This window comes from Solanum verrucosum, unplaced genomic scaffold (assembly GCF_900185275.1).
Source record: "Solanum verrucosum unplaced genomic scaffold, falcon-dt-bn FXZP01000183.1, whole genome shotgun sequence".
NCBI classification, from domain to species: domain Eukaryota; kingdom Viridiplantae; phylum Streptophyta; class Magnoliopsida; order Solanales; family Solanaceae; genus Solanum; species Solanum verrucosum.
In genome coordinates this window covers 91,880-548,785 of record NW_026020430.1, presented here as the reverse complement: position 1 = coordinate 548,785, position 456,906 = coordinate 91,880, and the positions used below count along the sequence as shown (strand labels likewise).

Sequence of the window (456,906 nt, the reverse complement as noted above, 5' to 3'; positions counted from 1 at the left end):
TAATTATTATTTTTTGTGAACAAATAAATTTAAAGAGTATAAAAGGATGACCGGCTAAGAACTATTCTATGATATTGAAGATATTTGAATTGACTTTTTAAAAGTAGCTTATAAGCTATAAGTCATAAGTTAAGAATGTTAAAAAAAAAAATTCTTTTTATTTTCAAATGATAAAATTCAACAAATCAAAAATGTGTTAAAATTTTACATTTTGTGTGTTAGATGATTTTTTAATCTACCATCAAGAGTTTTTCAAAATTATCTTTTGTATATACTATTCTTCACTTGCATTTAATACCAAGATATAATATAGACACCCTCTAACTAGATTTCATCAACAAGTTGCTCCTTGTCTTCTTAATTCAACAATAATAGTCACCTTTTATAGGCAATTTTAGTAACGGAATAAAAAGAGCAATAAAAACTACTTACTAGATAGCTAGTACATAAAGCAAAAATAAATATATTACATCAAATAAAATTCCATGGAAAAAGTCTTACGTTTTCATTTCAGAAATAAATTTCATAAAAAAAGTCTTAAATTCTCAAAAAAATACATCGTCTTGTGATTATTTAATCGTGAAATTCTAAATGATATAAATATTAGATAAGGAAATAATCAAAACTCAAATAAATATTGTTGATAGTGGAACTCTAGGTTGCAAACACATTAGCTTAACAAATCATCAAAATATATAATTGACATAGGTATCTTTGACTAATTAATTTAATATAATATTCTACTTTTATACTTCGTTTCGTCATCAGAAAATTAAACCAATTCAAACCTACTCTTTTTTCTATTCTAGTTCTGCCTTATGGTTTAAATCATATCAACATATGTCTATTTTGTTGTCGATTCAACTAATCATCTACCACAAAATTATCAAAAAGATTGTTTGTATTTTCTCATAAAAAGTAGTAGAGACGTTAAATGTCAATTGTGACACTATTACGTTTTCACCAATTGCACAATAGAAGTTTCTACGTAATTGAATTTTTCCTTTTCTCTTTTAAAATCTTTTATTACGTCACAACTTTTTTGCTATAAATACATGATAGGCAACTAAGACGACTGAAACTTATGTGTTATGACCCAAAAGTTAAAGACTCAAAATAATGTTATAATCATATATAACTAGTAAAAATATGTACTATAGATAAAATTAAATATTGTCGGATATTAAATGTCAAGGGTAAAAAATTGAGAGAAACTTTTTAAGTATGATTATAATTTATAATTCTAGTACTTTTATGAGAAATTTAATCATTTAACTTCTCTGCCGGTAATTCTTATTTATATTCGTAAGGATTGTCTAAAGTTAACAAAATGTTATCCATTTATTTCAATACATTACCTTGGTTCTTGTTATAAAAAATCTTATTGAAAGATATAAAAATTTAGATGGTTTAATTCAAAATTCCAAAAATTAAAACAATTAAGCTTCTATAATATCACAACTTAAAAACTTGTAAGTTTATTTATTTACATTACTAATTTAATTTAAAATTTGACAATTTAAAACGTAATTGGGAAGTGGTATTATTTTTAACACAAAATAAATTTAAAACTTGAATAAAATTATTCATCATAGAGCACAGAAAAAAGTCTCTAGCACAATGTATTGCACTTTGATTTTTTTTTACAAATGAAACTCCAATATTCGAAAACTTCTAACATAATATGATAAAATTATAAGTGTTTATATGTGAAACTCCAACATAATGCGATGAAATTTTAAATTCAAGCGCCAAGTATATATACCCTTAGTTTAGAACCTAAATTTTTTAGTTCTTAGTTGTAGAACCATGTGCTAGACATTTACAACATCTTAAAGTGTGCCTAAAATATGTACAAAGCAAAATGCATTATTATAAGAGCAAATGTCACATATAGCAAATATAAAAATTGTATTTATATGTTATAACTATAGTTTGCATAATTGCGCTCCATAGCAAATTTATGTTTGCTATGGAGCTTTTGATTTGTATAATTCGCTAGATACATTCAGGTTTATACAAATTGTTCAATTTTGTATAAATTCATTTATAAATTGTAATTTGTATAATAAGATATGTATTTGTATAATCATAAGTGTATAGAACGAAAATATATGTATTTGTATATACACTTTTCTCTCACTTTATACAAATACAAACGCATTTTATACATTTGTATACCGAATGGGTATTGTCTACTGAAAATGGCTAATTGTATACCGAACCAGATGGCAAAAAAATGGGATGTTTGCTGCGAATTACAAATAAAATAAACTATGACTATAACATTTAATTTGAATTAATAGTTTGTTATTTCATACGATTTTCCCAATATTTTAATATTGATTATTTGGTTAGCGTCGCTTTTCTACTTCAGGATCAAATCTTCTAATTAAGCACTCAAATATCATTGTAAATGGTGTTTTAAAAATAAAATAAAAATACACTAATTAGCACCCTCAACTTTGGGATAATCTTAAATATATATAATAAAAGTAATTATTAGATTAAAAACCATGTTTTATGTACATAAAAAATAGTCAAGAGTTATAGAAAATATACACCGACTATACATTGTGATACACTCAAAAAGTTGAATGTAACTTATCTATAAATGAGCTATACACTAACTATACATTATGATACACTCAAAAAGCTGAATATTGCTTAACTATACATGAAGTATATACCCTGTATATTTATTGAACTAATTTTTTGTGATTATTTATTGGACTAAATTAAGAAGAAGGAAAAGGAGGAGAAATAGTTAACAGGAAAATTTAAGTATTTTGATAGAAAGACGCAACAAAGTGAAAAGGAGGAAGAAGAAGCAATTAATGGTTTAATAAAGTTGAACCAATCGCATCAAGTTTATGAGCATATCCCTATCTATTACAAGAAATTGTTTACAAAAATACTTATCAATATACACTCTTAATAAATAATCTGTATAAAATTGTTACAACATGTATATACGTATAAATCCCGTATTTCTTAGGAGTTAATTAAACCACATAGTTAAATGTGTGGTTAATTTTTTTATTGGTAAAAATGTATATCTTTATATGTATAAATTGAGCTTTTCTTCATCTATGTCGCTTAGACTCTGCGCAACTAATTTCTTCATCGATACATTTAGGCATAATCACAAATGCCATAGAAACAATATCCTCCTGTCATGCACCTATTATTGCAATAGCCACAATGTCTCTTGTCATAAGACAAATTCACACATTCACCTCTACAACAAGTCTCTGTGAAAGGACATTTTTTCTTGCAAGCACCACAATTGTGATCATCGTAACCTAAATCCATGCATTTGTTGTTACAACATGTCGAATTTCGACCACCTTCCAACATGTGGCATATTTCGTTGTCTTTATGGCAGTGATCCGCGGCCCTAGGGTTCTTGATTTCTTGTTGAGCAAGAAATCGACTTATCTTCACCCTCTTTGTTATCACTTGTGGTACTTCCACGTCTGAAAGTTTCTCATCCTCCTGAAATCCTGAATTTTCAGAGTTGTTCGATTTGTGCTGCATGGTGAGTAGAGAAATGGTGAGGGCCATTGTAATGGCTAGAATAACTATGAGTTTGATCAACTTCATCATTTTCGAATGTGAAACTGATTGATAATATTAATGGTATATTGATAATATTAAATGGTCCGTGAAATCGATATTGGTTTTCGTTATTGACTAGGAGGAGGAGGGAGGAGACGTTTTTTGGTTTTGTGAATGATATAAGAATATGGTAGACATATATATATAGAGGGGTTTTATACTTTATTTTATATATATATATATATATATATATAGGATGGGAAAATGGAAGAGTTGACTTTAGAAAGAAAGGGAGGAATATGAAGAAGAAGCAAAAAATTAAATAGATTGACTTAATTATGAAAGAAATTAAATGAATTAATTAATTAATAATTTCATATATTTGCTTGTTAAATGGCGGAGTTGAAGTTGATTATTGTGAAGAAAATATTAAATATATTAGAGTATGCATGTTTAAGTAGTTAATTTCAAGTAAAAACATAGTTATTTAGGCGTTAATGACGTCGTTAATTAGAAATCACCATTCAATTAGCGTTGACTTGAGGTTTAATTTGCTTGAAATGTTTATAAAGTGGCAAAAGGAATATTACTCGTTTACGTATATGATTGAGGAGTGAAGTTAACATTTTAATTTTATTTATTGAACATTGAAAATTGAATGGGTACCAAAAGTAAAGGAAAAGCCTTTGTTTCTTGGCTATTGTATGAAGCAAGAACAGTATTTATTTGATTACAAATATTTGACTTTTAGGACCTTTTTGAATATTAAAAAAAAATTAGAACATCTTAGTAATCAAGGATTTGAAAAGAAACTAAAGCAAAATGCATGCATGTTCTTGGAACTTAACTCATATTGAGTGTAATTTCAGCAGCATTTTGATTTTTGACTCCAAGTAATCTCTAGATCATAATAAGTCAATTTGCTCGTACCTTAACTATTTCATTGAGTACCTTAGCTATGTACGTTGACATGCTAAATGTAGGAGTTACATATTATTAAGTAGAGATCAAATATTTGGAGTAAAGTTAAATTAAAAAAAAGTTCATTGAATTCGAACAATTGATGAACATGGGCAAGTTTCCTTATTTCAAAATTTAAAGCAGCATCCAAAAAATTGTTTTGGCCATGTTCTAGTTATAGTCTATATTTTCTCCCAATTAATTAGGACATATTTATTTACACAGTTAACTTAAAATTTGGATATTTAATTTTAAGTTGCACAAACTTTACATCATATATCATTTTTCATATAATGGAATAACCTTTTTTGGTTTATGGTCACACTCCTAAATTCGTATCCTTATATATTAAATATATAGAGTTTATGCAAAACTTAAAATTTATAACTTTAACATCGTAAAACTTGTCCTTGGGAATGGCTCAACTGGTTTGGAGGTTGGTTATTCAAATGGATGATCCGGGATCGATTCCCCCTCAATGCCTTATGAGTTGAGCTTGTCGCATAGAGCTTGCCTAGTGCGGTTTACATCCCATGTGTGGTTTGCAGGCTATTACATAGTGGGGGTTTACCCAATGCACACAAAGTGCTCACCACAGAGTGCTCACCCTAGCGGCTGCAGGTTATCCTAGGATTCCAAAAAATAACGTAAAACTTAAACTCTTAAATATATTAAACATAATTGTATGAAAAAACAATCTTTCTATCTTGATGAGGTAAGGTAAAATTATCTGGCATATACTTTATCAATCAGAAATTACATTGAATATGTTTTTGTTATTATATGTTTAGTAGGGAAAGTAACAAGAAAACCATGTCTAAGAATTTTTTTAAATAATGTTTTACCTCTCCATGAAGGAAGGAACTGAAACAAAGGTGTTCATGTGTATATAAATCTACTCTATGTACCTAGACACTTTCTACTGTTTCAAAGGTCAAACTTCTTATTTTTATTTTTAAATGAACTTACTTACACTCTTTGAGTTTTGAATAATTAAGGCTAGGAAATTAGTGATGGAGTCAAAAAATTTATATAAGTTAGAAAAAAATTGATGAAGGGGTGCACCAGAACTTTTAAAATCAAACTACGTAGTATTAATAATTGATTTTTATTATGAATAAATATATCAAAAAATTTAAAATAAAACTGTGCTATCTTGCTTTAATTAATGAGTTCATGTTTAATCTAATGAAGTGAATGAATAAAGCCAGAAGAAGAAAAAAAAAGAGAGAGGAGAAAACTCAACCCAAAATGAAATTACTTTTACGGTTCATCAAGCTTTCGACGACCTATATATGGTAACTACAACAACAAGACACGAAAAATGAAGAGCAGAATCACACGAGGTTTTTTTTAAAAAAAAAAACCTTGTGGAGACTTTTCACATTTGAGCTGAGTTATAGAGAGTTTTTAGGATTTGCTTATTAACTTTAAATTATACCATTTCTTTTAAGTTTTATTTAAAAAATTTAATGAAAAGAAAAGGAAAGTCGAAGACAAATCTATTGGGAATCTAATTAGTTGTAGACTTGTAGGTTTCTAATTTTTAATAAGCACCACTAATTTTGAATTATTTCCTAAATTACAAATTTATTAGTTATTATACCACAAAATTGCTAATTTAGGAGCTCTTTTACAAATGTTTGAAAAAGGTAACAATGGGCTGCATCACTTAGTTGTTGCAAGGGTGTCCACAACATATCATTTAACACATAAAGTATCATTTTACATATATATCGTGGTATAATTTTCCGATGAAAGGTGTTTACTTGACCATATTCCTTTGATACACTGTAGCTCCATCCCTATCTGAAGAAGCAAATCTTGACTGAACCTATATTTGTTCAATGGATACAAGCCGCTCATGGTAAAACTTCATATGGGTTCGAAGTACTTTTATCTTCAACGAGTAGCCCAACATTTCTCATTAAATAATAGTTGAGGAACTAAAATTTGGAAACCTCAATTCCATTCCAAATGCTAACTTTAAGAAATCAAGAAACAAGAATCAACCATCCTAATGATCCTAGCAAATGCATATGGTTAGTACAACTTCTGAACAGGCTCCTAAATACAGATATCAATGTACCAGGGGTTCAATCTAGAGATTCCCACATCATATTTACTCAGAAAATTTCTTCGACAAGATCTTCCTCTCTCTTATATTGATTGGTGGCTGCACCCATCCGCTTCATTAAACTTAATGTAGCCGCTGCCCAGCCAAAAGCACAAGCTTGTATCAGCTTGCAACTCATGACCTTCAGTTAGACATCTTTGGCTCTAATCAGTCCATCATAATCACTTTCGACAGGGGTATAAACTCTAGAGTTTCTATATTTGCAAGACGATGAGCAAGTCAAATCAAGATTCAGGTAGTTGTGAAAGTTTTTGAAAAAAGGTAAACATGTCTAGGGCTTTACACATGTAAGATACCGAAAGCATTATTTGCAAGTCTGCTAACGGCAACAAATATTTCGAGGGTGAAGCTGAAAACAAAAGATTCAACCAAAACAAACAAACAAATAAAGAATAGCATTGCGTTTCATGTTGATAATCTGCTATTCCACTTATTCCTCACAATGCATCAGAAACTAATTAATGTTTCTATACTTTCCTACAGAGCACCATTATACACACCCATGGAAATGATACGGTTTATCCTAATAGGCAGCAAATGTCTAGGGCAATTGAAACCCAGTGGCATCACCAGTAGGTGCTGGCAAAATGGACAAAATTTTCAAGATTCATCGAACCCACACAACTAAATCTTTGCAATAGGCATGCTTTGCAAAACTCATAAAGGTGGAGTTGCATTGAAAATCAGCACATATGCTAAAAACTTAAAAGAGAAATATCAATTAAAAACAAAAAATGCTTACCCTAGTTATGGCGTCTACTATGATTTGAAAGCTCCTGTCTTTTAGCTTCAAGTTCTTTAAGAATACTCTGAACAGCTTGAACTTTTGTAGACAGATGTTCACTATGGCTTTCCACGTCTTTCATGAGACTAAGGAGCTGTTCTCGGTATGCTGCAGTTAGTCGTTTCTTGATCCGAAGTTCTGCTGTTAATTCCTGAATTCTTTTATCTTTCTCATCCTACAAGAATTACACAAAAGGTATCAATTTATGACAGTCCCATAAACAAACCTCAGTTGGCTCCAAGTATAAAATGGGAAATCATCAGCAATTGGTTATTGCACAAGTATAAAATGGGAAATCATCAGCAATTGGTTATTGCAAAAGTTGGCTCCAAGTAGCCTGACTGCTTAAAGTTTAGAACAATCTTTACATAAGTTCCCTAAGTTCCTATTAGTCAATCTATGCTTTGTACTAATCCAATTATCCAACTAATGTCTTGTCAAACTACGTCGGCGTAATAATGTACATAGTCATATACTATGCACAGAAACAACCACCAACTTCCTCTCTAAAACTAAACCCTGCAAACTAGCAGAATCGATACTACAAATGCACTTAATAATCTAAAAGCAGATTTTCCTTTTTCCCTAACTTTAATTTTTCTTTTCCTATAATCATATGTTCTCATGCACTTAATGTTCTCTTTTCCTAACAAAAAGGATGGGCAGGGTGAAAAGTTCATAAAAATTGCAGGACAATAATTAGAGATAAACAAAAAGTGATGGAAGCATAAGGCAGCCTGTACAATTAGATTCTACTGTCACAGTTACTCACTTTTATCCACTATCACTAACAATCAAGATGCACCACAATCTCATGTACTAATTAAAAGTTTAAGAGTGAATCTTTCTCGTGTTATATTGCAGAGTCTAGATGAGACCACTTATTAATGCATTTAATATATCTCTTTCTGCGTTAAACTGGATTCCAAGCAAAATGACCACTGCTTAAGCAACAATGAGTAGTACCAGAGGTGGCACATCCTACATACAATTTTGACAACCCAAGCCAAATAACTCTCTGGGTAAAAATGGAAAGTTTAATACTGTAATACTACTGTGGATAACCATCGGCAGTCTATTGAGCATACCAAATCAAGCATTCTTGAATAGTTAGGTTTTACCGGGGATTACTTATTTGAAACAATTAGCAAGAGAGTTGGGACCTCTGGGTATATTGACTAAAGTACTACAAACAAATCAGGCAGTCATAAAAGAGGCTGTGCAGACAAGTAAACAATTTCTGCAATGCCTCATGCATGCAAACACACACATCCAAAGTGGATATCTAGTTGTGTAGCTGCCGAAAATTAGCAAATAAGGAGCCTAAAGAAGATAAATGAGAGGGGTTAAAGTTAGGGAAACTGAAATAAAAACTTTTATTACATGTTAATACAAAGGTAAGACTAAGAAAGCTTACGAAAGTTGGACGTCTCTTGGAAGGTGACATAACTAAAGGATGATTGTGGTCCCTAACAAATTTTCTGACCACCCACGTACCAGGCTTCTCTCTTTTGACTAGGATCATTGCTGTACAACCATCACGTCGCCTATCTTGCTTTTGATTGGCTAAACTTACTGGCCTTTGATTATCTGGTATCCCTCTACAACCAAGTCCACGTGATATAATTGACCCATCACGCTCTGACTTGCGAGATGACAGAACACGGGTTATAAATCCTGTCATTCCAGCATACTCATCGTAGTATGCTCTGGCAGCTTCTTCAGATTCAAATATCATACCTTCATTTGGTTCTTGTGTTCTATCAGCTTCAGATGTACTAACTTGTCCTTCGGCAGACGATTCTACACTTCTAGTACCATTATCCTCTAAAACTTGCACATCCACTGAGATAAACAAACAAATAAGTGAACTTTCAGTTGGCAGACTTTCTCACAAAGATTGACAGTAGAACAAAAAGAAACAACAACAACAACATACCCAGTGTAATCCCACAAAAAGAAACAATTTTTAAATTTTGAACTTTCACAAACAAGCCTACAACATCACAAAAGGTGGGAAATTGGTCTAAAAACAGCTTTCAAAGGTATTTGGAGCTGGTCGCATCAATCAAAACAGGATAATGCGTGACAGTATGATGCAAATACTTGCTTCTTCACTATACATTCAAACATAAAAATTGTACTCCCCCGTTTCAATTAGTTTGTCTTATTTCCCATTTTAGTCCATTACAAAAAATGAGTCTCTTTCCTTTTTTGGCAACTCTTCTAACTTTCCACATGACATGTTTAAGACCACGAGATTAAGGGGCATTTTGGCACATTTTACATATCTTTAGTTTATGACCCCAAGATTTAAAAGCCTTTATCTACTTTTTAGAACTTCGTATCAATTCAAAACCAGACAAACAAATTTAGACAGAATAGAAAAGGGGTGTCACCAATATGCACACAAGAAAGCAAATTTGTACAACTAATTCAGATTATAAAATGGACCAAATTATATCAAAATCACGCATCATATACCTACTTTTTCCCTATCAAGAAAACTCCCTTACTCGCCTTAAGTTTAGCAGCAATTAGGAAGAACACAAATTCCAGAAAAGTTTTCATGGGAAAATAAATAATCCTCAAGAACTCAATACCCAACTAAAATTCTTAAATCAATGGTGGAAAAACTGAAAATAAATGGAGATTGCAGGAACAGAAAGCTTTAATCTTGCTAAAGAAATTGCAATGCCAAAAGAAACAATTTTATTCTGTTATTTAGCTAGTTTTATACATAATTGCATTCATGTAAACAAAAAGCAGTGATCTTTACCAAGACCCAAAAACAAAAATGAAAGAAAGAGGACTTACTAGTCATCCCTTGAGCAAAAATGAGTGTTTTGGGGAAAACATTTTACTCTGTTTCTGAAGAAAGAATCAAATATTCTCCCCTTCCCCAACCCTTGTTTAAGAAAATAGATAGATAGTACTATCAAATACTAGTATAACTTTGGCCCTAAAATAGAAGGTAAAATGGGCAAAATGGTTTAGCATGTTTGGGAGTAAGCAAAAATTATTTTCCAAAATTTTAAAAAGTTTTTCTTTTCTCAAAAGTACAATGAGAAAATATACTCGGAAGGAACTATAAAAAAAAATCGGTCAAATATTAATTGTTGCTCAAAAGTACTTTTAAATTAATTAGTCAAACACAAATTGATTCTCACCTAAACGCATTTCATTTTTCTTAAAAGGACTTGAAAAAAAATGATTCTAAAAGTTTGGCTACAGACTAATCAATTTTAGAATTATGTTAGTGATTGAGGTTTTTTTTAACTAAACAATCATGAAAACTACTAGTACTGCTGTTTGATTTTTAAATCATTAGTAATTTTTAACATGCGTATGGCCGAGTTTACCATACCTCCATCCCCTTATTTTAGACAATCGTAATATTTTATTACGTTCTACCATTATATACATACCATATGTATTATAGTTATTTCTGAATTAGCAACTACAGCTAATGCATTGAAACCACTACTGGTTGAGTGGACTATATAATTGTTTAGACGGAAGCGCAACACCCAAATTTACTATCACTAAGAGATCCAAAATGTGTACAAGATGAGAAGACTAGAATTTTTTTGGATGTATTTTTTAGTTAAAATTTGACAAAATTACCAACTCCTCTAGTTCTCGATATGGCGAGATGAATGAGATTCCTTCACATTATCTTGAGTTCAAGCTCTGCATGAAGAAATTCTTTGTTCGGAATAATCAAGCCAGCAGATACCACTTATAGGACTGACAAATGTAACTATGCCATAAGCACTCCAAGATAGTCTTAAGAAAGTTGGGCATAAAAGAATAGCCAACAATGACATACTCGATATAATTCCACTCCACAAATGGAGTCCGGGAGGGTAGAGTGTACGCAGACCCTTTGGAATATGTCTCAAAGTAATCCTTGAAGCATCCAAAGAAAGCTGAAATACAGTGTACTATTATCTAAAAGAACTGGAAAGACCTAATGAAATGGACTTGAGATTTTACAAAAATGGAAAAAGATGACTCCAACCTTCCAAAAGAATGTTACAATGGAAGCACCAGAAGTAGACATTCTGTGCCAATTTTTCCTACATTTCCACAATTCTACCCAAAAAGGAAAAGGAAAAGAAAAAAGTGAAAATAAGATATGATCTGATCTTAAATTTTTCATACTCTTCCCAAAGAAAATGAAAAGGATAACAGGGAGAGAAAAAGGCAAGCCAAGACAATAATCATTATGATCTTTACTGAACTTAGGTTCTACACTAATATCAACAAAGGCAAATTAAGCTAAAACTATCTATGATGATGTTGATCTCTGGACTCCAACTCCCTTACATTGTGTACAATATCTTGGATCTTCTTGGACAAAGATTGATTGTGCTCCTCAATGTGCTCGAATATCATTTCCAAATGCCTCTTATATGTTGCAGATCGCTTTTTCTCAGCTGCCAGTTGTTGAGATAGCTCCCGGATTTTGTCATGCTCGTTCTGCAGGAAGAAGTTGAGAAACCAAAACAAGAGTTAGCTGAAATCGGGTAAAGTTAGTTCTTTGAAGATGAATGTTAGGCATAAGATCTCAGTTTTACATGCATCGACAGAGAAAATCAGTAATTTTAAAACTACTGCTACAAGTGGCAATTGATAAATTGACTAATTTCCCCCACTCCAGTTTATATGATCTAGTTTCTAGTTTAAATGTCTTCACGATGACAATAATATGTACTTTATGACAGATTTACCATCTCCAAGTATTTGTAGTATTAGAGATAATGTTTTCAAATTTGAATTTGATACTTCCACTTGATCAGTATTTTAAGTGCATATTACAACCAAAAACACAACGATCATGACTTCTATAAACACTTCTTCTCGCACACCAAAAAAGCCAAAAAGGATTACATTTCTAGGTTCATGTAAAATATGAAGGATGACGGAAATTGAAGGATAAGGTGACTCGCGAATATATAACCTGTCCACAGACACAAATGAAAACAGTTTATGTCATCTTTTATCCACATAACAGAGTGTTAACAGAATAAATTTGCACAAGTAACAAGGCGTCACTTTTACAGAACTACTCCCAAAATGGAAAGATGGACTACCATTTATTAGTATTTGCAATCAAGGAATAATGAGTCCAAACAACATAGAAGGATATCTTGCTGAATTTCTCCCTTTTCCTTTGTAATGATTTTTCTCTTGTCAAATTTCTCTTAAAATTCAATTAGCAATCCACCATAAATGGTAGCTCTGAGAGAACAGCAGGATAATGGTGCTTGAAAGAAAGCAAAATGGGCAAATATTTGCAGTGTGGCAAAAGCTATGACGCCTTTTCCCCCAGCAAAAATAGAGGTTGCACTTATAGAGGTAAGATATGAATTCCGTTGTTCCTTTTTGTTTACCACAACATTTTGTTCTCATAACCATAAGTTCCTCGTACCAAAATGGAACTAACCTTTATAACATTTTCCCACAGCATACTAACAGTATAAAGTTTGAAAAGGAGAAGGATAATGTTTAGCTGGTGTTGCCTTTGTGAGGAAAACAGTGAGAAGGTGTGGACTGTAAAAGCACATATTATGTTGACATCCACTTGATATATCCATGAAATCATTCAACACTAGCACTAAAAATGAAAGAAAATAAAAAGAAAACAGCTTATAAAATAATCTTCAGTCACTACTCACTAGTATTATACAAAATATTTGAACTAATAAAAAATAGTAATATATAAAATAACTGGGGGTGCGAAATATAATGATTAGTACATATTGCAAAAATAGTTCTCCTCTAACTTCATTGACCACTAGGCCACACCCTAGGTGTTTTATGACTTTGCATTCAACTAAAATTGTGTTTACTAATAAAGGACCCTTTGTAGTTTCTCAGAGTAACTGTAGTTTGAAACTTTGAATGCTAATGTGATTTTAGTGAGAGCCAGCCATCTTCCCTCTGTTTCATATCATCATTTGGCTTTTAAATTTAAGTTATAGAATTAAAATTTCTTAAGCGGCAAATCATTGAAAATCATTTGCCAACATGCCTTGTTATTTGTCTTTTAACGCCAGATAAGTAACTCAACAATAGCATTATTAACCACATTTTTCATAATATTTGTATTCGGCATTTGGTAGTCCTAAACATGTTCTCCTTTTTGCCTTCTATACCCTTGAGAATTAATTCATTTCATCAAATAAATAATTCTATAATTGGCAAATTTGTAAAAATTATGATTTTCTCTAATAATTAGGGTTTGAGATCAACTAAGATTTCAGCTTAGAAGAAACCTTTGTTCCCATATGTGTCTCTATTTTGCAATAAGGCATTTGAGGACCTTCGTGGCGCAAGATTTCTTCCTTTATTGAGCTAGCTAAATGAGTTTAATATTCATCATTTTCATAAACTTCCACTTCTCTCTTTAAATTTTATTTGATAACTAAAACACATTGATTAATAAGATTTATGTGAGTTTTAAAAATCATTTACTCATTAAATGAGGTACACATGCAAAGCCAGTATCCAGAAACTAGTACATATAACATACATGTTGTTGCCTCCTTAAAAATTCAGGTTCCATCAAACGGTACAAACAAAAGATGTTTAATCAAAGGCAACAATAGGATGATATAGTCTAGAAAATTAAACGACTTCTATGTACAAAAAGAAAGTAGGATACTTTATGTTGCAAGACCTTAATAGAGATAAGGCAGAAAACTAACCGGATATTGATCATAGATCAAGTCCCTACGACCTTTGCCTGGGCACAATGGATGAGAGTGCTCCTTGACAAATTTTGTGACAACCCATTTTCCAGAGTTTATTTTTCTAACTAATATCATTGCTCTGCAACCAACCCTAGTCTCTGCTCGCTGTCGTACAATCTTTTCCCGCTTATCAGGCATTCTAAAACCCTCCTTGTTGCAAACAAGCGCTCGACCAATGGCGGAGCCATCGCGCCTAGATCGCGAAAGCTTGCTAACCCGGATGATAAAACCCACCCTTGTTGCATATGCATTATAAAATGCATGTGCTGCAGCTTCAGATTCAAACTCCAGGCCAACGAAAGGTTCATCTGAAGTTGAATTATTTAGAGATTGTGCTTCTTCTAATAAAAGGTCTTCCCTTTCAGGAAGGTCTTCATCCACCTTGACATCATGCACCTGATGAAGTGCCTCCTCACTGGAACTTCCTCCAATCAAATTTTCATCTACTGTTCTGAGTTCCACAACTGTGCCCTCTTCCTCATCACCACTGACGTGATCATCAACCACAAAGTCCACTGTTGCATCAATTATGTCAGTAATTTGCTAATACCATAAATAACAACAGATAAAACGGTTATAGAAAAACCAAACGGCCAAGGATGTCCAAATTAGAAAACAGATACCTCACAATTCGAACAGCAGAAACAGATGATGTGGCGGTATCAGACTACAGTTCCCATGCCGACTAACAAGTTATGTAACAAGCTTAAGCTAAAAGAAGGAGAATAAAAACACCAAGAGGTTGCCATATTTTACAATAGAAGAGCTTACTGTGGATTAATCTATACATAGATGTAAAGAGCTAATAGACTCTATGGGATTTGTAGCATTATTTCCATCATTTAACTTACACCAATAATAAAAAATGAATACAATGATATTTTAGTTGATGAAGTGATCTGCTTTTGCCCTCAAAACACTGGTGCAATTTCCCAGATAACTTTTATATCCTTTTCCAGCTTTTTAAAGTATGGACTTGTGAATTATCCATTCAATGCCAAAAATGTTCAAAAACATGTCCTAAAATTTTGCCGTTATTCTGCAATTTATAAATAAATGTTATACACTTCTGTTTCCATGTTGCACAAGAAGCATCAGGTGCACAAATAAATCCCCCTTTTCTTAGGATTCTCATGGGATATTGGTACTTCCTTTGAAACAATCCAACCAAAGCAATGACACTATGCTGCACTTTCCAAAATTCTTCTCCAAGGACAACCATATTCTCCATTTATGAATAAATTTCATACCTTGATTTAACCTATAAGCCCTTTCTATCATGAGCCATCTCAAAAAGTCTTTCCTGCTGGTCAGCCAGTTGCTACCTTCTAATCTGGTGATAAGCTTAATCAAGTCCTCTAAACTCTCGGGCGTTGGCAATTCCTTCTAAATGAGATGCTCCAAACTCTTTCAAGCTCTACAATGAACTATAGTTACATCAGGATGAATCGCCAATCTAAAGATCTCCCAACCAAATATCCTTCCAGAACCTAATTTCTGGCCATCCAAAACCTACAGAAAAGTATGTATTTGAAACTTAGGCAATAAACTTGTAATATATCTCCACAATCCAAAACCATGTGGAGAACTAACTCGGTTAGTGCACCAGCAATCACTTTTTCCATATTTTGCTGTGATAATTCTTCTCCATAAAGAGTCCTCCTCTTGACTTATATCTCCATAGTCAGCCTTATACGTTAGTTTATCCTATATGGTTTTACTTCTTTTGGATTAAGTTATCCTTGATGAAGATCATTCACTCTTGCAGCAGCAAATCCCCAACTAAACAAATACTCCCTTCTTTATACAACAAAAACAATAATTATGCCTCAATCCTAACTAGTTCGGAATTGCCATACAAATCCTCAATATTCATCCCACTCCATCTAGGTCCATTTCACTCCAATACTTGCTAATATGTCCAAAGGCTTCTTAAAAATTAGGAGTTCTCTAAGCATCACATTTAAAAAGCTAATGGGGCAAAAAAAATCATATCTTTTCAATAACTTAAATAATTGGTAACCAAAAGCATAACTGATTCAAAATTCAAAAGACAATTCCAAATTAATACTGTCCCAAACACATAAGAAGCTGATATTTCAGCCTAAAACATAAACTCCAGCACTCAGCATACAGAGAATTAAAAAAAATACCCAAATACAGGGGAAACCAATAATCCCCATAGGAAAAAGAACAATCCCCTCAGAAAATCCTGTTCATTACGCAAAAGGGTTTTATTCCCTTTTTAGAGTTCAGCTTCAATACCCACCACAAAAATATTTGAAAATTTTCTCCCGGACTCAATTCCAACAGAAAAAAAGAACAAAAAGAGCAATTTTTTTAATACAAATTCAAACTTTCTGTAGATTCCACCAAACAAAGAATCGGAAACGAGAAACTTACTCAAAATCGTACAAATAACGAAATGAATCCACGTTGTGAAGGTTTCGCAGGAACGGACAGAAGGTGGGGGTGGGGGGTGGGGGGGGGGGGGAGAAGAGAAGAGAAAGAGGGGTTGAGGGTTCAGGCAGTGGCAGAACTATGGCTATTGTGAATATGAGATGTTGAGAATTGATTGGGTTCAACAAGCCATAAGAAGTCAGCTATTTTGGAATCATCCAATGAAGGATCGACACGTGTTATACATTTGTGGAGTAGACTGTGCGTTATTATTTCTTCTGGACCCGAGAACGGCTCGGGCTTAAAATGTGGACCGGGTCTTAGCTCTAAGTAGATGTTTGAATAATATTTGTACCCAAAGCAAAAGAAAAATTGTTTGGACAATATTTTTTATTTAGTTTTTTTTTTCCCTCAAAAATTTTACTTGAAAGTGAGATTTTTAAAAAGAGTAAATTTGTACTTCTATGTGAATTTTATTGTGGAAAAAAAATATACTTTTTGACTATTTGTGAGTGAAGAAGTAATACTTTAAATGATGTTTTCCGCTATTTCTAAATCACTATACTTTTTTAATCACAGATAAAAAATTTTAAATCACGTCTAAATAAAGTATTGGAACATTTTAAATACGCGCTACGTCAACAATTTCATAAAATGTTTAATGGCTAAAGGTTTATTGTTTAAGTAGGAGTGACTTCAAGCAAGAACTTTATTGTGAATATAGAATTTGGTCTCATTATATGAACATTCAAAATTTATTAGACAAATAAGAGTAAATAAGCTAGTTCGAGAGAGTGTGATTGAAACAAACGCTCTCGTTGATAATAGAGTTAATAAAATTAATGAATACTTTGTAGAGAAGGAGATAAATAATGAAAAGTCTATGAAAATTGGTAACACTTGCTATTTGTTGTGGTGTTGTATCTATTATTGAAATTAACATTGAATTTCATAAAAATATGGTTACTTTGGTCGATCCAAAGGACATCCAAGGGTCAACAAAACTTTTTTTATAAGTGATCTAAATAGACATGTAGATAGATATAATAATTATTTCACCTAATAAAGTAGAAAATATAATTATGATATCACGAATAAAAAAGAAAATATAATTATGATATCGCATAATAAATTAATTAATTTTATTTTGTCACCTTCATTGAGATTAAAAGATGAAAGCATAATAGATAACATTTAAAATTTGAAATAATCATAAAAGTCAGATTTCATCATTTTTTTACAAGAAAAATAAGGCCATTGGTCTAATCGTTTAATATAGACCGGTGATTCAAGTTGTGAATAAAAAAAGTGTAGCAAAAGAATATATATATAAAAAAGTTGTATCCAATTAAGATTTAGTTAGGGAGCAAAATAAGGTGATGGGTCCGTTTGCAAAAATAAAGTGTTAAAAGAAGTTATTTTAAAATATTATTTGATTTTTACCCTGTGTTACTTTGTTTATACTTTCTTTCATTTTTATCGCACCATCTAATATATATTTAGCGGGATAAATCTTGACCTGCTATTTTCTCTATCTTGTTTACATCTTTAAAAAAAATTGTCATGTCCACACTCGTTCTACCCTATTTTAAAAGTTCATTTCAAATATATATTTAAGAATAAAATATAGTGGCAAATCCCAAGCATAAACTAGCAGAATAAAAACTTGTGGTAGACGTAATTTTGTATAAGAAATCATATATTATAATTATTTCAAATATGTAACTAATAGTAAGATATCAAATCAAGCTTGAAATATGTAAGCTTATACTTCAAGTTCCTTATTGTTTTCTTTACTAGTTTAGAATCAAATCTTTTAATAATTTATCATGTTCTGCCTCACACTGTTTCATCCCGCTCAATTACCATCTCTAAATTTCTTATATATTTATTATGAATCTTTATTTAAATGCTATGCAAAGTACTCTTACTAAAACAGTATCAATTTCAGCTTATAGTAATAATATGGTGTGATTGTGAACACTGACTACTCATATAATCCACCATTAATATTGAAATTATTATTTTACTTTGAAATGGACTTTTAATCCAATATTTCAACTTCACTTAAAGTTCATTACTTACAAAAATTTCATGGCTAAATAATTAATTTTATTGATTGCTTCATGTTTACTCTTTTATTTTCTCCTTGATTTGCATGCCCCATCACATGCATCCATTAATCAACTACTTCTGGCCCCTCGAGTTACGTCGTATTCATTCATAGTACCAAAACAAAAACAAAAAAAACATAACCCCTCCCCCCCCCCTCCCCGTGGCATATAGAATAGAGGTGTATCCAGAATTTCGAAATGATGGGTCCACTGTTATGAAAATGTGGATCTAATCGGTTTGACATTTAGGTTCTTATGATTGAAAACAGTTAAAACTTTAAAGTTATAAGTTGAAATGCTTAATTAATTAGGGGAAAATTACGCGGAAAAGCAAGCATATACTAGTTAATTAGCTAATATAACTATAGTTTGAATTAATTACGGCTCGCAGCTTAATTTTAGCTTTAATTATGTCACTTGTCCTCTTTTATACATATACAAATTACACACACACACTCATATATATATATATATATATATATATATATATATATATAATAATAATAATAATAATAATAATAATTACATGACATATATATATACAATTGTATGACATACATACAAATACAATTAGCCTCTCTCCACTCTCTTACCTTTCTCGCACGCGTCTCTCTCCCAATCTCGCTCGCCTCTCTCCTCCCTCTCTCAATCTCTATTGCCAGATATACAAATACATATGTATATCAGTTATATATATACAATTATCTGACAAATATACATATACAGTTCGCCTCTCTCCACTCTTTGGCCTCTCTCGCTCGCCTCTCTCCTCCCTCTCCCAATCTCGCTCGCATCTCTCCTCCCTCTCCCAATCTCGCTCGCCAAATATACAAATACATATGTATATTTGTTACATATATACAATTATTTGACAAATATACATATACAATTCGCCTCTTTCCACTCTCTTCCCTCTCTCGCTCGCCTCTCTCCTCCCTATAACATGTAGTTACAAATCGTAATTGACATACTATAGTTATGGAGCGTAATTAAGCTATTTTTGAGTGGCTATATGCTAAAATTCCCCATTAATTAAAATGTCAAAAGTGCTATCAATAACTACTTAGAGATGTGCTATCCAATTTTAGAAAGAAAAATAAAACAAGATAGATACAAAATTCAAATTTCTAACCTCATTGAGAGGTGCATCCAATCATCGTTGCATTATATGATACATCGAATGTGCATATTTATATTTAACAAAAAATTAAATAATATAATACTACTATACATGATTTCGGGAGGGAAGCATGGGTTCACGTGAACCCGGTGACCCCCTCTGATATAAAACATACTTTTTTTGTCGTGGAAATATTTTAAGTATGAGAATCAAAATACTTAATTTTCGATATGAGTTTGATGATATGGTTAGCATTTCCCATTAAGTTGAAGACTTTGAGCATAACAAATATCATTTTAGTGATATCCATTTCGAAAAATACATTTATTTATTTCCCTTTTATAACTAGTCTTGATTAAGTAGCTAGGTGCAATTATTGAATTTATAATACAGTATTTTACCAATGCCACACTACACCAGTGGCGTGAAAAATAAGTTGACTCTAAAGGTCCTACTAATTGAATTAAGAAAGCAAATTGAATTTGAAGATTAGATCTAAGAAGAATGTTGAATACGTTTTTATGGACAAGTCAACCTACAACCCCTATTTTTTCCTGGATGCAAATGCATAAAGTGAATTTTCTTTTAAGTTAATAACTCGTAATTCATATAAGAGGGTTAAATCAAGTATCGTATGATGATGACAATTTCGAAATAAAAAAAAACATGCAGGAAATTTTGATATTCAAACCCCTTATTTGGGATTAGATCACTTATTCAACCAACCCGATCAGGCGCCAATATAAAAGAATGTTGAATATACAAGAATAGTTCAATATCCTTGGTCTTCAATTAAATATGGGGGATTCCAAAGTAAGACATAACATAAGAATATGTATAGAGTAATTCATATTTTTTGCTTTAATTTTGAGAAGTTACTACTCTCTTTAAATTTCCATATATTCATGAAAATTTTCAATGTTAATTTTAGTAAGTAATTAACAGTTCAAAATATCTAAAGGACATACGAAGAAATCACATTGATTATTTAATTCTTGAAATTCGAACTATATCATATAAATTAAGACGTAAGAAGTATTGTTTTTTCCACATATGAATTATTATTTTATTTTTAATAAAAGGTACGGAAATGATTATGCTTAATTGTTATGAGAACAAATTGGTAGTGTTGGACTTAAATTAATTAAAAATGTTTGCAAAATAATAATGGAGCAGGTAGAGTTAATTAATTGCTTTATAATTAGAATAAAAGTTGGTTGGATTTGTGTAATTATCAAACAAAGAAAGAAATAGACAAGATTTGGTGAGACACTCTCCTCCCATCTAATGATTTGACTTTGCTTTGCAAACAAATTGCTAGTTTTAATTTCCCTTTCCAACCAATGGGCCAATGTGTTACTTTGGTTTTTTAATAAAATATTCTTATTACTGTTTAAGTAATAATATTACTATTTTTTAAACCGTCCAATCTTTTTATATATAGTATTCTTATAATTGTTATATATATTTAACAATAGTATTAGTATTTTTTAAACCGTCCAATCTTTTTCAAATTCGTACACTATGTAGGATCATAAGAGGAAAAAACCCCTACTATTAAATATTGTTTTTATTTTCAAGATTCGAATTTGAAATATATTAATTAATTGTAGTGAGACTTAATTTCATTCGTTCATAACTTTAGTTAATTAACATTTCTTACTTGAGTCCACCTAATGCTAATATTTTTTATACAAATATTAAAGCAATGTCGTGTCACGTTACAATTATTTTAATAACATGTGATATTAAATATATATATAATTCCAGTTGCACTTGTGTACTCTATATATATGATATTTTAAGCCAGAAAATTTTATGTACTCTATATATGTGTATAACATTTTTATTTAAATTTTGAACTTGCTAAATAAATAGAGCTGAAATTAAAATTTCATAAATTTTAAATTCGTCTATATTGTCAATGGTGCATTTTCTTGCTAATTTCTGGAATTGTATAGTTGCAGTGTCAATGTTTTTGAAAGAGAAGTGTAGTTAACAATTTATTATTTAATCCTATAATAATAATTAAAATAAATGAACAGACAAGGGGCTGCTCTGTTGGTTTCATAAGAAGACTCCATTCACCCACAAATTACAATCATATGATGAGATTCACGTGGATTAGACGTTGAGTATAAAGGGGTCATCTAATTTACGGATAAAATTATTTCACAATATAATTATAAAAGATAAAATAAAATAATATCAAACTGAATAGGATAAAGTAGAATATTGAATAAGATAAAGTGAAATATCTAAAATAAGATTAAGATTAAATTTATATTCTGATTAATCGAAGCTACTTCAACTAAATAAAATATAATTCTAGTTCAAAACTTAATACTTAGGATATGCCACATTATATCACATACCAAAGGATAATAATATTGTTAAATGAATAAAATAGCAAAAGCCTTTTTAATTACTATTTTATAAGAAATATGATAGATAATTTGAGATGAATAGAGATATTAACCGGTAAAATCCAAAACTTAACAATTTATCATTTGTTACTATTAAAAAAATATTATATTGATACAAGTGGGCATTATTTAAATAAGATATTGAAACAAGTGGAAATTTTTTAAAACTAAAAACTATGGGTTGCTATCAGCCTACCAAAACAGAATCTTTGAAAACCACTCGTGGCCTTAATAATATTTTTTCACTTGATATTTATTTATTTAACAATAATTTTCTTTTCTTGAATTTCAACTCTTAGTTTTTATTTGTTTGGCATTGTGGGCGGTGCTTGAAAATTATTGTTATATCAAATAAAAAAAAAATAAATATAGATAACGTTTTTAATAATCAAAATTTTAGCATGGTTAAGGGCATTCGAGATGAAGATTTTAAAATTAATGTTAATTTTTATTAGTTAGCGACTTATTAGTGCTAGTCCATATATAAACCCTTGGATTAAACATCAATAAAATACACCAAAAAACATACTTTATATTACTTCACATCAATTACATTAATTAAGTTTCATACGTTGAACTTGTCATAATTAAATTATTGGAGATAAGGATAAACAAAATTGAACCTAATTTTATAATTAAATTTGAACCAATCTGATTTATGTACACCCTTAATTAGAGATAATTATATAAAGTAATTGAATTAGATTTTGACATATTTTGTTGGGATAAGGGTCTGAAAAATATCTCAATTTTGGTCGGATTTGCTGTTGCGATACTAAACTTTCATAAGGACCTATTACCTCTCTAGGTTATTTAATACCGTATTTTTTACCCCCTGAACTATTTAATAGTGTATTTTAAAGGTATATATGTGCTCACGTGGACACATTACTATTTATAATTTTGCATTATTTTTTATGTCCACGTGGAGAAATATATATGTTTAAAATACGATATTAAATAGTCTAGGGAGGTAATAGGTCCTTATGAAAGTTTAGTATCGCAACAACAAATCCAATCAAAGTTGGGGTATTTTTCATATCATTATATAATGGGACTTCCAATATAAAATAATAAAATAATAGCTTCATAATCCTAATGAAATCGTAATATGTTTATTTTAAAACTATTTACAATGTTCTTTTCATATATATATATATAAAAGAATGATGGATTTTTCTGGTGTATATACTTTTCATTTGTATGATGGGTTTTCAATGAAGTAAAATGACTTGCTCTAAATGCCATGAATCTGTAAATGATTAGTATTCCCCTGGTTGTCATGTTGCATCTTTTTAAAATCAATTTGATAATTTTTTAAAGTTAAATTAAATTATATTAATTTGATAATTTTTAATAAAAAATTTAGATATTAAAAAATTATATGAAAAGTACTATAAATTGAGAGTAATATTTTTAATATCAATATAATGAAAAAATATGTCGTAAAATGTTTGTCAAAATTCTTATCATTTGAATCTAAAAAAAAGATATTGTGACAACTAAATGGGAACGAAGAAAATATAATTTTCCAATTTTTTTTTCACATTAAAAGTTACTAAAAGCACCCATTTTTATAATTGTATAAATCAGATATACTTTGACTATTAATTTAAAAATATCATTTCTATATAATTTTGACTCAAATATACTGACTAGAAATTTCAAAAATATAATTTCTATATAAATTTGACTACAAACTTTTTTAGATATAAATTAAATAAATTACCAAATATCAAATTCTAAACAAATTAGATTTTCCACATCAATTTTAATTTTTTTCAACACTTATCTCTATAATATTAAAAATTATCTAAAAATCATTATTATTTTAGGAATTTAAGATTAAAATTAGTAATTATATTCTTAATATCAAAGAAATAAGTTCTTTCTTTTTTAATATTATTTAATTCTCAAAAAATGTTTGATAATAGGAATAATTTAAATAAATTGTATCATGTAGTTACTATTAAAAAAAACAATGTAATGTATTAAGCTTTCATTTTGTGCTGGATTCGGGGAAAAATCGGATAAAAAAATCTCTTATATTTTTGCGAGAGACCGTTTCTTACTTGAAGATATGACTAGTCATATAACAATAACTTCACCAACAACTTTTAATTATTTTTAATGACCTTAATGAAAAAACTCAAGCCACAATTAATATAGGATAAGGAGTACTGATTGTTAACTTAAAGTTGAATCCTAATCCCATTCGTATTAATTACTAATCCTTCTTCTACGAATTAGATTCTTTACCGGTCTTTTTGTCCCAATGTTTACTCCTACTTAAATTCATACTTATCTTTTCACAATTATACTCCAAAAAACTCAATTAATAAAGAAATCAAAACAATTTATAATTAAAACCAAAACTAACTAAACCATCAATGATCTAGTCAATTAATTATTAATTAGACTTTAAATTGTTTAACTTTTAGAACGATTTAACACCTAGATCCTAGAAGATTAGTTATTAGTTGAATAATTAGGAGATTATTTAGCTTAACTTTTACCATAAACTAATAACAAGTCAACAAAATAAAAATTAACAACAAAATTCTTCAAGATTTTTATTTTCTCTCCCCTTTTATTTTTTAGCACTAATTTACTAGAAAAAATAATTTTGTAATCGTATTAAATATTTATCTATTTTTTTCTAAAATCTTCACTTTTTTGTGGGATATTTTTCTTGTCTTTAATCAAGTTAATAAAGGTCCTACATCCACATAAAAGTGACGTGCCATTTAAGATTAATAATAATTACTATTAGCCTAAAATTAAGGAATATATGTGTCGCATAATATTTTTTGGATAATTATTACTACAAATACTTTTTTTTTAATTAAAATAAAATAAATCCCTGTGCGTAATGAAATAGTTTTCTCTTCTTCTTAGAACTCTTCAACCACCTTCTATATAAAGCTCCTAATAATCTTCACTTATCCTCCTCCTCCTCTTCTCTCTCTATTACTATATAAAACCTATAGATACACCTATAGATACATATATTTTCTATATTCATCGTCGCCATGGCAGTTAACGGTAGTGCTCTTTCTTCCGGTTTGATCGTCAGTTTCGGTGAGATGTTGATCGATTTCGTTCCGACAGTCTCCGGCGTATCCCTGGCCGAGGCTCCCGGATTTTTGAAAGCTCCCGGCGGTGCACCGGCGAACGTCGCCATCGCGGTGACAAGGCTCGGAGGGAAGTCGGCGTTCGTCGGGAAACTCGGCGACGATGAGTTTGGTCACATGCTCGCCGGGATTCTGAAAACGAACGGCGTACAAGCCGACGGAATCAATTTTGACAAGGGCGCCAGGACGGCTTTGGCGTTCGTGACTCTACGCGCCGACGGAGAGCGTGAGTTTATGTTTTACAGAAATCCCAGTGCTGATATGTTGCTCACGCCCGATGAGTTGAATCTTGATCTTATTAGATCTGTAAGTTCCATCGTCATTAAATCTCTAATTAATATTTTTTAATTCCCTCCCAAACTCGCATTGGATTTGATGATTTGTGCGTGTTTCTCACGTGCAATTTCGTAGTTTTGTGATCTTATTTTTGGTTACTGATATGGACGAAGCTGGTGAGTTTTTTGTTGTTGTCTGTTTTTGACTCAACTGTAGTTTAGTTAATTATAATAGTAATTAAAATTGAAAAAGACGTAAAACTTAATTTTATTTTTAGGTGGGTTGGTTGGTGTCCTTTTTTGACTTTACTGTAGTTTTTCTAATTAATTAGAAAATGACATATCATTTATTTGCCTAATTGGATCCAATCCGGAATCCCCCAAGTTACTGAGATCAAGCTCTTCTCTTCATCTTACTAATATGTCACACACATCCATTTCGACTTTTATTTAATAGAATGAAACAATCTATAAATAGTGTGTTCCCTTTATGAGATGGGTTTTGCTTTTGTAAGCAAAAGTTGATCCCTATCCACTTTTTTAAATTTTGTTTGTTTAAAGAGAGACAGCTAGAATTTTGTCAATTAGTAATTCAGTTAGAGCGAAAATTGGGAGAAAGGTAGAGTTTAAAAACCTTAAAGCTAGTTTATTGTGTATTGTGTTGCATGCAATTAAGATGCAGCTGTAAGTGACACGGATTTTTCTTGAAGAGTGGGTGAGTGTTGTCTGTTAGCTTAACCCAACTTTTCCTACCTTTCAGGTGTTGAAATCTCAAAGAGCTATGATTTGTCTCTTTCTCTTCATATCATTATCACTCTTTTGTTTCTATTACCTTATAAATTTAAAATAGTAGATGTTTAGTTCACATGATATTTGCAACAAAACCAAGTTGATTTGTTTGCATTGAAATTAGTTTCATAATTTATAGTATATAGTAGATGTAGAATCCAGTTTGTGTCCTTGTAACTCCGTCACTGTCACGGGCTAGAAGAAGTCATGAAAGTCAAAAAGTGTATAATGACGATATATACTAGGAGGAATAATATAGAGTGTATCGAGATCTTAGAGCAAAGAGAGCACCCAATGTTACCAAAGGGGGTAGGTGGGGAATCATTAATTGTCAGCCCCACATCTAATTATTCAAACTAATTAATTCTCGTTTTGATTATAGTTTATTGTTTGTCTGATTTGTGTAATATAGGCTAAGGTGTTCCACTACGGATCAATTAGTTTGATCGTGGAGCCATGTAGATCAGCACATTTGAAGGCAATGGAAGTAGCAAAGGAGGCAGGGGCATTGCTCTCTTATGACCCAAACCTTCGTTTGCCGCTGTGGTCTTCGGAAGAAGAGGCCAGGAAGCAAATCAAGAGCATCTGGAACTATGCTGATGTGATCAAGGTCAGCGATGTGGAACTCGAATTCCTCACTGGAAGCAACAAGATTGATGATGAATCTGCCATGTCCTTGTGGCATCCTAACTTGAAGCTCCTCTTGGTCACTCTTGGTGAAAAGGGTTGCAATTACTACACCAAGGTATATCTTTGTTTAAAATCATTTTTATACTATCAGGTCGTAATCATTCTTTCGTTTTAGTTATTTTATTTGATTGCTTCTTATTGAATTCACTAGTAGATAGCTGTAAAGTGGTAGGTAAGAACTTAGACGAACCATTATTGTTTAATTTGTAATTAAAGTAAGCCAAGGAGGACCTACAACACTAAAAGTACATTATTTGTGTGCCTAATTTTATTTCTTCCACTTGATCTTAGCCCAAAGGTATTGACATAATTTAAAATATTTTTTACTTTTCGCCGTACTGCTAATTAGTGTGTCCCCTCATGGCTAATAAGGGCCTTTTTTTTTTTTTTTAAATAATTAGAATATGTGATATCAATATACTGACAAGGCTGAATAGTTATTATGTAGTTACTCAATTGTTTAATCTGACTTGGTTCTTTTTTGGGGTGTAGAAATTCCATGGAAGCGTTGGAGGATTCCACGTGAAAACTGTTGACACCACTGGAGCTGGTGATTCTTTTGTTGGTGCCCTTCTAACCAAGATTGTTGATGACCAAGCCATTCTTGAGGTAAAATTTTGTAGTTAATAATTACCTTTTCTTAGTACTAATAATTAAGCGATAACGTGGAGTATAATAATACTAATTTGTGTAAAAAATGCAGGATGAAGCAAGGTTGAAGGAAGTACTAAGGTTTTCATGTGCATGTGGAGCCATCACAACCACCAAGAAAGGAGCAATCCCAGCTCTGCCTACTGAATCTGAAGCCCTCACTTTGCTCAAGGGAGGAGCATAGAAACATCATGTTATCTTTTTAATATTTTTTTCCATTTTCCATCTCCATATATTCCCCCCTCTATGAGTTTTTTTACTTTCAAGCTAGTAGGAAGCCTTTCAATTTTTAGTTTTGGATTTTAATGTTTTGTTGTGATGACGGTCCATCAAGGCACTTAATAAACTAAGCTTTCTTCCTATGGATCTTCTCCTTTAATATGTATTTCATTCCGATATTATATTCTAGGAGACAAATAGTTATTTGCTTTCTCATCAAATCCCAGGAATATTGGGAAGTTTGCTTAAAGTGCTCATGAGTTGGGTCGCTGCTTAAATGTGCAGTAATTGATGAAGGATGCCTAAATGCAAAACTTCTAACTCAATTGTTGTTGAGAGATGGTGCATCAACGCCAAGAAAGTTTGTTCCTTGGTTTGAGGCTACAAGGTAAAATCACAACTGTGGAGTAATGAATCAGTGGTAGTTCTTGTAACAAAACTAGGTTTTACTAGCTCAAAGAACCCAAAATCAGCATGTCCAAGAATGCCTCAATATGTTTTTATGTTGCCATAAGAATAAGAAACTGATGCAATTCTACCCAAGAGGCGAAAAGTAAGCAAGATAAAGGATATCTTATGCAGAATAATGTTTCCTCTACTTACTTAACATATCTGTTGACAATATGAGCGCACTGCAAAAGTAAGCAAGATAAGGAGTATCTTTAAGAGTTAAGCAGAACAATACTTTTTCTACTTACTGAACATATCTTTTGACAGTATGAGAGCACTGATTAAGTACTACACACAAGCACACGTACTTTTAATTAGGAACTTCTTGAAGTTGGTGTTCAACCAAGATCTGGGACAGTAAAATACTCATCTTCATCTGGGATTTCAAATCTGGGCTTCTTGTAAGGCATTTGATATTTGGTTGTCCTGTAAATATTTGTGTTGCTCGACTGAGGTACTGATAGCTCAGGTACTTCAGCTGCTGTTTGTTCACCAAAGAGATCAATGCCTCCTAACCACTCAAATTCACCAAGCTCAAGTAGATCCTTCTGTAAAGATTGAAACAATCATTACATATTAGATGAATAGACAATGACACGGTAAAACTGAATCAAGGGTCACCACAATTTCACATATTAGACTGAACCCTAGGCCAACTTCATATATACATGTAATGGTGTTATAAAATGTCTCCCTATGTATAGAGGAATCTAAGGAAGTCGTCTTTTGCATATTTAAGTGTTTCAAAATTGATAGCTTCTCATCATCTAGAGAAGTCCTCTACACATCAATCCCTCAGCCACCCAAGTGGTAGAAAATAAAGGGTACTTGCAAAATGTAAAAGGAATAAGTTTGTTTTACCTTGTCACTCGACTCATAATCTGGAAATCCTAGTAAATCATCGACAGGCCAAGATGGTGATGTGATACCGGACAATTGCTGTGGAGGCATTTTCAAGCCAACTTGTTGGGAATTCTGCTGAGGTGGTTGTGGCTCCAGTTGGTTTTTTACTGCTTCCTTATTGCAGCTTGAGCTCAAGGCTACACGGATTCCAGTGGCTAAGAAGCGTTGGTGGTTCTTAGCGAGGCTGCTGGCTGAATGAATTGCTTCGTCACAGTCCTTGCAAAAGAGAGCTCTATCCTCAACACAGAAGATGAAGGCTGCTTTATCCTGCATACATGATAGTTCAAGTTAAATGCAAGCAACATTGAAGTCCTCCCAAAGACGGTCATAAAATTTCTGGAAAAGAACATTGATCTTTAACTTTCAATCTTATTTCTCAGGTATGTTTACATCATTTTGACAGGTATAACCATGTTCAGAAAAATCACTTTTAATTCTTGCTTCTTCTCAACAATTTCCAATTTAGAATTATCACTTGACTACAAGGTATAAATTCTATGTGCAATAATATAGACATGAAACTTCATTTGAGGTTTCCGGTCTTTGAAAGGGTTGACACCATCATAGAAGAAACCTTTTGTTTCCAACTTGGAAACTCGGTGGTTAACAAGTCCGCACATCTACTTTTCTCCACTACAACACTAGGGTTAGTTTCCCATCAAGGTAAAACTTGTGACGTGCGTCTACCATACATTCCATGTTGTACTACCTTTGATGTTGAACCAAAGCCTTCTGAAATTGAAAACATAAACTATCCCATATCCATGAAATCATTTACACTATGCCCTATCTACACCTACAACTCTTTTCTTGTTTGAGATACTTATTGGTTATGACATGAGGTTTAAGATGCGCAGTCTGGTAAGCCTCCATTCCTCCCTCTCCCCTATATCTTTAGCTAGAAAAGCAAGAACTTCATTATCATAACCCCCCCCCCCCCCCCTCCCTCAGTGGCAAATTTATATGCTAATTTTGGGGCACCTAAACCCATGGTCTCTCTGTGAAATTAGATATTTTAGGTATACATTTTGTAAAGCTAAATGGTGCACTTGGTTGGTTGAATGCTAAGTTATTTGAATAGAGAACTCGGTATCAATACCCACTTAATACATTTTTTTTATGGTGCACCAATGTTCTAGAACTGAAATCCTAGATCCGCCTTTGCTCCCTCCGCTTTCATTTTATGTCTTGGGTTGACTTATAGAGAAGTTTAAGAAAGTAACCAGAGACTTTTGAATCAAGTGGTCTTAAACTAAAGATCAACATTACACCCTTTAAATACTATGACCTTAAAACATGTCACATGTTGGAATTGAAGATCAGGAACTAAAAAGGTAAGAAGACACAAATTGAAACAGAGGGAGTGATAAATACTAAACATAGAAATGCAAAATTAGTTATGTGAAATGGTAATATTAATAATCTAATCAGAGTCTATTAAAAGGAACATCACAAGTTAACTTTCCATTTATTTATTTTTATGACAAAGGAAACCGCAGTCACTATCCTTAGGGTGCACACATGGTAAAAACCCTACTCCTATGCAATAGCTTGCAAACCACATAGAAGAGGTCACCCGCACTAGGCAAGCCCGGTGCGACGAGCTTGACCAAAAAGGCAAACCGCTTTCGCTGACAAGGGATTTCGAACTTGAGACTTCCAACATGGAAGTCCCAAGCCCAAACCACCGGGGCACCCCGAAGGGTACACAAGTTAACTTTCCATTAATCAAGGACCAACACAACTACCAGATTGAAATATTAGTAACACAATCTAGACTAAAAACAAATTATTCCATGAACAGGGCAACAAAAAAAAGAAGAAGATCCCTTACTTGGCAAATATCACAAGGAGGAAGCTTGTTAGATAGGCACTGAAGATGAAGCCTTTGATGCTTACTTGCTAATTTATTAGCAGCATGAACTTCAATATCACATTTTGCACACAAAGCAGCCTCATCAGCACAGCAAATCACAGTAGCTTGAGCTTTCTCACACACATCACACTGGATCTTCATCTTTTATTACTCAACTCTTGCCTCCTAACACTAATTCAAGACATACCCTTTTGAGTTTCACACAAGAAAAAGAGGAAAAATAGTGTCTTAAAGCTTTTTGGGAGAGATGTCAGAACTTTTCAAGATTTGAAAAATACCCAAACTCTGATATGCCAAAATGGTCAGTCAGACAAAAAAAAGACCTGCAGAAATCAAGAAAACCCAAAGCAGGTGGTTAGTCCAATGTAATAAAAATGAAAACTTTCAATCAAAAACAGAAAAATGTGGTCTTTGTAATGAGAAAAATGGGAGGAGAAAGAAGAAGAATACAGAGAATGAAATGAGTGGAAGAGGGAGATTTGTGTGGATAAAAGAATAGGATTTGCGTATAAAATACTTGATGAGTATTGAGACAGCACAGTATTAGCAGGGCTCCACTTTCTTCCCTTTTGTGTGGCTGTTGGATTGCCGTTAATATTAGTGGCTATGAATATTTGGGTATTATTTATTTCTACTCCCCTTTCGTGGACGGTGGCTGTTGGTGGGAGTTTGAAATACCAGATTCACACGCATCTACCTCAATATATCAATGATATTTTTTGAGTCAGAGACGGAGATAGAATTTGAAGTTTATAGATTTGAGAAGGTGTTTAATTTATTGATAGTTGGAGTGGGGTGATAAGAATCTGTTATCGAGATTTAAAAGATTAGTCTTATAGAGAAATTATCAATCAATATTCGCATGTTCTGAGAGATGAGGATGCATAGATGGATGTGTAGGCATACTAGAAGAGACAAGATTATGACTTGAGATATATGGGGCATGTGGCAGTAGCCTTTATCATTGACAAGATGCAAAAAGTGAGACTAAAACGATTTGAACATGTGAAGAGGAAGAGCGTGTAAGTGCCTCGATGAGGCTGCAAGAGTTGGCAGTTATAGGATTAAGGAGAAATAGAGGTAGACCGAGAAAATATTAGGAGACAAAATTGAATATGACATGATATATTTTAACTCAATGATAATATAACTCTAAATAGGAAGGCATGAAGGTGTAAGATTTACGATAGACAATTAGTAAATAGCAGAGTGTTTTCTCTCTTCTCAATAGTTGAGCAAAGTCCTAATCTGGAGTATCTACAATTCTACATGTTCTATTATTATTGTGCTAATATTATCGTATTCTTAGTTCTATTATTATTATTATTATTATTATTTCTTCTATTATTATTATTTTTACAATTTTTAATGGTAAATACTTTCCTTTTTTCAATATTTTGAGGTTTTCATTTTTAAGTTAATACCACTCAAATTTGTTGCGGACTTTACTACTAGAACCTCAAATGGAAAAGTTTCATTAAGGAGGACTAAATTAATAAATTTTATCTTAATTAGTCGAGGAAAGACACGAATTCGGGTTCAATTTGCATATATTAATTCCATTCCAATTTTAATTTTTTTAAAGAAAAGATATTAAAAAAACTACATATTCGAATTACTTAAATATATTGAAAATTTTATGTGATATAGACCAAAAAAATATTTTGTACAAATATATAGAGAAGAAGTGTAAAGATTCAATGATCAAAGTTAAGGCAATGCCTCTATATTTATATAGCCGCAATTTGGAGTTCAAATAGTGCAAGAAATGTCCGTCTGAAAAATGATGCCGTTATTTAAAAGCCGATATATATAAACTCATAAACGATAAAGATTATAAAATTCGATTTTCATTTCTCTCCGTTTTTTTTCTTTTTATTTTTTTATTCACACCAAACTTAAACACAACAATAAATAGGGACGGTGGGAGTTCAAATCATTTTATGTATGTGGGGTGACAAGTTATGAATGATGAGTTGTACGTTGCTAGATTCAAGTGTCACTTTCACTTTCAATATTGGTGTTTTAATACTTAGTACATTGGCTAAACGGTCAAGATCATTCTTGAATTATTGTTTTTCATGGTCCAGATGATCCAATTTCTGTGGTTCCAAATTATCCTACACACAATATTATCTTTTGCGTTATTAATCCTGTAAGGGCTTGTTTGAATTGACTTAAAAAAATAGTTTTTAAGTCAAAAATAAAAAGTCAAACTGAAATGACTTTTAAGTCAAAAAAAAATGTAGGGGAGACCTACTTTTGATTTCTGACTTATTTTAAGTCATTTTTTTACTTTGCCAAACACTTCGTAACTTATTTTAAGTTATTTTTTATATTTGTCAAACACTTTCAGAAGTAAAAAACTGACTTAGAGCCCGTTTGAATTGACTTAAAAAAAGTAGTTTTTAAGTTAGAAATAAAAAGTCAAACTAAAATGATTTTTAAGTCAAAAAATAAAAAGTAGGGGGAAACCTACTTTTGGTTTTTGACTTATTTTAAGTCATTTTTTTACCTTGTCAAACACTTCGTAACTTATTTTAAGTCATTTTCGACTTATTTTAAGTTATTTTTATAATTATCAAACAATTCCAGAAGTAAAAAATTGACTTAAAAGTATGTTTGACCAACTTTTAAGTCAATCCAAACAACCTCTTAAAAGTAGGTTTGACCAACTTTTAAGTCAATCCAAACGGGCTCTAACTCCTCTTTTGATTCCACGTGTTTAATTGGAATGAAAAAGACGATACAAATTCAATCGTCAATATTTTCAATACTCTTCATATCGTAGCTATATTTAATTGAATGCGGAGATTATATATGCGAATATGTACTAAAAGAAAGGAAAATTATATGAAATAACAAACTATTAATTCAAATTAAATGTTATAGTCATGCTTTCTTTTATTTGTAATTTGCAGCAAACATTCAATATTTTTTGTCATCCTATTTGAATACCGAAATATACAAATAAACTCATTCGGTAAACATATGTGTTATACAAAAAATTAATTGTAGTACCCATTTTTTTTTATTTTTTTTGATGACAAGGGAAACCTGCAGCCGCTATCCTTTGGGTGCGCACATGGTAAAACCCCCGCTCCTATGCAATAGCTCGCAAACCACATAGGAGAGGTAACCTGCACTAGACAAGCCCGGTGCGACGAGCTCGACCCAGAAGGCAAATCCCTTGCTTTCGCTGGCAAGGGATTTCGAACTTGAGACCTCCAACATGGAAATCCCAAGCCCAAACCACTGGGCCACCTCGAAGGGTAATTGTAGTACCCATTTGTATACCAAAATATACAAATAGACTCATTCAGTATACGTATGTGTTGTATCTATGTAGTAATTTTGTTTATATACAATTACTGTGTTTTAGTTTGTATACCGAAATATACAAATACAGATTTTTATGTATATGCATATCGAAATATACAAATTAATAGTCATAGCAAACATAAAGTTTGTTACGGTCACTATCATGCATTATTATGGATAAACACTACTAATCATCCAATTAAAACTAAACATAAATTTCAGTCTCTTATTAGGGGTTACAATAATGTAATACATGACTAATTTATACTTTTGGCTTAAGCAAATTTGTAAAAACTTTTATTCACTTTTATGAGTAAAAAAAAAGAAAAATCATACGTTTAAGCCAAGCTGACGTATACCGAAGTTGCAACACCGAGCGCGTAAGCACCAATCGCCGCCGCAATCAATTCTTTCCCAGGCTTTACCACCGCACCAACGCCAGCAATCCCCAATGCACCTACCGGAACCCTCTTCAACAGCTCTTTCCCTGCACACGAAACGACAGCGTCCGCAAATACCTCCACTGAAAACTCCTTAAACTCCTTGTTCCCAAGCACAATTTCACTCTCCTTTTCGCCTGATCGGCGCTTTGACACGATTTTGAAGGCCTTATCGACTTGTAATTGGTTCGGAGGCGATTTAACCCAATTGGTTATGAGAGGGACGGAGGGATAGAGAGAAGCGTGTAGGCGTTCCATGGCGGAGAAAAGCTGGTAGGGTTTGACTCCGGCGAAAGCGTGCTGTGATAGGGAGAGACAATCATCGTAGACTGAGTCACATGCCGAGTTGAATTCGGATGAATTTTGGAGTGAATTGCTAACTCGCTTAGAAGCTGAGAGCCCCATAGCTGTAAGTTAATTTTGTTCTTCTTCTCTCTGCTTCAGATATTTTGGTGCTATCAGAAGTTTTGACCCGAATTTCTCATGGGTCAGATACAACCATATCCGGCCCATAAATAGGATATCCATGTCCGGGGACCGGGGTAAGTGTACAGATAGCCGAGTATTTAAGATATAGCCAAAATTTCAAATTTTTTTGCACTTTTAAGCACTTTAAAATAACTTCATACGTGTGACTATGAAGTTTTATACGCGTTTGAAGTTTAGCTTATCAAAGGCTTTTATTAGATCAAACTTTCGCCATTTTTATATGAGGTTATAAGATTATCGACAAGAGAAAAATGGGTGACATGAAATTTAGGCATCATGTCATGTCCCTCAAAATATCTTTTTTCCTTTGGTCCCGATTTTCGGGTTAAAAAAAACATGCTAAATAGTGCTGACAAATAATTTGTACCAGATTTCAAGCTAAAACTTTGAAAAATGTTGCTAGCTAGATTTGAATCCACGCGCCTACTAGTTTTTGAACCCCTATAACCGCCCAAGCCCGCTCACTTGTGTTGAGGGGCTCAATATTGAATATATGGACATAAAATACATATTTGATTCTATACATTGTATAATTTTTTGATTCAGGAGTTCAGATAAAAACTCTCAACTCCAAGTAGATCTATCCCTGCCTCTAGTACGAAATATGAAAAAAGTAATAAATATCAAATAACTTTTGATTGTATTGGTTTTGAAGAAAACTAAAATCTAATAAGAGTATTAAATTCTGAAAGTTATTAAAATAGACATAAAAAGGGAATATCATTTTCTGATAAAAACCATCACACTACACGCTGAATAAAAGCACACTTCACACAAGAAAGGGAAAGTAAGGATTGGGACTTATTTTTCCATAATTACAGTACCTTACTATTCCTAAAACAAGAAAAACGACAACCCATTTTGACAATTAAACTCAAAGCTTAATTAAAAGGCACAAGTAGACTTCTTCTTTTTTTATGCATGGGCATCATCTCCAACCCAAACAAGATCAGTTTGTGACATCCAATGACAAACCTCTCCTTTTCCAGGTGAAAAATTCAACTTTTTGAAAACTGGATGATCAGCTGGCCATGAAGAAGTATCCATATGACAAACAACCATAGCTGTATTAACATGAACATTAGTGTTTAAATCAACTAACTCCACCGCGTAAATATTAGTTGAAGATAGCAAATGACAAAAGTATGTAGCAAAAGGAAGGAATATCTCATGGCATGAGACACTCTTTTGGGAATTGATTTTATGAAATTTCTCAATTTTTAGTTTCTGTCCTGACCCCTGTATGCTATCTGTTGTCAATGAAATTAGGTGGTTTTGTTTCAAGGTAGTCTTTGAGAACTCTATCATTTCTTCTAAGGATTTTGCGCATGTTTTAACTTCTCCTTTTAGAGTAGGTGCATTGCAATTGAGGATGGTAGTTTTTGTGGTATCTTTTGTGAATGGTGAAGTGAAAGTTTGAGGGAATAAATGTTGGAGATGGTTTGAGTTAATGGAGATCTTTGATGCAATTTGAGAAGGAAGAAATGAGCGATGAGGGAACGGGTTCACTAAGTTGTCTAGATGGATTGTGTTTCCAGGTTTGAGGATAGAGACTCTGAAGAAAGAGACTTCTCCAAGATGATGACTATTAGAGTGTGAAGTTGCATAAATTTTTGATGTATACACCTTAGTTTGTTCTGGAAGATTAGTTGGATAGACCTTGGCTTGATCAGGGTTTCTGGTTGCATATAATATCTTAGAATCTAGATTGGGGATTTTGGATGTTTGGGCTACCTTAGAAGCTAGATTGGGGGTTTTGGTTGCGTAGAGTATCTTAGAATCTAGATTGGAGATTTTGGATGTCTGGGATACCTTAGAAGCTAGATCAGGGGTTCTGGTTGCGTAGAGTATCTTAGAATCTAGATTGGGGATTTTGGATGTCTGGGATACCTTAGAAGCTAGATCAGGGGTTCTGGTTGCGTAGAGTATCTTAGAATCTAGATTGGGGATTTTGGATGTCTGGGATGCCTTAGAAGCTAGATCAGGGGTTCTGGTTGCGTAGAGTATCTTAGAATCTAGATTGGGGATTTTGGATGTCTGAGATACCTTAGAAGCTAGATCAGGGGTTCTGGTTGTGTAGAGAATCTTAGAATCTAGATTGGGGATTTTGGTTGTGTAGACCTTAGCTTGATTAGGAATTTTGGAGGGATAAACTTTGGCTTGATTTGGGAGTTTGGAAGCATAGACTTTAGCTTGATCGGGGGTTCTGGTTGCGTAGAGAATCTTAGAATCTAGATTGGGAATTTTGGATGTTTCGGCATTAGTCTCAGAAGTACAAAATATATCAGCAAGCAAACAACTTTGCGCATCAAAAGAGAATGCCTTTTTGGACACTAATGAAGTGTAATATTTAGAGTCAATCATGTTCATTGGAGATAATTTAGAAACAAGAGCTTGAGGCATTTCATTGACAACATTTTCTTTCCAAAACTTGAGCTGATTAGAACCCACATATGGTATAGAATTACAAGTAGAAGAAGCAAATAAAGACAAGACACTTAACAAGAAAAACATGAACCAATATGAAGTAGCCATTTTTTTTTTTTGGAAGACTTGAATTAGTGTTTCTTGAGATATTTTTATCTTAAGAAACTTCCTTATTTATAATGTAAAAATCCCAGACATTTTGATATCAAGTTGCACTTAAATAATCACAAAGCTCTTGAAATTATGTATACTATACGCAAGTAGAAGTCTCTTTTTCATGCAAATGGCCAATTTAGAGATTGGGACAACAATGGTGATAATGCTGCTGCTTGCACTATTAGCCAAAAACAGAAAATAGTGATTAGACACTGTTGAAAAAGACTATTACTAGTACAGTATCTTTTAGAGATGCATGCATTTTTGTTACCAACTTGAAAATGATCAAGTTAAAAGACTATAGTGGATTACCCATAAGCCATGATAAAAAGGAGAAAACAAAAAAATACTCTAGTAAACTTTAAGCTACATCACTATTAAATTACTAGTCCTCCACGCTTAACTAAATATTTTAAATTCGAGCTATTAGAAAAGAGAAAAAATCATGTTAGAAACATTCCTTTCAAAATGACTCCAACAGTGCGAATACAAATTTAATCCAACACTAACTGAAAAACAAAAAAGAGAAGAAAATAGAAGTGTGTCCACCAGCAAATCAAAGAGATATATATTTAATTATGTGCTTTTCTTCCTTGTGAATTGTAAATTTGTTATGCGATTATTCATGATTTAATCTACTTCGCGTTATAAGAGAAAAATGGCATAAATAAGTATGATTTGTAATATTGAAACAAAGTGAATAATTATTTGGTACCATAAGTAAAAAAATGACCTGATAATATAAAATTTATTTTACACGAGCGATTTATACATATGAGTAAGTAAAAAAAAAACGGAAAAGGGTCAAAATTGCCCCTGAACTATGCGAAATAGACCACTTATACCCTCCATTACATTTTGGGATCAAAAATACCCCCGCAATTATCCCAGGAGACCACAAATACCCTCAAGAGTTAACACCCCAATTTTTTAGTGGCGTGGCAAGCCACATGGGACTAATCCCTCCACCTAAGCATTGCCAACTAAGATTCACTACAAAAGAACTTGACTTTTGTCGCCACAAAATCCCAAAATATTGTCACTAAAGGCTATGAATGATTTTTAGTGGCGACTAAGGCTCCAACAACCATTCGCTAGTAAAACCTATTTTTTCAACAAAAAAATATGATAATTAATTTTCGATTGCGACCTAATTTTCTAAAATAAATAACTTGCAATATCCATATTAAAAACATCCAATATTATTACGAAAAATAATCAAAATTACTTCTCGATTCAAATCTCCTACTATATATATATAATGCATCATTGTACATTTTATACATTTACATATGACATAAAAATAAAACATATAGTGTCTTCAAACTCCTACTTAATCGATATCATATTTGGTTTTTTAAAAACAATGAAGAAAAAAACACAAAATTAGAATTTAATGTTAAAAACTTTTAGTGACGATTTTCTGGGCTTTTGTGGCGACTGTTGTTGCCGCTAAAGGTCTAGTTCTTTTGTAGTGAATCCTAGTTGGCAACGCTTAGGTGGAAGGATTAGTCCCACGTGGCTTGCCATGTCAACAAAAATTTGGGGTGTTAACTCTTGAGGGTATTTGTGGTCTCTTAGGATAACAGCAGGGGCATTTTTTATCCCAAAATATAACGAAGGGTATAAATGGTCTATTTCATATAGTTCAGGGGCAATTTTGACCCTTTTCCGGAAAAAAAATGTACATATAGATGGTGCTTATCCAATAGTGTTCTTTTTCACTCAAAATGATGAGCACTTGTATAGTGGTATTAATATAACTAAAGTAATTAGAAGAAGAAAAACATAAAGGATGAAATCTAGGCTGATCAAGATTTGTCTTAGCCTTTTGTTTATAGAGTAAACTACATAAATTCCATTAGTTTAGGACCTAATTACTAGAATTCAAGATAGTTCCAATAATTACATCCTATACCATATTTTGTCTGTCGGATACATATATGATATATCATCAACGGTTTGAATTAAAGAGATACATATTTTAATAATTTTCAATTTGATGTGTGTAACATATTTCCTTAAATAAAGGAGTATTTTAGGCTTAATTAATAATTCTAACATATTCATTAACATATCAATTCTAACAAATCTTCCTAAAATAACGAAATTCTAAAACCACAAGAGTTCTCTAATTGAAAACTTCATCTTCTTAGCAACAGGTTTGAGAATCGTGGACTACCATGGGAGCAAGCTTGATCTTTTCTTAATCTCAAATGATAGAAGAGACATTCTTGAATCTCAGAATTAGGCTCAGTGTGATTGAAAGGAACCAATAAGGAGAGAAAAGTCCGGTGGACGAAGATGGGATCATTTTTTTCATTTCTCCAGATTTTTCTCCATGTGTATCTAAGCTTTTCAGTTTCTTCTTTCTTTTGTTTTTGTTTTAGCTTCTTTTTTTTTTAGTTTATTTCTTTTTGGTTTCCATTTGGTCCAATTTGTTTTTTGATCTTTTTGCACTTATTTCAGATACATCAATTGTTCGATTTTATTTTTTTCTCTGTACTATGAGCTTTGATTAGTATTAGATACAGTTAGTTTATGTATTGGAGTATTATTTTTTACCTGAATATATTGATAGATACATGATAGTAAACAACTATTTAATATTTTAGATACACTATCTACCTTGTTAGATATGATGTTGATTATCGTTTCTAAGTTTTATTTATAATAAGATACATTTTGTTTATGTCAGATACACATTTGTTTTTGTTGTTCATATGCATGGGTAGGGTAGTACCTCATATAATTGATGGGAACTGTTAGATACACGGTTAATTCTCAAAACTAGTTGATATGAATTTTAAGTTATAATTCATTGATTTTTTGACACTTTCAAATACACTACTTATCATATTAGATACATGTATATTAAACATTGTAGAATACACATAACAACATGCCTAGATACATGAAATAATCAAATCAGATACACATCACTGTCATGTACAGATACCTTGACGGAAACATATAAAATAAAAATTAAGATACTTAAAATGAATTGTATGACCATATACATTGCAACTAAAATAATACATTGGGGGCATGGGGTGGGGGTGGGGTGGGGAATGGGGATAGACAATTTATGGAGAAGATTGGGGGAGGGGCTTGACGACAGAGAAAGGTAGGACCATTAATTTTGATTTTTAAATGTAAAGATAATTAATCAATTCTAATTTTACGGATTTTAGTGTATCCAATTATATCTTTTAAAATATATGGTATAAAATATTAAAAGTGGCAATATATGTAATTGTTTGAAAGTAGAGATGATATTAGTATATATGGTATGGATGTATGTCTAATTAGGTAATTTTCCCTTGTTTGTATCATGGATCAGTGAAGATAAGTCTTGCCTATTTGTTAGTGGTATTCTATTATTACTAAATAATTGGGATTAGCACTAACCTATAATTATTTGAAATATTCCTAAAACTTGGGATTTCACCTTTCCTTTTAAAAGCATTTTTAATTGCTAAACAGGCAATGTAAAATCAAAAGAGGGGTTGATAGTACTTTTATTTCCTCAGTTATTGGTAAATTTTAGTTATCTTTTTTTAATATTTGATTAAGTATATTTAACTTTAAATTTTTGTTAATGTACTGTCCACTTTTGATCTCTTATATGAATATTCACATTTTTTCAGAATTACTGATCGATAAAATATGATATGTTAAATTTGTATTGTCATTCCATATTTAAGGGTAAATACATTTTAAAATAGTTCAAAGAGAAAATGGCCAAAAGCCCCCCTAATCTATTGTCGGATTCTCAACTACACACTCATACTTTACCCCCCCTATTACCCCTAAATTTTATAAAACTAAAATTATTGCCTCCCTAAATACTTACATGACAAAGTGTGTGTATTTCACTCTCTTTTAGAGAGTGAGCAGCCAAAACAATATTAAAATTTTGTTTTAAATATCTCTTTTTAATAAATATATTTATTTTAAATTATTTTTTGTTCTTATTTGTTTTCTTTCTTATCCATAGCAATATAAATCAAATCTCTCCATCTTTCATCGTCTCTAAGCCATTATTGTTGTTAGTGGGCATTTTAATAATTTAAGAATTCACATTTTTTGCATGGCCACATAGATGTTGGTTTATGGCCGTTGGTGCACTTCTCATATATGTTACATAATGATGGATGGCTGATTGTTGCCGTTGAAAATAATTATTGCTGCATTACTATTCAGCATTACTCCAAATGGAGTTGGTATATGTTACTATTTTCTTGGTGCATGCAACAACTCCCAAGCCGTTGGTGGCTTAAGTGTCCCTTTATTTTCATTCTTTATTTCTCCATTATACCTTGTAACATCTGTAACTCCTAAGACCATTATCTTCACTATTTACTACCCCATTATCATTCCTATTCATTGCTAGGAAGACTTCTTCTAGTATAAATAGTGATGGTCTTCATTTGGTTTGACACACACAACACACAAAAAAATATAGAATGCATAAAAGTTAGTCAAAAAATGAGAGTTCTTATTAGTTGAAGGGAGGTGTTCTTTTTGTGGAGCTTTGGACTCAACTCTTGTCCAGAGTTGTTGAGTTATATTAATTTTGTGATTAGACTGTTGTATCCTGGAGGGGACAAGTCAAAGAGGACTACTGCTAGACTGGTGAAAAACATTTGCTGCAGTGGGCTTGAATCTCCTTAAAGAAAGCGAGATATCCGCGCCTCAGCCTCAAGAGATCTATTTCTTCGTTTTTATTTTCAATTGTAATCTTGTAATTTTGTTATCTTGTAAATTTTTCACTAATAGTTGTCACTACCATTTCCACCGAGTTTATCATTATTGATTTCAAACAAATTTTCAAACTCATGTAAAACTCTTGCAAAACCAATCAACCTAAATCAATTGTAGATAAATTAATATATATTTATATCACCCCCAAAATACTTTAGATCTGATTTGAGAAAAATCAACCTGGTTTACTTTTCATTAAAAATAAAAATAAAAAATTAATATAATATATTAATTTACTTGATGAACTCTTTGGATACAAAGTGCACATTCTCTTACATATAATTTTCAATGTATACAAAAGTGCACATTTTACATATGAACACATTGTGACTCCAACCATTTGACAACACTGTGCTTAATCTCTCCATGGAGTTCATCAATCGTCGGTGAATCAGGCTTTTCCTCTTCGAAATTATCGTCGCCATCGATGATGATGTGGAAGACATCGTAGGCTCCTCCTCCTCATCTTTCTCGAGAGCTTCAGTGACCTCCATTAATGGCAATATTCTGCCTAGTTCGCCCTCTCTCCCCTATTCCTTCACTTTTTTTAGTTTTTTAGAGCAATGTCCAAATATCTCGGAACGAGCTTTGCAATCATCATTCACCTATCTTCCTCAAAGACTCAGTTCATTATTCACCTATATTCTTCAAAGACCTAATTTTGATGGACTTATGGTGTTCTAGTAATGGTGAAAGTGCTTTGGTGATGGAAGGGGGATGGGTGAAAGTATAAAAGAAAAGGGTAAAGAAATATAAAAAATGAAAAAAATATATATTTGATGACTTTTCCACGTGTCAAATGCGTGAAATTCACATGCCACCATAGATCTGATTATGTCTTTTTAAGGGTATAATTATTTCATTTTTAAACAGTTCAGGGGAGTGATAGGACGACTCCCGTGAAGTTTAAGTGTGTAGTTGGAAATTCGGATATACGTTGAGGAGGCATTTGACCATTTTCTCTTGTCCAAATACAACATATTTCCTACGTAAAGGATCAAAAGCACCAAGAATGGTATTCTCCCGTTAAAAGAGACTTTCTTTTCAAATAAGTAATTAATTAAGGTTCACCAAAAGAGTTAAGGTAAGATGTATCCGACCCCTTCACTCTTAATGAAAGATATTGGTTTTGAGCTCATATGAAAATAATAATTATTATTATATTAGGAATGTTTTCCTCTTAAATAAGCTTACATCATGCAAATTCAGATTAATCAGACCCAATACGAGTACAAAACAATATCGATCAAGAAACGAAATAAGTAATTTAGGTTCAACTTTTATTTTTATTCTTTTTAAAGGTTTTCTTTCTTTTCTTTTTTCTTATTATTCACAAACTCACCCCTCTAAAAATATCTTTCCTCAAATTCCGAAAACATAGGAAAGCCATCAATTTCCATAATCACAAACCCTTATAATCCCTTACACAAAATTAACCTAAACAATTGCCATGAATTTTTTTAAAAAAAAAAATCCATAATCATGGCAATAAACATGACCAACTCTTGTCCTTTTTTCTTCATCATTATTTTGATAATATTTCTTTCTTCACCCCAATATTCAGATGCTGAACAACAAACAAGTTTCGTAAATAAAATGTTTCCCACAATTGAGGTAACGTTAGCCAACGATAACAATTTCTCAATCTATTATATGTGCAGAGATTTCGACACAGTTAACACCTTAACAAAGCTTTCTCCAGGTGATAATTACAAATTTAACATATCACAAATTGCTTTCCCTATGAGATGGTGTTATTTGTACATTAATCCTCGTACCCATGGATTCTTTTGGGCTTATAATGTCAGATCCAAATGTACAAAATGCTTTTGGAGTGTTACAAATTTTCCTTATTTATATAAAGCGGATCGCGTTAGGTGGGAACGTGAGAAGCTTTTTGTCCCCGTTGGGTTCAATATTGATGACTATTTGATAAGGAATATTTGAGTCAAGAGTCTATCAGAAAGATAGGGGTAAGATTTGCTTCTCCCCGTTATGTTATGTTTTTTTACATGAAAAGCAAAAATATAGAGGGGAGAGCGATACGAAAATGTTTGGAATTTGAGATTCCAAGGTTTATGAAGAATTCTTTGATGTGAATTGAGAATTTGAGATTTGTAGACTATATTATGGTCATTTGTAAAGTGTCATTAAAATGAAATGATATTCATCAACTCCTTTAAATATAGAAGCTTATCTTCAAGCTTATACATGTTCATGTTGTTAATTTGGTAACTAAGGGGTCGTTTGGTTACTGTATAAGAGACATCTTATTTATGTATAAAAAGTTGCATTAGCTTTACTGTGTTTGGTAGAAGTTTTGTATTAGGTATAAAAGTCAGCATAACTTATACCACGTTTGGTTGGTAAGAATTTAAATGTTGTATAAAAGTTATTCATGTATTAATTTATACGGTGTTTGGTTGCATTTTTGTAGTCCTACATAATTAATATCAACATAACTTATGAGGGAATCTATGTATAAAGTTATGCAGGGTAGAAGGTGGAATAAATTATGTGGGTATTAGTTATACATGTATTAAAATGATAGATTACATATTTACCCTATTAATTTATGTTTTATTTTTTAATTGGAAACTTTACTGTTTCCTATATACGTTTGTTGTTTTTATTTCTTTTTATATATAGATCATTTTCATTTCTTTTAATTTATTTTATTTTATTTAATTGGAAACTTTACTGTTTTCCTATCTACGTTTGTTATTTTTATTTCTTTTTATATATAGACTATTTTCATTTTTTTTATATTTACCGTTTTTATTTATTATGCAAATATAAATATTTTTCTAATATTAGAGATTTGATTGTATATTTTTTGACGGTACATATGCTAATCAAATATTAGCATTATGCTGGAGTTGTTCTATCAGTTTAGGATTTTTTTGTTTCCAAATTAGATTATTTCTAGTTGTTTTTGTTTTGTCTATTTTGTTGACCGACTTGGTCACTCTTGGACCTTGTTTGGACACATTTTTATTTGATGAATAAATAGACATGGTCCAATGTTGATTAAAAAAAAATAAAAATATTAGTATTGTATATTATTCAATATATTCCACATTTTATTAACATGTATTATTATTTTGTAAATAATATATATTAATAATTTACTACAAGTTTAATATAATAGTTAATAATTCATGTATTGTAATCTCTACATAACTAAATAATACCTACATAACTAATATCCACATAGCTAATACCCGCATAATTAAACCCTGCATAACTAATACCTGCATAACTAAACCCTGCATAACTAAACCCTGCATAATTAATACCTGCATAATTAATACCTGCATAACTAAACCCTGCATAACTAATACCTGCATAACTAAACCATGTATAACTAATACCTGCATAACTCTAACCAGTAACCAAACGGCCCCTAAATATTTGTAATGTGTCAATTGTCTCTTATTGATAAGCAGAGAAATACTATTGAGTTTATTGGTTAAACTAGTCTTTTGAATGTGTCTTAATATCCCGTTTGGTCTATAATATTATCGATCAACACTTGAGACCGTGATTCACTAACTGAATCCATTCATAAATCTAGATCGCCGATGAACTTCATAATCAAAGTGTCATGACAACATAATGACTCCGATCCAAAAGGGGTGCTAGCCGTGACCAACTGGGCCCAACCATGATCAACAAGGTAGTTCAGTCGTTAGTCCTCAAAATGTCACCCTGTAACGGCGTAAAGTTAGATTATTATTTTTTTAGGACACTCATATATTATTATATTTTACATGGATATTGTAATCCATCAAACAAAAATATATGGGTATATTGATGGGTCGAGCAGGGAAAAAATCCAAGGCAATACGTAATATTCGAAGCATGACCATAAACTGGAATAAACTTATTAAAGCATCAGAAATAAGTTGTGAAAATCAATTTCTCTTCCAATTTTATCTAAAAACTAGAACTTCCTATCCTACTTAGTAAATCTCTCTCAGTTTACATAGATATTTCATTTTAATGTTTGTCTATTTGATAGGCTAGAACCTATTTTCAATTAAAAATATATTTTTCTACTAAAACATTAGAAAATATTCTAAAAAAATATTCAGAACTTGCAAAGTAATTAAAACACAGCCATTCACATGATTTGAGTGGTCGAATCCCATTTTTTCTGAATTCAAATTTCGAGACATAATGTTAATTTGAGCTATCAATAAACTAAATAATTTATACATCCACCAATCATTTTTAATTTAAATAATTATAGTACAACCATTTAATTTTATTATACTTTGTGTCATATCAGTTTTTCACTAAATCGTGATTTATAAAGGGATTAAATGTGCTATATTTTGAACAGGAAGTGTGGAAGAGATGATTTTGGTCCAAGTCCAAATTTTACTTCTAACAAGCTGGATTAATAGAAAACAAATAGGTACAAATTTGAACTTAATCCAATCCCTAATTCTTTTCAATCGTATAACTAAGGTAGATATAGATGCAACTATTATTGAAACAAGGCAAAACCATGTGACTATCTATCTATTAATCACAACAAATATTAAAGAAAAATTATAAGATTAGGTATTAAAAGGTTTTTGTGGTCCTTCACTTCCATTAGGGCCTGTCCATTTTTTGTCGTTAAGGTGGAGAACTGAACCAAGAATTCTCTTTCTTCATCAATAATCGAATCATTGTTCGCAACCCAGGATTCTATTTTCTCATCAATCCAATCCCCGTTCAGGTTTTTTCTTTTTCTTATCAATGAATAGATCTCTTTACTTGTATGACTTAGATGTCTCGTATTTCTCGAAAAAGTGATTCGATTGATGGAATTTGGTATGAGATCGATGATCTCGATAAGATCATATCCCAATTTTTCTTCTTAGAACGATGAGATTGATATATATATATATATATTGTTTGTCAATCAAAGAAGACACAAAGGAACCACCAAAGCTAAAGACAAAAGGACACCCTCACTCGATTCTACCAACCTGGCTAATACATACACGCATGTTATAATATAGACGACAAAAATAACATATTCGGTATAATTCTACAAAATGGAATATCAGAAGAATAGAGTGTAAGGGACCTTATCTTTATTACCTCGGAGGTAGAAAGACTATTTCTAAGTTCTAACAAATGCATGTTAATATCCAATTTTTGAATTGAATTTATGTGACACTAATATTATCAATCCTTTTATAATACCATTTTTTAGGTACATAGTTTTTTCTTGAAATAATTTTTCTTTTGATTAAGCCTTTCTTATGCTTCCTTCTTTTTTTTATAGGACTTATCATTGCATCCCCATTGGGTTGCTGCGTTTGTATCGAGGCAATAAATTTGGGTATTGATTCTTTTGGCTTTTCATTGTATGTTATGAGCCATACATAGTTGCCCAAGTCTATTGTTTAGAAAATATATTCTTTGTCCAAGAGTATCTCCTTCTATATTTTCTTTTTCATATTCTTCTATATATATATATATACTAGATATTAGGTTCCCGCGCCAGCGCGGGCCCAATATATATTACTTCCTTCGTCTCATCTTATGTGAGGTAGTTTGATTCGCCACGGAGTTTAAGAAATAAATGAAAACTTTTAAAACTTGTGGTCCAAAATGAATTATATAAATTTTTATGACTGTAAATTATTTCATTAAGGGTAAAATAAATATTTTATAGTGAAATTGTTACTTAATATAGAAATGTGACATTCTTTTGGAACTGACTAAAAAGGAAAGTAAGTCACATAAATTGGGAGTAGTTCTTTGTTTCAATTTATGTGACACCGATGAAATTTGGAGAGTTATATAATTTTTTGTATGTGATTTTGTTAAATATATTTTGAAGTTTTATTGTGATTTATAACACTTCTTATATCATTTTCAAATAATATATATTACTCTTTCTGTTCCATTTTATGCGATGTAGGTACTTTTACGAAAGTCAACTAAATTTCTTATATGATTTTTAAATATTTTTAGTTGTTATTTTACTTGAATTTACAGTACTTTTAATGTTATTTTGAAACAAACTTCTTTTGTTTCAATATGGAATTAAAGAGCCAATAAAATTTGTTTTATGATTTTTAATTATGTTGTTTTTCATATCTTATATTATTACATTGTTATTTTAAGTACTTTTTATGTAATTTTTAAATATAGAACAAATTAAAAGAAAAACAAGGAATGTGACATTCTTTTGAGACTGACTAAAATGGAAATAGAACGACCCATTTGTGTGGATTTCTTAAAGTGATCCCACATCCAAAGTGGGACCATGGACAAAGTCCAATGTAGATATCTTAGGTTAATTTATGTACAATCAATGAGTATTTATTAATTAGCAAAATTGTAGTTGTAGGGGACTACAAATGCCCAATGTATTCAATTATTCCATCTCTTTCTCCTTTTTGACTTAATTGTGTGAATGTTTTTAATTTATTATCATCAAATTTTATAAATAATATTCTTTTAGAATTTTATATCAAGTTAAAATCAGATAAATATATTAATACGGATATTGTAGTAAAGTAATGAAAGAGGACAAAGAGGAATGAGTGAATGGGAACATTATAATATGATGTTTTTAATGTATTTTGTAGGGTTAGAATAATAGGTGGGACCCATTGGATGTATTTGAGTTTCCAATAATGAAAAGGAAAGCCACGTGGACGATTATGATTGTGTGTGAATGTTTTTTTGGTCAATTTGAGGGAAGCACACGTGTCGACGCAGAGGCGTGTGAATGTTTTTTTGGTCAATTTGAGGGAAGCACACGTGTCGACGCAGAGGCGTGTGAATGTTTTTTTGGTCAATTTGAGGGAAGCACACGTGTCGACGCAAAGGCGTGTGATATTCCAATATCACACGCCTCTGCGTCGACATGTGTGCTTCCCTCTTCTTATATAGTAATAATAATATATATTATATTATATATATATTGTTTGTCAATCAAAGAAGACAAAGGAAAGCTAAAGACAAAAGGACACCATGACTCGATTCTACGAACCTGGCTAATACATACATGCATGTTATAATATAGACGACCTAAATAACATATTCGATATAATCCTACAAAATGGAATATCAGAAGAATAGAGTGTAAGTAGACCTTATCTTTATTACCTCGGAGGTAGAAAGACTATTTTTAACAAATGCATGTTAATATCCAATTTTTGAATTGAATTTATGTGACCCTAATATTATCGATCACTATATTCTTTTAACTATTCGTTATCTGACTCAATTAATACAAATTTTAATCAAGGGATAAAGTGCACACTTCATGTTAAAAGGTTATATGTTTATTCTTTAGAATTCAAATTCGAGACTTCTTATTAAGATGATGTCATCATGCCAGCTTGATACTCGGTACGTAGTTGATAAATAAGTTGGTGCTAGATCCAAACAGGACTGTCATATAATGTAGATAACGTGAAAATGTAGTACACTTAAAAATTACAACACATTTTTTTTGGGACTAATTTTAATTAATTATCCATCTCATTTGTTTTCCCTTTCCAGAAAAATTGTCCTTCCTTTTAACGACCTTAATTAATACTCCATTTGGAGTTGGGACTATATTATTTAAGGGACAATATATACTTTATCATAATATTGGAAATAACATTTCTACCTGCATCATCTTTGAGGTAAAAATGAAGTCTGCATATCATCCTCAAATCCTATTTTACGATAAGGTAAAAAGACAAATATATCCCTGAACTATCGTAAATTGTATGCAAATACCCCCCGTCATACTTTTGGGACATTGATATCTCTGCCTCCTAAAAAACTAGAGCATATATACCCTTTATACTAACATACATACACGTGTCATAATCTTATCCACAGACTCGACATTTATTATCGACGGATAAGATTGCGCCACGTGTCCCTATTTAGTCTTCGGTTAGAGTGAAGGGTATATATATGCTCTAGTTTTTAGACGACAGGGGCATCAATGTCCCAAAGTATGACGGAGGGTATCTACATACCATTTATAATAGTTTGAGGGTATATTTGTCATTTTCTCCCTTTATAATATTACGACGTACACTGAATATATTATTGTTGTTAGTAATACTAGTATTCGTGCCCGCGCGTTGCACGGATATTTTAAAATATAATAATATTAAATTAAATTTATAATTTGAGAATTCTTATAATTTTCATTTATTTCACTTTATTTAAAATACTATTGTCCCGCTTTTATCGGAAGGTTATCATAATTTAACAAATAGTAGAAGAAGAAAAGCAGATTGTAGAAGACGTAAACCAGACACTTGACTTAATAATGTCGTAGTATCTTATATTATGAGCAATAAATTTTTATTTTATTTAAAGTAATTCTTTTAAATTTTCAAGAATTGATGTCATAAGCAATTTACATATAGTTTGTGATACAAACAAACTGAAATATAATATTACTTTAAAATAAATAGTAACATAAGAGAGTAATAGTTAAATAAATATCTGTGAATTATTTTAATGAATTATTATATTTTTTGAATGCTCACAATTTACTATTTGAAACTAATTTTAATCAAATTTAGATGAAATTAAATGTATTAGATAAATTTTCATGAATTATTATATTTTTTGAGTTTTCACTATTGACTATTTGAAACAAATTTATTTAGATAAGTATTTACAAAAGTAATGTCATTTTTAGGAAGATATTTAATCCAAGTTAGATAAGTATTCATAAGAAGATTTTGATTAAATTTAGATAAGTATTCACTAAAGTAATACCATTTTTAGGACAATATTTAATCCAATTTAGATAAATATTCATAAAAAGTAAAAAAAATAAAATCAAAATATGTGAGGCAAATTTATCATGCACGACACCACGCATCTGTATTTGAAGTCGGTTCTCAAAGGTCAATGCTTCCCATTAATTACCTTAACTTGCAACACTAATCTGCAACATCTTTCATGGTGTTTTCTACACAAGATCAACAATTGTTGTATAATATTCTATTCCTAATTAATATAACAATATACCATTCTCGAATTTAATTTCATTTGATATAATTAAATCAAATTTAAAGAATACGGATAAGAAGCACTCACCGAAAGACCCTGCTTTGAATACAAAACAAATTCATGTTTTTGCAATTGTGAATTTTTAGTTTGATCTATATCAAAACACAGCTTTATCAAAAACAAATATGGTCAGTACACATACTGCATGTTTTGTATACCAATTACAATTTAAATTTTGTCGACAAAATTTCTAATATATAACGTGTATTCTTTATTTACTTCTTGATAACTCTCAATCAAATATAAAGAAGTAACAAACACTCACCTATATACCCTAATATGAGTGGTAACATGTCACTATAGTGTGTCGCTCATTTTTTTTGTTCTTTTCGTACATGCCAACACCCAGATGTCCTTTGATATGCGTCTTCAAGTTATAGTTGAAATATAGATAATTTTTGTTTAGTAAAATGTGTGACTCTTATTAAGCAAATATAATCAAAATTTAAGATAAAAAAAATACTTAAACATTAAAGTAAACCACATATAGCAGAGGCGTATCTAGAGGGGGTTCCGTGGGTTCACGTGAACCCATGCTCCCCTCTCTAGATTATATATAGTAGTGTTATATTTTTTAAAAAATATTTAAATATAAAGGAGTGAACCCACGTTAAAAGTAGCATATAATAATATGATGATGATTGGGTGCACCTCTCTCAGCAAAGATAGAAATTTAAATCTTATATCTATCTTATTTTTATTAGTAACACCCCTCCAAGTGGTTATCGGTAACACTTTTGACGTTTCAATCAATTTTTCTTTTGCTTTTTTGCTTTAATCTTTCAAAATTTTCAAGTGTGTAATATTGGAAATTCCTAAAAAAAATTAGCACGGTATAATTTTTATATAATTAAATCAAATGTGTATATTAAAATTTAAAACTAGTAGTATTATATATGTTGGACCTATAATTTTTAAAATTTGACAGTTCAGTGTTAAGAACATAAAGGTCAAACCGATCAAACTTATATCTTAGATGCATATTTTCGTAATAGTGCACCCATCCTTTCGAAATCTTGGATACGCCTCTGACATACAGCCCTCATACTGCAACATTTAATATAAGAGAAAAACTTAAAAGATAGAATTTTGATTTATATCTTCATGCATTTCTTTCCTTTTCTTCTGTTGAAATTTTGCACGCATTTGACACAATAATGTTTTGTGTGTCTCCCTCCTTTCGATTTGCTTTGTCTTTTTGGTATATTTGATTAGCTAATGAAGAAAATATTTGGCCCCTTTAGCACTCTTATAATTTTTTCTAAGAAAATGAAAGATTATGAGAATGAGAAAAACAAATTAAAAATAAGTGAGAAAAATCGTAGGAGATGAGTTTATGATAAAATTGAGAAGTTGTAGTTAGGTTGAAATTCACAATATATTTTTGTATTTGAAAACTCCTACGGTTATGATAAAACAGAGAAGTTGTAACCACCTCCAAAACTGCAAGTATTAATTTAAATTTTAAGCCTTTATCTTTCTATTTTTTTTATAAAATCAGTTAAATATAAAAGTTATGTATTTAAACTCAAATTAAAATGCATTAAAATTTTTATTATGTATAATTTATTAGGTTAAAATTAAATGCAACTTCTAAGTTGAATAAAAAAAAGGAGTAAAAAACGTGGGTTACGTTCATTATTAATGAGTAAGGTTTTTTTAAAAGCAATTTTTTTTTGCATTATTCTAAAAATGTCAAGTAAATTACTCCCTCCGTCCCATTTTATATGTCATCTATTTCTATAAATAGTTGGTCCATAATACTTGTCATTTCATAAAATCAATGCATAAATTATCATATTGTTCCTTTTTTACCCTTGTGAGTTATTAGTCTTGAAAATATACGTTTGACCAACTTAGAAAAGCTAAGTAAATGATTCATGCTCATTGGTTAAATTAATTTATATTCATTGATTGAAAACTTGAGTTCCAAAAAAATTAAATAAGGGTAGAAAGGTAAAGTTACATCATTTCTTAATGCAAGTGCAGAGTAAAATGTGACATATAAAATGGGACGGAAGGAATAATGAGTAAGATTTTTTATTTTTTTTTAAAAAAGAAAACGTGTGTAGATGGTTCCGCTTTTATGGTATTTATGATTATGTTGTGGAAGTAATCATTTTGGTGGTGCCTATTTTTTGGAACTTGAATTGCCCTTTGGAACGTAATTCATGGTAAATACCTTAAAAGGTAATTAATTAATGGGTAGAATTGAATTTAGGCTGACATATTAATCTGTTTTTTATTTTTCTAAAAAATAATGTATAAGCTAAATCATATATATATATATATATATATATATATATATATGTGTGTGTGTGTGTGTGTGTGTTGTTATTATTATTTTTTTAAAAAGGAACGGTAATTTGTTTATTTTAAAAAATAATTGAATATATATATATATAAGTGTGTGTGTGTGTTGTTATTATTATTTTTTTAAAAGGAACAGTAATTTGTTTATTTTTAAAAATAATTGAATATATAGGGAAACCTACGTATGCTGAGATTGTGTCATTTTTTATTGAATTTTAGATAAATTAAAAAGTAACCATATTTGGGGTATAATATTTAAATTATTTCTTAAAATAAAAGTTGAAGAATAATTACGGTGCTCAATCACATCTTCATCTTTAGAAGAATTTAATTCATTTAAAATATTTAATTAAATAATTTTTTAAAATTTAAAAATTGAAGAATAAATATGGTGTTGACATGTGGCTTTTTTCTTCTCCTTCTTTTATATACTAGTAAAGAAAGCCCGGGCGCTGCCCGGGCCCAACATTAATAAAGTTATATTGTTACTCTCTCCGTCCCATATTAGATGAAAATCTTACTAAATTTTTTTTTTTCATATTATTTGAGCACTTATTAAATTAGGATAGAATTAATTAATTGTTTTCCATTTTACCCTACAATTAATATGACCATAACTATATTGTATGTGTATTTTTTGTAACTCATTTCAAAGTGCATTGATATAAACAAAGGGTAAAATGGTGAAGTCTTCCAATGTATTAATGATTTCTTAATCACCGTGTAAAGTTGGAAGTGCCCATCTAATATGGGACAGAGAGAGTATAGTTTATGTATTGTTATAAAATTAGTAAAGATTGTTATAATATATTTTGCTCATAAGTGAGCTAATATAAAAACTTATTTGTCATTTGTCTTTTTAATTTCAATTTCAAATAGCAAATAAATGTAGCGATAAGATTGAGGGTAGAAATGAAACATATCTTTCTAAATTTAAGTAAAAATAAACAGAGTAGAAGTAACATTAGGGTTATTGATAGGACGATTCATTCGGTTATTTTTAAAAAAATTATATCATTCAATTTTTCGGCTATTTTATAATGTATAACCAAAATTAAAATTTTAAAATCATCCCAATCCTAATTTATGTGACACAAGCAGTACAAAAATTAGTCTTTTTTTTGTTGTCTTGTAGATATTTTAAGTTATTATTTATTGTAAATTATAGTACTTTTTATTAAAGTTTTTAATAACATATGTTACTTTTTATGTTTGAGAGTTAAACCAATTTTTTTTATATGTCTTTTAATTTTATATGTGTTTTGTCCTTTTCCATTTTCAAAAACTAATACTCTGTCCATTTCATTTTATATGTCATTTCTTTTTATAAATATATTGGTTATTCCCTCTTCTTATGTCATATATTATGAAATTTGAGAAGTTATTGAAATTTTTATATGATTCTAAAAATATTTTAAATTGTTAGCTATTGTGATTTGTAGTACCTTTTTTTTACAGAATTTTGAAAATAATATTTATTACTCTCTTTGTTCTAATTTATGTGGCACATGCAAAATTTCAAATATTAACCATTTTTTATATGTCTCTTTACTATATTAAGTTGTTAATTATTGTATTTTATAGTACATTTTGAACTTAATTTTTAAAGAATATATGTTATTTTCCATGTCCCAATTTATGTGGCATTAATTGATAGATTTGTTGGAGTCGAGAGAATTTTTTTGTTAATTATTGTAATTTATAGTTTCTTTTTCGTCAATTTGAAACAATATATGTTCTTAATTGATAGATTTTTTGGAGCCGACAATTGTTTTTGTTAATTATTGTAATTTATAGTTTATTTTTCGTCAAATTCAAACAATATATGTTTATCATATAATCCATTTTATGTGGTAGCAATAGAATTTAGAGAGTCAATTAAATTTTTTATATAACTTTTAAATATTTAAGCTATTAATTATTGTAATGTATAGTATTACTTAGATTATTTTTGAATATAAATGTTACCTTTTTTATCCTAATTTATATGGCATTGATAGAATTGAAAGTGTCAAATAATTGTTAATTATTGTAATATGATATGTAGTACTTTTTATGTAGTTTTTACTATTTTTAAGCATACTAAGTATAGTATTACTTATATTATTTTTAAATATATTTAAATCTACTACTTATATATATTTTTTTTAGTAGATAAGTGTGAATGTGAGGGTATTTTTAAATACCCAAAATACCCTCACTTTCACACTTATCTAGTACTTATATTATACATTATATATATTATATAGTAATTTTATATATATTATATAGTAATTTTTTTTTAGTAGATAAGTGTGAATGTGAGGGTATTTTTAAATACCCAAAATACCCTCACATTCACACTTATGTTCAACCCTCTCCTTTTTTTATATAGTAATTTTATATATAGTTAGAAGATAATTTAATTATTTATTATTTAAAATTCTAAAAATTTGTGGTGCTGACATGTGACCTTTTTTCTTCTCCTTTTATATATAGATAGATACTTTCTCGAATTAATTAAGCAAGAGATAAGTATCGAAACACCCCTAAAATTGGCGTGAATTATTATTTTAGTCCTCCAACTATTGACCCCCTTAGAAATATCACTCTACTTGATTAAGTGAATTTTAAAACACCCCTCTTATGCCACATGTGTACATATGTGAATTTTTTTGCTGATGTGGCGTGCACATAGATATATGTAATAGAATTTTTTTTAAAGAACATTTAAATAATTAAATGTTAAGAATTTAACAATTTAAGTGGATAAAAGAACTTTTTTTTCTTTTTAAATATTTGTTTTTTCTTATCACCCCAACCCCATCCTCTATCTAGTACCCCTAACCTCACACCTCACTACCCACCCACGGAAAAAAAAATTCTTGTAAACTTTTTTTTTAGGGGATGGAGTGAGATAAGAAAAAAACATATATTTTATTTTAAAAGTAATTTTTTAGGGGGCAGGGGGTAAGGGTGGGGTGGGGGGGGAGTCGGGGTACTCAATGGTGTAAAAAACTTTTTAAAATATTTGGGGGGTCAGGGGGTAGGGTTGGGGTACCTGGTAGGGAATGGGGTGAGGCATGGAAAAAAAATCGAAAAAAAATTATTTACTATATTTTAGCATTTAATTATTTGAATGTTTTTTCTTACTATATATATATCAATGTGTACGCCACATCAACATAAAATTTCACATATACGCATAGTTGGATGACATATGGCATAAGAGGGGTGTTTTTAAATTACTTAATCAAGTAGAGGGGTGTTTTTAAGACTGTCAATACTTAAGGGACTAAAGTAATAATTCACGCGAAGTTTAGGGGTGTTTTTAAATTACTTAATCCAAGTAGATGAGTATTTTTAAGACTGTCAATACTTAAGGGACTAAAGGAATAATTCACGTGAAGTTTAGGAGTGTTTTTAATACTTATCTCATTAAGTAATTCTAAATGTTGAAAATAGAAATTGTAAACGAGAACAAATTATGTCTGGTTTTTTGGAACACGTCTGCTATTTTTTCAAAGCTGGTGGAACAATGCAATCAATAGCTCTTAAATCAAATTTCAAACTTTAGAAGAAAATTAAAGGAAGGACCCTTTTTTACCGAGAGCATGAAGATATTATTGTCAAAATGGCCTCCCGCATCCGCTTCGAAAAATAATATTAATACATGGTTCATTCAGATTGAAGTGAAATAGACAAATTAAGAAATAAAAAGTAACTATAAAAATTTAATTGTCTACTATTTTAGTTATGATTACATAAATAATAAAATTTCAAAAATATGTACAAAAACTTAGTAAGACATTGTCAACAAACTATTAAGAAAATTTTAATTAATAGTAATAATAAATACCTAATTTTTTCAATATTCTACTTGCGTAGTCTCATTTTATGTATGTATCTTATCTTTTGTCTGCTGCGAACTGAATTTGAGTTTTTTTTGTTATTTGGAAGATTTGTAATTTTGAGGCCCCATCACTACTTTATTTAGTTTAGGGTTGAGCCGCTCTTGATCCAGCCACCACCTTATTTGAATTTGAGTAGTTGCGATGAGTTTTTTGAGAATCTAAATAATTAGATAAAAGATTCTTTTGAAGTGATTCAATTGAAGAAATGAATTAAAGAACTGTTTTTTGTGTTACGAAGGAATATGATACTAGTACTTTGTGTCATACCACACATGCTTTTCACTAATCATGTTTTATACGAGAATTAGAAAATGTGATAAACATAAAGTGTGGAAGGGACAATTTTGCCCCAAATTCAAAATTGCTTCTAAATGTTGGATTAACAAAAAATAAATAGGCCCATGTTTAAATTCAACATATCCTCTAATTATTCCCAACTTCTCCCTCGTAAGGCTATCCTTTCATTTTTCGCCGCATAGTCATACCTTATGTGGATTTTCTTCTTTTTGTATATTGTCTATTTTCTTTCCATATATTTTGGATTATACTATTATGTTTGTCAAGGTTCAAACATGATATTATATTTCCTTATGATTCTTACAAATTTTAGTGAATTTTGAGTTATATTAATGTAATTTTTCAAAGTTGTAATCGTAATCATAATTTGGGTTACCCGTGGACGTGCGTGCAAGTTGCTGAGTGGCTCAATAGAATATATTACCTAATATCAAAATTTAGAAAAAGTCTTACGTTTATTTAATTTTTTTAAATATATTTTATTTTAATAAACTTTAAAAATATATGATAATTGATTATAATTTAATAGTTATTTTTTCTTTTTAAATTGACGGTATATCATTTCTTGTAATATTTTGTAAGAAGAGAATATATATATATAAATTATTGTACGTTATATTACAATACAAATGTTTAAATCTTTGTTATTGATTATACTTTTGAAAACTTTTTCAATAGAGTTAATTATTATATAAACTATCAAAATTATTCTAAAAGTGTTTTAAAATAAAATCAAGACTTCACTTCATTAAATATGACAATTAGAATATTTTTTTTTTACTTATATATTATTTCATTGTACTTTTAATTACAAAAACCAACAGTATAATGATTGTTACTTTAGAAGACATTCAAATTTAAGATAGTATATTTTTAAATTTAATTATTTGATAATCTAATTAGTTTGAGCTTGAAATGTCTAATAAATTACCTCAAAGAATTGAAGACAATCTTACAAAACCAATATAAGTGAATTAGACAAATTAAGAAATAAAAAAGTAACTTTAAATTTAATTCTGTATAATTTTTAATTACAATTACATCAATAATAAAGTTTTTAAAATATGTGAATAGTACTACATTTGTTCCTATTTATATATGGAAAATTACATAAGTGAAGGTATTTTATTTAATAATTACCACTTTTAAGTATACTTTTAATTTATTACCATTTTTGTCAACTTTTAGCAATACTTACTTGAAACAATTTTTGTTCCTTTAAACTTAGCAAAAAGTGCTACCATTCGCAACTTTTAGCAATATTGTCATTCAGCCAAATTGTTATATATGGTTAAAAGAATAATGTTGACAAATATGATAAATATTTTTAAAAAAGTGTACACGTAAGTGATTTTCCCATATATATCGTCCTTACTAAAAATAGATGATCCTTAATGGAGTACTTGTAATTTCACAAAACCAATGCATAAATAATCTTTTATACTAACGGACATATACATGTCATAATTTTATCCACCGACCCAACATTTATTAAATATCAGATCGCCGGATAAGATTGCGCCATGTGTCCCTATTTAGTCTTCCGTTAGAGTGAATGACATATATGCGCTAATTTTTGGACGATAGGGGCACCTATGTCCCAAAAGTACGACGGAGGATATCTGCATACCATTTACAATAGTTCGGGAATATATTTGTCATTTTCCCCTTAATTAATTAGTATATTCCTTAAGTTTGGTTAGATTTCATTTAAAAATTTATTTTTTATTTTTATATAATAAATTTATAATTTATTTTATGTTTAAATATTAAAAATAGTTTCTCTCTATAAAATATTTTAATATTAAAAATACATTAATAATTGTCCTTTTTTGTAGTTTGACTCTCAAAAACACTTGTGAAAAAAATACTCAACAAATTATTAAAGAAAGTTTTAATTAATTACATACTAGTTTTTTAATATTCTAGGGTAGAGAAAATGACCAAAATTGTCCCTTACCTTTGCCTTAAGACTCAAAATGATCCTCATCCTTTCATAGAGAGCACTAATAGTCCTTCTTTTTTGTAAAATTGGTGCAGTTTTAGTCTTCCTAACCTTTTTCGTCAATTTATAACGTTTAACTCCTTTTTGTCTATTCATTAAGCAACACTAAAGGTTAATTATTAAGGTCACCAAATGAATTAATTTTGAGTAGCAGGATCCATTGTATTCACAATTAATATCACCCTCAGATATTGGCTCCATTTATCCATTTATAGATATACTAAAAAAATAATACTTAGTTTCTCACTTGATATCATAATATTCATATTGAAGTCCAACTATGTTAAAATCATGCCGCGTAGGGCTTTATTTGGTTTGCATACCCAGGGCTCGAATATGAAACATTTGGTTAATAGAGAAATAACTTTATTCACTACACTACATCATTTGGTTGTATAGATATATTAAATCCTTTGTCAAGAATTTCAAAAACACGCTTCAAGTCTAAAACAAGAGCTTGTTAGTATCAAATAAGCATAAAATTATGATTTAATAATTATTATCGGGTTATGGTTACTCTTCAAGAAAAATAATAAATCGTTATAGAATTGATAATTCCCAAAATAATAATAATAATAATAATCTAAACTATTACTGAATTGTAAGTTCTTTGAATCAGATCATTCAGAAACAACCTTTCTACTTGTGAAGGTAGATGTCAGATGTGTGCACACTCTATCCTTTTTATATCCCACTTATGAAACTAAATCGGATATACTATTATGTTTACCAAATCATAAATTTAATAAATCATTATAGATAAACCCATAATATTTTGCCAATTTGAGTTATTGATTTTGATTGTGTTTAATTTTAAACAACCCTACCAAAGGATTTGAGATAACACCAACATAATTATATAAATAAATCTACTCATAATATCAGGGAGATTATGAATATTGAAGAATTTTTTTTATCGTGCACGAATAGAATTGAAGGTTGGATCTGCTAATTGAAAAGTGCTTACAGCAAGGAGTATAAATTCTATCAACAAGGTATTGCTTCTTTGTGAGTGTTGAGCTTTGACTTCATTTAGGGATTAGATCTAACCTTTACAATGATACGAAGAGGAAATACAGAACAACTGGTTTTCTAGGGTAAAACAAAATTATTTAAGTCAATGCATGACACACTTATAAGCGGCTTCCAGGGGCGACTGATAAAGGTTAAAAAAAAGTCATTGGCCTTGGAGGTCTCATTTTTTAGTTAATTAGGTAGGATTAAATTAAAAAAATAAGAATAGAACTAAGACAATAAATGCAACCAACATTAATGAAATGATAAATATGATCATTACTTTTTACCTTTTCAATAAAAAGTTGTGTACTTTTTTTTTTTTAATGTACAAGTTATCTCTTTTTTTTTTTTTTTTACCTTGTTCTTTTTTTAATTTTAATTTTATATATTCTATCCTCCTCTCTTCCTATCTTCTATTTTTTCTGTCTCTCTTGTTCAAAATTTTAGAATTTACTTGTTCTATTGATAGTTTCGCACTAGGCAAGCCCTAAGCGATAGACTCGACTCAGAAGGCATTGATGGGGGATCGATCCCGGGTCATCCGTGTGGATAACCACCCTCCAAACCAACTGAGCCATCCGAATGACGATAGTTTATATTTTAAATTTTTAATTTTTTTTAAGGCCTCTAATTTGATTTTGGTCTTAGGTCACCAACGGGTTTGAGCCGCCCCTGGCGGCTTTGGTTAGTGATAGATGAAAAATATTTGAAAGATTAAAACTGTACCATTTTTACAAAGAAGGAGGACTATTAGTGCTCCATGTGAAATGATAAAAGGATCATTTTGAGTCTTAAAAGGCAAAAATAAGGGACAATTTTGGTCCTTTTCTCCTCTACTAGGGTATTTTGTTTCTTTCAACGGTGCTGTCTCTTTTTGTTTGTGTTATGCATCTCCTCTCTTTGTCTTCTGCGAACTTTTTTTTTTTTTGGAAAGGATTTGTAATTTTGAGCCCCTATTTATTGGCGGTAGGGTTTTGCCGCCGTTGATCTAGACACCAAATTTTTGAAGATTTGTAATTTTGAGGGTGTTTTTTTTTGTTTTGTTGAAGTGAATTATAGAACTATTTTGTTGTATTGTAAAGGAATAGGATAATATGGAGGCGTACATGGAGGATTGTAAAGATTTGGCTTCTCAATTGAAGCAGCAAGATAAAGAACTTAGGCTCAAGAGAAGGTAAGCCTTTTATTTTCTCCGACATCAGTTTATTTCAAATTACAATCGAATTTTCATCATTTAATTTTAGCACTACATTGATGATCCTTTCCAATTTGATAGTTGCTTTCTTTGTTTAATACTATCTCGGTTGAGTGGTTTCATAATATTTTTTGTATTGATAGTGTTTGAGTAGGTATATAGTTTGACATAAAATATAAAATATGTATAATTTCCGTAAAAACTTGGCAAAAATATTTGAATAATTTGATGAATTTTATTTTTGTATATTTGTTTAGATTCGTGAAAATTGTGTAGAGAGAGAATATTCTCAAACATTTTAGGATGTTCTAAAGTGGGTAGAGTGTCATATAAAATATGATAGAGGGAGCAATTTTCTTTGTATCAGTAATGCAATACAAAGTGTTAATGGGGATAATATTCAGTAATACTAAGGCATATGAAACTAATATTGCAGGTGGTTAATGGACTTGGATTTGTCTGAAAGAGAGCAAAAAAAGATGGACAGACTCAAACCTCCCGGTGATATGTGAGAACTTTCTTTCTCCTTTAATTCATATATATATATATATATATTTGTAAAGAAACTCTTCTTTTTGTTTCTGTTGTGTGAGTATTGTCCTGGTTAGTGAATTTATCTCTCCCTAGAAAAGGCATTTTAGCAGTTGCCCTGCTTTTGTCTCGTTGAAATATTTACAACATTGACTGTTCCATATGACTGCAATGGTACTTTAATGCGTTGTCTGTCAATTCCCTTTGATATTTCGTCTTTTGTAAGCTTTTACTAAGTTAGGGAACAAACAAACTGAAATGTATTAGACTTGATGCACACATCTATTCAGATGGTGCAGTTGGCCCTTCTTATTTTAAGTTGGATATACAGAATTATGAGCAGCACCGACTACATCAGTGCTCTCTATTATAATTGAAGATGAAGCAGCAAATTTATCTCCCTGACTTGGCTCTTTTAAAGCATTGTGCTTTCTTGATGAAAGTTGTTTTCCTATATTACATCTACATACTTATTAGAAGTTTACAGAACCTTGGTACATGGGTTGCTCTTATAAATGATAGCTTGTTTATGCATATTGTTATCTGGATTCATAATGAATTGGCTTAGATTGCATGTTGTTTTTCAAGTAATGTTTTGCACTTCAAACTAAACCTTGACTCTGTTGTCTGTATCTGCAGGAGTTTACCTGAATCATTGCTTAGAGAAGATGATGTAAGTGTTCCCTTTAATGCTTGCTGATGTAATGACATGCTACAACTCAAAATTGTTAAAATATTCCTGACTGTATCTCTTTTTTTCTTTTCTTTTTCTAAATCCAAATGATACTGCTCACATGTAATTTTTGAAGCAAAGGATATTATTCACTCCCTATTTCAGAGAAACCTGTTCTTTGTTTGTATTGAACATTATCTGTTGTTGTCAAACTAAATTCCAAAGTGTTTTTCCCCACTAAGCTGATATATTTCTTTGCACCTTTATTCCAGTTACATTATGAGAACATTCGAACTTCTGTTGCAAAGGCATTTGGAGTGCATAAGGGTGAAAGGACATATCATGGTGCACCAGGGACATTGCTCTCCAATTCAGCTGAGAATTTGAGAGGCATATATTCCATGCTTGATAAGATGAACAACAAGGGGTTATGCTGTATTGCGGAGACTGTAACTGGCGGCTCAATTACTTTTGAGAAAACCAATTGGCAAATGAGAAGGACAATCAGGCAGTTTCTTCCCAAAATTCTCCATAAGCATGATGATTCCAGTCAAAGTCGAATTAAACAAATTTCTCAACTCCTCAAAGATCCTCAAAACTTTCGTGTTAATCATGGGGCTTCTTGTTCTACCTCAGAATCCTTTCGCATTTCTGCTATTTATGTTCTGGATAGACTTGAGGAGTTGTCTCTTCTAACTTTGAGTAAAATGCATAGGAATCTGAGGAATGTCACAGGTTACATCCCTTTACTGCAGCCTCCTAGAATATGTTGGAGTATTGGAAGTTTAGTTGAACAAATCCGGAGGACTTCATTAGAAATGTTATCAGACTATGAAGAAGGGGATGAACCACCAGAACCCCTGGCTAAGGCTTTGTCCGTAGCAGCCTTAATGCTAAAACCAGAACTTGATTATTGTCTCTCTCCGAGTTTTTTCCAAAAACTTTCACCAGATGTAGAAGCATTGCAGAATGATATAGCAAAAGCAATCAGGATTCTAGATGATAAAACCAAAGTGAGTTTTGCAGAGCTGGGAAATTTGCCTCTTGTGCTGGATTCTAATAATAAAGCTGCCAGAGAAAGTGTTCGTTTGCGTGTGAACGTGAAGAAAATGTTGACTGAATATCTTCTTGAATGCAGCGACTTGGAGTCTATCCCTGAAAGTTTAATAGAAAGTCTAGCAATAATTAACAAAACATATAGGCATGAATATAGCAAAACCTACTCAAACAAGGAGGTAGAGGAAGAAATAGAACGTGTGCTGACTATTAGTGCTCAGATAAAACAAATTGTTTGGGATTCACTCACTGAATGTGATGTCAGTGAAGATTTTGCAAATGCTTACATGGAGAATGCAGAGGATAGTTATTATGAAGGTGGTGATGAAGATGAACATCTTTATGATCTTCCTCAGAATTGCAAGTCTGATCCTAATGTCTCATACAGCCAAGCAGAAAGTGTTGGCGAGATAAACCAAAGTGATTTTCAGTCACCAATCACTGCTAGTCGAGATGATGGTTTATCTTCTCTGCTTTCACCCAAACACAAGTTGAGCGTCAAGATTGAGTCAATGTATACCGATGGAGTAGATTCAATTCATTCCAATTGGTTTGACAATTCCTCATCATTCTTAGAATCAAAAGCTTCTGAAGTCACAAGGAGTATGAGTGGTAAAGATAGCCATTTAAGAAGCATAGGCCATCAAGAAGGAAGGGATTCATGCTCATCTTTTTCAACCAGAGATCAAAATAGTTTTGCTACACATTTCTCACCTAATGAAGTATCAGGCAGGAATGATATGGAGGAAAAAGTAACTGTCGGGGACTTGGGATGCACACCACCAAAATTTACATCGACAAAGTGTTCAGAAGAAAAAAGACAAAACTTGAGTAGAAATCAGTATCTTCTTATCCAGGAAGGTTCTGATGAAACAAGTATGGTTGCTTATAGTCTTGTCGGCTGTATTTTGAATAAGTTTGCTCAGATGGATGGGTTACAGTTATCTGAGGACGATGTATCATATCTCCAAGGCAACACTTCAGATCCCAAAATTTTTGAAGGTACTTGAACACTAAACTCTCCTTGTGCTGCTTCTAGCGTCTCTATGGTATAAGAAAGGAAATGAGATGTTAGGTAAACGCTTTAGATTTTTGTTTCTTTTTTCTTTTTTGCATACTCACAACTAGCTTAGAATTGAGGCCTAGTTGTCGTTACCTATTTTCAGTCTTCTTTTTTGGGGGTGGGAGGGAAAGATATAAGAAGGGAGAAGGGGTATTGATGAGGTCTGAGCTTTGTACCTGAATGAGTAGGATTAAGCAACAAACCTCTTGTAAAGGAGAAATGGATGAGAAAATGAAGGCAGAAATGTAAACCAAACAACTTAAGCCCATGATCCATTTATGATGGGTGGTTCAGTTGTGAACATTCAGGGTGTAGAATGGTTGTTTATTATCTGAAAAAATTCTGTTTAAGTGAGTGAGAAAATGATACATTGATATGGTACATTCTGGATCCTAACATTTGTAATCTCTAAAAGGGAAGTGCTTGTAAATTTCTCCAAGTTATTTTGTTATCGCTGAGACCCTAGAAAGGTCGAAGTTATGAATGATTCGAGATAGGTTGAGTGCTTGTCAGGGAAGTGTCAGATTTAATGTGATTTCGCCATCACTTCGACATAATTCAAAATTCTCTGTTAGAGTTTTTGAATATGAACCTTTACAAATATATTTACCCCTACATCAGTTCTATTGTTTTCCAATCCTTAATAAGTTATGAAATTTTGTATTTTAAGGGTGGTGATTACTGGCTGTTTTTATTCATTTACAGTTCTCAAGAACAGGCGAAGTTCTTGTGATGAGACCACTAATTCCATTATGCTCCATGCTCTTGAAGAGATAATTCCTTCTTTTGCAAACAGGTACTTCCGAGTCTGCTGCAGGTCTCTTATTACCTCTACACATTATCTAGTGTTATTTATTTTGACATGGAAGGTAAAATATCATGAGTAGGGAAGCTGCTCGACTCAGAGAAGCTTATTTTAAAACTAATCTTCTACTTATGACCAAAAAAATATAGTTTGTCTACTTTACATGTCCAATGACCAAACAGTTATTGTAGTCTAATCCTGTGGCCATACCTCAAATTGCTTTGTTCTAATCGTTTTTTTTCTTTATATATATCCGTCAATAAAGGATTATAGAATATTCCAGAACTCTAAAATTGTCTCTCTCGCCCTAAAAGAAATAAAGAAAGTTTTCCAAATTGCAGAACTATGACCAATTAGCAAAATATGACCTGTTCAGCTCGGTTCATAAAATTGATGGCAGGGTAAGTTCAAGTTATTGGTAACTGGACTTAAGCGGTAGGCGAATTTCAGTGTGAATTGGTGGAGGACAGAGGATAGATGGTATTAGAATAAGTGTACAGTAGAGGTTTATCCATATTAACCTTCTGAATTGATCTTAGATAAACTTGATTAAGAATCATATTTAGTTTTGGCACAAGGAGAAAAAACTTTGCCTCCATGCTTGCTGTACCTAGTTCTTTCAGTTTCCATTAGCAGCTTTGATTAGAGACACAGCTATATTTTTGAGTCTTAGCAAGTTATAACATATTATGTGCACTCCCTGTCTTGTGGAAGTAATAGCCAATGTGACATATTATAGTGCAGACCAAGTATTTCTGTCTGAGAAGGTGATCTAGCTCAATTTGTCTGAGTTAACTAATCCTGTCTGCCCGTGGTTAAGTAAAAGGAGGGAATGCTTTTTTTTTTTTTTTTTTGCATTCTGGAGTTTTGCATTATGAACTAAAAAGAGTAACTCAAATCACCTTATAGGTACTTGTTATTATTGCTAATGCATAGTTGTCTGCTGGGTTCTAAATGCAGTAGTAAAGAACAACTGAAGGAGTTGTTGGGTGTGAAGTAGGGTCTGAAGCCTCAAGACTTTGATTGGAGCATAGCTCAAGATCTCAATTACGTAGAGGCTTTGCTAGATTTAGTCGGGGACGATATCTAGCAAGGACAATGGGTCGTTGAAAGAGACTCATTTCATGTGGATGATATGCTTACATGTAAGTATACTTTCAAACTTCTGAATCGAATGAGGTCATGTTTATGTTTGTTATTTTACGACCTTTTGTTCTATTACGGTCTCACAGAAAATTGTCAAGGTCTTCACCAATGCTGCACTTGAAAAGACTGCCATGATTCGTGTTGGAGATACAATCTGATGAACAACAACAACAACATATCCAGTATATTCCCAAAGTGGAATCTGAAGAAGGTGGTGGGCGTATGCAGACCTTATCCCTACCTTTGTAGGGTAGAGAGGTTGTTTCCAATAAACCTTATCCATACATTCTGATGAGCATGGTGTTAATATTGGGTTTACGGAAGAATGTGAAATTTTGGCCAGAAGAATAGAAAGCCTAGTTTTCTTTTTAAAGCCCAGATATGTATTTATAGCTGTTGCTTCTTCATTTATTTTATTTGTTTTAATAGATTTCTGGTAATACACATTAAAGTTCACATGGAAAATAGATTTCCTGTAATACACATCTGAGCATTCTTTTGCCTATGACAGGTTTTGTGAGTTAAACTGAACTTATTGCTTCCGACTCAAAACCATGGAAAAACATAAGAAAGAATTACGATTAAAATGTATGCATATATAAGATTACTTTCATTCTGATTTCACTGACTCTAGATATCTTAGATTCGTCTCAGGTTATCGTCTAATTCTTTAATACACCAGGCTGGTTATCCTTATCTTTATCTTCATTTGGAGGTGCTACATTTACATAAAGCCTCTGGCCATTGATGCAATTTGTATTGTTGCTGGATTTGAAGTAATAATCTCCAGGTATCAACAAGAATGCTGTTGCTGGACTATCTTTATACTGCCTGGAAGGAGTGTTGGAACTGCATGCATAATAGTCGTATTTTGCTATCTGCAGCAAATCGTCTGGCTTTTGGAACCTAAACTCTACAAATAAATTGGCATGGAAAATTTGATGAATAAAAACACTGAACTAAACCGATCTATGTACACCCTTGATAGTTCGTACGTTTCAGAGATAAAATATTTTCCTTGAGAAAAGAGTAGTATGTGAAATTAAAGTTTACCTAATTCATCTCCAGGTTTTAACTTGATAGTTTTACCCCAATCTTCATAGTAAGTAGGGTACGGAGCAGAACGCCAGCCATAGCCTTCTCCAACAATGTATCTTTCTGAATTTACTGATTTCACTAAAATTCCAACAACAAAAAGTAGCAAAATTAGTATAACCTGCATCTTGTGTAATCTTATAAATATAATTATCTCTTGTTTTTCTAGTTAATTATAACAGTGAGTGCAACAGAACTAAAACCTTTTATAAATTTTCTACTGCTATTTTGACACATTAATTATGTTATTAAAAGGGTTATAAGTGTTGAAAGTTACGACAAATGTATTAATAACAAATTAATCTTGCATTAATTCAATTGAATTCTTCCATGCATTTCAAAACAGTTGAAACAGGTCGAGGCAATGCCAAACTTAAGAATTGAAAAAAAGAGACTTTATCTCAGAGAAATTTGAAGAACATCAATAGCTGCGAGTTTATTTGTGATTTTTTTTTATTATAAAGAATTAATGAATAAGTCAAATTATTATGAAATATACGCGGAACATGAATATTATCAAACTTTTTTTTTTTTTTTTTTGGAATGACTCAATAAGTAGATTCTTCAGCTACAAATTACAAAAAATGAACTTTGAAGAAGTGAATTATAATGTTTCTTTTCCACCTTCAAATATATTGAGAGATATTTAATGACTGAAACATTGATATTTAAAACATTTACAACTTATAGGATACCTGAAATATCAAAGATAGATTTAATTATTAATTTAATGATAATTAAATATCTATCTAGTGATTTTACGAATAAGTATATATTATATTATTAATTTAATAATCAAATGATATTTTAAATTTAATATATTTTTTTAAATTTCCAACCTGGTGTTCGAATTCGGCAAGGTCTATTTGGGATAATGCTCCGTACTAGATTTTGTTAGGATAGAAATACATACAAACTAATATTTGTACATAATTTCCAGGTTACAAAGAGGTTAAATGTGTAATTTAATTTGAAAATATAAGGAATATTATTTAAAGTTAAATCCTATTATAAGGTCTAGTTTAATCTTTTCTTAATTCTTTAAATACATTTATTCTAATTAACCCTGGTCGATTTTTTACTTATAAATTCAGATTGTAGCGAAAAGCTCTGCAATTGCCCTTCTCTCCGAAGTTACAATGGACGCTCTAAATTCTTACGCATCGTCGGCGGCGATGGCGCAGCAAACCTGGGAGTTAGAGAACAACATCGTGACTATAGATGCGCCGTCGGGGTCGACACCGGAAAACTCTGCGTCAGATGCCATATTCCACTACGACGATGCGGCACAGACGAAGTTTCAGCGGGAGAAGCCGTGGGCGAGTGACCCTCACTATTTCAAGCGTGTGAAGATCTCTGCTCTTGCTCTTCTCAAGATGGTTGTTCACGCGCGTTCCGGAGGTACAATTGAGGTCATGGGACTCATGCAGGGTAAGACTGACGGCGATGCAATTATTGTTATGGACGCTTTTGCCCTCCCCGTTGAAGGCACTGAAACTAGGGTTAATGCTCAAGCTGATGCGTATGAATATATGGTCGAATATTCACAGACCAACAAGCAGGTTAGTGCGTTTATAAAAAAAAGATTAATTTTTTTATGTGTATCTAGTATACTGTGAGCTTTAGAATAAACCTAGTCAATTTAAGATGATTTTTTTCGGATTTACTGAAAATTGGAATCAAACTGGTTCAGATGGAGCACAACTGTAGGTTGATAGAGTAAATGCCTTGAGTTTTAGAATTTCTCCCTAAATATTAGAATGTAACCTGTTCAAATGGAAGCTAACTGAATTGTGAAGGTTCGTATAGCAGATTCTGACTAGCTTGAGATTGAGGTTTTGTACCGACTAGCTTGAGATTGAGGTTTTGTTCTCATTCGTGGAATGGGCCAGTTTGCTTTGACTAGTTTACCTAGCTGTCTGCTATAGCTTACTTGACAACAGGGACTTGCAACTAGTGTTGTAACTTTTTTGATTGACATTTATGAAGAGGACAATAATATAAAACTTATTATCCCTGATTCTACACCAACACCATTATGATATTTCATTCTGCTGGCTTGAATTTGTGATATTTTCTCAGTGAAGAAGAGAATATTACCTAGTTTGATCCCGAAAACTAATGACCATGTCATGATATTTTTGTGTTCGGTTCCTAAATTGGAGTGTGCTTGTTACTGCAGTTTGTTCTGACCATTCTCTTACTCAGACTTTTTGGTATAGGCTGGTCGTTTAGAAAATGTGGTCGGGTGGTACCATTCCCATCCTGGTTACGGATGCTGGCTCTCTGGTATTGATGTATCTACACAAATGCTTAATCAGCAATATCAGGAGCCCTTTCTTGCAGTTGTTATTGATCCAACAAGAACTGTTTCTGCTGGAAAAGTTGAGATTGGTGCCTTTCGAACATATCCTGAAGGATATAAGCCTCCAGATGACCCCATCTCGGAGTACCAGACTATTCCTTTGAACAAAATCGAAGACTTTGGAGTACATTGCAAGCAGGTCACCTCTTTGGCATGAGAGCATGCACTCACACACATATATTAAAATCTAGGTCTTCAACTCTGCTTTACTCTGACTGTTAGCTCACCAACTTTTCTCTTGATTTGCAGTATTATTCATTGGATATTACATATTTTAAGTCCTCTCTCGATTGCCATCTCTTGGACCTTCTATGGAACAAGTATTGGGTGAACACACTTTCTTCATCTCCTTTGCTTGGAAATGGAGACTATGTTGCTGGACAGATATCTGATCTTGGTAATATCATTATTGCCTACATTTTCCACTTTCTTTTATCATCATAATGATTTGATGCCTGCATATGAGTTTACATGATAGTGTAACACCTAAAATTAGTTGATCCCATTAAATCATGCAGCTGAAAAGTTGGAGCATGCTGAAAATCAGCTGTCCAATTCACGTTATGCGTCCTTAATGGCACCCCCTCAAAGAAAGAAGGAGGTATTTTCTTTTTTATTTTTTTCTTTTGGTCTTGATAATTCATACTCTTAACTTACAAGTCTATCTCTTACTTTGTTTTTGAGAATATTAGTCTGGCATAAAAAAAGAATATTAGTTTGCCAGTTCTTTAGTCTTTTGGATTTGTTGAAACCATTATCTTTGTATCTTTTTGGCATGTGGTTCCGATTTCGACATTATCAAACCCAGGTAAGAATTTGAGCTTACGGAGTGACTATTGTTGGAACTTTGTAGCTTATAGCATACTCGGCCTCTTATTCATATTTTGCTGGGCTATGAAACTGCTTACAATTAAAATGTGCATGGATGTGCAAAGGGTACTAAATATAAATTTGCCTCCAATTTACCAATTACATTTTCATGATGACAGTTGCTAAAATTTATATACTGGAACACCTAATGCGTGCTTATAAAAATCAACTAGGAGAAAGTAATGCAATACAAGAAGTTACCAAGTTCAAAAAAAAGTAATGCAGTTCAAGAAAAAAAAGGATACACTATGTATTCAAATGTGAATGGTCTGTCTATCTGTTATGGATTAGGTTCATGCAACTCTTAGCAACTGCGTGTATGTGAAAGTGAAACTCTTAAGAAAGGGAGAAATGGCCAAGACTGTATGAGTGAAGAGTTCTCTTACTACTTTTAACAAAAGATGTCAAAATAAGGTATAGTGGACATCGGAGAAGTTTCCTTCTCATCATCTCATGTGAATGTGTTAGAATATCACCCCAAATAGAAAACTAGTCCCCCATAATAATGTGCCAATATGATCCTATCTTTACCTGTGAATGTTTTGGTCCTCCATTATAGTGGACCTGTGGAATATAGACATTTGTTACTGCTGTGGTTAAGAGTGGGTAATAATCACTTGCCAAATATCGGATCTGTGAAGCAGAACTAGGTGTAAAAGGGGAGCTGCACATTATTGAATTTCTTTGTTTACTACGAACAGGTGTCTGTATTTCCATTATCACATTAGGGGTTTGAGGTTTGTTTGGCGGGTGGGGAAGCAGACACATAGAAGTGATGATAAACCAGTCAAAGGCAAAGGAGTGGAAAACAAAAGCTATAGCATTATATTAGCAAGCAACTTACCTAGCGAAACTTGAGAATAAGCTTTGTGATTAGTGATTACTATTTGGTATATCAGGCATAATACTAACCTAGCGAAATTTGAGGATAAGCTTTGTGATTACAATTTGGTATATCAGGCTTTTGCCTTGGGCAGTGATTTTCAATCTGTCTTTATGTGTTCTCCCTATTTTCCTTCGCACATGCAATATTTGTACCGAGGAAATTGGATCCTGAAAGCATTGAACCAACCATTGTCCCCCACTTCCAAAGTCTATTTTAGTTTGCATGTAACCATTTTGTCCAAAATTAGCGGGGAAGTTACAGAATAGAGGATAAACTATGACTAGGCAACAACATATTGTCTGGCAGTTTATCATCACTATTACTGTTATCTCTATGACTGTGTTAGGTGCACTTGTAGAAAGGGATGAGCTTGATAGAGGTACCGGGGCTGATACAATTCTAAGGATAAAACTAAGAATAACAACAAGAAAGTAAAAGAAACAAAATAAGATAGAAGGGTAGACACAGGAAATGAATCAAAGACAACCAATTCAATATAGAAATTACCTCCTTTGAATATCCTATCAAACACCTATCCTATTAGAAAGACCTCTAGGGAATTAAGATTCCCAAGCAACCCTTCTTTCTAATCTTCAACACAACCAAAAGCTTAAAGCAAACACTCAAATCTGTCAAGGAGTAATACTCTTTATGTTTGATAATAATCTACCTTCCACTACTACTTATACAGTTATACTAGATAGAAAAGGAAGATACTTGCTATTACAATTTTACCCTTAATGAAGTAAGGGCCTTGTTTGGTTGTCTTCCTTTGGGATGAATTCATGAAAATTCATAAAGTAGCATGGCCAACTCGTCCTTTCTCCTTTCTTTCATCATCCCAAGCTATCATAAATACATGGAATCCTGGGGATGGCTCCATGATGCACTCAGGTGCATCTCTCTTCATGAATAAGCCTTGTAACACTCGGAGCTCACGTGCTTGGCTCCTTGTGAAAGGCATCAAGGTACCTTGGGTTGCATCAGGGGTGGAGCCTTTCACTTTCTTGTATTGCAATACCATTTTCATGTATGTATTGTGAAGCAATCAGTAATTTGCTGCAGTAGGTGGTGATGTGCCATATTGTTTCACTTCATGCATCTTACTATTTGCTTTTGTGCTATTGAGCTTGGTTATGTGGTAGTTACACAGCCTCGATCTAAAACTTTAGGCTGTGCATTGAATGCTATCAGATTCTGACTTCATTTTTCAGTAGTCTTTTGACTTCCTTTTTACCTTGCTACTTATGCATGCTTCACTGAATTGCAAAATACAACATGGATCATGCAACTTTGGTTGCATAGTGATGCTAAATGTGTTGGTCCTCTGAGTCGCAGGAAGAATCTCAGCTTGCTAAGATTACACGTGATAGTGCTAAGATTACTGTCGAGCAAGTTCATGGCTTAATGTCGCAGGTATACGTTGTTCTATTCTTAATTTAGTCACGTATCATTCGTCTAGCTTGAATTCTTTGAACATTTCCACTGCTGGATAGGAACGTCTTGACACTCCATGTATTTATCCTTGGTTTTCAGGTTATTAAAGACATTCTTTTCAATAGTGTTGGTAAGTCAAGTAAGTCACAGACAGAACCCTCAGGTCCCGAGCCCATGATCGAAAGCTGAGAAGTTCATATACTATCAATCTGGATGTAGACCAATTTGGTGCAATTTCTAGGTTTCTTTTTGCAGTTGACTATATACATCTTTGACTCCTATTTATGTAGCTACAAAGAAGTGAAAGTTTACGGTGATTGGCTTCTCTTAGATATCATGACTTTTGCTGTTCAATGTTATGGAAGATTTTGTCAAGTTTTTTACAAGTTCTTTTCCTTTTGTTAATTATAAGTGCAGTAAATCGACATGTTTGGTTTGGTTTGGTACTTTTAAGGAAAAACCGGCTCTAAGTGATATGTGGGACTAACTTTATGAACTGTTGCGGTTGTTTGGTTGGGAGCAAGTTATTCTATGATAACTCATCCTCGGATAAGTTATCTTTGGATAAGTTATTCCATCATATATATGGGATAACTTATTTCATTGGGCATCACTATTATACGTTATATCTCACGCAGAATGAGCATTGTTATTCGCTTATTCTATTCATCATACTATTGTTTGGATAACTTTTCAGAAATAAGATGACTTTGGATTGGACGAAACTAGTTAAAGTGTTCTTTTCATACGTGTACTCTCTTCGGTCCATTTTACTTGTGGCGTTCTTGAAGAAATTATATTTTAACTACTAGAGTATATATTTATTTACTATTTACTAGAGTATATTTTTATTTATTACTTATTATCTTTAAGTTACGTATTTTGACTATTATATCTTTAATTTATTATCTTTAATTATTTAGAATATTAATCTCTCTTTCAATAAATATTCTCTCATTTCTATACATGCAATTTAGATTTTCACTTAGATTTTCTATACTAATTAATCAAACTCTATCATTTCTATGAAAAAAATATTATTAAGGGAAAATTGAAAAAAAATGCATTTAATTATATCTTGACTTCTTATTATAATAACTATTTTGAACCACCTATTTTTAATAAAATAAAACAAGTAAAATAGAGAGAGTAGTAAAGTAAGCACATCCTTTTTCTTCACTTCATATATATAAAACTTTGTGCACGGCAAAGCCAAAGAAACTTGAGGAAAACATTTATCCAAGTTTAATACGCCAAGTTAATTTTATTATGTTATCATTTCTTATTTCCTATATAAAATCCCGTATAAGTATTTTTTTTTGTATGATAATTAAGTAGATATTTCGTAAACCTTTTCATAATTTTCCATAAAGGTGACTTAAACTAAGTTGAAAATTCCAAAATTTTATATATTGCTTGTATACATAGTACACAAAAGGGGGTTGAAGAATTAGAGAGGCTGCTGTATGCATTGTACAATATTAATATTGAAAAAAAACCCATTTGGTTTACTGACCTTTCCTCTTCATGATGAGAAATTGAACTTTTCTTTTTCTTATAAAGCTCTTTATAAAAAGCTTGAATTTTTGGGTACCTTAGTAAATTTAATATGATTATGAGTTTGTATATAAGAAGACTTGAACAAACTGCACAACTATCTGGTAAGAATTCTTTAATTTGTGTTTGTTTCCATTTATTTTCTTGGACTCTTTCTGTCTCAAATTATCTGTCGTGTTTCTCTTTTACAGGTTCTTTAAAAAAAATTAATTGGTAGATTATTATTATTTTGTTGACTATTTTATCTTCTCTCTTTTTGGAATACTATTTTATTCTCAATTATGTTTTAAGATATATAATCTTTCTCCGTTAAATATTTACTTTATTTATGTGCTTGTAGTTCTAGAACAATTATTACTAAGAATAAAATGGAAAAATAATTAATTTTGTTATAAATTTTTAAAATAATAAATAATTTGAATCTGAGGAAGTACTTAAACAAACAAAAGAATAGAATTGTTCCATGCACTCCCAAGAGAAAAGAAGTTTTGGGTTTGAGTCCCCTTGCCTTTGTTAGAGAGTGTTTTAATCTCTAATGTGAACTTTTCAGCGTGAATTCAAATTTAATCGGGCTCCAATATGAATATCAGATACAAAAAAACATGTAAAAAAGAGTATAATTAGACCGATCATTGAAATTAGTTATCAAGAGAAATTTGCTATTTGATGAGATCACTCCGAGAAAGATACTTTATTCTAAAATCTAGTTATAGTATTACGAATCATCAAATGTGTCACATTTTAATTACAACCCAATTGTTAGTATTTTGTGGGAGTCATTGTACAATTAGAATACATAATTAAAGTTCAAATTTTAGATTTACCTTTTCGTACGTAATTTCTTGATTTTTCATTCTGTATTATAAAAAAATGAAATTTCTTTTTATATATAAAAATAGTGAAGATTCTTCTTCCGTGATGTTTTGTAGTACTAATTACGTAAAAAGCAATTTGATTAGGAAACAAACTTTTAATTCGAGGATATTCTTTCATGAAAAAGAAGAAAAAAAAAACTTTGTCTTGGTCGGTTAAGCTTTTAAAAAGTAGTTGAATTTAAAAACATAACACTACAAAAAAGAGTTAATATAGGAGAAGGATATTTAATAGAATAAATTAATTTATTAATTTCAGTGTTTATAATGTATAAGGATTAGGATTATATTATCTTTAATAAACGATATTCTTGAATTGGATGTTATATTATATATTCTCAGATTGAAAGTGTTCACATAGTAATCTACCTTTTTGTCTTCGTTTACAAAAGCTTTAATTTTTCGTGCACATTCACCTCTATACGATTGACAAGGTAGATTAATGTACTTTTTATGGGCATTCGACAAAACTTTATAACTTTGATAATTCAGTAACAATACAAAAAGAATCATGGTTAGGAACTCATAAATTAAAAATTCTGGCTTCACCTTTGTTGTTACGTTATTGTTGTTGTCGTCGTCATTAGTAATTCTAGCTAACAGATTTTTTATACAAATAGATAAAACTAGCTTATCTTGACTGTCCAAAAGTGTAATCTCATTTATTTTTACTCCATTGTTTTAGTTTGTCTTTAAACGAAGTTTAAGAAAGTACAGTACTTATTAAGATGTTCTTTAATCTTATAGTTACTTTACAGGTTAGAAGATGGAGTTTATGCATAGGAGGAAAGTGGCTATATCCTTGCTATTATCTGCCCCCCTCTTTGCCTTTAACTTCACTAATCTTGAAGGATTATCAGTCAGGCCACCAGGTAACAATTTTTTATTTTTTTTTTCGTTTTGGGCATTGGCCTGTATGGATAGAAATAACGTTTACTAGTCACTTTTGAGTTTTTGTTTTTGGAAAATTGTCTTGTACAGTTTTGTCAATTTAAGGTTGTATGAACTCCAGCATTGTAGTAATAATGCAGTACATTTATTACATATCCTTACCTAATTAAAGCTAACTATCTCATTAAGCTTATTGCTAAGAAATATTGTTTTAATATTAATTAATGCTCTTAATTGATAAATTGACTTGTTGATTATGCAGAAAGAAGATTAGTTGAATTAGATTATGCTTCAGAAACCAAGCAATCAGATGATACAGTGAGAATAAATCCTTTGGACAATTTCAAGAAATACAAAGGAGGATTTGACATTACAAATAAACACTATTGGGGTGTGAGTTTTCATCTATTATCCTAATGTATTCAAGTTATATACATCGTCAGTATATTACAAATCGTACGATGTTAAGATGACTTGCCTGTAAATATGCTTTGTGTGACCTCTTACAAGTTAATAGGACTAAAAATAATATCTAACACGAAATTTCAACTTTTTTTTTTTTGTGCAGTCCACAATTTTTACAGGTATATATGGCTATGTCATTGCAGTGATATGGCTGTTGTGTGGCTTAGGATATGGAGTATTTCTTCTAGCCTCTACCTGCTGCTCTAAAAGGAAAAACAAAGAGTTCAAGAAGAAATCAACTTGTTATAAACAATGCTATCTCTGGCAGACCTTCTCAGCTATTTTCTTGACAATTTTAGCTATGTAAGTTACTTCATTCCTCTAATATTACCAAAGATATCGGGTTTGAGCTCTGAGAGTGGAGTCACCTTTGGTAAGGAGGGCTTTTTTGAGTCGTAGCAGAAACTGTTTTTGAGAAGTCGGTAAGTACTTTTAGAACCTTGATCAAGCACGAATTGCTACTCTAATATTGACAAAAATAATTTTCAAATAAATTAGTCAAACACAAAGTGCTACTCTCCAAGAATACTTCTTTTCGAAAAGCAAAATAAGCAGATTTTGCAAGTTTGACCAAACAAACTACTTGTTGGGCCCAAAACAGGTACCAAACATCGGATGGGAAACAAAAAAAATATATGTACTGCATCCTTGAATAAAGTGGTTTCATTTATTGTGGAAGGTTTATAAAATTGAGATACTTTCACTATCATTGCAGAACAGCTACAGGCCTGGCACTAGGAGGGAATGCAAAACTTCGTTCAAGAACAAATACAGTTGTGGACATTATCGTTGATACAGCAGAGGAGGCATCGGAGACTATATACACTACTACTGGATCCCTGAGAGCGATGTACACTGACTTAGAACATACTGATATACGTCATGAGGCTGCTCGTTTCCTCATTCCCACCTCTAGAAGTCTTGACAGACAGGCTGCTGATATACATAGGGAAGCCACCGAAAACAGGCGTTTAATCATGAAAGGCCTTGACATATTGTAAGTCTTCATCTTCTAGTAGAGGCAAATCCAGGATCTAGAGTTAGTGTGTGCTTTCGAGTCCATACAATTTCATGGCAATTAAATAAGTGAGCCAACAAGTTTATGCTCATTTTCTGTTGCTAGAAAGAAAAAACTGACATGCATACTACTTTTTGTTGGCAGGTATATAGTAACTACATTGATCATTTCACTCAACTTGGTTGCTGTAATTGCCCTAACAGGTGACTACTAAATCCAACTCGACTTTTCCTGTTATTCGATATTATTTCAAAAGAATCTTGAAACCAGAACTAAAATGGAAGTGTAAAATACTCCTTGTCTGGGAGCTAGAATTCACTAGTATAATATTCAAAATTTTGCCATTTCTCTTGTTTAGTTCGCAAAGAGGGAATTAGAAAAGGAGACTATAGTTATTTTTGGGTAAAAACTTATCCACACCTGGTATTTTTGAGTAGAGCTGTCGTTAAATATCTAATTCTGACTAAAGCTGCAATCTTTTTCATTGCAGTATTTGGAATCCTCAAATTCAGAAGAACTTTTCGCCTGTAAGTATATCACGTCAATGGTGCAAATTTTAGCCTCCTGTTTAGATATAGTATATCTGATATACACTTTCCAAGTTCTTGGCAATACTCCGATAGTTTCTAATTTTTGAAACATTTTTCTGATCCATGCAGGCTGATTGCAGTGTGTTGGATCTTTACAATCCTGTGCTGGTTATTTTTCGGGATTTATTTCTTTCTAGACAAGTACGAAAACAATTTCCAATAACTTCTCAAGATTTGTGTTTCATCTCAAAAATTGTACGGCCTTGGCATACTGATGATCATATTCCATCTGTTATTACAGCTTTGCTGGAGACGCATGCACAGCTCTAGAAAGTTTCGAGATAAATCCCTACAACAATAGCTTGAGTTCAATCCTCCCCTGTAATGAATTACTCACTGCAGAATCAATCCTATATGAAGTCAGTGAAGGGATTCATCGAGTAGTGAACAGGGTAAAATTTAGTTTATTTTAGTATCACTGAAAAATAAGTAATACTTCTGGTATTTTGAGCAATAAAGTTTTGTTTACTAGTCTTGATAACATGGAAATTTGCAGGTAAATCGCGAACTATCTACAAATTATGGAAATGTTGCACAAATCTGTAATCCATTCTCCGGTCCACCTGACTATAACTATGAGCCTGATGAGAACTGTCCATCTAGCGCAATCAGGATAGGAGACCTCCCTCGGGTATATAGCTCAAAGGCTATAATTCACAATTTTCTTCACACATAGTTACTGTTTTTAGTCTTTCCTTTACATTTGATTTGACGGAATTTTCTCTTCTTGTATGAAGATAATCAAGATGTTGACTTGCACGAATGAAAACTGCATAGGAGGAGTCTTGATTCCGCTTAGGGACTTCAATAACATCGAGGCATATACAACTGCTCTCAAAAGGATACTGGATGTGTACCCTGGAATGGAAAGCCTAGCAGAATGCGACACAGTGTATGATTCGTTCTCTGATATCCTTGACTACCACTGCAAACCATTAAAGAAAAACGCGCATATGACATGGGGAGGACTCGTTTTCCTGTCAACAGTAATGGTCGCGTTAGTCCTCGTGTGGACATTTGAAGCACACCATGAACAAAATCATCATCACAACTTCGATTGTTCTATCAAGCCTCATTCTTCTGCAACAGTAGATATGATAGAATTAGGCAAAGTTAAAGAAGCCGAGGTTGATACTAATCCTAGTTCAATAACCTAAATGACATCTGATTAGGTGTTAGCTTAGAGAATTATACAGATTTAACAGATTGTAGGGATTAGAAGGGTATATATAGGATGAGATCAAAGGGATCTCTAACATAGCAATATAGGAGATTCTTTATTGTTAACAAACTTAAAACAAAGCCAGTTTATTGGGACGGACCCTTAATGGCATGTATGAAATTCAAACAAAGAAGAAATGCATCTATATATCATTATTTTTCAGAAACTACATGTTCAAGTGTTGTCAGTTGTATTTAAATATTTTCATAGTATATGCTGGTATTCTACCTCTTCGAGGAAAGGCTAAAGTCAGCGTACAATACCAAAAGCAAGACTAATCACCTTATTATTGAGCAGACTTGCTGGTACAAAATCGTCTTTATTAGGAAGCGTCTTTTAGCCTAATGTGGAACTTCTGGACGCCAATGAGGACTAGTCACCTCCTCTCTTGGGGTATAACTTATAAGAGAATTTTCTTACTATTATCATATCCTTACCATCACAATCTCGAAATCTTATTAGCCCAGTTGGTTTGTAACGTGAATTCTCACCTTATAAGTGATGGTTCGATTACCCATGTTATCGTCTCACCCATTTCCTATTTCCCCTTCCCGTAGCCCCTATGCAATAATAATAATAGTAGTAGTTTTTTTTATAAAAAAAAAAGTCACAGGCCTCCCAAACCATCGATTTTCTGTATTTGAAGAACATATGAACACAGGGGGAATTGAGTCAATAAAGATCCAGTCGATAAAAATGGAATCTCAGCCAGCATCTCCGGGATTTGGAGCGTCACTGCAACTGAAGGACTGCATAGAAGAGCTGCTGAGATTCATACTTGCTTCCTCCATTGACGGCACTCTTGAAATTGACTTAGGTCTCTCTAAGGACTATTGCTCCAACCTCTTACAAGAAGATCCCTCCGACCCCTTTCTCGATCCCACTGGTAATTCTCACTTCTCACCCACTTTTTGTTGTACCAACTATTTGGGGCAACTGAACTAGAAGTAACCCATTTGCTATGCAACTTTTCGTATTTTTATTAAAACAAGCGTTTGATCCGTAGCAACATAATACCCGATTTAGTCCCACAAAGTGAGGTCTGGGAAGAATAGAGTGTACAGACACCTTACCCTACCTCCAACGGCAGAGCAAAGAGTTTCACTAAAGGGTTCAAAATATGAAGAAGTAAATATATAAAGAAGTCAAAGGGTTCAACATATGCTATATATATCCATACATAAAACATAATTTTAATCATGTATAAACAATGTAATTTTCTGCCGCTGCCTACCTAGATGTAAAGTGGATGTTTTTGATAGGTACTTGGCTCAAGGAAGTGCTTGATCCTTGACATTTGAATAGTTCACTGTGATTAAACCTTGCCATTAAAAGATATACGACATAAATGGAAGTATAACGCAAATGTTTAATTTACACTTACATTTTCTAGTTTTTTGGGCTTAATTTTGCCATGACTCTAGGAGTTGGTTTAGCTTAGTCATGAAAACTTGACACCAAACATAAAAGAGTCCTCCAAGTATATTGTTCAAACACAAATAACTAGTTTTATCCCAAATAGTTGGTATTGTCTATACGGATCTCTTGCTTTTATATAGAAAGAAGGGATGTTACTCCCTTCTCTGGAACAGGGATTTGGAGAGTAGGTGCTGACTAATGCAATGAGAATTGTCTAACTTTTCTTTGTAAAAGATAAAAGATTCTTATTTGTACTACTTATTCCAGATTTTGGATACTTGACCCTCTATCAAGTTTGATAATTTTCTTCATCTTGTGCTGCCTGTATTTGACAGGTCTTTCTGAAGGAGTTCCGTTATATCCTTTATACAAGCGCCTTGCAGCATCCTTATATGAAGCTATTTCTTCTGAAGCCTTACCAAGGACAGAAAACAAACTTGCTGTAATGCAAGAAACTAGTTCTTTGAAGCAAAAGGAAGAAGAGTGGGCCAGTTTGATTAGGGAAAAAGGTTCTCATTTGCTCAATGTAAGTTAAACATGTTATAGTGTTTCTTCCTTTTGTTTCAGTTTCACATACATCATCCCAAAGTTAATATATATTGGATGTTGCTAACTACAGGTGCTAAAATCTGTGGACTTTGAACTCCATGTTCAGGAGCCTTACTTCTCCCTGCTTAGAAGTATAAATATCTGGATATATTGCTTTCCCCTACCAAAATTAGTTTCCACCTTGTCATAGATTTATATTTCCTTTAGATTTTAATGCATTTTCACCTTTGCTGTCATAGTTGAATTCTTTGTTAAGTGTTCGAAATTATTTGCAGATGGACAGAAAACAGTTGAAGGAAGGTGTGCTGTTGGACACTACAATAAGTATGACTTCATTATGACTTGTATGCATTTTGCTTACTATATTGACTGCTTCTGCCGTCTCCTCATTAAACGTGTTGTGCTTAATGCTAATTCTCAACGTCTCTAATCAGTTAAGTTTGTGTGCCTTAATAAATCCACTCAATCAAGTCAAGTGCCAAAATACTATCCTTAGAATACCTTTTGGCTACTAAAACTGTATTTGGTTAAAACTTGATTTTCTGTGTCATATGATAATTTGGATGCTCTGAAGAGGATGCCCAAGGAGTCATGTATGGTTGTTTATATCGACCCTTATCAATGTTTCCATCACAAGAAGAATTCCCATCTCTAATGTTTTAGATCATGGGAACCTTCTTTATTAGTAGTTTTTGTTTAACGTGTTTGCTTGTATCTCACTTTTTTTCTCTCATAACTTTTTGAGATTGCATTTCATGATAACTTATAGTACAGTGCTGAAAAGTTAGTCCTGGTTTATCTTCAAATGTGTTGAAACCAGAACCCTCACGATTCAACTACAAGAAATATCCTTTCATTCTAAAAGGACTTGCTTAAAAATGACAGGAAGCATCTTTCATACATTGATCATCTACAAGAATATTTTCTTCTCTTTTCCTCTCTCAGATGAGGTCTTTTTTGGATGTTAGAATTGAATCAGGTGCTTTCATCCTCATCAACAAATGTTTAATTCTTCAAGTTCAGGTGCATTCATCATGTACATTTATTTTCTTTTTATGACTTTGGTACATCTTATAGTTAACTGAATAAAATGTCTATTTGCAGGATGTCCGTCATTATTATTCATTTCGTGAGATGTTAGAAGCAGAGAGTCTTAAAGAAGTTCTTCCTGGAGTGGATACCACTGAAGAAGGTGGAAATTTCTTACTGTATGATAGAGAGGATGTTACTTCTCACTCCATACCTTCCATGTTTGTACGGACTTTTTAATATGTTTGGAAGACGATTAACTTATGGATAGGCGTACAAATATCTTATGCTTGAATCTAAGAGTAGTATCTTCTATTAGATCATCATTTATCTTATGGATATGTTAACAAATATCTTATGGTTGCTCATCCTATCTTGAAAATCCCGGCTTCCGTTCTCAATCTCTGTTATTCTTTTCACCTCACATCTGATGCTCATCATTTTAATGATGTGAAGAACACATAATTTGAGAGTTCAAAAAAAGAATTATTGTTAAATAGCTATGGTCATTCCTAGTTTGGTTTCTTATTGAGCTATTTGCGATCAGAATTTTAAAGCCAAGTTATAGTTGGTTTCTTGAAGGCTATCAGAGAAACTGTAATATAATTGGACCATTTGAGACCTTATTTGCTCTAAAATCTTGCAAGTGTAAAGCAATATGTTCAAGTGATAACTGATATGTGAGGTGAATGCCCTGATTTCTCTTGTTTTCTGTTAGTTGGTACTACTTGGTAGATCCATTTTTATTTGTAAATATGGAGGAACTGAAGGTGAGGCTAATTGTATTCTGGACTTTGTTGCTTTCTGCTAGAAACTAACTTTTCAATACTTGTAATTAGTAAAATGGATAACCAATTCGTAATTTTTTATGATAGATGTTCCTTATATGCAAGCTAAGTTGTATAAACATGAAAATTTCAGGTGTCCAAGTTTACCGGAAATTTTACTCAGAAGAGAAAGAAAGGTCAAATGGTGTTCTTGCTATCAGTGTTAAGAAGCTGATTTCTCAGCCTTCCATTGATCTGAGCTCCATGCTATCTGTGAGTATGCTTTTAGCTCTACTTATCTTGACATTGGACGTATAATATTTAGATCATGTTAAAATGACATAATGCTATCATTGAAGTTGTGTTCTCCTGTAAGTTAGAAATGATTCTTTGAGATATTTTTGTCAAAAACTTGCTTCTTTTTGACTCGCATGTCCCTACAACTGTATGTGCTTTGATATTGCATGAGATGCCCTAGGTATAGCTGCTTCAGGATCAAGCACAAATTTTAACTTCTATTTTCGTTAACACACTTGTCCTCCTACAAGTGTATGTGCTTTAGTCGTGCATTAGTTTGCCCTTAGCATAGCTGCTTTGAGATCAAATCCAAATTTTCACGTCTGTGTCAAGACTACAAAGTTTCATATATTGTTTCAGGTGCGCGTATAGAAAAAGAAAGATGTTTGTTAAGTCCTAATTAAGAGTCTAATTTCTTTCAGGAACTGAGCTATGCTGGTGTTCAGAGGCTTTTAGGATTCGTATGTACAGCTGGAACAGTTTCTGAGGCACTTCCACCGCCAACATCTTCTCTAATCTCATCATTTCTATTGCCACATAATCCAAATGTATGATATGACTATGTTGGTTTTCTCCTTGTGAAATACTCTAGGGCAAACTTCTGCTTCCTTGTGAATAAGCTGTTTTTATAGTTATTATGATTGTTGAAAGTTAAAGGATTATTGAGATGACATTTTTTTAATAGAAGTAAATTGAAATGACCGTAAGCTGAGAAAGAAGAGAGAACTGTATCCCATTGCTTCTGAAGCTCCATCAACCTCTTTGCCACATTTCTTGGCTAATAGAAGCAAGCTCTTCCGCTTGCCTTTTTGTACGTCAGTAAGACACCAAGAAGTTAGATAGAACTTCAAATGTCCACTTGATAGAAACAGGGTGACAGGAGTTGGACTGTTATACAGAAGCAGTTTCAGGCTCTTTACTAATGTCCATCCTATGTAAAGCAATATCATTTCTTCACCATTCTGTTACTAATATTTTGTCTTAACGAGAGGGGTAAGGTGGATGGTGGATGACATATTGAACTATTTAAAGTAGGAGAGCAAGAAAGTAGGAAAAGAAAATGAGTAAAATCTCTGCGCAGGTTATTTTACATATGAGAGTAATCCTAAGGTATCTAGTTTCTGCAACAGACTAAAGGTTGTACATTGACTGATGGAGCGAGGGCATTGTCAAAGCACGTTAACAGGGAGCAGTGACAGATACTGGGGTGGTTTTTCTGGAAGTGGTTAGTCCCTCACTCCAGAGCCCTTCAACATAAACATCCTTGATTTGCATGTGAGGTTCTAATGCTCAAGTCGTGCCTGTTGTTTTTCTTCTTTTACGAGTACATTTTTACTTCTGGAAAGCAATTCCTGTTATCACCTGCTGCATGATACCAACGATTCATGTGCTACTGTCTCGTGTTTTTCACTTTCCAGATTCTGATAAAAATAGGAATGCCCTGGATGTCATCAGGAACTTAATAACGCGTTCCTGCTGGATGAATGTGCATATTGTTCCACCACATGGTGTTGTTTTTGAGATAAGAGTTGTTAATGGTTACGGTGCACGGTGGTCTAAAGATGGAAGTAAGGTACATATACTATGATTAGTGCTGAGGTTCCTGTTCCACCATTCATGAAGTTGTTACAAGATTTCTAATCACTTGTCAATGAAAAGTAAGGTTGGTTTATTTCAAAAACTAGCTGGTGGAGACTAAGAAATTTCCATTGGATTTTCAGTTTATTGGTTTCCTTGAGCCCTATATGGAGGATGGCCATTCAAAGGGATGGAGGCACTGAATAGCAGAAGATACAATAGGCGTTTGACCATGATTTTTTTTTTTTTTTTTAAAATATCAGTTTATTTTAATATTTGGATTATGTTGTAATTATATGTATGAAGAGAGAACTTTACAAACTGCAGGAATCATTCCCTTCTGCTCTCATTTGTTATAACATTAGACATTTCACTAATGCTTAATTACCAATGGATTACCACCTAAATAAAAAACATTTAACCCTCCACAAGTAGTTCGAGATAGAGAAAAGAGGAATTATCTCAAATTTATAATAGCAAAAAAAATTGTTTGTGTTACTTGACACATAAAATTTGAGAAAACTTGGTTGGAATTAACAGGTCTGCGCCAAAAATCAGGTAATTGAGGCGATTTTTTTCGGTCGTCACTAAAAATATGTTTTCTTGTAGTGTTATATGGTTTTATAATATTAATTGTGATCAAAAGTGCATAGAGTCGCTTTGGCCGAGTGGTTAAGGCGCTCGCTTGTTAAGCGAGTGGGGTTCCCCGCGTGAGTTCTCGATTCACAGGCATAATTAAAACAATTTTAATAGTTTTACAATTTATAAATTTTTATCTTTATAAGAAAACATACAACATACAAAGTTCAAAGCGCAAGTCCAAACAAAATGACGGGACCTTAAGTTGGTTTGAAGAGTCACCTACTATATGAGATCGGTGTAATTAATAGGATAGTAATTACTAATCTAATAATTACACAACCTACTAATTATACTCGTCTGTTTATTTGTAAAAAGACGTACTTGAATTTGATTATTAGATACTCCTTGTGTCTTGAATTAGTTGTCCTCTTCCCTCTTTTTAAGAATCAAATTGTGTCAACTTTAATCTTGAGATTTTTTTAATTGAATTGACAATATGAGAAAAGCTTCTGAGATGTAGTAATTCTCGTATGGTTTTAAAAAAAAAAATACATTTTAATTATAAAAAATTAAATTAAATTAATTCAACTTAACCTCAAAGATTAATCAAAATAACTATTGAAAGCAAAACATGGTAACTAATTTGAAACGAAGAAAGTAACTTCATAGGCTCAAATAAGATGGTCTTCTCATAGAAAACGTGTTATAAGAGATTTAAAGCCCGTTTGAATTAATAAGATGGTCTTCTCGTAGACGTTTTCTACACAATAAACTAGAAGAGATTTAAATCTCGTTTGAATGGATTTATAGCTTAAAATTAAATTAAAAAAACTATATCTTTTAATTTATTTTGACTTAAACCCAAGTTAAATTTCTTTATCATCTTATTCAAAGTCAAACACTAAAAAAATACTTAAAATTATCTTGGCAAAAAAAAAAAAAAAGCTAATCCAAACGGGTTTTCGGTATCTATATTAGAATCCGACTAAATTTGAATTCGTACCGGACTGTTCCAAACACTCTCTCTAACAAAGAGACTTCATACCTAGGGAAATTCAAACCCAAAATCTGTTGGTTAAAATTGAAGGAATATTTACCACTTCACCGCAACTTAGTTGGTATAAAGCTTTTTATTTTATTTTCTAGTGATTTGGGCCGAGACAAGTTACAGGAAAATAACCTAATAACTCGAAAACGCACGCTGAGCTGAAGGTTCCCTATTGCCCCGCTGCAGCTCTTCACTCTTGAAGGTACCAAACAATTTCTAACTCTTTAATCCTTTTTGCTCATATATTCGATTATATACTTAGGTTTTGTTGCTAATTTGGGTAACTTCACTGTGAAATTCATGTATTTTTGTGTTTCAAACAAGGTAAAAATTTATACTTGGGTCAATTTTTATTTATGAATTCTGCCTTGTTTAGTCTGTTTATTGGCGAGAATTTCTCCTGTTTTTTTTATTATTATTTTTAAATCAGCGATTGTATTGATGTAACTTCGTTTTTGTTGGATCTGTTTGTGCGCCTTGCTTTCTTGTGAAAGCTTACCCAGTTTGGTTTTGCTCTGCACATGTATGTATGTAATTCTGTTAAATTGTTTGAATATCGTAATTCAATGTGCAAAGTAGGAATAAGGATGAGTTTGTCGAAAAAGAATTATTCTTTATTGGCTTTTGCTTTAACCGGTTATTTGTATTAGTGAACTTGGCAAGATGAGTGCTAGACCTTTCTAGAGTCCTGTATTTGTAACTTTGAAAGACCTTTCTGAGTTAATGTATGTAGTTAAATAGAATGTCATGTTCGGGAAGACATATTGTGTTTTGCCTTTTCAATATCTCTTTTGAAGATTGGAGCTTTGCCCCTTTTAAATGAGTACTAGCTGTTGAATTAATTGACTGAAAGTCCACAAGGTGGAAGTAGGGGACGTGCTTAGTGAAACATGGAGATGTCAGGTGCACATCCTATACTAGTTACAAGTGATAAAAATCTGGTGGTAGGCTTAGACTGGGGATTTGTGCTTGTTGGAGGTAGCAGGCTGCTTGATGAATTAGTCGAGCTGTCAAGATGTCATGCAAACTTGACCTGAACCGTTGTTGTCAAGGAAGAAAACATTTGACTTAAATTGAGTGTTTACTTGCATTTTAGTCTTGCAAAGTTGGCATTGGCTTTTTTTGTATGCCGATTGCCGGCTAGTACGTATTCTTCTGTTTTAACTATTGGGTTGTGTTATATGCTACTATTGTTGGGGTTCTTCCTTACTCCTCCCAATCTTTGTACAGCAAAGTTCTCAACTTCTTTTACTCTAGCAAAATCAAATTGTTGAGATGAGAAAAGACAGGCCAGCTGTTGCAAGTTCAAGTAAAATAAGATTTGATGACTCTGATGAACATGAATCTTCATCTGAAGATGAGGAGGAGAAGGGAATAGAGGAGGAGCTTGCTGATGTGACCTTTGAAGAATTGCAGAGAGCACGGTCTGATGGGTCGGCTACAGTGTATAGGAAGCTTTATTCGGAAGGAAAAAGTAGCCGAGCTAACAAGAACAGGCCAATGGAGATGAGTAGCAAAAAGCCAGTAAGCCGATTTAGGGAAATTATCCAAGTTCCTAAAAAGGCCACTCGTGACCCTCGCTTTGAGTCTTTAAATGGCCAGGTAGATGAAGAAGGGTTCAAAAAGAGATACAATTTCCTTTATGAGGATAATCTTCCAGCAGAAAAAGAGGATCTGAAGAAACAGATGAGGAAATCAAATGACCCAGAAGAGAGAAATGAACTGAAAAGTCGTGTTTCTTGGATTGACAAACAATTGAAATCGGCAGGAGTGAAGCACACTGAGAGAGAGATTCTGGCAGAGCACAAGAAGAAAGAGAGGGAGGCTGCTAAACAAGGAAAACAACCTTATTATCTCAAAAAATCTGAAATTCAGAAACTCAAACTTATTGAGAAATACAAGTCACTCAAAGCAGCTGGCAAACTGGAATCATATATTGAGAAGAAAAGGCGCAAGAATGCTGCGAAAGACCACAGATTCTTGCCATATCGGCGTCCTGGTGAGCAAGAAAACTAGTGAAATGACATGTTTGTATGCTGTAGCAAATTTGTTTGCTTGGTTTTCTCCTCACAAATATGTAGAGAGCTTGCTTTTTAAGCATGACCATGTGCCTTTTCTTTTGTTATCGTTCAGCTGATTTTTATGGACTTATAGTGGCTATATTTGCTGTATTCAGAGCCTGGACAGAGATGGTTAAGTTATATTATTCACCCATAACAATACAATCGAGCAGTCCATCCTTCAAGTGACTCATTTTGTCTATTGTTGAATAGTTACTCTTTAATAGAAATAAGTTTGTCCATGATTAGTCGGGCTACATCCATTTCTTCCTAGTGTGGAAAGCCATTAGACGTGTGTAGTGTGTTGAGAACAACTATGATGTCTAATATTAGGTGATTTCTTCACATATGTCCAAGTCTTGATGGATAAAATTACCCAATATCTAGTGGGGATACCATTGAATTAGTTGAGGTGTGAGTAAGCTGGCTTAAACCCCACCCCATTCACCTTTGTACCAGACAAACTCCCCTGGTGTTGTTTCAACACTGTCTAGTTCATGGTCAGGGATGAAAGTTGGTTTCACTCCTTGAATAAAGGAATCATTGATCTTGGGTTGGGCTCCTTAATTTGACAGGCCACTATTGCAATATGAGATACTCAATTGGCTGGGCCTTTGTCCAATAGTAGAGATGGCTAAGAGTGTGTTATTGAAAGTTCAACTATATATTATTGAAAATATACAAAGCCGGGTGGAGGTTGAAGGCCTGTGGGTTGTAAACTTCTTTTCTCGGAGAAGAAGCAACGATGGTATCTCAGGAATAAGCATCGGCTAGTTCTGTCTCAGCAGTCGCGGTCTTTAAAACTATCAATATATATAATCTTAATCCTTTTTATTAGATCATAGTGATTAGTAACGTATATTAGCTTTTGAAATTTCATTCCCCTTTGATGTCCCTACTACATATTGGATAATCATTGCAGAAAAAAAAAGTTGTGGTAGAAATTTACCACTCAATTGTTTCGAGTTTCGACCGTAGGAAATTAAAGAAAATAATTTAGGTATATTGAGATAGTGATACTTTTGGAAAAAAAAATTATTTGATCTAAAATTGTATACGTTCACTTAGGAAAACCCACATGCCAAAACTTCAATTCTCATTCATACAAGTCTCTGTCCAATAGTGTCCCAGAATGGCCATCAATCATAATCATAATCACAATATAAATATAAATTTATAAGATGAACCTAAAATGAACCATCAACATCAAGATAAGGACCATGAACCAAATACTTCTTGAAATGATCATTCATTTTTGCCATTCACTAAGTTTTGTCCCCATACTAGTGATTCAATGCATTTTGGCTTAGTGCTCAGTTTGTTACTTTCTTAGACAAAAATAGAACCAACTAGGCTTCGAGCCCAGCCGAGAGTGAGCTTCCCGATATTCTCTTTTCTCGTAGTCATTTTAACGAAAAAGGATGGTGTTAGGAAAAACCATCTAACAAAAATATATATATGTTCTTGTTTATCCACATGATTGTGTATCGCTTCTTTATTTTTAAGTGATAAAGGAGATGACAAAGGATTTTTTTTTTTACATCACAGTCTCAATAATGAGTGTAAATTAATAATCAAGCCTATTCTTTAGTTTTGTGCTTGTCAAACTTTATCCCATTTGTCATATATAGTTTTCTTTTAGTAGTATTATTACTTTTAGCTTCCATCTACTTGGATGTATAATATTTTACATCAAAGATACCTTTTTGGGGAGGAAAACTTTCGTATCAAACTATCTCATGATTTTTTTAATTCTTTTTTTAACTTATGAATTTATTTTTCATTGATTGATAAGTAAATGAGAGTCCTATGTGACAGCAAGAGAAGCTAATTAGCTAGAGATGGATTATATTCGTCATTTAAATTTGATGAGTTTAATTTTTAATAGTTTTATGTACTTGTAGAATTATCAAAATTTTAGTATATATATATATATATATATATATATATATATATATATATATATATAAACTGTTGTCGAAGAGGTCATAGGGATAAACATTTGAAGGACTATAAATAAGAGAGAAGTATTGAAAACATCTTTGAACTTGATGCAAATTATTAGTTTTGTCCCTGAATTATTGACAGCTTTAAAAACACATCTCTACTTGACTAACTAAACTTAGATACACTCCTGATATGCTACATGACATAGCAAGTGGTCTCAAACTCTTGTATGAGCATGAGTTTCTTAATAAAAAGTCAAAAGAAGTGTTGAAAACACACCTAAACTTGACAAGAATTTAGGAGTGTATTCCACTCATGTTGCAAGATTGAGATGTATTTAAGTTCAGTTAGTCAAGTAAATGAGTGTTTTTAAGGCTGTTCGAAATTAAACTAATAATTCACACCTAAGTTCAAGGTATTTTCAATATTTCTCCGTATAAATAAACAAGACGCAAACTCCAATTCAAGTGATTCGTGCCTTCTAGTTATGTACTGAAAATGATTGGCCAGGTACCATGTATTCTTGACAAACAATGTACTAGGACTTAAAGTTTTTTTTGATTAATCTTCTGAAATCACCTTATTTTTATCGGATTTTTTTTTTGTAAAAATAATTTGTATTTGATCATAAATTTTAAAAATATTTTTTAATAATAATTAGTATTTGTCCAAACTTTTTAGAAAGGCTTTTAGGTGTAATTTGGAGAAAAAAATATTTTTTTCAGCTTCGAAAAATAGCATTTGATACTCAACAGAAACACTTATTTTCTTCAAAAAAAAATTTACTCAAACATCTCTTCATCTTCTTTTTTTAAAACTAATGTTTTTGACCTATCAAAAATTTGGCCAAATATGCTATTTGTATTAATAAAATAATATTAGTATCTATTTTACCAACAAAAACAAGTGATTTTTGCGGCTCTAAAAAAGTATTTCATCGATTGTTCCAATAAATGAAGGGTGATTGGTTGCTTTCCAACTTTATATTATTATTTATATTGATATAAGCAAAGTCATTTTTTGGGGCCCTATGAATTTACTACTAAGATTTTTTTGCTGATAACTTAAGATTGGTTCCCCCTACCCAAATCTTTTCCTCTCGTTTTAATTTTATTTCGAATGTCTTTGTATGGACTCACTCACCATTTGATGGTGAAGATGAGTGTGCTACCTAATTTTTTTTTGGTTTTTACGTGCAGTGAACTGGTGATTGATGTCCTTATTAGAGTCTGACTAATTTAAATTCGTGCATTACATGTTATAAGATCATTTCTAAGTCACGCTGGATTGTTTCCATTTCCACAAAAACTCGAAATCGAAATTTCTATTTCAATCATTCTATTATAACTCACGTGATCTAGTTATTTTATTATAGGCAACTACTTGTAGCTTGTTAGAGTACATATAGAGAGTCGTGGGCCATTTTGAGTATTTGATCAGCTTTTAGAGTCCATTTAGATTACAAATTAAAATAGGACGTGCATAAAATAGATGAAAGTACGGTAAATAGTGATTTTCTTAAATATCAAAACAGTGAAAAGTACTATATACATTTTTAAATGATGTCAAAATTTACTTTTAATTTATTGGGAAGCAAATATCAAAATTATGCACCAAGTCACTATTAAGGAGTAATTAGTGGTTCATAGACAATGAAATACTCAAATTATTCTTCACTATAACTTCTTCCGTCCCATATTAAATAAACACCTTACTAAAAATATTTTATATTATATGATCATTTATTAAATCAAGATAAAATTAATTATATTTTTTCATTTTACCCCTACAATTAATATGGTCTTCTGAATGTGAACAATTCACAATACTAGCTATTCCTATACACTATGTATTTTTCTTAAAACGTATTTTTACGTGCATTGATATGAACAAAGAGCAAAATGGTAAATCATGAATTTATTAATAATTTTTTAATAATCGTATGAAATAGAAAATGTCGATCTAATATGAAAAAGAATGGAGTTATTTTTATTTAATCACACGATATCTTAAATCTTAAGAAAGTAAAACTATTACGAAAAAAAGATAGCAAGTTTCTTTATCCTTCTATTTTACCAGTACTAATATATATATATATATATATATATATATATATCCGTGGAAATTGCTAAAATAGTGACAAAAATTAGGTAGGATATTAGTCGGTGGAATTATATATCTCACCTCTTTAGTATGAGCATTAATGATATGAGGGTCCAAAAGTTTCTTTCTTACATGTCAATTGTCATTATCAATTGTTATTTGTTGAGGCTACATGAGGACCAACGTTCACATTTCTACTCTCAATATGCCATTATAATCTTTTCGAAAATAGTCACTTAACGGAGAATCAACTTAGTTGCTTAGTTAGTTGACTATGACAAATGTGAAGGTTCGATTGATCTCTTGGTAGTTAATTCCTTCTCCATTTTCCCTTTTCCTACCTCCAACCAAAAAAAAAAAACTCAATTGTTTAATTATTATTTTTTGGAAAAAAAATATGTTCAAGAAGTTAAATTTCTCTTTGGAATCTAATTCTTCACTTTAGCATTCTTTTTTTCCCCTTGTATTTCAATTTTCATGGTGACATGTTTTTCTAGATAGCGTTGAAAATTTAGGATTATCCATGTTTTTTAAAAGTGAAATTAGAAGGGAATATTTCAAGTCTTGTTGACAATAATGTCATCCAGAAATAAAGCACACATAATGCACTCTCATGAGCTGTATAAGGATTAAGAGCATGTTTGGAATAAATGAAAATAAAAGATAAGTAGTTTTTTTTTTATTATTTAATTTTTGATAAGTAAATAAAAAATATTATCCAAAAATAATTTATATCTAATTTAGACAAATATTATTGAGGTAAGATATGACGGGATGAGGAGAGGTAGAGTGGTTGGAAGAGGTTGTTTGGGGTGGGGGGGCATGGGGTGAGAAGGTCGGGAGATGGTAGGGCGTGGTCGGGTGTTGCTGGATCAAAGTTGAGGAGACAATAACTAATGAATCTTATTTTCCTAGAAAAAATTATACTTAGAACATTTTCATGAACCAATCACGAAAAATTTAAATATAAATTTTTATAATAAACATTAATTGATAATCTGATAAAAATAATGATGAACTTGTTATTACAATAGGTGAATAATTGCATTGGTCGTGTAAAACATTTTTTATAAACAAATTAAATGTATAAAGTACTAAATTAATTTTTTTTTTTAATGAAAGCACGTCGTTAACATTAATAAGATTCTTGCTTTACTTAATTTCTTACCAAATATATGGACCCTTTTAGCTTTGAGATATGCTACTAATCATAATTAGTAAAGGCAAAAAGAAGAAGAAGCTTCATGCTTAAATCTTAACTAACTTTACGCTAATCATTGGTACAACAACTTCTCAAATTTAATTAATTAACTTCACTAAGTACTTTATTCTTTATTTTGCCTAACAAAAAATAATTATGGGCTAAGACCTTTTTTAAAGCAGGTAAAATATCATTAGGTTACTAGCCATCAACTCCACCTGTCGATATTAAGCTAAATGGTCTCTAATCCTTAGGGTCCACCATAATTAGGTGAACTAAAAATGTTTTAGTACACTTAATTATAAAGGGACTCAAATTTAGTACCTTACCAATATTTTAAAGCACATCGAGGAGAATCAAGATATACTTTTTTGGAACATTACATGCGAATACACGAGTTATTAGTCTAATAATTTTGATTTTAGAGAATTGATAATAAAAATAAATTGGTCAGTTTCAAATAAATTAAGATCGACTATGCATATGATCAGTTACCATTATTTTATGTTGCTCGATCCATTTAAACCAATCTAGGTCTAACATTATAAAACGATTAGTGTAATTCTCAATTATCACATGGTTATCATGTAATTGTTTTTCTAGTCAATAAAAAATATTTCAATTAATAATTGTAATCGCAACGTACATATAGATAGGGACTAATTAACCACCAAAGCTAAATGTTAAAAATTGGTAATTGATTTCTTGTATATAATTAGGAGCTCAATTTTTTTTAGAGATATTTGAGAGACAAAATATATTCTTTCGCTGTTTTGCGTAACGATTTATTTATAATAATATGGCCTTAATGTTTAACCAAAAAAATATATAATATGGCCTTAATGTTCCTTTGATAGTAACAGAATAACAACGTTCTGATTTGACAACAAAAAATTGTACATGTATTTATTAAGTTCTGTCCTTATTTATGTTGAAGTTTAAATTTGATCTATCAAAACAATAAAGAAATACTAAAAAATATAAATACTTCCCAAATTTTCTAATATAATTTTATTGCAACTACCTCTTTATTACTGATTTATGTCATAATCATAAATACAACTTGCATCCTGTCTTACGTTTAATGATACTCTAATAAATTTTCCTCACAAAAATATTTAGTGGTAATAATTGCTTATTGTCGTATTTATAGTTGCTAAATTTTTTATTGATATTTATATAATTATTCGTTATAAATACTCATATTATAACACATTTTGTCGCTGAATATAATATAATTACGACAAAATTCTTTATTTATTATAGTGATACTACACAAATGTTGAAATTAAATCAAGAATATTAATTCAATATTGTTTAACATTTAATCTTTTATAGTTTAAACTATGTCTAATTAGGTTTTGTTTATCAAGGTTTACTTGATATTGAATAAAACCTCCTATCTCTCTTTTCTCTACTTTTATATAAAAAATAAAAAATATGTATTCATGATTGGAGTTTTCACTTATGTCTATATTATATCCTTCAACAAATAAATAAATAAATTATCATCACTTAATCATAATTAATTAATATATATTTACTTTGATTTGTATAGTAATTATTTTTATAATTAAATTATTTAGTTTAATGTCAAATTAAGTGCAAATAAATATTTTCAGCTTTAGGATCCATCCATAGCGTGCGATGTAGTTATCATAAATACTTGATTTAATGTCTACTTTCACATTTTTTGTATAAAAAATTTAATGTAAGTTTTAAATACTTAAAAATACATATGGTCCCATAGTATATATAAGGAGTAATAAAAAGCTTTTATTAGTCAAACAAAAACTTTTGCTACAAGGCAGCTAAGCTATAATGCCATATGACATTCTTTCCATACATTAATTAAGCTACCGGCAATGAAAAAGTAAAAAAAAAAAGTGCATGTGATCATTATTAATTCATGTAATTAATAATTATATTGCAAACGTCCTTCTTTATCAACAAATATATAAAAACATCTTTGGTCAAACTGTTAAATTCATGAATGACCTTTTAATTCTACTCTTTTTTTGGTTGACGAAGTAATTTGTTGTCGTTTTTTTGGTGTGCATATGATAATTGTAGGTAAATCGTACTAGGTAAATCTGGTGCGATGAGCTCAATCAAGAAAGCAAACAGGCAGTTTTGAACTTAAAACCTTCAATTTTACGAGATTACCTGCTCAATCAGTTTGGTCAACACTCTGATGGATATTATCGAATTTTGTCTAAATATTATAAAAGTCCCTAGCTAATTAGGTGTTGTTTGGTTTGAAAAAGTTAAGTAGTTAAAACTTTGTTTGGATATCCTAGTGAGAACAGAAGAATGCTTTACTCCAAACCCTTCAATGTTTGTGGTCCTTGCTACAAGTATTTAATGCTATCTATATATAAGACATTTCTTGTGCACTTAATAGCATGGTTTATTTAGCCATTTAATAAAGTCGATGAAAATTATTACAGATAGACTAAGGTCACGATATGTTAATTTGATATAGCAAAATCATGAGCAAATTATTAAGTATCAGACGATGCGCTTAGTTTGAAGAACAAGAAAATATGATAGTAGTATCTATTTTTTTTAAAAAAAATATGATATCATTTATCTTATATAAAAACAGACTTAAACACCACCGTTGTATTAGAAAAAACTAAAGCTTTTTTTGTAATTAACTCCTATAACTAACCTTGGTTTGTTTACAATATTTTTCTACAACAATTAATTTTTTATATTGATGCAGCAGAAACTATATAACTACCCTACAGAAATATAGCTAACTAACACATGGCTAAAGAATTAGGGTAGATTTGTAGAGATATATTTTCCCATTATGGCATTCAAGAAGTACTTAATACAATTTATATAAACTTTAACATTTGATTTATATTATAATTTATAACCCCACGAAGGCAAGATGCTTTTTTTTTTAAAGGGCGATTCCGATATGATAAAAAAAAAAAATTTAAAAATTATTTAAGAAAATATATATTTTTTTAAATCAAGAAAGTAACTTTCGTTATAAAAATAATGAAAATAAATTTCATATATAATTTAAAAAATTTAACGGATTATCTGATGCAATATATAAAAATGACAGGGCTGTATTTATTTTTTAAAATTTTACCTAACATGCAAAAACTCATTTTCCACCTTGCACCACGTGGCTACAAAATTTATAATATCTTCCCTTTTCCATTTTCTTCTCCCCCACCATTTGCAGGCGTACACGCAACCCAATTTTTTTTATAAAATATCAAATAAATTTTGATACATTTGGAAGAAAAAAAATGAAACAAGATCTAGAGTGACTTGGTGTAATTTTCAATTTACTTATTAAATACTCCATATTAGTTTTGAAGATATCTCTATTTTTTACTTTGCTAGTTCGAGAAATGAACATTTAATGCTATTCTTTAAGTTATTTTTATCTTAGAAATACTCTGGCGATTTCAATTTATATGACTTAATATTATTTTTTTAGTCGATTGAAAAATAATAATTTTAAAAGGTCAATTTTATTTTTAATAAAATGACTTATAACTATAGAAATATTTATAACTTATTAGTCTCAAAAAACTTTCCTTTTTTTTCTTAAATTTGAATAAGTCAAATTACACTATATAAATTGAAACGAAAAAATATATACCTATAGAGAGAGGGGTCCAGCTATTTAGATGAGTGTATGGAATCTCCAACTACTGAAAACAGTTTTATAAACCGACAATAGCATGACCTTAGCACATGCACCCATTTGCTGTGCAATCAACCAATGCTATATATATGACCTACCCAATTATATATATACCTTTATTAAAAATTCTGTATGTAATATATTTTTTTCTTCAATGAAAGTGATGTCTGGATAGTATTTTACCACTAATATAAGGAGTAATACTCCCTGCGTCCACTATTGTTTGTCAGGGTAAGAGACTCTAATCATGTATAATTCTTAAGAAAAATTTAATATAATGTGCAATTTGACTAATATAACCCTACTATCAATCATTATTAAAATGGTTTGTACTTTTTGAAAACTATAAAATCAACATTTTTTACATTAAAGTAGTCTTGTAACTTTAAAATGACTACTTTTGGAAACTAGTAGTTATATAATTATTAAGGGCGGAAAAAAAGTGACTAATTGTTTCTTGATTGTTTAAAACAACTATTTTTAGTATACCTGACAAACAATAATGGCGGAGGGAATAGTAATAACTTATAATGATATATATAAGTGATAATAGTAATAGTGATAACTGATAATGGTATATATAAGTGATAATATATAGTGGTGACTAATGATATGATTTTCATTAATGATGAGTAGTTATTATGATAATTATAATTAATGTTGATGATAGTAAATTGTGACTATCGACTGATTGTGATAGCTGATGGTGGTTGATGATAGTAGTGGATAACTATGGATAGTGAAGAAAGTAATTGAAATAGTGGCGAAAGTCATTTTTTTTACAAAAAACTTTAATTGAATAACATATTAATAGTATTAAAATTTTGTTATGGATCTTAATTATTCAAATCTATTTGGACTCATTATGAATTGGTTGTTCTGTGACATGGACAAAAGTATTTTAGAAAATATCTTGTAAGCATCTTTATGTTTAGTTGTTATCATTTTTGAAAATTATTTTCTTTAATAAATTAAGTTTCTTGAAAATTAAGAGAAATAATTTCTAAATAAGAAAGATAAGTTCCGTAAATAACATTCGACTTATTGACACCTCCTACACACTCCTCCCGCATAGCTTCCATTGCCACCATCCCACACCTGACACCCGACACCCGACTATTACATCTTTTATCGTGTTTGTCTAAATTAAAAATAAATATTTTTGTGATAATATTTTATTTAATTACAAAATACAAACACAACCTTGATGAAGAAAAATGAGTAAAATTTAATGAAATAGATTTTAAAAAAAAAAATGTCCTTGTTAGATTCTCTTTGGCTCCAATTTTTGGGCTCTGTCATATTCTCTGAAAAAACAAACCTATTCCAACAGAAAGCATTATTCTTTGGAAGTGAAAAAAAGAAAAGAAGAGAACATTATCAATGGATAAAACTTACAAAATGCTTCTAATTTTGTACTCTTTTTTATATTATATTTAATGAATTTGTTGTCAGCAGGACCAATTTGAATAGTTGGAATGAATCAATCATGTGATGAATGATGATTTCTTCATCTCTGGCATCAATTTTTGTTGTGTTCCCATTATATTAATCTCCTAAAAAAGACCCCATTTTGAGGACCTTCACTTCAGATTCAGAAGCCCACTTTCAATTTGGACACTTCTCAAGTTTCCTCCTTCTCTCTCCTTATCTTTCACACTTAACTAATCAAGAAAATGCCCCTTCAAAAGTTGCCTTTTTTTACTTTGTACTGAGCAATCAATGCTAACCGTGAACCCTTTTCCTCAGCTCTACTCTTTCTGTACAAGAATACATCCATATATTTTTTATGGACTACTGTACTATTTTATTACTTTGTTTTTTTACATAATAAATGTATAAATGCCAAGCCCCCATTTTGTTCCTTCCTCTTCTTGATTCATTTTTGGGGTTTCTGGCTTTCTCTTTCTCTTGACCACTAATGGCACCAAGTTCTTGAATCAATGAAAGTTGGATGCTTTTGTTGGATTAATGAAAGGTGCTTTGGCTGTGAATCTCAATAGGGTTGTAAAGGTTTGATTTTTTTGATCTGTTTGAGTGGTTTTGTGGGATTTTCATTTTTACTATACTTGTATGATTGAACTCTTCTTGGAGAACCATCTTTTTACTCTTTTGAGTGAGAGTTGTTAGCTGTAATTTTTTCTTTGTTAATCTGGAAATTGGGAGAAAGAGAGAAAGATGCCCTTTTGCTAGATTTCCTTTGTGAAATCTTGAAAGTTCTTCAATTTGGTATCTTTTTTCTGGTAATGCTAATTGAAGATTTGGGGAATGGCTACTTTGGTACCTGGTGTTCTATTGAAGCTTCTTCAGCATATGAACACAGATGTGAAAGTTGCTGGTGAGCATAGGTCATCTCTGTTGCAAGTGGTTAGCATTGTGCCAGCATTAGCAGGTGGGGAGCTTTTTCCTAACCAAGGGTTCTACCTAAAGGTATCAGATTCTTCTCATGCTACTTATGTATCTTTGCCTGATGAACATGATGATCTTATTCTTAGTGATAAGATTCAATTGGGTCAGTTCATTCATGTTGAGAGGCTTGAAGCTGCCTCACCTGTGCCTATCCTTAGAGGGGTTAGGCCTGTCCCTGGCCGGCACCCTTGCGTTGGAACTCCTGAAGATATAGTAGCAACTCATTCTTTAGGCTTCCTAAATAACAATGGTAATCTGTCTCCTGGTTCAAAATCGCGAGATAAAACTAAGTATCCTTCAAAAGCATTTGGTAATAGTCATGTGGGGGTGAAAGATAATAAATCTGCAGTTTCTAGATCAAATGGTGGTACCAAAGAGGAAAAAGTGGAAAAAAAGAAGCCTACCTTGACTTGGTCAAAGTCTCACTTGTCGAAGTTAGCATTAAATGTAGTGGAGAAGAAGGATTCTCTAATGAGAATAAAATCATCTTCTAGCTCAAGATCAATACCCACATCTCCTACAAGTTGTTATTCATTACCGACTTCTTTTGAGAAGTTTTCAAATGGGGTTAAGCAACAAGCAAAGGTTAAGGGCTTGGAACGATTGGAGAAAGCAACAACTAAACCTGGATTGGAGAAGTCTAGTTCTGTTCGTGGGGCGAGTCCAACACCGAAGAGAGTGCTGGGTGGGAATCCATTGAAGAATTATCTTCAAGGGCTTGAATTGGAGCCTAAGGCCTTGAGGAAGAGCTGGGAAGGGAATATGGATTTGAAGAGTAGAGAGAGTCCCAGATTGAGGGTCAACAGGCATGATTTGAAGCCTGAACCAAGGAGCACTTCTGTAAGTATTCTGTTTTCCCCCCTACCCTGTTATATAATGTTTTTGACTGTTCGGGCATTGGTTTAAACTGATTAAATGTATATCCACCTTTCCTTTTATGATTCAGGGCATAGGCTATGATTGGTTTTTAACATTTTGAAGTGAAATTTGATCAATATTCTTGCAGGATAGTGTTCTGCAAGCAGCCGCGCCACCTTAAATTGTCATTTATTTATTTGACTCTTGTTGCATTTAATAGATTTTGATACTCTTTATCTGAATGCTTTGATGGCAGGTTCCAAGAAAATCAACTAGTGAAAAATTGACAAGTAAAGAAGATAACCGGGGAATACTTGCAAAATCACCCAAAGAGGAAAATAAGGCTCATCCATCCTTAAAGAAGTCCACAAATGGAGAGCCTGTTGATGCTGATAAATCAAGTAAGCAGAAAATATCCAAGGGAAGAAAGCTACCTGGGGAGGTCAATAATGGCTTACAAGACTTGGTCAAAGTTGCTGTCAGTAATAGAATTTTAGCAGATGGAAATGTTGCTTGGTCTTCACTCCCATCTTCTCTCACAAAGATTGGAAAGGTATGCAGTTCTGAAGTTCTTGCATTCTTTACAGTTTGATGGCTTCTCTGTTCACTCCTCAAATGTTATTCATGTATATTACATCTACTACCATTTCTCACCCAGAGGTTCCTGTAGCATTTAAGACAGTTCTAACCATGTTAATGCAGTTTTTGTCATGTTTATATGCTATGGTCTCAGAGTTAAGTTTGCCTAGTATATTTACTCTTTAGTTACAGATTTCTGAAAAGCATTTTCTGTTTTCCCACTTTTTCTAGTCACCTGATGGTCCTGCAGTTTAAAGGTTTTTAATTTTTGAGTAGGCATGTGCAGCTCATGTATTTGCTCATGAAATCTTTTCTTATTGGATAATTAAAGTGCATTATCGCACTGTTACCTTTCTCATTTTTTTTAAAGTGTATTATCGGAGATTGGACTATTTATTTGATCTCTGAAAAATACCATTTCATGTTATAGGAAGTCATGAAGCACAGAGATGCTGCACAGATAGCAGCCATTGAGGCTATGCAGGTGGCTTCGGCTTCTGAAAGCTTACTCAGATGTCTAAGGTAGTCCTACTTCTTTTTTCCTGTTGTTTGGATAGTAGGAATTTAAGGTACTTCTTTTTGAGTGGCATAGTAAAGGTGAATTTTATGTTGCTGAAATCAGTTTATTCGTTTCAAGTTAAGACCCTTGAGCTAGGCAGCTTGTGTGTGTGTATTGATAAGGTAATATTTATTGATGTTGCGAGTTGTATAAAACCTATAATGGTTCTCTGCAAAAGACAATCTACACAATCACGGAGCTCGTGGATGCACCAAAAACTAATTAAAAGGGACCTCGCGGCTGCACCAAAAACTAATCAAAAGGGACCGCGTGGATGCATCAAAAACAAATCAAAAGAGTTAGGCTGGATATCAAGTGCTCCTACATTTTGTAATGTTGGAGCCAACTGAGAAAGATTCAGGTTATATCAAATATGGCTGCACACGTGGCTATATTCTGTATAATCAGTTGCCAACAATTTAGAGTTGGCACCTGTGCCTAACTCAACCCAAAAGCTAGCTCATGAGGGGAGGTTTGTCCAAGTCCATATAAGGAGACCAGTTTTCCATCCCTTTATCAATGTTGGACTTCTTTGGATGAGCTTAGCATGAGTGAAAAGTACCACTATATTCAACATTAAAGATATGGGACTTGAGCCTAACTCAACCCCAAAAGCTAGCTCTAATGATACTGTCATACGATATGGGTATGCAATTTTGATGTGGCATTTGCACCACGAGTTAAGTTGAATGGGACTATGTGCTTAAAATCTTGATCATCTTATTAACGTGATTCTGTGTTTAGTTGCCTGTTGTGGGTAGTGTTTGTGGGTGGTAAGCTGGACCACAGAATTGTTAAGATAACAGCTTCAGTTACCTGATACCCTCTTTTAGGTAAGAGTAGTTCATTGTCAATTTCTCATTTTCCATTTCTTGCCTAAAATACAACAAGTGAACAGTTTCGTCACATACCATATAGGTGAGGGGCTAGTTACTGAAAGGGACTGTCAGGTGTCTGATTATGGTTAGACAACTACAACTTCATATCTCAAATTAGCTTATTTTCATCTATTCAGCGACCTTACTCCTTTGGGAATAGGTCATAGTTTCAGTACATATGCATGATTTTTGTCCTCCAGTTTAGGATATCGACTCTAAGCAGGACAGTTGCATGCAACTGAATTAGCCAGAATATATTTGCAGATAAGACTCTCGACGTGCCTTCAGTACTTTAGCATGCTTCGGGCATGTGAAGAGGAGGTTCGTGGATGTGCCGGTAAGGAAGTGTGAGAGATTGAGTAATAAAAGTTAGGAGGCATAGAGGTAGGCTATGTTGCTCAAACTTTTTAGGAATGTTGACAGATGCGTGTGGGATTCTCCAAAAGAAAGTGCATTTTTTGAGATCCGACACGGGTGCAACAACATTTTTGGAGAGTCCAAGCAACATAGGAGGTAGGCCGAAGAAGAACATGAGGAGGTGATTAAATAAGAAATAGTACAACTTTAACTTACCGAGGACATGATCTTAGATAGGAAGGTTGAAAATTAGAGTAGAAGGTTAGTAGGTAGCCGGGTGTTGCCGCGCTTCATGTGGGAGAGCCGGAGAGGCAGGGGCTAGACTCCTCTCTGCTCCTTATTGTTAATACTAGTCTTTGGGTATGCGTTTTGCACGTTTGCCCCTTGTCATTATTATAAACTTCTAACTTCTAAGTGCTTAAGATGTCGAGCTATTAAATAGGAAATGAAATTTACATTATTAATTTTACCATTTACATTTCATTCATTAAATAAAATTCATAACAGCAAGACTGTGCAGTTTCCATCAAGCAAGAAATATGTGAAGCTAATTAAGATATTCTAACCTCTAGTAGTATGAATATGTCAAAGAAGAATATACATATATATGCAAAACCGTGCTTCTGGCCCAGTGGTTTGGGTTTGGGCTTGGGACTTCCATGTTGGAGGTCTCAAGTTCGAAACCCCTTGCCAGTGAAAGCAAGGGGTTTGCCTTCTGGGTCGAACTCGTCACTTCGGGCTAGTGCGGGTTACCTCTCTTGTGTGGTTTGCAAGTTATTGCATAGGAGCGGGAGTTTTATCCTATGCTCACCCAAATCATAGCGGCTGCGGGGTTTCCTTGTCTATATATATATATATATCTTCAACCAGAGTATTCAAAAGTAGGATGGTTTGTTTAAATTTGGCAAATATTCGAAGAAGAATAAATGGATTTAAAATTACAATAAAATCCACCTTGTACTCAAAGAAGGATAGTATGTTGTTTATATGAAAAGATGTTTAGTATCTTGATAAATGAGTAATTAATATATCATTCAAGATGGCAAGAATCAATGCTCTGACTGTAATTACCATATCCATATGCATTGTGTACATAAACAGATGTTCAATAGCTTAATAAGATCATTAAAATGTATATTTACATTTTGTGCACAATTAGTGTAGGAATGATATTATTTGATTGAGGGGTAAAATTGTCCTTCACTTTTGATGGACATTTTGGTAATTCAAGCTTCCCATTTACAATAAGTATCATATATATCTGATATTTAGGAATTACTTAGTTTCTTTGTTCTTTGGTGTTTATTACTATCTGTTCATTTGCTTTGTATACTGGTTTTTTTTTTTTTTTTGGCTCTTATTTTCTTGGATTTGTGCTTGAATTCTTATTTTCTTTTGAGCCAAGGGTTATCGGAAATAACCTCTCTACTCCACAGAGGACCCCACTTGTGGGATTGCATTGGGTATGTTGTTGTTGATCAGTTAATTCTTCCTTCAAAAGTGTTAAGGATGACTTTCTGACCTTGCCTATGTATTTCAGAGTCGGTTCAAATAGAATTTATTTTCCCTTCAAATAAGTTGGATAAGTTTAGCATGTTATCTTCATTCTTATGACAGCCCGTTGAAATGTGTCTCACTAGATTTATACTCTCATATAATGAAGCCAAATCGTTTACTAACTTGTATGGATACCAAAGTTTGTTCTTATTGAATGAGAAAAGTGGCCACCCACAGATCTTTCGCCGTGCAATTTTCAGTAATTATTTCTGGTTTGATCTTTGTGGCTTCAATTTCCAGTTTACATGTTAGTAAAAGCTGGAGTCAATACCTATAAATTTCTTATTCATGCTAGCAATTGCATTTTCTCAATCAGGGTGCTTGAATTCTGACATGAATAGATTTTAAAGAAAAACGATATGAGATAAATATGATTTGATTTTCATGCACTTTGAATGTTTTTTGTCATTAGAGTAATGTCTGTTTTCTAAAATTATAAGGAATCCACATTGTTGTGGGCTTCTTGACTGAGTCATCTTGAACCTTTTGTGATAACAATGTTGAGAAGATTTTTTCCAATCGGAATTACTGAAAAAGGTAAAAGAAAGGAGGGAAGAATGCAATCCAGCCGGCCCCAGTTTCCACCTATAAATTACAGACCATACCTTTTTAATGCTACTACAGTAACTCTTTAACAAAAAGGAAGAGATATTCCCTTCTAGCAACCAATGGGCCCTTCCAGCCAATAATGTTGGTTTTCCAGCAGAAGTGCCAGAAAGGGATAAGTTTCAGCTGGATGTGGGGAATCATGCTGGAGGGAGGAATTGTTCTGGTTGCTCTGCATCTTTTTTTTTTTTTTTAATAACCGTGGTGTCCAGGTCTGCTTTGTGCTCCTCGATTAATTCCATGTACTACTTGCCACCTAAGTTGCGCGGACTCTTCAATTTCAATGCCACACCCGTGTCGGATTCTTCAAAAATACACTACAAATGGAGAATCCGACACACACCCGTTGCCGATTTTGAAGAGTCTGAGCAACATAGCTTGCCACCTCCCACCAACAATAGGTATCATTAACTGAGTCTATAAAGACTAAGACAGATGACAAGAAATCATCTAGTGTTTTTTGTCGTCGTTAGGATTTGAACTTGAGACTTCATGGTTATCAACCACCTCATTGACCACTAGGCCACACCCTTGCGATCAGGTTGCTCTGCATCTGCTTGATGCTTTTGGATGAAATTCATTTACTTCATCAAGAAAAAAAGAAAGGAATAGTTCTGTAGAATATTCTAGTTATGTTTCTAATTATTCATGGTAGACAGATTAGCAAGTTAAATCAATTTGTGTTGGGTTAATATTTAATAAGGATAACTTTGCTATCCTATGCAGATAGTGGACCATGGTTCTTTCTTCTTTTTTTCTTAGTTCTTTTTATGAAGAGAATTTCAGTAAATGGCATCAAGAAGATGCATAGCAAAAATATACAACAGAAGAGTATCTGCTTATATACAAAATTTTACTGAACAACTAAGGAGCATACACTATCCAAAAGAAAATTCAATACTAGTTACAGGGGCCTGATTGAACCAACTAAATAAATTGATCAGACATTTAGCTTTAAGAGTGTGATTAGGAGTTGAAATCCCATCTAAGCATCTACGATTCCTCCCATTCCAGATGCACCAAAAAATAGCAGCAGACATCATTTGCCAATTCTTTTGATGGTTTTCCATTAGCATCCCCTAATACTATAAGGCATGACCCAGCGAAGTCCAAAGACTGATAAAAATATACTCCAAATGTCAGCTGCTTCTGTACAGTGAAGAAACAGCTGTCTCGCTCTCTCAGATTCCTCCTGGCACATATAACATCTATTCACTTTCTTAATGCTTCTTCTGTTAAGGTTGTCTTGAGTAAGGCTGCCATCACACAATGTTGTCTAGATGAAACCAATTACTTATATGGGGATTTCTGTTTTCCTATAAGCTTACATGGCCATTATTCAATCAGTTCCTTGTTGGAGCATAGATTTGCCATATCCTCTTTTGATATTGTAGGTTCTATCTTTGGATCCTCCCCGCTTCTAATCTGTCCTGCACCTGAGAGTTGACCATAAAATCTGATATTTTTGTAAGCAATCCCTGCAGGTCATTTAACTCCCAATCCTGGATATCCCTTTTGAACTGCCCAGCCCATGAGTTATCTTGCCAGTATTGTGCCACATTGGTGTTTCTATTGTTGGCTGGTAAAAATAAACTTGGATATACATCTTTCAGAATCTCCAGACCATGGTTCGGTTTAGGGTTTATTATGAACTTTCAAACTGTGGTATCTCTACAATTTGTTTCTTCATCAGAGCATCAACTGAAGTTATTCTTTTATTACACAAACTAACAACTGCTGATTGTTTAATTTCAATTACTCAGCACATATTCCGAGTTGAGCTCCTCGGCAAAGGAAGATAACGCACAGCCTGCTGTTGAGCAATTCTTGGCACTGCATGCAAGTTTGAAGAATGTTCACCTTGTTGGTGATGCTTTATCCAAGACCATATCAGCTGCTGGTTCAGAATCAGATCATGAAGAAAACCCTTCTGAAGAAGCACTTAAGGCTGTATCAGAAAAACGGAAGCAAGCAACTCTATGGGTCAATGCTGCGTTGGCTACCAATCTGTCATCGTTCTCAGTGTATAGCAAAAAAGCAACTTCAACTCCAATTGCCCTTTCAGCTCCCTCGCCAAGCCCAAAGACTATTGCTCTCAATCAACCTATGCTAGTCCTTGACAACTCAACCAAAAATACACTTGCAAAACCTCAAGCCAAACCCCGCCCAACAATGAGTTCTAAGATTCAGTCATCTGGATCTCAACGGCGCTTAACAGATGGGGTAGCTGCTAATCAGAAGCCAAAATCTCCTCCTCCAGTGGATTGGGTCAGAGGAGACGGTCTTGAAGAGGCCGTTGACTTAGCCGAGATGTTACGAGTAGCATCCCAAGACTGGTTCTTAGGATTTGTAGAAAGGTTCTTGGATGCTGATGTGGATGCCTCAGCTTTATCAGATAATGGTCAAATAGCCGGCATGTTATCCCAGCTGAAGAGTGTGAACGACTGGTTAGATGAGATTTCCTCTAGCAAGGATGATGAAAGTCCCAAAATTGCTTCTGAGATCATCGATAGGATAAGAAAAAAGATCTATGAATATCTTCTCACTCATGTGGAATCTGCTGCAGCAGCTCTTGGTGGCGGCAGTGGCGATGGCTCACAAGTGTCACCTACAATAGAAACCAAAACAAGAAAATGAGTTCTATTGCATAATGCATACTACTAGCAACTCACCTTTCATATTTGAAGCATGCTCCAATAGTCCTTCAACCGCCAAGTGGTTAAAAGAGCTGAAAGTTTTAGGATGTGTATAGATTCTAAAATTGGTCGAGGTAGCGTAGTTTAGTATATATATTGTGCAGACAGGGAGTTACATGAAGTTCAAGATTTCCTTTTTTCTTTACCTGGAAACTTTTTCTCATAAATTATGAATAGCTCAAAGTCGTGAGTATATACTGATGTGAGTTCTGGAGAAAAGGGAACATGTCCTTTCTCCTTACCTTGAACGAGTAACAATGAACTTGTTACTGAAATTAACCTTATAGTTTGATTATGACATTATGCATCTCAGTGTTATCAGTTGAAGTAGAAAGCTGTGGACTTGTTGGATCTTCAAGGTTTTCAAGTTTCTTTCACAATCTTGCTATAAATGACCGAGTGAGCTGTCCAAGCTTGTGTGGACAGAGTTGCCTGATACTTGTGCTAGTTGGAGGTAGCAATTAGGCGTGTGACTTATTCATTTGCTCGAGATTTAAGTGTAAGAATTGTTGCAGTACCAGTAAACGATTAGCTTCAGATCATGTCCCATGTACTCATTTTTCTTGTAACAAACCATATGACAACTGGCACATGGAGTAGCAGATGACATATTAAAACGACCATACATTAAAGATAAGATTGAGAAAGTTCTTATTGGTATCTCAGTGGTAGACAAATAAAACATATGTAGCTCTATGTAAATGACAGTAATAATCTTGGAAATTGCAGGATGATCGTGGCCGGTCCAAAGCACATCTTGTTAAACTCTGGTGGATGAGTGACTGCAAGATTGTTCAATAGGAACTGGAGGGTCTGAGAAAGAGCCATTGAGAATTGATTTGGCTAACCAGACATTTGCAGCATCTGTGTAATGTATCCCATCCCAGCTAATGTACTTTGTGGGATCACTACATGCCTTCCCATGCTCTGTGCCATTCACTATAGCTGTCTGTCCACATGCAACTTCAGAACCATTGTTGTACCATCCACAGCAAAATTTCAATGGGTCACCAAACCCTGCTTGCCCATCAAAAACAAAGCATAATTGGCAATATTAGTTTAAGTTCTATGTGCTGATAGTGCAAAAGATATTATATAATCAGCTCACTGATAAGGTAGCATAAGGTAAATCTCTATGATATACATTCATAATTGTTAACCTGATGAAAATAGTTACTAACTGGTATTGTAGATTAAAACACATTGATTGTGTAAACAGAATTTTTACTGTCTATAAGTCACAAGTTCGACCAGTGATGCAAGCATCAAGGTAGATTGCCTACATTACACCCCTTAGGGTACGTGCCCTTTCCCAGGCTCTAAATGAACCGGAATGCTTTGTGCAGCAGGCCCTATAACTGCAACTTCTAGGAGGAAATTAGCATAGGTTACAGTTTGGTTCATTCATTCAAAGAGTAGTAGAGTTTATTAACAAAGCAATAGAAATTACCTTGTTCCTTGGCAGAGCTAATTAGTTGATACTTAGCTGAATAAATGTCAACATAAGTAAATGCAGCACGAGGAAGCTCTGCTCGTAAGTGTAATATCCTGTCCTTGAGTTGCTCGTTAAACTCACGAGCCACCTTGTTTTGGTTCTCTATGCACCCAATGCCATCCAAGCCCTGAGGCTTCAATGGATAATCTATCACACTGTAGGGCAAACAGCCAATGGGACCAGTATTGTGGATCCAGAAATTCACAGCCCCTTCATAGTATAGTTGCTGCACAAATTATGTATATACACAAACATTAGTAAGAAAAAGAAGAGACCCAATAATCAAAAGATAATGTTTGTCTCCCAAATGAGTAGCATCTAAGCCAAATCCCACGTGGACAAAACACAGGAGATGTTAGGTATATAAGAAAGCATGCCTTATGCCTTAGTAACGCATGTTACGGATGTGGTGGACTGTAGGCTCAAAGCAGACAGTATCAGTACCAAAACCAATATATGAAGGATGGTCAGTTGAACACCCTTCGTGAAAACTGCGTGTATGAGCTCTAATTAAAAAGAAAGAACATACATGAATTGCTTGAGTAAAATTGTCTAAGATTAGTGGAATGGATGCTCTGACTTGTGCTTCATGGGTATGTTGAAAACCATAAGAAAGGTCATTCTGTCCAATGTCAAATGTGTACAGTGCCTTAGAAAAATCTTGTGGATTTGCAATGTTGACTTTGGAGGAAGACCATTTTGAGTTATTTGGAACTGCATCAACAATTTCAATAACATAAACACTCATACAATGTAAATATTAGTAGAAAATTAAGGCAAGAAGAAGTTAACTCACTTGATAAATCAGAGAGCAAAATAGTCCGTTTTTTGAATTGTAAAAACTGAGAAATCTGAACCTCAAGGCTAAAAGGACTATAACCACCAGGAAGTATAGATGAACCTGCTGTTGCAAAATTTGCACCATTTCTAAAATTTGCCATTACTGAATCTAAATATGGACTCAAGTACTGCAACTCCAACCTGTCCGCTGCAACACCACGAAAAAAACCAAAAAAAAAAAAACACAATCACAACTTGAACTCGTGATCTCCTGATCAAACACGAACAACTTTTACCTATGAGGTCTAGGATTAGACGACCATCGCACACTCTGCCCATGGGACTGCCGAAGAAAGTCAGCCCATTGGGTGGGGGCACTTGACGAAATGCTGCTGATTTTCCACCAGTATCCGAATTCGAGTCACCAAAATTATATATTGCTGGAAACACACACTTGTTACTAATTTCTCCAAAAACTAATCCAAAGTATAATAGTAATGCTAACAATGTTACTAATTTCTCCATTGTGTAGTTGGTTTTTTGGATTTTGTAACAAACTCCTTTATCTTCAAGTTTATATAAGAGACTTAGCTTGCTTAATTCTTTGTACCGTTTAAATATGAATTCTTGCATCTCTTGAAAGACATGCATCACATTTATAATTTTAACATAATGTCCAAAAGTAATTTTTTTTTTTAACGGTAGTAGGCATAACTATCAACTATTAATATGAATGAATGGTCTTTAAAAAAAAGGCATTTTGAACTATATGCAAGTAACGTTTTATGTGTTGGGTGCATTTGACACGTTTTATATTTATTAAGAGTTTTCTTTTGTTGACTATGGTGATTAATTACGATAATGAAACGTATGTATAAGTCCTCATAGATGAGATTATCCAGTCAATATTCTGTCGTTAATAATTCCATGAATCCCATTAAATATGTAATTAATGATTCTCAAATGTGATGAACTATGTAATATTCATAAGGATGTTACTGCACCCCTTTTTTCAGGCTTGTTTTTAGATCAAGGATTGTAACCTGAAATGTGCAGTAGTTAATATATTACTACAACAATAGAGAGGTGGAGAGGGAAATGAAAAACTTTCAGTTAGTAATATCATTCAAATTTGAAGAAATTTTGACATTAAATTGAAAACGAGGGGATATCGCGCAATCCTCCTCCTTTTTTTTTCTTCGAAGAAAAGTTGATGTCATTTAACCCGAAACTATGACTACCTTCATCATATATACACAATATTAAGAGTGAATTACGTAGTTTCTACGTAATAGATGATATGTAGATGTACATTTCACCTTCATAAGCTGCAAACATACAAATGTTTTGGCTCCCTTACACCAGAAGCACAATGAGCAAAGATCCAAGAAAGCGCACACTAGAATGTAAAATTCAGTTGCATTATTCCCTTTTTCAAGTTATAATTACAAATTTTACAGAACAGTAGAAACATCTACTTTCATACGGAAGCTTTTCTGGCAATATGTTCTCAATTCATAAAACTGTTTTTTCTGACTCTCAAGGAGTGAACATAATGCTAAGCAAATGTACTCAGTGACTAACTAAGAACTCTTTTACCAAATCGATTTATTCTGCTATCGACGGTTCTTTCTCTGGTTCAACCTCCAAGGGCTCTAACTTCTCTGTTTTACCATCTTCCTTTGGAATAATAAGTCCATAACCTCCTTCTTTTCGTCTGTAAACAATGTTAATCTCACCTGCAGCAAGGCATAGAATCATAAACCCAAATACCCTTGAAGCATTCAGAAAATTGTTTATGAAGTTTTAAAGATATTTATCAGTACCAGTTTCCTCATTCCGGAAACCGTAGAAGTCATGGTCGACATTTTCCAGCTGTTCAATTGCTTCATTGACACTTAAAGGTGGCATGTCAAAGGACTTCTTACGAACAACCTGAAATAAAATATGAACGGAAGTGAGTTCGAGAATAGAATTCTAGAAAAATTAGGCAAAATACCCAATAAATCTATATCTAAAACATTATTAACCGTTCAAATGGTTGTTTATACTCATTTAAGCGAATGTAGTAAATCTTGATGATCAGATCATTACATCTCAAGCTAGGATTTCGAGGGTGATGTCTGTTAATGACTTCGTGCATCATTCAGTATTCTGGAACAGGCAGTTAAAGCATAAAAGGGAAGAGTCCAACACGATCTACAGTGCTACACCCACTCAACAGCCAAGAACTTGTTCACTTAAAAGAGAAGACGCACGTTTCAATGCTTGGGTAGACAAAGCATGCTGTGAGTGCAGAAGCCACCGAGGCATTTATATCAAGTAGAGATTATGAATATCTGGCTACAGCATAGGCTACTCGGTTTGGGCTGAATAAAGACACAGGCATTTGATAGGTCGTGAGAGGATTTGGAATGGTAGAAACAGAAAGGACAAAGGTGTTCCATACAAAAAAACACTTATAGATAAAGGACAACCTTATTGTATCTGGAATAGATATTACACCTGTAATTTAAATAAACACTGTAACTGGAAAGATGAGCCTAATGTACATGCCTCAGTGTTCGGTAAATGCAACAAATGAAACGGGGAGTCCCCAGGAGAAAATGGGCAGGGGCATCTGCTATCACATAACTTAAGATCAGAAATCAGGATGTTTTAAGGCATATGCCAACCCTGTTCATACTGCTATAAAGGTCACCAAATCTTAGTTCCTAAATGGTATTTCAAATGCTTTCTAGGTGAACCATTTTAACGTAAAATTTAGAAGTTTTTCCCATTAAAGCGAAACATACCATATCTTCACAATACCTACCAGTTTTCTCCGTTCAAGATCCTTACTAATTCAAGGACTGGAATAAAATTTTAAAACTGACACAGGAAATGAAGTTTTTATCAACATCCTAGATTGTGATACCCAAGTGTTATTCCACCAGTCGATTCTTATTCTACTCCGATCCACCGTTAAACATCAAACAAAAAAATGAGAACCATCTTATATATCAATGTACAATTAGATGTCTTTTTCCTGGTCTCTTACTACCTCTCTTCTATAATACTCTAAACATATCAGGGAAGGATAATAGGACAAGAGCATGGCATCCAACGTCAAAAATGGAATACACCTTAGCAAAACTCATTCAGCTATTCTACTCAGTTAAAAAATATTAATTGGGCAAGATATCAATTGCCAGCATCAGTAAGGCCCTTTAGTCACAGTGAAAAACATGTATCCTTGCTGTTGCTAAGAATTCAATCAAGTCTAAGCTAAAAGGCCATGTCAAACTTGGAGTAACCAATAAATTGAGTGCAAGAAGAATATTTGGCAAAACATATAAGTTCAGAGACAACCTCAGTAACAAAGCCATCGCTCTTGTCATCATCTTCAACTTCTTCCTCTTGGGGAAGTGTTTCAAGATCCTCTTGAACTAACAGCACCTCTGGGTCCCTGACTTTCAGCCTATCGAATCCCTTCATGTGGCGACCATGGTCTGAATCCTTCTCCTTAATTTTCCGCAACTTTCTCTGTATAATTGATGATACCATATCTATACTTCCATAAATTGACTCTGCATCTTCCTCTGCACGAATCACTCCATGCTTTTTCGTAAATAAAGTAACCTATAGTTCAGGAATGCCAGTCAAGTATATTTTGAATAATAAGAACAATAACAAAACCTAAAATAATGAATTTGCAAGTTTTTGGTGCACACTTCACATCTTCGAATTTTTGGGCCTTTTCCAAGCTCTCCACCTCGAACAGACAGCCTAACATCCACTTCCCTGGCTAGATGGCTGTGCTTTTGAACTGCCTTACCCAACTTCTCTTCCACATAGTCCTTCACAGCAGGTGTTAACTGTAGTTGCACCACAACAATAAGTCACCACTCTTCACATCCATGAACACGTTTAAGGCAGAAAAATAATCCATTTGAGCAATCAATCTGCTAAGACTTGTTGTTTCATTGTGAACTAACTATTGTACTTCCTAATGGTTCCAAATACGAGAGTCCGACAAGCTAAATTGTTTTTTATCTCAATTTATACATCATATGTTTTACAACAACTATGCCTCAATCACAAGCAAGTTTGTTAGGCTTTATAAATCCTCATTGACCATGTCCCTCCATTTAAGTTCATCTCAAACTAACATTAAGCAAAACAAAATAGAAAAGAGTAATAAAGGTACTAGAAGCTCTCTATATTTTCTTCTCTGACAAATTAGAGGACTACTAGAAATATCACCTTAATAGATATTTCTTTCATTGTGCCCAATTTTTCACTGAGGCTACATGGATTCCAAGAAATGTTAGATCCTATCAAAATTAGATTGATATAGAGACATCAGATACTAAAAAGCTAAAAGGTACTATTATGTAGGCAGACCTTACTCCTACTTTTGCAGGATAGACAGGTTGTTTCCGATAAACCTTGGCTGGAAACTACCCTAATAGCAGTTGAGTAACCATTTGATAGAGGAATAGATTGAAAATCAATTAACTATTTTTCAGATAACTCAAGTTCCTATGAAGTACACTTTAGCATATAAAACAAAAAATGCAGGGAAATAATAATATGGTAAGGACTAAGGAGTGTAACCTCAAGGTTTTTCCCTTGAAGAATGAGTTTAACGGAAGATAGAGGACCGTCCCAAGACATCCGAACCCCAAAGGATTTTGTCACCCTATTCCTCACTGGAACATTAATCTCATTCTTCTTGAAAGCTGAATTTAAAAACCCCGAATTGCTAGATGACAATGTCAGTGACAAAGATGGAGAAGCAGTAGTGGGACAAGAAGAAGAGTAGGATGAGGAACCAGTTGGGTAGCTATGGAGAGAGTGAAAAGTTGTTCCCACGGAAGGGGAAAGGGAAAGAGTCGCCATTGTTGTCTATTGCAGGAACAGTAGCTAGAGATTTCTGAGTCAAATTATCAATCTAAGAAGTAAAATTGTGAAGTAGGTTGATGAAATTTTGAAGGAGAATCACAGTTACTTTGTTGCTCGGTACAGTAGTGGGGGACTGAAGAAGATGAAGAAAAAGAAATGCGTTATCCAAAATGAGATGATGGTTGACACGTGACCTCTGTATTATTTGCAAGAATGGTCCCCGAATTTGTAGTCAAATTACATTTCTCATATATATCCTAGCTGACGTGTCTGGGTTTGATCGCGAGATATGGAAATGGATAATATTCATGCCCAGCCCATCGTTGATTTTTTCATTTTATTTAAAAATATAATTTTTTAAAATAGTGTTTAATTTTCAAGAAATATCTACTAATAAATGGAGGCAATTTAGTAAATAATATCTTGTATTTATTAATTATTTTTTTAATGGGCATGGAAACAAAGCTAAAACATACTTATTTTGGGACCAATAGAATATATATTATAATAATAATAACCAAAAATAAAGGTGAGATGAAGCAAAATATACATAAATAGAAAGAGAGGGAGTACCTAAATGTTGGTCTAAAGGCATGGAATTGTTGAAATGAAGACAAATAATGGTATCCCCCCTTCATTTTGCAATTGAAACACAGAATTTGCAAGAAACATTTAGCTATATATAATGTTGCATAAAAGTTCATTTGCTTATGGAATATACCACTCAATATTCCACTACTTCTTTTACCATAGAATGCTCTCTAGAGCCCAAACAAGGCCCATAAAATCCATATAAATAAAAAGCCCAGTAACTTTTCTCGTTTGGTTTGATGGACTGCTTTTAAGGGCCCAAATATGAATGAACATAATATAGTTTAGTTACTCATAAAATTTTGTATATATCAACAATATAATTCTTTTTAATACTATCTCTAATCGATCATGGCTGGTCACTTTTTATACATTTTATGTTTCTAATCAATATTGATTATAAAAATTAATGACACATGGAGTAGACATGCCTATATAGGTTTAGTACTTCAAAGAACTTAAACTGCTAGCAAATATTGTGCAATTAAATTTGGTCGTAGGAAGAACTTAATCATCAAAGAAATACCTATTCGTTTCGAATGTTTACACCTAACCGATCATTTTAACTTGAGTTAGCTAAGAATCAAAGTATGAATCGACCAAATTAAATGATAAATGATACATATCTTACATAGATAGGTTGAGTGTAAATATCTCGTGCTAGGTATGTTGGTATCAATGACAGAGCCACATGTATTCAAGGGCTTCAATTTACATGTTTTCATCGTTGAAAATTACACTGTATAGTTAGACTAAAAATAATCTTTATGTACATATAGTATATATACATATTCAGTCTCTTTTATTGGCTTCTTCGTATTGATATTTTGACATCTCTTAATAAAAATTCTGACAACACGGATATGTGTAAAGGTAACTTTACAAAGGTGACGTCGGTAACACAAGGTGGATCAACGTCATTTAGCATGCGTCATCTTCATGACGCCCAACTCTTTATATCAAGGGAAAAGGGACAAATATACCCCCAAACTTTCGAAAATGGTATGTCAATACCCTCCGTTATACTTTTCGTCCACTAGAGCCCTTGCCGTCCAATAATCAGTACACATTTACCCCACTAACGGAACACTCATTGTGTACACGTGTCGCAATCCTACGCCACAACCCGAATTGACCAATTTTTTAACCCAAATTTCAAAATCCACCCATAACCCATTTACCCCACCTGATTTACCCACAAATAAACTCTTTGAAATCCTAAAGAAAAATTCTAAAGTTTATTTATTTATGTTAAACTTTACACGCATTTTAAAAATATGATTGTAATAAGAACTTTATTGTAATACTCCTATTAATTAATGGATTGTTTTGGTAAAACTTAATTTTTTGAAATTATTTTTTCAACTTAACTTCCTAATCACTTTCCCTTAACAACTTGGGTCCCACATTTTCCATCATTCTTCTTCTCTAATTCTTCGGTTGATTTCTTCAAAATTCTTCTACTACTGTTCCTCTAGTTCCTGCAAGGAAGAAAAAATGGAAATTTCATGGAGTAAAAGGCATCAAAATCATCACCTCCACCACTCTTCTCCTCCGCTGCTGCCGCTGTCGTCTTCTTCTATTGCTCCGCCCTTTCCTTCCCTTCCCCCACCACCTCCCCACCCAACCTACTCCTTACCTGCAACTTCTACAACACCTCCCCTTCTCGAAATTCTTATCCTTTACTAACTCCTCCTTCTCGAAATCCTTATCCGCCACCTTCACCGCCACCTTCACCGCCGTGGTCGGGGGTGCTGTATGTGGATTACTAAAATGCGAAGAAGATTAAAAATGATGTTAATGTTGATAAGGATACTATCAGGGTTCATGTTGATGAATTCAATAAGGATTTCCATTTTTCTTTAGGATTTTAGAGAGTTTATTTGTGGGTAAATTGGGTGGGTTAAATGGGTTATGGGTGGGTTTTGAAATTTGGGTTAAAAAATTGGTCAATTCGGGTAGTGGCGTGAGATTGTGCCACGTGTACACAATAAGTATTCTGTTAGTGGGAAGGGTAAATATGTATTGATTATTGGATGGCAAGGGCTTTGATGGACGAAAAGTATGACGAAGGGTATTGACATACCATTTTTGAAAGTTCGGGGGTATATTTGTCCCTTTTCCCTTATATCAATGGACCTACAAACTGTCATCTCGTTCTGCACTAATATATTGTCTCCATGCATTTCGTTGGTAATTAAAGTTAGGCTTAACTCATCGGTAGCCCCCTAAAGTTGACACCATGTTTCACTTAGACATCTTAATTAGGCGATGTTCATTTTAGACATTTTATATAGGGTTGTGTTGTGTCGTTTTGATATTTTTTGCTTACATGGCATAATGAGTGTGATACATTTACTGACCTGCGCGTGAATGGTTCTTTAGTTAATTATTAATTTATTTTTTCTTCTTCTTCCCCATTTTTCAGCTACCATTTTGTTCAAGTTAAATTTCATCCCTTGTGAATGAAGGTTTTAGCAAAATGAAGGAGTAAATTTCATTAAGCTAAGCTAATTTTTATTTTTTGAACTAACAAAAAATTTCCCATTCTCTATCAAGCTATGTATTAGGCAAAAGAAAAGGGAAAAAGTGATCGTAATTTATTTTGTAAGAGAAAAAAAATTACTATATGCAGATTTAGTATTTGGAGATGACGGGGGGTTGTATGAGGATTTGGTGGGAGAACGGTGATTTTGGTGTGTATTTGAGATACACTGACTTTGTTGCTCGTCTATCTTCTCTCTCGCTCACCTCTTTCCCTATGTATATGTATTTTAGAATGTATCTAGTATCTCAAATATTCAAGTGGATTCAAATGTATATAGGATGCACTGACTCTCTCGCTTGCGTGTCTCCTATCTCACTCGTCTCTCTCCTCTCTCGCTCACCTTTCTCTCTTATTTTGTAATATTTGGGTCACGTGTCATTAATTTATTGGTTAATTTTTATTTTTACTCAAAATTAATTAATTAAAAATCACTTTTGGCACAAATGACAAATGTCATCGTTTAATTCGTCATTTTACGCGTCATTCGCGAGTGTACCACACACACATTATATATTTTTGCTGATATTAAAAAAAGTGTCAGAATGACACAACGGAACCTTACATGAAGTGTCTAAAATGAACATCGTTCAGTTAAGGCGTCTAAGTAAAATATTGTGCCAACTTTATGGGGTCACCGATGGGTTAGGCCTTAAAATTATGCGGGTATTAGTAATGCACAAATTAATTATAAAAGAATTTATATAATATTTTATGCAAATATATATTAGTTATGCAGAGATTAGACATTCATGTATAGTTATCCACCTTCAATCATGTAGAAATTTTATGTAGATTCTCTCGTAATTTATACACATGTATTAGTTATGTGGTTGCAAGCCAAACTTCAAATCGATTTTACACATGTTTATTATTTTATCTTCCAACCAACAACCAAACATTCTTGGTATATTACTCATATAAAATTTAATATTTACATAACTCATCTAAATCAGCTATCAAACGATTCATTAATTGTTAATATTCATCCGGTCTATAATTGCATATCCTTCTTTTCATATTTTATGAATCTGTATAAATAACTTAATTTTTTGTTTAGTAAGATTAAAAAAGATATCACTTTCTATATTCATACCTAATTGTTATACAAAATATTTTGCTCAAAATAATTCATCAAATTACAATTTTTTCTTCTTTGAGACCATGATGAATGGCGTAGTGTAATAATTAAGTGTAGTCACTTAGCTCATGTCCCTCGCGAGCAATGACAAAGTCAGAAATATTTTTATGAATTATAATTTAATATATACTATATCACAAATAAGTTTTGACCTATATAAATACTTCATACTATTTTTTATACGGAAAAGGGTCTAAAATGTCCCTCAAGTATTTGAATTGGTACAAAATTACCCTCTATCCACCTATCGGCCCTAAAATATCCTTGACATCCACCTTTCGGCTCAAAAATACCCTCGATGTTAATCCTTTGACTCATATTTGCCCTTATTTTCAATAGCTCCCTTAAAGTAAAATTATTAAATATTTATTTATTATATTGCTTAATGTTATTGGTCATCCAAATTTAAACCTTCTCAAATAAATAATAACAATGATATTTTTAAAAATTCTATTTTTTCTATAAAACCACTTATTATTCATATTTTGACCCGATACACTTGAAAATAATATTGAAAAAATTATTAATTTCATGATATCTTTTTATTGGCTTATTTTAAATCGACCCGAATTTATTATAATGTAACCCAACTCATAAATGAGCTTCCAATTAAATTCATACTTACCCCGACTGATTGTCCATCTAAAAAAATTATTATTTTCATTAATATAAAACTTTCTCTCAATTATCCAAATGTCTTGTTCATTTTCTCTTGTATTCCTTTTTGTAATCTCTTATTCTTAATTAATTAGGAAATCCAGGACTCAAACTTGAAATGAGCTCACATATTTATATTCTTTTAATTAGTATTATTGTCATGATGGGATGAGGGTGGGGATAAGAGAAATGATTTTTTTTATTTTTTTATTTTTTATTTTGGGTACACACAAAAGAAAAATGTAATATTTGTACATATTTGCTTAATTAAGTCATCTTTTATTGAACTAATTATTTCTATATGAATGCATCATTATTTTCCTCCTTTTTTTCTCTTTTGTTTGTCATAAATAAAAAAAAATGGTGGGTAAGATTCAAATAGAAAAAAAAAATGGAAGAGATGGGAAGTGAAGGGCCGGGGAGGGAGGAGTGTAGAGAGTAGATGCCTAACCTTTTTATAATTTTAAATTTACTATGAATCTCAAAATCAAGTCAATCATGTGAGCTTATATATCAAGTAATTTCAAATTATTTTAACGGAAAAGGGCCTAAAATGCCCTTAATCTATGAGATTTGGTACAATATTACCCTTCATCCACCTAATGAGTATGATCCGTTAGACATAAGGGTATTTTTGAGCCGAAAGGTGGACGTCAGAGGTATTTTAGGGCCGATAAGTGGATGAAGGGTAATTTTGTATCAATTCAAATACTTGAAGGGTATTTTAGGTCCTTCTCCGTTTTTTATGTGCATAGTATAATTTTTTGACGAATAATGTTCAATTAGATGTATGATGACATTGGAAAAGTGGAAGCCACCATATATACAAATAAAATCTCGTCCTTTAATTATTGTTCGTTATATCGATGGAAAATATATTCATTTAACCCTACATGTACGAAAAGATCTCTAGCACTGATTGCACAATGGACTTTTTTCTTTTACAAAAAATACAATTAGATTTCCTAGGCCACCATGTTCTCTTCTTGGATATGCAAACAAACATCTTTACGTGGACGGAGCCAAAATTTAAAATTTAATTTTTATAAATTAATAAAATTTAAATTTAAATTTAACAATTTATACATATTCAATAGACAAAATAAATATAACTTTAGACTAAAATTATTAAGTTGAAACGACTTGGTAATTCTAACTTCGTCCTGTCTCTGTCTACTAAACAATTAATAGTAGTTCCCAGAGAACGTGATATCGACATGAAGTACCAGAGAATAGAGTAGAAACATATTGTACTACATAATAAATTGATTTTAATCAGAAAATGGGGATAGCTATTCATAATATTATGAATTATATATGACCGTTGATCTATTCAATCATTTCATTTTATTTGTACTCGTTTAAAAATAATGTTTTTTTTAGTAACTTTTTAGTTTCACCATATTAAAGATGGTAAAAATTTTAAAATATTTTAACATATTTGACATAATTTAAATTTGTAACTAAAACTTAAAAAAAATTATTTTATTTTTTAAATTTCGTTTTAACCATATTGAAACAAATAACTCTTTCACTATTTGCACATCATCAACCCAATTATAAGTACTAACATGTGTTGTGGTGCAGTAGTGAGATCGTTTCATCCTTAATCAAAGGTCTCGAACTTTTGTTGAGAGCGCAGTCATCCCAAATAGGTTTTATAATGTGGGATCCAAACTAATCAATGCTCTAATGCTGGCTTAGATGGAAAAAAAAAAACAGGTAGCTAGCTAGTTGCCTAGTGGAAGGTGCAGTCTTATCAGCTGCGGAGACTTCAGTCAATTTATGAGAAAATGATCAAAATGGTGTTTAATGTATATGCGTTGCTTTATTTTGATCCTTAATATATCAGACATGATTGAAATGATCATTAATGTATTACAAAAATCGTTCACTTTAGGCGTTTACCCTAAATCTATAAAAGATATCAAAAGAAGGTGTTATATGTAACGGTGGATCCCACATGCTAACAAAATATAATAATGTTATTTTCTTTGCAAACTCCAAAAAAGAGCTCCATGACTATCATCATTTTTTCTAACAAAAAAATTATTATTTTATCTCTTAAGATATTATTTATCTCTCGATTTCTTAATATAGGTCTCTATTCTCACTTATCCGTATTAAAATTCATGTTTATATAGGATGTAGCTTTGTGGCAAATCACTTAGCTAAGCTTTGGGTGTCTTATCTTAGTGGATATTTTATGGTATTTTCTCTTTACTGATTATTTGACTGTAAAATTTTGATTTTTTCTATATGTTTTTTTGTGATAAAAAATAGTTCCATCATTTTGATTCACTGAAGTAAGCAATTTTCACATTATCATTAACAATTAAGGAAGTTTTCACATTGGATTCTCTCTAGTTGTTGTTTTGGGCTCATTTAGATCTTATTTAAGCTTGAAAATATTATTTATGAGAAGAGAAAATAATGAAATTTGTTAGAGAAAGTATTTACGGAGCTAATAAAGAAGATAATAATGGCATAGTTTGTAAGCTACATGTGGAACCCACCATTAAATATTGTAGGGTCCAACCCATGAGTTTTTGGGTCAACAATTGCTGCTGCAATTGTTGTAAAGAAAACGCAGCTAAATTTGTTTGTCAACAATAGCTGCAAACCTTTTTCTTTTGTCAACAAAGTTTGCAGCAATGCAAATTTTCGGTGGCTTGATTTTTGAATAGTGCAATACAATTGCATCTATAAAAGGAGCTCTTCAGCCCCTATTTGATACACCAATTCACAGAGAGAGTAAAATATTTAGAGAGCTGTGAGGTTTCCATAGACTATATAAGAAAATAGTCTGTGAAGAAAAATAGAGTGTGAGCGATATTTTAGTAAGGTGAAAATCAAAAGAGTGTTATTCCTTTTGAGTGTGTAGTAGTCACTTTGAGTATTGTATTCGTGACTACACAGTGTAAAATTCCTTACTATAGTGATATCAGTTACTCCTCTTGGCCCGTGGTTTTTCCCTTATTTAGGAGGGTTTCCACGTAAAATTCTTGGTGTCATTATTTTCTTTTCTTATTTCCATTACTTTTACCATATATATTTTTGTGTTTGTCCGCGTTTTTCCCAACAAACTGGTATCAAAGCCAAGGTTTTATCTGAATATGCTCTGTGGTTGCAGCACAAACTGAATTTTCACATCAAAAAAGATTTACTTTGGTTTGCAATAACTATTTTTTTTGGGGGAAAAACGATGGAAGCCAACACAAGTAGAATGGTCACTTTGAATGGTGTTAATTATGCCATTTGGAAAGGGAAAATGGAAGATCTACTTTATGTCAAGAATTTTTATCAACCAGTATTTACCATTGTAAAGCCTGATAATAAAACAGATGAGGAGTGAAATCTGTTGCACAGACAGATTTGTGGATTTATTAGGCAATGGGTTGACGATAATGTGTTGAACCATATTTCTGGAGAGACACGTGCTCGAACCCTATGGGAGCATCTTGAAAGTTTGTATGCTCGGAAGACTAGTAACAACAAAATGTTCTTAATATAGCAGATGTTGAGTTTAAAGTATCATAATGTTTCTCCGATGACAGACCATCTGAATAATTTTCAGGGGTTCATAAACCAATTATCTGCCATGGGCATAAAATTTGATGAAGAAATTCAAGGCTTGCTTCTACTTGGTTCCCTACCAGACTCTTGGGAAACATTTAGAACTTCATTGTCAAATTCTACTCCTGATGGTGTGATCTCAATGGATTTCGCCAAGAGTAGTCTCTTGAACGAAGAGATGAGAAGAAAATCCCAAGGTTCTTCTTCGTTGAATGTCTTGATAACTGGCTCTAGGGGAAGAAACAAAACTCGTGGTTCTCAGAATAAAGAACAAAATAGGAACAAATCCAGAGGCAGGCTTAAGGATATTGAGTGTTATCATTGTGGCATGAAAGGGCACACAAAGAAGTTCTGCAGAAAGTTGAAGAGTGAGAACAAAAACAAAGAGGAAACTAAAGAAGATGGCAATGAAAATTGCCTAGCCACCGTCACCACCGAAGATCTTATTACCTTCCTTGATACGGATATGATAAATATTGCTTGTGATGAGTCAAGCTGGGTTGTGGACACTGGTGCCGCATCTCACGTGACATCGATGAATGATTTTTTCTCTTCCTATACTCCTGGTGATTTTGGAACATTGAGTATGGGTAATGAGACTATTTCTAAGGTGGTTGGTATTGGTACAATTTGTTTGAAAACTAGTGTTGGAACTAAACTAGTTTTGAACAATGTGAAACATGCTCCTGATGTTCGTCTGCACCTAATTTCTGTTGGTGGTTTGGATGATGAATGATATGTTAGTACCAACGGTGATGGAAAATGGAAACTCATTAAGGGTTCCTTGGTTGTGCCTCGTGGTAACAAACGTCGTGGTCTATACTGGACTACGGCTTCTGCTTGTGTCAATATGGTAAATGTGGTTGAGAGCGATGACTCTTCAACATTATGGCACAAGAGGCTTAGCCACATCAGCAAAAAAAGACTTAATGTTCTAGCTAAAAAGAAATTATTGTCAAATTTCAGAAGTGTTAAATTAGAAAAGTGTGAGCACTGCTTGGCTGGTAAACAAAATAAAGTTTCCTTTAAGTCTTACCCTCATTCAAGAAAGACAGAGTTGCTTGAATTGGTGCACTCTGATTTATGCGGTCTAATGAAGACAAGGACATTGGGTGGTGCACTCTACTTTGTCACTTTTATTGATGACTGCTCGAGAAAACTTTGGGTCTATGTCTTGAAGACTAAAGACCAAGTGTTTGGTGTCTTCAAGCAGTTTCAGGCTACAGTTGAAAGAGAAACTGGAAAGAAACTAAAATGTATTCGTACTGATAATGGTGGTGAATATTACGGACCATTTGACGAATACTGCAAGCATCAAGGTATCAGACACCAGAAGACTCTTCCTAAGACTCCTCAGCTTAATGGTTTGGCTGAAAGGATGAACAGGGCCTTGATAGAAAGAGTTAGATGTTTGCTTTCTGAAGCAAAGTTGTCAAACTCATTTTAGGGTGAGGTTTTATTGACCTCTGCACATGTTATTAATATATCTCCTGTTATTGCTTTGCAAAGTGATGTACCAAATATGTTTGGTATGGAAAGGATGTTTCTTATGACCATTTGAGAGTATTTGGTTGCAAAGCTTTTGTACATGTGCCCAAAGATGAGAGATCAAAGTTAAATGTCAAGATAAGACAATGCATCTTTGTTGGATATGGCCTTGATGAATTTGGTTACAGGCTATATGATTCAATTGAGAAGAAACTTATGAGAAGCCGTGATATTACTTTCATGGAGAATCAAACAATTGAAGATATTGACAAAGCGGAGAAACTAGAATCTTCAAGTTTTGATGTCATAGTTCATCTAGATGAAGTTCCTCACATAAGTATGCATGATGTTATTGGGCTTGAAGATCACGGCGACTCCCATAATCATGTATCGAATCAACATGTTGATGTTGATAATAACAATGATATTGTTATTGATGATCCTCCTGCTCATGAAGTTGTGAATGAATCAAATATTCCACTTAGGAGGTCCACAAGACAATGGGTTCCTTTCTCTCGTTATTCACCCAATGAGTATGTGTTACTCACTGACGGGGAAGAACCTGAATGTTACGAGGAGGCCATGGAAGATGAGCACAAGGATCAATGGATTGAAGCCATGCATGATAAGATGGAATCTCTGCATGAGAACCACACTTATGAGTTGGTAAAATTGCCCAAGGGCATGAGAGCTTTGAAGAACAAGTGGGTGTTCAAAGTTAAAGTTGAAGAACACAACTTGAAGCCAAGGTACAAAGCTAGATTGGTTGTTAAGGGATTTGGTCAAAGAAAGGGTATTGACTTTGACGAAATATTTTCTCCTGTTGTGAAAATGTCCTCAATTCGTACAGTTCTAGGTTTGGCTGCTAGTCTTAATTTAGAGATTGAGCAGATGGATGTGAAGACGGATTTCCTTCACTGTGATCTAGAAGAAGAAATTTATATGGAACAACCTGAGGGCTTTAAAGTAGAAGGTAAAGAAAATTTTGTGTGCAAACTCAAAAAGAGTCTTTATGGCTTAAAGCAAGCTCCCTGACAGTGGTACAAAAAGTTTAAATTTGTTATGGGGGAGCAAGGCTATAAGAAGACTTCTTCAGATCATTGTGTATTTGTACAAAAAAATTCTGACAATGATTTTATCATCCTCTTGTTGTATGTGGATGATATGATGATTGTGGGCAAGAATACTTCCAAGATTGACGAGTTGAAGAAAAAGTTGCGTAAGTCTTTTGCTATGAAAGACTTGGGTCATGGCAAGCAAAATTTGGGCATGAGAATTACTCGTCTCAGAGATGAAAGAAAGATTTTTTTATCACAGAAAAAGTACATTGAACGTGTACTAGAGCGCTTCAATATGGAGAATGCTAAGTCTGTTAGTACACCTCTTGCTGGTCATATGAAGTTGAGTAAGAAGATGTGTCCTACAGTTAGGGAGGAAAAAGAGAGAATGGCCAAAGTTCCATATTTCTCCGTCGTCAGAAGACTAATGTATGCAATGGTATGCACTAGACCTAATATTGCTCACGCAATTGGTGTTGTCAGCAGATTTCTCGACAATCCGGGAAAAGAGCATTGGGAAGCTGTAAAGTGGATACTCAGGTATCTTAAAGGAAGCTCAGATGAATGCTTGTGTTTTGGAGCATCAGATCCAATCTTGAAGGGCTATACAGATGCTGATATGGCAGGTGATCTTGATAACAGAAAATCCACTACTGGATATTTGTTAACTTTTTCAGATGGAGCTATATCATAGCAGTCTAAATTGCAGAAGTGTGTTGCACTATCTACAACTGAAGCTGAGTATATTGCGGCTACCGAAGCTGGCAAAGAAATGATATGGCTCAAGCAATTTCTTCAAGAACTTGGCTTGCATTAAAAAGAGTATGTCGTCTATTGTGACAGTTAAAGTGCAATAGACTTGAGCAAGAACTCTATGTACCATGCAAGGACGAAACACATAGACGTGAGATATCACTAGATTCGAGAAAATATAGAAGACGAATTTATGCAGGTTGAAAAGATCTCTACAAATGAGAATCATGCAGATATGCTTACGAAAGTGGTAACAATGGACAAGTTCGAGTTATGCAAAGAACTTGTTGGCATGAGCTCTCTCTGAGAAGATGAAGATACCTCATTTTAGTACATGGGCCTGGAGGGGGAGATTTGTGGGGTCCATCCCATGAGTTTTTGGGTCAACAATTGCGGCTGCAATTGTTGTAAAGAAAACACAGCTTAATTTGTTTGTCAACAATAGCTGCAAACCTTTTTCTTTTGTCAACAAAGTTTGCAGCAATGCAAATTTTTGGTGGCATGATTTTTGAATAGTGCAATACAATTGCATCTATAAAAGGAGCTCTTCAGCCTCTCGTTTGATACACCAATTCACAGAGAGAGTAAAATATTTAGAGAGCTGTAAGGTTTCCATAGACTATATAAGAAAATAGTCTGTGAAGAAAAATAGAGTGTGAGCGATATTTTAGTAAGGTGAAAATCAAAAGAGTGTTATTCCTTTTGAGTGAGTAGTAGTCACTTTGAGTATTGTATTCGTGACTACACGGTGTAAAATTCCTTACTATAGTGATATCAGTTGCTCCTCTTGGCCCGTGGTTTTTCCCTTATTTAGAAGGGTTTCCACGTAAATTCTTGGTGTCATTATTTTCTTTTCTTTTTTCCATTACTTTTACCATATATATTTTTGTGCTTGTCCGCATTTTCCCCAACAAATATAACACCTTCTTTTGACATCTTTGTTAGATTTAGGGTGAAAAACTAAAAATAAACATTTTTTGTTATACATTAAGGACCATTTCTATCATGTATGATATATTAAAGACCAAAATAAAATAACACATGTACATTAAGGACCATTTTGGTCATTTTCTTGTCAATTTCTTGACTTCTTAACTGTTGACTTATTAACTCATCAATATCTATTGCTAAATTCCATCAAATTCAACTACTCCCTCTGTTTAAAAAAAAAATGGTCTAGTTTGACTTGATACGAAGTTTAAAAAAATAAAGAAACTTTTAAATATTGTGGTCCTAAATTAAAGTTATATCAAATGTATTAAATTACTTTTTTAATCTTGTGACCTTAAACATGTCACGTAGAAAGCTAAAATTAAAATATTATCAAAAAAAGAAAGAAGTCATTTTTTTAAACAAACTAAGAAGGAAAGAAAGTCATTCTTTTTTAAATTAAAAACGTTACTATCAATAAGAGTTCAATTATTAACGCGATCGACACGTGTAAAGAATTTAACCCACCACTAAAAGAAATGGAGTAGAGCCAAGTCCGGCTTTAATTATGTGTTAATCCCCAAATTTCGTCCGAAACACGTTGGTGGTCTCACGTATATCTTAAGTTGGTAAAGTGACGTTTGTTTTACACGTCACGTTTATTGTACCGTCCCATCAAGTAATAATTTAATCAAGTCTGTAAAATGTGAACCAATTAATTTCTACAAGCTAATCAAAATTATCGTGATTTGGTTCACGTGAAAAAAAAACCAAGCCCACAATATTTAAAATATACGTGTTTTGATATTATTATCATATATATATATTAGCTAGTTTGAGCTTCAATGAAACTACTTGTACATTTCGATCGAGCAACATTAATATTCTAGTTCTTGCATTACATCTCTATTTTGTGTTCTTAAACATAATGAAAATAACAAGTGTTCTTTCCAGTGGATTCAACCATTCAACCCTCCCTGAATCTTACGTTCGACCTGAATCTCAAAGACCCAGCATGTCTGAAGTTGTTGATCGTGATGATCTTGTTCCAGTTATCGATATGTCTTGTACTGATAGGAACGTTATCGTTCATCAAATTGGCGAAGCTTGTCGTCTTTATGGGTTTTTCCAGGTTCCTTTTTTTCTCATTTCACTTCACTTATGCATAATGGTTTTTCCCTTTTATTTATAAGATATACGTACATTCAATCCTTTCAGATATGTTGTTATTGTTGTACTATTTCCATTTCAAATTCACATAGCAACATTACTATTTGGACGTTTCGTTGATCACATTTTTTCAATTATATATAGTACTTTAATTTTTACACGCAGTTCAAAAGAATTGTAATAGATAAACGAGTAGTCATTTTGGATTATTTTTTATCAGGTGATAAATCACAGTGTATCAAAGAAGGTTATGGATGAAATGTTGGGGGTAGCTCATGAATTTTTTAAGCTTCCAGTGGAAGAAAAGATGAAATTGTACTCAGATGATCCATCAAAGACTATGAGATTATCAACTAGTTTTAATGTTAAGAAGGAAACTGTTCATAATTGGAGAGATTATCTTAGGCTACATTGTTATCCTTTGGACAAATATGCCCCTGAATGGCCTTCTAATCCTCCTTCTTTCAGGTAATTAATTTGAATTTTCATTATAATTAAGTATTAGTTCATTCATATGTCATGTCAAATCATTTTTTTTCTTTCATTTCCTGTTTATTTATCAATCCAAATTCATTTTCTGTAAATGATGACTCTACATGAATCGTACTTATCCCGTATCTAAGTTGTTTTTTTTGCAAGTTTTTAGTCATAATTCTAACTTGTCTATTTTTTGCTTTGTCACAGCGTAATTTTATTTTTTTGGAAATAGCACAAATATATCCTCAAACTATTGTGAATGGTATGCAGATATCCTCCGTCATACTTTTGGAGGCATTGGTGCCCCTGCCGTCCAAAAACTAGAGCATATATGCCCTTCACTCTAACGGAAGACTAAATACTGATCTTATCCGTCGATCCGATATTTAATAGATATCGGATCTGTGGATAAGATTATGACAGGTGTATGTCCGTTAGTGTAAAGGGTATATATGCTCTAGTTTTTAGACGGTAAAGGCATCAATGTCCCAAAAGTATGATGGAGGATATCTGGATATCATTTACGATAATTTCGGGTATATTTGTCCTTTTTCCCTTTTTTTTTGTCTCGTTTCTAACTAGTCGTAATTTTGATTGTCACGTATCTAAACTGTTTATGTACCTATCTAGGTAAATTATTTGTAATTACGTGTTTAAGTTGTTTCTGTTTAATTAGTAAGTGTTGTACCGGCAATTAGGTACACTAATTAATTAGATTATGTCAAATTTTATGTTGCTTCACAAAGAAAACGACTCAAATCTATCCAATATTTTTTTGCAATTGATAATTCTACACCGGCTCTGCCGACCTTTTTAAAAAAAATTATCTATTGGACTTTTTATCTAATTGTACCGTTCGATCAATTAATTTGTTAGTATAAAATATATGAATTGATTTATGTAATATATATTTTGTAAACTAGTTAATCAAAATATTTAAAGTCGTACTAGATGTTTTATGGAGTATATTATTCCAAAACTCTGTGATTTTAATTTGCGTACAAGTGTTATTTAGTCAAGTCGTTTTTAAGGCCAAACACATATACAACCCCTCTAACTTGCCCTCATTTTTCATTTTGGCACTCCAACTTAGCATTGTTCCATTTTAACCATTAAACTCCATTTTTTATATATCATTTTAACACGAAATACTATTTTTATGATTTCTTTATTTTTATATATATTTTTCAATTGCAACTTCTTATTTTAAATCGACATTTGTCAATTAATTTTAGTTAAAAAGATAAAAATTAACAAAAAATAATTTTTTTTAAAAAAAAATAATTTCTTTTTAAGAGTTTTATGTTTTTTTTATGTGAAAAATAACTAACGAAATTGTGTTGTTTTTCTTTCTTAAAAATCACCGACAACCTAACAAATTAAAGTCAGTTGAGTTTTAACATTTTTTAGTAGTGTTATTAGCAATGAACAAGAGTCTTTTTTACTCGTATTGAAGATGAGTTTTTTTATTCGTATTGATTTATATTAAAAATAAAAAGTGAGTATTTGCGATAAAATAAGAAATAATAAATAAGTAGTGTTATTTAATTTAATTGAATGTTCAAGAAAGAAAATCAAAGAACTTTCGTCAATTTACTTTCATGCAAAAGTACAGAGAAATCTCAAAAAATAATATTATTGTTTGAAAAATTTTATGTTTGTTCGCGAATGTTTAATTTTTTTACGAAAATCAACAGACACACGTCTATTTTTTTAAAATAAAAAATTACAATTGAAGAACATAAATAAAAAAAATATCATTAAAATTAGTATTAGTGTTTAAATGGTACAGAAAAAATGGAGTTTAAGGGTTAGAATAGAATAAGGCTAAGTTGGAGTGCCAAAATAAAAAATGAGAGCAAGTTTGAGGGGTTGTGCATGTGTTTGGGCCCTTTTTCATTGTCGATGCATCACTTCTCACTGTCCTAGTCCCTACAGCTCAGCTGTTAATTTTATATATTTCATGACGTCATGGAATACATAGACTGATGACGCAATAATTTTCAATTGTTCCGTTCACTTTTTCTTGTTTACTTATATTAATAAAAATTGATTTACAATATATACTATTATTTATATGAGTATTATATATATATATATATATATATATATATATATATATATATATATTATTTTATAATTTCTTTATGAACTAATAAAAGTGAACCAATGATAAAATATAACCATGTGATGGTGGTAGCCAGCATAACATAAAATCATGTGATGAATGATTGATTCCTTTGTCAGTTGCTAGTCAGTAGCAGACAACTACTATGGTGTCTGATTTTTATTTTATTCTTTTGTTAAAAAAAAAAAAAAAAACAGTATCCTTGAAAATATTTTTATTTATTATTTAAAAGCTAAAACTCTTTTCTTAAAAAATAAAACGATATTAGTATTAATTTTCTAGAATCCGGAACCAAAATGATTGTGTTTGTAGGGGTAAAAAGCGAGAACATTTCTACCTACAACATATGTATTTTATGTGCTATATGAGTCTGATCAACGCCTCACCATTCATATTGTTATGACGTTTCATTCTTTTTTAACTCGATTAAATCGAAATAAGAATCTAATTTATGTTCTTTAATTGCTTAGGGAAATAGTGAGCAAATATTGCATGGAAGTTAGACAACTTGGATATAGATTAGAAGAAGCAATATCAGAGAGCCTAGGGCTTGAAAAAGATTGTATTAAAAATGTGTTGGGTAAACAAGGACAACATATGGCTATCAATTTTTATCCTCCATGTCCACAACCTGAACTAACTTATGGGTTACCAGCCCATACAGATCCAAATGCAATTACAATTCTTCTTCAAGATTTGCAAGTGGCTGGCCTTCAAGTTCTTAAGGATGGAGAATGGTTATCTATTAAACCTCAACCTGATGCATTTGTCATCAATCTTGGTGATCAATTGGAGGTAAAACATGACTCTTCTATTTCATAACTATTCCATCTATCGCAATTTATCTGGTACATTTTACTTTTCGAGATTCAAAATAAGTAAACTTTGATTGACACTAGAAGATTTACTTACACCTATATTGTACTTTTCGTATAGTTTTTGAATATTTTAATTTTTATAAAATAAACTTCTGAAAAACGAAGAGGGAGTAAAATATTTAAGCTATCTACACTAATGCAACGTATATACCTTTAATAACATGTTATTAATTACCCTATTTTTCATGTTTTCATATGAGACATATTACAATTAATTACCTATTGCTGTGGTCAATATTGAAAAATGTCATTTTTAAGTAAATAAACGTGTATAATCTCTAACAACTTAGTTAATTAAGTTTTTATGACAAGTTACACACAATTCAACATGGTGGTTCTTCAAGTTTCACTATATACTATTCATTATTTTAAAAATATTTTTTACATGCTTGACCTATGATATCAAACTTGCACATCATGGTGGTGGTGTGGGTGTCTTGAAAATACAACTAATTAAATAAAATTATATCTAGCAACTTAAACTTTTAGATGAAATAATTATTTGTCGTGCAGGCATTGAGTAATGGAAAGTATAAAAGTATATGGCATAGAGCTATTGTAAATTCAGACAAAGCAAGGATGTCTGTGGCTTCTTTCCTCTGTCCCAATGATTGTTCCATTATCAGTGCTCCAAAAACCTTAATTGAAGATGGATCTTCAGCCATTTATCGAGATTTCACTTACACTGAATATTATGACAAATTTTGGAGCAGGAATTTAGACCAGGAATATTGTTTAGAACTTTTCAAGAACGATGGAACCTAGTACTTGTATGAGTTTATAACTTTTGTATCGACCTAAGTGTGGGTTATCACACAGTTATCGTTCCATCAGGTCATCTAATAAATGTGTTAGGAAATTAATCAAATTATACATCGACAGTATAAAGAATTATTATATTTGTCCATATGTGTGATTTTCTAACGAAGCTACTGATCGATCGAGCAAGCTATCTAATAAATAATGTGTTGGGAGATTTGTACAATAATTTACCTTACCAAAAGCTTCATCATCTCTTATATTTTTAATAATTAGTTTAGGTAGGAAACAATCACCTAATAGTTCAGGTATGGAACTCGCAAAATAATGATACTTAAAGTATGTAAATTTTGTTCTTTTCCTCTGGCACTATGGTGCTTGCACCCCTGTTTTATATGTAGAATCAAACTGGGAAAGATGAAATTGCATTGGCTGATATAAAAATGCATAAGAAACATAGGAGAGTCTCATCCCACGATATCATGAAACTCCGAGAAAATGATCTCCTATGATCACTTACAATTTGAATAGATGAAAATGATCTTTCACGTACCTGTTATTATTGGTTACGTTATGCAACATGTATTAGGATTTTCATCGGAGAAGAGCTGAGGAGGTGGGATTCTTTCAATGACATAAAGTGGTTGGCAATATATAATACATCATCTTATTGATGATTTCTTCTCCCTCTGATGCCATGCTACTGTCTTCGCCGCCTTCTTTCTTGTCTTCCTCTTCGAGTTTCTTAGCTTCTTCATCTGGATTTGGATCTTCACTCTTTGGTTCTTCCTTATGCTTCCGGGGTTCATGTTGAAGGACAATTTTGGCCTGCTTTTTAGTTCGTCCGTAGACATAATCAATGAGCTTGTTGGCGTCCATGCTTCCTTTTACAATTACTTTCCCTAAGGTCAGATCTGTTTCCGCGGTTCTCACCCCTAAATTAATCATGAAGAAGATTATTAGTAGACACAAAAGTAATACTTATTGTGACATTTCACATGTACTAACTTAAAATTCTGAATCCGCGTACTCAAAATGGTTAGGTAAATACACAAAAGAACTTGTTTATATACCTCTCATTTTTAGAATCTTTCTTTTAAGCTGTTTGGCACATGCTTCACAATGCATGTTAACAATAAGCTCAACTGTCGTCAATCTGTTAACCTGAAAAGGTATTAAAACAAGGATCAAACATTTACATTTATGATCTTTATGTATATTCTTCAGCGAAAAATTATACAGTACGAGTAAAAAAGATTGCCTGTGAAGAAACAACTTCAGGAATAGGTTCATCCTCAGCTTGTGGCAAAGGCGAAAATACTTTTGCTGTTCTCTTTGTTTCCTTAACAATCCTGGTGCACAATGCTTGTGGTTCAATCACTCCGTTTATCGTCACTTGGTTTTGCTCCATATCTATCATTACTCTGTCTACCCCTGCTCCATTTGAATATAGATTTGATGCTTGTCTAAAATAACGTCAGAAGAAAAAAATGCAAAAACACAGTGGAATAGTCAAGGTGCACACAAACTGACTAGAACGTTACAAGCAAAGTGACTAGAGTAGGATAAAAACCTCTTATCTTTGAAATGGTCCTCTCAATCTTCTTGGCACATCCTAAACAATGCAAGTCTATACACAAAATTAAAGGAGAAAGTTGTTTTAGTTCTTCTGTCTTCTCATCCTCCATTTCCTCTATTTTCGGTTCCTTAACGAGCTCCTATCAAACATAACAATCCATTATGTGAACATTTTCTCATATTGGCAAAGATGAAATAAATTCAAAAAAGGAAAATGTGACTAACCTTTTTGGCTTCTTTACTCATAGTCTCTGCTGATGAGTAGTAAGGAGAAACCAGCTACCAAGCTTTTATAGACTGAAAACGACGAGAATCAAAGGAAAATATGAGTTTGCAAAATTGTATGCAAAAAGCCTAACTCTGTGCAATGGCAAAGCACATGCAGGGGAACTATCTACATAAAGGGTACCTCTTAATTGTAATCCTATTTGATTCCTCCTTTTTGTATATTAGTTGGAACTATATTCAGGAGGCAGAGGGAGAGGAAGGATAAAGGGAATTCCACAAAGCAGGGGATACCTAAATTTATGGACATAAAGAATATAAATAGCACAGAGAATAATCTTATAAAGTAGGTCGAGAACCATGAGTAACCAAGTTCAAATCTCACTGGAGGTAAAATCACTAAGTGATAGTTGGATAGAGTTACATGGTATCTGTGTTAGTAGAGGTAGTAGCAGGTATCTGATGGAATTAATCGAAGTGTATGCAAGTTGACCTGAACATTATTGTTATTAAAGAAGTTGCAATACAACTTGGTAAGTTGAACAAAATTGGGTTGTATGAAACTTTGGGGATGCTAAAGTGCTAATGATTTGAGCGTAAAGATCTTCATTCTTCAAAGTTGGTCTCACATGGGTTCTTTCAATTTTACATTCCAAACCCCTGCCCCCTCTCGTAGGGGCAAAAATAAAAAAGAGAAAGAATATCAACAGAAAATCTTTAGTCACCGGGGTTTTGTCGAACCTAGTAACTTTATGTTGGGATATATACTATTAACCATGTGTTAAGAAATAATATTTATTATAGAATAAATATTTGCTCAATTTTAATAGATCATATATTCGTTTATGGTGTCTATTTACTTATATAGTAGATGATTTAGTGTGTAGAGTTTAGCTTATACACAGAGAATTAAATCATCGATTCTTATAAGTATAAAGTTTTTTGTTCACAATCTAGGATGGAAATTGGACATGCCATCGGTACGATTGTAGCACAAGATTATATGTAATTTATCTTGATTATGGGAACGGTATAGTTCCAACTTCTTGTGCTAGTGCATTTTGTATGTATTGAACGGGACCGAGTAGAGATAGTTGTTTTAGACTGACTGACAAAACATATTCTCTAAACTATTAAATGTTCTTATATTCTTAATCCTGATATAACTATTATGATCTGTATATATTAATTATCGTTTTGATTTATTAAAAGGTGAGATTCTGAGATGGGTCAATATGCCTGGTAAGTTGGATGATAATAATATATATTGGTGAAATAATAAGTTAGTTGATGGAATCCATGTCTCGTTATAGAGATTGATTGATATGCCTTTTTGAGAAACTTATAAGTTTTCATCGTGTCAAACCATGCAAGTGGATTTATGAATCCGACACATGAAATAAGTTAAGTAGTGCTCTAAAGGAAATTAATCATTAAGTTAAATTCGTCAGTAATTTAATTTATTGATTAGTATCTGAAATCTTAACATGGGGAATTACATAAATGTTTAATGGGGAATTATGAAATATAAATAGAGGAGTGCAGTTACGAATTTCTAGTGGAATGATTTGTAATTTATTATGGTAAGAATAATTCAAATTAATTATTTGGAATTATTTCCATAATAGGAAGCCTCAGTAATTAATTATGTGGTCCCTCCGGTGCCCATATTTAACTAGAACTCAGAATCCTATTTCTTAGGGGAAAAAGGAGTAGGCGTGGGTTTTCTTGTTTTTCAAGAAAACTGGGTTTTCTTCTCCTTTTTGGATTGGGGAAGAAATCTCTATAAATAGAGATTCTCCTAACCTAGAAAAAGATGGATTTAGTTTTTTTTTTATTCATACTTGCCCACCCAAGTATTGAGAGAGTTCAGATGTGAACTTGGGATCACTGTAGAAGACCATAGCTATCTTGTAGATTCACTTGAAGGTCTGTCTAACTTGGGGATTCGATTGAAGGTATCTGTTCACGCTTCAAGAGGTATTTATCGAATTAAATTTCAGTATGTTTATGTGTTCTAGCATGATTATGTGATCTAGCATAAACGATTATTGGTTATCTATTATTCATGTAAGCAGTAAGATTCAAATATACTTCCGCTGTGCATATAATTTTCCAACAATTGGCATCAAGAGCCACACTTGCATCTTATTAGATAACATGATATACATGTATGTATATGTTTTCGATACAGACATTAATATGCAGTTTTTACGTGAGTTCAGTGTATAGCCGAATTCAATTATGTTTAATTACTAATTGTTGATAATTGTGGTATATCACGATGATGGCATATGTCAACCAATATTAAATTTTTTAAAATTATTGCAAGTTGAGTTATACTGCATTGTAAAGTTAAAAAGAATTAAAAGAAGAGAAGAGACCGGAGTATTGAACACTGTGACGTCTGCAAATTAAGTTTTGCCTAAGAATTAAAGACTCCAATTTTCAGCACTGTTTTTTCTTGATTCTTTTGGTAATTAATATTTGTTGATTACTGTTTGTTATATTGCATGTGTCGGCGGCTACAGTGGTACCGTAGGGCATCACCGATTTTTCATAGTAATATTTTTTGGCAAAGTGAATGTTTAATTTAATTTAATTTTTTTTGCCAAACAATTGATACTACAATTAACTGCATGTGCTCATTCTTTTGGATTGGCCAATAATCAATTCTTTCAATTATTTGGTTATTGTCTTTGTAACACGGCATTAACATTTCTCATACGTGTATAATGTACATATAATTGAGAGTTTGTGATTAATAAATAGTGCTACCATTAAATGGTCTATTTGTTTGAGATCACTTAGAAATTCTTAAAGCTTTATGTGGGATTATACCAATATATGGATTGAGAATAATAATTAATAAATAGGATCTATGAAAGTGGTCTATTTATTTTAGTCATTAGAATATCTTCAATGTATTATGTATAAATTGTCCTAAGTGAATATTGGTGGTAAATATTTATTTATATGAATGGATATTTACCGTAATATGCTAGTAATGCTTAATTAATTCATGAGAATAGATATTAAAGATTTTCTCTGGTCTAAAAGGGAAAAAAATGTAATATCTTGAATTTTCAGATGTATTAATTGAAAGGACAATTTTGATATAAGGAGGTGTTGTGTGTCTTAGTAAAAGAAAGGACACAACGTATGCCTTGTGCTCATGGAATAATAATTAAAAGAGAATGAAAACTGAATCTAGTTATTTTAATCTTTAACTATACCTAAAACAATTATTTTTCAAATTAGGTCATGGTTTAGGTGGTCATGATTTTCATGATCTCTGATTGACTTGAAATTTGATGGTTTCATTGAAAATTGTTTAGATGGGTTTTTAAATAGTTTGTCGGATTAAATTGATTTGAATATGATAAGATCATTCTTTATGTCAGTTATGTTCATGTAAAATCTAGAACATGATTACACATGGTGATTCTACAAGAATTGATATGTGATAAGAATGTAGGCCATGTTGTTTTAATTCCTAAAAAGGTTTAAATCACTCAAATTTGAATTTGGTCATAGCTTTGGAAATAAAGATTCTTTATAGACTCCAATTGACTTGAAATTTGGTAAGTTCATTGATAACGGCCTAGTAAGAAGTACTCATTGCTATGTGGTTATAATTTTTTGAGGTCGTTAAAATGATTTTTAAAGTTGTTCTTTGGAATTAAAATGTGATTTAGTATGAATGACATCCTTTATATTGGTTTTATTTATGTTATATGTGGTACATGATTACACATGATGAGTTAACATAAATTGATATATGATAAGGATGTAGATCTGATTATTTTTTCTAAAATCGTTTGAATCTGAATTTGATCATAACTTTGGAGATAAATATTATTTTTGAACTCCAATTGATCTGAAATTTGATAGGTTCATCAGAAACGATCAAATTTAAAATACTCATTGTAATGCAGCGATTTGGTAATTTGAGGTCGTTCAGATGATGTTTTTTAGATAATTTTTGTATCTTGAAAAAATTAATTTTACTGAAAAATTACTCGACTATGATATAGTGGTGATAGAGTTTGTTTTCTATGGTCTTCATGACTAAATTTTAGTGAAGAATTAAGTTCATGTGTTGGCTTAGACCTTCCTCCATAACGGATGAAATTAATACAAGTCATTGAAGTTTAATCTCTAGTTTTGATTATCTGTATTGACTCTCCTAAACTGAGTATTATTTGATTGGATCAATGGATCTAGGGATAATGATATTTACTTGACCTAAATTAACATATACTCTCCATCTGAGTTAGCTTTTGTTCTAAATTTGTCGAAGTGAATATCTGACACCACATATGTATGTTGCATGAGTAGTCATTTTTTCATCAAAATTTACTGTTCAAGATTCATTGATATCTATGAGGTGTGTTTTGAATTTTAATATTCAATGTATACATAAACATGCTTTTCTTTTGGAATTTTAGAATTTCGTTCTTTATTCTTAATTCGTGTATCTATTTCACAAAATGATGATTTATGATAAGAATTATTGAGCGGGAAAATCTTAAATTCTATTTTGGCCAAACAACGTTTTCAACCAAATTGATCATAGTTTTCGAATTCGGAAAAAAAAAAAGGAACTCTGATTGATCTGAAATTTGGTAGATTCATAAGAACGACCTAGTAAGAAATTTAATTTTTTTTTTGGATCGTTATATGAGTTTTTTGGTCATGTTTGATTAAATAGTAGTGAAGTATTAGTTTTATGTGCTAGCTTAGACCATCCTCCCTATCGGATGAAATTGATACAAGTCACTATGTATTTAATCGTCTAGTTTGATAATGTATATTAACTCTCCTAAACTGAGTAATATAAGATTGGATCAATGTAACTAGAGGATTTTCACTTGACTTAAACTAACAGTAGACTCTCCATCTGAGTTAGGTCTGTATAAGTGTCACGACCCGAGAGCATCCCCAAGTCGTAACATGCGTATTCAACCTCTCGGAGGTCTCATACAAGCCCTTAGCATTCATCACATTAGATATGTAAAATAGTGTGGAATTAAAAACTCTTTAAATAAAATCCCATAAGACTCAAATGTCACTTTTAAAAACATCATTCAAAAGTACACAAGCGGAATACTAAGTCTCTTAGCCATCTTAGACATAAACGTGAAAACATACTAGGGAGACGGCCCTTTACAATCAAAAGAAGTCTATTAAGTCTATTACAAGAATCTTATCATAAAACTAGAATAGAAAAGTCTTGCCCTCGACATATGAGGACATACCACAAAATCTAGGAAGAACTTCAAATCCCAAGTTACTACAAAACCCGCTCACTTGCCGGAACCTACACTTGTAGAAAATAGAGAAATATGGAATTAGCACAGTTAAGTACTAAGTATGATGACCATGCAAAAACATGCCAAAATGGACATTTACAAGGAATAAATGCTTTCACATTATTTTGATAAAACCTTCACTTCACAAGTATAAGAGACATAATACAAGTCAATGTTCACATATAAAACCATAGCCAACAATATACATACTCAACATATATTCATATACAACCCATGCTTAACTTTAAAAGAACACACGCCATTTCATTACCGTAGGACCTCTACCTAATATAACCTTAAGACACACTTGAGTGAGACAAGAAATGACCGCCCATACAACCTCTTCAAGCACACTTAAGTGTTCCTCAAGATTACCTTAGATAAGGACATTTCCTTTATAACATAACATCAATAGACCAACATTCTTTAAGAAACCATTTAGGAGACATTCAAGCACATAAGGGGACTTTCACATAATAGTCGTTAGACTTAGGGAATTCACTTTAGTATTTTCAAAGCCTACTCGTGCCATGTGTAGATAGCATCCCATACTACTACCTACACGTTGTAGAACCTATCCAATAATTAGAGTGCATATCCCACATGATGGGAATAGGCATAACCGACATAGACCATACTAGCTAGGCATGGAATCCGGAGTCTATCCTACTCCGTAGAGGTTGTTCTACTTGCCAAAGGTAGAACTAGTAAGCAACCCATGTAGGCACATGGTTTAGGGGATGTCCAAGGAAGTTCATTGTGCCTAATCTCATACTCAACTAGACCACCTTCCTAACCACATCCATTCGGTGCTAGCCTTGTTTCCCATAGAGTATTCAATCACATATGTACTTAGAGAGGGTTCCTTTTCTAGTTCAACCAACTCATAGTACCTCTTCCCAAGAAAGGCCCCATCTCTAAGTCATGGCCAATCAAGGTTCATAAGGATAGCTCATTTGACTTTCTTAGATAAGGATTTTCATGCCGTTCCGGCTCCATCCATCTCTAAGTCTATCATTTCACTCAAGAAGGGAACTTCGCCCTAAGGCCCATCCTTCAAGGTTGTACATTTACTTAGGAAAGCTAGACTTATGAAAAGGCACCATTTCTTAGTTCTGCCGATTCAAGTCTTGGCCTAGAATTCCTCTTTTAGCATTTATAGAAAGGGCACCATTTCTTAGTTCTAGCCCACTTCACACATTCATGCATTCAAGACTTTAAGTAACAAGGAGGGACACTTTAGTCTACCAACCAAGTCACAACATTTTCATTTAAGGATACTTCATAATCCAACATCTTTTCATATATACATCATGAGAAAAAATCATACTTTAAATCACAATGCTATCCACTTTACATAGGATCATCACAAGATCACATAAACTCATTCACATCATACCTTCACACATATAGCTTCATATAGGACTTTACATATAGCCTCATTCATATATAATAATATAACAATACAATAACACTCATATAATGCCCTTCATGGCCTCAATTCACAATAATACAATATTCCAACATTATGCAACAACTTCCCCAATGCCTTCATGGCTACAATTCACAATAATACCACACAAGAACAAGATATAACACTTCCACCAAAGGTGGATTCAACCTATCAACAACAATCGTCACATATGGACATTTAAAGAGAACATACTTTCAATTACACTACAATAACACTTTGTACAAGATCACCTTATAACTATAAGAATACCTTCACATAGTACTATAACACTTCATAACTTGATAACACTTTAATTCAATAGATAATGCCTTCAAGGCCATATTCATAATACAATCCATAATTAAACACCTCCACCATAAGTGGATCAAACCAAGCGAGAACAATTATGTCAATAATATGAGATTAAGCCAACTTACCATCCTCCAAAGCCATCCTCAACATTAATCAATAGATATAGAAAATCATAAACATCAACAATACAATCTATTCTAAGCATAAATTCATCAATACCCAATCATTATCAACAAACCCATTTCGTAAGTCAAATATAGAAATTTGTGAAATCAAGGGTTCATGAGATTTTTCACTTGAAAACATCAATTTAATATCAACAATATCACAATCCATCATTTAAAACCATTTAATGCAAGAACCCTTGAGTAGAGTAAGAAATAGAAGTTTTTCATAACTTTTGAGAATTTGAAAACCCTTTGAAATTGGTTCTAAAGCGAAAACTAGCTTTAGATAAAGAGCCACCATACCTTAGTATTGAGAAAATCCATGAAAATTTGATGCAAGAAACCTTCAATTCGAAACCCTAGTTGCCCACATCTTCTTCTTCCTTGAGCTTGAGAGGACTTTTAGAGAAAAGAACTTTTAGGGGGGCGGGGGGGGGGTGGGGGTTAATTTGAAGAATGAATTAAAACAATACCTTTTTAAAAGTTTTAATACCATATATAGTTATTAGAAATAAAATAAATATACTCACTTCTTAATTTAACTAAAATTAATATTTACGAAAACACCCCTTGCCTACATGGACCTACCAAATAAAACTAAGGCAAAGTCCAATTTTTATTTTGGAAAATTTCATAACTCCAATTTATGCTTAAACTTTAAAAATTCATACATTAGGCTCTAGTTTCACCTATCAATTTTTAGGGTCGTTACAATAAGTTTATGGAGTGAATAATCGGTCATTGTACATGTGTATTGCATGAGTAGTTCTCCAATCCCATCGATTGGCTATTCGAGATGCATGGATATATATGTATAAATGAGCCCTGAATTTTGTTATTTAGGATTATTCGAAATATTATGATCTATTTAAAGTATTATATCTCATATTCTCAATAGACTTTACACACCCACTTAGTACTACTTAAGCTTTTCTTTTGGTAGAGATAAAGATATTAATTCAAAGAATGCATTGTACATGTACCTTATGTTAGAAGGAATTATTTTCAGTTTCTAACTAGATAAGAGATGAATATTTGATATATTTATTTATAACTCTCCTATCATTGAGTTTGATGAATATTTCATTTCTTGTGGTCTATTGATGCGTGCTTTTTTTTTATTAATATTATCTCGCATAAACTAAATTTTATTAATCTATCTCATAAGAGAAAGTATCTTTTAGATTGAATGAAACTTATTGTACACTAGCGTCTAAGTTATTTATTTTGAATAGAACTTCGATGTTGGTTAATGGATGGACATAACAGTTCATTGAAAGTGAAGTCACTACCAACATGTGAGTTATGTTCAGAAGGAAAAATAACTAAGAGACCTTTCCTATTAAAAAGGAAAAGTAGTAGTGATAAGTTAGAATTATTCTATTTTGATTTGTGAGGTAAATGAACATTCAAGCAAAAGGTGAATTTGAGTATTCTGAGATTTTCACAAACGGTTACTCATGATATGAATATATATTTTTTGATGTTTTGTTAGTCTGAATGTCTAGATAAACTGATCAAAATATTTAAGACAAACGAAAATAGCATCATGAAAAATATATATAAAGTCACTGCAATCTGATTGTAGTGACGTAAACCTCTCTGCAGAGTTCATGAGTCATTTATCTTATAGAATAATTGCATTTCAATTGTCTACACCAGACACTCTATAATAGATTGGTGTAGAAGAGAAAGAAGTAGACTCTTATGAAGATGATAAGATTAATTATTGACTTATTATTAGTTATTTTGTTTCTTTTGGGATAGGTTCTAATAACTACATATCACATTCTGAATTCAATTTCTTTCAAATCAGTACCTTAAACAACTATAGAACTAGTTGGATTCGACGTAAGTCTAATCCATGACATGTTCAGATATAGGATTGTTCAGCACAGGTATTGAGTGGGAGAATAAGCAAATTGGAATTAAGAACGGAATGTGTGTGTTAATTAGATATCCTAAAGAATAAAAGAAGGTTTATTATAGTGTACTAAAGAAAATAAGACAATTGTTAACACAACTGTCTGATTTCTAGAAAAGGATCATTTAGTAAACCATGTTCCTAGAAGTAAACTAGTTTTACAAGAATCGAACAAAGAAATAACAAATAAGTCAATTATAAATTCAGACGCTCAAAAACATCTAATCGATATGTCAAAAATGACGTTCCATTGCATTTAAGTAGTGGGAGAAACGTTGCTAGACATAAGAAAACTACTACCTCAAGTAGTGGAAATGATGTTGAGCAAATTGAAGAACACTACGTGTAAAGTTGTTAATATTTCAATATTGAAAGATTTTGAAGAAAACATGAAGACTCAAGATCATGAAAGTGTGATTATGTAGTGCTTTGTCGTAGTGGGAGAATCATGAAGATTGTTTTGTTTTGTATGCTTGAGAGAACTTTTATGATCTGAAAAGAAGTACACTCTTGGAAGGTTTCATGAGAAGCTCTCTCAAGATCTAGTACAAAATCGATTTGTTACGACGAAGCACTACTAGACAAAATTGCATGAGAAAATAGAAATAAAGGAATGCTTGTGAAAGTTGTAAATGCATAGTTAAAAGTCTAAGTGGGAGATTGTTAAGGTATATACTATTAATCATGTGTTTAGACATAGTATTCTAACAATTTTCAAGATTAAATATCTAAGTGGGAGATTGTTAGGGTATATACTATTAACCATGCATTTAGATATAGTACATTATAACAATTGTGATGGTTAAAAGTCTAAGTGGGAGATTGTTGGGATATATACTATTAACCATGTGTTAAGAAATAATATTTATTATAGAATAAATATTTGCTCAATTTTAATAGATCATATATTCGTTTATGGTGTCTATTTACTTATATAGTAGATGATTTAGTGTGTAGAGTTTAGCTTATACACAGAGGATTAAATCATCGATTCTTATAAGTATAAAGTTTTTTGTTCACAATCTAGGATGGAAATTGGACATGCCATCGGTACGATTGTAGCACAAGATTATATGTAATACTGACTGACAAAACATATTCTCTAAACTATTAAATGTACTTATATTCTTAATCCTGATATAACTATTATGATCTGTATATATTAATTATCGTTTTGATTTATTAAAAGGTGAGATTCTGAGATGGGTCAATATGCCTGGTAAGTTGGATGATAATAATATATATTGGTGAAATAATAAGTTAGTTGATGGAATCCATGTCTCGTTATAGAGATTGATTGATATGCCTTTTTGAGAAACTTATAAGTTTTCATCGTGTCAAACCTTGCAAGTGGATTTATGAATCCGACACATGAAATAAGTTAAGTAGTGCTCTAAAGGAAATTAATCATTAAGTTAAATTCGTCAGTAATTTAATTTATTGATTAGTATCTGAAATCTTAACATGGGGAATTACATAAATGTTTAATGGGGAATTATGAAATATAAATAGAGGAGTGCAATTACGAATTTCTAGTGGAATGATTTGTAATTTATTATGGTAAGAATAATTCAAATTAATTATTTGAAATTATTTCCATTATAGGAAGCTTCAGTAATTAATTATGTGGTCCCTCCGGTGCCCATATTTAACTAGAACTCAGAATCCTATTTCTTAGGGGAAAAAGGAGTAGGCGTGGGTTTTCTTGTTTTTCAAGAAAACTGGGTTTTCTTCTCCTTTTTGGATTGGGGAAGAAATCTCTATAAATAGAGATTCTCCTAACCTAGAAAAAGATGGATTTAGTTTTTTTTTATTCATACTTGCCCACCCAAGTATTGAGAGAGTTCAAATGTGAACTTGGGATCACTGTAGAAGACCATAGCTATCTTGTAGATTCACTTGAAGGTCTGTCTAACTTGGGGATTCGATTGAAGGTATTTGTTCACGCTTCAAGAGGTATTTATCGAATTAAATTTCAGTATGTTTATGTGTTCTAGCATGATTATGTGATCTAGCATAAACGATTATTGGTTATCTATTATTCATGTAAGCAGTAAGATTCAAATATGCTTCCGCTGTGCATATAATTTTCCAACACTTTATGCATCAAGAAATCCATAAAATATGAACACATATTAAATTCTGCCATAAAAACAGTAACTTGCACTAGATTTTGCATATACAGTGTCAGACTACTGTCATTATTCATTTTGTAACTGCATTTAGATCTACATACTTAACTACTTGATGCCTTGTTGCATAAGAGAAATTTTTAAAGAGCACAAGAGCAACCATGGCATCAAGAAAATGGAAATGGGCCACATGAACAGACGGTCATCACCGCATTAGATTTGCTTATTTATGTTGTATTGTATACAATGTGCAGAATGAACGAGTAATTGGAACATTTATGCAACTCAAGAGACCATCAAACAATAATGTTATTAGCTAAACTGCAGTGGGATGTTGGTAATCGTTCAGATACATCTCTGCTATGGCTGTGTGCATTGCTGCTCCAATTGGAAGGACATCCTCGTCAAGAAAGAAATGAGGGGAATGTGGGGCGTGGGTAGAGCCCAACTTTTCATTTCTGATCCCTATTTGAAAGATAACTCCAGGAATCACTTGTTGATAGAAAGCAAAGTCCTCACCTGCCATGACCTTTTCAATTTCCCCAACATTCTCCGAACCAAGCACGAGTTTGCCAACCCTCTCTACATGTTGATGTAAGTTCTCATCATTTGTGCAAGCTGGATATGCTGGGAAATCCTCCTCTTTCATGTCAATGTACGCCTTACACCTATGCACAGCTGCCTGTCCTTCAATTACCTGCAGGCTCATATAAATATGTATTTCAAATGTGCACCAAATTACTACGAGAAGTCTAGGTTCTGTTCCTATTAGAAAGAACTTGAAGCATTTTCGTTGATACTGGACATTGAAGACAATTAGAATCTACTGCAACAGTATATCAAGAAATGAAGGATTCAATAGTGATTTCCATATATGTTGTGTTTATGCTGACCTTGAGCCGAGGGAATATCGAAAAAAACCTCTCTACCTACACAAGAAGGGGTAAGGTCTGTGTACATTCCACCCTCCCCATACCCTACTTGTGGAAGGAAACTGCAGGAACGCCATTAGTTTGGTCATTCATTTAGCTGGAGAAAGGGTTTTGATACGTGTTCAAGAAGCCATCCTTAATCTTGTTAGTTCATTACATAGGTACATGTAACCCATCATTTTCCAATGGCCTAAGAAGGCCATCTGTTAAAGGCTATTAAACATCGACAAAAAAATCATTAAATTTGTAACACATACTACATGTTAAGGAAACAGCCAGAAAATCTAGTTGGTAGATGTTGATAGTTAACAAGAGCCAGGGTTCAACAAAGTACCTCTTTCACCCTCTTTTGAAGTTGAAACAAGCCTTCAGTCGTTAGACTCCTCAGAGTTCCCCCAAATTCAACATATGATGGAATTACATTTGATGCTGATCCACCTCTGACATAAGTAACAGAAAGAACCTTCAGGCAGAAGTGAGTATTTCAATATCAGTAAGACTAACTATCAAACGAGGCTTGAGGTCTCAAACATCATACAGCTTCCACCTCAAAAATAATGAGTTGTTAAAAACAAAAAATGTTCGTAAAGGGAATACATGTTCCTATATAATATTAAACATACCATTATGTACACTTCTTATGAGGTAAACATCTTCAAGGAAAATAGAAGACAAAGGATTGGACCAGTGTTATCATAAGTGCAATAAAGCTCTTAGGTCTATTCACCATTGGGTCTTTAAGCACAAAAGCATGGGCTTTAACGAAAAAAGGCACAAACGAAAAAAGACCACAATATATATATGTTAAGTCTAAAACTAATAATAATAAACATTACTAACAAATATATGGACAAATAAACTGGAAAAAAAATAACGATAAAGTGAAATATCAATTGTTTAGTGTCGTCTCTTTAGAAGACCTTCATTTGCAAGGAAAAGTATGTCTTAGAGCCTTAATGATGACACTGAAGCACAATTAAGCGAGGCGAAGCGCTAACATGTTTTTTTGCCTCGCTTTGAGAATGCTCAATGGACAAAAATTGAGATTAAGGTGCGTACTTGACTATGAAGGGGATCTACTTCTCTTGAGATGAGCTGCTGCAATGCCACAATTGCAAATGATGCAGCAAGTATTGGATCCACAGCTTCATGGGGTTGTGCAGCATGCCCTCCTTTTCCTTCTATTTTTGCTTCAAAGAAGCAAACGGCAGCTAAAAGGGGTCCAGGACTAGTGCCAATGCCCCCTGTAGGTCTTTTAAAATCAACATGCATACCAAATATAACTTCTGCATCACCTAGAGCTCCTTCCTTTATCATATGATTTGCACCAGCTCCTCCTTCCTCCGCAGGTTGGAAAACAAGTCTGACGGTTCCCTTTGTGGTTTACAATAGAATTACAATAATATTGAGTTTAGCAAAAAGAGATATTGCCTGATATTGTATGATGCCACACAAAGGACCAAGCAGATTAGGTGAATTTGAACAGTACTTTTGGAGTGTCATGTGACATATGTATCCTTACGAAGTTGAAAAGAAAAATCTAGTAGTATCATTCAGACAATTACAGACTGACAAGTGAGCAAAGAGTGTGGTTCAAAACAGAATGTTCTGATGGATATATGCAAGATGAAGCATATGTAGTTATACATAAAGAGATCCAAGAAATGGTAAGTGGCCTTCGAAAATGATTAGATCATCCTTCCTAGTGCACTACTAGTCCTCTAGGGAAGGATGACCCAAATTCAGATTTTGAGAATCAAAGAACAATATGGTCATATCGTAGTTACTTAGCAACATCGACAATTAAATAAGGAAACTTCGCTCTTCTGACCTATGAAATTCAGACTGTTCCAAAGAAGACAAATTATGATATTAAGACAATAAAAATGTAACTTAACTTTTTTGACTAGTGCTCCACATGATCTCCCACAAGGTGATATGTCAGTTACAAACATTATTGTGCTCTCGGCCGTTTCTGGAAACAACTAGCTACTTTTGAAAGTCCTGATTCTGAATGCCAGGAGATGCCAGAAGATTCAAGGATATTTTTGAAAAGGAGAAAATCTCTAAGTTCCTTTTAGGCATTGATAAGGTCTCTATGAGCTTAAAGGAAGAATTCAGGGAATCAAACTATCCCTCTAATTGTGAGGCCTTTAGAAGTTTGAAGAGAGGAAAAGTATGAAGAAACACATGATGTTAACTCAACCATTGTTCACCACTTGAAAAAGTTCAGTTCTCATGTCACAAGCACGAGTTACATTCCAAATGAATCAGTACTAGTGAAGAGTAAAGTTCCTTTAAACCAAACATCAAAAGAACTCACATTAAGTTTGTCCTTCCGTTCATTCAGCAGCTTAGCAGCACCAAGAAGCATCGTCGTATGAGCATCATGTCCACATCCATGCATTTTGCCATTAATTTTGCTCTTATGTTCCCATTCAACAAGTTCCTACGGTTATATTCATTTGAGATCAATACCAGAGACATTTTACACTTAAATATGCACAGTACTAATTATCTCTTTATAACTCCCCCTATATAATCTTCATAAAGCATAGTCTGTCACAACTCCAAATAAAGTTGGAGGATTGTGACAAGCTGACAACCAGTGTAAAAACAATCTAACTAATATTGAATCCTCTAGATTTGATACCGCCCAACTCAGGGCGGAGGTAGAAGGGTGCAAGGATGTTTAGAAATTATGCTCACCCAGTTTCAATTTATCTGTTTTACTTTCCTTTTCAGTCCATTTCAAAACGAATATCTGTTTCATTTTTGACAAATCTTTAATTCTAAATTTTCACATGGCATCTATAAGATCACAAGATTATATGATATTTTAGTAAATTCAATATATCTTCAAAAGTTTTGTTACTTTCTTTAACTTCTTCCCAAATCAAAACCAGACAAACAAACTGAAACACAGGGAATACCATGTAACTAAGGAAAAAAAAGAATCTTTTTGTACATAAGTAACTAGGAGAAACCTGCATAGGAAGGGCATCCATATCAGCTCGCAAAGCAACAACAGGGGGAGAACCATTGCCAATTTGAGCAACAATACCAGTTTTAGCAAAAGGGTATTCATAATAAACCCCAAGCTTATCAAGTTCACTACGAATCAGAGCACTGGTATTATATTCTTCGAATCTGAGTTCTGGGTATTCATGAATTTTCCTTCTTATGGATACTAACCAATCTTTATCTTTACTTGCTGAATTCAGTACCTGCTTAACAAATTCTTGATCAAAGTAGCTGCCTTGAACTGAATACAGTAAGCTGAAGCAGAAAAGGAATAGGAGTACTAAAATTGGAGAAAATGTGAACATTTTGCCAGTTTTTCTGTGTGATTTTGCGGTAGTTGATGGTTCATCTAATCGTTCTTTACACAAGTAAAATGAGCAAACGACCGACGACTTTTATTGGATATATTCGCGAAAAATATGATCTATTTTACTTGTCATATTTTTTTTCCGTATTCTTTAGGAAGTTAAACTGCGAGATCGTAAAAAAGAAGAATGAGGTAACGTACGAAGTACAAATATTAACGAAAAAAAGTAATTTGACTAAATTATTTTTATTTGTTACAATCTCAATCTAATAGTACTTTCACCAAAATAATTTGTTTCCACATTTATTGAATAAGGATAAAAATGAAAATTAATAATTGATCTATATATTGATTTTTTTAAAATGACAATAATTTCAAATCGCTTACTTTAAGTAAACAAGATAATTAAAATGGACCGACATTACAAGCTACTCTTTATATAATAAAAAACTACTACATGATGTTATGAATTTAGTAATTGTGGATGTTCATTCAATGGATCATTTATCATATTTGTATCTAATTAATAACGTATTGCTTGAGATATGTAACAGACGGATGATTTGTACAATCATATAAATGGGTTTTCACAAATACACACTTGAATGACAAAAACTCTACAACTATTGTCTATATTTCTTGTTTTATATTATTTTATAGTTTATCAATTTACAACAGGAAGTACATTAAATCAGAATTTCTATAAATAAAATATTCAGTAACTGGCTAAAACATTTGTAATAAGAGGACAAAGTCATGTGACTTTCCAAAGTAAATATAATGAGAGGGGGAATCAATGTAACGATTTTCTAGCAAATGAAGAGCACAAGCATGACGAAGATCTGATAATATAGGGAAATGCACTTAATAACGATATGAAATTTCTTCACCTTGCAGACAGACGTTATTGCATTCTTTGAGTAGAACCAGGGAGATGTCCATATATATTGAGGGAAGGTAGAATAATCAAGCAGGTGAAATCAAAATGCCAAATGCAAATCTACAGGGAAAAAGTCTAAATTAACTAGATCTCCTTACACAATATAGTACTAGTAATGTACAAAACAAGCTAATTATAATATAAAATATACACTAGTAACTTCCAAGTTTTCTCAACTTTAGCTCCTTTGCAGTATTTGAAAAGGAGATAAAATCAACTAAACATGTTAAGCCAGTTACAAAAAGCTACAATTTGGATGCACTCTGTCTCAGCTTAAAGCATCCCAAAACACCTAAGAAGACCATGAGTAAACTTGCAACCGCGAGCACCTTGGCTATGTAGAAACTTAATGTAAACGAAGACGATGCTGCTCTCTTTAAACCATTTGTATCTTTCACATTTGCACTCAAGTCTTCAGCCATTTGACAATCCCCTTTAAATTCTTTGCACGTGGTATCTTGTGTCTCATCGCTGGAGATAGCAGCACTCGGAGTAGAAGCTTCTTCATTGAAGAACTTTTCACTCTGCACATGCCAATTATTAAATATATGTCAATGTGTCATCTTTTAGCCCTTTTTTTCATGAGGGATTAGAGAGACTTACCTCAGATACAGTTGACAGTCCTTCATGATTTGCTCCACCCTGATCAGAATCAGTCGGCATGCGACACTCTACTCTTCCAGCTTGAAGTTTCACTTGGTAACGTATTCTTCTAACAGTAGTTCCTTGCATTCCAGATCCCAGCTGGCTGTCGTCAGGTTGATTCTGCACCTGCCGAGTCCTTCGTGTTATTCCAAAAGCAGAATCAGTGCCTACATTCCCCATTGAGTGATCATTGCGAACATAAGGTGTTGCAAACACCTCCTCCACTGTGGTTGCAACAGAATTAACCTCTCTCATTACTGCAGTCTCTCCACAATGTTCAAATAAATCTCTCCTAACCTGGGACAAAAAGAATAGCAGCAGAAGATCAGTTCTCTAAAAAACAGTTAAAAAGTTTCAAGTAAGTGACGTCTTGAGACAACTCACAAATGCAAGAAACTGAAAGACCCCTATAGAGTTCCACTTACTGGCTCTTGTGTGACTTGTGACTTCAACACACTACACATTCCAGAGTCCTTAACTGGTGCCCTTGTTATAGTGTTAATACTGTTCGAGGCAAACCATATTGACCTCAATTCCGCATCAGAATCTTCATAGGAAAGCTCATCAGAGCTGACAAGAATTGAATTTAAAAACTCACTAGTATTGAGATCATTTATTCCATTCTGACATTGGACATCCTTTTGATCAGAGCTTATCTCATTGGTCATGGTACCATGTGAGATAGAAGATCCAAACTCCAACTGCGACTGTGAATGCAACGGAGACCAATCAATAGGCTCTGGTGAAGGGTCACGAAAGAGTCCCAACAGTTCCTCTATCTGGAGATCTGACTAAAATATGAAGCAAAGAAATAAGTACAATATTAGTTCAACCAATTGTCTGCAATGAAAAACTCAATATTTAAGAAAAAGGCAGAAATGGGAATTGCTCTACTTACTTGTCCTGATGTTATGTCCAACATCAGATCTTCAGCATCACCAGCAGTGCAACTATTGCCACAACTATTAATAGATAATCTTGTGTCATGAGTTTTACCTCCAGAGGTTTTTGGTGGGTTACTTCTGTTACTCTCACTTTCCATGATTGGAGATAGAGCCGCTGCTGATAATCCATCATTGGTTCGTGATTTTCCAACAGCAGGAGAAGAAACAAGCTGTTCAACTTCATCAAAGTGTGAACTTTCGACATTTTCATCTTGCTTCAATTCATTCTTCTTAAAGAGACGACAAAGCACAAAGGCTCCCTGCACCAGGAAAATGATTACTAATAATCTAATATGGCCCAATTTGCTACATCACAAAATAGGAATGGAACAGTAAGCTTCAATGATTAAACTAATAATGGTGCATCTGATCCACAGTTGTTGATTCGGACATCTCACAAAATGTTGGACCCGCCAAAAAGTAAGTTTTACATGGCTACACCACAAAATGTTGCACCCAACCTCTTGTTGTCCTAACAGAATATAAGTGGACTAACTGCAATTAAACTGACCAGTCATATGCCACTCCATTTAAGTAAACACTATTGATAAATAAAGACATGATTTTTCTGAGATAAGAAACAGCCAAATATACCACTATACCTTCACGTAGATTAGATTAACCCATAATTTCACATATGGAACAAACAATCTTTTTCTAACTAAAACCATCCCAAAACTAAGATATATGAAAAGAAGTTCAAAGTGAAGAGAGAAGAAAGATTTCAGTCCCTACCTGTCCAGAGTGTGAACCATCCAATGACTTGTCAGTTGCACGATATTCATGGATCACCCAATTGGTCCTCTTCCCTTCAGGAGCTCGCCCAATGTAGTATACCAAAGTCTTCTTCATCCCAATCTTTGCCCCCTTTCTAGTAGCTATGCTTCTATCTTTACCAGTAGCTTTCCAGTATCCTCGTTCTGTTGCTCGGTTCAATCGCTGCCCATTTTGGTACTTCCTGTCTATCGGGCAGAAGTAGAGCCACTCATTGTCATTTGACTCTACAACAGACAAATCTGCAATCATTTGAAACAATTCATACCATTACATTCTTTTCAAATATGAACTTCAAAGTGGAAAATACAAAGGGGCTTTGTTGGTGTTGGAGCTTCTGAGCTAGGACAACGGAGAAAAAAGAGTCGGTGCAGTGAAAGCTGCACCCCTGAACTTCTTAAGCCAAAAAAAATATGGTGATAAACATTACCAGAGTATACCATATGGAAGAACATTGCTACAAATGATAATTAGTGGACCAAAAACCAAGATTATAGCTTCATCCATTCATTTCAAAACTTCCTACTAAAAGTAGGTCAAAAGCACCCAAAAGCAAAGCTAATCACAATTATTTCAACTGTGAGGATCATCAACAGAATTGTCTCCCTTCCCCCTACCCCACCCCACCCATTTTCCCTAAATAGCAAAGAAAAAGAGATCCGATCGAGTGCTCATAATCTGGAGTAAAAAAGGATTAGCTACTCGGTCTGCGAATTTGTAACTGGAGCTTATGGAACTGATTATTCACAAAGCAATCAACTCTCCCAACCCGAAGAAAACGATTACACTTACCGTGCAAAATCAAAAGTAAGGCACAAATGATCAAGGGCCTGAAAGCTGTTAATCAGGTTTTACAATCACCAAAGCCCACAATTTTTTTTTGAAAAGATGAGTTAGGAATCAAATTTCTTGGCCAATTCAAATTGCCCCTTTGTCCTTCTAATTGTTTTTTTTCTTTTAAGGGATTGTGTATCCATCAACAAGAATCATAACTCAAACCACTTCTCTAATTGTTCAGTGAATACTGGTTTCCCTTCCCACAAAATTCGATTTTGACATGAAATCGCTGACCAATAACACACATAAAAGGAAAAAAAGGATTTAAAAAGAGGGCAAAAGAAAATGTTGACGGAACTAACCAGGCAAATCCCAGGGCTCGAATTTGCAGATATCAATTTCACGAATAACACCCACTTGGTCATGACAACCATTGATCTTCAAGCACAAATAATGATTGATAAGCTCCTCATCCGTGGGCCGAAAACGATATCCAATCGGTAAAGTATTCAACGGTGGAACTTCCACCTGATTGCCCACCGGAGGTACAGTCATTACCAAGATCCAAACTTTAACACAGAAAACTAGATGATGTAAGCTGAATCGACAAAAGGGCTGATTCTTAGTAGAGAAAATGAATAAAAAGGGGCGATGTGGAAAACCCTTTTATTGAATGAGAAATGAGGGATTTTCCACAGATACTAAACAGGAAACATCCTAGAAAGTGACATAACTGATGTGACTTGATTTACCCAAAATCAATATACATAAACCGCGTAAGAATTCTTGAAATACCGCGTAGAAACAGATTATAATCAATGTGGCAACGATGCAAGTCATCAGTCATGGTGCCAGTAGCAGTCGGACACGTCGGATGAAAAATGTTGTTCTCATACGTGATGCCCTAAATTACTGCTGATAAATATTTAGTTGTCACTATTTCAACTTTTTTATTATTAGTATTTTTTACCATTTTAAATTTCACTCTCTTAAAAAAAAGAGAAAACGAAATTATTGAAAACAACCTTCAGTATGGTGTAAATTATTAGTTTTGTTTTCAAAGTATTGATAGTATTAAAAATACTTATTTACTTGACTAATTAAACTTAGATACACTTCTGATTTACTACTGACATAGCATGCGCAAGTGGTGTCAAACTCCTATAAGAGATTCTTAATAAAAAATTGAGAGAGAATTGTTGAAAACACTCCTAGACTTGACGAGAATTTAAAAGTGTATTTAAGTTTAATTAGTTAAGTAAAGAGAAATATAATAATAATAATAATAATAATAATAACAACAACAACAACAGTAGTAGTAGTAGTATCATACCACTAATATAATTTAAAAACATGTTCTTGATCAAATAAAAATATCTAAAAATACTTCTGACCAACTGAAATTAATTAAATATACCTCTATTAAATCAAGTTAAATTTTCTACCGTAGAAAATTATCAGTGAAAAAGTGATATTCGAGAATGAAAATAACAACATTATCGACCAATAGATAATGAAATAAAATATAAAATAAATTATAAAGTTTCTAGAATCTACTTTGGACCTTTTCTCAAAATAAAATAGAGACTACCGGGCATTTCACAATCAATCCTATTCCTTTAACTTGCTTATATTAAAGGAATATTCTAGAAGTCACAATTTTAAAGAAATTTGATTTTGCAGTTTTTTTATAAAAAAGAATTATATTTTTTTTTATTTTACATGTAAAATATTTACGAAATTTTTTTTTTTTTGTTGAATTTGATTTTGCAGTTTTTTTATAAAAAAGAATTATATTTTTTAAAATTTTACATGTAAAATATTTACGAAAATTATTTTTTTTTGTTGAATTTGAGAATGATCATAAGAGATTATTTTTTGCAAAATGTTGCCCATGCGGAGTGTTTTTTTTCTTTTTCTATGAGTACTCATCCATATGTTTATGTCATCAAAAGGATGAGACATGTTTATATATCTATTTATATTTACATTATAATTATAAGTCTGTAATATGCTCCCTCATGTATGAGTTTAATTATTTTTTGGGGTCAAACACATAAATATTCTTCCAATTAATTTTTTTATAATCATTCACAAGCAAAGAAATAAAATAGTGTGGTTAGTCAAATATCATAAAGACAAAAATTAGAATTTATCAATAAATAAAAAAGTAAGAAAAGAAGAAGAAGATATTAACTCATGTTTACCAAAATTTAAAGTAGTACATTGCGTGTATACCTACTCCCATAAGTGAGGCGTCTATTCTTGGTGGACCATAAATTTGTCTACAAATATTTACTTTGTTTCAAAATAAATGATATTTTTAATTTAAATATACTTTTTAAGCTAATTAATGGTTCTTGATTACGTAAACAAGAATCATTTTAAAAGAATAAGATTAATTTCTTCTTAAAATTTTAAAACATCACTTATTTTTATTTTGAAACGTGTGAGTAACATTTGTACATGATTTCAATATTGCCTCTTGAGTAGTTTTGAGACAATTGAGTCTTGGACCAAACACAATAAATAACAAAAATGTCATTTTCAATCTTTTTTCCTTCTTGCTAATTAACAAGTGGTCTGTGGGAAGAAAGTATAAACAGACAAAAAGTACACTGTTTTGCCTAATTAGACTCCAATTTTTAGTGTATTGTTTGTTGTATTTTAATATCATGAAAAGTATTGGAAGAGAACCTTAGGCCTTAAGCTACGCAAAGGTCTTGGTCAAGGCCCAAGGGCATTGCACATTGTTTATCTTCTTCCTTTCTTAGAAAATCAACTATTTTTTTATCCTCGATCCGAGGATAGAGCTAAAATGAATTATAAGTTCGATGATGAATTCAAAAATTTTAAATTTTAACTTTAATATTTTCTTATTATAATTTAAAAATGAGATGATTGAACTTTTTTATTCTCAACTTTTTTTTTTACGAGCAGTGGCGGAGCCACCTTACAATGAGGGGTTTATCAGAATCCCCTTCGGCGAAAAATTATATTATTTATACATGATTAAAATATTTTTTTAGGTATATATAGTAGATGTCGAATCCTCTTCGTCTATTTCGTGTGTCTATTTTTTCAGATTTTGAATTCTCTTATTGAAAATTCTGGCTCTGCCACTATTTATTTACGAGAGTAGTTAATCTTTTGAAAAGCAACAAGTGATTGATTTACACACCCAAATTAAAGTTGCCTAGAGAGCTCCAAAGTACTCCGTATTATGTTACTATATAAGAAGAGGGAATAAGTATTCACCACAAATCAACATGTGTTCCAATTATAAGAAGAGGGAATAACCAATATATTTATAAAAATAAATGACATATAAAATAAAATGGAGAGAGTATTTGTTTTTCAAAATGGAAAAGGACAAAACATATATAAAATTAAAAGACATATAAAAAAAAGTTGGTTTAACTCTCAAACATAAAAAGTAACATATGTTATTAAAAACTTTAATAAAAAGTACTATAATTTACAATAAATAATAACTTAAAATATCTACAAGACAACAAAAAAAAGACTAATTTTTGTATTGCTTCTGTCAAATAAATTAGGATTGGGATGATTTTAAAATTTTAATTTTGGTTATACATTATAAAATAGCCGAAAAATCGAATGATATAATTTTTTTTTAAATAACCGAATGAATCGTCCTATCGATAACCCTAATGTTACTTCTACTCTGTTTATTTTTACTTAAATTTAGAAAGATATGCTTCATTTCTACCCTCAATCTTATCACTACATTTATTTGCTATTTAAAATTGAAATTAAAAAGACAAATGACAAATAAGTTTCTATATTAGCTCACTTATGAGCAAAATATATTATAACAATCTTTACTAATTTTATAACAATACATAAACTATACTCCCTCCGTTCCATATTAGATGGGCACTTCCAACTTTACACGGTGATTAAGAAATCATTAATAAATTGGAAGACTTCACCATTTTGCCCTTTGTTTATATCAATGCACATTGAAATGGGTTACAAAAAATACACATACAATATAGGAATGGTCATATTAATTGTAGGGGTAAAATGGAAAAAAATTAATTAATTCTATCCTAATTTAATAAGTGCTCAAATAATATGAAAAAAATATTTTTAGTAAAATTCTCATCTAATATGGGACGGAGAGAGTATTAGTTTTTTGAAAATGGAAAAGGACAAAACACATATAAGATTAAAAGACATATAAAAAAAAGTTGGTTCAACTCTCAAACATAAAAAGTAACATATGTTATTAAAAACTTTAATAAAAGTACTATAATTTACAATAAATAATAACTTAAAATATCTACAAGACAACAAAAAAAAGACTAATTTGTGTACTACTTGTGTCACATAAATTAGGATTGGGATGATTTTAAAATTTTAATTTTGGTTATACATTATAAAATAGCCGAAAAATTGAATGATATAATTTTTTTAAAAATAACTGAATGAATCGTCATATCGATAACCCTAATGTTACTTCTATTTTGTTTATTTTTTACTTAATTTTAGAAAGATATGCTTCATTTCTACCCTCAATCTTATCGCTACATTTATTTGCTATTTAAAATTGAAATTAAAAAGACAAAATGACAAATTAGTTTCTATATTAGCTCACTTATGAGCAAAATATATTATAACAATCTTTACTAATTTTATAACAATACATAAACTATACTCCCTCCGTCCCATATTAGATGAGCACTTCCAACTTTACACGGTGATTAAGAAATCATTAATACATTGGATGACTTCACCATTTTGCCCTTTGTTTATATCAACGCACATTGAAATGAGTTACAAAAAATACACATACAATATAGGAATGGTCATATTAATTGTAGGGGTAAAATGGAAAAGAATTAATTAATTCTATCATAATTTATAAGTGCTCAAATAATAAGAAAAAAAATATTTTTAGTAAGATTCTCATCTAATATGGGACGGAGAGAGTAACAATATAATTTTATTAATGTTGGGCCCGGGCAGCGCCCGGGCTTTCTTTACTAGTATTAAAAGATGTGACATAATCCTAAAGTTCGTTTTGACTACCACTTCAAAAGATTCTCTATCGGTATTGAAATATTTGATTTGGTATTTTTTTTAAATATTACATCATGTCTATAACAATTAACAAATTATTTCGACAAAAAAAAATATATATTTCGACATGGTTTTCAATTTAAGTATTTTGTAATATTGTAAATTGATCACCCTAATTTTATTCGTATTTGACTTACATATAATCATAAAATAGAAAATCATGACTTTGGCTTTCCATGAAATATCTCAACTATATCATATTAATTGCACCTTAAACATGTAGAAACATTCAAAAGAACGTACAAATATTTCTTATTGTTTAGATCAATTTCACACACAAAAATAATCAATCAAAATATAGTAGTCAATGTTTTAATATCTAAACAATTAATTTTATACTAATACTAATGTATAAAAATACGTGAGTGTTAGAATAATGGAATAACATATGTTAACTGTATTGTAATTACATACTTTTGTCACTATATTAAGTGTTTTTTCTATAACGCCATATCAAAATTATGTTTACTTGGATAAATCACCTAGAAGAGTAAAGTAGCAAAATGTTTAGTTTGGAATCGCAAAAAAATTGAGTAAAATTTTCAAAAGTGCAACAATAATTGAGTATCAAATCAAAAGAGCAATATTTGGATGGAGGAGCAGGCAACGTTAAATTATATGTACATGCCATTCCTGACCTTCTATGCTAATAATATTTCTGTAGTACACACTTCCCAAACCATTTTCATTAAAAAAAAAATTAGTTTTTCTTCTTTTATTAATTTGGACAGGGGAACTAGAGGATTTGAGACCGAGGTTTGAAGTAGCTTGTGTGCATCACGATCAACTATTTCATTGGATATTCAATTTAAATTTTTGAATGTTACGACGGCCACTATTTACGAATAATTATACCTATCAAGGCTCGGATAAGTTTTTTTTTTTACTGGGATTGAACTCTGTACATGCAATCATTTTTTTTAATCTACTCCAACTAATTCAATGCTTTACGGCATCCATTCAAAGACAAAACAGGACCAAGTCCCACCATAGTTTCAATAATTCACAAGTTTCAGGTTTTTGTTTAATTTTTTAGGCTCCCACCATGCTTGTAACTTGTCCAATTGCTATATTCATTCAATTTGTTTTCCTGTCTTTAACAACACTGACGGATCCAAAAATTTTACTAAAAGAGTTCGAAAAATAAAAGCATAGTGCATGAAGTGCACTTGAAATCTCAAGTTGAATTTTGAATCCCCTAATACACTAAGCCAAACTTTATTTTTCTCATTTGTGATCAAGAGATTTAAAATATATATATATATATGTACGTATAAAATTAATTAATTTTTTTATCATATATTTATATATAGGGTTCCTAAATTGATTCGAATGGATATCCTGACAAAACCTAGATCCACCCAGTTAAACAACCTATGGTCCACAATTGTAGAGAACATGACAGAACCCACAAATACCCCTCACATGCATGTTCTCCTGATCATCTTATCCCTCAATTAATTTTTATCTCTCAAAAATTTAATTTCCATATACACACTACATTCAAAGCACTTGCCCAATGTGTGCTTGTTTGCACCAATACATCTCTCACATTTATTTATAGCTCCATCTTATATGCTGACCTTTTCAATGAACACACACACATACAACAACAAAGCCAAAATTGTTAGAAAATGGTGAATTACAAGGGGAAAAAAATGTTGAAGCACCAAAGGAACAGAGTTAGCTTTTCAGCTAACTTGCCTGAAGATGTTCACGGGGAGTTCGCGGATAGTACATGTGTTGTGAAATACTCGATGGATCCATTGACAGATATAAGAGAATCTATAAAAGAGATGGTGAAAAATGTTGGCATTAAAGATTGGAAAGAGATGGAGGAATTGGTGTATTGTTACATTGTTCTTAACTCTGAAGAGGTGCATTGTTTTATAAAAGAGGCTTTTCTTAGTTTATGCTCTTAGCTTCTTACTAGAGGCTGAAAAAAATGCATAAACCAAGTAACTTTTCTTATATATATTTTAATATATGCTCTTCATTTTTATGTTGTTTATTTTATAGACAATGTAAACGGATGTTTACACGATTAGTGCAATTTAAAGCGTTGTAAGAGGTGTTATTATATATGTACACCTCATTTTAGTAGTTTTATGTTATTTTGTTCATCTTGACTCTATCTATTTTAATTTGATGAGTATTTTTTGATTGTGTTATTCATCTGTTTATTTATTAAGCTGACTCATTTTAACGTGTTTAAATTCAGCTGAACTCACCAATTTAACTCCCCTAATTTTTACTCTAACGCCTTGTGTTTTTACGTTTTCTTTTTATTTTTATAAAAAGTTGAATAGAAACGTAGTCTAGAAAAGAAGACAAAAGTATTGTTGTACGTACATAGTACATACCATAAGCGTAAGCTACGAGCTCGAGGGAATGGTTGCAAAATGATGCCTTAAACTCACCCATTCAAGTTCAAGGAATCACTCCAACAATAATTAGAGATTTTGAATTTATATTTTAGAATATTTTTAAAAAATATGTCGTAAGTAGCTTTTTTAATATGATAAACTTTGTTAGAAACCTATGGAGTTTTTGTATTCAAATTTGGATCGAATGATTTATTAAATTTTGACCAATATAAATTTATAACAAGACCTACTATAACCAATTTAAAATAAAGAACCGAGATATTCCCTTTAATTTATTTTGTTAATGTATTTGAAACGAGAAAGGTTTTTATTTTTATTTTCCGAAAATTTATGTTCCTGCTATTCCGAAAATACCAATCTCTTGAAGAACAAGATACAAGACACAGTATAATATAACTTGAGAAAGAAACTTCGTTTTCTTGCTATTTCCTCTACTCCAATTATCCAAAATTCATCTCTTTTTCACAAATCCAATTTTCAATCGAATACGAATATGAACATCGGAAGATCAAGCTCTATGAACAAGCTTTGGCTGCTAAATCACCACCTTCATTCACGAACAATATCCACAACAACTTCTTCTCTCGTTACGAAGCAAACCTCCCATCAGCTCCCGTCACGTCACCTATCCCCTTCCTTTACTTCCACTACCGTCCGCCATTTTTTCTTTCGTTCTCGAGATCCATATGCCAAGTAAATTTTCCAGTATAATTGTGTTTTTTTTTTCAAAGTTTGTAGTGTGTGATTTTGCTTTTTTGTGTTGTGATGAAGGTATCAAGTTCGGGTGCCGATGAATTTGGGAATCCGTATAGTGCCTGAGAAAAAGGCGTATGTAGTTGAACGGTTTGGGAAATATGTGAAAACATTGACTCCGGGAATTCACTTTTTGATCCCTTTTGTTGATCGAATTGCGTATGCCCATTCTCTCAAGGAAGAGACTCTTCCGATACCTAACCAGACTGCCATTACTAGAGACAATGTTAGCATTTCGATTGATGGTGTTCTCTATATCAAGGTTTAATCTCTATTAGTACTTCTTATACTTTTGAGCAAATTTCCCATTGAATTTTTAAAAATGCAGAGATTGTTTTGCGTAAATTGTAGACTGTGGATCCAAAATTGGCATCATATGGAGTTGAGAATCCATTGTATGCGGTAATTCAACTAGCACAGACAACTATGCGTAGTGAGCTTGGCAAGATCTCACTTGATAAACCTTTGAGGAAAGGGACACTCTGAATGACAAAATAGTGGTAAGTTTTTCATAGAATTTTATGATCAGAAAACAATAGGGTTAGCCTTTTGCACTTTCACTCCATCATTAAGTGAAGCACAAAAAGAGTATAATTATGATTATAACCACATGTTAGTTGTTTTAAGTCTTATTATTGATTGCTTTAGCTCTGCACTTTCCTTGCAGCTGGCCATTAATGATGCTGCAAAAGACTGGGGACTGAAATGTCTTCGTTATGAAATAAGTATGTGGCTGTTCTACTGATTCCTTCATTGTTACAAAAGCAATTATGGTTCTTCATTGATGAATATGTATGTTGCCTCTTCAGGGGATATAACTCCTCCTCGTGGGGTTAGAGCAGCTATGGAGATGCAAGCTGAAGCAGAACGTAAAAAAAGAGCTCAAATTCTTGAGTCAGAAGGTACCAGTTCCTCTCCCTGATTTGAGCAATGTGAAGTAATTCGATGTGCCATATGTATGACATTTTTCTATATTAAACTTGATGTGTATTGTCACCTACCTCACCCTGATTTGAGCAATGTGAAGTAATTAGATGTGTCATATGTATGACATTTTTCTGTATTAAACTTGATGTGTATTGTCACCTAAAATAGGGGAGAGGCAGGCAAATATAAACATTGCCGATGGAAGGAAGAGTTCAGTGATCCTTGACTCGGAAGCTGCAAAGATGGACCAGGTCAACAGAGCACAAGGTTGGTAAAGTTGTTGCCAAGTGTGTTATCTCAAACTTGTTTTTATAGATTCCCTCACCCATACTATCCGATGAATCAGGTGAAGCTGAAGCCATTCTCTCTAAAGCACAAGCTACGGCAAAAGGAATTGCTTTGGTGTCACAAACCCTTAAAGAGCATGGAGGTGCAGAGGTGAGATCCCTAAATTCATCCCCGCGTCTTCTTTACCATGACATTGTAACGAAATTTTGGAGAAAGATATGCTTGATTAATTCAACAACTACTACATTTGATTGCATCAATGCCAATCTGCATTCTCACTCACGACTCTTTCACTACTGGATATTGTAGGCAGCAAGCTTGAGGATTGCAGAGCAGTATGTCCAAGCCTTCAGTAACATTGCAAAGGAGGTGAAGCATAATAGATACCTTCTAATTTAGTCCATCGTCATGCATTACTGATTTGCTAATCATTTTTGTTTTCTGTGTTTCACTTTATAATTTTATAGGGCACGACATTGTTACTTCCTACAAGTGTTTCTGATCCTGCCAGCATGGTGGCTCAAGCTCTTCACATATACAAAAACATAACGAGCAAGAACGCTGGCATGGAGCTTCCAGAAGCCTCTCAAACTAAGTTGAAACAGAAGTGATTCGTCTGAAGTAATCAACAATGACCGCTCTATGACTGATGAATTTACTGATGAAGATGACAAGAAGGATCACTAAGCGCTTTGTCTGACTCGTCTATAGAAGTAGCTTTACTTTTTAATTAGCCATTATGGATTATCTAGCTTTATATTCATCTATAGTCTAAGTAGATCTGGTCAATGATAGGATTCCTATTCTTTATTATGGACTTACTTCCACCATTTGTTCGGACTATTGTGTTACTAAGAATGGATGCAAAATTACATGATTTTGAGAACGTACGAGTAACTTCATGCAAGCTCTATAAGCTTTTGACATCTGATTTCAGCATTTTATACTTCAGAAAATATACCAAGCAAAATATCATCAGAGGAAACGTAAGAAGCAAACCAATCTTCTCAATTTAAGCCTATGAAAACAAATTAATCCTCTGATTTATCCTTCAAGTGTATGTACCCTCGTTATTAAGTAGAAAATACTTGCACCATTTCAATAAGTTGGTAGACATAAGAGTATATCTTAATAGTTTTAGAACAAAACAAATAAACTCCACCATCCCAAGCCCACCCTGAAAAGCACAAAGGGAGATGACCACCAGACTCCTGACTCCTATCCTCCTGCAAAATAATTGAGTTTGAAGATCTTAATCTCCCTAGCAGTAGCCTTATATAGGTGCAAAGATTATCTTAAATCCTTGTTTAACTTTTAATCTCCAAAAGTAATAACTACAATGCATAGAAATATCAGATCAAATACTTCTCTAGCCGCAAAGCACATAAAACAGAATACACTTCATCCAAAAAGGAAACAAAAAACGAGATGAATTTAATGCAAGCTGAAAACAATTGAGAAAATGGTTTATGTTGGTTGGGTGGTTGGGTTTGATCCATTGTTCAACCGATCTAGGCATGAGCATACTTTTGACATATTGAGTCATGACTCTTTCGTTAACTCAAACTGTTTTCGCCAGCCCAATTTAATAAATGTACCCATTAGACACCTCTAGAAGATTCTAATTAATGGAAATTCCTCCCAACATGATTTCTTGAAGTCTACCAAGGGAGCATTTATTGATTCCTTCTGAAGTTATAGTAAGAAAACTAACTGATAACTAGCAAAAGGAGGGATTTTTAAAGTCTAGCAAGGGAGCCTTTGTTGCTTTCGCTCTGAAGTTATAGTACGATCTAGCGGATAACAATCTAAAAGAAGGATATAATGCTGCTACTCATTGACATGTCAAGCATCAATATTAGATTGAGAATCTTACATCGAAAGATCTCTGTTTTATCAAATTTCTCAAGTAATCAAACTCTTCCTACTTAACAACGTTTACTCTTGCTTTCAGCACAATCCATCCATTGAAGCTCTAAACATAATCATTTATGCGATGAAATAAAGACAATTAGGCTATAAATTAATGAAGACCAAGATACAAATATCAGAATCTCCAAGAATTTTATTGATCGCAACAATAAACAATAACAAATCTGAAACCAACCGTGGATTTTGTTCGTATATACAGAAAATACAAGCGTATATCCAGTAAAATGGATGTTAAAATCACACCATCAGATCTAACCTCTACCACATAATGAACAAATCAACTTGACAGAAACGGCGAAGCAACAAAGAAGACATGACCAAGCTAAAGAAGCCCAAATATTAAAGAAATACCAAGAAATATCAACCAAACAATATGAAGCAATAGGAGAGCCTGACCCGGAACCGCAGCGGACCCTCCATTTCCCACACTGCAAGGTCCTAACTTGGCAACACGAACACCAGCACAGTGAGCATCGGGACAACCACACCAGTAGGTGACTCCATCGACACCGCAAACCGGGTCGGGTCGGAAGCAATTGATGGGGCAAGAATCGGTCGGAAATGGTGTTCTAGGACATTTATCTTCGTCGTCTTGATGGGAAGGTAGTGGATTTAGACCGTTTAAACAGACAGTAATGGACAAAAAGATGACAGCAAATAGCAGAATTTGGAGATGAAATTGGGATTTTCTCAACTCTGATTTCATTGGTAAAGCTCCCCTAGAGATTAAAGAAGCTCGATTTCACCAAAATTGATGATACAGAGAAACCCTAATTGAGGAAATTGTAAACCCTAGAAAGGATTCAAAATTGGGGGTTTTATGCTGTCTAAAAGGGGAGAAATTTCTTCCTTTTATCTTCCTTGTATGACTCTGTCCAACTGCAGACAAATAATGAGAAATATTCAAAGTACTTTTCCCTGTGGAACTCTGAAAATATGTTTGATCATAAAATTTTGTAATTCGAAAAGCAATACATTTAAAACAATCTCAATTCATATTTATGGTCTAACACAATTTAAACAAAAAAAATTCAAATTTCACGATAAGACATGATTAAACACATGCTTAATAGTTTCATTTTAGAAAATTAAAACGGAAAAGGATCAAAATTGCCCCCGAACTATATGAAATAGATCATTTATACCTTCGTTACATTTTGGGATAAAAAATGCCCCTGCTGTTATCCTAAGAGACCACAAATACCCTCAAAAGTTAACACCCCAATTTTTTGTTGACGTGGCAAGCCACGTGGGACTAATCCTTCCACCTAAGCATTGCCAACTAGGATTTACTACAAAAGAACTAGACCTTTAGAGGCAACAACAGTCGCCACAAAAGCCCAGAAAATCGTCACTAAAGGTTTTTAACATTAAATTCTAATTTTGTGTTTTTTTCTTCATTGTTTTTAAAAAACCAAATATGATATCGATTAAGTAGGAGTTTGAAGACACTATATGTTTTATTTTTATGTCATATGTAAATGTATAAAATGTACAATGATGCATTATATATATATAGTAGGAGATTTGAATCGAGAAGTAATTTTGATTATTTTTCGTAATAATATTGGATGTTTTTAATATGGGTATTGCAAGTTATTTATTTTAGAAAATTAGGTCTCAATCGAAAATTAATTATCATATTTTTTTGTTGAAAAATAGGTTTTACTAGCGAATGGTTGTTGGAGCCTTAGTCGCTACTAAAAATTACTCATAACCTTTAGTGGCAATATTTGGGATTTTGTGGCGACTTTGTCGCCACTAAAAGTCAAGTTCTTTTGTAGTGAATCTTAGTTGGCAATGCTTAGGTGGAGGGATTAGTCCCATGTGGCTTGCCACGTCACTAAAAAATTGGGGTGTTAACTCTTGAGGGTATTTGTAGTCTCCTGGGATAACTGCAGGAGTATTTTTGATCCCAAAATGTAATGGAGGGTATAAGTGGTCTATTTCGCATAGTTCAGGGGCAATTTTGACCCTTTTCCGAAATTAAAATAATAAGGTAAGGTATTATTGGTGAAATTATTTAGGTGGGTCCAATCCACGTGGAATTTTTCCAATTTAATTTTCTTGTTTTCATACGCTAGCTTTGGTGCGTTTGAATTAGTTTAGTTTTAAGCATTGACAGACTTGTCTAGGCTGGTATGAACAATCCATGTGAGTTTTCACATTAATGGAATTCTGATATTTGTGGTTCAAATTTGATTCTTTTTAGTTTTTCCCACTTTAAGGCAATTTCTCATGTTATAGTAATTTTGTTTATTAGGCTTTTTTTTTGTTGTTGTTGTTGTTGTTTAAAGAAACCACATGGCCAATCACAATTCACAAGTAAGAACCCAATCATTCTAGTCCATGTTCAATGGAACGGCGTTACTCTCAAGTCTCAATCCATAAAATAATACTTTTGATATTCGTGCTTAGCTTAATATTAATGTTTGTCTAAATATATTTGATGTTCATATATTAGCATGAATCTGCTGGATAAAAACAAATAAAATACGATCTCTAACTTACAAATAATTACGTAATGTTTCATTTAGTTATGTAATAATTAATATACAAAGGTCTTGTGCATGGACTTTAATCATAAAAGATATACTCTCCCATTAGAAGTATGGGTGAATTATAAAATTTATACGACGTACAATTTGGAAAAATAAAATAAAATGAAATAATATTTTTATTAATATAAGTACAATATGTAAGATACTCCTTTTAACATTTATATGAATTAAAGAAAAAAAAGCCACAGCTAGCCAAAAGAAACTTTTTCTATTTTGTTTATATATTTTTTGGTTTAAAGATAGACCATTGCTACATTTAAAAAAATAATAACTTAATGCACTAAGCTTCCGTAATAATGAAAATGAAAAATTGCTATGTACTATTCAATAATTCAGAACTAATAACAACTCGAAAAGAGATAAAATATAAGGAAGCACATTTAAACATGAATGAATATTTGCATGTGACATGACTATATATTGTGGCATGCTAATTAATTAGTATTTCCTTCTTCTTCTTTTTCTTTTTCCTTTCCCACCAACTTAATGAAAAATAAGGAAATAAAAAGAAGTTAAATTAATAGAGAGAGTGTGACATGACTATAGTGCCACCACCTACGTATAATTGGGGGTTATATGATAAATTTTAACCAAAACAAGTGAAAAACTAGTAAATTATTTAATTACATACAATAACATTTGGCTAAAAACTTATCCGAATGCTTACGCGGAACAAATAAATACTAGACATGTATCTTTCATATATCGTATACGCATTGACCACTTAATTCATAGTAATTAAGTTGTATGTATATATTCTCACCCTAATTTTCAAATACCAAGGTTACCATTTGAAAGACCTTACTGATGCAATTAGACAAATTAAATTTGAGGTGATCGACACTTTTTTTTATGCAACACGAATCTGAATTAGTTTCAACTTGATTTTCGAATATCAAATGTTTTATTTTTCTTAAAATGTCTACCAACCGTATTTTGTAACGAATTCTTTAAAACAATCGAGGCCTCCACTTTGCCTAACAATAAGCTTGCCCTTACAAACATGTCAACATGTAATTGACGATAGAAAAAAGGCTTCTTTCTATGGTGTCCACAGCAACAAATCAGGAGGCCTATCTATAAAACCTTCATTTTGTCCTTTTTTCAAAAATCAGCCTCAAAAATAAAGTTTACAAGCCATACAGCTTTGATTCCTCAATATTAATATTACTCTCTCAGTTCAATTTCCCTTCCATCTCGCTCGCTCACCTCTAACAAATATGGGAGCCTGTGCGAGCAGACCTAAGGATTTGGACAGGGACTTGGCCCCTGCCCCTGTTCCCGCTGAGGAATCTGTCACCCCCAAGGCTGACGCTGTTCCTCAGGTATGCTTTTCATATTACTCTCATTATAATTAATTCTCTTGCATATTACTATAGTTTGTATCGACAAATGCATCGAGTATATATGGATTCAGAATTTAAATATAATGAGTTAGGAAAGTGTGCAATCTAATACTCTCTCTGTTTTAATTTTTTTGTCTTACTTTTCTTTTAATAGTTCTGTTTTTTTTGTTAAATGCTTCTTTTCTGTTAGAGAAGTCTTTTATTTCAACATTCCGCGTAACATGCTTAAAATCACAAGATTAAAAGATATTTTAGTACATTCTCCATGTCTTTAGTTTAAGATCATGAGATTCAAAATCAGACAAACAAATTGAAATGAAGGGAGTAAATAAATATACACGTTCTTTTTCCTTCTTTTTTGAAATATAGTAAGAATTATTATCCTGAGATCAGGATGTTAGGGGTTCAAGTCATGAAAATAGCACTCTACAGAAATACAATGTATACGACTACATACAATAGACCCAATGTGGTTAATCCATATCAGGAGCTAAGTGCACTGAGTTACCCTTATATACATGTTTGAGGCAAAAGGGTTGATTTCTGGTCTAACTAGGTGTTTGACAATTTTTTGGCATGTACAGTATGATTAAATCCTTCACATGTTCCAAAATCACATATATTAAGCTATTCTTGAAACATCAATATATTGAAATATATTTTTATGAAATTAGGAGAAAAAGGATGGAGAGGAAACAAAGAAGGAAGAGCCTTTGATTGATGTGTCAACAGAGGTTACCAAAACAAAGGAAGTAACCACAGAAACAAAGGCTGTTGTTGAAGCAGAAAAGGAAACAGCCAAACCAGCAGAGGAAGTCAAAGTTGAGGCTGTGAAAGAAGAGCCCAAAGAGCAGCAGCCAGCTGAGGAAAACAAAGAGGCTGGAACTGTTGCCCAGTAAATAATAATACTCTACTTATCAAGTAAATAATGTATAAATAAATAATGGGCTTGAGATTTATTTTCAATCATATCTTTAGGCTTAATTAGTTGATTGATTTGTTGAGGCTCCTCTACTTTCATCAAACAACAATAGTAACAACAAAATTTCTTGTATTTCTAATTCGTCTTTTCAAATATTCAAAGGATTCTACGTTCTATTGTCAGAAATACTTCTATTTGCATAACTCGTGAACAAGGGTAATATCTAGGTAGCCTTTTTTCTTATGGTCATACCTTTATATACACAAAACGAAATTGATTCACTTCCAAGATTCTATATGTTGACTCTTTTATTCTCTTCTTAATATTTGTTTCAATGGAAGATGCATCCTTAAAGTTACCAAAGAAAGGGATTGCTTCTTATTTAGGCTATCCAAGATCCAAGAAATGCTTAACCCAAATGTGACATTTTGCGGCTACTGAATTTTGCAAATTAAAGCAACTTCACACATTGGATTTTGTATCCAATATGTTCAAATTCCTTTTTTTATTAAATAGTTCGACATACAAATATGTTACGATGAGTCATTTTTTCCTATATTGGACCCTCTGCCTGCCCCTATTCTATTTCCTACAAGGACAGGACATAGCCAAATACTAAGAAAAAGGCGATAATAATATGCTTATGAACATAATTTCCAGTAAAAAGATTTCAATTTCATTGCTTTTGTGTGCGTTCTTTTCTTACTCTTTTGCTTACAATTTCATTATTAGTAATAACTGCCCTTTTACAATATGGCCTGGTACACTGGCTGGTGCGGGAACTCCTCCACTTCCCGCGACTGGTTTTCGATTAGATGCAGGGCAAAGCATCACAATTCCAAGTGTAGCTGGATGGTCAGGGAGAATTTGGGCTAGAACTGGCTGCACTTTTGATGCATCAGGTATTGGCTCGTGTCAAACAGGCGATTGTGGTGGGAAGCTTGAATGTAGTGGGCTTGGTGCCACGCCACCTGCCTCCCTCTTCGAGATAACTCTTGGTGTGGGAGACAACAAAGATTTCTATGATGTTAGTATTGTTGATGGCTATAATTTACCAATGGTTGCTGTCCCTCAAGGCGTCAACGGAGGATGCAATGCCACTGGCTGCCTCTCCAATCTTAACATGGGTATTTTCTCACAATTGTTGCTCTGAATTAGTAATTAAAAAAAGCTATGTTATATCAGCTCTAAATCGCAAAATTGAGGGGTATATCAAACCCTTTTCCTACAATAAGTAGACTGAACATGATATTCGTGTAGCCAAGACTAAAATATTAGTACTACAAGATTGAGTTACTTTTTTGGAAGAACAATTTCATTTTTTTTAACAAAATGGAACAGGTTGTCCAAAAGAACTTCAAGTGATGGGTGGATATGGAGGAGAAGGGAATGTGGTGGCTTGTAAGAGTGCATGTGAGGCTTTTGGTTTAGACCAATATTGCTGTGCAGGACAGTATGCAAATCCAACAACTTGTCAACCATCTTTTTACTCTACTATCTTTAAGAATGCTTGTCCAAGGGCTTATAGCTATGCATTTGATGATGGCACTAGCACTTTTACCTGCAAAGCTAATGACTATGCAATCATCTTTTGTCCCATGAATGGGTACTCTCTCAAAACTTTCATCATCTTAAATATTCCGTCCGTCCCAATTTATGTGAAACTCTTTTCTTTTAGTCAGTCCCCAAAAAAATGACGTAGCCTATCTTTCATTTTAAACTTCATGTTTAGTCAAACACCATCACATAAATTGGATTTTGAAACAGGGTTAAGTGGCCTAATGAAGAAGCATCAACAACTCGGCCTATTGAAGAGAGTAAAACTGGAAAGTTTGCAGGATCTATGGCGTCATCTTCAAACATTATACTCCTTCCTTTTCCAATGCTGCTAATTTTCAGCTTATATCTGTAAGCATCTATCATATTAATAGCGCGCGGCCGCTTGAATGGTTCAGCAGAACAACCAGAGGACACCTTCATAATTCAATTGGATGCAGTGTAAGAAGAGCAGAGAGGAATATTTGGTACCTCAAGAAAAGGTTGTGTATCCCTTGAAAAATTTAGAGCCAAACAATACCAGGCCACCTTTGCTTTTAAAAAAAATATAAGTAGTTCTTGCTTCTAGACACAATGCATCTTGTTTATTTTGAACTGTCGGTTTAATCACCGGTTCTTATTTTCAAGTGTCGGTTTAAGATAACGAAGACATTTCAGTCCCGAGTCTTTTACATGCAACATCATTAATGGCCAGCTGCAAGGAAAGTGTAGAGCTAAAACAATCAATATCAAGACCTAAAACAACTAACATGTGGTTATAATCATAATTATACTCCTTTTGAGTTTCATATAATGATGAAGTGAAAGTGCAAAAGGCTAACCCTATTATTTTTTTATCATAAAATTCTATTAAAAAACTTACCACTATTTTGTCATTCAAAGTGTCCCTTTCCTCAAAGCTTTTATCAAGTGAGATCTTGCCAAGCTCACTACGCATAGTTGTATGTGCTAGTTGAATTACCGCATACAATGGATTCTCAACTCCATATGACGTCAATTTTGGATCCACAGTCTACAATTTACGCAAAACAATCTCTACATTTTTAAAATTCAAGAAAATTCACGCAAAAGTTTAAAAGTACTAATAGAGATTAAACCTTAATACAGAGAACACCATCAATCGAAATGCTAACATTGTCTCTAGTAATGGCAGCCTGGTTAGGTTTTGGAAGAGTCTCTTCCAGCGAATGGGCATACGCATTTCGATCAACAAAAGGGATCAAAAAGTGAATTCCCGGAGTCAATGTTTTCACATATTTTTCAAAACGTTCAACTACATACGCTTTTTTTCCAGGCACTATACGAATTCCCAAATTCATCGGCACCCGGACGTGATACCTTCATCACAACACAAAAATATTCCATAAGCTACGGCCTATGTAGTGATTCCCTAGAAATTTTAGGAAATTTTTATTTTATGTAGTACATATTTTATAAACATAATTTGTATTTAAATTGTAATATTTCAAACTTTAAAAATATTTTGAGTTTAGATTCTTATTATTTTTAATACTTTATTTTATTTTTATTTTTTGATTAATTTTTAGTTGGTCCACGAGCCAATCCTATTCATATTTCTCAAGCCCCACAAATCAGCAAGCTTATTCAGGCCGGGCTAAAAATCCCTTTTCTTAAATGAGCTTCAAAAATCACAGTCCAGCCCTATCAAATTACAAGTTAGGCCAGGCCGGTCCATTGGGTCTAGCCCATATTGACATCTCGAGCTAATAATAATGTGTGCGACATTGGACACGTAAATAGTGTGAAAATGGAGCCCATGCTCTCACCGCAATTTCCACGACTATTATACTATTCATATTCAAGAATTATTTTTTAAAATTATATTTAATTTTTAAGAAACATCTAATAAATAAAATTAATTTAATAAATTATATTTTGAATTTATTGTTTTTCTTCATAAACGTAAAATAAATTAAAATGACATGTTTGGTTGATAGCTTTAGGAGTAAAGGTTCAATTTCTCATGATACTTTGTGCTGAAATAAGAACAATGTTATAGATGGGGAAGATGAAATTGGCAGGATTTTTAAACTAAGGGCCCGTTTGGCCATGCGATATGATATCATGATATGAAATCATGATATGGTATCATGATATGGAATCATGAGATGAAATTGAAGGTTTGTTTGGACATGCGATATGGAATTTTTGTGTTGTATATTTTCTCATAAACATAAAAATTCCATAAGTTGTAAAACTATTAAAATAACCCCAATTGTTTATTCAATCTTATCAAATAAACAAAAATTATGAAATCGCATAATAAATGATTACAAAGTTATTTGTTTTTCAGTTAAATAATTGTTTCATCTAACTTTAATTTAATTTAAAAAAATTGAACATAAATTGTACTTGATATGTTCATATCTCTCAACTACTCTTACAAATAACCTATAAAGTAGAAAAAAAACATACATTAGTGAGTAAATATTAACTTAGAAGTTAAATGCACTAAGATAAAAATTAACAAACATCACTAACTTCTAACTATTTACAAGAAAAATCAATAGTTAAATATTATTGAATAACGAAATTTTAAAAAGTTACCACAAGTTTGAGTCAAAAACACTTCTAATAAAATTTAATCAAAAAAATTATAACTAGTCCACTTGACTAAATATTAATAACTAATTGATCAAATTTTCCTAAGTCCTCAATCAATTGGACTTGATATCCTTCAATCATGTGAATGAACATTTTGCAAATACTAAGATTAAGAAAGTGCGGCACAGCCAATGAAAATTGTCTTTTATCAATATTATGCTTAGTCATAAGATTAAGACGTTTTTTTTTATTATGAAAAATAAAAAAAGTATTACTCCCTTTGTTCTCATTTATATTCACCAAATGAATTTCTACTTTATCATTTATATTCACCAAATTTAAAGTGATAATAAATTTTATATTGGTGAGAATAATAAATTTTAAAAAGTAATGATGTCATTATAAATTTTATTTACATATGAAACAAATGGTTAGTAGATATAAATGTGGGGTTGTTTTAACAAAATATAAACTCATGGATCAATTATTGTATTAAAATATCTCAAATCATGATATGAAATCACATGGTGATTCCATATCATGGTTTTTGGAGAATATGATATCACCTCTCATGATATGAAATCGTGAGATGAAATCAGCGTAAAATCGCATGTCCAAACGCTGATTTTATCTCACGACATCATATCGTGATATGATATCGCATGGCCAAACGCCTACTAAGAAGAAAAGCAGGGGCGGCTCAATGTTTAAAAATGAGGCATCCGTCTTAGGCCCCAAATTTGAGAGCCCCATTTTTTAGTAATAATAGAAGTGCTATAAGTATTTTTTAACAAAAAATAAATTATATTTTATATTTCTTTTAGTTTGTTTCGAAACATTAAAAAATGTTTCTTTCTTATTTTGTCTATTTTTAAATTTAACTTCCACATGGTTTAAGACCACAAGATTAAAAAATATTTTGATATATTATATAAATATCTTTAGTTTAAGACCATAGAAACAAATAAAACTTTTTCATTAAAAAGAAAGAAATAACTTGAGGACATTGTATAATATGTAGTAGCTTTTTTAATATGATAAACTTTGTTAGAAACCTATCGAGTTTTTGTATTAAAGACTACATCTTGAAGAACAAGACACAATATAGTATATAACTTGAGCAAAGGGCTTCGTTTTCTTGCTATTTACTCTACTTCATTCATCCCAAATTCACGATTATCAATTGGAAGATCAAGCTCTATGATGCTAAATCACCATCTTCATTCACTCCATATCAGAACAACCTCCACAACTACTTCTTCTCTTATTACGAAGCAAACCTCCAATCAGCTCTTGCCATGTTACCTATCTCCTTCCTTCACTTCCACTACCGTCCACCTTTTTTCGGTATCCATATGAGTGCGTGTTTTTTTTAATCTCTGTATTTTTAAAAATTCAAGAAAATTTGCGCAAAAGTATAAGAAGTACTAATAGAGATTAAACCTTGATATAGAGAACACCATCAATCGAAATGCTAACATTGTCTCTAGTAATGGCAGCCTGGTTAGGTATTGGAAGAGTCTCTTCCTTGAGCGAATGGGCATACGCAATTCGATCAAAAAGTGAATTCACGGTATCAATGTTTTCACATATTTTCTAAAACGTTCAACTGCATATGCTTTTTTCTCAGGCTACGAATTCCCAAATTCATCGGCACCCGAACGTGATACCTTCATCACAAAAAAAAATATCTTTTAAGACCATAGGCTAATTCTGATAAGTAAGTTATAAATAAAGTTGAAAGTTGAGGACACATCGATATGATTGTAGATTAAATATAATTTGTCTTGATTATTAGAATGATATAATTTCAACTTCTTGTACTAGTACAATATAAATATATTGAACATGATTAAATAAAAATAATTGTCGTCGTTATACTAATTATATAAAACAATTTTCCAAATTGGTTCTCATGATATAAGTTTCACAAATAATATTTTATATTGATTGCATCCTCTCAATTCTCTAACACACCTCATGCATCTTCACCCTCCACCCCATCCTCATCGCCCTTACTCTCCACTCTTGTCTTATTTGTTTTGATTATATATAAATATTTTAAGATAATATTATTATATTTTGTTTACAAATCAAATACAAGAAAATAAATATATTATCCACTTATTTTTTTGAAAAATTATTTTCCTGAAAAACATTTCTCCCAACGAATACACCACAACAGATTAATCTCAAATTGCATGAATCTAAACCTTTATTGGACCATAAATAAGTATGATTCGGTATAAAGACAACTCTTTTTTTAAGAAAAAAGAGAAAAGTATTGAAAACATGACTCCCGAACTTGGCACAAATTATTCATTTCGTTTCCGAATTATTGACAGCCTTAAAAACACTTTCTACTCGACAAACTAAACTTAGATACATCCACGGTCTGCCACATAACATAACAAGTGGTGTCAAACTCTAAACTCTTGTAGCATAGAGCTTTTGATAAAAAGTCGAGAGAAGTGTTGAGAACACCACCAAACTTGACGAAAATTTAGGGGTGTATTTCACTCATGTTGCAAGATCGAGGGTGTATATTTAAGTTTAGTTAGTCAAGTAAAGGGGTGTTTTTAAGACTGACAATATTTAGAAAATAAAACTGATAATTCGCATCAAATTTAGAAATGTTTCCAATACTTCTTTAAAAAAAATGTGGGAGATTATTTCAATTGATTGTGCTAAATTTCGTTGTAACATTTTCTAAAAGTCTTAGTCTTCTTTTTTTTTTTTTTGAGAAAGTTTAGTTTGTTCGAGACGTGATACATGTAGCATGCATGTTGATTTATCAAAAGGAGAAGATTAAATTATTGAAAATTTGGAATCAGTTGATAAGCGCCAAAATTAAATAAAAAAGAAGGAACGGATGTGTCCGACTCCTAATTCGAGATGGAGTAACAAGCGTACCAATCTGTTTTTCAGTTAAAGCGTATTTATAAACCCTTATTGGATGGTTGTTATGTATCATTTAATAATGTTTGATGCTTTATTATATATATTATATATATCGTACTGTTTAAAGATATAATGTTTGAATCCCTAAATTATATTGTTTTTCGTCATATATATAATGTCATATACCAACAATTTGAAACATGAAGTAGAACTATATGTATTAGAAAAATATATAGCTGGGTAACGAATAATTAGGACTATTATAAACAAGCACAACATAAAATGAAACTTTTCATATATCGTTACATAACATTAATAAATTTTACAATAAGGTACAGTAAAATTTAAAAAGCATTAACGATGATGAATTAAAAAAAAATCGTGGTGGGCGTATGCGTGTTTATATATATATAAAAAAAGTTATAATTTAAAATATATCATTAATATTTATATGACTATAAAAACATGATATTTGGTTTTTTCTTCTAAGCGAAGGTTTGTCCCTGGCATGTACGTACTATATGATAAGTTCACGTAACATATATTCCAGATAAATTCCTAACTTTTTCCTGCCAGCTTCTTGCTAAATTATGCTCAATATTCCTTGCGTATATGTGACTAGCTATTTTTCTGCCTAAATTTGCTGTAACAATGTGAATACGTGAATAACAGTAACATTTGAATAACGACTATTTGAGTTTGAATTTCCTGATCACTATTTCAATATTCCTCCAGTACGTGTGACTATTTCTCTGTCTAAAAGTCCTCGTACAATATGAATTGGAGAATAATAGTAACATACTTTTGAGATTTTTTTTTTAATTATTATTTCTTTTGAGATTATATACGGTAGTATTATGTTTTTTAAAAAAATACTTATTTTTTTTTAATATATATTTATATAAAAGATTTCGAATGTAAGTTCACACACATAATATATATTTCGAATGTGTGTGTGAAGTTACATTCAAAATATTATATAATGCAATAATAATTGAGTGCATCTTTTTAAGTGAGGTTAGAAATTTCAATGTTATATCTATCTTCTTTTTTTTCTTTCTAAAATTGGAGAACACCTCTCTAAGTGATTACTCTTTCAGTCCACTTTTAATTGTCATGGTTTCCTTTTTTAGAGTCAAACTATAAGAACTTTGACTAATAATTTACGATATATTTTTTATCATCTTGCTATGCAAGAAATTGCAATTTATAGTACTTTTCGTATAGTTTTTGAATATCTTAATTATTTTTATTTAAAATATCGAATTAATGTAATTTAATTTAACTTTGAAAATTAGTCAAAACTTTCGAAAAATGCAACATGTATGACAAATAAAAATGGACAGAGATAGTAATATTAATTAGCATATTTGCCATTTTAATTAATTAGTCATATTAGGTTACAACCAAATATGTATATTAAAATTAATAGTACTAGATTACATAATATACCATCAATTGATTCATCAACCAATATAAATACATTCGACACGAAATCATAAATAAAATTATTTTATTTTATTTTAATAGATAAAAATTAGTTTTGCACCTGCAATTTGAAAAGTTCAACAAATTTTGTGACAAGAACTATTAAAAATCAAATTTATCTTTTACATCCTTGCCCATTTTTATAATAATGAATTCATCCTCTCAAATTTTTGTATGCACCTTTGGAGATACAATCACCACCATCAGATTACACGCACACTGAACCAGCAAAAGTTACGACAAAATGGTAAAAATTCATCTATGCTTAATAAAAGGTCTCAAATCCAAATTAAATACAAGTGTAGAAACGAGAAATCAGAAAAAAAATAAAAAATCATGCACCGGAAATAAGAATTAAGAAGAAGAAAAATTGATCCAATATACAAGTATGCACGCATATACTATAATTTTAAATTTTTTTTACAGATCAACGACAAAATTACTAAGAAGCAGATGGTGATTGAAGAAGTTTTTGTGCGGCTGAAAGTTGTTCCGTTAAATTAATAACACGGGCTCTATAAGCCCTAGCTTGATCTACAGCTTCCGCCTCAAATTCACCTAGCTGAAAACAAAGGCGTTCCTCCGCCTCTTCCGCCACCTTCAGCCTCCTCCATGTTTTTTGCAACTCCTCTTTCATTTTCTCTTCTCTCTCTACGCTCTTCTTCAATTCCTTCTCCAGCTCTTCGTTTCTCTTTCTAAGCACCTCCGCCTCCGGTACGCCGGAGATTTCACCGACGGGAGGTTTCGATTGGGCCCAGAAAGGTAGTGTTATAGTCGGAGCCATTTTAGATACGATAGCTTTGAATTAATTTAATTTTAATTTGCTCCAAATTAGGATACAGGGACAAAGGTAGCTTTGTTTTGTGGTTTGGAACTAATGCAAAAAAACGGTGGAGTTGGACTGGGTTTTATACACACCGAGTATGTCCAGGTTCAATGTATTTGTTACACTTCTAGAGACAAAAATACTTGTACTTTGATACGCTTATTTTATCATAATATTTAAGATAAATAATGTCAAAAATAAAATATTGAAAAAAAATTAGTTTTAATATAGTGAGTAAAACTAGGGGTAAAACTTATTTGCATCGGTGTATACACTAATTCAATACATGCATGTCATGTGTTTAAATTTACAATTTTTTTTATTTAATCTTAATTAATTAATATGTATTTTATTTTATTAAATCACGTAATAATGAAAATTGCATTAATTTAATATATACACCTAGTGCGAATAAGTTTTTTCGTTAGAAAAACTAGTACTAAGACAACCGACTCCGTTATGCATCAACCAACAATAATGCGTGCGTCATTGGACACGTAAACAGTGTGAAAATGCAGCCATGCTCTCACCGCAATTTTCACGACTCTCGATCACACTCTTCTTCCTTTCAATATACATCTTGTCATATATACTATGGAAGGTTTATTTTTTAAAATGATATTTAATTTTCGAGAAATATCTAATAAATAAGATTAATTTAATAAATTATATTTCAAATTTATTGTTTTTCTTAATAAACGTAAAATAAGTTAAAATGACATTTATTTTGAAATAATAAAAGTAATTTATATGAAAATATTTGAATGAATATAAAGTTTTGAAAAAGCAAAGTAGCACATAACTAAAGTTAATGTTAGATTATGATCATAAACATATCATGATAAGATAATTTTATAGTTATATTTCGGTAGATATACATAAAATATTCATGTATTATATTAAGCTTGTATTTATTCACTAATATCCCATGTGTTTTTACTCTATTTTTGACAATAATATAATCTTAAAATGTCCTAATATAACTTGTTTCCTTCGTATATAAGAAGATCGAGAAAACACACCTTTTATTTAATTAAAATCTAAATATACTTATTTAAGTATCACAAAAACTAAAAATAAAATTATCAGGAAACAAAAGAATCAAAAGTGCCCAAAGAAACTCACATAAAAAAGTTCTTTTATTTTATTTATCTTTCCACATCTTAAACCTATCATAATATTTCTACAATTATATTCAGTTAGAACTAAGAATTACATAAAAGTTAAATCATTTACACTACATATATAATAAAAATAATTTCTAGCGACAATAAATATACAAATTAACAAAGATTGCTAAATCTTTATGATATTAGTTAATTGTCATTAAATCTAATATTACTATAGACTTTAGAGACACTTACAAAGAATGCTAATTGCCGCTAAAAATATATGTTTAGCGGCAATTAAGTTATTAGAGAACATTTGTGGTGTAGTATTCTATCGAAATTTCGTAGGATATAACATCCAAAAATAATGGACTCTAGAAGGATGAGTACTATCACTAGGGGTGTGCACTATTTGGATTAAACCGAAAAATCAAATCAAATCAAACCGAATTTTAATTTGGATTGATTTTTTGGATTTTTGGTTTGGTTTTGGATTTATAATTTACTTTGTTTGGTTTGGTTTCGGATTTAGAAAAATGAAAACCGAAAAACCAAAAAAACCGAATTATATATATATATATATATATATATATATATATATATATATATATGTGTGTGTGTTAAGAATTAAGTTGGAGTTAACCACTTTTGTCCGTTTTTAGTTATTTTCATTATGATTGAGATTGTTTTTTTTTATGTTTGAACATCTATAATTGATATACTTTTAAGTATTGTGTTTTACGTTTTACTTGTAATTTATATTAAAAAGTATATTTAAGAAATTCAATATTATATATATATAATTTTTTTATTATTATTATTTTTTTAAATTGCAAATATAAATTTGTTATGTTTCTATATATTATTGACATAACCGATTAATCAAACCGAAAAAAACTCAAACCAAAAAGAGAAAAACCAAACCAAACCAAATTTATTTTGGTTCGGATTGGATTACACTTCTTCAAAACGAAAAAACTGAAAAACTCAAACCACATAGTATAAAACCAAACCGAAAAATCGAATGCACACCCCTAACTATCACAACTATTTCCCCAAGGGCAAACACTTACCTACATGATTATTATAACAAATCAAATTAATTAATTAGTAAATCATTGTTAAATATGCTAAATATTGAGATAAGAATATAAATTATTTATATATATTAGATTAACTGAAAAGTACAGGCAATAGACCTGTTATGCATTATTTAATTTAATATATGCATTGATTTATTAATTAATCATTTATTTAGATATGACAGCCAAAACCCACGTAGACAGGGACTTCTTATCAAACAGCAGATTCCGCAAAGTTTGGGGAAACCTCCATAATTAATGGAGTAATTAAATTAAACAAAGAGATATTACTGGAAAATTACGTCTCAAATAAAGTTTACAAGAAAATATTTTGAATTTAGGAAACTATATCTTGTTTAATTGGATTTGGACTTTGAAATACACTCGATGACAAGTTACAGTCTCACTCAACAAAAATAACTTTTAGCGGCTATAAAATATAAATATTAACAAAAAGTGTTAAAATATATCACCAAAATAAGTTAATTGTCATTGAATTCAATATCGCTATAGGCTTTATGATATTTATAAAGAATGTTAATTATCACTAAAAATATATATTTTGCTGCAATTAAGCTATTTTTGTTAGGAATGTACATGGTAAGATAAATATCGAATATCATTTCAAAGTTGCAATTTTTAATATTTTAATTTCAATATTATGGTATTTAATATATATACGTTTCTAAAAATTTTGGTATTCAATACTTATAAGATGAATACCGAAATATCTAATATAATACTGAAGTACATATAGCTATCTATACAATTCATATATTATTATAATACTATCAAATATATAATATAATATTAGCATAAAAAAACGTTGAAATTTTAAAGGAAAAGGATAAAAAATACTCCTCAATTTTGATTTATTAATTGACTATGTCCTTACCGAAATGAAGTTATTCTTACCTCTGCCATTAATAAACTTATCATTTGTGCCCCTACGTAGACAGAAATTCCCAAATCAATCAAAATTGACCCGATTTCTTAAAAGTGACCTATTCCAATTTAAAATTCATGCCTGAGCCATCTATCTATCTTAACCAAAAATTAAATAATTTAACCCATTTTTCATACCCATTCTAAAAAAAAAACATTTGAAGCTACCGTCATGATAATTCTGCAATTGTGTTTCCCAAGTATAATTCTGTCATGATTCTTCATTTGAACTTTATTTTATTTTTTTCAACATTGCAGCAACCAAGAAATACTTCAGGATAGGAGAAATATAAAACGAAAACAACATTCAATAAATTTTATCAGAAAAAATAAAGTATTGCCGGAGGAATGATTTTGTTGATCGGGTTCAGCAATAACAAGGAAGAGAGGGAGATGTGGCATGACGTGACTTCAAAGATATTGTCGAAGCAACACCTAGAACACAAAAACTGATCAAATTGGAGCACTTTTAGACGAGTATGATGACACTATTAATGGAGGAAATAGAAAAAAGGGAGAGAGGCATCGTGGTAGATGGTCCACTAGGGCCGTTTTCGGAGCTAACCATCGTCGTCGGAGCTAGAAGCAAATAGTTGGAGAGAATCAATGTCATATGGATTTCACCCAAATAATTACAAAAATAAAAAATAAAAAAATTCAACCCCCCTCCCCGCTCGGTATTGTCTTCCCCAAATACCCTACCTATTTATAGAAACATCTGCACACCCCGTCCTCCCTTTTGATTTTCTTCTCCAAACACCCCTATTTCTTTTAGCAGAAACATTTGTGCGCGCACACACCTACACCATGTTCCCTTTTTCATCATTTTAGTGTAACTATCTTTATTCACCATTGTTAGAATTTAAGTTTGTAGAAATGGTGGTCGAAGGGTAAGAAAAATGGGTTAAATGTTTTCGGGTTTGATTTCTTATAGGGGTCGGGGCATGAGTTTAAAATGGGGAATAAGTCATTTTTAAAGAATCGGGTCAATTTTGGTTTATTTGGGATATCCGCCCACAAAGGGGCACGGATGATAAGTTTATTAATGATAGGGGTAAAAATAACTTCATTTTAACGTTAAGAGCTTAGTCAACTAATAAACCAAAATTGAAAGGTATTTTTAACCATTTTTCCAAACTTTAATTACTATGTCTTCATTGAGATGTTCACTTTGTTTAATAGACTAATGAAGGGAATTGCATGCCTTGCACTTTTTTTTAATATACTTCACATTTGTAGGGTGTTAATATGATGTATTGAGATGTCTCTTGAATAATCAAAATTATAATTCTTTATTATATATATGAGTATATGCAAACCAAAGTAAAAAAATTATGATTATCATATCGAATTAATTTGATATGATAATGATTATTTTATTTAAATCAAAATTTTTGAATTACAGTTTTTAATATCGTACCATAAAATCAATGTTTTTTTAAAAAGAAAAAATCCACACTTGTAATTCAAAAAACCGAAATCACTCAATTGTTTCATAGTAATCTTCAACATCTGTGGGCTAAATTCTAAAACTAACATCTTCCTAGATTGGGCTTGGGCCTTATACTGATCCCCCCCCCCTCCCCCCCGCCCCGGTTGTGACAACGAAAATGGAAAATATTTGTAAAAATTATGCAAACCACACAGTATAATATACAAATTACATCTTATCTCTATTCTTTAATAAATTACAGAAATCCCTTTATTTTAGTATCTTTCGGATACATAATTGTGAGGACGGATACATTAATTTAGACACATTTGTTATCAATTTATTGCGCTAAATAAGGGATTAAAAACAAAAAATCTAATTGAACCCCACAAATCTATGTTTCTTTCTTCTAACAATCAGTCATTCACAAAACACTAACATAACTAGAAAATTCAAAATTTCAAATTGAGTCTCCCTGTTCTTCGAAAAAACTGCAAAAGCTTGATTCAAAAAAATTTGTTGCGCAATTTTGTGAAGATTCATAATGAATATTTCGATCTTGTTAAGGCATTCAGGAATATGGAAAAGTGATGTTAGATACGAGTGATACAAAAGTGATGGGATAGTGATTGAGAAAAATATTTCATTTGTGAATACATAAAGTTCTAACTATGATATATGAATTTTTTTTTACATACCATGGGTAGTGTAGGTCGAGATATGGGAGAGGCAACCTTTCTACCCCTTTTCTTTGGTGTTTTTGCATCATTTGCTTTAGATGATGCATGTACTTTCTTTTTCGATTTTATCTTCTTAGAACTTTGATTTGCCATTATTATCGGGTCATGCAACCTTTTTGATCTCAGTTCTGCCCAATTGAGATCTTCAGAATCAAATATTCAATTATTGTTAGGTGTTACTATTTGGGTAATCCCAAAACTAAAAGACAAAGAATCCATAGTGCAAGAGCCAAAACGATGAAAACACAAAAAAAAATACGAAAGCAAAATGAAGAAGATGAGACTACCTATTTTGAACTTTGCAGACGGTTGAATAGAGATAGAAATTGTTTGAAATTCAAATTGATTTGAATTTGACAACTGATTTGATAATGGAGAGAGATTGAAGGCGAGATTTTGGGAATGAGAAACGTGGATTTGGGTTCTTGAACAATAATGTATCCGGCAGAGTTGCTTTGATGGAAAAGTAGGGAATTTTGTTATGAAAGAGTAGGACCATAATGAGAATATGTAAACTAATATTGTGTATTTCAGTAATTTTTCCAAATTTTTTCTTTATACCCAATATATTCTAAGAATGATATCTCGTAGTTGTTTGTGAAGGCATCATTTAAAATATAGTAATATTTTAAAAGTCATTAAAGTTTAATTAATATTAATGAAGTTCGAAAGGATTATTTAATTGTTCTCTCCCCAAAAAAGAGTTATATTGAACCAAATGAATCAACATCATACAATAAACTTGTCTTTGAGACTATATTAATATATGAGAACATTAAACTGACTCTTGGGGATTTGAATCTATAGTATGAGGATTTAAATTGCAACATATTAGCCTGCCTTGAAACTACAAATCTCCGACTTTCCCTTCAATTTTACTATTATTACTTTCTTTGTTTCACACGTTTTTTTTACTTCTCAAAGTTTAGATTATGTGAACTTTAATTACAAATACTTTGAAAATTATTTATTTTATTATATTAGTAAGAGGAAATTACAATCTATACTTGCTAGGTTATTCCATTTCAATTTGTGTTTTAATTTGATAAAGAGTTTAAGAATATATATATTTTTTAAATCTTAATATCTTAAATAAAAGATCGAAAGATATGTCAAATGTATCCAAATATCTTTAATTGTGGTTTTAAATATGTCATGTGAAAAATTCAAACTAAAGATTTACTGGTAAAGAATAGTATTATTTTTTAAACAAACTATTTTTTTTTAAAAATAAAATAAAAATGAATGGAGTAATATTTTTCATATAATTTTTAACAATCTAAATATAATTATAAAATTATTAAGTTAATCTAATTAACCGGTCATATAATAGGAATAAACTTTTTGTTTCAAACTTTGAAATGATCTTTTTTTTTTTTTGGGATATTGTTTGAATAAAAAAAATTATGAAAATTTCACTCCTCCTATTAGTAGTCCTTAGGTATGTGGTCTCTTTCTTCTCTCCATAGCCAGTCTCCGCGCTATACGGAATCTCTCTCTTTCTCGTTTGCTTATTATTATCTCCGACTACAGGGTTTCTCTCTTCGCTGCTGCTGCTTTACAAGTAAGTCCATATTTCTCAACTTCATCATCTGTTATATTATTTTTGTTAAATCCATTCTCTAGTCAATTAACTTTAATCGTTTAATTAGTAGTTTTAATTCCATTTTTTTATTGCTTATACGTGTCAATTTCCCATATTTATCTTTGATTGTTTGTTGTTTGTGGGGTTGATTTTGTTTTTTAATTTGATAAAATCGGTTAAAGTTTTTGTCTTTTTTGGATCCTTTGAGTGTTTCTTTCTATGCCGGTGTCTGTTTTTACATGGATGAATGTCATCAAAAACTACTATGCCTTAATCCGAAATTACGTGGGTCACTGTTAGATTTTTATTTTGGGGTGAGTTGTATATCCTTTGATGTTTGTAGAGTTTTCAGGTGTTTGTTCAATTAAATAGTGCCCCACATGAAGGATCAAATCGCCAGTTGGTTATCTGTTTTGTTTATGCATTATTTGGAAGGTATCATGTACTGGACCAAGTTGTATATTGCTGAGGACCAAAAGATAGTGGTGGCATCTGTTTGAAACACAAAAAAAGATGGATTTTCAGAGTAACCCACAGGGTGATTATGGAAGATTTGAGCAAATACTTGCTCAATATCTTCTAAAAAGCTTGCATATTATTTTGAACTTGAGGGTTCCTTCGATAAGAGCATATGGTGGGTTTGAAGAAGTGAAGAGGAGTGACAAGTGGTTTAATATGGTGTTGGGAGATCGTCCTGTGGTTTTTGAAAACTTGAATCTGTTGCATGGGGAGCCGATGATAATAGATATAATACTTGTTCAAGATAAAGATTGTACTTCATTGAAGCACAATTCAGGTAAAGCATTTGCAGGGGCATATACAGAAACCATTATAGAGAGGTGGGTCGTGCAATGTGAGAATCGGAGGTCAATGGTTCCTCACATGGGTGATTCCTCTTACAAGAAAATGTACAAGAAGTCTATTATACTGCTCCGTTCCGTTTATTCAATGTTGAAGCTCCTGCCTGCATTCAAGGCCTTCAAGAAACTATCTTCGTCAAGTCAGAGTTGTTATTTTGATATTAATTTTAAGGTATCTTCATTTAGTGAACCATTCTCAAGGGCAGAGGAGGAGATAATGAAGCAATTTACTTTTACTTCAGTTGATGCCCAGCAAGGCCGTCTTTCCTTATCTGTGACATATCGTGAAAATCTGGTGGACTTCAACCTGGAGAGTTCTGCATCCTTTCCGCCTGATATCATTACAGATTATGTTGGTAGTCCACTCACTGATCCTCTGAGGTCATTCCCTTTGTACTCAACGGATAAGGGTGTTCATAATACTTCATTTCCATTGAGAAGGACACAGTCCTCTTGTTCAGCACCTGTTCAGCGCCCACAGAGTTGGACAAGTGGTCTCTTCGGGGCACCTTCTTTACCTCAGCCATATGTAGGATCTCCACCTTTGTACCATGCACCATATGAGTTTTCAACTTCAGTCAGTGATGTATATGGACAGAGGATTCCACCTAACTACAAATATTCGACTCACCAAAAAACAACTAGTTTTGATGATGACCAGCTTTCCCCTCCATTTTCATTATCACCATCTCCACCCACATATCTCTCAGGTGCAAATCTTGTGCAGACTCGTTTGCATTCAGAAACTGGTCCTGTCAGTATCCCTCATCCATTGATAGGAAGAACTTCCAGACACCTATCTCCTAATTTGTCTGATCCAAACAGGCATTATCTCCCACCTATGTCACCTAGATGCACAAAGCATGATTTTTCATCCCATGAATCCCCTTTTGGAATCAGGCCATCAAGGAAAATAGATTTGCTAAGGGTTCCCGAGTCAGATACTGGGACTACTAATCCTGGACAAAAGGTGGGCAGTTTCTATTTCTTACTAAATGTGTGCATTTTCTGGTTAATATTTTTATTTTAAAACTGGTATCTGCTTGAGCCTTCTTCAGCCAGCTTCTAACTTTTGTTTGTGTGTTTCTTTTTCAGGTGTCTACAGATGCTAGAGACGATTCAGGGCGGTTCTCAGGTGTGCTCTCTTCAAGTGATTCACCACGTGTTGGAGTTTCTAGAAGTTCCAGCAGCAGATTATCTTTTCAGGATGACTTGGATGACTGTGATTTTTCCTGTCCTTTTATAGTTGATGATGTTGATACTTCTGATTCCCGAGCCAGGTAATTTTGCTAGAGTGTACTGTATCTTTAGAAGTATTCATCTTCTTACAAACCCTATTTCTCTGGATTCATCTTTGTTGAAGTTTTTCTGTCATAGGATAATTAGTTTTATAGGACCCAACTATGTGTGGTCATTTAGCTGTTGTCTAGAAGGTTGGACATCATAAGAAACTGGACTTTAGGTAGTTTTGAGAATTGAGTTTCTGATGAAACGTTGAAGAGAAAGTTATCATTTGACCCATTGAATGGGGCCGTGTAGCTATCACTCTCAGGGATACATATGAATTTTCAACTGAAGTTCTTTTTTTAACTTTTAGGTCCAATATGCAAAAAGTCTATCAAGCAGATGGGTCTTTCTTCTTTTCGCTTAATGAGTCAATGGAAAGATATTGCAATAAGATGATATAGATAATAAGGTTGTAACATCAGTGAATTTAGGTCCAATCCAATTTTTGCTTGACATTACAATTGTAGTTGTTCTCCGCGAGATAAGAAGCTTGTGTTAGCTATATATTAGCCCGCTTTCCCTTTTACTTTGTCCTTAAAGGTTGTCCACTTTATTTTAGCCTTTTTGTCTCTGATCTGCCCTTTATATATTATCTATTTCTAGATTATGTTTTGCTTTTCAAGTGCTGTGCTGCTTTTAATTTAATGGTGTTTATTTATGCATGTAAATTTCAAAGTAGGGGAAAAAGCACCTTATTATGGGTTTTCCTGCATAATTTTAGGTTTGCACTTTTTAGTTTTGTCTCTTGTGTGATGTAAGTGAAAATTTCATTGGAAGAAGTTGGATCAAACAGTAAAACTACTGAAAGAGTGGCTCCTTGTCAAACAAAGCCAGGCAACTGTAGTATGTATACGACATGCACACAGACACACACACGAAAATCGATAATTTTGTTACTAGTTTTGAGTTCGTTCAATTTTCTTTGTGGGGACATGTTAGAACTTCATATTTCCTTGATGATATCAAGTTAAGTATCTCAAATGTAGATATAGTCATAAAAAATTGATTCTTGGGGATGTTTTTATTAGAAGCTTAAATAGTGTTCAACGAGAAGAGAAAAAGCTTTTTTTTCACGCAAAATTCTTCAGATTTGTTGTCTGCAAATCTTTATCTGGATGCATCTCGTCATACTGTAATCATATTTTTTTCAGTTGGCCTGCAGCTTGATTTTAACCTTGCTACTGCTAAAGCTTTAGTTTATGGTATTTGTTGTATTGTGTAGAATTTTTTCTTTATTTTTGGAAACTAGGTCTGCATTGAGCATTGGCTCCCTTCTCTCCAAACTTCTAGGAAACAGGATAAAGTTATGTCTTGTTTAGAGGCCTCACAACGTTGACAGCTTTTAAGTGAAACCACCCCATCCTTCTATCAACTAAATCTATTGCTCAAATGGTTATTTTCCCCACTCTACCCAAAGTTTCTTTCCTCCTCTCAGTAGCAGCAATACTGATCTGCTGCTTGCATTCTCTTCCCCTGCCTCCAGTATTTTGGCTGGAAAATTTTTACTAGAACAACTGCCTTTGGTTTATAATTTTGAGTGAGGTTCTTCCTCATATGGCCGTATGGTAAGTCTCAAGTTATACTTCATTTGCCATCATTGAGTTTCCCAACAAACCATTGTAAGGATTGGAAAATGATATGCAATTGCATAAAAGCTTATGGTTGCTTGTGAACTAGTTCACATATTCTTTTTTATTCATCTCTTCTTTAGTCTGATTTAATTGAGAAGTTTCTTGAACATGTTTGGTTGACAGCTTTAGGAGTAATGGTTCAATTTCTCATGATACTTTGTGCTGAAATATGAACTATGTTATAGATGGGGAAGATGAAATTGGCAGGATTTTTAAGCTTAGAAGAAGAACAGGGGCGGCTCAATGCCTTTAAAAATAAGGCATCCGTCTTAGCCCCCAAATTTGAGGCCTCCCATGAAAAAAATAAAGCTTTTTCATTAAAAAGAAGAAATAACTTTGAATTTCAAAAAAATAAAAAAATAAAAGCTAAGGAGATCATAATTTTGGTGGAGGAAAAGAAATATTAAAATTTAGTGTATGCAAAGAGAAAAACACAATATATTATTCCAACCAAGTTTGCCTAATGTTTTCATTTTTAGTTATAGGAAAGAAAGGGAGATTTTTGGTTATTATGAGTTCTAATTTTTCCCTTTCAAGTTTTATAATGCTTGTTATTTGCCTGTTGTGCTATATATGAGCTGGTGTTGTCAATATGCATTTAGTGCTTGATGCACCTTAGGGCATATCTGATATGTAAAAGTCTAAATTTGTTTGGAAGAAAACTTTGTTTAGCTAATTGTATTGGGAATCATACTCTATTCTATTAAACAAAACAAAACAAAAAACGATATTAGGAAAATCCTATTCGCCTTCCTGGGCACTTTTATTTCCTTTTCTTAGCAAGTGTCCTCAAAGGAAGATTTGACCTTCTAGGAAAGCTGCCATTTGCATAAGTTTTCCTTAATCATCTGATAAAACCCACTCTAAACCCACTCTGTTTCTTTCAGGAAAAAAAAACAATGTTTTTTGTGGTTGGGTTTGTTATTGGCTCCCTAAAAATTAGGGGACTTCAGGCAGTAATTTTAGGAGTTGAAAAGGCAGAAAATAGAAGGAAGGTTAGCAGGTGAGATTTAAGGAAGTTGAAAACGGTAAACAATTTGTATATATATGTGTCTTGGTGTCAGAGGAGTAATGATGAGCTAAAAACTTGTGTTTGACTCGCGGTAAGGAATTGTAGAGTACTTTAAAATCAGTACAAGTTGGGGTTTCAAATCCCTTTTTCAGTAGTTTTGATATGACCCCGATCCATTTTTATCATGCCTTAAATGCATTCTGTTAGGGTTGAGATGTTCATCCCACTAAATCTTTGTTGTGGACATGTATCTTCATTTCTTTCTTTCCTTAGATTTTCAACTCAACAAGTGTTTACTGTTCTTGTTATGCAGAGAGAACCTTGATTCCAGAAAGTGTTCAGAAGCCTCGTCTAAAGTATCTGCAACAGCCAGAAAATCTCAAGATGCTGCTGTAGGTGCCCTTGTTCACATGCTGAGAACTGCTCCCCCTTTGCGTCAAGATTCTACTTGTTATAGTGCACATTCTATAAAGGGAGAAGTAGAGGGAGAAACTGGCACTGCATCTCAGTTCTATGTTCCTAGGAAGGCATCTGATGCATTGGAGGAGCTTAAAGCTTACACACAATTGAAAGATATCTTACTTCCCAAGAGCATGACCCGCTCAAGCAGTGATGGTGGGAACTTTGCGTGATGTACATATATACTTGTTGCTAAGTAACGTTAAGGAGTGTTTACTGTGTGAGAGGAGTGAGGACTAACATATTCTGTACATAAATGATGGGAAATGGCAAGTATGATAGTCAATATATTACCTGCTTTTGACACTACTTGAAAACATTTGTGTTTTGAAGAAACAAGTAGCAGTAATCTTAAAATAATATGATCTATTAAGTTTCTGGTAAACAATTTTTTTTTACTGTAATATCTAATTTGATCCTCTAGTATTTAGCTACATGAGTGAGCCTTGCCACCTGCACAAATTTGGATTAGTCAGGCTTTGGTGTAGGTATTGGACTCTACTGACGCGAATCTGGATAAGGCTTCGATGAGGTAAAAGAACAAAAAAGAGTAAGTTGAGAATAGAAGCAATCAAAAGAAAGAATAGAGGCCGATTGGTAATTTGGGAATGTGATGGTACTAAACTATCAATAAGACTGGAATCTATTTTAATTTTTTTTGATTTTTCACTTGGTGTTTGATATTCATATAAGACTGAAATTTCATTTGTTTTAAAGAGTGAAACAAGCGAAGCTAGCGTTTTAGGTTTATATTGTGAAATAAAATATAAGAAGTAAACTACTGACCTTTATAAAAACAACCAAACAATAAAATTAATAATTGAATCTTTTAAGCAAAAATAATTGGCACTAACAAATAGGGAATTATTTATTAAAAATATAAGTAAAAATGAAAATAGGAAGAAAAAAAAGGTGTGCCAAAATAGTAAAATATCATTTGTAGATTCACTTTAGAATATAATTTGAGTTGGTTTGGTTTTCGATTTACCAAAAGATACATATTTTAGTTATGTCACATGCTGAATGTGTTTTTCTATACTTTTTTTATCATGTAATCAAATAAGTGAGTGTTTTTTTTTTTTTCTGGAAAATATCTTGGAAAGAACTAAAATGTATATTAGACGCAATTAGCAAGACCCACTTCATGACCTAGATTTTTTTTTCCTACTCAATATTTGATATTCACATTGAAACTCTAATTAATTCAAGTTCACGTTAGGTAACGCTCAATTTATGAGGGAAGTGCTCGTTAACAAGACTTGAAATGATACATTCGATTAAAGATATCAACTCTGTGCCACCACAATCCTTGTTAGTTCAAGGCATGGATTTCAAACCTTCGTGATAAGACATATCTCTCCCTCCTTTTACATGTGACATGTTGACCGGACATAAAATTTATGAAAAGATAAAAAGAAAAATAATTCAAAATATATTGTCTAAACAGTAGTATAAATGTGTAATTAATTAATTAATTAGGGTGTAGGAGTACTACTTAAAATTAAGTTCAAATTATTTTTTTCAAAAAAATTCAAAACTACGTCGCCCCATAATAGGGTTTATAAAAAGAGGAAAACTGGGAAAGAGAAGAGTTTTCCCTCCACAATCCTTCCTATTCACGAAGCTCGATAATGGCCGATTTCTCAGTTTGCCCTATCTGTAATCTTAGATTTCTCACCTTGGAACTCGAAAGGTGATTCTACTCTTATTGATTTTGTTATGTTCTATCTCAATTTCTATTTTTTTTTTTCTTTCGAGAAAGTTCTAAAATTGATGCGATTAATACAGGCACGCTAACAGTCACTTCGACGATGAAGACATTGACAAAGACTTCGAATTGGCTCAACAAATTGCTCTTGACCTTGCCTGTGCCCCTTCAAGTCCACCTTATATCCCGGTACTTTTTTTTTTTTTTTTCTCTTTGTAAATTATTCTGTTCTATATTATCTCATCAATCGCCGAGATTTAATATACCAGAGTACCAATTCTGATATTATCAACCTGCCTCCATAGAATTTTGGAGTCAAATTGGTACTCTTTTGGCTGCAAATCATTAGAATTTTGGAAAAAAACAAGTTATAATATTTTGGGCTTTTTAAATTGGTATATTCTTGCTTAAAAAAATGATTTGTTACTGGAAAAAGGATAGAGGGTGATAAAAAATATTTAAAAGGTGTAGACTTTGTTTTTGTTAGCTCTAATTTTCTAAAGCCTTGTTTACCTGATTATCAGGTTGATGATGACATGCAGTGTGAAACTAGTTCTCAAAAGGATCGGGAGAGTAGTTTTTTGAAGTCTGAGGCCAAAAATTGCAATCCTGGAGGGAAAGATATTGATGAAAAAGCAAGGATTTTATCTAGTGTGCACAGTAATGAAACCCGACCTCAGATTGGACAAAGGTTGATGGATTTGTTGAAGAACTGTTTAGAGTTGGAGACTGAAAAGACCACCACTATTTTGTGTGGTAATGTTGATCATTTCCAAAGCAGCCATTCGGAGGATTTTGGGTGGGGTTGTGGCTGGCGTAATATCCAGATGCTTAGTTCTCACTTGCTTAAGCAACGGCAAGAAGCAAGGGAGGTCTTGTATGGAGGTTCTGGGTTTGTACCTGACATCCCTTCACTCCAAAGATGGCTTGAAATTGCTTGGAAAAGAGGCTTTGATAAACAGGGCTCAGAAGACTTTGATCAAGCAATTTATGGCAAAAGAAATTGGATTGGAACTACAGAGTGTGCTACGCTCTTCCGTTCATTTGGCCTTCGTGCCAGGATAGTTGACTTTGTAAGCCGGGAGATAGACATTAGGTCAAGTGGAGTTGGTAAATGTGTGGGCAACATGGCACCTCAGGTTTATGGACCAATGGATAGATATCTGTCCAAAGGGAAAAATGTTGTATCCAAGGCTGTTCCGATTTCGTATGATGTAAAGGCTAAGCCTAAGGTCCAGCAGGCACTCATTGATTGGGTGTGGAATTACTTTGCTGACAATAAATCCAGGATATCCGGCAATCATGGTATCCTAGTCAGTCAAAAAGCGTAAGTGAATTTAGTCAGTGACTGTATTTCCTTTATTAACTTGGATGTATGTGATAATCTTTACTTGTGCATAAATTTTCTTGGTTACCGATCTCTTCATTCATCATCATTCTCTTTTTGGTGATGGGGTCTCTTATAAGCTTCGTTGAAACAGGCCTTTGTACTTCCAGCATGATGGCCATTCAAGAACCATTGTTGGGATTCAAATGAAATGCCAGAGAAATGGACCGATGCAGTACAATCTATTGATCTTAGATCCAGGTCATGTAAGTATTTGCACATTTCATTCATAAGCAAGTCTTGTCCTCGAGGTTCTATTATTGCTTTGGTCTTTATGGCTTCCCTATATTGTCATATTTCTTTAAAGGTGTTTTGAGTCATCTCTGATGGCCGTATTTGTATTATTCCTTGAAAAGTGTATGTGAAATCCATTGTCTCCCTTTCCGTAGTTAAATGGTCGTAATGACATTTTTTTTTGAACTGAAGATGTAAAAGCATATTATGTTAGATGGTGGGTGAGGATTTGGAAACTTGCCTTATGCTCCATAAGTTCCGTTATTGGCAATTGGCTTTCGTTGTTTAACCTGCTTATGTATAATTGGTTCCAGGACTAAGACTGTAAGGAATTTTAGACTCTTGCAGTAAATATATTGTTTAGGGTATTCTTACATTACCAATCCATCTAAAAATATGTGGTCTAGAAAAGCACATATGAGAGATTTGTGATTGTGCGTGCTGCTCACCTTTAATAGAGTTGTGCTGCAAATGTGCACACTTATAAAAGGATCTCCATCAACTTGGTACAATCTGTTTCCTTTTTCGTTAGTTTTCATCACTTATGGTTAAAACATCATTTGGGATGGCTGATGTATGGGATAGTCATTGTAGTTAGTAAAATATTTTGTTTCTCCTCCCTCAATATTCTTGTTGAGATGTTGAAAAGAAATATTAATGCCCTTTCAAGTTGGGGAAAAAGCTATTAATGACTTCTGATTTTTATCGTTATTTTTACTCATAAGTTTTATCAAAGTATCAAATTGCATATTATCAGCTACAGGGTTATGTTACTTTTAGGGTATATCATGTATAATATCTCTAGATTACTTACCAGAAGTTCCACCATACCTTGTCTCAGACAACAGAGTCCCTGGCAAAATCTCTTAAAGGAAACTTCGGTTGGCAAAAGCTAATAAAAAGAGGTGTCCACACTCTGAAGAAGCCATTATATCAGGTTATATTGCATTTCAACCGTCTAACATTTAATTGTTTTTCCTGTTTTGTGTTATCAATAACATTTTTTTTTGATAAAGCGTTATCAATAACATTTTATTTATCTTGCAGTTATGTTTTCTTGATCCTGGAATTGCTTCTGGGGAGGAGATTGAGAGCCTAAAGAATCTACACAGCATCCGTGTTGAAGCTTAGTCCTAAAATCTAAAGGATGTACAATATCCAACTAGAATTTCATACAGATATTTTAAAGAGGTGCTCTCAGCTTGCATGTAACAATTCTGTGTACAGTCATTTTGTTGATGAAATATAGGTTAACTGTTTTACCATATATTTTCTGCAAATATTAGCTACGGTGACACTAAGCTCCTGTATCTATTAAAATGAGAAAAAGATTTGGGAGTTGGAGGTGTGTGTTAAGGTCCCTAGTACTGGATCAGTCAATGGACTATTAACGAGAAAGTCAGGCCGAAAACACAGGTTTGACCTTGTTTTGTTCCTTGACTCGGCTATGATTGCTGAATTTTGGCAATACATTGAAGGGAATTGCAGACATTGGAACTCATCAGAGAGCTCCCGATCTCTTCCGTTTATGGGAAATTTAACCTGCTCTCAGATAGAGGGGGTACAGAATGAGTTAACTGACTGGTTGAATAGCAAGAGTCCTAACAAAATAAATATAGGAAAAGTCCTAATTCACCTAGGAAAGTTCTATTTAGTGTTGTCAGAGGCGCTTAAGCCCTGTAGCGAGGCAAAACGTGTTGAGCACTTCGCCTCGCTTAATGTGCACTTCGGTGTCCTCATCAAGGTTCTAATACATACTATTCCTTGCCAATGAGCCTAATGAGCCTCTTCAGAAGAGTGACACTAAACAAGTGATATTTCACTTTATTGTAATTTTTGTTCAATTTCTTTGTTCATATATTTTAATCTTAGACTAAACATAGATATTTGTATTTTTTCCTCCCGTTGTGTTTTTTTTTTTTCCATTAAAGCCCATGCTTTATTTGCGTTTTGAGCTTAAAGCCCCAGCAGACAGAGCTTTTTTGCGCTTTTGCTTTTGATAACAGTGGTTCTATTTGAAACTAATTAAATAATTCAACACCTATCAATCCCATACTGGCCCTGTCTGGTTTTTTTTCTTCACCAAATGCAAGTGTTATGACCAACAAATTAATAGTTTACATGAGGGTGAATCCTAACTCTTACCTTTGATGCAATTATCAGTGTACATCAATTCTATTTCTCCATACTTTGGAGCCTTACAAATCTTGAATAAACACCATCTGGTTCTGCCATCAGGTTTGAGTGGCTGCCCTTTTCCACAATCTTACCTTTGTCCATAACAACAATAGTATCTGAATTTATTACTGTGGAAAGCCTGTGAGCAACTGTGATCTGTGTCACTTTTGTGATCCCGGAGCTGTTTAGTTTCATTGATTCCAGTGCACTCACCACTGCCCTTTCAGACTCGGTATCTAAGGCACTTGTTGCTTCATCCAACAACATTATTCTGGGCTTTTTGAGCAAGGCCCTTGCTATTGCTACTCTCTGCTTTTGCCCTCCAGAAAGCTGAGAACCCTTCTCCCCAACAAGAGTGTCGTATCCATCAGGTAAGTTACTTATAAACTCGTGTATGTTTGCTGACCTTGATACTTCCACTATCTCAGCTTCTGATGCTCTTTCACTCCCATAGCAGATATTTTCTCTAATTGAGCAGCTAAACAGGAGTGGCTCCTGCTGTACCAATCCAATCTGTGCCCTCAACTTTCTAAGGTTGTAATCTCTTATATCCTTGCCATCAATCATAACTTTTCCCTCATTCGTATCATAGAATCTCAGTAACAATGCTACAATTGAAGATTTTCCAGCTCCACTTTCCCCAACAAGTGCCACCTTTAATCCGGCTTCAATTTGTAGACTGAAATTGTTGAGAACTGTTACTTCCCGTCTTGATGGGTAACAAAATTGGACATTTAGGAACTCAATTTCTCCTTTGATGGTTTCGGGTTTGGAAATATCTGGCATGTCTGGTACAATTTCTGTGCTACGGTCGAGGATTTGGAATACAGGTTTTAGTACTTCTATGGCTGATATTACAGTGGGTATCAGTGTCCATAGTTCTGTAATTGAGGGTACAGTGAGGGAAAATATCTGGTATGCCCTTATCCCATTCTCAAAGCTGGCTTGATTCCTGTCGACAAGAATTGTTGTGTACCATAAGGCAACTGCATGAGCTATGTTCCATAGGCAGAGAGAGATGCCTTGAATAATTCCAAATTTTATGCTTTTTGACTTGCCTTTCCTAAGTGGTCGCTTTAAGGACAGTTTGGCCTTCTGAAGTATCTGTTCCTCGTGGCAAAAAGATGCAACAGTTTTTATATTAGTGGCAGATTCAGAAGTTAGGGTAACAAGTTCGGAATGTGCTAGACTACTATCACCAGAAAATCCTTTGGCTGACTTTGCTTGAATGAGGCCACCGATGAAGTGGCATGGCATCACCGCCCAGGCTACCAGACCCATTCTCCAATTAACTTTCATGCTGACAGTTGTTGCAATCAATATGGATGAAATGCACTGGACAATGACGGACATGCGGTCAGATATTATGATCTTCACTGTGGATGTGTCACTGGCTATCTTTGATGTAAGTGATCCAATACTATTTTCGGGCTTTTCAAACCAAGCTAATTCATTTCGTAGTGTGGCTGCAAACAGTTTTTGAAATGTGATAAGCATCAACTTTTATATAGGGGACAAAATTGAATGTTAAAATATGCATCGAGAAAAGAGAAAATGGAAGAAAAAAGAAACATAGATTGATGGATCTGATCTTCCAGGAATGGATAAGTAGGATACCTGTGTACAAAGCTTGCCTTAGATTTGTCATGGCCTTTTCTCCAATTACTCCAAATAAGTAGTGCTGCAAAGTGTGGGCAAACAAAGAAACCACTCCAATTGAAGCAAATATTGCTGAATACAGAGCTACTTTCTCCTTTGAATCAGGATGATAATATGCCACTCCTATTGTTATGATGAAGAACCCAAAAACAGGTTTAGAGATGCCTGCAAAAGCTGCTGCTAAGGAGCCAATAGTAGTCTTTATGATCTCTTTCTCATTCAAGCCAAACCAGATTCTGAAAAATATGTGTCTCTCTTTTCTTCGGATCTGCTCCTTCTCAGGAAGATCCTTAAGCTCTCTTTTGCTTTCATTGGGCTCATCAGGTTGCGTATGGTCCTGAGATGAATCCTCTTGTATGGAAAGAACTTTTCTATTTGTAGCCTCCAACCTATCAATTAAATGCATTTCATTATCAATTAACCAGTCTGATTGTAATGATGAATATGGTATTGAGTTTAATCTGACCTAGTTTGACAATCTTGCGTGATGCTCTGCATGCTAAATAGCCTGTTGTAGAATATACTTGTATCTAAGAGGTTATTATGTGTTCCTGTTTCCACAATTTTCCCATCCTCAACAATAGCTATCATGTCTGCATTTACAATAGTTGACATTCTGTGTGCAATTAAGATGACTGTTCTGCCTTGTGCTGCTGTCTCCAGTGCTTCTTGAACTTGTTTCTCTGACTCTGTGTCAAGTGCACTGGTGGCCTCATCAAGCAAAAGAATAGGAGGATTTTTTAAAATTGCTCTTGCTATTGCAATTCTCTGTTTCTGTCCACCTGATAGTTGGAGACCCCTTTGCCCTACCTAGAGTAGGACATTTTAACAAGAAAACTAACTCAGCATGCTTCAATTTTTTCATGGAAGCTTTGCTATACAAGAATCAAGGCGTAGTTTCAGATGTACTTTGATCATGCTACAACTACTTTCCTTTCGACTTATCATATGCTTGGAGATGACAGAGGAGCAGTAAAGTATTTTAGCCATTAGAGACGGAAGAATTTAGAATCCTCAATTTAGGGTATTTGGCTCTTGATTTCCTATAGCAGCAATTAGTTTTTTATTATTAATTGTATTCTGCTGTTAGTTTTCAATTTACTATTTTAGGGGCTTTCTTACATGAGTTACCCTTGTTTGTTATCAAATTGTCATATCTTATGTCACTTAGTACTTTTAGTACCGGATGTAGTAGCCTGCTGTTCTTGTTTGCCTTCTTTCATTGTCCTTCTGTGCCAAACTGAATAAGCAACAGGACTTTCAGGTGATCTTAACAAATGCTTTCTTGAGGAAATGATTATACTGCAGGCTGCAAGCTGAAACTGGTGTTCATGGAATTATATTGGTTCACTTGAATAGTATATCTACTGTGAGAGGAGGAAAGCAATGTGTTTGCATTCTTCTACTTTAACATTCTCTTATGTTTAATGTTTCGAAAAGGATTTTCCAGATAAGTCATTTTGCCTTGGATCAGGTAAAGGCATGAGACTTGCTAGGTGCACACTTTTTTCTTTTCCCAGATGCTCTCTATCCTGTGATGTGCCTTTCGGTCTCCTTTTAGTTTCCAGTGGTGGAGAAGCAGAAAACCCTTCTTTCTTAGATAGTGAGTATAATTATTATTGCTATTAATTTTGACAGTGAGGTGTGTGGTTGGCTGTAGGAAGAGTTAGGAGAGGAAGAGGTAGGCTGAAGAAGAACTGGCGGAGGTGATTAGATAAAACATGCCACAACTTCAGCTTACTGAGTACATGACCTTTAGATAGGAAGGTATAGTGGTTCAGAATTAGGGTATAAGAGTAGTAGGTAATCGGGTGTTGTACTACTTCTAGTAATATGATTTAGGTATCACATAGTTTCTTTTCCTTCAATGTGTATTAATATTCGTAGCTGCACTTATTTTGTTATCTCTTTTTTTTTTTCCTAAATTTCTTGCATTGGCTAAATTTCTTTTCCGCCGAGGCTCTATCGAAAACAGCCTCTCTATCTCACAAAGGTAGAGGTAAGGTCCGCATTCATTCTACCCTCTCCAGACCCCACTTGTGGGATTACACTGGGTATGTTGTATTATTATCAACTTTCCTGTTCCTTCCAGCTTGATTCTGCCCATAACTCCATGACTAGAGAAAATCTAATCATTCATTCTATTGGAAATATACAGAACTGAATACCACAAACTATGTAGACAGTTATGTATCTTTTTTTTTTTCTTTATAGAATTAGCCTAATGAAACAGTTGGTCATGTATATGAGTGATAATGGTCTGACCTCTGTTAGATATTGATCCGGTAGCTGGGATATGAAAGAATGTGCATTTGCCAACAAGGCAGCTCTTTCAATCTGTTGATCATTTGTGTTAACATTTCCCATCTTAATGTTGTCTTTGATGCTGCCAGCAAATAGAGATGGCTCCTGCGAAACTACTCCTATGTTTCTCCTAAGAAACTTCAAATCAAGATCTTTGATGTTGTGGTTGTCAAGGAGAATCTCACCTGATGGTTTTCATACTGAGTGAGTTTTTCAATTCTTGTGTAATTTACCTATTGTATTTGATTGATGCAGTATGAACATTATGAAGCTTCTAGACATTTACATGTGAAACTTTCTTTTGTTATAGATGCTTCTGCAAATTCAGCAACTAAAAGTAATGATTAATAATTAATTTTTGACCAACCTCTCACGGGATCATAAAATCTCATTAGTAGTGACATGATGGTGCTTTTACCACACCCACTACCTCCAACAAGTGCCACTACTTTTCCTGCTGGAATTGACAAAGAAAACCCTTGAAGAACTAACTTCTCCTGCCGTGATGGATAAGCAAAGTGTACATCCCGTATGTTGATATTGCCATCTATTACTTCAAATGTCATCCCTCCGGAGTCGGCATCTATAGTGGGTTTTCTGTCAATCATCTGGAAAACTTCCTTTCCTGCTGCTTTTGCTTGATTGAAGATTTGTATATCTGGTGCAGCATACGTAAGTGATCTGAAATTTGAAAAATAAAAACTCATCTGGTTGCAGTTTTAAGGTACTTGAGTTTCTTCTTCATAATATGAAGAATCTGTTGAAGAATATGAGGTTTTTGCTCTTACATTGCTCCAAACAGAATACTCATAACTGCAGCTATGACATCTCCTCCTGTTGATCTCTTGGCTGTTACAACAACAGCTCCCACCCATACAATAAGAGACCACGAAGCGAAAGTTATACTCTGGAACGTGCCTGTTCCAAGACCTTTTATAAATGCTTCTTTCTTGCTTATCCTCATTTGTCTCTCTATGCAATCTGAGAAGGATGTGATTGATAAATTTTCTCCAACAAAAGCAAATACAGTTCTGATCTGGGAGATCGTCTGTCATAGAGCATCAGATACTCAGTATGAATAAATTGTTATTTGATATTGCAAAATAAGATTGGCAATCAGACTATGCGTTATAACATGAAATTGCTATTGAAGAAATTGCTATAACTTGTCACCTCTTCTACCATTGATGTGGCCTCTGACAGGTATGCCATTTTTATATTTGAAATCTCACTCATTCTCTTTGTGTAACTGGCGCCAGTTAACATTATCAGTGGGACAACTATTAAGGATAGGAGAGACACTTCCCAGCAGGATACGAATGCAATCAAGACTCCAGAACCAAATGTTGCAATGCATGATAGAAAATGTCCCAACTGTCACGTGAAAAGAAGAAATGTTAGGTATAAATGGATATTATAGATTGTAAATTAGATATTCATGAACTTCTGGATGTGCACGATGTTACAAGTTTTTTTTTTTGTTAATCAAATTTTCCACCTACTATTGGACAGTCTTTGAACTTGATTTTGTATGACAGGCAACTGGTGCCGGTACGAGGAAGCATCTTTGAGAATTAACTGTATCTCATTTGGGGAAGGGAGGGTTTCTTGAGTTGTTAAAGCTACTGATTATGAGGGTGCTCGAGTAGTTATTTATTCACGTTTATAAGCTCGAAATTGCCAAAAGTTTGTTTTACGCCTTATAAGCACTTTAGAGTTTAGGTTTTTTACTCACTCCTGCTACCTTTCATTTCCAATAGTCTTCTCTTTGTAATGATGTTTCTTAACTCAAATTTTTGGTAAATGCTTTGAAGCTAACAATAATGTTTACAGGGATGAGCTTATGCACCTTCTCTCCGATGGTGTCCTGTATGAGTGACATGTGGCTGCTTATGCCAGTAAGTACTTTGCCAGTAGTTAACTCTGTATCAAATGCCCCAATATCCTGTCTTAGCACTGCACTTAGAAATTTCAGTCTCAAACGTGCTACTTGTCTTTGACTAGCGTACATCCAGCATCCTATCTCTGCATATTCCACATTAGCACTTTTTAAGTTCAAAATTTATGGAGTTGAGTTTCTACTGTTCCAAATTAGTGATATTTTGAGTCTTGATTATTGAAACTTTAGTATGATAGTAGTAAGGTAGTTACCTAGCACTCCAGCAGGAAATGTTGCGAAGGCCATATACCAGACATATGGGACGACCTGAAATTAAGTGTAAGCAAAACAGCTGAGTTAAGACCCTTCTCCAAGTGAATATGTATTACACTTCCAAATACTTTATTTCACTTTTAACTTCAAATATTGTCCGAACGCCTACTTCATGATGTTCCAGTAAAGTTAGTTATACCTTTTTGAGTGCTCTAACCATAGCTGCTGTGTCATCAATATTGTTTCCAAATGCATCAAGGGCTTTGCCTAGCAAATAATAGCCAACAGGCTGGGCAAGTCCATGGACAATGGAACCCAATGTCCCCAAAGCCATGAGTGTCCAGTCAAGTGCATCTGCTTCACTTAGTAGTTTGTGAAATGGCAAAGTCTCAGACGTTGCCTTCTTAGTTGCATCATCCGCGTCCTCAGCTTTTTCTCTCTGCTCATCGTGATCATCAATGGCTTCTCTAACTTGAGCCATCTTTCTTTCTGTTGCTTTCATGCAAACGTACTTGCTCTATTTATATGCATGTGTTTTAACATATATTGAATACAAACATGTAGTTAATAACGTCCACGAGGAATATATGCTGGGATATACCTAAGGAAATAATATACAAATATAGTAATCGATCATGTTGTCTAACCTTATATATTATGGTATAAACACAGATTAATTAGTATGAGTTGTTGTCAAGTAGTGTTGGATCATTATATATTAATCAATATTCCATTAACTGGCATGAGATTATCGACAAAAGAGTTTAGTCTAAGCAACTTTGTTTATTTTTTTTGTCGAAGTCTGAGGATTATTCAGTTATAATGTTTTCAATTTTCTTTAAGATTGAGTCATTGGACCATTATTCAGTTATAATGCGTCATCTGCTATATATTCGTTATTCTGCGGTATATTCTATGAAGTATAATTGGTTTCCCTTGTTTTGATTAACGTAATTACAAATATATTAGTGTGACATTTTAAATCGATTGAGAGTGTTATTTTGATTCAATAATGTCACTTTGGGGGTAAGGTCTAGCAGAAACAACCTCTCTATCTAATGAAGATAGGGATAAGGTCTCCGTACATTTTGCTTAATTCAGACTTCACTTGGACACATTTTCAAGTTCATGGTATCAATGGCCTTAGCATATGCAAATACGAGATAATAATAAGATACAATAATCTTTAGACAACATAGAAATATACATTAATAAGTAAAAATATCATTCCCATTTATTTGAAATTGACAGCTGAATATCTATTATAACTGTAAAGTTGAATATAAACATTTTTCTCTACACAGAGATTTGTATGTTTGTATACTTAACATCTATTGGTTTGAAATCTTAGATCCTGTCAGGATTTTTTTACAAAATATTTTTATTTCAGCTCTTATTGACTTGAATACAAATACTTCATCCGTTTTAATTTATGTGACACAGTTTGACTTGACATGATATTAGAAAAAATGAAAGAAAGGTTTTGAAACTTGTGAAAAGAAAATAGAATATGAAACACTTGCGTTGTTCTTAATAGTTCATTGGCTATTGGGAATTAAGGGTTACCCATCTGATTGTCTTTAGTAGTTATAAGCAAGTGCAAGGTGGTACAACGGACGAATAGTTTAGTACCACTAGCAAAGGCTAATGTAGACGAGATTAGGATTTTAATTTTATGAATTCAACTTTTAAAGCTTTTAGTATTGAATCGTTATATTTCTAAAATGCTTTAATGAAGCAAAAATATTATTCAAAAAAACATATAAAACTCTCTAGCGAACAAAGCTAATAAACAAACTTTAAATAAAAAGAACATAATGACCATTGTTTTGGATGGATTCCACTGTATTATTGCTTTGTATTAGGAAATTAATTATGTCATCGAATTACTAATTCTAATATAAAGCAAGTACTAAGTGACAATAACCGGACCTTCTGTTTATTTAATAATTTACACTGTAAATCATAGAAAACGTCAACGTTTATGAATAATGTTCTTGATTTCGATTCATGAAAGGTGAGGCGAACTCAAGATTTGAAGATAGAGGACACCACTATCTCGTGAGGTAAAGTCAAGGCTTCAATCAATGCACTAAAACAAGTTATGATTATGAGAATGCATAATTAAATAAATGATCTTTTCTTAGACTATCTATACATATTACCCTTATATATTCCAAAAAAATAAAGAAGTTGTGAGGTTCACATACACCTTCATAGTATCATGTGGGTCTGCCTGACCGCCTCTGACGTTTATAAATAGTTTTCATTTTGTGAAAATATTCTACAAAAAAGTTACATATATAATTAACTCAAAAAAGGTTTTCAATCTCTAACATCTGTGAAGATTGAAGGTTATGGAAAGTATTCATAAATATTCAATACGATATCATAGATCTTGAGTCTTATCACCACTTACTTACAACAAATTTCACGTATTTAATCGAATAATAAAAATAAATTACCCCTATCTGAAGGGGTTAATTGAGTATCTCATCTCTAACTATTTAACCAATCAATCTTTGTTGCTGTATGCAGTAAAATTAAAAGGCCAATTGAGCTTTGAATTATGTGACAGGTAGTAGAGGCTACAAGTATGCAGAGGTGGAGCTAGACGTAGTTCGATCAAATCTAATAACTTTAGTTCAAATCCTATATTTGTATTAAGAAAATCATTAATTAAATATGTGCAAAAATTTAATTAGAACGGATCAGTTACTAACACATGATGTCACTATATGTTTTCAAATTTAGAACGCATAAAGTTCAAATCTTGGCTCCATCTCTGGTAATAGGTATCCATTAGAATTATGTTTGATGAGAAATATGTAGCATGCATTCTTTTGGATACATTCTTGGTTTTGTCTGTATGACATAACATTTTTGTACAATATATCAGACCTCTTTCTCAAGAGGATCTTTGCTTCTTTAAGACACCTGAAATGGTAGATATCCAGATGCTTGATTGCATTTCATCTTCGAAAAGAAGCTTGATGATTCCATTGTTCGTCCTCAAGCTAACAAAGTACTTGTCTTGAGCCTCCAAACATTCTTTTATGATGTTGATCAGCTTGTCTGGACAACGGCAAGTATTTTAGTATTAGGAGTTTTTTTTTATAATAATGCCTAAAAAGGAGAGAAGCATCAAGTTTTGAGGCAGAAAATAGAAAATTACATTCTTTTGAAGCTCTTAGAGTTCCAAAGTACTTCCTTTTGAGGCTTAGTATCAGTTGGTTTTGCTTCAAGTGTAGGGTCACCCATTTGTCCTCTTTATGTCCTGTGATGTAATAAACAAAACATATTTAGGCGGTGAAGTCCCACAAGTGAGGTCTAGGAAGGATAGAGTGTACGCAGACCTTACCCCTACCTCGTGGAGGTAGAGAGTCTGTGTTTCTGAAAGGCCCTCGGCTCAAGTGCTAAATCACCTATCTGCATCTCCGATAAGAAAATTTTCAGGAGGTTTGATTCTTACCTGAGGGCATTATTATCCATATTCGGGCGCCTGCAGTGAGCATCTCTGGGATCCTAGGAGAGGAATCCTCTATGGCTCTCGATTTAAGAATTGCAGCTCCTCGTAAACCTAGTAAACAAGCATTAAGCTTCCATCATTTAGAACGAACGTTAATGTAACACAAAAAAAAAACCCAGAAATATGTGTTAAGTATTACATGTGGCTGCTGTTGCTGTGACTGCAATCATATCCATTGGAGTTTGGATGGCCAGGCCAGAATTGACTGCAGATGCAACCTGAGCTCTTCCTGCTCCGAGAGATTCCGCTGCCTCAGCACATACCGTAGTCATCAGAGCAGCTGCTGAAGCAACTACATTACCTATATTGTGGCTCCATTTTCCTTCCCTTTCATAATTGATATGGTGCGAGTCTCGTATTTCTGAGCTGCTATTGCTGGCAAAGCCAGCAATACCTGAAGCAAGCTGTGTGAGAGAAAGTACAGCATGTAGTTTTGCTGTTTGTAATCGGAGTTTCTCTTTCTTCTCTTGATCTGATCTAAACAACCAAAATGGAGATTTGCTTTTTAGCCATCCCTTCATGTGATGCAAGTCCACCTATCATATGAAAAAGCATGAGCACAACCTTAGAGACTCGATTTCATCAACTCTGCGCAATAGTTATAGCTTGACATTCTAGTTAGTAACTAACAGCCAAGACTGCTGGTGAGACCTTTTATTAATGAATCTCTCCGAGTCATTGTACTGTTATCATTTTTCGTAGTTGATGCTTCAAAGTGTCGGTTTTGGGGGTGGGGGTGGGGGTGGTGGAAAGAGTTTGTGATTGATCACCTTAATATACTGTTTATTGGTAAAAGCTCTGTTGCTTGAACTGTCCAGTATTTCCTCATCTTGTTCTTCATAATCCTCTTTGCCTGCCGCGTCTTTCAACAAGAGATTCTGCAAAAGCAGAGAACTCTGTTAAGGGTGTTTATAATTCCAGTTTTGAATCAACATTATTATGCATGTTCAAGCAAGGCACCAATTCTCATAAGAGAGGGGAATGTAAACTACAGTAATTGCTGTTAGCTTTTCATTTGAAACGGATATGTTTGACGATTAACAATCTTTAATCATCAGTTATGCTTCTAACTGATATAGCAGAATGTTGGTTTCTTACACTTGATGAAAACATTTGCAGGAGATCACTAGAAGATGGACTCCACGGTCGACTCAAGAACTCCATTGCATTGGCAGGGCTGCTAGGTATCTCTGATGCTTGATTATAAGAAGTGAAATTATTTTTGCTAATTGGCTCGAAACACCTTCTAGTTCTTGTCAGAATTCTGTTCTTTGACTTACCCTTTTAACACAAAAAAATATACAGAAACGCGATCAGAAATCCTGTAAATCACTAACAACAACTAAAATAGAAGTGAAAAAAAACTCACATTGTTGTCTAGTGAACTCTGCTGAGCCATGAGTGGCATGGGATTTCGTCGTTTTCACCAGGAACTCAACTTGTACTAATTAAGTAGTTAATTATAAGACATGATCATGAAAACCTTTCTGAATGAAAGATTTTTACTAGTTATAGTGTTTACAGAAAAGGAAAGCTTATAGATGTGTGAAGTAAATGATTTAGATATAGTTAAACAAGTACCAGTTTTTGCATATATGTAATTGAATGAAACTTACCACAAGAGGACTACTTTGTTATATGGTTTGTGAGTGTAAGTCTTTGTTATTGTCGATATTTATGGAAAAACTTTCTATTAGAGGAAGGCATTGTGGGAATTAATGGGATATGATATGATTGTGAATAATATATTCATTCATATATTCTAACGTTAGATGGAATTGAGTGTAAAAGAGTGTTTATATTATTGCAATTGGCAACGGGATTTTGGGTCAACATGTGGATATCGATCGCCACTTTATGTTTAGGACCACAATCTTAGTTTTAACAATGCTCAATTACTATAATATACTAAGTTTAAGAAGACTAGTTGATGACTATGCAAAAGGTGATCTGGAACTTCCTCTCTTTCACACTGGTTGATCCAGAATTTAAACGTTATAGGTTCTGAATCGAAAAAGTGTGTTTACAAAATGTATATTCATTTTTATTTGTACTCATTTTTGCACTATATGCATAGAGTTGGACGTTGAAACAATGAATATATTCTAGTGAACCCGCAAATCCCATTCTTGGACGGGCAAACGGATGGGTCCGATCGGATATGAATGGGTTAAAAAGGGGTTAAGCAAAAACAAAAAACGGATAAAATAATTGACCAATTCATGTATCCATTCTTTAGTGGATAGTATTCATAGGCATAACACATAAATGTATCATTTAAAGTTGATTTTAGCTTACATATACTTAAATATTTATAAATTTGAACAACTGTCCCACACATCTTACGTGATGTAATACACATAAGAAATCTGCAGCCGCTATCCTTTGGGTAAATCCCTCGCTCTTATGCAATAGCTCGCAAACCACATAGGAGAGGTAACCCACACTAGGCAAGCCCAATGCGACGAGCTCGACCCAGAAGGCAAACTCCTTACTTTTTGCTGATAAAGGGTTTCGAACTTAATACCTCCAACATGGAAGTTTCAAGCCTAAACCACTGAGTCACTCTGAAGAATATAAATTTTCGCATAGTACGTCACATAGAATGTATATAAACTTGTTTAACTTTCTATAATTGCACATCCCATGTTGGAGGGCATTAATGTGAGTTGAGGACAACATGTTTAATAAAAGAATGGTTACTTTAGTAGCCCTACGGTGCTGTATACTTGGCATGCAACAATTTGGCCACTTGGCTATATATATGTTATACTCCTGAAATGGTGTTGGAAGTTAAATAAGGGAAGAAGCTAAGTTTGACATCTTGAAAGGGTACTTACAGCACGTGGCTGCAGGTTTATTACTGGGCAAACTCCATCAGTTTATTGATAACTGAACCCCTTTTACCTACACCAGCAAATGTCTCCAACTTTTATCTTGATTATTGGTGACGGAAGCATATTAGTTGCCTAAAGTGTGGCATCTTGGCGCTGATTACGCATAATTACGCTTCTTTTTCTTCGAAATCGCCAAAACCATTTTTTTTTATTACTATGATTTTTCACCTCCTGTCCATAGGTGTCAAGTGCCTAAAGCGGAGATCTTTGACTAAAGATGAAAAAATATTTATCATTCCATAATTTTTGACGGTATAAATTCAAGAAAAGGATTGCTCAACTGGTTTTCAGTTTGTTATGTTCTACTTTTTCTCCGATGGGCTACTATATTTGTATGGAGACAATTTTTTATGTTTTTGTTTTAAATTTTCTACATGGTGTCCAGTAGGAAAGTCTCATTTTGGGGTAAAACAGTCCCTGCAAAATAGGTTATTAAGTGGAGTACTCAAAGCTGAAATCTTTAGTAATTAAGTGGAGTACTTATCAGTTCACTACGATCTTTGATGGTAAATTTAAGAAAAAGATTGCTCAATTGGTTTTCGGTCTGTTATATTTGTATTTTACTTCCGATGGTCTTACTATATTTGTATGAATACGATTTTTCTTTGACTTTCTAAGAACTTAATTGAGAAAAGTTTTTGGTTTTTTACTATACGGAGAATATTCTCAATGGGAAATGTTCGTCTAAGGAGATCATTATCATTTGAATTATTTCATACTAGTGAATATATAATCGTTAAAGAAAATTAAAATATGATAAGATCATTTTTTTTGTTATAATTTTTATAAAAAAAAAAAAAATTGTTTTTGCCTTTTGATCAATTTTATCTCTTCATATTCCGTAATCATAATACTATCGGTTGTTTTTAAATATAATTGCATACTCTTTTTTTTTTTCAGGTAACTAATTGTATATACTATTAATCTCCTGAAATGCAATTACAAAGCAGTTAACATAGAATTTTAAATTTCACAACGTATATCATACTCTTTCACAAGAATTTTACTGGCTGATTTGAAAATCTAGATTGTAGTGCAATATCTTTCTTGATCTATGAAATTAGTAATACTTAGAAGACAAATAATACTTTCATTCATGATATATTTTTCAACAAAATAACAAAGTTTATTTGAATAAATGCGTTAAGATAAATAAAAATATTTTCGAAAAAGAATGACATCAGAAGGAACCAATCACATACACTTCTGTAAATCCAAATGGGTATTCACATACATACACATTGATATTTGTTCCAATAAAATAAAAAAAAGGCTTTAAATGGCACCACTACATTGGGAACCCTGCAACTTTATCAGGTTTTATGAAAACACAATCTTTTGGTGTGTTCCATATCTCTAATTATTTCCCAGAAATGAAGTATAACTTGCACCATTTTAACACGTTCTACAAAATCTATATAATGAATGAATAACGAAAAGACAAAAGGGATTACAGAAGGTAGTATTGGTGACATTTTTTGGACCGATTCATTTTTTTATCAAGGGAATTCCATCCATAACGTTAGAAGCTAAATACGTCCTCTTTCTTGACAGTAGCACTTGGGAGTACGAGCCTAAGAATAACATTGACTGAAGCAACTGTTGGAGAGAAGGCATAAGTACATGTTGAAGGAGGATACATTGCCTAAACTTACTGTATCCTGCATGGATATATTTCTAGGCTACATTTCAAAGCCTTGCACTACTTTACAAATTTCACAAAGTTAAGTGAAAAAAAGATACTTCCCTTGTTACATGACGAGCACCCTATGTTTAATTATGAGGGATGGGAAGTTTGACTTCAAATGTCCTCCTGCTGTGCTCAATAATGTCTTAGCCTACGTAAAGACTTGTTCACAGGTCGAAAGTGAGCATGGTTAGGATATCAGCAATTCTGTTCTTAGATAACAATCTATCATATAAGGTTTATCTTCTCACTGGTTGTGGCATGCCTATGCTGTCTGAGATCTACCATTGGGATCTTAAATTTCCTCTAAAGCTTCAACTAGATATAAATACTTAAATCCTGTTTAAGTTTAGAAAACTATTTTGATTGAGTGTACATATTTAAGTGTCTTGGATGCTGGATGGTGATCCAACACAGCCTCTAGTCCTCTACTAATGCACATCTACTACAGAAGGAACTACGAGACGAAGAATAGGTTTGATTTTCAACCCAATAAGGCAACAACCTAAAATACCTGGACTTCATCGAAATTGTACTTCAAGTTGGACCTAATTTATAAGGTTACTGCAGAAGAAGAACAACAAAGTAGGTGCAAGAAGCAAAAATACCAGTAACATAAATGAAACAGTAGGAACAGGCACGGCAGGAAATTGTATTTTTCAATTAACCTTATATTTGGGCATTTATTTTTGCAGAGAAACACAAATCTGATAACACCAACTTGTCATTCATTCAAGTAACTCTGAACTTTAGAAATTTGTTCAATGACTAAACACATGTTTCCAACTACTTTCACGAGACCATATAAATGGAAAAATTATAGTCAGAGGACTCTCTCAATGATACAAATAACACTCAACAGATTACAACAAATATCCAGCTAAATTATGGGTGGAATCTTTCACTTTCCCCATCTTGAAAGGATGAGTAAACCAATAATGGTGAAACATGTCCCAGCAACTATAGTCACCACTAAAGCAAAAGCATATACAAGACTTGGAAAGTTTAAATATTTCTGTATTCTCTTTAGTCCCTTGTCAATGGCAGGTGCCAGAGCAGCTGCTCCTGCAACCCTAAATGGCCTTGTCACATTATTTCCCGTCCACATTGCGATTATAATCTGCCGTTATGAAGAGTGTTTTTTGAGCAAAGGAGTAATGAAAATACAAAAGTGGGCAATTAAAATAGCACATATCCAATTGGGAAGTAAGGTGCAGATTGGCACGGGGCACCATGAAAATTCCGAGTTCCCTATAGTTGCTAATTGATTCTCATTAGTATTATTGTTACAGAGTTTGGCCTGAATGCTCTTTTTGGTAAAGAGGAGAAGAATGACATTAAATTTGATCTAAGATAAAGGAACTCACGATTTGGTGAAAAGGAAAAAATGGTCTTAACTTTGATCTAAAGAAATGGAAAAGACAATTTCAGTATGCTAAATACTGAAGTGGCTATTCTACGACAAGTGAAAATGCTATGATAAGCATTCATCCAGTATCCTAAATGTGAATACCACATATTTCCATAATAAGGTAACTTTTACCTTTGCACTAAAATGTTCAGGAAATTAAGTCTACAACAACAACGCAAGTGAGGTTTGGGGAGGGTAAGATGTATGCGGACCTTACTCCTATCTTTGTGGGGTAGAGAGGTTGTTTCCGATAGACCCTTGCCTCAAAAGAGAAGTTATTCTAGGAAATCAAGTCTCCATTTCTCTAAACTAAAGCTAATGCCATTTCCCCCCTTTTATTAATTGGTCATTTACCAGAAACAATCAATTGCATATTTCATACCTAATTAATAACCTTAAAATAAAGTATTAGTAGCAAAGAATTACTACTTACCCCCAACAAAGATTGGAGATTTGCAGCAGGATTATTGCCGGTGGTCTTCTCATAGCCCATAAATGCAAGCACAAAGAAACTAGTGTATGTGACACCATCAATAATACCATAAGCAAGAACTGCCGCAAGCCCCAGCTTTGCTAGCTTCGCACTCATTTCCGCTGAGTTCTCCTGATAAACAGAGAGAGAGAGAGAGAGAGAGAGAATCAATAAACCAAATGTCAAATAAGTTTTCAACAAATCCCTCGACATTATACTGAAAAACAGGAAATTGGTCTACTTTACCTTCCATTTCTTCCAAAACCCTCTGCTCTCTTGGTTCTTATTCCACAAAAAAAAAAATTAAAAAAAAATCAGAAAATCAATAGAAGAATGGGATGTGTGTCTGTGTGTGAGAAAGAAGAGTAAGACTGACATCTAAATTTTTGTTTTGTTGGAAAAAGTTATCATCTGCGGTAGATCCGTACTGACTTGGGGATGAACATTTGATTGATAAATGCGATAAAGGGTAAGTGTTGAGCAAGTTGAAATTGCTCCTTTTAGCTTGAATTTGTAGTGATGATAGGAAATAAGTAAAGTGTCCTGTGCTACGAGGAGAAAACAAGAAGCTAGTTGGGAAGCCATGAGCAGTAGCAGCACTGGCCATTCCACCTCTTCTTTGCTTAGCTGTTCCACGACACTTCGCTTAATTGGCGTTTAATCCAATCCTCTCCATTTTGTTTGGCTATACCACTAAATAAAATAATCTACTTAATTGTCACAAGATTAAAGTTGATTTTTAATATTAAAGAAGAATGCACCGTATTTAGGGGAAATAATCAATATACTTTTATTAAGGGAGAGTAACTTAGTAAACTGTATTTTATATTTATGATTTTTTAATGAACCTGAAAAAATATGGTTGACGCATATTTGAGTTGCTTTTATGAGATTTTACCTTGAAACGACAATACTGATTACTTGTTAAGAAAAAGAAAATTTTGTCAACATTAGGTATTTGGAAGGAAAACAGATCATTTTTGCCTATGATTTTTTAAGATGTTTCAAATTTCTATAAAGGGTTTTGAAACTTCAGGTGAATATCTGATAAGCAATTTAATATCTGTAGTTCATGTATAACAACACTTCAGTTTCCAGATAATGTTTAGTCACAATTCATCAAAGCCTTACAGCTTTAATACTAATATACATAAGAAAAGGTCCCAACTGGACATAAATTATTTATGAAACAATAACTCTTTGGAATCTGGAAAAAGAGGCCAGGTCTCATGTCTAGCTGCATTACCACTATAATCGCATCTACAAGAATTCACTAGTTTGGCTGAACAAATCGGTTTTCTGTGATCTCGAACCCTGGAATTCCTTGCCTTGCTGCAGAACAAAAAATCCATTTCCTAAGAACAGTTTTCATACTGAGTATATACTTACCTAAGTGATGTGCTGCTTATAGCATCTTCATGATGAGCATTAGCACAAATAGAACTTGTGACACTGAGTTTTCTTAAAAAAGAGATCGACTTAATTTCTACAAGTTAGCTGCCTCCTCTGCACCAGCTGCATCTACGGGTTCCTTAAATTTTGCCTTCTCACTAAGCTGTTGAAATGCATTTACAAGATTTTGAAGTCTTGCAACAAACTCAATTAACAAGGAAGTAAAAGTGGCCAATGACAATGGACATGCACTTTCAAATGTACGTACTTCACGTTCATTTAAAATCACATCTCCAAGAATTGAAAGTCGTGAAGGCCACACCATCGGATTGAACACATTTCCAGAGGAAGACATTTGTGCAGCAGAAATATTCATACTTGAATTTCGATTATAAGTATCCATGTGTTTCAATGTATGAGCAGACCTTAGATTGAGACCTGCTTCACTAAGGGAGTTTATCCCAATGCCTTTAGGTTCATTGTCTTTCAGTTCCTGAATATGTTCAGGATCTTCAAACTGGTTAGCTTGCTTTGCATTTTCCCAGTTCTCCACCTGAACCAAAAGATAAGATTTTTGGTCAATCAACAGTTGTAGATCCTCAGCAGCCTCATGAACTTCTTCGAGAAGGTCTCTAGGGCTAAGTTTCTCCATTTTTTCAACTTTGTCTCCAAGATGTTGTAATACTTTAGCTCCTTCAATCCCAACTCTCTGGATCTCCTTGCAGAAGATTTGCCTCAAATCAGATGCTGCCTACAAAAGGAAAAATTGCATAAATTAATATGAAACCATGAAGCCTAAAGTCTATAAATCATTTTCTCAGACTCCTCAATGAGTAGACTGGCATTTTTTTTATGTTTATTTATTCCGAAGAATCTATATTTGGAATAGATAAAAGTATAAAAAGGTATGTTTTTAGTAGTAAAAATGAATTACCTAATTCAAACAAGTGCATTATTTTAAATGCATCTGCAATAAAATAGGATGGCAGTTTGATAATTGATGTGCAAGTGTTATGAAGGAGTTGAAGATTGAAGCTTTACCTGTATTTCTGAAAGAATACAGCTATGCATAGCCATGACCATGAAAGCGCAATGCCTCAATGCACCACTGACTTTAACATAATCAGCCCACGGATAATTGAACATCTTGTAACGGCCATGAGGGGGTTCCCATTCAGCAAAAGTTAGCTGCACCAGGAATATTGAAAATTAGTAATAAAAGAAATAGTGTAATCTCCCAAAAGTTACCAGCTGTGATTGCCAATGAAAATATATGTGTACCAGAGAATCCTCTTGGCTTGTTGACTCCAAAGCGGCCCTGTATCCGCTATACACAGGGTCATCAGAGGCCTGGTAAACAAGAATTTTTGATGGTATCCGATCATATTCAAGACATTGCAAATATCCATTGACACAACCTAACAAGAAGCGTTACAGGTATTCAGTTCTGCAGTAGCCTGGAGGTAGCAAATTCAAAGACAAATTGAAGAATATTAAGGAAATTCCTCACCTTCCAAAGAAGTAGAAACACGTTTAAAATTCTTTACCACCAATTTGTGCAAATCTTCACCAGCCCAAATAGGGTAGAGGCCAACATTTACAAGCAAACAGACACCAGCACCAACTCCAATTAGCAACAATCGCGAAACAGCTGCGTGAAAAAAATGTGAAGTTCCCGATACCAGCACAATACAATATGTCAACAAGAACACCCGAAATCCATATTCATATTGCTTCATTGCAGGATACAATTTCAAGTAAGTTGCAAGAAAACCTGAAAATCAAAAGAGAAAAGTAATAAGACCAAAGCTGCACACAAGTACAAGGAGAGGAAGTGACAGGTAAAAATCAGATGTGCATTAGTCTCAAAACATATGCAGCAATTCACCTTATACAAACCTGCTTTCAATTTTATATTATGCATTATTGGTGTTATTGGATTGTCCATTTAATGGTTATGCATAAGAGAAGAAATAGGTGGTAGGTAATTCTAGTTGGTGCTTCTCTGGTATGTTATAAGTCTTAGTAAAAGTGGTTATGGAGAAGATTCGCGACTGATTCTTAGACTTCTCTACTTCCTTTTCCTCTCTAGCCTGATCTTATCGTTCTACTCGCAGCAGCAAGAATCCCTCTTCTTAAATGAATAGAAAGATTGGCACTTCAACAGTTCAACTGCTACGTTTTGAAATAAAATTGAACCCTATGTGCCTGAAGTTTCTCACACATCATGAATAAGGCAAAGTAAAATTTCAAAGATATTTCAAATGAGACCTGAAACAAAAATGCTGACCACAATCACAACCTCCTGCCAATCTCCAGCCATAACAGATAATTCAGCAATGCCTACAGCTAGTCCTGCGGCAGACAATGTCCCCAAAGCCCTGTTGAATCCTTTGCTGAGTGTCGCACCTAGCATTTTTTTATAAATCAATTAGATTATGGATATCAGCTATAAACACTCATCCACTAAAAATAGACAAATGTTACTTATCAAAATAAAAAAATATCAACATACATTTATGTAAAAGAACAATGGACAGTTAAAGTGTATCATCAATTTCATGATAACTGCTTACTACCCTGCGTAAACATGAGCTATAAATTAACCATGCCTCAACCCCAAACCAGTTGGGTTATTTGTGTAAATCCATGAACACTCTCCTCTATCAGGACTTGTTTCATTCCAATGCTAAATAATTTAAATACGAGTACATATTAAATACCATAATCAATACAAATCCGCTTTAACTATCTGGATCTCAATCCCAAGTAGTTCAGGTTGGCCATAAGCTTTATCATCATTTAATCATTTGGTTCTATTTAGGCTCATTTGCCTCTAATTACTTGAACACGACGATATTTAACATAACTCTCATTTTATCCAAATACTAAATAATTGGAATGTGAAACAAAAATTTGAATATACCTATGCTGAACTCGAATACGACGACAACAGTGAGGATGGCCCAAATGGAATATGTACCAATATAGGATAAGGGCTCTTTGAAGAAAATGATAACCGAAACAAGGGAAAGAGCTAAACCCATTTTAGCAGCAAAAATGACCTTTCGAGGGTCCTTACGACCCATATCAATTGCCTTGATCGAACCGTGTTTAACATTACTGCATGATTTCTTAATTCTATTGCATAATCGACCCCAAAATCCTTCGCGTTCGACGTAAAATGATGGATCCAATCCATACTCTGAATATTTGGGAATCAATCTCTCTTTGCTCGTTTCGTTAAAGTTTTGGCTCAATGGCTCCGCCATTTTTGGCTGTTATTTGAGATCAATTTTCATAAAAGCAACAAGCTAAATTATTTTTTTGGGATTCTTCTTTTTCTTCGAACAGATGGAAAAGAGATGAAATCAGGCCGATTTCCGAAATGGCTCTCTGTATATTCCTCAATATCCAGGATATTCACTAAACAATGATTAATTTGATGGAAAATTTTTGCATGATTTTTTTCAAAGATAGATGGAAGAGAGAATGATATTAGCAACGGTCAGTCATGATAGTTTCCTTTTAATGATACTCCACTAATTGTATTACCAATTCTTAAATGGTCAAATTTATCCCTAAAATAGCGAAATAGAAACTTTCTAACTTTACACTCGATAAATTAATAATCTTTTTAAGATAAAAAAAGTTTCTCCATCGATTTCGATAATATAATAAGATATATAAATATAAATTAATAATTCTTTAAAATTAGAAAAATATTCATGACAATTTACTAAATATGATTATAGTGTTTTTAAAAAAAAATTCAAATCTAGTTAAAACTCATCTCTCACTTTTCTTATTGCATCTAAAAGTTCTAGTGTTATATTCTCTGCAAAAAAAATTGTGAAAAGTTCTAGATGCGATAAGTGTTTCCTTACGCATAACAGATTCTAAAGCTATTGTATCGTCTTCAACTTCATCATCAACATTGTTATCTCTAATATTATCCACAATTTCTTCTAAACACACTGAACCTCTTGACATGTATAATTTTCACCCAAATAATCAAACAAACTTGCGGCAACCAAGATCATTAATCATGACCTTAAATTTATAAATGTCATTTTCATAAATGGGTTCACTTAATTCCATATGGCTTCATTAAACCTCGAAAACACTTCTATCACTTAATAATACCTTTACAAAATAGTAATATTTGATGATAACAACAATATTAATTAGAGAGATTTTACATGTCCTTAGTTAATAATTGAGGTCAATTATTGTTGTTGCGGGATAAAAACTAAAATAATTCAAATTAATATATATATTGTTAAATCTCATTGGCATAATTTATTTATTTTTTAATTCTCTTATTTGAAATCCTTACTCTGCCTCTACTTGTATAGAAGTTCTTCTGTCAAATATCTTTCTGATTGAAAACATCCAAATCTGCTGTGAGAGCTTTTGTGCTTTGTTCTTTAAAGAGTAGAGCATATTATTATTAGAACAACAAAAAGGAATTGCAATTTGAGGGCAGCGCTCTTCATCCTAGCACCAATGTGATTCTCATTCGCCCGCTCCACACGTAGCTTGCTATAGGCATTGAATGGCTTCATCTCCTTGGTAATCTTGATAAGATCTACAGATGGCTTCTCACACGCAACAGGCATGTAGGCACCATGAACTTGAGTTGCTGTAGCCAATCCCTCAAGAGGGCAGAATCACCAACCTGAATGCAGTTGCAACAATTAGGAAACGAACAGGGAAAACACTTCACATATTCACAATTATGTTTCCAATTACTAGCAACTACTTATCTTACCTTGATTAAGACAACTAATGAAATTGGCCTTGTAGGTTTTCAAGACATCAGCTTGAAGCCCCTCAAGTAACCGATTCCTGCAAGGATGATCAACAACAATACCAATTGTTGAAGCCAGTTTCTTAGGGATGCCTGCAGCCTGGCAGTTCATACTCAGAACATGCTCATCTCACAGTTAACTTTATGGAAAATTGAGCCATAAAACTCAATAAAACAAACCTGAAGTTCCTCAAGAAAATCCTCTACCAGACCTAACTTTCATGTTGTATTTGAGTGTCAGACCATGGACAACAGGGTGGAGAGCTCCAGCAGTTGTTGTGGGGGGAGGGAGGGGGGGGGGGGATCTTCACAGCCATCTCTTGCCTTGCTGCAATTGGATTAAACAAAAAATAATCAGCAACCTGTTCGCCATACTGCGTATATGAGAGCAAAATTAAAACAAGAAAACCAGAATTATATAGCAAAATTAAAATAATCAGCTTGCGTGCTGGTTGATTGAACCAGGTCTTCACACGGATATCAGTGTGCTTCTTGAAGTGCCCATTAGGGATAACATTGTTATGCTTCATGTCTCAACTACATTGTCCAATAGTTATAATTGACCGCGACTTAACAAGAGTCATTACAGTAATATATAATGCACTAACATGTGTATAGTAAAATGCATGGACAAGCCTTAAAGAGAATATGAGAAATCAATCAACCACTGACATCAACCTATACATTTGTTTTTTTTATTTTATAAGAAAGGTGTCTAGGCCAGCTTGGCGCGCACCTGTAGTAATTCATGTCATATTTGACACCCTCCCTCCCGCTACCTGTGGAAGTTGATGAGAGCTTACCAGGAAGTAGCTTTCACCATGCTGCAAACTCTGAACAACAAAACCATATTCATTAACTGGGAGTGGCACCCCAGAGGAGTGATACAAGATTAAGTCTTCGGGGCCGAACATAGCCTTCATGTCAAGTGGCCCCCTGGGCACCTGTGTTGCTACTCCATTAATAAAAACTGTGATAAACCCTGTAACAGTATGACAGTCATACTACTTCAGTAACCTGTGCTGAAACATAACTGACTAGCAAAACAGTATGCAGCTACAGTACTTTGGATGTAATAAGTGAAAGGAAGAGTTAATGAGCAGAAGATCAAATGCAAGAGTAGAGAAAGAAGCTACAGTATGAATTACTGGGCGTACAGTAACGAGAAACAAATAGAATAACAGAATTTACCCAGTGAATATAATCTTCCGTGCATGCCTACTGACCTATCATGAATATCACTCCCCCTCAAGTCGGTGCATATGTTGAGTTTGTTAGGTATATACTAACTGGATCCTTGCCTAAATTTGATAAATATGTCTCCAACTTGATCATTCTACTTCACAAATCTCGTAACAATATCTTCTATTAATTCCCATTAATAGTTGAGAATAAAGTGTTTTATCAAATTCAAACATGTACAAACTAAGCTAAAGTAACAACAACAACAATAATTCTAGCTACTTGTAATTTAAAACAATATTTGCATAAATGATCTTTGGAACCTGAGGAAGAGCAATTCAAGTTAGAATTGTCTGTTGGTGAGCACAAAATTGAGGTGATAGAAGAGTTTTGATCAATTTCCATTGGACCAGAAAAGAGGAAGAGGCCATCATTTGCATTTCCCACAACTCCTCCAAGCGAAGAAGAAACAGATGAGGGGACAAAATTAGTCTGAAACTGAATTGCACCACCACTACTAGACCTTGCAGATTGTTCTTCAATACTGTTACTGGCAGCACTAAGGCTCGCCTGAATTTGTCGTTGACGACGGCGAGACCTCGACCGCCGATTTTGGAACCAATAGAATACGTTTGCATCTCCAACGGCTCCAAATTGCTCCAGCATTTTCCTGATTCTAACTGTCTCGTCTTTTTGAGGATTTACCATCCCACTATTAAAGATGGATTCAAGTATTACTATTTGTTCCGGCTTTGGGTTCCACCTTGATCTTACTGTTTCATTTCTTTCACAAGACTGATTTGACGAGCTAGAGTCATCATCCATGGCGGAGTGAAAAAGATAAAAAAACTCAATTCAAGGGTAAAAATACTAAGAATAAAATGTAAACAGAAAGTGACATAAAAGGGAATTCTTTGGGTATTTAAAGGCCTAAAGAATGAAGGGAGGATAAAATTACTGTCCTGTCCTTTTCAACTCTAGATCTGTTTTCAGTTCAATTGCAAAGGTGTGTATTCGTACATTTTTTCGGCGTCGAGTTTTATTGGAATAAAGACTAGATTTATCTTGAGATTCGGAATGTTTCCTTCCTAAGGGGGAATGGTTAATAATTAGCTCACTTGAACTACCAAAGTCAAGAATTTTGTATTAATCGTATTTAATACTCCCACCGTCCCACACTCCGCTCTTCCGTCTAATAATCGTTCACTATTAATTTTGTATGCTTTTTAAAAAATTATAAATAAAAATATTAATTTTACTATATCACTTTTTAAATATAATGTCTTGAAAAATATAATAGATAAATAACTACAATTAATGATAAGGATAAATTCATAACTAGGAATAAAATAATCTATTGATTTCATAAAATAGATAAGTATTGTTGGACATTCCAAAATAGTATAGTGGACAACTAGTGTTGGATGGAGGAAGTATTAGTCTTACTAAAAATAATTGTCTAGTGTTTATCTTACTAAATCAAGACAACATTAATTATATTTTTCTTACTCCCTCTCTGTCCTTAATTAGTTGTCCACGTTTCCTTTTTTAGTTGTTTCTAATTATTTGTCCATTTTGCAATTAATTCTTTTTGAAAGTATTTACATTTGTTTGTAAAATGCACTAGAAGGTTTTAAGAGGTGAGGTAGTAAACTCATCTACTTATTTATGATTTCTTAATATGCATGCTTAGGAAAATGATCAACTAATATGAATGGAGGGGTATATATATATAATGTGATGCTCTTTATTTTAATTAAGTTTTTCAAAAATATGATTTTTCTTACATTTAATGATAATAATTTAATTTTAAAATACATTTTATTCATAATAAAATAATTTAAGGATAAAAAACACTTATACTATTTCAATATGGTGATAATTCAGGTAGGAAATTTGCATTTTTAATATTTCAAGTACGAAACTCAAAAAATTAGGATAGTTTTGGGGTCAGTACTGGTAAAAACTTACCCGCACCAATTATATACACCAAGTCAATACATGAATGCCACGTGTTCAAATTTATAGTTTATTTTACTTAACCATAATTAATAAATATGTGTTTACTTTATTAAATCACGTAAAATAAAAATTGCATTAGTTTGTTGTATATACCTGACACTTACAACACCGGGGACAAGGAATTTGCTTGCGTTACTCCGAGACTCTGACCAAAAGAGTGAAAGCCCTAGTGTTTTAGACCGGGTCGTTCATTCATCTCTTTTATTTCCTTTTAAACTTCTTAGTTACTTCCCTTTTTCTTCTCATTTCTTTTCAATTTACTCAATGTTTTGATTTTACTTTGTTTCTTACAATTTTGTTTTCCCTCCCAAATTCTTCTCCCTAAATGAAATTCTAACATCTTTTTTTTTTTTTTACAAAAACCCCTTTAATGGTTTCCTGTATTTTATGTACCACAAGTCAACTCATCCCTCCTGGGTGAATAAACACACACTCACAATTTTCATTCATACTAAATTTCATTGTTTTCTCTCTTTTTTTTTTTTTATAGAGATTAAAATCTATACGCTATTGGAATAAATAAATTTGCATACTATCAAGTCATTCAAATCATAGTACAAATAAATCTTCTTAGGACTTGGAACGTGAATTTGATATCTGTCTAAGAATAAAATATTGTATCATGTTAGAATAAATAAAAATGATTTATTGTTTTTACAGTGAAACTTAATTTTATAAGCTGTAGGCTGTAGCCGCCATCCCCAATGGACAGCTACACGTGAGGCTACAAGACAATAACAATCAATTGTGCAGCTGAAGCCCATATGCAGATGAGTTTAGTGCATATGTAAGCCCTTACATCATAACCTTAACATTAATTAATTTTTAAAGTTTAACTATATTACATTAATTTGATATTTAAACAAACAATATAATTTGATATTTAAACAAAAAATGTAGATATGTAAAAATTGTACGAAAAATACTATAAATAGTAATATTTTACATATCAATATGATAAAGAAAATATATCATAAAATGTTAGTCAAAGTGCTTATCGTCCGACTCTAAAAAAGTAAACTATGACAATTGACAACCAGTGGCGGATACATAAATTTTGTATCATGGGTGCTCAACTATTTTTAGCTCGAAAAATGCTACATATAATGGATGCTCAGTTAATATATTTCAATACATTTCTAAATTTTGTACATAAATAAGAATGTTGACACAAAAGGTAGTGGGTTCTTAAGCACCCATAAGTGACTACATAGGTCCGTCACTGTTGACAACTAAAAGTGCATGAAGGAAGTATATAAAAAGACAATTTTACTATATCATATTTGAGTATAATAAATTCAATATTATAGAAAGTCAATTTGACTAATTTGATATTTTAATTTATAAGACACAATTAACATTTTACGATGTATTTTTTCATTATATTAATATGTAAAAAAATACAATTTATAATATTTTTCATATAGTTTTTGAATATCTAAATTTTTATTTAAAATATTATAATATAACTTTAAAAATTAATAAAATTATCTTTTAAAATGTATAACACGACAATTAAAAATGTAGTGCGCGAATATTTACTGCGTTGTAAGGAATATGTCAATGTCTATACTGGACGAAGAGAATACTTATATAAAAGCACCTTTCTTCTTTCTTCATTTGCAACTAAAAATCATTCAACACTACACATCTTTCAGTTAAGTTCTAACACTAAAAATGGCTTCTGAGTCAAGATTAGAAGAGCTAAACTTTGTTTTGATACCATTACTTGCTGTAAGTCACATCATACCAATGGTAGACATTGCCAAATTGTTAGCACAAAGAGGCGTGATTGTCACTTTAGTCATGACGCCTCTCAATGCTATCCGATTTACTGCAGTAATTGATCGCGCCATCGATTCTGGACTCCTCATTCGGGTACTTCATCTCCGATTTCCAGCCAAGGAAGCCGGATTGCCAGAGGGATGTGAAAGTGTCGATCTTCTACCCGGTCTAGATCATCGAAGAAATTTCTTTACTGCAATTGATATGCTACAAGACCAAGCTGAAAAATTGCTTCAAGAGATGAAGCCTAAGCCGAGTTGCATTATTTCCGATATGCATATTGCTTGGACAGCTGAGACAGCTGATAAGTTTCAGATTCCGAGAATTATTTTTGATGGAATGAGTTGTTTCAATCAATTGTGTATGCATAATTTGTATATCATGAAGGATCAAAACAGAATCCCTGAATTAGGCCATTTTGTGATCCCTGATTTGCCTGATAGAATTGAAGTAACTAAAGTTCAGCTGCCTGGAACGTTTAATCCCTCGTCAGTTCACGTGCAAGATTTTCGAGACAAAATACGAGCAGCTGAAATAAGTGCCTATGGGGTTATAATCAATACTTTCGCGGAGTTGGAAGAAAGTTATGTTGATGAATTCAGAAAATTTAAAGATGGTAGAGTTTGGTGTATTGGGCCTTTGTCTCTCTGTAACAATGAGAGTCTAGATAAAGCGCAGAGAGGGAATAAGACGTCATTTGACGAAGAGGAACGTTTGAAGAAATGGCTTGATTCATGGCAGCCTGAGTCTGTTGTGTATGTGTGTTTGGGAAGCCTTAGTCATACCACAGTTGTACAATTTGTGGAACTGGCTTTAGGCCTGGAAGCATCAGGTTATCCGTTTATTTTAGTCGTAAAATCAGGGGAAAGACAAGCACCAATAGAGGATTGGATATCGGAAAATGGATTTGAAGAAAGAACAAAAGAGAGAGGACTTTTGATCCGGGGATGGGCACCACAAGTAGTAATTCTATCGCACCCTACAATTGGTGGGTTCTTGACTCATTGTGGTTGGAATTCGTCCCTTGAAGGGATTAGTGCTGGTGTGCCTATGATCACTTGGCCTTTATTCGCGGAGCAGTTCTTAAACGAGAGATTTTTAGTACATGTCTTGAAGACGGGCGTGGGTGTTGGATCTCAGGAAGTTGTGCATCTCGGTGAGGAAGAGAAATATGAAGTCCAAGTGACCAAAGAAGAAGTGACGAAAGCCATAAAAGAAGTGATGGACAAAGAGAAAGAAGGAAATAATAGGAGAATAAGAGCCAAAGAAGTTGGAGAAATGGCAAAAAAAACTATAGAAGGAGGTGGATCTTCTCATCTCAGTTTGACACTGCTAATCAAAGAAGTACAAGAATTCAACTCAACCAAATAGCTTAAAATGACTATGCACAAGTATGCAATGTACTTATTTGATTTTTATGTTTTTAGTAGCGGAAGGGGAATTGGGGAGGGAATTAGAAAGTGGAGAATCAAATCCTCACAGGTGAAAATTCAGACAACCAATCAACTGAACTACTAAGATTCCCATTACTTTTGTTCATGTTTGCACTTTTGTTCTATGACTATGAGGTACCCGAATAAAACAAGAAACAGTTATAGATTAACTTTGCCAGTTTCAACTTTCAACAATGAGTATATAAAGTATAATTAAGTGATTGGTGACTGTATTACCACATATAAAGTTGCCAGTTTCAACTTTCAACAATGAGTTATATATAAAGTATAATTAAGTGATTGGTGACTGTATTGCCACATAAAAAGGAACTGTTGTCTCATAATGTGCCTCGCCAAAAAAATTAGTAATATTTCTATCATAGTATAAGTTATCGAACTTAAAGTTAATCTTACAAAAGTCGATCTTTTATTGGACGATTGAAACTGGGAATGTCAGCTTAGACTTGAATGACAAAATTGATTAGTTATCATGTACACATGAAAGAGAGACGACTGTAAGATAGTTAGCTGACTTTATCACATGAAATGTCGAGTTGCATTTGGTCAGATTTTCTTAATTAGTACTTGAATAATTGCTCAAAGTGCCGTAATGGACTGCTATACTGAGGCTACAAGATTAATTTAATGCAGATGTAAGCCCTTACATGATAACCTTAAAAAGTAGTAACACTAGCACACTTAATCTTTCTTCATTTGCAACTATATCATATTAAAGATGGTTACAGAGCAAGAGTTAAACTTTGTTTTGATACCATTACTTGCTGCAAGTCACATCATACCCATGGTGGACATGGCAAAATTGTTAGCACGGAGAGGTGTGACTGTCACTTTAGTCATGACTCCCCTCAATGCTATCCGATTCACTAGAGTAATTGATCGTGCCATCGGTTCTGGACTCCTCATTCGGGTACTTGAACTCCAGTTTCCAGCTAAGGAAGCAGGACTGCCCGAGGGATGTGGAAGTGCGGATCTTCTACCAGCACTAGCCTTTCGAAGAAATTTCTTTGCTGCAATTGATATGCAACAAGACCAAGCTGAAAAATTGCTTGAAGAGATGAAGCCTAAGCCAAGTTGCATTATTTGTGATACTCATATTGCTTGGACAGCTGAGACGGCTGATAAGTTTCAGATTCCAAGAATTATTTTTGATGGAATGAGTTGTTTCACTCAATTATGTATGCATAATTTGTACATCATGAAGGATCAAAGTGAAATTCCTGAATCAGGGCCTTTTGTCATCCCTGATTTGCCAGATAGAATTGAGGTAACTAAATGTCAGCTGCCTGGAGCATTCAATCCAGGAACACATTGCATACAAGATATTCGAGACAAAATACGAGCAGCTGAAATAAGAGCCTATGGGGTTGTAATCAATACTTTCGAGGACTTGGAACAAAGGTACGTTGATGAATTCCGAAAACTTAAAGATGGAAGAGTTTGGTGTATTGGACCTTTGTGTCTCTGTAACAATGACAATCTAGATAAAGCTCAGAGAGGGAATAAGACGTCATTTGACAAGGAGGACAGTTTAAATAAATGGCTTGATTCTTGGCAGCCTGAGTCTGTTGTGTATGCATGCATGTCTTGGGAGTCTCGGCCGTATTACAATTGTACAATTTGTGGAGCTAGCTTTAGGCCTGGAAGAATCAGGTTGTCCATTCATTTTAGTCATAAAAGCAGGGGAAGGACAAGCACCAATAGAGGACTGGATATCGAAAAATAGATTTGAGACAAGAACAAAAGAAAGAGGGCTTTTGATCTGTGGCTGGGCACCACAAGTATTGATCCTATCACACCCTGCAATTGGAGGGTTCTTGACTCATTGTGGTTGGAATTCGACCCTTGAGGGGATCGCTGCTAGTGTGCCTATGATCACTTGGCCTTTATTTTCTGAGCAGTTTCTGAACGAGAGATTCTTAGTACATGTCTTAAAAACAGGTGTGAGTGTTGGATCTCAAGGAGTGATGCATTTGGGAGAGGAAGAGAAGCCTGAAGTCCAAGTGAACAAAGAAGAAGTGACTAAAGCCATTAAAAAGGTGATGGACAAAGAGAAAGAAAGAAATGATAGGAGAAAAAGAGTGAAAGAAGTTGGACAAATTGCAAAAAATGCAATAGAAAATGATGGATCTTCTCATCTTAGTTTAACACTTCTAATCAAAGAAATACAAGAATTCCAACTCAACAAATCTTAAAATGAAAATGCACAAGTAGTATGGAATGTACTTCTTTGAGAATTATTAAGTGTTATCAGATAGGGTTTAATGTAGTAATTTAACAAATCAGTTTATGTTGTTTAACAATTAGTTTGAGCCCACAAGTTACTTGTGTGGTCTTAAGGAATTATAACCGCGGCCATACAAATCACAGAACTCCAACGAACTCAAATGGCATAGCAATGAATATAAGCACAAAAAATTCTCCTCTTCACTACAGATGAGGGAGAAACGATTTTTTTTTCAAATATCTCTTTTTCCTTCATTACCATGACTCAATAATTGATCTGATGCATAATGTAGACAAAATTGATTAGCTGTCATAGTAAATACACATAAAAAGGAAAGGACACGCTTTGATATAGCAAGTCCCCTTCAAAAATGAAATGTACTGCCTGGCATGGTGGCAATTATTGGATTTCTCTCACCTCTACACATGTGACACAAAATTCTGACTGTTATTGGGCCCTGTCTTTTTCTTATTTTTCATTTTGCTCCTTTCTTCCCTAACTTTATCATCATATAAATGACAATATGACATAATAACCAATTTTTTTATCATGTCACGAGCGTCTAAATGACATAATAACCTTAATTAACTCTTCACAAATATGTGGTGACGAGTTTTCTGAGGTGTAGAATTTGCACTTAAATTTGACTGCTAGAGTTTGATGGAAATCAAAAGTGCTCATTTTTTGAAAAAACGTGAAGGAGCAAAACTACTCAACAAACTATAGCTTTTTCAGTTCTTACTGAGTAAAGATGACAACAGTCCCAGCATTGGCAGAGCTAAACTTTGTTGTGATTCCTTTACTTTCTACAAGTCACCTTATACCGCTGGCGGACATGGCCAAATTGTTAGCGCAGCAAGGAGTGACAGTCACGTTAGTCACGACAGCTCTAAATGCCGCCAGATTCACTGCAGCAATTGATTGTGCCATTCGTTCTGGACTCCTCATTCGGGTAGTGGAGCTCCAGTTTAAAGGTAAGGAAGCAGGACTTCCAGAGGGGTGTGAAAACCATAATGATGTGCCTGGTCTGAACTATCGAAGACAGTTCTTTGCTGCAATTGATATGCTGCAAGAACAGACTGAGAAATTGCTTGAAGATATGAAGCCTAAACCGAGTTGCATTATTTCTGATGCGTATGTTGCTTGGACAGCTGATACAGCTGATAAGTTTCAGATTCCAAGAATTGTTTTTGATGGAATGAGTTGTTTCAACCAAATGTGTAAGCATAATATGTACATCTTGAAGGATCAAAACAAAATACCTGAATCAGGGACTTTTGTCATACCTGATTTGCCAGATAGAATTGAAGTCACTAAAGCTCAGCTGCCTCCCCATTTCAATCCAGCAGGAACAGTTGTCATACAAGATATTCGTGACAAAATAAGAGCAGCTGAAACAAGAGCATATGGGGTTGTGATCAATATTCGAGGAGTTGGAACAAAGGTATGTAGACAAATTCCGAAGACTTAAAGATGGTAGAGTTTGGTGCATTGGACCTTTATCTCTTTGTAACAATGACAATCTTGATAAAGTTCAGAGAGGGAATAAGGGATCATTTGACAAAGAAGACATTTTGAAGAAATGGCTTGATTCTTGGGAGCCAGAGACTGTTGTGTATGCATATTTTGGGAGCCTTGGTCGTATTACAGTAGTACAATTTGTGGAGCTTGCTTTAGGCCTGGAAGCATCAGGTTATCCATTCATTTTAGTCATAAAAACAGGGGAAGGACAATTTTCCTTCTTTTCCTACCGTTAATCTTTGTTATTATTTTTTTTAAAAAAAATTGGACCAAAGGTCCGTTACTTCTCATAAGTATTATCATACACATCTAGGCTAGTAACTAGCCCAATTTAAACAAATGCCAGATAGTCCAAAAAAGGAAATAAAGCTCAGTTTTGTCTTGGAAAGACCAATATTGCCATTTCCCTAAAAATAGGGTTTCCTAAAGAAAGCTATACTACTCTCCTATTTTTAGTCATAAAAATTTTGTTGACTATAATTATTTTAACCAAGCATAGATAGTATAATTTTCCACCGAAGGGGGTTCGATGAACCCCCTTTGTACATGGTGGCTCCGCCCCTGATTAGGGGTGTGAAAAAATTCAATCGATCAATAAACTGAACTGATAAAAATGCTATTGATATATTGCTATTGAGTTGTTACGTTAATGAATTTTTAATGGTTTTATTAAAAATTTCAAATTATTGGTTCAGTTTTGATTTTTAATATTGAGTTATTGGTTGAATCGATAACTCATTATGAAGGTGGTGATTAACTTTGAAATTCCATTTTTACCCTTAACGAAATAATTTACAATTATATAAATACCTAAAGATTGTTCAAGACCATAAATTTCAAAAATATCTTGCTTTTTTTTAAAACTCCATGTCAAATCTAACGGTGTCACATGAAACATAAGGAATGCTAGGCATTTTCACAATACACACTTAATCATAATTGCATGAAATGTGATGCACAAATTGAGTAACAATATCTCTCTCATAATTCTGCTTGCTAACATATTTTAAAAAAAATTAGAGTTAATTTATCATATGATCATTAATTAACATTTAATATTTCAGAAAGTTATTTTTTAATTAAAAAATTGGAATAACATGGAAATATGATTATCTAAGATAATAACTATTAATTGAGTGATTACATGAGAAATCAATCCTATTTTATATTTGGTTAAATACTAATTGAAATTATACATATATATAGTGAGCTTAAGTTGCAGCCACATATGCATATATATAAGCCATCGTCGGTGCTAATGCTTTTTCTCATGAAAGTGGATCCCTATTTTGTTAGATAGATCAAAAAAATTTCTCGATCTAATTTAGTACCTAATTATCTTTTTTTCCCTTCATTTTTCATTATTATGGAACTTATGAGAATTTGGACTTCAAATACATATATCTGGCGCGCCAAATACATGTATTTTGAATATATTGAGTCAAAATTAGGTGTAATTTGTTATAGATACATCGTATCCAAGTAACTCGCATGTATATGACTCTCTTGTTGGCCTCTCTCCTGTCTCATTCGCAACTCTCCTCTCTCGCTCGCTTCTCTCTCTGTAACTGGTATTCTAGAGATATGTATGTAGTGTGATTCACATGTATCTATGATACATAGACTATCTTGCTTGCTGCCCTCCTATCTCGCTCGTCTCTCTCCTTCTCTTGGTCACCTCTCTCCATATTTTAGTGTACTGGTAGCAAAAGTACATATATCTAGGTGTATTTGACTTAGAATCTGGTATGGAATTATTAATTAATGAGACAATATGTAAGTATTTCGAACTATAGGGAGAATTAGTAAATATGATAGAAATGTTTATCTAATTAAATAAGTTGCATATACTACTCACTTCTTCCGGCTCTATTTTATTTTATTTGTCTAGTTTTAACTTTTTTTTTTTTTTATTAACAAAACCACAATCATGGTGAGGAGTTAGGCATACCCCAACCTATTTATCAAAATTAGGTGTAATTTGCTATAGATACATCGTATCCAAGTAATTCACATGTATATGACTCTCTCGTTGGCCTCTCTTCTGTCTCATTCGCAACTCTCCTCTCTCGCTTGCTTCTCTCTGTGTAATTAGTATTCCAGATACATGTATGTAGTGTGATTCACACGTATCTATGATACAATGTTTATCTTGCTTGCTTCACTCCTATCTCGCTCGTCTCTCTCCTTGTTTCACTTCTCTCCCTATTTTAGTGTACTAGTAGCAAAAGTATATATATATCTAGGTGTATTTGACTTGAAATCTGGTATGAACTTATTAATTAACGAGACAATATGTAAGTATTTCGAACTATAGGGAGAATTAGTAAATATGATAGAAATTTTTATCTAATTAGATAGGTTGCATATACTACTCTTTTTTTCCGGCTCTATTTCATTTTATTTGTCTAGTTTTAACTTCTTTTTTCTTTTCTTTTTTAACAAAACCACCATCATGGTGAGGGGTCAGGCAGACCACAACCTATATATATATATATATATATATCCTTTCCCCTATACTTTGAAGAGAGATGTACAATTAGGAGGAGTATTATGCTTGCCTTTATGTAGAGAGTAATGTATAAGTAGCTCTAAGGGTGTCAAAATGAACCCAAATATAGGTTATCTATCCATTTTATCAAGAATTTTATGGGTTGAACTCAAAATAATTTACATTTAATCAATCTCAACTAGGGATGGCAAGGGGTGGGGCGGGACGGAGTTATACATATGTGAGGCAGAGCGGGGTGGGGTGGGGAGGGGAAGGGAGGGTCGGGTTAAAACTAACCTTTTAAAGTCTCAAGTGGGGTGGGACGAGGATAGGTCTTAAAGAACCCAAACCAATTAAATTGGGCCAATCTCAACTAGGGATGGTGCAGGGCAGGGCGGACTTAGACATATGTAGGGCATGGCAGATTTAGACATATGCAGGGGCAGAGCACGGTAGGGTAGGGTAGGCCATGGTAGGTTAAAACTAACTTCTTAAAGTCTAGAGCGGGTGCAGGGCGGAGTGGGTTTGAAAGTGTCACGACCCAAAAATGGATGTGATGACACTCCTTTATTTCCACCAAAACAAGTCAGCTTCAACCCAACTATACAAAATAAATGTAAAAACTAATTAGGAATAACATAATAGCGGAAAACTTAGTCATTCTAATATAACCTCAAAACCTAGTTGTCATGAGTAAGGGCCAATAATATAAATATAGAATTGAAAGATAAGTACAAGTCTCAATGTCTTTGTCTCTAAATAGAATAAAGTATAAAATAAGGAATAAGAGGGCCCGTTGGGATGACAAGCATCTGCCTCTCAAAATCCTTTAAAAGCCTAAAAAATAGAAGAAGAAGCTCACACGGGTCCGAACTCGGAACCTACACAAGTGTAGAAGAAAGGAGCAAGTACCAAAAAACACGGTACTCAACAAGCAATCTGCTAAACAAAGAAAAACTAGCTTGAATACGAGTACTCCTTTCATCCCAATAGAACCTCCTCAAACTACAACTTGCACAGAAATCAACCCTACCTAACAATTTTACAATGCATAAATCACAAGGCTTAACAATCAGAGTCTAATAGCCACGATTCAAAAACCAACAAGTTCAAGTATGTCAATCACAAGTATCAAGTAGATAAATCACAAATAAGAAGTAAACCAATCACAAGTAATCTATCTCAAGTATCAAGTTCATCAAATCACAATAATCAAATACTTGTCGGAACCATATCCCATCAGCACAATATCACTAGTCATAACCATTTCCCATCAGCTTTATGTAGTATCACTTGCCGAAACAATTTCCCTTCTGCACAATATCACTAGCCGGAACCGATTCCCTTCAGGTTTATACAATGTCACTTGTCGGAACCATTTCACTTCAGTAATATATCAGTAGTTGAAACCATTTTTCTTTGGCTTTATACAATGTCACTTACCAGAGCCATTTTTCTTCGGCACAATATCACTAGCTGGAACCATTTCCCTTAGGCTTTATATTATATCACTTGTCAAAACCATTTTCCTTTGGCATAATCATCACACGTCTCATCACGATGCACAAAAATCAATGCAAATAACCAAGTTCACACCATAAGAAAGACACAACAATAAGCCCATCAAGGTTTTTCATAAATCAACAAATTTTTGGGTCCACAAAGAGCTAATTCGCAAAGCATTATGATCAACACATTGCCTTTTTTTCATTAATCTTTTTTTTTATTCATTAAGATCAATCAATTGGAATAAATGAACCCATCACCTCATTCTCATTACTCCCTTACACACACAATGAAGGACAACAAAATATTCTACAAGGTTGAGAAGATCACTTGCCTCAATTCAATCAAAGGTCAATCCAAGACTTGAGTCTTCCCTTTCCAAGTCACACAATCAAGTAATCACAATATGATTCCATAAATAACAACACCCAAATCATATATTTTGAAAAATGGGTCAAATCAATTCAACAATTCAATTCAAAAAATGAGGTTTGAATAAAAAAAACATTACTTGAAAGTTTTACCTAAGGCATTTGGAACTCATTGGTGATAACCATTTCGATAAAGGAATTAAAATCAGTTCATAGTCAGTATTTTACTTTAGGACACAAGTTCTTGAAAAACATTGTCATTTGCCAGTAAAAATATCAAATTTTGATGTTAAAATCCATAAATGATAAAAGGAAATGAAGTTTTAGGGTCACAAGCCTTACCCAAATGATTTAGCACAAGAAATCTTTTCAAAATTTACTCCAAGGGTTTTTCAAAAATCAAAATGGGGTAAAACCCCAAATTGACAAGTCTAAAACCCCCTCAGATATTGCTTAAGCGAACCTTAAGCGAACCCTGCTTAAAATTGGGGCCTCACTTTGTGAACCAGGCTCCGCTTAAGCGATCATTACTAAAGTGAGCCCTGGTTCGCTTATACAAACCCAACGAAAGTCTGGCCTTCGCTAAAGTAGAAGGATTATCACAAACGTAAAGGGTACAAAATTAATTAGGCATAGAAAAATCAGTTAAATCTCAAAATATCGAATGAACCTTCGGGATACATTTGAAACCATGTACACACAAACCAAATATTCAAATTGACTAACTTAGAACCTCTAAAAACTCAACCAAGACCTCACTTAGGCCTAAAATCATCCCTCGAATCTAACAGAACTCTCGAAATTTCTATCCGAGCATGTGAACCCCCAATATTGATCAAAGTCAACCCAAAGACTAAAATCTCAAAAATTTCCAACTTAGGACCTCAAATCCTCAATAAACTCTTAATATGAAACCGATAACTTCTTTATAAAAATTCCATATTTTGGGACTAATGAAATTGACAAAATTACATTCCGACACTCGAAACTCCTAAAATCACCAAAAATACATTTTAACAATTATAGGCTTTTGAATATCAAAAACTTACAAAATTCACAATTTTCACTCAAAGTTTGAAATCAACTTTCAAAACTCGATCAAAAAAGACTCAGGGTCGATATTGGGAGGGGTAAAACGGTAATTTTAAGAATTTTTTTTTTAAAATAATGACCAATTGAGTCATTACATTATCCACCACTAAAAACTATGTTCGTCTTCGAACATAAGGTAAAAAGGAAGTATCTGAAGACTCAAAAAGATAGGATATCTGATACACATATTGGACTCTGTCTTCTAACCAAGTTGCCTCACCAACTGAATGGTGCTTCCACTACATCTTCATTGAACCAATTTCCTTGGTCTTAAGCTTTCAAACCTACCTATCCAAGATGGTTATTGGCTCCTCTTCAAAAGACAAGTCTTGACCCAACATAACCAAGCAAGCAAAAACATATGTTACTCATTCGACACGTACTTCCAAAGTATGGAGACATGAAACATAGGCTGCAAAATTAACAAGCTAGGTGGTAATGCCAACTAATAGGCCACCTCTCCCACTCGGCTCAAAATCTCAAAAGGTCCAATGAATCTAGGACTGAGCTTGCACTTCTTCCCAAACATCATCATACCCTTCATGGGTTAACACTAAGAGCCAAACATGATCATCCTCCATAAAAACTACGGCTCGAACTCTTTGGTCTGCATAACTCTTCTATCAACTCTAGGCTGTCAAAAACTTAACCTGAATCATATGAATCTACTTCATATCATCTCTAAGCAAGTTTGTATCTAAAGAATCCATCTCAACCGAATTTAATCAACCGATCAGAGATCTACACTGTCTTCTGTACAACACCTCAAATGAGGCCATATGAATATTGGAGTGATAACTTTTGTTGTAGGTAAACTCTGCTAAGGGCAATTGTTAATCCCATCGAGCATAAAATCAATCACACAAGTTTGGAGCATATCCTCCAACACCTAAATCGTCCGCTCAGACTGACCATCTCTCCAAGGGTGAAAGGTTCTACTTATAGCTAACCAAGTATCCAAACCATGCTGCAAAGCCTTCCTAAAGTGAGAAGTGAACAATGCTCCTCAGTCGGGGAGAATAGAAATAGACACTCCATGAAGTCACACAATCTAATTGATATAAAGCTAGGCTAACTTCTCCGTCGTATACTTCACTAAACCGGGATGATATAAATGGACTTGTTCAGCCTGTCAAAAGCCACCCACGGTGGTAGCTAGTCCCACAACAAAGTTCATAGTGATCTGTTCCAACTTCCAAGTAGGAATAAACATCCTCTAAGATACACCCCTGGGTCGTTGGTGCTCAAATTTGATGTGTTGGCAAGTAAAACATCTAGGTACAAAATCTGTAATATCCCTCTTCATGCCATACCACTAGTAATGCTGATTCAAATCATGATACATCTTTGTCTCCCAAATGAATAGAATATCGAGAATAATTGTACTTTTATAGAAACAGTCTAATCAACTCTCCTACCTTGGGCACAGAAATCCTACCTCTAATACTCAAGACACCATCAGCATCAAGGACAACCTCCTTGGCTTCCCCTCTCAACACTTTGTCTCGAATGCGATACAACTTCTCATCATCGAACGCCCTCACGGATATGCTCAACTAAGGAAGAATAGGCCCCTATGAAAGCAATCAAACCACCACTCTCCTCAGAAATCTGTAACAGAATAAGATTGTTGGTTAACCTATAAACATCTCTAGCCAACTGTAACACTCCAAAAAATGATAGGGTAAACTAGAGCCTTAACGTGAGGGTAAACGTCAAGTACGAGGGTTATAAGAGTCAAGGCCAAGGGGCAAATGCCAAGGCAAAGCCAAAGGCGAAAGCTGCCCCTAGTTTGAAGCACACTGCCCCACCTTCACAAGTGGAACCACAGATCGTGGTCTCTTGTAGTATATATCCGTCTCACTAATCAAATTTTATTCTCAAGTAATCCACAACCTGCCTCAGCGCCAGGCTATTGTCTTGATACTCGTTCAACTTCGCTTCTTGTCCTCGAGTCTAGAGCTAGCAGGGGGATCGGGTCGGCCCGCGACTGGTTCGAGAACCGGCTTGCTGGACCCGGTCCCGTCAAGTCTTGCAGGATGGAGGGACTTCGGGATAGGGGACCGGTTCACCCATTGGTCCCGATCGACCCGGCCTGGCTGTACCGGCCGATTTTGCAAGATCCCTAATTTTTTTTGAATTATATCCATTGGGGACCGTTGGGGCAACGGCTAGTGGGGCCCTTCAACGAATTTATTCACCTTTTTCATTTCCCCAACGCCCCTTACCACCCCCCTACTTTTAATACTTTAATTTAAACCGTCAAGTTATCATAAATACACTTTAACCCATTTTTAATATTATAAATACCCCTCTATCCCTTATTATTTCTTACAAAATCATGTACTCTCTCATCTATTTTCTATATCCTCTCAATCTTAAGTCTCAATTTTTTATTCCATTTAATCTCATATTATATCATAATACATATATTTCAATTCTAAATTTTCATATTATATCATAATATATATAATTCTCATATTTGCTATCAAGTATTGGAGTTCCAAATTACAAGTTACAACAAACCTCAAGCTTCAAGAATCGGTTATAACGTTTGCTATTAACGTAGACGTTTGGTACATTCGTTTCATAATATTTATATTTTATTTTTCGTCCTTAATTTTTGTGTTATTCTTATTTTTATATTACACTTTACATATAATTAAATATGAGTTCTAGCAAAAAAGATACCGGTAAAGGAAAAGAGAAAGAACCGAGTGGCATTAGAAAATTATTTAATTTTAATAAAAAAAGTAGTACGGAAAAAAAATAAGAGTAAATGTGGTGGTACTTCTTCTAAATCTATGTCTAGAGTTAGATTTAATACAAATGATTCTACTTATGTTGATGATACTTCTTATGATATTGATTCAAATGTTCAACTCGATCATGAAATTTAAGAATGAATTTATGGTAATATTAATCCTTATCTTGATGAAAATTCAGGTGAAGAAGTACATAGAAGTTGGTTCGGGAGAAGAGGAATTAGATGATACACCTACTAGTCCGATGACAGAAGTTCCAAATGAAACTGCAAATTCAACGGAGCAAAATTGTGGACTCCCACCCCTTATACCTCCTACAAGGGAGAAGGTAAAGTATCAACTCCCTAAAACTTCTGTTGTGTGGCAATTTATGACTTTAGATAAGGAAAACTCTATTGTTATTTTTAATAAGTGTAAGCAACCTTTTAAACATAAATAAGGTGGAGGTCAAGGTGGTACGGGGGGGTTAAATAGACATTTGTTATCTTGTGTGCCGATTCAATATAAAGAAGCTAAAGCATTAGCCGATAGAAAAAAATGAATTCCAGTTAATGATTTTGATATTAATGTTAATGAATCGATAGGGGCTTCTAACATGGTTCAAGGAACATTAGATCATTCTAACCCCAATGGTCCACTAACGCAACGTAAATATAATAAGGAAAGAGATCGCAAAAATTTAGCTAAAATGGTTTATGTTTGTGGTTTGCCTTATAGTTTTCCTTCACATCCCAGTTTTATTGAATATATTCAACAAACTTATAATCCTACTCATAGAGGTTTTTCAAGATATACTGTTAAATATGATGTTTTTGTATATCAAGGTAAATATTGTCATTATCTTCGTTGTATATTTAGCATATTGGATTGTAGAGTGTCTATAATTTCAGACATGGGTCGTAGTGTTAATGGACATGATTATTTAACTGTTACAGCACATTGGATTGATCATAACTAGAATTTGCAAAAAAAGAATCTTAAGTTATAAAGAATGTGTAGAGAAAAAAACTGGTGCATATTTAGCTACAAATATTTTGAGTGTTCTAGATTAGTACATGCTTATAGATAAAGTAATTATGTCTGTCGCATTAGATAATGCATCTAATATTACAAACGCTGCTAGTATGTTAAAAGTTAGATTATGTCCAATTGATGTTAAAGCTTTTCATGTTAGATGTGTTGCACATGTATTAAATTTAGTTGTACAAGATGGTATTTTATTATTTGATTGTGGTTGTATGAAAATTGAATATGCTATTACCTGGATTTTTTATGCTCATAGAGCTGCTAGAATTAGGGAATTTAATGAGCGTTGTGTACTATGTGATTTGCCACCAAGAAAAATTCCAAGACATATTAAAATAAGATGAAATTCTTTTTACGAAATGCTTTCAGTTGCTTACGAATATAAAGGACCCATACAAATGGTGTTTAATGCTCATAATGCTTACTCATTAGATAAAATTTGTGAAGAAGATTGGGAAGAAACTAATGAACTATTAGAATTTTAAAGACTTTTTTATGATGCTACAACCATGTTTTCTGGAATTTATTATTCTACTATTTCATCAATATTAATAAATATTTGTGCTATTTCAATTCAATTTTCTAAATACAAAATAATTGAAAAATTTAGAGTTGCAATTGAAGGTATGATTGAAAAATTTTAAAAATATTTTTTTTCTATTCCTCAAATTTATTTAACTGCTACTTTACTTCATCCTGACTATAAATTACGAGGTGTGCAGGGACTTGTTGACACTTTTTATGATACTTTAGAAATTTTACCGGAAGAAATTCCAACTTGTGAAATGTGTAAGTCTAGCATAAAAGTAGAAACAAAAATTTTGAATGAAAAATATAGAACTACAGGAAATACTCAAGGAGAAGTTGGTCAAACTTCTAATCCTCATAGTAAAGCTCGAATTTCAAGTTATATGCGAGGTTTTCTTGGTCTTAATTCTACTAAACGTGATGATTCTGAAGAATTTCTTAATCAATCTTTAGAAACAGTGGAAGACAAATATGGCAATGAAGATTTATTAGCATGGTGGAGGAGGCGGAGCGTTGCATTTCCAATTTTGAGCAAAATGGTTCGTGATGTTCTAGTTATTAAGTTTCATCAGTTGCATCGGAGGTTGCTTTTAGTGCGGCAAGGTTTCAAATTTGCAATCATAGACATTCATTGGTGGAAGAAAGTTTGAAAACATCAGTTTTATTTAGAGACTAGGTCAACGCCGAGAGGAGGAATTATAATTTGCCAAGGTTAAGTTCCAGACAAGAAGCTTGGATTAATGCGGTAATTGGATCTAGTGATGATGAATTAGAGTCACAAGAGTTTCTAGCAAGTTTGCCAACACCGGAGGATGTTACCGTCGATATGATGCGACAATTAGAATTGAATTTTAAAGGAGAATACAAATATTAGATTACATTCGAGAACTAATTGAAATAGAACCCTTCCTAGAAGGTGGCTGCGTAAATTAGTTACTCATCTAATATTTGTAACAAATATTAGTTTTACATATGAGAACTTATTGAAACAGAACCCTTCCTAGAAGGTGGCTGCGTAGATTAGTTACTCCACTAATATTTGTAAATTGTAACTTCTAAGTTCTAAGTTGCAATTAGATTTTATTGAATAAATTTGAAGGTTTTATTCAAGTCTTTTTTATATAACTATTGTCTTGCATTTTAATTTTAATTTTAAAATACTAACTTTAAAATACTTAATTTAAAAATTGAAATTTGACATTTGAAATTTCAAGTTAAATTCTTTTGAATTATTTAAAATACAAATTTGAACTTCTCAAATTTGAAATTTGAAACTTGAAACTTGAAACTTGAAACTTGAAACTTGAAACTTGAAACTTGAAACTTGAAACTTGAAATATGAAATTTGAAATTTGAAATTTGAAATTTGAAAACTTAAGCATTTTTTATTAGCTAAAAATGTTAGTGAAAACTAAATAAACTAAAATGCTATTCAATAACATATAATATCAATACAGATAAATAAACATATAAAAAAAATAAAAATCCCCCGTCCCGTCCCATCCCGTATATATAGTGGGACGGGATGGAACAAATTTTTATCCCCCCAATCCCGCTCCCCCCCAAATCCCGGCCAAGGCGTCCCCTGTCCCGTCCCGTCCCCCTTCGTCCCGTCCCTATCCCCTTGCCATCCCTACTCGAGTCAGAGTTTTAATGGAGAATCCGCGAGGGAAATTAATGACGTAACCATTTCTTTAAGAGCATAAATTATTAAAAATACAACAAACATAAGTTTAAACTCATGGTTTAAAAAGTACAAGGGGTTCAATACTAAGAACTTAAAAGATTGAATTCACCTAAGAGTGTCAAGAAAATTTAATACATCAATTATTTAATGTAGCACAAAACCCTGGGATTGCTACTGCAACATTCGATAAGCTCTTCCATCAATAGGTGACATTTATCTTCAAGTTTTCAAGCAATTTGAGGTTGGATAGTTTCGTCTAATATGAGTGCTCTTAAATCATCATCTGTTATATTCTGAAAAGATAAATGTAGAGAAAGATAAATAGGTAAAAAGCAAACATATAACAACAACAATATATACAGAGTGTAATCTCATAAATGAAATCTATGAAGTGTAAACATATAACCTTATTCCTACTTTTGTGGAGTAGAAAAAATATTTTTGATAAATACTTAGCTTCGTCAAAAAGGAAGAAAATATGACAACAATATAGGAAGAAAACAAAGCAAATGTGAGCAACAGATAATAATACATATAAAAAAACAATGTGATACCTAAATAATACTATTTTAATAAGGAGAAGCGTAGTGGAGGCCATATTCTCCCTACCTTTCCCATAGACATAATATGACAACACTCGTAAATTATTAGTATTACTAGACACAAGTGCCCGTGATATATGTTATTTTTTGTCTCACTTTATGTGACATTGATAGAATTTAGATAGTCAATTAAATTTTAATATGATTTTTAAATATATTTTTTTTTGTTAATTATTGTAATTTATAGTATTTTTACGTAATTTTAAATAATATATATTATTTATCTTGTCCCAATGTATGTAGCACATATAGAATTTCAAGAGTCAATCAAATGTTGTTAATTATTGAAATTTACAATACTTTCTACGTAGTTTCCAAATTAAATATTACATGTTACTTCTTTTGATTATTGTAATTTATAGTACTTTTTACGTAATTTTTTAATAATATATGTTACTTCTCTTATCCCAATGTAGGTAGCACAAATAAAATTTCAAGAGTCAATCAAATGTTGTTAATTATTGAGATTTACAATATTTCTACGTAGTTTTCAAAATTAAATAATACATGTTACCTTTTTTTATCCCATTTTATGTGACACAGATAGATTAATTTTATGAATCAATCGATTTTTTTAATATGTTTTGTTACATATATTTTAAGTTGGTAATTATCATGATTTATGGTATTTTTTACACAATTTTTAAATATTTAAAAAATAAAAAAATAAGATAAACAAATTAAAACGGAAGAACCACCGAAATAAAGGAAACATTGCAGCTGCCAGGCAGGCATGGCGACCATGACCTGCCTGGTTATTGTCACTTATATATATGTAGTAGATTTTTTTTTTTGAAGTAAGGGTGTATTAGGTATGAAAATATTTTTCTAGAAAATAATTTCAAGTGGATTTCTAACTTATTTTCTCATGTTTTGTTGGTGAGTCGAAAATACTTCTTAATAATTGGTTGGTGAATGAAAAATATTTTCCACAACATATCATTTATTTTTGACTTGAGACTAGAAAATACATTTTAGGAGGGGGAGGGGGGGTGGTAGTTGGGGATGCCTAGGGTAGGGGTGGCGTAAAAATTAAATTTTTTAAAATTTGAAATATTTTAATAAAACAATTTTTTAAAATTTGTTTGACAGGGTTAGGAGTGGCATAAAAAATGAAAAATTTTAAAATATAAAATATTTTTCATAAACATTTTCTTTTAAAAAAAGAAAATTGACAGGGTGGGCTAGGTGGGGGCGGGGGTAGGGGTGGCGTAAATTTTTTAAATTTGAAATATTTTTCAAAAGGTTTTTTTTAAAAAAAATAGATTTTTGACGGGGTGGCCTGGGTGGGGATGGGGGATGGCATAAAATGATTTTTTTTTTTAAAATTTGAAATATTTTTTAGAAACAATTATTTTTTAAAAATTGATGTGGGGAGGGGGGAGGGGTATGGGGTGGGGGTAAAAAAATGAAATTTTATAAATTTGAAATGTTTTTTCAAAACAATTTTATTTTGTGGGGTGGAGGGGGTAGGGGTTAGGTGAGGTAAAAAAATCTTAAAACTTGAAATATTTTTCAAAAATAATTTTTAATTTTTTTTGTTTGGGGGAGGGGGGCTGGTTTGGGGTGGGGGCTAGGCTGGTATGAGGGTAGGGGTAAAAAAAATGAAATTTAAAAAATAAGAAAATTTCAAACCTCAAGGTAAGTCATTTTCCTTAAATTTGAGGAAAATGAATTGATTTGGAAAATATTTTTCAAAATATTTAAACCAACCAAACATGAAAAAGTTGAAATATATTTTCCTTCGTACCAAACACACCCCACGTCTCATCAATAAAACTAAATTGAGTGTTGCACTATAAAAACATCAACAATTTAATTCACCTTTTTCCTCTCAGCCATTGACTTGAATTGCCAAAAGAGGTCCCCAAGTTGTTTTTCCTCAAAGTTATATCCAAGCTATGACAAAATAAAATGAGTGTAGCTGATGCACATTCATATATAATAATATCATAATTTAATTTGTTGAAATCTTAGTATATGTATCATACCTCAAGCATTTTAATTTTCAATGCATGACGTCCACTGCACAAAATATAAGAATGCATGATATTTATTTTAGAAAAAAAAACAAATATCTATTGAACCATATCAATAACAACAACAAATTTAGTGTAATTCCTCAAGTGAAGAAGGTAGAGTGTACACAAACGTTACCCCTACCTCGTAGAGATAGAAAAGTTGATTTTGATAGACTATCGATTTAAGTAAAGCATTTCAAAGCAATTTGAAAAAGAGACTAAAATGAAAGCAATAACAACAATGAAATAAAGCGAAAAGAATAGTAATGACAATAATGCAATAATCGAGTCATACCGATATCAATAAAAAAATCAATAGTGTGTACCTGAGTTTTCCCAATTTAATACCGTGTTCACTAGCACGAATAAATCCAACATCTTCAGCAGATATGAATTCATATGTGCCTCTGTTCTTTAATATTCCATCCTAAATTAAGTACATAGAATAACACACACACAAAAAAAGGAATAAATTCAAATACCTTTTTAATTAGTTAAATAGGTTGAATATAGTTTTCTTTGTTTTTTATTTCTACAATTAAATACCACATGTTCTTATTTGATTCGTCATTTTTGTAGTGTCATTCATAATTTTATTACATACATTTTAAAATTTTGGGTGATTGTTAAAACAAATCTAAAATAAGTAAATTTCTTGAATAGGAACAAGCTAAGTCTAAAATGAAAAATGCAATGAAATTTGAAGGACCGCTTTTGTTTGTAGCTAGTGTTGTTAAAAAATGGGGAAGAAGATGACTCGTAACTAGATCGAAAATTGATATTTGATGCCTTTTTAAAAGGTCTTACGCACCTTGAATTATGGATGCCGTGGATTCATCTTTATTTCTTAGTCTATTTGTTCAGACTCAGGCTTTTTAGACTTTGTTTCCTCGTTTTGTTAAATAAATATGTCACACTAGGATGATGGGTTAAAAAAAAGAGTTTTGAACTAAATAAATATGTCACACTAGCTAGAATCTTAAATATATACCTAGGGTAATTTTTCCTTGAAATATTGAGTTGATAAATATAGTATTAACTAAATAAAATTGACCTGATGAATTCCACTTTCATGAGTAAAGGCATTAGCGCCAACAATGGCCTTATGTGGCTGCAACTTAAGCCCACTATACTCCTCTACCTGCATATATATAACAATATTATTATATGCCTTATTCATTTTAACAACTAAAATACTATATAGACATACCATGTTGCTTGTGGTAAATATATGCTTTGTATTAATCCCAGTATAGACACCACCTAGTGCTTCCTTTCCACGACATTTTATGGCCATTACTATCTATATAGAAAAAGTACAAATTTATAAGTACAAAAAAGTAGAAATAATTATATAATTAAAGTTTATTCTCTCCCACCTCTTCTAGAGAAGCATTTCCAGCTCTTTCACCAATACCATTGATGGTTACATCTACTAGTCTTACCCCTACACAAATTGCCTGAATTCCATCGACGTATCAGACTCAAACTAACGATATGTAACTTTAGAAATGAAGTACTCCCTCTGTTCACTTTTAATAGTCATGTTGCGCTTTTTAAAAATTAATTTGACTAATTTTCAAAATACATCGTAGAATTTGACTCTAATTTTTTTTTTATGACAATTAAAAGTGGACAGAGGGAATAGTTGGAAGCTAATACATACAGCTAATGTGTTGGCAGTAGCAAGTCCAAGATCATTGTGACAATGTCCTGCAAGGATCACATTTTGGATACCTAATGTATTGGCTTTTATGTCAATCATTAGTTGTGCATATTCATTTGGCAAATTGCATCCAACAGTATCAGGAACACAAATGTATGTTGCACCAGCTTTAGTAACTTCTCCAATAATATGATAAACAAACTCCTTATCAGATCTGCCAATAATAATAATAAGTATATATACACCAAATGGTAAAAATATAAATATGACAAATATTACAAACCTTGAAGCATCTTCCAAGCCAAACCTAACATGCTTGAACCCAAGACTTCTGGCATAAGCCACCATGCTCCTTGCTCTCTCCACAACTTCTTCTCTACTCATATTCAATTTATATTTCATATGTATATCGCTTGTTGCAATAAACGTAGAAATCATCGGTGTCTTTGCATACTTCAAACTCTCCCAAGCTCTATCGATATCTTTCTTAGTACATCTCGCCTTACCACAAATCATTGGTACATATCCCTCTTCATCTACGCTATTACCTGTTGAGATATAATATAAATACACACATGGTAATATATATATATAACATTTTTTTAAATAAGATGATGATTTAAATTAACATTACCAATTTCACGTGCTATACACTTTATAAGCTCAAACTCAATCTCAGAGGAAGCTGGAAAACCAGCCTCAATTACATCAACACCAAGCTTGACTAGCTGACGTGCAATGTCCATCTTTTGCGTAGCCGTCATGGAGGCACCAGGAGCCTGCTCTCCATCACGAAGCGTCGTGTCGAAAATTGAAACATAGTTAGGATCAGAGAATTTGTCCAAACAATTAACAAGAGTGATCTTAGAATTTGTGTAGAGAGAAGCCATTTTTTTTCCTTAACTGTGTGCTTGGTGTGGGATCTTTTTATAGGCAAGAAAATAGAAAAACATTGATATCATGTTTTAAATAATTTAAGATTATAAACTTTGAAAAAGGTTTGGTAGGGTATAAGGGGGGTAAAATAATCAGGTTGAGTTGAAACTTGAGATATCTAAATGAGTTGAAATAGAAATCAGGTTGTGTCATGTCCCGCTCAATTTCAATAATTTTATAACCACAATTTAAATTTCAACTCAAGAAATAGAAAAAACAAGTTATAAATAGATAGATAAATCTCAGAAGATATAAAATAGACAGTAACTCATACCTTCAACATGAGAACACACACTACACGAATACAAATAAAGAGTCTTAAAATGAATTGAAATAGAAGACTAAATTGAGCTCAATTGAATATTCTATAAAAATGAATTACGGCTTGAATGAGTTGATATTAGGAATGGCAATGGATCAGATGGGGTGGAGGCGGGGCAATTTGAGCTTAACCGTGAATAATTCAACCCACCCAGCTCTACCCCACCTAGCAATTTTTTAAAAAATTAACTAACTTTTTTGGAGTTTCCCAGCTCTGTTTTTTTTAAGCTAAGCAATGCTCCCATGGCTATAGAATTTATAAAAGTTAGAATTTCAGTTCTTTCCTTCTCATTTTGGTTTTCTTCTTTGTTTCAAAGAATCAATTTTGCTTTTTGATATCTATTCTAATACATCCAATTTTATCTTATTTATCACCCCAACAACTAAACGTTTCTGATTAATCAAATCACTTTTGGCATAAATAATTAAAAGATTTGGACTTAAATCATAAAATGTTAATGAAATGGTAAACTTATGCTTTTTTGGGACTCAAAGGGAGTCACATAAATGAGAAATTAAAATGATAAATGGTTTGTAATGATTCGGTTAGTCATTTTTGATTTTTTTTGTAAAATAACTATTTTATTCCCGATATCGATCCCGAGTATTTTCTGATTGAGTTTTGAAAGTTGGTTTCTAACTTTGAGTGAAAGTTGTGAATTTTGTAAGTTTTTTTGAGTCAAAAGGCTAAAATTGTTAAGAATTGAGTTTCAGTGTCTTTTGGAGTTCCGAGTATCGGAATAGAATTCTATCGATTCCGTCAATCCTGAAATATGGAAATTGGTCTAAGAGAGTTGTCGGTTTCAATTTCGTAGTCTTTTTAAGGATTTGAGGTCCTAAGTTGGAAATTATTAAATTTTAGCTCTTGGGTTGACTTTGGTCAACATTCAGGGTTCAAATACTTGGATCAGAATTTTGAGAGTTTCGCTATATTTAGGGGATAATTTTAAGCCTAAGTGAGGTCTTGCTTGAATTTTTAGAGGTTTCAATCTTGATTAAGCCTTTTTAGGCATTATGTTCGTTTTTTGTGACTAGCACAAGTTTCGGGTCAAGGAAATCTTAGATTCGTATTTTAATGGTTCCATTGAGTCCGAAACGTCAAGTTTAGTCAATTTGAATATTTTGTTTGTGTGTACGAGGTTCCAAACAAATCCCGAAGGTCCATTCGATGTTTTGAGAGTTGACTAGTTTTTCTAGTGCCCGAATTCTGTATCCTTCACGTTTGCGATAAGCCTTCCACTTTAGCAACCTTCGCTTCAACGAAGGTGTGATCAGTAAACCAAAGGCTAGCTTTTCTCTGGGTTCGCTTCAACGGATCCTGGTTCCCAAAAGTGAGACACCCATTTTAAGCGGGGTTTGCTTAAGCGACATCTGAGAGGGTTTTAGACTTGTAATTTCCGGATTTTATCCTATTTTCCCCATTTTTAGTTTTGGAAAACCCTTGGAGGTGATTTTGAAGAGATTTGTTGTGCTAAATCATTTGGGTAAGCCTTTGTGATCCTAAAACTTCATTTTATTTTATCATGTATAGATTTTATTATTTTAACATCAAAACTTGAGATTTTGATTGGCAAAGGGAAAGGTTATCAAGAACTTTTCTAAAATAAAATGGTGATTGTGAACTGATTTTAATTCCTTTTTTCAAAATGTCTTTCACCAATAAGTTCCAAATGCCTTGGATAATGTTTTCAGGTAAATATTTTCGAATTTGAACCTCATTTTCGGAATTGAGTTTTTGAGTTGATTTGACCCATTTTTCAAAATATATGATTTGGGTGTTGTTATTTATGAAATCTTATTGTGATTACTTGATTGAACTAGATTGTGTATGGACATTTTTCAGAAAGGGAAGACTCAAGTCTTGGATTGAATTTTTATTGAATTGAGGCAAGTGATCTTCTAAACCTTGTAAAACTTATAGAATCTTGTATTTCCCCTCATTGTGTGTGTTGGAGACTAATGGAAAGGAGGTGATGGATTCATTTATTTCAGATGATTGATCTTAATGAATAAAATGGAATTACGAAAAAGGCAATGTGTTGATCATAATGCTTTGTGAATTGTTGTGGACTCAAATTTGTTGATTGATGAAAAACCTTGATGACATTATTGTTGACTTAAATTGCTTGAATTGTTGTCTCTTCCATATGGTGTGAAATTGCTTATTTTCATTGATTATTGAACACCGTGATGAAATGTGTGATGATTATGCCAAAGGGCTGACAAATTATTTTCATTGATTGTTCAAATATTCTTGACAAAATATTTTTGGCTGAAGTTTTACCATGCATTTGATGTAAATTTTGTGAGAAATGTTTGACTATTTTAAAAAAAATGATTTATACCCATAAATTATAAAAATGATTAAAAATATCTTTAAGTTTGTATTGTCATTTTATAATGAACATGTTTCGTTAAAAAAATAACCTTATAACATAATTGATAACAATCAACAACAATAAAATAACAATGTGGGCAAGAACAATATATTAATCGCATACTCAAACATGTCACTAATTCAAGATATGAATTATAACCCATTAAAAATAAATTATTCTTTTTGGCCACGTTCTATATAGATAATAGCATAGAGGAATAATTATTAGTTATTAATGAAGTAATTTGGTATACAAATATTAGTTGGAATTAATAAATGATAGGTGGTTTTTGTCATGCCCCGAGCCTACACCTGGAGCAGGACTGACACTTGAGAACCATTGCTGGCCCCAAGCGAACCCTTCGCCTGGCTAGAATCTCAGCAGAAGACTTTAAGCATTAAGAAGAGAATTCAAATACAAGATAACTCAACTGTCTCAAACTAAACTCAGAATGTTTTAAAAATAAGCATTTAACTTAGCCAAAGTGACAACTCAAATCTGAACATAAGGCAATAACAAGATAATGGCAATTGAATTAACTAACTGTCTATGAAGCCTCTAACAACTTAGATGGAAGTCGGGACAAGATCCACAACATCCTAATGAACTAACTAATCAAAGCAATAGAAAGGGAATCCTCCGAAAAGCAAGGAGGCTCACCAACTGACTCTGAGTGCTTAACTGGATCAACGAGGCACTAGGTGCTGATCCTGGTTACCTGTATCTGCATCATAAAATCATGCAAGCCAAATGGCGTCAGTACATTAAATGTACGAGCATGCGAGGGTAAATCTAAACAACACTTAAGCTTGAACTGGAATCTGAAAGAAACACTTACCTTAGCTTTACTCAACTCATGGATACTCAACTCAATGCAGAAATAAACAACGGTATAGATGCAGTTTATATAAAGCATTTAAAATAGTAAGAAATAACTCAATATACATATATACAATAAATTAATATTACTTTGTGGGAGTTTCTCTAACCGATAACCATCACTATGAGCTATGTGATGATACAACATCTCGCCCATGCTGCCAGAACTGTCCTATAAGTTGCTGGGATATAAAACACCTCAACTAAGTGGATCCACTAGTTTATGCTAAAAAGTACTAAGGAATCATCTGAAAAAGTATGACCCTTTTCTACCCACGTTGGCTACATGGTTTATGGAGACATTGAGTTGTTATGAACTCGTCCCCACATCGGTGCTCAATACTACTCCCAAAATACTCAGCTCATATGTTTAAAAACAAAAACTCTTTCTGTGGTTTGAGGTAATTACTCAAAAACTAGATGAAGGCTTTCTTGGAAATTGGTGTTTCCTCTCTTCTTCAATATGTGAAAACATTTACTCATTTGAGAAGACTTAGTCCCCATATACTCTTTTGAAGAAAAGAACTTCATTTGTTACTCTTACTTAACTCAAACTCAAGTCTTAAAACAAGTTTAAAATATTTGCAGAAGACTTCTTGAAAAGACTCTATGAAGTTTCTAGACTTGGCTCTTAACTTTCCTTTAATTTCAATTTATGGATTCAAGGTTAGGATTCATGTTTCTGGATGATTTCTAGATGTTTAGAAATCATTTGGAGTAGTTAGAATCAATAGGAAGTGTTAGTACACTTTAGAAGGACTTAGACGGGCTAAACAGTGAAAAACGGGTGGGGGCAGATGACCCGGGAGCAATCCTAGCGCGTCGCGCCATCCCCTAAGTTACTGCGGCTCATTTATGGCACATTGTTGGCTCGTCGCCGTAGCCTTCCTGGTGCAATGGAGGCGCGTCTCGCTAGCCTTCCTGGCGCAACGGGGGCGCGTCACTCCAGCATTGCCCCAAGCAAAACTGACGAACTTTTCCTTTTGCTTTCTTACCTTAATTCGATTAAATTCTATTCTTTTTCTCAATATCTCTTTAGATTCAGGTACCAAAAACATGTACACATGAATCTAACCTAAAGTAACTCTAATAATCGACATTAAACTCTCAAGAACTCCTCAATCTCAATCCAAATTCAAGAACGGAGATAAGCAATCCAAACCTTAATCAATAAAGGAAGTACACTTCACACGTTGGAACCTACACTATGTAAAAATATAGAAGAAATAGTGGTTAGCACAAATATGTACCAAGTATGGAAGCCATGCAATAAAATCCTTAAAACATGCTAAAAAGGACAATTTAGTTGAAACACGTGCATTTGCCAAGTTTGAGAATCACCATGCACTTTCAATGTAAAAGACAAGTCATAGCATATTCATCATATAAATCCTCATAACATAGTAGAATCATTGCCTTAGTAACCCTAAGGTATACATGTGTAATGTATGGTTGGGATCCCATAATAACAACCTTACTAAGTACCCCTTTGAGGCCACCTTAGTCATACATACCATCCTTAGACCTCATCATAGTCAATAGTCATAGATAAAGAAATAGTCATGTACATTAACTTGAACATAAGGAAAGTCATTCATAGCAACAATCCATTCTACATACATGCATACATTCATACCTTTTCATAGCATTAGAAACCACCCCATAACCCCTTTCAAAGTCTACTTGTGCAATGTAAAAGTGAAGTCCCATACCCCCACTCCTACTAAGTAAAGCTCATTAAGAAGTCATGAGTATAGTTCGTGTCATATTCATAATCTTTTCATGTAAGGAAAAATAGCCTTAACCGACATAGATCTAAGTTATATAGAATCTGGTGTCGTGTAACCCCACACCGAAATAAGGTGTCCTACTTGCCTAAGGTAGAACTAAATGTATAGCTTTTAGATGGATCCACTACCTAAAGACCTATGTGGGCACATAGGTACGGGATTAGGGAGATTGTTTCTAGAAACCCGACATACTGTATTGGCGGAGGAGCTTTCATCTCATGAGAATAATTTAGATGACCCGGCCTATTGTATTGATGGGAGAGCCTCTGCCTCATTTTCCATATCCACTCGGTGCTAAGCATTATTTCCCAAACTATACATAATTAGTCTTTGAATTGCATTTACATGTGTGAAGGAGATTCTTACCCTTCATTCAACACAACCCATAAAATAGCTCATAGATTCATTTGGGTGAGAATGCACTTTCAACATTAGAATCATCATAACATATGAGTAAACCTTTCACATTATGTTCATAGTGTTTCATGAGAATAACCTTTTAATCAACATAACAACATTATCATCATCCTAGACAATTCATACATAGTCATGTGCAAGGGTAAGGGGAGAATGATCTTTCAACAATACCACAATTTACACAATAGCCATAGGATCTTCAATTTCTAAGTGAATCATAAGTTCATACTCAATTTTCATCAACATGTACAAACCCTCATAATTTACCTTTCAAGGGTCATGAATCATGTCCCACAATCACACCTAGAACTACTACAATAGGCATGAAAAATAACATGATTTCAATAACTAAAATACCATCTACACAATTCATAATATTCATCTTGCATTAATACACCCATCACAATTCATAAAATTGGGTCACGGGGAAATTCATGGGTTCATGGGGGATTTTATCATAAAACCACCAATAAACAACAATTCAATCATAATAATAGACAATTAACTCATTGAAATCATTTTTAGGAAGAACCCGTGACATAGATTGAAAACCCTAGATTTGTAGAATCTACTAGTTTGAAATTGAGAGATTTAGGGCTTCATGGAAGAAAGCTTTCCATGAATCAAGACCCCTATACCTTGATTGAAGATTTCCTCACGAATTGGAGTTGAGAAGATGAGTTCTTGGGCCCTAGCCTTCAAGTTCTTGTTCTTCTTCAATGAAGGATTTCTAGTGAGAGAAATATTGTGAGGGAGAGGATTTTGGGAATTATTTGGGTGTTGTGAATTAATGACTTGAATTGGGTGAATTTGACTTAAAATCAACTTATATAGTACCCCTAAAAATACCCAAAACGACCTCACTTTAATTGGACTTAAATAGGAAAAGACTTCAAATGACCCTCACTCAGTGAATCCGTCTAGGCCTCACGATCTCCTTCACGAGTCATGGTGAGGATCACAATCTGTGGTCCCTCTCGTGAAGGTTGGGCAGTGGCTAGGCACTTGGTGCCTTAGGCTCACAAGCCCAAGGCATTACTGTAACACCCCGTATTCAAAATAGACAAAAATACAGATTTTGAGAAGTTGCAGGTGCAACTTACGGTCACCATCCACGGACCGTAGGTCAGACCACGGCCCGTGCTGGTGGTCCGTGGTTCGCCACTGCAACCTCTCCCCAGCCAGCTCAGAAAATTGGTTAAGTCTCGACTCACGGACAGACCCACGGTCCGTAGATCAGACCACGGTCCGTGGTCTGTGTCCGTGGATCAAGACCTCCTTACCCAGCCTCTGACATGAACTACGGTTGACCAGCACGGACCGTCGTTCGATTCACGATCCGTAGGTCTGACCGTAGATCGAAGGTTAGCAGCCAGCTAGCTGAAAATTCTGATGGGTCAACTTCAGATGGTCATAACTTTTAGCACAAAATGAATTATGTGTCCTATGACCTATGGTTAGATAGATAATTGAATTACCTTTCCAACGCCACCGAGTTTGCTAAATTCCGACCTCCTAGTAAAAAGTTATGCTCGTTTTAGTGAAGACCTGTCGGGCAGACTCGAACTACGGACCCAATCTACGGACCGTAGATTGACCTACGGCCCGTAGGTCCAAACCGTCGGTCACTCCGACAACAGTTAATTCAGGGGTCCTTTGGTCTTTTCCTATTTCGTTTAACCCCTAAGATACGTCGTTTAGACCCTAAATCATGAGGTTTTAATTAGTTTAAGCCTAGAAACATAACTAGAACTTACCTAAGTCAAATCATTAATCAAACTTAGAAGAATTAGAAGCAAGAGAGGAGAAAAAGGTCAAGAACCCTAGTTCAAGAACGCAACAAGGTTCCATCAGTTCCAGCCTCGAAATCGAAAGATTTCTCCGTGGAATTCATCGCCAGGTATGTGGGATTTCACTAGTGGGTTCCTTTCACCCATTAGGTCCCTAGAATTCAGTCAGATTCTTGATTTCATGATTATGAACAGACCTAGGTTTTCTAGAATTTGAACAGATCATCATGAATTAGTTATTTAAATGTTCCAAATCAGATTATCATGTTATTGCTCAGTTTATCGCATGAATTTCAGAACCCTAGCTATGTATTTCTTTAGTTCTTGAATTACACCTGCTAGGTCAGATATTTCAGTATTCAGTTTTACATGCCTCAGTTTATGAATGCATCATTATCAGATTAATTGTTGCATTCTTAGTTTGCATGTTCAGTTTCGAGCTATCCAGTATTTACAGAAATTCAGTCATAACCAGTTAACTACTTAATTCATTGGGAGTAGCATAATACCGAGTTGGACTAGGGTTTCAGCGTACCCATATAGTCCCAGAACTACGAGCCACGTAGGTGTAAGTCCCCTCTGTGGGCAACATCAGTTTAGTGATCACGCCAGCATGCCTTTATACCTCTGGCAGGGTATATTGGGTCCTCTCGATGGGGCGTATACATCGGACTCCACATTTAGCTCATGTGGTTTTATGTCGGTTATTAGTGGCTCCCACAGTTCAGTCAGACTCTATTGCATTGACCATATTTCAGTACAGTCAGTATTCAGTCTCAGCATGTTATAAATTTGGTCATTGCATTCAGTTAGCTCAGTATTCAGTAATTCAGTATCTATATCATGTCCAGATTATATCATTGCTCAGTATGCTTTGTTCAGTTATATGTTATTTCAGCTTTACTCTATCCTGCATGCTCAGTACCTTTCAAGTACTGACGCATACGTGCGCTACATCTTCTCGTGATGTAGGTTCAGGTCCTCAGCATCCAGATCACGCTTAGATCGGTTCCCGATCTCCAGTTCAGCAGAATCAGTGGTGAGTCCTCATTCTCCGAGGACAATAGTCATGAGTTTCTTTTCAATATTTTTAGTCTTTAGTTTCAGTTTTGCTAGATCTAGTTGGGGCATGTCCCAACATTTCTATTCAGTTTAGAGGCTTATTTCAGACATAGTTAGATTCAGCTTAGTGTTTTGAGTTTGATATTTCTTTTGTATTAAACTCTCAGATTTGATATATTCAGTTATAGTATATGGGTATTCCCCATCTTTTCAGATTTATTTATGAATCAGCTTCCGCATCAGTTTATTATCTTTAGTATGTTCATGATCATGCCAGCAGGGTTAGCTTGGGATCACTTGTGGTCCTAGGTCCCGTGTCCGCGTCTCGGGGGTAGCTCGGGGCGTGACAATTACCATGAGGGGATCCATGAGCCGTGGTCAAGACCACGAGCCGTGGTCCCTCTCGTGGTCCTTGAGGTAGTAGCTAGGTTACTTTGTGCCACAAGCTACTTGCCCAAGTCATCTTCACGAAGGGCTCTACGAGCCACGGTCAAGACCATGAGCCGTGATCCCTTCCGTGAAGTTGAGTCAGTAGCCAAGACTTTTGGTAGCCATTTTTCCATGGCTAAGGAAGGTTCACGAGCCACCTTCATGAGCCATGATGTGGACCACGATCCTTGGTTCCACTTGTGAAGGTGGGGCAGTGTGCTTCAAACTAGGGGCATCCTTGGCCTTTGGTTTTGGCTTGGCCCCTTTGCCTTGGCACTTGCCCCTTGGCCTTGACTCTTATAACCCTCATACTTGACATTCACCCTATCATTTTCCGGAGTGTTACATTATCTCCCCCTTGGGAACATTCGTCCTCGGAAGACGATTTAGACACCTAACGAAAATTAAGACTCAAGACTTAGCAGCCCATCATGCATACAACATCAAAATAATGCACAATTCAAGGGAGGAAACATCAATTCCATCTCAAGGCTCGTCATTTCACATAATCATAGGAGGAACTACCTTCTCCAACAAAATAAGCTCAACATAAGATTATGTAGCCAATATGTCATATCATCACAAGCATAGCAAAGCATGTTCATCAAATCACTTCATGAATTCAAATATGCCATCATCACACTAAAATGCACAATCACATGAAGGGCACATAATTCATAAAACTCATTTTCTTACCAAACATGAATTTCATCAAGAACATGCATAACATAAGGAAATCATATAGAACACATATAGCACACATGACTCCCTAAACATCAAACTCAAGGGAACTACTTACCTCAAGCTTGGATAGGAGTAGAAGGAAAAATATGAGGATAGAGGGACTTCATATCGGCCTCAGCCTCCCATGTAGCACCCTCAACTAAATGATTCCTCCATAAAACTTTCACGGAAGATATTTCCTTATTTCTCAACCTTTTAACTTGATGGTCTAAGATATCTACCGGGATCTCTTCATATGAAAAACTCTCATCAACTCCCAAACCTTCTAAAGGAATGATGGATACCGGATCACCAATACATTTCTTAAACATGGAAACATGAAATACCGGATAAACCGGAGCCAATTCATTCGGCAAGTCTAACTAATAGGCAACTTTCTCAATACGCTTCAAAATTTAATAGGGACCCACATACCGGGGACTAAGTTTCCCCTTCTTGCCAAACCTCATCACTCCTTTCATAGGTGAGATTTTTAAGTAGACCCAATCAGTGACCTCAAATTCTAGATCCCTCCTTCTAACATCGACATAAGACTTTTGCTGACTTTAGGCCATCCTCAACCTCTTTCTAATGAGTCGAACTTTTTCAATGGCCTCATAAACTAATTCGAGACCAATTAGAGTAATTTCACCTACTTCAAACCAACTAATCGGAGATCTACACCTCCTACCATACAATGATTCAAAAGGAGCCATGGCAATACTTGAGTGGTAACTATTATTGTAGGCAAACTCTATTAACGGTAGATGGTCATCCCAATCATCCTTGAAGTTAATAACACATGCCCTTAACATATCTTCTAAGGTTTGGATGGTATGTTCCGCTTGCCCATCGGTTTGGGGATGAAAAACCATGCTAAACTTAACCCTAGTACCATGCCCTTTTTGGAATTCCTACAAAAAATGTGAATTAAATTGAGTACCTCGATCTGAAATAATAGATAAAGGAACTCCATGAAACTTCACTATCTCCTTGATATACAATTTGGCATAGTCTTCCGCCGAAAAGGAAACCTTGACGGAATAAAGTGGGTGGATTTTGTAATTCTATCCACAATGACCCAAATAGAATCATGTTGCCTTCGAGTACGACACAAACCCACAACAAAGTCCATGTTCACATCCTCCCACTTCCAAGTGGTAATATCTATATATTGAGACAAGCCTCCCGATCTTAGGTGTTCGGCCTTAACTTGTTGACAATTCGGACATTTGGCTACAAAACCCGCTATATCCTTCTTCATGCCATTCCACCAATAGACTTCCCATAGGTCATAGTACATCTTGGTGGCTCCCGGATGAATAGAATACTGCAAACCATGAGCTTCATCTAAAATTTTTTCTCTCAAGACATTAACATCTGGAATACATAATTGACCTTGGTACCTAAGAACCCCATCTTCCCCTTGGGAGAAAGCCTCAACGGACTTGTTGAGTACCGACTCTCTCAATTCTACTAGAATAGGATCAAGGTCTTACTTTGCCTTAACATCCATTACAAAGGATGATTCGGAACCATTGAGGACCATGACACCACCCTTAGTGGAATCCACTAGTTGGACACCTAAACGGGCCAACCTATGAACATCACGAACTAACTCCTTTTTCTCATCTTCTACATGGGCTACACTACCCATGGACAATTGACTTAGGGCATCTGCAACAACATTGGCTTTGCCAGAGTGGTAAAGAAAACACATATCATAATCCTTCAAAAGTTCTAACCACCTTCTTTGTCGGAGGTTCAAGTCTTTTTGGCTAAACACATATTGGAGACTCACGTGGTCAGTGAACACATCAACAGGCACCCCATATAAATAATGTCTCCATATTTTCAAAGCAAATACTACTGCCGCCAACTCGAGATCATGAGTTGGATAGTTCTTCTCATACATATTGAGTTGCCTTGAAGCATAGGCAATTACTTTCCCATATTGCATAAGGACACATCCCAAACGCACTCTAGAGGCATCGCAATATACAACAAAACCATCGGTACCCTCCAGCAAGGTCAACACCGGAGTGGAGATAAGCCTATCTTTCAATTCTTAGAAGCTTTTCTCACAACCTTCCGACCACACAAATTTAGCCTTCTTTTGAGTTAAGGCCGTCAAAGGAGAAGCAATAAAGGAGAACCCCTCAACAAACCTCCTATAGTAGCCGGCCAAACCCAAAAAACTTCTAATATCGGTTGGTGATAGAGGTCTAGGCCAACTATTGACTGAGTCTGTCTTCTTTGGATCTACCTCTATACCCTTGCTTGACATAATGTGACCAAGGAATGCTACAGACCTTAGCCAAAACTCACATTTACTAAACTTTGCGAATAATTGATGATCCTTGAGAATTCGCAATACTATACTCAAATGGTAAGTATGGTCACTCTCACTCCTAGAAAAGATCAAGATGTCATCGATAAACACAATGACAAACATGTCGATATATTGCCGGAAAGCCCTATTCATAAGGTCCATAAATGCCGCCGGGGCATTAGTTAGGCCAAATGATATCACAAGGAACTCATAGTGCCCATACCTAGTTCGAATAGCCATCTTAGGAATGTCAACCCATCTCACCCTTAGTTGGTGATATCCCGAACGAAGGTCAATTTTGGAAAAGTAGCTAGCCCCTTGAAGTTGGTCAAATAAGACATCAATTCTAGGAAGTGGATGCTTGTTCTTAATGGTCACCTTGTTCAATTGCCGATAATCAATACACATTCTAAGAATTCCATACTTCTTCCTAACAAACAATACCGGAGCACCCCATGGAGAGATGCTTGGTTGAATAAAACTCTTATTAAGCAAATATTTTAGTTACTCTTTCAACTCCTTCAACTCCTTCAACTCCGCCAGAGCCATTCTATAAGGAGGAATAGAGATAGGTTGCGTAGCTGGGATAAGATCAATACCAAAATCTACTTCCCGTTTGGGAAGAATACTGGGCAAATCATCGGGAAAAACTTTCGGAAACTCATTCACTATCGAAACCGACTCTAGAGGAGGGGTTTCAGATTCAACATCTTTCACCCTAACAAGATGGTTAATGCACCCTTTGGAGATCATTTTCCCAGATATAAGACAAGAAACAAATTGACCTCTAGGCATAGACTTTCCACCCTTCCACTCTAAAATAGGTTCATTAGGAAATTGGAATTTAACCACCCGGGTTCTACAATCAATAGACGCATCACATCAAAATCTAACATGTAAAGTTCTACCAAGTCAACAAGAGTAACTCTATGGGACATCTTCTATACACCTTCTTAGCCACCACGAAGTCACCAACCGGGGTAGAAACCGAAAACGGTTCTAATAATTCTTCTGGAGGAACATCAAACCGCATTGCCACATACAACGTCATAAAAGAGAGTGGCACCGGGATCCAATAATAAATAAAATCAATAAAAAATACTTGCAACGTATCAGTAACCACATCCGGGAGCTCTCTTGGTCACCTCTAGCTTGGAGAGTATAAAAATGGTTCTTCTTGAGAGCATCGGAACCACTTAGAGGAGTTTGCTTATCTTCTCTCACTTTGGCTGCACGTGTTGGGCAATCTTCCAATTGATGCCCACTTTTACCACAACCATAGCACACACCCATGCCCGCAAGACATTTACCATCATATTTTTTGCCACACTTGGCACAAGCAGGCCACTCCATGGAACATCCACCACTATTGCCTCATTGAAGTTTAGGGTTAGACACCCTACCTTTGTTACCCCTTGGAGCACTAGACGAGCTTTGGTTGGAGAACTTTCCCTTGAACCTTGGTCTACCTTGACCCTAGAATTTACCCTTGGAAGAATTTCCATCATTGGTCCTTGCCCTCTTCACTTCCCTATTCTTCTTCTTAAGCCTTGACCCTCCAAGTTGTTGAGCATAAACCATAAGATGTGATATGTCTGTGTTGTCATAAAGCATTGCCGCACGACATTCTTCTTCAATTGAGTCGGACACCTAGTAAAAAATCTACTCATTTTGTCCCTCGGATTTGACACTAGAGAAGGAGCATATTTAGACAATTGAGTGAACTTGAGGGAGTATTCTTGCACACTCATTCCCTCTTGACGAAGATTGATGAATTCTTTAACTTTAGCCTTTTTGAATTCCCGGGGAAAATACATAACAAGAAATGCGGTTTTGAACGCTTCCCATTCTATAGGACCCGCTCCAACTGGTCTATTGGCCTTCCATTGAGTGTACTAAACTTGAGCAACACTCTTCAATTGATAAACAACCAATTCTGCTTTCTCTACCAGACTCACTCCCATGATGTCAAGTATCTTGAGAACCTCTTCCACAAACTCATAAGGATCCTATCGCACTTTGGAGCCATGGAACTTTGAAGGATTCATCCTAGAAAAATCTCGAACCCTAGAAGCGGCCAAATTCATATTAGGATTAGTTGGAGCTTGATTGGTTACGACTTGAGTCAATATATGAAGAGCCATCCTTAATTTCACATTTATTATAGCCCCCTTATCAATAAGAGCTTGAGGACCTTGAGGAGGAACTCCCTCATTCACATTCTCCTCTTCCATCCTTCTTGCATTCGCCCTTTTGTATTCATAGCGATAAACACAAGAGAAGGGTTAGGAAAAGGACTTCATAGAGTTAAACTCTAAAGCACGACTAAAGAGTAATAAATGAAGTGAACTTTCCTAAACATCTTATAGCCTCTCATTCATAAGTGTGGCGTGCTTCACACTCATGAACAAGACTCTAATAGATGTGGTTTATGAGACATCGACCTAAAAATCAATCCCAAAACCTTATGCTCCGATACCAAGTTTGTCACAACCAAAGGGTAACCCCTAAATGCAACACAGCGTACTTGACCCCGAAGGGGTCTTATACAAGCCCTTAGCATACATAAACATAAGAAAATAGAAATGATGTGGAATTTAAAATTTTACAATCGAAGTCTCTTCATAGAATTGAAAGGAATCTAGACATTGTCTCATAATCCATCTACTACAATAGAATGCCAATAGGTTCAAAACCCTTTACAATCAAAAGTCTAAAAAGTAGAATATAAGAAAGTAACTAGAAGTGAATGACATATTGTCCTCGAACTATGAGGACTCTGCACAAGTCTTGGAGATAAGGAATCCAAACCCTAATCAAGAAAGGAAGTACACTTCACACTCCGAAACCTACACTTTGTAAAAATGTAGAAGAAATAGGGGTTAGCACAAATATGTACCAAGTATGGAAGACATGCAATAAAATCCTTAAAACATGCTAAAAATGACATTTAGTTGAAACACATGCATTTGGCAAGTTTGAGAATCACCATGCACTTTCAATGTAAAAGACAAGTCATAGCATATTCATCATATAAATCCTCATAACATAGTAGAACCATTACCTTAGTAACCCTAAGGTATACTTGTGCAATATATGGTTGGCATCCCATAATACCAACCATACTAAGTATCCCTTTGAGGCCACCTTAGTCATATATACCATCCTTAGACCTCATCATAGTCAATAGTCATAGATAAGGAAATAGTCATGTACATTAACTTGAACATAAGAAAAGTCATTCATAGCAACAATCCATTCAACATACATGCATACATTCATACCATTTCATTGCATTAGAAACCACCCCATAACCCCTTTCAAAGTCTACTTGTGCAATGTAAAAGTGAAGTCCCATATCCCCATTCCAACTAAGTAAAGCTCATTAAAAAGTCATGAGTATAGTTCGTGTCATATTCATAATCTTGTCATGTTGGGAAAAATAGCCTTAACCGACATAGACCATGTGAGCTACATGGAATACAGGGTCGTGTAACCCCACACCGAAAGAAGGTGTCCTACTTTCCTAAGGTAGAACTAAATGTATAGCTTTTAGGTGGATCCACTACCTAAAGACCTATGTGGGCACATAGTTACAGGATAGGGAGATTGCGTCTAAAAACCCGACCTATTGTATTGGTGGATGAGCTTCCATCTCATGAGAATAATTTAGATGACCCGACCTATTGTATTGATGGGAGAGCCTCTACCTCATTTTCCATATCCACTCGGTGCTAAGCATTATTTCCCAAACTATACATAATTAGTCTTTGAATTGCATTTACATGTGTGAAGGAGATTCTTACCCTTCATTCAACACAACCCATAAAATAGCTCTTAGATTCATTTGGGTGAGAATGCACTTTCAACATTAGAATCATCATAACATATGAGTAAACCTTTCACATTATGTTCATAGTGTTTCATGAGAATAACCTTTTAATCAACACAACAACATTATCATCATCCTAGACAATTCATACATAGTCATGTGCAAGGGTAAGGGGAGAATGATCTTTCAACAATATCACAATTTACACAATAGTCATAGGATCTTCACTTTCTAAGTGAATCATAAGTTCATACTCAATTGTCATCAACATGTACAAACCCTCATAATTTACCCTTCAAGGGTCATGAATCATGTCCCACAATCACACCTAGAAATACTACAATAGGAATGAATAATAACATGATTTCAATAAATAAAATACCATCGCCACAATTCATAGTATTCATCTTGCATCAATACACCCATCACAATTCTTGAAATTGGGTCATGGGGAAATTCACAGGTTCATGGGGGATTTTATCATCAAACCACCAATAAACAACAATTCAATCATAATAATAGGCAATTAACTCATTGAAATGTTTATATGAAGAACCCATGACATAGATTGAAAACCCTAGAGTTGAAGAATCTACTAATTTGAAATTGAGTGATTTAAGGCTTCATGGAAGAAAGTTTTCCATGAATCAAGACCCCTATACCTTGATTGAAGATTTCCTCACGAATTAGAGTTGAGAAGATGAGTTCTTGAGCCATATTTTCAAGTTCTCGTTCTTCTTCAATGAAGGATTTCTAGTGAGAGAAATATTATGAGGGAGAGGATTTTGGGATTTATTTGGGTGTTTTGAATTAATGACTTGAATTGGGTGAATTTGACTTAAAATCAACTTATATAGTACCCCTAAAAATACCCAAAATGACTTCACTTTAATTGGACTTAAATAGAAAAAGACTTGAATGACCCTCAATTAGTGAACCTGTCTAGGCCTCACGAGCTCCTTCACGAGTCGTGGTGAGGACCACTATCCGTGGTCCCATTCGTGAAGATTGGGAAGTGGCTAGGAACTTGATGCCTTAGGATGACAAGCCCAAGGCATTTCCACGAAGGGCTCCACGAGTCGTGGTCCCTCTCGTGGTTCTTGAAGCAGTAACTAGGTTACTTTCTGCTGTAAGCTACTTGCCCAAGTCATCTTTACGAAGGGCTCCACGAGCCATGGTCCCTTCCATGAAGTTGAGGCAGTAGCCAAGACCTTTGGTAGCCATTTTTCCATAGCCAAGGAATGTTCACGAGCCGTGGTGTGGGCCACGATTCATGTTCCACTCGTAAAGGTGGGGCAATATGCTTCAAGCTAGGGGCAGCCTTGGCCTTTGGGTTTGGCTTGGCCCCTTTGCCTTTGCACTTGCGTCTTGGCCTTGACTCTTATAACCCTCGTACTTGACATTACCCTCACGTTTAGGCTCTAGTTTACCCTATCATTTTCCAGAGTGTTACAGTTGGCTAGAGATGTTCATAGGTTAGCCAACAATCTTGTTCGGTTACAGATTTCTGAGTAGAGTGGTGGTTTGATTGCTTTCATAGGGGCCCATTCTTCCTTAGTTGAGCATATCTGTGAGGGCATTTGATGATGAGAAATTGTGTCGCATTCGAGGCAAAATGTTGAGAGGGGAAGCCGATGAGGTTGTCCTTGATGCTGATGGTGCCTTGAGGATTAGAGGTGGGATTTATTTGCCCAAGGTAGGCGAGTTGATTAGACTGTTTCTATAGAAGTACAATTGTTATCGATTTTTTATTCATTTGGGAGACGAAGATGTATCATGATCTGAATCAACATTACTAGTGGTGTGGCATGAAGAATGATATTGCATATTTTGTACCTAGATGGTTGACTTGCCAACACGTCAAATTTGAGGACCAACGACCCATGGGTGTATCTTAGAGGATGTCTATTCCTACTTGGAAGTTGGAACGGATCACTATGAACTTTGTTGTGAGTCTAGCTTCAACCGTGGGTAGTTTTTGATAGGCTGATCAAGTCCATCCATTTCATCTCGATTTAGTAAAGTATACGACGAAGAAGTTAGCCTAGCTTTATATCAGTTAGATTGTGCAACTTCATGGGGTGTCTATTTCTATTCTCTCCAACCGAGGAACATTATTCACTTCTCACTTTAGGAAAGCTTTGCAGCATGGCTTGGATACTTGGTTAGATATGAGTAGAAGCTTTCACCCTTAGAGATATGGTTAGTCTGAGCGAACGATTTAGGTGTTGGAGGATATGCTCCGAACTTGTGTGATTGATTTTATGCTCGATGGGATCAACACTTGCCCTTAGCAGAGTTTACCTACAACAAAAGTTATCACTTCAATATTCAGATGGCCTCATTTGCGGCGTTGTATGTAAGACAGTGTAGATCTCCGATCGGTTGGTTAAATTCGGTTGAGATGGATTCTTTAGATACAAACTTGCTTAGAGATGATATGGAGTAGATTCATATGATTCAGGGTAGGTTGTTGACAGCCTAGAGTCGACAGAAGAGTTATGCAGACCGAAGAGTTTGAGCTATAGTTTTTATGGAGGAAGATCATGTTTGGCTTTGAGTGTTAACCCATGAAGGGTGTGATGAGGTTTGGGAAGAAGTGCAAGCTCAGTCTTAGATTCATTGAACATTTTGAGATTTTGAGCCGAGTGGGAGAGGTGGCCTATTAGTTGGCCTTACCACCTAGCTTGTTAATTTTGCAGCCTGTGTTTCATGTCTCCATGCTTTGGAAGTACGTACCAAATGAGCCACATATACTTTTGCTTGCTTGGTTATGTTGGGTCAAGACTTGTCTTTTGAAGAGGAGCCTATAACCATATTGGATAGGCCGGTCTGAAAGCTTAAGACCAAGGAAATTGCTTCAATGAAGATGTAGTGGAAGCACCATTCAGTTGGTGAGGCAACTTAGTTAGAAGCTAGAGACCAATATGCATGTCAGATATCCTAGCATTTTGAATCTTTAGATACTTCCTTTTTACCTTATGTTCGAAGACGAACATAGTTTTTAGTGGTGGATAATGTAATGACTCAATTGGTCATCTTTGATTTTTTCTCCATAAAATTACCATTTTACCCCTCCCAATATCGACCCCGAATCTTTCTGATTGAGTTTTGAAAGTCGATTTCAAACTTTGAGTGAAAGTTGTGAATTTTGTAAGTTTTTGATATTCAAAAGGCTATAATTGTTAAAAAGTAATTTTGGTGTTTTTAGGAGTTTCGAGTGTCGGAATAGAATTTTGTCAATTTCATTAGCCCCAAAATATGGAATTTTTATAAGGAAGTTGTCGGTTTCATATTAAGAGTTTATTGAGGATTTGAGGTCTTAAGTTGGAAATTTTTGAGATTTTAGTCTTTGGGTTGACTTTGGTCAATATTGGGGGTTCACATGCTTGGATAGAAATTTTGAGAGTTCTGTTATATTCGGGGGATGATTTTAGGCCTAAGTGAGGTCTTGGTTGAGTTTTTAGAGGTTTTAAGTTAGTCAATTTGAATATTTGGTTTGTGTGTACGTGGTTTAAAATGTATCCCGAAGGTTCATTCGATATTTTGAGATTTAACTGATTTTTTTGTGCCTGAGTTTTTGTAATGACCCGTAAAATCATTTTTTGAAATTCTGAACTATTCATTTAACTTTACCTAATTAGTTGATAGGTAATTATACATAATTGACTTAATTGATAGTTAGTGGGCTAAAGTGATAATTTATTTAAGACCCTATACTTTATATAAATTAATTAACAAGAGGACACATCTGTGAGAAGATAAAGTGTGGTGCTTTAGGTGAGAACTTTATTCCTCAAATAAGTGATTACGTAATTAAATTATTAGGTGTAAGAATAAAGTAATGCACTGATCCTATCTTAAAGAGAGAATATTATATTGTAGGTTATAAGTTATTGCTGTTGCTGCGTACATTCTAAGGTTGTTCAAAATTAGAGAAATTTTTTGATAGCCGTCATTAGTTAATGATTGCCAATGATTAGTCAATTGTTTGGATTATACCAGGTAATTGGTCAATTGATAGATTTATGTATATAGGTATAAGTCTTAATAGTATTATTACAATTATGTTGGAGTATTAGTACAGAAAAAGGAGAGAAGTTGGAGTTGAGTTTATGGAATATATTAGGCTTGCACTGACATTCTGTTACTTGAGGAATTGAGAGTTTTGGTACAGATAGAGCTAATGGTGTAATCTATCCCTGATTTGAGTTGTTTTGTTTACTTTTGGTTACTGTATTGTAAATCAAGTTTCAGCATATTAAAATAGGTAATTAAATATAGGTATATTATATTACTTGAATACCTTTAAAGTTATAGTAATTGGAGGAATGAAGACTTAATGTTAGCATTGAAATTTGGAAATTATGAGAGTTGACATGTTAGCAAGATAAGGAAATGACCTATAAATTTGGGTGAATTTTTGGGTCTAAGCTAGACATATAGTAGTATGGATGTTGTTAGTTTTGAAATCCTTATTGTGACTACTTATTTGAATAGATTGCATTTATTTGGAGGCTTAATTAAAGGGAACGACTCAAGTCCCGGAATGATTGTTCGACTATTTGAGGCAAGTGGATTTCTAAACCTTTGTTAAGTGTATAGAATTCGTGTATTTCCTTGTAATATGTGTTTGGGTAATGAGACTTGGTGATGGATTGCCTTGTCCACATTGATTAATTCTAATGATGAAAAAGGGGTAATAAAAGGCAATGTGATTAAGTGTCTGTGTGTGATGTGTTGAGAATGGCTTGAAAGGCTTGTTGAATCATTGTTGATGTTGTATCATGATTGTGTTGTTGTTGAATTGTGCAATGTTATGAAAATGGTCATTTCCTCATTATTTGTGTGAACATGTTATTTGCATTGTTCTGAGACATGGTTGTGACAAGTGTTATGTGAATTGAAAAAGAATAATAAATTAAAGAGGATGTACCATTTCGAGGGACGTATCGCGCGCTGCGATGGATACTATATATCGAGGGATGTATCACACGCCGCGATGGATACTATTATCGAGGGACATGTTGTGTGCCGCGGCAGATGCATAGACAGATATGTCCCCCATGGGTCCCGGACTGAGAGACAGCGGGTGTGTATCACTAGGTCAGATATGCATCACTATACTTGACATTGCATTGCACATATTAATCATTAGTGAACTTGATATTGTGTTTTGCTGAGCTTGTGAGTGCCTTTCTGTGGAACTTTGATTGATGAATATTGAGCTTGTTCTGAGGATATGTAATTGTTAGAGTGTTGTTGTTGAGCTGTGTGCTATAATTCGAGCTCATTGTTGTATATAGAGAGCTTCTCTAAATGATCGGTAGAATATTCCAGCTCCTTTAGTACAAATTTGGATTGACGGACGAATTCATTCCCATGTAGATAAATACAATAGATGGAAACCGTGAATTATGAACTGTTAGGTTGAGCTGGTTTTAAGCAGGTTGTAGTTGTGGATGTGGTAATTGATGAATATTGAGCTTGTTGTTGAGAATATGTGATTGTTAGAATGTTGTTGTTGAGATATGCGCTTTTAAATTGTGAACTGTTTGGTTGGGCTGGTTTTATACAAGTTGTAGTTATGGAGGTTCGGTTAGGGTGTAAAGAGTACCCGTATTCTATCCCCTTAGCTTGTGTTTAGAGGTTGACTTGCTGAGTGCCGTGTGGTTGGGTACTCACCCCTTGCTACTACATTTTTTTGTAGGTTACTAGCCCGGACCTTTGTGATATATTCTCTTCTTTTTCGAGGCTTCTTGGAGATTTGTGAGGTAGCTGTTTGTCAATTCAGTAGACCTTCTTACTCCTGTTTATGATCTTGTTCTACTCTAGAAACAATGTCATATGAGACTTGTATTTTTCTTTTGATTCTATTGTAACACTTTAGAGGCTTATACACGTGATAACCAGATTTTGGGGGTATTTTTGAGTTGATTATAAAAAGTTTCCGCATTTTATTATAATGGTTGAGTTTTAGGCTGACTTGTCTTGGTGGGATAATACGAGTGCCATCACGTCCATTTTTGGGTCGTGACAGTTTTGTACCCTTTACATTTGCGATAATCCTTCTACTTTAGCGAAGATGTGATCGCTAAAGTGAAGCCAGACTTTCGTTGGGTTTGTTTAAGCGAACCATGGCTCACTTTAGTAATGATCGCTTAAGCGGAGCCTTGTTCACAAAAGTGAGGCCCCCATTTTAAGTAGGGTTCGCTTAAGCGACGTCTGAGGGGGTTTTAGACTTGTCAATTGGGGGTTTTACCCCCATTTACCCCATTTTGAGTTTTGAAAAACCCTTGGAGGAAATTTTGAAGAGATTTCTTGTGCTAAATCATTTGGGTAAGGCTCTGTGACCCTTAAACTTCATTTTCTTTTATCATTTATGGATTTTAACATCAAAACTTGATATTTTTATTGGCAAATGACAATGTTTTTCAAGAACTTGTGTCCTAAAGTAAAATACTGACTGTGAACTGATTTTAATTCCTTTATCGAAATGGTTATCACCAATGAGTTCCAAATGCCTTGGGTAATACTTTCAAGTAAAGATTTTTTTGATTCAAACCTCATTTTTCGAATTGAATTATTGAATTGATTTGACCCATTTTTCAAAATGTATGATTTGGGTGTTGTTATTTATGGAATCATATTGTGATTACTTGATTGTGTGACTTGGAAAGGGAAGACTCAAGTCTTGGATTGACCTTTGATTGAATTGAGGCAAGTGATCTTCTCAACCTTGTAGAATCTTGTGTTTTCCTTCATTGTGTGTGTTGGGGAGTAATGAGAATGAGGTGATAGGTTCATTTATTCCAATTGATTGATCTTAATGAATAAAAAAGAGATTAATGAAAAAAGGCAATGTGTTGACCATAATGCTTTGTAAATTAGCTCTTTGTGGACCCAAAAAATTGTTGATTCATTAAAAGCCTTGATGGCCTTATTGTGCACTTGAGTTGCTTGAATTGTTGTGTCTTTCTTATGGTGTGATCTTGGTTATTTGCATTGATTTTTATGCATCGTGATGAGATGTGTGACGATTATGCCAAAGGGAAATGGTTCTAACAAGTGATATGATATAAAGCCTAAGGGAAATGGTTCCAGCTAGTGATATTGTGCCGAAGAAAAATGGCTCCGGTAAGTGACATTGTATAAAGCCGAAGAAAAAATGGTTTCAACTACAAATATCTTGCCGAAGTGAAATGGTTCCGACAAGTGACATTATATAAACCTGAAGGAAATCAGTTCCGGCAAGTGATATTGTGCCGAAGGGAAATGGTTTCGGCAAGTGATACTACATAAAGCCGATGGAAAATGGTTATGACTAATGATATTGTGCTGATGGGATATTGTTTCGACAAGTATTTGATTATTGTGATTTGATGAACTTGATACTTGAGATTGATTACTTGTGATTGGTTTACTTGTTATTGGTGATTTATCTACTTGATACTTATGATTGACATACTTGAACTTGTTGGTTTTTGAATCGGGGCAATTAGACTCTGATTGTTAAGCCTTGTGATTTATGCATTGTAAAATTGTTAGGTAGGGTTGATTTCTGTGCAAGTTGTAGTTTGAGGAGGTTATGTTGGGATGAAAGGAGTACTCGTATTCAAGCTAGTTTTTCTTTGTTTAGCAGATTGCTTGTTGAGTACCGTGTTTTTTGGTACTTGTTCCTTTCTTCTGCACTTGTGTATGTTCCGAGTTCGGACCCATGTGAACTTCTTCTTCTATTTCTGAGGCTTTTAAAGGACTTTGAGAGGCAGATGCTTGTCATCCCAATGGGCCCTCTTATTCCTTATTTTATACTTTATTCTATTTTAGAGACAAAGACATTGAGACTTGTACTTATCTTTCAATTCTATATTTATATTATTGGCCCTTACTCGTGACAACTAGGTTTTGAGGTTCTATTAGAATGACTGAGTTTTTCGCTATTATGTTATTCCTAATTACTTTTCACATTTATTTTGTATAGTTGGGTTGAAGCTGACTTGTTTTGGTGGAAATAAACGAGTGACATCACGTCCATTTTTGGGTCATGATACTTTCAAACCCACTCCGCCCTGCACCCGCTCTAGACTTTAAGAAGTTAGTTTTAAACTACCCCGCCCCTCCCTACCCTGCTCTGCCTTTGCATATGTCTAAATCCGCCCTGCCCTACATATGTCTAAGTCCGCCCTGCCCTGCACCATCCCTAGTTGAGATTGGCCCAATTTAAGTGGTTTCGGTTCTTTAAGACCTATCCTCGTCCCGCCACCACTTGAGTCTTTAAAAGGTTAGTTTTAACCCGATCCTCCCTTCCCCTCCCCAACCTGCTCCGCCCCTGCACATGTCTAAATCCGCTCTGCCTCACATATGTATAACTTCGTCCCGCCCCACCCCTTTGTCATCCCTAGTTGAGATTGATTAAATTTAAATTATTTTGAGTTCAACCCATAAAATTCTTGACAAAATGGATAGATAACCTATATTTGGGTTCATTTTGACACCCTGGACCTACTTATCCATTAATCTCCACATAAAGGCAAGCATAATACTCCTCATAATTGTATATCTCTCTTCATAGTATAAGGGAAATGATATATATATATATATATATATATATATATATATATATATATATATATATATATGGGTTGTGGTCTGCCTGACGCCTCACCATGAGGGTGGTTTTGTTAAAAAAGAAAAGAAAAAAAAAGTTAAAACTAGACAAATAAAATGAAATAGAGTCGGAAGAAGAGAATAGTATATGCAGCCTATCTAATTAGATAAAAATTTCCATCATATTTACTAATTCTCCCTATAGTTCGAAATACTTACATATTGTCTCGTTAATCAATAATTTCATACCAGATTTCAAGTCAAATACACCTAGATATATGTACTTTTGCTACCAGTACACTAAAATAGGGAGAGAGGTGAAAGAAGGAGAGAGACGAGCGAGATAGGAGTGAAGTAAGCAAAATAAATATTGTATCATAGATACGTGTGAATCACACTACATACATGTATGTGGAATACTAATTACAAAGAGAGAAGCGAGCGAGAGAGGAGAGTTGCGAATGAGACAGAAGAGAGGCCAACGATAGAGTCATATACATGCGAATTACTTGGATACTATGTATCTATAGCAAATTACACCTAATTTTGATAAATAGGTTGGCGTCCTCACCATGATTGTGGTTTCGTTAAAAAAAAGAAAAAGAAAAGAAGAAGTTAAAACTAGACAGATAAAATAAAATAGAGCCGGAAGAAGTGAGTAGTAATGCAACTTATTTAATTAGATAAACATTTCTATCATATTTACTAATTCTCCCTATAGTTCGAAATACTTACATATTGTCTCATTAATTAATAATTTCATACCCGATTTTAAGTCAATTACATCTAGATATATGTATTTTGCTACCAACACACTAAATTATGGAGAGAGGTGACCGAGAGAAGGAGAGAGACGAGCGAGATAGGAGGGCATCAAGCAAGATAGTCTATGTATCATAGATACATGTGAATCACACTACATACATATCTGTGGAATACCAGTTACAGAGAGAGAAGCGAGCGAGAGAGGCGAGTTGCGAATGAGATAGGAGAGAGGCGAGTTGCGAATGAGACAGGAGAGAGGCCAACAAGAGAGTCATATACATGCGAGTTACTTGGATACGATGTATCAATAACAAATTACACCTAATTTTGACTCAGTATATTCAAAATACATGTGTTTGGCGTGCCAGATATATGTATTTGAAGTCCAAATTCTCATAAGTTTCATAATGATGAAAAATGAAGGGAAAAAAGATAGTTAGGTACTAAATTAGATCGAGAAATTTCTGTGATCTATCTAACAAAATAGGGATCCACTTTCATGAGGCAAAGCATTAGCACCGACGATGGCTTATATATATGCATATGTGGCTGCAGCTTAAGCTCACCATACTCCTCTATCTGAGTATATATATGTATAATTTCAATTAGTATTTAACCAAATATAAGTTAGGATTGATTTCTCGTGTAATCACTCAATTAATAGTTATTATCTTAGATAATCATATTTTCATGTTATTCCAAATTTTTTATCAAAAAATAACTTTCTGAAATATTAAATGTTAATTAAGTGATCATATGAAAAATTAACTCTAATTTTTTTAAATAAGTAAAATATGTTAGCAAGCAGAATTATGAGAGAGATATTGTTACTCAATTTATGCATCACATTTCATGCAATTATGATTAAGTGTGTATTGTGAAAATGCCTAGCATTCCTTATGTTTCATGTGACACAATTAGATTTGACATGAAGTTTTAAAAAAAGCAAGATATTTTTGAAATTTATGGTCTTGAACAATCTTTAGGTATTTATATAATTGTAAATCATTTCGTTAAGGGTAAAAATGGAATTTCAAAGTTAATCACCACCTTCTTAATGAGTTATCGATTCAACCAATAACTCAATATTAGAAATCAAACTGAACCAATAATTTGATTTTTTTTATAAAACCATTAAAAATTCGTTAACGTAACAACTCAATAGCAATATATCAATAGCATTTCTATCAATTCAGTTTATTGATCGATTGAATTTTTTCACACCCCTAATTATGATTAAGCGTGCATTATGAGCATGCCTATCCTTATGTTTCATTTTATGTGGCACCGTTAGATTTAACATGATGTTTTAAAAAAAAACATGATAATTTGTGGTCTAAAACAATCTTTAAATATTTATGTAATTGTATATCATTTCATTAAGGGTAAAAAGAAAACTTCAAAATTAATCACTACCTTCTTAATGAGTTATTGATCCAACCAATAATTCACTATTAAAAATCAAAATTGAATCGATAATTCAATACTTTTTTATTTTATTAAATCATTAAAAAAATTGTTAACTCAACAACCCAATAGCAATAAATGAATAGCAATTTTATCAATTCAATTTGAATTTGCACACCACTAATTGCACTACGGAAATATCACCAATTTAGTTGATCTTTTTTCTGTAAACCATTTACTTGAATCTCCAAAAAATCATAAAAGCCAAAAAATGGCAATGAATCTCTGATGTCAGTAGGTCACAACTCACATGAATAGTACATATATATAAGAGGTAATATATGAGGTATATATTGCTACTTGATTTGTGCATCACATTTCATTACACATGATTAAGGCAGTGTTTGAATCTAAATTTTCAAATATTCTTGACAAATATTTTTTTGGCTAAAGTTTTACCATGCGTTTGGCTATAAATTTTGGGAGAAATATTTACTATTTTTAAAAAAAGATTTATATTCATAAGTAAAAATGATTAAAAACACCTTTAAGTTTGTATTGTCATTTTATAATGAACATGTTATGTTAAAAAATAACCTTATAACATAATTGATTACAATCGACAATAATAAAATAACAATATGAACAAGAACAATATATTAATCGAGTACTCAAACTTGTCACTGATTGAAGATATGAATTATAACCCATTAAAAATGAACTGTTCTTTTTTGCCACGTTCTATATAAATAGCAGAGAGGAATAATTATTAATTATTAATGATCGTTGAAATGAGTTAAGTCCAAAATCTAATTTAACATTTTTTTTTTCAAATAATCGCATTAATTATTGGACCAAAAATAAATAAATAAATTTGCTTTTTGAAATCTGTTCACATGGTGTTGTGGCCTCAATTTTCTAAAGGGATCTAAGATCTAAAATATCAAGAATTATGATTTCTAGTCTTAAAAAAAAAAAAACATGGCAGATTTGATGTGCCTCTTGAGTCTTGTCTGCCATAATTCAAAATCTCACATGGTCTAAAATATCAAGAATTATGATTTCTAGTCTTAAAAAAAAAAAAAACATGGCAGATTTGATGTGCCTCTTGAGTCTTGTCTGCCATAATTCAAAATCTCACATGGTGTTGTGGCCTCAATTTTCTAAAGAGATCTAAGATCTAAAATATCAAGAATTATGATTTCTAGTCTTAAAAAAAAAAAAAAAAACATGGCAGATTTGATGTGCCTCTTGTCTGCCATAATTCAAAATCAGCCACATGCCCATTACACAATACACATTTCCCAAGGCCGATTAACACGGCTATTTATGAATTCAATTATTATAGTTTGAACTCAAAATATACATTTGATTATGAACTCAATTATTATTATAATATTAACTTATATGAAAATTCGTAAATTTTAAATTATGAATTTATTTGCTTCATGTCATGTCAGAGTCAGAGACAAAAACCAGCCAATCACTCTAAAGCAACATTTTCATCTCATGGCTCCATATATTTCTTAGCCAAACATTATAGTACTAAATAACATGGCGTCCGTGATTGAGCAATGTCAAGTTGCGCCACCTCCCGGCGGCGCAGTGGAGGTGACACTCCCTCTTACTTATTTTGATCTTGTTTGGTTAGGGTTCCGTCGTATACGGCAGATCCTATTCTACAAGCTCCCCATTTCCAAACCCGATTTCGTTCAAAACATTATTCCTCCTCTTAAAAATTCACTCTCCCTCACTCTCAAACACTATACGCCTTTAGCCGGAAACGTTGCTCGTCCATTAGATACAAATGGATATCCTGAGTTACGTTATGTGACAGGAAATTCTGTATCTGTTACTTCATTACGAAAGTGCTAATACTCCCTTTATGTATTTTATGTGACATCGTTTAACTTAAAATGAAATTTAAGAAAAAAAAAAATATATTTCAAGTCACTTTTTCTATACCATATAAATTATTAGAAATATAGATGTTTACAAAATAAAAAGACAGCTCTTACTCAAAGGCAGATGCAACATGCATGCAATACCATATTTATTTGAACTATATACTTTTAATGCGGGATATAAATTTACATAATTTTTTAAATTAAAATAACAACATATATAAGCCGAAAATCACGATTTTGAAAGTACATGAGATTCAATACTAAAGACCTTAATAATTAAGTTTATACTCCCTTTGTCTCTAAATACTTGTCTAATTTTTCTTTTTTTGTTTGTCCCTTTTTACTTGTTCATTTTGACAAATCAAGAAAAAACATTATTTTTTTTACATATTATTCCCTCAATTAATTAAGAGCAACTTTCACATATAACAAACACAAAATTCATATTTGTATGCTATAGCAAAGTTTGAATAATTGCGCTCCATAGGAAACATGTTATGACTAGGCTATTTCACTATACATATATACAAAAGAAGCAATTGTATAATTCGCTGGCTCCTCTTCAGATTTGTATAATTTCGCTGGCAAGCCATTTGTATAAATTGTTGTTAGCCTCTCGTTTGTATAAATCGTTGAGAGTCTTTCAATTTAATTTTATGTGTTTGTATATCTGTATAAAATTTGAATTTGTATACAATTGAATTGAAATAAAACGTTTGTATATCAAATATTGTTCTCTCTCTCGCTTTATACAAACATAAATTATACATTGTATTTTGTATAATCTATGTTTGTATAAAGCGAGAAAGAGAGAAAGGCAAAAGAGAACTGGACAGGAGAATATTTGTATTGTATAATTATAAAGTGTATAGGACGAAGATATATGTATTTGCATATGTATATACAATTTTCTCCCACTTTATACAAACAGAAACACAATTTATACATTTATGTTTGTATAAAGCGAGAGAGGCGAGCGACAGAGAGAGCGAGCGAAAGAGAGAGAGAGTGGCGAGCGAGAGTTTGAGGGAGAGAGGCGACTGGAAAACAGTTTGCTACAGGGCACAATTAAATCAAAGTGTGGTTATACCATTTAATTTGAATTAATAGTTTGTCATTATATACAATTTTTCATTAATTAATGAAAAAGGTAGAACTTCTTGAAAATCTTAAATTTTTAATGCATCCACTTCATAATTAATAGGGTAAAATGGAAAACTCACTATGTCAATCATTGTTTTTTTAATAGGTGTGTCAATTTAAAAGTGGACAAGTAATCAGGGATAGATGGAGTACAATTTAAATAAGAAAAACTACCTAAATAGATATACATTACTACCACATATACTTACTTTACCTTTAGATTAAACCAATTACACATATTACCATTTTAAATATTTATACCATATATTTTAAAAGATTTAATCATATACAAAAATTCCTTAAATATAATATTGAATAATTATCTTAAAATTTAAACTCCTTAATTAATGATCCATTAACAATTCTAATTATTTCCTTCACATTAGGGTTTCCTTCTCCCAATCCATTACTCGACTGAATCTTTCACCCCCACCCCCCACATCCTTCACTCACCTCCACCATCTTTCCCTCTTTCTTCACACTCTTAATACATGTTTGCATATCCAAATTTGAAATCTGAATCTTGACAATCAACATTATACATAGAGATTTGTTACGCTTGTTTCGTTATTCTCATGTATCTTGATTTTCATCCCTTTCATGTATCTGAGATAGAGTTCATATTGTTATAAAGTTCAATTTTTAAAAGTTTGACAAATCAGATTTTACATTGTTTGATGTTGTTGTTTCTCAAATTACTTTTATGGCTGACCATTCACAAAATCGGACGATTTTTGTTAGAGTTATAAAATTCAATTTTAATTTTTTTTACAAAATAGGTTTTACATTGTTTGATTTTGTTGTTTCACAAACTACTTTAATGGCTGACCATTCACAAAATCAGATGATTTTTGTTAAAGTTATAAAGTTCAATTTTAAATTTTTTTACAAAATAGGTTTTACATTGTTTGATTTTGTTGTCTCACAAACTACTTTAATGGTTGGCCATTCACAAAATCGGATGATTCTTGTTAAAGATACAATACATTAATAATAATATACCAAATCAAACACCTTTTATTTATTTATTTTCTTTCATGAATTTGTCATTACATGGTCTGGCTCTACATCCACCAACATTCAAGTCAAGAATAAATCTAATTATAGGAACGAACTAATTAGAATGGAAAAATTATGTCAAGCTTTACTTAACATAATAGATACACCATTACACCCAGCTACACATCAAGTGCAACAATATCGATATATATTATTGTCAGAGATACACTCTATAAAATTAATATACATGATAAAAATGTCATTACTCTTACATCTAATTTCATTACTATTAAGAAGATATACATTATATATGTTTCTGAGATACATGATAACAACATTAAGGTACATGTCAACAAAATCATTAATCGTAAATCTAAGATCATTAATCTTAAAAAGATACTACAAAGAAGATAAAGTTTACAATTAGAGAATTATTATGGTTTATGATTTCGTTATTTTAGGAAACTTTATTAGAGTTGATACTGAAAAGATGATGTAAATCCATTGAATTATTAATTATTCATCAATTATTCCTTTATTTATGGAAATAAGTCACGCTCCTTAATTAAAACTAATAAATCATGTATCTCGACTTTTAAAACGGATAGATACATATATTTGGCGAGTAATGATACATGTATCCAAAATTTAAAAATATAGTATAGAAAATAGTATTCTAAACCATCAAAAAGAGAAATATAGTAGCCACTAACAGATCTACGTGAATCTGAATAGGTACCCCAGTTGGAATCACAGAAGGCTGTTAAGTTGAAAGAGGAAGAGGAAGCGAAAAATAGTCAAGACTTGGATTATTTAGCAAATAACGCAATACTCGCAAAGCAGCAGTTAAATGTGGTTCACGAGGGTCATGCATGTATTGACTGAGATGCTGCACCATGAAGGAAAGATCATGCCTTGTGTGAGTCAGGTAATTCAATTTCCCTAATAAATGATGATAAAAAGTTGGATCTGTGGTAGGCTTTCCATGATTAGCTAATAACTTGATGGTTGGATCCAAAGGACAAGAGACAGGATGAAGACGTAGAGAATCAAATTCTCTTAAAAGAGCCAAAGTGAATTTCCTTTGAGTAATAATCAGGCCTTGAGGTTCTCTAACAACCTCCATGCCAAGGAAAAAAGTATAAAAGACCTAGGTCCTTAATCTTCAACTCTGTGTCTAATAATTCTTCTAACTCTGTAATTCTCCGTCGTTATTTCCTGTCCAGAGAATGTCATCCACATATACAACAACACTAGAGATAGATGAACCTAATTTTTTAAAGAAAGAGAACAACCATTCAAAGAATGATTAAATCCTTTAAAATTGAGGGCAACAGTTAACTTAGCATACCATTAGCTGGATTCTTGTTTAAGTCCATAAATGGATTTTTTGAGCAAACAGACATAGTTTGAAGTAGGAGGGGAAACACCAGGAGGAAACTTCATATACACCTTTTCATTTAAGTCACCATGCAAAAATGCATTGTTGACATCTGAAAAATACCCCAATTATGCTTCACAACTGTAGATAATAGACACTGATGGTGGTCATCTTGACCACAAGTGAAAAAGTTTCATTATAATCCATACCTTATCTTTGAACATATCCTCTGATCACCAATCTAGGCTTTAGTCTTTCTATACTGACATCAATATGCTTCTTTACTTTATATCAGGTAATACAACAATCTCCCAACTTTTGTTAAGTTCTAAAGTTGAAAGCTCTTTGTCCATTGCTTCTTTACGACCTGGATGATGAGTAACCTAGATATAATTGATAGATTATTGTATATTGGAAATGGAGTTTAGCATTGCTTGATTGGTGGAAGATAAATCACTAAAAGAAAAAGACTCAACAATAACAGGACTCAACAAACAACTAGAAGAAACATCTGTAAAATGAATAGCATTGCAGACATATGATTCTAAATAAGCAGGTTTATGGTGAGTCCTACTAGATTTTCTTAGAAGAGTCTCAATAATTGGTGAGGGTGCAGAGTTCATAGGAGGAATAATAGAAGTATCATCTGAATAGGAACTCTAAGATTCAGACGCAGGAGAATTAGAAGACATAACCTCAATAGGAAGATCACAACTAGGATCAGAAACTAGAACATCATCATCACTAAGATCGGAATAAAGAGTAACAGAAGAAGGATCATAACAATTAGGTAAATGATTGGAAGAAGGGAATATCTATCAGATGATACATTCTTAGCAAAAGGAAAAAACTTTTCATGAAAAATTACATCCCTGGAGACAAATATTTTCTTAGTTTGAAGATTCAGAACTTTGTAATCCTTTTTCCACAAGGATATCTAATAAAAACACAAGGACAAGCTTTCAGATCAAATTTAGTTCTATAGTAGGTAAGGTAGACACAAAACAAAGACAACCAAAATATTTTGAGTGAGAATAGATGGGTTTAGTGTTAAACATGATTTCATAAGGTGTTTTAGAGTTTAAGACACTAGAAGAGAATTTGTTTATAAGATAAGTTGTTGTTAATAAACATTCACCCCAATAGCTAATAGGAAGATGAGATTGATATAAGAGAGCCCTTGAGGTTTCCAACAAATGCTTGTGTTTTCTTTCTTCAATACCATTTTGTTGAGGAGTGTGGACACAAGTAGTTTGATGGATGATTCTTTTGGAAATAAAAAATCAGATTACAATCTTATACTTCCCAACTCAAAAGCATTATCAATTCTAATTATTTTGACTTTTGTAATGAACTATCTGTCTACCATATGGATGAAAGATTGAAGGATAGTAAAGGAATTAGACTTAGTGCTAAAAACATATGCCCATGTTGCCCTACTAAAATCATCAACAATGGTAAGAAAATATCTAAAACCATTATGACTAGTGTGTTTATAGGGTCCCCAAGTGTCAACATGAACTAATTAAAAAACAGAATTAGTAGATATATTTCTTGAAGTAAAATGTAGCTTAGATTTTCTAGCCATAGGACAAATGATACAAGGAGAAGAAAATTTGGAACAAGATGTAGAATTAGGAAAAACTTTCTTCATATTACTTATTGGCATATGGCCTAATCTGTAGTGCCATAGCTGTTCTTTTACATTGGAATCAAAACAACTAGAACAAGAAGTAAAGACATCTCCTAAAAAAAAAAGAGAAACTATGAAGCTTGGAACTGATAGGACTGTTTGTAGAGAATGTTGGCTCATTGGTCTTGAGAATATAAAGACCTTCTTGTTCTTTACCAATCACACTAAAGGGCCCTGCAAAAGCAAACAAGAGTTAGGGGTAAAAAGAATGGACTTCTGAAATTGTTTGCGTAACTTGTGAATGGATATGAGATTGAACTTAAAAGAGGAAATATAGAGCACATTTTCTAAAATAAGATGTGAAATTTTTTCACAGAACCAGAATAACTTACTCTGACTTTGTAAGAAATTGGAAAGTGACTATTATAGGTTTAGTAAGAGGTGCAATGCTAATAAAGGAACTTTTATCATAAGTAATATGCTCTGAAGCTCCACTATCTAGTATCCAAGAATATTAATCAATTTTAAGTAAACAGACATGACATTTAAGCTTGGCCATACCAGAAGATATCATATTGACAGATGAATCTCCTTGATGCTTTTCATTCATCTTCTGCAACAATCCCAATAGTTGAGCATTCTCTGAAGAGAGACTTTTCACACCTGCAACATCTGAATTTCCTTGTTGTGAAGCTTCCCCTGTATTGAAAACATTTTCGGCAATATGTCCCTTTCGGTACTTCTTAGGTTTAGTAAACTTGAAGTCAGCAGGAAGACCATGGATCTTGTAACATTGGTTAATGGTATGCCTTATTTTCTTACAATAATTACACACCAAAGAAGATTCCTTAGAATAGTTTCCTTGATTAAACTTATATTCATTATTTCTCCTTTCCTCTCAATTACTGACTAGAAAGAATGCTGAATCTCCTGGATAAGTAGGAGCAAAATGGATCTCTCTTTGTTTTTCATCCTGAATTATAAGAGAGTAGGCATGTCCAATAGTGGGAAGAGGTGCAGATAACAAGATGTTGCTTCTAACACCTAAGAAATTGTCATTCAAACCCATTAAAAACTGAAGCAACCTTTCAACTTGATAAACCTTAAATCCCTTTTCCTTTGCACCACATGTACAATTACAAGAACAAGCCGAGAAAGTGCTTAAAACATCTAATTCATCCCACAAACTTTTCATTTTAGTAAAATAGGCAGAAATACTGAAATTTCCCTGAACAACAACATTAAGATCCTTTTGAAGTTGAAATAACTTAGCACTATTTGCTTGCCAAAATATATCCTCTTGATCTGACCACAAAACTCTTGCACTTTGAGAGCATAAAACTGATTCAACAATTTCTTTTGAAAGAGAATTTAGTAACCAAGATAAGACCATATCATTGCATCTTATCCAAGCCTTTTTTTCATTTTCAGGTCTGAGATCCATCAATGAATCCTAGTTTGTTCTTTGCTGATAGAGCAATAATAACAACCCTTCTCCATCCACCATAGTTTCTACCGTCAAAATCAGTAGAAAGAAGGTTCATTCCTGGAACATCCGAAGGGTGAATATAGAAAACATGTGAAGCATATATTGTTTTGTTAATAACAGATCTTTCAGAACTTTTAATGATTAGAGTTAGGGGTTGATTCTGAACATTCTAAGCATCAATCATCTTTCAGAAAGCTAAAGAAGAGAAATGAAGACTCAAGAGTTGGAAAGCAGAAGAAAGGATCAGCAGTGCTCTGATACCATGAGAAAATTAAGACTTATGATGTATAAAATTTCCTAATAAATTCTTCACTGTACAATGTCCATATTTATGCAAGAATGAAAAGCATCTTTTTGTAACTAACTATACAACTGTCTATTCCTAATTGAATGAAGACTAACAAAATAAAAAAAGAAAAAAAATAAAGATGTTGTGTTGTGTCATCGATGAGGCCACACTTGTACACCAATGGGGCCATATCCATTTGATCCAAAATCATTTTATATCAATCGACCCAAATCCTTTATATCCTTTATCTGATCCTTATCTGATATAATCGACATGAAAACATCAACAATTTAATTCACTTTGTTTCTCTCAGCCATTGACTTAAATCTCCAAAAGAGGTCCTCAAGTTGTTTTCCCTCAAAATTATATCCAAGCTATGACAAAATGAAATGAGTGTCGATGCACATTCATAAATAATTATATCATAATTTAATTTGTCCAAGCACTTTGACTTTCAATGCATGACGGCCACTGCACAAAATGTTTACCATGTTATCAAATTTATAAATTGTTTGAAATAATAGTATTAGTGTATGATTTGTCTGAAGTCTTGAAGTACTCCCTTCATTTTCTTTTCATTTTATGTCATAATATTTGACCGGACATAAAACTTAAGAGAGAAACATATCTTGAATGCATTGAAAATATACTTGTAATTTGTGATCTTAAATATGTAAGAGTATTTTTATGATTATAACAGGGCATCAAAGGTAAAATGAAAAATTAAAAAGTAGAAAATCTCAAATATAGAAGTAATAATAATTCTCTCTCTAAAATAAATAGAAAAAAAGTCAATTGCATAGAATAAAATGGAAGGAGCATATAATATCAAACAAAAAATTTATATAGTATATCTAGAAGGTCAAAACTCAAATGACTTATAAATAATGGAATGGATTTCTCTTTCGACCGTTTTTTATGTTCAATTGATTCACTCACCTTTTAAATAGTAAAAATGTATTCAAAACTTTTGTTAAAGTCCAATATATGCAAGTACATTGTAACAACCTCCCTCACCATTATAGGCAAACTATTAGTGATTGAGACAATTTTGGGAGTTGTGAGTTAAAAAATTTAGTCTAGGCTAGGCTTGGACGAAATCCGAGTGAGGTAAGATCTATGGAAATTCAGGGAAAGGATTGGGGTAGACATCTAGGTAAAGTCTAAATTCCTTGTTTCTAAGACGTCAAGGAGTCTGTAGGACTTTTCAAAAGAGAATTCAAGTAAATAGAACTCCTAAATCGAACTTGACATGAAGGGGTTAGTTTAGAACGTTAAGGTTTGAAGGTGTGTTGCGCAATAGGCTAATTTTTGAGGATTTCCAAGCCTCTATCCCCATAAATGCTACCATAGCAGGCAACACACCTCTATAGAAATGGAATTAAGTCCCGCGATAGTGGGAGATCTCGCTACAACGTTGCCGCTATAGTGGGATTAGGCCGCTATGGTGGGGTTAGTCGCAGTTAATGCAGAAAATCTTCCAATATCGCTCATTATTTGACAATTATGTTTTGGAGAAGAGTAGAGACGACCTTGGCAAAATTTCACCCATTTTCCATCGTTATCATCGGTAAAGGTAAGTAATCACTCCTCTAGCTTGATAATTCGATTGTTAGGTCTTATAAACTATGGTCATTACTTTTGGGGAGGGTTAGGGTTGGTTTAATGGTGTAAAAACCTTGACTTGGGTAGAATTATCATGAAATTTGCCATGGGATTGGGATTAAGATACAATTTTGATGTTTTAAGGCCATTTGGGGGTTGTTCATGTGGTTATATTGATTGTTCTATACCAAGAACAAGCTAGGCATCATAACAAGGGAAAATCTCAGGTTTAATAGAGCATTCATGACTTGATTTAAGGTAGGTGATAATTTTTTTATTCCCATTTATGTTATATGTGCTTGCTAACTGCTTTGTTAGTATTACCTGTATAATGTATGGCTAGAGAAATGGAAGAAGTACAAACTGAAATGTTATATTGTTCTCAATCGCATGCAATAAATGTGTTTACTTGGTTGTGCAAGTGTGTCACGACTCAGACTGCCGTGATTGGCACCCACACTAGCCCTCTGGTGGGAGAACCACTACTACAACCCAACTAAGCAACTTAAAGAAACTAAAACATTTAAAGATACAGAAGAAGGTTTAAATGACGAATTACTATGGAGTTCCCATAAACTCTGAAACTTAAAATAAACAACCAAACATAACTATTGCGGAAATTCTACCCCTAGAACCTTAAAGTCATTGTACCAAAACTCTACTAATCAGCAAGTCTAAGAAAAATGGGGTACATCCCCGAAACTAAACATACGAATAAGTCTAATAATGTAGTCTGAGTCCGAAAAAATTTGACTAAACAAATAAAGGATCCATGGCAGCCTGAAAGAACTGGCTCACCCTAAAATTCGGTCTCGATCAATGATCCCTTAGCTGAGGTCTATCAGTACCCGCCTGAATATGCCCTGTACTCAATAAAGAACGAGCAAGTGCAGTATCAGTACATAATCATTTCATTAGATTCAATTCTGATTTCCCTATTCACATACATGCATACATACAATGAGGCAATTAATCGGCATATATCACACAAATAGGAAATCGAACCATCACCTACCTTGAAACCAAGTCTGATTACTCTTAAGATACTTGAGACTTCCCTTTACAGAGTCTTTCAGATTGTTCTTGGTCTAAAATAAGTAATTAACGCAAGGATCAATAAACAAGGCCTAATTTACTTGGATAATAATCAAACTATCAATCCAAGGCCAAACCCAAGATCCTAATACTCAACTAGGGCTTTTCCCACCGTTAAATTCAGGCCAAAACCCTCCCCCAACGATAATTACCCAAGATTCTAAGTTCTAATAATCAAAATACGGATTAGGGGAGTAATAATCTTACCTTTAGCGCTATAAATCATGGGACTCTGTCAAGAAACTGCCTTGGGTCGTCTCTTACCTCTTAAGAACTAAGTTTTGCAAAAAATAATGAAATTACGGGTTTTCCCCGACTTAAGTCGCGACTAGCCCGCCACTTGGGCCCCATCCCACCTTGATGGGATTAATCCCGCTCCGGCGGCTTGCATGGAGACAGAATCTCGGCATTTGAGTTCCAAGCTCCCATTTTGCAACACACCTTTAACCCTTGACGTTCTGAAACTACCCTTTCATGCCAAGATCAATTTCAGGAGTTCTACTCGCCCGAATTAGATTTCGTAAAGACGTACATATTCCATAACATCTTAGTTATCCACTCATGTTATCAAATTCATATTTACATCCCCCATTCATTACTAGATTTCCCTAGACCTCACTTGGCTCATATTTCGTCCAAGTCTGGTCTAGGCTAGAAATTTCCAAGTCGCTACTCAAAAGTTTTCTGGCCCAAATTCTTTCCCATTAACTTTTCCATAACGACGAGAACATGTCATTACAATAAATACCAATTTACTCATCACTCGTTCCCGATTGATAAATAGGAAAAACTAGCTAAGGTAAGAGTAGAGTAGTACCTGAATCGTTGAATAACTGTGGATACTTGTCTCACATGTCCTTCTCGATTTCCCAAGTAGCTTCCTCAATCGAACGATGCTTCTATTGAACTTTCACGGACTTTATCTCCTTGGTTCTTAGCTTCCGGACATCGCGATCAAGAATTGCAATTGGTTCTTCCTCTTACCGAAGGTCTTTGTCTAAGAAAACTGAGTCTCACTTGATGATGTTATCTCTATCACTATGACACTTCTTCAACATGGACACATGAAACACTGGATGGACCCCAGATAGGCTAGGCGGTAAAGCTAACATGTAAACCACTGGCCCTACACAGTCAAGAATCTCAAATGGTCCGATGTATCAAGGACTAAGCTTGCCCTTCTTGCCGAATCTTATCACCCCCTTCATGGGTGACACCTTAAGTAGAACTTGCTCACCAGCCTGAAATGTCATGTCCTTACCTTACGGTCTATATACTTTTTCTGCCGACTCTGGGCTGCTAAAATCTTAGCTTGGATGCTTCTCACCTTATCATGCGCATCTTTCACCAAATCAACCCCCAAAGGTTTCACATCTCCAGCCTCAAACCACCCTATGGGTAATCTACATCCCTCCCATAAAGTGCCTCGAACGGTGCCATGTCAATGATGGATTGGTAAGTGTTATTATAGGAGAACTCACACAAAGGTAAGAACTTGTCCCAATGCCCTCCAAAGTCAATCATACATGCCCTCAACATGTCCTCTAACACTTGAATAGTCCTCTCTGACTGCCCGTCCGTCTGTGGATGGAAGGTTGTGCTAAAAGTGATTTGAGTGCCCAACTCCTCATATAATTTGCCCAAAACTTTGATGTGAACTACGTACCACGGTCTGAGATGATAGAAATGGGCACCCCATGCAGGCTCACTATCTCCTTCACATAAACCTTTGCCAACTGCTGAGCATTATAGTCTACTCTGACTGAAATGAAGTGGGTTGACTTAGTTAATCTATCAACCACTAAACTTCCCCAAGGTCTTGAGAAGAACGACCACGAAATACATAGCTATCCTTTCCCACTTTCATTCTGGAATTGGCATTCGCTGAAGCAAACCGGTAGGCCTTTGGTGCTCATACTTTACTTGCTGACAATTTTGGCACTTAGCCACAAACTCAGCTATGCCTTTCTTCATGCCAGGCCACCAATAAAGTCTTTTCAAATCTCGGTACATCTTGGTCACACCCAGATGAATGGAATACCGCGAACCATGGGATTTTGTCAACATCTTCTGAGTCAAGTCATCCACTCGGGGAACACAAATCCTTCCCTTAAAACTGAGCACACCACCCGTGTCAAGATTCACATCTTGTGCTTTGCCAGACACTGTCTTCTTTCAGAGCTCATTCAAACTCTCATCCTTAAACTTCTTGGCCCTGATCTCCTCAATGAATGTGGGACTAACCTCAATGTTGGCTAACACCCCGCCTTTCTCTGAGATGCCCAACTGCATGAACTTAGACTCCAAGGTTTGAATCTTCTTAGCCAAAGGTCGCTTGGATACACCCAAGCAAGCTGGACTACCCATACTCATCACCTTCTGGCTTAATGCGTGCAACCACGTTAACCTTATCCATATGATACTTGATGGTAACATCATAAATTTGAGTAACTCCATCCACCTTTGTTGTCTCAGATTCTGGTCCTTCTGAGTGAATTCATATTGTAGACTACGATGGTTAGTAAACACATCACACTTGACACCATAAAGGTAATGCCGCCAGATCTTAAGAGCAAACACTATCGATGCCGACTCCAAGTCATACGTCGGGTAATTTCTCTCATACACTTTCAGCTGCTGCGATGCATAATCTCTGAAATTCTTATACTGCATCAACACATCACCCAAACCCGAATGTGAAGCATCACAATAAACAATGAAATCTTTACTTTCCACCAGTAATGCTAGAATAGGTGTTGTGGTCAGAAGGGTTTTGAGCTTTTGGAAGCTCTCCTCACATTTGTCGGTCCATTCGAAAGGCACCTTCATTTTGGTCAGCCTTATCAGATGTGTGGCGATAGAAGCAAAAGTTTTCACAAATCGTCGATAGTAGCAGGCGACCCCTACAAAACTCCTAACTTCAGTCACAAAGCTAGGCCGGACCCAGTTCTTGACTGTTCGATCTTTTGGGGATCTACTATTACCCTTTCTCTTCAAATCACATGCCCTAAAAAGGCAACCGAAGTTAACCAGAACTCACACTTGGAAAATATGGCATACAAGGTTTGTTTCCCAAGGACCCCCAAAACAATGCGAAGATGGTCGGCATGCTCTTCTTTACTCTTCGAATAAACCAAAATGTCACCAATAAAAACGATAACAAAATAATCCAGGAATGGTTTGAACGCACCATTAATCAAACTCATGAAGGCGGCAGGCGCATTGGTCAACCCAAATGACATCACTAAGAATTCATAATGCCCATAGCGGGTCCTGAATGCCATTTTTGGTATATCCTTGGGCCTAATCTTTAACTGATGGTAACCAAACCTTAGATCAATTTTAGAGTAGACTGATGCACCCTGCAACTGGTCAAAGAGATCATCTATCCGAGGCAACGAATACTTCTTTCAAATGGTTACCCTATTCAATTATCAATAGTCTATACACATCCTCATACTACCATCCTTGTTTTTATCAAACAAAATTGGAGCACCCCACGGGGAAGCACTAGGACGGATGAAACATTTATTAAGAAGCTCCTGGATTTGAGCTTTAAGCTTTCTCAATTCTGTCGGAGCCATGCGATAAGGAGGAATGGAGATGGGGCGAGTGCCCGGCTCCAAGTCAATGCAGAAATCTATATCCCTCTCCGGAGGCATATCAGGCCAATTAGTAGGAAACACTTTCTTGAACTCAGACACTACCGGAATAGACTCAATAGAGGGAGACTCAGCATCAACATCCCAAATATGTGCTAAATACGCCATACAGCCCTGCCCCACCAGTTTTCTAGCTCGAACGAAAGATATGACCTTAGATGGCTTAGGCTTTTACTCTTCTTCCCACTCTAACCTTTCCCACCCGGGATCTCTAGAGTTACATACTTAGCATTACAATTATACACACCATAATAGGGGGACAACCAAGTCATGCCTAAGATTATATCAAAGTCAGTCATATCTAGAATAACCAAATCAGCCCAAGTCTGAAAACCCATAAACAGGACAAAACAAGAACGATAGACATGGGTGACTATGACTGACTCTCCAATTGGTAAGAAACATGGATGGGGAATCAAGCACATTACAAACCGTAACAAATCCCAAGGCAAACTGAACAGACAATACATGTAACTTGGGGTTCAATCCCTTGACGAATAGACGAATCCTCTCCTTCTCTGTAGTCACCAACTGTGTAGCATATCTGGACAAGGCATGTAACTTTGCCTCATAAGAAGCTACAGTCATACCACCCTACTCTAGGGCCATGAATTCATCCTTCTTGCGATCCCTTAAAGTCTGAGGCACATACTTCTGCAGGAACAAAGCATGGAACTGCGTCCAAGTGAGTGGGGGGAAAGACTGGCGATCTACATTCCACTTAGGCCCTCTACCACGGCTTAGCCTCACCTTGAAGCTGGAAAGTCATGAAATCTACCCCATGCTGATGCACAATGCCTAACTTGTGAAGCCTCTCATAGCAATCCAGAATGAACTCATAGGCATCCTCACTCTCACAACCATGTAACACATGTGACTTCAGTTTCAGGAACTTAGTCAACATCTGATGCTCAGTACCAGTCCTCACAGGACCCAATAGGGGACGAAAAAAGTCATTCATACCTAATGCTCCATCCACCTTGGGAATAGTAGTATAAATGGGGAGGTTGACTAGAGTTTGAGCCGCCTACATTGTGGTAAGGATTCCAGGGCCGACCAACCCCTTCAGTAAAGTCATGATCTGCTGAGCTATCACTGGGTCTAGGGGAGGAAGACCTATAGTCTCATCATGTACATCCTCCTCTGGTCCAACATCCTCCCTATGTTTGATCTCTACATTCTCTTCTACCTCTGGTTGGGGTGCATGAGAGACTTCTTCCTTGGGAACATTCTCAACTGGGGCTTCACCCCTGGCGGGTGCTACCCTTTCTCGAACAGAAGAGTGAAAAAGATTAGATACCAATTTGGATCACCAGATACCAATTGGAATCAAGTCATAGCGCGAAAGGAGAAGAAGACAGAGAGATTTCTTGAAGAAAAGTACAGACGTCTCTGTATCGTTCTGCAGGAATCTACTAGACTCATTTTGGTACAATGAGATCAACGAACCTAGGGCACTGATATCAACTTTGTCACGACCAAAACCGTCGTGATTGGCACCCAAACTAACCCTCCCATGGGAGAACCACTACTACAACCCAACTAAGCAACTTAAAGAAACTAAAGAATTTAACCCCAAGAACCTGATAATCATTATACCAAAACTCTACTAATCAGCAAGTCTAAGAAAAAGGGGGTATAACCCCCAAACTAAACATACAAATAAGTCTAACTATGTAGTCTGAGTCCGAAAAGAATGGACTAAACAAATAGAGGATCTATGACAGCCTGAAAGAACTAGCTCACCCTCAAATCTGGTCTCGATCAATGTTCCCCTAACTGAGGTCTATTAGTAGCCGCCTGAAGAATCCTGTACTCAACAAAGAACGAGCAAGTGCAGTATCAGTACACAAACCACACTGTACTGGTAGAATCACGCGGCTACTCCTGTAAGCGAAATACAAGCAAGTAATTACCACATAGTAAACACATATATACCAAATGCATAATTCAATTATCATTTAAAAGCAACATACCATTTCCCAATATCAATGACAAGTAGATACGAATGTATTAATCATAAGTGGTCCTCTCATGGAACCCACACCCAAACTGTTAGTGTGTTAGAATGTGACACCCGATCCAATATACATGTGTCGGAACGTGACACCTGGTCCAATATGTGAGTTCGAATGTGACACCCGATCCAGTCATCACAACCACAGTCACAATTACACTCATAATGAACAGTACTCATAGTTATACAATCAAGTAATAGGTTCATGACATGTAATGGTTCACACATAATCATTTCATTAGATTCGATTCACATTTCCCTATTCACAAACATGCGTGCATAAAATGAATCAATTAACGGGCATATAACACACAAATAGGAAATCAAACCATTACCTACCTCGAAACCAAGCCTGATTACTCCTAAGATACTTGAGCCTTTCCTTTTCGGAGTCTTTCAGCTTGTCCTGGTCTAAAATAAGTAATTAACGCAAGGATCAATAAACAAGGCCTAATTTACCCAGATAATAATCAAATTATCAATCCAAGGCCAAACCCAAGATCCTAATACTCAACTAGGGGTTTTCCCACCATTAATATCGCGAAAACCCTACTTCAACGATAATTACCCAAGATTCTAAGTTCTAAGAATTGAAATATGGATTACAGGAGTAATAATCGTACCTTTAGTGCTAGAAACCGTGGGACTCTATCAAGAAACTACCCTAGGTCATCTCTTAGCTCTCAAGAATGATGTTTTGTAGAAAATAATGAAATTGGGGTTTTTTCCCAACTCAAGTCTTAACTGGCCCACCACGATGGGTCTTATCTCGCTACAATAGCCCTGTCCTGATAGGATTAATCCCACTCCGGTAGCTTGCACGGAGATAGAACCTCAGAATTTGAGTTCCAAGCTCCCATTTCGCAACACACCTTCAACCCTTGACATTCTAAAACTACCCTTTCACGCCAAGATCAGTTTCGGGAGTTCCACTCGTCTGAATTTGATTCCATAAAGTTGTACAGGCTCCTGAACATCTTGGCTATCCACTCATATGATCAAATTCATAATTACATCACCATTCATTACCAGATTTCCCTAGACCTCACCTGACTCAAATTTCATCCAGTCTGGCCTAGGCTAGAAATTTTCAAGTCGCTACTCAAAAGTTTTCTGGCCCAAATTCTTTCCCCATTGGCTTTTCCATTACGATGGGAATATGTCGTTACAAAGTGTGGTTTATATTCATTGTGATTGTGATGTGTGATTGTTGGTTGGCTTGGATACCACATCTGGCACATACTAACGGTTGGCTTGGGTACCACGCCTGGTACATACTAATGGTTGGCTTGGGTACCACACATGGTACATGATATATCTTCATTGGCTCATGTACTACGGTTGATACATATTCAGTTGGCTCAAATACCATGCTTGATATGAGATATCTATATGGTTGGCTCGGGTATATATCACGTCTGTACATATTACAAACGGGTGGCTCATGTATCACCTTAGTACAAATTACTAACGGGTTGCTTGGGTACCACACCTTTTATATTGATTGTTTGTGTGTGGGCGTCGTGAGTGAACTATATTGGCTTGTTGTGAAACACTTGATCATGTTTGTTACATATGTTATCATTTTTACGAAGTTATAGTTACTTGTTCATATTTTGTATAACTAGTGAGCTGGCCGATGATCCTACCAGTTCACTGTGGATTTTGTGTATTGATACTGCACTTGCTCTTTCTTTGTTGAGTACAAGACATATTCTAGTGGCTCCTTTGCGACATCAGTTGTGACTCTAGCGTTTTCTAAATTCAAGGGTGAGCTACTTTTTTCAGGCTGCTATGGATTCCTCTGTTTTCTCTGGTCCCTTTTCCAAACTTTGACTCTTTTTGTTTTGGGGAATTTTGCAGTAATATCTAGTAGATTAACATAATGACCATCTTATATAACGACAAAACATTGTGTTCAACGATAACAATATCAATTAAAAACACACAATTCACCATAGTCCAAGGAGTTGTTTGGCTGATAAATAGTTATGCATAAAATGTAAAATAAAAATTAGTATATAGAGATTTTTATAGAGAAATTAGTAATATTTAGTTATCCATATATTATGTATCTTTATGTTCTATACTTAATAAAATTGAGATGAAGATAAATTTTAGGTAAAGATAAAAGGTAATTTTCTCTTTTATTATTTAAAAATCCCTGCATGTATATATTTTTTTGCTTAAAAATTATAATATTAGTACTACAATTAAACGTTTCTTTTTATAATTGTTTGTCTTGATATTTTTTATTTCTATAGCAAAAATACTATGAAAGAGAACATAAAAAAAAGGCATCATTAGTTATTACTAGGGGTGTCAAAAATGAGTTCAACCATAGGTAACCCGTCCCAAATTTTAAGGGTTGAGCTCAAGATTCAATCTCAAGTTCTCAACCCATTTAAGTCTTACCTCATTTTAAGAGAATCATCAATTGAGCCCAATTTAATCTTCAATTTCAACCCATTTTAAGACTCTTTATTTGCATTGATATAATGTATGTTCCTATATTGAATGTATGAATGACTATCTACTTTTTTTTTTAATCTTTTAGGATTTATCCATCCGTTTGTAATTTCTTTTTAAAAAAATTTCTTGAGTTGAAATTCAAATTGTGGTTATAAAAGTTAAATAATAATATTTTAAAATTATTGAGATCAAGTATGTCAAATTTGGTAGGTCATGACTCAACCCGATGTTTAGCCCATTTTGAGTCCAACTCATTTTAGTCCAAAGTAAACTTGGACGGGTTAAGATCCAACACAATTTCTATTTCAACTCATTCTAATATATCTGATTTCAACCTAACACAACCCAACCCAGCCAACTGCCCATTTGACACCCTAATTATTTCCCTGAAATGTTAGTATAGAGCTTTATTGTTATATGTTATATTACTATATTAGATAAGTGACTTCTTAAAGTTGTTGCATCTTTGATACTTTGATTAGGACTTGTTCCTATTGAATACTTATACTATTTGAAACTTATGGGTAAAAACTTTTTGCTAATATGGGTGGGGTGTGTGATACACTGTAACACAAATCAGAAAATCAGCCAACACAAAATTCTCCGAATGTTGATCAAAGTCAATTCAAAGATTAAAATTTCACAAATTTTCAACTTAGGTTCTCAAATCCTCAAAGAGACTTTGAATCTAAAATCGACAATTCTCTTACACAAAATTTCACATTTTGGGACTGATGAAATCAATAAAATTTCATTCCGACACTAGAAACTTCAAAAGACACGAAAAATCACGTTTTAACAACTTTAGCCTTCAAACTCAGATCTTACGAAAATCCACAACTTTTTACTCAAAGTTATAAACCAGCTTTCACAACTTAATCAAAAATAACTCAGGGTCAATATCGAGAGGGAAAAAATAGTAAACTATCTAAAATGACAAACCGGGTCATTACTATAACACCCCCAAAACTTTTTGAGCTAAGAATCAAACCATCCTTCGTAGTGAGTAAGTTTTTACCAAGGAATTCAAATTTTTCCTAAGTGTTAAGGTCACTATATGTAGCACCTTGAGTTCCAAAATTAACTAAATTGGAAATAGCAAAATCTGAAATTTTGCAAGTTATGAGTTTGGGTCAACTTAAAACGACCATAACCCTTAGTAGATGATGAATTAGGTGAGCTACAAGATAGCTAATGAAATATCTTCGAGTTCTCTTTCCAACGCCACCGAATTTGATAAATTTCGAGCTTTCAGTAAAAAAGTTATGACTGATATACTAACGACGCACCAACCTGGCAGCAGCTCCACGTTACGGAGCCAATACGGACCTCACTGCATGGTGAAAAATTATTTCGACTCCCAGCTCATTTTATTTATTTGTTAAAGGGTATTTTGGTCCTAAAAACCCTTAGGAAGTCATCTAAATTTCCCTAAATGTGTAGAAAAAACAATTTTATAAATCAAACCCTCTCATCCACTCCAAAAATTCTACGCTTAAGGAATTCAAGAAAAGCTAAGGCTAAGGTACTTCTTCCAAGATTTCCCTTCAAGTTCTTCAAGAAGATGGTTCTTTCAGGTATGTCATCTATCATAGTGTTGGGTTTGTTCGCCCTCACGCCAATCATATTTAATTCTATTCGTGAATTCATTTTTGAGATTGAATTATTAAGTTCTTGAGAAGTTCTTGAGTTTTAGCCATTATTGAATAACTGAGTTCTTGAGGTGTGAGTTTTGCAAACGAGTTGAGTTTATTGATATATTTTATATGGGTTTCATTGAAATCGTTCTGGGTTTGTGAATTTTTGTGAACTTGGTCGATAAAACTACTTTGGGTGCGAGTTGAGTCGAGTTTGGGGGAGGCAGAAAAGATCGGGCAAATAATTTCACCTAGGTCTACGTCGCGGAGGCGCTTAAGTTTTTAGCATCCAGTCGGTCACCCCTTCTCCGCGTCGCGGAGAGGATATAGAGTCCTCTGCCTCAAAAATATTTTAGCAACCAAAAATTTAATTTCATCTCTGCGTCATGCCAGTGTTCTTTAAGTTGGGTCTTCGCCCGTTCTTGTGATCAACTATCTTAACCCTCCTAAATCATTGATAGGTCCTACATTCCAAACCATAACCCGTGATTCCATAATTCAAATTCAAGGTAGAGTTAAAAGTTAAGTCTTGAGAGTTCTTTCGAACATTTTGAGAAAGTCCCTTTGAGTCTTTTTAGGAGTCTTTTTCAACTTCTAGTAACTAGTTTCAAGACTCGAGCTAGTGACTATGAGGATGAGGAGAATGTATTCATGAGTCTACTTTGTCATCATAAGATCCATCATATCATGAATCATAACTCTTGAATTCATAATTCGCATTCAACAGAGAGGTAAGAGTAGAGTTCAAGAAAGTCTTTAAGTTCAATTGTGAATCCTTTGAGATAAACTATCGATTTGAGCTAAGTTTTGAGTAAGTAAGTATGAGAATGAGAAGATTTGTATACAGGAGTTCCTTATTGATATTTTGACACTTGAGTCGAGTCGTTCATGCCCATAACTTCCGCATGAACTCCATCAGTTGAGTACCTTTGAGATGAGTAGTATCTTCAAGTTCTAAGTCTTGAGTATTGAGTTTCTAATCCCCTTTGATATTATATTTCTAATCATGGGACTATTACCTATTACCCATGAAGTCCTTGAGTTGAATTGTTCATGCCTATAATTCTGCATGAACCCTATAAGTCGAACAGTCTTGAGATGAGAAGTATCTTTGAGTCCTTGAGTTGAGTAGTTCATGCTCATAATTCCGCATGAACCCTCTGAGTTGAGCATTCTTGAAATGAGTTGTGTTAGTAAAGTTCTTGAGTCCTCTCTATGATTATTGAACCTTGCATTGAGTCGTTCAAGTCCATAATTCGGCATGAACCATATTTTAAGAAGTCTTTTACAAACATTTAAACTATGTTTTAAGACTTAAGCTTTGATTTGAGTAAAAAGTAAGAGAAACTAAGTATTCCCAAGAGTTAAAATGTTTTCACATTTGAGCAAGAAAGGAAACATCGATTTCCAAGAGAGACTTTGAGCTAGATTTTGAATAATTATCTCAAACCACAAAAAAAGTTATGTTTTTAAACATATGAGCTGAGTATATTTTGGGAGTAGTATTGAGCACCGATATAGGGATACGAGTTTAGATAACTCTAGTCTTCATAAACCATGTAGCCATCATGGGTAAAAAAGATCATATTTATTAGATGACTCCTTAGTGCTTTTTAGCATAGACTACTGGATCCACTTAGTTAAGACATTCTATATAACGGCAAAGTATATGACAGTTCTGGCAGCGTGGGCAAGTTGTTGTATCATCACTTAGGCTCATAGTGGCGCTTGTCGATTAGAGAACCTCCCACAGAGTTATATTGTATTTTTATATACACACTGAGTATTATTGTGTTCTTCAATACATTGAGTTACTATCTATAGTTTTACAACTTTCCATATATATTGCATCTTTTACTAGTGCTTTATCCTTGAGTATCCTGAGTTGCGTATTTTGAGTTGATTTGTGCTTCATTGTGTCGAGTACCTTATTGTTCTGAGTTGAGTATCTTATCCTTCAGTACTTTTGAGTTGAGTAAGTTTGAGTAGTTTTGAGTATCCTTGAGTATTCCTTGAGTTGAGTAAGTTTGAAAAAGGTAAGTATGTTTCCTTTTTATCAAGTTCAAGCTTATGTTATGCTTTAGAATTCCCCTTACATTTCACGTACTGAGCCATTTGGCCTACATCTTTTCATGATGCAAATCCTGATATTCAGGATCATCAACATGAGCTTCGTTGATACCACATGGAGTTCGAGTTAGCTATGGTGAGCCTCCTTGCTTCCGGAGGGTTCCACTTTTAGTTTCAATTATATCACTTGTTAGGAGGTCATGGGTCTTGTCCCGACTTCCATCTTTGTCATTTAGAGGCTTCATATATAGACAGTAGAGTTTCAGAAGTCTGTTCATTTATTTTGTTAAATGACTTAAAGACTTAAGTTGCCTATTTTGGGGCTAGTTGAATATATTATATTATTCAGAGTTTTGTTTTGAGTTAAATCTTTGGATTTAAGTCTCATGATTTTTTATTCAGTTTTTAAGATTTTGCATGTAAGTTAGTCTTCCGCATGTAGTCGGCCAGGATAAGGGTTCACTTGGGGACCAACAATGGTTCTTGTGTGCCGGCCACGTCCAGGGTGTAGACTCAGATCGTGACAAACTTGGTAACATAGCCAGGTTCAAGTGTCCTTAAGTGTCTATAAAGCCGTATCAAGTAGGTTCTTGGTTTTTTCAAGTGTGGCCAGAATGGTCAGTTCATGCGAAAGTGTCCAAGGAACAAGCAGGGAAATGGTAATGGAGGCAATAGGGCCCAGTATTCTTCACTTGCCCCACCAGATAGAACTGCACCTAGAGGAGCTACTTCAGGTACTGGTGGAGGAGTGAATCGCCTATATGTTATCACCAGTCGCCAAGAGCAAGAGGATTTGCCAGATGTTGTCACTAGTATGATCCAAGTCTTTAACTCTAATGTTTATGCTTTGCTAGACCCAGGAGCGAGTTTATCCTTTGTAACTTCTTATGTTGCGATGAATTTTGATGTTATTCCTGAGCAACTTAGTGAACCATTCAGTGTTTCTACACCCTTCGGTGAGTCTATTTTAGCAGAGAAAGTCTATTGTGATTGTCCCATTTCCGTCAATCACAAGAGTACCATGGTTGATCTAGTTGAGTTAGACATGGTTGATTTTGATGTCATTCTTGGTATGGACTGGCTTCATGCCTGTTATACCTCAGTTGATTATAGAACTCGAGTGGTCAAGTTTTAGTTTCCAAATGAGCCAATCTTAGAGTGGAAAAGCAATTTAGCAGTGCCTAAGGGTCGTTTTATTTAGTACCTTAAGGTGAAGAAGTTAGTTTCTAAGGGGTTTGTCTATCACTTAGTCCGAGTTAATGACTCTAGTGTTGAGATAACTCTTATTCAGTCAGTTTTAGTAGTAAGAGAGTTCCCAGATTTTTTTCCAGACGATCTTCCCCGAGTCCCTCCTAAGAGAGAGATAGACTTCGATATTGACCTCCTTCCAGATACTCATCCTATATCTATTCCACCATATAGAATGGCACCAACAGAGTTAAAAGAGTTGCAGCAGCAGTTGAAAGATCTCATAGATAAGGGTTTTATTCAACCAAGTGTCTCACCTTGGGGCGCTCTGGTCATGTTTGTGAGGAAGAAGGATGGTTCCCATAGGATGTGTATAGATTACCGCTAGTTGAACAAGGTTACCATCAAGAATAAGTATCCTCTTCCAAGGATTGATGATCTTTTCGATCAACTTCAGGGTGCCACCTGTTTCTCTAAGATAGACCTTAGATCTGGCTACCATCAATTAAGAGTAAGGGAATGTGATATTCCAAAGACAACATTTAGGACCCGTTATGGCCATTATGAGTTCTTAGTTGTGTCCTTTGGTTTGACCAATGCGCCTGCATCATTCATGGACCTTATGAATAGAGTATTCAAACCTTATTTAGATATGTTTGTTATCGTCTTCATTGATGACATACTAACCTATTCAAGGAATGAAAACGATCATGCTAGTCATCTCAGAATAGTTCTCCAGACTCTAAAGGATAGAGAGTTGTATGTCAAGTTCTCTAAGTGTGAGTTTTGGCTTGAGTCTGTGGCATTCTTAGGCCACATTATGTCTGGAGAGGGAATTAAAGTTGATACTCAAAAAATAGAGGCAGTCCTGAATTAGCCTAGACCCACATCTCCAACTGATATTAGGAGTTTCTTACGTTTGGCTGGCTATTATAGAAGGTTAGTAGAGGGGTTCTCATCTATTTCATCCCCTTTGACCAAGTTGACTTAGAAGACAGTTAAGTTTCAATGGTATGAAGTTTGTGAGAAAAGCTTTTAGGAATTGAAAAAAGGTTGACTACTTCCCCAGTATTAACCTTACCAGAAAGTACACAAGGCTTTGTGGTTTATTGTGATGTGTCTAGAGTTGGTTTAGGTTGTGTGTTAATGCAGAATGGCAAAGTTATAGCTTATGCCTCCAGACAGTTGAAAGTTCATGAGAAGAACTACCCAACCCATGATTTACAGTTGGCTGTTGTAGTGTTTTCTTTGAAAATATGGCATCATTATTTGTATGGTATTCATGTTGATGTATTCACTGATCACAAGAGTCTTCAATATGTGTTCACTCAGAAAAAGCTTAATTTCAGACAAACGAGGTGGCTAGAACTACTCAAGGATTATGACATGAGTATTCTTTACCACCCAGGTAAGGCTAATGTTGTTGTTGATGCCTTAAGCAGGTTGTCTATGGGTAGTACCGCCCATGTTGAGGAAGAAAAGAGAGAGTTAGAAAAACATGTGCATAAACTTGCACGCTTGGGAGTCAGACTAATGGATTCCACAGAAGGAGGAGTGGTGGTGATGAATGGGGTTGAATCATCATTAGTGTCAGAAATAAAATAAAAGCAAGACCAAGATCCCATTTTGTTTGAATTGAAGGCAAATATTCATAAGCAAAAAGTAATGGCTTTTGAATAAGGGGGCGATGGTGTATTGAGGTATCAAGGTAGATTGTGTGTACCAAGGGTCGATGAACTCCAAGAGAGGATCATGGAGAAAGCTCATAGCTCCTGATATTCCATTCATCCGGGTTCCACAAAGATGTATCGCGATTTGAGAGAAGTTTATTGGTGGAGTAGTATGAAGAAGGGCATTGCAGAATTTGTTGCTACGTGTCCGAACTGCCAATAAGTTAAAGTAGAGCACCAAAGGCCAGGAGGTATGGCTCAGAATATAGAACTTCCGGAATGGAAGTGGGAGATGATCAATATGGATTTCATCACAGGTTTACCAAGGTCTCGTAGACAACATGATTCTATTTGGGTGATCGTTGATAGAATGACAACATCAGACCACTTTTTGCCGATAAAGACTACCCATTCAATAGAAGATTATTCTAAGTTGTATCTTCAAGAGGTGGTAAGACTTCATGGGGTTTCGGTCTCCATTATTTCAGACAGAGGTGCACAATTTACTGCACAGTTTTGAAAGTCATTCCAAAAAGGCTTGGGTTCAAAGGTGAACTTAAGTACTGCCTTTCATCCTCATATAGATGGGCAAGCAGAGCGCACTATTCAGACTTTAGAAGATATGTTGAGGGCATGTGTGATTGATTTCAAAGGAAATTGGGATGATAACCTACCTCTCATCGAGTTCGCTTACAACAATAGTTACCACTCTAGCATCCAAATGGCTCCTTATGAAGCTCTCTATGGGAGAAGATGCAGATCTCCTATTGGATAGGACCAAATTTAGTTCATCAAGCTATGGAGAAGGTGAAAGTGATTCAAGAGGGTTGAAAACGGTGCAAAGTCGTCAGAAATCCTACACTGATGTTAGGAGAATGGAGTTAGAGTTTGAAGTAGATGATTGGGTGTACTTGAAGGTTTCACCCATGAAAGTTGTTATGAGATTTGGTAAGAAGGGGAAACTTAGTCCCCGATATATTGGTCCTTACATAATTTCCAAGAGAATTGGCATAGTAGCTTATGAGTTAGAGCTACCACAAAAGTTAGCAGCAGTTCATCCAGTTTTTCACGTCTCCATGTTGAAGAAGTGCATCGGCGCTCCTTCATTGATCATACCAACTGAAGATATTGGGATCAAGGATAGTTTATCTTATGAAGAGATTCCTGTTAAGATTCTAGATTGCCAAGTTCGCAAGTTGAGGACTAAGGAAGTAGCATCAGTCAAAGTCCTTTGGAGGAACCAATTTGTTGAGGAAGCTACTTGGGAAGCTGAGGAGGATATGAAGAAGAGATATCCACATCTCTTCGAATCCGGAGAAATTCTGGATCAAGGTACTAATTATCTTCTTAGTACTCTTTAATTTATAAGTAGGCATGTTGTAATTGCATTGCTTGTTGGGTGTTTTAGATGTTACACACTTAGCCTACTAAGAGTATGCTCATTCGAGGATGAATGTTCCCAAGGGGGAGATATTGTAACACCCCGTAACTAGAAAGAAGTTAAAAAATGGAAAGTCATTTTTGGAAATAATATAAATTTTATTAGTATGTTAAGTTGGATTTTTGGTCAACTTCAAACGACCATAACTCTGAGCTTAGGATTATTTAGGTATATTTCCAGATATCGTAGGAAATATCTTGGAATAATATTTCCAACGCCGCCGAGTTTGCACGATTCCAAGTTCGTATGAGTGAGATATGCTCATTGGAAGTTGGGATGTTTGAATAAGGAAAGTCCAATCCGGATTTTAGAAGGGAATTATGGTATTTTCCTTACCCAATTATTTTATTTCGTTTTTAAGTAATTAATTGTGGTCAAATCAGATTTTAGTCGGTTTAGAAAAGTTGAAGTTCACGCTAGGGCTTGGAGAAAAGAGAAAAGAAGAGAAAGGAGAAGAAAGTTAAAGATTCGTCGTCTTCGTAAGGAATCGCTTGTGGATTTCGTCAAGGGGTGATCCCTACGAGGTATGTGAGATCACATAGCATTGGGTTAGTTCACCCACGTGCCAAACATGTTTAATTCAGCGCTTTTCATCCTAAAAACAGTGAGAATTTGATGTTCTTGAATTGTGTTCTTGAGATTGCTTTCATTCTTGAACTTATATGTAATTGATGGGTTTTGTTAAGACGTTTTAGCAATGTTAAGAAATGTTCCAAGTTGGATTCTAGTGTACATGTTTTGGGTATTTGAATATAAGAAAGTATTGAGAAAAAGAATCGATTAAAAGCGATTCAGGATCAGAAAACAAGTTGAAAAGTTCATCGGGTTTGCCTTGGAAGGGGCTGGCGCGAAGCACCCCCGTAGCGCCCGAGGGGCTGGTGCGGCGCGCCAGCAGTGCACCAGATCAAAGCCCCAGTAAGTTGGGGCTGGAGCGGCGCGCCAGGGATGCGCCCAGATCGTCGTTTTTCACCAGTTTTTCATCGTTTAGCCCGTTTAAGTCCTTCTAAAGTGTACTAACACTTTCTATTGATTCTAACTACTCTAAATGACTTCTAAACATCTAGAAATCATCCAGAAACATGAATCCGTAAATTCAAATTCAAGGAAAGTTAAGAGCCAAGTCTAAGAAGTTCTTCGAGACTTTTCAAGAAGTCTTTTGCCAATGCTTTTAACTTTGTTTTAAGACTTGAAGTTCAAGTTGAGTAAAGAGCAAAGAGCAAAGAGCAAAGATTGAAGTTCATTTCTTCAAAAAGTATATGGGGACTATGTATTCCCAAAGGGTTTAAAATGTTTTCACATTTAAACAAGAAAGGAAACCTTGATTTCCAAAGAGTCTTTGAGCTAATTTTCAATAAAGAGTTTACGCTTTCACAATTAAGCAAGAGAGGAAACTTTGATTTCCAAGATAGCCTTTGAGCTAAGTTTTTGATCAATTATCTCAAATCACAGAAAGAAGTATGTTTTTAAACATAAGAGCTAGTATCATATATTGGGAGTAGTATTGAGCACCGATATGGGGGAGAGTTCAGACAACTCACAACCCCCATAAACCATTTAGCCATCATGGGTAGAAAAGGGTCATACATTTTAGATGATTCCTTTAGTGCTTTTTAGCATAAGACTAGTGGATCCACTTAGTAGTTCAATTTCTATACCTTTGGCAAGGTATATGACGACCCTGGCAGCGATATATTGGGAGTAGTATTGAGCACCAATATGGGGAAAGTTCAGACAACTCACAGGCCCCATAAACCATGTAGCCATCATGGGTAGAAAAGGGTCATACTTTTTAGATGATTCCTTTAGTGCTTTTTAGCATAAGACTAGTGGATCCACTTAGTAGTTCAAGTTCTATACCTTCGGCAAGGTATATGACGACCCTGACAGTGTGAGGCAAAATGTTGTATCATCACAATAGCTCTTACATGATGGTTGTCGGCTAGAGAAACTCCAGAGTTTGTTGGTGAGTCTCCTTGCTTCTGGATGACTCCTTTTTATTGCTTTCAATATTAGTTAGTTCATTAGGATGTCGTGGGCCTGTCCCGACATCCATCTTAGTTGTTTAAAGGCTTTATAGATAGACAGTCAGATATTAGTTCTTTAGTCTTTTCATTGTCATTATCTTATGTTGAGACTTAAGTTTCCCTTAATTGACAATTGAATATTCCTTTAAAACATTCCAGTTTATTTTATAGATGTATCTTGTTGAGTTAAGTCTTCTGTTGAGTAAGTAAGCAAGGCCGGCCAAGGGTTCGCTTGGGGCTAACAATGGTTCTCAGATGCCAGTCCCGCCCAGGGTATAGGCTCGGGGAGTGATAGTGAGTACCACCAAAGAGGCTGAGGTGATGGTTAGAGAAGAGTTTGAGGATTGCAAGAGGGTGTGTTCTTCTAGTTAGTTTTCTGGTGACTCATCTAGAGGCAGAGGTTCACATAAAAATGGTAGCATTTTTCAGTGTCATAGGCTTATTCGTGCATCTATGCAAGCAACTAAGAGTGGGCAGACATCCTGGGGTCCTATGGTTCTGGTCGAGGTGGCCATGGTAGCTCATCTGGTTCGCAACAGCAGGTGATGTTATGCATATTTATATGCCAAAGTTGTCAATATTTTCCCATGATGAAATTGAATTAAAGAATAATCTTAAGTCTATTAGCTTGATTTTGTGTAACTTGTGATGATTGTGCACTAAAACACATGATTAGTTGTTTCTGAAACTTTCAAGGAAATTGGAGTCTATTCGAAGAAAGGAGAAACAAGGAAGTGCGAAAATAAACTAAGGATGAAAGAACCAAGGCATTGCGTACTGCTTGGCGCGGGGTGCCAAGGCATGAACTACAAGTGAGCTCCCCAGGCGTACTGCCTGGCGTGAGGTGCCAAGGGCCAAACGACATCCACGTTTGCCAGGCGCACTACATGGTATGACGCGCCACAACCAGAACTACTGAAGGGTTAGCCTGGCACGATAGTTGGCGCGGCACCCCAACTTAGTTCCAAAATTTCTAGCTAAAATTGATCAAAAAAATATTCTTTGTTGAATTAGATTTAGGCTCTAATTTTCCTAACTTCTATAAATAGACCCCTAGGTCTATTTTTGTCACGCCCTGAGCCTACACCCTGGACGTGGCTGGAACTCGAGAACCATTGCTGGCCCCAAGAAAACCCTTGGCCTGGCTTACTACTCAGCGGAATACTTACTCATGATAAAATACTTTAAAAAGTAAACTGAAATGTTCAATAGATAATTAGAATGTATTAAAGGAGAGATTCACTAGCCAAAGTGGCAACTCAAGTCTCAAACATAACTGAAATGGAAAGACTCAAGAACTAACATCAAGTACTGTCTATGAAGCCTCTAACAACTGAGATGGACGTCGGGGAAAGACCCACGACATCCTAATGAACTAAAATGATAAAAGTAATGAAAAAAGGGATCCTTCGGAAGCAAGGAGGCTCACCAACAAATCAGAAGCTTAACTGGATAAACGATGCTGGATGCTTATCCTGGTTACCTGTGTCTGCATCATAAAATGATGCAGACCAAATGGCATCAGTACATTGAATGTACGAGTATGCGAGGGGAATTCTAAAACAAGACATAAGATTCAAAGGAACTGAAAGAACATACTTGGGCTCAACTCAACTCAACTTAACTTATTTCAATATAAAGCAATAAAATAAATGCAATATAAAGAAAATATTTTAAAACATGGATAACAACTCTGTGTATTTAGAAATACAATAGTAACTCTGTATGTATGCAAAGATACAAATGAACTCTGGATGTATATAAAAATACAATTAACTCAATGTATATAAGAATACAAATGCTTCTGTGGGAGTTTCTCTAACCGACAATCATCACTCAAAAGCTATGTGATGATACAACGTTGTGTCTCACACTACCAGGGCTATCCTATACCTTGCCAAGGGCATACAACCTAACTCAGTAAGTGGATCCACTAGTCTATGCTTAAAATCACTAAGGAATCATCTAAAAGGTATGCCCATTTCTACCCATGATAGCTACATAGTTTATGGGGGCTGGAAGTTATCTGAACTCTCTCCCATATCGGTGCTCAATACTACTCTCAAAATATAATACTAGCTCTTATGTTTAAAAACATACTTCTTTCTGTGGTTTGAGATAATTGCTCAAAACTTATCTCAAATGCTATCTTGGAAATCAAAGTTTCCTCTCTTGCTTAATTTGAAAGCATTTACTCTTTTAACTGAAACTAGCTCAAAAGCTCCTTTGAAAATCAAAGTTTCTTTTCTTGATTAAATGTGAAAACATTTACTCTTTGGGAATACATAGTCCCGATATACTCTTTTGAAGAAAATGAACTTCAATCTTTACTCTTACTCAACTCAAAGCTTAAGTCTTAAAACAAAGTTAAAACATTTGTGAAAGACTTTTGGAAAACTCTATGAACTTCTCTTGACTTGACTTTTAACTTTCCTTGAATTGAGTTATTGATTCAAGGATTGTGATTTTTGATAGGAAAGATCACATGATGTTTAGGAGTGCTTTTAAATAGCTAAACATGAGAAATGATCAAGAAATCATTGCCTAGAAGCAAGTCCGCGACGCAGAGATGCATTTAATTATTTGGTTGCAATATAAATTTTGAGGTAGAATGGTCCTTGACCACTCCGCGACGTGGATAATTTTTTTGTCAATCCTGACGAACAGGTCTGCGACGCGGACGTGGTACCCAGAGTTGCTCGACTTTTTCCTTCTTCATTTTCTAGCCCCAATTCGCCTAGATTCGATTCTTTTTCTTCATATCTCTTTAGATTCAGGTACCCACAACATATACAGAAGAATGTAACTCAAAGCAACTCTAATAATCGATCTTAAACTCTCACGAACTCCTTAATCTAATCCCAAATTCAAGAACGAAAGCAATTCAAGAATACAACTCAAGAACATCAAAGTCTCAATCTTTTAGGATGAAAATCATACTAAAACAAACATGTTTGGTGCATGGGTGAACAAACCCAACGCTATGTGAAGTCACATACCTCGTAGGATTGAATCCTTGGTGAAATCCGCGATCAATTCCACAAGAAATCGACGAATACTTGATTCTTCTCCTCTTTTCTCCTTTTGTTTTATCTTCTCTCAAAACCCTAAATCTTTTGTGAAAGTGTAAACTGATCTAATTCTGTTTAGACCCCAAAGTAATTACCAAAAACGAATTAAATCAATTGGGTAAGGAAAAGACCAAAATACCCTTCTAAAATCCGGTTTTGACTTTTCTTATCTAGGCAGCCCAACTTCAAATGGGCATATCTCCCTCATACGAACTCGGAATCGTGCAAACTCAGCGGCGTTGGAGAGATAATTCAGAGATATTTCCTACGGTATCTTGTAGCACACCTAAATTATCTTTAGCTAGGAGTTATGATCATTTGAGGTTGACCAAAAACGATACTTAACATAACTTAACCAAATTTCCAGATTTAACTTTAAATGGTTTCTTTTTAATTATGAGTCTTTCTAGTAGCGGGGTGTTACAATTTTGTAGGGAGTTTGACATTATTTTGGTGTGCAAGAGCAAGATCCAACTTTTGTAATAGGTTTTGATTTTATAACTCTTCTTTATTTTGAAAATCGCATGAACAATTATATTTTGCAGTTTTCAAATATTATGAGTGGCTAAACGCCCTTGTTCTGGGGCTGTAGCTATGGTTTGATTGTTGAATATTAAAGACTTTTAGAATTAAATCTTGGTTATCGTTTAAAGTTACTTTTATATTCTTGTTTTAGTATTTCATGCTTGATCACCAGAGAAATAAATCTCTTGTCTATTCTTAAAACTGAGAGAGGGTAAGGTAGATAGACCAAACAATATAAAAAGCTTGATCTTCCATTAAGTTGATTTATGTTTAGAAGTGAGGCCCAGATGAACAACTAGCTTGGTTACGAAACAGGATGAAATATAAATGCTCGCCAATTAGGACTGCATATCCCCGATTAACTATGTAGTTGGAAAGCTAATAGGAGCAGGCGATTAGAGGTCGAGAGCCCCGATTTATACTATTAACCCTGTAAATCAGTAACTTGATAACCGAAATTAGTTCATTGTCTGAGATACGATACATGAAATCCAACACATGCTGCAGCCCTGGAATTGTCTTTTACTTGCTTGAAACATCAATTTGAAGTCGTTCACATTAATTACTTTTATTTATTGCATAAGTTGAGTAGTAATAATAAACCTTAAACCCTTTTTAAAGTTACTTTTGTCGAGTTGTGGAATTAAGTTATTAAATATAAGTTGATCACAAGTCCCTTGGGAAAGGAAACTCGTTTCTAAAAGAAACTATATTACTTGAGCAACCACGTACACTTGCGTGTATATTTGGGAGCAACAAGTTTTTGGCGCAGTGAGGTCTTATTATGGGTGTGGGGATTCATGTCATATGATTCAGCAGTGTCCTTTACAGACTCACTTAGGTTCGAGCGTACTTATTCAGCTTCTCTAGCTAGATATTCAGCACCTCCGACCGAGAGTTGAGGTAGAGGTCAGTACAGCATAAGCAATAGGGCTTCTGGTACGGGTGCTACAGCTCAACATAGTGGAGGTCGGGGCACTACTCAGATTAAAGGTGGTTGAGATGTACAGTGTTATGAATTTTTAGGAGGCTAGAGGACGAGATTTTTCACGTTGTGATCACAATTATCGTCCCAGTTTGCCTGTGATCTAAATTTGCATTATTTGATCTAGGGTCTACTTTCTTGTATGTATCTAACCATTTTTCTATTGGATTTGATATGATGTCTAATAGCGTACATGTTCCTATTCATGTTTCTACACTAATGGGTGAGTCCTTAGTGGTGGATCGAGTGTATCGATCTTGTGTTGTTTTTTTGGCTGGGTATGATACTGGGGTAGACTTAATTATGAAGATGATAGACATTGATATTATTTTGGGTGTGGATTGACTCTCCCTGCATCATGATAACCTTGATTATTTGCTAAGACTATGACTTTAGTGATGTCGGGTGTCCCGAGAATTGAGTAGACAAGTGCTAGTGGTTCTTACCATAGCAACGTTATCTCATTAATTCGTGCTCAGAGGCTGGTTGGTAGAGGGTTCTTGTCCTATTTGGCCTTTATTTGGGATATTAGTGTTGAGCCACCCCACATTGATTTTTTGCCTATGGTTCGAGAGTTTTCGAATGTGTTTCTCACTACTCTTCCAGGTGTTCCTCCGAATGGAGACATTGATTTTGCAATTGACTTGGAGACGAGCACCAAGCCCATCTATATTCCTTGTTATCACATGGCTCTAGGATAATTAAAGGAATTAAGGGATATGTTCGCCCTAGTGTTTCTCCATGGGGTGCTCCTGTTTTGTTTGTGAGGAAGAAGGATGGAACCATGCAAATGTATATTGATTACCGAAAGTTGAACAAAATTTTAGTGAAGAACAAGTATCATCTTCATCATATTGATGACATACTTGATCAACTTCAAGGAGCATCTTTATTTTCTAAGATTAATTTGAGGTCCAATTATCATCAGTTGATGATTAGGGCATCGAGTATCCCTAAGACAGCTTTGAGGACTCGTTACGAACACTATAAGTTTTTGTGGTGTATTTCAATCATGGAGCAAATGAACGAGATGTTTCGATAGTATTTGGATTATTTTGTGATAGTCTTTATTGATGACATCTTGGTGTACTCCGAGATTGAGAAAGACCATGATCGACATTTGAGGATTCTAATTCAAAGATAGAGAAAAGATAATTTGTATGCCAAGTTCTTAAAAGTGCAAATTTTGGCTTGATTCTATTGCATTTCTGGGACACATGCAAGAAGGGTACTCATGTGGATCTAGCCAAGATTGAGGCAGTTAGAGGTTGAACCAAGCCCACTTCAGTTATCGAGAGTTGGATTTTTTTAGGGATAAGAGGTTATTATTACATGCAGTTTGTTCAGAGCTTCTTTACTACTACATTTCCCTTGACCAGATTGACTCGACATAGTGTGAGTTTCCAGCGGTCTGATGAGTATGAGGAGAGCTTTCAAAAGTTCAATACCTTATTGACTTTAGCTCCTGTTTTGACCTTAACCGGTGACGGTGTAGACTTCACCATTTATTGTGATGTTTCTACAGTGGGGTTGAGTGGTGTTCTGATGTCGAAGGGGAAGGTGATCATCTATGCTTTTAGATAGTTGAAGACCTAGGAGAAGAACTATCCTACTCATGATTTGGAGTTGGTAGCTGTAGTGTTTGTGCTTAAGCTATGAAGGCATTAGTTGTATGGGGTATATTATGAGGTCCTCACGGATCATTGGAATCTTTAGTACATCTTCAATCAGAGGGATCTGAACTTAAGGGAGAGCCTATGGCTTGAGTTTTGAAGGACTATGATATCACCATTTTGTATCATCCGGGGAAGGCCAATGTGGTGGCCGATGCTTTGAGTAAGAAGACTTCTAGTGTTGGCATTATTGCCGCTATCAATGTTGAGGAGAGATCGTTGGTGTCACAACCCAGGGGTACCCCCTAGATGCAACACGGTGTACTTGACCCTAAAGTGGTCTCATACAAGCCCTTAGAATACATAAACGTAAGAAAATAGAAATGATGCGGAATTTAAAATTTTACAATCAAAGTCTTTTCATAAAATCGAAAGGAATCTAGGCATTCTCTCATAATCTATCTACTACAATAGAATGTCAATAGGGTCACAACCCTTTACAATGAAAAGTCTCAAAAGTAGAATATAGGAAAGTAACTAGAAGTGAATGACATCTTGTCCTCGAACAATGAGAACTGACAATAAGTCTTGGAGATAAGCAATCCAAACCTTAATCAATAAAGGAAGTACACTTCACACGCCGGAAACTACACTATGTAAAAATGTAGAAGAAATAGGGGTTAGCACAAATATGTACCAAGTATGGAAGTCATTGATGTTTGTCGTAATCAATGACACAACTTCCAATTCAAGTGTCTACGATCGTGCAATAGTATAATAACCCAACCAAGGGTTGGGGTCGTCCCAAGGGAGTGGTTTTGAGAATTAATAGAAAAATAAAATTTAGCTCTAACTAGTCGTAGCTAAAGATATTAACGAACAAAAACATAGAAAATTAAAGGGGGTGACATGAAAGTGTCAAATATCAAATGGGGTTTTTGTCACAAGTAGTAAAAATAGCAAAAATTAACAAGAAAATCAAGTATGGGGAAAAGTTCTTGGGGTGTGACCGCAACAAAAGTTGAGATAAATCATTGGGTACATGCTTTCGATAGGAAATTTGTAAGATAATTATAGTGACTAGGCTAAGCTTTAGATGGAAATAAGTTCCCTCTCGGGCAACTTACCCCAACTTCAAATGGGTTCCTCTCGGATACCCATTTGCCGCATGAAGGCCAGCCTACGCCTTACCCCACTCACTCTCTCAAATTGAGTGTTAGGATATGGGATTAAGGCTCACCCTCTCGGGCTGAACCTCATGTCGACCCACTCTTTAGGCCATCAGTCTAGTGGTCTTGGTTTCGCGACCTCTCTCCTGAGCAAGCTGAAAACACATGGATGGTTTTGTATTTGCAACTACAAACCCATTAAATTAAACCACAACCACTAGGTGAAATCACCATTAAAATACATCTAACATATCAGCAAACAAGACCCAACAATAATATCAACACATATTTGCTAAATCATACCCCGAGAATGGGGTTTTTAGCCACACATCAAGAAATAACAAAATACACCTAAAATGATAATAAAATCAAATGGGTATAAGGAATTAAACCTTGATTTAAGCAAAGGAAGTAGAATGGAGAAGACACACTTCAAACTTGGGGAAGATGAAATCCTTCTTTCTTCAAGTCTCCCAATAACCCTCTCCAAACTTGAGGTAAAATATCCAAAAAAGTACTATTCTATTGTGAAAAATAATAATAATGGTTCAACTCCCTTAAATTAATAAAGAGTTTAGTATTTATAGACATCAGAAATTAGTGCTGGAGGATAGCTTGGCGAGGTTAGTCGAGTTCGCCGAATGACTCGGCGACTCACCCTTCTTCTGTCTCATCACTGTTTCGTTCTTGCCTTCAGCATCTTCATGTTCTGGACCATTGGGAGGTATAGTACTGCTTTGCAGAACTATTCGATGAAGCGTCGACTACTCCTTTCATCGCCTTTTTTATCCTCTTCATTCAGGGCTTCGTGTACTGGAACAAAGGGCGGAATATGTCGCTTTGGCGACTCGCCAAGTGTGCTTGGTGGAGCTCAGGGTTCAGCTTCTTCGTTCTTTTTAGCCTTTTTGTTCCTTTTTGTGCCTAAGCGTCCATGCTTCCGGTAAAACTTCAAATACCTGAAACTTTTTCATCAGATATTGAGGCAAAATAAGCATTCGAGGACACTATTTCTATCAAAATAAAGCCCTAAATGAGTCCAATATGTGGAATCATCAGCCATGCAATAAAATCCTTAAAACATGCTAAAATAATAATTTAGTTGAAACACATAAATTTGCCAAGTTTGAGAATCACCATGCACTTTCAATGTAAAAAACAATTCATAGCATATTCATTATATAAATCCTCATAACACAGTAGAACCATTACCTTAGTAACCCTAAGGTATACATGTGCAATGTATGGTTGGCATCCCATAATACCAACCATACTAAGTACCCCTTTGAGGCAACCTTAGTCATACATACCATCTTTAGACCTCATTATAGTCAGTAGTCGTTGATAAGGAAATAGTCATGTACATTCACTTGAACATAAGGAAAGTCATTCATAGCAACAATCCCTTCAACATACATGCATACATTCATACATTTTCATAGTATTAGAAACCACCCCATAACCCCTTTCAAAGTCTACTTGTGCAATGTAAAAGTGAAGTCCCATACCCCCACTCCTACTAAGTAAGGCTCATTAAGAAGTCATGAGTATAGTTCGTGTCATATTCATAATCATTTCATGTAGGGAAAAATAGCCTTAACCGACATAGACCATGTGAGCTACATGGAATCCGGTGTCGTGTAACCCCACACCAAAAAAAAGTTGTCCTACTTGCCTAAGGTAGAACTAAATGTATAGCTTTTAGGTGGATCCACTAGCTAAAGACATGTATGGGCACATAGTTACGGGATATGGAGATTGCTTCTAGAAACCCGACATATTGTATTGGCAGAGGAGCTTCCATCTCATGAGAATAATTTAGATGACCCGGACTATTGTATTGACGGGAGGGCCTCTACCTCATTTTCTATATCCACTCGGTGCTAAGCATTATTTCCCATATTATACATAATTAGTCTTTGAATTGAATTTACATGTGTGAAGGGGTATCTTGCCATTCATTCAACACAACCCATAAAATAGCTCATAGATTTATTTAGGTGAGAATGGACTTTCAACTTTAGAATCATCATTAATATGTGAGTAAACCTTTCACATTATGTTCATAGTGTTTCATAAGAATAGCCTTTCAATCAACACAACAACATTATCATCAAACTAGACAATTCATAATAGTCATGTGTAAGGGTAAGGGGAGAATGATTTTTTAACAATACCACAATTTACCCAATAGTCATAGGATCTTCTCTTTCTAAGTGAATCATAAGTTCATATTCAATTTTCATCAACATGTACAAACTCTCATAATTTACCCTTCAAGGGTCATGAATCATGTCCCACAATCACACCTAGAACTACTACAATAGGCATGAATAATAACATGATTTCAATAACTAAAATACCATCGACACAATTCATGAAATTGGATCATGGGGAAATTCATGGGTTCATGGGGGATTTTATCATAAAACCACCAATAAACAACAATTCAATCATAATAATAGACAATTAACTCATTGACATCGTTTTTAGGAAGAACCCATGACCTAGATTGAAAACCCTAGATTTGAAGAATCTACTAATTTGAAATTGAGTGATTTAGGGCTTCATGGAAGAATTCCATGAATCAAGAGCCCCATACCTTGATTGAAGATTTCCTCATGAATTAGAGTTGAGAAGATGAGTTCTTGAGCCCTAGCATTCAAGTTTTTGTTCTTCTTCAATGGAGGATTTCTAGTGAGAGAAATATTGTGAGGGAGAGGATTTTGGGAATGATTTGGGTGTTGTGAATTAATGACTTGAATTGGGTGAATTTGACTTAAAATCAACTTATATAGTACCCCTAAAAATACCCAAAACGACCTCACTTTAATTGGACTTAAATAGGAAAAGACTTAAATGACCCTCACTTAGTGAACCCGTCCAGGCCTCACGAGCTCCTTCACCAGTCATGGTGAGGACCACAATTTGTGGTCCCCCTCGTGAAGGTTGGGCAGTGGCTAGGCACTGCCTTAGGCTCACAAGCCCAAGGCATTACCACGAGGGGATCCGTGAGCCATGGTCCTTGAGGCAGTAGCTAGGCTACTTTGTGCCTTAAGCTACTTGCCCTAGTAATCTTCACGAAGGGATCCACGAGTCGTGGTCAAGACCACGAGCCATGGTCCTTTCTGTGAAGTTGAGGCACTAGCCAGGACTTTTGGTAGCCATTTTTCCATGGCTAAGGAAGGTTCACGATCCACCTTCATGAGCCTTGGTGTGGACTACGATCCGTAGTTCCACTCGTGAAGGTGGGGCAGTGTGCTTCAAACTAGTGGCAGCCTTGGCCTTTGGCTTTGGCTTGGCCCCTTTGCTTTGGCACTTGCCCCTTGGCCTTGACTTTAATAACCTTTGTACTTGACGTTCACCCTCACGTTTAGGCTCTAGTTTATCGTATCATTTTCCGGAGTGTTACATTATCTCCCCCTTGGGAACATTGTCCTCGAATGATGATTTAGACACCTTACGGAAATAAAGACTCAAGACTTAGCAGCCCATCATGCATGCAACATCAAAATAATTCACAATTCAAGGGAGGAAACATCAACTCCATCTTAAGACTCGTCATTTAACATAATCATAGGAGGAACTACCTTCTCCAACAAAATAAGCTCAACACAACATTATGGATCCAATATGTCATTTCACCACAAGCATAGCAAAGTATGTTCATAAAATCACCTCATGAATTCAAAAATGCCATCATCATACTAAAATGCACAGTCACATGAGGGACACATAATTCATAAAACTCATTTTTTTACCAAACATGAATTTCATCAAGAACATGTATAACATAAGGAAATCATATAGAACACATATAGCACACATGACTCCCTAAACATCAAACTCAAGGGAACTACTTACCTCAAGCTTGGATAGGAGTAGAAGGAAAAATATGAGGATAGCAGAACTTCATATCGGCCTCGGCCTCCCATGTAGCACCCTGAACTAAATGATTCCTCCATAACACTTTCACGGAAGCTATTTCCTTATTCCTCAACCTTTCAACTTGACAGTCTAAGATCTCTACTGGGATCTCTTCATACAAAAGACTCTCATCAACTCCCAAACCTTCTAAAGGAATGATGGATACCGGATCACCAATACACTTCTTAAGCATGGAAACATGAAATACCAGATAAACTGGAGCCAATTCATTCGACAACTCTAACTCATAGGCAATTTCCCAATACGCTTCAAAATTTGATAGTGACCCACATATCGAGGACTAAGTTTCCCCTTCTTGCCAAACCTCATCTAACCTTTCATAGGTGAGATTTTTAAGTAGACCCAATCATTAACCTCAAATTCTAGATCCCTCCTTCTAACATCGGCATAAGACTTTTGTCGATTTTGGGCGTTCCTCAACCTTTCTCTAATGAGTCAGACTTTTTCAATGGCCTCATAAACTAATTCGGGACCAATTAGAGCAATTTCACCTACTTCAAACCAACCAACCGGAGATCTACACCTCCTACCATACAATGCTTCAAAAGGAACCATGGCAATACTTGAGTGGTAACTATTATTGTAGGCAAACTCTATTAATGGTAGATGGTCATCCCAATCACCCTTGAAGTCAATAACATATGCCCTCTACATATCTTCTAAGGTTTGGATGGTACGTTCCGCTTTCCCATCGGTTTGGGGATGAAAAACCGTGCTAAGCCTAACCTTAGTACCAAGCCCTTTTTGGAATTCCTTCTAAAAGTGTAAAGTAAATTGAGTACCTCGATCCGAAATGATAGATAAAGGATCTCCATGCAACTTCACTATCTCCTTGATATACAATTTTGCATAGTCTTCCGCTGAAAAGGAAACCTTGACGGGAATAAAGTGGGTGGATTTTGTCATTCTATCCACAATAACCCAAATAGAATCATGTTGCCTTCGAGTACGAGGAAAACCCACAACAAAGTCCATGTTCACATTCTCCCACTTCCAAGTGAGAATATCTATATATTGAGACAAGCCTCTCGGTCTTAGGTGTTCGGCCTTAACTTGTTGACAATTCAAACATTTAGCTACAAAACCCGCTATATTATTCTTCATACCATTCCACCAATAGACTTCCCATATGTCACAATACATCTTGGTGGCTCCCGGATGAATAGAATACCGCGAACCATGAGCTTCGTCTAAAATGTGCTCTTTCAAGCCATCAACATCTGGAACACATAACCAACCTTGGTACCTAAGAACCCCATCTCCCCCTTGGTAGAAAGCCTCAATGGACTTGTTGAGCACCGACTCTCTCAATTCCACTAAAATAGGATCAAGGTCTTGATTTGCCTTAACATCCATTACAAAGGATGATTTGCAACCATTGTGGACCAGGACACCACCCTTGGTGGAATGCACTAGTTGGACACCTAAATGGGCCAACCTATGAACATCACGAACTAACTCCTTCTTCTTATCTTCTACATGGGCCACACTACCCATGGAGAATCGACTTAGGGCATCCGCAACTACATTGGCTTTGCTGGGGTGGTAAAGGAAACTCATATCATAATCCTTCAAAAGTTCTAACCACCTTCTTTGTCGGAGGTTCAAGTCTTGTTGGCTAAACACATATTGGAGACTCTTGTGGTCGGTGAACACATCAACATGCACCCCATATAGTTCTTCTCATGTATCTTGAGTTGCCTTGAAGCATAGGCAATTACTTTCCCATGTTGCATAAGGACACATCCCAAACCCACTCTAGAGGCATCACAACAAAACCATCGGTACCCTCCGGCAAGGTCAACACCAGAATGGAGATAAGCCTATGTTTCAATTCTTGGAAGCTTTTGTCACAAGCTTTCGACCACACAAATTTAGCCTTCTTTTGAGTTAAGGCCATCAAAGGAGAAGCAATAGAGGAGAACCCCTCAAAACACCTCCTATAGTAGCCGGCCAAACATAAAAAACTTATAATACCAGTTGGTGATAAAGGTCTAGGCCAACTCTTGACCGAGTCTGTCTTGTTTGGATCTACCTTTATACCCTTGTTTGACACAATGTGACCAAGGAATGCTACGGACCTTAGCCAAAATGCGCATTTACTAAACTTTGTGAATAATTGATAATCCTTGAGGATTTTCAATAATATCCTCAAATGGTCCGTATGGTCACTCTCACTCCTAGAATAGATCAAGATGTCATCGATAAACACAATGACAACATGTCAAGAATTGCCGGAAAACCCTATTTATATAGTCTATGAATGCCGCCGGGGCATTAGTTAGGCCATATGACATCACAAGGAACTCATAGGGCCCATACCTAGTTCGAAAAGCAGTCTTAGGAATGTCAATCCCTCTCATCCTTAGTTGGTGATATCCCAAACGAAGGTCAATTTTGGAAAAGTAGGTAGTCCCTTGAAGTTGGTCAAATAAGACATCAATTCTAGGAAGTGGATACTTGTTCTTAATGGTCACCTTATTCAATTGCCGATAATCAATACACATTCTAAGAGTTCCATCTTTGTTCCTAACAAACAATACCGGAGCACCCCATGGAGAGATGTTTGGTTGAATAAAACTCTTGTTAAGCAAATCTTTTAGTTGCTCTTTCAACTCATTCAACTCCGTCGGAGCCATTCTATAAGGAGGAATAGAGATAGGTTGCGTAGCTGGGATAAGATCAATACCAAAATCTACTTCCCGTTCGGGAGGAATACTGGGCAAATTATCAGGAAAAACTTTTGAAAACTCATTCACTACCGTAACTGACTCTAGAGGAGGGGTTTTGGATTCAACATCCTTCACCCTAACAAGATAGTAAATGCACCCTTTGGAGATCATTTTGCCAGCTATAAGACAAGAAAAAAATTGACCTCTAGGCATAGAATTTCCACCCTTCCACTCTAAAATAGGTTTATTAGGAAATTGGAATTTAACCACCCGGGTTCTACAATCAATAGATGCATCACATCAAAATCTAGCATGTCAAGTTCTAACAAGTCAACAAGAGTAACTCTATGGGACAAAGAAATGGGACATCTTCTATACACCCTTTTAGCCACCACCGAGTCACCAACCGGGGTAGGAACTGAAAAAAGGTTCTAATAATTCCTCCAGAGGAACATCAAACCTCATTGCCACATAGGGCGTCACAAAAGAGAGAGTGGCACCGGGATCCAATAATGCATAAACATCAATAAGAAATACTTGCAACGTATCGAAAACCACATCCGAGGAGATCTTTTGGTCACCTCTATCTTGGAGAGCATAAAATTGGTTCTTCTTGGGAGCATCGGAATTTGAACCACTTGGAGGAGTTTGTTTATCTTTTCTTCCCTTGGCCGCACGTGTTGGGCAATCTTTCAATTGATGCCCACTCTTACCACTACCATAGAAAACACCCATGCCCGCAAGACATTTACCATCATGTTTTTTGCCACACTTGGCATAAGCAGGCCTCTCCATGGAAGATCCACCACTATTGCTTCCTTGAGGCTTAGGGTTAGAAACCCTTCCTTTGTTACCCCTTGGAGCACTAGAGGAGCTTTGGTTGGAGAACTTTCCCTTGAACCTTGGTCTACCTTGACCCTTGAATATACCCTTGGAAGAATTTCCATCATTGGTCCTTGCCCTTTTCACTTCCTTATTCTTCTTCTTAAGCCTTGACCCTTCAAGTTGTTGAGCATAAACCATAAGATGTGATATTTCCATGTTGTCATGAAGCATTGTCGCACGACATTCTTCTTCAATTGAGTCGAACACCCCCGTCAAGAATCTACTCATTTCGTCCCTCAGATTTGACACTAGAGAAGGAGCATATTTAGACAATTGAGTGAACTTGAGGGAGTATTCTTGCACACTCATGCCCCCTTGATGAAGATTGATGAATTCTTTAACTTTAGCCTCTTTCAATTCCCGGGGAAAATACCTAGCAAGAAATGAGGTTTTGAACGCTTCCCATTCTATAGGACCCGCTCCAACCGGCCTATTAGCCTTCCATTGAGTGTACCAAACTTGAGCAATACTCTTCAATTGATAAGCGGCCAATTCTGCTTTCTCTACCAAACTCACTCCCATGATGTCAAGTATCTTGAGAACCTCTTCCACAAACTCATAAGGATCCTATCCCACTTTGGAACCATGGAACTCTGGAGGATTCATCCTAGAAAAATCTTGAACCCTAGAAGCGGCCGAATTCATATTTGGATTAGTCGGAGCAATAATTTCCCTTGTATCTTGGGTCGTCATGGCTTGAGCTTGAGTTATCATGGCTTGAGCTTGAATGGTTACGACTTGAGTCAATATATAGAGAGCCGTCTTTATTTCCACATTTGTCATAGCCCTCTCATCAATAGGAGCTTGAGGACCTTAGCTTGTGGAGCTTGGGGAGGAACTCCCTCATTCACATTCTCTTTTTCCATCTTTCTTGCATTTGCCCTTCTTGTATTCATAGCCTATAAACACAAGAGAAGGGTTAGCAAAAGGACTTCATAGAGTTAAAAATCTAAAGCACGACTAAGGAGTAATAAATGAAGTGAACTTTCCTAAACATCTTATAGCCTCTCATTCATAAGTGTGGCGCGCTTCACACTCATGAACAAGACTCTAAAAGATGTGGTTTATGAGACATCGACCTAAAAATCAATCCCAAAACCTTATGCTCTAATACCAAGTTTTTCACGCCCAAGGGGTACCCCTTAGATGCAACACGACGTACTTGACCCCGAAGGGGTCTCATATAACCCCTTAGCATACATAAACATAAGAAAATAGAAATGATGCGGAATTAAAAAATTTACAATCGAAGTCTTCATAAAATCGAAAGAAGTCTAAACATTGTCTCATAATCCATCTACTACAATAGAATGGCAATAGGGTCACAACCCTTTACAATCAAAAGTCTAAAAAGTAGAATATAAGAAAGTAACTACAAGTGAATGACATTTTGTCCTTGAACCATGAGGACTCACCACAAGTCTTGGAGATAAGCAACCCAAACCTTAATCAAGGAAGTACACTTCACACGCCGGAACCTACACTTTGTAAAAATGTAGAAGAAATAGGGGTTAGCACAAATATGTACCAAATATGAAAGCCATGCAATAAAATCCTTAAAGCATGTTAAAAAGGACAGTTTAGTTGAAACACATGCATTTGCCAAGTTTGAGAATCACCATGCACTTTCAATGTAAAAGACAAGTCATAGAATATTTATCATATAAATCCACATAACAAATAGAACCATTACCTTAGTAACCCTAAGCTATAAAGAAAAAGACACTCACCAAAAGATATTTAGTTTGTGAATCATTTATCTTGTTTCCTTGAGATTCAAGTTTGGCTTGGAGCAATTCTTCAAAGAAAAGGATTTCGTCGATTTTCCGCTGCAAAACATAAGGTACACAATTCGTCGACTTCTTTCTATAAATCCTACAAGTTATATATAAAGTATAATTAAGTGATTGGTGACTGTATTGCCACATAAAAAGGAACTGTTGTCTCATAATGTGCCTCGCCAAAAAAATTAGTAATATTTTTTATCATAGTATAAGTTATCGAACTTAAAGTTAATCTTACAAAAGTCGATCTTTTATTGGATGATTGAAACTGTGAATGTCAGCTTAGACTTGAATGACAAAATTGATTAGCTATCATGTACACATGAAATAGAGACGACTGTAAGATAGTTAGCTGACTTTATCACATGAAATGTCGAGTTGCATATGGTCAGATTTTCTTAATTACTTGAATAATTGCTCAAAGTGCCGTAATGGACTGCTATACTTGAGGCTACAAGATTAATTTAATGCAGATGTAAGCCCTTACATCATAACCTTAAAAAGTAGTAACACTACTAATATAATATAAAAGCACATTTAATCTTTATTCATTTGCAACTATATCATATTAAAGATGGTTACATAGCAAGAGTTAAACTTTGTTTTGATACCATTACTTGTTGCAAGTCATATCATACCCATGGTGGACATGGCAAAATTGTTAGCACGGAGAGGCGTGACTATCACTTTAATCATGACGCCCCTCAATGCTATCCGATTCACTGTAGTAATTGATCGTGCCATCAGTTCTGGACTCCTCATTCGGGTACTTGAACTCCAGTTTCCAGCTAAGGAAGCAGGACTGCCCGAGGGATGTGAAAGTGCGGATCTTCTACCAGCTCTAGCCTTTCGAAGAAATTTCTTTGCTGCAATTGATATGCTACAAGACCAAGCTGAAAAATTGCTTGAAGAGATGAAGCCTAAGCCAAGTTGCATTATTTGTGATACTCATATTGCTTGGGCAGCTGAGACAGTTGATAAGTTTCAGATTCCAAGAATTATTTTTGATAGAATGAGTTGTTTCAGTCAATTATGTATGCATAATTTGTACATCATGAATGATCAAAGTGAAATCCCTGAATCAGGGCCTTTTGTCATCCCTGATTTGCCAGATAGAATTGAGGTAACTAAATGTCAGCTGCCTGGAGCATTCAATCCAGGAACACATTGCATACAAGATATTCGAGACAAAATATAAGCATCTGAAAAAAGAGCCTATGGGGTTGTAATCAATACTTTCGAGGAGTTGGAACAAAGGTACGTTGATGAATTCTGAAAACTTAAAGATGGAAGAGTTTGGTGTATTGGACCTTTGTGTCTCTGTAACAATGACAATCTAGATAAAGCTCAGAGAGGGAATAAGACGTCATTTGACAAGGAGGACAGTTTAAATAAATGGCTTGATTCTTGGCAGCCTGAGTCTGTTGTTTATGCATGTCTTGGGAGTCTCGACTGTATTACAATTGTACAATTTGTGGAGCTAGCTTTAGGCCTGGAAGAATCAGGTTGTCCATTCATTTTAGTCATAAAAGCAGGGGAAGGACAAGCACCAATAGAGGACTGGATATCAAAAAATAGATTTGGGACAAGAACAAAAGAAAAGGGGCTTTTGATCCGCGGCTGGGCACCACAAGTATTGATCCTATCACACCCTACAATTGGAGGGTTCTTGACTCATTGTGGTTGGAATTCGACCCTTGAGGGGATCGTTGCTAGTGTGCCTATGATCACTTGGCCTTTATTTTTCGAGCAGTTTATGAACGAGAGATTCTTAGAACATGTCTTAAAAACAGGTGTGAGTGTTGGATCTTAAGGAGCTATGCATTTGGGAGAGGAAGAGAAGCCTGAAGTCCAAGTGAACAAAGAAGAAGTGACTAAAGCCATTAAAAAGGTGATGGACAAAGAGAAAGAAGGAAATGATAGGAGAAAAAGAGCGAAAGACGTTGGACAAATTGCAAAAAATGCAATAGAAAATGATGGATCTTCTCATCTTAGTTTAATACTTCTAATCAAAGAAATACAAGAATTCCAACTCAACAAATCTTAAAATGAAGATGCACAAGTAGTATGGAATGTACTTATTTGAGAATTATAAAGTGTTATCAGACAGAGTTTAATGTAGTAATTTAACAAGTCAGTTTATGTTGTTTATGTTAACTCATGTATTCAGATTAGCAAACCAGAAATAATAAAACATGAAAAGAAAAACACAAAGAATTATCTGAGTCCACAGAACCCACTGTGTATCCTTAAGAAATTTAATCCCCTCAAGTACCTGAGGTTGCAGATTAATTCCTCCCAAGATAAAACGGATTAACCAGTAAAGAAGTAGCGATAACGAACTGAAAATGACAGCAACGAATCACACACATAGACACGATCGATCGATTTTGTTTTGTAAGAAATGCATGCAAAAGAAAGGATGAATTCAATGCTGAAAAATGGGAGAAAACCTCTCTATTTATAGCCAACAAAGGGTAAAGGTCACAACCCTTTGGAAAGAAGACAACCTTTCAGAAAGGTCACCACACTTTGGAAAAGGCACAACCTTTCAAATAGTCACAACCCTTTAGAAAGGACACAACCTTTCATAAAGGTCACAACCCTTCATTTCATGTTCACACCTTTAAAATCCAGCAATCCCCCAAATAAATAGGGAATGGCTATTGTTAAAACATATGCATGAAAAATTGTGTGATTCGTAATTAAGGATTGATGGCCTCAGGATAAGTGGGTTTCCCTTTGAACTTTCCATAGTGAACATATATCGAATATACTCGGTCAATCGGTAGATTTGATATCTTTGAACCGTCGAGCTTTAGTGTATACCTAGACAACATAAGTCACACAATCAACCCTTGAACTGTTTTTGGTTCTCATTGTTTTGTTCGTTTCAGCCATGAACACATCTTGGTTTATAAGTGCGTAGAGAACTGGCCTTACCGGATTCTCCTTGAAGCGGCTTACACTTCACACTTACATAGGTGATTTATAAATATGTTATCCCGTAGAAACACCATTTGATATACCCTGTATCAAACTTAGAAATCATCAAAAAGTCCTAATGCATTTATCCTTGTTACTGAGCATTGTCTTATCATGAGAATGGACCATAAAAAATATTTTGACAATGTTAAACCGTCACCAATGACTTTGTTTGATCTCTTTGAACCTAGATCTTGGGATCTCCAGTCTTCTAGGTGGAGTTACCGCCACAATGACTTGTTCTAGGCCATAGTCCCATTCCCTTTGATAATCTATCAACTACCTCTCTAGTTAGGCCTTTTATAAGTGGATCCGACACATTATCCTTTGACTTTACATAGTCAATTATGATAATTCCACTAGAGAGTAGTTCTCTAATGATATTATGTCTACGTCATATATAACGAGACGTTCCGTTATACTTCATGCTTCATGCCCTACCTATTGCAAATTAACTCTCACAGTGTATGCATACTGGAGCTAAAAGGTTTGGGCCTAAAATCTTTCAAGAAATTTTGGAGTCATTCAACTTCTTGACTAGCCTTATCTAGAGTGATAAACTCAGATTTCATAGTAGAGCGAGCGATACATCTCTATTTGGAAGATTTCTAAGAGACTGCTCATCCACCAAGAGTAAATACATATCCACTCGTGGATTTTACTTCATTTGACATGGTGATTCAATTTGCATCACTATATCCTTCCAATACTGTTGAATATTAGTTATAATGCAAAGCAATAGTTTTTTATGTATGTTTTAAATACTCCAAAACTCTTTTCATTGTCATCCAATGAGTATGATTGAGATTACTCGTGAACCGACTAAGTTTATTAATAGCATATGCTATATCTGATCGCGTACACTTCATGATATATATCATACTTCTCAATACTCTAGCACAATCAAATTGTAAGTCACTTTTGCCTTCATTCTTTTGAAGTACAAATCTCACATTTATTGGAGTCTTGACAATATTGAAATCCAAATGCTTGAACTTGTCAAGTACATTTTCAATCACATCAGTAATTTAATGTCTTTCATATCGAAGTTACTTTCTAGCATATGCTTAGTAACATTTATGTCAGAAATGTCTCTTTTGATGATCAACGTGTCATCAACATAAAAATAAACAATGACCTTGTGATTTGGAGTATTTTTAATGTAAAAACATTTATCACATTCATTAATCTTGAATTCATTTGCCAACATAGTTTGGTCAAACTTCGCATGTCATTATTTTAGCGCATTTTTTTAGTCCACAGAGTGACTTAACAAGTTTACAGACTTTCTTTTCTTTATCAGAACCACAAAGCCCTTGGGTTGTTCCATGTTAATTTCTTCCTCCAATTTTCCATTTAAAAAAATGTTTTCACATCCATTTTGACGAATTTGAAGGCCAAATTTCGCAACTAGCGCAATTAACATCTTAATTGATGTAATCCTAGTTAGTGCTATTATCTGTCAAACAAGGCTTTCTTATTGTCTAAAGCCTATGACAACAAGTCTGTCTTTGTATTTATCAATAGTTTCATCAACTTTCTTTTCCTTTTGTAGATCCACTTTGAACCCAAAAGTTTATTTCCTGAAGAAAGATCAACCAACTCTCAAGTATGGTTGCTCAAGATTGAATCTATCTTACTATTGACAGCCTTTTCTCAAAGAGAATGAGTCCACAAAGGACATAACTTTTAGAATATATGAGACTCATTTTCAAGAAGAAATGTTACAAAATCAAACTCGTAGGAAGTAATTTGTCCATTGACATTTACTACACCTCTGAATCTCTTTATTAAGTACATTCTCCTTTGGTTCTTCCCAAGGTCGTTTCGGCCCTTCACTTGACTATCCGACGGTTCGTACTTATGAACCATAAATCGACATGCTTTACTATTTGTAGCATATCCAATGAACATACAATCAAAAGTCTTAGGTCCTATTTTGACCCGTTAGGGAATAGTTTCCTCATTTCCATTTCTCATATGAAATAGACTGTATTGGAAATTGTTTGATCACTCTCTTTCAAGAGTTATTGCTTGTATAAACTTTAAGGGACGACAAACAATTCTTTATCAGGATACAACAAAGCCTGAACAAACACAACTTTTTGTTGCTCCCTTTCTTAACAAACAAAAGTTTTTTTTTTAATTTGTTACTCCCTTTACTAACAAACAAAACTTTTTGTTTCTCTCTTTCTGAACAGACAAATTTGTTGTTGTTCTCTTTTGCTATAATGATAGCACCCCCCACAAATTTTGTGGTAAACCTGAACTTATAAATAGGACATTCAACATTTCCTTCAAAGTTTAGTTTTTTCCTGTCAACAATTTCATTAGATTGAGGTGAGAATGTGCAATAATTTGATGGATGATTTCATTTTCCAAATATATTTCTGCAAAAAAAGATTCATATTCTCCACATCTACCACTTCTAATCATAACAATCTTTTTATCCAACTGTTTCAACTTCAGTTTTATATTGCCAATATGTTTCTATTGCTTCATCCTTACCATTCAGCAAATAAACATAACAATATCTAGTGCAATTGTCAATAAAATTTATGAAACACTTTTTCCCACTATGAGATGGTGTTGACTTCATATCACAAATGTCAGTGTAAATCAATTCTAAGGTATTAAACTTCCTTTCAACAACACATACTTGACATTTTGATTTATTGCACTAGAAATTAGGTAAAACTTCTAAGTTGATCAGTTTTTGCAAGGTTTTGTAATTGACATGTCCCAAGCATTTATGTCACAAACAATTTGATTCAAGCAAGTAAGAACAAACAGAAATACTAAGTTTGAAAAGACCTTCTGTGAGGTAACTTTTTCCCACAAATATTTTGTTCTTTACTTTTTATAACTTTCTCAAATACAGACATTGTTTTAGAGTCAACACCTTGTCATATGTCCTTTTCAGAAGGACTTTTCCATAACATTCAATTTGTTATAGAATTACTCATGATCATAGTCTCATCGGTCCAATAAGAGCAATATGACCCAAATGTTTGTTTTACAACACTAACATAACAGATCACTTTTCACCAATGTTCATGTCTATACAAAAAAAAAAAAAAATTAATAGACATATCTTTTCATGAAAAATCATAATATTTTAAGTGAAACTTTTTCATCAAAGAATACAATTCTTTTGAATGAGTAATATAATTTTGTGGTTTTATACTAGTCATATCATATACTAATAAAGAGCGACTCAACGTTCACAATATCAAATATACTCCAAGAATTTTGTGGGTCTAAAATAATACAAGAATGTCATTAAATTTCATATCTTGTACTTTCAAATTTAAATTAGATAGTAAGACTAATTTTGTCTTTATCACAAGTAAAGAACCCCCCACATTTTAAATATGTTCTCAAAAATATTTTTCAAGTATTTGAAATTGTTTTCCACATATTTTTTTTCCATGCTTACACATTGGCAACACAAAGCCTTCTTTTGGAGATTTAATCCATATAAACACCCATTCCAGGCACAAAAATCACTAATTTTATGCCACTAGTGTTTTCTTTTCCCGTTTTGTCACACAACTTGACAAACCACTTAGTATTTAGAATACTAACAATAAAGATTCAATCTTTATACAACTTGTTTCTAGTTTAACGATGAAGTTTTTATATTCTTCTAATCGTTGACCGAATGAACCTTGAATTCTGATGAAGTTTTAAAACTCTTCGAATCAGTTTCACATTCAGACAGAATAGTAAACCAAAAAGGTTTTAATCTCCAGAAACCTCAAATACAACACTGTTTCGAGCTAACAATGAAGATTTTATCTTTTTCAATCATTTAGCCTTAATATTCCTAACGAAGATTTTGTACTCTTCAAGTAAGAATATTCATTCAAACAGAGTATTTAACAAATTGGTGAAGTTTCTATATTCTTCAAACCAATGCACAATCAGATTTGTTCGTGAAGTTCTTATATTGTTCAAACCAAAGGAGTAAAAAAAAATCTCCCAAAGTCAAACACAATCAAATTTCACATGGAGTAGAAAACTACAAAAGTTTTATTTTTCCTCCTCTAAACAGAATACATATTAATAATAATAAAGACATATTCCGAGATCATCACATAATGACCATCTATCCTAACATTTATGAAATAAATTTCATAACTTATAAAGGATAGAAAAAGAAAATAATAATCAAGAGAAATAAAGATAGAACCTAATTTTTACTCTCATTGAATCATATTCTATCTGTCAGCAATAATTCCATGCAAGTCACTTTTCTTGCTAATTTTTTTTTCCTTTTTTCAGTTTCCATCATATTCCTATTTTCCTCAAGAAGATATTTAATTTCAAAAAGAAACTAAACTCATGTTCAAATATTGTTAGGAGACAACATTTGTTCATTTACTTCTTCTCATAGTTATATAAAACCAAGAATATAGGTAAAAACTTAAAATGTTCATCTTAGCCTTTATGCACAAAATAAATTTTCTCATTGAAAAGAAAACTAAAGGGTGCAATGCTTGAATGCACTTGGGAAGAAAATAAAAATAATCTTACCCATCCAAGGAAAACTTACTACAAAAAATATACTCGAACATATTAAAGTAGTAGTAATTCATCCCAAATCTTTTTTATCATATGATAAAATAATTCTATTTTTCTTCTTTTTCTTTCCCCAATAAAAAGAACACAAAAAATATAAGTAATTTCCTTACCACAGAAAATACCAACATTAAATTTCTTAAGCTTGTTAACTCTTGTATTCAGATTAGCAAACCAGAAATAATAAAAGATAAAAAGAAAAACACAAAGAACTATCCGAGTCCACAGAACTCATTGTGTGTCCTTAATAAATTTAATTCCCTCAAGTACCCGAGGTTGCAGATTAATTCCTCCCAAGATAAAACGGATTAACCATTAAAGAAGTAGCGGTACCTCAAACTTCGATAATTTCAACAAACTCAAAATGACAACAATGAATCACACACATAGACAAGATCGATTTTGTTTTGTAAGAAATGTATGCAAAAGAAGGGAAGAATTCGATGCTGAAAAATGAGAGAAAACCTCTCTATTTATAGCCAACAAAGGGTAAAGGTCACAACCCTTTAGAAACAAGACAACCTTTCAAAAAGGTCACAACACTTTGGAAAAGGCACAACCTTTCAAACGGTCACAACCCTTTAGAAAGAACACAACCTTTCATAAAGGTCACAACCCTTCAGCATAGTCACAACTCTTCAGGAGAGTCACAACCTTTCATTTCATGTTCACGCCTTTAAAATCCAACAGTTTAACAATTAGTTTGAGCCCACAAGTTACTTGTGTGGTCTTAAGGAATTATAACCGCGGCCATACAAATCACAGAACTCCAACGAACTCAAATGGCATAGCAATGAATATAAGCACAAAAAATTCTCCTCTTCATTACAGATGAGGGAGAAACGATTTTTTTTCAAATATCTTTTTTTCCTTCAATACCATGACTCAATAATTGATCTGATGCATAATGTAGACAAAATTGATTAGTTGTCATAGTAAATACACATAAAAAGGAAAGGACACGCTTTGATATAGCAAGTCCCCTTCTAAAATGAAATGTACTGCCTGGCAATTATTGGATTTTTCTCACCTCTACACATGTGACACAAAATTCTGACTGTTATTGGTCCCTGTCTTTTTCTTATTTTCATTTTGCTCCTTTCTTACCTAACTTTAACATCATATAAATGACACTATGATATAATAACCAATTTTTTATCATGTCATGAACGTCTAAATGACATAATAACCTTAATTAACTCTTCACAAATATGTGGTGAAGAGTTTTCTGAGGTGAAGAATTTGCACTTAAATATAACTGCTGGAGTTTGATGGAAATCAAAAGTGCTCATTTTCTGAAAAAACGTGAAGGAGCAAAACTACTCAATAAACTATAGCTTTTTCAGTTCTTACTGAGTAAAGATGACAACGGTGCCAGCATTGGCAGAGCTAAACTTTGTTGTGATTCCTTTACTTTCTACAAGTCACCTTATACCGCTGGCGGACATGGCCAAATTGTTAGCGCAGCAAGGAGTGACAGTCACGTTAGTCACGACAGCTCTAAATGCCGCCAGATTCACTGCAGCAATTGACCGTGCCATTCGTTCTGGACTCGTCATTCGGGTAGTGGAGCTCCAGTTTAAAGGTAAGGAAGCAGGACTTCCAGAGGGGTGTGAAAACCATAATGATGTGCCTGGTCTGAACTATCGAAGACAGTTCTTTGCTGCAATTGATATGCTGCAAGAACAGACTGAGAAATTACTTGAAGATATGAAGCCTAAACCGAGTTGCATTATTTCTGATGCGTATGTTGCTTGGACAGCTGATACAGCTGATAAGTTTCAGATTCCAAGAATTGTTTTTGATGGAATGAGTTGCTTCAACCAAATGTGTAAGTATAATATGTACATCTTGAAGGATCAAAACAAAATACCTGAATCAGGGACTTTTGTCATACCTGATTTGCCAGATAGAATTGAAGTCACTAAAGCTCAGCTGCCTCCCCATTTCAATCCAGCAGGAACAGTTGTCATACAAGATATTCGTGACAAAATAAGAGCAGCTGAAAAAAGAGCATATGGGGTTGTGATCAATACTTTCGAGGAGTTGGAACAAAGGTATGTAGACAAATTCCGAAGACTTAAAGATGGTAGAGTTTGGTGCATTGGACCTTTATCTCTTTGTAACAATGACAATCTTGATAAAGTTCAGAGAGGGAATAAGGGATCATTTGACAAAGAGGACATTTTGAAGAAATGGCTTGATTCTTGGGAGCCAGAGACTGTTGTGTATGCATGTTTTGGGAGCCTTGGTCGTATTACAGTAGTACAATTTGTGGAGCTTGCTTTAGGCCTGGAAGCATCAGGTTGTCCATTCATTTTAGTCATAAAAACAGGGGAAGGACAAGCACCAATAGAGGAGTGGATATCGAAAAATGGATTTGAGGAAAGAACAAAAGAAAGAGGGCTTTTGATACGCGGATGGTCACCACAAGTAGTAATTCTATCACACCCTGCAGTTGGTGGGTTCTTGACTCATTGTGGTTGGAATTCAACTGTTGAAGGGATTAGTGCTGGTGTACCTTTGATCACATGGCCTTTATTCGCCGAGCAGTTTCTTAATGAGAAGTTATTAGAACATGTATTGAATATAGCTGTGGGTGTTGGATCTCAGGCAATTGTGCATTTGGGGGAAGAAGAGAAGTTTGGAGCCCAAGTGAGCAACAATGCAGTGACGGATGCCATTAAAAAGGTGATGGACAAGGAGAAAGAAGGAAAAAAGATTAGAAAAAGAGCTAGGGAGCTTGGAGAAATGGCAAAAAGAGCTGTAGAAGATGGTGGATCTTCTCATCTCAATGTCATGCTTTTAATCAAGGAAATACAAGAATTCCAACTGAACCAATCAGCTAAAACTGCACTTGTTTGATTAGAAAATGTTACGATTGTTATTTCTGTTTCATGTTTGTGTTTCGTACGAAGGATGTCATTTATTTCCTATGTGTTATGTTGTTTGGTTGGTGAATGAAAAGTATTTTTAAGACACAATATTTACTGCATTTGCAATTATATTCCTACACAGCAATGAAATTGCTGTATGAACAAGAAAGCGCTCCCCCTTCATCTTTTCCTCTCTTGCTAATTTATAGTAACCATGTTAATCTATTCTATGTCACTCCAATTTGTTTGATGTTCCCAGAGGATTTTTTTTCTCCCTTTTGTCAGGAAAATGATATTACATCAGGCAACATGGCTTCAGATATTAGATGCTCATTTCTCCAATTAAGAATCCAAAGTAACTAATAGGTCTCATTCATAGAAAACAGGCAACATAGAGAGTGAGCATATGCTTCTCATGGATGCATTGTTAATTATATTCTAATTTCTGTCAGTTTCTCAAGATAAATACACATGATTTTTTTTCGAAGTTGAGGGGTGCACGCGCGTACCTCACCTATAGGACAGTCGAGTATTCTGTAATATAATCCGATTAAGCTAGCTAGAAGGTTATTTTATTGTTGTTATTTCTCTATAACAGTCATCCTTTATAACAATAGTTCATTATAATAGTCAAGTTGTTTTTGGAACCAACTTTTAATCTTATGTTCTATTACATATTCTCTATAACAATATTTTGGTATAGCAATCAAACTTTTTTTTGGGACAAACCACGATGTTACAGAGAAATTTGATCGTATGTATTGCACCATATGATCATTTAAAAGCAGCCCACATAGAGTGGCTAGTTTTATTCTATACTTACTCCATATTGTACTTCCATTAATTAACTAAACATATCACATATTCATAGAACACAACAAACGAAACACCTCTTTCACCTTCCCTACTAGTAGTATTTTCTGTTGTAATATTTTGTGAAACTTAAGTATGACTAGGCTTCTCCAGATCCTCAAGATCGCGAAAAAATGTCTTTTGTTCCAACACAGAATCTACAGTGGAGAATTGAGAGCCATATTCACCGTATTTTATAATGTGATCAGTAGCTGGCCCAAATACCCCGGTTTGGGGATGAGGAGTCCAGTACTTGTACTTGTCTGATTCTACCTCGATTATTTCATCAGGTACCCACGATGACACATATTCCTCTGGATTCTTGTCATACACTGACGTGTGCACCACCCTCCTGCACATCACTTAATTAGATTTTTTTTTAAAAAAACAAATTGAAAGTAATTAACTCGAACTGATCAAGGGCGGAGCTAGAGAGAAAGTTACAGCTTCAGCTAGAACTCAGTAACTTTAATCAAAATTTTATATTTGTGTTAAGAAATTCACTTAATACGTATAAATAAGTATTTATCCAAAATACTGCAAGTTGATGTTTATGAGAATTCAGAATTCATAAATTCAAAATTCTGGCTCTAAAGACTCCGCAAAGTTCAGAGTATACCTGGCAGAGAGGCCAGTAGATGATGAGTTGGCAGAATTTCGAGCACTTGAATAAGTTATATGGTTCACAAATCGTTTCCCCAAGCTCACCAGTCCACGCTTCTGTAAATTAGTGGCCATGCAAATGCAATATATACAAAAAAAAATCTGAAAAAAAGAAGATATTAAGAATGGCTCTTAAACAGTAATTATAAGGAAATTATGAACTAATTATAAGAAGAGCAAAGTATACGTTATGCCGATCTGAGTTCTCTTATTTATAATAGTGAAAACACGGGAGAGAATGGAATCTCTGTGTGCGTTTCATATGTCACTCGAAAAAAAGAGAGGAAAAAGTTATTCAAATGGGTGACCGTGTTAATTTAGCATATGATTTAATAGTATAATAATATTAAATCTAGATAAAAATACATAACTTAATTAAATCGAGATAATATTTTTGTTGGACTTTAAAAAGTAAGAATGAGAAATGAAATGTTTTTTTTTCCTTTTTGAAAAGACACGAAGATAAAGATGTAGTTTGAATATCTTTTGATATTGAATGAGTTGTGGCTTTTCCGATAAGTTGTGGCTTTTCTGATAAGTTATGAATTTTTCTAAGGGTTGCTATTTTTTCGATAAGCACATAATCATACTAGTCTTTGTTGACTATAAATAAAGTGATTTTCTCTCATTTTTTATATATATAGTTTTTCTCTGGTCTTCTTCTTCTTGCACTTTTTTTTTAAAATTAGTCTTGTGTGATTTATTGTTATTGTCGAGTGATTCGGATGTTGTTCACTAGAGTTTGTGGTATGGCTAGACTGGTGAGCAAATTGTTTTATCTTAGAAAGATATACTTTATTACCTCGAATACATTAAGGGGAATAGTATTTTTAAAGACACACGGTAAATTTAATAGGACTCGACGTTTATCTAATTCAAGTTATTTTGATTATTATCTTTTTGTTCTTTGAAATACAGATTGAATAACAATTTATATATACAACACATGTCAAACATTTATTAATTTGATACATATGATCATATGATAAAAATGACAAGTTTCTAGATTGGTAATAAACTTTTTAGAAAAATGTATATATATATATTATAACATCTTAGATAAATTTCATATTGAAAATATATGTATTTTATACTATAAATCATAACATAAATTCAAATAGACTCAGAGGCGAAGACAGGATTAAGAGTTTGGGGTTCTAAATTCGTTAATAACTGTCAATCAATTTTGTTAGGGATACACAAATTAATATACATATATATTTAATTAATTTTTTAGTACAAATATAGGACCTATGGAAAAATTACTGGGTTTATCCGAACGCATGAACCTCACCTAGCTTTGCCTCCACAAATAGTGCACATATTTTTGTATACGTCCAATAACATTTGAGCTAACTTTTTTTTCATCACGCATTCTCTTATTTGGTCCATTTTCACCAAGTTAGGCATTCCGTTAGTTTAACGCAATATCCATGCTTAATCATTTTAATTAAAATCGTACAACAACGTTACATAGAATTAAATCTATAATAGGGATTGCCAGGATGTAGAAATAAAAATATTAATATTATTATTTTAGAAATAGTTTATTATTAATGTTGATTACTCATGGAAATTAAAGTTGCCCATAATATAATCTCCGTGTATAATCACTAACACGTTGGTTCCGTTAACATCTCCTATTTTACTTGCGACTAAAATTGTAGCCTGCAAACCACACAGGGATGTAACAACCGCACTAGGCAAATCAAGCCCTATGCGATGACTCGACTCAGAAGGCATTGAGGTGGGATCAATCCCGGGTCATCCATGTAGATAACCACCCTCCAAACTAACTGATCTATCTTGAAGGACTCAATATTCATAGTTATAGGGGTGAAGCATTATATTTTTGAGACGGACACCAACATGTTTTGTGATTTGTGTTATTAGTACGTTTATTTCCTTTATTTTGATTTTCTAAATGTAGTTATTTTAAATTATTTGTCATTAATATAAATGAGTTGTAATTTAACCAAATTGTCCTTAATTCCGTATATTAAACTTTTTAAATTGGTACATTTGTTTGGTGTAATCGTAATATTCAAAAGTTTAAAATTCATTTTTAGAGTAGCTAGGTTCTTCCAAATCCATGGGCAACTCTGGTGTGTAGCAATTAATTTCCACTTTTCTACAACAACCGTTAAACTTGATTTGTTTAGAAATAAAACCATAAAAGAAATAATTTAAAAAAGAAATCATTGAGAGCTTTGATATCATAACTCCATCCAAATAAATTTAGGCGACGATTGCGTTTTAGTTATCCATCTCACTGTAGATTATTTACTAAATTACAAAATTAAGATAAAATTAATTTTAAATTTTTTTATCTTATCCTTACAATTGATTCTCTTTTTTGAAAGTTTAAATAAGTTTTTAAAGTTTCATTAGCAAATTTTTCTTCTTATTTATGATTTTTTAAGTGACGTGTAAGAAAAAAATGAACAATTAATATGGAACGGAGGGGTATTTCCCTAATAGGCAAAGAGAGAATAAAACCATTGTTCGGTTTTTGTAGTAGCGGACCAAAGAGATAACGAGATATTGATTTGTATTGAAAATCATATAAAGATGATAAAAAAAAAAACAGTAAATGTTAGAAGATCGAATCTATAACTGTTGGATTTAAATGATTACTTGCGGGTTAAACCCAAAATATTTATTTTTGTTTTGGAAGTATAACATTATAAAGGACAAATTGATCATATTGTAATTATTTTGAATTAATTTTAATTAAGTTAAATAAATATTACAAAGAAGATGAGCGTAGTATTGAAAATCACTAAATGTTGTGAAGCTAACTTATAGGAAGGTCTCTATAATTATTATAAAAAAAAACTTAGTTAAAGAGTTTCAAATATTGAAATTAAAATATTAAAATATAATAATAAACTGATAATTCTTGAGCAAACTTGTACTCAAATCTCTGCTTGCTCCTACTTCTACATGTTCAGTTGTATAAATTGTCAATAAATAAAAAGTTTTAGTAATCAAAAGTTATACTTTTATTTATTTTATTATATTATATCTTTAGCAATATTTGGTACTAATGTTCTTTTCGCATGAATATAAGTGCTGTCATTACTCGTGGCTGGCTAAAACTTATTCACGTTTTTAATTAAGATGCACATTTATCTTAATTTACTTTATTTTGCATATAAAGTAAAGTACTAAATACTAGAAAATAATAATAAGAGATATAATCCAATCTTAATTATTCTTTTTAGTGAATACATGTTGCTTTGTTTGAGTACATGATTTTAGAAAGATACTAAAGTGGAGTCAAACTCCACATGCATTTTTGGTAGATTTTATTTATATATATAATGAAAAGATAAAATCTCATTCGAAAAAGAGAAAATTAAAGTCATTTTGTTCTGCTAAATTAATTTCTGGTGATTACTAATCAAATAGTGATTAAGTATTGTAGATCTATTCTGAAGCTTAATTAATTGCATCTCATAATTAATTGATTTACTTAAGTGGATTAGAGAGCAAAATAACTTCCCGTTTTCTCCTAAGCTTAAGCTTTTGGTTTTGGAGATGAGAAAAGAAAAAATTCTTGCCAATAATAGTACCTACAACAAGTCAATAATTAGTATCCGGCTCCTCTCTATTTCTCTTCTCTCCATTTTTCCCAAGTTCTAGCTTAGAGTGGAGACACATGTCATAGTTTAGAATTAATGGTTGAGATCTAATTGATTATAACAAAGTTCTAACCATAGTTATTTACTTCCATATATTTAAATGTTTTTGCAATCCATTATATTTTCTCTAAATATATTAAACTTATTAAATACTTTAACTTTTTTGAAAAAAATTATAATACAGTTAAATATTTTTATTATTCTAATAGAATTTTAGGAGCTACAGTGTCTATAGAGCAATATGGACTCCATTTAGGGAGTAAGAAATAATTTAAAGTTGTTTGACAAGATTTATTTTACTTCTAAAATTAAAAAAAAATGTCAGGTCACAATTTTTTATTTTTTATTTGGCAAATATTATTTGTGAAATGGCAAATGTTAGGTAAAAAAGTAAAAAATCAGCAAAAAATTACTTAAGTAATTAAGAAAATAAATTCTTTTAAATACATTTAGGAAAAATATAATGTAAATCTAAAATTGTTGGATTGCAAAAATATTTAAGAAGCAAATATATGGAAGTAAATAACTATGATTAGGATTTTGTTTTAATCAATTAGATCTCAACCATTAATTCTAAATTATGACATGCATGTGTCTCCAATCCAAGCTAAAACTTGGGAAAAATGGAGAGAAGAGAAATGGAAAGGAGTCGGATCCCAATAATTACTACTATTATTGATTCGATAATTAATATATAGTAGTAAGGATGATATTCACATATTTTTTGAGTTTTTCACCTAGCTTTGTGGGATTTATAATGATGTCCCAAGTAATTTGAATTGCATCGGGGAATTTCGTTTTGGGGATAAAGATTTTCTATCATAGACAATTTATTGAGAACTCGAAACTTGTAGCATGCATGTGTTTATGATAATTCATCACTAAATAAAATTAACAACATATTTTGATTTTTAGTCTATGATATTTATCAATCACAATTCTTAAAATTGAATTTTTTTATTTATCATATAAACATATTAAATCTTGAATATCCTAGTGAAACTTTTGACTTTCCCCACTACTTTTAGTACTCTCGCTATTATTACTACTCAATTTCGACCATCAAAATTATGTCCTCACTATAGTTATTTAAAACCACAGTAGATCACATAACAATTTGTAGCTCTTAGCAAAGGGACCGTACAAACGTCCTAATCAAATCCAAATTAATTACTTTATTAATTAAAGGTGATTAAGCAAAACAATTCATTTTGTCGATTTTTTCTTAAGTAATTAAGTGGGCAAGTAGCTCATAATATACGTCACTAATTAATTGGCATTTGCCATGCATGCAACAAGAACAAGGACTGGAAGTTGTTGACTAGCTAATTTTCTTTTCCTAAGAGGACATTTTAGCTCCTCAAAATTATTTCTTTTAATTAAAATATATGCTATAACTTTTTAGGCTGGATTTTATTCCATATTTTTTATAGAAATTATTGTTTGCATCGAAAGATGATACAACATCACAGGGATGAAGCATGCTGTTTGACATGTGAAAGGAATAGATTTAAAAGAAATTACCAAAAAAACGTTCTTATTAAGTAGATTATTATTATTTTTGGTTTAAATGTGAAGAGGATTCAAATTCCATAAATAAGATTCTCTTCCCATTTATCCTTTCTCACAGACATGTGGAGTACTTATAAACGTACAGTTTTTAAAAGGTAGGAATTTAAGCTTTTATATATTGACCATGTAAAATATATTGATGCATGTAACATGTGAGTGAACATATACCTATGAATCATTATAACTTATTTATTAATAGCTTGAAAATAAGTTATAATTAATAATGTTAACGTAATACTATATATTATTATTTTTTAAATTATATTGATAGTGTATGCAATCTTTCGTCGTTTCAAAGTCACCAAATCAACAATTTCCCATCAAACATTTCTATAAACTATGTTTTTCAGTATTAGAAAACACGGAATTAGCGACAGATAAAATTTCATAGCTAAACAACAAAAATCTTATGTTAATCCCATTTAGCAATGAATTATAAAAAAAAAAAATCTAATAAGCTAGGAGTTATTTAGCGACAAATTATATAAGAAAATCTAATTAGCTTGGAGCTATTTAAGGACGGATTAACTGAGGATTAAATTACGAATAAATTTAATAGCTAATTTCATATTTTCTAGTAATATTTGATCCAACAATCACTCAATCACTTCTTTTTTTTTTTAATGTTCAGAGGCTTAAGTAGTACTGTTTAATCTGCCAGAGCCCAGCGGTTCCAACTGATGGAGGAACCTGTATTTTATGGTATTTAATTAAAGTCTTATCAATTTAATTATTAATTTCACACATATTTAATTAGGTTGTGAAGTTTGTTCTGGTTTGTTATTTCCCTACCACCTGCCTAGCTAACCCCGTGCATTAATTTCTGAAAAATGTGTTTTAATTTGACCTGTCTCGTTTAAATCTTGTCCTGACTAATCCGTCCCGTTAAATCCTGTCTTGTTCTGCTTCATTGTCATCTTGAGCATGTACGTAATACAACTTACTCTACTATAGCTTAAAATTATGATTTTATTAGTATATGATGTGATTTAATATTATATATACTATTATTACTAAATAAAAGTTATTTTTTATTAATCTCCAATCCAAATGTAAGGTTTGGGATCATATAAATGTAACACGTGTTGATGTTGCTGAGGAAAGTACAATTTTATGTCATTTTATTCTCCTATCCCACTAGATTATATGTATTATCGGTTGCTACTTAAAGTCTCAGAATAAATACTGCAATAATCGATCAATGGATATTATAATTAGTACTCAACCTCACGTTGGTATTATAAGTGCCCACCACACGTTTAATAGAATAATAACTTTGCATATGCTTTTTATCTTTAATTTCTTCTGTTTTTATTTCAATACGAATATTTTCATCTTCAAAAATAATCTGTTCAATAATTGACATTTTCACTACTCACAAAAATAAATTATAAGTCCAATTGAAATGTAAATAAAATGAGACGGGCAAATTTTGACTTGTTAAAATTTTAACCTATATATCTTATTTCGTTTATCTATTTTTAGTTTTAACTTTACCCTATTTAACGTTTCTTTGTCTCATTGTCATCTCTAAGTCGAATGAAACGGGTACGAGACGTACGACATGGGAATTATTTCAGCCCATCAACAATTACTACCTTTTGGCTGCTACAATAAATAATTAGCATACCATATATAAGTTGAGTGGATTTTTATATTAGTACTCCCTCCGTTCTATTTTATGTGGCAATATTTGATTGGGGCACGGAGTTTAAGAAATAAATGAAGACTTTGAAATGTTTATCAAATTGCCCTTTAAAAAGTAGACTCACTTTTCTCTCTCCTCATAAATGTATTAGAGTATTATTTTAAGATTAAGTGGGACCAACAAGGGTAAAAAAGGAATTGTACCTTTAAATACTTACCATATAAGGAAATATGACATTCTTTTTGGGACTGACCAAAAAGAAAATGGTGCCACATAAAATGGGACGGAGGGAGTAATATTTTTCATCCTATACTATAAGTGAATATTTTCAAACTTGGTTACCAGGCTCCTAAATAAGACTTTAAGCTATATTTTAGTTGCACTACTTATTTCTTTGGCCTAACAATTTAGACTGAAACGTAAATATCTTGGAATTCAACTATTTTTAAAATACATACTGTTTTAAAAAAATAAGTTTATCATTTAATGGTGATTCACGATCTATCGTGAAAGAATTTTATAGTTTCGTTTTATAAAGTTTCATTTTTGCTTGTGGAAATAGTGAGATCCTTGCAAGTTGCAACGTGGTTTTTTTTTTATAACCGTAGTGTTTGGATTATTAGATATATGTATATCTAAATTAGTTTCACGGAGTATTTGTCATCTCTCACTAGTAATAGATATCAAGTTATTTTATTCACCAAGATTATGACATTGAAAAAAAAATCACCTAATTATAACAAACTTTTATAAAATTATAGTATAATTGTATAAAGTTATCGTACCTTACCTTTGAGTTTTGTCATTATACTTCAATTATCATACCTTTTAATTCTATTATTAAGTTTAGTTTTCGCTTGTGGGAGTGGTGAGATCTATGCAAAAATCTTTTGATAGCAGATCATGTCGCACTTTGAATCTACCTAAATTAATAATTAAACATGTGAACTTTGAAATTAATCTGGTGGCTTTATCAAGAGTTCTAATTGGGACCTTACTATTAAATAGTCGATAAAAACAACTGTTAACTTTAAAAAATCAATAAGAGTAGATCTTTTGTTTAGTATTTTCTTCGATTCAATGCAAAAAAAAAGAAAAAAAGTCGGAGTCTCACTTTGTAGGACGGGTACATGAATTCTTTATATAAGTTTGGACAATCTTCTTTCATGTGTTAATTTTTGAGATTGATTCAGATCCACGATTCATTTCTTAAATTTGATATCAAAATCAGGATCATCTCAATTTATTATTTGCAATATAATAAGCCCCCCATTTTATATAGTCACAAGTTTTATCCAGCCATCCACCTTCACCAGTACTTGACATGTTTTTAAAATATAAAAGTCATGCCACTATATTCTCATGATTTAAGTAATTTGTTTAGTTTAATATAACATCATAGCTGACAGAGGTTTAAGTATGAGCCTCATTACCATAAATAAAAAATTACAATGGTTCTCATCATTTAAATATATTTAGCAATAAATTAAGCAATTACTCATATATACATAGTGACTTTTAGAATTAATGTAGTAACAAACACCATAATAACTGCAACTATTTCAATCCATTTTTATTGCTCCCAATATTAATTCAATCAGTCAATCCCTTATCAAGTAATTATTTAATTAAATTGAAAAATGATTTTGAACTAGTAGTTAATGTTAGTAGAGCAGGAAAAAACAGAATTTTTTGTTTTTTCTAGTCCACAGACTTTACGTGACCAAAAAAATAAGGCGGCACAAAGATTAGTTTCAATTAATGCAGAGTAATCAAATATTATTGCTAATACATCCTTGGTAATCTTTGTTTAATACTTATACAACAATAATATAATTAATATAATGGGCAAGTTAGTCCACTCTGAAGTCTGAGTTTTTCTCTATAAATAGAGAAATAGAGGCAAAGACTCTAAATCATCATTACATTGATCATTTCATCTAATTCTTCTTTCTCATTTGCTTTATTGGGTTGAAAGGAGCTTCTTAATACTAGTAATTAAGAACTCTAATCCTTTTTTTTTCAAAGAAAAAAAAACTAGTAATCCATATTTGAATGGCCATCAATTTACAGAACCGTGGACTCGTTAGCTTGAGGAAGGGATTTTTGAACCATATTAATCGAAGTTCTACTAACTCGACTATCCTATCTACCAGGTACAGTTTTGGCTCGGATCCTGTATATGTATTAAAAAATCACTAGATAAGTAGTACTTAATTGTGGTAAAGTTCAAATCCTTGATCTGCCTCTCGTGTATAGGTAGTTTCTGTTATCCTTATTTATATGTGTGTTTTGTGTGCAGGAGGGCAGTGCACGCATCAGTATACGATAAGAATCTGGAGGAATCTGTGCAGCCTTTTGTGGTGCCAGATGAAGTGATCAAGGCAAAATCAGACAAGTACTGGACTCCTCATCCTCATACTGGTGTGTTTGGACCAGCCACTGATCATCATCATATCAGTATCAGGCCTGCGAGTGCTAGTGTAGATTCTGTGTTGGAACAGAAGGCCTTCTTCCGTCCACTCGAGGATCTTGAGAAGCCAGCCTATGTTTAAGTTCTTTGAATATGTAACATTTTGAGTTGAAACTGTAGTAAGGACTGCAGAATAACTGCACTGCTATCAAAATGTTTATGAGTCTTTTGTATTATAGTAATATAAATAAACCTTTTACATTCTATCAAGTTCGCTCTGTGTTGGGGAAGGAAAGTTGTACCATCCAAATTCTCCCAAAGAATATTTGCTGAAAATTTGATAAAAACTGAAAATTAATATTGGAACTCTATTGAATTGTTTGAAGGGCAAGTAAAAGCAGAAAGAACTTGACAGATTTAAGAACTTCAGAGAAATGTAATGGAACTAGAGGTGTCAAATTGAGCTGAATTTGGGCGGATCAAATTGGGATGAACTTATTGGGATGGTTGGGTTTGATTTGGCCACTCCTAAATGGAACCCGTAGATTTTCAAAAGTTGGAAACTGTGAATAGAGTTGACAAAGGAAAACACAAGGGACACATTATTAATACTCTCTGCCAGTTTTAAACTTCACATTTCTTACATTGGTTTGGGGAGGACCAAAGAAGCGCTACTATTTAAAACATCTGGAATTTAAAAAGAAAACTTCACAAGGAAATGCTAAACAAATTTGGGAGTAAGAAATGTATATGCATCTTTATTCAGGGAGTAGAACCCTCCAAAGGTTTCACAATGATACAATATTCTTATGTTGAAGAACCTTTGCTTTTTATCTTTTTACACATGCTTTTTGTCACTATAGGTGACCAAGAAAAATTATCGCAGCAACTTAAGCAAACAAATAGCTCCTCCATTTACACGAACTTCACCAACGAACGAATACAGGAAAATGAACCGAAGTATCTCTTTTTACACAATAAATACAGCAGTTGTCTGGTTCATGAGCATTTTGAGCTGAATAGACTTTACAGAAATTCAATCACTCTCACAATATATAGTGTCCCTCACAATTCACCGAATACGGTTAAGGTGAGCAAATGGCTCAGGGTTTGCCTTTGGCGCAGGCTTTGCAACTTCAGGAGTACCAAATACATTCCAAAATCTAAGAGTTTCATCCCCAGCTGCAGATGCCACCGTGCAACCATCTGGACTCTGCAACAAATTAAACCAGAAAATTAGTTCCTTTCTTTCTTGTGTACTGCAAAAAATGCAACAAAATTACTTAAGAATCATTTACCTGTGCCATGAAAAGAACTCTGGATGTGTGACCAGTAAGCTCGGCTGTCTTTACCATGGAAGGGTATTTCCAAAGAGTGAGCTGATTCTTTGTGAAACCATGTGAACTTAGGAGCTCACGTTCGTTCTTGTTCCATAGCAGGGCACAAACCTGAGAGCCCGTATCGATAGAGTTCAAGCAAGCACCAGTATGGGTGTTCCAGAACTTAATGGACCTATCACCTCCACCACCACCAGAGGCTAGTAAGTTACTCTGGAAAGGACACCAAGCAAGGGCCTTAACAGCAGCTGTATGATCTTCAAGCCTGTGAAGCCACTCTGTTGATGTGTTGGAAGAAGCCATTGATCTGTCCCATATATGGAGGAGATTATCATTTCCACCACTAGCTAGTTGTTGGCCAGAGGCTGACCATTTTAAACCACAAACTTCTTGGTGATGTCCTTGGTATGTATCCACAATTGGCGATCGCACCCTCACATCATTGTTTATGATCTGACCATCCATGCCCCCAGTTGTCAATACGTGATTGTTCCAATCTAGAGCGCCAACTCGGGATCTGTGACCACCTCTCATAGTTCTCAGCTGCACCAATGTATAAAACCATATATTAGCATAAAAATCACTCAAAATAAACAACATGAACAGAAAAGTTCAAGAAACAAACCAGCCGATTTGCCGTTGTATCCCAGAGCTGAACATCAGAATTGTTCAGACCAAGAGCAATATGTCTACCATCAGGAGCCCATTTAACACTTGTAACAGGACCATGCTCTTCATCAACGGTGACCAATTCTGAAGTGGCACCATCAGATGCATCCCACAGATATACAGTGCTGCCTAGAGCAATAGAAAGAACATTGCTGCTGCCCCAATCTAACAAATTCAAATAGTAGTCATCCACTAGATCTGGAGCATCTAATGTCCTTTCAGAGGTCTGCAAAAGTAAACCGATGAAACTGATAAGGACGGGATTCAGTTACATTTACTAGTACAGCAATATGCCTAAATCTAGTGATACTCAGCACAATTGGTACAATAATTCATGAAATGTAATACTAACATTGGACAATGTAAGTAAACTCACCTGAGGAATGTATCGACGGGGTTTAGCAGTCTTCGCCTGTTGGTGAACAGATGATGAGAAGTCGTTTGGAATAGCCTCAACAGAAGTGGGTGGCTTGTTCTTGAACGCCAATATTCGGGTCCTGTTCATGTTGAATGTTTCCGCAAGCTGCTTCCTGTATGCTTCTCTGGAGGGAGAATCAACAGCTGGATTTTCCTTACCTTTCCTTCCCTCTGTCAACATGTAATGTGCATAGTCCATATCCATTGCCGATCGATTAGGAATGAACCTATCCAACTGTAGTAACACAAATCAACAATCAATGTCTATGCCAAAGCCCTCCTCTTCTAAGAACTCACATAAAACAAGTCGAAGTAACCTCAATTTATTCTACAAAATCATAGCCAACCCCAGATGACAAAGTGATGAAAAATCATCTCCCTTTTGACCATTTTCTTAAGTTCAAAATTCAATTTACCATCTTGTAACACAAATTGTGCCAAAAAAAGGAAACAAGTGGTACTTTTTATAGACAATAACGGGTGGTACATAGATCAACAATGAACCTAACCAACTCTAATAACCCAAATCAGCAATCAATATCTATGTTAAGGCCCTCCTCTTTAGAACTCACATAAAACAACAACATACCTACAGAAGTGGGGTTTGGGGAGGTTAGAGTGCATATAAACCTGACCCTACCCTACCTACCAGAGGTAGAGAGGTAGTTTCGGAAAGACACTCGGCTAGAGTAACAAATATCAAAGACTCACATAAAACAAGTCTAAACATAAAGCCTCAAATTTGTTCTATAAAAATTAAACCCAACCCCAGATGACACAAAGTAAATTAAAACCCATCTCCCTTTTAGCCTATTTTCTTAATTTCAAAATCCAAATTATCATCGGTGTAACACAAATAGTGCCACTAACTGAAACAATTAGTAATTTCTAGAGACAATAATCGGAAGCAAGTAGAAGGGAAAACATACATTTTCCCGAGAATTCCTCTTTTGTAAATATTGTTCCTGGAGAGGGCAACGAGATTTGGTCTTACTTGCTGAGACAGAACTCAATGATCCTGCATCCATGGTGTTAGCACAAAAAAAAAGAGATACAAAAACAGAGATTTCAATAAACAAAGAAACAAGATTATTAAAGCCTGCAAAACAAAAATCAGGGTTATAATAATAATAATATTGCAGCACAAATTAAAGCAAGTAAGATGGAAGTGCGCTTGCGGGTTCGCTTAAGAAGAGAGAGAAGAAGAAGATGGAGGGACCCGAGTTGTGTCCTGCAAACAAATATGATTAAAATTATTGCTTCATGGGAACTGCTCAAGAGTTTATGTAATGGTATGTTGGGTTTTGTCCGACTTGTTCTGTTTTTGTTTTTTTTTTTTATCCAACGACTAGTCGCCGCCACGAGGATTTTAGGGTTCCAACGGCTATATTCCTCACGCAAGTAAAGCAAATTGTGTGACCTTACTCTTTTTGTTTGACAAATTAGAGTACTCAAATTTTAATACAAATTAAAGTAAAAACAACAACAATTTATTTGGACATATTTTGCTCTAGGGAAGAGATGATTAAAATACTCGTCTTATGTAATTCCAAAGGAATGTTTATGTGATGGTGATTAGATGATTAAGATTGTTTTGTCCTAGATTAAAAATTTAAGATTCGAGTTCTAAGAATTTGAAACTAATTTCTTTACCTTGTTAGTAAGCTTTAGGCGCAACACAAATTTGAATTAGTTAAGACAGATATAACAAAAAAATAGCACCACTTATTAAGATGTGTTGATTAGAACTAACATACTCATTTATCTAAGGGACAGATCAAGTTCAACATTAAAATGCAAGCTTTATGGCCACATGTGCATTAGATAATTACAAGGAATCAGAGATTTTTTTATTTTATTTTTTAACTTCCTTTTGAAACGAAATTTGTAAGCAATAAAACGAAGTTGCTCCAACCAAGTAAAACTTGAAACTCGTCCACCAACACATTGATGAACACAAGTCTTAGTTCGAAAAATACTTGCATACTCCTAGTTACAATTATAAACAATTTAACCAGTCGAAATTCGAAATGTTTCATATCACTTCACTATGATTAAATGACAAAAAAATTATATGCATTCTTTTACTTGAAATAGACTTCGAGCATGTGTAGAATTTTCTCTGCCTCAGAGATGCAGCTGAGTCTGATGAAAGTTCACTAATGGGATGGGGCGAGCACCAGAAATTTATGTTTGTTTTCACGATGGGAAGGTTCAGATGAAAGCCACAAGTTTATGGCACCAACTCATACATAGATAGCTAAAGTTAGTACAATTTACATACATAATGTCATATTTATATAGAGCCTACTATCTGTCTAACCCACCTTCAGCTTTTCACACTTCCACGCCTTGAGAAAAAAACAAAAGAAAAAAAAATTACTTATGAAAAAGACCATGTACAACTGTAATACCATCCTAAGCAATGTCCTATGGTATGCCTTGCCTGCTTTACCTTCACAATCAAGCTGCTCAGATACATATGGGGGCTGCCTTTGCCTCGACCAAAAAAGATAACCAAGAAATTGTCTCCTAGCTGGTGCAGTATTATTATATCTCGCCAAACTTTTACAAGCCACTACGTTATTGTCTGTGTTGATGTCCTTCAGCCCCAGTAGAAATGATTATTGATGACGGCCCATCAACTCCTCACTTAGCCTACTGAACACTAGCTTAACTGGAATACAAGCAATGGCTGTTGGCAGTGTCTCTCGTTTGATTGCCCCATCCACTTGATGACTGTTGGAACTACCCTTCTGATCACTACGTTTCTGCTGCAAGGCTATAGATTTAAGTGTTCTTACCTTTTGATGGGAAGATAAATTAATCTTTTTCCCGGACTTTCTTGCAAATGTTCTCTCTATGGCAGGCTGGGAAGTTGTCCTTGTCATGCCTCCCTTTTGAACAATGCCGCCTACACTAGCTTTTTTGACATTTTTGTTGCGCTCAAAACCTTGGACGTGCTTGATTCCTTTAGAATTATCCAACCCTGATGATGCATGGGACCGTGGAACACGAACATTTGCAGTCCTGCGAGCAGTCCTCCAAATAGGTTGGAGTGCAGTATCATTATCAGATGATTCTGGAAAATTGCACTCAGTTGCCCAAAGGAGGCTATCAGAAGAACTGTTTGAAAGCACTTCGATTTGGACAGGATATCCAACTATTGCCTGCCCATTTATCTTACTCGTTAATGAAATCATAGGTATGTGCTCTCTCTGAAAACTTGATTGGACTTTTAAGTCCACATTGACCAGCATGGTCCTGCCACCAGAGTGATGGTAGCTATTCACAGAATCAAAATTCTCAGCGGACTCCTCCCAGTAACCTCTGCTTGCAGGATCATCCCAAGCCCAATCCACACAATTGAACATGTTTTGACTAGCAGTACGTGGAGCTCTAGATCCATATCCAGCCTTTTGCGCCCAAGAGTTCGTAAGGTGGTCATCTTGAAGACATACATAACCCCTCTTTCCCTTGAAATTAGTCATATGACAGGGCCTTCTCGCAAGGTTTCCATCAAAAAGATCCAGAGGCCTCCTGTTAAGACTTCGATTATTCCTTTTCCCTTTTAGTTGCCATTTAGACACCCCAAAGCCAGCAGAAAGAGATTCCTGGTGATAAGCATGAGAAGAAGTGTCATCAGTAAGTGTCACTTCATCCAGTTCTTCACTGCTGATACTTCCACGTTCAGGTTGTGCTTCAGATCTTCCTATATATTTTGGTTCTAGTTCTATAGATGCCGCACCATCTGCATTAGCAACAAGCTAAGTTAGCCTACTTAAGCAGATCATTGTCTTATCTTCTCTGTTTAAAGGAGCAATGTCTATGGAAGAACTGATTCATGATGTCAAGAGAAATGATTAATAAAAGAGTTATAAGGAACTATGCACTCACAATCAGAATTTTTTGAATCTGCATTCACAATCAGAATTAGACATAGATCTGCAGTTTAGATGCCAAAAAAAAAGTGCAATTCCAGAGAACCAATTCACTAGAGTTCCTTTTTCTTTGATAATTAGAAAGAATACCGACTTGGTATTATGGAAGAGATATCAAGAAATTAAATTAACTTATGATCATGTCTACTAGTCGTCACTCGAATGTGATTTTCCTTTGGAATTGCTAAAGTTCTTTGATTTAGAACCTGATTACATCGAAACAAACTCTACAACGCACCAAATTAGCAACAAAATCCAACTCAGAACAAAGCAAGTAATAGTTTTCCTTGCTAAAAGTACAACACCTCGCTCCTCTGTACTGTTTTGTCCTTTTCGTTTTTTGGACTAGTCTTAGTCCTTCATTAAAAAAATTGAAGTGAATAATACATCAGTCAGGAGAAACAAATATTAAAATGAGACATAAATAGGTGGTATATAGGTGAGGTGCATGTAAGCTAACTCGGACACCTACGCTATCAAAAGGGGAGGGGGGATTAGGAGACATTTTTCAACCTCTTGAGACTTTTTTGAGAACAGGGGACCTAAGCATTTGTTTTGAATGCTTCCAGTTTCCTTTCAAGTTTCAACTGAAAGTACTAGTAATCTAGAACATCAAAACTCCAACCATGAGAGGGTATTTAAGACCAAATACCAAATTCTTTCTTTTGACTTAATAAGAAAAAAAAATCCACTGCAGCAAGTTTCTACGATAGCCATGGAAGTTCTTAACTGAACTTCGACATGCTAGGAGCCTAGACTACTTTGAACTTGCTCACAGGTGATACAGAATGTTGGTGAAGTAACCAGTTACAGCCACTTTCTGATAGCTTCAGCCCTAAAAGTCCCAATACAAACTTAGAGGACTGAACAAGGTAGCCATGGCATACCATGTGTACGCGAGAAGGAGAACCACGGAATGAATTGGTTCACATGGGGATAGTAGAACACACAAGGTGACTCAAGCATAGAGAGTGAGGGATTGGAATAACTAAGTTTATCCAATCAGGTCCAAAGATCTCAAAGTTCCAAAGTATAGAGGCATTATAGCGTAGCCACAAAAGATTTTGTACTTTGATGCTGCTTCGTTTTGTCGAGAAAAAGAATGTACATGTAAGGTGGCTTGTGCAAGAGTGAGAAGGGAGAAACCTGAGATTGTGGCCAACTCGTCATCAGTATCTTCCGCAGAATCTGTCTCAGAAGAATCACTTCCAGTATATTCTGCAGACCCAGAAGCATTCTGTTCACATAAATCAGCAGGATCAGAACCATTATCTTCACGCTTCAATGTTGAAAGTTCCATCTGTGCATGATTATTCTCTTCAACAGTCAAAGATTCTGTAGGTTCTTCGGCCAAATCACACCTGCTTTTCTTTGAAACTCCTGGCTGCTCCTCTCCCATCTCAGAGATGCAAACAGAACCAGAGTCAGGCAAATTTTCAGAACTCTTCAAACCTTGAGCAAGAAGGCAGCCCCTATTACGCCTCTTGACAAGATTTTTTTCAGCTAAGCCTTCATCTGATAATTTCCTTTTGACTGACAAACTTTTTCTCTCAATATTAACTAGGTGTTCTGAATTATAAATCCCATCAGGAACAGCATGCTCTGAAGGAACAGTACTGAGGCCCAAATCCTGTAAACCTCTCATCCTCAGAGGTACATCGGAATTCTCATCGTCCCCACTAAACTGATTATGATCATTGGATTCCTGTATAGAAGATAAGTTGCATGTTTTCTTTTCCTCAAGGAAGAAATCAGATTTATGAGAAATTTTATGAGATTTAGATCTTAAACGTCTCCCATTCCTATTTTCCAAGTATTTTGATGATGTTTGTGACTCTCTTCCGGAAAAATCATAAGTAGATTTATTGGTTCTATCAGTGGACGAACAACCTAAACTTCCACATCTTTTACCTAACTGCCTCTCAAGTTCAAGAGCATGAAGTATTGCATCTTCACGTCGTGCATACTTCTCTCTTTTCTTCGGAGGCAGACCTAGGGAAGCTTCTGCCCGTTGAATAAAATCATCAAATTCGCCACACCTGAATGCTTTCACTCGCTTTGACTTCTCCAAATTATACCAATCCCTGGTAAGATACACACAGAGAAACACCATAACATACCATACTAAGACTATGAAGTGTCTGCACCTAGTAAACAAAGTTTAATTAAGACAGGTGGCATAGACTTATGAAGATACAATATTCCACCAGCTAGAAGTAGCATTTCTATTTATCAAGAATGAGAGAGATACGAGCAGCACTTAGCAAGAAATAGAATCAAGCATCTTTTGCTTCTTCATTTTGCTTTTCATTTAACTTAGATGCTCACCCCATGCAGGTGACGATTTGAAAAGGTCCCATCAAGTAAAGAGACCATACTGGACCTACTGCCTTAGATAACTACCAGTAGTTTGTCCAACAAAATAATGCCACTCCCGCACCAGTTCCAAGCAGATTTTTAACACTGATTCACACTAAAAGAAGACTCCTACTCAGATAGAAGAAACAAACAAAAGAGGGTTTGAAGTCCCAAATGTTGTACTCCCTATGTGGACTGATACATGGAGAAGGAAAGTCCTCATACAGAGATACTGTTCATCACAAAATGTCCAGCATTGGACAAAGAAAAAGAGTTAGAACTATGTATGAGTTCTTGCTTCATTAGTGTCCTTCCCCGACTTATAGCTCGAGTCTTGTCATGATTGCGCACTCGACGTAAGAACTTTGCTAGCGGGATCAGACCATTCATGGTGCGTTAACTAGAATTAATGGTTGGCTTAGTTAGTACCTTTTCAGTGTGTGTTCGAACACTTACAATTCTGCAACATTTTTCTGATTGATCCAGCCTCTGAATCCACAAGCACCGGCTTGACTATCCCCTAGTAAAACTCTCAAGTAGATGAATCAAAATCTTGCCTCAACTTCGTAAACTTTTCAACAACATTATGAAAGCTTGTTGCCAGCAGGTTTTAACCAAAGCTCACTCTGTCATTTCCATAGAATCAACTTATGAAAATTTTCCTCTTTTTTTTTTCTCTCCTGTGTATTTTTTGTTCTTTAATTGTGTACTGTCATGAACTAGACTTACTATAATTGCATATAATAATAATATTCCTCTCAAGTCTCCAGTGGTTAGGTTAAACTCAATCTTACCCTCTATACAATGCTATTCCACAAATAGCTTACAGGTGTGGCGCATCTCTATTATCATTATGTATTTTCCTCTTTTTACAGTTAAAGGAGAACAAGGAAATTTCAACCAATATGAAGAGTCCTAATCTCCTAAGCCAGGCTGCATACTTTGACCCATAGCAGCACTTATCTTCTAAACTCAAATAATCTTCACCTACAAGACCAGGGAATTCACGATTACTATTCTCCAACGTAGCGCAATATAATCTTTTAGGATAAGCCAGTAGACATTGATTTAAAAGGAACATGAGCTAATCAGGACTCAATTAAGATTATCCCATTTCCATTTTCTTCCTTCGTAATGACTGATGGTAAAGAGTCCAGAGTCCAAATTTCAAATCAGGGGCGGATCTATGTGGTAGCGTGAGGGATGCCACGACATCCAAACACTCCGCTAAAATTTCCATATACACATAGGGATTTAATGAGTTATGGTATATATAAAAGGTTGGAACCCATAGTAGCATTATCATCTCTGATCCGTTGGTCAATGGCCAGGGTGCCAGGCGCTAGGTGTAGGTTCGAATCCCCTTAAACACGTCTGTTAAGTTAAATTTTTTCCTTTCTCAAATCACTGCCTCTACCCATCCATTTTGTCTGCTCCCCTTTTTCCTTTTTCCTTTTTCTTTACTACTCTTCTTTTCCTAATTTCCTTTATATTCTTTAGTTTTGTATTTCAACTCTTTGTCCAAAAAATCCTCATCTGATAGTTTATTTATCTGAATTATCTCTTAATTTTCTTTTAGAAGATCTCCAAATATTTAATTGAATGTGATTTTAATATTTTTCCTCTTTATTATGCCAAAGTACATTTTAGTTGTTGAATTTTGTTCTTCTTTTCTTACTATTTTGAACAAAGACAGTGGATGCAAGGGCCAATATGTGCTAGATCCTTGATTGTTTTATACACTTCGTCAAGAGTTTTTATTTTTGTTCGAAAATTAATTTTTTATTATATTTGTATAGATAATTTGTGAATTTTTGTAACGAAAATATTTTTCTTTACTTGTATAATTGATGGGAGGGGGTAAATGTTCATTATATAAGTTACTTTGGCTTTTGGTTTTTTATAGAACTCATCATGAGTTACAATTTGTAGATATCATGTTTTACGTACATTATGTTTGAATTGAAGGGGTCGAATTGTGTATTCAAGATTTTGGTTTTCTTGTTGATGTTTCTCATTTGTGTTCAATAGTATTTGACCAAGAATTAGATCGAATAGTAGAAAATTTATTTCGGTTAGATGACCGTGTATTACTTATGAACCAAACATCTTGTTAATCGATTTCCCAAAATGGATTGAACTGATTGAATATGCGCCTTAATTCGATGTCAATCACTAGTGATGAGTTTGTGACACCCACACCATTCAAATCCTGGATCCACCTCTGCTTCTAACTATGAATCCTAAACTATTCACTATCCAATTATAGTAACATATTAAGTCCAGAATTACTTTTGCAATAGTTATTGCTCCCCACTTCCAACCCCCATTTTAACTGAAATATCACAATGCAAACTCACTGGAAATTCATTAGTTATAGTGTTACCAATGTTATCAACGATACTCCAAGTTTCCCGCCACTAAGAATCCATCAATAACAGGCAAGACAATAATAATCGAGTTTTACCATTATTACAGCTGAATATCAACATGCAACATTTATCTTGTGTCAAAACCATCATCCATTGTAAGATAAATTCAAGGGTAAAAAGGACTTACACACTGGCATCTTCTCTCCCAAGAAGCTTCACTGGAGTCCCAGATCGTGGAGACATCAAATGAGAAGCTGAAAATTCATCAGGACATAGTATTTTACCTGGCCACCACGATCCATTTCGCCTTCGGACCCAAACAATACTCCCAACTCCACAATCCCCCGTTCCTGATTCTGTTTCAGAGCTCCCCATCTCTCTATAGCTATATTTTTGTATATAAACACACAAATATATCTATCAAATGCTAAAATAATTGGGTCTACATTCTTGACAGTCAGGTGAAGATGATTGGGGGTTTTGATTGCTGAGTTTCCAGAAAATAAACAGAATATTGGAATTGCACATTCACAAAAGGGAGAATCTAGGTCAAAAATTTGGGGCTAGGGTTAGGGTTTCAGTCAAAATTGGGTATAATACGAGTCTAAATTTGATCGAAGAGGTTGAAATAAAGTCTGAAAAATCGGTGGCACGAGTTATGTCCCTTTTTTTTTCCTTTGTAATAATGATAAATAAATAATTTTAAAATGATGTTAGAAAAAGTTTTAGGTTATATAAATTCAATTACACTAGTTAGCTAAGATAGTATATAGCGATAAATAATTTTTCATCTATAATTAAAGATTTCATGTTTGAGTCGATTTAAATCAATCAAATACCTTAAAACAAAATCAATAAAGATGAATAAGTCATGTGTATAGTATTTGAAATCATGTGTCCTTGTCTCATGTCGCATATTAGAACTAAATGGAAGCTTTGAGCAGTTCATATATTTTTTTAGAGGTCAGTAAACAAAATCATCTCTTTGTATTATGTACTATCATATGACGTCTATATATATATATGACAATGTTTTATATGGATTTTAGTCATTAATGAATTAATAATATAATTGATAACGTTTACGAGAATAGTAGTAAGCTCATAAAGACTTGTTATTCTAGATTATTACTTCCTTTGTCTTTAATTACTTGTCCATTTTTAAATTGACACACATATTAAGAAAACAATTAATGATATAGTGAGTTTACCATTTTACCCCTATTAATTATGAAGTGAATGAAAAATTATATATTTTTCAAAGTAATTAGTCATTTAATTGAGGGTATAATATGTAAAATTATTTTGTCATTTCTTGATTTGTCAAAATGGACAAGTAATTAGGAACAACTATAAAAGAAAAAGTGGACAAGTAATTAGGGATAGAGGGAGTATTAAAGTTGTATTCAAGAATGAAAATAATATTATTTTTTTCAAGTTTCTCGTTCCATAAAATTCTATTGACAATGTTAAATATTATCCCATGTTTTATAGTAAAAGGGAAAGTCACACATAACTCACATAAAAAGAAAATGAGTTCCTCAGACATCTTATCATTTATCTCTCTTTTATCTTTGAGAGGTATCTTTTCATTATAAAATATTTAGATTTTTTTTTTATAGACGACTTAGAATATTACAGCAGAAGTAGTTGCTATAATATTAGCATCTCTACTAGCTACATATATAATATTAGCATCTCTGCTAGTAGTAGCAATATCACTTGTATTCCCAAACATTGTTAGCTTAGTACAATTAGATATGGATATTAGTTGTACCTAATATGCGTCTTTCTTTTACCAAAAAAGTCAGCTAACATGTTCCCGGTTAGAAGTTATGGCGGACCACTAAATTCTTCAATCTTTTTAATAGTGTGTTAAATTAGGTCTTAGGCCTAACTCACACCCCAAAAATTTGCTCAAAGGGAGGAGGATTACCCAAGCCTTATAAGGAGTCCACCCATCTCATTAACCACCGATGTGAGACTTTTGTCATTCTTTAACACCCCACCTCACGCCCAATGCTTAGCATCTGGTGCGTGGGCAATTTTTGATTTTGGGGGCCCCAACATCGGGTGAAACGGGCCCTGCTCTGATACTATGTTAAATTAGGTCTTAGGCCTAACTCACACCCCAATAGCTAGCTCAAAGGGAGGAGAATTACCCAAGCCTTATAAGGAGTCCACCCATCTCATTAACCACTGATGTCACACCCCAACTTTTGTCATTCTTTAACATAGTGACATGCAAAATTTCACAGTAGAGTGGTAAATAGGATGTGCATGATGAAAGAGTTCAATTACCTCAGTAGAGTTGGTTTCCACTTCAATTGGCCTCATATGCTTTTCAAGAGTAAATTTTAATCCAATTTCAAGAGCCTGCAATTTTGTCATTACGTAATTGAAAGTATAAATCTTTCTACTAAAATCAATAACGTAATTACCATATGAGTCTTTGATAACACTACCAAATTCACTCATATAGTTATTGTAAACTTTATTTTACATCTTCCAATTGAGCAAGAAAAAAAGGCTTTTGACATTTTATATGACACTTTCTTTAACTTTTTCATCCGAAAGTGAAATGTATAATTAGTTATTACCATGAACCTTCGTAGAGAAATGTTAACCTATTATAATTTAAAGCAAGTATTATATAACTTTTAAAAATAATATAATATTTAACAATAGTAAAAATTAATAGAACATATTTCTCTTCCAAGAAGTCTGACATAATTTGAAGACAACACCGTAAAATCAATTTTTTTCTCTATACCCTTCCTTTTATAGTGATGATAAGTTTAAATACATCCAACAAATCAAAAACATTAAAAAATCATTTAAGCTATTTTGAAATTTATCTTATACTTCATATCCAATAAAATAGAAGACAAAATTCCACAAAAATTTCTCACATGACAAAAAAAATAAAAAAAATTTAAAGTTCGATATATATTAAAAGCGATGTGAAAAACATAATTCGACTTAACAAGCATATGAAGGAAATGATTACCTCAAGATTTAGATTGAAAAAATGTGTCCATATTTGTCAAAATATATAATAAAAGAAACAATGATTATTTTGTACAACTCTTACTTATTAGACTAAACTAAAAGAAAAGGAAAATGGTAATTTATTTATTTAGAAATCAAACATAAATCTCTTGAACAGGTAAAAAAAATGGGGAGAATTATATTTGGGCTTCTTCCAAAACATTACACCAAGGGCCCAACTATTGAGAGGCTTAGGGTTTCTGTTTGCAGCCCAAAGTTCAAAATAATTTGAATTTCCGCTCCAACGGTCACATTGACAAGGGTTCTTTCTCTGCACCCACACAAGTATATATATCCCTCCTTTTTCTCACCATTGTCAATCCAATTGCCTCTCAGAAATCCCTTTCCCCCTCCCCCGAACAATCGTAGATCGATTTTCTGTTTCATTTCAGCAGCAGAGATGGATTTCCACAGCCTCGCAAGGAGAGAATTGCAAGCTCTTTGCAAGAAGAACAAGATCCCAGCTAACTTGACCAATGTTGCCATGGCTGATGCTCTTCAATCTCTTGAATTTGTAAGTTTTCTTAAATCTAAATCTGATAACTCTGTTTTCCTGTATTGTAGAATTGATGAGTTTTACTTGAAATGAAAATGAAATCAGTAGCATTTCTAATGGTTACAGTAGGAAGAGGAGTTACCGGTATCTGCCAATATTTTTTGTTGTTGGATCGATTCGGTTTACCTCATTTCACTTGCAGTCACCTCTCTCGAGTTTCTAAAATCAAAATCATTATTGAGTTTGTTTAAAATGAATATAAAATAAGCAGCATTTCAATTGCTTACACTAGGAAGAGGAATATCTGTATTTGATTCGATCTGCGAGTATTTTGTTTATTGGATCGATTTGTGAATCGATTAATCTCATTTCATTTGCAGTCACCTTTCTCGAGTTTGTTAGTTTTTTTCATTCAAAAGCATTGCTGAGTTTACTTAAAATGAAATACAATAATCAGCATTTCAAATGGTTACATAGAACGAGGAATGTCAGTTTACTGATTAGATCTGCAATTTTAATTTTTTGTTGGATCGATATGTAAATCGGTTTATTCATTTCACTTGCAGTATGGTACCAAGTTTTTTCCAGCTTATATTTTGTGGGCATTGGCCCTTAACCTTCAGATAATTTGAGAATGTGAGGAAGCTGTGGACTGTAATTTCTATACTAAAAACTCATTCCTGCTTGTTGGATTGTGTGAACCACCTAATAATTCCCCAGCTGGATTTCTATAGCTGCTATTAACATATGTACTTAATGTTTACCGGATTACTCATTGACATTGTACATCAGAAAGGAAATTCAGAAATGTTTCTATATGCAGGTTGATGGTATTGAAGAGGTCTTGAAAACATGTGAATCTGATGTTGCCAACCCATCCATGGAATCCCCTGGAAAGTCAGAAGCATTAGCAAGTGTACCTCGGACTGGTCGCCGAACTACACAACGAAAGACAATCAAACATGACTCAGAAACTTTGCAGACCACGACAAGGAGTCACTGCAGAACAAGAGGAACAATGGTAAGAGACGTTGATGAAGCCAAAAATGATATGCTGGAGACTCCTGCATTGCCAACTACCAGAAGGAGGGCCGCAACAACTTCAGTTCGTGCTAAGCTGGAATCTGCAATGAAGGAATGTGAACCAAAAGAGGAAATTGTGGATCAGGTTGAGGAAGAAAGGAAAGATGTTCCAAAGACACCAGCAGCTGCTCTCACTAGCCAAAGAAAGGAAGTGAAGGCAAAGAGTTCAGTTAGGCAAGTGTACAGCACTCGTCGATCAGTGAGGTTAGCTGGGAAACCTATGCAGGAATCAAGCACACAAGAGGATGAAAAGTCAGGAACCCTTACGTTTGATGCAGTTTCTGAAGAAACTGATGAAAGTTTGGAGGTGAACTCTGAGCTGCATTCTGCTCACAAGTCTGAAGAATTAGACAAAAATGGTAATGTCCGCAAGCTCATGTAATCCTTTACCTTTTTCTTCTTCATGAACATCACTTGATCTCAGATCTGACTTGGCAACTATGCTACAGGTATTGATTTGAAATCATCCGAGAGTTTGGACATGAAGAACGAATCAGATACCGTGTCAGTTCAAGATTCAAATACCTTGGTACAAAATAAAATAGACATGGAAGATGGTGTTCAACAAGACAGTGCTAATGATCTGGAAGTTGTTGTCTTAGATACAAAAGCAAAAGAGGGCTCAGAGGAAGTAGCACTTGGCTTCAATAATGATGGTATGTATTGCTGTTCTCGGGGTAGAAAGATTTGAGGAGATGGTATCTGTTCTTCTGTGTACTTTTTGTATCAATTGTCTTATCACCATCTCTGTCGTATGAAATCCTATGTAATACTTTGTGATCATTAAATGAAATTGTTTTTAGGATCTGGAGAAGAACCCATGGAAGAATCTGAAATTGTTGGTGAGGCTAAAGAAGAAATAGATTTTCAGAACAAAAGCCAGAACTTGGGTGATGATACCAAGAGTAATTCAGATATCACAAACCAGCCTAATGGACAGGAAGAGCCCCATGGTGATACATCTGATTTTATGGCAGAAAATGATGGGGAGGAAGAAGGTCATTTTGATTCTGATGTTGCAGGAAAACAAGAGTTGATTGGAGAACAACCTGTAGCTGTAAGTGTCAATCCAGACACTAAGATAGATTTTCACGAGGTGGATTTGTTTGAGCAATCCAATGGCGAGGAAGAGGCTAAGATGCGTGCAAGTCAGCAGAAGTGTGTGACTAACATGCAAGCTAACATAGATTTTCTTGAGGTGAATTTGTTCGAGCAATTCAATGGTGAGGTCCAGGCTAAGGTGAGTGGAAGTCAGCAGAAGTGTCTGATTAACATGGAAGATGCAGGAGAAGTTGCTGGAGAAGAAGAACGCATGGAAGAATATGATGTTGATTGTACTGAGGCTACCATGGATGCACCAGCTGATTCTCTGGAACTTGCTGGACAAGAAGAATCCATGGAAGAATATGATGTTGATTGTTATGAGGTTAACGTGGATGCACCAGCTGATGCTCTGGAAGTTGCTGGAGAAGAAGAACAACCCATGGAAGAATTTGATGTTGATTGTACTGAGGCTAATGTGGTTGCACCAGCTGATGCTCTGGAAGTTGCTGGAGATGATGAATCCATGGATGACTCAGAAATTGATTATGCTGAGGCTACTGTGGAGAGTGCAGCTCACAGTCTTCCACCCTTGCCTCTCATTTCTAATGCTGCCCCAGAACCAGTCCTCACTTTGGCACTGGATACTATGCAAAATCCTTCTGCCTTGACAAGCACAAATTCAGAACTCATCACTCAGACACCAGTTGAGAATTCATCAGCAGTGACAAGCATAGGACAGATGCTTGTTACAGATAACAAGGAAAACTTGGTTTGTACGAAAGAAAACAAAGGCACTGCTGGCAATAACTTGCAGAATTTAAGCTTGAGGAAGCTTACAAAAATGTTGAAAGATTTAAAGATCTCAAAAGATCCTAGTGGAAAGGAGGTAAGAACAACATCAGCTAATATTCTTTTTCATTCATGTGTAATTTTTTAACTTGTGGTTGTAGATGTTTAAATGTGGAGAGTATAATTGAAGTGATTTTTCTATTCACAGGCAGTAAACTCAAGATCAGCCTTGCAAAAAGTTCCAGAAAACCGTTTGACCAGTGAAAACGAAAATTGAAGCTCATCAAAATAGGGGCAGACCATTCCGCCTGCCATTAAGATGGAAGATTGAAGCTTTGCAAACCTTCTTGATTTGCTACTTTTGAGACATCAAAATTTATTATCCCTGTTGTTTTTTGTATTCCTTCAGTTATTTTTCAATACTTGTATGAAAAAAAACAAAATTACTCATATGATGATGTAATCCACCAAACTTCTCTTCAATTCACCTGAATTATTCTCTTTGTCAATCTATATCTTTGAAACTCAAATTGAATAAAAAACTTGGACACTTAGCAGTTGCAATCTGTAGCTTCCTTTTTATTTTCAACTTTTGGCAGAGATTAAACATTACATTGTCAAAACAACTTTTCTGCAATTGTAACTCAATAATAAGAAAGTGCGAAGGAAGGAAAAAGATGTCCACTATTCGAAAAGGTTCAAGAAACTAATTGCCGAAGGCAAAAACAATAGAAAAGAATCATGTCTTATATAAATGTGAAGTTCTCCCGAGCTATTTCTAAACATATTATTAGTGCAGGTTATGTGTGTCCTCTTTAAAGTGCCATAACACTGAAAAGTTAACATTTAGATATGCTCTAAAGCCCTTTTCATCAAGATTTAAACACCCTTCAAGTAGTCAAGTGATCCTTCCACAATATTTCCAGAAACATCATTTCAATGCAACACAACTGAGAAATGTTGATTTCACTTTTAAGTATATGGAGTCTTCTATAAAAGCATAATGGGATTATAAACCTAAAAGGTTTAGTGGAAGAGAGTATTTTCATAAAAGTAGAAAGACAATTATCTCAGTTGATACCACATGTTACCTTGTAGATAAACTGTTCCACAAGAACACATGCTAGAGGCAAAAACGGGAATGATAAGATACATATAGGGCCAAACTTTTCATGAAGCAGGGTGGATCAATTTGGCATGCTTGTTAGGGAGATCATTAATCACCTATTTCATGTGGAAGTATACATACTTAAAATACTACAGTAGGTATCAACAGACACAATTCTTGTGTACGGGGAAGACCAATTGCAAGGCCCACATTTTCAGCATACAGCAGAATCAAAAATCAAGCTTCACCCTAGATCAGGATTCCACTACATAAAAGCACAGACCCGAAAGAACAAGTAACAATGTTCAATGTGAGTTCAGGCGTTTTAATTTACAGACTGCAGGGTAATCAGCTTTGTCCCTCAAAATAGGTTCTTAGGAAGCCTGCAAAAGCAAATTAAAGTTAGATCAACAGGTTAGGGATGACTGCGACAATCTTGAAGACATAAAAGCCAAGTTGTAGACCTGATCAATCAGAAGGCTGAAGTCCCCACTGAAGAGTACCCAGCGGCCTTGAGATCTTTCAAAGTGCTTGATAACCAGTCTAGTCCCTCATATAGACCATCCCCTTTAAGAGCACATGCACCTTGTATATGCCATTTCCGGTTTTTAAGATCATAAAGACCGAGGCCTTCACACACTTCCATTGGAGTCATTGCTCCTTTCTGGACCAAAATTAGGGGAAAAAATAAACAAAGAGGATCAATATGATAAAAATTTTATCTACCTAACACGAGATGAGAAAATGGAAAGGGGATAGAGGGGACATTTTATTTGCTTCTTTTACATTATATGAAGTTCCATGTAAATGGGTGTGCTTCTTTTAATATTGGTACGTCTAGGAGAGGCTTAAAAGTGATTTGCCTCATTCCCACAAATTCTTTTAGATAGAAAACTAATGTTGATGGGCAAAAGCCCCTCCAATTTCATTTCCTAACAACACCAGAAGGGTTAAAGGTAAATGACAACCAAAATGAAAAAAAGGAAGATGAGAGGACTAAAGGTAAATGATAACCATCCTCCTTTTACTCCGCCTACCAAGCTTTATTTTGCTTAGCAGTCGCAGTCCAAGAGAAAAGTGACATAAACAGAGACCACTCACATAATAAAATTGAGATGCAGGTTATGGTGTGAGTCGGAAAGCTCATGATTGGGAAATCAGAAATATTTATGTTAAATCAAGACATCATGTAATTTCCGAATCATAACTAAGAGAGAAATACATAATTATAGCAGAATACACTATAATAGTATTCTTAAGCTTTAGACATCAATCTTTGTAAAACTTACTCCGACAAACAGAACATAGTACAGCACATTGAGTAAGAGTGTAAGCTCTGCACCACTGTAGTCATATTTTTTAGTATTACTAGCACAGTTAAAGACCTTTGGGCCACGCCCCTTTCACTAGTTTAGGATTTCCTGCAGTTACCAAGCGGTTTGGTTAATCAAATAGCCTTTGGTTACAAGTCACTTTTGTGTTCCTATTGAGGGAAAAGCAGCTGCAACACATTGTCTTAATCCGGCAAAGCTAGTTGGTTTTTGTGGCAATCTATTAGTATTCACCTGACTGTTTACTCTGTTAACTGCTGCATCATCTTATTGCTGCAGTTAATGGGAGCTTGAACTATCTACATGGAAATTATCGTTTGTATTTTTGCACCTTAAACAAATAAATATATAGATAAAAACTAGTAGAGATTCCGAACCAAGAGTAAACCTTGGGGGATATATACTGATATGTAATCTATATCATTCTTCTCTTGTAAGGCCAAGTTGCTATTTCCTGTCATAACCTTATTTCTTGATGGAAAAATTCCACGGCCCATTGCCCTTGGCACCTTTCCCCACCATTCCTTTTGGATAAACATACGTAGTCTGTTTCCATGAATCAATCAATCCATCAACTATTCCTCAATCCCAGAACCAGTTGGCTTTCAGCTATATGAATTGTCTATATCCACTACGCTTTAATCAAATCCATTCATTCTTTACTTATAATTAGTAAACAAGACAAAATTGAATACATTTTGTTCGAACAATTAGAGGTTCTCTAAATCCACACTTATCTTTATACTGCCCTACACGACTTTAATCAAACAAAAAAGACTTCTGGCAACATAACGGTTTTATTGAAAATAACAATGGCAGGTTTTCTAAAGCTTGAGATTCTCTAATCCCACACTTATTTCTACACAAGTCTCAAACCCTATTAGAAACACTCCCGACAACAATTAAACCTTCATTCCAACTAGACTTAATTTAGGAATATGTTAGACCTTCGTGGCAGAAATTTCACTTTCATAAAAAGCTGTTGGTCTCGCAACCACTTCATAGAACTGATATTTCACTTTATGTGGGATCCACTGATTGTATAATACTGTTATAGTACTCATCCATTTCAGTCATCTTATTCTAATTCCATGCATTTCATTTTTATCTAACAAACCATTATCCTAAAATATGGAATCTGAATATCTGACTTGTCTGCATTTAAGTATCCCAAATAGTTTGATTATTATGACGGTCTACTTTGGAAAGGTTTTGGTGGAAAGGAAAAAGGAGTTATTCCTAGGTGAACAGGAAGGGGGTATGTCTGTTCCTTAGTTCTTGAATTAGTATGCTTCGGTGAAGGTGAGGTAAAACAACATGAGCGTCTACCTCATGAGATATGGATTCCACCACACCATTTTTGTTTTCACTAATCAAGTACCAGAATACATCAAGCATCAGCTGTGGATCACACAGAGGGAAGCTTAATAAACAACAGCATGTCAAAGCTTACAAAGGCCAGGACATACGATCTGATACTAAGCACGATAAGGTCTGCAAAATCTTTGAGTATCTTTTGCTTTTTTGATAAAAAGGTAACTTTTCATAAAAGCAGCACTAAGAAAGTCAATATCTTAAGAGTATCTATTGTCTGGGATTTATTTAGCAGTATTCACCAATTAGTTTATCCTCCAACAGTACATAAAGAGAGAACAATAGATAACAAGTAACTAATTGCATTTTGTCGATGCACAAACCCACTGATATCACAAACTTACCATGTCCTGCTTGTTAGCGAAAACCAAGATGACAGCATTAAGCATAAATGGATCTCTAATGATCGCCTGAAACACATTAAGAATGAGATTTAGGTAGGTAAATGACCATTGTACCTGGGACAAAGAGATAAAAAGTTCAAAAACAGAACCTGAAACTCTTGCTTTGCCTTTCCGATTCTCTCACGATCCAAAGAGTCAACGACGTAAATCTGTAAACAATAAAGCACTTAGTAAACAGAAATAACCATTTTACAAAGACAGGATGCAAGCAGTTAAAGGCAGTTCACATAAAATGGAAAATGTAGGTTTGATTTTTAAGGCATTCAGTAATGATGGTTCAAATGGTATATCACGTTAACACATTTTCTCATTTAAAATTTCTTATTACCCTTCAGGAATTAAGCTTCCTATGCGACTTCTAGGTAATAGCACCTATGAGAAAAAACGAGGGAAAATTCATCTTTTCCTATGGAATCTAATGATACTAAAATTAAAATCAACAGTAGATGTGTATTAGTCGACACGGATACAATCTAATATATATAGCTTTACCAGTCCATCTGTGTTATTGAAATAATGCCTCCAAAGTGGCCTTAATTTCTCTTGTCCTCCAACGTCCCACACAGTAAAAACCACATTCTTGTACTGCACTTTTTCTACATTGAAACCTGCATGCCGTGCATATACAATCAGCTATTACATATACAGGTATTCACTTGGTCTCATAGGTGTTCAATACATATATCTGCAAAACTATGCGATATTCCAAACCGGAAGCAATTTCCATTGCAAGATTTGAGATTCCAATTTTGCGCCTTCTGCAACCACTATACTATGACCTTATGTGATGGCCTCATAATTAGGAAGAGAATAAAAGGACTTATATCCAGTCAGAGAATTAGAAAAGAAAAAAGAATAATTTGGTTGATGAAGTTTTTACCTAACTCTAGCATGGCCTATCAAAGTACCTTCTTTGTAACAAAGCAACCATATCTTTTAGATGTTGGTGCTTCTTTTTTTATAAAAAATATTGCATGACATTGATAGGTCTTTTTCGGTAAGTATATTGATAGGTCATATTGCAATTAGTTGAAACTTCAAATTCATCAAGCAACAAGTAATTAAAAGAACTCAAAGTTGTCAGGTCGACAACAATATCAATGCAAGCAGATTCATAACTGAACCAATGAAACATTAAAGTGCCACACCACTGCGAGCGAGAATTTAGAAATAGCATACCAATAGTAGGAACTGTGGACAGAACTTCTCCTATATGCAGCTTGTACAATATAGTTGTTTTCCCAGCCGCATCCAGCCCTAGCATCACAACCTATACCAAACAAATCATAGTAAACACAGCAGAAAGGGATAAGATTAAAACAAAACAAAAATTGAAAATGGTAATTGTGAAAGGCATAAGATAATTAATTACACATACAAGAAGAATAATCTGCTAAGAAAATAATCAGAGACAAAAGGTGTAGTGAACATAAGGCAATGGCCTATGAGAGCTGATGGATGGATGATGAGAAATAAGCATCAGTTCATCATAAACCTGCTACAACAATCCAACCATTTGTAGTAATCATTTTCATTACTGAGCAGGCAAAAAGTCATTGCAGAAAGAAAATTAGTTTTTCCTCCAAGAAAATCTCTGTTCCCTTCCCCAAGTCCCTCCCTATGCTGTAGTCAGTAATGTGGGCACCACATTAGTAGACTAAAAACATACGGCAGACATGATATATGTGAGATAGTACTTCATACAAATTCATGATGATTACCTATCTGAAAAGATAAAAATAAGGATGATGGAAAAGATGAGATGATCTTTGACACATTGAAGGTTTCTATTGATCTCTATCTCTACTGATCTAATGATGGCAATTTTAGAGGCCTTTCGTTGAACTGGGAGGTCACTGAGCAATATCAAGCCACTTGGTAGCTGGCATTCTGCACTATGCAGAAATGGAACCCTAGAGGAGAAGGAATAGGGTTGAAGGAAATGGGGCTTTACTTTTTTATCCCACCTACATAGGACATGAATGGGTACTTCTAGCTTATTTCCACCGGTTCTTCCCGAAATAGCTTCAGTATATATTCTTTTCTATTTTGATGTCAATATACCCACTGCAATCCCACAAGTTGGGTCAGCCAGTGAATTGCAAGACCAAGTTAACATTAGTTACAGGCTTACAGCAGTGCATTTACCTGAAGTCGTAAAGGAAGCAACCTAGCAACTGCACTTATGCGCAAGAACTATCACTAACAGCAATGCGCCAAAAGGAAGAAAACAGCAATATGCAAATGAAGAAAAGAGTGACCAGTAATCTTGATATAAGGAAATTGACCAAAATAAAAGGAACAGAATTGCCATTTGTTATGAGAGCATCCCGTATCTGTTTCCAACAGACAATTTTCTTTAAAGACACCTTTATTTAATTTTATTCTCTATGTACATTTTACTCAATGTGTTCCCTCAATGGCAATTTTAACTGTCAATAGTTGGATCATGGATGCACAAGGAAATCAACTCCAAGTTCTCCGACTCACATACAACGGACATATCATTTCATAGGTTGGTGTACTCTAAATCAGAGGCGAATTTAGGATTTTTCGAACATGGGTGCACCAAGTAAAAATGTATTGAAGTGGAAATTAATCCTTAATCCTCAAGGTCAAAAGCTCAACATTTAACCATGTGGACCATTTAGACTTCTTGTAGTACGGGTGAAGAATATGATATTATACAAATTTAGAAAATATATACATAAAATATCTAATTTTACGAAGAAACCACGGGTGCGGATGCCCTATTTTTTGGCTCTAAATTCGCCACTTCTCTAAATATGATAGTCAGTTCAAAGAAGCCTATACAAGACAGTGAAAACTAATGCTGCTCTGTTGAGAAAAATCACAATATACAATTAATTTTAAAAACCCAGGACTAATTGCATGAAGAAGCTTTAAAGCTAAATTCAACTCTGCATATCACATTCAGTCCTCAACAGCCTTAAAAATGCTTATCAGTCAATTTCCTCAAAAGTATATAGCCAGGGTGTTATATGCTCAAGATGGTAATACTTCAAGCACTAGCATCCACTCGGGAATGACCAAAAAAGGATGACGGAGTGGAAGCTATTAAGTAGTAAGGGAATGGAGGAACTCGTCTTCAAACCTTCGGAACAGAAGATCTTAAAATAATGGATGATATTCATATGGATTTAGTCAGAGCTCCAATGTGGGTTCCGGACACAAGATGGGAAACCAAAAAAAAAAAATAAAAAATCATAAGAAACATTCACAACTATTTATAACTCCTACCCCTAAATTCCTTATCCAGACAAGAATCTTAATTAAGCTAAGACTACTAAAGGTAGACAAGATTCTTAATTAAGGCAACAGTCCAATAGCTAAAACAGGAAAACCCAAAATAGCTTAACTTATTGCCTCTTAACTCAACCCAATCAAAGGTCAAGGTCACTTAAAGTTCACACCTTTGTTTAAAAAAATTATGTAAATTAAGTAGACATTCCTAGAGAAGTGAAATAGGAAAAGTATGTGAAACCCATTATCTTCAATGAGCTAAGAAGAAGCCCCACAAACTCTAATTGGCAAAACCATAAGTGATCATTTCCAATAACATATGAACAAACAAAAATAGAAAGAAAAAACGGGGTGGAGAGGAAAAGGGTGTTTGAGTAATGGCATACCCTCATCTCAGAGTTGCCGAAGAAAGTATCAAATAGCTTGCGAAAAGCTTGTCCCATTACACCTTTTGCCTTGTCTCTTCTTCTTCTTCACTCCTTTTTTCGTTTCTCCAAAAGCGAATCAGATGAAATTGGAGAGTGAAACGTGAAGGATCCAAGTAAGAGAGGCTAATCTGCTACTATAATTTGGTGATCTGAGAAACTTTAAAACTTCATACTTTATTGATGATGATCGATTTGATAAACTGAAGAAATATGGAGAAGGTAGCGTTGTTTTTCCTTCGTTTCTGCAACTTTTCTGAGCTTCTTTCTCTAATTATTTTTTTTCGTTTCTTTCTGTTTTTCTCTTCTTTTTCTTTTATTTTTACTATTTATTTATTTATTGAAAAAGAAAAAAAGAAAATTATATTCCATTGTTTTTAGCCCTGGAAATGGAATATCTTGGATGTTGCAAATACTGGGAATTTTTTGGATCAATTCTTTCTTTGGTTTAATATATATTTTAATCTCTCTTTTATTGTTGTGTCTCCCTTCATTTTGTGAAGGTAAACATTCTATTAATAGTGCTACTAATGCAAAATAATATGATTGGAATATACTAATTGGTCGAAGGGTATAGTCATAACTTTTTCTATTAATTTATTTATTTACTACTAATACTAGAGTTGGTTAGATATTTGAAGATCAATATTCTTATTAAGAGAATATATTCAATCAAACTAATTCTCTATGTGGCACCTTTTGGCACACTCCGTGACTCTATGCAGTTGAGACGCGTTGGAGATATTTGGATGCCACGTAAGCCAAAAAGGTGTACAAAATTACAAAAAAAAATGAGTTTAGGGGCGTAATAGAACCTTCGTTTAGTTAAAGTGTGTCTCTGAAATTTAGGTCATAGTCTAGGGAGGTACTTCTACCTTTTCCCTTTTTTTATTAGTTTGCTATAAAAAATAATATATTTTTATAGGAAAAAGGTACAAGTACCCTAAACTATGACTGAAATCTCAGAGACATAGCTTAACTAAATTAAGGTCCTATTACCCCCTGAACTTATTTTTTTTGTAATTTTGTGCACCTTTTTGGCTAACGTGGCATCCAAATATCTCCCACGTGCGTGGAGTCACAGAGTGTGCCACGTAAGATAAAAAGTGTACAAAATTACAAAAAAAATAAGTCCAAGAGGGTAATAGGACCTTAGTTTAGTTAAGTGTGTCTCTAGGATTTCGGTCATAGTCTAGGGGGTACTTGTGCCTTATCCCTATTTTTATAATAAGAAATAATTAATTCTACATTTTTCATTCTAATCTTCGTGTCTTTCGTAAAATTCATATAGATTCAAATTATATCACATAAACGTAAAATAGAGGAAGCAGACGTTGTTAGTTTGATTCAGCCCTCGGCAGCCAATGACTTCAAGCCTTCCCATTCATAAATTGAAATATGAGTCTAAGGACGTCCAAAAAAGAAGAGGAACTGTTGGGAAGCAAATGAGACCAGAATTACTAGTGCAAATAGAATATCCATTAAACCAACTAAGGAACTCACATATCCAGCAAGTGTAATAAATTGGGTGCAAACTGGATGAATCGTCCAGTAAGATATTACTCCAACAAATAAGATATCTGAACCTGCAGAATAAATGAGATACAAACATTGGCTTTCTCAAAGCATCAGTTTGTGGCAAGTTCCCTTGCACATCTCTAATCAAAGAAATGAAAACGATTTCTGGAGTACTGGTCAATGCATGTACATTGTACACATTACAGCTACTCTCAATGCTGAACTTGGGCGGCCAATTCAACAGCCTGTCTGTGTCCGGCAGAGTTTTTGGTTTGAAATTGGCACTGATTTATGATACAGATAGCACAAATAGAAGTGTGTTGTATGTTAATAGTTCAACTGTTCAAGGCTATTATTATGCATTCAAGGCTAGAGATGAAATGGTCACACGATCACACAGCTTAATTTTCTAATCGAATGTGTCAACTCCGGAGGGTTCAGCATATACTTGATACTGATATCAGATGTTATCCTGAAAATGGAAGAAACTTACTCCTACTCGGTATTTACACCAACCCTGGAATGGAGACAGCAAGGCTGAAGATCCAGAGTCTTCTTGAATGTATGAATCAGGCTTCATCTCACTTTATTCAGTTCTTCCCTCATCTCAGTTTCCTACTTGAACATATAATATCTTGTGCTAAAATTGTTGTACCTGTTTACCTAGTTTGCTAATGGACAGTTAAATGAAGATGTGAAATTGGAACTCTGCAGAGATACAAGAGTTCGAGATCCTCAAGAAAGGAACTTGCAGAAGAAAGAAATCGTCGATTTCTTCACATCTGCAATACAACTATTTCCAGATCACTAGAGAAAATACAACCAACAAATCCTCTGGTGAATTCCATTGTTCAGCAGCCATTCTAACTGGATGATTACAACTGCACTTTATATACAGATGATCATTCCTTAAATATCTGCCCCTGCAGCCTGTCCATTTTGAGCATTCTCTAATGAAATTGCTTTTCCCTTGCTCTCAGAAACTTTTGCACCATCTGCTGCTTTCTGGGTCTTTGAACTCTGTAGAAGCTTGAGCTGGTTTTGCAGAGCCTAGATAAATAAATGTAGATTCCATAGGTAAATATATACACATCATATATACATACATGCATATATATGTGTGTGTGTGAGAGAGAGAGATCGAATAAGCAAAAAGTTAACCCAAGAACAGAAACGCTAAGAAGCAATCTTAAAAATGAGAATCCAATCCACTAAAATGTGATCTTATACAGGGTGAAGGCTATACATCAATTTTCAGAGCTGTATGGTCCATACTTATCTCAACCCTAACAGCATATTAAATACATCCCACCCCTCCTTCAAAGAAAAATGTTGAAAAAGAGAATAGAACAATCAAAGCACTCAGTTTGGCCACCAAAGTTGCAAAGTAACCATTTTTATTTTTTTTTGATAACCGAGAAATCCGTCTGTGACCCGCCCTTTGGACCAATCACAGGTTGCAAAGTAACCATTTAAAAAGGAGTTTTGCAATTTTCTTCGATAAACATCACCCACCCTCAGCCCTCCCCTCCCTCCCTCTCTGAACTTCCACAGAATTTCATCTGAGGTGATTTGTTCTACCAACAGAGCTGAAGTCCCATTCCAAAAAGAGAACAAACTTTAAGAACTTCAAAATATTTTAAGACAAATAGAATAATTGAACTTGTTGAAGTGTGTGACCATCTCATTTAAAAGTTTAAGCTATTAGAGAGATCACACTTTTGTTTACTTAAAATTATATATATATATATATATATTTTTTGATAAGGTAACTTTGTATTCACACAAAAAAAAACTCATCAAATAACAACTGATGAGGTGGGATTTACAACCCCATAGGGCATCCTGATAACCAAAAACCCAAAAAAGAACTTTACAATTGTCCTATGAAGTCCACTAGACTTACTACCTCCCCCACCATATCCTGTTTACACCAAAAATACAACACCATATCCTGTTTACACCAATAATATTTACTTAATATATTATTAACGTATCCCCTCATGTGCGGGATTGATTTTTTTTTCATAGGCCAAGCACGTGAAAATTCTTTTTGATAAGTGATAACGGGTGGTAGTGAGACTTGAACCCAGGACCTTCGCCAGCTCTAATACCATGCTGGATGTGTGAAAAACTTCATCGAAAAGCTTAAGATATTAGAGAGATCACACTTACATTTACTTAATTCTATTTTCAACAGAACTAGAAATTATCTCAATGATGATTTATGCATATTGAAATTAGCAATATCATCAACAAACATACAAGAGAGATAAAAATTAAATAGACAAATGTTCATACCTCACACTGCTGCTGTAAGAATATCCTATGGGCCTCGAGATGAGTATCTGAAGTACTAAGGTTACTCCAGGAACTATCTCCAAAAGGCATGTTAGCACCAGGATATCCTAAAGGACCAAAACTGGTCTGTGGATAGTAAGCAAAAGGCATATTTGCATATTGATGTTGCTGTGGCCATTCATTTGCAGCACTCTCTCTTTCTGAGTCCACACTGACAGAACTGACTGCTCCGTAGGACGGAGGAAATAGAGCATATCCATGAGACCTGCAAGCATGAGAACAATTAACTAAAGTTCTTTCACTGTGCTTAAAAGAACTACAAATTTGTGGAAATAAAGAAGACAACCATCCCCTTGTCAACTGCCAAAAAAGGGAAGCCACCACCATCAACCTCACTCTGCCTCTACCACTAGTTCATACCACATGACCAAGGAAATATATATAGGAAGTCATTTCCCATGCAGTTATGGACAACTTAATTAGCAATCATCTGCCTAAGTCAAGGGTTACATGACAAGCCAAATCTCCAAGGAATAAGACTATCCCACAACATGACAAGTGCTTATGTGAATATCTTCAGAGGATGCCAATGGCATACATTGGATGCTCCTTCATTTCTAATTTATCTGTACTTTTGAATTTGAAGAGATTGGTATTCTTTTACAGAAAACAAGTGGGGCTAACAGTTATTACTGCTTATAAAAAATTGAGACCGACAACTACTTGTTCTTTTTGAAACTGAAACTGCCAACAGTTACTTGTTCTTAGATATAAAAAGGAGAGCATGAACCATAATGGGACATGGAGAAGAGTCAACGTAACTATGCATATCAAGGAAGATAGTCAGGGAGGTTTAAGCCTTTACATGCACTTATGGGGGAAGGTCTCATAAATATGCAAAGAAGATAAGCAATACAATGTTGACATAGAAGAGAAATTATACCGGCTTAGTGTTGGTGCAGAAGGATAAACAAAGGACTTCTCATAAATTGCAGCAGCAGCAACTGCAGCTTGGAGTCTAGCCTGGTGCTGACTAACATAACCGTTTGTCCTAGGATTTGCTTGGGAACCTCGAGATGTGCTTGCTAAACTTGTTCCTGTGCCAATTAGAGATTACCAGAGTGCTTAGTGAATAGATATCATATACATTCGTCACTTTGTACAAAGAATTATCCAAGTCTCTAATAGCCACAAATGATTCCCTCCAAGCATGTCATCTTTAAGATAAGAGATTACAGATGACAATCCACAAGCTGGGACACAACTATTCAGTGTACACCACATGAAATTTCTTCCAAAAAAAATAAGTAATTTTGTTCCACTACAATCATGTAATCTTCACCTATAATCAACACACTTCAGCAGAAGTTTAATGCTCAAAACAGCTTATTACAAACAAATGGGTGATTTAACCATTCATCTCAATTCTACTATAGCAAAAAAGCCATGATGAGCAACATTTGGAAAATGAAACATCAATTTCCAGGCGTCATTCAAAATTAACTTATTAAAGTTGATACACAATATAGAGAATAGCCAGTTTTAGGTGATACCTTGCTGAGCATATCCAGATCCAGCAACACTCGTCCCATTTTCAGGTGGTACAACAAGAGCTCTGCAAGTAGGACACGTGTTCTGACGTTCTAGCCATGACCGGAGGCAATTGACATGAAAGAGATGTCCACAAGTAAGTTTCTTGGCAGTGGTCATCTCCTCACGACAAATGATGCAGATAGTGTCACCTCTGCAGGAACATTAAACATAATCATAATGATGAAGAAAACATATACATACCAGGACTCTAGTTAGTGAGAAACTTACCCATTGAGCTCTTCCAGTGTAGCATCTGGAAAACGATCATTCATATTTGAAGTGATTTTTCGATATCGTATGTAATCAGCAACTCGAGTCTTGAAGTTGCGGAATGTCTCATAAAGCTCCCGAACCAAATGCAGAGGCACACCATAATTGCTGAAAGTCCAGGGAAATAGAGAAATAAATGAACACATAATAGTGGGTCAAAAAGAATATATATAATATGGACAGAACTAAGTAGTAAGAAAGATTGTACGTCCCATGTCCAGGAAAATAAATAAATAAAATCAGAAGGAAAAGAGAGAATATATACACAATGCTCGATCATAAACAAGAGATCAGATGAATGATAAATTTATGGTTGGTTCTACCAAAAGCCAAATAAATATCAGCAGAAAAGCAACAAGGATCATGCCTGAACTAAACTTTTTTTTAACAATTTGATTGTTAGTGCCTAAACTAAACTTTAACACATGGCCCACCCTTCCTGCATAATTGGATGGTTTTTGCAGGCATCACATGATTATTTACATCTCTTGATGAAACTCAGTGAAGCTTTTGCTAGCATAATTATGTATAGATACAGATCCCAATCTAACTATATAAGAGGATGGAAGATCGAAACCAGAACATTGTCAATTGCTGTGTAATGCAGTGAAAACTTTTTTACTAAAAAGAAGGGGAGAAAAGATGTGTTCTACTTGACATCAGCTACAAAAAAAAAAATTGAAGTCCTAAGAAATATCCAGGAGCAAAAGGAAAAAGGAAACAGGACTATCTCTTCAACCAGGATGACCCTAGCACTGCATTTCCAAAAGAAAGTAGCAAGACATGGGAGAACAGATTTGTTTTAATGATCAAGAATTTTATCAAAACAAGAAAATGCTTTCATTTGGGTAACATCCAACAGAGGTATACTAATTTGAGCCTATTGTTGAGCCCCATTTACCCTCTATCCATAAGCAATGCCACAGCTAATCGGTCACAAAATGTGCAAATAGAGATCAAACATCCTTTTATCCAAATACTTGAATTGGAAATTACAGAAGTTTCTAAGATACCTATAAGTGTGGCACACCTGAATCAGTGCACAGACAGCCAATCATCCTATTGCTGGCCGAAAAGAAAATTAACAGCTCTATGAATAATGCTTAGTCCCATACTATTTAGAAGCTTAGAAGTTCCTGAGGGAAGTAGATCCAAAAATTCACAGGGATAGTAGGGCCAGATGGGAAAGAGCCTCTTTATTTTTCACTATTATTCACTAGAGAGAACGAATGAGCTCGATTAGATACACTGAGAACACCATGTGGAAGTCTATGCTATTTCACAAGAATGTAACATGCTTGAACTAATTCTGGAGTCTTTCGATATCAGTATTAACTCTCTCAAACCAAAAAAATGATCTCTTGCTTTCCTTTTTGGTCCATTGCTTTCCTTAAATGGTAACCTTTTTATTGACTTTCAATTATACACTACAAGAAGCTTCTTCTTTTTTTAAACAAAGTAATTGATACGAAAGGAGAAAGAAGAGTAACAGCAGAAAACAATAAAATAACATAAATTTGACTTACATGAAAATCATGAGGAAGAAGCACATGTACATAGTCAAGTGGATCAAGTCCCGAATAAGTTCCAAGTAGAAAGTATATACGGCCTTCCTCTCCCATTGTCCTTCCATAAGCATGTCACGTACATAGAATACATATTTTACAAATGTTGCAACAGTTGTTGTAGCAAGTATCATGTACCTGAGAAATAGTGGCAAAAAGGTAAAAGGTTAAACTTCACTAGGGAGCTAGATCTGGCATACATATAATATGATGAAACTGCACTTGGTAAAACAAGAGCAGCCATATGGTCAAACTGCACTAGGGTAAAACAATAGCAGCACATTGACCAGAGTAACTAACATGATTCCCAGCATACAGCAGGTAGAAAAACCATTTCAAAGTAAGCACACTCCTTGTCACCATATACCATTTCAAAGTAAGCACACCCCTTGTCACCATATAAGTTAAAATATGCAGAAAAGCAATGATGAATAAGCCAAGAATGATAATTGACTTCATCCATCCATACAACAGTCATGTGAGTTAATGCATAACAAAGCAAAGATTTCAAAGTAAACAGTGAATCGTGCATTAAACTTTTAAAATTGAAAAAAACTGACCCCAAGACATAGAGAACGGGAAATAGAATAGGGTGTACGAGTACCTTTACCTGATCGAGATTTTCAATATATGGTTTTAAAAAACTAATCATCTACAAAAAAACCTCTTCATCATCTAGCATTATAATGATTAAAACATAGGGTTTTCAAACAAAACCAGTTTTAATGGTGAATCTCAGAGCATCTGCCTCCAGTTTGAGTAAACCAGTGCAAGAACTACAAGCCTGTTTGGATTGGCTTTTGGCTTATTTTTATTATTTTAACTTAAAATCAAGTGCTTATAAGCACTTTTTAATTTAATTCAAACACTCCAAAAGTGCTTAAAAGCTATTTTGGCTTAACACACTTAAAATAAGCTAATCCAAACAGGTTCTACATCAGAAAGATAAACAGCATTTGCAGGTGCAAAGATCCAACACCGTACCTTGCCAGCCCCAGTAGACAGCAAATTATATCTGTAAAGTATCATATATCCCCATGTCTGAAGCCCAACTAAGCATTTACTTAAGGCAGAGGCATGAAACATGCTTGTATAACCCCTCAACCTGGTGGTATCCAATCTAATGAAGCTCTACTCCTTTCCCTGGCATATATCTCAAATTGCACCCAAAGCACGACTAGAATAATAGTAGAACTTTAAGGATCATAGCACATATTCAGACAGGAAAAAAACTACAAATGAATAAGAACAGCATGGCTTACTCAAACGCGAAGAAGAGAGAACCAGAAGCCTGTCTTGTCTGTATCAAATGGTTCATGTAGTTGTACAAAAGGAGACTATCTATGAGAAGGAGGAAGCCCATGAAAGAAACTATGCGAATGTGGGACAACTTAGTAACAGCTGGAGTTGTTTCAATGTACTCAACCCGTTTCTGGGCCAACCAATGCAAAGTCTTGACTAAAAATAGTGCGGTAACCATGGTAATAAACGTCATGGAGAAGTCTTGCCGGAAAATAGTGATTGCAAAAAGTATTTCCATGAGTTCCCGCCATGACTGCTCATTTAACCTCTCAACCTCTGCCTCTCGAAGGGTACCAAGGAAAATTTTCTTGGTTAGCTGCCACAAAATGCACATAATGGCAAGACCCATGTTGAGGAGAAGCACCAGACTGATCTTAGATGTCGATAAATAAACCATTGCTGGGTAAAACTGGCCTCTACTATTAAAGGCGTGATAAATGACAGCTAGAGAAGCTATTACACTAAGCCCAGCATAAGTCCGTACACTCATCATTTTCTCTTAACCCTGTCACACAAAGCCACTACTCAGTCAATTAACAAGTTTTCTAGATTCAATCAAGTAAAGAAGTCTGTATGTATCATGTCAAAATTAAAACATGTACAACATATATCAAATATGATAAAGTAAAATCCACTCTTTGAAGATTTAATAATCTTGATAGATAAAAGAATATATTAATAATTATTAGACACATCAATAATAAGATTCCATAACATAAACTGAAAGGTCCATGCAGAACGACTACTTTTGATTCAAGGGATATCCAAAACTAGTTGATTGCAAATGTCTACATATGTGATAGTCAACTATTAAAATCAGCCGTTTGAAGAACTAGAACTTGGTAAATGACTTCATCACATAATGCCAACAACTCTCAATGTTGTAAATGTTCCATCTTTTATGATCTTATTCCCTTTTTCGTTTATGTACAGGAGTCCCAGAAAATTAATTAGTGATACTGAAAGAGAAATTAGTACACATCGTGACTTCGGATCCTTTGTCACATCAAACAAATGACAAAAGGATGGTTATGAATGTAGGGAGTGAGACAGGGAGAGTGTGATGATGAAAAGTAAACGTACAGTGAAAAAAATTAGTATGCTAATTGAAGCTGAGGCACAGCTATCTCCATCTCTTTAAGAAGATTTAAGCATACTATATTTTAAAAAAAAATAAAAACTCATTGAATATGTACATATTGTTGATTTAGAACGAATATAATCCATAACACATGAGCTTCAAATCCCGACCGACTCCAACTGAGTCTACAGTAGAGATTACATCTTCTAATGGGCTATACCAAATTAAAATTCAAATAAACTGTTTTCTAAATCGACCCCTCGTAGTTTAACACCAAAGGGGGGAAATATCCCAACTTTGCAACACCTAAGAGAATTCCAGAAATAAAAACATCCTGATTATTACAATAGATTTTTAGAACCAAAATTAAATATGATGAAACAATTCTCGGTGACGCTGAGTTTCGTTAGTTCGCAAATTAGCCATTGACAGAAGTGAATGATAAATCTATAATTAAAGCTTCGTGGGTATAAATTTACCTGGTAAGTTTCCTTTATCTTCCTCCTGATTCTGAATCGTTTATTGCTAAATTTTCCGCCCTTAATGCAGCATAAGAAGAAGTATAAAGTGCTTCGCGCGTCGTTGCGTAGGAAATCCCAAATTGTTGTCCGCCACGTGTGGACACAAAACTTGCCCGACCCGAAGGACCAATTGGTTAGATTAGTGAGGTTATAATATAAAAAAAAATTAATATTATTTTCTATGTGTGTTTTTATCTATCATTAGATACTTAAACATATAAAATATGTCATTTTTAAATTTATACACAATTTGTAAAATTTCATGTTTTTTTCTATTTGAAGTTAATGCTATAATTAATAAAAATACCTAATTTAGGTGGTTAACTTAATTATCTAAATGATAAATGAAAACATACATTAAAGTTTTTTCAAAAATTGCATCGAAAATATATAATTACAACATTTTAGTAGTAGCTGAAAACATTGATTTTTGCAAAGTGAAAAAGTTTGACTCCACACAATGAGCATATTTCAGGTTCTTCAATTTTGGTTGTGTATAAATAAATACTTAAAATTTGTATAAAATTACACAAATAGATTCAGATATTCTGCGTGGTATTTTATGTGTATTATGTTATATAAGACTCACGTGTGTATTTGTTTAATTTTATATAAATTTGAGTGTTTTACTTGTGTGCATTCAAAATTTGGAGGACATAAATATAAATGCATTAGTTCTATTTTTATTATTTTAAAATGTGTAATTGTACTACTTTATTAGGCGTTTGAAGTGTTTAATTGGCCAAGAATCTCTTGAAAACCCTTACCGGAAAAACTTCAAATTCACCGTCGAACTTGAAAACTCTCAGCGGCGGAGTTAGCATGGATGTCATCACCTCCACACGGTCAAATGGATGCAGGTACAAATTCCTTTCCTACTGTCCGTATTGTCATCTGTATTGCAGATTTCAATAAATATTTTGTTAGTACCAAGTGACTATGGAAGAAATTTTGCTCTCTTACCTGTTTATCATTCTTCCTTCTTTATTTTCTACCCTAACTTACGATTGAAGGATCAAAAACATCTGAAGTATCCCTTTTTTTCAAGTTTCCTAATATTTATTGAAGCACACCTCAACTATGAAAGTTCTTTCCTTTTCATTACATAAGGGAACAACTTATAGTTGAGTTGTGTTTTTATAATAGTTGGTTACAGCTCGGGCAGGAAAAGTGAACACATGATAGCTCAAATATGAAATTCAAAAAAATGGGATACTTTAGTTGTGTTTTTGATTCACTCCTATCTTATTAATACATAGATAATATCTTTCTAAGTCTCTGCGTTCTCTATTGTGATTGTGACCAACCATCCAAGTGGTTCGAAAGTGATCAAGAACATGCATTGTTGCTTTGCCTGCTTTTTTTTGGCACAACTGTTTCCACAATTCATTCAATGTGTGAAATATCTGTTTAACAAAAGTAAATACTTGGAGGAGACCTCATAAAGAAGCTGATACTTGTACTGGATGAAAATTAGTTTTTATTATGCATAACTGTATGGAGCACTAGTTTTCTGCGCTTGCCGGACATTTCTTAACTTCATTTTTATTTGTTAAAAAAGCAATGAGGATCTCATATCCTCAAGAGTACATAAATAAGGGTTGAAAATAAAATATTTGTAAAGATTTGATTTTAGTGTATTTCCCCCTTTTTTTTATCATGGGAGATAAGTGTAGGAAAGAACTCGACAAAGGAATCCTCTGTATGCCACTGCATGTGAAAGAGAAATCGACTGGCTGCTCAAAAATCTCTTCATGCAATATGGCAGTAAAAATGCTTAGTCAGTCTAAAATTAAGTCATAGAGAATACCAATTAAAGACTAGTTATAGGAAAAATTGACACTTGGACAGGATAATGAAATTTGTGAAAACCAAAAGTTATCAGAAACAGAAACAGCTAGCTATGTGTGTTTAACTATTTGTTCATTGTCTCTTTTAGTGATTTGAAGGGTTGAAAAGGAGACTAAAGGTTATGGAAAACAGATGAGAATCCATGAAGTTAAAAAGGAAACTTTGGGGAGTAGAATTCAGATTTGTGGCATCTGCCTTATAGTTTTTGGTGAGATTAAAAGGTTATGCAAGTGCAAATATTAATGTGACTGGATTATTATTCCACTGAAAAGAAGTTAATCACGGATCAAAATTGCGCTTCATGGCTAAAGTGCGAATGAAGAAGGGTAGGTATCAATGTAGAAAAGATTATAGCACAAGGGATTACTCTACCCAACTTGAATGTGGCCTTCAAAACAAAACCTGAAGGGGAAGTGACGAAATAAGTAGCCGTCTTTATGATCCCAGACATAGAAAGAGATGAAAGTGCAGGTCAAAAGAACCACAGATCAATGAAAAAATGGCCATATTTCCTTAGTCCTTATATGATAAGTAAGTCCAATGGTTTTCTCCATCATTTACACATGTATTAGGGTTTCTCCCCTCCAAACTTGTCCTTATGTGTGTGGCATGCCTAGAGCGTAGAAACATATGTTGCATTAGCCTACTCTTACCATCTCAGATCATGAAAGCCTAAAGACCTAAGTTTGATCCTTAAGGACCCCAACGTAAGATTCCAATACGTCTTGTTACGCATAGAGGCAAATAAGTCAAGCCTAGCTTAACCTTTTAGGCCCAAGCTTGAGAGAAGCCTAAGCTTTTGTTGCTCAAGATTGACATAATCTGGTAGTGAGAGGCTCAAGATCGAGCTATTGATTGTGTGATCAAACCAACAATCCCCCAGTTGGGATGTATTACTTTAATTGAGTTTCAAGATATTTTAAGGCATTGTATGTTTTTAAAAAAATGGATCTTGGGTCTTAATCCAAATGAACTACAACCCATACTCCCAACCAATATGGTATGCTTACACCCCACTCATGCCCAAGGGGTTGAACATCTGGAGCTTGTTAAGAAAATGAACTGGGCCTAACTTAAAAGGCATTCTGGTGCACTAAAGCTCCAGCTATGCAAGGGTCTGGGGAAGGGGGAAGTGGTTGAGAACCCTGAGGTTTCAGATTCAAAACTCAGTGGAGACAAAAAAACACTAGGTGATTCATCCGATATGTTCTAGCCTTTGGGGTGGACAGAGTTACTTGGTACCTATTGCAGGTGGGAGGTGGTAGTTATCCGGTGGAATTAGTCCAGTTTGCACGAGAAAGCTGGTCAGGACCCCACGGTCATCAAAAAATAAATAAGGATCTATTGTATGCAACCTTACTTTTTAAAAAAAAATAACTATCTCATTAATTTTGAGGTGCAATTCACCGGGAAATTCACCAGTTGATCTGCAGAATTAGAGTCCCCATGTTCTTCCTTTATTTACTCTCTCAGCTTCCCAAAACAAGACTAATCTGTGAAAACTGATCAGTAGGAACAAGTTGCAGGTTGTCCTAAAAGGGAATTACCTTGCTTACCAGTGCTTCATTCGCAGGATGCATAGTCTGGTTAGAGATCGAGCTTTTAGTTTTTCCACGGAGAATTTGGCAGTGGTACGGAGCTGCTATATTTGCTAACATTCTGTTGGAATCCAGTAACAAAATAACTTCAGGCAAATGGAGTAACCACTGCTTTTTTTTCCCGAAGATATTTTCCTATTGGATTCCAAAAGGAATGTTCGCAAATACAACGGCTCCTCTCCTTCCAAACATGCATGCTCCTAACTCCTATCAAACTCTAGTTTTCTACCTCTAACTCATCTGTCTAATGTTTCTTCTACTCAGACTTCTGAATTTCCCTTTTAGTATCAAAAATGTCCGCCAGAGAGTAGACTGACAAAACTTATAGGAAAAGAAGATGGATGCGATTGAGATTGAGAATAAGGGAACATCTTGTGCACACTTTCGTATAGGTGAACGACAGATCTCTATGCTTTCTGATTTGGTTCCAAGCAAGGTTAGTGGAGAAATTCATGTAAGAACTAGGATCGGAATCCATAGTTAATGAAAGATTCATTAGATCTCTGCAGATTCAACACAAAAAAATAGAAATCTTACAAAGAGACCAAGGATTTTTGAAAGGTAGAGAGAGAAATGGGGAGCAAGACGGCCGTATTAGGGTAAAGAAGATGAGAACCCACCACCAAAATTCACAGATAACACAATATATATATATATATATATATATACATCAAGGGTATATTGGTGAAAACACATGCGAAACAAATAAATATCTTCAGCCCTAAGTCGGTGAATGGGCCGAATGGACCGTGTGGGCTGTTCCAAGGCCTGGATCAGGTAGAGATGAGATGTGACTCAACAGTTAAGTCTATTTTAAAATTTCCTGAAATATGTTCTGTGTTAATATCTATGTTGCTCAGTCTCTCCAAAATTGTTGCCACAGCCGTGTCGGATTCTTCAAATGCACTACTTTTGAAATATCCGACACTCACCTGAAGACATTTTTGAAGAGTCCGAGCAACATAGGTTAATATGCCTCTCAATTTCCTTATTATATGTATAAATTTTCTGACTAGAACCTTATGCAAATAGAGTTACTGCAAACCGCATCTGTTAAGACAACCTTTTCTAGAAGGAAATGTTTCCTTTTATCTGTTTTTCAATTAATATACTTTTGTATTCTATCTTTGACTTGGATTAATCTGTGCCTATAGCCTATATGTGCATCCATTCTTCCAAAGATATGAGGTGACACAACAATATTTTACCATGAAGAATGAGCCCTTAAGCGGATTCCTTCATTCTTAGGTTCCAGTATACCTTACTACCTAACTTTGAATTATCACTTCCATTGGTCTCAGGTAACATGCAAGAGACCAATGGAAGTGATCAATAAAATTTCACCTATAAAGGTTGAGGGCAGGATTGTTGCCTGTTTTCCTTTCATAAAAATGGATTTCTGTACTCCCTCCGTCCCATTTTATGTGGCACCCTTTCCTTTTTAGTACGTCCCAAAAAGAATGTCACCTTACTAATTTAACTTCAAAATACCCTTAATGAAATGATTTTCAACCTCACAAATATCTAAGAATTGATTTAGACCACAAATTTCAAAAGTCTTCCTTTAATTCTTAAACCACCGTGCCCAGTCAAATGGTCCCACATAAAATGGGACGGAGGGAGTATATCATTTTCCACATGAATCTGTCAAACATGACTGTAAGTAGTGGCCAAAGCCTAGCCATTAGGGCTCCTCTATCAAGTATCTACAATTGCTTTCTTATTGCATATCTACTTGATAAAAACTCATATCTCATTTCTCAATTTTCGCCAATAGAAATGTTGATGGAATTGATCTTTCTATGATAGTACAGCCTTTTTTTTTTGGAATAACTGTGAATGTACTTATTTTGGGTGCATATGTTTTGTTTTCTCTTTTTAGATTTGTGTTATCAGCATTCAGCCCTTTCTTTAAGTTTCCAGATTCAGGCAAGTGATATTTCTTATGAACCACGTTTTTCCCCCTCTATTTTCTGACCGTATTGTACTCCTTCAAATTTAAGAGTCTAACCTATTAAACATCAAACTTTTTAGGCATCTGTCAAATGTTTATCAAGCAAGCTACATTTGCATAGTAATCTCAACCTATGTTGCTCGGACTCTTCAAACATGTCAACGGGTGCGTGTCGGGTTCTCCAAAAATAGTGTATTTTTGGAGAATCCGACATTGGTACGGCATTGGAAGTGAAGAGTCCGCGCAACTTAGATCTCAACAATGTCTTAATTTTTATTTTCTGTGGTCTTGTTTCTCAGAATCGTAATCTTATTATGGTCAATAGCTGTTTTCATAACTTTTCACTGCATAAATATCTATTTGACAAATTTGTGTTCTTTTACTTTGAACTATTCAAAATAATTTGGGTGTTTAATGGTGAGGATTAGTTAGCTTGCTTGCTGATTTCTTAATTTTGAAGAGATTGAAAATCCAAATGAATAATTCTAGGTGAGGGATGTTTGGAAGATCTGAACAAATAAATCTTGTACTTATTTTCTTTATGTAGTGATTGGTTCACTAGTTTCTTTAACTTCACCTATTCTTTCTTTTCTATTTTCAACTGATGTCAAAGGCCGTTTGACATAAAGTTCTATTTTGTTTTCATTTTAATTTAGTTTTATTAATTTGGAGGTAATCTTTTCCTTTCCTTTGGCAGATAAAAGTTTAATGCCCAAACTGTGAGGAGGAAGGGTGAGAACTAAGATGTATCATCTCTTTCAGCTGGGTCAGGATAATCTTATGAGGAGGAAGTTCCATATAGCCAACAGATGCTACATGTGCTTGTGCAACCGAGAATCTATCAATCACCTGTTTATTCATTGCACTATTGCCACAGACCTTCGATACATGTTCTTTTCTCTCTTTGGACTGACTTGGGCCTTGCCAGTCTCTTTGAGAGACGCTTTTGTGTGTTGGTGCTCCTAAAAAGTTGGAAAGTCCATCAAAATGATCTGGTCTTTGGTTCCTGCTTTTGCATTTTGTGCTGCTTATGGATAGAGAGGAACAAAAGGTGTTTTGATGGCATCTCAACTCCCATTTCCTCTCTTAAGGCTAGATGTGTGATTAGTCGTTTTAGGTTTTTTTTTTTTTGTAGTCGTTTTAGGTTGGTCAACCACTCCTCTGTAATTACTGTTGAATCTTTCCTAGAATATATCAGCTCAATAGATATATGTTGATAGTTATGATAGTTTTTTTCACCTTTGTGGGAGCTGATAATCTCTTTGTAATGCTTGCATCTTCTTGATGCTTTTTGTTGATGATATCCTTTTTATTTCATCAAAAAAAGGGTGAGAGAACCATGAAAGTTCTATTGTGGAACATTAATTTCTGGCTCAGCACAAAGCTGTTGCTATTGATATTAGCACAAACTTTACTTCACCAAAACTTGGTATTTCCAGCCTTACCAACTCATATTTCCAATTCCATGCCAATTTCCCTTTCTCAAGCTACAATCTAGCAAATACAATAGTTGATGATCACATAACAAGGAGTTTGCTCCAGTCTCCAGCAATTTGTTGCATTTCTCCCTATCTCAGCATGAAGAGAGCCTCATTCCGAACTCACTTTCTCAGAATTTCCCTTACTAAAAGAGGTCTCATATCTATCTCTACATTATTCAGTTAACTACTACTACTGGTAGTGTTATATTTTGGGTCCTACAGATCCTTTCTTTTGCAACCGGTAACTTAAAGTCATTCCACAGTTTCTGAAATTCAAACTAACACAATAATGCAGAACTGTTAATTAATACTTCAAACCCTTGTAGTACAAAAAGTTGTTTGTGGACTTTTATCTAGTTCAAACATAAGATACCTTTGGACCATCTATAGAAAGTGGCAAAACAAACAACAAAGTTTAAATAGACTAGAAGTACCATATGCAATACAAATTCTGTAATATATCAGTATATCCCCGTTTTGCCTCCATATACAAGCTTGCTATCTTGCTTTGATTCAACTTGAAGCCTAAGTTTCGATCAAAGAGATAACTTCACAGCCATCAGCAACCAAATAAGCCCAGCTATTCCGGTTTTACTTAAAGATACTGCAGATTTCAGTGGTGGAGCTGATGATGGGATCGGACTAATGTTGCTACTTATTGGCTGTGGTGCTGATGGTGGTGACATTACAGGAGGTGATGCAACTAGCCCAAAAGGCGGACTTGTAATGTTATGATCACAAGGTGGAGGCACAGGAAGACTGGCATTATTATGATCAGATGGCAAAGTGGCACCTTCCAGGACTTGATCAATGCCATGGCATCTGATGGAAGCACTTTTAGTGCAGATATTTTGACTAACGACTCTGGCATTGTTGAGAAAGAAATGCATCTTTCCAGAATTGTTGACTTTGAGGAAAACGTCAGGTTTTGAAGTTGGTATCATGGAGCCTGTTGGGAAGTGTTGGAGGTGGTCGAAAAGCAATGGTGATGGTAAGGAATGTCGTTGCAAGAAATCTGCCACGTTGTTTTCTTGGATTAATGTTTGGGACAGTGTCTTGTCTCTTGGCATCAAGAAAGTGATGTTTCCTTGTATAAGGTCAGCAGGGGCCATGTTAATCAGCATTATAAAGGTGAAATAATTTGCTGTCCTCATCTCCTCAATGGCTTGGCGGATTCCTGAGGTACTGTTTGTAGCAGTAGAGACAGATGACAGCAGTAACTTTAGAAGGAATGTTAAGATCATATGATTTCTGGCCATGTTTGGTTTATTGTTTGTCAATGTGCTGTTAGATTTAAGTTTTTTCGAAGAGTATTTGATTATCTTATTATGATGGATAATAAAGAGCATATGTGATACACTTAGCTAAATGAAAGCTAAGATTAAACATGCAATCTTTCTGCTCCAACAACTTATTAGCCTCATAGCTACTGCATGTATATATGGTAGGTTACTCTGCCAAGAGATCGCTCTATATATTTGTTTTTCTAGCACAAAGAGTGTTGTAATTTTACGTTTTAGTTTCAATATTTTTTTTATAATAAGAATAATGTTTTATTTTCTTTAATGCTAAAAGTGTAAAAAGAAATTAAATTTTTCCTTTTGGTAGGAATGGGAAAAAAGAAAATAAAAAAAGTATCCGACCTGCCGGATTCGAACCAGCGACCTAAGGATTTTCAGCACACAAACTACAGTCCTCCGCTCTACCAACTGAGCTAAGGTCGGATTTGCTATTGTTTTGCTCCCACAAAATAAAGTTTACTTGCTTTTGTTTTACTAGTTCTCATTCCCTCGTTATTTGCTGCTTAGTATATGCATCAACAACTTTTTAAAGTTGTCAATAAATATTATTTAGACACTCGAGAAATGACTTATTCCAATTGACCACCTAAACACATGATAAGTTAATCACTCAAAATATGTCACATTCTCTAATTATATTCATCAACCAGAACAAGCGCAAGATTTTATGGTTTAATAATTGTTGTCTGACCCTTTATTTAAACTATGTAATATCAAAAGAATGACTCATCTGAATACTTAACCACACATATTACACATTTCGAAATTAAAAGAGAATTAAACAGTACTTATAATTTTCCTGTTATACAAGCAAACATATGATCATTGAAATTTACAAGTCAATATCAATTCTTATGCAAAAAAGAACATAAAAGGAACCTCTATAGAACATTTTGAGATTTGACAAGTAAAGAAATCCTGCATGCTTTATTTCTAAGGCATTACTTTTAGTTTAAATGCAAGGAGTTTAACATGGAGATGATGCAGCTTTTAATCATAAAAATTAAAGGAATTGAAAGGAGGTAATCTGATTTTTCATTTAGTGCAATATTGAAATAGTAATTGATCTCATCTCTTGCAAATCCCTTTTTTTGTTAGAAAAAAATAAATTTCCTACAAGAATGATGTTCATTATATCATATTTTAGGTCCCAACATACATAAGAAATAAGATTCCATGTATAAATACCCTAGTTGATACACAATGACCTGCTCAAATTCGAATAACAAACTAGCGTAAATCGTGCATTTACTTTCAAGATAATGTTGGATTAAGCTTTTGGTGGAAGAGAGGGATTGGTAGATTCCTCAATTCCGGTTTGGGACTCGGGATGTTCTTGTTTTGCAGAAGTTGCTGCAACTTCTTGCACATCACTTTTAGCAGAAGCTGCAGCAAGTTCTTGCACATGACCTTTTGCAGAAGCTGCAGCAAGTTCTTGCACATCACCTTTAGCAGAAGCTGCAGCAAGTTCTTGGACATCACCTTTAGCAGAATCTGCAGCTTGTTGTTGCACATTACCTTTTGTTGAAGTTGCAGTATTTTCTTGTGCATGACCTTTAGTAAAAGTTCTTCTTTCTTCTTCAGCCAGTTTTTCCTTTGTCTTTTGTCCCACTTCCCCGGCAGCCTTAGTGACTCGACTTAAGGCACCTGCAGCCCAAGTTACCCCTGTCAAAGCATATCTGTTCTTCATGATGGCGGATCCAGCATTGCTAACTGTCTGTTCAGCAGCTGCAAAAGCAGATTTTGACTTTTCCGAGACTTGGAACTTCTGGTCCATTTCTTTCACTTTGTGGTTCACAATGGTTGCTCCTGTAGTGATTTTCTCACTAAGGCCATATTTTTGGTCTAAAGAAGCAACTGTGGCTGAGGTAGTGGATGTGATCTTGTGTCTCTCGTCTAGTGCCTTGGCTTTGCCAACTGCATCCTTGCCCAAGATAAAGCCCTTTGCCAACATGCTGCTGACGACATCCTCTGCCTTTTGAATAGCAGATCCAGCAGCGGGTGCATTGGTGCTTTCAGTTGGCTGCACATATAAACGGTACACCATTTATGGACAATCATGTGATGGATGAAGCCGGAAAGTCTGCTTAAAACATTAAGTTATACGTACAACTGGTGATACTGAAGCTGTAGGTGGGAGCTTGTACTCGGGTGCAAGGACTAATGAGATGGACTGATCAACAATTGTAGCTCCCTAAAAACACCAAGTGAGCTTATCAATCGCAAAAGTGGAGCAGTAAAGGAACAGTCACAAATTGGAAACAGCTCATCCTTGTAATCAAGCAGCACTTAAGCTATGTGAACAACCAACAATACTTATGCTAGAATACACTTTATCTGTATCTCTGTTACAAGACTTCAAGTGGATTGAAGAAGAGAAACAATGGTAGTATTGACTTTTTAAGTATAGGATAGTTCCCTTACTCTCCGTAACATCTGAGCAATCTGACATTAAATACTAAAACAGTGAGAGTATCCACAGAAAAAATTGTCAATAAGACTTTTCACACTGCAATTTCCCCTAGAGTTATGTTGATCGTTCTATTAAAGCCATCATGATGAAGTAAGAAGGCCACACACACGTAACAGGGACCTAGGCTTCTATGATTTCGCTAGCTACTTTGAACTATTCTCTGGCAGCAATGGGGAGCTTCAAGACTTTAAGCACTTTTGTCATCTGCCTAATATAATCTCTCTCCACCCTCCCCTACACACCAAGGAAAAAACGAAGAAAGACAAACTGAAACCTAGCCATGCACAAAAAATTTTTTAATAAGAAATAAACATCAACAACGACAGAGAAAATCCAGAACTCACCAAGTCAAGATACAGACAACAATGAATGCTACCCGAACCGATAAACACTTAAAGGAGGTGAAAACTGGAAGCTCATACAGAAGTTCCCCACGTTAGATTGAGGGATGAGTTGTTTGTCTACTTATTTGGTCCTGAGCAATCCTCACCTCATACGGAAGAATCCCACATTGGGTTGAGGGATGAGTTGTTTGTTTACTTATTTGCCCACCTCATGAACTAATTTTTGGGATTGAGTTAGGCCCACGGTTCATTTCTTTATCGTAAGCTCCTTGTATTAATATGAAATGAGGAATGAAACTTTATCTCCCTCACCCCGTTGGCCAAAAATGCTAACATTTGTCTATGTTGGGAACAACCAAAGTTATGTGACGACTCTGATCAACTGAATCAACTGTAGTTTATATGGGACCACTTTGGAACTTCTATTGTTCTTACAGAAAGAAAAGGCTCCGAGTGAAGAAACCTAATTGAAAAGGAGATACCAACCAGCAGTGGTGTGTGAAGTATTTATCCAAGTAAATAGATGGATTAGCTCTTAAAGCTCCCCAGTTAACGGTCTCACAAGCTTACAATTGCCAGTTTAACCAAGAGATACAGTACAAACGTGAAGCAAATTGTCGCCCCTTAGGGCAGCTGATCCTTTGATGTTCCTTAACATAAGCAGTATCCTTTTTTTCTTAACCTAGAAAACTTAGCAATCTCATAAATGTGAAAGAGAATCTGAATTTATCTCACATAGATGGAATTATTCAGGACAACCACAAAAGCACAAAGCCACAAACTGTGAGCTAACCTACTTAATGCTATTCTCAGAATTTTGCTATAGGGACACTTCAATATTCCCATTCTATCACCTCACAAAACAATATTCCACATTGAGGAAACAAAGTTATTATTCAAAAAGATTTAGAAAAAGGAATAGGGGCGCTAGCTCGTATCATTTTTGATAAGGGATGCTTGCTAACTTAACTAGCACAAAGGTCTTGTACCTTTCATAGAATTTGTGCTGTACACTCATAGACATAACTATCATAAATATAGCAGTTTTTTCATCATTAAATAAATCAAACTGGCAATTGTAGAAACTTATTAACTATCAAGATCAAGGGGAAGTTTACATACTGAAAGAAGAACTGCAGTCTCTGCACTCTGAGGATCCTTGAATGTTACATAAGCAACTTGTGATCGCTCACTCTCACTATAAAAGAAAATTAAAAAAACATGTAAGTAACCATCAATCATCCTCAATAGGCACATTTACCCCTGTTTATCACCATATAAAATGTTGTGTAAAGATAAGTTAGATGCTGAAAAATCCAAAAATAATAATTATAAACTAACCCTTTCATCTCTAAATATTCAATATCCCCAGAGAAGGAGAAGAACTCCTTGATATCTTGCTCTTTAGCACCCAAAGAAACATTGTTCACTTGCACTGTTTTAACCTATCATAATAATAAAACAACCAAAAAATATCAGCAAGACTTTGCAACAAAAGGCTTAATTCTTCCACCCCGGAAGGTGAAAATCTCACGTACGATTACGTAAATGACTTTATTTGTTAACTTTTCCACTATCAACTAAAAAAAAAAAACAATCTTTAAATATTATTATCAGTTATCACCTGATGGGCATATTGCCATAAGATTAAAAGTCGTACCTTTCCTATATATACTAATTACAAAAAGGATATAAAGAAGAATTATTTTGTTTATGTATTTCAGAGATTTACAAATGAAATCGAATCTCATAGAACAATAAGTCACAAAATGGAAAACAAATCATCAGCTATAAAATGCATTTGTAACAGAAAATTACATTTAAAAAAAATAGAGATGTTGAGCTATTCACTTACCGACATCGATCGAGATAAAAAAAAATAGCAGATTAATCAGAGAAGAATATGGAGGATATCGAAACAAAGAAGGAAACAAAATTGGAGGAAGAATCCAAAAGGGGTAAAAGATGGAGGAGTTAGAAACAGAACGTGTTGTACGCAAAAGTTGGCAAATGTTTGTTTCCAATAAGGCCAAACGAATATTGAGGGAGAGATATTTTATTTTTAAGTACAAAATTAATTAATTTATCTTTCTATTCTGTTTTTTTTTTATAAAGAATAGAAGTTGCTTCCTAGTTCTCTGCACAAGTTATATTCATACCAAATCAATAAAGGTAAAATATACAATCATAATTAAGTGGTATATTTTTTCTTTTACTTTTTAACGATTTAGGTTAATTTCATTAGTTTAGTGCAGATATTCGATGTAAATAAATTTTTATTATAGTTACAAATGGTTACTTATCGATTGCAAGCTTCTCCAAAATTTTGTAGGAGACCTCCACAATTCACTGTATTTTTAACACAAATATTGTAACGGCCAATATTTTCAACCTTCGCATGTTTTATGGTTTCATAAGCTTTGTCGATTCTGACTTACAATTTATTGGTACACATTATTGGAATACCATATTTGGTAAGTTTAAATAAGTATTTTTGGCAAAAGGATACTTGGATGACACTTGGAAGAGGTAATATTAGTAAATGATAAAACTGAAGACAAACTCAACAGCAAAACAGAAATAGCAGAGGCGTTAAGGCTAATGCACCTTCCTTCTTTCGTCGTTTTGTACTCTCTAGTATTAATATTTTCACTTGCACGGCACATCGCCCACTTCTCCTGCTCTTTTCTTGCAAAAACTTGTGTATTTTCAAATTCAATTCGAAAGCAACCTCCCCATTTCCAACACAATGTTGCTTCTCGACACAGATTTCTAATCCATTTAGAGCACACCAACAAAAAAAAAAAACTACTCTCTTTTTTGTGTGTTTTCAAGTAAGAAGAAATGAGCTTTGAAGATCTTGAATCAGGAAGCTCATTGTATGTTCAAGGAGGAAGTGGATCATGGGAACGACTAACAAAACAAGCCATCACAAATCCATCTGCTTCTGATAATCGTCAATCCATAGTAGTTGGTGTGTTTCAAATAAACACAGCTTTGACAAACTTCCAACGACTAGTTAACACGCTTGGAACACCCAAAGACACTCTTCAACTCCGCCACAAGCTGTAAAGACTTGTATTCTGTGTTCCTTGATTAAGCGCATTTTACAGTGGTGCGTGTGTTAACAGGTTTCAATTTCTTGCTTTTCTCTGCAGCCACAGTACAAGGCAGCAAATTGGGGAATTGATAAAAGAAACTTCAGCTAAGCTTAAGAAAGCCATTGTATCAACTCGACATTCTCAATCTAGTGTAAGTGGATGAATTATTTGAACAAGAAAGTGAAGATAGAAGAATGGGGATCTTCTCAGTAATGTTTCTTTTAAACTTCAGGTCACCAAGAAGATCGCCGATGCTAAGCTTGCTAAGGATTTCCAATCTGTTCTTAAAAAGTTCCAAAAGGCTCAGCAACTTGCAGCACAGAGAGAAGCAGCTTACACTCCTTTCATCTCCCAGGAAATTATTTCATCCAGGTAATTAACCACTCCAAATGCTTCTGCCACTTTCTTTCTTAGCCCGGATATATGATCTTATCTTCATATTTTGCATTTGTATTTTGCAGAAGCACAGAGATTCAGATAAGTTCATCTATCAGTCCCGAGAGCGGTTCTATCCTTGAGGAATCCAAAAGGTTAGGAGATAACTAAGTACACACTCATTTTCGGGTTTTGTTAGTTGATAATGTATGTTAAGAAACTTTATTTCAGCACCCACGTCTCAGTATGGCAAGGGAAGTTGCTGTAATCTTATTTTCTTACTGTTTTCCCCAATTCTTTATGCTACCACCAGTTCTTTTGCTCACAGTGAACCCTGACTTACTTCTATGGCAGACAGGACATGGTACAACTGGAACATGAGATTGTTTTTAACGAAGCCATCATAGAAGAAAGAGAGCAAGGAATGATAGAAATCCAGCAGCAGATTGGTGAACTGAATGAGATGTTCAAGGATTTAGCTCTATTGGTCCATGAACAAGGAATTATGCTCGGTTAGCCAATCCGATCCTTTGTCTTTCTTCCTCTGAAATTCCAACTATAACTAATCTTATTAATGAATCTAACATCCTAAAAAACCATCTGCCAGATGATATAAGTTCCAATATTGAGAGTTCTCATGATGCAACTGCACAAGCTGCAAAGCAACTTACCAAGGCATCGAAAATCCAACAATGTAATTCATCTATGGTAAGAGTCTATATTGCAGCTAGTCCTATGATAGCTGACGAATTGCCTTTAGCTTGGCGCAAAATTGATACTTCCAAATTTTCTTTGCAGAGCTGCTTGTTGTTGGTGATATTTGGGGTCATCCTGCTAATAATAATTGTACTGGTGCTAGCATAAAGAGTTCTCTTCCAAGTTACTAAATTGAGATATTGTAGATTTTTCATCTCTCAAGTGTATGGGTTCTGATTGTTCTACCTGCATCAGTCTGCTAATGTAGATAATTTGTATGTCAGTATGACCTTCAAGGTACAGATGCACAGTAAAACAATTTATAGACACTGGGAACTATCTGTGTTCAGTGTGCTACCACATTCTGCTGTACGTAATCTTGCCTTTCATTTCTACAAGAGCTTATCCCCGTGCAACTCTTACCATAGCGTTAAAGCTCTTCATTTCAATGATCCAAATATAGTCACAAATTGGTATTCGACAATCACATTAGCAAGTAAATTACTAAGTACTACCATTTTTTCTAGTACTTCAGAGACGGTAAGAAGTAGTTTGGTAGGAGAATACCATCCCAGCATTATCCTCCAAGTCCTCCCTTAGCTCACTGACATTCTTCCGTCCTTGCTAGACTAGTGGTTCTATACATAATTTACATAACCAAACGGATACAACTATTTATTTCTTGAGCTCCACGCATCCACCTGATCCCAACAAAGGCAAAAATCAATTGATTCAACAGGCAAGAAAAGATATTACCAACGTCTAACCAGAGGCAGGCAAAACCAAATACCTATTGGCTATTGTGATTGATCCTTTCTGACCACATTCAATCGAGAAAACTGATATCTATCACAATTGAGTGTATGTGAGGACTAATCTGCTACCAGAGTGGGTATTAATCTCCATCAAATATTGGTAATCCGGTAAAACTTTACCCACACGGTGTTTACACCAAACCATAACCCAAATGAAACATTTCCACATGGGCAAATAAAGGTTCTTCCTCTATTTCTCATAAAATAGCAAGCAACAAAGAGAAATATAACCAAACTGATGGCTGCAAACTAAAAACGACCACAAATACTTAGGACTTTCAGAATGACCAAATATTAATCTGATAATAAGATACTGGGAAAGGAAAATATGTTCATGACTGTTAAGCTCATCATATCTGGAAAGAGAATCGACTATATGATGGGAGAAATCTGCTTAAAGTAACCTTTGCAAATTAACAGTATCACATTTTCTTGAAAGTTATACTTACATCTGAATCAAATCCTCATTGTCATTCTATTATGTTTAAAAACTTCTATATATACCACCAGTGACAATCTTTTAGCAACCTTTCCAGCCCCCTCATGGTAACTAGAATATCCAAATACTCAAAGTGTTTGAATCAAAATGCATTAGGCAGATGACATATCTTTCTACTCAAAACTTCATCTGTGGTGAAGACCAGTCCCCCCAGAAAGGCATTGCGGTCAGTCCACCAGTACAGCGCATTCACCTGACAAAAACCACAGAAACATGATGAGAAACTAAAAGCCCCTATGCTCTCTCTAAGCATACCAAAGGTTTTAGTAGTTGTGCTCAAAGCAAAACTACAATGTTTTAAAGATTAAAGCATGCATACTAGACCTAAGAATAGAAGGTCCTGAAAGGAATTGGAGAAATATTGAAACCTGACTCCACCTCGAGATGTCATCCACCCACCCACATAATGCAGAATGTTAAGATATAAAATCAATGAAGCATCTCTGTTCCCACTACAAAATAAGAATTAACTCAACAAGAGATTTCAAGCAACGAGCAGGCTGTTAGCAGCATACAGAGTTGCATAGATCTATACATTGAAAGTGAGATTCCTCGTTTTTAATGGAGAAAATGAAAAAACTAGTCCCTTATGTTTGGGGGTTGGTCTAAACCTGTAAGTGAATTTCCTCTATGTTAGCAGCATACAGAGTCACGTACTAAGGCTGTTACTGATGGTACAAGTGAGATAAAAAAAAGTTGATCCATTCGCTAATTCATACAACTGAGGGTCAAAGAAAGCGAATGGTGTATTTAATTGGCTTGAAAATGATTTTTCTTAAGGTATGAATAGGGGGGAATAAATCTGGAGAAGTTCATCCTGATGGTTCTCTTCAGTTTAAACGGCTAATTGGTAACCATGCCTCTCACGAGTCAACTGCATCAAAGCTAACACCACCAAGTATTCTAATAATAATAGAGACCAAAAGTGCTCAACGGTAGTAAACATGAAAGGCTAAAACTACTTGGATGTATATATATATAAATGACCATTTTAGACCTTCCCCCAAATCATAAGAGAGAATTTTATCATTTTCTCTTGATTTATGCACGCATAAGTTTTTCACATAAGCTAGAATTACAAAAAACTTCGGATAAAAGAAAATGTTGTGTAAAAATCAAAATTAAAAGAAATGGTAAGAAGTTTGCAACAGTTTGTCAAAGGGACAGGAAAGTAATAAGCTCATCATAGTGAATAACAAACAAAATTTCTACCTTTGATGTTTTCCGGATTCAACTAAAATTCACAATTTCATTCACTATGAGAGCCTGATGCGAGAAGTCCCATCGGTTAAGTAAGATGACTCATATGCTTCAGTTTATCACAATCACTCTCTTGAACTTCTGGAACATCCTCTTCTTTTGCTAAACCATCTTCTAATGTTAGAGAACCAATCTCATCCTTATCACCAGTGAGAGGGCTTGCTAAAAGAATCTGGTCCCAGAAAATGTCATTTATGCCTGGAAGCTTGGGCATCTCGTCCGAAAAGACATCATCCATAGAAAATCCATCAGGGACAATAGATGCTACATCATCCACAATATCTTGCATTGTTTCAATGTATGGCATATCCCCGGTTTCCGGTCGCTTAAGGTCAGTTATTTCAAGAGTTTCCGGTGTATTGAACCCATGTCCTGAAAATTCAGGGTTCACATGGTCTGTCTGAGAGTTGAGCGCATTTAATTCAGGAAACTGAGGGACCTTGGCTTGCCCAGGAACTAGACTAGGCGAATACTGGATCTCAGGAATGACAGATAAACTAGAGTTGAATGGAAATCCTGAATCTGACATCAGATGAGATTGTGAAGAAGTTGCCAATTGCGAAAGAGTAACCTCAGAAATATGAGGGGATATACCACCAGTCTCTAATGTATTTTCAAAAGACCGGGCACGATTAGTCAAGAAACCATGTGTATTCTTAACTATGGTCTCCAACCTACCAGATGTATTAGTTTTCAGGAGCTTCTGCAGCAATGCTTTTGCTGCCTCATTCATTAAAGGCTGGTAACGGACTATCTGCCTGTCACGCAAAGTACTGACCTGCTTGGCTGCATAATTTTCCTCTTCCTGGTTGGGGAATCTCCTCTTCTTATTCATCCCAGGAATGCGCCTTTTACCTTCATTCTGTTGATGAACCAGTTCAGCTATAAAGCCAGGGCTCTGCAAGGCCTTAGCAAGGAATGTCATCGCTTGCTGTTCCCTTTGCTCCATTAACTGAAGACGCTGCCCAACATTCTCCAAGCGGTGATCTGTTGCCTTCTGCTGCTGCCTCAAATTGACTAGCTCCTCCATATGAATACTTTTATCTATTTTAAGCCTTTCCATCTCTTCTTCAATTCCAATCTTCCCAACTTCAACACAAGATCCAACAGATAAACTTTGCACTTGGGAGGCAGTCTCCTGATGAATCTGCATTTGAGAGGGTTTTCGCCTACTTATAGTCTTCAAGAGGTGCTTCTGGCCTCTAAGAAATCCCTCATTTGCAAATTCCCAGCAGTCTGGATCAACCTTCTTGTAACCCTGGTTGATGAAAGGGGATAGCAAACTGTAAAAAGAGTAAAGGCTGCCCAACATATACAAAGAATATTTGTAACCAAAATACACAGACAACAGAGAATGACAACACTGTATTAAGTATTAACTGCATTACACAAGAAAATAATTCCCTCGTCATAATTAGAAGAGATTCTCATCGTCAATCAATTACTTAGAACATTGAAACCTGGACAGAATTGTTGCAGTATCACATAGATACACTTCATTTGATGTCTTGAAATTGTTATTCAGCAGACAGGACTAGCAAATGATTGGATTGCTAAAATAAGAAATTGGGAATGGAGTCATGTGAGATTGTAATACTTGTAGTGATTTGTATATATCAACTTTTTCCAACAAAAATGTCTTTGCTTGCTTACAATTTAGTCAATATTTCAGCACATGCAACAAACACATTATAAATGGAAATATTGATGTTTCTTATTTTTGTTTTTGTTTTTTTTTGTGGTGGGGGTAAACCAGACCTTTTTTTCCTGTTGGAATACTGTTATCCCATGAGAAAACATTACAAGCCCTGAACCCAACTTTGCAAAACACACCAAACACTGAAATTACCATTTATCTTCCAAATATTGAATTCAAGATAGGCCCTAAACATAAACTTCCAGGAGATTAAGTCTGCTTTACCAACCCTGCAAACCTTTGAGCTTCCAGGAACTTTGTCCTTGCACCTCCTTGGCGTTCCTTCTCTAAATAAATAGAAGTCCTTTTACAGATAACATTTGCATACATAGTGATTGCCTCAAGTCACCCCCAGTTTTTCTATTTAAGATATTCGCCATGGCCAACTAATAATCGGTTTACGCAGCACAGAATTTGCTAACTATGAAACTGAATAGCAGGAAGGACAAGTACTCAAATGTAAATGAAACCTTTGAATGATATTCTGAACTAATATACTAATCAGAAATTCTCTTCTAATTAGATAGAAAGTTTTTGCCTATTTGCTCAAATTTTGCAACATCTTTCCAACTCAATGTGCTAATCATATATAATCTCAGGATAAGATATCAACAGATAGAAGACAAATAAGATATCTTATAGTAAGAGCTACAAAACAACCTATCCAAGTAAAAACACCTAAAACAACAGAAAAAACGTAAATAAATCTCGCAGAAACAATCACCATAGCAATCAGCTGTGTCTCAAAATTATTAGTATATTTCAACTTCATTCAGACCGATGCACATTAGCTACATTCAGAATCCAATTCAACACTTAAAAAAAAGTGGTTTATTTAGGGTTTAAGTAAATTTCTGCAAACACGAACATGCATAAATTTCGTAAGAGCGATGAAACAAAGAAGAATTTTATTAATTTACTAACATAAGTATTCAACTGCCTGACGAAGCTGGAAAAGTTATTGTGCTTAAAATACTTGGGCAAAATATCCCTGGAAAACTCCGGCACATTCCATACGACGAAACTGTTATTACTCTTACTCCACGACACAACAGAGTCCGTCGACCGATCATCCACCATGTCATACGTTTTGCTCAGAAAAGGCGGAAGCGGATTTCCTATCTCATGAACTCCTTCCATAGTTTTTTCGCCGTCCGGCGACATTCTGACGGTTGCTCTGTTTATTCACCTGGTATACACAGATAGAGATGCGAAGAAGCAGAAGTTACACGAGGCACCAGAAAATGGTTTGTAGGTCTCGCGATTCGAGGAGATGGTGAGAGAGAAAATTTGTTTGGAAAAAAAGAGATAAAGAGAAAGTAGCAGAGTGCAGACTGAATTACTCAAAGAATAAATGCGTCCACCCCTTTTATTCCCATTTACTTGTCAACCATTTTTTTGATTTATTAATTCGAATGAGCGCCGAGTTTTGGCTTATTTTAGAGCTTCAAAATCGAATTCAAAAAAAATTTATTGATGAGTATTAATTTAGTGATATTGGTAATGATTTTTTTTTTAAAAAAAGTTAATCAAGTTTTAATAGTTGAGGTTTTATTTTAATGGATTAATTAATAATTCCTTATTAAATTATTAAATTATATTTATATTATTTGGTATATAAAATCTTAATTGATAATGATCAAATAATAATGAATAACCAATAGATTATAAGTAAAACTCAAAAAATTTTAAATCAAGTCGAACTAATCGATACGCAACCTAAATTAATTTGAGAAAGGTTTTTTACTAAAGATATTTTTTATATTTAAAACTCAAAATTGAGAGGTCAAGCAAATTGCCTGCTTCACTACGTTCTTTGATGATTATTTATCAAACATTAGTTGTTCTAAAAGTGCACAGACACGTAAATAAAGTTTAATTAGTTATTAAAATTAAACTAATGTGATTAAAAAAACTGAAGAGTTAATAAAATAAAACTAATCTGATCCTCTCCTTATTAATTACAGTTTTTAAAGAACTTATAAAACTTATTTTTTACTAACTAAATAGGAGTAAGGGAATACTATTATATTAGAGATTTTGTTAACGAGGTCGATTTGGTTTTAGAGGTAATGTAGTGATTCGCAAGACAAGTTCGTAGTAATATAAAAATGAATACATAATCTCTTGTTAAATGTGGGAATATTGTATTAAAAGTTATTATCGCATAGTGTATATTGTATAATTTGAAAATAATTGTTTGCTTCTTTTTGAAAATTTGTTTATTAAGAGGGTTGGCTTTGGAAATTAGTTATTTAATTTTTCATGGCTAATATCCTTACTTTTTCTGAATATTCTATTATGCATAAATTTGATATAATTCATGTCTATACAAAAGAGAGAAGGAAGGAACTAGACATTATTTTTTATTTAAATACATAAATGCAAAATCTTGTGGGGATAATGTACCTCTCTAGCTAACCAACCAAACCATAAATGATAGAGGAAGTAGGAGGTAATCTACGATAGAGCGGCGAGAGGTGTTAAAAATTATTTTCATATTAAAATAGGTTTAAAACCATAGGAAATAATTGTGATCCGCTATAAAATATTGTAGACATTGAAAATGTGTATGACTGTGTAAGACGTTTTCAATTCTAGTTGGGATACTATATGTATTGATTCCGGTTAGAATTTTTGGAAGATATACCAAACCTATTTCAATTCCTAGCTTATGTTTATATAAAATGTATTATATTCTCTTAAAGAAGCATCTCGAATATTCCTCAAATTCATAAAATATTCATAAGGATCAAATTCAAATCATCTTAGTTCGAAAAATATGCCACAAATGACCCTTGAATTAAATATCTTAATCAAGGGGGAGTAGAATTGTACTCATAATCTTGATCAATAAATTATGTTTCTTCATATTTTATTTGTGATTACAATTTATTTTTCTGTCACTTCAAAATTTGTTTACCTTAAGAAAGATAAAAAATTACTAACTTCACCTAAACATTGAATTTACGACATATATATTAATCATTTATAGTTAGCTGAGTATTGAGAAATTACTTGCACGACTTTAAAATCATTCTGATTAAGTCAAGAAAGTGGTACTTCCTTTCGTGGACATTATTCCTCCACGGATAGAAGTGGACAAAGAAGGATGTTTGGAAAAATTGCGGTAAGCTAGATAACAGTCATTTATTCTAAATTCTTATTATAAGTATTAATTATTTATATATTTTTGACGTATTTTTTTAATTTTATTTTATTTATTAAGATAATGAGATAATATGAACGAAATGAAAATTCATATATTCGACTCTAACTTGTTTAAAATTGAGGCATAATTATTGTTATATCCACCCTATACATACACGTCTTTCTTCCCCCACATGCTTGTAAAGCTTATTGAACATGATGACATAGAACTTCATCCTTCAAGATCAATTATTGAAGATTGCAGATACTTGTTGGAAGTCAACAGCGCAACAGAAGGTCACATATATGCAGAAATTTTGTCTATATAGGAGAATGCAATTAAGGAAATGGAGATCTTACTCTTATGAACGATTTTAGAACTTGTTAGTATTTTTCATTGTACCAAAAAGTAACAAGGAATGCTCATTCAATGGTATGAACATGTACATAAGGAATATGATTCATTTTTCTTGGCTTAAATACATGTACTCAATTTTTCTTAACAATGTGCAGCAACAAGAAGCCAACTGATTGAGTGAAGTTGACAAAGAGGTACCCAAGTTCTTCACATCTTTAGACTTGGTGAGGGAGAACGAACCTCATAGAGTATGCTTGGTGTACTCAATTAATAAATTGCAACATCAGCTGTGATGCAGAAACATCAACTTCCTTAAACATCTCTGCCAACAAGAACCAACGAGTAACGCTAGCGCAGACACTAAGTTACCGCAGCACTTTGGATAACAAGTGCAGTACTTCAGATAACACTGTTTGTCACAATTGTAACAAGCACATTGTCCCAAAATATTGCAAGTCCCCGACCATTTAACCGCCAAGCCCCAGAACCATTCTTACATCACTAATTTACAGACAGAAGTTATAATTAAGTGATGTTAATCTGTTATATCTACATATATGCTAATTATGTGTCGAACCACATCTAATGTATTGACTAGTTATATGAGTAATGGGTTCAAGCAGGGATGTCTAGGCACAAATTCAACCTTAGAAGGTGCCCACTTAATGACAACGGCTAGGATTAAGATGTACCTAAGCTTTGTACATTGTAGATCTGGAAATTTAAGCCCTGTGGGTAAATGATAAGGTTTGTGACACCTTAAACAATTGGTATGGTCTAACATTCAGTTTCTCACACCAGAATAATTAACTCCTGATGTTAACTGTTAGTGTGATCTAAGTGAACCATAAATCGCAATCCATTCAAGAAACAATGCCACCAACCCAGGACACACCAAATTTTCTAGCCATCAACGACATCCTCTACTAAGCATAAGGAATTGCATTAAGAAGCATGAAAAATAAAACAAAACAAATGTATCTTAGAAGACTACAAAATACTAATTCTACGATTGCTTGAACCAATTACCCACAAAGGCAACCAAAATATTGAAGGAATTAACAAGATAGAAAAATGGCTCGAGCAATCACAATATTGAACATGTATTGAAAAACACCAATTCCTCAAAATTTAAAACTTCATTCAACATAACAGTTGAAACTTTGAAGTATTATCAACCGGTTCCAAATTATTCCACATCTCATTTACTAAACTTAAGAAAAAACGAGAATGAAAGAGAAGCATCAATTGCCCCAAAAGTCAGTAGACTTCACCTTACAGTTTTACGAAATTAGAGCAGTTAGCCTCTTTTGATTCACATCTACCTCAAGATGCAGGCAATTTATTTCAAACACTTCAGCATCATCTGCAGCTGAGCTTTTTCCATTTTCTGGAAAATTTGTTACCTGCCATTGAAATAAAAGAGTAAAAGGCTAACTGTATAACCACTACACTGGCCTATAATGATCATCAGAAGCCTAACGAGACTCGTTGTTTAGCTTCTCGCGTGCAATATCTAGGAAAAATGCAGTCATCATAGTCTCATAGTTTGGCATTTTAGCATAGCCAGGGAAATAATTGATATCAATAACAAGATATCGATTCCCAACTTTTTCATCTCTAATCATATCAAAGTTAAAGAGATGCAACTTCAAAGCATCCCTCAACTGATTAGCCACATCTGTCACAAATCTCGATGGAGGCATCACCGCCTTCTCAATCAGTTCAGCAAAACTATCATCATTCTGATCTTGAGCAGTCAAATTAGATATCTGGGAAAACGATATCAAATTCTCTAATATCCCCAATTTCTCCTCCGGAATATCAGGCAATGACCTCCTTTTCACACATTTCACATGTTCCCCAGCTACATATACCTTGAAAATAACTCCTCCGTGATTCACAAATTCCTGTAAAACAATTGGGGGTTTCAGCCCTTCTAACCCTTCCGGCTTCAAAACCAAAGACATTTGATGAGAATCAGCAGAACCATTCGCAATCAACGGCTTAGCAATGACAGGGAAATGTAACCCTTGACTAGTAATAGCGTCTAAAAGGGATTCCGAATTTTCTCCAACGAAAATCTGAATAGGGATTCCGATAGTTTCGTTATCTCCGGCGATTTTCAATTCGTTAACGACGTCGAGCATTGTGAGCCGATTGTGAAGCTTTTCAATGGCGTCGATTGGATCTACTATAATGGCGGTTGGGTTCTGAAGCGCGAATTCTTCTAACTGTTTCCTCCATTCTGGACCATATAGCTTATGGAATATACAATCAAAAGGACCTTGTTCGATTAATGGTTTGTCAAGATCGATTGGGACTAGATCAATACCATTTTCTTGGGCGTGATTGATGAGTGAATCTTGAATAAAGCTTGACACTTTCTTCGATGCAAGTACGTAACCAAAGCGAAATCGTCTTTCAGGCATAGCTGTTTATCGAATTGAATTGAGAGATGAAAAACAAGAAAATGTTGAAGAGGGGATTTTGATTTTGACTTTTAATTTTGGGTGGCAGTTTGATAAAAGAGATTCGTTTTACTAGTGTTTCTGGGGAGCAAAAATTAGAGCGTGACACGTGGCAGGTGGCGGGGAGGGGGGGGGGGGGGATATTCAGGACTTTGAAACATTTAGTTTGATTCATATGACACAAATTCCTAGTCCTCCACGGCCCCCCAAACTTGATTGGACACCAATTCTTTAATTAGAAAGGGTATCTTAGTCCGTACATTATTGTTTTTTTTTATTTTTCTTTAGTTCGTTAGAAAAAATATCTCTATTTTATTTATTAACATTTAGTTTTAATTTTAATTTTTTAGATGATATATTGAAAATTATAAGATTAAAAAATGATTTAATATATTTGAGTTATTTTTAATTTAGATACTAAATTATTTTTTACGTTTTCGTTTTCAAATTATGTGTAAGTTAAAATAAGATAAATAAATTTATAAGCTTATTGTAGTAAAGATTTGTATTTCAAAGTGAAAATTAGTGGACACTTGCTCAGAATATTACCTCATTGTAATAATATTTCCGTCTATTTTTAATTGTTATAGTTTTCTTTTTAGAGTTAAACTATAAAAAAAATTGACTAAATGTTATGATTATTTTTTCACTATATTGATATGCAAAAAATCACAATTTATAGTATTTTTCGTATAGTTTTTGAATACGTAAATTTTTATTTAAATTATCGAATTAATGTAATCTAATTTAACTTTGAAAATTAGTCAAATTGACTTTTGAAAAGTGTAACATGACAAATAAAAGTATTAGACGGAAGAAGTAACTGAGAGAATCTTGTAGGGAGTGTCATCCCCAGAATGAGCCATGTAGTATGCAATTCTAATTTAGTCTAAACTCCAATAAGAACACCGTACATAGGGTGGAAGACCAAAAAAAATATAACCTCACCAGTTTAACTGAGATAAATGTTGAAAGCATGTGCAATTGAGAAACCAAATATAATAGACAAACAAAGCTGAAAGAAATGGTGGGGAAAATATTAAGGATATTCCTAACATGACAACTTGTAATTGAGAACCAAATCCCTCCAAATAATAAGAACAGAAAACTAAAGATAGTGCAACTTTTGTTTTCTTATGTAATTAAGCCCCTATTTGAAAATATAAACAAAAAAAAAAGAAAACAGTTGATAAACTGATCAATTACTTCTGGCTGCTGGTGTTTTTCTTCTTCAGTAGACTTCCAAATTTATGAAACAAAGGTTTTTTCTTCTTCTGATTTTGCTGCTTATTAGGAGATGTGCCACCATTCTCAGAGAACTCTGATTTTTCTTCTTGTTCTGCCTCTCTTTCCCACATTTTATGCTCATCTTTTCCCAAATCATCGTCTGCCTTTGCTTTGCTCTCAAGTTCATTTAGTTTTCCGTTTGAATTATCGATAACTTTAGAGGCCTTAAGATCAGTTTCATCATGTGGAGTGATTTTGACTTGTGGAAGTTCCATCTTAGGCTTCTCTATTTGATCAGATAATTTCACTACTTTTGGGAGCATGTTGTAGTTTTTTTCGCTATCAGAAAGCTCTACACTTGCTTCAGGTTCATTTTTGGCTAATGATTCTTCAAGCAACATTGACAACTCCTCAACTTTCTTTAATGATGCAGCTTCTCTACTTCGAAGCTCCTCATTTTCGCGAAAAATATTCTGCACTTCAGTTTCTTTGTCTGCTAAACGTTCTTTCAATCTCATGCTTTCATCTTTTGCTTCACCAAGGACCTCTTTTAAAAAAGTCACCTCAGATTCAGATTTCCTTAGGGAATTCTTCAAATAAGTTTCTTCGTCTTTTTTGGCAGAAGCTTGATCCTCGGCATCTTTGAGCAGAGTTACTAACCGGTTGATTTCTTTTTCCATTGATGAATTTTCTTCTTCAGTTTTATTCATGCAACTCATCAGATGAAGCTCCTTTTCCTCCCACTCAGCCTTCCATTTCTCTAGCCCGTTTTTGGATTGTTCGATGGAATTGGTAAGAACATCAAGTTTCTCTTTTGCTTCGTCAAGCATGCTTTCGTACTTTTCCTCTTTTGCTTTCAATTCCAACTTCAAATCTTCAAGTTGTGTTTCATAATGTTCATGTTGATCAGTTTGGTTAGACAACAACCTCTCTTTGGCTTCTCTTGCTTCTGAAGAAACCTCATGCAAAGCTGATGCCAAACTTTCCATTGCCTTCTTACTTTTTTCTTCATCCTCCCTGGAGCTTTCCAAATCATTTACAAGTTCGTTTTTTTCTTCTAACAGTATTTGAACACTGGCTGCTGCTAGTTTTTCATTCTCTAAAGCCTGAATCTTCTCCTCCTTCACTGTTTCAAGATCACACATAAGAGAATCCACCTTCTTTCTCAACTCAGACACCTCTTCCCTAGCCATTTGAGCATGATGTTCTGATTCCTCAAGATCGCCTTTCTGCCTCGCCATTGACATCTCCAGTATGCGCACCTTCTCCTTGAGATATGCAATCTCACATTCTGCATCATGCACCAGATCATTGCTTGCTTCCAGTTGTTTCATGACCGACTCAAGGGTTGCTGATTCAGATCTCTCTAAATGGTGTGCTTCCTCAGCCTGAGCATCTAGTTCTTCGACCTTCTTCTTCCATTCCTCCAATACATTATGAGCGTAAGATTCAGCCATCTTAGCAGCCTCCAAATTGGCATTAAGTTGTTTCACAATAGCTTCTTTTTCCACCAATTGAGCTTCATAACTTTTTGCTTTCTCGAGTTCTTCTTTCAGTGTTTCTATCTCAAGTTTCAGGTCTTCCACCAGCTTATTCTTCTCATTAACCTCCGTTTCATTCCAAGAAATCCTGGAATCAAGCAAAGATTTCAATCTCACTAACTCAGCTGAGAGGATTTCCACCTTCTGTGCATGAGTTTCAGCAATTTTTGCGGCATCCTCAGCATTGCTAAGTGCCTTATTTTTTACCTCACAAGCCATGGCCAATTCTCGCTTTACACGTTGAAGTTCCTGTGTAGCAGAGAGGAGAGAAGCCACATCCACAGCATGTTGGTTCCTCACAGCTTCGACTTCATTCAGCCATTCCTCTTCTTTCTTTTGAGCAGCTTCAATCCCCACCTGTTCCATCTCAACAGCACGAAACGTTTCAATTTCAGAGTTCTCTTCAGCTTGCTTTCGAGCTACCAAAGCTTCTCTCAGCTTCTCATTTGCTTCCTCAGACAATTTCTGAGCTTCCTTCACTTCTTCAAGAGCTTGCACTTTTTCCTTTTCAGCCAAAGCCAACATCTCCTTGGCCTTCTTAAGATCTTCTCGAGCAACATTTAATTCAGATTGCAGTTCTGATGGCTTCAGGATCCGCGTTGGCTTTTTCTGATAAGTTTAAAATCAAACAGGTAATGTAAATAATAATGCATAAGTTATAGAAGACAAAAAAAAAAAAAACGTTTCATCGAGACACTAGTGAAGAACTTTCTCTATTTTGATGAAAACTAGTTTTTCCTGCATCCAAATACTAATCCAACAGACATTCAGAATCTGAACCTTTTTCGACGTAATGTCATAGCATGATCAAGGCAATGCAACTCAAATTACATCACCTTACACACATAACATCAAATGGATTTTGAGAAACTCACATCAGGTAGAGTACTGATCTTAGAGGTCCGCCGTTCCACCGAAGGCTTAGAAGTTATAGCAGATCTAACAGTCTTATCAACTGAACGATGCAAATTCTGCAGTGAAGAGGGCGAATCAGCATCAGATTTAGCTATTCCCCTGCTCACTCTACTGATCCGCGGAGTTACTGGTGTCGAATTACTAGGAGTTCCACTTGATGTTGATCTGGTGCAAGTTCAAATACACCACAATTAGATAAACCTGATACTCCAAGCAATTCTAACAAAGCAAAATCACAAGATCAACCCCATCCCCCACCCCCAACTCCACAGCATCCAATTAGTAATTTGCAAAGGAAATTAGAACAATCCATGCCAAAGTTGGAAACTTTTTATCAAAATGTAGTATCCAACTTATCTTTTTCTCCTTATTTATTGTTTTCTTTTCACTTTTGGGCAACATTACCAATCATGAAGTAGATGCATCAGAAAACTTTGCCAAATTGAGTGAAATTTTAGATCCTTAGATCAAGCCAGATACCATAACAAGGCAACATTCAAATACAAGATGCTTAAAATCATAGACAAGGTAATTTTTTTAACTTTCCAAGAAAGAGGGCCCAAAAAAAAAAAACGGTTACAGACATGTTAAAATTGTAAAGACAACTCACAATTCAGATCCATAAGCACTTACTTGATTTTAGTAGACATTTTGGCTGTTGAAGAAAAACAAGAATCCTACTTTAACACAAAGGAAATTCGCTGCTAAATTTGCTGACATTTGTCTTCATAACAAGGAGAAAAATGCAAGACAGAGATAAACACATAGATTTGTGAAATTATATCAAGAATGTTACTTTTAGCACTGATGGGATAAAGGGAAAAAATTTACAGAGAAAAAAAAGATCATTTGGGTTGGTGATCAGCCATACTAGAGCAGTTATACTAATTTATTTATTTTCCTATATCAGTTTCAGCTTTTGAATTGGGAGGAGGAATTTACAAGGCTACCCTTCCTGTTTTTAGAAAAGAGGTATGTTTGCTTTAGCTACAGGGGTAGTAGTAGTAATAACTTCCTCCCTTTGTTTCAATTTATGTAACACATTTCAAATTTCGAAATTTAAATAAGTCTTTTGAATTGTCCGTTATTGTGATTTTAGTATATTTTACTTAGTTTATAAATATATAAATTTCATTTTAAAACATTTAAAGATTTCATGAGCAATTTTTTTGTCTTGGAAAATGAAATGTGTCGTATAAATTGGAAATTATTAAAAAAAATTTAGAAACAATGGGAGTATTATCTATCTACTTCTTTTTGCTTTTTGCAGGTGATAAAAGATGAAGAATGGGTCAAGCAGGTTTGGTGTTGTTTTCAAATGGTCTATTTCTATAATGCTTACTTTTCTTTTACAGAAAGGAAAAGGATAGTCTTATACAGAATTAACCAACTTTATTAAGTAATCAATAATCATACACCCTCTTCAATATTTTTGTTAACTACTATTGACATTCTTTAAGTTTAAATTGATATAAGTACGTTTGATATGATGGGACCTTGTTCTTGTCCCTACAACAAAGCACATAAAGAGTCCTTCCGGATTAGTCGATAAATATATTTTGAATGCGGAAGTTAAATTTATAAATAAAAATAATTATGTATTTAAATATAAGATATTAAAATTAATATGGTCTACTTCATTCTAAAAAAATATATATATTAAAATTAATAATAAGCAAAAGTGGACCCAATTTTTAATGTAGCGGGGACAATATTATCTTTAACACAACCACGCCATTTAATTACTAGATACAATTTTTTGGCGTGCAAGTCCAACAAATCTAATAAGGTGCGATGACACGTGCAAATCAAGATCAAAAATCCTATATATAGAAAAATAAAGAGAATTTGAGATACTAGAATTAATAAAAAACATTTGAGTCAAAAAGGTAAATCGAAAAATAAAAATTCAATTTATACTTTTTTTTCACGGTAGATTTTATGTTACTAAAGTAATTATAATATATATGCTTGTACGGGACATAAGTGCAATAATCAACATACATGTGGGACACTAATATTTTTTATCTAATAAGAGGCCGAAATATAAGATGCACCTTCTTATTAACGTGTGTGCTTTATGAAATTCACATTTAATTCAACGTATTCATGTTATCTTATTTAAAGATTTTCTATTTTACAATTGCTTTTCTTTATTGTTCATCTCGTACACTTGATTTCTCCTTCAATCGTGTCCTCTAACTCACCTCCTTCGACCTAATAAACAGCCACCTCTTTCGATAAAAAAAACAACTCACCTCCAATCTCCCCCTCTCTATGAAGTCAACTTCCCCTCTCTTTGCATGGATTCAATTACTAGGAGCCCTTAAAATTTTCATAATTCGGGTGAATTTTATTTTTTGTCAACCCCTCAAAACTTTCTAAAGTTTATGGAGTAAATAAATTCATATTTACTTTCAATGATTTTCAACTTGCATTTTTCCACTTTAGATTTCATGTTACTTGTTACATTTCAATTTTAATATAATCACGATATATGTACTATTTACATGGAGCACACATATAACGCATGTGTCAAACACTAGTACTAGGGGTATTCACGGATCGATTTGGATCGGTTATTGGTCAAAACCAAAATCAAACCAACTTAATCGGTTTTAAAATTATCAAAATCAAACCAAATATAATATACATTTATCAATTTGGTGGTTATAGGTTTCGGTTTGGTTTGGTTTGGTTTGGTTATTCGGTTATTAACCATACACAATAATAAAAGAAATAGTTCATTCATAATGTGAAAAAAAGTGACAACAATTCATTCAGAACGAAAAATAGTTAGAATGACTGAAATTACTGAATTTTCGATCATTGAAGTTACTATGAATAAAGTTTTAAAATTCACTATATTGGCCTAGAAGGACGAGACAATAACATTTTCAGTTCCTTGACACTCATATACATGAAATCAATAAGTTAAATATTTTCACATTGGGAATTTTTGCTTTCAATAAGTAAATTATAAAGAAAATTTAATGAAAACATATATAAGATCTTTAAAATTGTTTATAAAAACAATATATTAAATATGCATATTATTAAAATATATGTATGTAATTCATCATTTTGGTTCGGTTATTTCTTCAAAATTTTTTTAATAAAATCATAACTAAACTAAATACCATTGGTTTTCAAAAATCTAAAACCAAACCAAACCAGACCCATAAAATCGGTTGATTTTATCGATTTGATTCAATTTTTTAGTTTGGATCGATTTTTATTCAAATCGTGAATACCCTAACTAGTACTATTTAATAAAAGGGAATAGCTAACACCTCTTTGCCGACGCGTATGCTTTTTAGAATTCACATTCAGTTTGAGGTTATTCCCGTCATTTTATTTTAAAGTTTTCCACTTTACAATTGTTTTTCTGTATTATTCGATAGTTACACTTGATTTCTCCGTCAAGTTTATCCTCTTCGATAAAAAAATAACTCACCTATAAACATCTTCCTCTCTGAGACGTCTCTACTCTCTACATTTTTTCTTGTTCTTAACTTTGCATTTATGTGAATTTTATAGCTTCTTCTTATCTCAGGTGAGCGTACTATTAGTGCTTTTCTCTAACAATCTGTTTCGCCATTATTTAAGTTTTTCAGCTGTTTTAATTTTGATAGTTTTAAATTATAGAAAATAATTATATCTATAATACTTATTGTGTAATTTTTACTTGTTTTATTTTTTTTTACAAAGAAAAAAAATAATCAAAATTTGAGGTTTATTTAGTGTGAATTCAATTAATGGGAGCCCTAAAGGAAATTAGAGTAAATAAATAAATCCCTATTTAAGACAATCTATCATCTTACCGGAAGTTGTCCGATTTACAGTGGCATTTGCTATTTTTGCGGAGATAAGGTCCGATGAATTGACGACACACCACCACCGCTCCTCCCGTTTTCTTCCATTTTCGTCAATCAAGCATCGTAATCCCATAATCTGATCTCTGTTAACTCCAATTTTTAGTCGTGAGATTCTGTTTCCTTTATGTGAGTTAACTTTAATCAACTGTTTCTACACTTACTAATCTTGAATTCCCTAATTTCCTTTTCTGTAGCTGTTGTTTTTCCATCTGGGTTTGTTGGGTTTTCTTTCTTTTCTTCTGTTAGTAATTAATGAGACCTAGGGTTTTTGAAGTGCATTGTGTTCGAGCAAGAGTTGGTCAATCTTGTTTGATTACTTGTTGTACTATACTTTTTGAATTAGGGAACGGTTGTACCCGCTAAAGGAAAATTTTTGGTTGTTCTGTAACAATCAAGTGAAAAAGGTAGGATTTTTAGCTTCCAATTCCTTATTTTCAAGAGGAAGGTTTCTTATTTCTTTTTCCTTTATGGACAATAAGTGTGTTGGGATTTTTGTGTTGGTTTGAGGTTCCTGCTTTCTCATTCTTTTGAGGTATAGCTGTCAGTGTGTAATCTTTTTGCTCATGGTTTGAGCTTTCTTGTTTTTGTATGTCATATTACTCTATTTTATCAGTTTTGGGAATTGAACATTTTGGGTAGTCAGATCTGCTGTTTATATGGATTTTACGGGTGAAGCTGGTTTTGCTGGAGGGAATGTGATCCCAGATTCCACAGCCGGGGGTGGTGGTTATGACAGTTGGGGTCCTAATTTTTCTGACCAGGCAGTTTGGGCTACTGAGGATGATTATAAAGCCTGGAACACTGGTCCTTTTTGTGAAACCCCTTCCAATTCCAGTCAGGATGGTAGGCATTCACAAAACCGGTCGGGGAGTGAGCCTCCTAACAAGAAGTCAAGGAATGTGCAGGACTCAGATGCTCGCATTATAGTCACCAGTAGTTCTAAAGCAATCGGAAAGATGTTCTTTAAAACTAAATTGTGTTGTAAGTTCCGTGCTGGTGTCTGCCCCTATGTTACTAATTGTAACTTTGCTCATGGAATAGAGGAGCTTCGCAAACCACCTCCTAATTGGCAAGAGATTGTAGCTGCACATGAAAATGAGCGGGGAGTAATGGTGGAACTGAGAGAAGAACACCAGATACCAATATTGAGCTCTCCTGATTTACGTGGGGAGCCTCAAAGGTCCGCTAAAGGGAGGCACTGCAAGAAGTTCTACACTGAAGAGGGATGTCCTTATGGAGATAGTTGCACTTTCCTTCACGATGAACAATCACGGTCTAGAGAGAGTGTTGCAATAAGTGTGACTCCTACTGTTGGTGGATTTGGAAATAATGCTACTGGAGCAACCCAAAAGCCTTCAAACTGGAAGACAAGAATTTGTAATAAGTGGGAGACTACTGGTTATTGCCCGTTTGGCAGCAAGTGTCATTTTGCTCATGGTGTGGCAGGTATGGATATAACTTTTTGCTTATTTCTGGTGTAGGGAGATAGGATATCAATGTATACACTGAGATTGCTGAAGATCGATGATTTATGATTGATTTGGCTTGCTGCAATTGTTGATCTGCTTGGTTAAATTTTGTTTAGGTGAAAATGCAAGTGGATAAAGTGTATTAAGGCCCATCTTTTCTGGTGGACAGCAGCTTATCTTATCATCTATCAATGTTTATAATGAGATTGCTTAATATTGATGATTTATATTGATTTTTGGCTTGCTGGAATGCTATGTGAAAATGCATGTTGATGAGTGTATTTAGGTTCCTTTTATCTTTTATGTTGGACAGAGACTTGCCTTGTCATCTTAAATGTGTAAACTTGAAATTAGACAAGCTGAAAATACCAGTAAAGAGACTGAAGTTTCTTTCTATATAGGATCACTTCAATACTTATGAAAGTATTATCTGGGAAAGTTCTCAACTAGTCTGCTTAAAACTATACTCACTCTCGTCATTTTCCTTCTCTTTATTGATAACTCTATATATGAGATTATCTGTTGAATGACATCAGATACCAAACTCATTACATTTTTTATATGTATGGTTAGAATATTAGGTGAATATGTCTGACTTTACATAGATGAGGCTTTAAATACTTGTGCCAAGGGATAAAATACGACTTCACAACTATTAGGGTATGCTCTTGATTTTGATTATAACTTTTGGTGTACCCCTGTGTATACAGATAATCCATATCTTTTTTAAGTCTCTGTACTTTTTGTTATACAATATACTTCTTCTCCACAATATCAATAGATTATTACTCCATCGCTGCAATTTATGTGTCTTACACTCTTACTTTCCTTTTTAATTTGTTTTGAAAAGAATGACACTTTCTATATCTGGTAACTCATTAATTCTAACATCTCACATTTCTTGTTTAAGATCACAAGATTCAAAGAACATTTCAGTACATTATACACATCTTTAGTTTAAGACCACAAGATTCAAAAGTCTCCCTTGTTTTCTAAACTTCGTACCCAGTCAAACCAAGATACATAAAAAAACAGAAGGTGTACTTTATCGAAGAAAAAAAAAGAAGGAACTATTGGGTTAACAATAACATGTGCCTATCCAAAAACAAGATAAAATGAATAGCAACTCCAAATGGCATGTAATATTCAATATTCCGTGTTGATGCTATTCATTGGCATCATATAGGTATTTAGGATGAAGTTGAATTTCTTTTCTTTTGTATAAGTTGGATGAAACTGAGAGAAAGGAGTGCCTTTTAGGGTTAGCTCAATTGGCAAAGGTTGAGGGACTTGTGTCTTAGGTCACAAGTTCGATCCCTGCGTCAAGGAAACTAAGTCTAGTATATTTAAGTGAAGAAGAGTAGAGAGGTGGCCCCATCATTACTGAGTTTCAGAAGCTGCTGGTGGCTCCAGATAGATTTATTAGTCATCCAAAAAATTGAGAGGAAGTAGTTTATAACCTAGTGGAAAGGGCTTTCCACCTCCAACCGCGATGTTGGACTCGAGTTGCAGGAGCAAAGTGGAAAAAAGTCATTGTTTGGCTCCTGGTAGGTGAGGTGGGCTTTGTTATATCCAACAAAACAGAAAAGGGGAAGACCAAGGAATTGAATTTCTGAATCTTGTTATTTGGTTGATGAGCCAATGCAACGACTATGAAATGAAGATTTTAAAGAACTAAGGTCATTAGAAGGTTTGAGCCGGTTGATTGGAAGTTTGCGCAGTCACAAGACCTTGGATGTGGAAGAATCTAATAATTTCAGCAGAGACTGGGGAACATCCTAGAGATTAGTTGGAGAGCATGTTAAGTAATAAGGATTGCAGTTTTCCAGGTAATGGTTAGATATTTGATTATTTTTGAAAGGAAGAAGAAGACAAAAATTTACTGGAACTTGGTGGTATACGTTTTATGTCAATACCTTCATGTGCAATAGGGAGAGCCTCTTAGGTATCAACTTCATAAATTTCACTAAATGCGGACATAATCATGGCAATGGTTTTGCTACTAAGAGAACCTTAAGTATCAGGGAAGCAGTTGAATGTTGACTAAAAGTTGGTACTCTTGGAGCTGTCTGGTTTTGCGGAAAAGAGTGCCTGCATGATGGTTAAGGGTAAAGATAATCTGCGTGATTGTAAGACCTATATGCTAAGACTCTTAAATGTGCAATTGTTTGGTCATCTTTCAGTTAATTGTTCAGAGGTCTTCTGTGTTAACTATAGCTGTCCTGTTTCATTTGACCAGACTACAAAATTTTGTTGGATGTTTCCGTTTGATCCTGTGCAAACTACTAACTTGTGTTATTTTGTGGCAGAACTGAACAAGTTTGGTGGAGGACCTGCGGAAACAGATGGCAAAGATTATGTCTCTGTTCCTCCAGAATTAAAGCAGGGCGGGGTTCCATCAAGAGCAACAGAAAGTACATTGCCTTCAACCATTCCAGCACTCCACACAGATGTTTATCATCTGGGGCAGGGTGTTCAGGTACAAAGGCCAACTGGCATAGCTGATAGGCCTGGCCAAAGGTTCTTTAAAAAATGGAAAGGCCCGGATAAGATTAGTAAAATATATGGCGACTGGATTGATGACATCGAATGAAGGAGTTGTCCTAATTAACTACTGATCTGTTTAGCAAGACACTAAATAGCCAAGGTTTGCTTTCAGCCTTGCATCCAAAGGAATTTTACCTAGTGTTTTTTCGCCCCTCTGAACCTTGTTGTATTAGAGCTACAAACTAGATAGCTGCTAGGCAGTCAATGTTTAATCACTTTTCTGTATCATTCACAACTTTTTTGTAAGAATGATGATTGGCTAAAATCTCTATACTTGAGCCTTTGTCTTGCATGGAGATTTTCAATGTGCCTTAGTCCATAGAACCCTGTAAAATGCAGAGTGCAAACTATAGGTTCTTTTTTTTGGGTAACCATAATGTCTCAGTCAGCTTCCTCTCACTAGCACAGGCATTGCATGTGATTAAGTGTCTATGCTGTCATGGGTTTTATCTTCAAGAACACCAACTCAATATTTTCAAGGAACTTATAACCTGTTTGGCCAAGCTTTTGGGAGGCTAAAAGTGTGAATTTAAAAAAGTAAGGTGTTTGATCAAGCTTTTAGGAGAAAATAAATGTAGTTTTTTTCCAAAATCACTTTTCAGAAAAATGTACTTAGAAGCACTTTGAAAAAGTTTGGTTGAATGCTAATTGTCTTGCAAAAGTATTTTCAAAATCTATCGATTAAACACAAATTGCTTCTCAAAAGTAGCTCTCTTCAAGATACGTTGATTTTAGAAGCTTCATCAAACAAACTACAGCTTTTATCAAGTGGCAATTCATACCAAAAGCTCACAGAACTACTCCATCCCTTTTATATACTAGTAAAAAAGTAATAACACAATTTGTATTTGAACTTCTGACTTGTTATACCCGATTTCACTTCCCAGACAGCTTTTTAATCTATTAAGAGCTCAAATTTCAACTTTGTTGTGCTACTTTCTTTACTACAGGAAATAAATTTGACAATATTATTTTAAATATTTTCTTCTACTACCACTAAAATTGTATACAAAGTCAGATTAACATTTTAGGAACTGTGTTTTTCATCAAGATACATCATATAAAATGGACATTATCACATGAAGTGTATGAAATAAGTCAACACAAAGAACATATATACAGTATTTGCATTTACCTACCTACTATCTCAATAAACACAGATACATCCTAAAATATATGATGCACAAAAATCTTCACTACATCTTTCTGACTCTTCTCGGACGAATTTGGAGGCATGGGACAGGTGGATGGTGAAGAATGTCCCTTTGATCTTCATCTGTTCTCCTCATCAAGAAAATAAAATAGGAGATGCAGGTTTCCTTACATTCTATGTACAGTTCATTTGTAGTTTGGTCTCAACGATCATACTCAATGTTTAACCAACATTGCATCTAATTGCTTTTTCCTGGCAGCATGTTTTAATTTCTCAAGTGCAACTAATCCAACCTGCCTCACTCTTTCTCTGGACAAACCTATCCTGTAAAGAAAGAAAAAATAAATTTAGAGCAACGGTTCAACAAAATAAGAAACTTCGTAGCAATAATTTTTTCAAACCAAGTTCAAATTGTTGTGAATTTAAACATGTATAGTTTCTTTATCTTTAGCTAACTACATTAAAAGAGTCAATTTTACTAGGGCTCTTACCTTCTACTAATATCCTCCCAGGTAAGGCACTCATTGTCCAGACCATAGTACAGTCGGACAATATCTCTCTCGCGTTCCCTAAGAGTTGAAGAAATGAGGTTGTTTACTTCATCCTGCAAAACAGATAAAGTCAGTCATGATTTCTTCACTCTCTAAGACATTTCAAGTTAATGTCTTGATAAATAAGATGAGAAGAAAAGAAAAATGTAACGTCGAAGGAGGCACCCCCAGAGAACATCCCTTCCTGGGAAACATAGGTAGGGAGAAGCATGATTGATATCACAGGTATCCTCAGACCCAAATTTGGGGTGTTATCATTACTACCAATCTGTTTACATATATCCCAAGTGAAAATAGGAGGTAGACCTAATCATAGGGAAGAACTGTCTAAAAAGACCTAGAGTCTCTTGGAATACATGCAAACTCAGCATAAAATAATTAAGGCAAAATGGGGAAAAAAGGATCCATATGGACTAACATTCAATTGTGATTCAGGTTTAGTTTGCTAGTCTTGTTAGAGATTTGTATAACAGTATAGAATCTATAACTTCTAGTGCTAGAGAGCCTAAATTTTCAAATATTGGATTGCTGGTGTGATATGGTTACTGAAGTATCATAAAACTAACCCCAACTAGTTTGAGATTGAGGCTCAGTTCTAGTTAGTTATAGAAGAGAAAAACCACAGCAACGCAAAAAGAAGGGAATTTAAGGGAACAAGATTTTATGGTAGCACAGCAATCAAATATAGTGATGGAAAGGTACAAAGAATGTAGACCAAGATCATATTTCCTGCACAAAATTATAACTGGGAAACTAACCATCATTATGAGTTGACTTATCGAAATCGAACCTAACTTTGAGTCAAGGAGGAAAGACTCATTCAGGGAGCTAGTGCTAGAATAGTAGTAACTGCCACTAGGAACCTTTCAGGCATGCATCTACCAGGGACCAGGGTTAATACTAATTCCTCTGTAATTTAAGGGAGGGGGATAAATCAGGACAAAATACCTCAAAAGTTTAATTTTGTTAAATTCATTAACATATGAAAACAAGTCACATATTAAATACTGTTCATGTGTTCAATATTTAATAATAAATTGTGAGGATGTCTCTTCATTAACCTACCTTGAGCGCCCATCCATCAACTCCATGCCACGGGTTGTTCTCCAGGCGATTATCAGCAATATACTGCAGAAGAAAGTAGACCATGAAACATAAGTGATGAAAAATGGCTCATACAAAGAAGGGCCTAAGACCTCAAGATCTTGGATTAAAATCTTTCTAGAAGATTGATAGTCAATATGTACATTTTGTAAAGTGGCGGTCTTGGATTACTTAGTAAACCCAGAATGCTGTCAAATGCAAATCTAGAATACATTTTTGCAAAGATTATGGTTTGGACTTACGCTATGAAGTGTTGCTCCAGGAAGGCCATTTAAAGAGGGATATGCTTCCCTATCAAGTGAAAACACCTTGCTGCTTGCCTAGAAAAAGAAATATTTTAGAAGCAATTTGTACTAAATGAACTGGAAATGTTAAAGCTATAAGATAATCATACCTCAGTTGCATTCCTGACTTTCTTCTGGGACATGTTAAGGCATTCAGCTATTTTCTGATGGATCAGGAAAAAACACAAGCAAATTAGCAAAAAGAACAGTGTTATACTTTACAATTAACTTTATTAGAAACATTCAGAGTATGATATCGATCAATTCATTTTGACAGAACTTACTTCGATTGATGGAGTTATTCCATTATCTTTAAGCTTGACTTTTGCATTACGGATCAAACTCAGTCTTTCATGTAGATGTATGGGCAGTCTTAAGGTTCTCGAGTTATCAACTAATGCTCGGGAGACGCCCTGAGAAATGGGGAAATAGCCAATAGGTAATGAAAGGTCCTCGTGATTTTACAACACAAACTTGTGTTGTTTTCAAGAAACTGAAAAACAAAACTAAATAGTAATCTCACCTGACGAATCCACCAATAAACATAAGTTGAGATTTTGAATCCTCTTGAGTGATCAAATTTCTCTATCCCGCGAAGTAGTCCAATAAGGCCCCCCTACATGCACGTGAAGGAACTTTCCTCAAGAAGTGCCACGTTTGATTTTACAGTATAATAACCTATGCACAAATGCAAGAAGTTCTGTATCTGTAGCTTTGTTCATACAGTAAAAAGTTACCTGAATGAGGTCAGCCATTTCAGTACCCATGCTATCATATCTTTGTGCAATTGACATGACGAGACGAACATTGCTCATTGCAAGTTTTTCTCTGGCCAAGGAACACTCCATTAATGTAGATCGTAAATCAGCAAGAGACATCTTCAAGGAAACCGCGAGTTGATCGTCAGAAGGTTCACATCCCAATCTTTCCTTCAGACTAAAATTTTCCATGGATTAAACAAGCTGGGTAATTAATCTAAAACATATTTTGAAAGAAAATACCTAGTCCAAAATATCACTATCAATTTAATAAAAAAAAATTCCCTTCAATGTGATAGAGATAAAGAAGCCAAGCTGTCATTAACATTGAAATCATAGCCTTCAAGAAGGCACAACTACATTTTGACAATTAAGGAGAAACATGCTAAGGAGTAGTAACTCTTTAGATTATCTAAACACTTCTCAGGCATTCTGTCTCCATCCTGTTTATTTACCTCATTTTTTATTAGATAAGGAAGCTAGCTACCATTAGCAACATTAAGACTGTCTTGAATCTGGTTCAGTCTCACAGCATTCATAAAGGCTAATAACTCTTTCTTATAATAAGTTTCAAGCACTCCTAAAACATTGGTAGCAACTTGACTTCCGATATTATGAAAGCAATGTTAGGAAAACATCAAAAGCAGTTGGACCAACTCGGAACAGAACGTTTGGATGGGGTATTTGAGAAGAGAGATTAACCTCATGACTCTGCTTCTCATGGGTAAAAAGTATAATTCATACAGTATATTTCACTCTTCTACAATATTTCTTAAGTTCTTTATAGTAATTTTCACTGAAGAGATAAGATCAGCTGCTAAAGTCTGTTCTGATGTTTGAGAAAGTAGGGGTGGCACAGTTGGAGGGAGTTGTGAGTTTAGTACCTGGCCTTCTGTTCTTCTAAATAAAGACCAAATTTGATTTTCTTGGATAGTTGCACGACTTCCTTATGTGTAAGCAGTTCTTGGTTTACGACACCTTTCATGTAACCTCTCAAACGGTTTTGTTGTAGCTCTGGACCGACAACAGATCTCAGTCGCTTGCTTGCACTATTTGCAGCAGCTGAAGTTTTTGGAATTTGAACTCTTTTACGAGTATCCATTCTCCTCCGCCTAGCAGAAGTCCCTGAACAAGTGATCTGCATCTTCTTTTTACAGTTCTTTTCATTTGGTGGAAAAGCTGCCAATGTTTTCTCAGCTGAAAGATTCCATTGTTTTTCAAGCATAGATTTCTGCAGCAGAAGAAGAACCTCCACTGAATCTTCTTCACTGAAGCTTTCATTCTGCAGCTTTTTGAACATTTCAACCATTGGCTCCACATCAGAATGATTAGATGCAATGTTCACATGCTCTTTAACAGCCTTAACAGATTGTTTTTTTCGATTGGAAACATAGCCGGCGCTATAATTGGATGACTTCTTAGCATTGATCACATTCCAAGTAGGATTGCAGATCAAAGCATGATCACCACTACAAGCTAACTTTTCAGTAAGATCAGAATAATAAAATGACGAGCTTAGGATTCTATTTCCTGCATAGAGTCCGATAACTGCAGCAATGGCCATCACAAGCACTACACCTACCTAAAATCCAAGACCATACACCGCGTTTAACAAGGTTTCTGAATTACAACCATACCAGCTGATGACTAAGAGCTATGTTGATTCTCAAATTTAATCTCCCTTCTCAATCTTCTGGCAGGAAGTCCACAATAAGAAACAATACAAAAAATTAGAATTAATTAATTTCTAAAGTAAGGATTGTAAGCAGAGAATTCATATAAACAAGCTACCGCGAGTTTTTTGACCAATCAACTTATCTATGAGCTATGAAAACAGCAAATTTATGCTACTTTAATCCTTAATTAGCCGGTTGAGTGAAGCCAGTTGTGTTAATCATCTAGTTCACAAAATGGATCTTCATAACATAAATTTCACCAGACATGAAAAAATTCGAGAAAAATGCGAGTATTTACATATCTAATAGCCTAGTAATTTATGAAGTTTGTGCAATAGATGCAGAAAATAACATAGTTACGCAAACATAACCAGAAAGTATAAAAGGCGATCAATACGAGGGAATGTACTGCAGATTTACAGTAAGTTAAAGCAATTTAGTGCAACTAAGAACAATCAAATCAAACAAGAGTAGTATGAAGATCTCAGATGATCTGTTCAGCTTATTTACCTGAATTTAGCAATGACGAAGAAAGATAGTGTGATTGTGTGAGTTCTGTTGCTAACTGAAATGAAAATGTGTTGTTTCTTTCTAATTTTTTTAATTAGAAGGATGAAAAGTAACGAAGTGTGGGGGTGGGGGGTGGGGTTGTGATTTTCGTGATTTTGGATATTGGGTGCAGGAGAGAAGTTAATAGCCATTGGCTGGAGAGATATTTGGTGCTGAGTTCGTGTGGCAACAGCCAGCAAGGCTTATTTCTCTGGTTTCTCAGTGATACACGTACTCTCTTCTTTTTATCATTTGTCCTCTTTCTTTATCTCTATATCTTTCAACATTGAGTTAGAAAAAAAATCTTTCTATATTGACAAAATTCCTTTTTTTTTATATACTAATTCAAATGGAAAGTATTTATTATAATCAAAATGCTAGATCTGGATCTATGTTCACTGTCAGTAATCACACTTTACCCTGCCATTAAGAATATTAATTAGTGTTAAGAAATTGGTAGTTCAATTTTGGACCCTGAGAAATCCAAGTGAGGATTTTGTTATTTGTTCCAAAAGGCAATCTACACACACAGAATTGTATATAAGAGTGTATATTCGGTTTTTCGGTTTATTTTTTCCTTGTATTCGGTTTCATTTTTCCTTTAACTATTTCTCATCATTTTCCTTCTTCTTTAATTAGCCTAATAAATATTCGGAATAAATAGTTTGATAAATAGTCATAGTATAATTCATGCATGGTTAAGCTATATTCAGCTTTTTGAGTTATCATAATGTATAGTTCATGTATAGGTAAGCTATATTTAGCTTTTGAGTGTATCCTAATGTATAGTCAGTGTATACTAGTATGATTTTTGAATATTTTTATCTTAATAAAAACATAATTATATTTATTGTAAACTAATTATTTTAATTGTATATATTTAAAACTATAAAAAAAAAAAAAAGGGCAAATTACAGAAATCACATACTTTTAAGGAAAAATTACAATTTATCCCTTAAAAGTTTATAATTATAGAAATCCCTCATTTTCGCGCATCAGATTAGTGTATCAGCGCTTATATTATTGTATCTCGTGCATCAGATTAATGTATCAGCGTTTATATTACTGTATCACGCGCATCAGATTAATGTATCAGTGCTTATATTATTGTATCTCGCGCATGTATCAAGACTTATATAGCTCTGATACATTAATCTGATGCGCGAGATACAATAATATAAGCGTTGATACACTAATCTGATGCGCGAAAATGAGGAATTTTGGAGATTTGTAAAACTTATAGGGAATAATGGTAATAAGTAAACTTAAATGTGAGATTTCTATAATTTTTCCAAAAATAATTCCATTCTAAAAGATAATTAAACAGCTTGTCTCATTATGTTTCATTACATGATGGACTAAATTCATAGAGTATAGCAATAGCCCAATGGGTTTGGTCGAGCATATGGGCCTATACAACTGTGAAAATTTTATAAATGACATATATAAGATTAATATTTTCAAGTTATGACAGTATAATAAAATTTTCAAGTTGAAATAAAAAAAAGTTTCAGGTTGTAATATTTTATTAAAAAACAAAGATTTTGAAATTAATAAAAAAAAAAATTGAAAATCATAAAAAGAAAAAAACAGACATGTCATTAATTTGAATACATTAAGGATAATTAATAATGCCATAAATTTAGGGGATTCAAAACAAAATATTTGTTTTCCTTTTTTTACTCAATCAGTTAAAATTAATTCAAAAAAATAAAGAATATTTGTTTTCCTTGTTTAGCTCAAAGCAATTAAAATTCGTTCAAACGTATTTATTTTCTTTTGTTGGAAGGTTTCTCTCCCTTCTCAATATTTTCTCTGTAAACTGTCATTGTCATCTAATTTATATTCGTTTTTATTCAATAATCTTTATTTTGATTGTAATAGACGGCTTCTTATTAGTATCAATAAAGCATGATGGTAGATGGGATCCTTCAAGTTAGTGTTCTTTGCGATTTTTTATTTGTATTGTAATACAAACCAAACGTTAAAAAAAATTATGAACAGTGATTCTGAAAAAAAAAATCAGATTTTGTTTGTGTATAATAGTTTTAATTATGACGTTTTTGGTATTAATATTCACTTTTGAAATTACATAAAATTTGTTTGAAATTGGTATAGATTTTGGTTTGAACATTAATTTTTTTGTATGTTTCTGGTTAAGAAATTACATAAAATTTATTTGAATTTGGTATATTGGTTATACCATGTTGGTACGATTTTAAAATTATATTTGAATGAATTTCGTATATTATTTGTCTAATAAATGACAATTAATAGTTATAGTGACATGATTCTGCTGTGAAAATGTGACGACTTATGGCATGAAATAGGTATAATTTTGGCATGAAATAGGTATGAAAAGTGTGCATAATAATTGTATGAAAATTGTATACTGATTTCAGATTTTTTGTTGTGTATAATAATTTGAATTATGACGTTTTTTTTTTTAAAAAATGTATAATGTTATATTTTGGTATGAACATTGAATTTTGGTATATTTATTGTTTAAAAAATAGATAATTTTTTCTTTGAAATTTGTATACTAATACTATCAGACATGTATGACACTCGATAATGTTTTTTTTGTACGATTTCTAGTTTGATTGGATTATTTTTTTGGCATTATATTGTAATGAATTTTGAGAATAATAATGTAATGAACTTGGTATACTGTTTATTAAAAAATGACAATTAATATTTCTAAGTTGGAATTATTTTGGTATTCTAGTGGCATGATCCTGGTATGAATAATTGATAACTTTTGGCATGAAATAGGTAAGAAATGTGTGAATAAGAATTGTATGAAATTTGTATATTGATATAACATATGTGTTTTTACTTTTGTATTCTGTAATAACATATGAAATTGTTTAAAAATAACATATGTATTTTTACTTTTGTATGCATAAAAATGTTCTGAAATTTGTATACTGATATAATATATGTATAAAAGTTATTTCCACTTTTGTATGATGTAATACTGACACAATAATTTATGATGAAACAGGAAAATATGTAATTCAAAAAGTGTCGGAGCATAAATTATTGTCGCCTGGTTCAAAATGGTTTGTTGATGTGAAATTCAAGAGGTCTAAGATTACGTATAGTACATGTCGTCGGGAGGAACACAACAGAAAGACATGTTCAAATTACCCTTCTGAAAAAAGACATAATTTATTTTTATTTTTATTTGGTTGTTTTATTGTGGCAAACTCATGTTTTGATTTATTTTGTCTTTTAAGTTAGTGAAATATAATTTCAAAATATTTATTATGTGTGCAAGTTAATCATTTGTGTATTAAGTATTTTTCGAATCTATTCTCAAAAAATAGGTAATGTTGGTAAGCGATTGATATCGACCGAAAAAATTAAGTCAAATCTTAGTATGAAATTGGTATACATTTGGTATCCAACTGACGTCCCAGTGGTAAAATTGAAAAAAAAAACATATAATTGAGATTTCAACTGAAATAGCCAACGTAAAACTAGTTAATATTTTGTATAAATTTAGTATCGAATTGATATCCTATTGGAAAATTGAAAGATCAATATGTAGTTGAGATTTCAACCGAATTAGACAACCTAAACAAGTTAATGTTGTATTCAATTGCTATCAATTTGGTATCCAAAAGATATCCCACTTGAAAATGAAAAAAATAAAAATGTAATTGATATTTCAACCAAATTAGACAATCTAAAACAAGTTAAGGTTGTATCCAATTTATATATTGTAACACCCTGACTTTTCAAAACGTCTAAATTAACTCGTATCTTCGTGGAAAGATAAGGAGGGTGAGTAATAAATTAAGAATGATGTGGTATGTCATATTTTAAGTGTTCAAGGGTTGTATCTCAAGTTTTGAAGTAAGGTAAGTCGCAAAATAAAAGTGGGTGAAAGTTATCGTAAGTTCCTTTTTAAAGATTTCTATGAAATTTGGGTCAAATGTATTGGATCTTTTCTCCCAATATATAAAGAGTTAGAAGACCTATAACCCATTAAATGGAAGACCTACGAGTCTAGTTTGCAACACACAAAACCGCGTATCAAATCAACATCAGATTAAAAAGTTATGACGGTTTTACTAGGGACTGCCGGGGCAGAATCCGGGTCAGATTCGGGTCAGGTCAAAAATATGGTATGTCAGCTTATTTTACGTTTTAAGCCATGAAAACATTTCATTTTAGTTCCAAACCAGAGAGAAAGCTTAAAAGAGGGTTCTTATAGAGTTCTAGCATGATGAAGGTTAGTTTTAGACGATTTTTACCATTAAACATTGCCCCTATGCCTAGAAACGTAATCCCTACACGTGGCAATCGTTTTCCCCTTCTATTAGCTGCATTTAGAGCTGGTTTTTGAAGATATAAATTTGCAGTTATTAGTGTTTCTTCAAGGTTTAAACTTGGTTAACTAAGGTGAGTACCAGTTGTGTATATATAGTGTTTGAGAAGCTTAGGACATAAGGAACAACTTTTGTGAAGGAACTATGGTCTTTCGAGTGTTCATTGGAAAGGTATGTTAAGGTTATTCCCTTCATTCGACATGTTTCCTTAGAGGTAGTTAACGTTGGTGATCTTGTAGATGTAATTATGAGTGGTTGGCTGATTAGGTGGTTATAAACCCTCATTTTAGGGACTCACGATCTGTTAAGAAAGACCCTAAGTTAGGAACAACTTGGAGATTATTTATACATATTGTTTATAGCTAAATTTCTCGCCTTCAGCCTATTTAATTGTTTGTTGTAGTCCTTGGGACTATTGTGGTTAGCTGTTGAGCTATGAGCTGCCTATGGGGGCTATGATGTTGTCTAATAGAACTATGTTATTGCTAAATAGGGCTATGTGTTGCCCACGGGGCTATATTGATGCCAAATAGTGTTATGTGTTACCTACGAGGCTATTTTGACGTCAAAGAGGGCTATGTATTGCTTACAAGGCTATGTGATGCAAAAGAGGGCTACGTGCAACCCACAGAGCTATGATGTTGCCTAAGAGGGCTATGCGCTACCTACGGGGCTATATCGTTGTCAAAAAGGGCTATGTGACTTCTTACAAAGACAAGGGGATACCGATAAGGTTATGTAGATTGATTTGGCACCTTCTGGGCTTATGGGGGCCTAAGTAGGTGGTATGTTGTTTGTACCTACCGGGCTTATGGGGGGATTGGTTAGGTTGATGTTTGATCATTATTGTATTTTATTAAATTCAGTAGTGGATTGGCATGCTTATCTAAATTTAATTTCCTTACCTGATTGCTTTTGGTATATTATGATACTTACTCATTTAGTCTACAACCTTTCATACTTTGTACATTATTTTGTACTGACACCCCATTGCCTGGGGGCGCTGCATTCATGTATGCAGGTCCTGACAGACGATCGAGTAGACCTCCTCAGTAGCAGGATTGACTTCTATCCGATTGGCTAGCCCCTTTCCTCCGAAGATGCCAAAGTTTGGAGGTTTGTTAGCTTTTGTTGTGTATATTTTTATAGGTAGGCTAGGGCCCTGTCCCGCCAATCTTTACTACTCTTAGAGGCTTGCAGACTAGTGTGTGGGGTGTATAGCTACGTTATAGCCATATTGGCCTAGGTTGTTGCTTTGCTGAAGCTTGTGAGTTGTTTGATGTATTGTATTGATATATTCCTGCTTTTAGTTTTGGTTTAGATATCATGGTGGCCTCGACGGTCTAATCAAGACTTCTGTGTTAGTTGGCTATTTATTTATATGATCTCCTGGAGTAGCTGTTTCTTTTATAGATCAGTTGACAGGGGCCTTGCCGATCGTGGGCTTGGTTTTAACCAAAATATACTTGTTTGTTTTCTTGATTGTGTGTGGCTGTCATGCGCTAGTAGCAAATGGTTCAGCAAGGTCGGCTCGGGCCTGAGTTTTGGCATTAGGAGCCAGTTGTGCCCCTCGAGTTTGGGGCGTGACATATATACTTGGTATCCAACTTGAAATTTTAGAACAAAGACAAAAAATAAAAATGTATGAAATTGATATCTAACGGGTATAAATCTGGGAGGAATAAATTTGACTGTAAAACAATGCATATTATATATTGTTGTCAGAAATTGTAGCAAAAGAAATATACATCACCCAAAAATCAAAACATGTAATTAAAAGTTTAAACTGCAATAGGTAATACAAATTCTATATTTTCCTCTCTCTTCAATTTATATTCCGTATTTAAGTGGGATTTTTTAAATTCATATTTAGGCTAAAACTTAGGAGCTCCTTATTAAAGATTTTATGATCTCATACTAGCTATATATGTCAACAAATTTCAGGATTAAATATACTTATTTCACCCACAAAATAATATTTTAGATATAGAAAAACACAGCAAAAACAAGTTCAAAATTTCAGTAAAATGATTTTTTCTCAAAAAATCAAGTTTCAGATTAATTAAAATAAAAAGCGAAATCAAATTTTCAAAATATAGATTTCTTAATTCTAAAAAATCAGATTAAAAAAAATAAAAAATAATATCAAAATTTAAAATAAAAAAACATCAAGAAAAGCAAAAAAGATAGATTAAAGTGAGAGAAAATTACATGTTACAATATACAGTGATAAATTTATTTATTTTTAAAAAATTAAAGGCCCCAATAGTCATTAATAAATAAAAAGTAATTGATTAGTAATCAATATTTATCTTGGGAATAATAAAATAATCAAAATAAAAATCAACTAATTAGGAGAATATCACGGGAAAGATTTATCTTGTCAATTATAAATTACTATATTTATGGAAAAATATTTTGAGAGTAACGTGAGGGTGGGGCAGTTGACATATGATAAAGTTAAAAAAATCCCTTAGAAGGTGTAATAAATAATTACAAATTGATTTCTCTCATTAATATTATTTCTCTCACCTATTAATTATATAACATTATATAACATATATTAGTTAATAATATATAATTAATTAATTTATAAATTAAAATTAATCTGTTAATACCTGTAATTAAAATGTTATAAGTAGTAATATAAAAAAAAATAGATCTAAAAGTTGTAATATTAACCCTTAAATAGATGTGTGGTGTGATATTTCCAACATAAAAGTAAATTCCGAATCAAACATGAAAGTTACATAAAAATGGCCCAAAAAGAGCGGAACTATTACCATTTCAGCCTTCAGGAGTCAAAACAATTTTTTATTTTTTAAATATTTTAAATTCAAAAAATTTATGATTAACACTAAACAGTTTCTAAATATGTAAAAAAAAGTCATACCTAAAATTAGATATATTCATAATCGTATAATGATTCTTGCCATGATATTTCTCCAACTCAATAAACTAGAAGAGATATTAGGTACTTTACCAAACAAATTTAATGACCTAAGGTGCCCATTAAGTTCATGGTACTGGAAAATAAATTATTAAACTGAAATTGCAATTTCTAAATTTGTTAGGTTAAAAAGTAGGGATATAATGATACATGACCAAGAGTCATGTATCATTAATTTAGTGTCCCAAATCCTTGAATGGACCTTTGCTTTTTGAAGGAATTATAGTTGAGTACCAATTCATTTCATTCTCATAAATCCTAATCATAAGCTTTTATGGAAAAAGCAATTGTTCCCCCTTACCCTAGGTTGTCAACCCTACTATTTCTTTTCTTTTTTTAAAATAATGGATTTGCCTTTTAACAAATATTAGTGTTCAATAATAACTTCAATATTTCAGATTCATGTGGACCATGCCCCCATATTCTTGATTTATAATTTATACCTATACCTTCCAAAAAGAACAATAAATATATAGAAGTTACACAAAAGAACAAGTATAAATCATAATTTTTAATACTCTATATTCTAAACTGTTTATGCAATCATTATTCAATTGAAAAAAATTGGTGATAACCAACATGAGTTGTGGTGCACTGGTGGGAGTGCTTCATCCTTAACCAGAGGTCTCGGGTTCGATCCCCGGGTATAGAGAAATTCATGTTGGAAGCGCCACCCCCGAATGGGCCTTGCAGAGCGCAATCCGAATTTAGTCGGAGCTCCAATATGGGCTCCGGACACCGTGTGGGAAACCAAAAATAAAAAATAAAAAATTTGGTAATAATAATATCATATTTCCTAAGCTTAACAAAAAGTATATGATTTCATTGGTGCATTAATGAGGACCTAGGAAGACCCAAATCCATGTTGCTGATACCATTTTTGCAATTTTACCATGATGTTATGTTCTGCTTTTCTATGACAAATTATGTGATACTTGTTAGGCCTTGTCTTTTTAAGTCCATTGTAATATTCTCCACTAAGTACCTCTACATGTAGTGTTGCTATTTCCATCACTTGCAAATTGGAGTGAGAAATTAAATCTTCTATACATATATTGTTTTTGGAGGAATTTTTAAAGATACTAGGAAAAAATGAACATTAGAGTTATGAATCTTATCCAAATTAAAGGTTAGAATTAGCAAAATAAATATATAAAGGGAAAGTGAAAATAGGCTTGTTGTCGTGAATCTTATTCAAATTGAGTCAAACTCTTAACACGTATAATGAAGGCATAATATATAAACGTGCTCTTTAAATTGAACTTTTATTATATTTATACCTTCCAATTTTGAGTGTGCACAAGTAGACACTTGATCATGTGAATAAATAGCTAGACACATGAGTTCATACACGTAAGACACCACATAACATATATATATATATATATATATATTGGGGAGGGGGGGGGGGTGTAGATATTTCACGTGCATATACTCTTGCATGGAAGCAGGGAAATTTTTTCTAACGGTATATATTGTATTCACCGTGCGAGTCAAACATAAAAGATAAAAGATGCGTGTATTTTTAAGTTATCTTTATTTAATTTGTTGGAGTAATTGAAAATGTGAGGATATAAGTAATTAATTTACGCTTGAAAATTCTCACACTTTGTGCAATGTGTGCATGCAGGAAGCAACTTTTAGAAAGTAAAAGTTTAGAAAACCATCCACCAACCAAAAAAAGAGGAGGAAATCTCATCTAATACTCAGTATATTTGAATTAAGAAGTTTATTAAATAGGTACAAATATTAAGTTTAAAATTTAATTGTTAGTCACTCCTATAAAGTTTACAATCTATAAAGTTAACATCTTGATTTCACCTCTACGGAGTAATTTGTATAGTTTCAACTTTTAAGTCGAAATGCATTGTCGCATATTATACACTGCAAGCCTTATAAAAAAAAAAATTACCCGCCTCAAAGATTTTGATAATATAGTCAAACAAGCTATTAATCATAGTCGTAATATTTTGGCTGGGCATCTCCATCCCTGCCCTCTATTTTACTCTTCAAATATAGAGTTCTCTATATTTTTTCAGACAACCAACTCTAACTCAATTCTCTATTTTATTTTATAAAAAAGAATCTTTTTCTCTCTCTTCAATATTATATTATTATTTATATTTCTTTTTCTTTTTCTTATTTCATAATATAAATCATTTCTTCATTTTGCAAATAATTACCCTATAATCTTCGTGTAATGTAAATTTTATTCTTTTCAAATTTTTTATTAAATATAAAATTATATTTTATTCTAAATTTCTAAATAAAATAAATTACAAAAATATTATGTATCATACATACTAACAAACAATTCAAATAAAAGTGAAATCATTGATAAATACAATTACATAATAAATAATGCATTGTTATAAAATTTAATTTTAAATTTTACATAAATACTCCACTTTCAAGACTATTACGTTACTCCCATAATGCTCTATTAATGCATTACAAAATTTTAAATGAGTAATTTTTTGTCCATATTTTTTTTATGTGTAGCTAAAAATTGTTTAAATTAACAATTTCATCTTGTATCCAATTATTTCGTGTACTATATTACTTTCCCTATTCCATTTTGAACTATTGTAAAAAATATTTTCATGCTCATTAAAAAGTGTAGTTTAATAATTTATCACTATAACATAAAAGTAGATTGTTTGAATTATCATGTAGATTTTGTGTATTCTTCATTGTGAAAAATAATTGTAATTTTAAATTAAATATTTAAAGTGACAATTTTTTAAAAAAAATTAGAAATATTGTTAATTCGGGATGAAAATAAATAATATGTTTTTATAGATGTTATATTACTTAGAAAATAATTCAACTATTAAAGACTTAATTAATAGTCTCATATAATATAAATAATATTAAAATAATTTGAAATTACATATTCAAAGTGACGATTTTTTAGAAAATAAAATAAAAAATTATGAATTTGGATAAAAATAGTAACTTGTCAATAATATGTTTTTAGATGTTATATTATATTAGAAAATTAATTACAAATAATAAAGATTTAATTAGTGATACAATAGAATAATATTAAAATAATCAAAAAGTGAAATAGAGAGGTGAATAATAGTTCTCCAAATTTGGAGAACTACTATTCACCTCTCTATAAATGGTGGATAGAGAGTAATATGAAGAGGGGTTGGAGAGCCCATTCTCTATTTTAGTCTCTAAATATAGAAAATAGATCGTAAAATAAAAGTGGATTGGAGATGATCTTAGCAAGTTTCATTTTCATAAATTAGGGCATATTATTGATTATTATAGGAGTGAAAGAAAGCTACACATGATAAAATAACATCGTACAAGGTACTGCCTATTCTATCTTAATATAGCTAGGCATTCTTATCTACGGATATTTAAATGCAAATGGCTTTTCACATCAACCAGACAATGTTACCAACAGTTTACATGCTTTGAACCATAAGCAAAGTGAGTCAAATCATTGATATATTTTTTAGATTTAATTATTTAGAATTTGAAACTCACTAATCAAAACAAATTTATACTGGCATTAAGTAGGTTAATGAGATTGTTGTAGCTTATATTATCAATCTCTCTAAATATTACTACTCTCTCAGTCTATTTTTACTTGTCAACTATATTATTTTGGGATGTCCAAAAATATTTGTTCAGTTTATACAATCAATGAATAATTTATTATGTTATGTCTATTTTACCCTTCCTATTAAATATTGTATTTATTTTCTATGTTTAGATGATTTATATTTAATAGGGTGTTTTGATAAAATTACATATCTATTTACTATTTCTTAATTCATGTGTCAAGTCAATAGTGAATAATTATTATTGAACAGAAAGTGTAATACATATTTTTGTTAGACGTATGAAAATTCATAAATTTTAAATTTTGATCATTGACATTGACCACATGCTCTACTTTATTCTTTTAAAATATAACTCCTCTCCTTCCTTGTCAATATTTGGTGCTATACGGTGCAACATTTAATGATAATTTTACTCAAATTTACTTTACCACAACATCATATGTCTATTTACTGAGAAGTTCTACTGTGAGAGAAAAAAAACAGCTAACTATATATATGTACGAACAAACCTGACTCTTATGACAATCCAAAAGAAAAAAGACAATAGACTAATTAATGTGTTTCCTCCGTTAATTACTTTCACTTAAAGCATTAATTTCACCACCTAAAATACTGTTATTTTAGCCATCATATTTGTGCAATCTCCTGTTTTAATTGATTGTTTACTTTCTAGAGTACTTGCTCTGTCTCTAATTATTTGTCCACTTTTAAATTGACACACTTATTAAGAAATTAATAATTAACGTAGTGAGTTTACCATTTTACCCCTATTAATTATGAAGTGGATGAATTAAAAACTTAATATTTTCAAGAAGTTCTACATATTTCAAAGTAATTAATAGAGGGTATAATAGGGGGAAAAAATTGTCCTTTCTTGATTTGTCAAAATGGACAAGTAATTAGGAATAACTAAAAAATGAAATATAGACAAGTAATTAGAAATAACTAAAAAAGGAAATATAGATAAATAATTAGGGACCGAGGGAGTACTTTTTTTTTGTGAACCATTGAACCTAATTTGCTCACAAATGATTGCAGCAAAGACATATACCATTCAATAAGACTTATCACTACCAACAGTAATAAGCATTCCCCTTTTTCATTACTAAAAAAATTTAAAGTTTATGCGCTCAAAACTTTAGCAAATTTAAGTTAGTGAATTCTAAATTAATAAATGTATTTTTAAAGACAAATATAGTATTTAGATTAAAGTATTGATTTCAATTCATGAATTCATACTTCGATCTCTAGTTCCGTCCCTGCTCACAATCAATATATATATAATTTTTTTATACTACTAATTAGTACTAGTAAATATGGAGTAATTTATAATAGTAGGTCACCAATTACCAGTAATCCAAACGGGCTCTTACTATCCCTAACTCGCCTTCGGCTACCTACTAGTTTACTACCCTTCGATCAATTTTAATACTTGACCTTCATAACTTCCTGTTTATCATGATCATTTTAATGTCACTCTTATATTATTATTATTATTATCATGGAAAACTAAAACGTCGGGAGGGAATAATTTAGAGGGAATTTAAATTGGTAAAAGTCAAAAAGATCACATCAGGTCATCACATGCCTAATGCCACAACCAAATAAGATAGATACAATATATTAATAAAATTTGCACAAAATATTTGATGGATTATTCGCATTTATATTTTTCCAAATGGGGAGGGTAAGGCATTAAATTTAGTATTATAATTATGAAACGGCAATCTGATGAGCACAGCACTACCATATTATGCAATTATAAAGATTCCTCTCCTGCAACCACTGACATTTCCTCAGGGCAACAAGTTTCAATATCACATCGCTTCTACAGTCCCTGTCACCAATTTAAATTTAACTTAATTTTTAAATCACATTTATATAGTAAAAATAATTATGTGATAAATTGAAACATTTCTATTTCATCGTTATTACTTGAGTTGATACGTACTTACTTAATGAGTGTGTCAAGTCAAATTGTGACAAAAAAAAGTGAATGAAGGAAGTATATATATATATATATATATATATATATATATATATATATAGTACTATCAGGGCATTTATTAGTTGTCTTGTTAAAATATGTCTAATTAATTATTTTTGCTTGGTACAGTATAATATTGTTACTACCATTTAATGCGGGGATTCAGAAGTGTACCAGAATTCTGTAAATCGAAATAATGCCATGTCTCAAATTTTTGCCTTTTTTGTATAAATCACTGTTGTGATTCAGTAGCAAAATGAGGACTACTGTAACATTTATTTTGGGTAGGACAATGGTATCATAATTACTACTCAAATGAAAATTTGTGTTTTGAAATCAAGTTAGCAATTTTAAAGATGTATAAGAAAAAATGATTATTTGGTGAACTGAAAAGTGTAGTATTTGAATTCACTAATTTGTGAGATATATATTTTTTTTTATGTAATTAGTACTTAATTGAGAGAGAAATATAGTTTTAAAAAATCAAGATAGCTTAATAACCTTATTAGGATGTATGTATGAGGTGGATCCAAAACTATCTACACTCAGAAATTTTGACTTCATTGGAATCAATTGAATTTCATGTCTATCCACCTATGTTTTATCTGTAGTAATTTAAAAGAATTATTTGAACTTTGGAAAAGGGTCATATTTGCCTCTATATTTTTAGAAAAAGATTATATTTATTCTTCGTTATATTTTTTTGATATATTTACCTTTGCCATTCAACTTTGAGGCCATATTTACCCTTCATCCGTTAAATCTTCATATTTCCACATAAATTACCTATGTCTACATGGATTTTATTTCCTCCTAAAGAAATCTAAAACATTATTTAAATTTTAACTGCCCACAATTTTGTTAAACTTCCATTGATTAATTTGGAAGTTTGGAGAGGAATACTAGAGAACATAGAAGTTTAGAGATGACAATCTGTTTCGTCTCTTGTTAAATTAGGTTTTAGGCCTAATTCACACCCCCAAAAGCTAGCTTAAAGGGAGGATTGCCCAAACCTTATAAGTATAGGAGTCCACCCATTTCATTAATCATCGATGTGGGACTTTTTCTCATTCTTTAACATCCGCCACCAAATAGGTCCGATTATCGCAAAAAAAAACCTTAAACCACTGTTAATTCGTAAGATCTTCACCACCACCGAAAAACTGAAACACCACCCTTGAACAATCAAATCATATCCACCAAATAAATATATTTATGAACAACATTAAATAATCTAGATATATAGAAGTTTTCTAGTAGTTGTGTCGAATTTAGTCTCATCTCATCCCCGTTTCTCCATCAATAACCACCGCGTAACAATCATGTAGCCACCAGAAACCAACTTGAATCCTTCATCTCCATTGGTGAACTTCACCTCACCTTCTCCACCGTCTGAAACAATAAAAAAAAAGAGCACGTGTAGATTGTTTGTAAAAATTCTACCTATTTTTTAATCACCTCGAGATTAAAGATGAAAGTTGGTTGTACTTAATAAAAAATATTGGATTAAATGTTAAAATTTGTATTAGTTCTTAATCAAATTGTTGTATGATGTGAAAAAGGATATATATAATTTTCTATGTTTGTTGTATAAAACTCCCATGGAGAAAAATTAAGCAGAGGAATCAAAGTTGGATTTATTTTGGTCAGTGGAAAGGATTTAATCGTGTGGGTTGAGTTAAAACAATTTAAATAATGTTTATATTTAATTAGGAGAAAATGAACTACACGTAGGTGCCACATAGGTAAATTTAAGTGGGAATAAGGAGATTTAACGGATGAAGGGTAAATATGTCCTCAATGTTGGATGACAAGGGCAAATATATCAAAAAAGTATAACGAAGGGTAAATATGACCCATTTCTAAGAGTACAGGGGCAAATATGATCCTTTTCCGTTTGAACTTTAAGGGGTCGTTTTAGTGTGAGGAATAAAGATAAATAGTGATGAGATAAATTTTTTGTATCTTATTTGGTTGTTATGTTTGGGATAACTTATTCCACTATTTATATCTTAGTGATGTAATTGGTTATCTCATATACATGGTGGGATAAGTTATACCAAGATAGCTAATCTCAGAATAACTATTCCTGAGATAACTTGTTCCCAACCAAACAACCCGTGAGATTAGTACGAATGTACGGTGTAATCAATAGTCATGGGACGAGAAGTGAAATAAAAATTCAATAGGAATAGATGAAATAGCACGCAATCAAAAATATCATTGTAAGTAGTCGAATTGAGATCTATAATTAGGATCGAAAAAAAGTTATTGATATATTGATAGTGGGTTATTGATTTAAAGATTTTAGTAATAATTTTAATTACTTTTTATTGGGATATTGATATTTAATGGTTTGAGTTTTTTCTTAACGGGTTAATCAATAATCCGATAGTAAATTAATAAATTATAGTATTTATACCATTTGGTTGCTTTGGTACATGAAGTCCTTGACTTAAGGCTTAGTTTCATACTTTTGTTTCTGATTGCCTCAAACTCTCAATTTTTCTACAATATGTCAGTGTTTACTTTTGCACAAGATGCAATTTATCATCTCATGTGCATGGTTTATTTGATTTGTCACTTTGCTTCTAAGTGATTTCTAATGAGTTACTTCTTGTGTCAAATCTTAATTGTAAAATTGATAACCAAATCAATAACAATTAATCACCAATTATTGATAAATCAAGTCGATAAACTTCAAAATTGAAGTAAACTGATGGATACACATCCCTAACACTAATTGTTTGAAGTCATTTGATTTGAGTGATAAGAAAATTTCATTTCTTTATAAATGCAACACTTAAAAAAGTATTTTATTCCGCGATAAAATATTGTATAGTACTTATTGTTGTCTGCAATATATTTTTCGTATTGTAATTACGAAACATATAAAAATATGATATTATTTAATTAATAATGTGAGCATAATTTTATATTTTTTTTTTATTCTTTTCTCCTATATTGTATCTATGATTTAAGAGTCGTTAATAGTTTTTTCATTATCTACTTGTTCAATAATAGTTTAAGTGGTGCTAATTGAAGTGCTCTCGATTGAAGATGTAGTTGTATTTTGCATTACTTGAAAAACATTACAAATTAATTTTTTGTTGAATAACATCACTTCTAAGTTGTTAAGAAATTATTTGCTTAGATTTAGAAGTGAAATTAGAAATAACAAAAGTGTAACGTGATCTAGTTAGCTATAGTTAGTTCGAAAAAATAACTCCAAAAAATTATGTTCTACACTTCTGATTGAGAAATATTTATTGCCCAGTTATTGGTGATTAAAAAAAATAAGATTCATAATTGGTACTTGGTAGAATATAGTTTGACAAAATTATAGTTAATTTTATTTATGAGTATTTGGTACTAAAAATAAAATCAAAATATTATAACCCAAAAAAGTTGTTTAAATTAATTTTTTTTGTAGTAGTGAAAATCGTAGCTAAAAATAGTTCTCCATGGGTTTTATTTAGGACATAAAATCAGATTATATTTGTAATTATATTCATTTATTTATTTTAGAACGAGTTTAAAAATATAAATAATGATTCATCTAAAAATTCTTTCATCAGTAATCATGATTAATGTATAGTTCATCTCCCAAATACTAATAACTTGCCTAGTCACTAATCTTTGCCTAACTACTGACCATAATCCCACTACCCCTTAATAGCATTTTTTTAAGAGTGCCAGAAGTATGATGACTGTATTTCCCTCGCACGTGCCACCTATATATAACAGCCACGCTTATAACGCCGCTATCATACTGTGCAACTGAGTGAGTGCTCTTTCTCCCTTAGATCTGATGCTCCATCACTAGCCTACTTCCCCACACTTTTTCTTTTCTCCATAAAAAGAGAAGAGAGAGAAAAAACCAAACCTGTAACAGCTACATTTCCATTTCTGTTTAACAATGGGAGAGGTCGATTTGCTTTCTCTTCATTCTTTTTTTTTTCTTTTGATGGTTGTGATTTTTGATTGATTGATTTGGCTTTGTGCTTATTAATAAATTTATTATTCAGGAAGAGAAGAAGGTAGAAGAAGTGAAGAAAGAGGAGGCACCGAAAGATGAAAAGCCAAGCGACGGCGGTGGTGGTGAAGAGAAGAAAGAGGAAAAAAAGGCGGAGGAAGAGTCAAAAGAGGCGAAACCAGAACCTCCACCTCCACCGCCGGAAATTGTTTTGAGAGTTTTCATGCATTGTGAAGGTTGTGCTCGTAAAGTCCGCAAATCGCTCAAAGGATTCCAAGGTACTAATGATTTTTTTATTTATTTGGATGATTGATATATAAATAAATTGAATGATTTTTTTTATTTTTTTTATAGGAGTTGAAGATGTGTTGACGGATTGCAAAACTCACAAGGTTGTAGTGAAAGGGGAAAAAGCAGATCCGTTGAAGGTATTGGAGAGAATACAGAAAAAGAGTCATCGTCAAGTTGAGCTTCTCTCTCCAATCCCAAAACCACCGGCGGCGGCGGCCGAAGAGCCCAAGAAACCGGAGGAAAAAGAAGCCGTTAAAGCCGAAGAGAAAAAAGAGGAGGTATATTTATTTATTTTATTCAGTACTTATTTAGTATTTATTTCTCTCTCTTTATTTGTTTTTAATGTAAAAGTCATATATGCAAATGGTTTTCTGTATTTGTTTGTGCAGCCTCAGGTGATTACAGTAGTTCTGAGAGTTCACATGCATTGTGAGGCTTGTGCACAAGAAATCAAAAGACGTATACAGAAAATGAAAGGCAAGATTATTTAAAATTTTAATTATTTTCATCTCTTTTGCTTGTGTTTTTGTTACACTTTTCAGCTGTATTTGTTAAAGAAAGTTTTTTTTTCTTCCTTTTTGGATCTCTAAAATAGCATTGGATACTTAAAAGGATTCTATACCACCTTTCACTATCTTACATTCTTTATATCAGTAGGGAATAGAATATTCAATTCTTAATATGATTCTCTTAAAATTCTTCAATTTTTGAGTTTAATTAATTCAAATCACATGTCTTCCACTTACTAAATATATTCACTTGATAAACTATTAATTTGAATCTTTGAAATCAATAACTAGTATTGACTGTTAGGTATCATCAAAAGTTGCAAGTAACTTGGGAAATTGATACCATCAAGCTAGCCTTAGGGCTCCGGATGGTATAGAAATCTGTTAAAATTGCAAGAAATAAGTTAAGAGTACTAAATAAATACTTTTTTGCAAGTCATTGTTTTTGTGTCTGCTACTTCGACAGTAGCTGCTTCAGCTTCCCGTCAAATTTTTGATATTCCTTTTTACTTAATGACATCTTCTTTTTAGTATCCAATGCTAAAAACCTTGAAGTTTAGACTTATGGAGTTTGGATTCAGAATCCGCCTTTGATGTTAACTTTTCTTGAATTAATTTAGGTGTGGAGAATGCAGAACCGGACTTGAAAAACTCACAAGTGACAGTGAAAGGTGTGTTTGAGGCAACAAAACTGGTGGAATATGTAAGCAAAAGGACTGGAAAACGGGCAGTTATTGTGAAAGTAGAACCTGAACAGAAAGCGAAGGAGGCGGCTAAGCCCAAAGAAGATCAAAAGGAAGAGAAGAAAACCGAAGCGAAGAAAGTTGAAGAAGGTGACAACAAAGAGGAGAAGAAGGAAGAAGCAGCCGCACCAGCTAAGGAAGAAGCCGTAGTAGCAGCTAAGGAAGAAGCTGTACAAAACGACGTCGATCCAATAGTAGATGTGAAGAAGAATGAGTTTTACTACTATCACCATCCTCAGAATCATCAGCTGTATAATAATCCACAGAGGCTTGCACATGAAATGTTTGCGTACCCTCCACCTCCGCAGATTTTCAGTGATGAAAATCCGAATGCATGTTCCGTGATGTAAATTTGGAGGGACGTGAGGGGTAAAAAGGGAAATGTACGTCCAACCCCTCTTGTGCTGCGTGGTTCTCTTCATGTGAGGCTTTGTCTTGGGACTCGCTAAGTTACAAGTGATCTGCTAGACAAATACTGTAGAATTTTGTGAGCCCTTTGTACTTTTTTTATTTGTTTTTGTTTTCTTTATGTTGTTATATACTCCCTATATGTATGATACAATAAACAGTACTATATGAAAATTTTAAATATCGTACTTGGAACTTCATAGTTGTTTAATCTTCACCCTGCTTGGTCCTCTCTCTTCTTAAAAATATGGAGTAATATAACAACAATCTGTCGTGTAATTTCACAAGTGGAGTCTGACGTGAATATAGTTTTACTCTTTGTATGGTTAGATTAGGTGTTGTTAAACGGTCTCTTCTTTGGTTGTTGAATATTATAATGCGTGAGTGATATTCTTTCGATCCTTTTATTGCCAACGGAAAACTAACAGTTGGGTAAGAATATAATGGCGTGTTGGTTAAGACAGGAATGTTCATTCACGATGTAAGCTTTTCCTTTGTAATGATAAATATGTGATATTGTCTTATAAATCATGATTTGCAAATAACTATTTTCTTGTGTAAACAAACCAAAATATTGTATTGTTAAATGTTTAGCTTGTTATAACAAAAATTATCTAGTGGTTTTATTTTTTAATATAAAAAATTATAATGGACGGTGAACCTTAGATTCTGATTTAACTCCAAAAGTTGGCATATGAGGTGATAATTATTCTAAAGATGTGATTAGTCATGATATAATTTAAGATAAAAAGGTATGAAAAATGAGTTTTAGGATAAAAGATTAGTAGATAACTAAACGATTTTCTCTTTCCAACTTGGTTCTAGTTTAGACTTAAAAGCATCTTGAACGATTTTCTCTTTCCAACAAGATTCTAGTTTAGAGCATCTTGTCTGCTCCCCTCTTCTAATTATCATTATTAGTATTTTTTTATGTACTTTTACTTTCTACAATATTTTCTTATTTTGAAAATACTTTTTGTGAGTAATAATCTATTGAAAAAAACTTTTCTATCCACACAAAATAGAAACAAAGTCTCTATACACCACTCTTCTCACACATTATATAGGATTGGGCTAATATATATTGTTGTTATTTCATATAAATATACCGAGAAATCCACATACCATCAATATGAGATAATTTTATACTTCTACACACTCAACCAAGCAAACTAAAGCGTGAACAACATAATTTCATTGATCAATATCGAAAACCAAAATTTGAGGATTGAGATGAGTATGACTATAATATATAGAAAATCAATTTTAAATCTAAATCAATCCCAACAAATTATGTTAACCACAAGTATATTGTAGGAGTGATAATATCCAACTTTATGACCATATCTTTATAATGGACATATCAAGTTGTAAAAGTAAGTGGATATCAAAACTATACATAAATAGGGAATGATCGGAGTGCGATTGCTTATTTTGTTCTTATATTGCAATTGGGAATGCACTGTGGTGGGGTGGGGGGTGGCAAAACTTTATATCGTTACTCAAAAATATGACAACTGACATAAATCCACCAATCTCTTTAGTACAGATAATGTTTCCCTCTTCATTCATCAAAATAATTTCTTTTGAGCTAGCTACGATATGGTCCACTAAACTGTGATATGAAAAGACACTTAAGTTGAATTATAACCTAAAATTAGTTCCACCTTTAAGTTCAAATTTTAGGAATGAAAATTGAAATAATTTGTGAACGATATGAATCAGAACTAATAAATTTTGGATAATCGATAAGTATATATATAAAAAAACAACAACCCTAAAAGGCCAAAACTTATTCTTTTGTTTGTCCAAAAAATAATGTTTCTATATGATTGGTAAATGCTGCAAAAATATTGGTTTAGTCACCATTAATATTTGTAAATAGTGAAGCTGATGAAATAGGGAGACATTTGTTTGAGAAGTATTTCTAGTCTAGAGATATAGGTGTAATGATGTTCACTCACAAATTTTCAAAAATAATAATAATAAAATATATAAATTTCATGTTAAAAAACGAATGAATCAAAACACTCAAACTTTAACTCTAAATCGTTTGGTTGAGAACTAGTTATCCCAGGATTAATTATCCTGGGGTTAATTAGTTATCCTGGGATAACTTATCCCACCATGTATATGGGATAACTTATCCCATCACTATGCTATAAATGGTGGGATAAGCTATTCCAAACATGTCAACCAAACAAGACACCTAAATTTTATCCCACGACCATTTATGCTTATCCCTCACACCAAACGAGCCCAAAGGTCGTTTGGTTGGGAACAAGTTATCATGGGATTAGAGATCGTGGGATAACTTATCCCACTATGTATATGCTATAACTTATCCCATCACTATGATATAAATGGTGAGATAAGTTACCCCAAACATGGCAACCAAACAAGATAAAAAAATATTATTCCATCACTATTTCTTTATCCCATCACTATTATTTTTAATCCCTCACACCAAACAACCCCTTAACCACTTTTTGTTTCGACCTCAATCAAGCAAATAGGAAAAGAGCATGTTAAGCACCACCGAGGGTGGTGGGACTACTTCATCCATAATTAGAGGTCTCGTGTTTGAGCCTTAGGTATGGAAAAATTCCTGCTAGGAGTGCCAATCCCGAATGAGCCCTACAGTACGCGATTTAGATTTAATTGATACTTCAATGTGGACTCCAAATAGCCATTGGGAACCAAAAAATCCATGCCTTGATCTCATGGAATTACTCATTAATTAGTTTCTGATTATTATAAAGGGATATATATATATATATATACTGTTAATACCTTTGAAGTGCCTCATATCTCACCAAATGCAAATAAAATAAAAAATGGTGCCTTTGATGAAATAATTATCCTATAACTTTTGATGACGAAGTACAATATTCACGGCTATGAACCTGTGGTTATTATCTCAAAGTACATTACGGGCAATGCAGATAATTAATATGTGCACATGTTTTAAATTCTCATTTTTGCTGGTCCCTTTCGTATTTGTTTGTAAAATTCCACTTCTCGGTAGTTGAATAATGTATTAAATTATGTTAATTTTATCTTAAAAAATATTAAATCCAACATTACACTAACTCCAAAACTTATACTAATAACTTTTAAACTATATGGTGGAGTTATGTGGAAGCTTACAACTAATTGCATATCATATGGTTGATAAATAAGATGACAAAAATTGATACTAAAAATAAAAATTTTATTATATGATTTTGCCAATTGACCCACGTATTTAAAAACTAATAAAATACATAAAAACTGTTGAGAGTAAAATCTCCCCATAAACAAGACTCTCTAAACGACTACATTGTGGATTTTATTGTGTTTTGCTATGAGAATATGGATCTTCAATTTATAGAGAAAAACCAAATACGAAGAGAACTATATTTTCCTTTCCGAAAAAGTAAAAGCAATTATGGTAATGCTTTAATTTTTCTTCGAGGGGAAATTAAAACTCAAATATGGTAAGAAAATCAGGGCAAAACTCTACACATAGCTATAAGACAGATCAAGTAAATTAGTTATGGATTATATGAAAATTCAATTAGGTAAGAGTTATTTAGTGACGAATTAGCTAGGAATTACTGATTTATTACATAGCTAATTTTATGTTTTCTCTTAGTGTGGATGATCGGGAGACTGGGAGAGGTCTAAATACAAAATATATGAGTTCATATGAATTCAGTTGCTTGAATATTTATATATTTAAAAAGTTCCTAAATATTTATTTATAAGCTCAATTATATTGTTACCTTGATCGCAAATTATATATGCTACACCCCCAGCCTGTGGTGGGGTTGTATATTTCTTATCACGATTATATGAGTGGAGTCGTTGATGGACACCAAAATGAATAATTGTCTTTTGTCTCTCTTGTAATCTACAGTTGCACTCGATATGATTAAATTTGTGAAAGCACTTTGAGAAAAGTTATGTACAGAGCCGACTAATTTGTAAATTTTGAGATAATATTGTTACGTACTTCACTTATATCTGCTCTATTTATTTTCGTTCTTATCTTTGATTTAATTTGATCAAAGCTTACATCAGCTAATTAGGTCCCTTTAGCTAATTAGTGGAAATTACTTGCCCTCATTAGGCACCGAGAAAAATAATAATATAAAGTAGTGTTTAAGATGACATGTAATAATCTTTGAAATAAATTTGGTCTTATGTGAAGAGAAGTCCAGTTACAGCCAGAGGCAGAGCTATGTGAGGTTTGGACGAACTCATTAGTTTTTTCGTAGACTCTATATTTGTATTAGAAAATTAAATAAACATATGTGTATTAACATGTGAACCTCCAAACAAAATTGATTTAGAACCCTCAAACTCCTAGTTAACCTTGGTTCCGCCTCTAGTTACAACGCATTTGATGCGTTTGATGTGATTATGCTCACTGTCTTCAACTCGAATTATATATGAGTGTATGTGAATTTGAATGAGAATAGTACATAATGATCCTTTTTTCAATCTGTTACAATTTTCACCTCGTACAATTAACTCTTAAACCATAATAATCATCAAAGAGATGAATTTTCACAAGAAGGTTGCTTAGTAATACATATATAGATGGTTCACGAGGTCTATCTTTGTAATTATGCAAGGCTTAATTGTCATTCTCCCATTACTCAAGTCATCCAAATTTAGTAGTACTATTCAATAAAAAAATTACAAAAACAAATTACTATTTTAAGAGATGGATGATATGCTTTGAGAGGAGTGTTTCAGCTTGGGCGGTTTCTTGTTAATCTAGTCTAGCTAACATTAACACCCTGAACTGTGGCTGACAATTTGTTACCAATCTCGATGCCTCGGCTTTGTCCCTGGCCTCTTTTCCCTTTGTATTCGCATCCAATGTAATTTGATTTTTAATAAACTAAAAAAATATCCTCGCTCTCCTTAAAAATGATATCATGTTCGTATTAGATTCTTTAAAAATATACTAGTTATGGAAATCAAACATACACCTGTTCAGGTTTTTGAAAAGTCCGAACAACGATCTTGCACAATATATTCATATATGAGTATGTAATTTTTTTAAAATGATGTCGCATCCGTATCATATTCTTTAAAAATATACTTAGTTTGGAAATCAAACAAACACCCGTCGATATTCTTGAAAAGTCCGAGCAACCAGTGGCGTACACATAATTTATCATAAGCGATGTCACCTTTTAAAATGATATATATATATATATATATATATATATATATATATATATATATAATAAAATTACAAAGCACCAAATAATTACTACTAAACAATGAAGTTCAAAGAAAAAACACATAGAAAGTGAAAAAATGAGGCTGTGAAGGTTTAGGACTGAAACCTTGACTATCTTGACTATCTTCAACACAAAATCATCTAGACTACGTGCATACTTTGTTTAAGGAGTGTCACTTATAATATATAACCGTTGTATCTGCTTTTGTTTCTTAACTGTATATACCTATATAGTAAATTTTTCAACAAAGCAGTGTCACGTGACACCCCTTCCAAGTCCCACCTTCCTAAATCCGCCCCTGCAAGCGACGGTCTTGCACAATATATTCATATATGAGTATGTAATTCTTACATAAGTAGTGCATTGTTTGATGTTCATAGTAAACTTTACATAACTACTACTAATATGTTTGATTTTCCCATAACTGATGAGAAAATAACAAAATTATATTTATATTACACGTCTTTAGCAACTCTATATCAACAAAGTCGTTGTAGTATAGTGGTAAGTATTCCCGCCTGTCACGCGGGTGACCCGGGTTCGATCCCCGGCAGCGGCGATTTTTTTTGTGGGCCTTTTTTGGTAACGGAAAAAAATCATATTGGGCTTCTTCCATTATGGGCTAGTAGGAGATCAACCCGAATCCAATTGATTTTGGCCCTAGTTTCAAATTTCGCACAAGTTGCTATATTTTTTTTTCTTCAGCCAAGTTCTGACCATTCTTCCCGTTCACTCTCCCTCCGGCGAATTTTCACTCTCTTTGTTCTTTGCGATCAAGTTGTAAGCTTTCTATCTCTCTTTCTTTTCTATTTTTGGATTGTTGAAATTAGATTTTTGAGTATTACAAGGTGGAGAATCGAACCTTACATATGTGAAAATTCAAATAGTCAACATCCCGCTCTCTCTATCTCTTTATTCCAATGATAATAATGATAAAAGTATGAATTAGGGATATTGTTTTCTTTCTTATCCATTTTATTTGCTTCTCGTGTAACTAATTGTTCCATAGTTGTGATAGTGTACTAATACATGTAGGTTTCTCACATTTTGGGAAGATGTAAAGGAAACGAAAGGATGGTATAGTGCATTCCGATTCAACTAATAAAAATGATCAAGTATGTGCCCTGGACTAATCTATACAATAAGGTTAGGATAGATGGAATCACCTAGTGTTTTTCTCTACTACGTTGGGATTTGAAATTGAGAGTCATAGTTCTGAACCCACTTCATTGACCACTAGGCCACACCTTTGGATGCGCATTTTTGATCTTTTTCAACCACAATTCACGTCTTGACCGGCTCAAATCTAATAGTAATTGAATTGCTTGGAAAACTTTATCATTGATCTCTTTATTATTACTCCCTCCGTTTCACAAAGAATGACCTCCTTTCCTTTTTAGTCAGTTCAAAAAGAATGACCTCTTTCCTTTTTTGGTAACATTTTACTTTTTGCTTTCCACGTGGCATGTTTAAGACCACAAGATTAAGGGCAATTTTGTACATTTGACGTAACTTTAATTTAGGACCACAAGATTCAAAAGTCTTCTTTATTTACTTAAACTCCGTGCCAAGTCAAACCAGGTCATTCTTTATGAAACGGAGGGAGTATTATATATAATGTGCAATAATTTGTATTGGTCTTTGTGTTTCTTACAAGTTAATATACATTTTGGTGATCTCAAGAGTATGGTTGAATGGTTGAGGAATAGGAGTAGTAAGTAGTGGTAACCTGGTGATCTTAGGTTCAAATCAAAGTTACACTACTTAGGGTGATCCCATTTTCCCTAACCTTGGTGAATAGATTTTGCCTGCATTGTGCTTGTGGACTATTACAGACGCACAAGTTGGTTGAAGCATTACTGTCATTTTTTATTTGAAAAAAGAAATCAATATGCATTCCATTTGCTTCTGTGCCTTTTTTATTTTAAAAGAGAAGTATAAGAATGAAGATGGAACAGTAATATAGTGTATGGAGTGTTTTGTGCCTATTTTTCAAATCTTCAGTAAGCGAATGGTTTAAAGTTGATGTAGGAAAGGAAAAAAAACTGATCCAGTTCATTATACTGGTAAATATTTCCATTTCAGAAAATTAGTATTCAGTTCTTATTCTGTTCACTTTAATGAGTTCTGCTGTACAAGGCATGGATTGAATCATAAATTATGTACCTATCACCTTTTCCTATTCATGATTGTGGATTTACAGTTTCTCAAATGGATCCAGAAGCTGCACGGAACGCACGGGATTCACTCGATCTGGTATTTCATATGTCAAACATTCTTGACACTGGGCTTGATCGTCACAGTTTATCCGTTCTGATTGCACTCTCTGAACTGGGTTTCAATCCTGAGGCCTTGGCTGCTGTAGTTAAGGAGTTTCGTAGAGAAACACCGGCTTCTTCTTCTGTCCAATCATCCGCTCCATCAGCATCTTAGGCCGATCAATTTTGAATCCCATTGATTGCTGAAATTTGATGGAACAATCTCAGAAGGAGCTCTTTCTTAACCCTTTTATTCTTCCCTGTTGATTGATATGTTAGTGGTTTGTTCTCTTATCCAACTTTAGCTATCATCTTCTACTTTGTTGGGTGTTCTAGTATTGCCTCCATATGTTATAAGCAAGTACTTATCGAGGAATAGTTTTAATGGAGTTCAAAAGGATGCTTTTACTAGCTGCTGATTGATTATTTCCTGAGGTGCATTCATTCCAATGCAACCCTGAATGACCAACTAAATCATTAGTCACACAACCATTGAGCAATTGTAACCAATTTCGCTGCTTGCATTCCATACGTGCTTTTATCCTATCAGAGTGGCTTCCCTTTTTTGTTGAAGAACTATTGAGTTGTTGAATAAACTTGGTCAGCAAATGATTTTTCTGTTAGTGCATCCTATGTCAATTTTATTGTCTTACATACAGAAAAGGTAAGATTTTCTGTGGAAAACAGTTCCATTTATTTGAAATGTCTTTGCCTACAGCCTACATTAATGTATCAAGATACTAGAATTTTCTGTATGACATGATATCTAGTATCTGATCTAACAATGGGGATGCACTCCAAAGAATGCTGGCTTTTCATCCATCTTTTGTGTGGTTATATCTGCTTTTCATTTGTGGAATCATTACATTTCTTCTCTCAAAATACTGATTTGTTTCTGTTATTGATGTCACTATGTCAAGACAGAAACAAGTTCTCCAAGTTGGTTGAGTCCTAGCAAGTATGATCTTTTTTTTTTTTTTAAATGGAGAATTCCTGAGGCACAACTCACAAGGTGAAGGGAGTTTTAGCACCTACGTGTGGCCTAGTGGTCAATGTAGTGGGTTGAAAACCATGAGGTTTCAGGTTTAAATTCAATAGAAACAAAAAGCACTAGGTGATTTCTTGATCAACAGAGTCAAAATTGTTGTACGGAACCATGTATTTCTTTTCTTCTTCCTATTCTATTGACTACCTTTATTTTACAGTTGTGTTACCCAACCAATCTTTGGTAATGGGATGGAATCGATGCTACGTACTACTAAATACTACTAATAAATAGATTATTCTGGTCACTCTGCTTACTCCAACCTCTCGTAAATTAATTATACCTAAACGAATCATGAATGGAATAACATACGATATACGTGGTCTTCAGATTGGATCAAGAACAATATCAGAAAGAAAGAGGAAACTAAGACTATCAAACTAGTCTAAAAAATTGTTAATTCAACCAGGTCTAGCGAACTAAAGCTAACCATCCACCAGAGTTGTATACATCATATGAATAGAAATTGATTAAATGTTTATTCAGTACAACGACATTGACTATAATGTCAAGAGCACCTTTTTTGTCCTGGTCACAAAATATAAAATGCCGTTAGAATCACTAGGATACTTTTGGTACAAACTTTCTCCATGTAATTAACTTGCAGGTAGATAAATAAATAAAAATGGAAGGAGTATATATTTAAACTATTTAACTCATTTTTAATTAGTGATGAGTCGAATATTTTAGGATCAGTTCATTTCGACCCGACCCGAAAAAATCTGGAACACTAATGCATTACTATTTGTGGTAGTGCTTACGCAGGCTGGAGGGAATGAGATGCCTAGTAGGCAGTAGCTAACTTTAGCAGCCTCCACGTGTGTTGGTGTTATGAATGTGTTGTCACTATCTATCTCTGTTTTAAACAATTCTAATAAAACTGCAATCGACAGAAGAATTAAGGATCGGTATTGTTCTTTAGTTGCAGGCACAAACCTTTAGTTTTTTCAGCAGCAGAAGAATATATAATCATGGGTAAATTTTTGACTGTCATGACTCACCTTCATACTCTTGCCGGGTAAATATTTTACTTTTTATTTGCATTTCCTCTTTCTCACTTAAATATCCTTCTGATTTAATATCATATGCAGGCCATCCGTGATGTTGCTCTATCCTCTGTAAGTATTTATATTACTTTATACTTAATTTGTTTTTTGAATTTCGAGAGAAAAATCTTTTACCTTCAAAAACCAAACCTTATAAGATTGTATGTTCAAATTTATGGACAAAATTTCTTAGTTTGACTCTCGGAATCTGAACTGTGCCATAGAAATTGGGACGGGTAGAGGGAGTAATGCATTTAAACCACCTTAATTATTTCAGTTTTCCGTGAAATGTTTGATATTTTGTTTTTGTGATGATGAAAGATATGCATCAGTAGTGGCTATAGAGAGCACATCTAAGTTGGATGATGAGCAATGGCTTGCTTACTGGATTCTCTATTCTTTTCTCACTCTTATGGAGATGCTCCTTCAACCCATGCTTCAATGGTAAGTAACATCCCTTTCTGAATTCACCTGCCCTTTTTTCTTAAGATAGCTAACAAAAGGAACTAGTTAACGGCCACCTTGTAATTGGACTTGAGTTAGTTACATATAGTTTTTTTTTTAAAATGTGTGTTTGTGTATCCATTTGCCAAGGAAGTAGTTGATCAGCATGAATTGAAGTATAATTTATAGCACTTGTTACTCTGTATTCAATTACATGGTGTAACTATCAGACGAATTCAATTTTTTTCTTTTTTCATTTCTAATAAACATCACACTACAATTTCATTTTGACAAACAAACAAACAGGTTATTGTAATGGAAACTACTCTGTAATTATTTGGCAATGTAAGTTACATTGCGACTTTACACAGCTAAATAATTACACAGATGAGAAAAAAAGAAGTTGCACAGGAAATGATTGTATTTAGGGCTTGGCTAGCGCGGTTTACCTCCCCGTGTAATAACCTGCAAACCACACAGGGTGCTCACCTGAAGGCCGCTGTGGCAGAAATTGTAGCGGCTGCGGGTTATTCTAAGGTTCCAAAAAAAACTATTAATTTGTTCACGTATAATGGGTAGCAGTTACAGAATAATTTCCAAACATACCCTAATAGAAAGACAAACAACAACAATAACATACCCAGTGTAGTCCAACAATAACTAATATGTTGTTCCCCATAGAATCGAGTAGACCCTGGGAAGGGATGGAGAGAATATGATCTTCAATTAGTTTTCGAAAAGTGTATAAAATCTTAATTCAATTTTAATGTACTTGGTTTGTAGGATACCTATTTGGTATGATTTGAAGCTAGCAATGGTAGCATGGCTGGTTCTTCCCCAGTTCAGGGGAGCTGCTTTTATTTATGAGAAGTTTGTTAGGGAAAAACTCATCACCAAATATGGAGCTCGATATTTCAGAGACAAATCTTCTCCTCCCAAGGTGATTTAATCATCTCTTTTGTTAATTGAACCGATCATGGCCAGTTATTGGTCTATTAGTTATTGATTTATATATCATGCCCACCTATATATGTTGATTTGTTTATAGTTAATGTAGGTCACAAACTTGAAATGAATAGATTTTATCTGATGCCAACACACAATGGAGATTTTTTTAAATATTGCAACTCTCAAATGCCAAAGAATACATTGTATCGCGATTTCATGTGCCATTTTTTTGAGAGAATATATTATCCCCAGGAAGTGTGTAGTAATTTATTTGAATGTTTTTTGGGACAGGTGAGCGTGAAACCCAGTGAAGATCGGACTGATTGAGGAGGCGGATTTATGTGAAAGCGTTGCGTTCTAATCAGCGAAAGAACACTATTATCTGTAATAATACTAACAGAATAGGAATTGGTGAAGATCTTAATGTGAATGTTATATCGCCACTTCAAAAAATATGTAATACTAATAATCGTTTGCTTATCGATGAGAGTTGTTAATTCTTTTAGTTTGATATGCATATGTATGGAATTAGTGTCTGTTAATTGTAGTGTTCTCAAAGTAAGTAGAGTTTTTGTAATCCTCCGTCCTACCATTCTAACACGCTAGATCATGGATTTGTAATCATCCATCACTTTAATTTCCTACAAGTGATGGATAACCTATTGTATCTCTGTAATTTCATCAACAACTCCCTTGTACTATTAAACAAGACATGAGTTTTAGTATGGACTCGCAGTGTCAAATATTTGACCCTTTTTATCCATTGATGAGAGACAAATCTAAACCATGGACCATTTTTTTTTTCATCTATAAAATTCACTATTCAATTGATCGTATACGTAATAGATGAGTTGATTTTAGTTGTAGCTATCGAGTGAAAAATGAAAATAAAATAAAATTGTGTGTAAGCACAACAATATATATAAATAGGAATCGATGATGCCTATATCGATCTGATCTGTCTTCCATACAAAAAGACACATGACGACCGCTTTGACTGAGATCGAAAACGTGTCATGTTGCTTCCATGCAGTGGTGCCAACAGTTGTAGTAAATACAACACCGCTTCCCCTCTTCATCTCTATCTTTCTGTTTTGCTTTTATTTTATCAACGATATAAGTGGATAACAATAACTCTTTTGTTTTCTCATACCATTATTATTAAAAGAGTCCAAATCATCAGAGACAATGTTGGTTGAACTAATTCACAAATTTCTCAACTTAGTCGCTCCTCCGGTTTCCTTCTTCAGCTTGCTTCTTTTCTTACCACCTTTTCAATTTTTCAAGTGCGTTCTCTCAATTTTGGGCACACTTTTTAGTGAAGATGTTGCTGGAAAGGTCGTCATCATCACTGGGGCTTCATCTGGCATTGGCGAGGTTCGTTATTTTCAACCATTTTACTCGTTTTAATGTATTTTGATTTCAAAAAAAATACATGGAAATGGAAATGTGAGTAATAATACATGGATTATTTTTATGTTAGGATCACCTAACTTTAGCTGAGTTTTCTAGAAATGGAAATGTGAGTAATCTTCTTTTTTACATAAACGAAAAAACTCTAGTGAAGGGGCTAAAAATTGCTACATTTGAATCCGATTTATAATTGTGGCGACAATTAATTTGCAGTATGTGGCATATGAGTACGCCAAAAGAGGAGCATGTTTAACCCTTGCAGCCAGAAGAGATAGGAGTTTGAATGAAGTGGCCGAAGGGGCACGTGAACTAGGCTCACCAGATGTTATAACAATTCAAGCTGATGTTTCGAAAGCCGAAGACTGTAGAATGATTGTTGATCAAACCATGAGTCACTTTGGCCGATGTCAGTTTTAATTCGTTTGATTTAAATTTTTTTAATCATGTTTTATGCATGTAACTCTTTTTGTTGTGTTATTAATGCAGTGGACCATCTGGTTAATAATGCTGGAGTGCACGCGATTGCTCTATTCGAAGATACAGATGATGTCACTGATTTTAAATCTGTCATGGTAAAGTGGAAATTGATTTTGATTTGAAGTTTTATCACAATAAAACCATAAATAAATAAATTTTATGATAACTTACCTTTGGCAAATGTTAATGATACCGGTGACAAATAAGTTTACTAGTGCTATGTACTTTCATTGTGTTGAGCTAGAACAGAAGCTTTAATTTGGGTCTGGACTACCCGTGGAATACCGAATTTAAACCTGGATGAATGCTAACAAGAGATTGAGTTGGCCATCTGATATAGTTTGTCGTTCTTAGTCATTTTCATAGTTGATGACTCAACCGATGTATATTAATCGGCTATATGTTGAGTTTTTAGGTATTGACTCGCATTTACCTAGTGTTATATGTGATTTTTAACTTGATGCAGATAAAATGTGTGTGCACTACTCGTGGACTAAAGTTATAGTAATTGTTATTTACATGTTTTTGTATTTCGCAGGACATCAACTTCTGGGGTTCTGTTTACATGACCCGCTTTGCGATTCCATATCTTAGGTATAGTGGGGGAAGGATCATTGTGCTTTCTTCATCTGCTTCTTGGCTGCCTGTTCCAAGATCAAGCTTTTACAATGTAAGTAGCTAAGTATAAACTTAACTGCTTTTATTCTTCCATTGGAAACGGTAACATTTTATCTTGATGACTCTATTGAAAATTTTGTCATGGCAGGCAAGCAAAGCAGCAGTATCTCAATTCTTCGAGACGTTAAGAATTGAGTTGGGGCAGGACATCAAGATAACCCTGGTGACGCCTGGCTTTGTTGAATCTGAACTGACGCAAGGCAAATACATCGGTAAGGGTGGCGATGTAGAGGTTGATCAAGGAATGAGGGATGTAAGTTTTCCTCTTTGCTACTAGTTTCTGCATTTAATCTTCATCTGGCTATAGATGGCAACTAGCTTGATATTTTGACAAGTTACTCAAAATTTGGTTCCTTTCCACGAACAATGCTTTAAGAATATACTTATGGAAACCAAGCTTAAATACACAGAAAATTGGAATTGGAATTAACTTATGTCTGAAAAATGACACTGTATAGATAGTGGCTTGTTGCATCATGCTAAGGTGACTTAAAATAACAGGTACATTGTGTAGAAAATGTATTTATGTAACATACGAATTTGTAGATAGCCACTATAACAAGTAAAAAGTTGTTGATTGAGTAAACAGTCTTTACACATCGTCTTTGTAAAGAATGTTTACTCGATTTTAGCACCGAGGGACTATGTTTCTTCTATTGGTTTGATAACTTGATCGGTTCAGGCTAATGTTTCATCATTTGCTTCTACAAAGAAAAGAATTACGTACATTATTCATTTTGAGCAAGAAAGTGGACATTTTTGTGTGAACTAGGTATTCATAGGCGCGACTCCAGTGGCTAAAGTTGAATCATGTGCCAAGACAATCGTCAATAGTGCTTGCCGAGGCGAAAGATATGTTACAATACCAGCTTGGTTTCGGGTTAGCTACTTGTGGAAGGTGTTTGCCCCCGAGGTGTTAGAATGGATGTATAGGCTGATGCATCTCACCGGAACTTCACCAGAGGATGCACTTAGCAAGAAAGTAGTGGATTATACTGGCGCGCAAAACGTGTTATATCCCGAGACTATCAGGACTGGAGAAACAAAAACTGATTAATGTTCTGATGTAAAAGAGGTTGTAGTTTCATGAGTTGTGTTGTCTCCTGTTTCCTACAAACATGAGTTTCAATTAGAAAGACCTTTGTATTGTGACTGAATAAAATTGAGGATGTTTCATTAAATCATACAGTGTGTTTGTTCTCTGAAAATCAACTGAAAGGACACGATGTTATCAAGGTCCCAACAATTGAAGAGTGGCCTTTGCAATTACTCTTTACAAGGACAATACAACTAGTTGTGGTCTTATTAATAATATACATCAATTTATAAAGTTAGATTAACATGACATGAATATTTTGGATATATATATACTAGACACGAGGATAAGAACAAAGAGCTGTGTTTGTTTGTAAACTCTCCTGGGGCTGGGTAATACCTGGGATCGCTATCTATGATAGTCGTGTTAGCACGGGTCCAATAACATATACTTTAAGTGGTTAATTATTGTAATTTATAATATTTTTTACATTTTAAAAATAATATATATTATTTTCCTTGTCACAATATAGGCGCCCCAAATATATGCTAACACAAATAGAATTTCAAGAGTCAATATGTTGTTAATAACAATATGTTTTTACGTAGTTTCCAATTAAATAATACATGTTACCTCTTTTATTTCATTTTGTGAAATAGAAAGATTAATTTTATGAATCAATCGATTTTTTTTAATAAGCAAACTATTTTTTTTATGTTTTTTTTTAAATATTTTAAGTTGTCAATTATCATGATTTATACTATTTTTTAAGTAATTTTTAGATATATAAAAAAAATAAAAAATAAGACAAACAAATTAAAACAGACGAAAAAAATAGAGAAATGTATATGTTGTGGAACAACACAGGTGAAGCAAACGGTTGGTTGTCCACACTTATATATAAATAGTGGAAAAAAGATAAGAAAATGTATATCCAAGTGTTAAAATCACACAGATGAAGTAGACATGTTGACCGTCACGTGATTATCCACTTCTATATATAAGGAGTGGAAGTGGATATATGAGTTTGAAAAGAACAAGTATTTTTTTTTGGTAATAAAATGTGAAGAAGACGTATTTTGAGTAATTGGATTTCTCATCTTAAATCCAAAAATTAATGGGCCATTTCAATTAATTTGTTTGATTTTGATTTTATTTAATTATATAGATAATTTTAAATTTTAAATGTATAAAATATGTTTAGTTTTTTAGTCTTAAATGTATCATATAAAAAAATAAATTTAAAAATTAACAAAAAAGAAGAAGAAAATAAACAAATTGAAACGGATAAAGTATTTTGAGTAATAGTTTATAAATAAAATATTGAAATATCTTAAAATATTGCGTTGATAAATCACATATTTATATATATTTTTTCATAAATAAATATTTACAATCACAAACTCTTA

At 33.9% G+C, this 456,906-nt stretch overlaps 55 protein-coding genes, 2 non-coding genes and 4 pseudogenes across 62 annotated transcripts; 26 read left to right on the top strand and 35 right to left on the bottom strand.

Moving 5' to 3' along the window:
* Window positions 1-3,135: 3,135 nt before the first annotated feature.
* LOC125807898 (stigma-specific STIG1-like protein 1) lies at window positions 3,136-3,609 on the bottom strand. Its single transcript, XM_049487647.1, has one exon. It carries the CDS (start codon window positions 3,607-3,609, stop codon window positions 3,136-3,138), a length of 474 nt encoding a protein of 157 aa, XP_049343604.1.
* A 3,154-nt stretch (window positions 3,610-6,763) lies between these two features.
* LOC125807647 (protein FAR-RED IMPAIRED RESPONSE 1-like) lies at window positions 6,764-10,325 on the bottom strand. Its single transcript, XM_049487382.1, has 4 exons — window positions 10,260-10,325; window positions 8,860-9,287; window positions 7,401-7,617; window positions 6,764-6,852 (listed from the first exon to the last, which is right to left on the bottom strand). The coding sequence occupies exons 1-3, from the start codon at window positions 10,264-10,266 to the stop codon at window positions 7,402-7,404; spliced, it is 651 nt and encodes a 216-aa protein (XP_049343339.1). The 5' UTR covers window positions 10,267-10,325; the 3' UTR covers window positions 6,764-6,852; window position 7,401.
* A 1,332-nt stretch (window positions 10,326-11,657) lies between these two features.
* On the bottom strand, window positions 11,658-16,768 carry LOC125807966 (protein FAR1-RELATED SEQUENCE 5). The gene is made up of 3 exons (XM_049487726.1): window positions 16,607-16,768; window positions 14,159-14,718; window positions 11,658-11,927 (listed from the first exon to the last, which is right to left on the bottom strand). Coding segments are annotated over exons 1-3 (756 nt in total). The 5' UTR covers window positions 16,608-16,768; the 3' UTR covers window positions 11,658-11,732.
* Window positions 16,769-25,158: 8,390 nt separating this feature from the next.
* Window positions 25,159-28,164, top strand: LOC125807372 (fructokinase). The gene is made up of 4 exons (XM_049487070.1): window positions 25,159-25,703; window positions 26,874-27,206; window positions 27,644-27,760; window positions 27,855-28,164. The coding sequence occupies exons 1-4, from the start codon at window positions 25,296-25,298 to the stop codon at window positions 27,984-27,986; spliced, it is 990 nt and encodes a 329-aa protein (XP_049343027.1). The 5' UTR covers window positions 25,159-25,295; the 3' UTR covers window positions 27,987-28,164.
* Window positions 28,165-28,575: 411 nt separating this feature from the next.
* Window positions 28,576-31,710, bottom strand: LOC125807810 (B-box zinc finger protein 24-like). The gene is made up of 4 exons (XM_049487542.1): window positions 31,529-31,710; window positions 31,209-31,421; window positions 29,333-29,641; window positions 28,576-29,019 (listed from the first exon to the last, which is right to left on the bottom strand). The coding sequence occupies exons 2-4, from the start codon at window positions 31,389-31,391 to the stop codon at window positions 28,810-28,812; spliced, it is 702 nt and encodes a 233-aa protein (XP_049343499.1). The 5' UTR covers window positions 31,392-31,421; window positions 31,529-31,710; the 3' UTR covers window positions 28,576-28,809.
* A 3,058-nt stretch (window positions 31,711-34,768) lies between these two features.
* LOC125807761 (uncharacterized) lies at window positions 34,769-35,520 on the bottom strand. The gene has a single exon (XM_049487498.1). The coding sequence runs from the start codon at window positions 35,414-35,416 to the stop codon at window positions 34,910-34,912; it is 507 nt and encodes a 168-aa protein (XP_049343455.1). The 5' UTR covers window positions 35,417-35,520; the 3' UTR covers window positions 34,769-34,909.
* A 687-nt stretch (window positions 35,521-36,207) lies between these two features.
* On the bottom strand, window positions 36,208-38,056 carry LOC125807804 (BURP domain-containing protein 16-like). The gene is made up of 2 exons (XM_049487538.1): window positions 37,547-38,056; window positions 36,208-37,159 (listed from the first exon to the last, which is right to left on the bottom strand). The coding sequence occupies exons 1-2, from the start codon at window positions 38,033-38,035 to the stop codon at window positions 36,416-36,418; spliced, it is 1,233 nt and encodes a 410-aa protein (XP_049343495.1). The 5' UTR covers window positions 38,036-38,056; the 3' UTR covers window positions 36,208-36,415.
* Window positions 38,057-62,491: 24,435 nt separating this feature from the next.
* On the top strand, window positions 62,492-67,843 carry LOC125807885 (uncharacterized). Its single transcript, XM_049487633.1, has 6 exons — window positions 62,492-62,600; window positions 63,058-63,129; window positions 63,792-63,825; window positions 64,098-65,883; window positions 66,650-66,740; window positions 67,710-67,843. The coding sequence occupies exons 1-6, from the start codon at window positions 62,521-62,523 to the stop codon at window positions 67,747-67,749; spliced, it is 2,103 nt and encodes a 700-aa protein (XP_049343590.1). The 5' UTR covers window positions 62,492-62,520; the 3' UTR covers window positions 67,750-67,843.
* A 714-nt stretch (window positions 67,844-68,557) lies between these two features.
* Window positions 68,558-69,117, bottom strand: LOC125807655 (mavicyanin-like). The gene is made up of 2 exons (XM_049487391.1): window positions 68,949-69,117; window positions 68,558-68,808 (listed from the first exon to the last, which is right to left on the bottom strand). The coding sequence occupies exons 1-2, from the start codon at window positions 69,115-69,117 to the stop codon at window positions 68,558-68,560; spliced, it is 420 nt and encodes a 139-aa protein (XP_049343348.1).
* An 894-nt stretch (window positions 69,118-70,011) lies between these two features.
* LOC125807873 (COP9 signalosome complex subunit 5a-like) lies at window positions 70,012-74,934 on the top strand. Of its 2 annotated transcripts, XM_049487610.1 has the most exons (6): window positions 70,012-70,552; window positions 71,213-71,494; window positions 71,605-71,752; window positions 71,874-71,956; window positions 74,450-74,527; window positions 74,648-74,934. In XM_049487610.1, the coding sequence occupies exons 1-6, from the start codon at window positions 70,130-70,132 to the stop codon at window positions 74,735-74,737; spliced, it is 1,104 nt and encodes a 367-aa protein (XP_049343567.1). In that variant the 5' UTR covers window positions 70,012-70,129; the 3' UTR covers window positions 74,738-74,934. The 2 variants fall into 2 exon arrangements, with proteins under 2 accessions (XP_049343567.1, XP_049343568.1); XM_049487611.1 differs by lacking the exons at window positions 71,605-71,752; window positions 71,874-71,956; window positions 74,450-74,527; window positions 74,648-74,934 and having other exon boundaries at window positions 70,103-70,552; window positions 71,199-71,471.
* A 2,809-nt stretch (window positions 74,935-77,743) lies between these two features.
* Window positions 77,744-81,170, top strand: LOC125807654 (uncharacterized). Its single transcript, XM_049487390.1, has 10 exons — window positions 77,744-77,849; window positions 78,131-78,261; window positions 78,437-78,636; window positions 79,049-79,330; window positions 79,496-79,554; window positions 79,842-79,878; window positions 80,011-80,082; window positions 80,183-80,333; window positions 80,438-80,572; window positions 80,679-81,170. Exons 1-10 carry the CDS (start codon window positions 77,744-77,746, stop codon window positions 81,096-81,098), a joined length of 1,593 nt encoding a protein of 530 aa, XP_049343347.1. The 3' UTR covers window positions 81,099-81,170.
* A 644-nt stretch (window positions 81,171-81,814) lies between these two features.
* LOC125807948 (uncharacterized) lies at window positions 81,815-87,046 on the top strand. Its single transcript, XM_049487703.1, is given in 12 exon segments — window positions 81,815-82,049; window positions 82,918-83,108; window positions 83,202-83,262; window positions 83,407-83,455; window positions 84,100-84,154; window positions 84,236-84,323; window positions 85,082-85,200; window positions 85,647-85,772; window positions 86,355-86,411; window positions 86,413-86,449; window positions 86,643-86,797; window positions 86,946-87,046. Coding segments are annotated over 12 exon segments (1,233 nt in total). The 3' UTR covers window positions 87,006-87,046.
* Window positions 87,047-88,642: 1,596 nt separating this feature from the next.
* LOC125807870 (uncharacterized) lies at window positions 88,643-90,614 on the top strand. Its single transcript, XM_049487608.1, has 2 exons — window positions 88,643-88,756; window positions 89,663-90,614. Exon 2 carries the CDS (start codon window positions 89,708-89,710, stop codon window positions 90,446-90,448), a length of 741 nt encoding a protein of 246 aa, XP_049343565.1. The 5' UTR covers window positions 88,643-88,756; window positions 89,663-89,707; the 3' UTR covers window positions 90,449-90,614.
* A 10,065-nt stretch (window positions 90,615-100,679) lies between these two features.
* LOC125807369 (uncharacterized) lies at window positions 100,680-110,215 on the top strand. The gene is made up of 4 exons (XM_049487066.1): window positions 100,680-102,671; window positions 102,946-103,242; window positions 103,699-103,790; window positions 108,989-110,215. The coding sequence occupies exons 1-4, from the start codon at window positions 101,691-101,693 to the stop codon at window positions 109,860-109,862; spliced, it is 2,244 nt and encodes a 747-aa protein (XP_049343023.1). The 5' UTR covers window positions 100,680-101,690; the 3' UTR covers window positions 109,863-110,215.
* A 417-nt stretch (window positions 110,216-110,632) lies between these two features.
* LOC125807846 (GDSL esterase/lipase At3g27950-like) lies at window positions 110,633-112,727 on the bottom strand. The gene is made up of 5 exons (XM_049487578.1): window positions 112,493-112,727; window positions 112,213-112,404; window positions 111,946-112,130; window positions 111,372-111,642; window positions 110,633-110,938 (listed from the first exon to the last, which is right to left on the bottom strand). The coding sequence occupies exons 1-5, from the start codon at window positions 112,719-112,721 to the stop codon at window positions 110,682-110,684; spliced, it is 1,134 nt and encodes a 377-aa protein (XP_049343535.1). The 5' UTR covers window positions 112,722-112,727; the 3' UTR covers window positions 110,633-110,681.
* Window positions 112,728-113,596: 869 nt separating this feature from the next.
* On the bottom strand, window positions 113,597-321,156 carry LOC125807988 (ribosome-binding factor PSRP1, chloroplastic). Of its 2 annotated transcripts, none has more exons than XM_049487749.1 (6): window positions 321,147-321,156; window positions 116,796-117,114; window positions 115,910-116,053; window positions 115,548-115,817; window positions 114,023-114,131; window positions 113,597-113,935 (listed from the first exon to the last, which is right to left on the bottom strand). In XM_049487749.1, the coding sequence occupies exons 2-6, from the start codon at window positions 117,078-117,080 to the stop codon at window positions 113,805-113,807; spliced, it is 939 nt and encodes a 312-aa protein (XP_049343706.1). In that variant the 5' UTR covers window positions 117,081-117,114; window positions 321,147-321,156; the 3' UTR covers window positions 113,597-113,804. The 2 variants fall into 2 exon arrangements, with proteins under 2 accessions (XP_049343706.1, XP_049343704.1); XM_049487747.1 differs by lacking the exon at window positions 321,147-321,156 and adding an exon at window positions 263,331-263,340.
* LOC125807987 (protein DOWNY MILDEW RESISTANCE 6-like) lies at window positions 130,710-135,282 on the top strand. The gene is made up of 4 exons (XM_049487746.1): window positions 130,710-130,954; window positions 131,213-131,460; window positions 134,068-134,392; window positions 134,989-135,282. The coding sequence occupies exons 1-4, from the start codon at window positions 130,751-130,753 to the stop codon at window positions 135,238-135,240; spliced, it is 1,029 nt and encodes a 342-aa protein (XP_049343703.1). The 5' UTR covers window positions 130,710-130,750; the 3' UTR covers window positions 135,241-135,282.
* On the bottom strand, window positions 135,613-136,922 carry LOC125807990 (heavy metal-associated isoprenylated plant protein 9-like; annotated as a pseudogene).
* On the bottom strand, window positions 148,532-152,655 carry LOC125807983 (IAA-amino acid hydrolase ILR1-like 5). The gene is made up of 5 exons (XM_049487744.1): window positions 152,260-152,655; window positions 151,596-151,721; window positions 150,332-150,646; window positions 149,607-149,735; window positions 148,532-149,037 (listed from the first exon to the last, which is right to left on the bottom strand). Exons 1-5 carry the CDS (start codon window positions 152,599-152,601, stop codon window positions 148,657-148,659), a joined length of 1,293 nt encoding a protein of 430 aa, XP_049343701.1. The 5' UTR covers window positions 152,602-152,655; the 3' UTR covers window positions 148,532-148,656.
* Window positions 153,609-157,290, bottom strand: LOC125807979 (NAC domain-containing protein 91-like). Its single transcript, XM_049487741.1, has 6 exons — window positions 157,046-157,290; window positions 155,868-156,148; window positions 155,087-155,392; window positions 154,614-154,979; window positions 154,147-154,485; window positions 153,609-154,067 (listed from the first exon to the last, which is right to left on the bottom strand). Exons 1-6 carry the CDS (start codon window positions 157,236-157,238, stop codon window positions 153,789-153,791), a joined length of 1,764 nt encoding a protein of 587 aa, XP_049343698.1. The 5' UTR covers window positions 157,239-157,290; the 3' UTR covers window positions 153,609-153,788.
* Window positions 164,667-167,034, top strand: LOC125807986 (uncharacterized; annotated as a pseudogene).
* LOC125807994 (uncharacterized) lies at window positions 167,161-168,990 on the bottom strand. The gene is made up of 2 exons (XM_049487754.1): window positions 168,476-168,990; window positions 167,161-167,373 (listed from the first exon to the last, which is right to left on the bottom strand). The coding sequence occupies exons 1-2, from the start codon at window positions 168,783-168,785 to the stop codon at window positions 167,366-167,368; spliced, it is 318 nt and encodes a 105-aa protein (XP_049343711.1). The 5' UTR covers window positions 168,786-168,990; the 3' UTR covers window positions 167,161-167,365.
* LOC125807993 (uncharacterized) lies at window positions 171,754-173,036 on the top strand. Its single transcript, XM_049487753.1, has 2 exons — window positions 171,754-171,965; window positions 172,661-173,036. The coding sequence occupies exons 1-2, from the start codon at window positions 171,861-171,863 to the stop codon at window positions 172,883-172,885; spliced, it is 330 nt and encodes a 109-aa protein (XP_049343710.1). The 5' UTR covers window positions 171,754-171,860; the 3' UTR covers window positions 172,886-173,036.
* LOC125807989 (pathogenesis-related thaumatin-like protein 3.5) lies at window positions 173,485-174,820 on the top strand. The gene is made up of 3 exons (XM_049487750.1): window positions 173,485-174,035; window positions 174,250-174,514; window positions 174,676-174,820. Exons 1-3 carry the CDS (start codon window positions 173,546-173,548, stop codon window positions 174,818-174,820), a joined length of 900 nt encoding a protein of 299 aa, XP_049343707.1. The 5' UTR covers window positions 173,485-173,545.
* Window positions 175,100-175,784, bottom strand: LOC125807653 (uncharacterized). The gene is made up of 3 exons (XM_049487389.1): window positions 175,563-175,784; window positions 175,328-175,477; window positions 175,100-175,159 (listed from the first exon to the last, which is right to left on the bottom strand). The coding sequence occupies exons 1-3, from the start codon at window positions 175,782-175,784 to the stop codon at window positions 175,100-175,102; spliced, it is 432 nt and encodes a 143-aa protein (XP_049343346.1).
* Window positions 181,862-182,256, bottom strand: LOC125807651 (protein RESPONSE TO LOW SULFUR 4-like). Its single transcript, XM_049487387.1, has one exon. It carries the CDS (start codon window positions 182,201-182,203, stop codon window positions 181,862-181,864), a length of 342 nt encoding a protein of 113 aa, XP_049343344.1. The 5' UTR covers window positions 182,204-182,256.
* Window positions 189,474-194,747, top strand: LOC125807978 (autophagy-related protein 13a-like). Its single transcript, XM_049487740.1, has 3 exons — window positions 189,474-190,968; window positions 191,094-191,278; window positions 194,242-194,747. Exons 1-3 carry the CDS (start codon window positions 189,652-189,654, stop codon window positions 194,558-194,560), a joined length of 1,821 nt encoding a protein of 606 aa, XP_049343697.1. The 5' UTR covers window positions 189,474-189,651; the 3' UTR covers window positions 194,561-194,747.
* On the top strand, window positions 195,940-199,230 carry LOC125807984 (uncharacterized). Its single transcript, XM_049487745.1, has 6 exons — window positions 195,940-196,080; window positions 196,176-196,284; window positions 196,620-197,422; window positions 197,577-197,688; window positions 198,558-198,653; window positions 198,764-199,230. Exons 1-6 carry the CDS (start codon window positions 196,019-196,021, stop codon window positions 198,845-198,847), a joined length of 1,266 nt encoding a protein of 421 aa, XP_049343702.1. The 5' UTR covers window positions 195,940-196,018; the 3' UTR covers window positions 198,848-199,230.
* On the bottom strand, window positions 199,847-203,920 carry LOC125807649 (ABC transporter B family member 14-like). The gene is made up of 4 exons (XM_049487384.1): window positions 203,819-203,920; window positions 202,078-202,363; window positions 201,512-201,979; window positions 199,847-201,360 (listed from the first exon to the last, which is right to left on the bottom strand). Exons 1-4 carry the CDS (start codon window positions 203,918-203,920, stop codon window positions 199,892-199,894), a joined length of 2,325 nt encoding a protein of 774 aa, XP_049343341.1. The 3' UTR covers window positions 199,847-199,891.
* LOC125807648 (ABC transporter B family member 19-like) lies at window positions 205,641-206,490 on the bottom strand. The gene is made up of 3 exons (XM_049487383.1): window positions 206,209-206,490; window positions 206,009-206,063; window positions 205,641-205,882 (listed from the first exon to the last, which is right to left on the bottom strand). The coding sequence occupies exons 1-3, from the start codon at window positions 206,488-206,490 to the stop codon at window positions 205,641-205,643; spliced, it is 579 nt and encodes a 192-aa protein (XP_049343340.1).
* LOC125807646 (VAN3-binding protein-like) lies at window positions 208,872-210,937 on the bottom strand. The gene is made up of 7 exons (XM_049487381.1): window positions 210,908-210,937; window positions 210,637-210,819; window positions 210,309-210,416; window positions 209,678-210,074; window positions 209,482-209,589; window positions 209,185-209,286; window positions 208,872-209,084 (listed from the first exon to the last, which is right to left on the bottom strand). The coding sequence occupies exons 1-7, from the start codon at window positions 210,935-210,937 to the stop codon at window positions 208,918-208,920; spliced, it is 1,095 nt and encodes a 364-aa protein (XP_049343338.1). The 3' UTR covers window positions 208,872-208,917.
* Window positions 214,941-216,615, bottom strand: LOC125807992 (uncharacterized). Its single transcript, XM_049487752.1, has 4 exons — window positions 216,382-216,615; window positions 216,252-216,287; window positions 215,967-216,137; window positions 214,941-215,242 (listed from the first exon to the last, which is right to left on the bottom strand). Exons 1-4 carry the CDS (start codon window positions 216,610-216,612, stop codon window positions 215,024-215,026), a joined length of 657 nt encoding a protein of 218 aa, XP_049343709.1. The 5' UTR covers window positions 216,613-216,615; the 3' UTR covers window positions 214,941-215,023.
* Window positions 217,492-220,822, bottom strand: LOC125807980 (aluminum-activated malate transporter 4-like). The gene is made up of 6 exons (XM_049487742.1): window positions 220,324-220,822; window positions 219,669-219,806; window positions 218,908-219,171; window positions 218,679-218,815; window positions 218,439-218,585; window positions 217,492-218,148 (listed from the first exon to the last, which is right to left on the bottom strand). Exons 1-6 carry the CDS (start codon window positions 220,667-220,669, stop codon window positions 217,492-217,494), a joined length of 1,689 nt encoding a protein of 562 aa, XP_049343699.1. The 5' UTR covers window positions 220,670-220,822.
* Window positions 221,828-222,715, bottom strand: LOC125807645 (60S ribosomal protein L13-like). Its single transcript, XM_049487380.1, has 4 exons — window positions 222,686-222,715; window positions 222,522-222,584; window positions 222,172-222,310; window positions 221,828-222,042 (listed from the first exon to the last, which is right to left on the bottom strand). Exons 1-4 carry the CDS (start codon window positions 222,713-222,715, stop codon window positions 221,828-221,830), a joined length of 447 nt encoding a protein of 148 aa, XP_049343337.1.
* Window positions 222,646-224,231, bottom strand: LOC125807991 (WUSCHEL-related homeobox 11-like). Its single transcript, XM_049487751.1, has 3 exons — window positions 223,732-224,231; window positions 223,014-223,205; window positions 222,646-222,747 (listed from the first exon to the last, which is right to left on the bottom strand). The coding sequence occupies exons 1-3, from the start codon at window positions 224,215-224,217 to the stop codon at window positions 222,730-222,732; spliced, it is 696 nt and encodes a 231-aa protein (XP_049343708.1). The 5' UTR covers window positions 224,218-224,231; the 3' UTR covers window positions 222,646-222,729.
* LOC125807981 (UDP-glycosyltransferase 73C3-like) lies at window positions 227,091-228,580 on the top strand. Its single transcript, XM_049487743.1, has one exon. The coding sequence runs from the start codon at window positions 227,092-227,094 to the stop codon at window positions 228,568-228,570; it is 1,479 nt and encodes a 492-aa protein (XP_049343700.1). The 5' UTR covers window position 227,091; the 3' UTR covers window positions 228,571-228,580.
* LOC125807982 (UDP-glycosyltransferase 73C3-like) lies at window positions 229,369-231,058 on the top strand (annotated as a pseudogene).
* Window positions 231,629-232,634, top strand: LOC125807644 (UDP-glycosyltransferase 73C3-like; annotated as a pseudogene).
* LOC125807643 (2-isopropylmalate synthase A-like) lies at window positions 244,092-249,043 on the bottom strand. Its single transcript, XM_049487377.1, has 10 exons — window positions 248,788-249,043; window positions 248,437-248,701; window positions 248,154-248,367; window positions 247,867-247,947; window positions 247,698-247,790; window positions 247,542-247,628; window positions 246,814-246,914; window positions 246,458-246,491; window positions 246,291-246,365; window positions 244,092-244,157 (listed from the first exon to the last, which is right to left on the bottom strand). The coding sequence occupies exons 1-10, from the start codon at window positions 249,041-249,043 to the stop codon at window positions 244,092-244,094; spliced, it is 1,272 nt and encodes a 423-aa protein (XP_049343334.1).
* A 1,730-nt stretch (window positions 321,157-322,886) lies between the features above and the next one.
* Window positions 322,887-332,664, top strand: LOC125807640 (anthocyanidin 3-O-glucosyltransferase 4-like). Its single transcript, XM_049487375.1, has 3 exons — window positions 322,887-323,325; window positions 323,479-323,697; window positions 332,067-332,664. Exons 1-3 carry the CDS (start codon window positions 322,887-322,889, stop codon window positions 332,624-332,626), a joined length of 1,218 nt encoding a protein of 405 aa, XP_049343332.1. The 3' UTR covers window positions 332,627-332,664.
* Window positions 332,665-333,242: 578 nt separating this feature from the next.
* On the bottom strand, window positions 333,243-334,232 carry LOC125807652 (late embryogenesis abundant protein At5g17165-like). The gene is made up of 2 exons (XM_049487388.1): window positions 334,109-334,232; window positions 333,243-333,841 (listed from the first exon to the last, which is right to left on the bottom strand). The coding sequence occupies exons 1-2, from the start codon at window positions 334,225-334,227 to the stop codon at window positions 333,580-333,582; spliced, it is 381 nt and encodes a 126-aa protein (XP_049343345.1). The 5' UTR covers window positions 334,228-334,232; the 3' UTR covers window positions 333,243-333,579.
* An 8,657-nt stretch (window positions 334,233-342,889) lies between these two features.
* Window positions 342,890-343,702, top strand: LOC125807847 (late embryogenesis abundant protein At5g17165-like). Its single transcript, XM_049487579.1, has 2 exons — window positions 342,890-343,175; window positions 343,322-343,702. The coding sequence occupies exons 1-2, from the start codon at window positions 343,075-343,077 to the stop codon at window positions 343,572-343,574; spliced, it is 354 nt and encodes a 117-aa protein (XP_049343536.1). The 5' UTR covers window positions 342,890-343,074; the 3' UTR covers window positions 343,575-343,702.
* Window positions 343,703-344,190: 488 nt separating this feature from the next.
* LOC125807968 (cell division cycle 20.2, cofactor of APC complex-like) lies at window positions 344,191-347,094 on the bottom strand. Its single transcript, XM_049487729.1, has 5 exons — window positions 346,785-347,094; window positions 345,815-346,090; window positions 345,395-345,664; window positions 344,731-345,312; window positions 344,191-344,645 (listed from the first exon to the last, which is right to left on the bottom strand). The coding sequence occupies exons 1-5, from the start codon at window positions 346,881-346,883 to the stop codon at window positions 344,505-344,507; spliced, it is 1,368 nt and encodes a 455-aa protein (XP_049343686.1). The 5' UTR covers window positions 346,884-347,094; the 3' UTR covers window positions 344,191-344,504.
* Window positions 347,095-348,201: 1,107 nt separating this feature from the next.
* Window positions 348,202-355,124, bottom strand: LOC125807880 (uncharacterized protein At1g51745-like). Its single transcript, XM_049487624.1, has 3 exons — window positions 354,714-355,124; window positions 350,943-351,880; window positions 348,202-349,606 (listed from the first exon to the last, which is right to left on the bottom strand). Exons 1-3 carry the CDS (start codon window positions 354,899-354,901, stop codon window positions 348,480-348,482), a joined length of 2,253 nt encoding a protein of 750 aa, XP_049343581.1. The 5' UTR covers window positions 354,902-355,124; the 3' UTR covers window positions 348,202-348,479.
* A 2,770-nt stretch (window positions 355,125-357,894) lies between these two features.
* On the top strand, window positions 357,895-361,525 carry LOC125807971 (uncharacterized). The gene is made up of 5 exons (XM_049487732.1): window positions 357,895-358,091; window positions 358,897-359,515; window positions 359,606-359,812; window positions 359,960-361,086; window positions 361,198-361,525. Exons 1-5 carry the CDS (start codon window positions 357,978-357,980, stop codon window positions 361,264-361,266), a joined length of 2,136 nt encoding a protein of 711 aa, XP_049343689.1. The 5' UTR covers window positions 357,895-357,977; the 3' UTR covers window positions 361,267-361,525.
* Window positions 361,526-362,216: 691 nt separating this feature from the next.
* Window positions 362,217-369,203, bottom strand: LOC125807895 (uncharacterized). The gene is made up of 7 exons (XM_049487643.1): window positions 368,857-369,203; window positions 366,386-366,476; window positions 365,699-365,814; window positions 365,296-365,355; window positions 365,147-365,212; window positions 362,562-362,761; window positions 362,217-362,480 (listed from the first exon to the last, which is right to left on the bottom strand). The coding sequence occupies exons 1-6, from the start codon at window positions 368,911-368,913 to the stop codon at window positions 362,570-362,572; spliced, it is 582 nt and encodes a 193-aa protein (XP_049343600.1). The 5' UTR covers window positions 368,914-369,203; the 3' UTR covers window positions 362,217-362,480; window positions 362,562-362,569.
* Window positions 369,204-370,665: 1,462 nt separating this feature from the next.
* LOC125807866 (ERAD-associated E3 ubiquitin-protein ligase HRD1B-like) lies at window positions 370,666-379,038 on the bottom strand. 2 transcript variants are annotated; one of them, XM_049487604.1, is made up of 8 exons: window positions 379,005-379,038; window positions 377,405-377,949; window positions 376,104-376,280; window positions 374,536-374,685; window positions 374,268-374,458; window positions 373,658-373,811; window positions 372,715-372,979; window positions 370,666-371,463 (listed from the first exon to the last, which is right to left on the bottom strand). In XM_049487604.1, the coding sequence occupies exons 2-8, from the start codon at window positions 377,935-377,937 to the stop codon at window positions 371,323-371,325; spliced, it is 1,611 nt and encodes a 536-aa protein (XP_049343561.1). In that variant the 5' UTR covers window positions 377,938-377,949; window positions 379,005-379,038; the 3' UTR covers window positions 370,666-371,322. The 2 variants fall into 2 exon arrangements, with proteins under 2 accessions (XP_049343561.1, XP_049343562.1); XM_049487605.1 differs by lacking the exons at window positions 377,405-377,949; window positions 379,005-379,038 and adding an exon at window positions 377,127-377,305.
* Window positions 379,039-386,456: 7,418 nt separating this feature from the next.
* LOC125807844 (uncharacterized) lies at window positions 386,457-387,195 on the bottom strand. Its single transcript, XM_049487575.1, has one exon. The coding sequence runs from the start codon at window positions 387,187-387,189 to the stop codon at window positions 386,467-386,469; it is 723 nt and encodes a 240-aa protein (XP_049343532.1). The 5' UTR covers window positions 387,190-387,195; the 3' UTR covers window positions 386,457-386,466.
* A 372-nt stretch (window positions 387,196-387,567) lies between these two features.
* On the bottom strand, window positions 387,568-387,654 carry TRNAY-GUA (transfer RNA tyrosine (anticodon GUA)). The gene is given in 2 exon segments: window positions 387,568-387,603; window positions 387,618-387,654. It is a non-coding gene; the product is annotated as a tRNA-Tyr (tRNA).
* A 707-nt stretch (window positions 387,655-388,361) lies between these two features.
* On the bottom strand, window positions 388,362-392,075 carry LOC125807973 (binding partner of ACD11 1-like). Of its 2 annotated transcripts, XM_049487735.1 has the most exons (6): window positions 391,904-392,075; window positions 391,390-391,493; window positions 391,171-391,246; window positions 389,342-389,425; window positions 388,678-389,254; window positions 388,363-388,641 (listed from the first exon to the last, which is right to left on the bottom strand). In XM_049487735.1, exons 1-6 carry the CDS (start codon window positions 391,907-391,909, stop codon window positions 388,502-388,504), a joined length of 987 nt encoding a protein of 328 aa, XP_049343692.1. In that variant the 5' UTR covers window positions 391,910-392,075; the 3' UTR covers window positions 388,363-388,501. The 2 variants fall into 2 exon arrangements, with proteins under 2 accessions (XP_049343691.1, XP_049343692.1); XM_049487734.1 differs by having other exon boundaries at window positions 388,362-389,254.
* Window positions 392,076-392,889: 814 nt separating this feature from the next.
* On the top strand, window positions 392,890-394,533 carry LOC125807697 (syntaxin-22-like). Its single transcript, XM_049487428.1, has 7 exons — window positions 392,890-393,116; window positions 393,207-393,300; window positions 393,382-393,521; window positions 393,611-393,679; window positions 393,879-394,036; window positions 394,132-394,232; window positions 394,323-394,533. Exons 1-7 carry the CDS (start codon window positions 392,893-392,895, stop codon window positions 394,386-394,388), a joined length of 852 nt encoding a protein of 283 aa, XP_049343385.1. The 5' UTR covers window positions 392,890-392,892; the 3' UTR covers window positions 394,389-394,533.
* An 820-nt stretch (window positions 394,534-395,353) lies between these two features.
* LOC125807896 (heat stress transcription factor A-1b-like) lies at window positions 395,354-399,834 on the bottom strand. Its single transcript, XM_049487644.1, has 3 exons — window positions 399,415-399,834; window positions 396,747-398,052; window positions 395,354-395,727 (listed from the first exon to the last, which is right to left on the bottom strand). Exons 1-2 carry the CDS (start codon window positions 399,652-399,654, stop codon window positions 396,823-396,825), a joined length of 1,470 nt encoding a protein of 489 aa, XP_049343601.1. The 5' UTR covers window positions 399,655-399,834; the 3' UTR covers window positions 395,354-395,727; window positions 396,747-396,822.
* Window positions 399,835-403,357: 3,523 nt separating this feature from the next.
* On the bottom strand, window positions 403,358-404,481 carry LOC125807972 (inositol-tetrakisphosphate 1-kinase 5-like). The gene has a single exon (XM_049487733.1). It carries the CDS (start codon window positions 404,428-404,430, stop codon window positions 403,477-403,479), a length of 954 nt encoding a protein of 317 aa, XP_049343690.1. The 5' UTR covers window positions 404,431-404,481; the 3' UTR covers window positions 403,358-403,476.
* Window positions 404,482-405,628: 1,147 nt separating this feature from the next.
* LOC125807976 (WEB family protein At3g02930, chloroplastic-like) lies at window positions 405,629-408,840 on the bottom strand. The gene is made up of 3 exons (XM_049487737.1): window positions 408,786-408,840; window positions 408,113-408,317; window positions 405,629-407,846 (listed from the first exon to the last, which is right to left on the bottom strand). Exons 1-3 carry the CDS (start codon window positions 408,800-408,802, stop codon window positions 405,672-405,674), a joined length of 2,397 nt encoding a protein of 798 aa, XP_049343694.1. The 5' UTR covers window positions 408,803-408,840; the 3' UTR covers window positions 405,629-405,671.
* Window positions 408,841-411,652: 2,812 nt separating this feature from the next.
* Window positions 411,653-416,330, top strand: LOC125807751 (zinc finger CCCH domain-containing protein 56-like). 2 transcript variants are annotated; one of them, XM_049487491.1, is made up of 3 exons: window positions 411,653-411,708; window positions 412,644-413,476; window positions 415,809-416,330. In XM_049487491.1, the coding sequence occupies exons 2-3, from the start codon at window positions 412,687-412,689 to the stop codon at window positions 416,090-416,092; spliced, it is 1,074 nt and encodes a 357-aa protein (XP_049343448.1). In that variant the 5' UTR covers window positions 411,653-411,708; window positions 412,644-412,686; the 3' UTR covers window positions 416,093-416,330. The 2 variants fall into 2 exon arrangements, with proteins under 2 accessions (XP_049343448.1, XP_049343447.1); XM_049487490.1 differs by lacking the exon at window positions 411,653-411,708 and adding an exon at window positions 411,991-412,156.
* A 766-nt stretch (window positions 416,331-417,096) lies between these two features.
* LOC125807825 (RNA polymerase sigma factor sigA-like) lies at window positions 417,097-421,586 on the bottom strand. Its single transcript, XM_049487556.1, has 9 exons — window positions 420,781-421,586; window positions 419,876-420,074; window positions 419,662-419,754; window positions 419,423-419,551; window positions 419,249-419,302; window positions 419,097-419,174; window positions 418,816-418,878; window positions 417,691-417,803; window positions 417,097-417,523 (listed from the first exon to the last, which is right to left on the bottom strand). The coding sequence occupies exons 1-9, from the start codon at window positions 421,458-421,460 to the stop codon at window positions 417,415-417,417; spliced, it is 1,518 nt and encodes a 505-aa protein (XP_049343513.1). The 5' UTR covers window positions 421,461-421,586; the 3' UTR covers window positions 417,097-417,414.
* A 17,162-nt stretch (window positions 421,587-438,748) lies between these two features.
* LOC125807940 (heavy metal-associated isoprenylated plant protein 7) lies at window positions 438,749-441,109 on the top strand. Its single transcript, XM_049487696.1, has 5 exons — window positions 438,749-438,910; window positions 439,011-439,236; window positions 439,313-439,527; window positions 439,639-439,726; window positions 440,379-441,109. Exons 1-5 carry the CDS (start codon window positions 438,902-438,904, stop codon window positions 440,849-440,851), a joined length of 1,011 nt encoding a protein of 336 aa, XP_049343653.1. The 5' UTR covers window positions 438,749-438,901; the 3' UTR covers window positions 440,852-441,109.
* Window positions 441,110-446,639: 5,530 nt separating this feature from the next.
* TRNAD-GUC (transfer RNA aspartic acid (anticodon GUC)) lies at window positions 446,640-446,711 on the top strand. Its single transcript has one exon. It is a non-coding gene; the product is annotated as a tRNA-Asp (tRNA).
* A 1,643-nt stretch (window positions 446,712-448,354) lies between these two features.
* LOC125807639 (mitotic-spindle organizing protein 1B-like) lies at window positions 448,355-448,585 on the top strand. The gene has a single exon (XM_049487374.1). The coding sequence runs from the start codon at window positions 448,364-448,366 to the stop codon at window positions 448,583-448,585; it is 222 nt and encodes a 73-aa protein (XP_049343331.1). The 5' UTR covers window positions 448,355-448,363.
* A 1,841-nt stretch (window positions 448,586-450,426) lies between these two features.
* On the top strand, window positions 450,427-452,220 carry LOC125807638 (HVA22-like protein e). Its single transcript, XM_049487373.1, has 5 exons — window positions 450,427-450,473; window positions 450,547-450,573; window positions 450,823-450,945; window positions 451,729-451,885; window positions 452,185-452,220. Exons 1-5 carry the CDS (start codon window positions 450,427-450,429, stop codon window positions 452,218-452,220), a joined length of 390 nt encoding a protein of 129 aa, XP_049343330.1.
* An 847-nt stretch (window positions 452,221-453,067) lies between these two features.
* LOC125807884 (11-beta-hydroxysteroid dehydrogenase A-like) lies at window positions 453,068-455,637 on the top strand. The gene is made up of 6 exons (XM_049487632.1): window positions 453,068-453,270; window positions 453,520-453,712; window positions 453,793-453,878; window positions 454,322-454,453; window positions 454,550-454,714; window positions 455,234-455,637. The coding sequence occupies exons 1-6, from the start codon at window positions 453,082-453,084 to the stop codon at window positions 455,516-455,518; spliced, it is 1,050 nt and encodes a 349-aa protein (XP_049343589.1). The 5' UTR covers window positions 453,068-453,081; the 3' UTR covers window positions 455,519-455,637.
* Window positions 455,638-456,906: the final 1,269 nt, after the last annotated feature.

What these genes read in the sequence shown, in the direction of transcription:
- LOC125807898 (XM_049487647.1), bottom strand. Translation starts at nt 3,609, where the DNA reads ATGATGAAGTTGATCAAACTCATAGTTATTCTAGCCATTACAATGGCC.
- LOC125807647 (XM_049487382.1), bottom strand. An exon ending in CCAAGAGACGTCCAACTTTC is followed by an intron (nt 7,618 to 8,859) that starts GTAAGCTTTCTT and finishes TAATTCTTGTAG; the next exon opens with GATGAGAAAGATAAAAGAAT.
- LOC125807966 (XM_049487726.1), bottom strand. An exon ending in TGATCTATGATCAATATCCG is followed by an intron (nt 11,928 to 14,158) that starts GTTAGTTTTCTG and finishes TTCTTCCTGCAG; the next exon opens with AACGAGCATGACAAAATCCG.
- LOC125807372 (XM_049487070.1), top strand. Translation starts at nt 25,296, where the DNA reads ATGGCAGTTAACGGTAGTGCTCTTTCTTCCGGTTTGATCGTCAGTTTC. An exon ending in ATCTTGATCTTATTAGATCT is followed by an intron (nt 25,704 to 26,873) that starts GTAAGTTCCATC and finishes TGTGTAATATAG; the next exon opens with GCTAAGGTGTTCCACTACGG. An exon ending in GTTGCAATTACTACACCAAG is followed by an intron (nt 27,207 to 27,643) that starts GTATATCTTTGT and finishes TTTGGGGTGTAG; the next exon opens with AAATTCCATGGAAGCGTTGG.
- LOC125807810 (XM_049487542.1), bottom strand. Translation starts at nt 31,391, where the DNA reads ATGAAGATCCAGTGTGATGTGTGTGAGAAAGCTCAAGCTACTGTGATT. An exon ending in CTCCTTGTGATATTTGCCAA is followed by an intron (nt 29,642 to 31,208) that starts GTAAGGGATCTT and finishes TCATGTATGCAG; the next exon opens with GATAAAGCAGCCTTCATCTT. An exon ending in ATTATGAGTCGAGTGACAAG is followed by an intron (nt 29,020 to 29,332) that starts GTAAAACAAACT and finishes CAATCTTTACAG; the next exon opens with AAGGATCTACTTGAGCTTGG.
- LOC125807761 (XM_049487498.1), bottom strand. Translation starts at nt 35,416, where the DNA reads ATGGGGCTCTCAGCTTCTAAGCGAGTTAGCAATTCACTCCAAAATTCA.
- LOC125807804 (XM_049487538.1), bottom strand. Translation starts at nt 38,035, where the DNA reads ATGGCTACTTCATATTGGTTCATGTTTTTCTTGTTAAGTGTCTTGTCT. An exon ending in CCCCTGATCTAGCTTCTAAG is followed by an intron (nt 37,160 to 37,546) that starts GTATCTCAGACA and finishes GATCAAGCCAAG; the next exon opens with GTCTATCCAACTAATCTTCC.
- LOC125807885 (XM_049487633.1), top strand. Translation starts at nt 62,521, where the DNA reads ATGGAGGCGTACATGGAGGATTGTAAAGATTTGGCTTCTCAATTGAAG. An exon ending in GAACTTAGGCTCAAGAGAAG is followed by an intron (nt 62,601 to 63,057) that starts GTAAGCCTTTTA and finishes CTAATATTGCAG; the next exon opens with GTGGTTAATGGACTTGGATT. An exon ending in AGATCCCAAAATTTTTGAAG is followed by an intron (nt 65,884 to 66,649) that starts GTACTTGAACAC and finishes ATTCATTTACAG; the next exon opens with TTCTCAAGAACAGGCGAAGT.
- LOC125807655 (XM_049487391.1), bottom strand. Translation starts at nt 69,117, where the DNA reads ATGCAGGTTATACTAATTTTGCTACTTTTTGTTGTTGGAATTTTAGTG. An exon ending in AAAACCTGGAGATGAATTAG is followed by an intron (nt 68,809 to 68,948) that starts GTAAACTTTAAT and finishes ATTTATTTGTAG; the next exon opens with AGTTTAGGTTCCAAAAGCCA.
- LOC125807873 (XM_049487610.1), top strand. Translation starts at nt 70,130, where the DNA reads ATGGACGCTCTAAATTCTTACGCATCGTCGGCGGCGATGGCGCAGCAA. An exon ending in ATTCACAGACCAACAAGCAG is followed by an intron (nt 70,553 to 71,212) that starts GTTAGTGCGTTT and finishes TTTTTGGTATAG; the next exon opens with GCTGGTCGTTTAGAAAATGT. An exon ending in TGGACAGATATCTGATCTTG is followed by an intron (nt 71,753 to 71,873) that starts GTAATATCATTA and finishes TAAATCATGCAG; the next exon opens with CTGAAAAGTTGGAGCATGCT.
- LOC125807654 (XM_049487390.1), top strand. Translation starts at nt 77,744, where the DNA reads ATGGAGTTTATGCATAGGAGGAAAGTGGCTATATCCTTGCTATTATCT. An exon ending in TTCTTGACAATTTTAGCTAT is followed by an intron (nt 78,637 to 79,048) that starts GTAAGTTACTTC and finishes CTATCATTGCAG; the next exon opens with AACAGCTACAGGCCTGGCAC. An exon ending in TTCATCGAGTAGTGAACAGG is followed by an intron (nt 80,334 to 80,437) that starts GTAAAATTTAGT and finishes GGAAATTTGCAG; the next exon opens with GTAAATCGCGAACTATCTAC.
- LOC125807870 (XM_049487608.1), top strand. Translation starts at nt 89,708, where the DNA reads ATGAGAAAAGACAGGCCAGCTGTTGCAAGTTCAAGTAAAATAAGATTT.
- LOC125807369 (XM_049487066.1), top strand. Translation starts at nt 101,691, where the DNA reads ATGGCTACTTTGGTACCTGGTGTTCTATTGAAGCTTCTTCAGCATATG. An exon ending in CTCTCACAAAGATTGGAAAG is followed by an intron (nt 103,243 to 103,698) that starts GTATGCAGTTCT and finishes TTCATGTTATAG; the next exon opens with GAAGTCATGAAGCACAGAGA. An exon ending in AGCTTACTCAGATGTCTAAG is followed by an intron (nt 103,791 to 108,988) that starts GTAGTCCTACTT and finishes TCAATTACTCAG; the next exon opens with CACATATTCCGAGTTGAGCT.
- LOC125807846 (XM_049487578.1), bottom strand. Translation starts at nt 112,721, where the DNA reads ATGGAGAAATTAGTAACATTGTTAGCATTACTATTATACTTTGGATTA. An exon ending in TCTAATCCTAGACCTCATAG is followed by an intron (nt 112,405 to 112,492) that starts GTAAAAGTTGTT and finishes GTGGTGTTGCAG; the next exon opens with CGGACAGGTTGGAGTTGCAG. An exon ending in TTTGCTCTCTGATTTATCAA is followed by an intron (nt 112,131 to 112,212) that starts GTGAGTTAACTT and finishes TTGTTGATGCAG; the next exon opens with TTCCAAATAACTCAAAATGG.
- LOC125807988 (XM_049487749.1), bottom strand. Translation starts at nt 117,080, where the DNA reads ATGGCGACTCTTTCCCTTTCCCCTTCCGTGGGAACAACTTTTCACTCT. An exon ending in CAAAAATTCGAAGATGTGAA is followed by an intron (nt 115,818 to 115,909) that starts GTGTGCACCAAA and finishes CCTGAACTATAG; the next exon opens with GTTACTTTATTTACGAAAAA. An exon ending in TTTCCGGAATGAGGAAACTG is followed by an intron (nt 113,936 to 114,022) that starts GTACTGATAAAT and finishes GCCTTGCTGCAG; the next exon opens with GTGAGATTAACATTGTTTAC.
- LOC125807987 (XM_049487746.1), top strand. Translation starts at nt 130,751, where the DNA reads ATGAAAATAACAAGTGTTCTTTCCAGTGGATTCAACCATTCAACCCTC. An exon ending in GTCTTTATGGGTTTTTCCAG is followed by an intron (nt 130,955 to 131,212) that starts GTTCCTTTTTTT and finishes ATTTTTTATCAG; the next exon opens with GTGATAAATCACAGTGTATC. An exon ending in ATCTTGGTGATCAATTGGAG is followed by an intron (nt 134,393 to 134,988) that starts GTAAAACATGAC and finishes TTTGTCGTGCAG; the next exon opens with GCATTGAGTAATGGAAAGTA.
- LOC125807983 (XM_049487744.1), bottom strand. Translation starts at nt 152,601, where the DNA reads ATGTTCACATTTTCTCCAATTTTAGTACTCCTATTCCTTTTCTGCTTC. An exon ending in TAGATCCCCTTCATAGTCAA is followed by an intron (nt 149,736 to 150,331) that starts GTACGCACCTTA and finishes TTCTGCCTGAAG; the next exon opens with GTTCTTTCTGTTACTTATGT. An exon ending in TTCAAAAGAGGGTGAAAGAG is followed by an intron (nt 149,038 to 149,606) that starts GTACTTTGTTGA and finishes ATGAGCCTGCAG; the next exon opens with GTAATTGAAGGACAGGCAGC.
- LOC125807979 (XM_049487741.1), bottom strand. Translation starts at nt 157,238, where the DNA reads ATGACTGTACCTCCGGTGGGCAATCAGGTGGAAGTTCCACCGTTGAAT. An exon ending in CGAGCCCTGGGATTTGCCTG is followed by an intron (nt 156,149 to 157,045) that starts GTTAGTTCCGTC and finishes AAATGATTGCAG; the next exon opens with ATTTGTCTGTTGTAGAGTCA. An exon ending in TGGACATAACATCAGGACAA is followed by an intron (nt 154,980 to 155,086) that starts GTAAGTAGAGCA and finishes TTCATATTTTAG; the next exon opens with TCAGATCTCCAGATAGAGGA.
- LOC125807994 (XM_049487754.1), bottom strand. Translation starts at nt 168,785, where the DNA reads ATGAAATCAGAGTTGAGAAAATCCCAATTTCATCTCCAAATTCTGCTA.
- LOC125807993 (XM_049487753.1), top strand. Translation starts at nt 171,861, where the DNA reads ATGGGAGCCTGTGCGAGCAGACCTAAGGATTTGGACAGGGACTTGGCC. An exon ending in AGGCTGACGCTGTTCCTCAG is followed by an intron (nt 171,966 to 172,660) that starts GTATGCTTTTCA and finishes TTATGAAATTAG; the next exon opens with GAGAAAAAGGATGGAGAGGA.
- LOC125807989 (XM_049487750.1), top strand. Translation starts at nt 173,546, where the DNA reads ATGCTTATGAACATAATTTCCAGTAAAAAGATTTCAATTTCATTGCTT. An exon ending in CCTCTCCAATCTTAACATGG is followed by an intron (nt 174,036 to 174,249) that starts GTATTTTCTCAC and finishes AAAATGGAACAG; the next exon opens with GTTGTCCAAAAGAACTTCAA. An exon ending in ATCTTTTGTCCCATGAATGG is followed by an intron (nt 174,515 to 174,675) that starts GTACTCTCTCAA and finishes ATTTTGAAACAG; the next exon opens with GGTTAAGTGGCCTAATGAAG.
- LOC125807653 (XM_049487389.1), bottom strand. Translation starts at nt 175,784, where the DNA reads ATGAATTTGGGAATTCGTATAGTGCCTGGAAAAAAAGCGTATGTAGTT. An exon ending in ATGGTGTTCTCTGTATTAAG is followed by an intron (nt 175,478 to 175,562) that starts GTTTAATCTCTA and finishes CGTAAATTGTAG; the next exon opens with ACTGTGGATCCAAAATTGAC. An exon ending in CTTTGAATGACAAAATAGTG is followed by an intron (nt 175,160 to 175,327) that starts GTAAGTTTTTTA and finishes CTTTCCTTGCAG; the next exon opens with CTGGCCATTAATGATGTTGC.
- LOC125807651 (XM_049487387.1), bottom strand. Translation starts at nt 182,203, where the DNA reads ATGGCTCCGACTATAACACTACCTTTCTGGGCCCAATCGAAACCTCCC.
- LOC125807978 (XM_049487740.1), top strand. Translation starts at nt 189,652, where the DNA reads ATGGATTTTCAGAGTAACCCACAGGGTGATTATGGAAGATTTGAGCAA. An exon ending in CTACTAATCCTGGACAAAAG is followed by an intron (nt 190,969 to 191,093) that starts GTGGGCAGTTTC and finishes TTTCTTTTTCAG; the next exon opens with GTGTCTACAGATGCTAGAGA. An exon ending in ACTTCTGATTCCCGAGCCAG is followed by an intron (nt 191,279 to 194,241) that starts GTAATTTTGCTA and finishes CTTGTTATGCAG; the next exon opens with AGAGAACCTTGATTCCAGAA.
- LOC125807984 (XM_049487745.1), top strand. Translation starts at nt 196,019, where the DNA reads ATGGCCGATTTCTCAGTTTGCCCTATCTGTAATCTTAGATTTCTCACC. An exon ending in ATCCTAGTCAGTCAAAAAGC is followed by an intron (nt 197,423 to 197,576) that starts GTAAGTGAATTT and finishes TCGTTGAAACAG; the next exon opens with GCCTTTGTACTTCCAGCATG. An exon ending in TGATCTTAGATCCAGGTCAT is followed by an intron (nt 197,689 to 198,557) that starts GTAAGTATTTGC and finishes ACCTTGTCTCAG; the next exon opens with ACAACAGAGTCCCTGGCAAA.
- LOC125807649 (XM_049487384.1), bottom strand. Translation starts at nt 203,920, where the DNA reads ATGGGAAATGTTAACACAAATGATCAACAGATTGAAAGAGCTGCCTTG. An exon ending in CGGATCAATATCTAACAGAG is followed by an intron (nt 202,364 to 203,818) that starts GTCAGACCATTA and finishes GTCCTACTCTAG; the next exon opens with GTAGGGCAAAGGGGTCTCCA. An exon ending in TAATAACCTCTTAGATACAA is followed by an intron (nt 201,980 to 202,077) that starts GTATATTCTACA and finishes CATTACAATCAG; the next exon opens with ACTGGTTAATTGATAATGAA.
- LOC125807648 (XM_049487383.1), bottom strand. Translation starts at nt 206,490, where the DNA reads ATGGCTCAAGTTAGAGAAGCCATTGATGATCACGATGAGCAGAGAGAA. An exon ending in TGGTTAGAGCACTCAAAAAG is followed by an intron (nt 206,064 to 206,208) that starts GTATAACTAACT and finishes ACTTAATTTCAG; the next exon opens with GTCGTCCCATATGTCTGGTA. An exon ending in ATTTCCTGCTGGAGTGCTAG is followed by an intron (nt 205,883 to 206,008) that starts GTAACTACCTTA and finishes TGGAATATGCAG; the next exon opens with AGATAGGATGCTGGATGTAC.
- LOC125807646 (XM_049487381.1), bottom strand. Translation starts at nt 210,937, where the DNA reads ATGGCTCAGCAGAGTTCACTAGACAACAAT. An exon ending in TGCAAATGTTTTCATCAAGT is followed by an intron (nt 210,417 to 210,636) that starts GTAAGAAACCAA and finishes CTGCTTTTGCAG; the next exon opens with AATCTCTTGTTGAAAGACGC. An exon ending in CCAATAAACAGTATATTAAG is followed by an intron (nt 210,075 to 210,308) that starts GTGATCAATCAC and finishes TTCATATGATAG; the next exon opens with GTGGACTTGCATCACATGAA.
- LOC125807992 (XM_049487752.1), bottom strand. Translation starts at nt 216,612, where the DNA reads ATGGCCAGTGCTGCTACTGCTCATGGCTTCCCAACTAGCTTCTTGTTT. An exon ending in AACAAAACAAAAATTTAGAT is followed by an intron (nt 216,288 to 216,381) that starts GTCAGTCTTACT and finishes TTGTGGAATAAG; the next exon opens with AACCAAGAGAGCAGAGGGTT. An exon ending in GGTTTTGGAAGAAATGGAAG is followed by an intron (nt 216,138 to 216,251) that starts GTAAAGTAGACC and finishes TCTGTTTATCAG; the next exon opens with GAGAACTCAGCGGAAATGAG.
- LOC125807980 (XM_049487742.1), bottom strand. Translation starts at nt 220,669, where the DNA reads ATGGCGGAGCCATTGAGCCAAAACTTTAACGAAACGAGCAAAGAGAGA. An exon ending in CAAGCCAAGAGGATTCTCTG is followed by an intron (nt 218,586 to 218,678) that starts GTACACATATAT and finishes TTCCTGGTGCAG; the next exon opens with CTAACTTTTGCTGAATGGGA. An exon ending in GTATTCTTTCAGAAATACAG is followed by an intron (nt 218,149 to 218,438) that starts GTAAAGCTTCAA and finishes TTCCTTTTGTAG; the next exon opens with GCAGCATCTGATTTGAGGCA.
- LOC125807645 (XM_049487380.1), bottom strand. Translation starts at nt 222,715, where the DNA reads ATGGGCACTTCAAGAAGCACACTGATATCC. An exon ending in CAGCAAGGCAAGAGATGGCT is followed by an intron (nt 222,311 to 222,521) that starts GTGAAGATCCCC and finishes ATGAACTGCCAG; the next exon opens with GCTGCAGGCATCCCTAAGAA. An exon ending in CATTAGTTGTCTTAATCAAG is followed by an intron (nt 222,043 to 222,171) that starts GTAAGATAAGTA and finishes GATTGGCTACAG; the next exon opens with CAACTCAAGTTCATGGTGCC.
- LOC125807991 (XM_049487751.1), bottom strand. Translation starts at nt 224,217, where the DNA reads ATGGATGATGACTCTAGCTCGTCAAATCAGTCTTGTGAAAGAAATGAA. An exon ending in CAACAGACAATTCTAACTTG is followed by an intron (nt 223,206 to 223,731) that starts AATTGCTCTTCC and finishes TAGTATGACTGT; the next exon opens with CATACTGTTACAGGGTTTAT.
- LOC125807981 (XM_049487743.1), top strand. Translation starts at nt 227,092, where the DNA reads ATGGCTTCTGAGTCAAGATTAGAAGAGCTAAACTTTGTTTTGATACCA.
- LOC125807643 (XM_049487377.1), bottom strand. Translation starts at nt 249,043, where the DNA reads ATGGCTTCTCTCTACACAAATTCTAAGATCACTCTTGTTAATTGTTTG. An exon ending in CTACTGCCAACACATTAGCT is followed by an intron (nt 247,948 to 248,153) that starts GTATGTATTAGC and finishes GATGGAATTCAG; the next exon opens with GCAATTTGTGTAGGGGTAAG. An exon ending in TGAAAATTAAAATGCTTGAG is followed by an intron (nt 246,366 to 246,457) that starts GTATGATACATA and finishes ATTTTGTCATAG; the next exon opens with CTTGGATATAACTTTGAGGA.
- LOC125807640 (XM_049487375.1), top strand. Translation starts at nt 322,887, where the DNA reads ATGACGCCCCTCAATGCTATCCGATTCACTGTAGTAATTGATCGTGCC. An exon ending in TAGAATTGAGGTAACTAAAT is followed by an intron (nt 323,326 to 323,478) that starts GTCAGCTGCCTG and finishes GAAAACTTAAAG; the next exon opens with ATGGAAGAGTTTGGTGTATT. An exon ending in TTTAGGCCTGGAAGAATCAG is followed by an intron (nt 323,698 to 332,066) that starts GTTGTCCATTCA and finishes TGGAAGCATCAG; the next exon opens with GTTGTCCATTCATTTTAGTC.
- LOC125807652 (XM_049487388.1), bottom strand. Translation starts at nt 334,227, where the DNA reads ATGGCCACTAATTTACAGAAGCGTGGACTGGTGAGCTTGGGGAAACGA. An exon ending in TCTACTGGCCTCTCTGCCAG is followed by an intron (nt 333,842 to 334,108) that starts GTATACTCTGAA and finishes AGTGATGTGCAG; the next exon opens with GAGGGTGGTGCACACGTCAG.
- LOC125807847 (XM_049487579.1), top strand. Translation starts at nt 343,075, where the DNA reads ATGGCCATCAATTTACAGAACCGTGGACTCGTTAGCTTGAGGAAGGGA. An exon ending in TCGACTATCCTATCTACCAG is followed by an intron (nt 343,176 to 343,321) that starts GTACAGTTTTGG and finishes TTTTGTGTGCAG; the next exon opens with GAGGGCAGTGCACGCATCAG.
- LOC125807968 (XM_049487729.1), bottom strand. Translation starts at nt 346,883, where the DNA reads ATGGATGCAGGATCATTGAGTTCTGTCTCAGCAAGTAAGACCAAATCT. An exon ending in ATACAACGGCAAATCGGCTG is followed by an intron (nt 345,313 to 345,394) that starts GTTTGTTTCTTG and finishes ACATTGGTGCAG; the next exon opens with CTGAGAACTATGAGAGGTGG. An exon ending in GAGTTCTTTTCATGGCACAG is followed by an intron (nt 344,646 to 344,730) that starts GTAAATGATTCT and finishes AATTTGTTGCAG; the next exon opens with AGTCCAGATGGTTGCACGGT.
- LOC125807880 (XM_049487624.1), bottom strand. Translation starts at nt 354,901, where the DNA reads ATGGGGAGCTCTGAAACAGAATCAGGAACGGGGGATTGTGGAGTTGGG. An exon ending in GGGAGAGAAGATGCCAGTGT is followed by an intron (nt 351,881 to 354,713) that starts GTAAGTCCTTTT and finishes GTATCTTACCAG; the next exon opens with GGATTGGTATAATTTGGAGA. An exon ending in CGAGTTGGCCACAATCTCAG is followed by an intron (nt 349,607 to 350,942) that starts GTTTCTCCCTTC and finishes TTGCTAATGCAG; the next exon opens with ATGGTGCGGCATCTATAGAA.
- LOC125807971 (XM_049487732.1), top strand. Translation starts at nt 357,978, where the DNA reads ATGGATTTCCACAGCCTCGCAAGGAGAGAATTGCAAGCTCTTTGCAAG. An exon ending in CTCTTCAATCTCTTGAATTT is followed by an intron (nt 358,092 to 358,896) that starts GTAAGTTTTCTT and finishes TTCTATATGCAG; the next exon opens with GTTGATGGTATTGAAGAGGT. An exon ending in AAGATCCTAGTGGAAAGGAG is followed by an intron (nt 361,087 to 361,197) that starts GTAAGAACAACA and finishes TTCTATTCACAG; the next exon opens with GCAGTAAACTCAAGATCAGC.
- LOC125807895 (XM_049487643.1), bottom strand. Translation starts at nt 368,913, where the DNA reads ATGGGACAAGCTTTTCGCAAGCTATTTGATACTTTCTTCGGCAACTCT. An exon ending in TCAATAACACAGATGGACTG is followed by an intron (nt 365,356 to 365,698) that starts GTAAAGCTATAT and finishes TATTGTTTACAG; the next exon opens with ATTTACGTCGTTGACTCTTT. An exon ending in AGGCAAAGCAAGAGTTTCAG is followed by an intron (nt 365,213 to 365,295) that starts GTTCTGTTTTTG and finishes AATGTGTTTCAG; the next exon opens with GCGATCATTAGAGATCCATT.
- LOC125807866 (XM_049487604.1), bottom strand. Translation starts at nt 377,937, where the DNA reads ATGATGAGTGTACGGACTTATGCTGGGCTTAGTGTAATAGCTTCTCTA. An exon ending in ATCTGGATATGCTCAGCAAG is followed by an intron (nt 373,812 to 374,267) that starts GTATCACCTAAA and finishes TAATTGGCACAG; the next exon opens with GAACAAGTTTAGCAAGCACA. An exon ending in TCTTACAGCAGCAGTGTGAG is followed by an intron (nt 371,464 to 372,714) that starts GTATGAACATTT and finishes TTATTTATCTAG; the next exon opens with GCTCTGCAAAACCAGCTCAA.
- LOC125807844 (XM_049487575.1), bottom strand. Translation starts at nt 387,189, where the DNA reads ATGGCCAGAAATCATATGATCTTAACATTCCTTCTAAAGTTACTGCTG.
- LOC125807973 (XM_049487734.1), bottom strand. An exon ending in GAATATTTAGAGATGAAAGG is followed by an intron (nt 391,247 to 391,389) that starts GTTAGTTTATAA and finishes TTTCTTTTATAG; the next exon opens with TGAGAGTGAGCGATCACAAG. An exon ending in AGACTGCAGTTCTTCTTTCA is followed by an intron (nt 389,426 to 391,170) that starts GTATGTAAACTT and finishes TGGTGTTTTTAG; the next exon opens with GGAGCTACAATTGTTGATCA.
- LOC125807697 (XM_049487428.1), top strand. Translation starts at nt 392,893, where the DNA reads ATGAGCTTTGAAGATCTTGAATCAGGAAGCTCATTGTATGTTCAAGGA. An exon ending in CTCGACATTCTCAATCTAGT is followed by an intron (nt 393,301 to 393,381) that starts GTAAGTGGATGA and finishes TTTAAACTTCAG; the next exon opens with GTCACCAAGAAGATCGCCGA. An exon ending in ATCCTTGAGGAATCCAAAAG is followed by an intron (nt 393,680 to 393,878) that starts GTTAGGAGATAA and finishes CTTCTATGGCAG; the next exon opens with ACAGGACATGGTACAACTGG.
- LOC125807896 (XM_049487644.1), bottom strand. Translation starts at nt 399,654, where the DNA reads ATGTCGCCGGACGGCGAAAAAACTATGGAAGGAGTTCATGAGATAGGA. An exon ending in TCAGGCAGTTGAATACTTAT is followed by an intron (nt 398,053 to 399,414) that starts GTTAGTAAATTA and finishes TTCATCAACCAG; the next exon opens with GGTTACAAGAAGGTTGATCC.
- LOC125807972 (XM_049487733.1), bottom strand. Translation starts at nt 404,430, where the DNA reads ATGCCTGAAAGACGATTTCGCTTTGGTTACGTACTTGCATCGAAGAAA.
- LOC125807976 (XM_049487737.1), bottom strand. An exon ending in AGATCAGTACTCTACCTGAT is followed by an intron (nt 407,847 to 408,112) that starts GTGAGTTTCTCA and finishes TAAACTTATCAG; the next exon opens with AAAAAGCCAACGCGGATCCT.
- LOC125807751 (XM_049487491.1), top strand. Translation starts at nt 412,687, where the DNA reads ATGGATTTTACGGGTGAAGCTGGTTTTGCTGGAGGGAATGTGATCCCA. An exon ending in TTTTGCTCATGGTGTGGCAG is followed by an intron (nt 413,477 to 415,808) that starts GTATGGATATAA and finishes ATTTTGTGGCAG; the next exon opens with AACTGAACAAGTTTGGTGGA.
- LOC125807825 (XM_049487556.1), bottom strand. Translation starts at nt 421,460, where the DNA reads ATGGCCATTGCTGCAGTTATCGGACTCTATGCAGGAAATAGAATCCTA. An exon ending in TTTATTGGTGGATTCGTCAG is followed by an intron (nt 419,552 to 419,661) that starts GTGAGATTACTA and finishes CCCATTTCTCAG; the next exon opens with GGCGTCTCCCGAGCATTAGT. An exon ending in GAATAACTCCATCAATCGAA is followed by an intron (nt 419,303 to 419,422) that starts GTAAGTTCTGTC and finishes CTGATCCATCAG; the next exon opens with AAAATAGCTGAATGCCTTAA.
- LOC125807940 (XM_049487696.1), top strand. An exon ending in ATCGCTCAAAGGATTCCAAG is followed by an intron (nt 439,237 to 439,312) that starts GTACTAATGATT and finishes TTTTTTTTATAG; the next exon opens with GAGTTGAAGATGTGTTGACG. An exon ending in ACGTATACAGAAAATGAAAG is followed by an intron (nt 439,727 to 440,378) that starts GCAAGATTATTT and finishes GAATTAATTTAG; the next exon opens with GTGTGGAGAATGCAGAACCG.
- LOC125807639 (XM_049487374.1), top strand. Translation starts at nt 448,364, where the DNA reads ATGGATCCAGAAGCTGCACGGAACGCACGGGATTCACTCGATCTGGTA.
- LOC125807638 (XM_049487373.1), top strand. Translation starts at nt 450,427, where the DNA reads ATGGGTAAATTTTTGACTGTCATGACTCACCTTCATACTCTTGCCGG. An exon ending in CACCTTCATACTCTTGCCGG is followed by an intron (nt 450,474 to 450,546) that starts GTAAATATTTTA and finishes TATCATATGCAG; the next exon opens with GCCATCCGTGATGTTGCTCT. An exon ending in ACAAATCTTCTCCTCCCAAG is followed by an intron (nt 451,886 to 452,184) that starts GTGATTTAATCA and finishes TTTTTGGGACAG; the next exon opens with GTGAGCGTGAAACCCAGTGA.
- LOC125807884 (XM_049487632.1), top strand. Translation starts at nt 453,082, where the DNA reads ATGTTGGTTGAACTAATTCACAAATTTCTCAACTTAGTCGCTCCTCCG. An exon ending in CTTCATCTGGCATTGGCGAG is followed by an intron (nt 453,271 to 453,519) that starts GTTCGTTATTTT and finishes ATTAATTTGCAG; the next exon opens with TATGTGGCATATGAGTACGC. An exon ending in CATGAGTCACTTTGGCCGAT is followed by an intron (nt 453,713 to 453,792) that starts GTCAGTTTTAAT and finishes TTATTAATGCAG; the next exon opens with TGGACCATCTGGTTAATAAT.